Raw genomic sequence first — 576,716 nt, 5'->3', positions numbered from 1 at the left:
GCATCCACCCACAGGGAAGACTCCACTTGGTTACTCCTCTGTACAAACCAAGTCACAGTGACACTTCAAAGCTGTCCTCTCACTTTCTCATTTGTTTTCTGAAACATAAATATTCTAACTGAAAAGCAAATTAAGCACAGAGTGTGTGTGCAGCATAGCTCAAAAGTAACTGGAACAGAAAGCATTTTCAGCTGGCAGAAATAGAAAAAATTAATACCATATAAATGGTTTTCTCTGTAAAATTCAGAATTAATATCCATTAGAGCATTAATGAAGATTGAAAATTTTCTTAATAGAGTAATTAGTAACACTTTTACACAGCAGTCCTGTGCAGTAATTTTCATTCCCATGTATTTTTGTGAAATGAAGTGAATATGCCATTTAACACTAAATTTAGCAATAATGTTTCTATTTTGAGGTATAACAGAAACAAACCAACTGAAAGGAGTTATTAAATCTTCATTTGTTTCTCCAGAACTGAGGTTCTACTGAATGTTTTTCATAATTGAATAATAGTATTTTTCAGATGACAATGAACCTTTCACTGAGAAAGTGTGGACAAAACAGCCATTTCTGTGATACGAGATGTTACCCCTATGAAAACTTGCTTAACACTTTAAAGGAACTTGAAGGTTTTTAAACCTGCATGGTTCTGGCCTGAGATAGGAGAAAATAACACTGTCAGATTCTCATTAAGATCTGCCCATCTCTGAAATATTTTCCCTGGATTTTGGCAGCAATGTAAGTATGCCAGTGGAAAAAGTTGCTATGAAGCATTTTGGCTCTTGAACTACTCCTTGTTTTTTTCTCTTCTCTTTGTTACTCTTATTCAAGGAAAGGAATACCGAAGGACTAGAGTTTCTGCTAGATAGTTATCAGAGCTTTATCATATTCATATTTAAAAGCACTTATTATGCTTACATTTTACTGATACCATCTTAACATAAGAACTGCAAATCCTTAAAATCCCCTGCAGCAGGCACAGAAATCTGTGCTGCAAGACCACTTTTCCTTGCTTGTTGAGTTAACAGCATAATTTCATGGTTATGGTGCACAATGCATCTTTTCTCATCTAGTTATTCCTTCAGTTGTACAAAACAAGATGCTGCAGATGTTTCAAAACCAGAAGATTCTTCTGCTTTACTTTCATTAGGACATAACTTTTGCTGGCATTCTGAAATTTATTGTTCCTTAATTAAGGTGATTTCTTTCTCTTACCAAACTGTGACTATAAAGACATACACATCATGGGTTATCTTTTTCATCCTTTTAATAGTAATAATAACGATAATAATAATAATAATAATGGTAATAATGATTAAAAAAACCTTGTTGCAGTTACTTTTCCATTTATTATTACGATAGATTTTTACAAAGGAATTTAACAAGCAGATTTCTGGAGTTGAAAGAATAGCCTATGCATGTCATTGCACATGCATAGTGGAATGATAAACATAAATCACACACCCACAGACACACACAGAAAACAAGGCACTGGTAAGACTGTACAAGTAATAAATGACCAAGAGGTTGTTGATACATTAAAAACCGAGCTTCTAGTGTCAGCAGCCATCTCAACACCCTAAAGCTGTGCATGGTTCTGGGGTTCTCTGCTCAATAGCCCTGCTGTGTCCCTCTTTCCATATGTGTTGGAGCCCACGTTTGTGGGTGAATAAACGGCCCCGATGGTGTTGCTGGAGCGCACCAGGAAATCGGCCAAGCGCTGTGTCACGCACGTGGCCGTGTTGCATTTCCTCTTCTCCAGCTGGTGACTGCCAAGGTGAAACAAAGAGAGCCAAGATTAAGTCAAACGATGAGCAATCGAGTGTGCCACTTCTCATAGTCATTTGAGCTCTGCCAATGTGGGAGTTCTTTGAATATGTGCACAAATACAGGAACATTAGAATCTTCCCACCACCTACTTTGTGCCTGAAAAAAATCCTTGTGCTGGGTGCTATTATCAGTTTTAATGATGGGGGTTATTCAAATGCAGAGACCTGAACAGTCATATGTCGTTTTTATTGATATCCTGCACAGCAGTTTATGACATCTAGAAAACCTGTAATGATAGTATAGGTAAGACACTAAGTGAAAACAATGACTAAATGTTTAACTTTCAGCTGAACTTCTAAATCTATTTAGAGCTCTTGCTGATATCATGAGGATTACTAACATAATGAAGATCACTAACATTTATTTAGTTCTCGTGTTTCCACAGAATCATAGCCTGCTCTCACTGAAGTGAGTGGTAATATTCCAGTCCACACCAAGTGGATTAAATCCTAAAACTTTCTCCCATCTGCACCACGTATCATGAGAAGTAGCAGGCATTGACAGCTTCTGCCAACTTCAGTATCGCTTAGGATGGTCTTTAGCTTTCTCTCTCTTTCTTTCTTTCTCTCTCTCTCTCTCTCTCTACTAAACTCTGACTAAACAGGTTTCATCTACTGAAAAACAGCCAAATATTTTTTGAAACACCAGCAACTTGCAAGGTCTGTTGTGGTGAGAGAGAATCCTTTGCTGAATGATACTTTAAAAAGTGTCCAAGGAAGAATCGTATCTAAAAAACCCCATTTTATGAACTGAACCAACAGACCATTTACAGAACTCCATGTAAAACTTATGTGGCATGAGGTTTTATTTTTTTTTTTTAATTGCAATAAAATAGTTAGCTTGAGAGAGCCTTGGTTTTCAGATTTGTTTCTTAGACTGCTGTGTTGTTCCTTCAGACAAAAAGACTTGCTTGCTGAGATTGCCTACTGAGTTATTGCTTATTTACTTGGACTTCTTCATGCTGATATGGCATGAGTTAGACACCAGTTTGTGGCTAAAGTTTACTCTGAAGAGAAACAATATCCCACTTTAAAACTCTGAGTAGTTGCCAATATATTCCTTTGCTTACTGATTATTAAATCTATCATCTAAAATGTTATATAACCTTTTTGAACAATTTGTATTGATCTAAGAATCCAAGTGGAAGAGCAGCTGTGAAAGGAATGTATTATATTTGTTCTTCATTAGTAGATATGCAGCAATTTTTCAGCAATTAATATTTTAAATGTGTAATTGCATTAAAAGAAAATTGCTGGGGAGGGCTTTATGTAACCTCTCATTGACTTTCATGGGTGTTACTATTGGTTTTAATAAAGTCCTTAACATATGAGGGTCAAACAGCAGGTGGTTCTCACAGAGATCCTGCTTTGTTTGTGGAGGCAGAACTCTCTTTTCCATTAAAGCTACAAAATCAGGCCCTGACACCCCAAGTTTAAAGCTCCAGCCCTTACAGGAAGCTCCTGGGTTTCTGTCTCATGTCTAGCCTGGCTGAACCCAGCATCCCTTTTAGCTTTGTGGTCAGTAGCCTTTAAGTAAATATATGCTGCCAGCAGACAATTCACCCAGTGAGACTGGTTCTAGGCCCCAGAAAAGCAGATAATGCAAACCACACTCATAAATGTGATGCCTTGTGTTTGAGTATTACAGTTATTTTGGAGAGGTTTGTGTGTATATATATATATATATATATATATATATTTTTTTTTTTTTTTTTTTTTTCCAAAGAGCTGTAAAAATGTGAGAACTTTGTTTTAAAATTACATTGGAAGGTACAAAAATTGTCATGTAATAGTATTTTTTAAACATATATTCAAAGAGAGAGGAACAGGCAACTATATACACATACTTATTTACTGAATTCATCTGTAACAGAATTGTCATTGAAAGAAATTCACTCAAAAGCCTGACAAAACTAGATGAACTTGAAAGTCTCTTCCAACCTTGATGATTCTGTGAAAAGCAGAATAGTTCAGTGCTGCTTATCTTTTTAGTACAAATTGCAGATAAATCCTGGAATGTTTTTTTATTTGTTAGAAAGTTGCCGGAAATTTAATTTATGTATTTATAAATAAGAAAGTATTTCAGACAAGTGAAATTCTATCAGAACCAATTTCTTCTTTTCCTTCTTCCTGGGATTAAATTAATGTTTAATTACGTGATTAAAAAATTTCCTTAATTACTGAAAGCCTTTGTACTATAAAATAATTCCATTCTAGCAGAACAGTAGCAACATTAGGAAGGGTATGTTTTCTTTTTTTTTCCCCTTCAGGCTTGGAAATCTGGCAAATTTTTTAAAAAAGAAGGCATTTGCAAAATATACCTTTCTTCTCAAGGTAATATAGTATTTGTAATTTATGGCAGTGTAACAATTATAAATGATTTCCAAGTTTATCCCTGGATTTCACTTTCTACCTTGAATGCTTTGATCTTTATGTTATAGAAAAGCTGATTTTTGTGCTTACAGGAAAGCTCTATTTAGTTATAAGGATATTTTAATCTCTTTTTTTTTTGAGAAAGAACAGCAGAAGTGAAGTCTCTCAAGTAGCAGAATATCACTGGAACAAAGTTTGCTTCATGATTCAATCTGATATGGCTGGAAGAAACAAGGAAAAATCAATACCTTTTTGTCTTTGCTGCTGGTTGTTCTGGCATTTCCTCACTAAGTCCTGAGAGTGGATTCTGTGACATTACAGGCAACATCCATCCTTGTCTCTTGGAAGTACCATCAGATAGATCATCAGCCACAGACAGTAATCTTAGAACAACAATAAAATAGCGAGCTTGAATAACTCTATTTTTATATTATTTGAGACATGAAAGCAGAAGCAACACATGCAATAAACTGAACACTTTTTTCCCTAACAGGAAATAAACATGATTATTTGTTACTCACCTCTCAATAGGTGTAGCTTCCAAACAGCTCAGAGTGACAGAAAGTGCAATGAAGAAAACTGACAGCTTTAGGTTGCACATCTTTCCTTCCAAACTTTCTGAAAAGAACAATGATTCAAAACCAAAAGCTAACCCAAATACTCTTCAGCATATCCTATCACTCATGCCCATTCTGTCCTAAATCATGAGCAGCTAGTCTTTTTCACAGGCTAGAATGAGAAAAATGATCCCCTCAAGTTTAGTGACACAATTCATTTTCAGAAATAAAGCTCTCAGCAGTAACTCATTTTCCATCCAGTAGTTTCAAATCCTGTCCCTTATCTCTGGTTTGCATTTCCTGACATGTCTCAGTCTCAAATTCTGGTCCTCAGTGCAGTTTACTTTAAACTTGTCTCAGTCTTTTCCTGAAAAATGCTCTTGATTAATAATAGGAGATATTGTGCTTTTCTAAAGCATATCTGTTGCACTGCAGTAAAGTAAGACAAAAGGGAAATTATTTACCTTTTTGTGGTCACAGATCTAACTGGAGAAGCCAGTGAGCCCTCTTTGTTAGCCAGAAGTGTGCATCCAACAATTCCAAGCTTGCATCTAGTTCTGGAGTATCCTTTTCCCTCTTCCTTCCTGGCAAGTAATACGGCTCTTATATATCCTTGACACCTTTCTCAGCTCTGACATCAGGCAGCACAGAGAGCCTGTCGTTAATTCCAATCCCTATAGACAGAAAGTGCCCCAGAGAGGAGCAGAGGCAGGTGGGTCATTATTGCACTAGCACATCAGTAAATATTCACCTGGTGTATGCAGAATGCCCTCGTGAAGGTACTGCAGGAGCATACTGCACATCAGAAATGTAGCCTCAATTTTACAGCTCTGATAAGCTGCTGAGGTAATATTCCCTGTGGGTGTTTTCGAGGGCTAAATAAGGTAACAAAAGTTACAAAGAAAGCCAGAGCAAATGAAACACCAGGCCACTGGTAATTGAAATACAAGAAAACATACCTCAGAAAAGATGGAAAAGTTAAAGTTGTGGAGGTTGGCTGTAGAATATAGATCAGAAGGAAAAGGAAGGGATAAAAGGTGTATGACGAATAAGGAAAGAGTGGAAGTTATTTAAATTGACAGATAGAGTTCTCATTCAGGGTAACACGGTAGAAATCATGTACATTTTTCAGTCAAGTCTAAAGGTGAATGAAAATTCTGTCACTATGAATGTAAAATCACATATTTTACTAACAGAGGTGGATTTGTCATGGGTGAAAATTGAGTCAATTAATACTTTTCAGAAGGCAAAGACTGGAATTAAAAAGCCAGGAAATGTCAGAATAAAATTACCTGTGCAAATTTATTTCTCTAGTATGCATTGAGTATGGTTCAGGGGAAAATGTACACCTTGTAATAGACTAAATCCAATGTTACTGAAATACCTAATTGCAGATTTACAAGAATGCAGATTAGAACCATTTACCTCTGATTTCAGTGGAAATTAGGCAAATAATTTTTTTTCCCCCCCTCTGTCTCCTTAGTTTCTGCTAAGGTACCCCACTGCCTTTGGAAAACAGGTCTTTCAATTATTTATAAAGGTCAAGGTTCTGGCACAAAAGCTGAGCAGAAGTTCTCTGTGATAAGAAGTTACCACGTGCATCTTTTCTATCCCCAAGAACACAAATTAGTTCTGAACTGCTTCAGTTCCAGGCCCACTGCCTTAACTGGAAACCCCCTTCTTTGTTGGTTTAGTCTGTAGTACCAGATTTTCATTGCAATGGCTCAAGTGCCAGTGTTGGCTCACTTCAGGCATCTGTGCTACTTGAGGTGAATACAGAAGGAATATTTAGCTGGGATAGTAGCTTCTTAACTTGATTACAACAGCCTGCAAATAAGACTCTAGAAAGTGACAAAATGTTTTGTTGATTGTTGTAGATGGTTTTTTGTGTGTTGTGGTTTTTGTTTTGTTTTTATTTTAAAGGGGTGCTACTGCTGGATATTTTTCTCTCTGTTTTTAATATGATCATATACTTCTTTTCACCAGGTTCCTGTTATTCCCTCTCTGGATGGACAGTCCCGGTGTAAGAGAAGTAAGTACAGTGTTTTATCTTCACCATCACAGTAAATTCCGTGCAACATCTGAAACAAGTTTCTCTCCAGAGACTCACTGTAGAATCTGACTATGATGAAATAACATTCTGGTGTTGCTTTCACTTGGACAATTTCACTCCTCTGAAGTGAAGGCATGATGAAACCCATTTTACAGAGATAGTATTGTGCTGAAAAACAATTATACAGATACTCTGGTTGGGGATTGACATCAGCCAATCTTCACTGCTTGGCTGCTGAACTTGAAAATGCCTTAGTGTGCTTTTTCCTGGGTGGAAAGAGATCCATCTGACACTCAGCAGTGGTCTTTATGCTCAGCCCATGTGAAAGATGCTGTTTCAAATCCTGGAAAGCAATGGATAGATCAATTAATGTTCAAGATTTTAAAAGACTTTAAGCTAATACTCAGAATCTCTTCTGTTTTAAGGCATCTGAGTGAGTGGTTTCTACATCAAACTTGAATCAAGCTATGGGGTTGAGAGAAATAAAATGAAATACCAATTTTCGAATAAATATTGATCCCAAATTCTAATTGCAGCTGTCCTGCAAGTAAACTGGGGGGGAGCCACCAATGCTTTGAGAGAAGAAGAGAAAGGCTGCTTCTTGAGTGCATTGTAGAAGTGAAAGTAGGCTCATGATGTCCCAGGAGCATTGCCAGCCTCCTGGGCCACACAGCATCTTGGCAGAGTCAGCAAGAAGTCTATCCAGCAATTAGTCACATGAAAAGTTAACAAAATTAAGGTACTGCAGATCCTGCTGCAAGTTCTCTTAAGTGGGAGTAGTGTTTTCCTGCACAAACAGGAATGGACTATTAAATTGTGGAATCTCTTTGACAGCAGAACAATTCATAACTCAAATTTCAAGATGCTGGCAGATGCTTTGCAGTTAGTGCAATGAGTGGTTGGAAAGCTATTTTTACCACTGACAAAGTTCCTTAACCTTGGTCTTAGAAAAAACCCTTTATTCCTGTGCATGACAACAGTTATCAGCCTAAGGAAAAAGAAAAAAAAAAGTGTTCTCATTAAAGAAATCTGTGATCTGAGTAGCTGCATGGTAATTTTAGACATTTATACTGGTATTTAAGTCTTTATGCAAAGATTTGTCTAAAGAATTGTGCCTGTAAGAGGGTTAGATGACACCAGAGCTGAGGTTTAGAAACCACCTAGAAGACATGTTTTCCCAATTCCTTGATTAGTTCTGGAAAGTACCTACACAATGTCTGGAACTGCAAAGTGCTGACTATGCTCTGCCCTGGGATGTAGAGGAACAGGGAACCAGCCTTGTCTGCTGATTTCATGTCCGGGGAAGTGGGATTTTTATCATTAAATGTGAGATGATATATAGAGACCATTCTAGTGCCTGTTTCCAGTGCAAAAGTCTAAATCAGCTTAGATGATCTGTGCATGTTTCTCCTTTTTGCCTACAAAAGCAGCCTTGGTGCAGCTCAGGTGCAGATGTTTACACTGTGGGTGTCTAAACACAAATGAAAATTAATTCCATCGGGGTGCTTCAACTCTCTGAGGTGCTCAGTGCCTGAGATTAAAGGTTGTCTCCCTCTTTCTCACATGCACCTTTTTCTTAGGCTACTCTTGGCACCTGCTGGGCAGCTGGTTCCCACTTTCAATGTCTACTTTTCAACATCTGAGTTCTACATCTGCCTAATAACTTTAATAAGACTCTTGGTAATGGATGTGTCTCTCCCATTTGTGAGTGTCAGAGCCACATCACCTGGTGCAAGCACTTCCCTGGCTGCTGTACAGCTGTGTGAGGCAGATGTCTCCAGTAAATTATGCTGTTGCTCAGTTACCAGGAACTAGAAGTGTGTGAATAACTCATGGATTAGTTGGCCTGTTGTATCAAAATGGAAAAAGGAAAGGTTTAGTCATTAACTTGCAATGGGCTTATTTCAGTTTTTTGAATTAACCAGCAATCAGTACAGCAGCAGCATTAACACTCATCAGTGTAAACATTGCCAGTAATGACACAGAATGGTTCATGTGTCACAGCTGGTACCTGTTACGTGAGTTGAACACAATGTTTAATGCAATTGTTTCATGTTTATAGCAATTTTAGTGGCCTTTCATTCCTTTTCAATTAAGCGGAAAACCAAAAGTAAAGCATAAAAAGGAGGTTTCATTGATAGTATCAGAACCTCTGAAAAAGTCAAAGTACCCTATATGGCCAAATCTGAAATGAGAAAAATAAATCAGGTTTTTCTGCTGTCATTTCATATGTCCTAAAATATCCAGGATTGACATTCATGAACCTGGCTATCAGGACACTCTTGCAGCAACTAAAAACTGTAAAACATCAGAGGGATTGTCAAATCTCTCTAGACAATTATGTTTAGGAACCTTGATTGTTCCCTAAATTTTTACATGTGGATGGCAAAGTCTGAAAATTTTGGCTATAATGCTCTGTTCCCAGTATTTCTTGCTTTGTGCTATGATGTTGAAAAGACAATGTTTGTACTTTCTGGTGTGTGTGGAGTTGTAATTTCCTACTGCTAGCACTTAAGCTCTGTGTAACTGCTTTGTTCAAATAGTGTTTTATCAAACATGCTTTTGCTAGCACAACTTTCTTTGTTACCCCTGTTGCATGTGGGCCATTTCAGGGCTGATAAAAATAAAAAGAGCTGTTCCTGTTGATCTCCAAACTGATGCTAAACCTGAGGAAGAAATATGAAAGAAGCAGCTGAGAGGTAAAAGGTGGAAAGTTAATAATTTCTCCTCCAGTGGGAAAAAAGCAGATGATTCAGAAATAAACAGTGTCCCTCCATGGAATTGATGAACAAATGAAAAGAAGTAATTTGGGTAGTCAACAGTATTTTAAACCAACTTTTATGATGTATTCTGTTACTCAGCTCATGCCACTGACAGAACAATGATGTACCCTGAAAGGACTATTGCTAATGATTTCTCTGAGAATGAGCTCAGAGGTTTGTGCTGAATCAGTGCCTATAGCTGGGAATCCCTCAAGCAAGATGAATAAATTCCATGTTTAGATCAGAAAAGTCAGAACTGAGAGCCTGGTGGCTGGTGAGTTATAGCTCCTAGTGCCATTCTTACACAGTTTATAGAGTTTTAATTGCATCCAACAATTTACCTTTGAGTACAACAGAAGGTTTAACTTTTTGATTTTCCTTTCCCCTGTCTCTCCTGCAACCTGCTTCCCAAAATTAAAAGCAAAAGCAGGACTCCCTTTTGGTTACCAATGTCACTCTCAAGGGCTCTAAACAGTGCTAATGGCAAATATGAATATGGAATAGGAATACTGCTCCTTCTGGTAAACTAAGTCATCCATTGCTTCCTGATATGCTAATTCTCTTCAGCCACTTTCTATAGCAATTAATGTATGAAAAGGTATTCTGGTTTCAAAGATATTGCTGGAATGGAATGTATAACTGCCACTATTACAACAGAACTCTCTAACATGTGCTGTGTTCATGTGTACTTGAAAGCAGAACAAAAAGCCTTGCTAAAAGGAAGGGCAGAGTGACTGTATTGAATCATAGAATCATAGAATGGCCAGGGTTGGAAGAGATGTTAAACATCATCCAGTTCCAACCCCCTGCCATGAGCAGGAATCCCTTCCACTGTCCCAAGTAGCTCAGAGCTCCATCCAACCTGGCCTTGGACATTTCCAGGGATGGGGCAGCCACAGCTTCTCTGGGCACCCTGTGCCAGGGCCTCACCACTCTCAGAGGGAAGGATTTCTTCCTTGTATCCCACCTAAACTTCCTCTCTGTCAGTTTGAAGCCATTCCCCCATGTCCTGTCATTCCATACTTTTGTAAACAGTCTCACTCCATCTTTCTTGTAGGCTCCCTTCAGGTACTGGAAGGCCTCAATTAGGCCACCCCTAAGCCACTGAATGACAGCAGGAAGTCTCCCTAAATTCTCCTGTTAGGGCAAAAAGAGGGGAATTGGGCATGTGTGGAAGTGCTGTTTCTGATTTAGTCAGTGTAACTGTGAGAACTCTCCACCCCTTCTTCTCCTTCTTTTGTAAAGAGCACAGACAGCTATAGAAGATGCAGTGAGACCAGGAGCCACCCTCCATGCTCCCCGGACTTATTCCACTGCAGGTGAATCACTGGTAAATGCAAAGCAAATGAAATCAGTCACCTCTTAGAGAAACTACTGGTTTTCAAAAGAATTCTACACAGATTCATCTCATACCTGATGTAGTGCATAAGTTTTAACTAAGTTTTCTTTTAAACTATCCCACATTTAAAAAATCAGATTTTTTTTTTTCTCTGCAAACTGCTGCAAGAGAATGACAATCTGGCTTTGTCTTGAAACACTCTGAGTTTTTCAGATGATGCAGTCTTGACAGCTCTGTTATTAATAGTGGCATTTTCCCTGCTGTTTAAAAAGGAGACTTGTGCTGAACTGAGAATCAGTCATGTTCGTAATAATTTTTCACTAAGGGTAGATGCAGTCTATGAGCTTACGTAGGAGAATTTACGTTGATGATACCATGAAGCATTAATTAACTTGTTTATGGTATGTCATCACACATAGCTGCAAAATAAGATGGTCCTTCTTCAAAAAGAAGTGCAGTAGGGCTGAATTTACAGTATTGAATCACTGTATGTGTGAGTGCTAGACCTGACCTTTTCATTCTACCTGGAGATGAGAAAATACTTTGATAAGCACAAGGAACATGGCATAAGTACATGAAACTATCTTTCTACTACAAGAAGTCATTAAAAATTCATTAGAAGTTCAGCACATGCATCTGAAAACATTTCGTGGATTTTTGGTCTGTTCTGGTTGTGTCTTTAACGCCAAATATTGATGTTTCTTTCCATTTAGCAGCAAATCCACTTTTGGCTGGGCTCATCCTTGATAACAGATTTCAGGAATGGTGTGAAAAAGTCAGTACTTAAATGTGAGCTCTCACAAATAATTTAGAAGTTACAAGTAACATGGCTAGTCCAAAAGGTGATGTTGTTTTTGCAATAGATTGTTATTGAGCCAAACACCCAGTGGAAAATTGAAAGCATGGCATTATTGCATGGAGGGAAAAATGAGGCTCTGGAACCTTTCAGTCGTTAACATATTTAAATAATTTCATATTAACACATGTTGTGCCAATGAATGATAAAATTTCAATGAGAAAAAGTTGAAAAGTCACATTATAAAAGCATTTGTGTTAAGAAAAGTGCCTTGTGCAGAACAGAAGAGAAGCACAGACTTCAGGACAAGTATCTTTAAAATCCGTAGGTGTTGAATACCTACTGTATATTTAGAATGGGTTTCTTGAATTCTGCTTTTGATTTTGGAGTATTTTCTGTTACATAAATTACTGTCTGTAGAAGCAGTCTTTTTTATTATTATTTTTTTTCTTGATTTTCAGGATTCCTACACATTTCCAAGTTTCTGGCATGATTCTAGCGACTGTAGGCTTGATTTTGATAGTTTTCAGAGTTCTCACAGTCTGCAAATGGCTCTTCTCACTTTTGAGAGCTATCACAGTCCCACATGCTTATTGGAATTGTGTTCATGCTTACTGGTATTGTGTTTAAAAATGAGCAATGTTGGCAATGTCATCTCTAATTTCATGTCAACAGAACATTTCATACCACTTCATGTAAATGAGGGGTTAACACACTCCAACAATTTTTTTAGGATGTCTTCATAGGCAGGCATAATCTTCATGGTGTTATGGATCACTAGAACCCACTGCTTTAAGGCATTATATCATTCTGCTGCCTTTTACAATACTCATAACAATTTGAGAAGTTTAAAAAGCCCTTATTGAAAGAACCATAGTCATTATCACCATAGAGGTGAGGTATTTTTTATTAGGAACTCTTAAAGCTACACTTATTTGAAGTCAGTGCTTTAATTTTCACTGCCAAAAGAGGATGTATATTTCATACAACTTTAACCTTCCTGAGAAAGAGTATCTATTTCAGGGGATCCTATGAAAATTTCCCATGTTTTAAAAATGAGATGTTTGTATCTAGAAAGCTGTGCTCACAGGTGCATGCCTAGCTATGTGCCTGACTCCCAAAAGATCCTGGATCTTCCACTCATGTTTCACAACTTTCAGGACTGAGCTAAGTAAAGTTTACCTAGAAAGGCCAGAAGTATCACCTTTAACCATCTAGCCTGATGGTATCTCTGCACACAAAGCATATTATCACACACCAGAAACCCTGTGGACTTGATGGATAGTGAAAGTGAAATGCTATCAGGTTACATAAACCACTGATTGATGAATCATAGGTAATGTCATTTTTTCAGAGGAAAAGGCTCCAGAGAGACTTTGAAGCTTTGAACTGCCAGTCAACCTGCAGTACATTCATTCCTTTAACTTTTCTCAAAGTATGTTCCTGAGACAATTTGCCTCGTTAGTGGAAAGCTGACGACCTGATCACAAAACAAATCCCTTTGTACTTCAACTAAGAAGTACTGCCCAAAAGTATATAATTAGGTTTTCAACATTCTGAAAAGCTGTTTTGACAATTGAAACATTTATGTTTTCTAACATTTAAAACCAGAAGTTTGTACAACAGAATGTCTTCCAGACTTGCAGCAAATTTAATGAAGAATAAAAAATTTTATGTCTTAATGAATTTTGCTGCAAGGCTAGAAGGCATGAATATGCTATGCCAAAACAAAAGCAAAGCCCCCAAATCCATACATCTGCAAATCAATGTGCTAAACTGCTTTCTTAAGGGAGAAACTGTTATGACAGTATCACTACTTTAAATAAATAACTAGTTATGAAAACCAGACAGGAATAATGTTTTGCACCTATGCAGTATTATCTCCAAAATACGGGTTTAAATGCTTTCTAGAAAAGTTTGCTTATTGTTCCTGTGTTACATGGGACAAAAAATTGAGGCACTCATGAGTTGAAAGGGATGAGTAGAGTTGATGGCAGAGTCGAGGACAGGAGACAGATCTGAATTTTTAGATTTTATAAGTTCATGTAGCTGACATGAACTCTATTGAGATGAGAGGGAAGAACATCTTACTGGATGGTCAAAGTAAATCTGAATTCAGACTCAAAATGGGCAGAAAGTTTTGTGCCTATCTGTGTTTCTGTGCCTACCAGGGTAAACAGCACCCTATTTTTTATTAAATGCAGATGGATGCTTTTCTACCTGGTTTGAGTACATCAAGATCTTACCTCTGAGTCTTTTCACTAGTCACTGCAATGAGACCTTGTGGCTCCTCTTCATTACCTTCTTTTGGTACAAACACTGCCTATATAAATGCATTTTTGATCAATGGAGAATCCAGCTCTGAACTGATGGGGGAAATGATGGAGAACCTATTCTGTGTCATGATATCCTTGCTAGCTTGCATTCCACTTCCCATGGGATGTGCAACCCAGGGATGCTGGGGTTCTGTGAAGAAATAGTTCACATTCCCAGCTTTTCTTGGATTAGAAGTGGTTGCTTACAACTGCAGTGCTGGGAAAGAGCTACCTGGTCCTTAGTGGTTTCAAAATAATGTGTTGTGTTTAGAGTGAGGCCAGAAATGTCATCTGCGTTTTTGGTAGGTAGATCATCATGACATACAACATTTAGACTAGGACCAATAATTGTACTCTGCATTTTTCACTGAGAACTTCGACTGATTTCCGTAAGAACACTGTTAATCCATTTGAATTTGAATTTGTCTGCACAAGCAGCTGTAAGTGGGTCCTGACCTTAGGCTGGGAGATGCTGGCTCACAGGATTTTTGCTCCTTGTACAAGATGAGTGGATCTAGAATGACACAAAGAAAGATAACCAGGGCAGGAGCCAGCTGATCTGGTCTTTATCTGTCTAAAAATTAGTTATCCAGACTAAGCTAAGCTCTTGAGACTTCCAAATCAAGGGGAAGAAAGAAGCACCTCCAGAGAGGTTCTTCCTCCCACTTATTTTAGACAGCTGTCTTAAAATGGGATAAATTACTCTCTGGAAATATCTGACTATAATGCCTATTGTGAGGTTCTGAGTGAGCATCTTCAACACAGCTCCTTGCTAAGAATAGGTTATACCTGATTCTGTACAGATACTCAATGTTCTCGAGATATATTCCCCATAATGAAGCATTTGAATGAACAGAGCTACCCCTCAAACAAAACCTCTCCAGACAGGAAAAAAACACCTGTGGTGTCTCAGTTTCACAAAACAGAAGGTTGATAATGCAGGAAAGAGTGAACTCAGTGAGAATATGGCCTTTAATAGAATCCCATGGAGAAGAAGGGAATTCTGTATGCTAAGATGTCATAGACTCTATAATGCTTTATTACCCATGAATTAATCACAATCAAGAACAATGCTGAATTCCCTATGTATTGAATTTTACATAATTTTACTGAATATTAATCTGTGCATTTATGAACATATGATAACTTCACATATCTACTCCTCTATTCTTGGAGAGGTTAGTTAATTTGTACCTGTTGCCAATTATAAATCACTTCAACTGCCCCTTGAAATAACCCCTGGGTTAATTTTTCTGTCACAGAGATAAGTATTTAAAAGAAATTTTTAAGTGCCTACTACAAGGTGGTGTTTATTTGACTGGAAATTTTGATTTTCATTTTTTGTAAATCCTGAGTTGGGTCTGAATCTTCAACCTTACTTGCCCTGAGCTGAAATTATTGTTGAATAAAATAATGTTACAGAGACTGTAGAATTGCACAGTCCTGTATGTGATGTTACTATGTTTTGGGGATTTTTAATGTCAGTAAAACTTATTTAATGGCTATTTATTTAATAATTTATTAAACTCCAGGACAATGGCTTTTATTTCCCCATTTTGCTTATTTCAGTGGGCAGTATCCTCACACTTTGGACCATAGGTTTTTGTCTTATTATCTTGTCGGGGGATTTTTTTCATTTCCAAAAAGTGGCAGTGGGTAAGTGAAGAAAATATAAAATGCAAGAAAACTGTTGAAATACCTTAGGGTGAAATAAGAATTTACCTCAGATTTTTGTTGGAGGATCAAAGGTGGAAACATCCTTTCTATTTCTGGTTAAGATGTATAAGGTAAATTTCAGTACAGGCAGACATCAGGTGTGGTTTGAAGACCACTAGGAAGAGAAAATGGAAAGCAGTGCTATAGCTCTAAGAAAATGTGTATTTTCTGAGGAAGTATGAGGCTTTTCACATATTGGAACCATGTAAAGAGCTTTTTACATGAGACTTTTTCCCATGTGTGAGAACTAAGAAGACATCATATCAGAAATTCAGGCTTTCACAAATCCCAATCCCACCCTCACTGCACGTTTTACATGCAGCATTTAGGATTCTGGTGTGCATTGGTACTTTCTGGCAGGGGGACAAAAGCAAGTGCCAACAGGAGTTTTAAGGTCATACATGAAACCTGTCTCAGCACCAAGACTTGAAGGGGTACCTACTGATTCTTAGGTGATGTCTAAAGGACTTAATCAATTCAAATTATCTCTTCCTGTCAGGTTAACTAGAACTACTTATGCTTGGCCAAATTACTCTCTGATTTTGTAACATCCAGTAATCAGTAACACGATCTCATTCCCCTCTTCCCTTCTGACCCTGTGTCACCCTTTCCTAGAACTCCACCCAGCCTGTACATTTATATACTTACATGCATTCCTAAAGTCCCACCTTGCTTGTGGGTGCTCTCTGGATGTCTTCAGTGGACAGGAGTGCTTCATGCTCAGAGATCTGACACAGATGTAGCCCTTGGTCCTTTTTTTTGCAGGGAAGAGAAAGAGGTGGGCTTAATTTTCCTTCTAAGAATTCGGTCCATGTCTGTCACATCCGAGCATTCTAAAATGCACAGCTGAAATTTGGCAAAAACACAAGTTTGGCCCCATGCTTGGTTAATTTTCAACAATGCAGATTTAATGTCAAAGGTCAAGTGTGCCATATCAGTGATTTCTTGCAGAAACCTTTTCAGAACTGTAAGTACCTAATTGTTTTGCCATGAGAATATTTTCTGTTGTCTCAGTCTAACATTAGTGTAATTGCATTTTAGTAGCAGTTTGAACTGTACCTAGTAAAACAAGATTTCAAAAAGCTTTTTGCAACCAGAGAAGTAAATTAGTTAAAAATTCTGACACCATAATTGCTTTCTGAGTGGTTATGTTTTGTGATTTTTAACCCTGTGAACGAAATAAAGATGTGGCAGTTTATCTATATGACTAAGCTGAGCTAAATGGAAGATGAATTTTACATTTAAAGCAGCATGTCCTCCTGGGACTTCAGCAAGGCAACTTGCAAAACATTGCATCATCAACTTTAAATCCAGATATTTGGGTGCTTTTGTCCTTTTTTATTAGTTAGCTAGAATGAAATGTGAATTTAAAACTATAAAATGTCTTGCTGGGTTTGTGTGGGACAAATGGATCCACAGTGATGTCTCAGTGCTTGTCTGCCTGCACCAAAAAAGCCTGTTTTGGCCCACACAGGAAGGATCTGCTTTGGTTTTAAGGCAGCCTTGTCCAGCCCAGTTTATATGGAATGCTATGTGTGCTACAGCTGCTCTGAAGTGACCACACTGTGAGAAACCTCTGTGCACTGTGCAAAGTGCGTGTCTTCTCATCACTTGTCTGTCTTTCTGCCTGCCCAGGGAGATTTTGTCAGACAGTGGAGATGACTGGAAGAGACAGTTTTGGTGTCACTGCCAACTTCCCAGCCTGTCACAAACGTGTCACCAACTCAGTGCAGAAGGGGAGGGAGGAATTTTACTGCCCTCTTCCCTGAAACTCCAGCAAACATTGCAGGTCATGAGTGGGATTCAGGTGCAGGTGTTTACCTGACAGCTGGTAGGTCAGTAATAACTCAGGGGTAAACCTCTGCATAACTGCTTTAATATAGCTGTATTTTAATAGAGCTATATTTTGGCCTGTTTAATGAGCTAAAGATGTTTGCAGATGAGTCTGAGGAGCCCAAGAGTGTAAACAAGGCACTCAAGAGGAATGTACAATGGAGAGCAGGTGGATGGGAGAAGGGAGTGGGAGCACACTTGGTTAATCTTTTTTTTTTTTATAAATTGTAATTTATATTCTGACCTGGACTTTAAGTGCGGTGTGAATGCACCTGAGCTGAGTGAGTTATGCACCTGTGTCTTTCTGATAATTTAGGCTGTTAGTCTGTGTTGGCTTTAGTAACATTTGACAAAGTGTGACCACAAAATATTATAAAGCTGGGGAAAGTAATTTCAGAAACAGAGCTGGAAATATTCTGTCTACTTTGTTATTCAATTAATAATCTTATTAATCTTCCCAGTAAATCATTGATTCAAATGTGGTGGTTTTTTTTTTTTTTTTCCAGATCATAATTTATGCTCTGAGGGAAGGTATAAATAATTAAATGCAAACAATGCTGTTTTGTCTTCTGTAATTGCATGAGGAGCAGTGTGATGTGTCTGATTCCCCAAGTCAAATGGTAACAGGTTGTTTGTTGTCTGGTATCTTGTAGCACCAGAAGAGAAAACCTGCAATTAGCCAGATGATCTTCCCTGGGTGTGATAGTGAAATGCAGGGACTGGTGCAGTAAGGGAAAGAATCCCTTTGCCAGCTCCTAGAAGAGGACAGATATAGGGCACTGCTGTTGCATTTTGGTATTGCTGGTGGGCTTCAGAGAAAAGCACCATTTAGATAAGGCATAAACAATTCCCTGGGATATAAATTTTATTTCAGATTTAAAAAAAAAAAAAGCTGTACGAGCGCAGTTTAGTCCTGTGATTGAACACAGTTTGTGGAAGTATCTGTGAGCAAAGCAGAAATAAAAACTCTGTATCTATTGTCTGAGTGCTGACCACCTACAACTAATTGTAAAATATTTCCAGAAATGCTGTAATGATGCATTATGGTTTCAAAAACTGGAAGTGAGAAGGTAGTTACAGAAGGAGTTAATGCCTGTGAATTTGCTAGGAACCAAGTTAGTTAGGAAACACATTTGAGAGGATTAACATTGTTGTAGAAATTAATGTTTGAAGAGATTGACCAGGAGGGTGTCGAGCTGAAGAATTTGAAACATGGTTCAGTCCTATTGGTGGGCTTGTCAAGCTTGCTCCCCAGCCCTGGATCCATGAGGTGAAAAAACACAGAGCAGAGCAGCTGCTACACTTGGAAAGTGTATCCAAGACAAAAAAAAAAAAAAAGAGGAAATTAACCTGTATCCATCCTGCCTATCAGGTAGAGCTCTTACTTGCCCTGGTTTGCTTCAGCTTGCCATCAGGGAACTGTATGGCATAACTTTATTTAATGCAGCCTTTGTAGGAGTCCTCAGAATAAGACCTGTTTAATTCATTGTCCAAACCCTCAGATGTGTCGGGGCTTTCACACGTGAGTATATCCAAGTCCCTGGAATATGTTTGCTCCCTCTTTGAACACATTTTTGGAATATATGTAAAATGTTATGAAAGCAGGCAGATTAGCACTATGAGACACTCTAATCATCAGGCTGAGATGGAGATAAGTAAAAGTAGGCAGATGAATAAAGAGGAATGTTTTTGAAAATCTTGGGAGGGGAAGGAGAATGGAGTCTGTTTTGTGTCCATTTAGAACTCGAGTTGGTCTGGTGGTTTTGGTTTTATTTTAATTTCCTCTAATTTTAATGCCAACAGATTAATGTCTCTATTCTAATCAAGTTACTTCATTTAGAATAAAATCCATTGGCTTGCAGGCTTTGTTGCAATCCGGTTTGCAATTATTTAAGGAAAATGCTAAAATATCAAATCTCTTAGAAGGAATATTTTTTTCAAACATGGGACAAAAACTTTTGTTCTTTTCATTTTTTTTTTTCACCACTGTAATGGGATGGCTGACAGACCCAGAAACAGACATCAGTATCAATTAAAAAAGGCAACATGAAGGAGCCTGAGAAGCCACGTGCAGAGGACAAAATCTGCTGCATTTCCAAGCTGAAGGTACAGCAATATTTTAGTGATTTTGTAGGAACACAAAACTGTAATTACTTGCATTGGCAGAAGTTACAGCCTAGACTAAATGAATGAATAACCTGTTCTTTTTTACACCTAATGCCCTAACCAAGGTCAAAAACGTTTGTAAACAGCTGAGCTGGTTTTTGCTCTCCCTGAACTTTACACTCTGTGATGTGCTGGAGGTATTGATTGATTGCTGCTTTGAAGCTCTGCCACTGACTTTGTGTAATCCCCGCAGTCTAAAACGTTTACTCTTCCTTCTTAAAGCTGTGAAATGAGCCTTACTGACTGGGATGTCCAGCAAAAATTTGCTGTTGATCTTGAATAGTAATTTAAGTTGTCAAGAAATGCTAACAATCTTGTAAAATAGCTTTTTTAAAATAGTAATTAAAAAAACCCAAATACATTTCTTTTGCTTTTTAGCATTTGCAGCAGATGTATTTAAAAGTAATATTGATTTTATTTCACAAATGCTGTTTATAAAGAAGCCTGAAGTTAAAAGGATTTGAATACTACTGCACTCATTAATTTTAACTTTTTAACTGTCAGTTGCTACTAACTGGCAAAAAGGACATGTTATTTACTCCTTTTGATTGCAATTTTTCTGGCCTCATGACCTCTGCTGAGATGGGAGAGCAGATCCTGGATTGAGTAATTTGGCCAAAGGAAATGATCTTAGTTCTGCAAGCAATTTGTCATTCAGATGAACAGAGGGTGGGAAGGTCCTGCAGATGGCAACCTTGCAGCAGGCACACGGCTGCCTTGGCTGGGTGAATGGGACTTGGGGTTTCTGAAGACAGTCTTGGTCAGTAAAAGATGAAGAACCAAGCTTTTGGTTGGTATTTTTTGTTGTTGTTGTTGGTTTTTGTTTTGTTTTGGTTTTTTTAATTTTTTTTTGTTTGTTTAGTGAAGCCATTACTCTAGAAAAGAATAGATGATGGGATTTACACACATATCAGTGGAACAGAACTGCCCACTTTTTTAACTGGAAGCTCACCTTCACTGGAGGAAATAACCATGGAATATGGTTTTATATATATAAACACACACACACACACACACATATATATATATATATATGTAATTCTGAATTGTTTATGTATTCTTCTCTTCCCTTCCTAGGTATTTCTGCTGGCACTGTCACTTGCATTCCTTGGGAAAACGATGTCTGGTGCTTACATGAACAGCATGTACACACAGATAGAGAAACAGTTTAATATCCCAGCTTCTTTAGTGGGCATCATTAATGGAAGCTTTGAAATTGGTAATCTCTCATTTTAATATTTCTGATTCTTTGAAAATGTAATGTGTGGTCTGAGCATGTACTAGCGACTCTCATTTGCTCCCAATTACTGTATGTGGCAATAGTGGCCAACTCTGTCATTCTTTTGAGCTGGTATGTAACCATTTCATGTCTTGGAAATGAATAGGACCACTTGAATGGGCAAATATAGGTTTAAAAACTGGTTCAGCTAATTTCTGCACTATCACAAGATATGACAGAGCAACTAAGAAAGCAGAACTATTTTATGAGATGTGTACTGAATATTTCTGAAGAAAACAAAAAAAATAACTCTGTAAACTTTGTTTGAATTTGAGGTCATATTTAGCATTTCGCAGTTCCTTTAATTAAACTTGGTTGGTGGGAACTGTGAATCCTCATCTAAACTCAACAATATTTTAAGGTTTTTATACCTGTACAACTGTACCTGCAAAGAAATTTTCCAGTTCTATTTTTAGTGCCCCTGACCTTGCCTGTCAGTAAGTTTTATTGTCCAGTGATAAATTTAAATGTATCTCTTCAAGTGTCATTTGAGCCCCTGGTTCAATACAGCCTGTTTAGAAATTATACATAAAAAAGGCATTATTTTTTTTCAGAGCATGACGCTCATCACTCAGAGACATGATTTTGTTCTTCTGACAAAAAGATCACAAAATTAGTAGGTGTACAATTACTTAATTGCTATTTTTATAGGGCCTGATTCATAACATGAAGCTTGATTCTTTTCTTAGTCACATAGCAATAAATGAAGAAAATCAACTGATTCTAAGTGAAAGTGGAGAAGAGGAAAATGAAGGTTTTTAGTACATTTTTGTTTTTAAATGGTACTAGGTATAAAAGCTTCTAATTTTTATTCTTAAAGCAATTACTGAAATTAGTATTGAATTATTATTACTTTTTTTTTTTTTGTATTATTGTCCTCTTGTGTTTATTATTTTCACTACAAAAACACTACAGTATACACTTCTGTATTTCCCTACACACTACAAAATAAAGTATCCTAGGGGAATAACTTCCTAAAACAGCTATTATTCTGCAGTTCCTGGGCCTGATCTCTATGCAAAGTAGAGGGAAATTTCTTCTCTATAAAGATTCACTCAAAAATCTCTCTTCACTGTGATCTCTTTTCCATTCTGCCTTTTATTCTCATGTTCTTTTCATGTGATATAACTTCCAAAAAAAGATCATACATAGCAGGGAATTACTGCACCTTGTAGGCAGTTCCCTGTCTAGTGACACTTTTTACAAGACAAGAAAAGAAACAGAAGTTGAGCTTACAAGATTTACTCAAATTTGTGCTGCACTTTCAGAGATCATGGGATGCCTTGGTTTGTAAATTGTGAACCAGGTTCTCTTTGCAGGTAACTTGCTGCTGATTGCATTTGTGAGTTACTTCGGAGCAAAGCTGCACAGACCCAGAATAATTGCTTTGGGCTGCACAATTCTGTCATTTGGATGCCTTCTGATATCACTTCCTCATTTTCTCTTTGGAAGGTGAGTGTTTTGCTCAACTCACAGCAGCTTCTGTGATCCTAACTTGCATTAATCCCTACATCCTTCCAGTCAGTGTGATGCTTTTGGGGAGAGACATTGCTGAGCACGGATTCATTATGATCGTTGCAGAGCCATTTCTTTGGTTTTGCTCCTGAGATGGCTTCAAAAGCCAGACATCCCCTCCTGAGGAAGTCACCCCTCTGGTGGGCACCTTCCCTTGCCCTTGACTTCATTCTTTTGCTCCCCCTTGCATGGGCTCTCCCAAGTAACAGTGGGCTGTGGTACTGTCACATTACACCAGCTGTTACCTGCTTGGATGGAAAATAGAAGGTGATTTTCAAAGATTTCTTGGTCAGGAACCTGGATGACACATCATACCTGGTCACTGTGTTGGCAAGGCCTGTACTGACCAAAATTACTATTCTGCAACAACTTTTAAATTATTTTTTGCTTGATTTGAAAAAATAAAAATGTAAGGTTGTGTAGGTTTTAATCAACAAGGTATTTTTTGCTCCTTCCATCTTCTTGTGTCCAGTGTGGAATGGCTCTGACAGCCTTGGGAACACCCTCTCTTCAATTAATTTTTGACATGGATTCCCTTCTTCCTATAGCTACACACTCTTCTTATAGGTAGCTCCATTACTTCAGTACAGACAAATGAGATGGTTCTTAAGAATACCTTCTTGACCTGTAAATGCTTTCCTTTGTTTCCAACAGGTATCGTATTGAAAGCAGCATTTCACAGTGGGAAAATTTTTCAGTGATGCCTTTATGCCTTGTTAATCAAAATTTGTCTGCTTTGCCTACAGAGGAACCATCAACAGGTATGACTTTTCCTGTGTCTATTAATATTTATTTTTGTCTAAGTTTCTAAGTAAATAGGTCTTTATTTTTATTAGCAATCGCTTCAGGGCTCTGCTTTTGATCTGCACTTTTTGAAAGCCTAGAAACTAGAGGTCAGGAAATTTCCTGGCCTTTGTGTTTCTTTGGTCTGTGACTCCAGGGCTAGAACATTTCTTTCATGCAGTTTTCACATTATCCAGGCAGTTAATTAACATCCCTGGCAATTCTACTTTGAGGTAGTATAACACCAGGTTGTTCTCACTAATGTTCCTCTGTTTGACTTGAAATCCTGTGATACCATGAGGAAGTGGGAAGCATATTTCAGCAATGGGTAAGAGGCAATAAGGTAAGAGGTAATAAGGATGTTTTTATATTGTACCACACAGGAAATACAAGAATGAGAAACAGAGCTAGAACTAAAATATAGATCTCACTTCCCTTTAGAGAAAGGAGTTTAAACTAGCTAAAACTTATCTGTGAGACTGAAACATGTACGTGCACTAGCAAACGTGCATGTAATGGGATGTCAAAGGGCTCAGAGGAAACCATTTAATGAAAACACACAAATTTCTCATGCTGAGGGTGAGATTAATCTCCCTGCCTCAGAGGGAAGCATTCAGTCTGAACCACCCTATTAAACTCCCTTGATAGCTGGGCAAAGGAGACTACAGAGCTCTTGCAGAGCATGTCCCTTGTAAGGACACTCATGCTCTGTAGGGTGGGGTGGATCAGATTACCTCCTGGGTAATCACCCAATTATTAAATTATCAAATTAATAAGCTATTAATATAATTAATTAATTTAATTAATTAATTATTAAATTGTTAAATGTGGTAATGAACCCACAGATCCTCAAGCCTATGGATACACTTGGGTAAAGGGATCGTTTCTCCATTGGTCTATGGACAAGCAAGACTGTGATATTCATATATGTGAGTCCATTTGACCACATTTGCACATGGATTGCTTCACCTGTGTTTGCTGACAGCAGTCTGATAGTGAAACAAGAGATCTGGGTTCCATCTGTGGTCAGTGATGCTTTCACTCAGAAAGGCAGCAGCTGTTGCTAACAAAGCTGGTTTTTATTTGTTAATGAATTTGCACTGAGAAATCTCAGCACGACCAAGTGGGAGAGAGCAGTGGAATCTGAAGCAGACTATGGGGTCGAGATCCCACTTGAAGGAGAGAAAGGAAGAAAAAAAGTATTGTGACCAGTTATTTATTTTTTTTTTTAATAGGACAGGCCTACCCACCAAAGCTTAAGCTATTGGTCAATTCTTTGTCTCTAGATTTTCATTAACATTTGGGACTAAAACATTCATTTTGACCTTTTTTTTTTAATCCACAGAATGTGAAAAGGAGCCTGGGTCCTTGCTGTGGATATTTGTGATGGTTGGAAACATTGTGCGAGGAATGGGTGAAACTCCCATCATGCCTTTAGGCATTTCTTATTTGGAGGATTTTGCCAAAGCAGAGAATTCACCCTTCTACCTGGGTAAATCTATCCTGTTGTGATATTTCCCCCCTTCCAAACACAAACAGACATAAACAAAAGCAAAAGAAAGGATTATTATGGTGCCCTTCAGTCCAATCAAGGACGACAGAAAACAGTAAATATTGCCTTATCAAAATAATAATAATGTAGAACTTGTAATTTAACCAGAGAGAAACTTGTTGGAATGCCATTTTTAGGTGCAAATGCTTTTCCAGTACAGCTGTGCTAAACATTTGTAAGAATTCCAAGAAGATAATTATGTCTGGGTTCTAATTTATAATGTTTTCTCTTTTTCCTATTCTAGCATGTCTACATACAGCAACTGTAATTGGCCCCTTCCTTGGTTTATTGTTGGCTTCATTCTGTGCAGAACTGTTTGTTGACATTGGATCAGTAGGTGCAGGTAATGAACATATAAAACCTTATTTTTAAGTCTATAGTTGGTGCATTTTTCAGAACTAAAAGATTTCTCCTTGTTAATATGTGTTAATCCTACCTGAGTTTGTTGGTGTTTCTTTCAGAATGGAAGATCTGCGTATAATATTCAATTCATATATACACAAATCAATCTGCTTATAAATTATTTGATGAAAAATTGTGTCATCTGGCTTAACAGAGGAAAGGACTAGAATTAATTTAATATAAGCCCAAAATTTGCCAGAATATTAACAACATTAGAAAAGAAGTCTGGAGAATATTCTCCTTCATGAGCCTCATTGTAAAATGACACTAAAATGCTTTAATGTCAGAGGTGACTAGGAAAGCACAAAACGATGGCAAAGAATATTTCTGAAGTGATCCAAGATGTCTGTTTTTGTGTTTTATTATAGATGAGATAACTATAACAGCTACTGATGCCCGCTGGGTTGGAGCATGGTGGCTGGGCATTTTGATTTGTGCACTGCTGAATCTTCTCGTGGGAATACCATTTTGGTTTTTGCCTAAGTCACTTGTGAAGGAAGGTGAAAGCAATGAACCTGAAGAGACAAGTGAAAAGAGTGTAGCACCGTTGCAAGAAAATGATAGAAATGAAACCAAGCAGACCATGTATGAAATTGCTAAAGGCAAGTTATATTTTATTTCCTCCTTACTTTAGTAAGAATTTGTGTTTCTTACTTTAGTCCTAAGGTGTGAACTCTGTGTACTGGTGTAATTAAAGATGGGTCCAAGATATGCAATGCCTACTCTGTTTTGATGCCTCTGTAGTTCAAAGGATTTGTGCAGGAATTTAGAATGGCTCCTTGCAGAGGAAGAAATCTGATTCCATAGATCTAGGATCTGGACTCCTTCCTTTTCCCCTCCTGCATTTCAGGTGTATGTGGGTATTTCCTTCCCATGAGAGGGTTAAAGCACTGAAATCTGGTCAGAAATATTACAGCTCATTGAGCTGTATATTATATATATATATATATATGAGTATAGCTCATCAGTGGATGAGTTGCAGATAGTGGTTGCTTGTACCCCACATTCACTGTGCAGAAAAGCAGAAACCCAACACAAATCTTGTGCATTTCTTGAGTCCAACTGAAAGCCCTAAAAGGGAATTGTCAGGTGTTTAAGTGCCTCATAAACATTTAATCACTGTTGAACAAAGATGTATTCGACCCATGTTATTCATGTTACCGTTGGCATTTTTCACATCCGTGGTCTTTCAAATCTGTGGATCTGTAGGAGGTTATTTTTTCCTTTCTTTATTTGAAGGAAATATCCTTCCTACATTTCCTGGTTAGAAATGTAACTGAATAAGTTATGTCAAAGACTATGATCTTCAGAGTAGTCTTCTGATCCTGTCCTGCTCAGGGCTCTCTGACAGGACCTTCATTTTCAGAAAGTAAGTTCCATGTGGCAGCTCTGTGCTGTTTCCAGCTGGGTCCTGAAAATTTAATAACAATAAAATTTCCTTAAGAAGCTCTGATTAAAAATGTCACTGCATCTGTAAATAATGCAGCCTATTTATAGTGTTTCTAATATTTGTCTAATTTTTGAAAGATTTGCATACAGATCTTCTAAAAAGGTACTTGCTTACCTCTGAAAGATACACACCCATTCTAAGTGGTGCCCACTTTCAGTGAGGCCCAGTCATTGTTTTGTAGATTCTTAAATTTATCTGCAGAGTTTCTTGACAATAGTTCAGCACATTGATTAACAGAGAACATTAGACAAAGGGGAATTGTGGGGCTTTTTTATGGTTCAAATCCTGACTTAATAGGCATTACGCAGAGAAAAGACCTGTGTGTAAATCAGTTTCTCAGATGCTTACTTGGATGAAAACTGGCTGATACAGATTTTGAGAGGATGGCAGGAATAACTGTGGTCACAGCTCTCTTGAGGCCTCTCCTGCCCCAGCAACAAACCCCAAAATCAGCATTCAAGTGTCTGGGGGCAGCTTGTCACAGCTCTATAGTGCATTTGCACCCCTTTGTATGCCAGGTACAGTACAGGGGTTTTGATGAATGCCCTGGGGGCATGAGATGACAGAAAAGGGAGGAAAGATGCAGCAGTAGCTGCTGCTGCTGCTGTGATTTATTATTTTTTTATAAGCAACAGCTGCACTCTTGTGCAGGTGTGTGTGTGAGGGTATCTTTGGGTAGAGGAGACATGTTAGAGTACCCTGGGCTAAGTAAGTAATCTTTGGCCTGTGGTGTCGGGCAAAGTACTAGATTTAGCTTGATCCAGTTGAGGACCATTTCTGTTCCCTTCTTTCCCCCACAGCCATGCTGTTTTCATGAAACATCCCACTAACTCATGGCATTATTTCATTCCAGATTTCATCCCCTTCCTCAAGGCTCTGTTTCACAACCCTGTGTACATGTTATTTATATGCATAACTGTGTTACAGTTCAGTGCTTTTGATGGCATGATATCCTTCATGCCCAAATATCTGGAACAGCAGTTTGGAAAGTCTGCATCAGATGCCATATTTTTAATTGGTATGTTTGCATTTTGCTTTGCTCTGTTCTATCAATTAGTGATGTCTCTATTCAAATTATCTATATTTTTACATATATTCATATATTCATGTGTATTTACATAAGCATACTAAGGTTAAATGCTTAGGGTGACTGATATCATATTACAAAGCATTTCTAAGCATCAATTCATTTTCTGCTAAACATCTAATTTTTTTGTGCAGAATTTTATAATCTCATTCCCATCTTTTGAATCAGCTCAGAAAATTAAGCTGATATGAAACTAAGCCATGTGATATTTGTGAAAAACCACTTTGAACATGTCTTTCAGTAAGAATTTGATTCTTTTTAAATATCAATCAGCAAAGAAGTGTGAGAGCACATTCAGTAATCTCATGTCAAAACTGAAAGTTTGTTCCTCCTTTTTGTCATGCTCAGAGTGCATTAAGATGTGTCTCAATTAAGATGTGCAGCAGGTTATCTTTCTGCTGAGTTTCTCAGTCAACTGGAGAAGCTGGATTGAAACCATATATTTTTTTTTAATTTTTTTTTTTTTGAGTTGGATCTAGAGAGCAACTCTAGATTGCGATTTTCCAATTAACAATTTTAATCCTACCCTGTAGCTCACTCCCCAGGCAGTTCTCACTGGCTATTGACTGTGGCAGAGGTTTTGGGTGTGAAAGGAAATTAGCAGAGACCCATTTCTGATTGTAGTTAAATTATTCAGTCACAGACACTCTGACTCTTTGCCAGTCACAACCTTCCCTTACAGCAGCTATAGTAGCTACTCCTCTAGTTACCTTATAGTAGAGTAGCTTTGATGGTCTCTTTTATTTTAACATGGAAGTTTTGCTCGTTTGAATAGGTGTTTACAACTTACCAGTTCTATGTGTTGGGTATTTTTCCGGCGGCTTATTCATGAAGAAGTTCAAGATAAGTATCTACCAGGCTGCCAACATAGCATTTTGGGTATCCTTACTGGAATACCTTCTCTACTTTGCTGCCTACTGGACTGTCTGTGATACCTCACCAGTTGCTGGTCTAACAGTTTCCTATCAAGGGTATGTTCTTTGGGACTCAAGAGGACTTGTCTTAAGACAACAGAAGGATTTTCCTTGTCAAGAATCAGCCAGGAGCTCCGTTTCAGTTCCCTATTCTAAATTCTCAAGGCTTTTTGCTTGCATGAGACCGTAGGTCTGATAGCCCTGTTTCAAACAATAAAAGAGTAGTAAAAATATATATCTACATCAAGACTCATGCAATTGCATGTCCCTATTAATTCTTTACTAATACAATTAGCAAAGTCATGTAACTGCAGGTGAAAATAAAAGTTGTTGGTCAAATCAGGCATACATGAGTTCAGTTTCAGAAAAAGAGAGGAAAAAATCCCCTTCTTGATCTTATCAGTTTAGTCAAATTTGATTACTATCAAGTTATCAGGGAATATTTTATCTGCAGTTTCTTGATTTGGAGCCTGCCACTGATCATCGCAGGACTGGGATTCATAGAATGGTTTAGGTTGGAAGGGATCTTAAAGATCCTCTATTTCCAACCTCTCTGCTATGGGCAGGGACACCTTCCACTAGATCAGGTTGTGTCGTGTGTCTGTAAAATGGACATGGAGATGTAGATGCAGCACTTATGGACAATCAAGAACATAAATTATAAAGAATAAATTTATTTATTTAAATTTAATAATTTAAAATATTAATTTAATATAATAAAATTTAGTGCCCTATAGAAAGATAGAAAGGCATGACTTCAGGGTACGAGCATATAGGACTGGGTCCTGATTCAACACTTGAGCTAGAGTAGAATCTTAAGCACTGCAAAGGGTTACTGTGGGTATCTCATTGCCGGAACATTTATTTGTCTTCTAAATATGTTTTAGAATAGAGCAAATTTCATATGCAGAAAATACTCTACTGGCTGGCTGCAACGTGGATTGTGATTGCCCACTTAAAATATGGGACCCTGTTTGTGGGAACAATGGAATCACTTATGTGTCACCTTGTCTTGCTGGGTGTAAATCCTCGAGAGGAACTGGAAGAAGTGTGGTAAAGCGTGAATTTCATTGTACTTTAGCTATGAAATATAGTAGGTGAGAAATACCAACACAGGGTGGGGGATATCCAAGCATGTACATTTAATTGAATATATAAGGTGAAAGATTTGAACAAATTCATTGAGTAGCACCAGAAATTAGGAAAATTAGTTTAAATTTAAATTAAAAAATAAAATTAAGAAGAATTTTTCTCTGCTAAAGGAGTCTTAAATGCTTAACACAAAGTGAGAAATTATCCTGAAGGTGTTGCCAATTGGAAACTTAAGTGCCCAAGAACATTTCAGCCAAAATAAAAGTCTGTAGCATGGACTTAATAGTTTATTTTACCCTGTAGATTTAAACAAGCAACCAGGTATTATAGAACTTTTATGCCCAGATACAGGGGATGGCTGGACCTGTGCCTGGCAGCTGGGAGAGGGGCACAGTGCAGTGCTGCTCATGAGTAACAAGCTCACGTGCAGGAGACAGCGAGATGGGTGCCAACAGTGTGGGTTTGCCACTCAGAGTGTGAGTTTGGACAATCTGTGTGATTAAAATACTCTTTTGACAGGTATTTGAAAACTGCACCTGTGTTGCAGCCTCAGGGTTTTCATCTCAAAACATCTCTGCAACTCTGGGCCAGTGTGATGGACATGGAAACTGTGACAAGATGCTCCATTATTTTTTAATATTGTCATTAGTCTGCAGCTTCATTTTTTCCTTAGCAGCCATGCCTGGATACATGGTCTTAATAAGGTACAGTAAAATTTCCTTTTCTTAAGAAACCTATTGGACTTTTTATTCTGAAGTTTTAATTCTCTGGGGAGTTAAAAATTGTTTAGTTTGCATATGGAAAGAGGAAAAGCAGAAAAATATTATGTTGTTTCTGTCCTGTTAAGGTTTAGTGTCATGTCACCTCTGTAACCTGGTGCTGCTTCTGACTGTCAGAATATATCCTTTATATATAAATATAAACAAATACAGCTTTATCCTGAATGAATGCAGGACCACTGAGTCAGGGCACTGGAATATTGAGTGGTGTGTGATACCTGTGTGTTTATCAAAGGAACATATTGTTAAGGCACAACGACCCTGCACTTTGTTTTGGTCTCAGTACAAGCAGATGATACCTTGAGAGTAGCTCTTCCTTTTGTGATTTGTCAGTTCTAGACAGGAACTTCTCAGCAAACATCACCTAATGAGCAAAATCAACTCTCTCAGCCAATGCTCTTATTAGAATGGCTTGGGTCTAATGTGATGAAGAACTTGATTTAAAAAAAAGAGTTAAACATCTCTTATTAATGTCACCTCTATGAGTAAGCATACCATGTGGTTGTCATACAGGTCTCTAAAGCCTGAAGAGAAGTCATTTGGAGTGGGTATCCATGGGCTGGCTTCACGAGTATTTGGTAAGATAATACCCAACACTCTTCAGAAGAACAGTTAGGGCTGACCTAGAGTTAGAGAAAAATCACATCAGGGCTATGGGCATGGGGCAGGAGTCATTGCTTCTTTGGAGTGCTTTTGAACAGAAGCATTTAGGATTTATTTTTTCAGCTCTCAGCAGCATGGCAAAGTCGAACTGCTTGCAGTTTGCTTATTATTCATACCAGGTGATAGGCTGGTATCTTGGTTCAACCCCAAATTAATCTGCTGCATCTGTAGCACTGTGGGTGGATGGTAAAAGCTGCTGCCTTCCCAAAAATGCCTCCAGGTGAAGGCGTTTGGGCAGGCACACGAGCAGTCACAGAGTCCACACACACACTACGGATAGCTTTTGGCAAAGAGAGTCAGGAAGGGTCTTTTGTAAGGAGTTCTGATGGGGTTTATTGAGGCCACTCATCAAAGGGGTCCAGGGACAAAGGACAAAACTGGGTGGAGCGTCCAGGATTACATATGGGTACGAGGGGGCGGATCAGACGGTCAGGGTCCAATAGAAATGGGTAAAAGTGGTGCAGAGGCGGGGTTAGGGACAGGAACAACCAATAGGAAAACAGGGGTGGAGGATTGCAGCAAACTGGGGCCAATGGGGATTGAGGGAAGGGAGAACATTCTAGGGTAGATCCATATAGGGTAAACAGGGGCTGAACAGGGGTGACATAAACTTGATAAACCAATGGGGGAACAAAGTTAACAATACATTGACATATAACTGTGCAGATCTGTAGGACAGAGGCCTTCTCTGACCCCAACCTCAGGAGGTGTTATTTGTTGCCTCCTTTCCAGGATGGGGGTATGGTGATTTTAGTCATAGGCCCTTGGGCCTCCACATGCATCCACTTATTCTCCTCCCACATGGGATAAGGAGGAGAGTTGGAAAAAAGGTGCAGGTTAAGAATAGTTTAGTAATGAAAATAAAGTAAAATATAATGTAATAATAATAATAATAATAATAATAATAATAGGAAAAACAGAGGAATTTAAAAAAAAGAAAGAAAAGTGATGCAGAATAAAATTGTGATCTGTTGACTAATACTCATCCCATCTCTGAGCAGCAGCTGATCTCTCCCTGCCACATCTCTTCACTCTATGTACTAAGCTTGACATTCCAGGTTATGGAATTTCCTTTTGGCCAGTTTGGGACAGTTGTCCTGTCCATCCTCCCCCCTGGCTTCCTGTGCAGCTCCTCACTAACAGAGCATGAGACACATAAATCTCCTTAGCAGCTACTAAAACATTAGTGTGTTATCAAAATAATTCTCATATTAAATCCAAAACACAGCACTGTACCACCTGCTAAGAAAAAGATTAGCTGTATTCCAGCAGAAACCAAGACACAGGACTACATCTGCTGCTCATTGGAAAGCCATTTGGCATTCCTTCACTCTTGCTTATTGTTAATGTTTATTGAGGACAGCACTGACTCTCTTTGATGAGAGAAAATGTTGAGTTCTGAATAGGAAACACAGTTCATCCTGTAGTATGTGGGTATGGTTTAACAGGCAGCAGGGAAGAAAATCTTTAGTTGAGGGCAGGTGGATAAGGAAGGAGCACAAGATATACAGAGAATGAGGTTCATGCTGCAAGAGGACAGTACTGATGGAGTAGGTGACAAACAGCATAGGCTTTGTGATGTATCTGATAACCAGAAGAGAATCGCTATTCTCAGAAATGTTGTTAATATTCTTTTTAGCTGGAATTCCATCTCCCATTTATTTTGGAGCTTTGATAGATACCACTTGCTTGAAGTGGGGTACTATGACTTGTGGTGGAGAAGGAGCATGTAGGATGTATGATATTATCACATACAGGTATATTTTCTACTTTCTTTTAATTTCTCCTTCTTACTCTATTATTGCATGCATAGAGATGCAATTTTATCCACTTTATGTCTTCCTAGTAGACAAACTGCTCCTGTGCTAGAGATGTCACACAATTTTCTTTGGCATTGGCTTTATTTGTCAAGTGCAACCTTTGACACAGACATTGAAAAAAACCTTTGAACAGAAATGTTCAGGTGCCATAATATTCACTAATAACCTTTAATGAGAACAAGCCTTAAAAACACTGAATTATGATGAAAATACTGAAAAGCAGTTACCTCATGTGGGAAAAAGGTTTAATAGGTGACTGCAATATCTTTGAACAGAAAATGGTTGAAACAGTACTTGAATTTAAAAAGAGAAGAATTTTATAGAGAAGATACTCAAGTTGGAAATTGGCCCAGAATACTGCATATGTAATTTTTTTTTTCAGATTATGCCATATTTTTTGTAGTCCTTCAAGGATCTTTGTGGGATTTTAAAAGAAAAATCTTGTTGGACTTATGGCCTCATACTAATTCCTTGTAATACTGTGTTGCGGTTGATTTTGAAGAATATTCTTATGAATACTTAGAAATTTTAACCATGTAGTCTGAGCCCTTTCAGGACTCTCTCTTTTCCCTATGGATAAAGCCATAAGAGTACCAGGTGCCTGACTTCACTGGCTAAGTCATTTGCCTGAAATTGGGAGATGTAAAAGGCCATTTTGCTGACTGACATATTCTCTGTTCTCACATTCTCATCTTCTGTGAGATCCAAAAGCATGAGGGCACAAGTTTTAGAGTGGCTGTGTAAACTTCAAAAAATGTTTGCTGAATAGTTTTGCTCTTTTTTTATAAATGCATATATTTAATGAAACTCATTATTTATTTCAGGTGGCTGTATCTTGGCCTGCCAGCAGTGTTACGTGGAGTGTCCTTCATCCCAAGTACACTAATTCTCCTGATTTTAAAGAAGAAACTGAAATCTGAAAAGCCAGTCTTAATAAATGCCCCAATAGAAATGCAGGATAAAGAACAAGAAGCAGTGAAATAGCATTTCACAGAAGGACATGTTGGGAAAAAACATTGCAGTGTAAATATTGGATATATCCTTGTGAAAAATTTTGTACTTTAACTAATGAACACTTGGACAGAGAATAGAATTACACATAGTTGTATCCAACTTACATTATAAAAGTATCATTTTGTAATCACGAGGCATGGGAAAAATATGTTTGATGCAAAAGAAAAGGACTAAAAATAAGAAAACTTATGAAATGCCAGGTTTGATTTGTCTGAGGAAAGGGCTATGAAGCAGAAACATGCTTCATAGCATGTTTCATAGTATGTTCAGTCCTGTTTCTCTTAAAATAGAGAGAATTCTGCATTTGACTCCAAGTGATGCCTGATTTCATCTTGGAATTCTCACATGGTTTCTGTCAGAGTCTCTCTCGTTGGCTGTAGACAGCATTTGTGGCATTTTCAGGCCCCAGTTTTCCATAAATTTATTTAATGACACTATTAGTCCGCTCAGGCAGGGATTGTTTGTTATTCTGCATAGTGTAGGTGGTCAATATATTGGAAACCTGGTTTATGACATGGTCTGGTGTTCTGGTAAGAATAATAAATTTAAAAATTACATTTTTAAAAAATGCTGTGTTATGGTGATGTTTTAAGATTTGCATAGAACACAGACAAAGAAGAGTCATCAGGATTCATTACTTCAGTTACCTGCTGCCCTGGGATGTCTTAAATATCTTAGGAGAAAAAAAACAAACCCTAAATGCCTCAGGTGAAAAAAAAATAGAAAACCCTGTTGGTATAAGTCATACAAGGTGTTTCTGTGGTTTAATGCATCCATGTTTAACATCTAATTTGGCACTGCCTCATGTTTGGCCCTAGTGCAGAGGACCCTTGGGTCAATCTGCCAGTGTGCATGCAGTAACTTCTCAAGGCTTTGTATTACAGGTCCTGGTTATTATTCCCTTCTGCATTAGACATGGAGGGAGTTTGTGGAATTACCACAGACCTGTGCTCCAGCACCTGAAAATATTTCCTATTTATTTATTATATATGACACAGACCTGCTCCCATTTAAACTACCTGGCACCTTCTACAACCACCAAAAAGTGGGAAGGATATTTTGCCACAGTTGTTCATTAATTCAGTTACAATGTGATTACTTGAAGTTGTCTTATTCACATCCTATGTGTGTGTGCTTGGAATTGCTTCCTGTCCTTGTGGAATCAGTGAGAAAAGATCCATTTCCTTCCACAGAGCAGGAAATCAGGTATGGAATTTAGAGTTTCTTCAAATACAAGTGATCCTTAAAACAAATTATTTTCAAGAAGATCTGTCATATCCCCTGTTTCCCTTTGTATTGGGTGGTAGAGCTGAACAGATATAAGATGAGGAAGGGGAGTAGAAGAAAGACAAACATGATGCAGCCAGGAGCAGAGCAGAACAGAGAATGCAGCTCCCTATTAAACCACAGCTATCCCAGAAGCTTTGTAGACATTGGAAGCTGATTTTGAGCGTTGTTCTTGCTAGCATGGGACACTCACTTAAAGCCATCATTCTTTTTTGTGGTTATATTCCTCCAAGGCTGGAGTTAAAAATCCTTTGCAGACATTTAGTCACAGCTTGGTGCCAAGGTAACCTGGGAAACACGAAGTTACAGAGCACCAGAATTTCATAGCTGTAGGAAACAAAAGGGCTTTGTTAAGTAGGCAAATCTGTGCCACTTAAATGGAGCACTGCCAAAGGGTCAGATCTAGTTAACTCACTGTGTTTTGAAGTGGAAGGAAGCAGATAGGAACATTTCCAAGTTTTAAAATTAGCATTTCAGCAGGAATGTTTCCAGGTCTTAAATTTAGCATTTCAGTAGATGCATTAATGTGTTTGATTGTTCTGGTTCATCTGCCTGAAAATGTTGCAGTGAAAAAGGCCACGTTTCCAGGGGCTTTGCTGCCCAGATGTGTATCCAGGTAGGCAGTCCTGGATGGGTGATGTCTCCTTAGAGAAGCTTTTGGGCATCAGCCTGTGGTGGGAACATTGCTTCTCCAGAGCAAAACCAGGAAACAGAGAGTGTGGGTTGTGCCAAGGTGATCCTCGTAAAATCCTGTATGATGTGCCACTCCTAGGATGTGACACTTGTAGGATTGGGATGGCAGATTAGAAAATTACTCTTAAAGCTAGTCCTTCAAATGTAAAGCCAAGCTTTTGGAGTGGATTCCTTCAAGTTTTAACATGCTGACCTTGATTCAGCAAAGCATTTAAAAACGTGCTTAAAAATGAGTGGCCTTATGGTGTTTATTGTTTAAATAGGTGACACTGGGCATGAGTGAACCCCAAACTGACACTGTTGTGACCCCCATTTGAACAGAGATGAGGTACAGAAAGTATTCAGAGGGCATTCATTGTGCTTGAATGTTTGGTCTGGTCCTGGTCTGATGTTTCAAGCACCAAGACCTGTGTCAGCACTGTGGGTAAGCCCAAGCCACAAATGGGAATAATGGCAGTAGAAGTAACAGTGGTGTGAAGTTTATAAAGCAGCAGGATATAAGCAGCTGATAAAGTCCAATATTAAATTATAGAAATGGGTAGTAGGTTTATTTTCTGAGTGCCTGAGAGCCCAGCAGATGGCTTTCAGTGTACAACCAACCTCATGTATCTGTCACTGAAGTTTCAACCCAGTGAAAAGTGCCCAAGAGCTGAATTTTGTTCCTTAAGCCTACCAAGTGGAAGGCCAGGTGCTGGTGCCTGGATGTGGGTACTATCAAACACTGAAAAAAAAAACTTGAAGTTTTACAGGCAATGGATTATCTTATTTTAAAGGTAATGATACACAAAATGTGCACACAAGTGTTTATCTGGCATTTTTAACATGTATTTATCTAATATTTTGTACTCAAGGTCTTTTTTAATGATCTTTGATGTTCCAATGGGGGTTTTTTTGGACTGTGATTAGCTGTTGAGCCATCATTTTCAAAGAAATAATTAGTCTTCAGTCTTAATGAAAAATGTCAATTCTTTGTAAAATGCACATCTCTGTGCATGAGCAGGCTATGTGGTTTTTTGTTTTCACTATTTTCTCTGTATTTTAATTCAATCAGCTACTTAATTGCCAAGTCTCTCATTATTTTACAGTCTTACCTGTATTCTAAAAAATCTTGTTTCTGTCTACCCTTCATTGTAGCCTTCATTGCTGCTTACAACTTTTAACTATTGAAACCTATTCTTGATGCATGTGATAAACATTTCTGATTATGCATATTGCCCAACCTATGATCATGTTGTTTTTTTTTTTCTCTTGAGAGAAAATTACTTTTTTGGGAGGAAAATATGTTACCTGACAAGCTGATTTTAATTAGTGGGCAGAAGGGAGTTGTGATGACCAAAGCTGCATCCTTACACTATAATTTGTTTGAGGTCATGTCTGATTGTGATATGATGCTGGCTTTATGCATGTGAAATACACACACACACACACACAGAGACATATAAATATTTACATGTATATATATATATATATAATATTAACATGTGTAGCCTCTGAACACATGAACATCACAATTTTGGGAAAGTATTACTGGCAGCTTACTTTCTTTCTCTGTAATTTCATCTGTGGTGAACCAGTGGGCTGTTTTTGTAACCTTTCTATCTCAAGTGGAGTTTTGGCAGCTGACTCTTCCCTACAGACTTTTCTCATCCAAGCAAACCATGGTACCAGAAGCTAATTCAACCTGTGGTGGTGGAGAGGAACACCCTGAGAATACCTGGGATGGGATTTGGCATGCAGAGAAGCCAAATAATTTTTTAGTTTCTGTAAGTCTGGTCATGTGATACAAACTGGATATATCCAGCAACAACTTCTTGGCTACTGCTGGTTTTATTTGTTTGTTGGGGTTTTTTTTTCCACACAAAATTGTTGGTCTTTTCCTTTCTTAACAAGGCATGAAGTGTTCCCAGTTACGATGCTTGGGATTTTGAACTTTCTTTGTTTAGGAGTTTCTCTGAGAATGTAGAAAATTACTTGGTAATTGCCTCTCTCTTGCTTTGTCCAGGAAATCGAGGGCATACATTTCTTAAATCACAGCAGACTAAAATCACAGGATAAAACACTGAGGATCCCTTTGGAAGGTGAAATATTAGGTATTGCAATACCTGACTTCCCTTCTAGAACAGACCATTCTGTAGCTCCAGGCCAGAAGTGCAACATGTGCCTATTAATTTCCTGGAGAGGTGCTCAGGGGACACAAACACGCTGTGCTCAGGGCTTTTGCTCACATAGGACCAGGGGTGGCAGCTTGCTGGATCCTCACAGCCTGGGCAGAGCAAGAGGAAGGCCCTTACCTGGAGGGAAGAAAGCCCCATTACAGGTGGGAAATTGTGGTTTAAAAGAAGGAGTTAATTCCAGAGGTTTTGCTTTTTAAAAAAACCTTGAACCCCCTGTGTCGGTAGAAAGGCTGCCTGGCTTTGTGAGGTTATCACTTAAATGGTTCCAAAACCAGCTTTGAGAAAACAAACTTCTCATTTGAGGTTAATGAGAAACAGAGTGGGCCAGTTCATGCTGTACCTTTGCTGTTACCATTGTTTCAAGGCAGCTGCATGCTGGCTGGTACACCATTCTTCTTAAGAAAACTTTCTGATATAAAGACACAACTATATGTAAAACAAGCTTAAGTTTCTGCAGAATTTTTCAGAATTTAAAAAAAATTCTGAAGAGGGCACAAGACTTGTTTGTTTTTGGTGTTTGTTTTTATTTTTATTTTTGTTACTGTTTTGTTTGATAATTTGTTTTGTTTTGCTCTTGGTGGTGGTGGTGATGTAGTTTTTTACCTCCCATTGTAACTCTGAATGTTCTTCCTGGTGAGTCTGTATAATAGGATAGTAGCATTTGCAATGTTGCTGGCTGCTACTTTGTGAGTTCTACCTCCATGACCAAGATCTTGTAGGACTATTCCTTTCAGATATATATGTGTGTGTGTGTGTATATATATATATATATGTATATGCATGCAGACACTAACTGACAACTTTTTTCAGACATAGACAACTTTTTTTTGCTCTCTGTCAATTTTCCAGCATTTCAATTTAACAGATACAGTCTACTAAAGGACTTCCCTTTCCATTTGCATTCCTTTTCTGTAGAAGCCTGGCATCTGAAATCCCATCCTGGGTGCTAAAGAAGTTATTTCTAAGCACAAATATAGGAAAGACAAAACTATTCATTGTTTCCAAGTTCCTCTGTTAATTTATCTTGTTATGTTTTCAGGTCAGAAAGGCCTGAGCAGCAGAGGCTGGATTCACTGTACACAGTCCTCACAGAGGCCTTAAGATCCAGCAGAGGATTTTCCTGTGTTAATTAGACAAGTCTATGTGGAGAAGAGTAGAGCTGGTATTTCTCCAACTCCTATTTCTGTATGAACATCATGAACTTGATATTATACACACACAGAGTCAGACAGCAGTATTGTTAAAAAAAAGAATTATGACTTCAGTAAACACCTGGAGACATGAAGAGTGGTAGGTGTGGGAGAGCTGTTTTCCTTCAGTGCTGCAGGCTGATAAATCCCAAAGAAATCCATATCACAGAGAAACCCTTCTGGTTCTGAGGGTGAGCCATGGCAATCATTCAGTGTAGGTGGTGTAATTGGTATCTTCCCCCCCTCCCTTTTCTGATATGTGAATTTTTCACAGTGTATGTGATACCAAGTGGAGAGAAGCCAATACAGGGCTGCAGTTTAGTCTTCCAGGTGCAGAGATCACTGAAAAGGAATTACTCTTTGAAGTTCAAAGGCCTGAGTGCTCTAAATGACAGCTGAGCTGAGCTGTCAATGCTCATTTGTATGTTTTTAATCACAAACTCACAGTAATAGTTTTAAATAAACTAGACAGGAAGAGAGAGTACCAAGATTGAGGTTGGTCTGAATATGCCTTTAGTGCAAAAAAAAAAAGGAAACAGGTAAGGGAGGAGGTACCAAGAGGATCCATTAGCTTGTGTTTGCATGGAAAGGGATCCTGATAACTCCCTGATGCACAGTGAAGAAAAACTGCTCCCCCATAGTTTTGGGCTGGCAAGTAATTGTCTGGGATAAAAGATGTTGCCTATGGTCTCTGGGAAGGGAAGGCAATAAGCAGAGGGTGCTGAGGCTGACATCCCTGGCATTGACACTACAGCAGGAGAAAAAGCATCTGGTGCATCTGCCTTGGGTATAACAATTGCACTGCAAGCTGCAAATGGGAGCTCCAGGACTGTCAAAGGGGATTTAAACTCCTGTCCCTTTATAAAGGGTGCTGGAGAATGCAGGCAGGGATGGTAATGAACAGATGGAAAGAATTTTGTGTCCCAGGCCTCTAATTCTAGTCCTGACTGAGTTGGTTTAACACTTTTGACTTTATAAATTGAGTACTGTAAATAAATTACAGTCCTTACCATCTGTAAAAGATTATTTCTTGGCACATATTTATTGATGCTTGCCAAGTCAAATTCTAAAATATAGGTGGCATGACTTTTATTACTTCTCTGGAGATTGTTTTATACTCTGTTAATTTTGCTGTTTTGGAACCTTTCCCAATGTGTCGCAGGAACCCTGTTGTGTTAATTTTTTAAATTTTAATACAGAGTTTCTCATCCAATTTAACATTAATTTCTTCTCTTTTATAGTTTTAATTCTTCAGTTATTTACTAGTGCCAATCTCCCTAAAGTCAGTCTGTACCTTTCCTATATGATTTGTCTCAAGAATGCATGTAATTTGTGTCATGCTCAACATCCTATTGTTCTGAAAACTGCTTCTTGGTGGCATTTTGTTTTGCTTCCTTGAAAAACGTCTTACTTTTGCATAATCTATAATGCTATATAATTTATAGCATATACAGTATTTTGTATAGTGTAAAATGGTGTATAATGTAATGTATATTGCTTTAACATGCTGATGCTGTGTGAACATTTTACCTTTGAGATTTTTCAGTAATTTGGGACATTAACAAAAAGAAAAGCAAATAACTATTTTTTGCAAATTGAATTGTCATTGGTCCTATGTAGCTGAGCGTCAGAAACTCAGGGACTCCTGCTTTTGCTTTGCAGAACTTCTGTAAAAAAGAAAAATGGGTGAAGAAGAACCATGCTTCTTCCTGGAGTGGAACACCAAAACAGTGATTAGAGCTGTATCAATGATACCTCTGACTTTTCTCCCAGATCACAGAGGGTGATATGTTTAAATTCCTTGGTAGAAGAAAGACATTCTCATGGGATGTTTGCCTAAGTTTATGCTGCACAACAATGTTAATGATAGTTCACAATATGTTTGCTTTAGATAGTTCTCATGTAAAAACCCAGCTTGCTCAAAACCAATTACTGAGACTAATGCTTAAAAAATTCTTAATGCATAGTTTTATAGAAAAACAAAACTCTACTTAAAATGTTTTGGTTTTGTTGTTTGGTTTTTTTTTCAAAAAATGACAGTAAGAAAAGCAGCCTTTGGAACTGCAAAGAGAAGTTCTGATCTGATGATAACTTAGGAAATGTTTTCCTTGAAGCTTCCCACACCCATCTCTTTTTAAGTGAAAGCACAAAGTTTTAAGCTTTCTTTAATGACTTTCGAAACACATTTAGTAGAAAAATGTGTTTTGAAACACATTTAGTAGAAAAACAGCTCTAGGTTGGATAAGTAATGATGGTCTTGCATGTAAAAGTACTTTAAGATTTCTTCATATTTTAAAAAAGTGAAGGTAAGTTCATAATATCCCAATACACAAAAAAATGGAGATGTTCCTTCTACATTTCCCACCAAGGACATAATGAAAACTTTTTGAGAGTTAGTTAATAAGCTGTTATTACTGTACTTTTGAATAAAAGAGCTGGCTAGCACTTAAAGATCTATCATTCTGTTAAGCCATAGCTGTTTAGGCCCATCATAATCCTCACAAGAGTTCTTCCTATGATTTTGTTCAATTTTTCTGGAATCCAGGGGATTTGCACTCTTTTTGCAGCAGGGAATTTGTCCTGTGCTTTTAGGTTACCATCCACAGGGAGATAGGATTGAAAGTGTATTCCTTGCACAGAAACGCTGCTGGAAGTGCCCAGAGTTAACTATTTACAAGGGGAGGGTTTCTCTCCACTGCTGCTCTGCTCATGAAGGCAGCACCACACTTTGTGATCCTGCTTCCTGCTCCTTTTACCCTGGCTCAGGCACATTTTGCATTCCCACAGTGCTGGCACAGGCAGTGGACAGGTCCCACTCTGAGCTGTAGCTTAGAGAGGCCATCAGAGATCTTGGCCTGAGAAAAACATCAATAATAACATATTTGAAGGTGATTTCCTTTGGGTTGTATTTCACTATAGACTTGCTTGTTCACTTTCTTTTGATACAAACTTTCTGCAGCAAAAAAGGGCTGTGATTTTTAGAAGATAAATTTCTCCATCAGTTCATTAGGTTCGTGTTTAGTTCAGATTACACATAAGGCACTTGGAATATGTGATTTCCAATGGCACATATTGAAGTGGGCATCCCTTTTCCAAAAGTTATCAGTGGCAGTGAAACTTCTCCTTTTCAGCTTTGAAAGCATCCCCACTTTGGGCTGTTCAAATCCTGTGATGTTTTGTTTGTAAGACTAGGGTGCATCTGAACAATAATTCCTTTATTCAGATTAAGGCATTGTTCCAGCATGTGCTGGAGAGTCAGATGGGAAGTCTTGCATTAATTCTGACAGAAACTTGATTTTTTTCAGATATCCTTTTCTTTTTCAGAAGCCTAATCAATTCAAGGACAAATTATATGTAAGTGCAAAGACACAGCTTACTAAGAAGTGTTATGGGTTGGAATAATTTTTAATTTTATCAAGTTAAATAGTGTTGTTTCCATATAAGCACACATATAGCAATGAAGAGATCATAGCACTTCTCATCTACTACTATTATTGTTTGAGGTTTTCACACAAGGGTACTCAGTATGGTCCCATCCTTGGAGAGGAAATTCCCTTACTGCAGAGTTTGATGGTATCAATTTTGCATGATGCCTGTGAAGAGTTCCCAAATTAAGTTTTACTGGAGAAAATTCTCATAGAGGAGCACTTTGAAATTGTTTTTGCCATTTGTATCTTTTTCTTTTGTGAGTTTTCTTTTCAACCTAAAGAGGCTGGAATTAATAAAATAAGATCAAATTGTTGCTTGGCTTAGCAACCCCAAACCCTCGTGCACTTTTCCAGAGGCGAAAAATTGGTGTCAAGCAAAAAACTTACGTACAAATCATACCTCTAAGAACTCTTTTCATATTGAAGCAGAGGATTAACTGTTTTTGTCCCCTCCTTTTGTACATGCTGTCCTTCAATGTTTCAGCAGCAGTAGGGTACAATCTGTCAGAATTCATGTTCCTCCTCCCTCTGTGACTGAGGAAACTCATGATGTGACTTGCAGACCGAGCTCCCTGAGCCTTGCCCTTGCAGCCCCAACAGCCCACGTCGTCTCCCACTGCCAGCTTGGCACTTGGGATTGTGCTGCTGCAGGCTGGGGCTGTGTTTGGCAGGAAAGCCCAATCAGTGCAACTGAGCATAACTAAAGTGGTGACAAGCGGGTCCCCCTCGTGCAGAGCTTTCTCCACGGATGAACAAGAGGCAGCGCCAGTGTGGAACCTGCCATCTGCTTCACCTCAGCGTGGCAGGAGGCCAGGGCTAAAAATTCTGCAATTTAAGTGACTGCCACACAAAATAACCTCTTGGAGGAAGGAGATGGCTGAGCACTCTCTCTCTGGGTGTCCTTACGTGTCCCCAGCCGCAGAGCATCTTGCAGCCTTTTGGTGCGGTTCATCGCACACGGGTGCATCCCATCAGGGACACCACGTCCTGCTTTGGGAATGTGGAAGGTGGTGCTGCACAGCCAGGCTGGGAGGAGGCAGCTTCTCCCATGAGCTGCTCCTGGGGCTGTTTTCTGGGGGCTCTTGCACCCACCCCCGAGCACACACCACTGCCAGCCCATCACTGCCAGCCCTGGTCACATCAGAAGCAGCAACACTTCAGCAGCAACAACAAGCACTTCCTCACTGGTAACCAGCTCTCCTGTTTTTGAGTTTCTGTGCTGCCATGGGCCTTGCAGAACAGGTTCCCAGTACAGCCAGTTGTCAGGCTGGTGGCTGACACAACAGCCCACAGTGTGGCTTGGGGAGAGGCTCTGGTGTGTGCTGCTGATGCTGTTCTCCACCTGCATGTGCCAGTGGGCTGGCCAGGATCTGGCAGAGGTGCCTTGCCTCTCCAGGACTGCCCTGCCATAGGGCCATTTTCTTCACCTGCCAGCAGCTGCCATATCACAACAGATTTGGACAAGGCACGATGGCAAATGCTGTCACAGGCACTGGAGCTCGGGTTTAAAAATCTGCAGAAGACTTTTTATGGGAGTGCTGAAGTCTTTCATGGTGGGATTCATCTCCCCCGACTTTTTGTTGTCAAAAGCTGATCTTGGCTGCCTAGCCTTTCACAGCCATATCTGGAGTTCATTCCATCTCCTACCTAAAGTATCTAGAACAGATCAAAGAACCCATGCCTTTGGAAATACTTCTTTTTCCTCTGACTGTGAGGTGAACCTGATTGAGTGGCTCATCTGGACACGTCTGCTCTGAATCCACGCGATGCTGCCTTGTAAGTGGATATCACCATCTGTATTCATGGATCATAAGAGCTGTCATGTCCTCTATGGATAAACTTATGTGTATTCAGCTTTAAAATACATTTCTTGTGGGTGTCTCATCTTGGGAGCTGTATTTAAGAGCCTGGTCTCCTGAGAGACAATGAGCTGCAGGGACCTTTCCAACATACTTCACTTTTTCCACCTGGTTGCAGGCTGACAGCAAGAATAAATAGGGAACCCATGGCTAATGTTCACAAGTTTTTTTCCTGCTAACTTTGCAATATTGTAATAGTTAAAAGCAGTCCAAATTCAGGTTGAAGTACGTGTAAATTTGACATTGTCAGATGGTGCAAAATCTCCTTCTTTCTAATGATATTCTGGTAAATGAATCTAAGCTTTTGAAAGAACAAAAAAATTAAAATAATTAGGGCATTAAGAAGTAGGCAAAGATAACTGTTCTTTACTCTTTTTACTCTTTTTGCTCTTTAAATGAGTAAAAGTATGTAAATGAGAATCAATTTATCTGAAGAATAGGTTTGATGGATTTCCCATATTCTGAACTCTTTTAAGAGAAAGTGAATTTCAACATGTACATTGTTCCTTTGCAGTAAAACCAAATTAATTAAATAAGAAGTCAGTATTTAAATAGTAATACAGGAACATTGCACTAAAATGATCATAGAAAATAACACTTTGTTCTGTTGCAAATAGTCTTATGAAAAGGTAGAAATAAGCTGTGTTTTGATTTGCTCACTGAGTGCAAATATAGAGAGCATATAGCCTTGCTGGTAAAACAGAAAAATTGAAACTTTAAATTAAGACCCTTAGTAAGTCAATAAATGCATAACAATCACAGTAAAATGTGTAAAATTCTATCAAGCAAAATCCAATAACAAGTGCAAATATGGCAGATAAACTGATTGTCTGCAGTTAACCTGCAAGCTTCAGGTGACAATGAGAGCTTACATATATTTATGTACTTAGCAAATTTATAAATTCTTTTAGCTGTCATAATGTTTTTTAGTTCTGACTAAATGTTAGGATTCCATATATTTAATTGAGTTAATTTAATTTAGTCCTTAGCAAATCCCTTAATGTGTTTTTATACAAAAGAAGGTAATCAAGGCTTTCCATGCAAACCTTTGCATTGTGGTTGAGATGCAGAGGGCTCATACCCAAAACCTGGCAGCTCTCCGTGAGCTGTTCATGCCCTTTCAGGAGCTCAGCCATCCCTTGGTGTCTCTGCAGACCCTTCTCCAAGGCACCAAGAGGTGAAAGCTAGGAGGCTGTAGGTGCTTGGAAAAGCTGAGCCTGTGCTCTCAGGGCTTTTGTGCCCACTCCATGGTTGTTGGGTGGATGGTAAGGAGCTCCCTTGAGAGGTGCTTAGTGCAGCTCCAATGTTTAGACATTAGAGGAAAAAAAAATAAAAAGAAAGAGTGAAGGAAACAAGTTGTTCCACCTGGGAGAGGCTGGCACCGCTGGCAGGTAGGCTGCCAAAGCAGTGACAGCAGCAGAGACCTGCCTTCTTCTGCACAGCTTTTGTATCGGTGATTGTGGGAAAGTTTTGCAATCACCATAAGAAGGAAATCCAAGGTTTAAAAAGCATGTGGTGAAGTGCTCCACTTCTCAGAGCAGGCAGCTCTTTGGCTGTGACGTTGCGCTGGCTCCGAGCCTGGAAGCCTTCGGGCACAAGAAAGAAACAGCCTGACACCGCTCTGACACAACGTAAGTGCTCTCTCTGCCTCTCGCTGTCTCTCCACACCCTCCCTCCCTGCTTCTTTCCATTTGTTAGTTAGTTGGTTTGTTTGTTTAGTTGCGAGCTCCCAGTGCAGCCTTTCCACACACCTCATTTTCACTAAACTTGAAAGACTTTCTGTGAAGTGCAAAGGTACAATTCTGCAAAATCAGTATTTTTTTTTAAGGATAAGCACTGTCAGGAGCAGGGTATTTTATCCCCCTGTAAAGAAACTATCCATTGTCCCTAATTGATAAATTAAATATTTTATTATATTTTTTCTTGCTTCATTTAATTTTAAATACCACTGGTGTGATTCACTGGTTTGCCAAAGTTCAGATTCCCATAGAGTGGTTATGGAAAATGTGATTGCTTGATTATGTTTAAGAGAAGTGTTTCTACAGTTTAAGATTTTCTTTGAGTTTCAGGTAGATTATTAGTCTGGCACCATAAATAAAATTTTATATTTAAAATTAAGTATATTGAAAAGAAAACCATGTCACTGATTTAGATACTCTTTGTTTAACAGAGTCAGATGTTTCACAAAGTTAATCATCAGCACAATACAAATCAATAAAGAATGTATTTGCTTTAGAGAACTCTATCTTCCAGCTCCTATCCTGTAAAGACTGGGGTAAGTCTGACTTATCATATTTTAATTACCTATAGCTTACTTTTAAATTTATTTTATTTTAGGAGATGTTAAAGATGGTCTGAAGTAGGTTAGGTCCCTTTACAAATTTCATATCTGGCTTTGTCTGAAATATGCATTTGCTTTTCATTGTCCCCTTCTACTGGAGTAGGATTTGCAACTAAAATCCACAAAATTCAAATTAGAGTGCCTATGAGGCTTTATATCTCTTTATGAGACATTAGTGCCTATTTTCAGTCATTAGGAGTAACCTTTGGGGGATTGTTGGGTTTCTAAGCGTGTTGTCCTTTCTGGCATAGGTAGACATTTCTCAGGGAATCTGGGTCACCCTGGGCATCTTGCTTGGGAGAACTGAACCCTCCAGAGGAACTGGGTGATGTCTGTGGGTTGTCCTGCCACTTCCCTACCCTGGTGTCAAAAATCTCCCACAACACTTTTGTGGGCTCCACTCATAGGTCAGTTGGCCTCAGGGGCCTGCAGGAGGGAAGCCTTGAAAGTCCCCATGTGACTGGAACAGCGTGGCACGTTTAAGATTCCAGTGTCTTGGGGAAAAATATTACAGGCCAATTTCTTGGCATATATTCCTCTATACTCCTTTACTATATGTGCAAATGTATATTAGAGCTTACTAGCTGATTTTGGTGCTACTGCACCAGTTTTCCAACAGACAAACTTCGCAATAGTTGGTTTTTTTTTTTACTTTTTATCATTCCAGATGTTTTGGTATTAGCTGCTTTGCCCTGACCAGCTTAATCTACACCAGCCAACACATTTGACTACTTAAATCAGAGCCAACTTTCAAACTAAAAAGTTTATCAGTCTTATTAAAATATCTACATTTATCATCTGTCCTGCAGGGGGCTTGTGAAAGCTTGCCAACTTAGAGATAGTCATTATTTGTTTCTTTTAACCAGTGCTCTCTTTCCCCTTAATACATCTTTACCTACCCTGTTTTGTCCTCTGTCATCATTTGTGGTCTGATTCTACATTTATCCAGTTAATAATGTTAGTCATTCAAATGCTGACAGAATGGTAGTGTTCACTAAGAAAATCCTCAGAAATATAATAACAGAAGCCTACTGGATGGCAGCAAAGGTCCATTTAGTCTGGAACAGTGATCAAAAATGGATATCTCAGAAAGAATTGGTTCAAGTGTGGTGAAGATGTTTTTCTGACAAATTGTCCTAGCCTCCTTGAGACTTCCCTTTTCCACAAAGATTTCTAAAAACCTTCAGCGACTTACCATCTGTCTTTTCCATCTCTCCAAGAAAGTCCTGGAGTCTTTTAGAAAGTGTCACAGCTTCAGTGTCACAAATCAGGTGCGCTAGTCCTTAATTAATTACAGTAGTTACTTTGAACATTCTTTAATGCCCTTCCTGAGAAAAGCTGTCAATGTGCAGATATCTCAAGTAGTGTCTAGCCACTGTATATGTCTGAAAAACACTGGAACATGCAATTCTTATGTCTATAATAGTTAAATATAGCAATATTTTTCGAACAGGAAGACCTACATATCAGGCCTTGAGAAGGAAAACCATGGACAGACCAGTCACTGCTGGCCAGCTTAAAGAAAAATCACTGTTCCAGGAAAGCGATGGCAGTGCAGTTCCTGCCAAGACTGTGTGCCATAATTGTTCAAAGCTAAAGGTATGGAAGAGCCCTCACCACATATTTTCTCTGGAACACTTAATTGCTGTTTGAAGTCCTATCAAAATTCAGTTAGTTATGTGTGGCACTGTTTGATACTCTATGTGTTGGGAAAAATTATCAGGGCTGCATCCATCAGCCCTGGATGGAAGAGATTTGGGCAGCAGATGAGGGAGGGATTTTGCCTTTCTGCCCTGCTCTGCTGAAGCTCCACCTGCAGAGCTGCCTCCAGCTCTGGGGGCCCAGGACAGGAAGGACATGGAGCTGCTGGAGCCATCAGAGGAGGGACACCGAGGTGATCAGAGGGATGGAGCAGCTCTGCTGTGAGGAAAGGCTGGGAGAATTGGGACTGGAGAAGAGAAGGCTCAGGGGTGACCTCACTGTGGCCTTGATGTACCTGAAGGAGCCAACAAGAAAGATGAAGAGAGAATATTGACAAGGGTCTGGAGTGACAGGACAAGGGGGAATGGCTTCAAACTGACAGAGAGTAGGTTTAGATGGGATATTAGGAAGAAATTTGTTGTGAAGGAGTTGATGCCCTGGCATGGGCTGCCCCCAGGAGCTGTGGATGTCCCATCCCTGGAAGTGTCCAAGACCAGGTTGGATGGGGCTCTGAGTTACCTGGTCTAGTGGAAGGTGTCCCTGCTCATGGCACAGGGTGGGACAAGATGATCTTTAAGGTCCCTTCCAACCCAAACCATTCTGATTCTATGGTTGTGATTCCAAGCACATGGAAGTCAATAAATGTGCTCAGAAGTTAAAAAATCAGGTCACGTTTTACTAACAATTCATTTAGAGGTGTGTTATAGTCATAGTGGTAGCTGCAGATATATCTTTTTATTCATATTTTTTTAGAACAGGAAGGGAGGTAATAAGATATACCATGATGTAAGTAACAGAAATTAATAAAATTTTGCTGCAAGTTTTTCCCAAGGAAGGAAACATCTGAACCAATGTGTACTAGAAAGTTAGAAGGTGCATACCATCAATATGAATTTGCCTTTTCTTTGAAGTAGCAGGGTTTTTGGAGGCCACCCTGAAAAAGAAAGTAAAATCTATTTTAATGATAGCAATAGGAAGATTCTCCTCATAGAGAATTAGAATAAAATTTTTGTGCTTCTTGAGTGGGTTGCTCAGGCATCCAACCATAAAGCAAAAATTTACTACTTTGCAAACTCAATTGTTTTCTCTTTTCAGATATTTCTTGGAGCTCTAGCTTTTTCCTTTTTTGCCAAAGGATTTTCTGGAAGCTACATGAAGAGCATGTCCAGTCAAATCGAAAGGAGATTTGAAATCTCATCATCGATTGTTGGCATTATTGATGGCAGCTTTGAGATAGGTATATGTACTTTCTTTGAAAGTGGATTAGGTGCTTCTTTGTACACTTTCACTCCCAAAATAAATCTATTTTTTTGTGCTGGCTCTCTCTCCTCTTAATGCAGGTAACTTAATGGTGATGGTGTTGGTGAGCTACCTTGGACCAAGAGTTCATCGGCCAAAAATAATTGGTGTTGGGTGTCTCATCATGTCCGTAGGAGCTTTTTTGTCAGTGATGCCTCAGTTCCTAATGGGACGGTAAATATGGAGAGTTTTCACGTTGTGCACTAGTTGAACTTGATCATATGAAGTGTTTTTTAAGCATACATCTAAGATAAAAGCATGACAGTAGTAGTTTCTTCCAGCTATTCCAACAGGAAAATGGGTGGATTTTTTAGTATTGACTTTCTGATTTCCTCTCTGAAAGCTAACCTCTTGCCACAGGTAAGCAGGAGAGAAACCTCAGATTTTTACAGAGCTTATATATAACTAAGGATAAAGTGGGTTGAATTCTTCACCTGGGATGGATATATGTATAAATATGCATATACACATACATATACACATATATTTATATTATATGAATATATTAATATTCATATAAATATAATAAATTATAAATATATATAAATATATTTAAAGTGTGTTCCCTTTTTTATATTTAGTATTTATATTTAAGTATTATTAGTATATCTAATTATAGTAAGAACTGTAATTAGATCTTGATGGAAAAGGGTTCTTTCTCCGTGTTGGCTACTCATGATAAGCTCTGTAAAATGCTGAAAATTTTAATCTAAACTTGGGGAGAATTAAATATCTGAATACCCCATTCACATTTAAGGCATAACACATAACTGTCAGATGCAGGTCATACTTTCCAATCCTTTGACATCCTTGCACCTGCCACAAAGGTAAGAAACCCTGTTGTATGTGGACAGATGTGGATGACCTCTGCCTCTGTCATGCAGTCTAAAGAATGATCTCTGGATGCAGATTTGTTGCTCTGTAGCTCAGGAAAATATTGGAATTAGAATAATCAGAGCATTTGAAAATGGTATGAAGATACCTATTTTTTTTTAAGCAAAGCACTGGAAATGGGCTTCCCCTCCACTTTGTGTATGTGAAACAGGAATGAACAAATGTGAACACAAGGCTCAGACACGCTTCCTGCAAAGCAAAGTCCTTCATGTGTCAGTTGTATTTCACACAGTTGTTTTCCAGTTACAATTATGAAAGGATAACTGTTAGTGTGGACAACTCCTCCACGAGTGTGTCAGCTTGCTCCCCAGCATCGTCTGAGGGCCCTCCAGTCACAGATGCTACAGAAACACTCAGCACAGTGATAAATGCTGGTAAGATAAAGCTCTGATGTTGGATTCCCTTCTGCTTCTCCCTGTTGTCCACTCTTTTTTACTGGAAAGCAGTAAAACCCCTGCTAGAAAACATGATATACGTAAGCCCACCCTATAATGATTGTTAAACCCCATATTTTATGTTATTTTACTGTTGCTATAAAGCATTGCCAGAATCATGTTCACAGAAATATAAATGTTTATGGCCTGCAGGATGTGAGAAAACCACAAATTCCTATCTGTGGCTCTTTGTGTTGGTGGGGAACCTTCTACGTGGAATTGGGGAAGCACCAATTATGCCACTGGGAGTTTCATATATTGATGATTTTTCTAAAGAAGAAAACTCAGCATTTTACATAGGTAATGTACAAATGAATGATTTTTATGCTAGACATTCTGCTCTTTAACATTTCTATAGTCAAGCAAATACCCAACAAAAAATTTATCTGGATAACTTTGAGTTATACAGAGACAAAAACCCCCAAACAGTGCAAAAGATGTGTCATATTTATTTTCTAGGGATAACTCCAGGATGGTCTTTTTGCTTTCCCTGAGGAGCTTCTGTGCTGAAGAGAAGCATAATCAAATACTCATTTCCCCAAAGTGCAAAGTCATATCTGTCTTATCTGGCACATCATCTTCAGTACCACATCTTCAGAGAACCAAATTCTTCCTAATCACAATTTCACAGATAAGGGAACGATCCTTAACGTGAAGATCTGTGATGTAGTCACAATTAATTACAGTAATGTGAATTTCTTTCAGAACCTCTTACCTGACTTTTGGAATTTTACATGCAGGACACTTCCATTTGAAAGCTTTTTAAAGTCACTGATTTGCTGAAGGAAAAACAACACCTTGCCAGGTGTTGTAACAAATCCTTTCTAATTGGGGTTTTGATCTTGTTTTGACGGCACATAACCTATTGCCCAAGAGAGAGAGATTTACACCCAAGCTAATTAATGTGTTGGCAAACTGATTTAATAGCATGGGGTGTTTGTGTGGATGAGGGAGCTCAAGAATTGTGGCCTGAAGTCAATTTGGTGGAATTGAACAGAAATATAGTAAGACACGGTTTTGGGAAGAGCTCAGTATGCAATGCTACAGGGTAAGGCCACAGCCAATGTCTCCACTTGGGAATGAGGAAATCTGCAAGTTAAAGAAAATGGAATTATTGTGGAGTTAGCTGTCAAAAACAAGTATTCCACTCAGCAGTTGTCCAAAATATTTGTAATTGCCTCTGAGCTTCTGATTAAAGGTATTTGAAAAAGTTTAGCTGATTTTTTTTCTTGTGAGAATCTAATCTGGGAGAGATTGAGATGGGTTGGGGACTACTGGGCAAGTGAGATCAGAAATATAAAGTGAACGTGGAGAATAGCATGGGTTCAGCCAAAATGGAAATTGGTTTATGCAAGAGAAATAAATTATTTAGTTTATAGTTTATTAAAATATTTCCTTTTTACATTCAGAATAGCAGTTTTCAGACACTTATTCCGTTTTGGTGGACTAAACCACTTCACAAAAAAAATGAAAGTTGGAACACTTTTTTCCATAGAACAGAAATTTCTTTTCTTGGCTAACTGTAATTATTTTCAATATCTTATTTTTTTACCATCAGGCTGAATCAATTTATAATCACTGTTATTGTAATATACAAACATAAAAAAAAAGTCCTATAATAAAAAAAGTCAGTCAAGCCTTGCTGATGGATTTTGAGCATTAATCTCATTATTTGACCCTGAACAAGAAGTCTCAGCTTTGCCTCTCCTTTTTCCTTAGTCCTTTGATGTTTTGTTGAGTAAGAACATAAGGTATTTTGAGGCAGAAACAGCATTTTCTTAATTGAATGAACTAAAATAATTTTGGTAGAGTTGTGGTGACAGCAATAATACCAGGGTTGCCATGGGAAGGAACAGAAAATGTAGCATATTTGTTAAGATGTAATGATTTATTACATAAGTTCTGGGTGACAAGCTGAGCAATCATTATAGTCAGAAGAGAGTTTGCAAAACCAACTCTTAGGAGGAAAATCTCTGCAGTAGAGCACAATGGGATTTACAGAGCACAGTGCTGGATGAATTTACAGGCATTTGGTAAAGAATTCCTCCTTTTGTAGTGGAATTGCCTTGTGCATCTTCAGGGTGTCAGTTCTGCACTAGAATTCAGGAATCCAAATAACTGAGCTCTAGTTTGATCCTGTTACCTCCTCACAACTGAACTTCAACAGAACAACACAAGTGGCAAGGGAATGTGAGAACCTATGCCTGAATTATTTTTGAAGATATTTTATTTTATGTTGATTGCCAGTAGTGGTCATCAAAATCAAATCGTATTTACACATCCAGTCAGCAAAATGCAGTGCAGCTTCCTGGGTTTCTGGTATTCACAGCTTATTCATTTGCTCCTAAGGGCATCCCACCTTCTCATCTACACTGCAGCTATGCTTAGGGCAGCTTGTACCTTATATATTTGCTGCTCAGGACATTCCATAATGGCCTGTGTCCCTATCCTGCCTGCTCCTTCCTCTCATTTCCTCAGAGAGGAAGGCTTGCCTTGTCCATGTGGTGTTTTTCTCATTTTCCTTCTCTTCCAGGCCTGGTGAGATCCTCAGGCATGTTTGGGCCGACGCTGGGCTTCCTGCTTGGCTCATTCTGTGCCAGTCTCTGGGTTGACATCGGCGTTGTGGACATTGGTGAGGGACCCTGGGGTGGCACATGAAGCCACAAAGGGTCTGGGTGTAGGAACCTCCATGCCAAGAAGCAACTTCCCAGCTCACTGCCCCAAACCCAGGGGTTCTCTAGGGAGTTTTTCCTGCTCAAAAGCTGCTTTAAAATTAACATTTTAAAATCAGATGTTGTTGTGCGGTTGGAATAGCCCTATCCCCAATACACCATTTTATGCTTGCACACACTTGTTACACCCTTGCTGTGCAGCTGAGAGCAAATGATTGAATTAAAGGTCATTCCTTTGTTGAGGGAGCAGTGAAAGGCTCATGGACACTTTCAACACTTAGCAAAAAGTATGTTCTCTTAAAAGGCATGGGGCAAAGGTTAATCTCAAAATTCATTTTGTTCAAATCACTTAAAAGTCTCTAATCCCAGGGAAAAATGGATGAAATCTGGGGGAAAAGCTGTAGAGTTTGGGGATGGAGAAGGAGGGGACTCTGGGAAAGTGAGAGAGGGAAAGGTGTTTTTTTTGTGGGAGGGGTCCTTTTGCTCATTCCCCCAGAGAGTATTGGAGGATTGTGGCAAGGAAATGCCACCATGGGCTTAAATGGACACTTCCATTTTTGACTGCGTTTTGGACAGTCCCTTTTGGACTGATTCCCTTCCAGGGGTGGGCCATTCACAACTTACCAGAGGAACTGTGGCTGCCCCATCTCTAGAAGTGTCCAAGGCCAGGGTGGATGGGGCTCTGATCAACCTGGTCTAGTGGAAGGTGTCCCTGCCCATGGCAGGGGGGTTGGAGTGAGGTGATCTTAAAGGTCCTTTCCAACATAAACTATTCTCTGATTCTGTGATTTGAAACAAGCTGAATTTCAATTCTTCATATGGAACATAGATCACCTCTGTTCTGTTTTTTTAATTTTATATATGAGGATATACAGTGATGTATAGTAATCTATAATAGTTGCTCTGCATAATATTTAACCTGTTTTCCTGTCTTTCTGTATTTTATAGATGTTATCAGCATAAATCCTAAGGACACCCGTTGGGTTGGTGCCTGGTGGCTTGGATTGCTTATCTGTGGAGCAGTCAACTTCATTGCTTCATTGCCTTTCTGGTTTTTGCCCTATTCCTTACCAAAAGAAGGAGAGAATGAAAACTTGAAGATTAGTCACTTGTCTGTTCAAGGAGATCACTGTAAAATAGACCCCCCAGCTCACCCACAGTTAAAGTTCTCAGAGGCAGTAAAAGGTGAAAGATTATTGCCCAAATGTTTGCATATAAATTCTGTCTCATGGATTCATTGTGAGCTGAGCATGGACTCACACAACCTTCAGCAAAATGCACGTTTCTGCAGTGAAAATTATCGACAAAAATGTCTTTGATTTGTACTATTATAATTACATGCTTCTATGATTATGAAGAGAGAGTGGGGAAAACATCCCATCCCTAATTAATGACCAATCCATAGTGGGCAGGCTACTGTTCCACTGAGGCAAATGTTTGGGAAGGAAACATGGAGCTCATTACATGTTGGAGGGACTTCACTGGATTTGTGGCTCCTGTGTAGGAGCTCAGAATTTATCTCATATAGGTGATACCAGATCCAACCAGCCATTGCTTTTATTTTTATATTTTTGTTATTAGACCCAAGGTTTTGTTTGTGTGTATGTGCACACCTACAGCAGATGTGTTTTGAGCTCTCACCTTTAGGCAGCTGTGCCAAGAGCCAGACTACAGTCTAAATGCAGGTGTTCATGTTCACTTTATTTCAATGGATTTTCATACTTGAATCAAGGGTTCCAGAAATGATTCCAGCCTTTTTTGGGGCCAGGTGCTTCTGTTCTCTAAACATCACCCTCATGTGGGGTTCTTGTGTGCTCGGTGAAGGCTCCTGCTTTAGGAACCAAATTTTACACTTGGTGGAGGGTCTTAACTCTCTGTCCAGTCATTGTTGTGAGCCATGGAGAGGAGCCCTGTGCCACACACAGGATAAGCCAGGATCCCTGATTCCCAGCTCAGAATTCACTGTGCTGTTTGGATCTGCTCCTCCTGTAAGGAATGTGCTGGCAACGAGGAGAACTCTCACTTGAGCAAGAATGTGTTTTGATAGGCACAGAATTATAAGCTGCAATGCAGCCAGTAATTAAATCAAAGTCAATTTTACTATCTAAGGGATGCCAAAACAACTCTTCTCTGTGTTTAGCAGGGTGTATAGCATATACCTCTCCATTGCAGATTTCTTGCCAGCACTCAGGAAACTGTTTGGAAATCCAATTTTTGCTGTGTTCATCTTCCTCACTATTCTGCAGTACAATTCCCTTGTTGGGATAATAACCTATGAGACAAAGTTTATGGAGCAGCAATTTAATGTATCAGTGGCAAAAGCCATCTTTCTAATTGGTAGGTACCTGACTTCTCAAATTCCAGTCTAAAAAAGAAACCTTTTATTTGTTATTTTGCCTTCTTTTTTGGAAGCTTATGTGAACTTATTTTGGTTAAAAAGAAAGCATGTAGTGGTTTCCTAATTTTCTTACTATATTTTGAAAATGGATTTTAGTTTTAGTGTTAATTTTCCTAGTGCCCCTAGTTCAGTGAGCTAGAGGATTATTAAAACTGGGTGGAAGTTTTTTCATAGTGAGATTTGGGTTATGTGTATGTTTTCGTGAGTAAAAACCACACATCAGACATCAGCTGCAACTAAGTAAAAAGTAATAGAAAAATAAAATTAAAATGTTTAATGAAATGTATGATTTTTTTCTTTTCAGAGTAACATTTGAACTGTTCTTTCGTTTTGATTACAAATCCAAATTTTATAAACAATAAGAAACTAAAATATAAAAGTTTGAGTCACTTCATTAATTTCAAAGCTCTTTTTCTGTTTACTAATTCCTTCATAAATAAGTACTTTGTAGTGTTCTGAAAAAAAAAAAAAAAGCTGAAATTATATTAATCTTACAGTGATTGATATGGTCTCATAATCTGGAAGGAAAACCAGGCTATGAGAGGTCATTGTAGAACTTGTATTGCATTGCTTTAATTTGAAGACACAATGCCTTTGTCAGCTACAAATGTGGAAAGAACTTTACTTTTTCCTATATTTTTTTTTTCTGAATGCTGAGAAAGTTTTACAGGAATGACCAAGAAAACCAACCAACCATAAAATCAGAGTAAGGCCAACGCCTTCCAATAACACCTTGTCAAACCTCTCTGTTCAGCAAGTGTGTGTAAGGGCTGGGGTTTGTGAAATACTGAACAGATTAAATCTAAATGCAAATCATCTCATAATTCACTCTCAGATCAAAATGGAATCCAGTGCACAAACAGATGCAACTTCCTTTTATATTCCATTTTGGAGACTTTTTTTGTAGCTTTCATAAAGTTTTATGTTTTATTTTATATGAAGTGAGTATGAGCTAAGACAATATAATTTACTCCAGTTTCTGACAGCCAACTGTATAGGTTTTATTATATGTACATACAAAGAACAATATAGTAAAAATGCAGTGAATGTTGAGGAATTGAGCTATTTAAAGTCATAATATGATTTGAAAAGCAAATGGGGATGTGGAATTACCAGAAGGCAATATAAATCTTAGAACCTCAAAGAATCAGCCCAAAAATAGGTATCTGATATTTTGAAAATACTAGAACTGGGTATTTATTCTAAAAGAGTCAATGCAAGTGAGAGCAGTTAACATTTTTCTCACCATCTCTTTGCAGGTGTGATACTTTTACCTGTCACAGTCCTGGGGATGTTTCTAGGAGGCTTCCTGATCAAGAAATTCAAGCTTCACGTAACTGATATGGCCAAGTTTGGGTGCATCACCTTTATAGTGGCGTATTTGCTAAACCTCTTGTACTTCACGTGCAGCTGTGAGGTGCTGCAGGTGGCTGGTCTGACAGCACCCTACTCTGGGTTTGTATCCCCTCAGGTTTGGGGTGGTTGAGCCATTTTTCACGGCTGCTTCTTTGGGAGTGGTGCACAGAAGAAAATCCTAGGTTTTGAGACAGAATTGTCAGTCTGAAGTCACACCTAACGCTGGGGATGGGAAAAAGACACCAATTTTATTTTCTGAGGTTTTTTTTTTTTAAACTGGACATTTTTGTAAATTCTCTACTTCTTTTTCCTACTGAAAATATGCCTATATGTTCTGGAAAATTGCCAAAAAAAGATGACATTTATTACAGGCAAATTAAATTTCTAGGTTAGCTTTTAAAGCTTTAATTTAAATCTAGCCTTTTTTCTGTTATGTAGGGAGTGGGATTCAAAAGAAGTGTTGGAAATGTCTCCCCCATAGGCACTGCCTCCTGAAGGGACCACATGGGGGATTACAGCCCCCTGTGGTACCTGGGGTTGCCTCTGACCCATTTCTCCTCTGGAAGGTGAAAAGTGGTCCTGGACTGTGTGCTGCTAACAGAGGTTCCCCCTCCCTTACCAGGGCCACGGGTCATACTTCCTTGGGAACCTTTTCCAGACTCCAGCAGCCTGCCACAATTGCCTACTGTATAAATTTAGCTTGGTCTGGTCCAAATTTCAAGGGATTTTAAAGGATTAAACTGAAGCCAGCAGGACTTGCTGCATTTTCAGTTCAGGCAGAAACTCAGCCCTGTGTTTTGTGAAACTGAGTCTGTGCTTAGGGAAATATCTAAGTTATCTTGGTGAACCTGATGTCCAGTTCAACTTTGAGCTCAGTTTTTGCCACTAAAATATTTCAGAGGTTTGTGCAGTGGAGATTACCCTGGCTGAGTGCAGCATCTGATACCATAGAGTGAATTAAAAATAAGCATAAACAGCAAGAGGGCATATATTGAAGGAGCATTTACAGTTTCTCCAGGAGAACTGAGTCTGGAGAATTTAGCACATGTTAGGGTTGTTTCTGCTTAAGTGGCTCATTTAGTGTTTTACCTATTTATCAATTTATATTTTGAAGACAAGCAACAATCTATTGAGGGCTAAATCCCGCAGTTATCTTCCCTTCCAAGAGACTTAGGGGAAATGTAGCCCACATAATGTGTGCTTTTGGCTGAGGGAAGGACGAAGGAGGAAGAAAAGGCAAGTTTTGAACATTTTTACCTTATATTGTGATTGACTTCACAGCAAGGATGATTTGTAGATGGTGGGCTCCTAACACTTTCCTAATATGTGCTTGGAGTGTCCTGATACAGTGAGGAAAATGTCAAGTATGTCTTGCTGTTCTGGTTTTATGTAGTTTTACATCCCTAACTCTGTCACCTGGATATGGTATGATATCCTACCACTGAGGAAAAAAATAGTCTTTTCTTGGGCCATGTCTCTGTGATAACAGATTCTAGGTATGATTTACTTTTTCTTGGGGTGAGTTGTCAAATGCAAAAGTAGTTCCAGATATTCCCACTCAGCCTTTTCATTTCCATGCCTTTTCAGTGACAGCCCATAGATATGTAAATGCTTGATGAAAAATCCCAAGAGAACTTTGTTCTAGCTGAAATCACCTTAGTGTCCATATGACAACTTCACAGTGCTTTGTGAAGCAGATTTGGTAGCAGATTCATTTTGATTGCTTCACTTTCTCCATGTTTTTCCTGCCTACTTCCTAATTCTTTATTTTTAATTTTTTTTTTTTTTTACTATATAATTCCACTAAATAATTCCTTAATTTCCTTCTGTTTTCCTCCAGAATGAAGCACCTTTCCTCCAGCAAGCACATCTACGTGGCCAGCTGCAATGCTGAGTGCAGCTGCAACGTGGACCAGTGGGACCCTGTCTGTGGGGATAATGGGATTACCTACATGACAGCCTGCTTTGCAGGGTGTAAATCATCATCTGGGACAGGAAGGAATATGGTAAATATCCAGATGGGTAGATGACTCTGCAAGAGGACAAGGAGCAATGGTTTTAAGTTAAAAAAAGGTAGCTTTAGACTAGATAGAGGGAAGACATTTTTATCAGCAGCAAAACCATTTGCAGGACTTCAAATAATCCTGTGTGAGCAAGACTATTAAAAGCACTGTTTCTGCAGAAGAGTGTGCAAATGCTTATAACTTCTCTCAGAAGCAGAATTATCTTCATTGACAATACTGAAAAAGACAAGCAGCATTATCAGGCTTATATTTAAACATTCCATCAATATTGTCTGGCTTCACTTCAGGAAAACTGGCCTTCAAACCCATGTCTCCTGCTAACTTCAAAGCCCACTATCAATCCAGCACCAAATGCTGTTTAAGCATATAATGATATATATGCATGAGTGCATATTTGGTCCACACCTCTATTTTTTCATGTTGTTGTTGTTGCACATCTTCTTCATGGGATCCCTGAGCAGAATGGCTGGATAGCAGTTCACACATCTGATTCTTTTAGCTTTGACTAATTTTAAACACACACGGAGCACCTTCTGTTGTAGCAGTGGCATGGCTGAAACTAGAATTCCAGTTTCTTTGTATCTCTGGAGCAGCTCAGAGAGGTTGGAGCATATCAATGACCTGGCCATCAGTCTGCAGAGATGATTACAGAAGTTTTTTCAGCATCAACAACAGCCTGGCTGGTATGGGGAATGAAAAATATAGCTGCTGAGATGGTTGTTTATTGCCACTGAATTCTGAATAAATAAATTCTCATCTTCTCCTTTCAGGTGTTTCACAATTGCAGCTGTGTGGATGGACAAGGGCTCGGGCTTGGCAATTCCTCTGCAGTTTTGGGACAATGCCAAAGAGAAAGCTGTACCAAAGCCTTTCCCTATTTTTTAGCATTACAGACTGCATGTGCATTTCTTTTAGCCTTAGGAGGCACTCCTACATACATGATTATGTTTAGGTGAAATACTTTACCTTACCTTGACCGTAAAGCTTGGGGAAAGAGAAACAGAAAATGATACCTAGTATTTCATTCCTGCTGTGAGGAATGGCATGTGGATCAAATTGTACCCCTGAGGATTTGTCTGTACTCTGAAATCCAGCTCTTTTCAGAGGCAGAGCAAAATATCTGTCCAGAAATTTAATTCTAATTTGATGCTGAGTAGATACTTCGGTGATGAAAGGGGGAGCATTATGCTGATCCTGAATGCTGGGTTTCAATTCTAGTGATAGGGATGTTTTTACCAGGGCACTGGGCCTGAAATAAGATGCAATGTCAAGCCATAGCCAATGCTGTTCACATTGTTCTGAGAAAAACAGGTACCTTTGTTAAGCCTTGTGGCCTCACAATGTCTTCTGTGTTGGGAGAAGTCTGATACTCCCATTTTTATGGTCAGCTGAGAGGAGCAGAATTATAGCAGGAATACTTCTTTTTAAAATTTTCATTCCTTCAGTTGGAAAGCAGCACCACTATTTTATGTCTGCCATGTGTAAGTGTCTTTATCCTCCTGCTCATGTGTTGAATCACAATCACAATGGCCAGTGCCCATGGCTAAATAACTTGGCTAAGCTGCTGATTTCCTGCAGTATTTCTGAGCATAAAGCATGCCTGGGTTGTGGACAAGGCTCACTTTCCTGGCCACTTTTCAGAACCCTGATATGTATAATGAGAAGCCTTTGATATTGATGCTGAAGACACTACATACTGGTGTATGAACTCCAGTTCAGGGAGCAGGCTGGGCACAGCAAGGCTCCCTCCTGTCCCTGTGCCAGCTCAGTACTCCCCTCTGGTTTTTGTCAATTCTTCCAGCTCACCTGATGGATACAGGCTGCTTTCCACTGGTAGGAGTGAGGTGCTTTTATAGCCAGGAAACTCACATTTGCTGTCTCTCTGTAAAATGCTAGTGGCAGAGGTGGGTTTAATCTAACAAGGACTGCACACCCTTGTTCCCTCTGGTCATCAGTGCAGCCCCTCATAAAGCCAGGCTTGGAGCTTAACTTATGGACATGAACTGCCTTATTTTGGTTGGTTCACTTTAATGTCCCTGTGCATTGTCTCCCAAAAGTATTTACAACCTGTTTTCCATTGGTTCAAGATGAATTTCTGTAGATTCTTCCATTTATTTCAATGAGTGTTCCTCTGTGGAAGGAGACTCTACATCTGAATTTAACTTTGGTGGATGTTTTCAGTCAGGGTTTGAGTGGGCTGTGCTGGGTAAGCCAGAATACTCTTGCAGTGGGGCATGTGCAGATGTTCACAGAATGACTGTGGCTACATTACTCTGTTCCTCACCATGCTGTTTTGGTTTCCATTCCAGATCTGTTTCACCAGACCTGAAATCCTTTGCTGTTGGGATAGAAACTTTGGGTGGTAGAGTACTAGGTAAGACTTCATTGCTTTGTGATTTTCAAGTGGGTGGTCAAAGAAGCCAGAGAAGTAGACCAAAGTTAGCCATTGCAATGCCCTTGCTCCAGAGAACAAAATAAATTTTCCAAAATATTTCTTTGTAAGCAGACTATACATTTCAAAAAGTTTGGAAGAGCTTGCTGCATATTTCCTGGTATGTATTTACATGTTATGATTATGTCTTCAGATTTTTTCTCTACACTGGAAATAAATTAGACAAAGGAAGAAAATTTCATTTCACTTTTGAGGCTTTTTTTGGTTTTTTTTCGTTTAATTGTGGACACAACTACCTGAGTTTGATCAGTTTGCATATCCTTAACACCCATCCTCCCTTTTGCTGACCATTATTTAAAGCTCCCATGTACTTTGCCTATTATTTTTTTTCTTGGGTTTATCTGCAATAAGCAATCATTTAAGTATTGAGACACATAGTCTGCCCTGCCTGAAGCAAACCTTGCCTCATCTTCCTTGTTTGCTGATTTTGAAATCTCTGCCTTGCAGACAATCCCAAATAGTCGTGTGGATCTCTTTTCCAGTCTCTGTATTATAGCTGAACACTGCAGAGAATCAATCTTCTACTTTTATAAGACAGTTATCATCACAAAATTGCACACTCTCTCAAAAAGCTTACTGATGATATTAAAACATATCTGTTTAAAAGAAATTCTTTCAGTACTATATAAATAATACACTTATTACCCAGTTTCTGTGGAGCAAGTGCTTAATTTCATTATGCTTTGCACTGCACTAATTACCTTTTAATGGCAAACTGTTGTGTAAGACCTGAATAGATACATCAATATACATAAATATTAATATGTCATGGCATGCAATTCCACACCAGGGATTACAAAAGAAATGTTAGTTATATTATTTCTTTAAACAATGGTAGTTAAACTTCTAATAAAAATACCATTAAAGGGAATTGCTAACATTTTCCTTGCTGGATGTTATTAAGCTGTAATTGTCCATCGTTTCAACTCCCTTTAAGTACTTGCATAAATATTTTCACAAATCTCTTCATCTCAAAGCTGGAACTGGATGTTTAGTCCCATTCTATGCAGGCACAATTAAAAAAGCCTGGAGGTTCACTTCCTCATTTCTTTATGTGACTTTAAATGATGAGCTCTCCATGTCTGAGATCATGTAATGAGAATTTTCTTTGCAGGAGGACTTCCAGCCCCTATTTATTTTGGTGCCTTGATAGATGAGACCTGCTTGAAATGGGGGACAAAAAGCTGTGGGGGATCTGGATCCTGCCGAGTGTACGACACAAAAGAGTTCAGGTAATCCTCATTAGGGTTTGGGAGTCTGGGCAGTGAGGACCAAGGTGGACTTTTCTCTTGTCAACTATCTGCAGACTGATTAGGGTCTAACAGCACCACAGCTCCTTACTTTGACTAAACTTTAACAGGTAAATAAGTCAATTTTTATTCAATCTGACATCTAAAATTGCAGGGCGCTGCCTTAAGTCACAAGAATTAGTTCTTTTGTTGCAGCCTGCACTGAATAATAAAATAAGTGCCCTGAGTAACTCGGTGACACTTTGTGGGATGCTGAAAAGTATTGTACAAGGCATCTCACGAAATCCACGTGGACTTTGTAGGACACCAATGGCTGGAGAGCTGTGGCCAGGAGCACTGAGTGTGCCAGTGAGGATCTGGGGAAGGACAGGAACAATAGGCAAAAAGCCCCAGCTAGTGCAGCTCTTCTTTTGTCAGACCTAAAATAGAGTCTCCTGAATTGCAGCACACTCCAGACATTTCTGCTGTAAGTCTAAGACCTGATTAGAGCCTGTCTGGGGCTAAATATCATGAGGTCATTTGCTCTCTGCCTGCTATTTCTTATTTTAAAATGTGAAGCAATACCTGGCTGAGAATAGATGGTTTTGTCAAACTGCTCTTTATGTCTTACTTGGTTCCATACAGAATTGAAAAGTTTTATTAATATAAATGTATTTTGTCCCTCTTTTCCCCCTAGGAATGTCTATCTTGGCCTCATTGCAGGACTACGGACAGGATGCTGTCTCTTGTACATAGTGCTCTTTGTTTTAATTATGAAACGCTTCAAATCAGATGGAAAAGAGATGACAGATATTAAAAATGCAGAAAGATCAACCAGCAAAGAATTAGATACTGCCAGCAAAAGAGAAATTCTTCCTGGTTCAAGAACCTCAGAAGAGAGTGAAGAAACTTACATGTGAAAAAGAAACAAGGCCTTCTGTAACTTTGCCTATGCTTCAGTTTTTCTGAGCACAAAAGGAGTCTAATTACTGGCTTCAACAACTAGTTTACATTTTGGGAGTTCAAAAAGTATTTTTGAACATTGGCTTTTTATTTGCTTTACCCAATCTTCTTCCTTTTCTCATATGAAACAACAATAAGGGGAAAAGGTGTTCAAAATTTTGGGGAAGTCTCCCATCTTCTTGCTCTCAGTCCCTTTCTAAACCAACAGTAGGACAAGCCAAAATTTTTCAAGTGTCACAAATGTGATTATGATTGAAAAAATAAGAAGAAGAAATCCCCAATAAGCTGCTTTGACATTTTTCACTGAGTTTATTTCAAGTCCTCTTGCTCTGTGTTTAGTCCTGCAGCTCTACATGGCCAACCAGCTCCCACTTGGGCCTCTCTGGTGTTCTTTGCTGTGGGTTCACGACCAGAGCTCGTTGTTGCAGACTTGGTCCCCTGTGCCATGGCCAGGTGAGGCCCTTGGGGCAGCCCCAGAGCTCAAACTGAACTACAGCTCTGGGCTTTGGCTTCAAGGTGTTAACCAGTCAAAGTGGAAAGCAAGTGAAGAAAGTGGTGTATTAATTTTTCAGCACATCTCAATAATGGGTTTGAGAAACATTACTCTGAACTGATGCAATAAAGTGATAGGTGTTTCAGTTTCTTTGATTTTTATTTTTAATTTTTTTTTGTGTTTTCATGGAAGGAAGGGAGATAATTTTTATCCTGAGAATCACTGTATTTGTACCACATATATTTAAATTTCCTTCCTTGTTAAACAAAACTTCTTCAGTAAACCTTGAAATACAGTGCTGAATATTTGAAAATTCATGACTTTCCACAGGCAACCTTGTCCAGAGAAAAGCTCTATTAAAGGAAGCTTGAAACAGTTATTAAAAGGGGAAAGAAATCTCTAAAAATATTATTAGTGTGATTTTTTGTCATTAAAATAACAAAAAATATTAATTATTAAAATTATTAAATTTGTTATTAGCTCTCAGGATGTACCTTTGCAATAGGATGAAACCTACTTAGTAAGATCACTGGAGATTTTATCTCCATCACCTCCAAAATCGAGACAACCACAGGCATTTTGCTTTATTTTCTAGAGGGTGTCTCTTCTCCCTGCAATGCTGCACAGAAACCCAAAGCTAGGAAACTAAATTTCTTTCCTAATTTTAAAATTCCTTAGGATATGGAATAGAGCTAATAGACATAAAGAAAATGTACCACACTTTATCTGAGACAGCAGCAGATCAGAGGGCTAAAGAGAGTGATTCTCCATATAAAATGATTTTATGACCTTTCTTCTACCATCTGCCCTGTGTAAATGCAAGAAGAGGGATGGGAAAAGGGTTGGTGTGATGCTCATTGAAAGGAAGTTCCTCACATCCTGGCCTTTGGGGATGGAGTTGTGTTTTACTGCTTAAAGACAATGACCAGCACATTTAGACTTTGTTTTTACATTCACAGCTCTGACTGTAAACTGCCAGCAGATATGTGCAAGGTGTGTCTATTATAAGAGAAGAAATGAAAGGCACTCTAGTACAGAAGATATCAATAGTGCATCTAGGTCTGGAAATTATTAAAGAAAAATCCAAGTTCCAGAAACCTCAGGAACTATACACAGAGAAAATCATGGTGTGTCATTCTCCTTCTGTAAGCAGTATTTTAACATTGAATAAATGTCTTGGCAGTTCTAGAAACACTCCTGATCTGAGCCAGACATAGAGTCAGTCAGGTGACTCATACTAACATCATTTCCTTTTTACTTCTGTTGTTTGGTTGTTTATTTCTGTACTCTTTTTTTTAACATTACAGAGTTTTTTGCAGGAAGCATCTTGATTTTCCCAGGAGGTAACATTTTATCAAAGGTGTGTTGATAATTGATGTCAGACTGGAAATGAGATTCTGGTCAGATCTGATGATTCATGCCCAGATATTTACCCAAGATGGAACTTAGCAAAGCGAGGTTTTTCAAACAAATAAGAGTTAACATCATGCTTCATGACAGTCCTAAATTGATAATAGCACAAGCCCTGCCACAGGTAGTATTAAATGAGCCTCTCACTCAGTATTCTGACAACTCCAAGGCTGTCTCACTTCCCTGTGTTTCCAACATCTACTGTTTTTTGAGTGCAAACCTAGCAATCTCCTGGGAACAGAAGGTAGAAATTTCTTCAAGGGAACAGCTTGTACAGCAGCCAACCAGTACAGAACATGCAAAAAATTAAATAGGTGGTCAATCAAGTGGCATTTTCCGAAAGCTTTTTGTCTCCTTGCTTCTCACAACAGAGAAGAACTAAGGACATTCTCTCTTCTAATTCCTCTGCTACAAAGGCAAGGCTTCACCAGGCTGAGAGGCAGAAGGGGCCCTGGGACTCTGGTTTGACAAAATCACATTACTGACCCTAGGATCAAAACTGGTATCTTTGTCCTGTGTGAGAGCTGTGATGTCTCTGAGCTCCACCAGTGGGAAAATCCTCCAGGAAGAAAGAAAAACCTGTTGTCTTCCAAGTTCATAAGAGAAACTGCTAACCAAGAAAGCCGTTTTGGAGGCACATTTGCACCTCTACCAAGCTAGGCATGCTTTCAAATACAGACTACAAACCATGTAGTTCAGGGGTCATTATAGAGAGCTTGGTGGGCCATAAATCATGGTAAGTCTGCTAAAATCAATGGAAAAATAAAAGAGGCAGTGAGTTTTCATCAGACTGCGGGAGATTTAAGGGCATGAGTCCTGTGTTTACCCAACTCTTCTTTGAGGATATCAAAAAGCTCTTCAATGGCACTTTCAAAGTCCTGTCAGAATAGCAACACAGGACAGAAGACAGCTCAGTTATCTGGCATTTCTTTGCTTTTAGATACACAATTGAACAGACATAATGACCTATGACTACCTGGTTTTATGATGTTTTCTAGTTGTTTATCAAAGAAATAGAAACAAACCCAGCATCCCTAAACCCACAGTTTTCTGTATGCATTAGGATCATCAAAACCCAAGCACTCCTATGGCTTTTGTGTCCCCATTATCAACAACTCCTGTCTATTCTGGCACAAAAATAAGTTGGGAATAAAGTACTTGTTGTTGCAGAATAAACAGAAAATACCTCAGGCTGTCAACTGAAATTCAAAGCATTCAAAATGTTTTTATAACATAGGAGAGAGGTAACATTAGATTTAGTCTACCGGTTTTCACTGTGGAGTACAGTCATTTTGCCTTCCTCAAGTTTGAAATATAGTCAAAGTTTTTTCCAGCTGAAATTGTTAATATAGATCTGAATCAAATGTTTTTTGTTTTTTTTCTTCAGTATTACTTTCTATTTAATTAATGTATTTATTCTGAACTAGATAAACATAAATAAATCACAGTTCAAGTTGAGGATTGTTTTCCAGTAGGACTAAGTACTGTTTTTTTGGTTAGGTGTTCTAAACATGCTGTAATGTGATTACCAGTTTTAGTGAAAAACAAAGTAAGTCTTGAGTGATTAAGAATATCAGAAAGCAACAGGTCATCAGATTTCTGTAGATCAGTTTAATGAACGTAAATGAGGGGCAATAAAGTAATTGTTACAAGAGAAATACAGGTTGTGACAAAATATTCTGATGGAATCCTTGAGATTTGGTCAGAAAAAAAAAATTACATTTTACAGGAAAAATATCTGGGAAGTATTACTAAAATTCTTGTAACAGATCTTCATCTTAAACCAGAGGCATTCTGAGTCAGTGACTGTCAAACCTCAATAATTCATCTCCTCAGCTGTGTTGCACTATAAGGCATTTCTATAAAATGCAGAATTTTCTTCTCTAAAGTCACCAGGTGGGAAATCATCAGAAGAGTTTCACGTTTCTCAGCAGGAGATATTGCTACATTAATGAATGAGCGCTCTTGTTATCAGCAAAAGCCATAAATGACTTAATCTCATTTGGATGCATATTTATTTTAATATCATCTTATCAATGGAACACCAATGTTACATATTATTACCTCTAAAATTAGCATTATACCAGGTCACATAATCACAGACTTTGTGCTGAGTCCTGGCTTAGCTGACAAGATCGATGAAACCTGAAATATTACTCCTGCACTAATAGCAGGTTATAGTAATAATAATAATGAAAATATTATAATCTGAAATATCTCAGGGCTCCTGCCAGATTTTCTGTATTGATTGCTTCAACTTTTTTTTTTTTTTTTAAAACTGCAGGTGCTTGGGTCAGAAAACCATTTCCTAAACATAACAGATAGATAGATTTCTATATAGAATTGTATTCTTCACAGCCAGTAGAAGGTATGAATCACACGAGATTATAATGGCCACATATAATATTATATCAGTTGGAGAATGGCTCATCAGGATACCTGGTTTGCAGAGTGGAACACGTCAGCACATGAATAAAATTGCAAATGAAGAGAAGAGCTTGCTTTAGGAGACTGTAAAAAGGTTTCCTGTCAATGCTTATAAAGTATGATCTGCATCTTAAAAAGATGATAATAAGTTTAGAGGAAGAATTTAATTTTTGGGTGTCCTATTTTAAGTAATTTGGGTAACAATTTTGAGTTTAAAGTCATCAGTACTCAGAAGTCTGAAAAAATCTAGTACCAGGCTTACTGAATAAAGCATTTCTTTAAGAAAAAAAAATAATTCAGGACACCTCAAAAACATTTTAACTTCTATTTTTCAGGGTTTTTTAAAGTGTCGTTTCAGAGCAAGCACACAAACAGGTTCAACCCCTCTGAAGATCATGAATGTTTGCCAATCCCTGAGTGTTCCAATCTCATTTCTGCTTTAGCCCGACCTTATTTTGATTGGAAAAATGGCTAGATCATAAAGTTATGAACCAGTATACCAAACAAGAGGAGATTTACATTGCAGTCAAAGGTATAATCACAGCTGAGTGAGCTGAAAATACTGAATCTAGCTGGCACCTGTTCCAGTGCTGAAAAAGGCACCTGCTGCAGATTCTGGGAGGGTGATTGGACAGAAAGCCAAAATGCTCTGCTGGAAACTGAAATGTTCATAACAACTGACATTTGAAGCTAAATGAATCAAAGCCAAAATTCCAGAGGCAAAACTGTTGTGTCCAGGCAAAAATTACTCTTTGGTGAAGAAATGAAAGGCTGGGAACTTCAGATAAAATAATGTTTATAATAATATTATTATATATAATGCTTATATAGCTTATAAGTTATATGTAATATAATTTGTCAGACATGCAAAGCTCACCCAGAATGAGGGAACATCTCAATAACTGTTAATAAATAATATAACATCCTGATTTTTGAAGCTGTATCTCTTTAGAGTAGGAAATATATCCTAAAGCACTTCCTTCCTTGTGTGTTTGCTGTCATCTAACTCGTACTAATGGAGGCTTTCAAAGCACTTACACAGTCCTGTATCATTAGTGAATGTGAGTTAAGCTTTTTGGAACCTGCATCCACTGGGATGTGATTATAAAGTAAACCTGAAAGACAAATTTTGACTTAGAAGTTTAACTTAAAAATCTTGTTTATAAGTGCTTTGGAACGTGTTATTTTACCTAGCTTGCATTTATTGACTGAAGAAATAAGATGTAACAGAGTGAGGAAGTGAATGCAAACATCCCAAATGCCAAGGTAATCTGTTCAACTTCAGTGTGTCAAAAAAGATCTACCTGGAGGTTAACTGATCCTCCAGACAAAGTTTTGGAAGATAAAGAACACTTCTTCTCACGTCAGATCATTCAAATATTTATGTGTAATAAATAATTGTTATTTCCAGCTCAGTTTTTCTCCCTCCTCTGACTCCATGGTGTTGATGAAGACTGACCTAAGAGCTGAAGATATAAATGGAAAGTTTGGTGGAAATACCAAGATTTCCACTTTTTTTCTGTAGGTCCCAGAAGACATCTTCTGAGAGAAAAACTGAGGAGCAGAAAGGAACAAAAATAGTTCATGCTGATCACTGAGCTGTCACTGCAGAGGGTAAGTTGCAGCAACTTAGAAAGAAGTGATTACAAGTAGGGAAGTAATTCCTTAACAGGATTTTCTTTCAAGCTGCACAATGCAGAAACTCACTCCAGCATCAACACAAACAATCCTAGCTCTGCCTGCAGTCCCTGCCCAGAGGTCCCCTTTTTTTGAATCAAGTGGGCTGGGTTATTTGCAGATTTTCATTGTTAATACCAAATGTTGGACCAATTTAGTCTCGTTCCTGTAATCATTTCTGTTCCTTGTATTTCCAGTCCTTTTTTCTTTGCTGTCTTAATTCAGCTTTCAAAATAACACCTAAGAGCTGATGTCTTGCAGAGACAGCCCATGTGTGCTCTCTGCACTGTTTTGATAACTGTTTTCACCATTTCATCTGTTTTTTGGAGGTAGAATAATTTAGGTAATACATCAATTTGACACATTTTTATTTTGATTTTGGCCCATCCATACTTCCTTAGGTATGTGCTGCCACGTCAGTTTTGTTCTGCAGTTGTACATTTATTGAAATGTTCGGTCCTCCCAAATATTTTAGGGATCAACAGGAGCACATTTGTTCAATAAATTGCCCACTGTTTCTTTCCATGCCAGTATTAATATTTTTTTGCAAGTTCAAATTGACTGGAAAGTGAATCCCTTCTCCATTAGTCTCATCAATGCAGAGATGATGACAACTGACCCAAAGACAGGTCTTCCAGACCTACTAATGCTTGGATGACCTCCAGAAGTAACTGCTGAATTTCCCATATCCCTGGAGAATTTGTCAAATTCCCTGGAATAAGGGCATTTGTGAGACCTGGATGGCAAAAGCATTTCTTACTTTCCATAATGCTTCTTTTTAACCAACTCAGTGCATTCCTGAAGTGAAGGAAAACAACAAACAACTTTAAATCCTGTGTATTTTAATGAGGATTAAAAAAAGACTAGTGGGCTGAAATTAATGATGATTCAGAAATGAGTCAGCTATTGAATTCTCCTTCAAAATCTGTTTTCAAGAAGGGAAAAAGTAAAAAGAATAGTATGAATAATTGGAAACTAAGGAGCTTTTGCAAGTAAATACTTGCAGCTACTTAGTGTAAGTAAGGAATTCCAGAAAGCATGCATAAGAAAGAGCAAATTAATTAGTGCTGTTACTGCAGGTATCTTTTGAAAATAATAGATAGCTGCTAGGATTTCAGGTGAATGCAGCAAATAAATTGGTATTTTGAAAGACTTGAGAGATCTGACTGCATATGAGACATTTATCCTTGAAGTGAGTTGAACACAACATCCATCCCTGGTCAGGGATGTGGCCCTAATCCCACAGGACACTCAGGGTGGGCTTGAAGAATTCTAGGCTGTCCCTTATGTTTTCATATTTCACCCTGATGCATTAAATTTATGTTATCTTTTAAATTCCAAGAGTTTTCTTAGAAAGGAAAACATGTATGTTTGTTTGAAACTAAAGTCAGTTCTGTTGTCCTGCTGCACTGGATATAATGCTTGACAGATAGGCATTTTGCCAAGAAATCATTTGATAAATTCTGAAATTTAAGAAAAAAATAGTGACAGCATTTAACACTGCTTTAGATGACAGCTACTGAGTTCACCTCCCAGAGTGGACAGTCAAATTATTCACACCTGATGGATTTGCATCAGTAGAGGCCTTGTCACCAAAACAAATCTGACAGATTTTTTTTCTCTTTGTGTCATATATCTATGATGTATTTTACTGCCTGTAGATTCCACTCCAGAATAAACCTATGGCAGCATCCATGGGTATGCACCATGTAAAAAAAGAATGAGCCTTTCTCATGTTTTGCAATAGTTCAGACATAGATCTCAAGAAGTGGAAAACCACTTTTTTTTCTTTTTTTTTTTTTTTTAAATGTGTTCCAGCTTTGTCTTGGAGAGGAGATATTAAAAATAAAAAGGGAAAGACCTTAAGCAAAGCATATTTAGCTAAAAAATATAAAAAGTATTTCTGTATTGATTTTGGACATCAGGTACTTCCTAAAAAGTGGGGAAGATTCCACACACTTATTTTCCTGAGCACTAATAGAAAAGATAAAAATTATTCCCTCATCTGCTTTTAGGCACAGATAGTAAGATAAGAAAAGACTTTTATTTTTTTCCCTATGTTTTTCTCTTGCCCATTGTGCAAGAAGCACTGAACAATGTAAATTTATGTTGCAGTTTACAGCATTTTTGGTCAGTCACTTTTGGTGTGTTTCTTCTAGGGGTGGTGATTCCACCCCTTCTGTGGGTGGGCAGTCTGTTCCAAGCATTTCTGTCAAGAAACTGTTCCTGATGCCCAAGCTGAACCTCCCCTGGCACAGCTTGAGACCTTTCCCCCTTGTCCTCTTGCTGGTCACCTGGGAGAAGAGCCTGACTCCCCCCTGCTACACACTCCTGGCAGGGAATTTTAGAGAGGCACAAGGTTGCCCTGAGCCTCATTTTCTCCAGGCTAAAGAAAAAGAAATAATTTCTCCAGTTTTGATGGCTGGAGCATCTCTACCTTCAGTAAATATCACTTCATTTGGAAAAAAAGGTCCCAGTCTTCTCCCTTCAGCTGCTGCAATCACTGCTCAGTGATGGTCCTGACAGACAACACATTTCAGAACAATTTAGCGTTTTGCTCAACATAACTTTTTAAATTTTTTAATTTTTTTATTTTGAACCTATTAACCATATCCCACCGGGCCTTGGGCATCTATTTTAAATTATCAACCGTCCTGTTGTGAAATGGTACTCAAGTGCTCACCTTTTTATTTAAAGCAATAACAAGTTGTCAAGCTCCACGAGATGGGAGTACAGCAAAAGCAAGCCAACAGATGCACAAAGGCAGCTTTGAGTACAGGAGCTAAAGTATATGATCCGAGGGAATTTTAAGGTGTGTGGAAACACGGATGGGTGTTTTTTTTCCTGCCTGATGATTAATTTCTCCCGGAATAACCAAAAGTGAATGTGAAAAACACATCGCTAGCTGCGATAGTCATTGCGAGCAGCGCTGTCATTTCAGTGCCCTCTGCCGGACACTGCGTGGCACCTCAACACAGCCACGAGTACTTCTGGTCTTTCAGAATCTTGTAAATTAAAAAAAAAAAAAAAAAAAAAAATTAAAAAGAAAAAATATTTTTAAATAAAATTAATTAAATTAATTAATTTTAATTAATTAAAAATTAAATGAATTTCCCTGACTCTAAGACTTTTAAAAAAACCAACCAAACAATTGTCTTTGTGAACATGTGTGTCGTTTCGAGCAGGCGTAACTTTTTCAGCCCAGGTAGGACAGAATGCTTCCTGGAAAAATACTGCTTTTTCCAATTTTGAGACGAAAACCAGCTGCAATGATGCAATTCGGTGAGGTGCTTGGCTTAAATGCTTAGGCTTACTGTGAATTTTGATTGAATTTGACAGAATCAGAAAGCTCATCCTAGACTTGAGCTTGTCTCGCCTGTGTCAGTCCCCTGCATGGATTTGCATACAGGATCAGGATCACTTTTTGTGGGTCTTTGGCATGTGGATGTTCTGGCAGCATCTTTGATCCCACTAAAAATATAAAAAAGCAGACTGGCTCTGTCAGAACTGGCAAGGAGGTTTTTCTCTGTCTGTTGAGAATTTGGTTCTATTTGTGTAACTTGTTCTGCTACTGGCAATCAGGTACACATAAAGCACTTTCATACTTGTTTGTTAGTGTTTATTGTTGTTGTTTGCAATTTTGCTATTAGTTATGCTCTCTGTACAGGGTTATTATTTATTATTTAGTTACTCACAGCATTTTGAATGGCACTTCTAAAAGAAGCTGACCTGGTTCACATGCCACTGGTCTAAATTGCTTTCTAAATAGAGGATTCATTCTCTGCATCAGAAGAACCTGGCAAACGCTCTTTGATCTTGCAGTTGTCTTCTTTATTCATAGCAGCATCTTCTTGTCCATTCTCTAGAGGCTTGGAGTTCTTATTTTGAAAGTGTTTCTTTAGCAATATATAAAAAATTATTCCAACCAAGTAGGAAGGACCTCTTAAAACTGCTCCTAAACCAAGGAAGACATACCTGTGGGACAGAGCATAGAAGATTGGGCCAGGCATTGAATTTTACAAAAACACTGAAAAAAATAATTTAATGGCTTTCAAGGCTCCCATACATATATATAAAAAAACAACTCAGGAGAAGACATTAAAACTCATTGTTTGTGAATGATACCAAAAACTGGACATTTTTACTTGCAAGAACTTCTCTGAAAGAACTGATGATTCCTTTTTTTTTTTCTATTTTTTTTCCTTTTTTTTATTTTTAAGATTTTTGGATCACTTTAAGGCTTTAGACTCTTTAGGGCTACAAATATTTTGAGGTCACCAGCGTGGTCTATTGTATGTAAAAATAAAAAAACACATCAGAAGTGGCCAAGAACTGAGTGAAACAGAGAAAAACCTATGGAGTGCTCCCCCAGGAGACTGATAGTGTTTGGGTTTCACCAACACCTACAGCTACTCAGTACAATATTCTTTCATGGACTTTTCTCTCAGAAGTGGCCAATGCACAGCATTAACATTCTTGCCAGTGTGAACAAACTACCTGCAAATAAGGTAAATTAGGGTAACTTTCCTCTTCATGGTAAAACCTAAAGTCTGAGGTATTTTTAATTGGCTCTAAGTATATGAAGAATACACAATTCATTCCAGATATCTCTGTCATGGATATTAAATTTCTTTTGTACTACATAAAAACTGACTAAAAATAAAGGGTTTAACATTTGATCTTGAGCTTTTTCAATTTCAGGAATTCTGGACTGACGTAAAATTGAGCCCAGGGTTAGTATCTGACCATGATTTTGGATCACACACTAGAGTGTGAGTGAAGCAAACATGTCCTTCCACAGAGAGGGTTTTTGTGCCCTAGTTTGCTTTACCTGTTTGCATTGGAGTCATAGAGCCTGCAAGCCCCTCGCTTCCCACAGCTGGTGCTTCCCCATTTCAAGCATGTCTTGTCGATCGCTGCACCGAAATAAACCGGTGCTGGAATCCCAGCTGCAAGGAGACAGGCAAAAAAAATGGGACAAGGTTTCACAGGAGAGGACATCTTCTTAGAAATCAGCTTTATATTTCCTTAGTGGTGATTGCACACTTCAAGGGTGGCACCAGGTGGGTTGGGCTCTGCAATGATTTCTCTTACCCAGCGTTCTCATGATGAGTGTGTACAGACCAACTGCGAGAGCTTTGAGCTCTGGCTGAACACATCTGAAAAAAAAGAGGTATAAGTAAGAAGTGTTGGCCTATTTAGTGCTTAGACATGCCTATTAAACTGCTATTAAATAACCTGAATTTATTACTCTTGTTGATGGAAAGCCAAAATTTGGAAGCAGAGTGCTTCCTTCCTCTGCTGAAGTGTGTTAAGTGGTATGAAAAAGGTGAATTTATCTGCTGATTTCCATCAAATAGCTGCTGGAAAGTCCATTCCCTGTGCATAATTAAGGACTTGAACTTTTAAAGTCATAATCAGAGCCTTTTTCTTATGGAAATGGACTCTCTAATTATCTTCACTCTTGGGCATACATTTCCCTCACTTACTCAGAGCCCCATCCAACCTGACCTGGAATGCTTCCAGGGATGGGGCAGTCACAGCTTCTCTGGACACCCTGTGCCAGGGCCTCACCAGTCTCACAGGGAGGAATTTCTTCTGACCTAAACTTTCCCTCTTTCAGTTTGAACCCATTACTCCTTGTCCTACAACGGAGCCTACAGGAGCCTACAACGGCTCCTGATGAGCAGGAAAGTCCTTTTTTTTCCTAAGGTAAAGAAAGAAACATGACTTTGAAAGCCTCAGTAGAAAGCCTTTGATAAACAGCCTGCTGTACTCACCTAAACATAATCATGTATGCAGGAGTGGCTCCCAGGGCGTAGAAAAAGCCACCTATGACTTGTATTACTGTGTAATAAATGAACTTCATTGAACAATCATCGCTTTTTGGACATTGCCCCAAGGTGGCAGAATTGTTTCCTACCCATGAACTGTTGATTTCAAGACATCTGCAGTTATGGAAGACCTGGAAGACACAAAACAGTTTTGGTAGGACACTGCTCACGAAATGGGGATTCTGTTGGAGAGAAAACAGAGTAAAGAGACGGCTCTAGACCATTTATGTTCTGGAGTGATCACCTGGCATCAGGAAACCTGCAAATGGTACAACACAATGAAGGTTTACATCCAGGGACTGGAACTTTGTCTCTGGGACTCTGGGCATTATCTCCAGCACTCCATGCCAAGCAAAAATCAGTCACCCAGAAGAAGGAGAAGCAGTTTCCTGACATCCCAAATTTTCACATGGAGGAAACAAGCTGCCTTTCCTTAATCCATTTTTCATACTTAAACATTAATGATCACTAGCAGGGAAGATACTACTCTATCTTCAACTGTTAGGTTAAACCTCAGGGCAGACAAAGTTATGTTTATGAAAGGCAAAGCCTATGGACAACCTTCAGGCAACATGAAACCATTTGATTTGTGTGTTTCCCCCTCTTGTGCTCAACCTACAGATGACAAAAGTTAATATCTAGAACAGAGAGCCAGAGCTTTTTGCTTAATGTGCAATAACTCAGAGAAATGTCTCTTTTCTGTGCTGTTTGTAGCCGGAAATCAAAAATACCTTACTGACTAGTCCCCAGTAACTGGTTTTCCAAAAATGCATTATCCTACTAAATCTGTGATGTTGCATGGAAAATAAGCAGGTTGGAAACCTTGGAAACCAAAGCAGGGTCTTACTGTGTTCTTTCCATGTCCTACGGAAATCTCGCAGCCAGCCAGGCACGCCGAAACATAGGTGATTCCATTGGCTCCACACACAGGATCCCACACATTGGAGGCACATTTGCAGTGAGAGTTGCATTCAGAAATCAAGGAATTGTTGTGGTACGGAATGGGGTTGCTTGGAAGTTAAGTTCAGACAAGTGTAAGAAATTTTTAATTCAGTGCTGAAGTCAGTGAAGTCCCTTCTGTGTGACAGTGCTACTGTTCTGAAACCCACCTCATGTGCCCAGGACAAGTTTTCACAGCTGAGTTTCTACATCTCTATTTGTCTATTTGAGATTCCTTGCACTGATATTAAAGTGATTACTAGATTATAGAGAATTTTAAAAAAACCCCAACATTGCTACTGATTTTACAGGAGTAGACAGAAAAGAGAAAGGTGGGAGAGGTCAGCTGAACTTTCCCCTAACTGAATTTAGAGCTAGCAAGAGTTATCACAGTCTTATCAAGTATATCTTTATTGGTTGGTAAAAATGCACCAATGACAGAAACCAGATCTCCTGGTCTCTGTAGTTAAAAAATACTCCTCTCTTAAAATTCCTAGCTGAATTTTTTCATAGAGGATATGAAGAATGCAGTTCTTATCTTTTGCTTTAAGTAATTCTTTATGTATTGAGCAAAAAGATATGTCTTCACTTATCTTCACCTTTCTAGGTAAGTAAAATTTATGTGCTTGCCATTTTTTCATCCCGGTGCTTCCTAAGCATAATTCCTAATTCCTAAGCATATTCCCTGGTCCACCATCTACATTCCTAGTGAAAATATTGCACAGAAATAAAATACTGCCACCCATCCCCAGCAAAACAACCTACATTGCTAATGATGCAATTCCTAATTAATCTTTAACCAGCACTGGGCTTTGTCAGGCTGACACTCTGCTGACCAACAAAACTACCCCAGTGACATGTGGCAGTGTTCACTGTCTTTCAAGCATTGCAAAAGCATGTTTCTCTTTTAGCCTTGATGTCACAGTACCTTTTTGAGAACTATGGAGAAAACCACAATCTTTTCTATTTTATACTTACCCTTGATAGGACACTGTCATTCCTGCCACGGCGTAGTTATCACAGCCAACAAAGAGGTGTAACAAACTGATGACATAGGACAAAAATGACATGATAAATGAAAACTTTGTCGCTCCAATGATGCTCATTTTATACTTTTTCATTATAAGCCCTCCTAGGAAAATGCCAAGACCTACAGGAGGTAAGGATGTCACTCCTGAAAGAGATTATAGAAGGGGAATATAAGAATTAAAGAATCATTTTAGTCTTAAGAGCCAAAGTCTGCCCTTAGTTTTTTGTTTCTGGTAGCTTTATGGTCTGTTATGACTTCAGAAAGGTTTGTGTTCAGTCCAACCCCTGGGCTGCACAAGCTGTTTGTGAAGTGCCAACCCTCCAAGCCCACTTCCATTGCAAGGAACTTGCCAGATGCTTCAGCAACTAAAACTTTCACACCACACCCATTGCATATTTGGGGTGCCCTTGTTATAAGTATAATATAAATGCAAAGTAATGTAATATAACTTAAAAATTTCTTATGATCCCATAAGTAAAAACCCTGTAATTTTTTATAATTCAGGTTCAGGTCAGACTGCCATTTACCTCGACCTATTCTGCATGGAATTCAGCCCCAAATAAAGCACAGGAGAACTTACCCCCATGCACTGCTTACAGCATAAGCAGTCCTTGCATGGTGGAACTCACCTATTAGAAAGTTGGATTTGGATGTAGATTGTCCATACTGCTGTTCCATGTACTTTGGTTTGTAAGTCACGAAACCAATAAAACCACTGAACTGTAACAGTGAGCTACACAAAAATGTAAAGTACATTCGATTACCCAGTACTTTTTTCAGGGAGTTATAGAAATCTGAAAGAAAGGGACATATGAGTTGGCATTGAAAGATGCATGGCATAATTACTGGTGAGTAACCTGCAAAACTTAGGGCAAGGTCCTGCTCTCAGCTGTCCAAGTGCAAGTTGTACTGATCTTCATTTGCATGAGGGTATCTGAAAGCAAAACCAGGCTCTTGAAAAACACCAGAGGTTGAGATACAGGAAGAGAATCCTAAAAGAAGATGGAAGTATGGGTTAAGGCCTGGCTGCTCTTTTGAGATATGCACATGAAGACTAAGGGGCTCCACACAGCACAGACTTTGATCAGTTTGCACAAATATTATCACAGGCTCAAGGCTAAGTGAGAGCTGCCTTGGTGGAGATGTCCAGTGTCTTCCACTGGGGCCTGAACAAAAAATTGATAAATAAAGCAAAGCAGCTTCTTTCCATCACATTTCTAGCACTTTTTTTTTTTTTTTTTGCCTAAGGACTGCACAACCAGAGCTATTCAAGCCTGATGTATTTTCATCAGGCACCAATGTACTTCAGAGTCTCCATGAACTCTGCCAAATGAATAATTTGTCTTTCCATATTGCAAAAGGAGCCTTTGAATATTTTCTTTAGGTTCAAATACAGGAACACTTTTCCACTGTTCAAATTTCTTCCAGCACAAACTTTTAGAGGTAGGTGCCACTTAGGTGATGATTTATTTCAGGTGATGCATGCAGAACCTCAGAGTCCTAAACAAGCTTTTTCACTTCTAACAGTTTTTGGTGGACCTTTCCTTTCCAGGGGATAGCTGCCTGGTTTAGATGGAAGTGCAGGGGAGGCAAAATATTTTGCAGAACTGTTACATTTCCTATATGAGTTGTGCCTATTGCTTCTCACATTTATACAACATGAGAAACACTTGCCTTTCAGCATTACTGACCACTTCCTTGGCTTCTTTTTTTCAGGAGAAAGTTTATTCTTCATGGCACCTGTGCTTTCCAGGAGACCATGTGAAGTTTTGTCCTTATTGGCTTCCTCTGGCTTTTTCAGACTCTTTGGCAGGAAGCAAAATGGAATGGCAGATAGGAAACTGGTTGCTCCACCTATTAAAAAGCCAAGCCACCATGCACCCACCCAGCGGGAATCCTGTGGGGTGATAGTGATGCTCCCTAGAAATGAAGAAAACAGGCACAAGTTACCCCAGTGAAGCTGAATGTTCCAAACCTTTTTTCTTTTATGACAGCTACATTTTATAGTGTCTGACTTCCAACAATAAACATCTAATGAGGGACCATCCCTGAAGTGAAGGCATCAGGAATCACACCCTGAATAGTGTTATACAATCAGAATTGGTTTGGAATCAACAATTCCAGTTGACCAGGATGGTCTGAGACCCATCCAACCTGGCCTTGAACCCTTCCAGGTATGGGGCATCCGCAGCTTCTCTGGTTCCTGTGCCCTACCATCCTCACAGGGAAGAATTTGTTCCTAACATTCTAATCCCAACTTACTTTATTTTGGTTTGAAGCCTTTCCTGTTTGTCCAGTGTTATTTTATCTGCATTTTTACAGCTTTCACTGACTGATGTTTTGTGGCAGACATAGCAACACCAAGGTCCTTACCCAACACATGAGAAATCAAAAGGGGTGGCAGACAGACCTCAAGTTTGGTGTGTTTTTTGGCTCCTGAGACCATCCTCTGCTTTCCTGAATTGTGTAGGTCACTATTATGCAATTGGACATTCTCTGTAGTGTCAGTGAAATTACCCATGGCTTTAAATGTATTGCAAGGAAAATGAGAGTAGCTGGTTGTATTTTTATGATTTTTAATTCTGGCATGTTTGGTAGGGGACCAAGATTATAAGAATTTTCACTGCATGACTGGAATTGGCTCACTGTCTTTATTCTTAAATAAAATCAAACGCTGTCTTAACAAAGGGCAGAGACAAAATAGTTCACCTATCTAACTACAGGATTCTGAAGAGCTGAAAACTTCTCTGTCTTGCTTGAAAAACAAGATCACTGAAAAGGAACAGGATGAAGGACCACAGCCACCACTTACAGGGATTGCAGATGTGAATACACACACATGTTTTCAGTTCATCTGAATAAGCAAGGCCTGAGAAAAAGTGTAGAGCGAGCTGCAAAAACTATGTGAAATGTAAATAATGTAATATATTCAGTGGAAAGGGTGGGCAATTCCCCCAAACTGTAAAGCTGCTGTACTAGCAGAACCTTTTTTGTTAAAATTCCATTTTAGAAAAAAAGTCTTGATTCTGTGAGAGCTCTTGGTATTAATTCTTAGAGTTGTGTATTACAATCCTTTAATCTTAAAGCACACTTCCAGAATATGCTCCCAGTCTAATTCTGCCTTCAGTCTAAAAGCTTTCAGTAATTTAGCAAAATTGTAATAAATTATAAAATAAAAATAATTAAATAAATATAATTCAAATATATTAATATAATTATAATAATGAAAATACATGCAAGTGTTTATAGGAAATTCTTATGGACAAGTATTAGCTGACTTTCACTTTTCCTCTGTTTTGCTTACCTGGATCCACAAATCCAATATCCACATACAGTTTTGCACATAGAGATCCCAAGAGGAAACCAAACATCGGGCCCATCATGGCTATTGTGTGCAAACACGCTGAAAATACAATGAAGCAGATGCTAGTACCCTCTAATGGCTGAATGCTGTCTTCTGCAGAGGGTGATGGACCTCTTACACTACTGATCTCTCAGTTTACTTCATGTTGAGATTACCTACATACACAGGAACATTCTCTTCTTTAGCAAAATCATCGAGATAAGAGATGCCCAGGGGTGTTATTGGTGTCTCACCAATCCCACGTAACATGTTCCCCAGTAAGATATATATCCACATATATGATGATGGTTCCTTCTCACAGCCTGCAGATGAGAGTTTACACCTTTGTAATAAAATATTTGAATGGGAAACAAGGAAAAATCACAGGAAACGTAGCACATGAAGTGATTATAGATTAGAAATGAAGGTATTAAGAACATTTCCTTATAGAAGATAAATGAAAGGCTGTCAACCCCACGATAACTTTCCATGATCTTTTAATAACACATTCTTCCACCCCCATTTTGCATTTTATTTCTAAAAACACAGGTAAATATCACCCATCAGAAAAAATGCTCATTAAAAAATAACTTACTGATATTTTCAAAAATATATTACCTGGCATATATAATGAATCTTTAATGTGAGAAGCTTGAGATGGTTTCTGGTGCAGAGCTTGGCTCATTCTCTACCTGTGTCCCATACAAGCAACATATAAAACAGCAGTATTCCATATTGTAAGGAGGATAATGGCAATCTCCATTTATTTCTCTTAAACTCTATGCAGTTTCATGGGGAGTTCTTCCACTCCCCAACTCCAGGTCCTGGGTAGCTGAATCCTTGCAACCAAGGATGAAACAAGCTCCCATATTTTGAACTTTCATTTACATTTCCTTACCTGATGGTGAGACTTCCAGGACAGTGTCATTTACATCTTGATGTAGGGAACAGGGATTTATGCTGGAAGTTAAGTTGGCTGAAGCAGCTTTATGTGGTGCTGTCTCATACTTATAGCTGCAAACACACAACAGTGGGTTTAGAAGCAGTGCTCACTAGGGAAACACCAGCATGGGAGGGATGGAACCACTTTGCTGCTGTTTCCCTAAAGCTAAAGATATCTTTGATCAAATATAAATTCAAAGGGCTACTGAAGGAGCAAATAAGATTATTTAAGAGCATTTTAGAAAAACAAAATGCTAAAATTAAGAACAAATGAAAGTTAGAATTCTCTGTCGGGAAGGCATAATATTTTAAGCTGGAAAATTCAAAAAGGCTTGTGAAAGTATCTCAAATAGGATTGAATTTTTGGTGTCTAAATTTAGGGTCAGGTCCAAGTGAGCTGCCTGTGTTGACCCCACAGCCAAGGAGAAGGAGAAGAATGTCTTGAGTTTGAGCAAAGGTCCCCTTCCATGTTTGATATGTGTTTGGTCTGTTCAGCTGCTTTAACATGATCCCTTTACAAGAAACGAGTGCTGCTGAGGGGCAAAGTAAAATTAGCTTTAGCAGAACAGCATGGCAAAGCACACATTCTGCTTCAAGGAATTGCCCTTGCTGTGTTAGACCAGGCAGGCTTATTTTCCAGGTTGAAACAAAGAGCAGCCATCAGGAGACACAGTGCAGAGCAGTTCCCCTGCAAATCTTCAGGCTCAGGTTAGTGAGTTGCCTAATGTAGACAAGTATGATACATGGTCTGTCTTAAAGACAAAGAAAAACTGATGGAAAGTCTGGTTCTAGTGCAAGATCCACTAACATTAAAGAAAACATTTTTCAGTTTTCTTTTTACAGGAGTATACTTAAAATTATTCTAATATATTTAAGAAATCAACAGAAATATGTCTTACTCTATTTGTCATCTCTGTGCCCAAGTTATGGCTAGAAACATTATCACATATGAGCACAATGGGGAAATTCCCTGAGCCTGGAGAAGGTAAATGAAAATTAACCAAATATGGAAAATCAGTTTAGCCAGGCATGTGCATTTGGAAAAGGAAAAACCTGATATGAGTTCTACCAGCACTCGTCCATCTGCAGGTCTAGCATAATTTCATTCTTTGCTTCCTTTCTGAACAAGCCTGAGTGGAAACTAAAACATTCATTGTGATTTTCTCATTTTTTCGAGGAGTTGCACTTTCACTTCAGAAAAGCTGTATTTTTCAAATGAACATTCAGCATCACAATAGTGATGTGTGTGCCATGTGAGGTTCATTGCACTTGGAAGTGAGGTTCTACAGGCCTTTGGGAATCTAAGGCTAAAGATACAAGAAGTTTCATTTAAAAACCAGAAAGCACAATGAAACTCCAGTGTTAGGCTACCCAAATTCACCATGATTAGTACTTACTATCCCATGAAGAAATGAGGCATTGCTGATAAAAAGCATCCCACAGCCATAGTAAAGCATCCCACAGCTATTATTTTGGGTCTATGGAGCTTAGCTCCAAAATAGCTGACAAATGCAATCACCAGCAAGTTGCCTGCAAGGAAATGAACCAGAATTAGTGCCAGATGCTGCCTCATGTTTCTCTGAGTAGTTTTCTGCATGTTAAGGAATATCCAATACCCATCTCAAAGCTGCTGTCGATGAAACCTGCGGTAGATGACGTCAGGTCAAACCTCCGCTCAATCTGAGTGATGGAGCTTTTCATTATCGTACCAGACAAGGCTTTACTGAAGTAGCTGAATGACAGAGCAGCCAGAAATACCTGGGGAACGATTCAGACAGAAAATGGGAGGTAGAGGCAGGAAAACTAGTTGCAGAGGGATCAAATATATTTTAAACTGTGTGGAGCAGTCACCATCACGACATTTATTTGTTACTCAAATTGGAGTGGCAAAGTTAATCTTAACCCAAATCGCATTTTGCTTGGGTCATATGTCCCTTATTTTAGGTCAATTTATAACTTCATAAATGCTTTACTTCAATCAATTTGGCATCAAAATACAGGCTTTATTCAAGCTTTTATGATACATCAATATGAGGAATGTGGTAGTGACTGATTGAGTTCATCTCTGTGTCATATGATATATTTTGAAATATGCATTTTATCTATATACCATATATCTCACAAGGAAAAGCTTAATACTCTTGGTACTTTGACTGTTGCTTCCACCAACACACATTGTGGCTTTTGCAAAGAAAGATTTATTTGGTAAAATGTTTAAGTTTGTTTAAATATTATCCAGATATTTCCACATAGTCTAAAAAACAAATAGACTTATTGCTCACTTGGAAAGAGTTCCAATACAACAGAAACTTGGGTAAATAAACAAAGTAAATACAGGTTTGGACATTGCAATACTATCTACTCTAAGAAATGAAGCCAATCCGGGAAGTAAGAGCTTGAAATTTGGTATATTTACTCTCTGTTTGTCAGGAATGAAGAGAAAAATCTCCCAAGTGTGGGGTTTGCCCTATGTTCTATATTTGCTGAGCTTGACTGGCAAAAAATCTGAGAATCACCCTTTGTGCCTTATGCCAGAAGTGCTCTCAGAGAATTGGGCTGAAATCACGAACTGCTGATAAGCATGAAAACACAAACAAAAATTAATGGGGTCATTTGGGTTTTAAAATGCAATCCTCAGGCCAGCCACAAAACATTTGATGAAATATGGTTCACTTCACCTTATTTTGACCCTACAAGACTGGTGGTGACAGCAACCTCTAGACAAGTGTATTGTAGGCACCTAATTGAGGCTGGTTCTTCCTCTTGAAGCTGCTGCCTCTCTCTAATGACCAAGACAGGGATCCACCTACAAGTAACTTGTGAGTAAATATGGTAGATCCTGAATTATTATTTTCTTCAGAAAAAAGATGAGATCTGACTATCCCCTGTACCTCTAGTGTGTGTCCAGTTCCAGAAAAGATAGGGGGAACAAGAATGAAGGAATTTGTCATGTCACATCTTGAACAACGTTTCTTAACAGATAACAATGGTAATTCATGGTGATATTGCTAAGGCACCAAACCTTCAATCCAGTGCAAGAGGAAGTCTTTTTGACTGGTGGATTTTTGTTTCCTTCATCATCCAAAAGCTGGTCAGGGTCTGCTTCCTGGTTGGAGTCATTGACATTGCTGGGTTTGGTTTCCACTGTCATGACTGATTTCTGTACTGAGTGATCTGAACTCAAGAGAAAACAGTAATAAATACCAAAGCACATATGCCAAAATAGAGTTGTTTAAGGACCACTCTGATGAATCTGGTGAAACTAATTACAGGAAAATGCTGAGAGGATGAAACTCAGCCTTTCTACTTTCAACAACTTAGCTCAATGACTTTCATGTTTCAAAGTGTGTATTTGTTTAAATTCTGAAGTATCTAGTTTTGACACCTCTTTTTAAGACACATAAGCACCCCCCTTTCTACCTTGTCCTATCTTTTAATGCTAAAAAGGCAATTTTGACAGAAGAGGAAGAGGCAAAGTATCTCTCCAAAAATAAAAAGGGTCAGCAAAGCACTAGTGTTGAAGCACAGGGAGTCCTAGAAAGCTCTAAATTTTCAGGCTGCGAGGCTTAGAACTCAGTCATTGATTTGGTAAAATCTGTAGCAACACTGTGCAATCCAATTTATTCCTTTACACTGGCTTGTTGGAAACAACTCTTAGTGACAAAATAATTTATTATTTCACCTAACTGAAATCCTGTAAGGATATTACATGTTTTTTTTCTTCTTGCAATAATATGCAGGATGTCCCTGATCTCTTCCTGTTTGCAGAGATGCCCAGATGCTTGAAATGATCTGTAACTAAACAGTTCAGGAGAACTGCTCCAGTTCCCTCAGCAACTTCCTGTAGTCATAGACATTTATATATCCTTTGACACATCATAATGCTTTAGTGTTGAAAGCCTTGTTTTGTTATTAAGTTGTATTTTGGTTTAGTGCAATGAATAGTTCAATACTTCATCTTTTTTTTTTTTCCTCAGCTTTTTAAAATTCTGTGTCTAAGAGATGGATAACAACTAAAAAGGACACTTCAGAGAAATCTGTTTGCAAAGTTTATTTAAAGAATGAAAACACTTGCCTGTTTGTGTAACTCCCACTACAACCAGAACAGATTTCTCAAGGACGATCCAGAAGCCAGTGCAGAGCCCCTCAGAAAAAAATGGGTCACTTGAAACAAGCCATCTTCAGATCTGCCAACAGGAGTATTGCATATTATTTTACAGTATTGAAATTAATGCCCTCAAGTCAGAGCTCAGAAATCACAGCTCACATGATCTGATTTCCCCCTTTGCAATACTCTCCTCATTTGAGAAAAGGGTAAAAAAGAGAGAGGGGAGGAAAAAAATCACACAAAGAGAGGTTTTATATGCTTGAATGCAGCTGAAAAAAGTTGGATGAACTTTTCCAATGCTGGAAAAGGTCCATCTGCTTTCCCACTGCTAATATCTACTTCCCAAACTCTTTTTGTGGCTATGCTATAAGTCTGGGTCAGCACATATATCAGGACAAAAAAATATTATCTTCTCCTTCTCCTTGGATACTTAAGAGAGATAGGAACAAGAATTAGAGAAGGGATTTCTCCAAGACTGAACAGCTGCAAACAAAAAATATTGTGAAATAAAATTCCTGATGCTCAGGAAAAGCTAGTATACAAATGCTTTTGAGCATCTGATCTTCCAAAATTCACCTTTGTGTAACATGAAGATATAAACTTCTCCTCATAATTATGATACATTGATGACTACAATAATGTGCTGGGTGAGCATATCATTGCAGGTCACAGGATTGGAGAAGTGACCTTTTTTTTGAGAGTTTAAAGGCACAACATGACTTAAAATCTGGTGGCAGCATCTCCTCCCACCCTCAGATGACCCTGACCTACACAGATATCAGCTGGAGATGGAAGAGATGAGGGCTGGGGAAATTCAAGGCCACGAGATCATTAGAAAAAACAAGATAAAAGGTCAATTCACAGTTGATGGCAACAAACAGCTGCTGTTGATAATTTTAAGAATTGACAAAGTTGTTATTTTAGATTTTTTTTCCTTAGCCTTTTTTTCCATGTTTAATAAGTCAAAAGTTTAGTTAAAAATATGAAGTATGAAAGCAAAATTATGAAGCTTTCTGCACCAAACATGACCTTTCACTAATATGAGTGCTCTAAAACTACCATTCTTTGCCTGCACAAGCCACTCTTCTGTAATAGTGATCTGAGAGAGCTGCATTTGCAGAAAGACAAGATTTGGAAAATAAGGTATTGTTGTTGTATAGTGGTATAGTCAATCAGCCTAAACACAAATTAACCAAATTTCTTCCTAGGGGAAGAAAAAGGAACTCTTCCCAAAAAACAAGCAAGCAAGCAGAAAAAAAAAAAAAATCCACTAAAATTCTAAGCAGTACAGACATGAAATTTAATACTCAGTTAACTTTTTTGGAACACTTGATAAATTCACATGATTTTATGCTCAGTACAGTCTCTTCTGAGAACCACTTTGGGTGGGGGAAAATAAAGACTCTTAACAAATGAATATTAGTCAAGAGTCTTGATTTTTTTTGCCCACCCAAAGTGGGGATCATTTGTGTTGCTGGGAGCTGACAGCTTCCTTGACATCATGGGAAATCATGCAACAAATTGCAATTCAATTGCAGAGTGAATGCAGCCAGCCTTGCAAAAGATAGATTTTTTCAGTGCTTCAGGGCACATGATATTATAGGGGCCATGGCCTAACTCAGTAAATCTGTTCCTTATGGATATAAAAAAAAATCAGCGTTGTTTTATACCTGATAATTATATGCAAATTATAATGAATAAGAGCATCAACTAAAAAAGCCTCCACATGAATAACAGGTAATAAGTTTACAAAGGACAAGATGGCAGTTTGCTGCAGGTTTTGTAGACTCTAACAAAAGAAAAATACAGTGATGTTTGAGGATCCAGCAATGACACTCTAAGTCTGTCATCATAGTTGTAACTCTCAGGGACTGTGACATCACCCTGTAGAAGAGCAAATCACAAATCAAGAGCCACATTTCCTCCAGTAATTTATGGAACTGCAGTGCTGTTAATCTGATTATTTTACTGATATTTGCATGCCACCATAGCAAGACCTTTTAAGTTCACCTAATATGAAAAATGAGTGTTACAGAGCTGTGCAGACTTCAGTGCTCATTTTTCAAGACATACAGTGCTGACAGTTCAGAGACACACATGCAATGCATGATGCCATCACTAAAGCATTGACATTTTCACCAGGACTGGTGATACCAATTATAGCAAATGCAACTGGAAACTGCACAAGTCATGTTTTATAGCTGCAAATGGCAACATTTTAAAGTTAAGACAAACAGAAAGAATATTAGAGAGGTTCCTACCTAGGTTCTGCATCCACAACAACAGCAATTACACTACCACACAAATGCTCAGAAGTCAGAGAATTCTTTCCTTAAGCAAAGCTCTGCTGGTATATGGTAGAAGAATCATTAACTTCCAACTCAATCCAATGTTTTAATCTTGTCTCCTCCCAGTTCTGCCTCTGTTAAAGGTCCCAAAATCCATGTTTATCCACAGTGGTCAAAAGTTAATTAGGAAGGAAACGTGCAAGTGTGTTCCTTTTGTACATTCTTGCAAATCTCCTTTTTCTTTTCCCTGAAATTCTCTAGGTTATAATGGCTCACACCTTCATGGTGTTCAAAAATATGATGTCCCAACTTTAGAAATATTTGTTTCCAATGAATTTTGTTATGAAGTTTTATTTCCATAGTATATGTCTAAAAGTCCATTACAGATCTGCTAGAGCCAGCCAAGGACTTGCAGGAAGAGAAAATGTAGTGCCTTGGATATAAGGAAAAAAGGGGGTGCTCAAGAATCATTCACACTTAAAAGACTGTTCAGATTTATATTTTATTGCTATTAACATTAAAGGCAGGTGAAATACAAAGGTATATTAGGGCTATGTGTACTTTGGAGCGGCCCTTTATCACTTACAACCTCAGTTCAAGGAAATCGGAACAGGTTTATTTGATTGTGCCCCAGCTGTGCATTCTGCCTGATTCCTGAGAGTAATTGTACTTAAAAGATATGTTATTCTCGAGGCAGGTGAGATATGACTACTGTCTGCCTGGATGTTACACCAGAATTCCATTCCTGGTAGCTCCTGCCCCCTTCCCTGCCACCACTTTCACCATGTCACCAGCCATTTCCTCACTGAAATCAACCAGCTTAGTCAGACCTTGATGTACCCTTGATAAATCCATGCTGACTGTTCCAAATCACCAGTCCATTGTGCCAAGTAATGGCTTCAGTGTTAACTTGCTCTATAATCTTCCATAAACCTCTGCTCCTATTTTATTGATTCATTTTGGTTGTCACTTTTTGTGCAGGGCAATTTTTACTTTTCCATGAGTAAGTGAGGAATAACATGACCAAGGGGGACTTCATTCACCATTGCAGAGAAAATCCATGGTGTGAGTTTATGATCACATCCATTATATTTAAGTCTGAATGAAAAAAAACCCAAAACAACCAACTTTGCCATCACTATAGTTTTTCTAAAAGAGTTTTCCTCACAGTCAGAGCGTCACTTAGCATTAAATACCTGCAAGAGATGGAAATTCAGGGTCCTATAACACATGTGGGCCTCTTTTTTTCAGAGTTAGTGATCCTTCATGTTCTGTTGTGGCATAAAACATCAACCACCCACTTCCAGCAGGTTTCTTATACTATCTTGTGTCTAGAAAATATCATGACTGATATTTTCTAGACACAAGACAAGCATCTTGGCCCCTGTTTACTGCTCTTTATTGCAGGCTACCACACTGTACTGCTACTCTGTGTTGCTAGCATTCCAGCAAGGGCACAGACACACAAACACCCATGTCCTCATCCCTCTCCAAAGGCGTGTCACAAGCTCCACTCTTAAGCTCTGACAATGTCAAGAAAAGTATTCCCTGTTGTTTTACAAAGATTTCTGGTGGAACTTTGCATTCCCAAGGTTTCATTTTCAGGTTGTCTTCAGATGTGATTGTCCTAGTGATCTAAAAGATCATGTGAACTTTTAATCCTAAACATCTGGAAAGGGATGGAGCTAAAATTACTCTGTTACTTCTGAGTAGTAGAACCAGCAGAAAAAGGTGCTACTTTCTTTTTCACATAAGGGAAACAGTATTTCTTTGTTTTCATCATTCCGAAAAGGGAATACAATCAGTTCCTCCCCATTTTTCCTTAGTCCTGTATACAGCATTAATTTATAACTTTCTGGGATTAAAATATCTTTTGTACTTTGCTTGCAATACGGCTGAGAAGAGTTTTTCTATCTTCTGACTGCTGCTGTCCAAACTGTCTCTGGAAGCATTCACAATCGAAGCTGACTTGTTGAACCAAGAACTGTAGATTAAAACTACCAGAATGGGAAACTACTGGAGTCAAATTGAAGACTATGGCCTCACACCTAAAAAATAAAAAGATGTATCTCTATTTCCTTTCATGACCCCCTTCCATATTACTCACGCTTGCAGGAAAAAAAAAAAAAAGAAAGGATTACATTAGTAAAAATCCCCTTGATAAGAGCATTGAGCTATCAGCAATTTCTGATTCCTGTTTGGGTTGAAAGCAGTAGTTACAAAAGCCACAATAAGTCACCTTTAGCGCAGGAGCTGATTGCAGACTCCTCCAGGCAGAGGGTGGCAGCAGATCCCACCAGAAGAAGAGGCTGCCAAGGCACAATTTTCAGGGGGCAGCGGTAGCAGGGAGCTGCTGGCCAGGCAGAGGCCAACTGGAGTAGGCAGCTTTGATTAGAGCCCTTCTTATTCTCAGGACACTAATGCCTAGATACAGAAAATCAATGTATTTTAAAATTTAACTCTTTGTTAACAAACTAAATAAAAGGGATAGTGTACAGCAAGTGTAAGCAAATATTCCTGTAGTTAAGATACTACAGGAATCCTGAGAGGGTGAAAATAGCCTTTTCCACAATAGAAAAAGATTCTTTGGTGCTCCTGTCCCAGAGTGTCTAGTTTCTGTTTGGTGCTGTAGAGATAATGAGAGAAAAGCGTGCTGAGAGGCTGATCTCTTGTCTCCATTTTAGCTGGTGTCTGGGAATTCATCCTTCTACTGCTCAGTGGAGAATTTGCCTTTCAAAAGAACTTGATAATTTTGTCATTGATTTGCATCATGCATTTATCTGGGGAAAAGTAGACCATGCTGTGCTGTTTCAATGGTATTTTTTTCTTCTTTTTTTTTTTTTTCCTACTTAAAATACAAGGGGTAGATATTAGTGCTGGTTGTACAGCTACTCTTTGCATTCAGTCTTAATCAGCAGCTTGGGTTGGAGTTGTTATTACAGACACAGAAGTGATGTGTAAGTCACTGGCAGGTGAGAGTGCTTAGACCTTTTTAGTAGCCAGTCCAAATGTGAGCTGCATCACAGAACAGCAGAAAAAAACCATGCTGACTTCAGGTGAAATCCCAGGGCTTAGCCCCCCCATCACCTTCACATGGTCTGAGATTAATTGAGGTAACAGGACTGAAAAAATTAATATGGCCCAGGTAATTGAATACCTGGTATTATATACAAAACCACTTCAATAAACTGTTCATCTGTCTTGTTCCACTAGAGCAGATCTTTTACAAGAATGGGTGAGTCTTGATTTTTTTCCTGACAGAAAAATCTATCAGCTCTCAGAAACATCCCAAAGACTGTTGTTCTAGTTAAAAAAAAATAAAAATATATATTTCTATTGTAGTTTTATTCTGCTTGATTTCCAGACACTGGAAAACAGTCTGTCTGCACAGTTAAGCAAACAGATTTTTGCTGACTGTATAATGTTATCATAGGTTGGTTTTTACTTAAACAAGTTTGTGTTTTTCCACAACTTATTTTAGAAGTGCCAACATCACAGGATCGACAAGAGGGTTCTGTTTGTCTACAGCAATCTTTCAAACTTACCATGCTCAACAGCCATGAGGGAGAGCCTGGGCACCATCCAGCTGTGAGAATGTGCTCCATGTGCTCTCCACTAAATCCTTTCCTTATTTACTCTCTTCAAAATTCAATGAACTGTATTAATCTGGGATGAGCTGTTGGCTAACTAACCTCCTGATATTAGCCACATGTTGCTTAAGTAAGGTCCTTTTAATGAGCTCTTTAAATCACCATTAAAGGGCCCCACATTTAAATTGCCCCTCATCATTTTTTACAGCAATTATGGACTTTTTGTCTTCTAGAGGTTGATTAGCACTGGATGAAGAACTGCCTGTGCTGCTCCAGGGCACAAAAAAAGACAACCAGACTGGGTCAGATCTAAGATCCTTCTAGGCAACAGCCTTTAGGCTAGATTATTAATGATTGTTAATAATGTTTATCTATGTGCAAATGCTTTTAAAATACCCCTATAACCTAGCCTTGCAAGTCTATGCACTTCATAGCTTCTAGAAGCAAGTTTTAGTAACTTTTCTTTCAATGTTATGCAGAATTAAGCTGCGTGTTGGTTTCATCATCAGTCAAACCAGCCAAAGTGGTGCTGTCACTGTTTTCTCTCAGGTTATACCAATTGTGCTGTTATTTCAAAATATTGCAATATTCATACATCAATCTTACTCATTATTTTGAGCATTTCAAGGAGGTAATTTATAATTATTCAGCCTGTTTATTCTTTTTGAGATAGCCACGCCCCTTGCTCTCTGCTTTTAAGTAATTCCCTCAGATATGATATAACATATACAATATATAATATAATATCATATAATACTATATAATATATAATATTGCACAACATATTAATATATTAATATGTTAATAGATATTTAATAAAATATATTAATAGATATAATATATAATTAATAAATAATATCATTATTATAATATTATATTATTTATTAGGTAATATAATAGAATAGAATAGAATAGAATAGAATAATATCATTTCTATATAAATATATATATAATATATATAATGATAAAAAATTATATATATATAATATATGATCACTCTTCTGATCTTGCTTTTTTGCCTCCTTTATTTGTTAGAAGTTCTTGAAAGTTCCCACCTGACATGATTAAAAATGATGTGCCTATAACTAAGACATAGGATTTCATTTGAGAGCTGCATTTTTTACTGGGAGGTGGGAGAGGAAATGCACCTTTGGCTCATGTGCCCCAGGCCTGGGTACCCCAGCCTCATCCTGCACGTGACAAGTGGGGACCTTGCTATGATGTCCCACCTTTTACACGGCACACAGCCCATGGGACCTTCTTAACAAGGATGTGAGTCCCACTCTGGCCTCTGAGGCTGATAGCAAAGGCTGGGAAATCACCTCAGCTAATTCTTTTAGCAATCTCACCTTTGAAAATGAAAGGCATTTGCTCCTTTGCAGTCTCGTGGTTATGGTTTGGCATCTCTAAAAAGAGAGGAAAAGACCCAGATTTGTTCACCTTTGTGAGACAGCACCTGTTGCAGATATTGTTTAAGATGCAGAATTCTGGTAGGAAGATGCTGACAGACCCAAATACCCTGGTTCTGAGATAATTTTTTCAAGTATTATAACAAGTCCAGAATATGTGTCTGTAGTCAGACACTCTTCCATGCATCCATGGTACTGCTTAAAGTACTAAAATAAAGTAGCAAACTCGAAAATAGTTCAGAGTGAGAATGGTTTATATCTGCTTGCTAACTTACAGGATTACTATTGCTGAAGGATGGGAAGAGAAAAATGGACTTTTTCGAAACATAATGCAAATAAGAGTTACTGAAATAAATTATTTTTCTCGTATTCCTATGTGTAAAGAAAATGGGTTATGGAAGGAAAGCCTGTATTTTAAAGAATTATTCACTAAGTACAGGCTTAATATATAACCACAGGAGATAACCCATGAAGCTGATATTTTCTGTCTTTGTTTCTTTTTGAACTAGAGTAGCATCTGTTTATTTCTCTTAATTTCTTTAGTGTCTGTTGTGATTTAACCCCAGCCAACAACAAAACACCGTGTAGCTATATCCATCACCCTCCCCTCACAGAGGGATGGGGAGGAGAACTGAAAAAAAAACCAAAAAGGTAAACCCTATGGGTTAAGAACAGTTTAATAATTAGAATAAAATAAAATAGAATAATAATAATAATAATATAATAATAATAATAATTGCAGTGAAAAGGGAGATTAAAAAAAATAAAGATAGAAACAAAACCCAAGAAAGACAACTTTTTGATGCATGATATGGTTGCTGACTGATATCCAATCTGTTCCTTAACAATCACTGGTTCCTCCTGGCCAATTCCCTCCAGATTATATATTGGAAATGGCATTCCAGGGTAGGGAATATCCCTTTTGGCTAGTTTGGGTCAGCTGTCCTGACCATGCCCCCTCCCAGCTTCTCGTGCAGCTTCTCACTGGCAGAGTATGGGAAGCTGGAAAACCCTTGACTTGGGGTAAACACAATTCAGCAACAACTAAAACATCAGTGTGTTACTGACATCATTCTCCTACTGAATCCAAAACACAGCATACTTCCAGATACTGAGAAGAAAATTTTCTCTCTCCCAGGTGCAATCAGTGAATTTTCCTGGCCCTCTTGCTGGCAGGCATGTGCAGAACTGCTACTGTGACAGCTTCATAATTGTTGAGTAGCAGTGTCCTTGCCAGGACTGATTCACAAAGTAGGAATCACCCCCATTGCTTTGACACACATACAACATCAAGCACTGAGTGAAATGCAGATATCTCTCATTTTTTATCCCAGTGTGCACATAAGTTGTGTTTCTCCTTTCTCTCATGGGATCTGACAGTTCATTTCTATAGAAGTGCCCTCCTTAGGGGACTATGGAAATCTCCAAGCATTGTTCTCACTCCTGGATGCTGGTGCAGTTTGACATTTTCTTTGCTATTTTTATGATGATGGAAAATGAATGAGACCTGAGATGGGAATGCCAATCTTTGTGATTCACCCCAAGCACAATTCTTGACTTAGTCCCATATTCATAAAACTTCAGATTATTTTAATTATGTTTGTTTAGTTCAAAATATCCACTTCACAAGGCCCAGTGAACAGCCACAGCTGTCCAGGACCTCACTGCCCATAGCCTCTGACACTCACCTGGGAGGACAAAGATCTGGGACAGGAGACTGGGTCTCCAATATTCCAGGCCACTGACCAAACACTCACCCATGCAGCAAATTGGGGTGACATCGGTTCTTCCTCTGACAAATGCATTTTCCCCAATAACGGGTTTAAAACCTTACCTTCTGCAGATATTTGGTGCTTAAGCACCATCCTCCTTGGTGTTGCTATTGAGTGGATTTGGCAGGTCCCTAATGCCACAGGACAAACATTGATCTTTGGTAAAGTCCAGTGAATCCCACTCTTATGCATGTGCCCCTTGTCATGCACCCCACAGGGGAGGCAGCAGGGTACCTACAGTCACTGCTGGGACACAAATGATGTGATATGGGTTTGTTTTGCCAATAATGTGGTGAAGGATGAATCCTTTCATCATGTGCTCAAAAATTCCAGTCTCTTTAAAGGATATTTAAAGGTGCTGCTATTATCTTTTCCAGTCCAAGATTCCTTGAGACTTTTTTCCTATTAAACACTCTCCTTTGCACTCCCCACCCCAAATATAATTAATACCATATATTGACAAATCCCAAAAATGTCTTAATTTCAGCTGGAAATGACAATAAATAAAAGGAAAAGCCCCAAGTCACCTGGTCTTTTAATTAATTTTAATTAACTTTATTTTTCCCAAGCTGTCTTGTCATAGCTTTTTAAAATATAAATCATACGTATCTTGTATAATTTTGTTATTACATCATAAAGTGCATGGAATCATTTAGTACACTGAGTACTAGCAAGAAACTGCTGGAAACCTAAAAAAGCTCTACTTTCATTCCAGTTTCCTTTGGATGGTACTCTCGTGGTCCTTTTGAGAACTTCCATTGTTGACTGTTGCGCTATAACAAAGCTACTGGAAAACAGATTCCTAACCACAACACTTGGCATCCTAAGTGTTCTGGATCAAATTCTCGTGGTGCCCGGAGCCTGTGGCTGATTTGTCCTTCCAGAAAACCACCTTCCTCCTTCCCTGTGCCTCGCTGTTTGCAAGGACGGGCTGCATGCCGGAGATCTCTTCACCTTCCAGGTTACCCAGTCAGGTTTTGTGCCCCGGCTCATCTTGGCTGGTCCCATGGCAGAGGGAGCTGCATGGCAGCCTCTCCTCTGCCCCTCACACCCAGGAGGAAACCCAGGGGCAGCAGCGGCTCTTGCGGCTTCGTGAGGAGGGAGGGAGCCGAGGGGCAGCTGCAAAAACGGTGTCTCGGTTTGTCTGCACCTCCCCAGCCACAGGAAATCCCCTCACTCGGCAGGAAAATTGGTGAGCAGTGTTTTTAGACCTGTTCACATGCTGAAAATTGATGGTCCTTGCTTTCGGGGTTTACAGTGGAAATTGCAAGAAGGTGAACATTTTCAGGGTGGCTGCTAAGATACTGCTTCTCTGATGATGGATTTTTGCCTGGAACACCACTCACTGGGTGAAATCACAGTGGAGATATCAGTTTTCCTAAAGTCTGGTCTCCTTTTCTGGCCAGTAAATTGACTGGATTAACCGGTCACTGTTGACAAAATTATCTTTTCTGCTCTTTGTCTCACAGGTGCCTCTCTCCCCGTTGGCTGAGAGGGTCTCATCTTGTGGAGAAAACCTTTTTCGGAGAACCCAAAGGACAGCAACACTGAAGAAAATGGACACGGTGCCCAAGACCAAAGTCAGCCCCAGGTACACATACCTGAGGGAGAAATCATTGATCAGAGCCTGTGTCAAAGGCAGTGCACAACTAGAAGGCATCAAGGACACATTCATACTTTCATCAGGTGAGGCTGGGTGAGGACACTTCAATCAAGGGGATGGCCCTGGAGAGAGCAGTTTGTCAGCTCGCCCAGGTCAGGTATAGAGCGGTCTGTGGTCATGAAAGCATCTCAGGCAATGACTGACCTCCACCCCAACGTGCTTCAGTAAGAATAGCATGAATATTTTTATATTTTAGGGTAGTTACTCTATTTTTTGGTCATCTTATAAACAGAACCAGCGATATATCAAGACCACTTGATGGCATTTTTGGGTAACAGCCATAATGACAGCAACAGCAGCACCAATAACATCATAATGTTTTATTAGCAAAAACAGTCCCAGCTGAGATTTTGCTCTTTCCTTCAAGTTTTCAAAGCAAGATGTACCCTCCTCTCATGTTTATTTCCCTTGTGGTGGGAGAAGGGACAACCAGTTCTCCCATTTTCCTCTTACCACTGTTACTCCATTCTTCATTTCTGGTGAATCCTTTCACAAATGCAGTTCAGACCATTACTGTCTAGCAATAAATTGATAAAGACAACTCTTCACACAAGCTTCTAGATAAGCCAAGCACATTTTGTGGCACCTTTGCCTTTCACTTTTTGATCCAGCTCCAACATGGAGAAAAGTGAGGTTTAATAACTTGTTTACGCACATACATTCAGTATGACAGCAGAGATATTGAAAGCTGAGGGAAGCTTTAGCATAAAATTGAAGATTCAACACAACTTTTTTTTTTAAGTGTCAATTATTTTCAGCTGATACTGGAACAAGATGATCTGCCCCTCTCCCCCCCCAAAAAAGAGATTGAATCAAAAGAGACTGGTGAAATGTGAGTATTATTGTTAATATTGTTAGTCAGAGTCTTTCATTTGGTTTCAAATCCTTCACTCAAATTTTGTAACAGAAATTCTTCTACCAGTGCCAGGTGTAGACGTACTTTAAGAACAAAAGTTAAAGAATGGAGAAGAGCTGTTACCTGAGTGCACTGGAGTCATAGAGTCTGCACGCTCCTCTTCCCCCACATCTTTTGCTTCCCCATTTCAGGCAAGTGGTATCTATGGCTACTCCGAAATACACTGGGGCTGGAATCCCAGCTGGGTGTATTTAACAAATAGAGGTAAAGAAATTTACTTTCCAGGGTGATCAGTTCTGATCTAGAGGCCCATTCATGCAGAACATTAAATAGTGTATTCTAACAGCAGTGACACTTCCACACTGTTTGCTGGTTCGAGAAGACGTGCCTTGTGCTGCCCAGGCACACACCACCCTTTCCTCCCTGTGGGAAGCCAGGAAAACATGACAAAACATCAAAAAGCCTGTGGAAGTCTGTGGAAGGGGTGCTGGCCATGGTTTTGTTTCCTCACCCTGCGGGACTTCTCTGGGAAAAAAAAATAGGAAATACTTCTTTCTTGAGAGCAATGGGGTCTGTTCAGCTTGGGTTTAGGGATGTCCTGTGTGTTGGGTGAGGGATGAGAAAGGACAGAGACAGTGGGGCTGGGAGCCTGCTGTGGGGCTGCAGGAATCCTCCAGGTATCTTGAGATCCTACTGTGGCAGGGGCAAACCTACTGCAGCTCTTGGGGGTGATGGAAAGGAGAAGCCTTTTTCCATGTGCTGACGGGGACATCCTGGGCTCTGTGCCACCTGGGGAGCCACCCATGGCTGCTGGAGGAGAAAGTAAGCCTGGAGACAAAATTGTGGCTTGCAAAGGTGTAAGGAAGAGCACCTTTCACAGCTTGTTTTGATGTAATTTCATCCAGTTATCTAACTCTGCTCATGTAAATAGGTGACTTGCTTCTTGCTAATTTGTTTTTCATGAAGACCTAGAGGATTTTAGAATTTCCAGTTCATTGGCATCTCCTGTTACCCTTGATTTCAGGTGGCTCTACCACAAGGCTGCAGTGAACCCTGCCCCCAGGCACACCTGTAGTCAGATTAATTGCCTTAGAAACTAATGAATATATGCCTGAAAAGCAATCACAAATTCTCAGCCATAACTGTTGCATAGTTGCTGAGCAAGGAGACAAGATATAATTTTGATGTGAGCTTCATAGTCCACAGGATCACATCTCTATATATATTGGCCTTGTGTTGTTTAATTATATCTAAGACATAATTACGTGATTTATGAAGTACAAAGCAATTTCCTTTTTCAAACCTTTTTTTTTTTAATCATATGGTATTTATTTTGCAGATAGACATTGCGCTTTCCAACAACCAAAGCTTAATTCTAAGATAAAAGATTATTGAGGAGTATATTAAAACTGACTCAGGAGCACAAATAGACTTACCAAGTACTCTTATTGCCAGGGTATAGATACCAAGTGCAAGTGATTTCAAGTGGGGTTTAATGCATCTAAAAATAATAATAATAATAAAAGGGTGTTAATTAGAAATAAAGCATCAGGTGTATATAATTAGTACACAAATAGAAAGCAAGAGAAAGCAATGTGACCTTCTCATCCTTAATGTCATGTACTTTGACCAAATTGCAGAAATATGTAAAAGAGGTGATAAAAGCAGAATGACACCTAGGAATTCTGAACATCTATATTCAACATCACATTTTAAGATGGTTGTGGATTTTCAGATGATATCAGCACTTAGGTGTTACTAACACAGGACAAGAAAATTGATAGTGAAATCAGGCATCCATTGGATGGTTTCATTCAGTTAGACACTCCCTGAAATTCAGGATCAAGGCTGGTACAAGGTGTTTAGGCACTCAATTTTCATTGCACTCTATCTAGGATCAAGATCACATCTCCCGTAAAGGCACATCCTCCAAGCCATCCTCTGACAAAGCAGACCATTTGCATTTGCACTCTTCTAAGATTGCAGGGTGAGTCCAACACTCACATCCAATTCTTCTGGCTCCAGATGAGCCCTGCTCCAGACTTAGATCATCATCCTGGGTCCTTGAGGGAGGGAGAGGCAGGAGAGAAGCTGCCTTTCCCAGCCCTGCTATCAGCAGGATGTGTATGGAGCCTCTCAGACTTGTAGGAATCACCTGCTCCTCAAAATGTGCTGTTTCTCCCAGCACATACCAGACTGACTACTGCAATACCTAATCCAGCACAAATCTGGCTATATGTTTGATTTTGGCAGGTGAGTAGTGCCAGTCACATGATTAAACAAGGACATTTTTGGTATGTGGGGTAACATTGATATTGATACAGTAATTAATGAAACTTTTGTCACATTCTATTCAATATTAATCAGAAAAAATGAAATGGGCTGAAATTCAGTTTGTCACTATGGATGAACACAGCACTCTGGAGGTACAGTCTGTGTGGTCTGAACTAGGTGGGCTCAGCTCCTGCAAAAATTAATGTAATTGGGAATATGTTTAAAAAAATAATAAAGACATTTCAGAACTAACTCTATTGTTCCCCACCAGGGGTAGTTTTCAGCACTGTGTTCTCTAATGCCCTGGTCATGGATTATCATCACACAATCTGTCAATTGTGGCTTATACAAGCACTTCCATCTATGAGAGCATGACTAAAATGATTTTAAGTTGGAAGAACAGAATGTTGCTCTCCTACTACTACAAGCACTCCTCAGCCAAGAGTCCTCCTAAACAAATCTGAGGGCATAGAAAGCAAAAAGTAGAAAATAAAACAAATAAATGGATATTTGATGTGGTTTCATAGGATTTATAAACTGCAAAAAATATCCTCTTTCACATGAAAAAAAAATTGTTTTATTCTTTGTATTGTCTTTGAACGGAAACAGGAGTCCTTTGTGATCCTGAGTGATAGCCAGACCTCTTAGGGAGATCTTAGACTTCCTTTTTGCTGCCTACTCACCTGCTATTAATAGCTGGTGCTTGAACAACAGCTATCTGAACTGCAGGGCTTTTTTCTCAAAAACTGCAGGGCTTTCCCAAGTTCCTTGGCTACTGTAATTAGACTAATACCACCAAAATGACATTTCAGCAAATGACTTGGTCACCAGCTGCAAGCTGAATGACTTCAGTGTGCAAACCATCAAGGTAAATGTCACTAAATCTTATAAACTTTTAGGGATTTAGCTGTATTTGTCCTCCATGGCAGGTGCAGTGATATCCACTCATCTGAAAACAGCTTGCTTAAGTGCTGGAATCTTAACAGAGGTGACTGAATACTGAATAATTTTTGGAAGAGATCATTGGGAAAAAAATATATAATGAAGTTCTGCAACTTGACTTTGGGACTATTTGTGTTCAAAGAAAATTTATTTTCCTTCTGGTAACAGAAGCTCACTTTGAATTCTGCCAGATTTTTGGAGAATGTCTCTCAGTGATGGATTTCAAAAAAGACAAAAGTAAGTGTGAGCTTAAAGTGGAATTGTGCCCACAGGTCATTTGCAGTGCAGAAAAAAAATAAATATTTAACTTACTGAGACATGTTTTATTTTGCTGCACATCAGAGGTGGACACCTTCAATCCAGCAGGAGAACAAATAACTTCTCAGTTTCAGTTAAATGTCACTCGAACTAAAATGATTTTCTGCAGCAATAAAAGCACTGGAGCAGAACCAATAAAACTGTTTTGCTGATTTCATATAACAAAGTGGTTTAGTATTGTAATTGAAAACCTTTCTAAGCTTTTCTAACTGAATTGATTAAGCAGTAAGGGTCTTACTGCTTAATTGATTTACTTAGAAATCCAAGAGCAAGTTCTTAGGGCTGAGAAGGGCAGGTAACTCCATGTGATTTAAGTTTGTACATGTTCAGTTATGAACATCTCCCAAACACTTAATTTTTTATGCAGTGGAGACAAGAAGAAAGCAGGAGGTAGAATATGGCTACCACAATTTTGAGGCCAAATTTTGTGGTACCAGATCTGTACATTTTCCACCATATGTTTTATGGATAGAAGGAAGACATCATGTAGAGGGAAAGGGGAACGTCATCCCTGCATAGCTCTATGCCTGTATTTATCCAGCATGTCAGAAACAGCCACAGAGAGCAATCTGGCATAAATCCTGAAGGCTTTGCTGCAAGCTCTCCACTCATGAATCATCCTCATCTTGGCGCATGGACACTTCAGCTGTGCAGAAGCTTCAGTAAAAATGGTCTAAAATGGATTGTAGTGTGATTGTTCTTGGAGTGAGCCCTTGGGGAGAGAGAGATGCTGTGTGGTTTTCCAGCACTCAGTGGTGTATGAAGAAAGCTGTGCAGCTTGTGTACACCTCACTGGCAGTGTTTGTGCAGGGCAGCAGAGAAGGATCCTCACCTCAGCCTTTTCTGAAAGTCTCTGTGTGAATATTTATTCTGGTTCAAGGACTGTGATGTTAAGCCAGTTCTAACACTGGCCTTGTCCATGTGGCATAAAGATACCAGCAATGAGACAGGGCCTGGTCCAGAAAATTTAGATCAAAACCAAAGAGAATTTGGGAGCAAGAAAACACAGTTAAAATACTAAAGATTAGTTAGACTGGATTTACTGTTGTTTTGTTTGAGAAGCAGAATGTGCCCATCTGGAAATAATTTGGAAAAAGGAACTGAGAAAGAAAGGTTTCCAAAACAGAGCAGAGCAGGACTTGGAATCCAAAAATTGCAAGTAGCTGACAAAAACCCAGATTAAGCACTTGTAGTATTAAATGCCTTTTGCACTTGCTAAAATTAGCTTCAAAGCTTACAGTGATGGACAAATAGTTCCAGCAGTTAAGTATGCATTGGGACAAGCATTCAATAAATCTGTGATTATTACAACAGGAAAAAGAAATATCTTGCTGAAACGATCATTAAAACTAGGAGAATAATCTGGGAGAGAACAATTATATGGAATATCCCACCTAGCTGCAAAACATTTCCCAATACTAGGAATACCAGGAGGGGAGGGAGTACCAGTCACGTGTCAAAACACTTTGAAAACATTTGGCAAAGCTAGCAGAAACGATTTCTTACCTTAGAAGCAGTATGTATCCGGGTGTGCCACCTACTGACAAAGTGTATGAAGTGATAACTGATATTACTAGAAAATACAGAAACATTTTGGGACACTCATTTCCTTTTTGACATGGTCCCACCACAGCAGAGGAGCTTTGTGAGGATTCAAAGGTTTCCACGCAGCTGCAGTTAAAAAATACCTGGAAGAGAGCAGGCAAAAATGTATGATAACCTAAATGGTGGAGAAGTGGATGTTTAGAAATTGCACAACAAGCTTTTCTGGATGGCTGAAAATTTAAGTCCAAAGTGGGAAATGTTTTGCAAAAGGAAAAGGCTTATTCAATGAAGGAGAAAATCATAAAGTATCTACCATTGATGAATCTAGTTATTAGGTTTTTCCAAAAGTCTTGGTAGCCAACGGCTAAAAAAAAAAAAGCCTCCAGCATTCTCTGCTTGTGATTCCTGCCAGCAACAGCAAGGGAGAAGATTTTAAATGTTGGTGGCAGATTGCTAAAAAAACCCTGAGGAGTCCAGGGCTGAAGAGGATGTGCCCTGCTCAGTTACTCTGACACTTATTCCACTTACTCTGACAGACCTGGCTGTATCAGGAAAACCTGTCACATTTCCTATGGAAATGGAAGATGGCCTTACGGTGTTTTTCCCGCTGCCGTTGGATGCCTGGCAGCCGGCGAGGCAGGCGGAAACGTAGGTAACTCCATTCTCCCCACAGATGGGGTCCCAGTCATCCTTGGAACACGAGCAGCCTGAGTTGCACTCTGAAAACAGGGCTTGCTCGTAATCAGTCATCGGTTTACTTCTGTGGGAAAAGAGAATTGCAAAGGTGTTGCCCAGGAGATGTGGAGGAAATCACGATCACCTCCTGGTTATGCTCTCTGCCAGGCATACCTGGCCACACCTTCTCTCTGTAGCCCATTAAAGGTTGTCTCTTCACATCCACACAGCAGTGTAAATCCTTATTTCTCTGTAATCCAAAGGTTTTCACACTATCACACCACCTGCTGTGAAATAGTATTTACTTTGTTAAGGGGGACAACTAACAATTTATATTCATGCATTTTCTCAGATTTTTTATGGTTTCAATTTCGCAGTTTTAACACAGTTAGGCAAGTGGCAAAGAAGGGATTGAGTTACCCATGGGAAATGGTCTCTGTAGAAGTTAGCAAGGAACTTATCAGAATGTGATTAATCCAAACTGAGAGTCTGATACCTTGCACAACAGCTCTCTGCCAAATTCAGTCACCAGACACCAGTGGAGCAGCTACCAGAGCTGCTGTGAGTCAGTGCTGGAAACTCTTCCCAAAAAGTTAGTTTTACAGAGTAATAGCATGGGCAAAAATGCTAGCCTCAGGTGTACCATCCTCATGGTTAACATCATGAATCCTTAAGTTTTGAGTTCAAAGGCTATTAAATGCCATTCATTGTTCAGTGGCACACAAAGGCAAGAAACAATTAATTGAATCTCTTCCCCCCTACTGAGCTACTCTCATTTCCAGGAATTACTGGGCTCAAAGGATGGGTCCCATGGCAATAATAATTAAAAAGTAATCAGAAAAATAATCTGCACTTGTGACATAAACCCCTCTGGTGTGTGCCGTAACCATGAGAAGGTCATGACACAACGCCCGCTGGAATGGAATGGTTTCCACTGATTTGAATCAAATTTCTGGGGAGCGTATTCAGGTCAGTCACTCTCTTTTCAACAATATATACTTTGTGAAATAAAATGAGCAAGGAGTTTGGTTTGCAGTAGCCCTTCCCAGTCCTTCCCAGCATACCCGTGGTACGACACAGTCAGCCCGGCCACGTCCGAGTTCTCACAGCCCATCGCAAACAACGAGAGGAGCAAAAGGTAACCAAAGAAAGATGATCCCAAGGAAAGTTTTGCAGCCCCTAAAACACCGATTCCGAATTTTTTCATGATCAGTCCTCCAGAGAATATGCCAAAGGCCACAGCAGGAATGTTAATTAGACCTGAAATCAAACAGAAAAATCTGTAATAATGAAAACCCCGGCTCAATGGACTAACCTTGTCAGCCACAAAAACAGCTGCAGCAAGCAGATGAAGGAACAAAACGTAAAAGATCTTCAGTCAGGGCATTTCCTTGGAGTGCTACAAAGGTGCTGGGACTGCTTTGAAAAACTTACTCCCAAAGACATAATTCTTTGCTGGTTCTTTGACAGAGAGATTATGGATAAGGTTTAGACAATGCTCTTCCAATTTCTTAAGCTAGGTGGGTTTTTTTTTTCCACAATTAGTTTGTCAGTGGAGTCATCTGCTGATTCCTAGAGGACAAATTTAGTTTTATCTAATGTTATGAAAGCCGGAGCAAGACCTGCCTTTTTTATTGTTTTTAGTGCTTCAAATTGCTCTGACAATTTTGATATCTATCTGAGATTGTGATAGAAACTGTTTTTTAAAGAAGAAGAAGAAGAAGAAGGAGTAAAAGAGGCTGTGAAAGAGAAATAAAGACTGAGTTTGAGTCAGCCCTCAGGTTTCTTAGGAAGGGTGGATCTGGAGAGAAAGGAAAAGCAGGAAGAAAAATCAGCTTATTGCAGGCAGGGATAGCCACTCATCAGGATCCTTCCCTAACCAAACCATCGCACACTCTGTTGGATATAGTCCCTATGCTCAGAGAAATCAAATGGTTCTTAATCCTCACTCAGTTTGCACATACCTGAAAGCTTAGCTCAGAAAATCTTTAAATACAATGAGAAGTACTATACTGAATGTAGGGATTGTTTTCTGGACTTTCTTTGGCCATCAACTATACTTGAAGATTTCTCCTTGCTTTGAGGAGTTTCGTGCCAGGAAATTCCAGCTTCTATCTTTAATGGAATTAACATAGCACAATGGATCATTACAGCTTTTCTGCATATATATACCTCTGTTGCTGTGCAACTAATGCTGCTCTGAAAAACAAGGCAGTTCCCTCTGTGTTGGGTAGATGTAAACCTCTTTGCTGCTTAATGCTGTTGAAGCCCTGGACTTCTGGAGCTGAACCCCACATGCAGGTTCAGCAACTGGGCAGTGAAGCCCACCCTCCTGAAGTCAGCTACACAAATTTTGATCTCTGTACCCAAAGGCTGAAGCAGCTTCTCTCTCTTGTGTTGTATGGAACAGCCTGGGGTCTGACTTGAATTCCTTTTATTTAACACCAAACTCTTCAGAGTCACCTATAGCACTCACTGAACTGATTTTCATTTCATTGGAATAAATGGGAAGCCGTCAAGGCAGCAGATCTGTCTGATGATGAATTTATGTAAATCGTTTTAAAATTACTTCTCAGTTATTTTCTTGTGTTGTACATATATTACTTTTCAAATTTAGTTACATGGGAATCAAGATATCCAATCATGTAAACTTTTACAGTAACTCTTGCATAGATAAACTCAGAGTTAATTAGTTCTGAAGCAGAAATGAAATAACTTACCTTCTGTGAGCTATTACTTAAAATCAGACAAGGAAGGAGAAGAAATGAACATACCCTAAAAAACATACAATTTTTCCTATATATATATGCCACTCCTAAAATGTTCGTTGTAAAGATAATCAAGAAGCAGATGTAGCATTACCTATAACAAAGTTAGTTTTTGAAGATGTCTGCCCATACTGTTGTTCAATATACTTTGGCTTATATGTCACCATGCCAATTAAAGAATTGAACTGAATGATACTTGCACACAAATACAGAATGTAAACTGGATTCCCAAAGAGGTTCTTCAGTGATGGCAAGAATTCTGCAAGACAAAACAGCAGAAATAACAAAACAGCAGGCCAGAGAGAGAATAACTGCTGTGAGTAATGCTTTGCAACCTGTGTGCACCTTCCAAAAAATCAAAAACTGCAAAACATTTCAGAGGGAATCTGTGAAGTTCCATGATGCTCCTAACAGCTCCCCCATTTCTGGGTGGAGGAACAGTGGAGCAAAATACTAAGCATCAATTTCCCAGAAGAAATATCTTGTTTTAAATACCTTCTTTCCATCATAAACTAGGAATGATGTGGTTTCTATGTCTTTTCAACAGCTGCAGCACTGTTTACCTTAATTTGGGGCAAAGAATGCTCAGCACAGCTGACAGTATGCACAGATCTATTGAGGTACAGATTCAAGTTCTGAGGGAGAATGCTTTTGGCAAAGCATGGCCAAGGAAATGCAATTGTGCAAACCAGTTCCTGTCTAAATCCAGAGAGCCTCCTCTAATTCTGTAGCTGGTCTGTGCCTGTCTATATTCTGATCAGATATTGGATATGTTTTCCTAATGCTTCAATTTACAGGAAAAAAAATAGCAAAAACCAAGGGTTGGTTTTCTTTTGAGCACCACTTCTGCAACAGTCACTACATTTGAATAAAACTTTTACAGAGCTTCATGATATGTGCTGGGTCACTACTGTAATTCTAGAAATCTCAGCCAAAGACATTCTCATGCAAAAACAAGTCCAGAGAACATTGAAGAGACCCTTTTGTGTGTCCTATTGAGTTGCAGAGTGAAACCTGAGGGAAAAAACATAATTCTGAGACCATTAAAACAGGGACTCAGAAAGCATAAAACTTTTAAATCTAAAAGCCTTTGAGAGGAAATCTCAACAATCAGGAAGAAAACTCAAGTGATTTGCCTTTTGCCATCTCTGCCAGCTTCGCTTGTTGCCAATAGGATGTGGGTTGGTCCTTGCTCTCCTCAATGAACTTTGAGTGCTCAGAAGAGGTGCTGGAGTCCTTCCTGCTCTCAGGTTTTGGGAGGTGCTTGGGCAGGAACCAGAAGGGGATGCCGGCCAGGACGCTGATGACCCCAGCTATCAGGTACCCCAGCCACCACGCTCCCACCCACTGCACGTCCTTGGGACTTATTGTGACTCTGTCTGGAGAAAGTGGAAAAGAGGAAACAAATAAATACGTTTTGAGAATGTTTGCTGCTAATAAGGAATGTGGTTTTGCAAGGACTTTCCATCCCCACGCCGCCAGGTTTAGCTGTGCTCTGTGTCACTAAGGGTGTTTTACAGGAGCAGCTGTGGGGACACACTGAGGACTTGCTGATTGCTGGGGCACAGCAGCAGCCTGGCCCTGACACTGCTGTGCCACTTGCACATCCCCAGAGATGCTGCAAGGACCAGCACGTGGGGCAGGCCCCTCACTTGCTCCCAGTCAGGCTGTTCTGCACAAAAGCCCCGGGGAAAAAAAATTGTTTTCCTCCTGGTTTTATTTCTTCCTGATTTCTCAGAAGGAGGGCAATCAGGAGACTTGGTACCCCCTGCTAAACCACTTTTCTAGGCAGCAACAACCTATTAAAAAATCACATTATTAAAAGTACTACTATTAAAAAAGCACAGGCAGGATCCTGAGCCTCAGTCCTGTTTCCTCCTGGCTCCCATTATCTCCCCAGAGCCTCCTTACCAGAGCATCTCTTGGAGGCACCTGCTGCAGATCTGCTGGGGCTGAGGAAGAGTCATTCCTCCTTCTTCCTCTACACCCACCCTTCTTGCCAGCCTATTCTGCATGGAACCACTACACTGCTGTCATCTTTTTCATTTCACAAAGTGCCTACTCTACCCCTGCTAGCCCCTCGTGCCTAGAAGATAACCAGAGAGTTCTTGGCCTAAAATAGGCTTTTTGGAGCCTGTCTGGATTTTTAAACTGAGTGTTCTGACTTACCCAGGTCTACAAAGCCAATGTCAACGTAAAGTTTGGCACAGAGGGATCCCAGGAGAAAGCCAAATATTGGCCCTATAATTGCAGCTGTCTGTACACAGCCTGGAATAAAAAACAGGGGACTGTTACACTCCTGAGCTGAAAAGGGCACTGGTTCTTCTGCATCTAACAGCAGATGTGATGGGCAGAAAGAGATGCAGCTACACAAATTGAAATATTTTCAAGAAGAGAAATAGTCATCAATAAAATTTTCCCCACCAGGATAACACTTTTTATTGTTCTCCAATTAAAGAGTTAAATTCAGCCTGAAGGAAATAAAGTCAGGAAACTGAACTGCCTAAACTTAACAGCAGCACCAATCTACAATTGCTAGAAATGCTTTAGGTGATAGGATTAAAGTAACTGGAAAGCAAATGCCAATTTTTAAATTTAACTGATAACTTTAAGTTGAGGTAGGCCCTGAATAGGCTGAGAAATCACTTTGCTTTGGTTCCCACTGTTAATATGTTTCAATACACCCTCAGCCAAAATTTCTGAATACTTTGAACTTGAACTGGGAAGACTGAATCTTTTACAGGGAGAATCTGAATTTTTTTTTGCCTTTTGCCTGGCTGGAAACTTGTCAAGAGCAGATGCTGATGAGATAGGACTTCCTGGTAATATTTCAGGTAAATGGGCAGTGATCAGACAATGAACAGAAGAAAACATAAGTCCAAAGTTTCTAAAGTTTTGGTACTATTGTTTATAATCCTACATGAATCTGGAGGGAATGTTTTGAGTGCCTACTGAAATTCTATTTTAAGTGCTTAAGAGAGTGCCTGTTTTTATCACTTTCCAGAGAACTGAATGTGCAGAGGCTCAGCAGTCCACATCCAGAAGAATTAGAAAGATTAGGGTAACAGCAGGAACCCAAGGTCAAATTCTTTTACCAAATTAAGATAATGGAACTGTGCTGGTATAATTAAATGGGAACTTGGTCTCTTGAGTGTACATGACTGTTAAATAAACTTTAATATTGGAAATTATGCAAACAAAACAATCAGGGCAAGTTAATTCATTCATTCCATTATTGAGAGTGACTCAGTTTCCTCTGGGGAAGAATCCATTAGGAAAAAGAAATAATATTTATTTTACCAATATATAAGGCAGCATTCTCTTCAAGAGCATAATCATCAATGTATGCAATTCCCAGGGGCTGGATGGGGGTTTCACCTATTCCACGCAAAAGATTTCCGAGTAAAACGTAGATCCACATGTAGGAGCCTGCTTCCTTTTCACACCCTGTGTAGATAACAAGAGACAACAACTATGTGTTTATAGTAAGAGTTTGACACTGAAAGCTCAGGGCTTCTAAAATACTTCTGTTGTGGGAGAAACAGTTTGAAAACTGTGAAGTGGCTTGAAGTAGACAATTTTTTGCCATGAGCTGCCTCAAGGATACTACAATTTTCTTCACAATTTGCTGCCACATCCCTTTTTAGAAAACTTTCACTTCCTTCTAACCAAAACTGGGATTTCCTGACAGAGAGATTTGGGAAACATTAATCATAGTGAGCACTACCAGCCCCGAGATTTAACAGAGATCATTCTCACCTGCATTTATTTTTGCTTGAGGTTTCTCCAAGGCTGAGAGTGGAGTTTGGCTTTTATCCTGCAGACATGGAGAGAGGCTAACAGTCGAATTGATGGTGGAAGGGAATCTTTCATACCGGTATCTGTTTAGAAAACAGAGTTGTATTTATTCATAAGTACTGATAAGAAAAAGCAATCAGATCTGTAGCTACCAAATAGGCCTATAGTACTTAAATGCAAATTTCTTCTGCATCCATATGAATCCATCTGGATCCATTGCCAGTGGTAGTTTACAGGGGATAAACAGAGCTCTATTTACACTGCAGCTGTACATGAAAATGGTCTCATTGGTTCTTTCTGAGTCAGTGATTCATTTCAGTTTAGCAGGCACTTGGCTCTACCATGATCCATGAATTTGGACTAAGAGATTATCAGACACTGGTGTATCCTCTGGCTTGTGATTGGTACTCAGATTGTCTTCCTGAGTGTCATCATCACTTCTTTAAAGACATTTCAACAATTTCTAAACCACATCAAAATCTGACCAATCAAGATCAGAGACTAACAAAAAAATTAGTTGATTACAACTGAAAATAGTGTACACATTAAATTATTTGTTCTACAGTAATAAATATCTTCACAAAAAAAAAAAAAAAATTAAATGAAGTGACTGCATCCCCATGTGCCTATTTCTATCTTCATAATCAATGCCTAAATATTTTAGTGAGCTGCCATTCAGTGTGCACAGCCCACCTGGAAAACACTGATCACTTTGCACTTACCGTCCCATGAAGAACTGGGGCATTGCGATTAGGAATGTTCCAGCTGACATAATTAAGCAGCCTGCTCCAATTATTCTTGGCCTATGAAGCTTTGCTCCAAAGTAGCTCACTAGAATTATGATCAGGAGGTTCCCTTTGAGAGTACAAAAGGAAAACGGAGTTTTACTACTTGTTGATAAAAGATCCCCTAAAATAACAGTTCCTAGTATTTAGTATAGGCACTGATTTCAGGGAGGCAGGGCTGATGGGGTTGGTCTTTCTCCTTCTTTCCAGGCATCCTACAGGAGCCCAATGACTTCTGTGATAGGAAAACCATAAACCATTGGATAAACAGCTGGAAAAGAGGAGAAAGACTGTGCCAGCTGAAGAGAGCAAATAACCAGAAAAGCAGAAAAAAGAGGAATCAAACAGTTTTATACACTTAAATTAAGATTTCATTCCTATGAGTACCACAGACCACTGAACACCCATGAGATAAACTCAGTATTCTGAAATTGTAAGAGACAATGACATGCTGGAAACCTTAGTGTGAGAGGGAAAGAGAGGGACCAGACAAGAAATGTAGATTACAGTAGTTAGAGGTTTGTCCTCCTGCTGTCTAATAAATCACAAAGGACAAACACTTGTAGGGGTGATAGATTTCTGCCTGCAGAAATCTGTGCAGGCAAATTCTCCTTCAACACTCAAAATGTCTATTAGTATGAGTTACCCATATGTTTAGCTCATCAAATTACATTTTTGTAATGTCTGTGCTGAATTGCTTGTATTAGCAACCTTATCCAGTGGAACATAATCATACTGATGGTTCCACTTATCTTTACTAGTTGAGTCTTTCTCAGTTTTATGCTTCAGGGAGATTCATACAATCATTCTTCACAACAAATTGCATCACTCTTTTTTTTTTCTGAAAATAAAAATGGGTTTCTACAGCACATACCAATTTCAAAACTTCCATCAATAACACCAACCAAAGAGGAAGGGATGTCAAATCTTCTTTCTATTTGTGTGATAGTGCTTTTTAGATAACTTCCTGACAGTGCTTTAGCAAAATAAACAAAAGACAATGCAACAAGAAATATCTGTGAAAAAAAAAAAAATCATAGTGATTAAAATCAGGCAGTCTGATTACAGAAGATATATAAATTATTTTTAAACAAGTTCTGCATTCCTACCTCCTTTTTGCCAAATAGCCAAACCAATTATTTCTCCTACTTCTTATTAAATGCTAGACTGCAGATTTTTTCATCTCTTATGAGCATTATTGATAAAAACTTAATTGACTCTCAACCATTGCTAATTTCAGGTAGAAGCCAAAGCTACTTCTCTGTTGAAAGACAGAAACTTGTGATTTTCTCAGGAGGGAGTGTCTTACACAGTAACCATATGGGGAAATGCTACGTGTGGCTTGGTGGGGAGGTGAGTTTATTAACAATTTGAAATATGTTACATACTCTGTGAGATGAACAATGACCTGCCAGGCAATTCTCTTCTAGGATCAACCTTCTCCTACAAGATCCCTTCCAATCTCTAACACATGCATCTTCCTCAGAGTGCACCTTGCATTTGCTGGGGACAGCCTTGTCCCATCCTTCTGTTTTGCAGAGATGGTTTTCTCGTAGCTATCACTATATCTGTTTTGGCATGTTCTTCTGTATCAGGAGTGGGCTTTGGAAATTAAACTCCATTTCTCATCACAATGCTTTGGTATATACTTCAAAGGGGCAGACTGAGCCCCTCTACCACAAAATTCAACTGGAAGATGAGGGTTTGTCTGAAATGCATGTAGTAGGAGCACAGGGTCCTTAGAGTAGACTCTTTGCTCCTGCAGTTCTACTGCCTAAATTTGCCCTCACTGAATGCAGCCCAGTTGAGTTTCTGTTCTCCACAGATATTTACACACAGTGCAATTGGTCATGGAAAGCACAGCATTGCTTTCTACCTTCAGATAGGGCTGGTGACTCAATATGAATATGAATACAGATGCTTTCTGTAAAACCCAGTCCCAGAAATTAAGAGACATGTTAGGGTTTTATTTGAATAGAAGTCTAGAACCTTGTGCTGCTTCTTCATCCTCTCTGACAATCGCATTCCCAGTAAGCAGGTGCCCTGAGCAATGCACTCACCTCCTGTGCAGATCTCCTTACAACATCTCATTTGACAAGGCACAGAGGTAATCACTTCACTGCTGGATGCAAATTCTTGTGTTAAGGTTCAAATATATCTGTGTCACACACTTTATCCAGGGCTAGTTATCCCTTCTTCAGAAACAGTTGTGGGTAAATAAACATATACAACACCTCTCTGGTTCTTTTTTCCTACAGCAGCAGCTCTGAAAGAACTCTCTAGTACAAATATTGTCACAATATTTTATATTTTCTGTATATTTATGCCCTTGGATTTTAAACAGCAATGTGAAAGCACTTTTTTTTTTTTTTTTACAGGATAATTGTATAGGTAAACTACAATTTAAAATGTTTCTGAATGTCCTTGGCACAATTTTTTTTACTGTGTTTGCAACTGTCCCAGGTGTGCAGAGGTGGAAAGACATTCCTGATTTAGGTCTGGGACAGGAAGGTACACATAATTTCACATTCTTCTCTGGTTTGTCAGTGCATGTGAATAGATATTTCACCACATCTTTCTGATTAATAAAGGCAATTTTAAGACATAGGAGGGTTAATAATGAAGGTTGATAATTGGTAAAAATAACCTGTTGTATCTGCTTATTATTTTCTAGACACATTAGGCAAAACCTGAAGCAGATTTCTTCATGACTTAGAGATACCTTTAATAATTTCATTCTGACTCAGCAAGACCTAATCAGAACTAAAAAGGGTTAGTTCACCAAAAAAAAGGAGAGGTTTTCTAAGTTCTTACAGGAATACATTAGTTATATTGGTTTGGGTTCCCAGAAGACACAACTTCTTTAAAGAGAAAGAAACTCCACTGAAATATTATTGCTTTTCTGTTTATGGAGTTAATAAGCTGATTCCTGACTGGCTAATCTGTGACTGAAGTTTTATTCATTGAGGGATTGGATTATCATTATAGCTAATGGAGAAGCAATGATAGAATTATATTATGGTGCAACATCTGTTTAATACAACTCATCTTCTATTTCAAAACAAAACCATTTAAAATTTATAGACTTCAGGGAAAGTATGTATGGGGCTGGATTAATATCTGAATGTAGATGTGTGTTTGAGTGAGGGGCAAAACCAACAGAAATAAAGACTGTGTACGATGAAAAGAACGGGGCAAGGCTGAAGACTCATTTTCTGTGTAACTCAAATTATCTCACCATTGTATGGTGATTTTGAGACCTCATAAAGAGGGTCAGCATTTTGGAAATCAGGTAGAGGCAGCAGGCAGAGCTTTGTGCTGCCTGCCCTGTCCCTGTGTCCCAAACAGGGAACAATGCTCCTCCGAGGTGTAGGTAGGCACAGCTGCATTGTGAGGCTCAAAGCAGGGACCTCCCATCGTGTCCAGGAAAAACTTCTTGTGGGTGAGAGAAATGTAGATAAAGCAGAAATACTTCTAGTTTCATTTCAAAGTCACCTCATGCAGAGTTCTCTTGAGTGAGGAACATTACAATGATGCTTTAATAATACAGCACTCGAAACACACGGACTGTAATACAATATTACTTTGGGGGAGCCCAGGAGACCACCATGGCTTCTATTTTAGGAAAGCAATCTGTACTGACAGCTGCCTGTGGAATCTCTCTGCCACTGCTCTGCTACCAGCTTCAGGTGGAGCAATAAAGAAGATAGAGGGACTTTTTAGGATGGGTCCTGAAGTTCTTATAATATGAGAGCCTCAGCCAACAAATGATATTTGATGACTGCCAAACGTTAAGCAAATACATATCTGAAGAAGATTTTCTTGTGCCTTAGAAATACCTTGAATAATTTTATACTGACTCAGCATGACATAATCAGAACATATAAAGGGATCATTCATAAAAAAAACCAAAACCCAAAAAACAAAACAAAAGAAAAAAACTCAAACAAACAAACAAACAAACCCCCCCAAAAAAAAGAAAAAAAAGAGAAATTTTCTAAGTCCCTACAGGAATATTCAAAGACTTGTACTCTACCTTTATACCTCCACAACACGACTGTTTTTCCTTGGATGCGGATGATTCAGATTTGAATGAAGACCGGTCCACAGGCAAGACTGTGTTGTTTGAGAAAAAGTGAGTATTTTCTTTTGATGAAATCTCCATGATGGTATCCTCTGCCTCTAAAGCAGAAAACATGGAGAACACTTTAAAAGGGCATCCTATTAGCTCAGCCTCAAAAGCTCATCATGTGACAGCAACACCCTGCTGGACTGTTTTCCCAACAACAGCAATTACCAAACTTTACAACAGAATCTGCCCATTGCACTGGATGTTTAATTATGGAAATTTGCAATCCACTTGCCTATAATAATGGAGATTAAATCATACTCAGCAAACAGCCATCATCTTCATTCTCTAGCTATCATCAATGTGATTTCATTAAACATTTGTCCAAGTGTGGCCCTCAGACTAAACAAGGCTCATTATCATTTTAAACAACATTTCTGAAGTCTACATGTAAATTCACGTTTCTAGATGTGACCAGGTCTGCAGAGATTTCTCAGTGCTGATCTCTGAATTTCCCATAGATCTGGGACATGAAGTAATTAGATCAAAGGAAATCTATCCCCGTTAATGAGGCACTTGAATTGTTTTAGATGGAAACATTAGCTCTAATCGTCTGATGTTAGCTAATGAGTTACACAAGAATAAAGAGGTTTAGTTCCCTTTACCATTTTACATAGAGTCTTAGAGCTCAGTGGTTTCAGGAAAAATGTGAATTTGCTTCTTTTCAGGTAAATACAAAGAAGTAAAGAAAACCTAAATACTGCACTTCGAAAACAAAAGATATCAGTAATTCTTAAATCTCTGGTTACATACTGCAGTACTTTGTTCTTAATTTCAATCTCTAAATGAGATCTGAAAATGTTTATGAAATCAGCTTCTGTGTTTTAGGCAGTCCTAAAAGTCCTAGCACTTTCACAGAATTGCTGCCTGAAAATATGAATAGGAAAAGTTCCTGTTCTTTCATGTTTCTCTGAAGACAGAGATCTTAGATAAGTTAAAAATACATATGGTTTTATGTATATGTATATACTCTGGATACATGTGTTTTCATGGTTTCCCAAACAAGCAGAAGTACAAGTACAAGAAGTACAAGTGAAAATAACAAAAGTATATCTTTAGATGCCAAGATTTGCTCATAGGCTCTGTTCATGTATGAGCAAGACAAAAGGACTTTGCTTGTGGCACCAAAATTTTCACTGAGATCTCTCCATCATTTAAAATAAGAGGTATGACTACATATAAGAGAAATATTTGCATTTCACACTGTCCTGACAGGAACTCCAATGTATTTTCTTGTCAACACTAAAGAGTAGTGAGATTTTTTTTTCAATTAAAAAATATTTTTGTGCTTGCTAAACGCTTACTGCACCTATTCCTGTTCTGCTTCTGATTTTCTTGGTGTCTTGGGAAAAAAGCACACTAAGAATAGTCTCTCTCTGTCCCACCTTTGAACCTGTACAATTGGGAAAGACAGCATGTACCTCACAGGACTTGCATGAGGATAAATTCTTTTATGACAATCACATAAGGGGTGCTGCCATGTAAGCACATCAAATAGCCTCTTCTGTAAGGTTTGAAATACTCTGCATATTTACAGCAATTTTGGAATAAAAAAACCCGAAGCCTGAAAGAGGGAAACCATGTGCACCACAGCGAAATGAATTGTCTTTATCTCTGAGCAAAGCAACTTCCAGCTAGAGTAGGTGTGGCAGAGGTGCAGAGGGTCTCCTCCACTGCACCACATATGTAGGATTGGTCAGAACACAAAAAAAAATTTGCTGTGGTGGTGTGAATATGACAAACTGATGTTTGACAGCAGCATGCAAGCTTGTGTTCCTCTGAGCTGAAACAGATCTCAGATGGGCAGCAGAGCTTAAACTAAACTTATGCTCAAATGATTACAGGACAAAAATTGGTAACATTTATTTTCTGACTGTCAAATTGAAGAGTGCAAGGAAGGCCTGATATCCCTGCAGGCTCTACAGGTTTTAATATATCCCCAGTTGCTCTTGTGGCATGGCTTTAAGGAGGTTGGTAGTTTTCAGAGCCACCTTCAGCCATGTATCTCAGAACATCAGTTTGGTTGCCCTGACAATGCCTCTGATGGAAACATTTAACACAACACAGAGCACAGGGAAATGTGCCCAGTGGAACCACAGCAAACTGCACTATTAGTTTTGATCCTTCCTCTTCAGTGCAACCAGAATACACAGGGCTGTTTCACTGCAATCACAAATTTGCCACTCAAATACAGACTGCCAGTTCCAGTGGGAGGTGAGGGACATCTCTGGTTTTGTCCAGGTAAATACCTGGATGGTAAAGATGGTCTCTTACTGAATTTGGTATAGTGATAACCTCAGGTTGTTGCCATATCTGGGATACTATATTTCTCTATGACATAGAAAATGAGGACAGAGAATGTCTAAGCATTTCCTTTCCAAACATGGCAGGAATGCCAGGAAAATGTAATCATAGAATCATAGAATTGCTTAGGTTGGAAAAGACCCCTAAGATCATTGAGTCCATCTATAGACCCACCACTGAGAGGTCCACCACCAAACTCTGTCCCTGAGTGACACATCCACCCATCTCTTAAATACCTCCAAGGATGGTGACTCAGACACTTCACTGGCCAGCCCATTCCAGTGCTTGACAACCTTTCCAGGAAAGACTTTCCTGGTATGCAATCTAAACCTCCCTGGTGCAACTTGAACCTGTTCTCTCTTGTCCTATTGCTTGTTACTCAGAAGAACCTGACCCCCCTCTCACTACAGCCTCCTTCCAGGGAGCTGTAGAGAGCATAAGGCCCTGAGACTCTTTTTCTCCATGGTAAACACTCCCAGCTCCCTTAGCTGCTCCTCACTGGACTTGTGCTCCAGACCCTTCCCCAGCTCCCTTCTCTGGACACATTCCAACATCTCAAAGTCCTTGCAGTGAGGGGCCCAGAACTGAGCACAGGATTTGAGGTGTGGTTTCAAAGTGCTTAGTACAAGGGGACAATTACTACCTTGGTCCAGCTGGCCACACTATTGCTGACACAGGACATGATCCCATTGGTCTGCTCCTGCACCTTTAAGATTTCTTTCTTGAACAGTGTCCAGCCTTCCTTGAACCCTTTGTCCCTCAGAACTGCCTCCCAAGGAACTCCGTCAACCAGACCTTCCCTCCAGAAGACCAAAGTGGCAGCTTGCTGAACTCCCCTCCTTACTTGTCCAAGAATTAAATCTCTTTCATTTCATGATCACTGTGACACTAGACAGCCTGCAAGTGCCACATCACTTGCCAGTCCTTCTCAGTCAACAAACAGGTCAAGTGGGACACCTGCCCTCGTTACCTCTGTCACCAGCTGTGTCAGGCAGTTTTCCTCCTCACGGCAGGAACCTCCTAGACCTCACTTCCTCTCTGCTGTGCTGTATTTCTAGCAGACTGCCACATCTACCTTGCTGGCCTTTCCACTGACTCCTACCCACAGACAGCTGTCCCTGTTGGTACTGTCATTAAGCTCTAGAAATCAAATGGTGCTACCCCACTGCCTCTCCCTCTGTGCCTGTCCCTTCTGAAGAGTTTGTGACCATCCACTGCAGTGCTCCAGTTGTGCTTCATCACACCTACAACAACTGGGTAAGTCCAGGTGGGTGACACCCTGCCTGTGCCCACACCTTGTCCCTGAATGTCTCCTGGACTCACAGCTGGGGCTCAGACCCCTCCTTCCATCCCTGGCTCCAGCTGCCTGGGGTGTGGGAGCCCTCTCTGGTGGCTCTGCTTTCCATCCCACCAAAAGCACGTCCAGAGCTCACCTGTGACACAGCTTGCATGGCAGTGGCACTCACCGTCCTGAGAGCTGGCATGTGGACCTGTGCCTGATGGTCAGGTCCAGAGGCAGACCTGTTCCTGAGCATGCATTCAGCAGGCTAAGGCACCTCCAGGCAGTTCCTGAAGTGCCCCTCCACTCATCCAAACTCCAGGCAATGAGAAAACATCCTTCCCCTCTCTGGAAACTCCTCCACTCTGCAGTAAGCCTCCTTAGCCATGCCTTTGCTGTGTGTCAGCCCACAGGCACTGGAGCTGCACTTGCTGGGCTGGGTGGACACAGTTCACCCAGGAACCCTTTCAGCTAAAAGACATCCTCTATTGAAAGTGAAGCAACGAAGAGAAGAAGAAAAGCCAAATCTTACCTGGCAGCAGGAATCCCCAGAGACGGTGCCTACTAGTTTTCATAGGTAAGCTTCCTCTCCTGCTTATGCATACCCACACTTGCATGCACAAGCACTGGTCCCAGCTTACAAGGGGGAAAAATTGGAGGGGAAAACCTCCTCTTAGAAATGACCTTGTCTGTGGATGTATTTCTTATACTGGAAGTAGAGAAAGAAAAAGAATGGGCGTGGGGGAACTTGTTTTGTCTCTTGTTTTGCCTGAGCATTTTCTATTTGTCTGCCCCCCATCCTCCTCCCCCACCTCCCCAGGTTTTTCTTCCTCTGTCCCCTCCTATCAGTTCCAGGACACTGGAAAAGCAAAGCAAAGATACTGGGTGCCCTAGATGGGAATCATGAAGGGCATTTAAACAGCTCATAGAGGGTATTTTCTTTGCAAGTTGCTCTAAGTTTGATGAGGCACGTGACAAACCTTGTGGAGAGGAAAAAAAACCAAAACTCTGATCTTATTAATTGCTTAATTCCAGGAAACAAAAGAATTCAAGGGGGAATGGACTTGGAACAAAAAAAATAGAGAAAGTGGGGAGTGCGTGAGAGAAGACAGGCTGGAGGGTGAACAAGTGATTCACAAATATTTCTTATCCAGTCCCTGGTCCTCCCTGTTATTCCCAGTATGCCCTGCTCCCCAAAATCTACAGGGCAATGTCCCTATCAACATGAAAAAAACCCCCAAAACCAGAGTGAAAAGATCCATTAAGGAGGAGGACAGGACTGCATGGGAGAGTCAGTCAAGTCCTTCACCACAAACAAAGAAAAGGAAAATATTGAAGACTTCATTCCCACCCTGAGTTTTTCCTGCCACAAGGTCACAGCAGCTGAAATATTTATTTGTAAGTTTGGGTAAAGGTGAAGGATGTGACTAGTTCCCTCTGTAGTTTGTTGAGCTGAGAGAGGCTGTAAATCCCATCTTCTGCTACCCTGTAGGCTTTGATTATGTAAACAGAAAAGGTATTAAAGTTAAAAATTCTTCTTCCTTTTCCCTTCTTATTCCCTCCCACCCTCTGCAGTACATCAGGTTCCCATGGCAGCCAAGACCTCACTCACACAGCCAAACACAGAGTAGGCTTTTGCTTTCCTAGATTTAATACAAATTATTATCCTTTCCTTTGTTATTTCACCATTTTGGGTTCTTAATGCGGCTGGAATTTTATTACACTACACATAATTCACATTTTGTACTTTAAAGTGTCTTGTATCCTTCTTTGGTTTGGAAACTTGGAAATCTATTTTCCCCTTTTCTAAGAGATATCAGGGTGCCTAATAGTTCACAGTAATTAGTGATTAGGAGACTTAGTGATTATGAGCTCTTTCAACCTCTTTAAGAGAACAGCTTCCAGGCCATTTCCTTCAATTATTAGGAAAACCGAGTTTACACAATACGGGATCTGTACTAGTTTTGCATGACCTTTAATCTTGATTGCTGACCTTGTTGCCTTCAAAGATTTCTGACACAGATTCCAGTTATTCTGCCACTGGTAACATTTACCACACTGTTCTTTAAAATAAGTGAAGTTTCATCATCAGATATGTAAATTTGTTATAAAAGTCCCTTAATCCCGTAATCCTCCATTATGCTACAGATTGTATTGCTAAGCACCAGAGCCTTGTCCTCCACACTAACAGAAAAATGCCTATGTTCTGGTTTTATGTCCTTTAGAAGGCACCAGTGCTTTGAAAAACAAGACCCACAAGATTTAGTGCAATCCTCTCATCTTTCCTGGATTTTTGTTTCATTGTAAAACCTCAGTATCAGGTTTTTACCACTGTTGTCTTTTACTGAAATTGCTTTACAGAGCCTTCTCTGACTTCATAGGTGCTGATATCTTAACTGGAACTTCCTCTAAACCACTTGGGGGAGGTATTTTCCATTATGGAAAGTTTTCTTACACCTCCAGATGAGTGTCACCATTCCTTTATGAACTAATTATAGCAGCTCCTCAGAAATGACCATACTTACGTCCTCTACAATGCTTTTCAAGATGCTCAGGGTAAATGAATGATGGATCCTCTCTAAAATTCAGTAAGTTAATCTGACAAAAAAGAAAGTCTCATCCAGGTAGGGATTTCGTAGTCTTCTAGGCCTTGCAGGATGTCACATGGAAATTCAATACCACAATTCACTACCAAGGAGTGAGACATGAGAAACAAATCACAACCAATTATAATACTGGACATGACACCTCTTGCTTGTCATTCTCCAGTGTCTCCCACAGCACAATGACACAAAACCCATTGGAAGATTGCTAGACAATCATCCAGACAAGAAAGCTTTTCTTTCCTATAGTCCTAAAAGAAATTGCCTACTTAGAGATACTTATTCTGTAATTTAAACAAAGCCTTTAAAGCAGCTACAGGACAAAGAACCAGACTGAAGCTTGTTCCTTGAGGTCTGTTTTCTTTACATACCTGCTTTGCATTAGTTACAGGAAATTAGAAGCCAGACCACCTTCATTTCTAAAGCACGGGTTAATTACACTTACAAAGCCTTGTCTAGCCAAAGTGAATAGCTGTGACAAGTGTAATCTTCATATATAGGCCCACCATTATACTGACATTACACTGACAACACAGCAGGCTTTTGGAGCAGTATTTAGAAGAATGAATTTTTTTTTCCTTTCTAAAAAGGAAATTCTTTAAAAAAATGTATTCCAACAGAATGCAGTTTCATCTGCTAGAAAGAAAATACTGTTTAAAAAAGCAAACTGAAACATGTAAGTAGGATTAAGGTATACCACATCACCTTAAAATCTGAATTTAAGTGATTCCTATAGTCCAATAGAGAATACATTTGCAATCCTTAATATTGTGCTGCAAAGCAAAGTTACTTATAAACTCTTGGTGGAATGAGTCTTCAGCTACTCTCATTGAGACTTGGCCAAATGCTCTTTCAATATTTTATTTTTGCTAACATGAAAATGCTCCAACCCTGAGCCACTTGGACTGACTCAGAGGAGAGCCAGTCATGGCAGCAATTACTGTAAATGTGTAGCTTGCACTCAATGACAGGTAGAAAGAGGGAAGGCATTTGCAGTTAACTAACAAGGCATCCAAGTTTCACTGCCTATAAAATTTTAATTGCTTTAGTTATTCTACTCTACCGCTATGGATTATTAATTTCTCGACATTAATTTTCTTCTTCTTTTTGTTGCCAGTCCTAGGAACAGGCTTGGTAAGGATATAAATAGGTAGGAAACCCACTGCCAGAACAAACCTTGGGTACCCATTCCACATCAAAGACAGAGACAAATAATACACTTTGGCTTTTAGGAGCTCTTGGGGATTGCTGGGGGAATTTCAGCCTTGGAATTTCAGCCTTTTCTTGCCCAACTAAGGACTTCCAGATCTATCCTGTAACCTCAAAGAATAGTTTTCTTACCAAAAGACAGCAAAGCAATAGAAAAATGTTCCAATTATATTTTGGATTTGTCTAACTTCTTGTTACTACGATATGCAAAGGTCCTACTGAATAATCTCTTTACTCCGAATCATATTATTCCTGATACTTGCATTTTCAGCCTCTTGCATGACACAGAAGCAAGAAAATTTTTCAGAAATAGGAGTGGCAGTAAAGGCCTTTCTTTACTGCACCCTGACCACAGAACAGTATCACCTCTTCTGTGTGTGCTCTCTGTGCTGGGTACCCGAGGCAAAGTTTAGGAGTGTGGTCAATGGCTGTACATTACCTTGAAAGGACTTGCAGAAAGTGACTGATAGGTAAAATGGCTCAGAGGTTTTCCTTCCTGAGTGGTTAATTAAAAAAAACCAACAAGTAAAAAACCCAACCAACCTTCTGCTCCAGCCCCAACTCAAATGACAGAGTCAGGTTTTAACGAAAACTTTGAAAATAATTACTATGTATTTTTATGCAGCGCCACACTGTGCAGAGATCTTCTGGGAAACCTGTTTCTGAGAGAGTACAAAAAGCAGGATGAATGTGAAATCCAGTGATGTGACACTCTTCAGGGCAGGAAGCATTTGCACCCTCTGGAGCTTCGGGGAGAATTGCTGTGCATAAAGATGTAATAAGTGAAAATGTAACTCATCCAGCAACTGGAGATTAATGCCATTATTCTTAGAAAAAAGTCTATAACACTTTCCTTAATGAAGATAAGTTCTTTGAAGTAGGTTTAAACCAAAAGATTTTGCCTAGAAATGTAGAAAGAGAAGGTACAAAGGATTGAGCAGGAGAGCTGATTACACTGAAGGTGTTGAACTTGTAGAATATGATGCCTTTGGCAAGAACAATAATAAACAATCACCCCGTGCAAAGGACTGTGGAGGGAAGTAATTTATCAGCAACAACAGCAGAAGGAACATTAAATGAAGCCATTGTGCAGATCAAACAGGAACCTTTTGCTGTGTATTTCCTGTCTGGAGACAAGCAGGTGCTGCAGCAACCTTTTATCTGTATCAGACTTCTAAACCATTATGCCCAGGTTGTTCAGCGATTATAACTAGCAATCCATGCTGGGTGTGACACAAGCCATCAGAACTCTCAGATAAATTTGAAACTTGCATGTTTTCTCATGAATTAATGCAAGGTTTGTATGACCTCTTGGCAGTGAAGCTGTTCAACAAAGTAGTTTTGACAACTTCCACTGCAGCGTGCCAGGTCTCTGGGAGCCCAGTGTGGAGCAGTTGAAATTCCCCTTGGATGGTGTGAGATGGAAACCCCAGAGTTACAGACCCCATCAGCCAGGGAAGCACCTGCAAGTCACCTTCCTGTCAAAGCTGCTTGCTCTTCCATCCCTACAATATCTGGGGAGTCCGTGGAGGCATTAGGTTGATTTCCACAGGATTTTGGTGAGACGGCTGTAGACACTTTAAAAGAAATCATTGCTAAACAAAACATCAAGAGTTCTCTGAGAACTGTGTTTGTAGTGAAACACTTCAAGTGCTTTTAGGCAACTGGATTTGCTCAAGCAATTGAGAGTATTTTGAACACCTGGAAAATGCAACTTTTAATTGAGCTGCTAGGGACTGTGCGTCACGGCCTCCTTTATGTTTTACCAGAACCCCAGGAGAGGCAGGCTCATGTGTGGTCTCATTAGCAGATTCACGGCTTCTGCCCTGTGTTTTATTGCTCATCTCTTCCCATGGGAACCTCTCGCTGTCTGAAGAGCTTCGGAGAGAGTTCTGTGATTTTCAGACAAGTGCATTCTTTACCTTGGTAGCCCCTACTCTTTGTGGTGAGAAGTAGTGAGGGAAAAGTTTTTCTTTGCTGCTCCACTTGCATTCCCCTCTGTGAATTTTAGCATCAAATAATTACATGCTGTTGAGATGTGAAGTGTTTGGGACAGAGCAGCTGCTGGCTTAGAAGCAGTTCCCTTGGAATAGGTTAAAAATATTTTACTTTCCTATACTGGCAATGATCCTGACTTGTATCTTCCTAATCACTGCCTGGTGCAAATTTCCTTACATTTTTTCCATTCAGAATTTTAGCCAGAGGACAAATAAACTGGGGGAATTTGGAAACTGACAGCCAGATATGGGGCTGATACTTCTGATGATTTTGAAATCTGCTAATTTTTCACTTAAAGATGCTTTGAACACATGGTTGAGCTAGATAATTTCTATGCAACCATTTCAAATCAATTAGCTGAAGAGCTCTCCAGGTCTTTGATGAAAGTAGGTAATAAAACTTTAAAAATGGGTAAAATTTTTGACAGCTGTGAGATACTTTTTTTGAAATTATAAACAGTGAATAAAGACAGTAGCTAGATGTCAATTCTAGCCCACATAAAAGACTAGTAAAATTTTACACTGAAAAATGACAGCATACTTGCCAATATAATGGCAGGAAAATTGATTTCACTCACTGATGTCCCACTTTAACAGATTACTCCTGTGATTAATATGGGAAACTGTTAAGGTAACACATTTAATTTTCTCTGGAAGGATTACTCACCCTGCATTGCTGTGGCTGAATGCTGCCAGGTAATACTGACCACATTCAGTCTGTGTGGTCCACATTAATTGGACTGAGTAGTACACTGATGATGGATGCTGAAATACTGGTCATCATTAAAGAAGAATGGTCATAACGAGGCTTTCCACAGATTGGTTGAGTCACAAAGTATTTAACATGGGATTTATTAGTAATCTGAACCAAAGTGCAGAAATCTGCAGGTAAAAGTCTCAGGAAATTGGATACCAACAAACATGAGCTTGGGTCACTAATACATACCAAGCAGGGCTGGCAGCTAAAATGGTAATTCAATATATACAAGCTTTCACTGGATTTGAATCAGAGTCTAAAGAGGGTAAAGTCATTTCTAGTCTGACAAACTGGAAGCTGGGCACCGAAAGCAATTTTGTTCAAAAAAGGAAAAAGAAACGGAGCCAACAGGATACCACAGAATTATATTTATGTTGTACATTTGTCTTCACATTGCAACATCCACATTGTTCATTTTGTGACAAGTATTTCTAATAATTTTGAATACATATTTACTGTATAATACATTTTACCAAGAGGCACTTCCAGTAATTCTGGCAAAAAGGAGCTCCATTATAGTGTCTAACTTACAAAACAGTAAAAATAAATAATGTTTATCTAAAAGATTTTTTTTCCTGTACAGAATCTATTTTGTACAAAACATTTATCAGCCATTAACTAAATCACTTAACAAATACTTGTGAAGAGAATATATTAAGTATTGCTACATGTATCGAGTGCAAGATACTAGTGAAAGGAAAAGAATTACTCTGTTTATGAAAATCACCTAAAAATACAAGGCCTTGTTTCTGAAGTGTTTAGAAAGGAGAAGCTTGGTTACAACAATATTGACAATATATAAATATAAATTAATGTATGTAGTACTTAGTGAAAAGAACACTGTGTTAAAAACTGGCGTGTACAAATCCTAAACAAGATGGCACTTTTCTGCATTGCCACTTTGGCTGGCAGTTATTTTTTTAAAATATTGCTTCAAAAGAATTATAAAGGTACACAAAACCCTTTTCAAATAGAGCCATATAAAATTACACTCCCCCCACCTTTTTCTCACCTTTTGAAGTGAAAAAAAAACAAGGAGGAATTAAATTTGTAGTACACAAGTGATTTGTGGTAACTTGCTACTATAGCTGAATCTGAATAAGCATCATTAAAATAATTTTGCCCCGAGGTCCCAGGCCAGGATTCAAACCTGAAAGGACAGGAGGTAAGATGACCAAATTTCTCAGTGTTTCCTGAAGTAAAAGAACTTTGGCCTGTTGTCAATTTTAGAATAAAAAAAAATTGTATAATTTGGCCCTCGAATCTGGTGGGGGTCAAGTGCTTCAATTATATTGGCACACCAAAGATTTTAATTGAGAAAGGGCTGTAATCTTGCTATATTAATTTCTTGATCACTTTACCAAAATGGGATTTTTAATTTTTTCAATCACATCTTCTACATGATATATATACTTGCATATTGTTACCCAGACAGGCCAAACTGTATTGGAAAAGAATTATTTTTGGAAGGTCTTTCTTCCACAACTGGAGGCAAAGGTGAAAAAATGTGTTTTTGTTGGAAAATATCCTAGATGTTCTTCTATCAAAAGCACTAAAAAGAAAAAAAAACTGCCACCCATCAGTGAAAATGTTAATCTGTTAAACAAACGTAACCCACAGTATGAATCACGGCTTTTTAAAAAGTAAACTTAAATTACTTTCCATCATGCAAACATCTGATATTGATTATTCAAGAGAAGAAGACTTAACTTTAGAAAAGTAATGACCAAAAGTACGCTGACATGGTTGAAATATTAAAGATATCATCAACATCACACAGCAGTTATTAACGTTGTGTTTGATCTTTTGGGACACCATCTGCAGTACTGTATCAAGGTTTACAAACACCTACAAATCAACATTTTGCATTCAAACACAGGTTTTCGTTGTGTTTCGGGATCAGGCAGGAATTTTGAAAAGGAAAGTCAGCTTTAAGAGACTTTAGCAGGCTTTCTACCTACAGCAGTATGTACACACATGGCAAACCCCTCACTGATTTCTCTCTGACCAGATCACAGAGCTTTTTTTAATTTTTTTTTTTAAGAAAGCATGGGGGAATACAACTAAAGTCAGAGGAGAATAAAAAAGCACCACCAAAACCTCCCAACTCTTTTAAATAAATACATAAAAGCAAAGAGCAGTTGCTAATTCACATCAATTGTTTCTGAGCGTTGAAAATTTGAGCTATTATTTGATCTGATTTTCTATGGTTTTACCTCAGGACAAGAGAATTCAATCATAAAAGGACACATGGCCTGCAGCAGTGGCAAGGTCCTGTACACCTGCTCTTATGCTTCCACACAGAAAAAAGAAATATTGGAATTTCCCTAATTAATTCACTGCTCATTTACACCTTCTTCCACACCTGCAGATTTCAGTGGTGCTCCCCAGAGCACAAAGACTCCCTATGGCATCCAGGGCAGAAGAATTCTCCTCTGCTGCCCCATTCCCACATCTCAGACACATTACACACACAGCTTTGGAAGCAAGAAACCACAGGCACAGACTAGCGACCTGAAAAGCTCAAATGAAATATTCTTTTATATTTTTTTTTTTTTTCATCCTCTTGCACCAAGCAAAGTTTTCCTTAACGAAGGAGAATTAAACAACTTCAGTCAAAAATTCTTCTTGACTTACTACATCCCTCAGCTTGACAGAGCACACCCAAGGTCAGCTGGTTTTACCTGAACTCAGCAGTTTTACACGAGCAAGCACTCGGGGAAATGTCTGCATACACCTCAAGTGACACTGGCAGGGTTTCAGACTGCACACTGCTTACCCTTTCAGTTTTATCAAAGAAGTTTTGTTAACTGGCTCGAGCTCTTCCCCCCTTTTGTCCTTTTGAAAATGAAATACACCAGCACTGTTCTGCCCCCAGGCTCCTGAGGAGTTTGTATCATCCTAAGAGCTCAGGTGCTTACTCAGGTGACATCTGCATCCCAGTGTGGTGGTGTGATGCATTTTTCATCAAAAGAACACCTGCCTGCCAGGAAAATCCCACTAAAGACCTCTGAATAAATAATAATTAAGTTGTAAATGGAGAATAATTCTCACACTGCTCCTTCCAATGCTGGACTAAATAACTACCACAGCAGGGTAGTTCTGTGGTAGTTTAGCCCCCCAGCAGGGGCTAAACCCTGCTTTAATTTACCTGCAGAGGAATGTTGTTTTGCTGAAAGAAAGTGATGAAATTCAAACAAAGATTTGTCATACTAAATTGCTCTCAAAAGTACTGGGTGCTATTTTGCTCTAAATCAAAGTTTGGCTCCAATAATCAATAATTTTGCAAGCTCTTCCAATGTTTCTTAAGACAGCTGTCACATAATTTCTATTGTTTTTTTTATCTGTTCAAAATCACTTAACATGTGTTTTTCTCTAAGATCCCTGGACATTCTTACTTGCTGATTCACTGAAAAATAGGAAAAAATAAAAGATTCCCCCGCTTTAATTAATGGGAATAACAATCTTATTTTTAACACTGCCATCATTTTGACTAACACTGCAACATCAAACAGCAATTAAACTCCAAGGAACTCTATGTTTACTCCATTTCAGCAGGATTACATTTGCTTTTGAAAGAAAAGGAGAATAAAATTTTGTTTTATACAATCTGTTTGATACTGGACTATGATTTCCTTTTCTCCTTCCCACAAAATTCTAGTTTTACTTCCCTTCTGCATGTGTACAACCCCATCAGCCTGAGGACTGATTGCCCCAGCTCTGGGGTGAGGATACCCAAGTTCTAAGGCCAGTGCCCAGGGCTGAGGCTGGGGAGAGCAGGCAGCCCTTAGTGCCTGCAGAGAGGTGTATTCTTCACTCTGGGAACGTCCTTCTAATGTCTAATCTTCTGCCCATGAGGCTGTGGGAGGCTCAGAAACCCTCTCATCCTTTAATTGAAACCTTCCTTCCTTAAACATGTGATGCTGGAACATCTCAATGGTGGCAGGACTTAGACGTTGCACAAGTACTTCATTAACAACCAGGGCCAACCACAAACCTTTTGCTGCATTAGACCTTATGGCTGAGTTTTCAAAAATGCCTAGGGTTCATTTTGAAAAATGACAAAATTCTCTAGGATTCCAAGTCCAGCTAGGCTGAGGTTGCTGAGAGCTACCCCATTCCTACTCAGCTCACAGAGCAGCAGCACTGGATGCCCACACAGAGTCCTTACAGGCTCTGCCACTGACTGATGTTCAATTTGGCAAAATCCCTGCCTTCTTCACACTGCCTTCTACTTTCCAGAGCATTTCTGAAGAAAGATGGGGCCAGAATTTCAGAAAGAAAAAAAGAATTCCAGCAAAAAAGCAGACAGAAATTTAGAATTTTTAAAGAAAACAAATGAACGTAATGTCCAGCATGGAATGCCTAGAATGGGACTTGGGAGCGAAATTTACTTAGATGCCAAATGGTACCTTCAAAAGCATCTATTTGAACCTCTATAGCCTTAACTTTCTTGCAGATTCAGACCACCAGGATCTTAAGAAATTCTAACAGTGGTACAACAATGGTAAAAGACCTAAATCCATCTTTAGGCTGATGATGATGCAGAGAGAAGCTCGCACATGATGTCAGAATAAAAACTGATGAAAACTATCCTTGCATTATTAACAAAAGCATTCTCAAATTACATCTACCCTGGGAACCATTTCCTGCCATGATGTGACCGTGTTTGCCATGAGAGCCAGCAACCTGCATGATGTAACAGGGGAAGCCTTCAGTGACACACAGCTTTGTGTAAAAGATTTCATTCACAAATGAAGGCCATCCCAAATCCTGCCAAGAGCACAGAAAAATCCCTTTTCCCTAGATTGCTACTCATTTCTGATGCACAGCTTGCAACATCTCATCAAACAGCTCCTTCCTACGGGAGGAAGCAGATGATTTTCAGAGACAAGCGTCAAAAGGCTCTGCACATTAGCTAAAAACAAACCAAGATTTTAGAATTAGAGCATGAATATAGAGCGCAGTAAATTATTGCCCATTGAACATGGTGGAAACTATTGTTTTTAGACCCAGCATTTTTGGTTTCTTAGAAACTAATGTCTTAAACTCCTCCTAAAAGAAAAGGTTTTGGGGCTTTCACACTCTTACTTCCACATGTTCCCTCTGCAACACAAGTGTAATGAGAGAAGGTATATTCCATGGTAAACACCACGTGGCTATCAATGAAAGTGCCAATACAGGGACAAAAGTGCTTACATGTGATTGCTATGTGACACACAGAGTCCTTTTCTCACTGTACTGGGAGCTGCAAGGACTGCAAATCTTCAGGCAAACTTCTAGGCTAGAAGAGAACAGGATCAGACACCAAGTGCCATTACAGTGGGGAAAACAAAATATCCAAATGGGAAAAATCATCTAGTCTTTCTCTTCCTCTTGTTTTTAGAAAACAGAAAACTAAAGCACTTTGGGTTTGCCACTGCAAAACACTGATAAAATGGGGGTTGTTTTCCTTAGTATCTAACACACTGCTTTACATATGGTATGTACCAGCAATTCATATCAACATTGTAAACATCCCACCTAAAACATGAGCATTTTGCTGATAGAATACAATTAATTTTATTTTTTTTGTTTTTTCTTCCTAAAATATTTCATAGGCTGTGGTTTATTTGGTGCTTGCAACCCCAAAGGGCTACACAAAGTGGAAATCCAAGATCTGCCTCCAAAAGGCTGCTATAACTGTAGGTAAAGGTTTTGCTTCCTTTGGTCTAGAAAATGTTATAAAGCCCCCTAAATTACCTGCTTCATTATCTATGAACCCCAAAGCACAAATTAAAAAAAAAAAAGTTTTTCACATTCTTGACATAAAATTTCTGTTATTTTCTTTTGTGTTATGTTGTTACCAACCTAGAGATTTCCTAATCATTGCCTGCCAGACATGCACTTCAAAGACTGAGAATGAGATTCCTAAGGAGGTGCCACCTGAAGAAATTGGATTACTATTTGGAGTGTGAAAAAAAAATAAAAAAAATCACCTCTTACCAATCTGAGCACTCACAGCTACTTCATCTTCTTCACTGGAATTTCTTTCTACTTTGGATAAAAAAAGTCATTCTAATTTTAAGTCTGTCAGAAATTTCTTCAGCATAAAGGTCCAGCTCAATGACTGTTCCCATGAACAGGCTTGGGTAGCAATGGTATATCAGTTTCTAACAGCTGCCTTGGCAATGCAGAGGAAGAAATTAGAAGCTGACACTAAGTTTACTTAATGGCAACCAAAAATGATGAGTAGAAAAATATAATGGTTTCAGCACATTTTTAGATAACTTTCCTTAGTTATTCTCAGTTCTTTACAACCCTATGTGAGTCAGTTTAGAGGAATATGTGGAACCCTACTTACAGGATTTTGCCTCATTCTTGAATGCTTTGTAATTTAACTGGGCACCCACTAACACTTGCTGCAATAGAATTTTTTCATCTTCCAGCAAAGGCAATATAGAAGCCAGTATTAAAATCCAGTTTCAGTGATTATGCACTGCAAATTGACAAAGAAGTGCTTGGAGATGTGACATTTTAAAGCATCTCTGTTAAGTTTAATTTTTAAAGGACAAAATTAAGCATAATAAATCCTTCTCATACTATAAGGTAGGCATATCACTTGTACAGGAAAAGCCCAAATAAAATGATCAATCAAATATCTGAAGAGAATATGAAAACAATGCAAGCTGGAATTAGTGGAGACTTGCTGAGATCTTGGAGACATTTTTTTCTCTTGAATGAATTCTGCTATGTTCTTTTCCTTTAAAATAGCAATGTGATTTCGATCTTTGCTTTCCTGATTTCATTGGAAAACATTTCCTAAATATTCCTGCTGATAAGAGCATTCAGAACCCTGCTCCAGTCACTCTGCTGAAAGGAAAACACATTTTCTACTGGTAAGAGTAGGACAGGACAATATCAGCCAAGTAGAACCAGTAAAAACCCCAAATCCTCTTTAGAGGAAAATCTCATTCTGACAGAATCACAAAGCAAGAAGGAGCTCTCAAGTGATAACACACACTATTGGCTTTGATAGAGAATGTTTTCCAACATTTTGGGGAGGTGTCGACAGGATCGTGAAATTTGGTGAATGTGTAACAATAGCAAAAAGTGATGGGTGTAATGTCAGAAATTTAATACAGAAAGGACTTCTACAAACTCTGCCTTTCACAAAGAATCTTACTCTCACAAGCAACCCTCTTCTTGGTAATGGGCTACAGAAACAAAGCAGAAAAAGCATACATAGTCAAAGGATTTTGGAGAGATACTGGAGTTTATATATATAACTCTTTCTGTGGGAACAAATCTCTAAACTGTGGGGTACTGGTTGGTACTGCCAGTCCCCAAGAGCATTAATATTTTAAAGCCTTGATCCTGTAGACCGCTGGTTTCCCAGAATGGTCTATACAAATTAGTCAAGACTTTATTTGTGGGGTTTGAAAATGGCTACACTGTATAAAAATGTTTTTGTATTTATTTTTTAAAAAAACTATCTTTACAAAACAACTTTTCCCTTTTTTTTCTTTTTCTTTTTTTTTTTTTCTTAAAGATATCATTATCTACAGGAACTCATAAAAATTTTTCCATATTTACATCTAGACAGCTAATAATTGACAACTATAACGTGAAATAAAATATTGAAAGTGAATATCCAACCTTTTAAATAGACATTTGGCTCACAGCATAAACAACAGAGAAAACATATGAACAGAACAACAACAACAAAAAAAAGATCTGCTGTTCTTACAGGCCTGATCTTTTTCTTCCTCTTAAAAAAAAAAAAAAAAAAAAAGTAGAAAGAAGGAAAAAAAGTATATTGGTGGGATCACACATGCTGCTTCTAAGCAGAATGCCAGCAATAAACTTCTCCATCCAGCACCTCACACTGAAAACTCAAGTTCTCTGAAGCTCATGTGAGTGGTTGCAGGGACAGCCGAGTGCCCGGCCCAGGACTGGCACCTGTCCCCCATGCAGCTCCTGAAGCACCCTTTGCCTTTTTGGCTTTGTTCTTTAGTGATGCCTTTGGTCACTGGTGCCCAGAGGCAGGGGCTGAGGGCAGAAGAGGAGGACAGTGTGCCTGCAGCTTCCGAGCGCGTTTGCTCCCCGTTTTCTCCTGCCCAAACCCACGCCTGACCCCGCACTGCTGCTCCAACAGTACAGAGCACAGGGAGGCCAGGTCATCTCCAGGGGAACAGATTGCTGTGCCATGCAGTTCCCCCTCTGGAAATAGCCCTCCTGGCACATCCCTTTCGCCAGCAGTCCCAGAGCTGCCGAGGAGGAGGAGGAGGAAGAGGAGGAGTTGGAGGTGATGGTGCTGGCACAGCTGGGAAGGGCCAGAGCTGCGGCTCTGAGCGGCTGCTGCCTGCAGCTGGAGTGCAAACTGGGATTGCAGGGCTATGGGAAAGCAAAGCTCCTCCAAATTGTTCCCTTGCAGGCACGAATTCTCTAAAATTCCGGCCTTCTGTTTGTTGTGGTATACTGGGACATGTGCTACAGCTAGAGTGTAAGAACTCAGACCATGCTGTATTTCCTCACATCCACTCACACTTGCAAACACCCCCTCACTCACACTTACGTGTTGGCAGGATATATCAGCATTCATATAAAGCTTTGGAACTTTTATCCCTCAGCATAAGAGCAAAAGCTACTTAACTGGTACCTTACTGTTAACTGCAAATGTGCTTCAGAAGCAGCATTTCCTTAGATAACTAACTTTCTCCTGTAAATATCACAGTGACCATAATATATCATTAAATGTATTTTGCTGAAGTGTGCAGCCAATAACCCTGGCTATTTATATATATATATTTATATAATTCCACCCACCCCCAAATCTCTTCAAAGAAAGTCTGTAAAGCCGGTGTTGCAGTGTGAAAGCTTCCTTGAGCATAGGAGTTTAAACAATGTACCTCACCATAAAAAGGAAAGAGAAACAAATTAAACAGCTGTAGGCGCATTATCCCATACTTCTACAGTGTTGTGTCTAAATGCTGTGCTGGCTTGAGAAAGAGTCTGTGCACGAGTCAATCTGTCTTAAAATACTGCTGTGAATGCTGTCATTGGTTTGGTTCTACAGTTGTGCTCTCCTCTTCATCCTTCTTGGCCTTTCCTTTCTCCTCCTCCTCTTCCCTGATGGCCTGGATTTGTTCTGAAGATTGGTGCAGTGGGGATTGCTCCGTGCCTTGCTTCTCTGACCCAGCTAACCTCTCCTCATCCTCAATCACTTTCTGCCACATCTTATGGTTCTGAAGCAGGTGCTGAGTGATCTGACAGTAGATTTTCCTCCTCTTGAACTTCTTCTTTCCTGTAAAATACCATAATGTGACATTAATGTACTGGTTTCTGCTGGAGAAGGAAAAGCGACTGAAGGCACAGGAAGCAGACAGAGTGTGCTATGACAGATTTTTAAAGCCAAAAATTTAAACAGTGTTAAAATTCAGAAAGCTGTGACTCTCCAGATCTTAAGGAAAGCAAACTGAGTTTGAGCTGCAGCATCATCCTCTCCCAAGGCTGCATATTGCACCTGACTCTACTGCTCACAGAGGTATCTACTCTTTGAATGATGATGCATAAAACATGTTGCTGAGCTGTTTCTGCTCATTTCATATCAAGTTCTTAAAGACTCTGATCAACATACATTAAATTCTGTGCCCTCCTCACCCCCAATAGATCCCTGCCCATTGTCCTAGGGGGAAAAAAAAATCCTGATTTTACTTTCCTATGTTCAATTTTCAAAGTCATCTATTGCTCTGCCATCGAGGTGACCTTAAAGATTAAGCATAACATTGCTTTGGAACCACTCTGAGCACTGAAGAAGTCCTCATATAGCCAAATGCTACCAGAAAGCTTGTTTTTCTTTGGTTTTGAAGCACCAGTCCCCTGCTCTCAGACTAAGAAGAGTTTTTGTCCCTGGTGGTTCTCATGGCTCTTGCCACAGCTGACACTACAAGTGTTTTTCTGTCTGAAGGGTGTTTTTTATCCCGTCAATACAGTCTGTCCAGCACAGATTGTCAACTCCTTAGCAGTACAAAGTTTGAAAAATTTTCCTGGTCATTAGCAGTGACAATGGCAATCACAGAACTGAAATAATAACCCCTCCAAAGACAACTGCTGGTTTTCCTTTAAAGAAGGTGACGTAGAGGAATGTTTTGTACGAAATAAATTTGCGTGGATTAGTATTTGCGGGTTGCCTAAAGTATGTCTGTGTCAGGATCCAAAATGTTTAGCCCTTGAAGCTTTTGAACTGGAAACAAAGAGCTTTTCACTGAGCACAGACCAAATCCAATTCAATCCTTCATTAGAAAGCCCTTGGTTCCCTGTAGGAAACCTTCAGGTTTAGCACTAATAAGAATCCCCTACCCTGCCAATGCTAGAGCAGGACATTCTCTCCTGGGTTTCCCAGGTGACCCCACATCTTGTTGCTCTCTGCAGACACTTGCTGTGGTGTTAAAATTTGTCTGAATCACTAAAGACTGAGTCTGTTTAATTCTTATACTTGCATAAGACCTTCAGGGAAAGTACATGCTTCTACATGATAAAAAAAAGAAATAAATTACTTAAGGCTTCTTTAAGGTTATAACTCTTAAATTTATCTCAATTGCTTCAGTGAATTATCAGGACCTAGATGAAGTGTTTTCTGCCACAATTATATTTACATCTGCTTAAAAGGCATTTTTATCAAAAGATCTTTACCAACATCTAAACCAGTCTTAATGTCTGCGCATCTGACATCTCAAACTTTTATTGTTTCATTGAGAAAGTTTATAAAGTCCAAAATTGTGTTGATCACAAGTACACATTTCTAAGGAACTATAAGGCCCCTATATTGACACAAAAGATGTCATAGAACACTGAGTAAGGTCCACACAGTCACAGAGAATTCTGGGACCTGAAGACAACAATTTGTCACTCATTCATATGATCAAGAAAAGGAGCATCTCCCATTTGGTATGAAGGAAGTAGAAAGCATTAGTTGAATACTTCAAAACTTCTCATACATTAATTTTTAAAGTCTTGAAAACCATAGTCTAAAAGCACCAGGCTGAATAATAAGATATTATAAAGGGTAGAATGTAAAAAAAGAAAACAGAAGGTCACTAAAATCAGTCTGTTTGCAATATGAAAGGAGTTAATAACTATCAGTGCTTTTAACCTGAAAACAGCATTGTTTGACTCCACTAATGATGATACAGAAGATAAGTGAATAGAGATATTAGATGAAAGGAAACCAAGGATTTCAGGGGTTGGATATATGAGAACATCCTTTATATTTTTAATTTTTTTTGATACAGCAGTATCAGTTTCAGGCTTCGGGGGTCTGTGTTAATTACCAGTTGCACACATTTCCTCCTAGCAGGCATCTCCATAAAGGCCAATCTGCCACAAACATGTGGCTCTGCCTATTACAGAACTGATAGATCATAAGGTGCTAAATTAACCCGTGGGTGTTATATTACTTGATGTTTACTGTTCTCTACGAGATGTTTTTTGTGCTAAATGTGCTAAATTTAAATTATGTGCGAGTGTGAGTGTGTGTGTGAGTGTGTGTGTGAAAAACGACAATGATTTCTTAAATACAAACTGTTCACCTCTGGATCTTACTAGAGATAAAAGTTTAATTCTGCACATCAGGAGACATAGATTTTAGTTCCTCATCCACATGTGACTTACTGCACTCATCAAATATTTTTCAGCTTTCCCAAACAGGGATGATACCCAGGCAGGGCATGGAAGTGTGTGGGCAAGAACAGAAAAAGTGAGGCTTTTGAGGGGAAAAAGCTATATATTGGTATTTCATGAGTGCACTTAAGGCTGCTGTTTCCTAAAACTTCTGGACAGGGGAGAGAGAGAAAGATCACTCACAGGAGGGAAATAAAGGAACAGTAGTAGAAAATTCAGAGGGAGAAAAACCATGAAAGAATGAAAAAGGCAATGCAGGATTAAACTGATGAAAGTTAGAGGTCTAGAGTTGCAGTATTTCCTCTTAGAAGTCACTTCCCACAAGTGCCTGAAATCTCCTTTCAAGGTAAAAAACTTCCATCTCAGTACAGCAAATATTGGCAATGTTGCCTTTCTAGAGGAGAGGCAGGAGAACATAAGCTGTATTTACTGACTAGCCAAGTGATGCAGCTCCCAGCACACAGCACAGCAGTGCCCAGTGCCAATTCTCTTCCCACTCTTCTCCATGTTACCTTGAAGAGATTTGCATTAAAACAATTCCATTGTTAAAAACTATTTTTCTGCATCAGCATTTCAGACCCTCATTCTATTATTCCAGTGTGTCACGTTAACTCATGGAAATGGTGTTTTCCTTGAATAATCTTCTCCCAAACATCCTTTTTCCAACTGAAATTCTTGCAGTCTAGTAACACCAGTCCTGAAAGAGTCTAGAAAGCCCTCATGCACAGACAGATGATCCACCACCAGAAACCCCAGCAAAGGTTGAAATAAGTGGTGGATATGAACCACATTGGTCCTGGACCCATGGAACATTTCCATTAACAATTTAAGTGGCCACAACTTCACCGAGGACAGCACTGTCACTCTGCAGGAGGCCCGTGTTGAACATGGCCAACTTACAGCCTCTGCTTAGTGCTCTGCTCACAACATGGAACTTGTTTTGTTGGAAAATGCAAGTGTCCACAACTTACTGGATTCAGCATTTTCACAAGTCTCCATTTCTGCTGTTTCTTCCTCCTCTTGCTCATCGGTGTCTCCTGATTCATCACTATCTTCTATCCATTTTCCTGGCATCAGCCCCGCTGAGTCATAGGAGTTACACAGTGGTCCCACGATGTGAGTGATGAAGGATTCCTGGAGGTGTGCCAGCTGAGGAGCAGAGCGGTCCATGAAAGGACTGATTGGCAAGCCCAGGCTGGCCTCTTCATCACCCTGGAGATGAAAAATAGCTGTCATTTCTCTGAGCTAAAAGAAACAAAACTATGTCACAAAAAGGAGTAAAGCATATCCAACCAATTAAAATTGCTGGAAGAACTACACCTAAATGGCACCCTGGCACTTCCATCGTGACATTGCCACAGTGCCATCGTGTCAAATGGTCAGAGCTACAGCTCTTTTCTTTAGGCTGATACCAGCCCACTACCAATAATATGAATTTAACAAGGATGTTAATGACTCTGCAGAAGGATGCCCTTAGCCCTGAACTTTGCACTGTGTGAAAACTTGGAATTCGTTGTTTCAATTATTTCTTCACATTATTTCAAAAAAATCCTTTCTGATTGTGTGATTGCTAGTTCACAACAACCTTGTTTACAGGGAATAAGACAACTTCTAGAAGACAGGACTATCTCAACAGACTAGTTTTCTTATTAATTTCATCCTTATTAAAAGTAACCTGCAGATGTCCTCTTGGCTTTGGCTCATAATATTTAGAATTAAACTGCAACTATTAGAATGATCCCTTTGAAAGCAATGTGTGACATTCATTCAACAGTAAATCTTTCCCATGAAGCTTTTTGTTAGGGTTTTCTGGGGGAGAGAGGGAGGCATGAGTTTTTTCTCTCTCTTCTCATGATGCAAAATAAAGTAAAACTTCATTGCAGAACCAAATCTGATATACTCAATTCCCTATCACAGCAAAAACTTCTGCTGATATCAGTGTGCTTTCAGCTGAGCAGATGTGACAAGACCAGATGCCATCTCCCCCCAAAAAATATCTAACCTCCCTAATCAAGCCTGATATGTAACTGAGTGCTGTGGTACAATACAGAGTTCTATATTTAAGGATATAGATTAGAATCTGGAGATGCATTTTCAGTGTCCATTATGTTATACTTTAGTTTTATTTGTTTCCATGCAATGTGAATTTTTGAAGAGTAATGGTTCTTCATACCTGAACAACACCCTGTCTGTATCTGTATTTGAGGAAGGCCAAAAAATGAGAGCTAAATTCTGGAGTATGTACAGCAAATATCTCATTTCCTTGTGTTTTGTTTGTTAATTTTATAATAACCAACCCTGAAATGTTATGTTCAATGATTAAAAACAAAATATTTGTGTTGACAAACAACTGAAACGTGCCATTCATTCTTGAAACAGCAAATTAAGAAGAGGTGACAGCTTGGTCCTTACAGAAACATATCTGAGATTTTCTAGTTGTGAACTGGGAAAAATGCTGACTGTTGAAATGTTTACAAATTCTTTTTTATTATTCTATTAAAACATGATTTATTATGTGAAACATCCTGCAGTATTTTTTTAAATCTAATATGTCTATCCTGTCTTCAAATAATTATGCTGGATATGTAAAGAGAAGGAAATATCCTGCAACAATATGACACAGGATTTTGAATATTTTTACACAACACATTTTTAATAAACAGTTTTTATTTAGATGGGGGTGAAATTCTTCAAAGAAGTCGGTGTTTATTGTAACAAAGATATTTCTTGACTTTTACAGCATAGGTTGAATTTACATATGTGTGCTTTTTGATAGCACTTCCAGGGAAATTCAAACTTCCCATAAAATTTTCCTTTTTAGAAATGAGAATATGAAGACTTTTCCAGCTGCAGAAAAAACTAGTGCTCACAAGCATGGTGAACATGGTTTGAGACACCTCTTGTAGATTATTACGTTAAAGGAAAACTGATTTTAACAGCGATAAAAGAAATTGAGAATCTAGCTTATCCTCCTCAACGCCAAAAGCAAGTCCAAGAAAGAAAATGTTCTCTGTTTTGGATCCCGTTTCTGAATGATGGAAAATAACACAGGCTCATACTGTGGAACAGATAACACAATATCTTCCCACATCTGTATCCTCACAAGCTTGATTTACTGTCCAATGCTTCGATGACATCAATATATCGGGGCACTGCATGCACTAGTCACCCACATAAGCTATGATCATCACCAGAATTGCAAAGTACAGTTTGTTGGGACAGTTGTAATGAAGAAGAAAAGCATTTCCTGAAAGAAAATTTGGGACATGAAGGTTGTTTTGGGAGACTCTCTTTGTTTTAGAAAAAAAATGAAAACAAAAATGGAACCAGCTATATTCATACTATATGTAAAGTTCATTGTACCTTCTTTTTCTTGGGAGATTTGAAAGAAATAAAGAAGCTTCAGGTCAATGTCTGAATTATGTCCCTTTCTCTGTCTCTTTACATACTCCAGAAGGCAGCAGCAAATCCTGGTTGGATTTTTTTTTTTCCAAACTGAAAGTGCAGTAAATTTAAGGGAAGTTCAAAAAGCTTTTAAAGGGATTAGTTTGTGACTCCAAGTCTGCACAGCCTCCCTGAGAAGTCTGTGGGTTGTCTTGTTCAGTGATTTAGCCTGTTTGCTTCATCTGGAAAAGACAGGATGTGGAGTTTAATCTGACCAGAACATTCAAAATGTTCCCACTCAGGAAACAGAGGAATTGTGTGGGAACAGCCCTGACCCTTGCACTCAGCTAAATAGGTTATAATGAGAAAAGGTTCAGTTAAGGGCTCCCTTACACCTAGAAAGAGAGGAGCAGTGACTGGCTGTATTCCCAGGTCTTTGTAAATCAATCTGTGGCTGTCCTCCTTCCTTGTGCCACCAGCACGGCCTTGCACAATTAGTGCAACTGTTCTGACAAACCTCTGAGAGCTGGAAGTGTTGTCTTAAAAATGAAGTGTGGGTCAGGATCAGTGTGTAGGGAGCAGATGTGGTTGGCCTGTGATGAACTGAAAGCCAGTGTTACAGTCCTGCTCAGCACGTAAAGGTTCTGGTTGTGGGAACAGAGATGTGGCCTGCAGAGAAGCTAAAACAATTCCACTGCTCTGGTTAGATCATCTGTTCTCATCTTTTGGAGACTACATGTCAATAAAAGTCTGAGACTGCAGAGGAGGGCCATGAAAACCAGTTGATGTCTTGGAAGAACACAGAAAGAAGGATGAAAACATGATTAGCACTAAGGAAGAGGGAAATGACAGCCATGATGACTGAGAACAGGAAAATAAAAAGAGGAAAGGAACACTTGTTCACCATGACAATGCTTGTCCACAGTGCCAGACTTGAACAGTTCAGCATGTAAAAACCCCATCATCACAAACTTCAGTGACAAATGGACTTTCACTGGTCCAGCAAAATACTGGATTAATGTAACGCTATCCAACCTCTTCACCTCTATTCTCTGTGATTTTCCACTCACCACCAGCACTATCATGCTCCAGAACACAGGGCATGCAGCTTTGGAGTGCATTTACCTGTTCATAAAACTCATTGACGATGCCTTCTGTCCACTGCAGATGCAAGTCTTTGCATTTTGCAGGCCCATTGACGTCAGCCAGTTTGATGCACATCTGACAGACCAGCAGGCGGTCGTTCTCGTTGGTCCAGTCAATTCCAACATCATCGTTCACCTAGGAGACAGGGAAAAGGAAACCATGGTGGTAATCCCGGGCTAAAGGATGTGTCCACAGAGGAAGTTCTGACCTGGGACATTGTGCAATATATTTAGCTAGTTAACAAAATCACTAGGATAAGCAGGCGAGCTAACCTCAGGCTGGAATTAACAATATGGAAAATGAAAAATAAATTAAAACTAAGGAACATTGAAATGAATAATGAGAAATCAATATCTAGCACATTATGCACCTGTTTGAAAGCATTTACTAGGAGAACAAACAAATGCAATCTTTCCATGACATTTTTCAAAAAGTTGATAGCTATTGGTGTATAAATATAAATTACTATAAAAGATCATGATTGCAGAGTGAAGATGTGTATAATGAGCTTATTTCCCTGTTTGATCTAAGTATGGCTGAAACTATTTCCTCCCTTTTTCCTTTTCTCTATTTTTCCTACACCTCTCACAAGAAGAAGTGATACATGCTGTCAACTGCTCTAAAAGAAAAGCAAGAAGGCTGAGGTTGGAAGGGACATGACTAGCAGGGGTGCAGAAGGAGCTCAGACTTTTATGGATCTACAGATCAGTTCTCTGTCTACCCTGGACCACATCTAGGGCCTCTCTCTACTGCTTCTTAAAGCCTGACAAAGAGAAATGTTACAGGGAAATGGAAAACCAAACCAGTCATACGTCTGGAGGCTTCAAAGTGTCAGCATACAGATCCAGCCTAAGAAATGCCACAGGAAGAAAACATTTTATCCATGTCACCAAAAACACCTAAGGAGGTCCTAGATACAAAACACACTGCTCTTGGAGGGTTCTCACAAGGAACAAGGCAGTACCAGCTCCAAAGGCAGGTATCTAGTTAACATGACAACAGCTTTGATGGGTGATGGAGCTTATTAAAATATCTTAATAGGAGGTGATTTCCAATGTCAGTTTTTCAGAATGGTTTCTCAGGGTTGCGATTTTGTGGATTACTGAATGGGGCATGCAGGAAAGACCTTTAGTGACCTTTCTCTGGAAAGAGAAATGAATGGAAGACCACACTTTCACTGCATTTGAAATTAGAAGGTCAATTCTGTTCTGCTTTCTGTGCTTTGATAATGCAACAGTACGACTAAATCAGTAAAAATTCACTCAAAGCAGCCATTATGGAAACTTGGTAATAACACCTTATATTTTTTTCCCCTTGAGTGCTTTGCTAATAGGTCTAAAGTGCCAGTGGACAAGAAAGCAATGTTGAAAAGTAGAATGCAAAAACAGTTCGCAATAATTTTAGCCTTAAACCACTTTCTGAAAAACAGTAAATATGTATAAGAGGAGAAACTGTGTCACTAACTTTAAATGAGTAAAACCCAACAAAAAGGCCAGATTATTATTCAACGTTTTACAGTAGCCAACAGGACTTTCAGAGGAAACAGAAACCCTTTTTGCTAGATGCTACCAAGGCCCACAATCTTTTCTGACCATCTCCCAGAAGCCCAAGCTAATCTCACCTTGGCGTTGAATTTGGCAACAAAATCAAAGTGTTTCTTCAGGTCAGTAGCCAGAATCGCCTCTATGACAAGGAAGCGGAAATGCTTGAACTCCACATGGTCCAGGTTGACCAGGAAGTTGTACTCTGGCCTGGACATGAAGAGGTTCCAGGCAGCAGCAGCGTGGTGGTTCTCCAGCACGGAGCGGTCGTTGTACAGCACCGCCTGTGGAAGCAACGCGGGCAGGGGGAGCTGAGGAACATCTCTGCAAGATCGCAGCAATGGATTATTCTGTTCCAGGCCGCAGGTTAATGGCTAATATAACATGGGTGTGTGCTTCCCTCATTCCCAGAATGAACCTCACCTAATGGATTGCTGTCTTTGGTAATTGCACCGGGCAGTTGTGTCCGTGTAGGACTGATTCCAAACACAGAAACAAGAGGAATTCCAGTTTGCAACCTGAAAACACATAGCCTGACAGATATCTCAATGCTAAAATCCAAAATTGGTGAAATCTTGACCAAAATAAGATGTGTAACTCCCATAGTGAGGGTAATTTCAATCACAAAATAACAAGAAAAATATTTTTTCCTATTAATTTTCAAACTAGAAACATACGTTAGCCATACGAAGAGGCTAATCATCTAACTTCCTTTTCTGATTTTTACAAGCACAGAGCTATAGCTCTTGCTTCATTTAGATTAGATTAGATTAGATTAGATACAATTAGATTTAAACATAGTACATGTCTTCTCTCCCAATCTATTTACCTGGCCAGAGTATCAAAGCTGCTGATCACAGAAATGCATTGCAAGAATGAGAAGCATTACTATCAATTCATTGACACAAAGTGGTACCAGAGTGAGTTCAGGGGACTTGCTCTTGGTGACAGAGGAAGTTTGGTTGCAAGCTGGAAAGTAAATCTAGTATTTTTACATCCCTGTCTGACCTGCCACCATTAAGATGTATTTTCTTTATTTCCTCCTCCATAGAAGTATTTTTCAGCACAGGGTGCTGGAGCCAGGCAGGTCAGCTATGTAAAGTAAGGAAAGATGATATCATAATTAAGCCAATAAAGAGTGACTCAGAATTGCTGAATTCAACTCTCAGGACTGGCAGCAACTTCTGTGTAACCTTAGGCAAGCCTCAATTCTACATTTATAACACTGAGATTATTTTCCACTCCCTGCTTCCAAATACTTTCATAAAAAGACTGCAACTGCTCATATTCTATAGAAACAACAGAAAATGTGTTATGATCATGCACAATTAACTTGCAAAGCACAGTCAACTACACAACTGGAATTTTGTATTTAATCTTTCTGTGCATTACTTGGTAGAATAATTCTTCCTTTCTCCCACAGTCACAGATTCTTTATCAGTCAGCAGTGCTTTACCTTCTTCACTGACACAGTTTATTGGTACCTTTCTTAACAGCTCTGCTAACTGAGGGTGTGTAAGAAGACTCTTACCATCAATCCCCAAGTGAAGTGATTATTTCTGTCACTTTGACAAGCTGTTTCAAAATATTTGGCAGACTTGTGCTTAATGGAAGCCACAGTCACCACTAGCAAGGGAAAGCTGTCATCAAGACCTTCCAAACTGTACAGCAACACTGCCTGAGATTTACTTACCTGAGGGGCACTCGTTGCTACCAAGAAGGCATTGGTCCTTCCTGGGTGATCATAATCATGCATGGCTGCAGCTACATAAAGAGCCATCAGCTCCAGGGCAGGGATGTTGCCAGCCAGACATCCGTAGCTATCGTCTGTAGGTGTGTATGTCTTCGAAAACACATAGCCCATGTGGCCGTGAGTGATTCCACTGTCAGAATCTGAGCAGAAATAAAGAAATGAAAACAATAAAAAAATCCAGGGCCACTTTTTTTTTTTTTTTTCCACTGACCTGTTGTAACAGGAGCAATAAAACACAGAGAGATGGAGCAAATTTATGGTAAGAATAAACGCAGCCTGACCTCAAAGATTTCTGTGCCTGTGATCCAGTAAAATAAGGCAAAAAAATTGGAAAGGAAAAAATTCTGATCCCACCTGAGGATCTTCCAGCCATACAGCAGAATCTATTCTCAAACTATGCAAGTTACAAGCAGTAAGATGTGGATTCACCGCCATGCTGGAGCTTGGTGGGGAAACTTGATCTTCCCACTCATTTCTGTAATTTCTTTCATCATATAGACAAGTCTATGAGACACTAATAATCCTTAAAACAATGGACTAGAATTTATTAATTAAATTACAGTGAATGTTTTCCAATACAAATGTCTAGACTTTGGATCTCTGCTGATGATCCTCTTATCATCCTCTTTTTGAAGCATCTTGAGCATACCTGTCAGAGACAGATACTGAGATGCTTTGCTAATTTAATCAGAGCGACCTTGAGTGGATCTTGCACGCAGCTGAACAATGTCTTTCAAATAACAAACATCAAAAAGCCCCAAAACTCAACCCTTTTCATTCTACCTCACCTACTTTTAGCCACTGAAATCCCATGCTAATAAATTTTTAGAGGAATAAAGCCATTTAACACCACACAGACAAAAAATAAAAAATAAAAAAAAATAAAAGAGAAAAAGAGCAAACTCCTGCTTTTCCAGCAGCTCTCTGAGAACTCCCACAAAACACAGACAGGTTCTCTAGTTGCCTCAGCTGAACATGGAGAAGTTTATATAAAAGTGCAACAAGGTGAACAATCGGAAAACAGAAGAGTGGTTTTGTAAAGCAATTGCCAGATGGTAACAAGTCTTTTTATTTGGAGGAAAGCAAAGAACTCTTCATGACAGCCAAGTGCATGGCACTGCCTGCACACCCCAGAAATTGTAGAATAGCAAAACAGTGAATGCTTTAAGGATTTAAGTCTATGCTGCCTCTGTTACAGCACTGAAAAGCATTAATAATATAGCTTTCCTGGGGAAAAAAACCTTTTGTAAAAATTAAATGGTAACAAAGATCTGGTGTTAAAGGTGACCACAGAGCCCTGCATTCACATGTCATTAAATGCTAAGTATTAGGTTTTGGAGGAGCAAATACACTCCCTTCAAAGTTACACAAACACACCTGAACACCTTCAACATCCATTGCAGTACTGAACTACAATGTGTTACAGCTTGCAAAAAATTCCTACAGCAAACCCCATGAGAGTAACTTTAGGAATACAAGATTTAAATATACCTGAATCACTTGCTGAGCCGTGGTCATTGATCACAGTTGGGAGGCCTGGGATGGGCTGGGTTGTAAGGTACCACACGGCGTGTAGAACATCAGTGGCATGGATTCGGTTGTGATCTGTGATAGAAAGAAAACCACCCAGCTATAAAACACCAGGATGTTCCTGTCAGAGGGGTATCAGCACCATCTAGTGGGTACCGTGTGGCAGTCAATCCAGCAGAGACAAAACCAACATTGCCACGAGCACCAGGGCTGTTTTCACTTTTCAAAGAAACTAAGAAAAGGAAGATAAATTATTTTTTTATTATACAAGGTGTTCCTCTTTATTAAAACAAAACACACTTAAGAAAAAAACAAGGAAGTAGAGTGTTAGGTACATTAAAATCCCAGAGACTCTGTGAATAATGAAATGTTTTAAACAGAAATGAATGGATTCAATAGAACAGACTGTGGGACTTCCATCTCTAACCTCCTCAGGCTGTAATCTGCTGCTTTAGATCCCTGATCCAATTCAAACACAGGGAAAGGATCGAAATTGGGTCTCTCCCAGAACAGACTCCAAACCACCTGGCTAAAGGCATTTTGAAGTAGCTTTCCTTAAATCCTTCTCACTGTGGCTGCTCCAATTGGTATTTAATATTTTGACAGAGAGACTACATGACTTCTTATAAGGATGTCTCCCACATTTTTCTGTGAATGTAGAGAAAACAGGGTGTCCTATGTTCCTCAGTGCTGGGTTTATCTACCAGCTAAACAGGTAATAACTCTTTCCTCTTGAAAAAACAGAAAAAAATAATCTTTTGCAGCTGAAGCACTTTGGTAAATTTGACTTGAATATGTAAATACTTTGGGGATGACTGAAAACAGGTTTTTCAGTGAATAAATGCTTCCCACTGAAAAATATCAGCTAAGCTGTAGTAACAGAACAGGGTTCACTGATGTATTTGGCATATTTTTTCTGCTTATAAAGTTCATCTCTTTTGGTACCATAGCACTGCTACTGTATAAAAGTCCAAGTTGCCTTTAGGGGGTTAAATGCTTCAAGAACTTCCAACTGGGGTACACTTGCATTAGCAGGAAACAGTCTTTACTTATAATATCTTTATATGATTTCTGGCTTGTGCAGATTTTGACATGAATTATGAAACAATGTAAAAGATGAAATACAAAGAAAAAAAGATGACAGACTCTGCCTAGCCATCCATTTGGTCATGATGTACTAGAAGAAAAAAAATAGCTTTATAATGCAAGGAAAAAAGGCTTCAGTACAAAAGCATATGGAAGATCCTCAAAACTTTAAGGAAGCATCATTATCTGCCAGGAATTTTTACTTACAAGGTATCTCTCGGTATCCACACTCCAAGGCATGAAAGTAGTTCATAAATTCCCTCACTGGTATTTTAAAGGTTTCAAACAGCCCCATGTCTTCAAAAAGCCTGTATGAAACCTGAAAGAAAAAAACAACAAAAAACCCATGCTGCTAAGTAGATGAGAAAACTATAAAAATTAGATATAAAACTCCTTAGGATGAATTACCTAAGGAGTAATTTACCATGAAAAATCTGCTTTCCTGGTAGTGTTTTCTCAAATCCTTGAGCCCAATCAATCCCCAGAAAAGGAGGAACAAGCAAAGGACTGACAGAAGGGAGAATTGTGTGGATCCTATGCATTGTGTCCTTGCTTTCTCTCCAATTTTGGAAGTGAAATGATAAAAATTACTTCAAAAGGACATCACAGGCAGCAAATAGCTTAGGAGGCAGAGATGCTTTAAGCATTCCTGCACTGAAGATGACTGTAAACATCCAGGAGAGGATGTATTGGGAAGCAGAATGAGTGAGGAGGTGTTCAGGAAAGGTGAATACTCAGAAATGTAGACAGCAGTTAACGCAAAATGGGAATTTCTGAAGACAAGTTTGAACTTGACAAACAAAACAAAGGGACACAGTAAAATCACTGCCTGATCTTTTCAATTTTTTTTGCAAATTGGACCCTAAAGCCTTGCAGGATCTTTATTTATTTACTGCTGTTAGCTAAATTCTGTCCTTTTGATGGCACCTGCCTGGTAATGACCTGCCTAGAGCTAAGCAACTTGAAGCACATTTGGACTGATGAGTGCTGAATGGCAAGAAATGGTTACAAATTACACTTTGTGTTTTACACCTGAAAGTAAATCAAACATCTGTCCACACCTGTTTATATCTGTATATTTTGTATACAAATTGGGACCTGTGAGCTGTGCCTAAAGTTTAATGAAAACCAACTCCAAATGTCCTGCCACTGTGGATTTTTACAGTAAGAGTAACAAAAAAGGGTATGAATTGGCAGCATTAATGATCTTCCTCCTGCCTCCCCTCACAGTCATTCCCTGCCTGTGAACTAATTCTGGCAAAGCACTACAAGAGGCAGTGATGGTGCAGAGGAAGGTTGAGTGTGGTGTCTGATCCAGGATCACCCTCTAGTGACCAATATCTGACAGGCGGGGTTCTGCTGGGGGCTCAAGCTCTCACTTCTGCACCTACCATAGCTGAACTACTCAACTATTGGGCTCTGGAAGACAAGAATAAAAGGTAGGGCCTGTAAAAGGCAAAACATTACTCTCTGAAATCCCCATGGGATCCCCCTGTATTTAGGCAGAGTGAATAGTATGACCTGATGCATAATTTGGATTAGAATCTGAGTAGAACCCTGTTTATCTCTCTAGAATCATGGCTTAACTGTATAAGATGGGATCCAATATTTCACCTACAGGCAGATGAATCTTACATTATACTCTTAGGTCAGTGAAATATAAGCCACTTATTTCCATCAGCAAAACATCTCTGTATAAAAAAAGGAATTGTAATGAAAGAAAATTTGGCAGGACCAAATCTTACTTGTCTACACTAGCAGTACTGGACAGGAATCTTAAATAAAGCATATCATAAAAGCATGTTTTTCTCCCCTTGGATTCCGAGGGCTGGGAAATTCCACAGTTGAAAAGAAGCCAAGTTGCTGTGTAGCAATGACAGCTTTTGCCTCTGGTTTGGAGTAAAATGGCATTATTCTCTGTGGTTGTTAGAAATCCTCCCTCCCTCCCTCCCTCTCTCCCTCCCTCTCTCCCTCCCTCCCTCTCTCCCTCCCTCTTAGCAAATAGGGAGAAAGCAGGTGTAAAATCAGGCCAGAAGGAGTTAAAAAAGGGCACTGATGTTTTCCCCAGAGTCAACTAGCCAAATTCTTTAATTAAAAAAACAAAAACAACAAACCCAAAACCAACAACTGTGCAGCTTTTTTTATTCTTTGCTCTTGATTAAACATTTTACTGTGCTTCTGTCTTTTAAAATACTTTCTTCCCAACCCAGATGCTGTTTCAGGAGCTCTCTAGGAGCTGGAATCCCGTGGGCTGAGCACTCGAGCTGAGGTGTGGCCCCTGCAGCCACAAGCCAGGGACACTCTGACTGCTGCCAGGGGCTTGGCAGAGGGTGCTCCACCACACTGCCTCTCTCCTCCAGCCTCCCTTTCCTGCCTCTCTCTCTCTCTCATCATGGCTAATGCTTAAATGAATCATTTATAACTCAGAGACTTCTGGTGGCGCTGCCTGACGGAGGAAAAGCATTTCTGCACGATTCCTAGTGGAAGCTTTTTTGCAGCTGGGCATTGTTATTCACACACAGTTCCTCTCCTGGGTTTGCAGGCACACAGGAATGGCTCTCCTTGGAGGACACGAGCAAAGTTTAGCAGTTCCCTTCTCGATGCTTGCAGGTGACCCTCTCACAGCCCTTTTCATGTATTGTGTATTTGTGTTCTTCAGATATGTGTTCCTTTGACATTCCTGGCACCTAGAATCTGGCTCTGACAAACTCCTCACAAGGCTGGTGGGATGATCCCAGCAATATCCCATCTCCCATGTGTGATGATGAGAGGGCCAAACAATCCTCTTGTCATGCAGAGACCAACTCAGAGATGCCACCCTGCCTCTGACACTGCTCCCTACTGCCAGCACAGGAGCTCTCCACTTCTCCCTTTGGGCCCAGCTATAAAAGCTAAACCACAGGTTTTAGTCTTACAGGAGCTGTAAGAAAAGTGTTAGGTGGGACTGAAGATGTTATTGAATTTTATGGCCTGTTACGAAGCAACAGCTCAGGTCTGAGAGCTTGGCTCTTCGTTTCTGAAGTGAGACTGAATGCGTGTTCCTCCCTAAACCCCATCATGCATATTTGTCACTGCCACGTTTACTGGGCTTGCCACTGCAGTTTGCACAGATGCTTTCATGGTTCCTGACTGGTTTGGGGTCTTTTTATATGTCTAAATCAATTTAACATTCCACAAAGAAGGAGCAGATATCTCAAGCAGCTTCAAAGATGCTAAGCCAGCATTTGCTTTCTAAACTGAATGCTTCCCTAGAGGCATGTGTCAGGTTTGCTTTGTTCCATCTCATAAATTTAACCTAGCATGGCAAACATAGTTAATTCAGTTTTTTAATTTACTATTTTTTTTAATGGGTTAGTCCATTTAATAGCAAAATACAGAGAATAAATCATCAGAGCTTTTGTTTTCCTTTGTTAATAATATCCCAGGATTGAAAAAATCAAGCTAGAAAAAAATAGTGCTTTTGGCTGGAGAAAAACATTTATTTATTTTAGTTTCCTGATTTCTGAAAAGAATTTCATTAGCAGCAACTGAGTAGGTGGGGGTAATAAGGATCTATGTTTTGTGAACAAGGTTGAACTTGTTACATTCTGCTGTTAGGGAGAGGGAGTTATTATAAACAGCTGTTACAGAAAATGTTGAATTTTCATCACAAATATTAAAGCTTCTCTATTTTATTTCACAAGCCTCATTTTGTGGAACTGTGAAGTGGATAACATGTTAAGAACCTGTGCAAAAACCAGATTTTGGGAAACATAGTGAGGAGATTTAGTGCAATTTGAGGGAACCATAGAGAACTTGTGTCCAGAAGTACAGAACCCCATGCAGCTTGGTAAAGTGCTTAAAGCCTACAGAGGTATCCACGTAAAACCAGAACAAATTTTGCCTCATCCAAACCGTTTGTAATGCCACCAAAAAGAAAGTTCTTGTTTTCCTTATGTTTCATTCATCATTCTCTTATCATTCCATGCTATTAGAAAAATGAGCATTATGATCTAGAAGAGCATTTCAATCACACACTCATTGTCTAGTGCTAAAGTGCCTCAGTGAGCATCAATTTATCCAATAAATATATCCAACATCCAGAGTTTGCCTATTTCTCTAAAATGAACCTAGAGACTTGGCAGGCTGGTCAAACACAGATGTTGCTTGCCAAGCTGCAGAACACGAAAAAGCAGACCACAGAAGAAATTTGAATTCATGCCATGATTTTCCTTGTTGACCACCAGATAATTGAATCTAGCTGAATAATAGGTAACCACCAAGGGACTGTGATTTGATCCAGCATTCTTTGAAGCTTGTTACACTGAAATCTGCCTGACACACTAACCTCTGTGTTTCTGGGGAGGGTGTGGGGTGGTGATAATTGTACCACATTGAACCAATTAACTTTATCTCTTCTTTGCAGCACTCATCACTACATAATGCCTTGTAAAGTGATACTCGTTCAGTGAGATTCTCTCGGGCTTTTTTCCCTTTCATCCCTAAATAATAATAGAAATAATTACTTGCTTTTCCTGTTTAATAATCTTCAATACTTTCATAAGAAAAAATGACTAATTTGTCAGGGTGCCAGGAAAAGGGGCATAAGAGAGTAGAAAGTTCAGCCAAGAAAGTGATTATGGAGAGTGACACTAATCATGCTGGGTACAGACAGGCTGTGTCAGTAACTGAATTAAACCCACAGGAAGCAATAAAAACCTGAGAGCTGAAAGAAAGACTAGTAAGGTCTCCCATCCTGACTCATAGCAAATTAGTCTTCTCTACTTCATATTATATGAATTTTCTCTCAAAGTTCTGATTCTTTAAAAATGAGGGGGTATAGCAAGAAGTCTTTCTACCCCCATTCCTCAAACCTTGCTTTCTTGCCTAGCCTGAAATCTGAGATCTTTTATTTCTGGGATCTTATACTGAAAGCTTCAGTATAAAAGAGGACCAAAACTCTGTATATCTTGCATCCACTGAATATATTTACTGTTTAGCCCACCCATTCTAAACCCCACGAGAAACCCTTTCCCAAAAAACTCAGGAAGGGCTGGAAGCATCTCAAGAGAATATTCAGAAAAGCAGACAGCAGAGAAGAAAATAGGTGTGTGATTTTTTTCTTTCACATTTTTAAATCTAAAAATAAAGACACTGAAAAGTAAGGAATATAATGAGACAAAGTTCATATTGTCATCTTTGAATTAGGTGTCAGGGATCACAGATCATTGGATCATCAGCTTGCAAGGAAAATGCATTTTAACACATCTGTGTCTAAATCTGTCAACATTCTACCCAAACACTGCAGACAAAATAAGCCTCTCACCTGACTGAGAATCCGACCACACTTCTTTCCTATTTTTTCCACCAAATCAAAGATTGGGAAGTTCCAGCTGTTTAGCTGCTCCATCAGGGGATCCAAGTTGTCCATAACCAGAGGCTCAGGAGCCAGTACAGGCTTGTCCTGTGCCAGAAATCAGAATAAAAAGGATTGTTAGTTCAGTGAAGCATCTCGAGCAAAAATTTGTCCTCTTAAAAGCTGAAGTCACATTAGCATCATGTGTAAGTCAGTGGTACTTTACTCAGCTCAGCATAGATGTCCTCATTTCTTGCAGCCCTGCAGCTACTCACTCTCCTTTGTAATGTGTTTCACTTGAATGGATAGGAAATTCTGTTTATGAAACAGCAGTGTCAGTGCACTCAGCACTGAGACTCATTCATTCACTCATGGGAATCATTCATTCATTTCCAAGGGAGTCTGCCTTCATTGTGAAATTCACTGTGGTACAGAGAGAAAAGCTCTCAGTGTCTGCTGCTGCATCAGGATCCATTCACCATACTCTAACTTGGCTAACAGACCTCAGTCCAAGCGAACGCTTGTACTCCTTGGACTGAAACCTACCTGGTTTCAAGGTCTGCAAATAAAAGATGGGTTGTGCCCCTCCTTTCACATTTCTCCCTGGAATTTCATTTTACTTAGAAACTGGAGATGAGTAAATGCCAGAACATTTCAAACAAAATGCCTTCTCTAAGCATGTCCAACTCCAACATATTGCAATACATTTTTCAAGAGCTCCTGCCAACTTCAGATTATTAATTCAGTTGTACAACAGACTGGCAAACTTAACTAAACAAAGCTTTCCCTCTGCATCTCAACCAAGCTCACAGCTGAATGCTGTAAGACAATTATCACTTGTTCACCACACTGCAACATTTAAGACATGCACCTACAATAACATCTTGCAGCACCCTTAGACCACATTTTTTCTGTTGGGTTTTCAGTTAGTTTGGTTTTAGTTTTGGGGTTTTTTCCCCTCAGTGTCACCATACACTCAGCCTGTTGTGCTGGGGGAACTAAGAGGAGCTACCTCAGGTGGTATCAAGGGATGCAGGATGATGGTCTCGGGCGTGTAGGACCTACAGCCGGATCCCTTCCGAGCCTGCTCCTTGGAGCAATCTGTGTCGTCGTCGTTCTGAACGATGTCACTGCTGTCACTGTTGTTGGTCTCGTAGTCAGAAGTGGCTTGAGCAGGATCATCTGCAAACACAAATCACAAAGCTTGTGGTGTGAACAGTGAAGGTTTCATGGAAGTCATCCTGTGACCTTCTGAATAACAGCAACAGGATCTCTGACTCATAATACATATGTGCTGCTTGGCTGGCTCGGAAGTCCGACAATCTGTCCAAGGGCATTAAAGATATACCCTGCAGAGTGTAAAGAATGGCATCAGGGAATGAAGAGAGAAATTAATTCAAGGACCATTATTTAAGTAAATTGAGGGAAACAGTATATCCCTTTATATTTTAACTCCATAAGCTTTTTTTTTACATTTTGTACTTACGAAAAGGGAAGGAGCCTCAAAGACAATTTGAATGGACTCACCTGTGTGTGTTCTCTTCTTATGACTGACAAACTCATCTGCCCTTTTAGTGGATGATTACTGAGTTTGAGGGAATGAGGTGTTTTTGACAAAGAATTACCTGTTCTGTTCAGGGTGTGTGTAGTAGCATCATTTCTATTTAGTGTTCCGTCACCAGCTTCTATTTGGTTGTAGGGTCTGCCACAGCTGAAACACATCAAGAAACACACACAATATGAAGAATCACGTGCCTTAGGCAGTCTTGTGTAAAATGATTTCCCACTGGCAGTGTGAGATTATGTCATACAGTATAAGCCATGGTCCAGGGTACATTCTCCAGACAAAATCACAGGAGAGTGATGAAGTTTTATTACATCTTGGGAAAAAAATGCAGAAAGACCTTGGATCAGCTGCCCACCAGCATTAAATTTGTGTTTTCAATAGTAAACCTGAACCATGGGATTTCTTTAAATGATTTTTTTTTTATTATTCTCTAACTATACCAGCATAAAATAAATCCCCTAGTTCTATACTAGAGCTGCCCTATAAAGATGAGTTAAAATAATGAAAATGTGCCAGAGTCCCATACAATCTTACAGAATTCAGTTTGAACACAGTCATCATCTGGCTTCACTCTTCTTGCTTAAAACTTGAATATGTTCTTAAGCAGGAAAATTATATTTTATCATTTCTTCAGTGACAGCATGCCAAGTACATAAGAACCAAGAGGGCAGAGTTTGCTTCATCATTTCCAGTACAGAAACATATTTTGGGAGGAATCACAATATTATGACCTTTTAAAATGACTGGCTCTTCCCTTCCATTAAAAATCTTTATTCCTTGTGTATAATTCCCTTTAAACCCTAATTACAACCTGACATTTTAACATTTTCTCTGGTTTGAGTCAGCATTTTGTGGCATATCATATATAACAGTCTTCACAAAGCAACTATTACAGAATTATTTGGATTGGTCAAACTTTGTACCAGAACCTTTGCACCATTTTAAGTTCAACATTTTGAAATGGCTTAGCTCTTGTGCCAGCTAGCTTTTGACTGGGTCATCTAAACATATCCTGGAGCTTGATATGCCCTGAAAACATCATGAGCTCCTGAAAGACTTTCAAATAAAAATGCTAATCTGTATTCAATGATACCTGTAGTGCATAGCCAAGCAAATAAATCTCGTATCAATCAGGTTGATAAACAAGATGAAAATGGTATTAATTTCATTACTATCTACAACAACCTTGCATTGATTTTTATTGAATTTTTAATGCAATTATTAACTGTTCTTTTTAATAGAAGGTTTCCAGAAATGAAAGCCACTTGTGAAATAACAGTATTTTGTTGAAGTGGTAATAAAAAGCACAGCTTAATAAGACTGCAGTACCTTTATGCTGTATTTCTGTTGTGTTATATAGTTTCAATTTCAGATGAATCTGTCCAAATCCCAATTTTGGTATACCTTTGGAAAACTCTTAAAAGCACTTAAGTCTCTATTTAGTCTTCTGTCTCAAAAGCTTGTTTGGATCCTCCTCCAAACTCCAGCGAGGATGACTCCCTTGAGCAAACTTGCAGTCTCAATTTTGACTTTCTCACAGCCACTTCTATCCTTGCACACAGCACACTGAGACACATCCAAAGTCATGTGATAGAAGTCAGAAACTAAGAACTATTTCCAAAGATAGTCAAACTTGATAACAGCCGTGCTCTCTGCTGGCTGGCCACTTGTGCTATGACCAAAAGTAACTTCTGGTGAGTAAAGCAACCTTGAAACTGCACTGGAACAGGCTTGGGAATACCAGCGTTTTCCACTATTCTGAACTGGACACATATTGCAAGCTCCAGTAATTTGATTTAGCAACTGAATCCTGTCTTAGAAAATAAGCAGAACAACTTTTTTTCCAAAAATGCTGATTTTGCAAAGCAGGTCTGGTCTGTGTTACCTAATAAAGGGCTTGACTTGACTTGACTTTTTTACTTTTGTGTTACTGGAGCTCTTAGCAGTAGATATAACTCATCTACAGTTAATTTCTGAAAAAAAATAATCCCCACAGTACCTAATCTGACTGTGGTTGGGAAGACACATCCCACTCCTTCTGAGAGAAGGCTCAAATTGTGGAGTTTTCAGGCACTGTTTGCCCTAACAGTCAGATTTTTCTATGCAACATCAGGTGCCTGCTGTGGAATACTTGGCCTGTGACATAAAGGTGACTGCTGATGTCAAGGGCATGACTCCAGAAGCACAAGTTGTAAGCACAAAATCCACCTTTGGGATCTGCAGGTTATTGACAAAGCATTTATTTAGGAATCGGGCTGTCCATCTGACAGGAGTAAAAGCAATAAACATAGCAATAAACATAGCCAACAGTCTTCCACTTTAAAAGTATTTTGTAGCATTGATCTGCACATTTACCTAAGTACTATAAACCTGAAATATCAATATAAACACTGTAGTAAATGACAAAAGCTTGTATGTGGGCCAACAGAACAGGTTCATGAGAACAATGTGAAATGATTCCAAGGCCTGTCAAATTATCATCTTACCTGCTGCAGATGATGGAGGGGCTGATAATAGGGTCTGACAGGCTAGGTGCACTCTGAGTAGAAGTTAAGACTTTGTGTGGCTTTAAGCCCTGCTTGGTGTCAGTGTCTGTAGGCTCTGGAAATGACACAGAAGATGTTTTTCCAGTAGGACTTGTGGCAGGCGTCCCCTGAATCGGCGAATGGCACGGGGAGGTGAGAGGTGAAATATTTGGTGGGATACCTGGCCAAGGACAAGAAGAGTCTCATCAATTAACAGAAGTGGCAGATGGTTGTATTAGTTTACTGTGCAGAAATGCTCTTCTTGAGATGCACCAGCATAGTCTCCAAAAACACAATAAATAACAGATTCTCCATTCTGAGCCAAGGCCAGGGCTGGAGCCCTACCAGCCACTTTTACCTGCTGAAGATCTGGCTCAAAACACAAAGCATATTTTCCCAGCTGAGCAGGATGCACTAACTGGACAGGCATGAGATGAAGGACAAGTTTTTGTGGCACAACTGTTGGTATCAACATGTTCTTGTGACAGAGACACACAACCCCAAACAGGCAGTTTCCAGACCCATCTGCAGTTTTTCTGTCACCATCTGTAAAGCAGGGTCAAGGAAGGCTTACACACTTTCCCAGAAAATTTGTATTTCCACTGAAGACTAGCAATAAACCAAAAATAACAATTTTTAGCAGTCATACATTATACAAAATACTGTGCTTCTGGGGCCATTTCTTATAGGTTTTGGCCTTGATCTTCAGCTTGAGTTTATTTTTCAGTATCTGTTGCTCGCTAAGGGAGACTTGCAACCATTACTGCAGCACACGGTACTGGACACCTGAGCTAGAGTATAGAAATTGCCAATACCCAGATGTGCAACACTAGCAAGATGTAGTTCTCTCTGTCCCTTTTTCCACCTAAGAACCATGCCAAGGTGAAATGCATCAGCCAGTCCAGTGTTTAAACAAAGTGCTGCCTTCTCTTGGAATCCACTTTACAATTCCTAGTCTCAGACAAAATGAGACTCAAAGCCCAGAGGAGCAAACTTAATCTGTCTTAAAAGGAAATGCACAGAAATTGAGTTAACTTCTGTTCTGAGGTTTGTAGGAACTCAGCCCCAGTTAATTTACCACATTCATCTTCAATGCCAAGGGATATCAAGGCCTTAGGAACTTGAATTTTACCCTTGATATAAATGCCTTCCAGACACAAAAATTATCTTAAAATAAGGTAATATGTTGATCTGTGTTTATGAAATATTAACCTTGCAGGATATACATGTACAGTTCCAGTGTTTTTTCCCTGACAGCAACTTACTGTGATAGGAGGCTAAAATTTGATTTACTGCTGACAATGCGAGAGTTAAAGTAAATTCTGACAGTTGCTTTGTTGTAATTTGGAGATAGCCAGCATCTCAGTTTTAATTAAGGCTATTTCTTCAGAAAAGGTATTATGTATTTAGTGTCTTAATTCAATGATTGCAAGTAGAATATAATTCTAGTCTTGAGACCAGAACACTACAGCCTCCAGAGCAATTAAAATGTTATCAGATGGCCATGACACAGGGAAATCGCTTTAAAAGACAAAAAACCTCTATTTCACATTTATGAATTCATTAAGATATCAGCTTTCCATCCAACAAAAATATGTATTTAAAAACATTTCAGAGTCTGTTAGTTGCACAGGGAATGGAGTTGGATTATTATCTATCTTTGAGATATGTTACCAAGTAATATTCATAACTCCTAGAGGATGCAATACATATGGCCATCTTTCAACAATTTGAAACAAGTCCTGAGAATATAAACAGCACTTTTTACAATAATGTCTCTAATCACAGCAAGCTTTTTACTTCTGGGAAGGATCCAGTGTCTGGAAATATTTTTTGTTGTGTGTGTCTATGTTTTTATTAGAAAGTAATTCACCAGGGAAGGTAACCACAAATGAATAAAATTACCAGAAAAAAGAAAATATTTTTCCAATAATTCAACATTCAACCATTTACTGGCAAAAGTGAGAAAAGATGTGTCTTGCTACAGCAAGGATTTTTTCAGCATCAAGATAAGAGAAGAATAAAAATAAAATGAGAAATTTTTAAGTACATCCATGCACTTAGGTCCTCCAGAACTTCTTCAAATGTGCAGTGTTGAAGATATGAAACAGTGACTTCAATGTGATGTGAAATTATATGTATGAAAACACTTAGGTTTTTTCCAAAATAGGTAGAGCTAGCAGTATTTTTAAATGTGAATATTTTCATGCATAATAAAAGACACATTTTATAAATTAATATATTTTATATTTACAGTTTTAGCTAGATCAACTTCTACTAATTGTATATTGACAATGGGGCTAATACATAAAAGTCTAAATTGTATTAACTAGTGCAAATTGGAAGAATTATTTAGCTGGAACATGAAAACAAATCATAACTAAAAATACATGATTGTACATAGTCTAGAGTATTGTAATATCAATTTTCTACATAAAACACTGATGCAACATTTCTACTCCTCTCCACCAGGAATTGCTCATGATGGAATGGAGATCTCCCTTCATCATGGGACAGCTCTTGTATCTGGACAACAGAGAAAATTATTAATAATTTCTGAAAGCAGAAATTGCTCAGTGTAAAACTGACTGATGATCTTGGTAATTCTTATTTTCCAAGTACAAGATATTATACAACCACTCCTCTCCTTTACAATTTACTGGGATAATCTCTGAAAATCACAAGTCAAATGTGTTTTTTTTTTGTTCTAAAGCAAATTCCTGGGTTCTTGTTACTATGTCTCCATTATTTTCCAGGTTAAATTTTATTCATTTCCCTATGTGCCTATTACTTTTTAAGATAATATCGTGCTACTTAATCTTCACTGTGGTAAAACACAGCAGCTTTGTACAAGAAAAGATCTTTCATATTGTTCTCTTCAGTTTGAAAAGGCAACACGATGTGGCAGCACTAGAAACGCAAAATAATTGTGCAGCCATATCTTCAAACTCATCTTTAAGTCAGAACCTTGGGATTCTCTGACTTTTCCAGATGGCCTCAGCCATCCATCCATCAATTTCTATGTGATAGCTGGGTAGCCAGGATCTCTGAGTACTATTATTTCAATAGTATTTATGTGTGGATAAAAAGCAGGCTGGTAAGAGAAAGGAAGGCCTTGTGGTAAATTTGAATTGTGAGTTGAAGCATGTGTATACAGCATGGTATACTGCATTTGTAGGAAGAGGAGAACCACATTATTGTGGATTAAAGCTGCTTCAAGGCTGTCATATTACACATTTCATTACCAATTCCAAAGTCACCTTCTTAATTTCTTTCAGGAAAGAAATACAGGATGCTTTTTTTAAAGGCTCAAAAGGTTGAGTGAAAAAACCCATATTCCTTATCTCTAAAAACCGGTAAGAACGACCTGTATTTTCCCAACAGTGAATATATAGAAGTAGACCTCTGAGTTACAAAGGTTGTACCTTGGATATGTTTGCATTAAGACAAGTTAGTTGCTGCTTCCAGCTCAAAATGGAGTTCTGTAGTTCTGAAATCTCCAATATGCACAGACAGCTAATGTCACAAATGTTATGCAAAGCCCCTGCTATAGGCAAGGGAATTATAAAGATATAAATCACAATTTAATATTTCACTCGCTGCATCGTGTCATGACTAACTTCTATAAACCAAAAGAGTCAGAACATTCACAAAGGGCACGACTACAATCTATAGTACTTTAAGCAACTGTGTTGGGTTTGTTTTTTTTTAAATAAAAGAAATAACTATATTATATTGATGGAAAAATAATAAAAGCAGCAGGTTGGACAGAGAACAAAAGCAGATGCACCAGTCACAGGGAGCAGTTTAAGCAGGGCTTGGGATGCCCACTCACCTTGCCGGCTCTGCCTTTTGGCATTCAGGTGGTTGGTAGAGGACACGGCGTAGGAGGTGGAGAAGGACCTGCTCTTTGTGATTGTCATCAGAATGGAGCTGTTCCAGGAGTCAGAGCTGCGAAAGCAGAGCACAAACAAGCAACACTCAGCACAGGAAAAAGCTTCACTGGCAGATCTTAGGAAGTTAGATCACAAGAAGTATGTGATACTGAGGTAGCCCAAAATCTGGTGAGGGAAACAACGTCTATGGGTTTTCTGAACTGGTGCTTGTGAGGCACTCAGTACCATGTTCAGCAAAATATTTACACTGCAGACAGTCCAAAGCTGGGCTTCCCTCAGTGTTGAGGCCTACTTGCCTTCTTTATACAAAGATGCCTTCATTGTCTTGTTCTGACAGTATAAAGAGGCTCAAAAGTTGACTTGAAATAAGTTAAAAATATGTTCTATTTTAACACCTCCTTAAAAGAGCCAGAAGTGACACAAATTCTCAGAAGGACTGGAAAACCAGTGTTCTCTGCTGCTGGTGCCACAGCAGATCCACAACAACCCTCGGGGCACTGGAGGAACTCCTCAGGAGGCTGGGGAGGACTGGGAGCATCCTGCATGGCTGTGGTTAGTGGTGTATCCCTTCATGCCCTAACTAGGTGAAATGCCTGCTGCATCACCCAAAAAATCCCCCTCTCAGACCCTGGAGACACTGGTGGAAGAGAATAGTGCTGAAGGAATCCAGGTGCATGTGTCCATGTATGAGGGGAACAAATGTTAGCCCCCTACAGCTGCATGGGTTTATGTTTGTAGCCTTTAGGCTGCAATTGTATGTCAGAAGAGACCAAAATCTTCTGTACAGCAGGAAAACTGTATTTATAATAATTTTCCTGAATGGCACCAAATTTCAGCTTCTTGCAAGGATGCAACACTGGCTCTTATCAATGCTTGTGAGCTCTCTGGACAGGTCTGCCAGACATCCCAGGCTCCACATTCCTCCTCACAGCCTCACATCCAAGTGATGAAGTGACACTCACAGCTGCAGACAGACTTTTAAAGCAGCATAGCTCCAGCTGAGCTTGAAAAAAATAAACTTGAAGGGAATAAAAAAAAAATAAAAAATCATTCTGAAAGAAAAAAAGCATGTGACACTGTGTTACCTCTACAAACATATTGTTTTGGAATAGTAGGTGCTACCTACAAAAATACTTGCTGGTTGTCTTCATGGGCCCAAATTCTTACAATCTGTGATGAAGTGAGGCAAAGAAAGAATACAGATTTTTTTGAAAACAATTTGTTTGTTTTATGGTTTTGCTTTGTTTTTTAATTGGCATAAAGAATATAACACTCTGGCCCACTGTACAGTAAAATAACCCCAATGAACCAAACCAAAACAGAAATCTCTGAAACACATTCTTTGAGTTCCTACAGGAGAATCACTCGATATAAAAGTGGGTGAGGGAAAGAATGTGGGAGCTCCATTAGCTCTATTATCTGTCTACCCAATTCAGTGACATGGGGTTGGAAGCATACAGAATTACTAATCTCACACTGACAGTTACGGGGGATTTTTGCAAATATGTGACTACAGAAATCCAGAAGAGAAGTCCCACATTGTGAGGAACAAGTTGCATGTTTTGTAACTACAGAATCTGCCACAGGGAAATTCCAGCCTCTCTCCTACCCTTCAACTTATGAAATTTTTCTTTTTCTTTGTGACCAGAGCAGCATCTGAATTTGGTACAGGGGAAGTGGCAGATAACCAAGATATATTTTTTTTCTCTTCAGTTCAAAATTATTCTCCATGAAAGCAGATCTCTCTTGGTCTGCCAAAATTTTTAAAGCTAGACTTATAGGATTCATTTTCCCCCTTTCTGGAATACACATTGTTTCTCCTACTGTGAAAGAAGTAGTGCAAACAGTAGGCTGGGAGGCTTGACAAAGCTATAATTATACAACTGGAGACATTAAACATAGGAAGAATTGATAGCCTGCTTAGCTGGCTCCTCATGCAGAGTTATATAACAACCGCAGGAAAGGACCAACAATAATATTTAATTGCTCTCCTTCTCCCTCTGATTCCCATCTCGGGATGCTTGCACACTACGTGAGAGTGGGACCAGCAGCATAAATCAAATGCACCCCAGGAACCACAGGTCTGTGAGAGAAGAATGTTTGCATTTGGTTACAGCTTCCTTATATTTACTTTTACTGAGACAGATGGGAGTTCTCAGAAAGGGAACTTTGGCAAACCACGTATTTTTCTTGCATGAGACTTTCAGGGTACTCTGCAGGCTGCCTTGAGCACCTCCATACCCTGTATGACAGTCTCAACCATGGGAAACATTTAGGTACCTGAAGAAAGGCCAGCCTTGGAAGAAAACTGCTCTTTGGGGCTGCATTCCCCCAAACTATCCAACAGCCAACAGTGGCGATGTTGGGCCTTCCAAGGTCCTGTCTTTTCTCCACTACCAGCACCAGATTTTGAATTTCAGAAAGGCACGTGAGTCTTCTGATGTCACAGCTCTGAATTCTCTTATTGAATGTAATGCTTTCACTCTGATCTTCCTTTCCCCAGGGCAAAGCATGTCTCCACACTCTTTCTTCATTTCACCAGCTCCAAGATGACAGCCCTTGCTGAGGTGGGGAGGGGACCTGAACCTTATTCTCACAGCATGGTACCACAACTCACTGCTCTCCACCCTTCCTTGGAAAGCTCTGCTCCTCTCTGACTAGAACAGAAGAGTATTCACAGAGCCAGAAAGGAGGAAATCCTGCTGTAATGACATCATGTGCAGCTATTACAATTTTTATTACAAACTCAGCAAATTCCCCAAACAAGTTGTTTGCTGGCTATAAGAAGCTGAGCAGACACAACTCTCCATTTCATGGGAGGACCATGTGTTTCATGATACCAGCTCAGGGATCAGACCCTGAGAAGAATGGAAGATGGAGAAGTGCTTTATGTACTGGTTTAATGAGAGGACCACATCATTAGTTGTGTTCTTAGAAATGGCTGGGTTAACTGCTACAGTTTTTTCTTGGCTGGGAAATAACCACACAGGGCACCCTTGCATACCAAGGAAACTTCAACCAGATATCTTGCCGTTCTTCCAATTTTACTGGGCAGTTCTGCACTTCATTAGCACAAATAGATTTTTTTAAAATTTATTTTTCTACCCAAAAATATGAATAATTTTGGCATAATCTGACAAAAAAATGGGAATTCTGCTTCTTTGGCAAATCAGTTTAGAGTATGATGAAGAAGTAATTCTAACACAGTTCACAGCCAGTATTTTTGAATGCAGGGCATCGTCACACAGAACCGAAGAAATCTGCCCAAAGAGAAACATAAAGGTGAGAGGAGGCCATTTGTAACCTGGATGAAGATGATTCGTGGGGTTTGATGCTGGCACTGCGATCCCTTCTCACTGGAGCTGGCTCCAGGGTAGGCAGTCCTGTGGCTGATGTTGTTGTGGTCCAAGTTGAGGACACTCGTCTCAGCAGTCCTGGAGGCAAACTTCTCCGTAAGCGCTGCAGAGAAATCAGTTCCTTACAGTTTGTACAGGCTTACAAAACCTCCACACATGCAGAAATAAAACCATTCCCATTTGCTTCATTCTGTCTGACAATACCTAGTGGGGTACTTTAAATCTGGGTTCTCCCAGGTGTTACTCATTTCAGACACAGCTTTAAACACTTGGAGAGTCTGGACCATCCTCCCTACCTCAAATTTAAAAAAAGGTATATGTCCACAGCCCCAGAGCCACAGATGTTCAGCACCTGATGTGGCCAAAGGTACTTAAATAAGTTAGCAGGGCCATAAAGGTGACTGAAGCATCTGCCATAAAAGGAAAGGCTGTGGGAGTTGGCATTGCTCAGTCTGAAGAGGAGAAGTATCAGGGTAGATCTTACCAGTGTACACAAATACTTAAAGGGAGGGTGTAAAGAAGAAGGCTTTTTCCAGGGGTACCCAGTGACAGGACAAGAGGCAGTGGAGCAAGAACTGAAGTACAAGAAATTTAATTAAAATGTAGGAAAATATTTTTTACTGTGAGGAGGACAGAACACAGAGAAGTTGCAACCTGATCTATGCTGAGCCTAGAGAAACTTTCTTCTCAATGAGCTGAGGGATAGAACTGGACCAGACACTCTCCAGATGGACTTTCAACCTCAACTACTCTGTGATTTAAACTGATATGAATCCTCAGAATCAGAGATTCAAGGCAAGAAAGGCTGTAAGAAAAACAAGGCAGGGGAGCTCCAACTTTTTTCCCTGCCATATCTACCCAACCCAAAGATAACATATAAAATAAATAAAATAAAACCCTCATGCTCTGGGATATGATGTCTCAAAAAACTTAGAGAAAGCATCACTGTTTACAGCAGATTTTTCTTGACTGCTTTTCTTTCACCCGACCCTTCTATTTCTCCAATTAACAGGATTCACATGTTTTTTTTCAAATTTTTGAAGGCAAAGATAATACAGGATCTTTTTTGAGTCCAGATTTGCTTCTGCATATCCTATAATTTTTAAGTTGTTTCTCTTGTGAAGTTCTCATGAATTGTTTATAGTTAAGAACTAAAATAAATATATCTGCAATGGAGAGCTTGGGCTTTGCCAGAGGGTTTAGAAATATGAGATGGAAGACATCTGTGGTTCTGAAGCTCAAAGTTGCAGATAAATATGTTAACACATTATCTCCTTACACAAAATGCTCACTGTCAGATCCTTAAGGTGAAGGTCCTAAATCTGCTTTTACACACTTTAAATAAAGACCTGCAAAATATTTATTTTATGAACCATAGTACATTTAGGTCAGTGAATTCTTCAATCAAATTAGTTCTCTGTAGCATTAACTCATTTCTTCATCCTTCATTTCTCTTTTCCTCATAAGGTATTATGCAACAGCAAACTGGTATCTGCTCCCTGTGTGTGCTCATGTGATAGCAGTGCTCTTCCACTTAACTCTTCCCCTCAGAGCCCAGCCATTATAGAGATGGTCACTAAAATAAACTGGAAAATGTGCTTAAAAACCTGTGAACATCCATTTCATCCATACAACTGCTAAACAGGCAAACAGGGTGGTAATTATCATCATGCTAAACTATAATAAAAGAATCATGAGCATTGCAATTCAGATGCCTGGAGATGCTGGACTGAATGGCTGTGCCATTTAAACTGTAAAAACATAAAAAGCATTCGCCTGTGCAATGTACTCTGCCTATATTTAATTTTACAAGGGAGGCTGCAGTACAAAAGCATTTTGGTTTAGTGTCAGAAATGAAATGCAAGCCATGCAGGACAGCTAATTAACAACAAACCTACAACTCAAACCACTTCAAATCTGATGTGCTCTTTCTAGCTCTTCACTTGCTAAGTGTGGGTGGTTAACACCGGTTATTTCTGATCCCTGAGCATTCATAAAGCCATTTTTCAAGGCAGTATTATATGTATATTTGTGGTTCTGTCTTCTTTTTCTTCTCAAGACAACTTCCATGAGCTCACAGTGTTTGTCAAACTAATGACTGTGATGATATTTCTGTTTGTTTGTGGGGTTTACAACAGTTCAGACTTCATCCAAAGCACATGAAGGTCATCAATTGACCTTCTTCATTGACTTCTGTAGGCTTCACCCTTCTGATTAAGGGAAGGAAGAAGAGATGGCAATTCATACAAATTCCTACAAAAATCCCAGCCTGACAGCCCAGCAATGTCCCTTTAGGGACAGCCAGGCTCCGGTACTCACCTTGGGAATAGCTAGCTTCTCTCCTTTCTCCGGACATTCCTCTGAGTCCGAGCAGGTGTAGTTCTCACTGAAGGACACCATGGGATTCACCCTTGGCTTGTGGATGGCCTGGAAGGTTAGCTGTGTATTGAGCAGGTTGCTGACTGTTCTCAGCGATGTGCACACGTTGGGGGGCAGTGAAGGATCAGCCAGAAGGTCTGTGATGAGCCCGTGTGCTTCTCCCATGACAGCGATATCCACGGTGATACTGGTGCCAGAAGACTAAAGAGGAGAGAAATAATCCATGTAAGACAACTGAAGTGAACAACCTGGGTACTACCTCAAGCTGTGGTGAACTCTCTTCACAGAGAAGAGAGTTAAAACGGTTGCAGGTGGAAAAATAATAACATGAAATAATTCTTTAATTACAGAGTACAATGCTGAAAAGATGGATCAACAGTCTGCAAAGACTTTGGAATTCCATCATATCTGATTTCACAGCTTTCACCATCTGCACCTGACTTAACCCATCTGAATGAATTGTTCAGGCTCTCTATGGAGACATGGTCAATAGCCAGGGCAAATTTGCACAAATAATTTTGGAGATAATCTGTTGAGAGATGCCTGAATACTAACTACAGAACAACAAATCTAGAACAACTAATCTTTAGTGCTTATGCCTAGATGAATGAAATTAACCCCAAGCATATACTGAAATTTGTATATCTCTGTGCAACTAAACTGCAGTATTCTGGTATGGTAGCAACAACATTCTTCTCCAAGAAATTGAATATTGGGCAGCTATACCAAAACTGAAATGGAGGAAAAAGTGGATTTTTTAAACATTAAAGTTTTCAAGTCTGTGAATTGACAGCTATATAACACAATTGCAAAGGAGTGAGCATCTTTCAACTCTAATAAAGAACAGCAAGACTTGGATGCACACAGAAATAGAACACCTAAAAAGGCAGGAGGCATATGGAATTTCAATGCAAAAGTGACATTTCAGCCTCACTTGGTGGTGCACTAAAACCCACCATAAATTCTGCATGGAGCTGCTAATTCAAGGCACTCCAAGAGTGACCACTTTCCCTTTGTTGTGTCTCTGACACATCAGCTCAGTCCTGCTGCTACTGTTTGGAACTTAGTAGGTGTACGTGCAGTTTCTCAGAGAGACCATTGCAGCAGATTTTGTACTAATTTGCTTTCATGTATTTCTTAGAAAAAGCTAAAAGACATAGTTTGCTAAATGGGGAAGCTATGTCTGTGAAAAGAGCACACAAGTTACTTGGAGTTGCAAGCAAAGAGCATGGAGAGTTGGTCAGACTTAGAAGGAGAGTGATTAAAGCCCCAGCCAGGAATGACTCATCAGTGACAGCATTCATGGACCTCAAAACACAAGGAACACAACTTGACACTGCTTTGTTCTCAGAAAAGGCTTTACAGGCAATAAAAAAGTACTTTTGAGGAAAGTGATATATTAGTTAAGTATAGCTAAACCTCTTCCCTCTGTCTTCCCAGTTGCATAACATCAGGCCCTTGGCAAATAGATGTTTCACTCCACTGATTCCTTCCTCGTGTCCTACTTCTTGCTAAGACTGAGGTAAGCTGCAGGACCAGAAGACAGGCTTCCTCACTCACCATCCTCTCCTGCAGCCAGAAAACCAGCCTCTTCCCACATTTCTTTCCCATGCTGTGAAATAACAAACCAGAAACTTCTTGATCTACTGGAGTGCTATTTCATCCTCCTGAAAAAAATTAATGCCTGAATTTAACTTAATGGATCCTTCATTGCTTAATGTCTCAGGAGTGCATGCAGAAGATTCTGGCAGATGCTAAAGAAAATTCTTAAATTAAAGGGCAAGGCTTGGGATGGGAGTAATTAATTATCTATCTTAACCTCAGCCATGGCAAATGGATCAAAGGGGAGTGAGGCAGAATGCGTCACTCAAAATGTGATAGAAGCCTCATATTTTCAGCAAAATTGTGTCATCTACGGTTTGAAATTCTGTTAAGCCTGGAGCCTGGAGTTGTTGACCACCAATTAGAGACAGAGATGAATGACTCTATGAAGTAAACAAGTCTGACTCAGCAGGCAATAAGCAGAGATTCTGAAGAGCAGTACAGAGATTTTGCAAAGCAGACAGCGTTGTTCTCCAGGATGAGCACCAAGTGGAGAGAGACAGAGATCCCTCCTCCATGGCAGATTTCTGCCACAGGCCTCCAGCTCCCTGTGTTGTCATGTGTGTTGGTGACCCCTGCCTTAACTCTGAGACCTGGCAGATTTATCCCAATCAAATGCCAGGTTCAGTTATGTGAGTCAAAAAGTATGAAGAAGTATGAATTCATCTATCTCAGGGCCAATTTAGAGGAGGATTAGACTACTCAGACTAGGCAAATTACAGGTATTTAAATTATTATTTTCTGAACGTTACTACAAATTGAGTGCATGAGAGCATTTAAAAATATTTTACTTTTCAGAGTCTTTACTGAAAAACAATAGAGAACTGCATATGCTTTGCAGACCATTATTCAGAAAGTAAATAATGTGTTTCCCTGAAGGGCAAGGAAACCTGGAATTTAGTGCAAATCACTGTGATGATGTGAAAGCAAGAGAGTAAACTGGTGAAAAATTGAGATTAATGTAATCCCATAGATGTATATGTATTCTATATATGCACATAGACACACATGCACACAGGTATATATGCAGGGAGTCTTCTTTTAGGGTAAAAGTTCATACAAAATCCATGCTCAGTCTTTGTAAGTTGTTTTCTACTGATGTGCACAGGCTCTGCATGAACTGATTTGGATTCTTTCCAAGCCACTTTACTCGTTGAAGCTCCAAGGCCGGATGCTTGGGAATAGTGGCATGAACTACATTTGCAATCAACAACTAACCAACAACTAATTTGATAAAACAAAACAAAACAATGAGGAGCTAAGATAAGGTGAACTTAATTTCACAATGGTCAGTGTCCATTTACTCATCTATGCCTATAATTGTGAATGCAGTTCCCTCCCATAAATTTTGGATAAGACTGGCTTGCTGTTCATTTTGTGACTTCATTCCAGCCCTGATTTCAGCAATGTCATGCAGTGACTAAAACTGAAATGCTCTGGGGCATGAGAATGAGAAAGCAAACAGGCTGGGAACAAAAGCAAAACTAAACAGGCTCATTTTTAACTAAGATAAGAAAAATTAATTCCTTACATGCTGAAAAACAGCTGGTTTAGGCCACAGTGCCATCTGGAATTCCTAAGAGGGCCCAAATGCACTTTCTGTGTGTTTGGAGGCTTCCTTTTATGTACAGAAATAAAAAAAACCAAAAAGCCTAAAACACACTGCTGCATGCGCAGGACTAAACCACAAAAGTAGCATGCCCCAGTATCACACAGATGATTTTTGGCAGGGAAACAACTGTTTAAATTCAATATGAAAACAGTATTTTAATTTTAATAATAATTTAGAATTTTTAGGTTTGAATCATTTCTTTTGGAGCCTGCAACATGACTAGAGAAGTTTTCAAAATTTACATAACCTTCACTGGGCTTTTCTATTACAGTTCACAAAATCCCCTTTGTTTTCTTTTGTTAAATTATGCACAAAACTCTAAGAATAGCTTTTTACTCAGTAGGAAGAAAAAGTGGATAAAACTGTGCAGGAAAAATGAATTTAGGAAAATAGGAATAACAAATTCCTTTAGCCATAAGACCTGATAGATAAATTTAGGTATGAATTATTCCTGTTGGCTCACCTGTGGAGCAGATTTGACATCCATACACTTAACAGATGCCTTACAACAAATAAAAGTCTTCCCCCTCCCCATTCATGTTTTGCATATGATTCTCATCCAGCTTAACTAAAAAACACCACTCTCCCCACCCCACAGAAAGGGTGATTATTGTAACAACACAAAACCAGTCGAAACTCAAGCAAGGAATAAAAGCCCAAACCAATTATCAAATACAAACCACAATTCACTTCACAAAGCCTCATGTTAGGGAGAAATAAAATCTTCATTTGCTGTGGCTTGTACAAGGAAAAGCAATGAGGGCAGAGATGCTTGCCTTTCACCACGTTACACTCAAGAACACTCTGTAAGTGAAAGAATGGGGGAGGCAAGGAGAAAAAAAAAGAAAGAAAAGAAAAGAAAAGCAGCATCCAGAGTATCTTCAATGGTCACACAATTACGAGCAACTATAAATCACAATTTGATATGGTTTCCAAGTCACATCATAAATGTTCAGGCCAAGCTGTCTGGAAACAAAATTAAAAGCAAATATAATTCTCCATTATTTTAATGTCCACAGAGCAATTTGAAGGATAAACATCAATTGGCTTCTATGGAAATAATGAATCATTTTAAAGGCGCCACAGGCTTAACTACTCCACCTTCCGCTGAATGACTAAGGAAAAAAGCCTGCATGCAATTCTTTCACATTTCACTTTTCTCTATTTAAAACTCTAGAACCAGAGTGTTTTTATTTCTCTTTTATTTTGTACTAACATAAGATTTTAGATTTTCTCTTCTCTTTTGAGCAAAGAAAATGTTTATGAGAATCTTTTCTCCAGCTTAATGAAGCACAGCATTCCCACTGCTCTCTGGAGGTCAACCAGCCACAAGCTCTGCAAGGCACACTCTTTGGTAGGGCTGAAAATAGCATCTTCCTGTTGTCTCATCACACTGATCAAAGAAAACCTTTCCAAGGCATCTGTGTAGTCACTGACTTTGCTACTGAGTCTTTAAAGCACCCAGAGCCACACAGCCTTAAACCAGACACAGGTACAAAAGATGAGTCTACAATGAAAGAAACTCTAAATTTTGCTTGAGCCATAATGATTTGAGTTTTAATCCTGGTTCCAAGATGCTTGGGATGGCAGCACCACAGCAAAGCAGACCTACCTGATAACAATTCCACTGAACTCTGATCTGCAGAGCAGAAAATGTCATGACTGCCACATCAAGTGTGTCTGTAGCATGAGCACATGCCAGAAAGATGCCAGAGTTCAAGGATCACAGAGCAGCCAGAGAAAGCCTTTCAAAGTAGCTCTGTAAACACAGTATCTAACAAAATGGGTCTCACTAAAGAATTGCACTTTTTATCCCCTCACTGTATTGCAGTGACTCCTTCCCTCAGTGTGCATGGGTGAGCAGCCTCATACAGGGCTGGCTCTGTAATCTCACAGTATATTGAACTACCAATTTTCTACTACCAGGCAAGGCCACTGATTTAGACCTTCCTCCTGTATCCCACCATTGGCTAACATAAAATTTCTAGGAAGATAACAATCTCTGAAACTTCCTGCCATCTGCCACATTTGTTTGAAACTGTCACAGAGGAGCATGACCATGTGAGACTACTTTAGAAAACCAGGATGACAACACTACCACCCTTTAAGAAAGAGGCACTGGTTTGAGAGGGAAATACTTTTTTTCCCCCTTATAAAATCTGTGGAATGCACCACTGTCTACAGCACCCTTTGTCGGGGGAGGCAGCTGCAATCCCCACATCCTGCACCTCTACCTTAGGTGACACCACTCACAAAGCTCGTTGTTACAGCTGACTAACTTTCTTCCATTACAGGATCTTCCACTTCGTGACAGCTTTGTCAGCCAAAGAGCTCAGACTGAAACATATACTGCCAGGTATTTGTCTGGGGTGAATTATTTCAGTGTTTGAAAAAAAATTGCTCAGACATTTACAAGAAGACTGTTGGAGTCTTTTATCCATCCTGAAAACTCTTTGTAAACTGGTACCACTTAATCTGCAGCAGGCACTGAAGGTGCAGTAAGGCCTTTTGCTTTCCCTGCCCTGATGTGTCCAGATTTGGTTGTGAAGTCCAATGAGGACTTGTGAAGGGAAAAAATGAAACCAAAGCTGCATGACCTCTATGGGTTGTCAGAAACCTGCCACGGAGCTGCCCTAAGTGTGCTCACCTCCACACACTCCACGTGTGCCCTCGTGTGCTGTGCACAGGATTCCAAAGGGCAAAGGATCACATTTAAGAAGCAGAGGGCACATCTGAGCTGTTATGCAGTTTTGGTGCCATCTGCAACTTTCAAGGGGGACTATCAGTTCTTGCTTTACAGCCACCTAGCAGGCTTTTCCATGTTTGTTACACAAGCCAAAAGCAAATATCCTTGTGGTCACTAGCAACCAAGCAACAATAAAAAGATAGATGCAGAAATAATCTCAAGGAGTGGGAGGACTGGATTTGTTAAGATTCAAGACCTACAGACTAGGAAAGTCTGAACCCATGTGGACACTACTACTGGACACAATCCAATGCAACATAATTAAATCCCTGTCATTTATAGCTGACAGCAAGGACCTCAAATGAACTAATTCTGACATAAAGTAGTACTTAATTTGCCACATTTCCTCCTGCCACAGTAGAGCACAGCTGGAAAGCCTGGAAGGCACAGGGAAAAGGGGAGGAGGGTTGTCTCAGAGAGTGTGGTGGGTGGCACAGCATGGCAAGGGGCAAGCTGCAATCAGCCATACACGGGCTCTGCCTTGGGCTCCTTGGGAAATCCCAGCTCCAATGAAGACACTCAGACAGCTGGGATGACCTTCTGCACAAGGCATGCCATGGGGAGGATCCAGGGAAAGCAGCTCCTGGAAGGAGGCGAGAGCACAGGCTGAACTTCCTGGCTAAGAGCCGCTGGTCACAGCTTGCAAACCTCGTGGAAACTCTGACGCTGGTATTTGATGTTCTCAGCAGCGCCCTGGGGACTCAGTAACCCAGCTCCTAGGGACTTTCCATGCTGTTTGGCTGCCTAAAACCATTAAACTATCATGACTATCCCAGCCCAAAGAGCTGCTTGGTGATGTAGAGCAGATCACAGAGTCAGTCACAGTCAGGGTTGATTACTTAAAAAGTAGACACCACTACAACTAAACTAGGAACTTTAAAAATTATTGCTTTTAATTAAAGCACAGCAGATGGGAAAAATTAAATTCTAAATGGGGCTCAAATCCGCTTTGAGTAACACAGACTGAGGAAAACAATTCTGTACTTCAGAGGCTGTCCTCAATTGTCTTACATTATTGTTCTCCAATTTGTACATCAGATGGTCACAAATTGGTAGCTTGAAGCTGATAGTGTGTGTTCACATGAAGAAAACAGTGACAGCTGTCTTCAGCCTCAACTTGAGCTGCAGTAACACAAGCTGGGACACAGCAGGAGTGTGGTGCTATGTGCACACACAGTGGAAGATAAGCCATTTATTAATACCTGGGGACCTTTCCCATTTGAATTTACAGCTCTGACATCCCAGCTGCCTGCTTAGCATGGAAAGCTATTTTAATTTTACGGTGAACTAAAACAGAGCAGCCAAATACACAGCATGAGTTAAAAAAAAAATCCACTGAAAGCAATAATCACCATTCTGCCTTCTGTGTACTAACTAATCCTCCCACATTTTCAACTTGACAGTCTCAGTTACACCAGAGCAAAGCCAAAGGAGCCACATACTGCCACATTCTCTCCCTTTCAGAGTACTTCAGGCTCTTTTGGGATGAAACTTGAGAAGAGATATCACAATTAGGAGCAAACTGCAGAAATATGTATGAAAATAAACCCAGCTAAGGATTCACATCCATCTCAGCCCTTCACTAAGAGCTGTTGAACAGTAGAAAAGCGTCATCAAGTATCATTAAAAATGTATTGCAAATAAATACAGCCTCTAAATGAAGACAAAAGATTGGGGGGGTAGAGTGAAGAGTTGCTACACAGATTGTCAAGTATATTTTCAATTACTAAAAAGGAATTGCCATAGGAGAATAAACTGAAAAAAAAATAAATAAAACCTGGTAAGGTTTTAAGAATGAGTGTTGAAAACCAGAATAAGAAAAAAATTAGAAACTAGGAAGTGATCATCAGTGAAGCTGTAGATAAAGAGCTTTCAATGTTCAGTCTGGAGTAGATTCAGGGATTTGGAAATGACAACAAGAGCCAGATGTATATCTTGGGCCATTTTTTCCATATGCAGTAGCAGCAGAGCAGAAGGATCCCATGAAATTCTCCAGTGACCATGAACACCAACAATATTTAGTGGTCCTTTTTAAGGACAGGTTTACCCTGGAGCCAAAGGCAAGCAGTGATATTCTGCACCTTTTGAAAATGGTAAATCCTCTGCCCATCAAACTCCAGTGAGAGCCTCACAGCAGACAAATTGGTCCAATTTCAACATTTTTTTCTTCTCCATCAGACCTTGTGGGTTGCATTACTTCAGTTCTCCTGATTTCAAGCACTCACACTAATACCAGTTAATAGCCATTGAGTGCTACAGATGCCTCCTCCTCTCTCTCATGACTTTATGTCACTAATGAACTCCTCTGTGAAAAGAATTAATCATTTTTCTGTAACACTTGGCTTTGGATTCTTATATTATGACTCATTCAAAAACCCCAACTCTAGCCCTAGGGACTTGCAGCCCCCAAATCCATCATCATAGCTGCTGCAGAGCTATTATTTTTCTAAAGTACAAGCTACTAACATCTAAAGCCACAACCTGCAAAAGTCACACTAAGCATGCACTAGATGTGAAAATCCCCCACCTCTCCTAGATTATTTACAGGCAGACTCTTCAGTGAAGATCAGAACAGAAACAGTAATTCATATGCAAGAAATATAAACCACTATCCTCTATGTGCCTGCTATGATATTAAAATATTCTTTTTCACTTACCACCGATATAAACTGACAGACTGGCAAGCCCTGAGGATTGCTTTCAACCTACTTCATCCTTGACCTGCAAGGACCAACTTAAAGACACACTAGGTTAGTTTATACTGTGGGCTTATTTTGCCTTTGCTGTCACAAATGAAAAAAAAAAAATAAAAAAAAATTAAAATTTGCCTGCTGAGATAGAAGGTACACAGCTGATAACCACAGGTCAATGCCTGCATCAGATGGCCATTTTCAGCCACTGCTGTTCTGGCCTTTAATTTACACACTGGACACTAAAGGCTGGGGGATTTTCTAAGTAATTTCAGCAGTCTACAAATTCTTCCATGCAGCTGGTGACTGATTTTTCTCGTGCACAGTTTTAATCTAAGGAATGTCTTACTTTCAACTTGTGTCTTTTAGGTTGTGAGCAGTGCACTTTAGAAAAAGCAGAGGCTTGCACTAAAGCAAAAGAAAAATGTAAAATGCATGTAATATTTCTAATTATGACACCCTGTCTGCTTCTCAGTTCTAATTAGAGATAGACCCAATCTGTACTTCTGCATCATTAGTATCTCACCATACTGAACTCTGACTTTCTGGCTCAGGGTCTGCACTATTTTATCAGGGCCAAACACTTCTGTGTTTTTGGAAAGCCTGGATTCAAATTCACAGCTAAATATAACAGCACCAGCTACTCATATTTACAAAAGGCAACGGAACCATAGAGACCAAAAAAACAGACACAGATCATGAAGCACTGGGCTTATGCTGGGAACCACACTAGATAATGATTTCTGTCTCCACTGTGAGTTATGTTTTCTGATCAGATGTGGACATTAAGAAAAGAAAAATCAACTGCTGGTTGCACATGGGTTTTTTTAAAATGTTAAATATCCTTGTGAAACTGGACTTCAGAGGTTCATCTGAATCTACTCCAGTAATAAATCAGTGATGATGCACCAGTAAGTGCAATAGAAGCACTTATTAGTACTGATTAGGTAGTCTGCATAGGTCCCAATAAACGGGTTAAAAGTCTTACCTGAATTTTTAAAAGGAGGTATAGAAATGAAGTATAACATACAAATCTGTTTTACCATCTAAAATCAAAGACTTTTGGAAGATACATCAATACAGAGACTTGATATTTTAGCTCAGAACTGATCTGCTAATTGGTGCACACAGTATTGAGCTATTTGCTGACGAGATTTATTATCACATGATTCTGCCACAGAGCTCTCTTACACAGAGAACAGTGTGGTGTCCTCACAAATGGGAAACAGCAGCTCAAACTAGGCAGCTCAAGGATTCAGAGTGCATTGACAACTTTAGGCAAACACAAAAATTATTTTGTACTGACAGAGAAGTGATTGGTTTTGGAATTTCTGGTGACAGAAAGGGCTTATTTTGGCTTTTCTTCAGCAATTTTAGAACAGTTTCACTAAAAGGTAGGAACAAGAAATCGCATCAACTTCTCAAAACTTAAATCTTTAGTTTGAAAATGATGAAATGAAGTTCCTCAGTTGTTTTTTTCAAACAGGTTGTGGCTTCTCTTTGTGAAGAACAGCCTGGTGCTCACATTTACTTTGTTTTTGGCATTAGACTTCTGTAGAGGCTTAGTGTGTCTGCTGTGGTCAGAGGCTCATAGTTGAATTAAATGGGATCCATAATGGATTGGACTCCAGAGCTGACTTCAATATTCAGGTTTGTTAACACCTGTGACCAAGGCAGAGTATTAAATCAAAAGATCTCTCTCAAATTCAGTTTAACAACAGAGATAAAAGACCAGTTTAATCCCAAGAAAACACTTCATACTCCTGACCTTGGTGAACAGTCACGCACATCTCTCATCACAATGCTTTATGTAAACATATTTATTAACAAATTGAAGCAGACCACAAGCTAAATTGTTTGCCATACGGTGCTCTGACTGATCAGCTGATGAAGCATATGGATTCTGTCTTCCTAATTCTCTATTATCTTTCTGACTGCTTCCATCTGAGTGCTACAAGTGGCTGCAGATATCCTATTTATCCCATTAAAGTAAAAAAAACAAAAATTGCTGATCAATTCTCTCTGTACACTCTCTTCTAATGCGTTTGAGAGACTTTTGGCAACAAGACTAGGAAACAACCTAAAGAAGAATCACTTCATTTAAATGATTTGTTCTTTTAATTACTGTCATTTCTAGCTAACACAGAGCAGAAAATGCATATCAATAATGCTCACTGTGCAACAGGTTGGCATTTTGCCAGGAATCTGAAGACTACCCTTAATCTAAGTAAAAATTTATTTGTATCCATTTCCTCTTTTAATGCAAGCTACAACTACCATGGAGAGTAAATCTTAAGTATTCTGTATTTATGCTACAGCAAAATGAAATACCCAACCAAATTAGTTATGCACAACACTTTTATCCACTTGCCCTTTTATTTTTCACTGACAGATCAAAGAAACGTGTTTGATTGCCTATCAATAAAATCAAGGTGGCACAAGAAGGCAACGTGATGAGGTCCCACTTTGTTCTGCCTTTTAGGAAAATGCCTTCAATTAGGATGGCATTTTTCTGGCATGGTATAGACATGCCTTTAAGTCATAACTAACTATATAATTATCTAATTCTATACAGAGCCACAGTTATGCACCTCACACACATGTTAATAGCTCAGTTTAAATAGGGGAAGGGGAGTTAATTGGAAATAAATTAATTAACATTTAGTTGACTTTTTTTAAACAAAGGTGCAAATCAAAAACTGTCTCCAAAGTCTCTAAAGACTATTTAATGTTTTGTGTATAAAGACAACCGTATAGGCCCATGCTACCTAAAAAAAACCCAGACAAGTTACAAATTGGACTTCACATTCAACTCTGAAACCTGATTTGTGTGGGTTTGGTTATATTTTGAAACCTGTCAAACAAGATAAAACCATGTTCTGACCCTACATAAAATTTAGGGTCTGCTTTAAGGGCTTGCTTATGTGACCAGCCTAAATGCAAACCAGCCAAAGGACGTTCCATAAAGCGCACAAAATAAATTGTTTTAAATAAAACCTGTCCATGGGCAGACTTCTAACCACACACAGTAACTATTTCTGCTTGTAAAATGATGTTCATTTAGCTCTGTGTAAACAACTTATGACTCCACCTTTAACATAACACAACCTTTTCTCCTTGTACCAAGCTGACAGCCACAGAAAACCCCACTTGGCTCCAGAGCATCAGGCTGAACTCTGTTTCCCCTCGGGCAGCAGCAGCACTGGTGATGAGCTGCACTCCAGCCCTTCCTTACTGACAAGGACATAACGAGAGAGGAGATCAGAGAGCAGGTCTTGTGCTGGAAATGAGCCACAGCCTCGCTCAGAAAACGAGCCAGGCTGGCTGGGAGCTCCCAGGGGATGGATGAAGGGAGCCCAAAATGTCACTCCTCTCTCTAAGGGTTACTGCCTGCCCACCAGCGCCTGACAGGGTCAGCAGCACAGCAAAAGGTGAAAGAGCAGGAGACAGGGTCAGACAGCACTGCTAGGAGGACATCCAGCTGCACAAGTGAAAAGCAGACCAGGAAAAGGGGATGGGAGCGAGAAAACGACAGAGGACCTAGTCTGAACACCTATTCCAGGCTAGAGCACAAATGTTTCTGTAAATGAGCCCACCACCTTGGACACCTTGTGCCAGGTGACCGCCCCAAGGGAGTCAGTGCCTCAGGAGAGGGTGTAAGGCAACAGCCATGGCACAACTGAGCAGAACTTTTCACACAGGGCATTATGATCCTGAAACTTTAGGTGCAGAAAAGCCTTGCTCAGGGATCACCAGATGGCACTACTCTTCCTTCAAATCAGCACTTGTAGCTCTGCTGTGCCCATGAAATGCCATCATCGATTTGGGAGGAAAAAAGATCTTAATCCATGTTTTTTATATGTTAGCCCAGTAATCTCTTACTGCTCAAATTCTTTCCAACGATCTTGCAAATCTTGTACAAACAACAAAAAATTACTGCAACTGGGGGAGCTGGAGGGAGCCTCATAAAGTTTTGAACTGACCTCTCATACTAAAATATTCCAGAAGGATTGCAGAAGTTTCTCTAGGAACACAAAACTCCCCAGCAATACATGCAGTGCTTGACAACAATATTAAGAAAGCAGAATTCCTTTCAGAGAAATAAGTCCTACACACAAGATTAACATATACATGGCCTCTTTCTTCTCCTCATGTTCTATTTCTGTCATCAGAGCTGTTGAAGATGCTGAACTCTACCTGTAATTGTGCAGTGTTTTACCATGAAAGTATTTTCTAAATTTGGTTGAAGTTTATTGCGTTGTTTTCCCCAAAAAAGAGCTGTTGAGAATATCCACAAACAAATAACAATGGAAGATAGGAAATGAAAGCACATTAAAATGCTAATAAAGGAACATCAACACACATATGCACAAAAAGCAATGTTTCCACATGCATGTTAGTGTAAGCCTGCTTTCTCTCAGCTATTGATGTGAATTGCAAAAAGATGGAAAGTATTCACATTTGCATCTCTTCAGCTGGGTACAAGCTGATATCAGGCTGTGGAGTACAGCTAATTTGGGATGGAGGGGGCACGTTCAAATTGAAGTCTCAAAAGCCTCTGATTCTTGATGAGAAAGAGTGATATTTATTTTTTGCTTGTTTGCTTTGTGTTTAATCCACCACAGGACTCATCTGCACTCAAGACCTTACAAATTGAAAAACAAAGGGGCGAATTAATCTTGCAGAGTGACTCCTCTAACTTCACCAGGAGTCACAGCAGAGCTGAAGTCTGCCTGCTGTGCTCATGAGCTGAATTCCCTCACAAAACAGATTTTTGTTTTTCCCCAAGCAACTCTCCCCCCCTTTCAGCTCCCTAGAAGTTGACAGGCTGTTTCCTGCTCCATGATCTGTGAATCACCATGTGAACGCCGATCGCTACTCCCCGGTGAAATTAAATTAGGTATCAGAGCACAGCATGAGCAATAACTTTCCCTGAGATGCCAGCCCTAAAGAAATTCTACATTTTCTTCCCCCAGTTGAAGAATGGAGTTATGAAAGCAGGGTCAAGTTGGTTATTACTCTTCGTACTCTGCAACATCACCCAGTCTGCTCTGAGCCAGTTTAAAATTTTTTCTCCACTTCCTAGTCAAGAATATAATGGCACCAAATTTGAAGAGCCCAATAATTCACTATATTTATTTGTGTGTTCTTCTGCAACCACTTAACACCATGTGAATTGCAGCAATACTTAACATACACAGAACACCATGATAAATCACCAGAACTTAGAGCATGTCATACAGCTGGGAAATTGGTAATACAAGGGTAAGCAATATTAACACATGGTTTATCAAGCAGGAAAGGGGAGGTTTGTGATGCTGCATTTCAAAGTTCCTTTCAATAGCACTTTGTTGAGGAATAAAATATTCACACTTTGAAAGATCATAGGGTTATGCTGCCCCATATTTTTTTTTTCCAGATTTATGGCCCTTGGGAACTTACACACATCTTTGTCACTGCAGTGTACTCAAAGCAAGGAGGCACCACAGAGGCACATCTGAAAGCTGAAACTGGTAGAAAATAAAAGAGTAATGTATTAAAATCCGGTTTGTGAGCTCAGATTATTGCTCATTCTGCAGCCTATGGTAATCTCAGACAGGTTTAGGGGAGGTTTAGTTTCAAATTGTGATGTAGATGTCAAAACCAGATGGCTTAGCCTCCTTTCTGCATCACCACAGAGTCCATGAGCTCCAACAAAGGTCATTCGTGTTTGCTTCAAGGAAAAAGAAAAGGTGATCCCACCTTTCATTCTCAGCCAGAAATACATTTCTCCTCCCTTTAACCTGAGAAACTACTCCAAAGATCAATTAATCTGCAAGAAGCAGAAGTCTTCATGCTGCCCAAAATTAAGTGTGGCTTTCCCTTCTCCAACATCCACATGTTCCCCTGGGAGCCTCGCAGGTTTCTCCAGGTTCATTTCCTCAAGGTCTACTGAAAAATCTAATCATAAACTCCCTCTCTTCTGGGTTAGCTGCCAGACAAGGGCGAGTACTGGAGTTACTACGTCAGTAAGAGATTGTTCTGGCCTTCAAACACTGCCATGTCCCCTGCCCAGCTGCTGTGGAGATGGCTCAGGCACAGCAAAGTAAATTGGTTTAATCTTGTGCATCTGGTACTGAGCTCCCAGTCATCTGTTTAGGGGTATAAAGGGACTCTGTTCCATTTCAATGCATGGTGATCATGTCACAACCCAGCTCTAGTGATAGAACCTGAAACCTTCAAAATCTAAAGCCTGATGGCTCCTCCTCTCTGCTGATATTTATCACAGTGTTGGACTTGTTTGTTCCACAAGCTACTGAGTCATCTGGGCCTGAGAGACCATAAGTAACCCTCTTAGAACTAAACTGTAAGTCTGCTTATTACCCTAAATTCACAAAAGTATTCCTTTGTCGTTCAAAAAGAAACCCACGAAACCTCTGCAGAGCACAACCAAAGTCTAGAGACTTTCAGTATTCCAATATTGAATATTTCTTTCAATATTTCCACATTAGCCAAGCGTACACGAAATAAACCCTTCATCCCTGCATCCCTTAAAGGATTCACAAGGCACCAATATCCCACAGAAGGCGGTCTGGGTCCCTGGAAGGTGCAGAGCACTCTTTGCCTATACAGTGAGCAAAAGCTTTAGACCACTTGTGGGAATGCAAATGAATGGAATCCACGTGACCCCAGTAATAAAAGGCTCCTGTCTCTTTGCAAAGCATTGAAATGCCATCTGGCAATTTTGTTGACGTCAGCAGGCACAGAAAAACAACCACCACCTCCCCCAAAAAAGCAGAAAGCCTTGGGCGGGAGGGGGAGGAAGGCAGAGTTTCATGGTGTGTGTGCGCTTCAGGCTGGTGTTACTGAAAACTCAGCCCAGAGCCCGGAATTCTGCACCAGCAGTGCAGGAAAATTCAGTCCCTCACCTCTGTTTTCTGCTGCTGAGCAGCCCTGGCACCCCAGGTTGAGAGACTGCAGCCAAGCATCAAACAATGAGCACTGCATCCTCCTCTCTTAGCTTGCCTCGGCACCGTCAGGTGCTCAAAGTTTGTGTGTGAGGATCAAATCTCTCAGTGTCCACTGCAGGGAAAGACACAAAACTTCCAGCACTGCTTTGCAGGGCGTGGAAGATACGCCACTCATTTATTTGGCTACTTCCATGCTGATCTGGAGCACAGTGAAAGGAATTCTGTGCTAGTTTGGGCAAAACCTCGCACCAACATTTCATGATGACAAGTGGGGAACGACCAAAGAGGATGTACAAAAGATGTCCAAGTCCCGTGGGGATAATATTATAAGCTGCAGGTACCAATTTTAAATTATATTTAATAGAAGGCATAATATTGCTCAGAAGTATTACATGCCACGTGGCACAGAAAAATTTGCTGTGTTTTCACGAAAAATGCCAATATTTTAAGTCAATAATGTAAGTTACCTTATCTGTGATGAGCTAAAATAATACCATGAACACATGTGCATGGACAAGAAGCAGGCATCTTTTTGTACTGAAGTACATTTTCCTGTTATCAAAGATATCTTCAGTTATTTCTGATCTCAGTTAATAATTCACATCAAAATACAGGAAAGGGCAGCAGAGCACTGCTTTAACACAAACTTTAGAAGGATGGACATGTCCTCCATGAAGCACATCCTGAAAAAAAGGAGCAGGTGAGTTGCTTTTAACAAGGGATTAGAAATTTTACAGCAGCTTTGTGACAGAAACACAATCCCCTCAACAGTATTTCTCAAAAAAAATTAGAACCACACGAGATGGGTGACGATGAGGAGAGAAGGATGGAGGGAGGATGCTGACCTGTCATCTAGGGCCACATGCTCTCAGTTCTCTCACCAAAATGTTGTAAAAAAGTACATTCTTAGGGCTCTACTGGATCAAGGTTTCCCTGACTGAATATTCAAACCTGCCTGAAGTAATTGTCCATTTTCTTTGCCCTGCTTATTCCCCCCTTCTCTCCCTCCTTTAACACATCTCCTCTTTACTGAATGAAACCAAGGCTTTTTTTCCTTACAAAACTGCTCTTTGAATTCCTAATCTCTGCCTCAGTGTAATTTTTTAACAGCAAATCAAAGCAGCACTGTGTAAATAACTGCAAGGAGACAGCTCTGCCTGGAAACTGGAAAGTTTTCCTTGCTCACATCTTAAGCTTGAAAGCTTATGCTCAATTCAATTAAGAAAATTTATGGGTAATTCCACAGTTTCTTCCCAATTCCTTATGTTCTCAGGCAGCCAACCCAGAAATGAACAAAATCCCTGACAACTGACTACTTTTCTGCTCGCACATGGGCAATTATGTGGAAAGTGTGTATTTAATTGAGTTAGTCGTAAATCCTGACTTAGGAATGAATCAGAGGATGGAGAAGAGATACAGCTATTCCCTGCTGACATTTCAGGTTTAATCACTTCTGCTTAAGGTCTATTTATTGACTTCATAAAATGCATAAACAACAAAACCATCCTTCCATAATTTTATAGGTATTAAGCTGCCACTTGGAGATGTAGGAGAATAAACTTAAAGCTGCACACATGACAGACAAGGAAGATTTTCTGAATTCTCCTCCTATCTCTCAGGTCTGCATCACATCATGTCTGTTTTAAATATAAACAATTTCCAGAGTTCACAACTAAGTCCCACCCAGCGATTCTGCTCAAAGCACTCTCCAGTAAAACTTATGTTCACCAATAAATAAGAATTTTTCATGCCTTCTTTCACCAGACCCAGGGTAATATTTCAATGAACTTATGACAAATACAACCCCTACAGCTAAGTGGTCATCCCGAGGACTGTGTTATCTTCAAAATCAGCAAGATGTCTCTCCATCCATGCCAATCACCCACTCAAAGAAAGTTTTCCTCCCTGTGTCTGTATGACAAGTGTGTGTTTTACCTCCTGAAGCTCCTGCAGACCCTGGAGCTCCCCAGCTAGGAAAAGAAATGGCTGTAGCAACATTCCCAGGAAAATCTTACTGGCTTCACTCTAATGAACTTTCAGCTTCTTGTTCACATTATGTACAGACACATAGCCAAAATTTGAGGATTGTGAAATTTATCTAATTTTCAAGGTTTGTGGGGATTATTCAGACACTGACATCCACTATGCATACATTAAATGTGATTTACTCCAAGGGAGCCCATCGCTTTGGCAACCGTACATAGTGTGGGAGGAAAGCAGTGCCACTTGCAGATTCTCCTGTACAAATATTTGTTTGTTCTTGCATGGGGAGAATTTCCTAATGCTATTTCCTGTTTTCCAGTTGCTTTGTTCTGCTCTCTAAGCAAGTCATTCCCCTCTCTAATCAGCACTGTCTCCTCCCTTGCTGGGTACATATGAAAATTCCTTTGGGTCAATTAATCTACTGTTCCAACTACTTGTGGACTTCCCACTTGAAGTCAATACTCAGGGAAGTCCCTTGCCCCTTCACTGCCCTCTTCTCTCTTGGAAATCCTTCCATATTTCAGTTTGGAGACTAGAGCTGAGCAAGCTAAACTAGCAGAGCAGGCTGGCATTTAGGACTTCTCTAAACTTAACTGAAGTTAAGCTAAACTGAAAGGCTTTTAAAATTATTTCAGCCTCCTGAATTCAATATTAAGTTGCTGATAAAAAAAAAAAAAAAAGAAGGATATAAACCCAAGGACATGTATGGGGTCAGGCCACTTGAGATGATTCCTTTCTCCCTGTTTGTGTGCCAGCCCCTCCCTGAGGGCTCCCTTTCCCAATTCCCAGCTGATAGTGCAGTAAACACCTCTGGCAGTGGAAAGAATGTGGCCTTGACACAATCTGGGCAGCCCCAGCCAGGGAAGGCAAAATATGGAAATCCCAGCCTCAAGCACTGAGGGCTACAGCTCTTACAAGGTGCCCTTTTATCCCACTGGTGAAGCTGAGAGCTGTGTGCTTATCAAGTGTGGGACAGGGTGCTGGGGAGCTTCCTCTGAAGGCTGTGTCCTCATCTGAGGTCAGCTCCACAGATTTTACAATAATGGCAAAAATCACAGTCAGAAGCTCAACCAAAAGTTCACAAAGCAGATGCTATACTCACATTTTTGTAGGCTATTATGAAACAAGCTAATTAAATATTTCCACTAGGCTAAAAGTGCAAAGGTGGAAAAAAAATTTTAAAAAAATTAAAAAAGTTCTGGGAAGAACAGAAATTACAAAGGCTCCAGATAAAGTCTCTGTTCTAGGATCATCAATGGCAAGAAATTACAGGTTATTTGATTACATGACAGATATAACAGCCTTGCAAAGTTGTGGATCAGTGAGACAGCATGATCTTACCCTCTCAAAAAAGATGAAAAGAAGAGAAAAATATTTATCTTTTCTCAAAAAAAGAGAAAAAAAATTAGGAACATAGGTTGCCATCAAGCAAGTTAAGCAGGTGTTTACTTCATTACTGTTGCTTCAGTAACAATGGTATTGCCAAGTTTGTTTCTTGTACTAGGGTCCTTTACTGCCTTTACAGTAGCCTTCAGAACCAAAGCAGAGGTGTGTACAATTATAATTATTTCAAGAGAATGTCCTTTAGCCACATTTTCACTGTCACCCCAATGAGACAGAAAGCATTTCAAGGGAAATGGGGAACCACAAGAAGCCACGTGCAGACTTCAGACTGCAGCTGTGCTTACAGTCAAGCATCTCACCAAATGGGGCCATTGCAAGCAAGAGCTCTGTCAGTGCCTCCAGTGTCAGCTGATGTAGAAACACAACTGGACTTGCAGCTGAGCTTTGCCATTTACTGCTTTTACTTTCCAATTTCATCAGGAGAAAATTATTTCTGACAAAGGGTAGCTAATTCACATTTGTGAACCTGCCTTTTTGCTAACCCCTGAGTTCTCTGCTGTGCCATCCAACCCAGCACATATATCATCGTGAAAAGCTTTAAATTTTATTTACCACTGTGTTGAAGTCTTTAGCATGGAGCAATGTGACAGATTTTACCAACACTTATTACAAATAAAGCAGAATGGAGCAAGCCATAAATAAAATAAAGTGCTGGCAAAGTCTGGAATGCAATGAATACATCTGCACTTACAGCAGTGGCCAAACCATAGTGCTTTATCATAGGAAAGTAGCTTGAAATAACTTTTTAGTGTATTTGATATATGATACTGCTCTTTTAAAACCAAAACTAGAGCAAGTTTGTGAACTTCAAAGTGAAGCTGTTTCCGGTGGGAGGTTTATTTTGTTATGAGCTTGACATACTGTAGCTGTGACACTGAGCAGAGTTGCAATGTCAGGGGTCAGAAAGTTCACCCACACTCGAAAGACAAGCAATCAAATGAGTCTGACAGCAAAAAAATGTCATCAGTGGGGATGGGTTCTTCCAAAGTTTAATTTCCTAAGCAGTTTATCTCACACAGATTGCACACAACACCCCCCTACTCAAATCTCAACACAGAATGTGGCCTGAAGTGAATGTTTGAATTTCTGTCTGGTGTATAATAAATCCAATTCATGTAAGGCAGTTTTGGCACTAAGCTATGTATTTGCACATTTCTGTTGGCTTAAGTCACACTTTCTGTTAGGAAAGCTGCTCAGAAAGTTTTATTTCCTCCACTCCTATAAATTGTTGGCATAAACAACCATTCAAAAATTTAACCTCAGTTACTTGGCATTCTAATGGTTTACACTGAAACCCACAAACTTGGGTTTCTTGTTAAAATCTGCATGTGAATTTAAGTGTATTAACTTTCAAAATATTTAAATTCAATGTAAGAGAATAAGAAGGGGGTGGAAGACATCTGACAGCAGCACTGCTCACTTCCACTGCTGCCTGACTGGAGAGTGATGCAGGAGAACCCACACAGATGAATCCTGAACTGGCAAAAAGGAGACAGGGAGATACCATCTTTTTGTGTTTTTTTTTCTATTTTGCTCTTCCATTTCTATACAGGCTGCTCTGCAAAACAATGTCCCCTCTCAGAATTATTTCCTTCTTAGTCTCGGTTCCTTTCTAATTCAGTGTGTGTGGGGGGGCAGGGTTTCTTTGTTTTGTTTTGGTTTGGGGTTTTTTTTGGCTTTTTTTTTTGTTGGTGTTTTTGCTTTTTTTTTCAATATTTGTTTCTTGGAGGGTTTCAGGAAAGTCAGCAAATAGCTTGAATGTTCTAATAATCAAGCTACACAGTAGCTTCAAGAAAAGTGCGGTCAGATGGGATAAACATCAGAATACTTCGACAGTGGCACAGATTCACCTGAGTTGTGCCACAATATCTCCAGTCTGAAAATGGAGATATTAATGATATGAAAATGGAGATATTTATGGATAATAAAACATGCATTCAGTCACTGACCCATACACATACAAGCACACAAACTCTTCGGCACTTCTCCCCTGTCTGAAATAATGCAGGAAGAAAAAAAAAAATTAATCCAAACAAATATCCCAGGGAAAATTATTTTGTGCTTTGCAAGTTCTGTTACAGAAAGGGGATTTATGTACAAGCAAAGTGTTTGTGCATGCAGCTGGAACTGAGCTTTTTTGAGAAAAGTACTGAAGCAATGACTAAGTCTTTTGTGTTTCCATTTACCTAAAACTTGATTAGCACATTGACATGCAAAACACAGGCACTTTCCAAAAAGGGTTACAACACATCTACCACGGGGGGGGGGAAAAGGAGCAGTGCCAAAACAACATCATGCCATTCCTACTTTGCTAAAATCCCAGTAACACTGGTCAGTTAGCAGAGCTTTGAATGATTTTCCTGACATCCTTGCTACGTCATCTGAGACTGGTAAATCAAAGGCAGCTTTCTTTCTGCTCCCACAGCTTCATCTGTGATAAACACCCTGCAGCTGGCTACTGAGGCAGTGTTGGTAATAGTTTATGGGTAGGATTAAATCCGGTCCACTCGTTCAGAAGACTTTTCGTATCCATGCAAGAGTAAGCAGAAGGAGAAGGCAGGGTTGTGCCAGGAGCTGTTTTGAAGGGAGCATCACTCCTGTGACCTGAGCTGCACATTTAGGTGGTGCTGAGGCAGTAGCACACAGAGCAGGGAAGCAATTTTCTGCACAGGGTGTTTAGGGATGTGCAGTTTCCACACAGCTGTGTTGAGATGATTTTTTGTTTGCTTTTGAGGCAAAATTTGGTCTGTCTTCTATGACCTTTATCCACTATGTCCCATGCATTCCTCACATGTGTGTTGCTAGTCCTTTTCCAAGTGTCTCATATGTGAAGGGGTTAAAAAATGAAAACACAAAAGGCAAGTAAATAGCTGAGCAGACACAGATAATCAATTCCACTGACACTTGACATCAAACAGATGCTGAATGGCTTAACAATGATGCTTATGGAGTGATGTAGCGAAGTACAGAGACACCAAAGCTAAGCAGGGAAGGTCTCTTCAGTGCTGGAAGCAGACAGGTCAGGTGAGCTGAGAAATTGGATGTGTTATTGAGGATATCTGTCTGATTCAGGCTGAACTGCTCCCAGTACCAAAGCTAATTCCCTTGGGTCTGCGCAGGTGCACTGTCAAAATCAGTAATTCCCAAAACAGGCTGAGTTTGGTAAGTCAGGAAGGAAACAACAATGCCATACTTGAAGAACCCTTTAATCTTAAAATTGAGAGTGTGCCAGCTCAATTCAAAAACATTTGTTTTTCACCCTTGGCCTACATTCTTTAGTTGCATTCACTGTAAAACTTTACACTCTTTGGAGTTCTTTAATAAAAAAATAACCCAAAGACTCCATAAACCCACACCCCAAAACTCAAGTAGTGATTAGTCACTGTCATTTGTAGGCTAAGCAAATCAGAAGTGGAAGAGGTAAAAACTGAGGCAGAGGAATAGATTCTTCTATACTGCATCTATCCAATGTCCTCTGCTACCTCCCCAAAAAACCAGCACACCCCACAACAACAGTGTATATCTAAGAATTCAGAACCTCTATCAGACCACAACTTCTCTTTGAAAGCAGTTTAAAAATATTTTGTTCCTATTTCTAATAAAATAATTTTAAAAATACTTAGACTGTATCTAGTACTGGGCTCCTATGGAGTCCAGCAGCATTTAAGCATCATTTAAGCTGTTTTGAAACCTGTTTTGCCTCTTTGTTGTGGTCACATGTTCCTTTTGTTCTTTTTAATATAATGTAATTTTACTAATTTTATCAGAAAACAGAGGGAGGGAAGGTGATCTAATTTCAGTGGGAATGTCAAAGGAAATTTGTATCTACTGTAGCAGCAAGTAATGATGTGTCTGTATCAAAGAAATTTATTCTTTCAGTTGTCCTCCTGCTGGGAAGTGCAAAACTTCTTCCCCAAGATCCTATCATCCTGTTCTTTAATCTTTGTATTTTACATGAATGCTACCATGTATGTTATTCATTTTACATTCAATCAAGGAAGTAATTAAGACAATAATTACAATTGTGCTAACCCACAATTAATGAGCACCCTTGGAAGTATTGTATGCTCCCACTTATGTCAAACTACAACACACAGCAGCTAAAAAAATTACCCAAATGGGCTCACATGTCAAATAAATATTCTTGGTTGGAAACACCAGTTACTTGTAACAGAGTAATAAATAAAAGATACCTGGCATATCACTTCCCCTGTTTATGCACTATTTTAGGCAATATTTTAGCAAAATAAAGTTAATCATGTAGTACCCCTCTTCCTGCCACCCTCAAATACCTTTTCCTGAAACAGCTGAAACTTCTTGACGACTCTCAGCCAAGGCTGACAGCAAAATAAAAGCCAAAAATGTTTTGAATCTGGCTTTCAAAATTTCAAAAAATGTTTTGAATTTGAAACTCCTTTACATGACCATCAGTTTTCATGAGGGGTAGTGGGAATGGCTTCAATATGAAGTCAGGGTTACCTCCCCTGCTCCAGCTCTTAGCAGATTTACAGTAGTGACAGGGATTAGGGGGTCAGGGTGTACATAGGATATGAAACACAAATGACTGACTAATTAGGTTTAATTGCATTTCTGCCTGTAGAGCAACACATTTAAGTTGCAATTGCAAGCCATTGAAACCTAAATGATGTCATTTATGCCAGGAGCACTGCCTAGCTCATCTCCTTCATCAGTACTTTGTGCTCCAAAAGGGAACAGTTGCTCTTTTATGGGATTTATACTTTCTGCCTTTCCTTTTAAAAGATAATAAAATTATTCAATCAACAGAAAATAAATCACTTAAAGTGAAAAATCCAAGAAATCATTACTCCTCTGAAAACTCCTCAAACTTGGAAGGAAGTCCTGGAGGTTGCTGAAGAGCTGGGAGAGCTGGAGCTGCAGACCTGTATGCACTTCTCCACAAGACTCATTATCAGGCAGAGAGCAAAAAAACAAGAACTGGCTTCAAAATCTAACAGTGCAGATATGTTTCATGCTCAGAAAGTAATTTCTAAAGCTGAAAATACAGGCTCTGCAATGATGCTGCTTCTGCTTTCTCCAAGGCCTGTCCTGGAAACAAAACAGCCCAGCACATGTGCCAAACCTCTAGTTCGTTCTCCAGAACACATTTTCCCAATACATCAGATCCAAATAACAACAGATAAAATTTTTGTAACAAAGACATGACACATTTCCCCATGTTTTAATTTTTTTTTTTTTTGCATTGCATAAGATAGCTTTTTAAATGCAGCAGACACCCACCTCCCTCCCACCTCCCCATACAGTCTGTCCATATACCTATGAAAAATATATTATTTAATCATTACTCAGAAAAAATGCAAATCTGAAGAAACTTCATCTTAAGAGAAGAGCAGGGAAAAAAAAAAAAAAAAAAGCTGCACCCAACTGCGAGATTTGTCCCACAGAATGTGATAACCTTTGCATCTGAGAAAGGATGTGAGATCCCATCCCTTTCCTAGATACCTGAAGTATATGTTCTGGGCTGTCACAATGTTAAGCCATTCCACACCAGAAGCCTCAAATGCTGTCACTCTCTTGCTGAGCCTCTGCCAGAAATGCCTTGGAGAATCTCTGCCAAAAGGAGAGCTTTGTGTCCAGCATCACCAGCTCCTAAATCAGCAAATACCGATTGATGGGAAACACTTCCTAATGCAGGTTCATTATTTGTTTTGGGCATTACAATTATTTGACTTAGGTCATCATTTCTGCCATTCAGCTGACACTTGAAAGTGTTCCTTGCCCTCCTTTTAAACACTAGATTTTGAAAAGAAAGCACATCTCAGCAAAGTGTCAGGGTAAGCTCCTGACTACAACCATGACCTCAAAGTTGTAATAAGAAAAATAAAGCAATAAAAGCAAATTATTGATTGCATTTAAGCAGTGGATTCCTTTTTAACTGCTCCAATACATCAGGTAATCCAGGAAAGAGAGATGGATGACTGGCAATTTACTCCATCTCCTGAGACTGTTTGCCTGGAGGAGGCTTCTGTTTTCTGTCCATGTTTGTTCAAGATGGAATATTCCTCCTGTCTTTTTCTTCAACTACTTTTCCAAATAGCTAAATTAAGTACAACTTCACAAGGGAAAAAGGTCATGAAAACTCAGTACTTGTTCTCTAAAACTGGAATTCTTCCTCCTCCCTTTTTCTCCTAAATTAAATCATAAAGCACGAATTTAGTAAGTACAATACCTCTGTCTTCTGCAGTTTTGCCATCTTTATACTCCTCTTTTATTTGCTAGTTAGAATCTATATATGTACATATCATTATTACATATATTTTATATAGAACATACATAGAGAGCATTTTGAGGCTAATTTAAGAATTCTTGCTCTGCAATTTTCCAAGAATGCTATAGTTTTTCACCATCCATACACAATGCAAATTGTTCACTAAATATATTTTGCTCATCCTCTGCCTTGCCCTTTTCTCATCAAATACACCACATGCAACAGGTTAACCTGCCAGCCCAGACTGCACATTTCTATTATTAGACCCTCAAGAATGTCACCTCTGTGCAGCTGAATGACATGCACTTCTATCACTATAGCTCTCCAGACAGCAGAGATGGACTCAGTGCCAGAGTCCCCTTGTCCTCTTCCCCACTGCCATCCCACAGGCTGCTTTTCCACAGCTGTGGTGTTTCTTTTACCTGCATCAGGTATTAGTCTGGTTGCTGCTGCCACTGAGGAAATTAGTGACTAAAATTCTGGGGAATCCACTAGGAGGATATGGCAGTATGCAGGGATAAATTCTTGCGTTTCCAAAAGCAGGTCGGTCTTAGGAAACAGACAAAATTCAGGAGTTAAAGGTTATTCTCCTGCAGACTAGCAACAAGAACCAGCCTGAATTCAAAGATTCTGCATTTCAGATGGCCAGGATCATGCTCACTAATCAGTGAATGACCAAAGAGCAGGCATTGATGCAGGTGCAACAGGAGTGTGGTTCATCCAGCTTGGAGGCATCACCAAGGCTAAGGTGGCCCACGCCCTTCATCGGAATTGCTTCTACAGAGAGGAAAAGCTGTGTTACTGTCACAGGAGAAGGGAACAGAAGGCCCAATATGCAGAGCAGACACACTTAGAGAAGTCTGCTGCCTCCCTGATGTCCAGGTTAAAGGCATGAAGTGAAAACTTCCTGCCCTGGTAGGGCCCTCTGATCCTTACCTGTTGGTACTCTCCCAGGCAGGCAGGGATGAAGCTGGAACAAGAAGGCTGAGGGTAATCAGTAGAGAGTTCAGGGGCTTGGGACAACTGGTTATGGGATGAGGAGCACCAGCAGTGTTCTTCTGTATCATTCCAGTTGCAGGGAATGAAGAGGGAAGGAACAGGAAGAGCCAGCAGATCAGGCCCTGAGCCTGGTGGCACTGGCAGGATTTGGGGGTTTTGATCATGAGTTCATTTACACAGCAGCAGATCTGCTGGTGAGAGACAGGGAAAGTCTCAGAGGGGAAAAGGGATCTTTGCAGAGATCACTGAAGGAGTTTTAAACTAGATTTGAAGGGGGAAGGAGATAAAACCAAGCTCCCTGGAGGTAAGACTGAAGACAGCACACCAAAGTCTGAGGGATGGTGCGCAAGTGAAGTCCTTCCATCTGCAGATCACAGAGGTAGGGGATGGAGATCCATGCAGCAGCAGAGACACTCGGGTCTCTGAAGTGTGGGAAATCACAGGAGTGCCTGAGAACAGTCCCACAGGAACTGAGGCTTCTTCCCTGCCAAAGATGGTGGGAACAACAGCTCAAGGGCACCTACAGCCCTGCACAAGGCAAGGGCAGCGAACAGGAGGAGCTGGAAGCTGTGGTGCAGCAGGAAAACTCCTTGGAAGGGCCAGGCAAAGAAGGAGAGGCAGTAGGGTAGCCCTGTATGTGGGAATGGGGAGTTTTGGAACGTGCAGGACCAGGTTAACACTTGGGTTTGATGAATTTAGAGGTCTTTTCCAACCTAATAGGTTTGTGTGTTCTACAAAACTAGATGGCTTCTACTTTACAAGAGGATTAAAAATAAGCTTTAAACTTGATTTATTGTCTTTCCTTTAATCAGATACCTAGACAGAATAATTTATATTCAATTTATGCAGAAAGTTGAATGCTACAAAACTGCAATAAATGCAGGAAGGAACCTTTAGGTGAAGGAAGCAAATAACCTATGGGCAGACTAGAAAAAACAACCCCAATCTAATGTAGCAGACCCATGGCTGTGAGGGGATATGACTGCTCTTTAAAATACCCTACAGAGCAGGCTTGTTTATGCTACAGAAAATGCTGGACTGTTACAAATAGAGTGGAAATTAATATAAGCAGGAAATTACCAGACTGTTCCTTACCCTTAGAGGAGAGCTGGGGGAAAAGGAGAGGAGGGGAAGTGAAGTAACAGTAAGATAAAGCTTGGATTAAATTTATGACAGGATTACATAGTGCTCTCTTGCTAGCAGAAGGCATCCCTGGAAGTGTCCCTGCTCCTAAACACAAATACTGCATTTTCTGTAACCTAAGTAAAAAAGAGTAATAAAGAAATTGTAGTACTATGAGGGCCAACTTTTGGTTTGGGAATTATCAATATTTTTTAGTAAGACAGGCTTTGTAGTATTATAAAGGCTGAAGGATTTGACTTATAAAATGTAATGGCAACAAAACTGAAAAAATACTCCAGATAGAAAAAAAAACCCACCACAAATACTGAAGCTCATCAGCAACAAAATAAATAAGTTTCAGAGACTCATCTTTTGTTTTATTTTCCTGGTTTAGAGAGGACTGCTCGGTTATGATACTGTCAAATGGCACACTGAAAGGGTTGAGTTTAGATGCAAGATAAAAAAATGAAAGGTATATATAGGCTCTGATGAGAGCATATCAAATTATTAAAAGTACTAATGGATGGACATAAATAATGAAAAAATATGAAGTGTTTTTTTCCCTGAACGGAAAAGGACATTTTCTTAAAATATCAAAGCAATGGATGTTGCAGGGATTATGGTTTAATACCAAGAACCTGGACCATCTTTTGTGGACGGGAAAAGTTCTGTATCAGAAATGTGGAAGAAAAAAAAGGTTGGCAAGGCCAAAGCAACTTTGCTTGGAGTTGAGGGCCTACACAGAGCCAGATGATACAAAGGAGGCCTGAAAGGAGTCCAGAAGGGAATTCAGAGGAATGTCAGGCTCTATAAGGCTCTAAGGGCTCTATACTAGGCTTCTGATTACTGAAAAATAGAGGCATTTCAACTTAAGGAAAAAAAGGAGACACTGGCCCTAATACAGAAGAAATATCATCAAACTGGAGATGAAGATCAGTTACTAAATGCTGATATGCACTCTGGCCAGCTGAAATTATGTCTGGAATGGCAGCCTGGATAGAGGACCCAGCAATATCCATAAAGGAATAGGCAGGCATTACCATTGAAGTGAAGTAAGGAGTCAAGCTGGGGACTCAGAAGCAATATCTGGAGAAATAAAAGTCAGATAACCGAGCTGAAAAAAACTGCTTCTAAACCAGACCCATGATCAACATGCATAGAAAATTTTATGGCAGTATTAGAAACTTACAGGCAGGGCTAAGTTAAATTCCATTTTCATGGCAATGGCCAAAAAAGTCCTTTGACATGTTACTCCAATATGGCAGGGAGTATGAATGGGACAGATTCTAAATAGTTGGCTTCTTAGTAAGAGGGGTGATCAGACAAGTGAGAGAAACACAGAGAACATTTCTCCAGATGAGATGAAATGAGATGATGGGAAGATTCACATCAGCTAAAATAGTACTGCCTAATTATTTCCCTAGTAAAGTCAGCTGATAGCAAAAGACACCAACTTCTAATGAAAGAGAAATAGGAGGTACACTTTGAAATACCATTTTGAAATCAAAAAGCTGACCCAGAAATTGTTCTGTGCCTTTATGTGACTGCCACCTCAAGTGGTTCCTTCTAGAGCACACAGAAGGCAGGCTGACCAACAGAGGTTTATCTACCCTGTTATGAGGACTCTGAAATGCCTGACTTGAAGAAACAAGCAGAATGCAGAGTCCACATCCATAAATTCCCCCCAAGCACTGAAAAACCAAGGTAGAACTTTCAGTGAAAGACACTTGACCATTAGAAGCTGGACTGGGATCTCTAGCTCATTCCTCTTGGGTCAGTTGTTGGTAACATTGTCTTGACATTTAAGTAGAGCACTTCCCTTTGGCAACAACAGAACTATGTGTGCCATATTAAAATATCTTGGATTTGTTTCTTTCTGCTCCTATGGTGAGGACTTGCTAAAAATTCCTGGACTTCAGAACTCCAGCAATAATTCCAAAACAAAATATTGGAAGTACATTTTTTTAAATGCCTGTAGCAACAAAAATAGCACCTTGAGAATCTCAGGAATCCAGTACCCAGTTGCATAACTTTTCCACTTTCTTCTTCCCAACTTTAAGACTTAGGGTTGGGAGGGGGGATTGGGGTGTGAAGAAAGAGCTTCAGAATCTTGAAAGAAAGGTGCTGTCTATGCAGCCCCAAAGCCAACAGAGTATCTCACACCTAGAGATTAAGGGATTTACTCTGTGACTGGTACAGGATAAATCAGCGTGCCTTACATGCTCACACCACTCAAAGCACTTCCATTTTAGTTTCTACTTTTTCTCCTCTTCCACGCTTTACTTGATCTTCAGGGAAAAAAAATGTGCAGTGTACGGCATGAGCCTAAACATGCTGGGGGAGCTTATCACAAGTGAGCTGTGGATCCACTGTCACACTGTCCAACTGCATGGTGTCCTCTGGTGAAGGACACTCCTTGTGCTGTTCCCCCATCAGCACCAAGCAATATCCATCATCCATCACTACTGTTAGCAGCAGCTCAAAATCCAAACCTCGTGTCTGTTTGTGAGAGGTGGCGGCTGCACACAGGAGCCACATGCACGATTGTTCATTTTAACAACTCCTATCTGGATGGAATCGAGTCAAAATCTACAGGGTGATTTTGTCCAGGGGCTGTTTCTGTGATGAAAATGCAACCACATCATAATCCCAGCAAAATCACCATTCTGAGACACAACTGTCTCGAAGGCAACGTTGATCCTTGAAGATTCTAATCATTGACTTCAGCTGTTCATCACTTTCACATCCCACAGAGTTGTAAGGAATAGAAAGCAGTACTGCAGCTTCTCTTGTCAGCTAAGCCCCCCCTCCTATTCTGCATTTTAATGAAGAACTTCATCTAAAATAATTATTTGCAGATTGTTCACTCAACTCCAACTGTTAATTTAAAAGAAGCAAGCACATAAAACCCTCCAGGAGTCCTAAAACACAATCTCAATATGCACAGAGTTATTATTTTTAGACACCTATAAAAATTGGTCCACAGTAATATGACACAAAAGCTTATTGCCATTCCATGTTTCTGTTCATATCTATCATGTAACTTTGAAGATTCAAGTCCCCCTATCCTGGATGTGAAAATTGAAAATGCTGTATGTGTGGGGTTTGTTCTGAAGCTGAGGGCATGTATGTGAGAACAGCATATGAATTTTCAAAACTGTACATGACAGAAAATCTCTCATTTTTTCTCAGGTACCAGAATAGACAGTATTAACAATGATATTTTCCCCATTTTTTGCAAAGTGACCTCTTGTGCTTCAGAATCAAAGTTACTGGAAACAGAAAGGTTATCTGGATTTCTACCAAAATACTATCCATGTAGTCTGAAAAGGGATTACATGTTTTAATTCACTACCTTGGTAGCTGGATTTTAATATAGCTCCAGCTCTGTTTAGAAAGATTTTTTTTTTCTTGGCTTCACTTTTCCATCTACAGCTTTTTTTTGCCTCCTCATGAATTTTGTGTGTTTGTGGGAGGAGGTGCAGGGGGAAAACAAAGAGTATCTCCAAGGATGAAGGCTCCATAACCTCTCCACGTAACCTGCTCCAGCACTCGGTCACCCTCAGATTAAACAAATTTCTTCCTATTTTTAAACAGAAATTCCTGTATTTTAGCTTGTACCCACTGCCTCTTGTCCAGTGGTACCCCTGAAAAGTGTCTGGCTCCATCTCCTTCACTCTCACATTCATGAGATCCTCTTGAGCCTTCTCTTTACAAGTCCCAGCTCTCAGCCTCTCCTCACAGGACAGGTGCTCCAGGCCCTTAATCCCATTTGTGGTCCTGCTTTGAACACCAGTATTTCGGTGTCTGTTTCTGCAGAGCACAGACCTGTACCCAGCACTCCAGATGTGTCTCACTGGTGCTGAGATGAACCAAAGGATCACCTGTCTCAACCTGCTGGCAGTTCCCAATGCAGTCCAGCTGGGAGCTGTTGGCTTTCTTTGCCATAAGAAAACCAACCTAAGCCACAGGCTGCTGGCTCTCATTCAGCCTGGTGTCCAGCAGGACCCTCAAGGTCCTTTTGTGCCGAGCTGTTCCCCAGCCATTCAGCCCCTTGTCTGTACTGGTGCCTGCAGTAATGTCTCCTGAGGTGTGGGAGGACCTTCTCCCCCTGTGTTGAACTTAGTAATGTTCCTGCTGGCCCCCTTCTCTGGCCTGTCTCTCTGAATGGCAGCACCACCACCCTCTGCGGCAGCCACTGCCCTGGTTCTGCATCACCTGCAAATTTCCCAAGGGTGCAGTCTGTCCATCACCCAGGTTATTAACAAAGATACCTTTCTCATGCTAAATGTTGGGGTTTTCTTTACTTTTTTTGCAGTTCAGTAATTGATGCCTCTATCTCCCCTCTAAGGGCTTGTCTATTCACCAGAATCAGTAGCATTTCTAGTCTTGCATAAAGACCAGGATAATAATTTTGAACTCTTATAATAATTAGATAACTTAATAATTTTGAACTCCAGATTCAACACCTTAAAATCTCCAGCCTTCCTTTATGGAGTGTAAGAATTCATTCTGTTCTTGGACCATTCAAAGCTATATAGGAATTGAAAATGGAGCAATGCAGAGCCATTACACTATGAACCTTTAATCTCTAAAATCCAATCCGACATGAAATTTTCTTTTTTATGACTCAACTTTAAGATTTACTCCAGCTCTAGCTTATTCAAAAATCTCAGGAGGCTGCTCCAATAACTCATTTTGAAATTTTGAACGCTGATCCATCAGACAGAGAACAAAATTATAGCTTACTACTTTAAGTCAAGAAAAAGAACATCTGCTGTTGAGAGCAGAGCTGATCAGCTGTGAGCTTCTCCGCTGGGAAACACATAAAATAAGCTACTAGAGAATTCAGCATGTGTTCTTGTAAGGAAGGAACAATAGAAAATACTTTCACTTATTTATTCTTTATCCCAGAGAGCAGAGTTAAAGCATACATGTCTTCCCCAGTATGGACACAAAACTCAGGGGGAAAAAAAAGCCAAAACAAACAAGTACTAATAAAAATGCTTTTAAAATGAAGTTTGCATTATAGAGTGAAATCAGCCAGTTCATTTTATCCTCATTAACAAAGACATCTTCCAACAATGGCATTGAGGAAACCCAGTCAGGATGGTAAGGGCAGCCCACATCCCCCAGCAATGCTACTGTTAACATGCCAGTGGAAGCACACTGGCTGAAGATCAGAAATAAGCCCTGCTCAGTAAAAAATTACGTTTTTAATCACATTCATTCCATAATTGTGTTCATCTCTGAATAAAGGAAGCTAAAATTTTGCAATGATTGTGTTAAAAAATGTACTTGGGAAGGTGACAAATACTGGAATGCACATAAGTGGTAAGTGAAATTTAAGGTGTTATTGGAAATTAAAAGAACATCTTGTGGCATGACTCGCAGCTTTTGATAGTTGTCAGGAACAAAAATGTAGTCTTCTATTATCACAAAAGCCCCAGTGCTACCTAATTTTAATGTGGGGTGCATTTTTTTCATTACAAAGCATCTGATGCATCAGTCATTATTATGTTGGTCATCGCTCCCTTCCTAAGATCCTGTTTTCTGTAGCTTAACACTTTTTCAAAACCATGAACTTTTGCACTGGCATTTCCCCTTGCAACAGTTAGCCTGCATTTGGAAAATTTTATCCAGCATAGCCATTTCCAGGAGACTAAGGGGCACTGTTTTACTGATTTTTAACTACTCACCTCTTTTGAGGTGTATCACTCTGTTCTCAGAACATTCTCAGTGTAGCTTTTGTTTCAGAGACTGGCATATGGATGCCTGTATTTTGGCAATCTAAAAATTTTTGAAATCTGAAAGCCTGCAGAGAAATCTAGCTTGTGCTAAAGCAGAGGATTTGAACTTCAGGGGATTAAACTCTCTGAAAGTCTGTAAGTTTATGTGTCTTAAAGGTAGCCAGCAACTTTAACCATCAGATGCCACTAAACATCAAATCCACTTAAATCCAAAAAACACATTTTTCCTAAGTTTGCAACTAGAAAACAAAAAACCCAAAGCAAACAAAAAAACCCCCCACAAACTCAAACCAAACCCCAACCCCCAAAAAAAGAACATGAACAAAATCTCTTAACCTGACCACCTTAAAACTCTACATTTATAAAAGGCAACTGAGAAATAGACGCTTTAGTCAGAAAATCACACCATATAAAAACCAGGGTTCTGAAAGCAAACGAGTTAACAAAATTATGGAAACTGCTAAAAATTAAATTATGAAAACTGCCAGAAAGAGGGAAAAATGTAGGGAGATTAAGGGGTGTTTCAGGAGTCTGATCACCCCAGGTGGAAAAAAAATCTCCTTCCTCTGCTTTGAATGATGCCAGTTCACAATCCCATCTTCTCAACACAACTGCCACAGCCAATCTATATCTGCACCACACCAGTGGACATGCACTCCCCAGCCTTAAGAAAAGTAAAGAATTACCAGCTTTTGCTACTATCTCCACTTTCCAAAACACTGAGACAAATGGCACTGTGCCAAACTTCTTATATTCCTACCATGCTGCTTCTTCAAGGAGTCATTTCACCAGGATATGATCTCCCACTCCTGTTTGCATTTCAATACTGATTCCTTTTCCAAACTGCACTGATCTGCAGCACAGCTGTGATCCTACAAATTGCAACCTTCCTGAACTGGAACTTGCTCACTGAATAAAGTAAAATACAATTTGAGTATTGTCAGCAAGCTTCTCTGTCACACTGGACTGCCTGACCAGCACCAGGACTTGCACTACAAACCTGGGAGGAATAATGGTGGAGAAGAGTTTTGAAGAAGAACGACAACATTTCTGGAAATCTGTGTTGAGCTCCTGCTTAGTTATGAAGAATAGTGACATGAGAGAGTGAAAGTCATTATTGAGCTTCCTGTCCCCCTGCCAGTCATTTTCAGATAGAGAATTTGAGAGCATTCACAAGGTGGCTGACACCATTTAAAAGGTTTTTCTCCATCCTAGGGGTGATGTGGAAGGAGGTTGCAGGAGGTTTGCCCACATCATTTGGGTCAAAACTGCCAGTATGACAGATCCTGTCTTATCTCAGAGTAGCAGGGTAGAAAGCCTGCAGGACAAAAAGAAATTGTCCCAGGTAGTGCCTGTGGCTCATCTCGTCCTTTTAAGAGAAGCAAGGACAAATTTGAGGCAGATTATTTCTTTGAGATGGCTTTCTGCTCTGCATCATCTGCTGAATTAGAAAGCAAGGAATTATTTCCGAGATCATTTTTCAATCCCAGACTCAGCTTTCTGCACCTTTCCTGCTGTGCAAAAGCAACTTTCCTCCCCCAGCCCCAGCTCCATATTCCAACCAACCCACAACCCTCCCGTGAGGCCTCTTTCTCATAACATCCCAAACCCTGCAAATCTCTGCTCTGCCACCAAAGCTTTGAAAGCTTGTCTGCTGAATGAAAGGATAATGTAAGGTTTTATTAACAACGAATAACTGTGAAAACCCACAAAAACACTCTTAACAGGAAACCTTTTTTTTTTTTTTTTTTCTTTTAAACTGTTTTCAGGTGAAGCAGAAGGGATTTGGTTGGATACAAAGATCACTGTAGTGATGTGTCCCAGCATGTTATACATGAACGCAGAGCGAATACGGTGGCTGCATGATGTAATGTTATATGGTACTCAGAAAATCCCTTGGTTTGTCATTTCACAGTTATGACTCAGTCAGGATCAGTTTATTTGCTGCTCAGCACCTTGCATGGGTTGCAGACTGTGGAAGTTTGTCCCACCTGCCACATCAGTGGTGAGGAACAGGATATTGCCCTGTACATGCAAACTGCCTGTGCTGCAAATCACTGGCAGGTGAGGGAAGCTTCTCTCCATGGGCTTTACACTGATCCATCCCAACCTAAACTTAAGGTGAATTAATGCTACAGAAAGCATTACCACTGCTTACACTGCTGTGAGCATGAATTCCTACCCAAAAAAATATTACTGCTTTTACTGAACTGCATAGTTCATTCCTTTCCACTGTCCACAGCTACGTGTGTATAAATCCCTCTAGCAACTGTTCTTACATCGTTGTGGAAATCTAGCTTGGGTTTTTAAGTTCACAGTTATCAATGAAACAATTAGAAGTTTATATCATGGGATAACGTGGGAAGATTTTAGTCTTAGGACCAGTATCAAAACCAACTTATGCTCAAAGGCTACAGCTCATGAAATTTACAGGGAATGATGGAAATACTCAATAGCATTACAGCAAATATTTAACACCTCTGGCTCATCTGGTTGCCACAACATTTAAAATCCATATCTATGCAGTGAAAGCATTCTCAGTTGCAGTTCTCAGGAATAAAAACTTAGGATGAGTCTAAAAAACAAAATCCTCAGGGACACAGAACAAATAAAACCAACAGAGAATTACCCCCCCCAAATCTGTATTGAAATTTCAGGGAGGGCTTCCAAGCAATATGAACAGCTGGATGGATGAGAAAGAAAAGTATTCACAAATTCATTCCTTAGTTATATAAAGGCAAGGCTTTCTGAAATTATTGACAAAGCCATTCAAGAACTGAGAAATATTACAGTTTGTTAAATAGAAGTTAATATATGGTATTTAATTTATCACTATTGAGCATAAATTTACCCATGCAAAACACCCACAGGATAAAGATGTATCTTCCACATATAAAGAATGAACAGGTAGATCAGACATTTTTCATCAACCAAACCCAAAAATATCTAATTCAGGGTTCACAGTTAAATCTACTTTCCTCACTCTTTCACACACATAAAATACAAAACAATGAGCGGAAAATTCCTTTGTCATACCAGAGCCTGGAAACCATGGAGACCTCTGTGATGTAGTGTCTGAGAGCATAAACAATGCTCAAAAGATCAAAAATAAAATTATATAACAACCTAGCTCAAAAAAAAAAAAAAACAAAACAAACCCAAACCAACAACCTCCAACTATATTGTCTACAGACATCATAACTGCTCTTGTTTTTTCTCTACCCTTACATCTCAGGCTGCTCACCCTCACCTAAACAGTTTTGGGTGTCATTTGAATTCATGCAGAGTATGCAAGACGAGGAATAAAAGTCACATTAATGATATTTTAATAATATTTATTTTTAATGACTTAAAAAAACCAGAAAGTATGCTCAAATAGAATATCAAACTTCACTGTGGACTTGCAGCTCCCACTTTCTTAAAAGTCAGACCTGCCACGTTGATTTTCACTAGAAACAAGATCAAGCCAAATAACCCACTTTTTCAGTTTGATTGTTTTCAAATTTTTGTTTTCATTTTAGGTGACAATAAGCACATTTGGAGGGGTTTTTTTTATTTGTTAACACAAATTTTACCTGCTCTGAGTAGAGAAGTAGCTCACAATGTTACTACTTAAATATAAAGTCATTTTGTCAAGGTCAGCCTAGAACTCAGTTAATCAACTCCATCCCTTTAAGGACTAAAGAGTGAAATTTGCACCAAAAGGCAGAGGTATTATTTTTATACAATAACTTGTGAACAGAATCAGCTGAAACACTCAGGAAGTTGCCTCTTTGGGGATTTCATCTTGCACAGTAACTGCATTTTCCTTCAGTCAGTCCTTACAGACTCACACTATGCTCATGTTAACTGTTTTCATGTGCATCACTTTCTGAGTCTCACTCTCCCAGAGTGGCAGATGGGTCAGGGAAATTTCCTTTCCTCTTTTAAAACTCTCCAGAGCACGTGAGGTGGAACTGATAGCTCAGTGCAGCCAAGCTCACCTCACACTAAGGTGAGGAACACTTATTTTTCCCATATATTGTGTTACAATACGATGTATGATGCAATGCAGCATTAGGGTTAGAGTGATTCAAAGGAAATGCTGGAAAAGGCTGAAAACCAGCTTTCCTTCGAAATAACATTAGTGTCTCTACATCTTCTTAACATAAACAACATGACAAATTACTCACTTCCTAACAGAGCATTTCTTTATCCTTTCTTTTCTAGGAAATTTAAGAATGCTCTACTGATCTGGATCAATTAAATTCCTTTCCAGTACAATAAAATTGTATTAATCAACAATATCTTATTATTTTATTGTGAATAATAATGTGAGAGCACGGGGTGGTTTTTTTTGACAACTGATATGTCTGATATCTCTAAAAGTTCCAAGTGGTATAATTTATCTTTAAAATCTACAGCTCCATAAAATGTGGTGTGTAATCTGCCCTTCCCTTCTCCCTCTTAATAAAAATACACAGGAGGATGCTTCTCAAAAACTGAGATGTATTTCTCTTGTCCATCCTGAAAAACAATTGTCTTTTTCCTATTAAATGATTAAAGTCTACCATTCATAGTCAAATGTTTTATAAATGGAAAAGTGAGATAGAATTATGACTGAGAAGAGAGTGGAGCTGTTAGCTCACCAATATTCTTTCTGTAATTATTTATTTTATTAGCTGTACATCCCAAGCAAGTTATTGAAAAAAAAAAAGAAAATAAAAAAAGCAGAGAATCTTGGAGTGCCTGGAGCAAGAAGTAGGAAATACACTAATCACACTGCCATTCATCACATCTTAGTCCTGCTTCTGGTGACAGTATTTGCTTTTCCCAGCAGATGTTTACATATGTTCTGTTTACATCTGCTTTACTCTCATCTCGGTTAACACACTTGGAATGACACATCAACCAAGGCGACCCCGAAAACGCTGAGGTTCTGCCTCAGTGACTTCATACACACAGACATACATGTAAGATATGAAACACAAAAAAGCCATGCACCAAGGAACCCATCAACAGTAGACTACAATTTTCCTTAGCCACTCAGTTTAAAGTACTCCTAAAAGCCTTTAGAAGTCTCCTTTTTGAGACAGGGAGACTTTATTGGTTAAATGCATCTGCATTATTGGGCTGCCATGGCATCTCCACGCTCACAAGCACATGCTCTTGTAAAATCAGCTTTACCAAGGTTTTGCAGCATTCATCTTGGAAAGCACACATCAAGGTCAGCTGGTTCTCACTGTATTCAGAGAACCCCTACACCCCCATTAAATCTCTGCAAGTCTCTCTGCAGTGGCACTGAGGGCAGACTAAGACACAACAGGTTCCCAGAGCACAGTACCTGGTCAGCAGCGGGAATCGACTCCCACCTACGCTTCAGCAAGTACAGAGATTTCCGGCTCATGGCTCTGAATCTGCTCTAGAGGCTTTTCCAGACTTGAGAGAAAGGCTTCTGTCCCAAACCAGTGGCAAGAACCTTATTTCTGACTCCTGCTCTTCATCGTAGATGGCAGAACTCCCCGATGCACACAAGATTTTGTGAGCTGCGAGGTTAGACGGGTTAGACCCCGGCTTCTCCTGCTCCTCTAAAGCATCTGTGTCCTTGCAGTGCCACAACAAAAGGCTGGGGCAGTGAACAGCCTGGCTCCCGGTGACGAGCTACCTCCCAGAAAGAAGCCTGAAGTAGGTAGACAACACCAGACGCACTCAATCTGAAAATAGCTGTTGCTTAGGAACTAGAGGGGTAAAACGCAGCACCTCGGATATATAATTGAGAGCTTTTATAGTTAAAGAGAAATTAAAAAGGCTGGACCTGTGTTTCTCTCTCCATCATCATTCTTTTACAGCGCTGGAGGAAGGATTGCTCGATTCCACTGACTCTGGGGCTACGCCTACATCTCCAGCAAGCGAAACAAGTCTTGATGACAAAGCAACAAATTACTCCCACACATCCAAGAGCCCTCATAAAAACGTGTGCAAAAAGTGTGCCGCGGGTCCCACCTGAAAGATCTTGGAAGTATCAGGTATTGTGTTCTAGTAGAATGATTAAAACACAAAATTTGCATATTTTTTTCTGCAGAGCAATAATATCCCGAAGATGAATTCTGCTAGTCACACTTTCTTGTGGCATGTGCCAACACTGAAAAATGGGTATGGATATTTTCCCCTCACATGATGTGGTTCTACAGACTGCATGTATATATTTGAAAGAGAGAGATTTCTTTAGGTTTAGGTTTCTTTAGGATTAAATATTCCTAAACACTTAGGAATTTCTTTAATTTGGAACTCAATTTTGAAGTTTCATGCCTGAATTCTTAATTCTAACATGTATTAATCTTTAAAATTAAGCATGAAATGCAATGAAATCCACTTTGCACTTCCTGCTTAATTTCAAATCCATAGAGTAAATTCTCAGCATGAAGCACTTACAGGAGGCAGTGCTGTCTTCAGGGATGAAAAAAGAATAGGGGGGAAGAAAAAAGAGCAAGTATGTAGCCAGGAACTCACTGCTCTTTGTAAGGCAACCTATAATTCAATCTAATTAGAGCAGCCTTAATAGTATAATTATTCCAAAAGAAAAGGAATCCTACAACATACATACACATATATGTGGGCAGTCCCTTAAAAGGGGAGTGCAAGGATGGTCATGGTAGAAGCCATGAGCAAGTTAAACATTGTAAAGTCGGCTTTTTACTCCTGCCATTTCCATTCTATTGAATTGCAGATGCTTATCACGAGACAAACTGCTGCAAACAGAAATTCCCATCGGGCCTCAGTGGATTTCATTTGACATCCATCCCTACCTGTAACTACAGCACTTTGCATTTAACTCCTACGTGCAGAAAAGGAACGTGTTTTCCAAGTGGGCCATTAAGAAGTATGACATGCACTGTAGCAGCTTCCCCTCATGTTTCAACACATGCCATAGAAAACCTACTTGCTCTTAAAAAAAAACCAACACCTTGCACTGAATCAGAGCTCTTTTAATGAGTCTTGATAGAATAACTTTATATGTGGATTATAATTTTACATCATGGTAAACCAGTGATTCTGCTTCAATTTTTTTTTCTTTCTAGGTGTTAAGGTATTTAAGTATACCTAACACATCACTCACCTTAATTTTTCAGACAGATCTTGTTTTTTACCAGGGGTGCGTTTTTTAAAAGACACACATTGGCAACAATGAATCACAAAAAGGATAAAAAAGTATTTTCTATCACATGCAAAAATCAGAACCTCCTTCATTTCTCCTAACCTTTCAAGGAACTTAATTAAATTAGGTTTAACACTATTCCTGTCGAGACAATTTTCAGAGTAATGTAAAAGAGAGAATCTAAAGCTACAGTGGAATAACTGAGGCATATTTTCTTCTCTCTAATGAAACTTCCTTTTCTTCCCTGGTTTTTGTGTCTGGGCACTCATAGCACAGGGTAATCAGAAAGTTTGGGTCATTTTGGGACTCTTCATCAGGAACCGTGTGAGAGAACAAGGGGAAATATCTTCAAACTGCCAGAGAGTGTGTTTAGAATAAATGTTAGGAAGAAATTATTTTCTGTGAGGGTGGGCAGGCCCTGGCACAGGCTGCCCAGAGAAGCTGTGGCTGCCCCATCCCTGGAAATGTTCAAGGCCAGGTTGTGGCTCTGAGCAGTGAGGGTGTCCCTGCCCATGGCAGGGTGTTGGAATGAGATAATCTTTAAGGTCCCTTGCAACCCAAGCTTCTTCTATAATTCTACAGTTTTCCCACCTTATTATAGATCCTTTAATGCTTTTATGATGCATCATGACTGTCTTTTGTACAATATATCCATATGGAAATCCTTCACCTGAAGTGAAAGCAAGTACAAAATGCTGGAGCTCTAATAATGTATTTGTGCTCTTTCAATACTAGATTTTACACCCAAGCAGGGGAATTCCTGAACATCAATATTGGTAGTGATGTCTCGTTTGCAGCAATTGTAATTCTGTAGACAATTTTGAAATGTATTAACATTTATTGTTAATGTTATTTAATGTTTAATAATTTTATTTACATGTATTAACAATTAACACTGTTGGCATAATTTCCTTCCATTGACAGGTCAAGAGCAAACCAGTGGCTGCACATGGCTTCTCTGCACCTCCCCACACAGTTCTAACACCTTGGTCAGTAATGAAAGGATTCACAGTGAGAGAGCCATCCAAGTTTTACAAGTTTGTCAGGTTAAAGTGAAACCAAACAAAACACCAAACAAAACAAACATTATTTGAAATTACATTCCTTTGATGTCCTGAGGGAGATAGCTGAGTAAGAAGTGCTTTCTCCATACATCTAATCCATCTTTCTGCTACTGAAAAAACCCTTTCTGTTGGATGACTCAGCTCTGTCTGGATCAACTGTTTGAATTACAGATCAAAAATTATATTAATGAAAGCTGTCATGGCTTTATGGTTTTTCCATTGCTCCAAAACCTGCAAATATTAACAAAATTAACAACTTTGTCAAACTCGGGTGGAAAACTTGCTTGAGGAATGCTTCAAATGCAGCAAAAGACAAAATCAAACACAAAATACTGAGCAGCTGACCTGTGAGCCTCTGGGTCCTCGTTTGTGATCCCATTCACAATGCCCCATGAGCTGAAAAACAAAGAAAAGCAGAAGTTAGTCATAAATTGCACTCATTAGTTTTAATTGAAACACTCGTGCTTTTGTATCCATTACACATTTATTTTTTTTTTAATAAACAGGTTATCTTTCATGATTTATTTCACACAGCTTTTAGCTTCATAATAAAGCCAGACAACATTGTACCTTTACATTCAGAACCCAAACACATCTGGCATCACAACTCTGCTCCTGCCAATAAAATTCCCACTGCCATGGATTTAGCCAAGTGTTTAACACTGATCTGACAAAAGGACAGCTGTTACATCAACAAGGAGATTACCAAAACCAGGGAACATTTGATTAATCAGCAATGTATATTTTATATCAGCCAAGATAATTAGCAACAGCTTTAAATCTATTTCACCATTGAATTATGGGGGTTTTTTTGTACATCTACTCAGGGATTTCTTCTGGGCATTGTTTGCCCCTACACACAGAGGCATTGCTTAATGCAAATATAAAAATATGTGAATGAAAGACAGGAGGGTTAATGTGACATGTAATGTGACTTGCAGTCATGAACATTTTCTTGCTCATTTTTCCCAACATTCTTTCCCAAAGGAAATGCCTTCTCCCAGCTCAGAGGTAGGCAAGGAGATTTACAGCTCACACTTATTGCAGAACATGCTTTCAAAACACTCATCCCAGGACAAGAGATTAAAACTACTTTGCAAAGTCAGGAAAGCCACATGCATCTCCTATGATGAGATTTTTTTATCGTCTCCATTAACTGTTCCTACCTATCCTTTTCTTTTCCAAGGGCCCCTTCTTTTTAAGTTACTGCTAACAACTATCTACCTCCATAACTGGAGACAAACCACATATGCAGACAGGCATCAAAAATCAGGAAAGTCCCATCATTTTTTTTACCTGATACAGCCATGTGACTGGCTCCATCATTTCACTGTAATTTTTTTCCTATTTTCCATATACTGTTGCTGGAAACACTGGCTGTGCTGGGTTTCCCTATTTGCTCTCCATTTGTTCTCCATGAAGCACAGCTCTGATGTTCATGAAAGCTGGTCTCAGTAAATAACTGGTGTGCAAAAGCTACACCAGTTTTGCACCTACCAAAGGTTGTGTGCTCGTACCTGTCCTTCCTGTGTGGCTCCTGCCTCTCTGCACCAAAAAATCCTCTTCAGTTTTAGTTCTTAGCCCCTGTGCCTTGGGAGGAAGTAACTCCTGCTTTCTTAATTTACTTGGCTAAAAGAAAATTGATTCAGCTTGAGTCTGGCTGCCTGTGATTCCCATCATGATAAGGGCTATCTTCACCTCCAGGTTCCTAGCAGTGGAGTTAAAAAAGTAAGCCTCACAGGTAAGAAGGAAGGATTAATGTTAGAGACCTGGCTGTGCCCACTGTGGTTCTCCAGGCTCTGTGGACACTTGGCAGCACACACCACACCTTGAAACCCAAGTGCAGCATAAGATCCCAGGATCTTATAAGATGCCAGGTTTTTCATGCTCCTACCCTCACTGAATCCACAGCCCACTGAAAAGTGAAAGGCTGCTTTATTACTGCCACCAGAAATGAGAGGTGCAGTCACAAGTCAGGCCTGGAATTACTATTCCCATATCTAGGGATGCTCCCAGTGCAGGCAGTCCCAGGAAACCAGACTGATGAGAGCCAAGGCAGTTACTTGTGATCACCACTAATCCTTACACCTAAATCAAGTCCTCTTAAATATTCATTCACCTCTAGGTTTGCTCATCCTGATTCCTGTTCTTTCCTGGCGCTTCACATCTCCACAGTGAGTTTTCAGCCAACTCCTGCTCTGCTCCACCACTCCTCCTCCTTCCCAGCTTGCAGGTAGCTTTTGTTTCCCCCTCACTAATCCTGCCCCTCCACCAGTGTGGGCAGTCCTGCAAGGCTCCACAGACTGGATGTTGCAGCAGCAGCTAATGCTACAGTGAAAAGTGAGTCCAAAGGCTGTAACAACTCATCCTTGCTCCATTTCCCAGTGTCTGTCAACATCACTTACAGAAGAGAAGCCAAAGTCACCAGTGAAGCAGTCACAAATTCATTGGAACCAACAGAGTGACCCCTTCCTTATCTTGTCACCATTTTATGAGCAAACTCCTTATAGCAAATTACACATCCCTTGTCCAATTTAATTTCTCTATGAAGGTGCCTTGGTGGAATCAGCCATACTAGTTTTTTTTGCTGATAGATCTGTTGTCCCCTGCACAAAACAATGTCCACACCACTGCTCTCTCTCACTGTGCCAAGATGTTCTGCTGGGTGACATGGGCTGTGACTGTCACCAGCTAAAACAGTGAGGCTGTTTTCAAGCATTATAGTCAAATCCACAACCTACGAAGCCAACCTTTTCCTCTCATTTTTATAAAATCTTACTTGGCTTTAAAACGCATTTCTCTCTTGTTATCTAAAAAACCGTGCTCATCTCATGCTAGAATGTTCTTGGCATATGATGGTCCCTATTAACACAGGAGTGAAGGAATGAAAAATGACATGGATACCACACAAAAAGGCCTCAAGCTTTAAGAGAGACAGAAGAAAACCCCAGAGGTTGTAACAAAAATCTCTTCCAGGCCAGCTTTCTACAGAAGGATGATTGCCTCTGTGATGCTCTTTAGATCAACAAGCCACACTCTGCTCAATTACTTCTGAACCTGATTTTCTTTTCATGAACAAACAGTAAGTGCTGGAGCATGATACCCAGAAAAGGAAGAAAGAAAGTATGTCTGAACTATTGGGCTAGGTAGAAATCACGATTTCCACCAGCTGAATAGAAATCAAGAGACAGAGAAAACAGACTTAAAAGCAAAAACAAAGCCCAAAAACAAACAAACAAACCCCCACAAAAATTAAAAGAAAACCCAGAACCAAACAACAAACCAACTACACTCAGAAAAAAACAGAGTGTGTGCATAAATCCACTTGAGTGAGTCAACCTTCTGAAATCATGGAAAAAGAAAATAATATACTGTTTAATTGGTGCATGCATGCAAACAGAGATAGTGACATAAAAATGCATTTGGAAGTGGGGGGATTTATGTTTATCAGTAACAGATGGGTTTGCTCTAGACCCCACCACTTCCTCTGAAAGTTCTCTGGAATCAATTTGGTCCAGAGTGATGATAAACAGTCTCAGAACATCAATTTATTATTCTTACTGACCAGGCAACTAAAGCTAAGTGTATCAGCAGCAGAAAAGGAGGAATAAAACCAAAATCAAACTCCCACACAGCTTATATGCATGCAGTGTCTCTTAGAAGAAAAGGAGCTACTTTACATTTCATCTGAAACTGTCCTGGAAACCTATCTCTGACAGTTTTAATACCCACAGATGAAAGCAGCTTTTAGCAACAAGAATGACTCTTGAATCTTCAGGAATGCACAAAAACACGGGCTTCGCTAAAACCAACTGGTTGGTTCTACCCTAACATCTGACTTACAGGTCTCCAGGGAAAACACTCCCCCATTCCAGCTGAGGATGAGGACTGTCAGTGAAAGGGGAGGCAGGAATGGAAAATACCCCAATACCAAAATCCCAGTCACAGACAGAAAAGGAGAAGGGGTCATCTCCTTTTGAAGATGGAGGGTGGTGGCCTGTGCTTTAAGTTTCTGCTATGAATACCATGAAGCTTCTTGGCTTGTGGTTTTAAAACTTTATGTTCACTACTGCAACAATACCTCCAAATGAGTAAGGAATGGTATAAAGGACTGTCTGCATTAGATATCTGAGATACCCATATTGAAGTAGAACAAAGCTGTTTAAAAATTAGCATCTCCAGCCCTCGCCTCTCTAAATGCAGATCTTCTCCTATATGGTTATTTAATTAAAGCCCCAGCAAATGATTACATAAGGATTTCAACTTTCATTAAAATTCATAAACCATAATTCTTAGTCTCCTTAGTATTAGAGAACTGTAGGAAAATGTGACCCACACATACTGTAGAAGATCTAAATAAATAAAAAGACAGAAAGTAAAGTATGACAATTTAAATTTTTTCAGCTGTTTATAAGTCCTGTTTTTCCCTTATATAATCTTTTCTGGACCAGAGTTTTAATTCTGGCACCCTTGAAACAGCAATACTGCTAACTATGCAAAGGCTGGAAAAAAAAAATGAGATAAAAAAATCTCCAACAAAGCCAACCAAAAAAAATCCCAACCCCAAAAATCAGTCAGAGAAATAGAAAAGGCATAATCATATTATAAGGACCTCCCTAACTGGGCACAAGTCGGGAACAAAACACAATATTTAAAATACAAGCAGTCCCATGTATATTCTTTGAAAAGGGAGGCAGTTGACAGCAGCAGAATGCAGCAGCATTTTGAAACCATATAGAATTATTAAAGTAAATATGGCACTCAGCACAGTTTCATTAGAGGGAATGAGCTGATTCTTCCCTCGTAAGTATTAAAGGGGACCAATGAAATAGTTATATTTAGTGTTTAATAAAACCCTTTAAATCAATTCAAAGTAAGTTCTATTCAGATTATAGTCTATTACTCTGGAATTTTATCTTGACACATATTTACACATACACAATACTTTTACTGTTCTAAAAACAATTAGATGGTGATGACAAAAGTGAGCTAAATCAGCCAGTAGTCACCAAAGACAATAAATGGTATTCAAGAAGACTGCAACAGGATCACATAGTCCAAATGCTCATGAGAACCTTGCCCCAGCTCACTGGCCCCTTCCCTTGGATTTTAAAGGTTTAGACCATGGCTGGACACCTCATTTCCATTATAGTGGACATAAAAGACTCCTGCTCTCTCTAGTGGAAGGTGAACACAAATGGAACACAGAAATGTGAGAGAAATTGCTCCTCTGCTCCATCTGTGATTGGGAGCCAAACACTTGAATCCAACATTTCCCACTAAACTGGCTGTGAGATGTGAATAGGACAGCTTGAGAACCTGCACAAATGCCTTTTTGCCACTCCTGCAAGGATTTAGCGCACTTAGTAGTGGTAAAAATTAATTACTGATGAGATTATGAGAACTTTTGGCTGGGTGGTAGCCAGCAGCTTTAAGAGCTGTTTATATTTGGGAATCAGCATTCAGAAGAGCAAGATAGGAGTATCCAATCAGGCTGGCACCTGGTTTCAGCCTTCACCAAAATAGCAGAGCTTCTATTTAAACATGAGCATAACATCTTCCATCTTTGGAAGAGATTTAGTTGAATGGGCATGTTGAGGATGTGAAACAGTGTCTCACTGTTGAGTTCTTCGACACTGCCTCCTTACAGCTTGTGCTGAATGGGGCACAGTATGATCCATATTCTCTGACTGAATGGGCATTAGCCATGCTCCAGTCAGGATCCTATTTCCACTGGTAATAAGAAACTGTTTGTTACCAGCATGTAGGCACAAAATGTTCCCAAGAAATTCCTTTTTCAGTAACAAAAAACCAAAAAAACAAAACAAAACAAAAAAGCACACATTATTTAATTATTTCCTTGATTACATATTAGAGGAAACATTTATTTTTACAAACCTGCAGGAGTCAGGTCACACAGAAACTAACAGAGTGTTTTTGCACATGCTATTTTAAGTAGGATTCCTTCTATCCGATAGACTGTTCCCTGCATTTTCATGGTGATCAAGATGAATGAGATGATTTACTGATCAGATTGATTTGAGGAGGGAATTTTGGTGTGGACACCAACAGCAGGAGTAGCTAAGCAGGCTGGAGCTGCTGAGATTCACTGCTGGCTGCTCTGAGCACCTTCTCCACCAAATGGCAGAACTGCACCTTGCCCTGAGGCATCCCAAGTGCCAGAGATGCCTTCCTTGCTGTGTGGTGAGAGTGATCACACACAGCCATGACACACAGACAGCAAAGGGCTCCAGTATTTGGAAAAACAATCCCTTTTCCACAACCCCTGGCCAACTCCCAGGGTCAGCACAAAGCACAAGATGTCAGAGCTGTGGTGCTCAGCCAGATGTGTGAGCTGCATGCTGGTGTCATCACAGCCACTGTGGAAAAGAAACTCTCCACCCAACTGCTCCCAACATCTTGTAGCCCTGCAAATCACCAAGGGCAGCCTCAGTTCCAAGACTGGTTAAAAAAACCAAACAGAAACCCCAAACAAAATAATTCACCACAAGAAACCAACCAAAGTAATAAACTGGGGGTGAGCATTTAAGAGCCATTCAGCTGCTTCCTAATCAAAGACATTGTTTCAAAGGTTTCTGGGCTGCTGGGCAACAGCTGGAAGCAGAGATAAGCTTTTTAAACGGCAGCAGGGGCAGAAACGCTTTGGAACTTGGCACTGCTTTGAACTGGAGGCAGGGCCAAGGAGGCACAGTGATGGGTCTGAAGAGGAGCTGCAGTGGATGGCTTTGTGCAGGCAGAGCCACCGTGGGCACAGAGTCAAGTCCTCTGAAGTTGCTACCCTGGGGAAGCTGGAAGTCCTGGAGGGAGCTGCCTCCTCCATCCCTCTCAGAACCCGGCTGGGAGGCCAAGCAGGGACCCAGAGCACTGCCAGAGGCTGCAGAGAGCACTCAGGCATCAGGAGACACCGTACGGAGACAGCGAGCAGGATAACGAGCCACTGTGGCAGCGGGGAATGGACAAAACAGGGCCTTGGTGGAGCAAAGCTGAGGGGAGCTAAACGGGGAGCTAAACAGCACAGAGGACACCCCAAAAAGCACCAGCAGTGACTCCCAAAGGCACAGCAAAGAAACCATCCTGAGCACTTAACCAGGGACTCAGCTCCAAGGGAATGAGATCACATCTGGCACTGGTGAGACAGCAAGAGTCTACATTTTGCAGGACTTTCTCATGGCAGCATGCGGCCTTTTTATTTCCATACAGTAAACTGCATCTGACTTCTTCAGGGATTCCATGGCTTCCTTGTGGGGTGGGCAAAGCACACAAAGATGTGTGACACAGCAAGCAGGCAGCAGTGGGCTCAGGGCAGCTGCTGTGCCCCTCGCTCCACAGCACCCCTGAAAATGAGCAGGTTTAACAGCACAGAATGTGAAGCTGCTGGGAAATAAAAAAAACCTCAAAACCGTAGGTGGGAAAAAGAAAAAGGCACAGGAATATCCACCTCCACACCCTGTATCTGGTTTTATACAAATTTTTGTCACAACTACTTAAACAGATGACAGTAGTAAAACAAATCCCTGCGTGTTTCTATTATTTTCACTCCTACCACTGAATTTCTCAGGTCCCTATTAATCCTTCACACATCAAAGAGGATTTTAAACAACAGGTTTGGGAGGCTGAGCTGTAGTAAAATAGAGAAAAGACCTGATTTTGGGGGGAGTGAGGGGTGGAAGGGAGGAGGTGGTGGTGGTTTTTCCCCCTTTTTTATTTTGTTTTTTTGGAAGCAATTCTTATTCTTCAGTGATCCTCAATCATGGATGCCACACAAAGAGTTACTTGCAGATGTACTGCAGATTTTTTAACAAAGACTTCCTTATTAATGATCTTAATCCGGATATTTAATTTCAGAATAAATGAGTAAAACTATTAAACTGATCATAAATAGATTTCTAATCCCATTGAACTGATCTGGTAGATTAATAATAGGCATATTGATCTGGTGGACTAGTAATCCACATAGTGTTCACCATATCTTTCATATACCCATTTTCCCATTGTGAGCATAGTCATGAAAGCCAAAGCAAAAATATCTATAGTGGTGAGATAAAAACTGTGGGCACAGCTACTCTGATACCCTCCCACCTTAGCCACAGACATAATTTACAAACAGACACTTAGAGAAGAAGATTCCTCAGTATGGAGGCACAGCAACATCAAGTGTCCTAAACATAACAGTAAGTTAACACAAGAACAAAAGTATATTGTGAAAAAGGAGAAAATTTACTATTTAAATGTTGCTTTCTATTCACAGAACACACATGAAGTTCCTGATTTCACAGCTGCAGTCAAGTCCATTCTGGGGCAATTCTGTTGCAATTAAGTTCCTGGAAAAGTCAGAAACTTAATTACTTTTTTTTCCCATTCACAATACCAAACCTGGCACAAGCTTGATAAACTACACAGCTCCTGCAGCAGACAGAATTATCAATTTCTGAAATCATGTTGAGGTATTTAAAACCTTTTTTTTTTTTTTTTTTGTTAAGGAATCTAAAGACTTCTACAAAACAATCTGCTCTGAAATATATGTTCCCAATACTCTTCCCTCTTTAGTGCATAGTTTTTCTCTCACCTTCCATCTTTTCATAGATCCTAGTGTCACATGGGTTTCATCTGCAATTTGTGTTGCTAACACAAACCTCCAAGGTGACATGTGCCCTTTTAGACTAGTTACCAGTGCACAGAAGGGTCTCTGCTTCCAAAGAAATGCCCTGAAGACAGAGGGAATGACTTTTTGCACAGCAATTAAAAACCCACTGGAAAGGCAGGTAAATGTTTCAGGGATTCTTCAGTCAAGCTCTGATCAGGCAGATCACCCTCAATATGAACACAGATCACAATAGCTCATATGGGAGGCAAATTAGCCCAATGAGTTTAGGAAGTGCACTAATCAAATAGCTGACCGTTCTCTGCCAGTTTGCATAAAAATGGGAATTTTCCAATTCGATTCCCAGTGGATGTCTACCTCACAGGAAAAAAAGACCCAACAACAACAACCCAAACAAAACCCCAAACCATCATCAAATTGACATCCTTACTGGCAGTCTCAGCAGAGAGAGGCCCTCAGGACTGAGTAAGCATGGAGGTTTCACCAGACATTTAACCTTTGGAAGTGGTTCCAGCGCCAGGGAAGTGAGCGGCTGCGGCAGGGACAGGGACATGCGTGACTTGCTCGTGTCACCTCTGTACTTCCCCCGTGCACACAGGATGGCATTTTGTCACAGCTGTCAACTCAAACCTCTCAGCAGAGCAGAGACACTTACAAAGAGGGAGGGGGTAGAGACTGAGAGAGAAAATATCCCCACTCCAAGTGCTTGGTCAGAGATATCAAAGGTGGCAGTGCCACTGTCCCCCAAAGCTGGAAATTCTGTAAGCAGCAGAATCCAGCAGTCTGACCAAATCAGATATCTTGTGATACCACACACACTTCCTGAAAAGGAAAAAAAAACAAACTTTGTTTGTGGTAATATGCAACCCAGTGTCCATCTGGTGTGAAACACAAAACGTGGTGACTACAGGAATTGGTCCCTGATGAGGCTAAAATACAGTGAGGCAGAAAGCCAGAAATGTAATTCAGTTTCAGCAGCTTGTTTTACTGAAACACATTAACTTTAATGGTAGCACTGAGGGATAGCTGCAATAAAGGAATAAAAATATTAAGATAAAGAGAATTTGGCCTCCCACAAAGCAGATTGACCCACACAGCCTTCTCCCATCCTGAGAGAAGCCCTGAGTCTGGCCAGGTGAAGCCTCAGCTTCCAGGGTTGGCCTGGAAAAGAAAAAAGCATTGCTCTGCCAAGACACCCACACAAACAAGCCACTTCTTTCATTAACACCCCATTTTCCTTGTTTTGAGGCTTCACAAAGCAGAAGAATAGCACTGATATTTCAACAGCTAGATCCCAGCTAGCAAATGTCCTAAAATTACACTGTAGAGTCTGGTAGCTTACTAAAAAACCTCAATGTCAAAACTCAAAGTACATTCAGTTTAAACACACCCTTGGGGGGATTTTATACTAACTACTTTCTATTTCAGACTATTCACTTTAAGCTCAACCAGCAATGCTTCATCACTCATCCAGGAAAACTCTCCTCTCTGCCACCCAATCTCAATCAACCTGCCAAATTAATTATCACCCTGCATTTATCTATTGCTAAGAGGGGGGAAAAAAGCAAATAGATGAGCGTAGCAGTGACCCGAGCAAAAATGAATCCTCTGAAACAGAACTAATTAAATCAGCTCAGTGATCTTCTTCCAGCACGACACATTTCACCCACTCCATCCCCAAGCAGCCCAGTTCTCCCATCTCCTCCAACTGTCCTCGGCAGGGTGCTCACATGGGGCTCAGATGTCTCTCCAGCAGCAAACCAGGGATCTTTTCTACTCATCCTTGCAACTGCATGATTTAAAATAAAGGAAAAAAGCCAACTGCCACACAGAAAATTTGCAACAATAATTTCTCACTGACATTTACATGCAGATTCCTGGCCACAGAATATGTGTTTCAGCCAGACAGCAGTAGGATTTGGTTGCCTGCCTCAAATTTATGGGACCACAGGCACCAAAACTCCGAGCACTGAGCACTGGCAGAGCAGGGCTTCGCTTTTGATACCCCAGTCAGGCCTTACAGCAGAGCTGTCAGGAGTAACACACAGAGAAATTGCAGAATCTGTGGGATTTAAACCAATGCCATGAGTCAGACACCAAACATTCCCAACCTAGCAAGTCCAAGTGTGTGCATGGCTGGAGCGTGTGTGACCCTGCTGACCCTGAAGGGCCTGGCTCAAGGAAATCAGTGACATGTACATTTTAGGCTCTCCCATCCTACAGTTTTAAGTGACAGTCCAGTTGAAATGCATGCAAAAACACATCAGGGCCAAAAAATGTCCCTGCTGCTGGAATTGTCACAGATTTCCTTGGGGTCATGCAGTCAGACACTGCACCCTGTGCCAGCTGATCACATCATGCCAGTGCAGTGGGAATATCAAAAGCTGCAGGACCATGGCAGAAACACCAGCCTCTCCACTCTCACTGCACTGCACTTTCCATCACCCTTCTCTTTCTGCAGAACACATTCAGAGCAAGATCTGAGTAGGGCAAGGCAACTCAAACAGGGCACGAAACGCCAGGTAACAGCCCCACTTGAATTAAAAGGACATTGAAGGGAGATCTACAGAGTTGGAGTATCAAGTCAATCCCACCTTGCTTTTCTCCCTCTGTGATTTTTAACACGGTCTGTGCATTCTAAGACAGGAGGCACATCACAAATAGGCATCAGCACTGAAATCTGGATGCCTGCATGGGATCTCTGTCGGGGCAGGAGCGCTGGCAGTGCCCTCTTCCATAAGGGAGTGCAGGAACAGCACAGCAACACACAGAGGCAGGACTGAGTCATCTCGAGGTAGGTGCCTACACAGGCAACAGTTTGTCATTCGCACCCATCTGCTGCTCCAAATCACACACACATGCTGTCACATGTGCTGCTCCCCATCTGGATTGCAGAGATGCTGGGTGTAAACAGGCAAAAGCCAGGAAGATGAATACCAGGCTTGTGCTGTACAAGGGGGAATTGTCAGGCACCTTCATCCACCCTAACAGGAGTGATTTCAGGGGAGGTTTGACTCTAGAAGACAGATTTTTCACAATGGCTGCAGGTTTTTCCATGATGTGAAATACTGCCTTTCAAACCAGTCTGACCTTTAATAAGCTTTGCTTCTCGGATTTTATGTTTAAATAAAACCATGTATGTTTTCTTAGAGGGATATCATAAAATACATTCTCCTGCAACACTGTCTGCCCACATTTCATTCCATGTGGTCACCCAAGTCCTATTTCCATCGTATTTCCACAGTGTCACAGCACTGCTAACAGCAAAAGCAGAGCCCACCAAAGGTGCAGACTCTACCATGGTGTAAAGGATGCACAGAATATACAATGTTTGGGGGTCATGGTGCAAATGCATGTACCAAGAGGCATTTCAGAGTGAGAAGGAGAAAGGCAGAGCAGCACAGAGGGGAAAGGAGCCCCTTCTGGAAGGGCTGACCTCAAAGGAGACACATGTAGTTGACCCTCTGTTTCAAGCCCCTTCTTTTCTGGAAGAATATTCCATATTGAAAATATATTAGGACTAATTTGCCTTTCAGAAACAGGCTTCAATAAAATTAAGTACCATTTCTGTGGTGAAAAAATAAAAAAAGGAATAAGTTGTGTGTCAAGAAGGTCCATCTATTCAAAACAGAGAGTTTTGAAACTTATTTTCTTTTATACGTGCAACTGCTTGCCCCTCCACCACTGGGCCTTTTTTTCCTCCCAGGGAATTTTATTCCTCGAATGATCTAGCTTATCATACTGCTGAAATATACTTTTAATGAAAACTTCATCAATAATCAGTGTTTCCTCTTCTTATTGACAAGCTGTTCAGCACTGCCTGAGAAATAAGAGCTTTCCTCCTATTAATTACATTTCATTACAATGTCTTCAGCACCTTCATTTTCTTGCTGAAAAAGTAATTTAAGTTCCTTTTTCCTGTGCCCCAAATACTTTTTCTTTCATCTTCCTATGTTTAATTTGTGCAAGAATGCTATTTTGATTCAGCAGAAGTGTTATTTTACTGGAAATATATCACTTTACCCTAATCAAGAGGGTCCACACTGAAAGGTATTTATATTTCTATCAAAACAAACAAGAAAAGAAAAAAAAGGGAGGAGAGGGGGAGACTCTGGTCAGAGCAAAGTGGTTGTGCAGATCTGGTTTTCTGACAATGAAAAAGGAGCTCTCCAGATCTGTATTGATTACAGATTCAATCCCCTAATGCTAACATCATTTTCATCAATTCAGTGTGGCCTGGAGGTTGTCCTTTGTTTTTCCTCCTGTGTCTGGGAACCAGCCTGGTCTTCCAGCTTTAACTGTGGTTAAACACAGTTACTCTGAGTCATTGTAAGATGGCTTTGAGTCCCTCCCTGCCATTATCTGATAGCTGCAAATCAGAGAAATCCTAGTAGCAGCCACTTCTAAAGCATTTCCAGCCACCATACAAACATGTTAACTCAGACAGAACCTTCCTGAGGAAAAACAATTATTTATCTCTGTTTCATAGATGGAGAATTGAGGCATTTACCCAGCACAGTACTGCAAAACTGGGAGTAGAAATTAAATATCTTCAGTTCATGGGATCAGACCATAGGCTTTGTTTTGATCAACTATTTATGTCCAAGTTATTTTTTGGGGAGGAGTCAAGGGTATACACCAGGGAACAGAATTATTCTTATTTTTGGCTGCCAGGAGATCTTATCACACTTTTTGAAAACGAACTGTTCAGCCCTCTAAATATCAGGAGGAGGACAGGCTTCACATACCAACAACCTTCCTTTTTAAGAAAGTGCATTTTAAGTGAAACAGGAAAGATAGAAAGACTCAAAGGATAAAAAAAATAACATTTATCCCCTGTATCTGGGCTCAACTCAGGCATCTTGCAAACCTCTTTCCTCAGTAAGAAGGACTTCAGCCAGAGAAGATGAACAAAACTAAAAACTTTACAGTTGTGTCCCAACTGTGACCTGGGTTGAACCTTCCCCAAGCTTTCAAGACATCAAGCCCACTCCAGCTCTGCCCATGGATGCAGAGATGAACAGTGGCAGGAAGAGATCAAGAGACAAAATGCCAGGAGAGAAAGCATTCTCACAAACCCCTCTGATTTACTGAGGTGTGTGAAGCATCTCTGACATGAAAGCATTCATGACAAGATCTCCACTTTCTTCAATTTTTCCACGCAATTCTTTTTTTTCAGAAAGAGAAATCATAGATAATTGCAGTTTACCCTCTTTACCAGTATAAAGACCCATATTCCATAAGCATGCTGCCAGGAGATAAGCAGCTGCATTCCAAATATTGAGTGCCTTGGGCCCTCTCAATGGGTCCCTTTACTGGGACAAAGACTCCTTGAAGGAGAACCAGGGCCACCAACAGCTTTGGTTCAGGCAAGGGTGACAGAGGCTGAGAAACAGATGCTTTATGAGCTTGGGAGAATTACAAGAAGAATTATTGTAATTAAAACAAGAAGGGAGAATTATTAGAAGACAAAAAAAAAAAACTTCCCTTCTCATACCTAAATATAGAACATAAATAAAAATGTATATAACCTAAATAGTTTTCCTAACCTTACACATCCGCCCTGCTCCCCACAACACACACAGTGTGGTCCTGGAACCAGCATTTTCATTTGTTTTTAGGGAAAGACAGCTGATGGTAAAACACCTGCAGTGCTTTAAGAGAAAATCAGGAGGTTCAAGGTGGATCAAGGAGCTGCACGAAGGTGAATATTCCCATTGGAGATTTCTTAGTGGCAGTCTGGAGTGAGACATCGAGGAAGATGGGAAAAGGGGTTCATCAAAGAGGGGAAAAAGGGCTCCCAGTTGCTGTAATGCCATGTTTTGTTGGCCCCATGACTAAAAAGTGGTGTCCAGCCTCCATATGTATAATGGTTCCAACATCTTCCACAATATTAAATACAGAGGATGGAGAAAAAAGTGTATGGAAATACAGGTAGTGCCCACACTGATAACTACTGATAAGCTCAAACTATTTGAATTTCTAAAGGCAACAGCACTAAATACTTGTAGCTTACAGAAGACACAGCAGGTTATTTTCTGTTGCTGTAAAAATTACAGCATTTCAAGTTTGTACAGAAATTTCACTTCCTGGAATCTGAATCATAGAAAAAGGAAAAAAAAACAAACAACCCAGCAAATTCAAAATTATTTAAAAAAAAAAAAGAGAAAGAAAGAGAGAAAGAGATAAAAAAAAGAAAGAAAAAAAGACAAAGAGGGAAGGAAGGAGGGAAGGAAGGAAGGAAGGAAGGAGGGAGGGAGGGAGGAAGGAAGTGGCGGAAGGAAGTGGCGGAAGGAAGTGGCGGAAGGAAGTGGCGGAAGGAAGGAAGTGGCGGAAGGAAGTGGCGGAAGGAAGTGGCGGAAGGAAGTGGCGGAAGGAAGTGGCGGAAGGAAGTGGCGGAAGGAAGTGGCGGAAGGAAGTGGCGGAAGGAAGTGGCGGAAGGAAGTGGCGGAAGGAAGGAAGGAAGGAAGGAAGGAAGGAAGGAAGGAAGGAAGTGGCGGAAGGAAGTGGCGGAAGGAAGGAAGGAAGTGGCAGAAGGAAGTGGTGGAAGGAAGGAAGGAAGTGGCGGAAGGAAGTGGCGGAAGGAAGTGGCGGAAGGAAGTGGCGGAAGGAAGTGGCGGAAGGAAGTGGCGGAAGGAAGTGGCGGAAGGAAGTGGCGGAAGGAAGTGGCGGAAGGAAGGAAGGAAGTGGCGGAAGGAAGGAAGGAAGGAAGGAAGGAAGGAAGGAAGGAAGGAAGGAAGGAAGGAAGGAAGGAAGGAAGGAAGGAAGGAAGGAAGGAAGGAAGGAAGGAAGGAAGGAAGGAAGGAAGTGGCGGAAGGAAGGAAGGAAGGAAGGAAGGAAGGAAGGAAGGAAGTGGCGGAAGGAAGTGGCGGAAGGAAGTGGCGGAAGGAAGTGGCGGAAGGAAGTGGCGGAAGGAAGGAAGGAAGGAAGGAAGGAAGGAAGGAAGGAAGGAAGGAAGGAAGGAAGGAAGGAAGGAAGGAAGGAAGGAAGGAAGGAAGGAAGGAAGGAAGGAAGGAAGGAAGGAAGGAAGGAAGGAAGGAAGGAAGGAAGGAAGGAAGGAAGGAAGGAAATTTCCTCTGAGAGAGATAGACAGCTTTTAACTACCAGGACTGCAAAGAGGATAAAAAATTTAATACGAGGACTGAAAACTGAGTATTCATGGCTGATCTATGATCTGCTGCCCCAGTGCTGGTGGAAACCTGCTGAAGGGTAAACCTCAGCTCTGCCTGCTATCAGAAGCCGGAAGAGCAGATAGGGTGAAACATAATAAACAAACTGCATCCTTCCACTCAGGAGGATGGGCAGGACAGAACAAAATGCCAGAACTAAAGCAAGCTAATGCTAAAAATAACTTTATCTCTCCTTCTTTATCTCAAGGGCCAAATTATCTCAGTTCTACTTGAGAAGACCAGGCAATGCCAGCATCAGGAAGGTCAGAAAGCATGTGAAAATTTACCCAGTAGCTTATCCAGTGCCTAAATATCTGCTATTGCAACAGTACAGAATCCCACAAAAATGCCTACTGTCTTACAGCACAAATATATGCCAAGTCTTTATTTGAAGAGCATGAGTTAAAAATGCACTTTGGATACTACAGATTTAATGTCTTCACATCCTAATACACAAGACCTTTTGGTTGTTGTTTTGTTGTTGTTTTTTTTTTTTTCAATGAAATAGCCTTCTGTTTAATTATTAAAAAACTGATTTGTGATTAATATCAAATATCTTGTAGAGGTAAAGATTAATTCCTTGCCCCCAGAACACAAAGAGCACCTGCGTATAAGCAAATAACACAACCAGTTGACTTGATTGGAAGAATTAAATCTGGGTTTCTTCAAAAATTTCAATGCTTCACAAACTGAATCAGCTAGAGATTTTGGTTTTGATACAAGTACTTGAAGAGAGAAAGAGGATATTTATGAGACATAACATCTTTTTTCAATGTTTCGATGTCTAGGATAACAGCATTTCAGTTTTGTTTCACCATAAAGTGTTGAAATTAAAATCTGAAAGGAAAAAAGCTCCAAAACCAAAGGGAAAATCCTCCCACAATTGTATCAAGTTGTGAAGGGTTAACTGACTGAAATGAGATTTTCTGCTCTTGTTAAACTTCACTCACAGAGTTTCTCAAGATATTCAGATTGTGTTTCCTGAAATGCTTCCAGAGTCCTTCCTGCAAATCTGGTCACTGGGCTGTGAATCTGTTTGTTGGGTAGCTCTTGACTTACAATGAGTGGCCAGGTTTTCAGAACTTAGAGGCTGGTCAGTCCTTCTAAGGTCAGGATGCAGAAGCTGCACACCTGGAGAAGGGCAGGGAGAGGGAGTCAGGAGAGGTTGACGAGCTGGAGCTGGCACAAGCTCACAGGCAGCCTGAGATCATCCTGCACGTGCTGTGCTCTAGGAAAACTCCCAGCACTGAAACCTAGTCTCCTTCCTGTCCCTGCTTTCAGGTGTGGAACATCCCAGAGCAGTGCAGGCATCCTGCTGACCTGGTGCACAGGAGCAAGTCCAGCTGCACTGCTCATGCCCAGCAAAACGAGTCCCTGGGTGCAGAGCAGCAAAGAAACACTTCTAAAGTGCCAAGCTGTAAGGACCAAGGGCCTGGGGGATCTAACAGGATGTAGACATCAGAGAGCAGAGACAGAATGAGGTCAGAGTCTGATCTACAGCCCAGGGAGCGAAGCAAGCTGCATCTAGGCCAGCAATTTGCTGTAATCCTGTTATTGAATGAGAGGCAGGAGAAAAAGAAGGAATATCCTCCAAGTTCATACAACCACCAGGTAACCAAAAAAATGAACCCAAACCAGAGATGTGCTAAGAATGTGGCAAGCAGGTGGCTGGTTTTGTTTTGTTTTGTTTTTGTGTGGAGGAGTCGTATGTCCAGGATTCCATACCAGGGAGGAATTCCACTTTTGCAGGGCAGGATATACAACTCACCCTTTTGTCTAGTTGATACACCTAACTGCTCACTGAGCAGACAAGTGCTCACTGTTTCTTTTATTTGGTTGTTTTGGGGTTTTTCATAAAGGCCACACTTCCACAAAGGGATGCAAAATCCAGCCCTAAATCTAGCAAACAAGCAAGAGACAATGATGAATTGGCCAATTTAGCTGCTCCAATCTTCTTTACCAATCTCTTCTAATTGTTCCCTGGTCCCTGTGGGAACAACAGGAAGCAGTAACTTCACTTAGAGAAAAGGCCCATGGGATTAGCTGTACCAGGGTAGAGTTAATTCATGATTTTTGTCAGGTTCTGGCCAAAACCAGAAGAAAAACACAAGATATGAGACAAGGTTAATTTGTATCTTGAGCAGTCAAGAAAAAAGTGAGAAAGAAGAGCCCAGATTTCTTTTCAGCTCTTGTTGTTTTTTAATTTCATTACTATCTCTTATGCTATAACCATTTATTTTCAGTTTTTACCTCACAAAATGCATTGCCCAACAAAATCCTGACTGCTAAAAAGTGGGTAACCATCTACTGCTGGAGAATTTTGTTTTTCCCTAAGAGGACACAGTCAGTACAGCTCCAACACCTCAACTTTCAGCAGCCAAAGAGTTGCTTTGTCACTGAATGCAGCTGCAAAAAAAAGCCAGAAAAACAACTCACTGCATTTTAAAACATTAATTTCCCAATGTGAGGGAAATTCTTATACTTGGCAAAACACATAGAGGCCAGGTGGTGTTGAATCAGATCAAGGTAGAACTTTCTTCCAGCCAAAACTCAGTATGACTGAAAACTCTCTGGGGAAGAAGAAAGTGTCCTGGTTCTATGCTGCTTCTGGAACGATGGGGCCAGATACCCAAGGGGAAATCCTAAGGGCTACTGTCCTGTAAATAATAAAACCCCAAACCAGTAGTTATGCTTGAACAAAAACCTCTCTGGCTACCACTGTAAATATGGTTTTAACCAGTCAATCAGCCTGAAAGACTACAAAAAGGTCAAGGATGATTATTTAAAGTACCAGTTATCACATAACTGATAGGGGAACAGCATGACTGTGCAGCTCTTAAAACAGAGACCAGATGCCTAGACCTAAGAAAAGCTTATTATTGAGATTGTGAGGCTGTGAGGGAAAGAGGTTTTAAAAACACACTCAAATAGCAACCCTCCTTGAAAACAACCATGCTTATACTATCCTGTAATACTAAACTAACACAGCGAAAAAGCAAGCAAGCAAACAAGACTGAATATCTACATGAGGGAAAAAACAAACCAACCAACCAAAAAAGTGGGTAATATTGAATCTATTTTGAGAATATTTTTTAAAGTAAAACTTTCTTTTCGTAACAGGAACAATTGGTCCTGACAAACTTGCTTCACTTTATACACGAAGCAGATTTGAGCTCAGGCAGTTACAACAGTGTAACTCCTGTCAAAGAACTCTAAGGAAAGCTTATATTGATATCAAGTTTCTGCTTTTCAGACTCCTCAACCTAAGGGCTGATTAGGTTTAGAAAAAAATTTAAACAACAATACGATGAAAAAAGAGGCCATGGCCCTGGCATATGGTATTATAAACACAGGAAAGCGCCAGTATAAACCTTTATCGGGAGACTGGGTTCTTTGTCAAGCCGTGCCTTTCTTCCAAAACATCCTTGCTGCCATATGTCTGCATCTCGCCAGCTGCAGGCCTAATAAGAGACTTTTTATTCATGCTGTATAACGTTTTACAGGTTTGCCACGGGGGTCACTTGCTGGGAGTCATTTACGTCACAACCCCAACAGCCTCGGAGCTGAGGGGAGCCAAGAAATGTAGGCTGGTGGAGGAGAGGGGAGGGGGGTGAGGGGAAACATCAGACTTGGAGCTCTGTGATTTCATCTCCTCACTGAAAGCTTGGCTTTCCAACTTGCTCTTCTGCTCCGAGGTGCTCTGGGACCTTCCTGCTGTTTTTACACTCAGGAGAACGGGGGAAATTAAATACACACACTTAGACGAAGACTGCTGAAAGACTTTATTCCCTCTACTCTTGTTCCACGCCTCATTATTTGCAATGACTCCACAGTTCTAACAGTTTTTGTAACCTGTTTGGAGTATTTTCTGCATTTATTAAATGCAAATTGAAAGACATGCTGCACATGCGATGCAGCCTTCATCCAAGCCAAAATGGAGCTGGCTGCCTGATGAAGTCAGTTTTTAAAAGAAAAACTGCTACCCCACCCTCACAGTTTATCACTCTAACCTGGCTCTCTACAGTGCTTTTGGTTTGGTTTTTTAATCAGTATCCACTAGTTGTAGGAAAATGGCTTTTCAAATCTGTGCACTGTTATAAAGAAGAGATATAATCCCACTACATTCCCATCTGAAAAAGCAAAGGACCAAATCTGGAGCAGGACTGGAGTGATCAGAGCATCTCTTCCAACTGTCAGCAATCCTGCAGGCAGGGAAATATTTGCCTTTCCTCCTCATTCCCTTTCACATAAACAGAGAATGACAGAGATGGGTGGAAACATGAGGGCAAGGTAAAAATTTGCCCTTTTTGCTGCTGGAATAATTTGCTCATTTAACGGCTGGTGAAAGGAGTGTTGGACAACTCAGTCTTGCACACCAAATTCAGAGCCATGCCAACAAATTCATGCAAAGCTGCCATGTCATTGCCCAATAAGTGGTGAACAAGCAAAGACCAGAGCTTTTAATTGTTCATTTCTAGTCAAGTCAATATTTCAGGGATTTTTTGTAAGTGCAGGTATTCTGCAAGTGTCAAACAGAACAGGGAGGGGAAACTCTTAAAACATTTTCAATTCTTGCACCACTTTGGGGAACTTGGGGATTTTGTTTTCCTTTCCTTTCTGCCTGTCTCAGGGGATAGGAAGCTTTTTGCTTCCTTTTAAATCCCCTTCTTTTAAAGGTTTCAAACAAGACAAGCCTTGCCCAGTCAGATGCTCACCTTTTTCTTTTTCTTTTTTAAATGCTAGCAGGTCATTCATGAGGCAGAACATTTTATTTAGTTAGGAAACAGCTGCAATGGAAAGTGACTTGGAAAATATGAGGCAGGTATTTCCATGGAAAGTTTAATAGCTACGAGAGTTATTTTGCTAAAATTTTAAAAGATTAAATGTTTTAGTCTTAGTTTTGGGTTTGTTTTTTAAGTGAAAGGACACCAAATGTCTATGTTCCTTTCTCTTACCTGATTCCTGTCAAGTCATGATTTGAAAATATGCATCAAAATACAGTGTGTTTTAAGAGCTCCTTGTCTTGGAGTTAGACAGCCAGAGGGGAGCTGCACCTTGCACTTTTGAAATACCAGCCTTCCAGACTGAGCCCATCATACCAAACAACACCTAAAAAATCATCAAGGACAGAAGAAGAAAATGAAAGCAATAACCAAAGAAGCAAACATCCTGACTCTTTTAAATATTTTAATTTATTCAAAATTATGCACATCTAAAAGATGCAGCACTAGCACTTGCAGGCTATAAATGCATCCTCTGCATAAGTGCAGCAAGCCTCTGCATCCCACCCATCCACAGCTTCTGAAGGAAGCGAGAGATGGAGGACCAAAGCACTCAGGGCAAACCCAGAGATTTATGAATGCAAGAAAGCCTCTCAGTGGAGAAATATAGATCTTTCAGGTCAGCAATCCCTAATCAAGGCTGAAAATAGCACTTCAGAGCTGCGGCACACTTTACAGCATGTTAAAATTAGCATTATGAGTGCTGAAACTACAGCAGCTCTGCTGGGAGTCCTGTTAATGAGTGTACAGGAAGTGTAGCACTGAAGTCCTGTGGCACAGACTCGCACACACACTCCTGTCAACCAACCTATAAACATTCTCTGCACTAAATCCAAAGTCACGGTCCTGCTCTATTTTTTGCCGTTCTTCCCATACGAGAAACTAAAAATAGGCCCATGAGAACCACACATGGGACTTTGCTCCTCAAATGTTCAGCTCTTGCAACAAAAGCTGCCCAGCACTGTTTATGAAGAGACTCTTCAAAGGTTTTCCAGCGCTTAGATGAAGGATATATTTTATATGTAGATGCACATATGACGAGGTAATTATACCCGTAAGAAATTGTGGATACACACTCTTGCTTATATATGTATTATCTCTCAAGTTCATTTATCTATTACTTATCAAGATAAAAATAAAGACCAGAAGAAAATGTGGGCATGACTTCATACAGGTCTGAAGTTAAAAAAAAAAAAAAAATCTCAAAAAGTGAAGCAAAAGCCCCCCATTCTTTTGAAGAATCAGTGCTATGTCATCAAGCAAGGTTACACAGCTGGGTGTAAAAGAATCCCTCTAACACCCTGGAAAAAGAAGAGCTGTTAAATTTAAAATGAAAGATATGCCAGTAAGAAAATACAAGAATCACCTTGCCCATTCAGCACCTCCTGTCTCTGCTACAAGGCCTTTTTCACACACCTGCAAGGCAGCCAAACTGCAGGAAGGTCGCATTTCAATGCTGTGAGTGCCAAACAGGAATACAAGCATGCTAAAACAGCAAGCCTCCACCTTTCCTCTGCTCCTCCAGAGAAATGCTTCCCTGGTTTAGGACAGATAACCTTCCTGCTGTTATCAGAAAGGGCATGTGCTGTGTCTGGCTGCAGCCAGCTCAGGGGAGCAGATGGCAGCAGAGGCAGATGGCAGCACACACAGGTTCTGCGGGGCTCGGAGCACACAGTGCTGCATCTTCCAGTGAGGAAAACAAATGCTGGGAGACACCAAACTGAGGCTGAATTGACTTCCTCAGAGCCTCTGCTGCTTGTTTTCAGGGGCTGAAACTTCAAAGAAACTGCTGCTAGGTTTCTGCAGTGGTGCCCAGCACTAAAAAGGCTGGAAAGGCTCCCTGCACCTTGGCAGAAAAGTGCCTGAATGTTTGTCTCAGTGTGCCATCACCAACTCCACTTTTATCTCATTTCGTTCATTAACACTAGTGCTTTGTGCTTGCAGGCTGCTGAATGGCTTCTTACACAGATTTTTAAATACTTTGGGGAAGGAGGCTAAACAGCCTTATCTCCCAGGTAAAATAAGGAAACAGAGGGGTAAAAAGTCCCATTGTCTTCTGCTGTGAAAGCTGAGAGTCACTGCCAGAAAAAAAGCCAGAGTGGCTCAGCTCCAGAGTCCTGCTACAACCATTGCAAGGGACTGCAAAGGGATAGGGTTGTGAGGAGCTGGAGGGGAGGTGGGACAGCCCTGGGAAGAAAACTGCAATAACAATGAAAGGGGCATTGGGCAGTTAGGGATTCATAGTGGAACTTGGCAAAACCAAAATCATAGGACCAGAGAACGGCTTGGGTTGGAAGGAACCTTAAAGACCATCTCATTCCAATCCCCCTGCCATGGGCAGGGACACCTTCCACAACAGCCCCATCCAACCTGGCCTTGGACACTCCCAGGGATGGGGCACCCACAGCTTCTCTCAGCAGCCTGTGTCACCATCCTCACAGGACAGGATGTCTTCCTAGTATCCAACCTAGACCTACTCTGGTTGTGAAGCCATTCCCCCTTGTGCAGGAGACAAGGAGCTGGGATCAGTCACTTCACAGTGGAAACCAATGGAGCAAAGGAGACAGGGAGTCACTGTGACACAACAGGGTGGAGCAGGGACATACAGACTGGGATCTTCAACAGAACATGCCACCAGTCAGCTCCTTAACAGTGGGAACAGACTGGGCACCATGACCACAGGTTAAAGGTATGAGCCAGGAAAAGCACTTGTAAGATGAGTCAAGAGAATTGGGAAAAATACGCCAAATCATTCACCCAACAGAGCACTGGCAGGTTTCAAACCTTGGGCAGAGACAAATGGCCCTCCTATGGCCAGAGGCAACCAGAAACCCAATCTCTCTGAATTACCAATTCACCTGAATCATGAATGGAGGAAAAAACCCAAATAAACAAAGACCCCCCACTTTTTAACACGAAAGTCCAATTTTACTTCACTCTTTCTTCTATTGCACAGCATGGAGCTTAATGAAGTGACCCTAAGGTATTTCACTGCAGGGTGAAATACTCTGATTTGGCAAACAGAAATAGGTGCTGCCTACAAATGCTTTTGAATGAGCAGCTGCATTTTCTCCGGTATATATAGCACTAAAATTTAACTCCAAGCTATGGAAATTCTCCTGCCCCTTTATTTTCTGGGAGCTTTTAGCATTCATCACCACAGTATCTGAAAGCTTCAGAAATATTTATTTGAATAAACTTCCTTAAGGAAGAGAGAGCTAAGACAAAGAGTGTCAGGTCAAACCTGTCTATTGATTTGAAAGGTACAGTATGAAAAGTCCAAGGCCTATTTCTGAGAACTGTTCTTATTATATAATTCTTTCCATATTCAAAAGAGTACCCATTCATTTCTGGAAGAATTCGGTAAATAAGATAAGGAGTCAAGCCGTCATAAAAACTGGAACTCACTTATAAGAACCTGGATTTTAAATAAATTGCCTAGTACTTTACAAAAAGTCATCGCTCTAGAGCATCATTCACCTATCTTCACCCTGAAATTTTTCCTTCGGCAATCTCCTGACTCATTCTCTAAACATATTCTGGCATCCTCAAAAATGTGATCTGGGAAAATGCTGCTGCCCTCAGTGGAGAGCACAGATTTACTTCCAGAACAAGTTTGTTCTGTGCAATGAGTGGATCAAGGGAACTATAGAAAAAATAAATATGCAGAGATGTGTAGGAGATGTATATTACTTTAAAGGTTTAGGACATGAGGTGTGCATGAAGGGGATAGTTGGATGTAGGCTAGTTCAGCTCATGCAGGCTACCAAAATTTTAGCCTCTTCTTATTTCTGAAAGCTCAACAAATCCTTTTACAATGTTTTTCAGTGGAGTTTTATGAGGTATACATTCAGAAAAATGAGACCTGCCTTCATTTCTGTTTCAAGTTTCATGAATATTTAAACGATGCAGCAAGTGAAATCATCCAGTGTGAACAAGCTCAGAAACTGTGTCTCGTTAAAGTATAATCAAAAATCATTTTAGGTTCAGATTTCTTCTTTTTCTTTTTTTTTTTTAGTTATGTAAGATAAGTTCCATTTACCTGATTCAGTCGAAACATTAGTCTCTAACAGAAAGAACAAAGCAACCCCTCAATCATAAGTTTGGGTAACCACATACTGTATTATCAAAGAAACAAGGTGAAACACCTCTCCTAGTTTCTAAATATATTCTTCATTGATGACCAATATTGCTTTGCTAACAATCTATTTTCCTGGGAACTCATTCTTTAACCCAACAATTTGTAAACCTGAGCCTTCATCAGTGTCCTTCCAGACAGGCTTTTTTTGACATGCACTGATATTTAGTTATTGGTGCTTTTGTGTCATTTGTGTCATTCTGGAGGAAATAAAAAAAGTGAGAAACAGCATTCCAGCGATGAACAGTTGCACAGGAGGCTTCTGCTTTATCAGATGTCTAATTTAACATAGGATGTTGATGTCTGTGCTCAGGTCAGGGGAAAGACAGAAGGAATGACCATGTGAAGTACAACCAGTACAGTAGCAATCAGTTGGGTTTGTAAGGACTGTAAAAATAAGACAGGTCTCAAAATCTGTCTTGTCTTAAAAAAAATTTGTTTTTTGAGCCCTCAGACTTTTGCCCCTTCATTCACAGGGTTAATTTTTTTTCTTTCCCTTTTCCTTTAGCAAACAAGTTTCTAAGGCTGAATATTTACATATTCTGAGTTCCAAGAAGGAAACCTGCAAAATATCAAAATAACTAATTACAAAGAGGATCTTTATATTGAAATACAAAACCTTCCTGCAGCAGCCCTATTGCTTACAGTAGCTCTAGTGACCTGGTCAACATGAAAAAATATATTTTATTGAAACATTAACATTTTTATATCTCATATGAGATTCTTTTATTTTTATTTTTTGGCCATAAAAAGCTCCTGGAGTTGAGTTCAAACCAGCTGTTACTTTGTACTGGGTTTCAAAGATTAATTGTATATAGCATTGCACATTTAGCTAAAAACATATGCTGACTATGAGCATACTTCAAAAAAAAAACAACCCTAGGCTTCTCCAAAAACATACAGATCTTTGGCTACATTCACTCTTCTGGCCAGAATTATCTATGCCTAAGAATTTAAATTCTATCAAAAAATGAAGCTGCATTTTTTTTTTTCCCTACTCACTCTCCTCACTGCAAAACAAGATAGATAAAATAAACCCCAAGCTCCATAGTTTTGCAGGCTTATTCAGGACTATAAATTCCCTCCCGAGTTGTTTGAGCCCTCAGCTCCCCTGTGACATCTCAGGGTGGTAGAACCATTGTGTTCAGGTCCATCAAAAGATCAGGGGAGGATAAAGCTTTCAAGTTTTGAAAAAAAGAGGTTGCCTGAAGGCTGAGGAAAGGCAGTGGAGAGACCAGGCAGAAATCTGTCCTATCTCCCTGTTCCCACTTGAGCCAAATTCTAGCAAGAAGCAGAGGATGGGAACAGTGAATGCATGGCTCATCTTCCATTACAATGCTATTTAAACTCTGGACAGACTGAAGCAGGAAAAATTAATTAAGGAGTAACTTTTAACTGCCATGGGAGGGGTGATGGCACAGAAGTCACCTCTGGGTCACCACAGTAACGTTGCACATTTTAGTGTAAGCTGCAGCGCATTCTACAATGTGAAAAACCTGCTCACTTCTCAGGAGAGGTCACCCAGAATTATTTCCTTACGTGGGGCAATGACAAGACTGTGTAAAAAATGCAAAGGTCTTGACTCATAATAATTACAAATTTGCTGGAGAAACATGGAAATCCTTAAAGTTAGCACAATCTCTCCATGCTGAAAACACATAACATTTTATTTTCCCGTGTTGAGCCAAAGGACAGGCTGCAGTAGGTAGGTGAGTACTGCAGAGCTGCCACTGCAGTCATGTTCTACAGACTGTTTTAAGGTTTTCTCAATGAATTGCCTTGTACTGGTGGGGGGGGGGTGAAAAAAAAAAAGACCCACAGAAACCCCAGAAAAAAAATCCAAAGCAGCCAGCCTCACATCAGTACCTCTCCTGTGCGGAGAGCTCGTACTTTCCAAAGTCAACATTCTTCTTCCCTCTCTGGTTTGTGGGGGGCGGGGAGGGGGCTGTGGAATTTATCAAGAGTTTACAAACGAAACAAAGATAAAGCTGAATGTTTTTCACTTTCACCTGCACAGTGACAAATATGGATTATAAATCCATAAATATAATCCATATTATCCTTTGTTTCTTCTGTCCGGGCCTGAAGTTGGTTGAGAGCAAGATTTGAAAGACGCCACTTGCACTTTTTTTCATTACATCACTTCATATGACTGTACAGGCAAAGGAGCCTACATGATGCAAGCTAAACCTCTTTGGAGAGGAAGATTGTTTCTCTTGGACTGACTTACAAGCTTCAGAGGCCAACAGCACAGTTGAAATTCAAGTATTTGAAAACTCAATCATGGTGTTTTCTTCACCAAATGCTCTATCTAGCAACAGTCCCCCAAGGAGCAGGAAGAAAGGAGATTGTTCCTACTTCTCTCTCATTTTCCATTCTTCATTCCTTTCTCTTTTCCCCTGCTCCACAAATGAATAGGAGAAATCTCCTCCCCCTCCATCCCTCCAGTTTGCAGGCAGAGATTGGGAAATCAGAACCTGAAGCAGCTTCCCAGCCCATTCTAAACATGTGGGCAGGCTGTACACTTCTCCAGCTCTCACTGGCTCCTTTCCATAATGAGCTCAGAAAACACAGAGCCATCCCCAAATATTACAAGCACCAGACTGTTCTGCTTCTTCAGACTCCATCACTGAAAATGATGAAGCAAGACAGGAAAATATCCCTCCTTCCCCTACCTTTCATTTATAATTGACCTCTTTGATCCTCTCTCTGGAAGGGTCTGAACTTTTCCTTGAGGTAAGCCAGCCTAATGACAGCAAAAACAAAAACTCAATATTCATTTCAAGAAGTGTCAGGCATAAAAGAATGAAGTCCCTGAGAGAAAACTGAAGGGGAAACTTGGGAGTGGCAAAACTACCAAAAAAACTTACCCTGAGAAAAGACAAACCAATGACAGTGTTTTCTTTCTTGCAAGCAAGCAAATATATCTGCAAATTTCTAGGTTACTTAAGCAGTGCTTTTAAAAATTATTTGCTAGGGAACCAAGTATAAAAAAAAAGAAAACCCCAAAAAAACAACAAAGCAGCATGATAATTTTAAATTATTAAATGCAGTTATTAATATTTTTTTTTTCAAAAGGAACAGCATCAAGGATTCACAAATAAAAAGCCTGGGAGTACATACTGGCACCTGAGATACAAGTAACTAGAAAAAATATATAGTTATTCTTAGTTTCACAGAGCCCAAGAAACTCCATACATTGTCTAATCCTTTTTATCTGTGTTATTGCAACACTAAACTTCCTGGAGAGACACTGTGCTGCTCCCTTGCCACGCTGGCCTTTCAGAGAGCACGTTTTCACCACTGCAAAGAAGAAGTGCAGGCACAAAGGTCTCCTAGGCTACCTGGATACAAATTTGGGGCTACCATGCACAGTGATGAAGGCCAAAGAGAAGCTGGCACAGATCAACACTGAGGATGTGCATTCCCAAAGGAACAAACATCACTGAATTTGGTCACAGACTGAACCCAAAGCCCAAACCTGCGCCATTCATACTTCTACAGTCTTACTTCCTGAAAATTTTTATTTTCCATGAGTGCAAAATAACCTCCTGAACTGCTATGCTAGCAAATCAGTCATCAAGGTTAGAATTCCCAAAGTTCTTTAAGAAACCAGTACAATTCAAATGCTATGGGTAAACCAAAGTTTGGATTAAAACCTGAAATTTTGATTGAAGTCAGGTTAGGAAGCTGACACAGTTAAACATACAGATTTTTGAATCATGAATAATTCAGGTTGAAAAGGACCTCTGAAGGTCACCTAGTCCAAGTGCCTGTTCAGAGCAGGTGAACTCAGGGTGATGGTTGAGGTGAGTTTTCCACCCCCAGAGCAGGTGTGCCACAGCCTTACACTGTACACTGCTCTGGTGTTTAACTACCCTTGCTGTGAGAAGTTCTTCTGCTTAATCTGACTTTCTCTTGCCCTGCTGATTGCCCCTGGATGTTACAATATGCACCTTTGAGAGAAACCTGGCTCCACCTTCTCTCTGATCCCTTTTTGGGTAAATTGGAGAGAGTGAAGAGATTAGAACCTGCTCCTCAGCCCTTTCTCTCGGCCTCAGTGAGAGGAAATCACACACAGCAAGTCACAGAAGGTCTTGGGATGCCTGGAGGGAAGGGAAAGATGCCTTCCACCATCTGGCCAGCTCCACTCTTGCAGTGGCAGCGGGTTCCTGGTGAGCCCCCATGGCCTGGGATGACTCAGGGTCTGGCCTGACTCCTTCCTGATCCATTTCCCTGCAGCCTTTGGAGTTAATCACTCCACAGTGCTAATGGGCTGCTGAAAAGCGCAGGTTGCTGCTTTTGCCCTCATATATTTCATGATTCACAGAATTCTAAGAGTGCTTTGACTGAGTGCTCTGGAACTGACTGGTGCCATACTTGAGGCTACTGTTGAAGAATTAATTTTTCTGGAAAAAGCCAAAACAAGGTATCAGTATCTACCTTAACAACATCACCTGCACAACAAAAAAGACTTTGCATGGAAGAATATGTGGCTGTAAGGCTGACAGCTTTTTAAGGGATATTGGCCTAAGGCCACAGATGAAAATCTATCCTCTGAAATCAAAGAGTTTCTTAGTGCTACAAAGCAAAAGATAACCAGCACTCCAAAACAAATCTCATTTTCTCTGATTCCCAATATGCAACAAAACAAGAAAACCAGGCAACTACTGGTCAAACCAAACACCTGGTTTCCAGCATGCAGCCCTCAACTCGGCACTCAATCACAGTTTTGGACCTGTCATACCATGAATCAAGAGGAAATACTTTAATTTGAAAAGCAAATGTAATTACACTAAAGAAAGAAGGTAAGTGTTCAATCTGCTGGCACCGTAGCTCCATCCACCTTCCCAGCTTCCAGGGCAGGCACAGCTGGCAGAGCAAACTGTGCTGCATTTCTGCTCCCAGGTGTTTCCTCCCAGAGCTTTTGGGGCACCCAGGCTGTGCTTCACAGAGAATGTGTCCTGCATCTCCCCCCCAAAAAAACCTCTCTTACAGCAAGTACATAAAGCATTATCTTGACTGTTTAAATCTTTCCCCCCCCGGCATGCCAAAAAATCTTTTGGGGTTCTGCAAAGAATACTTAACTAAGTCTTCCCTTAGAAAGGTGGTAAAGGGTGAAAATAATCAAAAGGGGTTAAAGAGACAGTTTTCCTTTTCCCCTCCTGATAATTGCACAAAACATCTCAGACTGACAACAGGAAAATCATCACCTTATAACAAGAGAACTGTTGGTTTGTTGCTGCTGTGGAGGATTTTATGGCAAAGGCTTCAGGTCACAGCCAGTTACTGCTGTCTTTCTCCACACAGTGCTACATACAGAGATTTGATGAAGTTACAATACAGGTGAGGTTTCCTTTGCATTTGTCACATTACTTTTCTCGGCATTTTCTACTGATAAAATCTATTCCAGCTCCATTTCATCCAGTTTTTTTGCTGTCATGTTACCTGATATCAGCTATGAGCAATACATGCTTCAAATCCCACCTACCAACAGAAAGAAGAAACTTATTGTCTGGAGCTCTCCTTTGCAGACTCCAAGTCAAGTGACTATCCATGGCTTCCTTGGTATGGACTATTTTCCAAGCCTCAGTGAGATACAGACCATTTAGCAGTCAATAAAACCATTGGCCAGTCATCAACTAGAAGACTATAAAAAGTTAAAATGATCTTTTGCAGGCAGATACAAGCCACTTTTCTCATGCCTCAAAGCAAAGGAAAGACAAATGCAGTTTCTTTTAGTTTAATGTCAAATCCATGTTAAGAAAGTGGCTTAAATTAATTTGGTTTTCTTTGTACCAAAATGAAATGGGAGCTCTCTGACAGTTTTGAGTCTCAGTGGAGGGAAAAATGAGGAACAGTTGAAGAGTGGCAACTTTGTAAATTGATATTGCTGAAATCATTCACTGAAACCTACATGAGGCTATATGAAGAACCTCAAAAAATTATCCTTTTTTTGTGATGTCACTGCAGTTTATAAAGACAATGCACTGCACCACAATGGCACACACACAGTTTTGACACAGGGATTGTTTTATTTTTAATGTTTCACATGCATCCCAACACCCTGGAAACAAAAGGAGCAATATAGGATACTTCCTACTTCCAGCAAGTGATATGATCACCACTGATATGGCCATCCAGAATTTTATTCTACTGTGAGTCTAGATACCAACAGATCCACATTATATCTCTTGCAGAGATATAATGAAAAATATGATATAATAAATATAATATATATTATATATAATATTATAATATAATGATGAATAATTATATATATAATTATGATATAATGATAAATAATTATATAATAAAGAACCAACAGGCAAACTGTTGCCCCATAACTAAACAACCTGTTGTAGATATTTAATATGCAGCAACAGACAGATATATCTGACAGGCAGGAAAAAGGACTCATTAACTTCCAGTACTGACATGCCCACAAGTACAGCAGCTCTTCTAAATGAAATAAAAATTTTCTAGAAGTCTAGCCTAGAAAGGAAAAAGAAAAGTTACCAAATGAGTAATTTTCATTTTTTTTTTTAATCTGAGTGGGTGGCATTTTAATACTGGCCTGTGGTGTAAACAAACTGGAGTATCAAAGATGTGTTGGATGAATAAATTGTATTACATCAAAAGACAATAAAGAATTCTTTCAATAGAACACCCTACCAGGATTTTACTGATTTTAACGCTGATCCTAGGTGATTGAAGTGCTCTTTCTATGATACACATCCGTGGACAAGCCCACACAGACTAGCAGAGGTTTAGGAACAGAAAAGCACTCATACCTATATATGGCTCTGTTATATGGCACTGCAAATAAGTGCAAATACAGTAAAATATATTAAAGGACTCACATGGTGACCAAAATAAAAGCACAGACAGACTGGAAAATTTCCCACTAAAACAGAATTCATTCCTGAGGTATTCATTTCAATGGAAATGTGCTTTTGCTCTTACTGAATTTAATATGGAGATCTGCCAGTTATTACAAATGCAGAAGAAGCAGTTACCCTGAAAGACTGAGCCAGTCAAGAACATTAAATCCTACAAGTCTCAAAAGTTTTGTCACTTTTAATAAAAGGCTCAGACACTGTACTGGTAATCAAATCAATCTATAATGACTATTACACCGTACACAAAAGAATGCAAAAGCTCTGTAATCGAGATATGGAATTCTGAGGTCACGTGTATCAGGTGGGATCTAACCCAGCCCAAAAGCAGCCAAAACCATTATCTGCCTGATAACTGTTTGGCAGCTTCTGCAAAACAAGTTAGGCATGTCTGCACCACGAAATTACACCAGCATGCAGGGCTGGGAGAGCCAGCTCAGGTGTGGGAAGCTGCCTTGCCACGTCAGGCTGCTGCAGTGTCCCGGCTAATTAGTGGCTGCTTGGGGCACAGTCCCACTGCTTCCAAGACCACAGCTGGATTCCTGCATGGCACTTCCCTGTCTAGACACAGCAGCCCATCCAGAGCCAGAACTCCCTGCCAGCTCTGCACTGCTCAGGACAGAAAGCTGCCCAGGTCATTGAGAGGCATCACTGCACTCCTGCTGGCAGGAACTGGGAGCCCTGAGCTGAGCTGAGGTGCTGGGACACACAATACTTCCTGAAAATGCTCTCTTCCCAAAGGGCTCAGGACAATGTGATGAAAACACAGCTGTACAAACTTATTCCAGCCTCCCTGGTCTCACTGCAGCAGCTCTGCGCTGCTCTCTCGTGATGGGCAGACCTCCTCAGGAGCACTTACCTCATTTTCATACTGAAAATTTTAAGGAATGTTATTGTTCCATTTTCCACTGTAAAGGACACAAAATAGTTGGTGATACTGTGGGTACACAGGAGTGCTTCAGGCACTTTCAGTTAACCTACCCATTGTGACTCCCACGTGAGAAAAAGAACCTTCATCAGATGCTAAATTGGTAGGAAACTGGACACAGGTTTATGTACCGGTGGTACATAACTGGTAGCAGAGCCCTGGCCATCCTGTGCTCTGACCAATTTATTAGATCCCAGATTTCAAGGCAAAGAGCAATTTTTTTCTAGTCTCTCTTGGTACAGCAAATGTGAGTGAATGGAGCACCTACCTTTCAACTCGTGAGCCCTAAAAACTGCAGAAAAGTGCAGGACATCTGCTCATTCTATTGAGCTGTGAAGGAAAGCAACAGATGACAACCTCATGCAGTGTCCTGTGGCACTTCTCTTAATAACAAGGATCAAAAAGACACTCAGAGGAAAAGCACATATTCATGTCATTAAAAAACTTACATCTGATGCTAAAACCAGTGAAACCCCAACACCACTCCAAATGAGGAGTAAAGCAAGTCAAACTGTGATGATGTCTCCTGGGCATTTCGAAATTAAAGCCTAAAAATCAACACATTGCAGCCATCTAATAAAGATTGCTTTCTACAGGGAGTTTAAAATCATAGCACACCTTGACATTTGTCTAAGGCATTGAGCTATTATTTTAAACACGTACTTATAGCTTCTAGTCTCAATGAAATAACTCGCCCTTGCATTTGTAGTTTCAGAATTCCAGCTAAATGGAAATGCACATAATAGTCAATGGTCAATGTGACAGAAATAAAGCAGTAAATGAGGTGTAGAAAAAAAAAAAAAAAAGTGAAAGTGAGAAAGAAATAAGGATCCAATGGAAGCTTGGGAGGTACTAGTGCTTCAGAAGTTTAAATCAGAAATACTAGTTTTATTCTCATGTCCCAATATTCCTTCAGTATTTTTCTCCCTTTGTTTCTTCAAGTCAAACAGCTGCTCTTAAAAGTCAATCTGATTGTTTGGGGGGCTTTTTGAAAGGATTGAATCCCTCTTTCCAATTTCTGCAGAGAGTGGATCCTACTTCTTCCATCAAATTCTAACTACAATTAAAAGGTTCATTTCTACACTTCTTAACACAATTGTTATGGCAAACTTCACCCTAAAGAAAACCTCAAAAGGATAAGACTAGAAATCATTTGCATTGGTGTGATCAAAAAGAAAGACAAATTTAGTAGATTTAGGAATTTGATGAGTTGCATGTTTACCTATGAGAGTATTCTTAGATTAGCTTTGATCTGGAGAATGAAATCCCAGTATAAAGAATTTCAGACTTTGGTCATCAAAACATCATCTATGTGCATAATTATTGAAAGAGACCAAAATAAGCATGAAATTGCCCATAAATCTAGAAATGGAAAGCAGCAGGTTCATTTCAAGCACAAGACTGTCCTCTCAACCACTCTTCCCTGCCCCATATGCTCTTCTAGAAAAACTTAAGATCCATTTATGAACAGAAAAGACAAAAAGCAAACTACAAACTCTCATCTGGAATCAGATTCAGCTGATCATAATTGCCAAAAGTTGTGCTATTATACTGGGGGTCAGAGTGTGGTCGCTGTTGAATCAAATCTGACTGGAAGCAATCTGTAAATTACCCCAGGTCACAGCCCTGCCTTGAGTCAGGATCACTTCCAGTGGTGACATTCCTGACAGGCACCCAGTTACCCTTGTTTGACAGCACTGCTTCCAGTGCCAGGGCCAGCAATCCTGTTCTCCACTAATTTACGCAACACATGATTACTTCCTCCTTGTGAGAGCCTTTTAAAGAGTCCTGTTACTCCTCCAGCTTTTTTGCCTCAGCTCAGATTATGCCTTTCTTCAGAGGTTGTGTTTTCTTTATCTCCAGTCATTTTAAGAACTCTCCTCTGGACTTGGGTTCATATCTTTCCTGGGCCGTGGGGAACAAAATTAGAAAGAGCTCGATCTGAAGCCAAAGAGCTTTGCAATTTCAGAGCAAAGTAGAAAGGTTATGTGATTTTTCATGATGATACAATAATATAGTTCAGGTATTCATTATGGCACTAACTTTTTTTCACATCCATACAGTGTTATTTTTCCAACTGTGGGCTGTGATCCACAAAAAACCCCAGATCTTTTTCTGAATAGCTGCTCCAAGCAGGTTGTTTCCCATCCTCCTTAGGATTGCCTAGCTACACTAATCTGCATTTATCAAACTGAGCTGCAGATCATTTCCCACACTGAAACTGCAACTTGCTGAGATAAATTTTGGAATTTAAACCTGTTCTACAAGATAATGACAGTCTCTCTTAGCTCCTCAGGGTTTCTGTATTTAATGAACATTCCCTTAGGGCCACCATTCAACTTGATAGTGAAATTACTGAACAACAAAATCAGCAGTAGTTTTTTTGTTTTTCTAGCTGCTTAAGCATATTCTGGCTACTTTGCTTCTGTGTGAACATTTGAAATTTCCTCTCTCACCTACCTCCCCCTCTTCAAAAATCAATTTGGACACTAATCTATATACTCTCATATATGACAGCCCCAAGGTGCTAGCCACCAAATCTTTACATGTCCTAACATGGAATTCATCGAGTCAAGGTTACCCTAAAACATGGGAATGCCCTCTAACCTTCCCTGTATAATGCTGTCAGCTGTGGGCACATTAATTGTGCCAGGCATCTTCCACACAACTGACCTTTTCCACAAAGCCAGCTGCTCATCAGCCATGACTAAATTTCAAAAAATACTGGTCTCCCCCTCCATGAAGAAGTGGATTGACCCTTTAATCTTCCACTGAGTACTTGCATACAATGACTACCTTTGATTTGGTGTGTATCTTGCTAGTTGCCTCTTAGTTTTCGGCTTAGGCTTTCCTGGTTTGTCCATGGGTACTTCCTGCGCACATGGAAGCTCAAAAGATGACATTTTTACTTTGCTGTCATTGTTACTCATTTTGCTTTCCCACCTGGATATACTGAAGCTGTTGCTTCCTATCGGCTGGAATGAAATTTGAAAAGTTTCTCTTCTATTTGTGTTCTTCACCTCCTGAAACAAAAGCCACTTTAACTGCTTGTGTGCCCTCTCAAGCACCACGATAAAACAGACCTGGCATTCACCATCACAAATTCTACAGTCTTCTCTTTTTCAACTCTCACATAAAGCCTTTGGGTAAAGACCCTCCTCCTCATATACAAAGGATTTCAGAGCAAGTACATAATGGTTATACAAGGGTGTAGCCCTATTCCCTGCTTGCTCTTCTTAAGCCAATTAACCCCTTAAATATTAATCTTCTGTTAAAGTCACTTACTGGGTCAGGTCTGTCCCAGGTAATATTGCTTATACTCATCCATGGCTTCTTTTCTGGCATCCCTCTCACTACATGTGCAAAGCAGGTTTTCCAGTTTTTTTCCCCTCCCATTCCCTGCCCCCTGATTTTAAATTGCTGCATAAAAGCAATGCTATGACCTCAAAAACAATTAGCCAGTAATTCCAAACCAGAAAGCCATCACTGCTCACTGTTAAGCCCTCAACATGGATGCAATGCACAGCATTTCTCCAAAGAGATTATATTTCAAATAATTCCCTTCCTGCATTTTAAGTCAGCCAGCAGTCCCACACCGTCACAATAATTAGCCACAGCTTTCTGTTCTCTGGTGAAGATGTACAGGCTAACAGTTTGATTTTAATTCCCTGCTGGAGCAAGTAACTAATTACAACCTGCATTAAAAGTTAGCTCCAATAATTTAACTGGGTAATTCTGGAGATTTGACAGACCTCTAAATTATGTGTAAATAGATTGTTATGAATGCTTGAGAAAATTAGATTATATATTTAGGAGTCTCCTACAGAGCAAGTCGAAGAGCAGGTAAGCACACAAATCCCTTACCACAGCAATTTCAGGTTTTGTTTTAATGCTAACAGTCCCATATAGCTTCTGGCCCAGATAAACCAATAGCTATCCAGACAGAAATCCAACTTTCCTGAACAGAATAGGGTCAGTCACAAAAAAACCCCAAACCAAACAAAAAAACCCAACAACAACAAAAAAACCTCCCAAACCAAACAAAACAACAGCAGAAAAAAAAAAAAAATAAACCCAAGAAAAGGTAGGAAAGGTAGGAAATTAAATTAACCTCTTAAACTTTCAGACAAGAAAATTGTAATTCTGCATAAGCATCTTTTAAAAATAGATGCCTTTATCATCATGGGAGGGACAACAGAAAGAATCTTAAGGTTTTATCCCCAAAACTCGATAGCCAGCTAACATAATAAATACCCAACACACTGGACTGATTGCACCTGAAGTTCATTGGTACTGCTGCTTTCAACAAATAAAAGTTTTCTTTGGTGATCAGCATATGGCCACTCCCTGGTCTTACAGTGTTAAAGCCTGTCTCCCAGAACAATGAGAGACTGGGGGGAGAGGAAGAGAGAGGCAGATTTAATTCATATTAGTTTAAGCAATATAAATGGGAGGGCATCACCTAGAGGATTGTTGAGAGGAAATATATCAACTGCAAATTTCCTGCTCCAGCAGAAAATCTGTCTTATTTCAGTTCACAGTTACAAGATCACACATCTTACCAAATTTAATATAAAGATTAAAATAATTTCAAAATTCAGCCTGAAGATGTAAGAGGTCTTTATACTCATGCAGTCAATGCCCACAAATGCAAAATGAGTTTCAAATCGATTATTATCCTAAAAGCCTCAAACACCTCTCCTTTCATTTTTGTGGCTATGTGATAAAAGCATGACCAAGGCAATATTGCTGCATTTCACCTCTAAGTTCAGTGGAAAACTTGCTGTCTTCTCAACAGAAAGGCACAGCATGTCACATTTCCTGGGCTTTAGCACAGAAATATTTATATTTCTTTTCCAACTTCTTTTTCACACTTCTCTCTTGCACCTGTTCAGACCTAGTTTCTCCTTCCTCTGTATTACAAAGACAATTCTATGTGCCAAAGGAAATGCACCTGAGAAATCTTGGGTCCAAAAAGGCACTACCACTAGAGTCCCCCCTTTCCAAGAGCAAATGGGGAGTGTCCCCTGAGCTCTGGGGGCTCCCCAGCTGCCCTGCTGGCAGCACTCCCAACTCCAATGCCAATGAAAAACAGCCAGGATTTCCCAGTTGTCTGTCATGAGGCACTGAAGCAGCAGGGTACTTCTAGAAAGTGCTTTAACATCCTTCAGGTATGTGCAAAATGGCTTTGGATAGCACACACCAGGAAAACTGCAACTTAAAAGAACTCCTGAGCAAGTTAAAGGCTAAAAAATCCAGAGGGAAAAGGAAATTCTCGTCTTTCATCTCCTACACACATGAACTGTCACTTCTTCTGGGGAAGGTACTTGCATAAGCTTATGTAAGAAGAATAAGCTTCAAGTAGGATACATATCTAACTAAAATCATCTGCTTTCAGACTTTTTCCCCCAGATGTTAAAATTAAATAAACAAATAAATAAAATAAAATAAATAAATTGCTGCTGGGAGCCAAATAAACAATAAACAATAAACAGCTGCTGTATTTATCACTGGTATGACAGACTGTCACGTATGCTAGACTGTCTAAAAAGCTGCACTTACGACACACTAAACCCTCACTGGACCTTCTGGAGAGTTCTCCACTTGAATTCACATGGTGCTGCTACAGTTCTGATTCTGATTTACAGTTCTAATTCTGATTTACAGTTCTGATTTACAGTTCTGCTACTGCTGTGGAAGAGGGACAACACAGCACCTTCAGCCAGAGGGTGGCTGTGCACCTGAGTAGGCTCCCCAGGGCAGTGGTCATAGCGTCAAGAGGTCAAGAAGAGTTTGGACAACATTCAGACACATGGTCTGATTTTTGGGGCTATCCTTTGCAGGACCAGGAGTTGGAGCCAGTGATCCTTGTGAGCCCCTTTCAGCTCAGAATGCTCTATGATTCTGTACCATGGTAGCCTCAGAAATGCACTTGATTCTGAAACTGTTAAAAATTTGCATTCTTGGACCTATGAATAAGCAATTATTCCCATTCATCAAAATTACAGGCCCCAGAAACTGTTGAACCTATTATGTGTAGCCCAAGGCCAATTGCTATGCATACAATTGAAAACAAGATTTAGATGTCTTTCAGCCTCTTGAAAGGATTTTTTTAGAAGTCCATAGGTTATTTCGATAAAATTCACCCCAGAGCACCACTCAGAAATCAATTTTGTCAAAAACCTGAATGATAAGATTGGCTCAGATTCCTTTCTTGAAAAAACATCCATATCTAATTAAGTGTATAAATCAGACTGATGAAAAAGGAAATTTGTCCCCCGAAGACATAGCCTATGCTATCAACATTTATCCAGGAGTTAGCCACACACTCTCATTTCATTTCACTTCACTCATCTTTCTCAGTCTGTGGCTGTTGCTCAGTTACCAAAATACATTCACTGCCTATTACAATCTCCTGTACTTCTCTATGTCAATTCCTTCACTTTTTCCAGGACAAATGCAGATTCTCATATACATAAAAATCATCCAGACTGTTCCTGCCTTCAATTTTACACATCAGAGCATCTTCCTGTGCTGTGTTCTTGTGTGTCCTGGTTTTAGGCTCAGTCTCAGACTGCAGGAAACCCCCTTTCTGCACAGTTTCACTTCCTATGTAAAACATCTAGAGATGGCACAGGTTATTCCATTTAGGGTTTACAACTCCAGATGGAGTTTGTGACTCAAGTTACCAGCAAAACACGGGGCAAGCAGATGTATTGATCACCACAGCATTCACAGCAGGGCTGGGAAATCAGTGCTGGTCATGTCAGTCCTTTCCTCTCAACAAAAGACCCCGAAGGAAATCATACCTCTCATGATGAAATCACTGGATTTGCACTTCCATGGTGGAAAGCCATCCTTGTTCTGTTTTGCAGGAATGCAGTCATTCCAGGCTGCCCTGCCTCACCTGCATGTGGGTCAATTTATCCACTTTCACCCCAGGCTCACACAGCAAACCCCAAATTCCATTAAATCAGCTTCTCGAGCTGAAGTTGCTTTTTGTGCTCTTTGCAATTATTTTGCTTTAACCTGAGAGAAAAAAAATCCACTTCAAATGTTTTCAGTGCTGGCCTGTAGAGACACAGCTTCCCCTTTTCCGCCTCTTTTCTATCTGCACGGAGCAAACCTCAGCACTCACACTCTGCTCCCCCCATGTGCTGACCTTGGCATGCTCAAGTGATGGCAGTGAAAAGAGAAAGATTTCCCTTCAGACATGTGAGAAGCTGCTGCACAAAGCAAGGAACTCGCTCTGCAACCGGTAGCACTCGGGAGATAAGGGCATGGTCAGCCAGAACCCGTAAGAGAGAAGCTGATAACCCGGCTATCTGCTGCTTACCAGATAATGCACCAATTTCAGCCTCTCAGAAAAACACACAGGCACTGCTCACTGAGTTTAACATGCTCCAGAAACCATTCATTCTTCTGTTCCTTTGCGGATTCCTGAATGCTCAACCAAGCTTTGGACAAGGATTTGCTACCATTAGGTTATCAGCAAGCACCCCACCCCTGGCCTGCTCTCAAGATGACTTTAGCATCTCTGCTGCCCAGTAATCTTGAACAAGTTATATGAGGAATGAAGATCCTCCTCAAGGGCCAAAACCACCAAATTAACATTTCCACAACAGTATCCCTTGACTGAGATCATCACTGCCACACCTCAAACAGTGTGCTTGGGTCCCTCACTACAAGAAGGACATGGAGTGTGTCCAGAGAAGGGCAACAGAGCTGGTGAAGGGTCAGGAGAACAAGTCTTTTGAGGAACAGCTATGGGATAGAGGGTTGTTTAGCCTGGAGAAAAGGAGGCTTAGAGGGGACCTTGTCACTCTCTACAACTACCTGGAACAAAGTTGTAGTGAGGTGGAGAGTGGCCTCTTCTCCCAGGTAACAAAGGATAAGAGAAGAAGAAATGGCTTCAAGTTGCACCAGGCAAGGTTTAGACTGGATATTAGAAAAATACCTTCTCACCCCACAAGAAGGAACTCCCACAGTTAACTGCAAAAATAATTTAGAAAAAACCCTCAACCTTCAGTAGAAGGATGACCATTACAACCTGTCTATTTAGCAGGGCTAGACTGTAACTTGAAGCGTCATCCTATCAATGAGTCAAGGCAAAAAGTTCAGTGCAGAGAGATGCTGCACAAGAGTCTCAACAAGACTAACAGACATCTCCAGCTCTATTGCATTCCTCCTCCTTTCCCAAGATTACAGGAAATTTGCACCGAAGAGAAAGCACCCACATTCTGCTCATCAGTTTCAGTAATGGATGTGGTGCCCACTCCCACACTCTGCTCACTTGCTTGAAGACAGACTAAAGGGGATGATTATCAGCTCAGCAATTTATTAAGCATGAGCCCTAGGACTTAAAACATTTCCTACAGAATATCAAGGGAAAGTCTCCATATTCTCAAGCAAGTCTGTGGCCAATTCACAGCCATGTCTTCATGATGGGGGCCACACATTCTTGGCCAAGCAGGAAGCAAAAGGCATACTTTTGAAGTGGGCTAAGACTTTCAAGTATCTCACCAGCAAAGGTGATGGCATTTTCCTGCCTTTCCTGAACTTGTTCCAGCTGTTTGTTTTTTGTTTTTTTTTTTTCCTTTTTACAGAATCACTAGGTTGGAAGAGAGCTTTAAGATCATTGAGTCCAACCCAGCCCTAACAGCTCAACCAGACCATGGCACCAAGTGCCATGTGCAGTCTTAGAGTATTACCTCCCTTAAAATTACACACAGGCTTCAGTGTCTACTGATGCTGCACCTTCAGCCTGTAGCCCAACAGTATTGCTAATACCAGGGCTCCTAACTTGCCTCAGAAATTACTGGGAAAAAGGAATGGAAAAAGGAATGGAAAAGGACTGTCTAGCTCACAAGGCTCCCACTCCTGCTATCAACAAGCTAAGCCATAGTAATGACAGGCAGCAGCAGGTCTGGTGAAAGGCTGCTGTGTGTAGAAAGCTGAAGGACAGAAATAGCATCACGGGAACCCAAGCTCAGGTTGTTTCAAATGACACTGAAAGAGATTCACAGAGCCAGCTTGCAGGCATTTGCACATTTCAAGCCAAGGACATAACCACTTACCGGTGCAAGTCTCATCATTAACATAAACAAAACCATACATCTTACACACACATATGGAATAGCTTGTGTGTTCAAGATAATTTTTGGTTTCTCTTTCAGGGAATTCAATCACAGCTGACACTATGGTGGAAGGTGACCTTATATAGCATCTGTGTTGCAATGCATGAAAGTGTTGCTAGGGTGAGCTAAGGATAGGAGCTAAGCCTTGGCTCTACATTTTCTGGCTTTTTTCAGCTCATGTCAGCCCTTATTGTTATTTCCACATAGGGAGAGGAAGGTGTGATTAAGAGGAAGAATATTGTTGCTTTGCTTGACTGTTTCTTGGCAGTTGGTGGATTTTGCTATAAACCTTATCAGAATGAACCTCTTTCATGTGGTGGAAGCATTTTCATCTATAGAAAAAGATATGCTGCAAATGAGCTGCTCCCTAACCCAGCATTACACACAGCCTCCCTGTCTGCAGGGGCTTGATCCCTCTAACCTGCAGGAAAGGAAGACTGAAGTAGAATCTCTTCAAAATAACCTTTTAAGCCAAGTTTCAAGTACTTATTGGGAAATAAAACAAGCTAGCACACTCAGGCAGACAGATGATTCACTCCCAGCTCTTAGCACCACCTCATTTTACCTTTCCTGGAAATACAACCCATCCAACAATTTTTCTTATTTCCCTGCTCTTCCTAACACCTATTAAATTGCAGATGCTTGTGACCCCCAATAAGAACTGTGAACAAGGATGAAATGTTATGAACAATGTTTAAGTCCACAGACTGTGCTTCTTATTTCTGGTAGACAACAGAAAAGGTTAGCAATTAATCACTGTCTGCTATCTGCACTTAAAAAGCAGCCATTATTGATAAATGTGTTCCCACTTTAAGCACGTTACTGAGAACTGGTGAGAAGTCTGGACTACTACAAAACCTGAAAACATTAACTGGTCAAATAGCTTTTGAGGCCAGAACACAAATACCAGCCCTGCTAATTGAAAAGATGACGTCATTGGACTGATTTATGAAAGGCACTGCTGATGTTTAGATTAGGAAAATTTACTTGAGATGGCCAAAGTAAACTCCATGGCCTTTGTTTTGGATAGTTCAGTTTATGAAGCTGTCATTTAAAAGAGCCATTAGAAATAAACAGATACGTGGTGACAGAACCTGTGGAAGAGGCTGGGGTGGGGGGTGGTGGTGCTGGCATTGTTTTATTTTTAAACCCACGTACAACTGGCCCAGCAGTGTTTCCTCCAGGCTCCCACTCTTGTCCCTTCTCAGAAGTGAAAAGTTTCCAATACAGCCTTCTGCCTAAAATACCATTAATGATAGCAGCATATGTTGTTTACGATACAGGTCTACTCAGTGTTCCAACAACTAAAAAGCAGGGAATATTCTATATTCCCAAGAGAAACAGGCTGAAAATACTCTCCCTGAGTCACAAATATTCGCTAGGCCACAATTCAGGTAGTTTCCAAGAATTCAAGCTGTAGATGAAATGATTTATAGTCAGCGCAGCAAATGAAAACATTTAGGATGCTTAGAATTATTACAGGTTTATGGGCTTTAATTACAAGTAGTTTTCTTTTCTTAGAAACTCCATTTATTAATATATTTGACATTTACTGCTTTTTCCTGGATGAAGACTAGAACACAAGGATGTTTTAAGGGACCCAACCCCAAAACCTTGGAGCTTTCCTTGTGCCACAGAGAAAGGATTCCCTCGTGTACAGACTGCATTGAAAGAGGTTGCTTGAAAGCACCAAGTGGCATCCATTCCCAAAAGAAACAGCAGAAACTCCTCCAAGATCTGACCACCAGGCCCTGTGATGCACAGTGAACTCAGTTTCTTTTCCCTGCACTGACAGAGGTTTTAGCTGTTTAACCAAACACGTGGTGTGAGTGTGGAAAAGCTGCTGTCCAGCTGAACGGGGGCTACTGTAATCCACCAGCAATGCCAGTGGATCCCAAATATTTATTGGCTCAGCTGTTCAACACACAGCAAGGGGGAAAAAAATAAATGAATAAAAAAATGCCTGACTGCTCACACAAATTATGGGCTTCAGATAGAGTCACTTGTTAAAGAGCATCTATAGGCACTTGGGGCAATTATATAAAGTTTTGGGTGAGACTGCAACAGAAGGATAAATATCCAGAAGAATACAGGACTAAACTAAGCAGTAAATGTCATAACTGCTTTGTAATAAGGGAAAGAATAAAAAGGTGTATGAGAATAGGTAAGGCAGTTGAAGGAGGTCACCTGTTTCAACCATTTCATAGGACTGCAGGAAGAAATTATCTATATTTTGGTTTGGAGACACAAGCTCTTGCATATGGTGGGACCCATGACCCCATCAGTCATGGCCAGAGTAAAAATTAACTAGAAAGATTAACTAGATGCCTGTTAAGTATCACATAATTAGACCTAACCTAGAGTAATCAATCAGGCCTATCAAATTCATTTAAAGCCTCTGTATTCCAGGTGCTGTACTCCTTAAATTATGAGGCACCCCAAAACAGTGTCACTTGTTGGTCACAAAAGTATCAAATATTACCTGAGATCATTAAAAAAATGTTGCCATTTTGAATTTCCAAAGATTTTCACCTGTCTTTGGTGGCTGTGCTCTTCAGGGAAAAGGGAGAAGGTATAGTTGTGTAAAGGAAAGTATATTATATATATTTTATATATAATTATTATAAATGCAACCAAAAAACCAAGCAGACCTCAAAATTCCCAGCTTTTATAACCATGAGTAGAATTTAAATCAGCTCACAAGTAATTCCTGGGAATTTTAGATAAATTAAGCATTAACTGCTGAGGGAAAAAAAGACTTATCCAAAAAGGACTGCTGTGTTTTCTACCCACTGAACCACAGTATGGCAGAGTCTGCCCTGTATCCCATTAAAGGAACTCCAATTGGCTTCAGTGGTTTACACTGGATTTTTAATCAATGTATCTATATTAATCTTTCAGTAAGCAGCTTTTCAAGGCCTAGTGCAGTGCAAGAAATTTCATACATGCTACTTCAAGTAGAAATGGAAGTGAAAAAGTTTAAACAAAACCAGAAGAAGCCAAGCAAAAATCCCCTACAACTTCCCAAAAGCACAATGTAAGGGAGGAAAAAAAAGGGCAATTTCAAAAGCATAATCTTAACTAAAAAGCCAGAAAAAGAAACATCAACACTTCCCCCCTCCCAAAAAAAAAAAAAAAAAAATCCCAAAACCAACCAACCAAAAAAAAAAACAAGTCACAAAAACAAGAGAGAAAAAACCATAAAATTCCAGGGCAATAAACGCTGACCATGTGGATTTAAGAAACTGATAGAAATTTAAGACCTTTACCATTCTCTCCAGGACAACTAAAATTGTTCAACAGATTAAAACTTTCTGGAGGAGGAAAGGGAAATTCATTAGGCATCCTCACGCAAGGGAAACAGTGTAATGGTATGGTTTTATTTTGCAATGCCATTATCTCTATTGTTTACTCAAAATTTAGACATTTTTTAAAAAGTACACAAAATAGTTGGCATCCATAATTATAGGAGTTGCTAATCTTGAAGAAATTGTAGTCATTTACATTTAAAAAGTAACCTCCCTCAACAAACTGCACCTCCTGATATTTCGCCTCAGTTTTGACATAAGCTGAGTAGCAGCAATGTCTTCCTGATTTTTACCTTTGCAAAAAATCCTTAAGATGATGGTTTAAAACTCCAGTATTGCCTGTAAAAGATTGAAACACCTTACCATAAAATCTTTTTGTAGACATTTAATAGCTCATATCTACAACAGAAAGACAGTAGGACTTCTCCAGGCCTACAGAGCAAATCAGCAGAGCCAAGATTAAAACTCTTACTCTCCTAATAATTTGAATTTAGGAAACTCACTCTTAGAATGGGATGGTTTAAAAAAAAATAAATTAAAAAAAAAGTCTCCTTCAGATATGCACACTCACTCCCATCAAAAAAGCGCCAAACAGCATTCCATTAAACTTCCCAAAAAAAACCTTTTGGAGTGAGAATACGGAAAAATTTCAGCTCTGAATTGCCTGCAAGTTCACAGCTCCTGTTTTCACATACTTCTAACAATAAAACTTCATTACATAACTGCAATGTTGCTCTTGCCATAGGAGATCTTTCAGATGACTTCCACGTTGCATGTGGCAGGTCATGCCCTCGCTGGAGCAAACAGAGGCAGCTCCAGCAAAGCTGTGCCTCAGCTGACAGCAAATGATGATTGACTTCCATGTCCCTCAAAAGCTTTCACAGCAACGTCACAGGAACAGTTGTGCCTGCCCCAGACTGACAAACTTGAGCTATTTCACAAGATTTTCCTCAGTTTAACAAAGAAAAAATAATAAAATAAAAAAATCTTTCTACTTGGTTGACTATAACCAATACCCTAAATCACAAAGCAATTGGTGTCAATGGACACTGTGGTACAGCTGCACCCATTTAAAGGAACAGCTGCTCAAGAAATAAAAGCACATTCTTTTCATCCAGCCACAAAACTTTCAGAAACATGAGTGACAAATCTGCCTAAGTGGATATTTATTAGCAACACTAAGGGCTCCTCCTTAGATCCCCAGTGTTTTGTTCCAGGCCCAAATCTTCTCTCAGCATAAAATTACTCATTTTTTGTGACTGTCCTGGCTTCTACGAGCAGATGCTTTTGCCAAACATTAATAATAATTATTTGTCTTTGGATTTATCATCTACTCAGTGTCACCCCTGCATGTGAGGGTGCTCTTAGAAGGCCCCCCAATACCAGCTGCCCTTTATAGCTCTTCCTATGCCCATGTGGAGCCCCCCCACCAAAGCCCAGCTTTACTGCAGGCATCTGGGTTTGTGGCAAAGGAGGAGGAGGTTTTACTTTTTCCCATGGCCTCTGTGTCATATCCTGTTTCTCAGAGTCCTCCCATTCCCCTAAATATGACTTATCTCTCCAGCACTTCTCTTTCTCAGACTCCAGGCTGACTATCCTGCTGACACTGGAGCAGCATGGATGCCAGCTTTGCATGTAATTATATAAAGATTTCAAACCATGCTCCACTGTTTCCTGGCCTTTGGTGATTCTAAGAAATAAAAACTTGAGAATTTGAGGTTTGTGAAATGTTTTGGAATGCAAGAGAGGAGTATTGTGCAGAAGTACTGTTTGTATTTACTTGGTATACCAAAGAATTTAGTTCAAATAAACTTTGCAAGTGATAGAAGCAGGAAAGTATTTGTTTGCAAGACTACACTCTAAAATGACTAAAATGTGTTACCAGATTAAATAGTTACAGATGCACAAGCACAAGCCAAGACCAAATCCTGCTGTCCTTAACCAAGCAAGATGACCCTAAGGCTACTGGAGGTCTAAGACAGTTTACAAGAGGAGGAACCTGGACCTTTGGCTTGTTGGTGTCTGGAAACAGTGCAATAACCACCCCTTAGAGAGCTACTTACATCTGGGTCTGAGAACAGCTGCTACAGCAGTACTGGAGGTGGGGTGAGATTTGGTGGGTTTGGTTTACTCGTTTTGGTGGCTTCTTTCTTTCCCTGGAAATAATCCAGGAACAGCATATGGGAAAACAGGGCACAACAAAAAGGAAGGAGTGTTCCTGAGAAAAATATTCTCAACAGATCTATGCATGGGTCAGGAAATGGACGACTGACCCTTGCTCAGGAAAGATTTTATCAAAAAAAGAGCTTTTTGGTTTTACAATCAACATCATTGAAGAAGTGGAGGAAGGCTACTCAGCTTATCATATCTGCTGCATTATTTCTCAGCTTTACACAAGAGATTTAAAAAACTGCTATGGAAATGCTGGCCTTTAATGTACAAAAACCTTTTAAGGAGGATCACAGAGCAGGGGTGAGTATCTGGTAAGAAGTTCCATCTGCTGAAGCCAGTGGTTCGAGCAGCTTCCTCTGTGCAACCTGAAGCCTTTTCCAAACACACACTTTGCTCTGCTAGCCAAAAAAGAAATACAAGATGTGCTCACATTTGGCCCCAAATGAAAGTCTAGAAATTATTCTGGGTTCCAGTGAATATCAGTAAAAACCAATCTTTTTCTTTCTTAACAGTCCTCCCCCAAACACCTCTAAGAAATGAAAGCAAGGACAAAAACTGCTGCAGAGCTTACCCAGACACACTCAGAAATAAATTCTCTATAAGCCTGCAAAAAATTAGGTGATCAAGTAGTCCTAGAACTGGGGAACCCAAAAGTATCACTTAGTGAAGTCCTGGAAGGGAGGAGATAAGCAGGGGAGGGGAGCACATGTGACCAAAATCAGGGCTCAATGCCAGTTGTGAGGTCAGTTCTGTTCTCAAGCTTGTAGGCACACATCATTGCTTTATAAAATGGACTACTGCATTTACACAGCAGAGCAGCAGCAGCCAGCTTTAAGAGATTCACTCATAAATTTGGCAGAATACACACACAAATTCGATGTCACACAGAGCCCTTTCTGGACTCAAGGGTGAGGGGAGCAACTTGTTTTCAGCCACATCTGAACTGCACAGACAGCACAGAGGATAATGGTTCTGAATTTTCCTATTCTGAACTGACGGAAGAAGGTGTTGGCCACAAATGTAAGGCTCACGTTATTGAGCTCCGTTCAAATTTCCCCTCATTTAGACCACAGACCTCAGAAGTGGCTCTCATTTTTCTTTCCCTCCTTTGTGAAAAACTAAGGCAGTAATTCAGACATGCAAATGTAAGAACTAGTTAAATTTTAAAAGTATCTTCATACCAGAAGGTACCAGAAGAGGTTTCTAAACTACTTTTCCAACAGACATAACTATCCACTTTTAGAAGCAAACCACTTCCACAGTGCTCCAAATACAGAGGAAGGAGCTGAACCCACATTTTTAGGTAAGATGATCCGATGCAGTGCTGGTGTTGAATAAAACCCCCAAGCAACCATACAAACTGGGCTGTCTCTAGCCCATACAAGTTCTTTTGCATCCTTAGATTGCCATGGCTACTTCTCCAGCCTCTTTGGGATCTCTTTCAAGCACACACACAGATCCACTCCAAATTAATTTGCTATCTTTGCTATTTAAATGAATGCCATTTGCCTAATGCAAACCCCACCATTTACAGCTGAACTGCTGAGAATAGAGACAGGATAGATGAGCAGCATGTATATTCAGCAACAATTGGTTATCTAACTTCATTCTCCAAAAGAAGAACCATATTCAGGCAAAACACAGCAATTAAGAAGTAAAGAGTAAAATGGATAATGGATTCAGCTTTGTCTTACTCTTTGAGTCAGTGAACAGACACAAACCATTACTGTCTCTGGTCTATATGATATTTTTTGTCTTCTCTAACAGCTCTATGATAAAATCATCTCAGGAAATCCCACATTTTAAAAAATACCTTTCTATACCACAGTTCCACATAGGTAGAACAGGGATCAGTCATCCCTAGCAGTGTAAAAAGGCTGTGGACTCTTATCAACACCCCACTTTATCCAACAATAAAGCTTTACAAGTTTTATGAGCAGCGGTAGCAACACCCTGATGGTTTAAAATTCCCAGTTCCAATAACATTGACAACAGCACACTTGGACAAGTCCGTGAGACATTTGAAAACTCTTAGGGAAGATTTTCAAGCCCTCTTTGTTACATTCACATGGGTTGTGGTTGTTTAAATTCAGCCTTCAAGGCTTTGGCACTCTGGGGACTTGGTGGAGTCTGGCGTGAGGTCACTCCTGCCGCAAGTGGCTCCAGGGGCTCGGCAGGGAGAGCACTCTCCCTGTCTGGAGAGAGGCACACAGCCAGAACCTGCACCAGCCCATTCATGCATCCCAAGAACAGCCCAGTTAGCTGCCATTTTTTGGTGTCACTTTACAGCAGGGCTGCCTTTTTAATGGGCTTGCCAAAATAAAAGCAAGAAGCTGTTAGTCACGTTTAAGACCACCAGTGTCCCCATTTGAGACCGTGTTCTCCATTATTCCTGCTATTTGACATGCTTTCCCTTTGCCCTGAGACATTCTTTCCATTGAATTTGCAACAGAATGAACATAAAACAGACCTTAAAAAAAAAAAGAAAAAAAAAAGCCATTACTCTGAAATAATAAGGAACAGACAGAGGCATAGCAATTTCTGTTGGCGTAAGACAAATTAGAGGAATTTAACACATAGCCTGATGAGTACCTCCCACCAAAGGATCAGCCATAGACAGATGAAAAGATTAGGGGCAGTTGTTGCCAAATAAAAATTCTTCTGGAAGCTACAAGTTATCCAGTTTCAGGGAAAGTTCCAAGGAAAGAGTAAGAGCATTGCAATGCCAGCAGAGTTCCATGCTTTTTCAGTAAGTCAGGAATTAGAAACTTCTTTGGTTTATGAAGAAGAATGCATAACATGCTTGACCATGACAAGGAAGAACTGGAACAGATCACACCATATGTCCTTTCCAGACCCAAGCCTTTTAAGATGACTGGATACAGTAAGCAAGGTGATCCAGATGTTTGTTAGCCTCTTATCCTAGCCCTTTGATTCCCTCTTTCCTTCCCAATCAAGTGTACTTCCTCTCAGTTTCCACAGCACCTTCAATCTCAGATGAAACATGGTCTCAGGAAACAGAACATTATTTCAGAGTGCTAAGTTTGATGTAAATTGTAGTTGAACCAGGATAATATTTTAAGTGATCAATTAATCTGGTCAGCATTCTGAAATGCCCAATTATATGGTTAACATAAGCATGCTGAGAGCTTGAAAGCTGAGCTAAATGAGTAATGAAATTCTTTGGCTTCATGGTTCAGTAAAATTGAAGAAGGGAAGCAATTTCTGGGGGGAGCAGAAATCATCTTAGGCCAAGAAACAGCAACATTTCAAAGTAACCCCAAGAGCAGGTTCTTCTCAAAATAAAGCTTTATGTCATTTTTGGCTAGCACATATTTCTGTTAATCTTTAAAAAGTGAAACATAATTTAACATTTAAGCACAAGTGACAAATTCTGCTTTGAAATAAGGTCTGACAAATTCTTTACCTAGCTCATTTGGTATTTCTAGAGTTCATCCTATTGTCGTCCTTAATTCCTTGGCTGAAAATACTCAAATCATGTTAGTCGTCTTTATTTCCTTAAATATTTGTGATGGGGTGACAGAAGGGACATGCTACTCCACTAACCATACTTTGTACAAGTCAGCAAATGCTACTAAGATGTCACTGAAGCCTCAAAGACTTCACTCCCAGATGATGCCCACACAGCTGCTGATGCCAGCATACAAAACCTAGGGGGACTTGAAAAGAAAGCTTATCTTGAGTTCCAAAACTACTTCTCTCAAAAGTGCTGCACAGTGAAACTACTGAGAGGGAAGCTCAAAAAAACCCACATGAATCTTTAATTAAAATATTTTATAAGCATAGAGTAACTGAGGTTGGAAGGGACCTTTGGAGTTCATCTGGTCCAACTCCACCCAAAGCACAGCCAACTTCATGTTTCTCATAGTTTTTCAGAGACAACAAGAATAAGCACAACCACAATGATTTAGAAAGGGATATCAAAAGTCTTTGTGACTTACATAGAAACAGAATCTGCAATTCAAACAAATTTAGAAAAAAAAAAAAAAAAAAGGAATAAAATGGAAGCATCCATAAGTCCTTTCTAGGTTACCCGCTGTTGATTTAACACTCTCCCTTTATATAACATACTCAGGTTCAAGAGGAGGCATGATATGAAACCTAGACAGGAATCAGATGGTGGCAGATGAATGAAGGCACCTCAAAATTACTCTTTCCTCTTAATGTATTTTTTTCTTTCCACTGGTATCCAAAATGCAGACACTTTACACCATTCTTTGGCAACTGGTAAATTAAACCAAAAAAAGGGATTTTAAATGCTAAGTTTCTCCGTGTTTGGACTTTCTTGGACACTTCTGGCATGAACAGTTCATTGCTGTTTCAGTTCAGTGTCCTTCACCCCAGCTGGTATCAGATGTCTAAGAGGATGGCCCAAGAGCTCTCTGACAAGCAGATATGGTACTCCTCAGTCTCTGGGAATGTCTCTTCCTAAGCCCTAACATTTGGATGTATTTCTCAAGAATGCTGTATCTTACTCCTTTCCGACATTTTTGCTTTTCTCTCTCTTTAAAAAAAATACAATAATACAAAAAATAACCCCAAAATCCAACAAATCCTAAACAGTATTTTTTCATGCAAAACCAAGACCACCATCGTTGAGAGAGGCCAAGAAGCTCACGTATAACATGATAAATTTATCTGTACATTTTAAAGTCAATGAAGGTACAAACAGGCTGAGATCTGTGATGCACAAACCTGGGCTTTTGTCAGGGCACCCATGAGAAAATTACAGTTCTCCTGTGTGACCTTTAACAGGAATCTCAAGTGCAATCCTTTCATACATGTTGAGCTGACTGAGCATGAGGATAAGGTTGAGTCAAACAACCAAGACTTTTCTATAATCAGGAGAGGGTTACAGGAGACTCCTGAAGGTAATTCACATTGGTGAAAAACAAGAAAACTGAGAGGAAAAGGAAGTGGAGGAGAGTAATGAAAGGTTTCTGAATGTGATTTAGGAAAATAGCACAACACCTAATTTTCCTTGCAGCCTTCTAAGCCCTTTAAAAGCAATTTGATTAAAACACACATACACTGAAGGAACCCTGAGAACAAAGATAACACAGCCCTTAGGAAACATAAGGCTAGAGCTCAAGAACCGTTCTTTCCAAAAAAATTCTCTCTGCCAGATGAGAGATATACATATATTTGATCAAAAAAACAAACTAACAAACAATACTCACTGTGTAGTTTCATATTTTGTACAACTTGAGACTGTATCGTTAAATACTTATTCCCAGTATAATTAGTTTTAGATACTGGAGGAAAAAAACCAAAAAACAGTGTCTTTGAACATGAATGGCAGCAGGGTGCACTTAACACTATTTCTCCTTTTCAAACATATCTTTACACTTGACTTAAAAATGTAGAATGGGAGCATAATACCCCATTCACTGCTAACAGCACTATGAATGAAAGGCTTTCTGAACATCTGTTCAATGATATTTAATGCATGGTCTAATAAGCACTGGCATTTCCCGCTCACAGATTTGTAGGAATTACATTTGGGCTACAATTCTGTTGACAGATCCTTGCTCTTCTGGAAGGGCTCTGCCCAGTCCTCCAGGCTTTGCTTTAATTCCTTATGGACATCACCATATGCTTGTAACTCTGGCTAGTTACACCGAGCCAGGTCTGATCATGGCACTGGATACACATTGTCTAAATACCAGAGAGCATCAAAAGCCACTTCCCAAATTAGCTGTTGCTAGGGGAGAAGGGAATGACAGAGAAACACAGGAAGCAGAAACACTGGGTTTTTTTTTCCCGGAGCTGGCGTTTATGAGGCATTATCATAAAGCTTACATAGTCATGTCCAGTCTCTTCCCAGCCCTTTAACTCATAGGAGAGTTAAAGCAGCAATCACAGAAAACAGCAAGGAAGTTCAGAAACCACTTTCCTTATTATACAATAGGGAATAAAAAACAAACACCTCGATTTTTTTACAGTTCTGGACTGGGAAATGCAAAGCACGTAAGTTAATTTTGATTTGCACATGAAAGCACATTCAATCCCTATTTCCCTATTTAATCTTTTAAAATCCAGTAGGGAAAGTTATTTTACTTCAGGGTAGTAGAAGGACAAGTAATAGAGAAAACTTTCCAAGGCTTATTCCTTGCATTTGAATATTCATAGAGACAAAAAAACCTGAAATTTATGCAATATTAGTCACACTGAAGAGGTCCAACATAATGACAATGCAAGAGCTAGCACAACATCTGTGTGGAAAGAAACCTGACCCAGCATAAGTAATATCTTTCTTGGTTTGTAAAGCTCCCTGTGGACTTCATCCAACATACTTTGTGGATCTGCTCTCTCTCTATTCCCCTGCTGCAAACTTGCACTCATCTCAATCTGGCTGCCTTCTCAGCTCTCTGCATAACCCCAGTGCTCCTGCTGCTTGAGCCAACTCCTCTGCAGCTCTTGCTGTCTGGGGTAATCTCTCTGTGCAGCTACACCTGCACAGCTTTCCTCCTCCCTCATCCCCCCCCTCTTCCCTTCATGAATGGCATTACACAGCCTAGCAGTGCTGAAACACAATTCCAACCAAGAAAAAAGAGACAAACTTCGGTGGAAAAAAAAGGCTATTGGACACAATGTGGTGTTATCCAGCATACATGATGATGGAGCAGGAAAAATAGCAGGATGAAAGCAGGAGTGCATGCAGCTTTCAGGATGAGGAAAAGCTGAGGAATGAACCAGCTCAAAGTCCTCACCAGGCACAGAAGCTGCTGCACTGATCTAACACTGCTCACTGCTTGTTATCCTGCTTGGCCCTTTTCTCCTCCAGAACAGACCTTCTTTTACTGGATAAACACACCATTTAAATATCAGAAAGCTCTTCTGGGTACTTAATACAAGTGATTTTTGGGTGGTGACTGGCTGCTTGAACAGCCCATGTACGGAGCCATCCTGCTCCTTGTCCTGATTCCCAAATGCTGACTGTCACCTGACACCTCTGCCACCCATATTTCCTGCTCCTTGACCAAATGCAGATAAATGATTGGGCACCACAAGGGCAATGGTGAGCAACCTGCCTTCCTATGGCAGATAACAGCCCTGGAGAACATGAAATAATGCACTGAAATATGGGGATCTGACAGTGGGGAAGAATGAGCTGTAAAAGTGAGGGGCATACAGACAACTCAGAAAAGACCTGAGGAACCCAGTTGAGATACCAGATCCTGTACATGTACCAATCTTGAACATAACAAGCAAAAAAGTAATGGAAAATGTTGATTAACATCCCCCCCAACTCTGGCTACTTGGAACAGATTTGTATTTCCCAGCTGTCAATATGCTTCTCACTAGACAGTGTTACAGGTTAATAAAGATGTGCCTTCCAGAAAACGTCAGATTATGAAATACTTTAAACAGCCAAACTTGGTAGGAACAGTAGATTCTTACAAATTAGCCTTGAATTTACAAAACTCACACCAATGAATTAAATTGTAGTCTTTGGTTTTCTCCAAGCCACCAGGTATGGAAAGTAGCAGAGATTTCCACAAACCTGCTAACTTCTTGAGACAAAGTGTCCCTTATGGCATGTAGGAAGCCTTTCCATTCTGTATTTTTTATTTCAAATTAAATTTTAAAAGAACTCACAAAATGGAAGAAAGTGATATAGCAGTCTTTTCCCATTACTCTTGGTGGTGATCAGGACACATTAAATGATGTTTTGCTTCACAGAGGTTGAGCAACTGGATGCCTTACAAGGACAGGGAAAATATCAAGTCATTCATATCTAAAAGGCCAAAATAAATTCCACAGTTGCAGCAGTAAAATCTAAGAAATTGAAAAATACAACCACTTGCTGAATATTTCAAACAAAGGAAATGGAAAAAAAAAATCAAATTAAAATATAGTCTGGAAAGCAAATGGTAACAACAACAATCCAAATACTAAATGGAACATTTTAATATTATTTGGCCTATTCCAATTGCTACCACTACACTTAAACATGTTTTTTAGACAATCTAAAACCTCACATTGATTTCCCTTTACAAAATCTGTCTTGCTTGTGTCATGACCCAAAGTTTCAGACAAAAGAGAGAGAAGTGGGGTTTTTAAAAAAAGAAAAGAAACACAAAAGAAACACTCCCACACCACTTTTAACATGAACAGCAAAGAAATTCAGCATTCACTTAAGGCTTTACCTTTGACCATCTGTGACTTAACTGTTATTATTCTTTAGTCATATATCACTCATTGCTACATGCTGTGAGGAGTAGAGGAGAAGGGCTGGGGAAAGGCACTTAATGACAGTAAGCAGAGTACTTGCTAATTTAAATAACTCCCAGAAATGTTCTTATCTACTGAACGAACATTCCAGTGTTTTAATTAAGCCAAGCAGACAGAGATCAAATGACATTGTATATAGCAATTTATGAGTAACTCAGCAGTGCAAGATGCACTTTTGTTCCTGAGGCCAAGCTAGGCTTTGAGTCATTTTTCCCCCCTTTAAGTTAGATTACATGGGGAAAAACATTCTGGAGGGTAAGCTGCATGAAGGTTCCTTAACCTACTTTGTTACTTCCTCTATAATTCAGTTTTTAGCATTCAGCTGAGTAGATAAATCACTAGCAAAACTTTTTTGGTTTTTTTTAAATCTGCTGCTAGGCAAGTAGAGCACTGAGTAGTAGACATTTCAAAGATTTATCCAGAACTACCATCAACTTCTCAAAAGAAAGGGTTAAGAGCACAGGAATCAATGTCTATGTGCATTGCTTTTGGCAGGAAGCTGGAGACCAGAGTCAGCTGCAGGGGAGTCCCTGACACAGATCTGCATAACCACAAATTTCTCAGTGCCTTTGAACACACACCATCAGGCTTTTCTAGGAAGAGCAGTCACACTGATTTGTTTGCTCAGCATCTGTCACTGCTCCACATCCAGTGCCAGAATTACACATGAGTGCAAAAGGCAAGGCTCAGATGGGCCATCAGCTTTATTATAGCTGATATTATTCCTATGGATTTGTTTTAAGAGAAAAGGTTTATCTCCAGAAGGCACAAAAGAAATAACACATTCTTGGTCACAACCTCTCACAACACCTGGAGTGTCAAGTCAAACTGAGTCAACCAGCAATGCATTACCAAAGATAAATGGAGGTAAGTGCATCTTAAACCAAATATTTCTCCATGTTATGGAAAATCAAATTACCAGGCACTCTGAAACATAAGCAGAGAGCTGAAGGTGCAAAGAGGCTGCATCAAGATCACAGTCATGCAAAAGTGGAGCAATGCTTTTAAATGACTGAATAAGGAAATGTCAGAACAAGTCTAGTCATAAAGTATTTTTTTTTTCACATAACCTTCCAAGTGATCTGTTCTTCATAATGTAGAGGAATGGAAGAATTTTCCACTGCAGAAGAATCTATGAACGTACTTCAGAAATTGATTTCAGCAAGAAATCAGGATAGCATAAACAGGTTATTCCTTCCATTATTTGATAGCATAGTTCTTTCCCCTTCAAAGCAGCAAATACAGTTTTCCAAAACTGCTCTATCACATCACAAACTGTGATGCAAAAAAAAACCCCAACTGTTCTAGAAATAGAAAAAACTGTTCTAGAAATAGAAAAAAACTGTTCTAGAATACTTTGCTTCTTAGATATATGTGTGCTCTCCCATATCAGCCTAAAAATTTCAGTTTAAACCAGCACAGACAGCCTTTAGCAAATTTATGCCTTACAGTTGTCTTTAACTTATCACCAATCATATAAATAACTGAGGCTTTTATTTCAAAACAGATTTTAAATACTTCAATGAGTCAATCAAAAATGTATAGGAGAATGTTCACTATATATAGACCAATGTAAAACCCACAGCTCTACACAGATTTTCTGTGAATACTTAAAAAGCACCAAAATTCAGTAGAACCAGTTGTCTGTATACATCCAAAGAAGAAGATAAAAGAAGAGCCCCAAAAATTACAGAATTATCTGGAAAATTGAGACTGGTGACTCATGAAGATAATTCATGTTTAGGTTTAAAATTTGGGAATCAAGAATAAGGACCCAAACTCCTTGAATTAATTAAAGTCTAGGATTGCATAAAATTTCAGGAGGGGGAACAAGCCCCAGCCACAGAAAAACCCACACATGGATGCTGCACAGTTTTTTCTGAGTCTGTAAATGGAGGTTAATATCCAAAAAAGCTGTTAAATATTCACTCTCTTTGGTGTTGACTCTCATTTCGTACTGGCCCTTGATTTAAATTCATCTGTCCTTTTTTTAACCTCCTAGACACATGTGTTCATATATTCCCCATTCTCAAGAACTCAAGAGAAAAATCAAACATGAATGTAATTATGAAAATCCCCCAGAGCTGCACATGAAAATTCTTTTCAAGCAAGAGACACAAACAATTATTTTTTAAAGTCTGAAACTGAAAAGACTGTTTCACTCCCATTTCTTGTATTTATAAGTCTAAATTTAACATTATTTTAAAAATGGTATTTTACTAAAAGATTTTAGGCAGAAGAAAATGAGCATTTTAAACCTCCTCATGTAGAAACTTTACATACATCATTCTTATAATGCCTTTTGCCATTTGACTAAAACACTCAACTTATTTCTCAGCTATTTTAACCCTTCATCTCTCAGTCATAATCACTAGAAGACAGGCTACTATAGGGAAAAGAAGGTAATGGATTATATACCTTGATAGCACCTCTGTAGTATAAAGGACAAATCAACATCAGGCAAGATAAGCATGTAAGTAAGCTTGGAGATAACTCTGGGCAGCAAAAAATTCAGATACTCAGCAAGAGGCACTAGGAAAAGTGTAGAAACATCTCTTGGTAGAAAAAGAGAAAGAGAGAAAGGAAGCAGAGCTTTTTCTGGGGTAAGGAAAAGACAAGATACGACAAAATCAGGAGTTCAGCAAGTTCTAGACTCTCACATGCAAAGCAGGCATTTATGATGGGGAAGATTTACCTGTGGGGACTAAAGAGAAAGCCACAAAAATTATGATTGTTCTCAGTATTTTGATGCTGAAGGCACAGACAGCACCAAACATGAAGAGTTAGAAAGCTCCTGGGAAGACACCTGGAGAACAGCAAGAACAAGAATTATCCTTAAGGATAATGGATCCTCAAGACAAAAATGAAACACAGACACCAGAGGCATGCTAAGAACAAGCCCTTTGTGTAGAGCCCGGCAATGTCTGTAGGGCTACCTAGAAACACTTCAGCATTCCAGGGAATCTCATCCTAAACATCTTGCCAGACCACTGCCAAACCAAAGCCTTGCTAGGGCTGAAACAAACCTGATTTCTCTGAGCTGTGTTCTGCAGAAGCTAGGAGTGAAGACACACACACGTTCTTCTTAAAAATTTTGAGGAAAAGAACCGATCATTAGTTTCTGGTGTAGTGCTCATGCCTCTTTCTCCTCATTCTCCCTCTCCATTCTGTACCTAAGAGGCTTTTAAAGTATTTTTCTCCATGACAATAAAAGAACTACGCCCTTATGCGCCAGATGTGATGAAAAAGGAAGTAGAGAGTTTGCTGTTTTTGTAAAGGTAACGCTGAAAACAAGTGCAAACATTAAACTGCACTGTAAGCTTGCAAACCTGCCACAACATTGCCCCTCCCTCAGCCTTGAGAAGCTTGGTCTCTCCAGGGGACAGAATGATCCAGCCAAACCAAACTTTCAAGAGCCAGAAGCTCCCGATTTGTATTCTAAATTATATGTTAAAATTTTACAAGGTGAACTCCCAGGGTCAGAGCAGAAGCTGAAACACTTTAGAATATCGAAGACACGATAACTTTATTTCCCCCGTGACCCAAACACACACCTAATTTTGATTGTTTCTATGTATCTTCTTTTCTAAACTGGAACTTTTTCTGGAACTTGGTTCATCAAATATGGGAAGTACCACAAAGGAGAGGAAAAAGAGCATCATTTCTGTGAGGAAAGGGTCACTTATCTCAGTTCTCTAAAGAAGTGTACAGGACCTAAATAAATTGCCTGCTGACTACAAATGGCTTTGCAAAGGATGCAAAAGTGCAATATAATTTCTGTAATGAGCTTTTAGATCACCACCTTAGCTTTGGACCTGACTTGGAACTTCCTCCTAAAATTCCAATCAACTAAATTCATTCCTGATCGCCGTGAGGAGAACTAAAGTTCATTTGCTTTTACGGAGTAGGATTCTTTTTGTCTTTGTTTTCACTAAGCTAAATATGCACATGAGTGACTTGTAACTTTGCTTTCCAAATTTCGTTCCTCTGCCTTATGATGCGACATGGATCACACATCAGATGGATCACACAGTGTATGTAGCACTTCACTCTGATGAACAAGTCAGTTGGCATCAGCCTCTTCAGCAAAGACACCCCTTACTAAGACCAAGACATGATAATACCAGTTCTTGTGAAAACCTGAACCAAAAATGAGAGCTTACTGAGTGGTTCTGATTAGGGGGGAAAAAAAAAAAGGAAAAAGAAAGGCATGGAAGCCACAACAACAACTCATCCTTCATATCATTGCCTCACAGAAGAGGCAATTTTCAGAGTAATTTGTTTACAAACAGCTACAAGGACAGGGAAGACAACTCACCCTGGCCCTCTGACATCCAGGTTGGTGTCTGGTAAAAGCAGAGTGCAGTTTTCAAAGGCTGCATTGCATAACAGCACTGGACAGAAGGGTGGGACTGGGAGCTCACAGGGAGTATTTGGACATAATTTGAGAAAACAAATTTTCAAACAGGCCTTTTAAAGAGGCCTCCAAACTTTATCAGCCCCTGGAGCAGCCGTTGTTTCATCCAGCCTAAACCAGAATGATTTACTGATTGCATTTTATTTTTTTTTCCTGGGAAGAGAGCAGATCAGCCTGGCACACTGATTCGTGGTGTTACTACACTGGCTTTCCTCAGCTGGAACATTCCTTCTGCATCCCATGAAGGCCTATTAAAATAGGCAAAATCACGAGAACCATCTGTGCTCTACAGACGGGAGGGAATGGGGAACTGCAGTGGGTTTCCTTCTTGCTGCACTGTTGGCCCCTTCCTGCTTGTGAGACCAGCCTGTGTTATGCCGAGAATTGCATCTGATATACAACATTTGGTCTGTTTAGTTAAACTTTCAGTTGCAAAGGAAGAAGAGCTAGACCTGGGGCCACATGGGACAAAAGACAGCCTAACACTATGCTGGAAGAAAGGAACATCAACTTTCTCTTCCCAAAAATAGTTGGGTTTTTTTATTTCTCACTATCTTCTTCAGCTTGAGCTGACATCCTTCCTTTAGGCTAAAATCTATTATATGCTAATGAATATACATATATATTAAAAAATACATTTGTCACTAGTCTTATAAGAGAAAAGTTGCATTTTCCATGAAAAATTCACTCCTTAGAAGAGTGCCTGCTTTCAATGTTTGTAAAAATAACATTGTACTGAATTTTCACTCACACCAGCAGAAAATTTATCTGCCCTCTGAAAAAAGTGATTTATTCCTCCACTAGCATCAAAGCAGAGGAAGAGTAGGATGCAATTAAGCAATTAAACACACAATGAGGTGATGTGATATACACCTTTGCATGAAAGCAAGTGAAGAATAAGCACTTTTAAAAGTGTCTTTTAAGAGGAGTATGTTTTTGCTTTGAGATAGGCATCTAATCCTCTGTGCCTCATCAGAAGGAAACACTACTTGTCATCAAAGGAACTTACAGTTTCCAGTTAATTAATGACTGTAACATGCCTTAGGATCTTGGAATTTAACATATCATTGCTGTTACATGAGACGCTGAGGTCTCTTCAATCTGTTAAATATTTCTATTAATGTGGATAATCCAAGTGTGTTGTGTTTACTTTGAGCATATTCTCTCCATTTCACAATCTTCCTCCAATGCTGCAAAATATGGTTAGAAAAATCTGCAAAACCAGCTATAAAAACCCTTATTGATCCTCAAATAAAATATCCACATTCTACAAATGTTTTTACAATGCCTCTTTACTGCAGCTAGTTCCTGACTTAATGGAGCAATGTGCTGCACATGAGCGTAATATTCTTTACAAATCTGGGATGTGAAGGGTTCCCAGCCATTAAGACCAACAGGATTAATTCCTTTCTGTATTAAAAGACAAGCAGTAAAGATCCACATTTTTTACTTAAGACCAAACATCACAGAAGATGCCATTTTTTCTGGTAGGAATGTGGAAATCACATATTATATGCTGCAATTCTTTCCTAACAGACATACAGATGGCCTCATCAACCTCTAAAATTTCATGTTTTCTTTGATAATCATCCTTCTCTACCTCAGGGCTTGTAAATGGGTTTTATAACCTCCCTTTAACTACAAAGGGAGCTTAAACCAAAATAAAACAATGTTTTATTTACTTATTTTAATTTCAATAGTTAATTTATTCTTAAAAAATTAATAATTTAGTTTATAATTATTGACATTATATATTATTTAATAATTTATAATTAATAATGTGATATAATTGATATATTTATGTTTTATATATTTATATAATTTAATGATTTAGTAATTTCAATATTTTAATTGCTAAGTGGTGCAAGACATACATAAATATAATTTATGGCAACCAAAAAGATTAACTCAATCAAAATCAACATGTATATACAGAGTTTATATGGGAAACACTCAGGTTTGGAGATACAGAAAAATTAGGTCAAGGGTTTAAGAAATAAAGGAAAATAACATATTTCTGTTCACATACCCTGAACATTTCTCTTGTGCCTTACACATTTGCCAACAGAACAAATTGAAATTTGATTGCTAGAACCACACAGCAGTAAAGATCTCCCTAGTCAGAACCAGCATAAAACCACAAATAAAAAGCAGTCGTTTGCCAAAGGCCGCCTGAAACCAGGAGGAGGCGAAACCTTTTTATTCAGCAAAGATGAAAAAGGCAAAGTTCTGTTGTGCTTGTCAGAGTGGAGCACGTTTCACAGCCAGGCACGGAGCTGCTCTTGCAGAGCTTCCAGCCCCATGTAAAGAGGCTTGGCTGGTCCCTGAGCCCTGCACAGCTTCTGGCTTTCAGGGCACAACAGGAGCCCTGATGCCAAAGAAACATCACCAGCAAAATCCCTGTCAGGAGGAGAACAGAAATCAGCAGTGCCGAGGAAAAGCTGCTCTCCCTTCTGCATCTCCTGGCTGCAGAATACAAAATAGTGACCAAGATGGATGGCCACAAGTTTAGAAATTAATTTAACTCTTCAAATTAGCAGGATATATATCAACAACCTAAGACAAAAGCACATGTACACAACCTAATTTAAAAGGCTGTAACAGGGTAATGAGGATGTCAAAAAGCAGTCCTGGAACACAGTACTGTTACCAAACCCTTAGTGTAACTACATAAAAAAGCACATTATAAATAGGCAATCTAAATGTTTCACCTCCTTTCAATCCAATGTTTAGCTTTGTCTTTATCTATACCATTCAATTGCTTGTATTTCTTAAGGACACCAGACATGCAGCTTGGGGATAATTATACTTACATATACTTATATATAATATATAACCTGGCTTGTGGTGTCATTATTCTGTCTGTTTTGTAGCACATATACACATTTCAAGAGAGTAATGAAGAATCTAAATGAAGAATTGAAAGAGGCATTCTGTTCACTTTAATGAAGAACACTGTGGTAAAGTTTACACAAACTAATTAATTTTCTGCTTACTGGCATGAAAATTGACTTATTTTAAGTATCTGCCCTAAGACAAAAATCACTGCCAAAATACAAGAAAGCAGAGTGACTTTAAAATGTACTTCCAAAAAATGTAGTTGAATTTACCTCTCCAAAGTATCTTCTAGATCTACAATAAAAATTTCTTATGTACATTTCTTATTTTTTAGGTTTTTCCAAAGGTGAACTGCTACAAGCTTGCTTAGTTAGCTGGCACTGATTTAGAAGTCCCACTGTTTATAGTAAAGGCTTAAAATTAAGAACAATAAATAGTTCTGACTCTTAGGAAATTGTATTTTAACCAGGCTAGTAAGTCAAAAGCTAAAACAACGAGCTGTTGATGTCTACTTCCATAAAAAGTGCTTTTTCTGAATTTGTTTTAATACAGAATTGTTAAAAATATCCTCACATGCCCAAAAGAACGTAAGAGTGTAATGTGATACTGTTTTCTCATATAACACAGGCTGTGACCTAAGAACATGAATATGTCACTTAATGGCTACAGATTTGGATCCTCACAAAAACCAGACCCAGTCACTTATCCAAACCTTTTCCTGTTCTTTTTCCACACAATAGTGTTTGAGAGCATAAACTACTTTCTGAAATATTTTTTAATGCATTGGGATTATTTGCCATTCCTCAGGACAGGAAAAAAATAGAAAAAACACAAAGAAGGAATAAAATATTGAAATCCAGTATTCAGAGCCTATGAGAAAAATAGAACAGGTTCTAGCAGAAACATGAATTTCTTGGCCTTTTTTATGTTATAACAATCACAAAAAACAATATTGATTTAGGATACACAAAATAGCAGAATTTAGGGTATTTCTTTAAGCTATATTTTCCAGAGCAGAATAGAAAGTAAATCTGCTCATGAGTAAGAAAACTTAGTAATGAATCAATGTGTAAACCTTGTTTCAAAGAATAAAAATACTGAAAGCAAGGATCAGGAAGTTTCTCTAATATTTGGCCTTAGCTGCCAAAGGCAAGGTATTGAGGGTCATTGTCTTGAGCAAAATATCCAGGAATTCACATCAATGAATTCTGTAATTATCTTGTTATAGATTTTTATCATTTTTTCTAAATACTGTATTTCATAATTGAATTTCTGTTATAAGAACAAAGACTATACATTTGAAGCTAATATCTTGAGCAGGCATGAAATAGTGAAATGCTATAGACAACTCATTAATAGAACTATTCCCTACTTTGAGATAATTCACATTGTTCCTTTGAGCAAAGTATGGAAAAGACTCTGGCTGATAAGGATCAAAATAAGTCTTTTTCTTCCATCATCTAGAACCAAAAATACCACTTGTTTCATTGTCATTAATTTAAGAAAAGCAACAGGAGTCAAAGTGGGGTGGCAGGTGGATGTTGGGGCTTTTTCTGAACACAGAAAACAAAGCTGCTCTACTCAGGAGCTGGCAAAGGGACACTAAACTCTACATCTTGTTTTGTATCTGCCTTTATCTTCAGGATTCAACCACATCTGGGTTACATTTCAGTATTCCAGAGGTTGGAAATATTTTAGAGTAAAGTTTGTGGGTTCTACCTGGGAAGGCAGGCAGAATTTCCCACCCTGGTGTAAAGGAAGAGCGTGCGGTGCAAGCTGAGGGACATCCACTCAAGCCCTACCATGGGTTTGGGTAGAAGCTTCTCTTTAAATACTCATGGAGAAGTAAAAACCCCTTTCTTCCAGTAAGACAGCTGGTCCATGAGCAGAGATGCCTGACACACAGGCACAGCTAGTTTGTTTTCCTTGTTCTGGAATACAGTTCTTCCTGCAGATGCTGTTCCAGGAGCCCCGTCAGAGCTGAGGGACTGGCTCACAGGACATGGCTCCCAGCTCCTTTCATCTACTCCTTTGGCTTGGCAGAGGTGTCCCTGCTGCCAGACTGATCCTTGGGAGCCCACAGCTCTCCCCAGCAGCCCAACCAAAGCCAATGCTCCCTGGGAAAAGCCATGCTGGCTGCAGCAGGAGCGTGGCTTCCCACCTTCTGCACCCCGTTATAAAATATTCCGTACTTCGAGTGAGCTGAACCAACCAAAATTCATCTTCCATTGGCCACAGGCTTCTAAATCCAGCAGTGACTTTGAGACAACTCACTGGGCCCTGCTAAAATAGAAACAAACAGAAGAGTTTCTGGCAGCCACTGAGCCAAGTTCCAGGGCAGCAACTGAGTCATGACACGGCAAATTAGCCTTGAATCCATCAGTGCTCAACAGCTCTATTTAGGACAGTCAATAGAGAGACAAAACCCCCTCTCATCTCACGTTGTTTAACTCACACTGCCTCATGCACTTTGTTAGGGTCTGTCTAGTCTTTCCAAATTTCTCTGGAAGCCCAAGATCGAGTTTTGGCGACTCCCTGTCAAATACCATGATTGCAAGGGGTGTATATAAGAGTAAAATTGGAAAAAAAAGAAGAATACCAGGCTTGATTCATCAACAAGTCAGACCAGTGGTTCTAACCATGCCTTTCCATGCTGTTCATGGACCTGTTCTCATGCTGCTATAGTTTGATTTCAAACACTCCACGGAGCAGCATTTTTCCCTTTCATAGCCTGAAATTCCTGGTTCATGAAAAATTAAAAGAATCCTGAGTATGATGGGGAGAAAGCAGTAGGCATGAAACTCAAAACTTAAGCTTTTATGTAATGTTACTTCAACAGGAAAGCAGTACCTATGGGATAAATGATTTGATTATTTTGATACATTTTTTGATAAACAAGGGACTTAAGCCAATGGAAAAAAAAAATGATGGGATGAAATAAAAATTGGATGCCCTGAGGTCCAAACATGAAATCTGCGGGCACTAAACCTCCTATTTATAGAGGTTTTCTGAATGCTCACAGTCTTGGTTAGAGAAACAGCATGCACCTCAAAACATCCAAAGCTGGACCTGCAGCATATTAAATTTAAGAATAATTAGAGTTAAGCAAGTCAGTTTTCATGAATGCTGAGCACCCATAGTACTCATTAGCTTCTCTGTAAGCCAGAGTGAGGCAGACTGGAGAGAGTGAAGAACAAGGACAGACGCTAATTCCTCAAGGATGTGTATTTTCCTCCATGGAAAAAACACCACTCGCTTAGAGAACTCCTAACCCTCAGATCATCTCTTCTCACCGTAGTCTGTCAGCCCTCCTTCCCACCCTGCCAACATCTAACTCTTTGCAGAGCCACAAAGAAACTATTAGGATGACCTCGATGAAAAAAAACCTCCTTGAAAGGATTTCAGGTTCATCTCAACTTCTAGGCATTAAAACAAAGGTAGAAGCAAGCCTTAAATATAAGGATCACAGGGAAAGTCAGTGGTCAGTGACTGAACACTTTGATGCTGCCAGTGTATCAACAGGCAGAGCCTGCTGACATCCTGCAGTGATAAGATGTGGACCAATGAACACATGTGCTGTTGTGTAAGTATATAAATCAAATTTAATTTCAGGCTCGTGACAAAAACTAAAACAGTCAAGGGATAACCAAAAAAAAAAAACCCAACTAAAAACAACAACAACAACAACCCCAACCAAATAAAAACCCCAAAAAACCCCATTTTCAGCAGGGTCAGTTCCTGACAGTTTACTATGCAACTGATCTAATAGCACTGCTGATATAAAATGGATTATAATGGTTAGAAAGCAGCATTACTCTGTCAACAGCCACCTGAACGTAGCAAGATAAAGTAACTGTGAAACCACCGCCAGTTAAGCACCTTGAAAATCGTGTTTTCAGAAACTCAGTTTCTGGGTATTTTGTCTGACCACCACAAACAACTACAGGAATAAGGAAGCAAGTTATCCTCACTCAGGAAAGAAACATACCTCTCTTTATCTTGTCATCAAAAAAACTTCACAGTTCTGTACCACAATTCTGTATAAATGCAGCATCTGCTCCCAAGTCAATTCCACTTCCCTTGACTGCAACACTTTAATCCATGCAGCCTTCAAATTTATTTTCACCCTCCAAAATAAAGGAAAGTCATGCAGCTTCTCCATTGGCTGGAAGAAGAATTTGAACTTGACTGAGCAATGAATAAATTCCTGTTTACAAGAAAAACTGGCTTACTTGTATTACAACAAGGACACAATAATTTTTAGATGAGTTAAGGTGAATCTCTATTTAAGATGTTCTCCCAGCTGCATTGCTTTTTTGTTAATGCACTCAAAGCATTAGGAAAGAATATACTGGAACATCTGGAAAATGGATTCCATGATTGTGAAATCCAGTTTGTAAGCAGAAAAATCCCTCTTCTGGGAGAGAAAAGGAAATGGACAGCCAAAGCACTTCCAAAGGAGGAAGATGATGGCATTTTGCTTGCCTGCAGACTCAGTGTAGGTGAATGAAAACAGTTAAATGATCCATGCTTCCACAAGAAAAACACTGCCACTGAGTGAAGGCCAAGCCACTGGTGCACTCCTCACAACAAGGGTCCTTCTAGACACAGAGAGGCACATGCAAAGTTTGAGAATTAAAGTAAGTCCCCCAGCTGAACATGGCTACCCTTGGTGTTGGCACTCAAGAGGAGAAAGAAAATATCAGCAATCATTTCTACGAGACAGGAACTGCTTTTTTTCATTTTCACAGGAGTGTCTGCATCTCCCAGTGCATCTCCCAGGTGTTCCAACTCCAGCTGGCGCGGCGCAGCTCCATCAACAAAATGCATGGCTCATCTTTTACCACTGCTAGAATTGCCTGCACATGCAAACCCTCTAAAATGCATTCAGATCATCCCTTAATGTGAAAATTGCTCAGTCCCTCAAAGCCACCTGGAAAACATCTCATATTAGGCATAGAAGGTCCAGACATCTACACTGGTCCTATGTTTGGATGTCTCTCTTAAACAAGGCAGTATCATACCACTGTAAAGCAAAGCCTAAGAAACTTGGTATTAAACAGCTTATATACTGCTGAAAGAACTAATATTAAAAACCACAGAAAAGAGTTTTTAAAAAAATGCAAGCTGCAGCTTCAGAATCTCTGGAAATGCCACCAGTCTTCAGGTCAACACAAGTACAGTAAAAAAAGGAATGAATTTGACCTGCATGTTTAGTGAGGGAGATGGAAAGCCAAGGATCAGATAACTTTCCAATATACCAAATTGTATCTGCAGAAACTAGTTTGTCACATAAGCCAACATGAATGCTTGGTTTGCAGGCACGAGGCTGTCCAAGTGAAGTAGCTGTAGCATCACAGGAAAAGGACAAAAAAAGGCATCAGCTGTTGGTATGAGAAAAATCACAGGAACTACCCAAGACAGACTGGCTTGTGGTTTCCTCTGGGTTAGCAGAAATCATAGGAGTACTTTGCTGATCGCTTTAGAGCATTTGCCAGCAAATTACCACAATGGTTTCCTCTTAAGAATAAAGTGTGTTCCCAGATTAGGATCCTACATCACTGAAACAGGGAAGTTCTGTTATTGATTTTCATGGTTGTTAGAAAAAAATACAAACCAAATCCTTTGTAGCTGGTCTCTTCTGGAGCAAAAACCTTACCAGAAGCTAAAAGGCAGAGAGCTTTACAGCACCAAGCTAAAGGAAGTGCAGCATGGTAACTTTTGGCAAATGCTATCATTATAAACAGTGACCATGGTAACAACAGGAGGGTTTTTTCCCTCTAGACCCTGGTGGGGAAAAAAACCCCCATGGACATTTTCTGTGTGTGTACATATATTAGTCTTTGTACGTCATTACAATGTTTGTGTGTCAGGACTTTGCTTTAGAACAGCTGCTGGCTTACTTAGGGTAATGTATATTCCCATTGATTTCCTGCTAAAAAAGGAAACAGCACACACACAGTTTTTCTGTCTTTGCTTGTTGCCCAAAATGGAACACCTCTAAAAGGAAACCTGAAGAAGTTTTCAGCTCACAAACAAGGGGCAGAAAAGAAAGAGGATGCGACATAATAAATATAACAAAATTGTAATTGTCTTTTGATTTGTTAGTTCTGGTCAGGTTTTCTTCCAAGTACATCTGTTTAGAAACCACAGTTAAGTTACTTTACACTGCAACTAGCATGGGGGTGGTGGTAAAAAAAAGTAAAAAAATAAACTACTAAAAATGCTGTTAGTTTCTTTGGGATAGCTGATATCTTCTTTGGGAAATTGAAAGTCAACTTTTTTAAAGGATTACAGGGGTACAAATTCTTAACAAGTTATAAATCACTTTTCAAGTATACTGTGGCACAGGAAAATCTTCTGTGATGAAAGGAGTGTTTAGATCATGTACTAAAGTGGCACCACATTACTCATAACAACACTTGTCATGCAAAACTGAGGCCTTTGAACTCTCAGCACCACTTCAATCTCTGTTCAGCAGAACTGCCTGGACCAACTCACTGGTTATAACCAGGTCCTGTTTGCCTTCCTTAAAAATGGGGATGGCATGGTGGAGTAAGATTTCCAGCTTTTAGTCTTGGATCATAGACTTTTGCATCACTGTGCTTTATATTTGGGGTTTAAGATGCCCCCACCCTATTTAGGCACCTCTACTTTGCCTGCACAAAAGCATCACAACAATTTTGATGGGCAGGGGCCTCCAGGGGTCATCCAGCCCAACCCCCTGCTCTAAGGACCAGATGTCAATGGGAAATACAAAAAAAATCGTTCTCACTGAAACTTCATTATGAAGTCCTCACAAAAAGAGGCGTCGGAGTGATTTAATCTCTTCCTTGGAGAAATGCCAACAACCTCCTGGAAACCTGACTGTTTCTGCTGGATCATGGAGCAGCCAGTGCACAGGAAGGGCTGGAAACCACACATCACTTTCTCTGGTCAGTGAAGAGATCCACTAGGACACAACTATGAGGCACCCATCAGCCATCCATTTCTCAGCTACCAAAAAATCCCACCAACTACACTGGAGTCATATGAACATATTTGAGTTCTGAGTGTGTAAAATAAAAACTAATATCATGATTTCCTCTTGAAGATTCACTTTGAAGACAACTTTACCATATACTCATTGGTCTTGTGTAATATCTAACACACCCTTCTATAAAACTTCCCAAGAGCAAGCACAGGACAAATAAAATCAAACAGCCCCTTCAAACTCACCATGGTCTATCTGTGAGTCACTCCTAAGAGTAAGCATATTTTTACTGAAATCAGGATATCTTAAAATTCTGAATCAATGATGTATTTTCATTATTTTGTACCCCACTGCCACCCTCAATGAGGCACTGCTTTCAGATGCAAAAAAAAAATCCTGTGTTCTTGAGCATGGTCACAGTGTTTAATAAAAAAAGTGTATGTGGGAAAGCTTTGTGACCTAGAAAGGAGATGTACTGTATGAATGATGCACCAAACCCAGAGAGTAAGATGTCATTATTCTATTTATATCTATAAGCAGAGGAAAAATGAGTCCAGTAAAAAGATGAAATACTTCATGTACTGCAGGAATTTTTATTTACGTGAACAGATTTTAAAAAACCCAGCACCCAGACAGAAAGATTAATGTCCTTCTGATACAAAGAAAAAAATAATCAAATCTATAATGATCGAATCTCAGTCTTGGCCAATTTGTTCTCTTGTGTATTTAGTTTTCCACATCTCCAGATGTCTGACATGAAGCAAAAATATTTCAAATCCGTGGTTTATAAGTAGGATATCAAACCCATTTAAAAACTGTGTTTGACTGTTTCCAGCAATCCCACAAGGTACTTGGAAATACAGTGCTTTTTTTTCAGCTTTTCTTCAAGGAACACCTATTTTCTTTCCTCTCCTGTGGCTGCACACTGCCACAGCCGCGTGAGCCAGAGACACCAGCACAAGAGAGGTGTCAGAGCAAACCACACCCTGGGCACTTTATGGAATGGCTCTCAAGAGTTTGCGGAATACAATGCAGATTCTACACCTGCGATTTTATTTCAATTCAGATTAGATAAAGTGCAAGAAGGAAGGGAAGGATAACCCATCATTCCCAGGAAATCACAATGTAGGACAGTTTTAGTGTCCATACATCCTGCTGTATTCTCTCAGGTGTTTTTCCTGTTGTATTCCCCTTGTCCTGTTTGATCATCAAACAGCATCAACACTGAGTAGAGGAAGAGTTCCCTGAAATTATTACAGGACATCACTGGAGTCCATTTGTAAGAACTGTCATCATAACATGCATGTCTCTCTCTTATCCCTGCTCTTCATTTAAACCTTAACTCACACAAGTAAAAATCCTAGTGAACTGCCTCTCCCATTTTCATAACATTCTGTAAAATCACTGGCAAGCACAGGAGAGCTCAGGAACCCACTCAAACACATTGAACCTACATACAAAGACTAAGGGAGCTATCTTGTCTTTTGTAAGGCCCAGCCTTTCAAAAACGAAAACAAACAGAAAAAAAAATTAAAAAAAAAAAAAAAGGGAAAAGAAAAAGAAAAAACACATGCAAAATCAATTACCAGTTCTGCCTTTTTGAGCCTCTGGATGTAACAGTTCACAGACTCCCTCACATCACATGTTTACATGACAGCCCTTGTATGTTTTTTAGTCATGGAAAAAACAAAACCTTTGATGGCCATTTCAGCTGTCATCAAAACAACCAGAAACTTGTCTGCTTCCATTCTGCATTTCCTTCTCTGTATTCCCCACAGACTCACAGCATGCTCAGGAAGATACCCCCTCAGACTACCTTTCCTACTTCTGATTTGTAGTAAAATGAGAAGCTGCCGTAGTTTTTAGAAGGAAGTTTTCTGACACACACCTGCAACACATTCCCACCTCTACCAAGCAGGAGAAGCAGGTTCTCTTGGCAGGCTAAGGCTGACACAAGCACTGAGAAGGTCTAAGCCCTGGAAAGAAGGGATCCACTAGTAACCTACTGGAACATAACAAACTAATCACAAAGGAGTAACACTCACAGTGTAGAGGCACTACCAGAGAAGGGACACAACCTTCTAGTGCTTCACCAAAACAAAAATGCCAGTAAACAGCGCTGTTTATGCTTTTTAGCAGGCATCATCAGACTGTCTTAATGCTTGCAAAGGTTCAAGTACAGCTCACAGAATCACGGGAAGGGAACTCAGGAGGACATCTTGCCCAACTCCCCAACATTTAGTTGTAATAAACACAATTTTACAGCAGCTGACTCTAATCCTTTATTCATTAATGCAACCAACATCAGCTCCTTACAATCAAATGAAGGAACACAGACCTGACCAAAGGAGTTAAACACCCAACTTCATAAGCTTCCAACAGCAACAAAATCTGTTGCTCATTGATTTTTCCCACCTTTAATTTTGCCTGCATTTTTGAGTGGAAACTATTGTGTGGTTCACGTTCCAGCAGAATCCCAGCTGGGGGCTGCCAGCTCTGCACCCAGCCATGTGTTGTGTTCGGCGTGCTGGGAAATGTTTGGGACAGTCAGACCTAAGAGTGCCAACTCATGGCTGTGGAAAAATACCAAATGGTTACTGAGGAGAAAACTTGGATAAATCGCCAGTTGTACCCTGAGTGTTTTAGTCTTGTCTCCCCTTTTTCACTGAGTGTCTTCTCTTACAAAACTGCAGCTTTAGAGTTAGGACACTTTGTACTTTCCCCCCATATTACTAATTACTGCCACCAAGCCATGAAGAACTACCCCACACTAAGTAATTTTTCCTCCTTTTACATCATTACATTCTTTGGTTGGCTAGAGTCCTTTATTGAAAAAGAGGTAACGAAGTTTAGTTGTTTTTTGTATCTGGTTTATATACACACACAAAACCAAACCAGACACCATGCTTTCATGACAGGTTTACTTAAGCAACGAAGTTATCAAGTCCAGCTTTACTATTTTATTTTTTTTTTTTTTCATTTAGTCAGGTTTTAAAGCCAAACAACTTCTTTTAGTGAGAAGCAGCTTAGGACTACATGTAAACAGCAGCGTGAAAATAGGTCAGATTTTGACAAGTCTCTGAGTTACCTCACAGAAAGTCTGTGAGGAAATTGGAGATTTTCTGGGAAACTTACCCACATCATGTTTCCATTACTGAACAAATAATAAAATTATGAAAACAGGAAGGAGGTTTTTCACTGTAGCCTACTGTATTTGTTTCTTTGTATCCCACTAAATTTCCAATACTCTGCATACTTCTCAGTCCAATTATTTCTAGAATAAGAAACCCTGAATTTGATTTTTCTCAGTTTATATGCACAGTATTACAAATCATATGCTGTCATAACAAACCAACAGACAAGTCACCATGAAAAACCAAGTTGTTTGGTTTGGATTTTTTTCAACAAGCCAACCAATACCCATTATGGCAAAATAATTTATTTTTCAAGGAAGTAGAAGTGGCAAAGTCTAAAGGTTCAACCTCTCGTGTTTTTAAACTGAGATAGCTGATACAGGCATATAGGAGGTCACAAATTATAGGAATGCTTTTAAGAAAGCATCTGGGAAAGAGTAACTTTGGTACAAATTGAGCACATGGGAAGATCCCCTGACCTACCAAAAAAAACTAGAAAACATCTGGCTTAACTTCACAATTTGTGGAATTCCACAGGGGCACAACCAGAAATGTGTCCCCTATCTGCAACAACCAAACTGTTTTACCACTTCCAGGACTGATTCATTCAAGTGAAAACATGGAAACAGAGCAAGAAGTCCTTTTAGGATATGCAAAATACCCCAATGTCGGAAAGGTAAACAGAGCCACGAGCTGAGGTGGGGCCTGCAATTTCCCCTGCACGGGTTCTACCCTAGAAGGATTTGACAAATCCATGCTAACATTTGATGCTCAAATGCCAGCCAGAAAACAAATCTCACTGAAATCCTTGCAGGCCTTCACTTTTTTCTGCTGGGCTCAACACTTCAACAGAGCTAAGAGTTCTTAAGAGCTCATCTGGTTTAAGGCCAAAGTATCCAGTGTTTTACTCAATCATGTTGATAAAGAGGATTATCAGCCACTTACTTAACACACTCTTCTGCAGTGTTTCCATCCCTCTGACTGCTCACCTATTTGTGCTGAAGATAACCTGTTTTACAATATGTGCAAGTTAATAATTCTCACCAGTGTATAAGGTGTACACCATGTGCTTGGTAGAGACAAAGACTTGGTGTGCCCCATAAAGCTTTCCATCAAGGCAGTCACATTAAAAAAAAAAAAAAGAAAAAAGACAAACAAAAAAAAAACCCAAAAAAAGAAATAAGGGAAATATGGAAAGCTGAATTTAGCAATTTTTTTGAACCCCACCTTCACACAAAATCTTAAATATCTCTGAGGAAATATAAGGAGAATCTGTTATAATTTTTTTTGTACTGGCAATTTTAACAAAATCTAGAATAAAAGCAAGCAAGGGCCTGAGCCACAGTATTCCAAGCAAACCTCATTAGAGCAGATTGGGAATGGAGCTGTGCCAGCTGAACACTCCGTGATCCCCAGAAGCACAGCATACGTGCACTTTTGTGTGACCTTCACAGACACTGCCATAGGCTCTACACCTTCAAAAATTCAAATAGTGCCTAAGGACAGAGATATCAGTGTTCACACTTCTTTTGCAGTGGTTTTGTAATGGGAGACCTTTAATTTACTTCAGATTTTTTAGGCTTCCCTCACATTTTAAGAAACTTGCAGTTTAAATAAAGCAGAATGCAATTTGATTTAAAACTCTCCATTTCTTCACCTGCTGCCATTTGAAAGGAGGCACCTTCTATTTCGTATGGAATGAATGCAAACAAGTCTCATGAAGATCTTTTCCATTCTTTGAACAACCACCAATGAAACTCATGTCTGCATCTTTTTGGTCCTGAAATGCAATCTGAGGTCAAGCTGAACATTTCTTAATTAATTCAACTTTCAGGGCTTACAAGTCTAAATAAGTTTTACAGTAGTTGAGGTTCTCTCTCGAAAAAATCCATCAGTAGCCATCTCAGAACTACGTCAAGATCGTCCCTTGCACTTGGAGGAGAAAATAAAGCAAATCATACCAAATCCACTAGTTATACCTGTGAGTGACATGTGGAAAGAGAGCTTGAAACTCACAAACCCTAAAGATTTAGTGTTTTGGGTTTTTTTTAAATAGATGCATTCACTTACGTGAAATCATAGAATCACAGAATATTCTAAGTTGGAAGGGACCACTAAGGATCACTGAAGTCCAGCTCCTGGCCCAGCACAGGACATCCCACCATGTTCCTGAGAGAGTTATCCAAATGCTTCTTGAACTCTGTCAGGCTTGGGGCTGTGACCACTTCCTGGGGAGCCTGTTCAGTGCCTGACCACCCTCTGGGTGGAAAACTTTCCCCTCATAACTTCAGAACATTTATTATCATGATTTTCAAATTCTTCTCCAAGCTCTAAGATGTGTCGTTGGCCTAGAGTTTCTTGGCTTTTAACACTGTAGTTCTGTAGATTTGAGTTCTGATACATGAAGGTTGTATATGATTACTCATGCATAAAAGTGAAATTAATCCAGGCTGCTCCAATTACAAGCTGTAATTCCAGTAGAGGGAGAAGTCATTAGGTTCCAGATTCAAGGGCATCCCTTTGGGGAACTTCCATAAACTTTAACTACGGGGGCAATAAACACGGAGTGACAGTTCACATTAACTGAAATAATAAAACAGTGAGGTCATTTCTCTATAATGCTTATCAAAATTTTATCTCAAGTAAATGATTTATGGCACCCATCAGGGCTACTCCTCTTTCTGCCTCGCAGTCAGACATTCTCTTAAGGAGAGATACCTTTCAAAAAGAAGAAGAGACAATCTTCCCTGAATTTCTCAGCTGGCAGTCTCCAATAGATAAGATAATGTTGCAAGCAGACACCGACTGCTTATTTCCACTCTGAGGGACTCGGTGCACGTCTACATGCAAAGAACATTTTTATTTACCTTCTCCACTGCTCTGGTCATACAGAGATCAGAAGCCACAACCTGCTCTCCTCTCCTGATTACTTCCAGCACTACCACAGGCTCTTCAAGCATTGTTTCGTTCAACCCAGAGATGGTGGTTTTCCAGGCAGAGAAAGGAAATCAAGCACAAGCAGTCTGTAAAAGACTTCACAAACTGAATTCCTGAATTCAGAAGAGCCCTAAGGTACTTGTCTTAACACTGAAATGAGCTGGGCCGCTGACTTCAACCACATCACTGAACTGGATCTCCTCAATTTGTGCAATGCTCAAAACTCCAGATTATTTTGACAGGAATGCTGGGGGACCCAGGAGCGCTCGTCCTCAGTAGCAGTTACGTAAATCCACCAGGCGTTAATCTTTCCTTGTCTAGGATGAAGTCTGTCATCTGATACTGCCACCAAAGCTATTTCTCCAAAGTAAACTCTGTAACTTGCACAAGCTAACACCTTAGCCTGTTTATTTACATTTTTCTTTAACGACTGCTGCGTCTAAAATTCTATAGGCAAAGAAATTTTAAAAAATCAAACAAAACCAAAAAAACCCCAAACCCTGCATTGCACTTCCTTGTCTTCTTCTTTCCTGCCCACTGCACTTTACCATGAGGAAAAGGGAGAGCTCTATTCCAAATCAGGGGAGAGAGGAACAGAGAGGTCAGGAGATACGCCCACATCCTGCAGATAGTCATTGCAGAAACAGTGTGAGAATCTGGATGTGAATATTAAAACAGTCACTAATTAAAACATTCAAAATGCCCACACATTTTTTTCCTTCTGATGTTCTTCATTATTGACACTATATGTGAGGCTGCATTTTGCAGCCCTTGTGGGTGGGCATAGGTCATCCTCTGCTTCTGTATATTCTATTTTCCCCATGAGAGGCTTATGCAATATCCTGATGTTCAAACAATAACAGAGTCATGGAAAATGTGCACTCGCATGAAAACTTTAGGAGGGGGATGGGATGAGATGGAGAGCTGTCCCATTATACTCAAAAGTTTCAATTTAAACCAGCTGTACAATAAATAACTTCCTGCACTTTGCCACAAAGACGCTGCAAAGGATACTCTCTGAAAACAAATATTTTTGGGTCAAGTGTGTATATCCACTACAACGATAACACTTCCTGCAAGCTCAGCAACAGCCACATGGGATTCTGCACAGCCTCACCAGGTTCCAGTGTTGCTCTACTTCAGAAGCAGGACCTGGCTTGCTGTCTCTCACCATAGCATTTCAGCCTGCTCAAGTAGCTCTCCTCGATGTTAAGAGAGAGGGCTTCCCTAGGGAAACCTGTCTGCAATCTCTTGTCCTTGTGCCAGTGGGAAAGCCCAAGCCTGACTCCATGGCCACAGTACATGTACATGCCCAGTCCATACAGATGTTTTCATGTGAATTTCAGGATGAAATCATCTCAGTCTTTTCCCTTCAGCTGTAAAATGAAAGGAACTGAATTGAGACCCTTTCTCTTTCCTTCACCCACCCATCTTTTCACGTAACTTATAGGAAATCAGTTCCTTTCACCTTTCTATATCCTGTGAAAAATTTGTCCCCAGAAGGCTAAAGTTTTAGAGGTCAGGGCAAAACACATATTTATACAAGGTAAAAAAAAATGGAATTTGTGTGACTGGAAGAAACTCAGCTAAAAACAAATACTTCATGATCCATCACCATAAATGGAATGCTTTCTGCCATGTAAAGACACCCATGACCAAAACTCACTAACAAGACACCATGGTGTGCACAAATTATGCAGAATTATTATCTATTTTCAGATAATTTAAATACTTAAAGATAACTACTACACATTTCTATTTTATTAGATAATGCAAAGTATTTGGGTTCTTTGTTTCTGCATGGCATCACTTAAAGTATGATGAGCTATGACCTAATGCAAATCTTCTGGTATTTCATATTTCCCCCTAGAAGTTTTGATGCCTACTGAAAGGTAATGATGGGGAAGTATCTGTTTTCATTTTAAGGTAAAGTTTTCAGTGACAACAGCCTAGGAAAAACTTGAGAAATGTACCAGGAAAAAAACCCCACAACAAAACAAAACAAAGCACAAACAAAACAAAAACTCACAAGACAAATAAAAGCAATGTTTGATATTAACAGGTTTATACAGTTTCATATTAACAGGTATATACACTCTAACTTCAAGGTTTCTTTCTCTCTTTTTATAACTTGGGGATGACATGGCTCATTCAGGCAGCTGTCACAATAATTCATAACATATTTGGCTGAAAGAGTGGAGTTGTATTTCTTTGCTATAAAACTTTTTGTGTTTGTTCCGAAATTTCCCATACACTTTTTTTCCAGCTAAGGCAGTGGGCAAACATGCCTGATCAAACAACCATGCAAAAATATGCATTGCATATCTAACCTGAATCTGTCTGTCAAGTCTTTGGGGCTTCAACAGCTTTAGCTATGACAAACTGACTTTCCTCAAAATCCATTGTTTACCACGGAAGGGTTTTATAAGACACTTACATAGAGCATCAATGCCAAAGAGAAGCCATGCTGGCACAGCACAAACATTTTCTAGCTCCTGTAGTGGCAGGAGGATGCTCTGCTAGAAGATATCAGGCATGTATGACCTCCAATGACCCACAATAGCTGCGCAAGTCCTGCACCTCAGAGGCCACGTTCCCTCTGGACTTCTTACCTTGATCCATAAAAGCACGGCAAATTGTTGCTGATCCAGGCAGCTCAGCTGTTCAAGACATCACAGTGAAGAAATGTACCATTAAATTACTTTTCCATGCACAGTTTATAGGTGCTGGTAGTCCATGCTGGGCTGTAAAAAAATGGGGGGATTGTTCCTTATGAGCTTTGTGCAGACAGCTTGTGTGAGTGTTAGACAAACACCATACAGGCTATGGCAAGAGAGCAAGGATGTTGAAATAAAAGCATCACTTCTTTCCTGCTGTCACATGCTCTGTGGCCATAGAACTTCACCAAATAGTCAGTCTCTATCTATATTGAGGGGGTTTTAAACCCAATGTTTTCTATTTTTATCTTATGGGCAAAAAGGGGAAAGAATCTTCTCCCCTTCATACGAAATGTCTGTACTGATTATCTCCTTACCTTCCTTTGAAATCCAGCATTTAGACTATTTTCTTAAAGGAGCAGGTCACTAGACACCCTTCAATGGTCCTGCTAAACAAGTCAGATGCCTTTTTATTTTTAGGGTCAGATGCCTTTTTATTTTTATTTTTAAAAGAGCCTCTAGAAGTAGAAAGCAAAACCAACAGCAGCTACAAAACTTGTCAGCAGAAAGACTAAAATGATCTCCAAAGTATGGCTTTAGGTAACCTCACAAATGTCAACCTCTGCCCTCTTGCTCAGCTTCTGTCCTCCAAAGCCACCATCAATATTCTCTGCAACCTGTCACTCCATTGATTTTCCAGCTTTCAGACTCTCTCAGCATTATCATAATGATAATAGCTATTGGAGATTTTCCTGCTATTCATTAATAATCATAAGCCATCAGTTGTTGAGATTATTTGAAACAGCAAATTTACAGAAAGTCCTTCATTTGCTTTTAGCAATTATCTCAGCATCCCAGCCAGCCACAGAAGTGCTGGGGTCTGACAGCTTCAGCACAATGAGATCCAGGAATCTTCAGATTCCTTTCTGAGGAGATTCAGTGTGCTGGCACTTACAGTCCTCTGCCAGGGGCTTAGTGGTGATTATTTAGAATAAACCACAGTCACCTCTGGGCAATCTCCAAGGCTTTTGGCCCTGCCTTAGCCCAGCCCCTTCTGGCCTCTCCTGCACCTGAACCTCTCTGGCCACAGGTCCCTGCACACACACCCCTCCAGTGGTTTTCCCCTTTAGTCAGTTTTTCTCATCTGAGGGGAATTTTCTACCAGTGAAGCCATTAAAATTGACTTATCCTGACTAAATCTTGATGGCAAAATGGACCAGGTTTGCTGGCAAAGCATGAAGATAAGCTGACACAAAATAATCAGCATAAAAATGGTGCTTTTCATTCCTGTTTGATGAAAGTTTTCAAATCAAGACATCAAATGCTCAGCATAGCAAACATCTGCAGACAACTAGGAGCAGGAACACACCTGGCTTATTGTTGAATTTACCTTAGAGCCCTCACACATAGGACAGAAATCACTCCATGACTGGATATAACAAATCACACATCAAACATGCAAAATAAAACCTCAAAAAGAAGCCAATCTGACAAGATTAGCATTCTCTCCACCTTTTTTTCTTTTTCCCCCCAGTAAAATCTCCACATGTTTTTCCTCATTTATTCTTATAAACCTCAGCTTTAAAAACACTGTGAGCATAAGAGTTTACATTTTATCTCCTCCCCTGCTGAAACTGGAGCCTGTGGTGAAGTGGAAAGAAGTGGTGATTATTAATTCACTGCCCCACACACAGAAGGATCAATCATCACTTTTGGATAAGCAGAGATGTTAGAGAGAGAGAGGGGGAGTGTGTGTGTCTGTGTGTATGAACACACACACACACATATATGGTAACAACTGGTTTTTCACTTTTCAAACTATTTGCTTTGAGACTGGAACATTCTGATCCTGGCAAAATGACGCAACTTATTAGTGGCAAGAAGTGACTCAGTGCCTTGCACTATTTTAGAAAGCCAGGAAAGAGGACTGCTAACTCTGCTACTTCCAATTCGCACACACTTCCAAATTCAAACTTTATTATGGAAAAAAGGGGAAAAAAAAATAGAAGTACAATGGAAAAAACATTCAAAATAACTCATAAGAAAGTACAAAGAACACTACAGAGCTTTCAATTTGCTCTTCTTAAAATGACCAGGAATGAGAAAACACCTGATCAACTATTTATTCTAATTAGCTCTGCTTTTAAAAACAGATCATGAGACATCAGAAATAAAAAATTAACAAAAAGTCTCCAGGTTTTCTCCATCCATAGCTCTTTAAATAAGCCCAAAAATGATCGATTTAATCCAACTGTTCATCCATGTTTCATACAAAAGTAATTTCCCTCAGGTATTTCATGTGAGTAAGAGTGAAGAGGTATCCTCAGAGGTGTCTCCTGCATCACTGGAAGAGCACACACTGTATCAGGGCAAAAAAAGAACACCCCAAAGGCTACTCTAGATTTGCAAAAGTAGAGGTGGGAAGTCTTCAGTTCACTTTACTGTTAATCCTATTTATCCATACCCACAGTTTTGTCTGGTTAAACAAACTTTCAGAGGAAGCATTTTACTTATTTTATGCATATATGAAAAATACAGACAAATTTATACATGAAGGCTCTTTGACACAGTGGTCACAGCATTGTAGAGAGCTACAAGACCCAGCTTCCATTTTGAGCAACAACATTTACATAGACTAAAGTGTAACTTATTTCCCCTCTCAGTTTACTTATCCCCAAAGTGGAACTCCTTGTGCCTACCCACTTTGAAAACCAGGCTTGAAAAAATATTAAAAAAGCACTTTTCTGGGTCTGACACTCCAGCTGTACCCCAGGCACCAAAAGGTGGTTTTGATAGCACAATTTATGACTGGTTTGTGAAGTGAAACAGGCTATGTTAAATACAGGCATGTTTTAGCTTAACAACTATACACAGAAGGATTGTGAAAATTACTAAAGAAGAAAATAAATTTCCATCCCTAAATTCTGAAAAATTGTGAGACACAATAACTGAAAGTTATTAAAACAGTTAAAGTATTGTTAATTAAAGAAAAACAAAAAACAAAACAAAAAAAAGCAACAAAAAACAACAAGAGGGAGGGCTTAACATTTGCCATTTATTAGAGAATACAATAATGCCATACTGTGTCATGCTGCCTCTCTGTGCCCTTATGCACACAATCAACACAGAGATGCAGGCATAACACCTGAGAGAGCAGGAGACTCCTCTCCTACCTCTGCAGCGAGAACCTTTGTAACAAGTATTGAAAATACCAGCTAAGCATTTCTCTGGCACCTATTTCCATAATCACCATTTTTAGGTGGATTTTCCAGGAGAGATGGTTTTTGTTTTGAAGCCAGAGTAGTCTACATAATCCTGTAATTTCATGTAGAGTAGTTTCTGAGTTCACAACAGTGCCAATGTCATATGCAAGCTCTACTTCAACAAAACTCCCTGTAATCATGCTTGGTAGCTGTTTATGAAGAAAGAGAAACCAAAGTATGCCTAGAGAGAAGGAAAAATTAGGAGTAAGATAATTAAAACAGAGATGGAAAAAAAAAAAATCCCAAACCTAGGGCTTGGGAAAAAAATAGAGAGGATTATTGTCTTACTTAAGTGATCCCCTGTATTGAAAAGAGATTGCAATCAGAAATCTGCCACTTATCCAACAAATTAGCCTGACTTTCAAAGGCATCCTTTAGCAGATGTGTGCCTTGAAGTAATCAGTGCACCCATTACATGGAAAGCCATTTATTGCAGGAAGCAGGATTAGACTGAATCAAGGAAACAAAATAAACTCCCCCTCAAAAAAAAATCCCTAATTAAAATCAGGTAATCTATCTTTCAGACAAAAGTATTTTCAACCTGAGGCATCATCTGGTATGAAATATTGAGAATAACTGGAGAAGTATAATTCAGAGATCTCTACAGGTTTTTTTCCAGTTTAAACCTGAAGGTTTGTGAGTAAGCTGACACACTCCCTGGAAGAGACAAGGAGTGTGCTTTATGTCACCTCCAGTATCAGCCCCCGACTTTATAAACACATAAATTCATTATGCAATGCAAAAACTTGGTTTCTCAGCAGCCAGGGAGGATGAGGGGTTTGTTTTCCAGATCTGCCATTGGCTTTGGCACATCACACCCTCTTCTGCCTCTCTTCTCCTCGGGGAAAGTCATGGGTTCAGAGCTGTCTGGGTCCTACAAATGGCCCCTCAGCTCCCTAAAACTGATCTGGGGACTAAGAAGTAACAGACTAGAAATGCAAAAGCACTCATCAGTACTGGCAGAGAGGAAAAACAAAAATAAAACAAAACACTTTTGATTGTAGTGTCTCATTCCTCACCTCATCATCATTGGCCTAATGGTTAAAATAAATTAATGTGAAATTCCCCTCTCTCCCATTCCGAATTGCAGCACTGCAGAGCCCTGACCAAGTTATTTAACCTCTCCCTTTGTTTTAACCAGGGTTAAGATTCACATCACCTCAAGTCTGAAGAAGTTTATTTGAAACAAAGATGCTTTGAAGGATAAGTAAGCAACAGAAAAAACACAAAGCACAAATATACAGTAATGAACCAGATACTGTAAAACAAAATACTTTTCTTTTAAGAAAAATCAAAGATAAAATTTGAAGGTCAGATTTCTAAGCAGCAGCAAAAGAAGTGAACTCAGATTTTACCATATCCCATTATATTTGGGATGATCTGAAAATGAAGTTCACTAAACAGCAAGCTTACATATGAAGAAAAACATTGTTCCAAAAATGCAAAGTTTCATAAAAAATGTACATTTATGATAGTTCAAATCTTTCAGATTCTTAAAGGTTTTAAGTCTGATTTCTCTAATATATGGGCTTTTTTGGCCATTCCTGCTACTTCTTTGTGATCATTTGCTCAAGCATTCATCAAAGGCAGGCACTGAACATGGGAACCCCTTTCCTGCATGTCAAATATGCCCTAAAAATCCTGGATGGGTTAGCACAGACAAACAAATACATAAGAGAATGTAATATGAGCTTTTTGGACATTTGACACAGTTTGGAAATGTTCACCTCTTTTTTTCAGCTGGTTTCTCTTCTTTCCATTTACCCAGTGAATGCCCTGCCTTCCCAGCTTTCAGCTTCTCTGGTGAAAGAATGAATCCCAGGAGTTCTCTGCTCCAGAAATCTACACACCCCCTTTCATTCAGCAGTACATTTGAATGGAAGGATGAGCATCGCTGGATGAACATCTTGCCTATGCCACAGTGTAATTTTGATTCTTGTGAAAACACTGAAGGACAGAGCCATGATCTTAGCAGTTACTGTAGGATAGTTTTTTTTCCTGTCTCGCACAAGAACATGAAATGCATCCATAATCAATATGTTTCATTCTTTGCATGGCTGCCATTTTCTTGTGATTTACAATGCTGGTCATTCAACCATTAGCCACAGATATTCCCAGAACATCCAGCATCTGAAATAACACATGGAACAGCTCTGTTTGCCTCAAACTCCATTAAATTGTGCTAGACAAGACTGGAAGCAAAGGAAAGACTGTAAAAATGCAGGGAAAAGCACTTAAATTTATTGTCAATTCAGAGATTGATGAATTCCACAATTCACCTTATCTGGAGTAGACTCCTGTAATAAGCTCCACGCTGCACACACAACAACTTGTGCTCACCCCAAAGCTTTGCTCCAGAACACTTTGCTTATCCATTAACATATTGCACCCCTTATCTTTAAAGTATATACATTACAATCTGACCTCTTCCCAGGAGTGAATTTTACACATTATTAATTATACATTATATATTATATAACATACATTATACTTATAATACATTATATATACATATTTTATACATTATGTTATATATTATTATGATTATACATTTTTAAGAATTCAGTTTCTCAGTCCAAGTTAAAAGGGAGATTTCATAATCCCATGTGTATTCTTGCCCTGGCCTCTGCAAACAAGTGTCTAAACTATCATCTGCTACTCTTAAAACAATGACACTCCAACCTCTTCCTAACTTCTCTCCAAAGAGTGAAGTAGCAATAAGTCTGGGCAAGAGCCCACTTAATTTTTTTACCTCCAAATGTCATATCAAGAAAAAAAATGTTTTGTTTATTTTTAATTTTTGGTTCTGTCCGTTCCCTTAATGGCTCTCATTAATTGCCAGGCTCCACCTTTCAATTGAGCAGCTCTGGTGTTTAACAACAGACACAACGAGCTGGCCCTGTTAGTGTTTATCTCGGGGGCAGGCACGGAAATTTCCAAGTGTGTGATGTCTGCCGTGGCCATTAGAAGGAAGAGTGAGGACATTAGTCTTTGTGACATGTGGTATTCAGATGCACCCCACTGACACAGAACATAAATGGCCTCGGGGCACTGATGGCCAACTTCTGAAGCCATCATGGTCCAACTGCCCGCCAATTTATCACTGTCTCACAAAAGCCATGTGTACTCACTCCCTCCTGTTAACCATCATTTCAAAGGGGCTGGCATGTCACTATGAAAGGGACAGTCAATAAAACTGTCAGTGCACTCTAAAGCTTATTCTGAGCCGAGCGCTGTGTTGTGCTCTGGGTTAGGTGGAAATCAGCGGAAGGAGTTTTGTGTGCCCACCTCTCTCTGTCCCCACACTCAAATAAACATCTGGGAGCAAACATTAAAAAAAGAAACTTCATTGGAGGCAATGAAAAATGAGAGCCAGATGAAATTCTTACCTCTCATTTTGCCTCCATGCTTTGCAAATCCTCTCAAACTCCTTGTAATAATGTAAATGAAAATAGATGCAAATGCAAGCAGAAGAGCCAGTAAATAATTGACTGTCTGATTACCGTTGTCTGCTTCTATGCAGAGCTCATTTGGTAATTATAAGGAGCTGCAAACAAGCTATATTGCTCTATGAATGCATTTAAAATCAAGACATTTGGGGGTTGGGGGGCGAGAAATATATTGCATCACATTTTCTGCACCATTGTTCTTTTTAGCTCTTATTTTGAGCTTAATAAATCTACTACTTCACTTATTTTGAGTCTGAGACATTCAAGTCAGAGATGAATATTTTTGCTGCTGCACTTAAGAAACGTGAAAATCATGCTGTTAGAGTCTGGCATGGCTTGTACTTCTTGTTTACCTTAATCTATAACCTAACAAACCCAATTTCCTTTCAGCTGTGTACAAATACCAGTGTGACTGACATGGGAAAATAACACATGTCCAGCTGCAAAACTGCTTAAAAGACCAAAAACCAAAATACACCAAAAGCATCTCTCTTACAAGACAAGGTGTGCCTGTATTTCCAGACCCATTGGCCATTAGAAAGGCACCAGACCTGTGCAAAACAATTGAAGAAGCGTTCCCAAGATCTACTTTCTGAATACAGCTGGGTATTTTTAATACTAGTTTGTAAGGACAAAACAGAACTAGGTTAATACCAATATAGAATAGAATAAAAGGATTTTTTAAATCTCCTTAGGCCAATAAAGAGCTGTCACTAGGATCAAAAAAAAATAAAATAAATAAAAAGAAGCAAGAAGCATTCCAGTTGAAACATCTTTCCTCCCATGCTCGGTGCTTATGCAAGATATATTAGTAATTAAAGAAGAATAGACGAGTTAGGATTCCTACCTGTTTCTTTTCAGCTACCCCAAGCCTCAGTCTCCCATAGGCAGGTAAAAATTCATAAATTATTCCATAACCAGTCTACCAAGACATTTTTTTAGAGAGGCTGAAGGGCTAAGTATGCTGTTTTAAGTGTGAAACAGCAAATATGGGAATAAAAGATAATGCTAGTTACTTCTGTAATAGTATTTTAACATTAGGTCTAAAGAATGGAGTGGAACCCTAAGTTCTTGCCCATGAGTTTTTCCAAGAAGGAAAATCAAACAAACAAATAAAAAAACCCTGGAAGTTAAATACCAAATATTGAAAGTAAAAATAAAAACCAAAACAAGTTTAGCTGAAGTTCACAGAAAAACAGAAAAAAAGAAAAGTTATTTTGAAAACATACATAAACAAGTTTAGATTTAGAAAATGGCATTTTAGCATGCAAATTCTCCCTGCTTCTCTTAAACTGAACCTGAAGAGCTGCTGAACATCGAAATTCCTGATACAGGAAAAATACTACATAAGATACAAGCACACAAGTATTCATTTGTGCTGGCTAGTACAACTGCTTGAATATCCAAACTGAGGATATCACAGCCAGAACTAGGAACAATTGCTTTAGCATCAAGTTGTAAAGACTGTCCCAAATTCCCACTGCAATTAGCGCTGGCAAGCAGAACCGCACCCTCAGTGATGAAAACATATCCCAGGTAAGTGGGAGGCTGCAATGACAGCTTCTACAACATTTTTCTTTCCAGCTGTTGTCCTCTGTACCAGAGGATGGCATCTTAGAAGCAGTCAGAAGAGGACTCCTCCTTTTCCTTGGAAGTTACGGGAACAATTTGACTGTACTTCCTATTTATGGGTGTCACTCTGTCAGAGGAGGAGGAAGTGAGAGGGAGGAGAGAGAAGGTGAGGAACGTTTCAGTTTGTAAGGCCACTGGAATTTATGTAAAACCCCATAAAACTAGCACAGATTTTGTAATACATTTAAATTTCTATTTGTTTAAAGCAAGTCTGAACTGCGAGCATGGGAATATTCTACAAATCAGACCTCACCTTGTCCAGTAAGTGATCCAGGGGGCCAGATTACAGTATTACAGTCTGGAGGTAATTCAAACATTTGCACAACCAGTGGACAAATCCTGCTTTGTTCAAGGCCCTATTCAAGGCCTTGAAAACACTCTGGAGAGGCATTTCAAATTACTTAGAAGACAAGGTCTTCTCCTTGAAAAATAGGTAAGTTACCAACCCAAGAAGGGTTTTTTTTAATAAAAGAGATGTCATTCAAGACAAGTGGCAGATTCTAATAGCAGCCCATTATTTGTACAGCCCTAGAGTACCAGAGAGATGAAGTTTAAAGCTGGTCATCCCAGCATGGAGGGACAACTTTTTCTCCATGAAGAAATGGAAAGCACATGTGTCCTTCCAGGGCTCAACATTCGGTCACACTTTACAACGCCAAGTACAAAAAAAGACAACCACAAATACTCTGTTTGCTGATGAACTGGCACCAAAGCCTTGGAAAATTCTACAAATAGTGGCAAGGAATTTTGTTCTAAATAATATTTCTGTGGTGGAGATGAATCCAGTTTAAGGGCAATTAGAAGCAGGAAGCAATAAAGAAAGAGAGCATCAGACTCTGTCAAAAGTCTTTAACACCCAATTATCATAACTGTAAACAGCAGGAAAAAAAATTAAAATTTATTGAAATCAGGCTAGCACTGCATGCATCCCATCTAGGCTTTTTATTTCTGTGAAACTCCCTAGCATATCAATCTGCTTTAAGAAATGACTAATAAATTTTAATATTCCTCTTGAAGTTCATATTAAAGAATTTTACAGCAGGAGTTATTAGTTTATTACTATTAGATCAATATTAATATTGATTTGACATAATAAAGTTAGTGAACATTCATTTCCTTACTAATTTGAAGATAGCAGAATGATGGGAAACAAATATTACAAAACATCATTAATAAATATTCAGTAGATTTTGAATTTCACCAGATTTTGAAGCTCTGTCTTCTCATGAAGCAAGTGAGTCCTAAAAAAGACAGAACTCCAATCTTAACTTCACTTGCCATTATGGTTACCTCTGGATCAAATGGAAAGGAACATTCCCTTACCACTCTAAGTGACACAATAGTATAAAAATGACATTAGAAGACAAGACCTGTGACAATATGCATGCATTATATTATATCATACATCAAGACGAGACAACACCTAAAAAAATGAGAGTATCAGCCTAAGGAAATTTCATTAACAGAGAAAGGATCCTACAGGGTAAAAACTTGTAATGCTTTGGTGTGGGGAGGTCCCCAATAATGAGCTACCCAATAACGCCCAGGTGACTGAAAAGCTCCTGAGTACTTTTGTGGATCTTGCTCAAAAGGCACCATTATAAAGCACTTGCACTTCCTCAGCTTCCAGCCATGAAAACCAAGACATAAATCCAGTTTCCAGCAAAGAAGTCAGCAAGCCTCTTTATTACCAATAAAATTGCTAGTAGCAAACATATAAACATATAAACGTATTTCTAAACTATTTCCTTATTTTAAGCCAAGTGCTGTAAACTAGTTAGCTTGATGGTAATTATTCAATCCTGAAATCTATTTCTGCCTTTGCTGAAAAAATAAAGCTGGAGTTAAAAAAAAAGAAAAAAAAAAAAATCTTAAATCCCAGCCTTGCAAGAGATGTGGATTTATTTTCCATGATAGCATGTGGAGTTTACTTGTGCAAGTACCACCAGAAGTACTCAAGTCTGTACTTGACTCACAGGCAGGACTAGTAGCATCAGTTTACAGTGGCCCAACACTTTCCAAATTGCATCTCATTTTAAGCTGCAGGTGCAACATTTGATTCTTCCTTTTGTGCCTGAGATTATGGATATGGGTTGAATGCTCACTGTGCTGATGACAGAGAAACACATTATTCTACCCCAAAAAAAAAAGACAAAGCAAAATCTGCTTTCTAGTACGTCTTATTTCAAACCATGAATTTCACAGTTTGGAGGGGATACTGTACTGCAGATGTCATTCTCTGCCCCTCTCACAAACTCCCCCAAAAGGGCCAAGTTGTAAAACCATGAAAGTAAAGCCTTGGATGCCTTAAGCCCTGCAACTTCTGCCCTCCCAGGAACTCCTGCCTGCTGCCAGGGCTGGGGCACACAGACAGCAACAACCAGCAGAAAGGACTTCTCTAACTCACCTGGTAGAAGTCTGCATTCACTGTTTAGGTACCTTTGATGCCTAAATGAAGATACAGTCCGATTTTGGATCCACACCAAACCCGTAAATTTATCTTTAACACCTATGAAATTCAGTTTTAACAACAAGGGAACAAATACACCGACTTGGGATGGCCACATAAATAATTTTAGGAATTAGTGCAGAAAGCAGGTTGTGATTCAAGACTTCAGAACATCCAAACTCTCTCCTCTGCTTGCTGCATGACCTCAGACAAGTAATGCTGCTCATTCTTTTAATACTTCTGTTCCCTTACAATTTCCTCTGACAAAAGGAGGATAGTGAATCAGATCTCACCATTTAGGTAGACATCAAAATGCTGTGGAAAGTGGTCTCATACTTGAAAGTGAGAGAATCAAGGTTCTTATGGTTGAAGTCAGCAGGTGAAAATTAATCCCATTGAAAAGGGGGCTGACTGTAACATATTTGATAGCATACAGACCCCAACTTGCTTACATGTCAGAATCACTTTGAGCGACAGAAATTTTACAACCCGACATCTTTTCCCTTGGGTTGCTGATTATTTCTTCTGACATTCACACAGTTCTGTTTCCCTCTTGTGCTGAGGAAGAGGCACCTGTGTTTCTCCAGTCATTTATAATATTCAGATTCTGCTTTTGAACTTTCCTTTGCCCCAGTTTCTTGTCATCACTGCTTAGTTATCAGCATGGGGAAGCGAGCAAGTAGCTTTCTCTCTTCCCTCAGGCAATACCATTGCTGTGCTTTGATTTGCGTCACAGAGACAAAAAAAGTAGAACAGCTGCAGCCCTTAATTGCAGAAACCACGTATGTGAGGCCAAGCTGCAGTTTCACTGCTGCTCTTTCAGCTAGAAAAATTATTAAAGGCCCAGTCCTGCTTCCCCAAAAACATGTTTCCCAGCTTGTACACTGGAGCAGTACGCAATTTTCAGACAATGAAATATGGTAAAAAAATGAAAACATCAATACTTTTAAGAATAGAAACAAGTTTCAGAAACGGACCCCTGTACCAGGTACATCACCTAAGTGCTTCCCATAAGTCTGTTAAGGGAGCAAATCCATCACTGCTTGTCCCTGTTGTCCAGACCTCTCCCTGGAGAAGATGGATGGACACAGACACTTTATTCTGCTTGCTAAAGTGAGTTACTGTAGTGGGAAGGGGCAGGAGTCTGGGTTGTTCCTTAGGTGCAGGTAGCATTATGTTAATAAATATGAGATCCAAGAGTCCCATCTGGCATTTGCAGTGAGGGGAAGACCAGCAGCTTTGCCAGTACATCCCAGGTTCATGGGAATGTCTTTCCCCAGATTTGAGCCCTAACTCTTTCACACACATTCCTTTTCACTCCTTTTACACATCCATAAGTGCACTCCCATAACAAAACAAAGACTGGCTTTCATTAACTGAGCATGGAACTGAGGAGCTTGACTTGCTGGGAATTCCCAAACAGTGAAAGCTGGTCACCATGATCCAGCCTTGGCCAGGAAAACAATGACTATGGCCAGACCAATACTGATCTGGACTAGAAAATACACACAGAAGTTTATTACTTTCAGCTTCAGTATATAATACCTTTTCCTACTGAAACACTTTCTTGCAGGTATATAATCCCTCTGGTTGTGAATAGCTGTTTTTGAGGTTTTCATCAAGATGATCATCTCCTTCCACACTGTCTAAGCTACCAGGTGGTCCCAGAAAGTATTTTAAGATATAGTTTGTTTACTCTGTAGAGCATTATAAGACAACTTTATACTGAGAAGGATCATCATCTGATGATGATTTTCTGCTCCTAAAGAAAAGAGCAGTTTGGTAATGGGTAATATTCTAATACATTAAAATTTTGGGAAAAGGAGTCAGGATATCAGGGTGGGTGGTGCAAACATGAAGAAAGAACACAACACACTAAGAAAGAGAGAGCCACCAATTAGAATCCTAAACAATGTAATGATTAATTACATTAGAAAGAAAGCTTCCAGCACCTCAAGGCCTTAGGAAATCACAAATTCAGATGCAGAATTCTTTCAGACTGTGCACCCAAAGCTTAAACCTGCAGTAGCCATGTGCTGGTGATGCAACAGCTGGATAAATCTATTCCCCCATCCAGCCTCCACCAGCTGACTCAAGAAGAGCAAGGAGCATAAGGAATTTTTCATTATACTGCAATCATATGTGTGTTACTGATGCTCACACAGCCCTGCTTTCATGACGAAGAAAAGCCAAAAATAAAAATGTCCCAACTTAAAAGAGTGCCCTGTTCTAGTGGTATTTACCCTGCTGCAGAAACGTAAGGTTTGGATTACTAACCTGGACTGTTCACCACCAAATTCCCAGGAAAACGCAAGCTGTAAAAGGTTGTGCTCACTTTAACTTCTTGACCAAAAGGTAAAACTCTTCTAGACAACTCTGCAGTTTTGTTTTAAAACATCTTGGGCCTGATGAAATTTGTCATTTTACAAAAACCACACTTATTACCTTGAAAAAAAAAAAAAATTACCTTGAGGCACTGTTTCATTGGTTCAAAGAACAAAAAAAATCCCTAAGTCACTAAGATTTGGTTTGGCTGGAAATTCCATAATTATTTTCTCTACATTACTTGCTTGTGCTGGGTGAATATGGTGAAGGTTCTGCTCTTTACTCTCATGTTCTCAGCACATCCAATCCCTCTTCTCAGGAGAGCTCAATTCTGCCATGAGTACAGGGTGCTCAGTCAAGAATACAGCTTTTTCCCTGTTCAAGGGCATTGCTTGGCCATACCAAATAGTTCTGGCTTAAAGCATAGACCTGTCCATTTTTATGAGTCCTCATTTTGGTGCCTCACAATTGAGCTGTTTGCTCTAGGCAGTTACTATGGCTTCTGCTCACGAACATGCTTTGTTCCTCAATCTCCTTCCAGAAAATAGGAAGCAACAGCCTGACAGCAGAAGGGAAGAGAAGATAGCAGAAACCTCTGTATCAGATCTATCCTCACACATTTGCTTCCAGGCCTAGATGTACTTTTGGGCTCACAGTTGCTTATTCCAATCCAGTTTTGTCACAGGAAATTTTGAAAGACATGGAGAATAACAATGTTTTTCACTTACAGTGAAATGTTCTGAAAGGCAAGATGCCTGGTGGTTAATTTTCTCCTTTTGGTAAATATGCATATAGCCTGTCCTGTTTTTGACTCGAATGATATTTGAAGTATTTTTAGAGGCAACCACTGGCTAGACCAAACATTCTCCCTTTCCTGAAATAGTAGCTCTATTTTATAGTATCTGAAGCATCCTGGCTTTCCCCATCCCAACTGCAACTCAGTTCTGCTGATCTACTCAGAGCTCTTCCCCACATCTTCAGGGATGCTCCCAATTCTACACAACCCACCTCAGCCTTTGGCTACCAGAGCACTATTTCAGTGAGCAGCATCAACCAGACAATCCAGCTTCTGGTCTCCTCTGGCCAAAAGAGAAACCAATATGATGGTATATCTCTACTCATCCCAGATTCCTTGACAAAGAGATGGTCCCAGAAAAACGAACTTGCTCTCCAGCACAACCAGCAAGAAGAGATGTGTAACAGGACAAGTTTGTTCCTCCATGGGCAACAAAAATCTTACACCAAGGATGGACCTGACTCTGAAGAGGACTGTATGAATTCCATGTGTGTCTTTCAGATGAGTACCTAATGTACCTTGATTTCATTCAAGTTTAACGAAAGCACCACAGAAGAACAAGGTGTGCATGCTGGAAGGGCACCAAATGGTGACATGTTTGTACTGCTGTTTGGCTAGAACAATACAGCATTTATCAAAAGTTAAACATTAGCTCAAAACAGGGCTTCTGAACACTTTCTGTCACAGTGCAAATTGCTGCAATACAGCATGAAGTTCCATACAGAGGAGCACACACAATGGAAGAGGTAAAACAATTCTGCTGATTTGACCCAACCCTTTTTGCTCTGTTTTCTTTGTCCCTCAGCATGGGAAGAGTGGGATAAGACTATTCCATGCTTGTCTTAAAGAAGATAATAAATTACAACAGCATCTTTTTCTGTTTGATTTCTACCTTAGTTAAGAATTAAAAAAAACTAAAAAAGATGGTGGCACAACAGAGAAAGTAATTGACTTGGGATTTATTAGCCCTGTGCCCTTGATCCAGCTTCAGCTTTTATATCTAGATGCCTAAACAGAAAGAAGAGTCAGGGGAAAAAAAGTTACACAGTCCAAACAATTGTCTGTACAGCACATATCAGTAAAGTGTCAACAAAATCATCCTGCTTCTGGATGGTGAGGAATTCGCCCTAGGGTAGCAGACTGTGACTTAGGCACCAGAAGTTTAAGGTCCTGGGATATAGAGACCCTTCTACTGCCATTTCTCAGTTTAGAAGGGCAGCAGCCTGTCCCAAGAGGGGTTATAAAGCAGCCCTGCCACACAAAATCTGACTGGCTTTTTTTCCTAGCATGGAAACTTTAAGACTGGTATTGCTTTAACACTGTCAGCTGAGGGATGCTGATTTTCAGGAGTGCTCCAGCAAGCGCTCAAGGAATTTAGTCTTTGCTTGAGCCAATTCTTGAGACACACATGCTCCCAGCCTCCAGAGGCTCGGGATTGGCCGGAAATGTCTGAAAAAAGGGGCTGTAACTTGCATGTTCCCTCTTACCACCACTGCTGCAATGTTTATATACCCATAGACAAAACCAATATACAACGACAAGTCATCTAAGACTTCTCCAGGGAGAAAAATGACATGGAAGCCTCCCCCACCTCCCAAAGGGTACGGACTGGCAGATGGACAACTGTAACTGAGACGAGCATGAAGCTGAAGAGCTTTTCCAAATGTACTGGCTGTCCTGCCCTACTGCCAGTGGTGTGTTCCTTCCTTTGCATTGTCATCTGATGCAGACTCGAAGGATTGAGATCCACAGAACTCAAGCAGCACAGAAATGCACTTAACAGGCGCCATGGAGGCACTGAAATAATTACCTATCGTGCAAGGTCACAATGTGCTGTACTAAATCTTCCATGTATTGTAAACAGGCAATTTCTGCAGGACAAAAGCACAGGCAACATTGTTTTGCTCACCTATTCTAGTGGCCTCACCACCAGAATCATTACAAAACAGGATATGCGATTAGAGAGGGAAAGAATCTAAATTTCATCCTCAGGCCACGGGCTCTCCACCCCTCCTTAAATCTGAGATTAAAACTCAGGTTCTCCCAGCAAGCACAGTGGTTTCACTTACACAGGGCTCGTGTTCCTGCCATCTGCCCACCATACTGGTGGGGAGGTTTGGAAAAGGAGAGAACAAAGCAGGGCTTGTCTCTCTCCACCAGCCAAAGAGAAGCCTGAACTGGCACCCAGCAGGCAGTCTCTACATCAACAACTAGGCAGGAGTCTGTGAAGGCTAAAAACAGCAAGAGATTTTCTTTCTATGAAATAATTTAAACAGAGTTGAGGCTACATCAAGAGCTGGAAAAGGGCCTATTGAAAGAGTGGTGGGGAGGGGGGAAAAGACCCCACCAACTACATGTGTGGTGAAACTAAGGCAGCACAGAAATCCAGCTGACATCCAGCAGGAACCAAAGATTTATTCACACCCCTTTCTGTAGAGCTCCTTGACTTACAGCTACTTTAAGAAGCCTCCCCTAATTCCAGGTAATGAGTGGCTAATGGCATTTCCAGGGAGGATTTGTCAGTGTTACGTATTTTCCTGTTACAGCAGGTGGGAAGACAGCTACTGGGAAGAAACCATAATTAAAACCCAAACATATTTGTATGAAATGAGTTAACACAGACAACAGCTCTGTAAGAGGAGGATGAAGACTTCCAATATGATCAAAATCTTATGCAGAAATGGAAATTCTTTACTGGGAACTCAGAAGAGGCACTCAGGCAATTGTTATCTCCCATTCAGTATGAGGTTGGGCAAGCAGCTAGAGCTGAAAACACCAATTTCAGTCAGTTGCTCAACAGTAGAAGTTGATACAGCTGTGATAACAGGTGTCTGTGGTATTAGTGTAAAATAAAAGTCTTTGAACAAACTAAAAGGAAATTTTCAAAACCAGACTTTATGTCAAAGAAAAACAAAAATAGCACAGCATGATCTATCCCTTGGCTTGAAGTCTACTTTATTTTCCATGAGTAGGGGGACATAAAACACTAAAAGCCCTAGAATTGGATCCCACAGAACACAGCACTTCTGAATAGCTGCTAACAATCTGGAGATAAGCCCTAGGTGGATGTTTAGTAAACAACAAACAGCATTTCCAGCTGCTGGAATAAAAATCATATATAACACAAACCAAGCAGAATACACACATTGATCTTACCATCTCAAGGGGATTCACAGTCTACTGAAACACACAGCTTCTTCATCAAAGATATCAAAGTTATCCAAGATAGAAAAAGAAGGTGTGACTGCACACTGGAAAGACCTAATTGTTTAAGGGGAAAAAAAAGCAAATAAGAAATATTAAAAGAAGCAATAAAATTGAGAACTGAAGTGAATCTTGTAATTTTCAGATCAAAATAAATTAACGTGGTCTGAAAATTAAAAACATCCCAGATTAAAACTCAGTCAGCCACACCATTAGTGCATTCCTCCCAGACCGAGTGGTCTGAGGAATTTATAAATTTGGCATCGTATAAAATGTGCTATTCCTGGCAAGTCTTGGAAACAGGGGGAGTGAAAAGGCCAGGAACACAGGCAGAGCAGCAGGGCCAGCTTCAAGAGCACAGCTATGGTCTGCTGGCTGGAATTTCCAAACGTTCTAAGTCCCAAATCCAGAGCACCAAAGAGGGTTAACAAGTTGTGCAGATCAGCCTCCCCTTGGATCAATCCACAGTTCTGACACATGCTGGGATTTGTAGGAAATCCACAGCAAGTTTAGTCATGTAATATTTATGGGTAGCAACATATAGGCTTTTTTCATTCATTTAATTAAGAAGTACGAAAGTCAGTTCTGAACTACAAAACTCTACAACTTTTCATTTTCCTTGCTAAGGAAACACTCATGAAAAAAAAAAGAAAAAACAAAAAAATAAAAAACGTAATCAGAGCAGCAAACCAAACAGAAAATTCTTTTCCCACAAGGAAAAGCAGGTTTTTGCACAAGATTATCTTTCACCAACTATGCAGATAGTCCACCTCAAGGGAAGGGAGAGACTTGCAAGGCATCAGTCACACACAGCAGCAAAAAGGTAGATGGCAAAAAAAAAATGAAAGACACAAAACCATACAAACTTCCAAGCTACCAGGAGGGTCTGGATAGAAGGATTCTTGCAAATGACCATATCTGCCCACAGCAATGACATCTACACTGGAGACACAAAGCTTTTCTTGGTTGGGCCTGATTTTTTTTAATATTTGGGGTATTCATTGCAAGCATGCTGTTTCTTCAAATTTTAGGAAGAACACCTACATATTAGAAAAAGGAAGGAACCCACTGCAAGTACACAAAAGAAGTCCTCGACTGAATTTCCAAGCAAAGACAAATGAAAAATTACGAAGTTACTGGTATCTGTTCAAACATCTACATGTCAGAGCACATTAAATGAACCAACTCCATCACACTATTCCAACTCAGTTCACTGCCGCAGATCCAATCTCCATCACCCCAGGAGATTGTGTCAGCCTTCATGAGTTACTCTTAGACATTGATCTGTGTCTCTGTGATAGAAAGTAGCTCTACCTGTCACTCGTTAAGGACTGAAGAAGTGAGAGCTTGACTCACAGCAGTCCCCTCACTCCAGCAAAAGAAGTAGAAGAAGTGCTGTACTGTGCTTGGGAACACCTTTGCCCTGCTTCTCTACAATTAACTAAATTGTTGCCCAAGATAATCTGGGCCTAAACACTTATTTCTTACTGAAAAGTATGTTGTGCCTATGATAGCTGTTCCTATTCCAAAATCTGTCCAAGAGAGATGAGCCACCTTATGGAAGTGCCTCGTGACAGTCCTTGGCTTGAGGTGGGAGGATGAGGAGCCGTGAGTTATGGGCTGAAGGGAAATCTGTTTTCAAAGAGTGTTCTCATCAAAAGATGTTTTAGAACCAGCTCCCCAGCTGCTCCTGACACAGAGCAAAAACCCAGAGAGAAACATACAAAACATCTGCCTCAGAAGACAAACAAGGGAACCTGAACCACTGCAGCAAGAAAATGTTCTCCAGCTTCCTTCTGCTCCCCAACCACGTTAGCTCTGCCAGCCCCTTGGAATACCTGGCATCACGTCCCACCCCGTCCCCTCCATTCCCTGAAGATCATAAGAACATCTTGGATTTGCAGAAGGTGGAACATATGTAGAAAGAAAAGATCCTTTAGGTTTAGCAGCTAAGGAACTTCTAAAATTCTCAGTTTCTAGAAGCAAGGAAAGGCAAAGGGAATGGGATGAATCAGAGGTGCAACACAGATGTAAAAGCAGAGTCACGAAGAAGAAAGGAAGGAAACAATAACCAGAGAATAAATTTCTTCCAAATTCACACATCCTAATGCTGCCCACTTCCTTTGCACTCCCTCAGCTGAATTTTTGTTCATGTAAATAAACATGTGCAATGGGAATTCAGCTCAGGACCTTGCTCCCATTATTGTAGCTTGTATTTAATTGAAAAGTGCAATCCCATGGAAGTCCAAACTTTAACCCATTTGGGTGGAGTGACTATTATTACAAGCTTCATATTTTTCCTAAAGCTCCAGCTGCTGGAACTGCAAGACTCCGTGAGAATCCAAAGATATCTGTTGCAGGATTTTTGTTTTGTTTGTTTTAAAAGATAACTTAAGTTCTCATGCTTGTGAAGAAATAAAAATAAATAAAAAGAAAAAGCTTAAAATCATGACTTGCAGGTTTATTAAAGGCTCAGAAACCAGAAGAGGAGAGAAAAAAATACTTTCCATCTTTTACAAAAAGCTTATGATTCTTTCCCTTTCCTAACTGCTAACTTCTTTGGGTTTTTATTCTGCAGCACTTTCTCTACAATGACTTTTTTTTGCAGAATATATTTATTCCTCAATAAAGTGATAGGTTAGAGGGCCCATCCTTCCTGTAGCTTTACTAAGGTGATCATATTTGATGAGTCCAAAGTCATTTCTCTTCCATGCATATAAGAAGATGTAAAATTATTTCAAGGGTTAGTTTCAACCACAGTGCAGGAGAGGAGAGGGAAGAGACAGATCTGCTACAAGACTCCTTAGATAAAATATAAAAAGGTAACAAAACACTTATGTAGCCTCAGAACAAAGAACCAGGCCACAGTCTGTCATCAGGTTTGTACCTATCACCTAATCAGTGCAAACAATAAACAAAAGCCTGGACAAGCAGAGAATATACTGGACTCTCCATGGGCATTTTTCTGGGAATTCACCAGAATGCCTCATCTGCAATACCAACACCATTACTGCCAAGGGAGAACACCAAACACATTGCCTTAAAAATTGCTCCATTACTTTTTAACAGTGATTTCAAACTATTTTCAGACTGTGCTTTAAATGTCATCACCTGTTTCACGTGCTTTAATTTGTTTTGAAAGCTCCCTGTGCAAGTAGGGGAGCAGCTTTGTGATGCAAATGTGTTTTATGTGGTAGCACCAGATGACCACATCAGCACCACACCGTGCACCAGGCCACCTGTATCCCCTCCACCAGAGGAGTAAAGTAGTTGTCAGAACTAATTGTCTTCATAGACATTACACTGAGGTATACTTTGTCCAGCTCTAATGTTTTTATATTTTCATGGAGAAAAATCAATTTATTTTTTTCTAAGCAGTTTCCAGCTTCAGGACTCTCAAGTTACAGAACTGAAGCCCAACAAGCAACACAGGATCATTGGTGATAAAGATGAGAGACAGAATGAAGTGCAAGCAAGAGAGCACACGTGTGTGTGCGTATGTATTATTATATTCAGCTATGCATAAGCACAACTTGACCAAATTAAGTTTTTAGTTAAACTCCCATTACTGAAACACAGATTATGTGCAGTTAATTAAAAAATACCTTCCAATAATTCTCCCTGAATAAAGCAAACTACAAATGGAGACATTTACTGAAATTCACTCGGACCACTGTGCTGGCTAAAGAGGTTAAACATTGGAGAAGAGGGCAGAGTGGTGCACTGCCACCTCACTGTCATGCTGCAATCCCAGAAAGCCTGGCTGGCTGAAGAGGAGCTACTCAGCTCACAGAGCTACTTCAAAATAATTCCATCCACTTTCAAATCTGCTGTGAGGTTTCCTCTCCCTCCTCTGCAGTATCAAATGCTACTGACCACAGCTGGAAAAGACATAAAATGAAATGGAGCTCTGTTTCCTACCAGTACAAACCCACTAATGAGAAGTTATTAAAAATATCCTATTCATTTCACCCACAAGAACACTTCCCCAAAAAATTTATTGTCAACGTAGATCTTAGCCTGAATGGTAAGAGTCAGTGATCAAGCTCAGCCTTTTCTGCATAGATTGCACCACCACAGCACAATGCAAGCAGCACCCATTCTTGATGCATCCTCAGTTTTTTTTTCACATGCCTAAAGAATTAACAATCAATTTCTTTCATCTTCAGTGCAATAACTGCTCAGGACAAAGGAAGAAAGCAAGGAATTGTTTCATTTGGCATTCTCTTGTATCAGTACATTTACCAAACAGCTCTTACGTAGAACTTGTCATGGTGATTCATTTTATTGCATCCAAGCCTGTTGTACTTCCCCAGTAGGTATTCCAGCTACAAATGAGTCATAAAACCCCTGAATGTGGTGTTTCGTAGAAAAGGCTGAATTCTCCATCAAAGGAGTTTCAAGAAAAAAAATTAAAAGAACAAAAAGAAAGCCCCATTACTTGGGGGCTAGGGGGCTGGAAAAAGAAAAAGAATACATGAATAAATAATGTGGAAGTAAACAAAATCCTTGCCGTGTTGAGCACAGCTGTTCTACAGCATTTATAAAGTTTCTGGTTACAGAGCCAGGGCCATTTCCCCAAGGAGAGAAAAGCCCTGTATTGCACAATATGGAAACATGAACACATAGGGAATATGCATTGGCTTGTTAGTGCTGAGGAAAAAAGACTTTGAAAAAATCACCAATCTACAACAATTCTAAACAAACAAACAACCTGATTCTGCCAGAGGACTTGCATAGAGATGATTACACTGGAGTCAAAACTCTTACAAAGTCAACATTCGGTGTACTGTGTTAGACCTAAACACAACCAATTTTGCCTCTTTGAAGCAGTTATGTGGGTAAGAGAACAGCCTATTATAAAGTGCACACTGAGTAAATCATTGCCCTTGCTCAGCTCTGAAACAGTGAACAGGCTGTTCCACTTCACTCTGGACTCCTCATCCGCACTCAGCGCGTGCGCTGACTCCGCGTGTGTGGAACCTGTGCCCGTTCCTGCACAGAGATGGGAACGGCAACAAGTTCAGTAACAATTATGCTGGCATAAAAAGATGTCCAGCAAAGCCAGCCTGAAGGAAAAGGATGAGGTGCAGCAGACGGAGCAGAGCCAAAGCACATCCAAAGGGGTGTTTGAACTGCATTAAGTCAGAGAGCCCATGGAACTCAGAGCAGTCCGTAGGCAGTGCAGCTCTCTGCTTTCTCAGGGCTACAATAAATAACAACAGCAGCAAACTAAGTGGGAAGTCATGTTTTCCAACAAGCATGACAGCGTGAGACACTTGCATTCACTCTCCCACTCTGAAGGTGGGCAGATGCAAACAGGCAGCTAAATGCACAATCTTACAAGGCTCAGGGTCTTCTAAATTTGCTGCACTGCTACACAGAGCTAGTTCAAATATCCAAAATATAGCCAAAGAGTCAGCCAGGGTTTGTTTTGCTCAGCTGGAGAAAAGCCTTATTGCTTCTAGTAAGGAAGCCAGCTCAGTATACCCATGTCTCAGGGCACACAGACATTCTTTGGCACTATATAAATATCAAAATCAACTATCTTGCTCCAATGTTAGTTCTGTCAGATTTATTCACACGAGTCATCCCTTCTGTTGAAAGACCAGGATTTTTGCCCAACATTTCCGGCTGATCCCAGAGTGACAGCTTCATTCTGAAAATCAAAAATCCCTGCTTTCCAGTTCAAGAAAGCAAACCATTAGTCAGAGCAATGTTCTAACAGTAAGAAGGCACTGATTGAATTTTCACTCCACCCAATTCAAAGGTCAGAGAGTAGTTTTCCATCCTACATTGCTCTATACCATGCAGACCAGGAAACTGAAACAAGTCTTCCACATCTGAAGCCAGTCCCTTAACAGCCTACCATGCATGTGCACACTCATGTGCACACACTCTGAGTTTCTTCAGAACTCTCTTTCATTTTCCCCTGAAAAGAAAAAATAGCAAAACTGATGAGTCTTGCAAAATGCTTTGGCTCCAAAAACAAACAAAAGAACCAAACCAAAACAAAAACATTTCAACAAAATTCCAAGTCAAATTTTTCTGAGCAACGCTGATATTGACATCAATTGTCAAGATAACAAAACCAAAGTGAGCTGGCAGAGTAAAACTAACAATACAAGGCCACGAGCTAATTAGGATGGAAAACAGACTTCTGTGGCATTAAGTTTGTATTGCTCAATGTTTGTGAGGTTTCAGGTGGTGTTAGACAAATCTGGAATCCTCATTCTTATATTGGCATGTACATAGAGCAAACACTATCCACTCGTCAAAGTTGCTCTAGTATTTTCAGGAATGCAAAGATGACCTAATAAAAATTAGATTTTAACTTGAACATAGCCTGTTTTCTAAATCATCAGAAAAATGGGTATTCTGTTTAGAAAGCCGTTTTACTTTCACTGACTGCAGGGATGGAAAAAGGAAAGAAAGGAGAGAAAAAAAGACTCAGAAGCCACATTCCTACTCCTTTGCCTTCTTGAATGACTCCATTATGAGGCTGAAAAGGAGATTTAATTAAATCAGTTCCACTTACAAACCAAACCTTACCTGTTCCTTTGCCAGAGACACCATTCCTTCTTGTTCCCAAAGGGGTGTTGAGAGGAGGGAGAGAAGAGCAGCAAAACTGGATTTTAGGAGCAGGAAAGCAGAGGGGGGCTTTAACTTTTAACACATTGAAAATAAACCCAAACAGAGATATCAAGCATTCAGTAGTGCCAAGGCACCACTGCTATGACTCTTCTCGTGAAGATCCAAGATACCACATGCTGAAGTCGTGGATACTAAAAATAAGTAAATATTCTAAAAGGGCTTCTGCTGAATTGTACTTTCACAGCAGAAGCTGGACAAGGTCCAAGAAGAACCATGAAACGAAGGCTTTCTGTATGTGGCAGCCATTAAAATATGCAGTGAGTTAAAAGACTGCAAGGAAGCCCTGTACTGTGGTAGCCCCTGCTAAACCTCATAACCATCTCTTTCTCCTCAGCTGTTGTATGAGGGGAGAAAAATTATTACCCTCTGAAAATTAAGAATCAACTTCTTTAAACAGATGAGTCAGCAGATGTAAACTTCAGCAAAGCTAATTCCCCGAGCTGCTGACATCACCACACACACAGAGACCACCTAGGAATTACTGCAGGCATGCTGGTGTTCTGAAAGACATGGAATAAAAAGCAGAACAACCTCTGTGATGGTAGGTGGTGTTTTACTGTGATTACCCAGGGTAACAGAGCTGCTGATTACCTCAAATAGTCTGAGTGCTATGCATTTTGCTCTTCAAAAGCTTTCATGTAGCATCATCTCACACCTGGTTGTTTTTGACAACAGAGGTGGCATTGCTCTGGTTCCCTGCTTAGATAAAACAAGTCCCAGCACTGTCAGGGGCTCTGGAGCCACTGCAGAGAGAAAATGGGCACCCATTTCTGCAGAGGTCACCTCTGCCCAGCCACGCTCTCAGCAGCAGCCTTCACCCACAGCTTTGAGGGGCTCAGGTATCACCAGCGACTGGGAGACTGAACTGTCAAATTCTGTCAGCCCCAACCTGGATTTTTGCCCCGAACTGAAGCAGCACTGCAGTCAGCTGGCTGGATTAGGAGAAGAAGAGAAGCACACTGTCGTCACTATGCTCACTGCAAATAATATTAAAAAGTTGCAGCTCTATTATTCCCCATACTGCAGAAGAAAAATGCCATCATTAAAATAATTTGCTGATAAAACACCTATGATATAATTTGGGCTTGACCAGAGCCACCCATGTAGGCCTGTGGGCAGATCCAGTCAGAGCCACAAGGCCACACATGTTTTGGGCCATGCCAGACCTCCCCAGCCATGACACAAACCCCTCCAACCTGGCTCTACCCCAGGTTTCACTTCTGCAGGAGGAGAGGGAAGCCCAGGGTCACCCATCCCTGAATCTCTGTGGGCTGCCTGAGCTTCACAAAGCTCACCAGTCTGATAATAAATCACACTCTGCCCTGATATTACAACGTAGATTCACATTCACACATGGACACACACCATGCCACTGCAGGGTGCCAATTCTCATGAACAAAAGATCCAGCTAGTTAAACAGAAAAATAAACCTCAGCTGCTAATAGGAGGGAAGGGAATTTTCAGTCTAAATAGCTGCAGGATTTTTTAAGAATACCTTTTTTTCTAGTTGGAATAATTCAGACCTAGAATAGGCCTGTTATGCCAAGCACAGTAAGTTAAATCCACAGCCACATCTGAAATGGGCATCTGGCTCACTAATAAGAGATCCTGTTTTTTGCACTTTACCTAAACATCAGTATAAAGGAAAGTCTCACCATGGCAATGCTTACAGACTTCACAAATTCCTTTTACTGCAGAAATGTGATATTGCCTTATAGACACAGAAAACAACATTCGTATTCTGGACAGTACGGACAATCAGAAAAGATCTCAGCAAATTGTATTTTATTTTGTCTACTTCTTTAAACAAAGAGGAGAAAAAGTAGACTGAACTGCTCACTATCTGTTTTGCAGATTAAGGTGACACTGACGAATGAACAGTCAAATTGCCAAAAATTCAAAGAATTAACTTTGTAAAAGGAAAGAGAGATACTGAACATATTACAGCTGCCTTTGACTTTGTAATGCAAAGCACTGTGTTGAACCATGGAAATCAGAAAGCCAAAGTGACTTGGAAACAGATCAGTCTGCATTTCACTGTAAGCAGTAAACAGGAGAAAAGGCTTTGAGTTTTAGGGATTTTTTTTTTTTTTTTCCAAAGCATAATATGACAAACAAAAAGCAACTTTTCCCACCTGCCTTTTGATATTTGTGCCTTTTACAGCAAATATGATTTATCACTTTCCCAGTAAGCATTCAGCACCTCCCCAGTAATTGTGTATCCAGTTTATATTTGAAGTGCCTTTGCAACACATGTACTGCTTGCCTGAGAAAACTAATTTTTCTAAGTCATCCCTACACAAACAGAACACAAATTAGAGTTTGACCACATGACTACGTAAAGAAATCATCAGAAGATTAAGCATAGATGATTATACACTTTTAAAGCTTTAAAACTATTTCAAGCCCCAAGGTGTTTTAGGTTAGGACACTGTTCTTCATGGCTTGGGATTCTCTTCGTGGGAATCTGCAAACAAAATACAAACAAACAAGACAGTATGCAGCTACTCTGGCAGAACTGCTCAAAGCCCTGTGCTGTATTTACCCCAAGTCACATTAACAGATGCTGCTGGTCCTTTCAACTCCTCTAAGAAATATGCATGACCTTTCACAAGATCCCCTGCAAGCTGATGTGGCCAAAATTGAGAACAGTAGTTTCAATTTTTACTCATGTATAACCCCCTGGTCCCCGCTTCCTGACGCACTTCTGCACGCTGTCCTGCCAGGGGATGGAAAGCGGTAAGGAAACACAAAGTTACCTAGCGTGACATGGAACAGAGGGCCTCTGTTTGGATGTTAAAAACCGCAGTGTTTTTAAAAAGTTGCAGGCTAGCAGGACAGCTGATGGGAGGAACAGTGAGATTCACACACGGAATGTCAGTGTCACTTCTGAGCTGTCACACCGCGCACCACGGAGATAAACACTGCGCATGTGAAATAATTGTCAGTTACTTCAGGCTGTCAAACATTTCAGTGGAACATTGTCATCTCAGCGGCAGACAAGTAAAATAACTGTGTTTAAGTCTACATTCATCCAAAACACACCTCACAAAATCACAGGGGGGTGGAGGGAGGGCAAGTAGAAAGCACCTTTCATTTACCCTCAGAACACACTGAAAGCTCATGACAAAAGCCTTAATGCCACGCTTTGTGCCCATCTGTGCAGCATACCTGCTCAACACCGCTAAAGTAACATAAATCCTTAAACCGTGGGAGCACAATGCGGCTGTGTCTTAAAAGCCTTGTTATTTCAGCTGGCAGAGACAAGATGAAAGTAAAGAGGAAATACACTGGTGCATACAGAGCCTCAGTTCCACAGGCAGAACAGGCTGGGCTCATGTTTTGGTTGTAGGATGGAGAATATTCAAAGCCTACCACGGAAACAGCTGGTGCCAGCACAGCACTACTTGGTTGTTAGGGAAAATTCCTTGAGTGACCATCCAGGAGCCACTCTGGCAGTCACCCTCATACCACCTGAGCTGGGATGAAAGCCCCTTTGCAGCTACACATCTGCAGTAGTTTAGATCCCATGCTCACACAGACAGAACAGGTTTCCTACAGTTCTCTCAGACCTCCAGATCCTTAAAGCAATTTATTCATTGTTCAGTAGCAGAGAAACAGCTCAGGGTGGTGTCTTCAAGAGGGAACCTCAACAAAGGAACTCCCGGCTTTTATCCACTCACAGCCAAAGCACAGGAAAGTCTGGGATCTTCCTGTTGAGTCTCTGGCTCCTGCTGTGTCTGTGAGTGTCCAGTCACCTGGATGTGGCACAGGTCCTCATGCCCTTTAGCAGCAAAAGGATTGTAGCTCACAGCTCGTCTCAGGCTCTGGAGCTCAGCTTGCAGCTGCACCTCAAGCTGCCTGCACAGAATGTGTTCCTCAACAGCTTGGAACCTGGACATCTGGGGCACTTCAGTGGGTCTAGAGCCACACTGGGGATGCCAACCAGTGCTGTCTCCATCACAACAGCTCAGATGTACCTGTATGCCTCAAGCTCAGGAAGAGCCCCCCGCTGTCCCTGCTGAGGACCAGCACTGGCCCCTTCAAGAAGCCTCCCTTGCTTCCCTCACCACAGAACTGTGCATGCATGCAAAGGCTTTGTTAACTCTGCTCAAGGCTGTAGGGATGTTGGTATCCCTGGAGATCACTCCCTTTCTGCTGCTGCAGGGGAGGCAAAATGCTCTGACTCCTTACTCCACGGCAAGTCCATGCCTGGATTTCCTGATTTAAGCACAGGAAAGGCACCCACCTGGTCTATGGCAGAAAATATCCACCTGCAGAGGAACAGCAATGTTATCTCCTCACTCCATCATCCGCTGCCATACACTGCACAGTCCTCAAGTCAGGAACTACCAACAACTACAGGTGGGGCAAGCCATGGCAGATGTTGTAAACCTTGACAGATGTTGTCTTGACCCAAGCTGGTGCCTCCAATTTTTTTCTGGCTGTATCAGTGAGCAGCTGGACTAGGCAGGTTAAAAGGAGCTGGTAAAGGTGGTGTGCCACAGAACCCAAGGGGGAAAGCTGAAGTCGAGAGCAATGAAATTGGTAAAACAAACACTTTTGGAAGGGCTCTCCAGCTCTGTAAAAGCCAAGAGATTGGCAACATGACCACAAATGGCCAAGAGCTGTCTTCTCCTGATCCTTAACATCTAAACCGCTAGTGCAATTAAAAAGCAAATACTTTTGTGAGCTATAAAATGGAAAATAAAATTGCTTGTTTTTTGTTTAGTTGGGTTTTTTTTTTGAGTTATTCTCTGTTTCTGGAAGTCTGATTTTTATTAATGTAATATTTCTGTTAGCAGCCTTGTCTACGTAAGGCATCTGTAGAAAGCTTTTATTGTTAACTTAATAGTGAAAATCTAATAGAGGTTCTATTTGAATTTTCCTATTAAATTGACGTCAATCGCAGTCTGAGAATCAGATTGTTACAACCCAGACTATGAAACAAACATTCAAGTCAGATGCTATAAATGTAGCCACTCCACACTGGTAAGTGTGTTTTAATATTTTTAATCAGGTCTCTGGGTAGAGCCAAGATACACTTGGCATAGAGATGAGGGGAAAAATTATAAAAATGTAGATGTTTTTACTTGGAAAGTCAATTATAATTTATTTCCAGAAAAACTAAAATAAATAAATAAATAAAATGGAATATACACACACACAGAATTGCACTTTAGCAAGCAGATGTACAAATATAAAAGGTTTTAATCAGCACTTGTCACACAACAGACTAAAGGTGAGAGATCATCTTCCCTGTAAGGTTACTTCCACAGGAACATTATGTGTGGCACAGGGATCCCAAAAAAGAAATGGGAATAAGGGAATCCTATGGCAGCACTGGAGCAGCTGAATGGACTGCATAATGGTAAAGTAGAAAGAGAAGAAATTGTGTGTAGGGGGAAGAGACTTTCGTTTGGAGATCACAAGAGTTTCCCAAGAACAGGATTACAAGAAATCTGAAAATTCCAGCTAAGATTCCCATCAAAGGGACAGCAGGGTCCCATACCTCATCCAAACCTCATGCACTTTGGAAGGTTTCTTGCCTCATGCTCCTCAAAGTTGCAGATTTTAACACAGACCAGCAGAAAAGCAGATAAAATAAATACATCACAAAGTGGTAACAAAGAGCTGTGCTGGAAGAGAGATGGCTGGGATGGCCTTTTTCCCCTCTCCTGTGCTGGTCACCAGAAATCTGTAGGTATGGCATGGGGTCCCAGGGCAGACAGCACTGATACTTCTCTTGCCAAAAGCCACAATGAGATCAAAGAGAGATGAGAAGAGTAAAAAAAAAGTCCACACAAACACACATGGCTCTATTATTTGCAATTGTTTACTGCTACAAAGAGGGCCTGAACCCTTATCAGATTTCAAAACCTTTTAGTGATGTGTGAAAGAAGGATGAATCAGAGCAGAAAAGCCTGAAGAGTTTTGTTATTTCTCCAGCAGAAGTAGACTACACAAGTCATATTTTCAACTCCAACAGAAAAGCATTGGAGCTTTGTGCTAATTATAAAATTATTTAGAATATCATCCAAATCACAGATTCTTTTATTAACTAGAAAACCAGTTGGATTAAAGTTTTCTTCTCTTCTAACCCACAAGATATTTGTAAGGTCTGCAATAATAAGGTTTGAAATCAAGCAGTTTTTAATTAAAAACAAACTAACAAAATAAAACTGTTTGAAAACAAAACAAAACAAAAAAGATAAATCACAGTATACAGAACTTCAGATTATTTCTTATTTAATACTAACAAGGCTGTAAGTTACATACAGGTGTTAGAAAGTGAATTCTCTTTCCAAAGAGTCCTCTTTTCACTACTCTTGGCAATAATAACCAGCTTGGGCTTGGATGTTAGATTAAGGTGAGGGAGAAAGAGCCCTGTGACCCATATCTCATGTTAGAGTAAGGGTAAGGAATGGTAATGACAGTGCAGGCACCAGCTGCCTGCCACAGACCTGACCTCTGTCTGGAAATTATGGACACTGCTCTGAAAAATGGAGGGATGCCATTACTGCAATAGAAAATGAAGGTGCTGGAGCCCTCAATGCATCCCTCTCCCTTATAAATCCACACCTGCAAAATGCAAAATCCCAACATTCAGTAAGAAGTTATTTACTTGATGCAAACTTAAAAAAAGTTCAACTTCCTTCCAAGCAACAACCTGCTGAGATCCTGTGGGCACTGAAACGCCTGCCCACGGCACGGCAGCCCTCGGGAGCACAGCCTTGTTGTGATTACGCTGGTGGACATTTGCTTTTCACAGAGCACCAGGTTTCCTGTGCAAGGCTGGAAAGATCCCAGCGTGATTTATGGTATATTGTTACAGCACCGTCTAGACGTGACTCGCTCACTCAGGAACCGATAACAAGGAGCCCATGACAATGCAAGCCCAACAGAGCTACCATGTCCTGCCAACACTGCGGGACAAACATCTTTTGTACAGCCTCCTCAGCAGGCTGGTCTCCTATTCCCAACCTGTTCAGGGTGAGGGAAATGCAGACTGAACTTTTCAAAGCTGTGATGCGCCTACCACAATCTTTCCCGGATCAGCTGTGGGGATTCTGTAGCCCTGCCGTGTCAGTTTGCCCAGCTGGGAATGGCTGTTCAAATTATGGCTCCAGCAACAAACTCAGCCCAGGCTGGAGCACACGGGGAAAGAGCTGGGTGCCTTCTCTGGGGCCTTGGGCAGGATCTGATGGCTTACATTTGCCTTACCAGTAAATGCCATTGCCTAGCCAAGACACAGCTTACTTTGGCAGAAGAGTCTGCAGGAGGATTAACAACAGCACCAAGATGACTTTCATGCTTGGAATAAGCGTAGCTGCACCTGAGCTTCTGTTGACAGAATTATGCTGGTAAAAGTGGAAGGGGGAAAATGGGGGGAAATGGCTTCCTGACCAACCAAACGTGCCAGCAAAATCAGTAAGCGTAGGGTCAGGCTTCAGAACAAACCACACCACAATCCCTGGCACACGCTGTTATAGTGGAAATTTCAATCACAATAACCTGCAGTAATTAAATGGACCACGGAAGGACTTTTGCCCTCAGGGAAGGGATAAAAAGAATAATATTTCCTTCAACAAGCTGGAATACATCCAGCACCAGCACAACTGTGCAGGACGGGGTGTAGCAATATCAACCTCTCACGCGACAGCCACTGGCAAGGAAACCAGATAGAGAAGTGTGGGAAATGCGAGTGCTTTCTGTTTTTAATCCCACAGCATTCCTTGATACCTGAAGCTGCTATTCTAAGGAGAAAAAAAAAAAAAAAGAAAAAAAAAAAGCACAGCTGACTTGGAAGTCAGCCACTGTGCAGTGCTGCTTAGAAAGGTAGGAGTAAATGCAAGTCTGGAGCATTCCTGGAGGAGCACTCATTGATTCCTTTCTGCAAGCAAGCTCATTTAAAACTTCTTCAAGGGCTGGTCCTGGAGCAAGTTTGGCTAGCCAGAATAGCCCTCAAGGTGTGTTGCTTTTGCACAGCCTGGTTTTTGGTAGCAGGGGGGCCACAGAGGTGGCTGCTGTGAGAAGCTGCTGGAAGCTTCCACCAGATCCAGCAGAGCCAATCCCTGATGGCTCTGAAGATGGTCATGCTGCTGGCCAAAGCTGGGCCAATGAGCCATCCATGGGGGATGCAGAGATTCACCCACAGCCCATGGAGATCCATGGAGATCCATGGTGGATGCAGAGATCCACCCACAGCCCCTGGGGATCCATGGTGGATGCAGAGATCCACCCACAGCCCCTGGGGATCCATGGGGGATGCAGAGATCCACCCACAGCCCCTGGGGATCCATGGGGAATGCAGAGATCCACCCACAGCCCCTGAGGGAGGTGCCCACACTGGAGCACGTGGATGCCTGGAGGAGGCTGTGATCCAGTGGGAGACCCAGTGCAGAGAGGGGGCCCTGCTTCCAGGCTGGAGCAGCCTGTCCTTGGGTGATGCACCCCGTGGGAAGAGACCCATGGCCCAACAGTTTTGGGAGGATTGTTTGCCCATGGGAGGAACTCACATTGCAGCAGTTTTGGGAGCACTGCTGCTCATGAGATTGGAACCATGCTGGAGAAGTTCATGGAGAACTGTCTCCTGTGGGAAGGGACTCCACAGTCTCACAGGCGAACAGCTTTTTTCCCTGAACCAAGTGGAAGAAAACCTTAAAAAACACACTTTGCATCTTTAAGTTGAGCCTGTTTTGCCCTTGGAGTGTCTTCTCCCAGTCCTTATCTCCACTCATGAGCCCTTCATTAATTTTTTTCTCTCCTCTGCCCAGCCATGGCAGGGAAGGGTGAACGAGCAGCTTTCATGGGTGCCTGGTGTTTGGTCAGTGTCAAACCACAACAAGAGGAAATAAAGATGGAAAGGCCAAAATAAGGAGAAGAAGGTAGGTAGAGTCCCCACAGGGTTCCAGTCAGCTAAAACTGAGTCTGTGAGCAGCTGACACGTGTCTGTGTGGCATGGAGAGCATGGGAATGCTGGCACAAGCAATGAGGTGTCTGTCTCCCATTCCACACAGTCACCTTCTTGAGTACAGGTGCAGAATAGAGCAATTTCAGGAGTGACGTACAGACATGTAGCAGCTCAGTATTTGAAAATCTGTCTCCATTTGTAGAAGCTGAAGAAGGCTTCATCATCCAATCTAGCACAGCATTTGTTTTTTAGACACATCCAGTTATTTTTCAACAGCTCTTAAAGTTGACAGGATGCATCCCTTTCCTATCCCACCAGTACACCAGCTTTTATGGAAACTACTTATCTAAAAAGACAAACAGTTACCAACTCTCCTTACAATAACATCCATCCTATTTTTGTCATCACTTGAAGCCTTGTTTAAAGACATGCGAAATTATAAATTTGCTTTACTTCTTTCTGGTTGACTTAGCAAATCTTCCCCAAATCAAATGTTAGTCACACATACATTCTCTAAAACTTAATGCTTAGCAACACCCAAAATAATAAACTCTACAGGATTTTTATGAGTCAGTATGTCTACACTCCTGTCCTACCAAATATCAAACTCCTCCCTTTGATCAGCTGGCACCAATGTCACTGTGACTGACTCTGGCCACACTCATGTATTAAGCAGATCTACTCCTACTTGAATTTCTTATTTAATGCATTTGCAAGTTTTTAAGGGGAAATCCCTGCCTCTGTAAACTTTTTTTTCAACCAAACGTGTGAAATCTTTAAACTCTTTTTTATCACAGCCATGGCCTGCTGCAGAACTGGCACCTCCAGCACTGCAACCACGGGTTCACAAAGATATTTGATAATTCCCTTCCCAGAAATTCCTTAATACAGATTACCAGGCATTAGGGAGTCCTGGATAGAATAATGAACAGCTGAACATGTAGTCAGCAAAAGAGGAATGTCCTTTTTGAGCCCAGAAAGTAACAAAATATATATGTTCATATTTCATAGAAGACACAGAACAGAGCAGATGTGCATGGGGGAACACGTTTTAGGAAAGGGCCAGTGTTTGTTCAGCCTTATTCTTGTATGCAAGCTCCCAAGAGAGAGCAGACAGCATCAGCTGCCCTGAGTAACATCCACACCTTCTCTTTCTGTTACTAACAGGTGAGATCAGGATGCTTTTAAACCAGGAAGAATTATGACAGTTAATGAAATCTTCCACTACATTGTACTACACATAAAATTAGTGTCTTGAAGTCAAATACATAATACAGTGAAAAATAAAGCAGTCTGTATTAACAGGAACATAGCTGAAAAATTACATGTTTTCCTTGCTATTATATTTTATCTACCACTACAATTTCAATACATCAGTGGCATCTTGTCAGAATTTACAGGTCAGAGAGTAAAATAAGAAGGGTGAAAACAAAGACATTTACCTACAACTTTGCATTTTACAAACCATATTTATGCCTAACACAGCTATTCACATCTGGTCAGCTACTGTACATGTGTGGGAAACTGTTCTGAAAACAATAATTTGGCAAAGGCAGTACAAACACACAGCCAGGACATTTGCTGAACAGAAAGAGGCATAAACTCGGTGAAGGGGGTTAACACAAAACCAGGAGTGGTGGTATTCTAAACAGTGGCAGCAGCATAAAACTTAAGCAAGCAATTTATACAACCAAACAGCACATCCTCTCTCTTTCCTTTACAGAGGAGAGAATAAAATGATGGAAGAGGTATAAAGAGCTCCATTTCTATTCCCCTATTCCTTCCATTTGGACAAAGCATCAAAGTGCAACAGGCAGAGAGAGCAGGACCTGTCACAGCACAAAGCTCACTGATATATAGGTGAACAATAGGATGAAGTGTATCTGAAGTGTGCTGGGCAACAGGTGAAATACAGAATGAATCTTAGAGTCCTGCAACACTGCTGACATCAAAGGAGCAACACTACAGAAGGCCTTGATCTGACCAAGAGCTGTTCCTCATGTGGGAAAACCTGCAGCAGCCGATCATGGAGGGGAGGAAAAAAAGTGTGGGAGAGAAACACCCACCAGGCAAGTTAGAAAAGCTGGTTGGCTCCAAGGAGCTTTTGCCACTCTTTACTTGGGAAAACCTGCTCAGGGGCTGTGCTGGTTTTGGCTGGGATAGTTTGGGTGCTCAAAAGGACTGTTTTGGTTTAAGCCCAGTGGCAGAGAGCCGCTCACTCACTGGCCCCTGCTGGGACGGGTAAGAGAATCAGAAGAGTAAAAGTGAGAAAACTAGTGAGTTGAGACAATGACATTTGAAGAGGTAAAGCAAACATTACACATGAAAGCAAAACAAAACAAGGAGTTCATTCACCACATCCCATGACAGGCAGGTGTTCAACTCTCCAGGACAGCAGGGCCCCATAACATGTAACAGTGACTTGGGAAGAAAAACACCATCACTGCAAACATCCCCCTCCTTCCTCCTAGCTGACATCCATACGGTCTGGGACATCCCTTTGGTCAGTTGGGGTCAGCTGTCCTGGCTGCGTCCCCTCCCAAATTCTTGTGCACCCTCAGCCTCCTCGCTGGTGGGGTGGGGTGAGCAGAAGAAAAGGCCTCGTGTAAATCCTGCTTAGCAAGAACTAAAGCATCCCTGTGTTATCAACACTGCTTCCAGCACAAATCCCAAACACAAATCAGAAAATTAACTCTTCATGCCAGCCAAAACCAGCACAGGGGCTCAGTCTGAGAGCTCACAAATATCACAGACACAATGTTTGGATATACAACCTGGCTTCTTTCAAAACTTTTCTCTAGTGATAGTGTATGTTTTCTTCCTCCTCTGGCTCACAGACTTCTGAGACAGTTCCTGTAACTACCCAACTATTCTTCCAGATTTGACTGGAAATCTGTTCTTCCGACTGTATGCTTTCAATATCTGCTTCAGAAGCACAACAGCAACAGTACAGGTTTCATTCCCAGCTGAAATGCCACTTGCAACACCCAAGTCAAAGTTCCAGTCATGAACTTAGTTCCTATGGCCTCAGGGACAGGCTTGGTGGCACATAAAATCCTCCCCTGCCCATCTCCTCCATGAAAAAAGGAGCAAACAACAGTTTCCATCTGGATGGAGACCATCAGAGCGTGTCAATAGCAACACTGACCATCAGAAACACACACCTTCATCACCAAAATGTACATTAAAACTACCTGAAAAACGAATCAGTGAGCACAAGTCCTGCTGAACTGAAAAACTAAACATAACTAACTGCAGGCTAACCTGACAGGGCCATGAACACCATTCACCTTTTCAATGCCTCTGTCTTCCCAAGTGCTGGATTTGCATGGGTCAACACGTGCAAGTCCAGCAGCTGCAACCAAGTTATTTTTCAGCACCAAGAAACAAAATTTCTATTTCCAACAGCATTTCTACCTGTCCCAAGAATGATCTTGCAGGTGTAAGAGCTGCAGAGAATGAGAACCTCACATGACGACGTTGGGGGTAGAAATAAACATTTACAGCATTCTACTGAAAACCTGCATTACATGAATCAAAGTAACAGCAGTAAGACAAGAAAAAAAGAACATGTAGTATTTTTGTTTGTGAACCCATGCATCTCAATTTTCAAGTATTAAAAAGACCCTATTTTTTCCTTTAGCTGAAACAGAGTTCACATATCAAAATGTTCACAGTCCCCAAAAATCAAGCCTGCATTTATACATAGGTGGCTAGTAAGATTAAAAAAATAATAATCCTTCCATCCAAGCACATGTACATACTTGTATCTTATGGTTACAGAATGGAAATCTTCCAACTTGAAAAACAGATAAACCACCAACCTGCTTCAAAATCCATGCTACTGAACACTTTAAGGTCAGGATTTAAAGCTCTCCTTGAGGAGGTAACAAAAATGGATAACTTTGATTCCCAGTCAGTGCTTTCAAACACCCATGGGTTTTTCACCCACGTCAAAGAAAATTTCCCCATGGATAACAGACCAGTGGTTCAACTTGGGGATGCCCAAATAGGGCAAATCCAAATGGGGGTGCTCTGGGGGTCATCATTTTATGTTTCTCACCAGAGAAATCCACCCTCTCATTACAAAATAGCTCATGCAAAGGTTCCAGCTTGAGTCTGTTCTGCATATGAATGTCCTTGTCCCCATACAAATAATTAATCATAGAACCACAGAATCTTTTAGGCTGGACAAGACCTCCAAGATCACTGAGTCCAGCCTATGACTGAACACTCTGTGAACTAGACCACAGCCCTGAGTGTCACATCCAGCCATTTCCTGAACACCTCTGAGGTGGTGACTCCATCACCTCTCTGGGCAGCCCATTTCAATGCTTGACAACCCTTTCCACCAAGGAATTCTTCCTGATGTCCAGCCTGCACCTCCCCTGGAGGCTGTATTTTTTATGTAACATGAAATGAAACTCAAGCAAGATGAAAATTTCACAAATATCAAAGCACACAAGTGTGAAAGGTCTGGATTAACACAATTACAACACAATTAAATATTATTACTTGCAAAGTATAAAATACACATCCACACATCATATTTAGAGGTATATATAAAATCAGAAGTGCTTCCAGCTTGATGTGTTTCTACGTGTTACCTCAATTTGGTAACACCTGGAGAGATGCTGAGATGTCACATAATGCAGTTACACACAACAAACTTTGTAAGGAGAAACAAACCTAAAGGTTACAGGGTTATTTGACTGCCAACACACACATTGCTTCCAAAAAGCTATAGACAGGAAAGGCAGAACCAATCCTGTACTCATGATCCCTTCAAGCAATTTGCTGTTGCAATCAAATATAAAACATGCAATTAATCAATAAAACTTACTAAAGGATTAAAAAGTGTTCACATATGCAGCTAATTCCGAACTTTTTTTCCTTAACATTCATTAAGGAATATTCATCCTGTTTCTGTTAACAGTAACAGATAACAGTAACAGTATTTCATTACACCCAAATGCTATGGAAATGCCATAAACCAGGACATCTTCATTTTGATGAGCAGACCATCACAATCTAAGCTCTTCTCATTACTGAAGAGTTTTCTTAAGATAAAAAAGATCATAAGCCACTTAAAGCCAGTTAATTCCTGTTTTAATGGAAAAAGTAACTTTTTCCAGCTGTGAAGCAGCCCTAAACTCCTAGAGGCCTAAACTCCCACAGCCAGATTTGACTTGAGAGCTTTTTCAGGATTAAGAAATTGGTTTGAGCTCAGGGTGTACAGTCAGACCACAATAAAAGGAAAATGAATACAATATGCTGGAAATACAACACTAGTCACATTAAAAAAAAAACCAAAAAACCAGAAACACTTTCTGACAGCATTAATTATGACACTGTGCCTCCCACTCTTATCACGCACAGCCCTTTCACAGCAGCTCTACAGACCTCCACCCTCAGCCATCCCAGGCATGAAGCAACACAACAACAAGCCTTCTAGAAGACAGAAAAAGAGAGTTACTGCTTAGTTCAAGTTCACAGAAAATGCTTGCTGAAAGGGCTTTTTTTATCTGTTTTTCAGTTTCATCTGTTTCAAAGAAACTTCTGCATCTGTCTTTGGGAGAAAGGATGATGAAGGCGAGTGGTAAGGAAGGGAAAAATACTGGCAAACCAAAGAAAGTCACAGTTTTCATAGAAAAAAAAAAAAAAAAACCCAACCCCCCATATTTTACATATTTCTATTGAAAAACTTCTTCCAAAGGGCAGGAGGGAGAAGGAAAGAAAGAAAAGTGAAAATTCTTGGGATGCCACCCAAGGCTCCAACATAACCCCTGCCAGAGCATCCTTAGGCTTGTGACCTCAACAGTCAAGTCATCTTTTCTTTTGTCCTGCAAACCCACAAATACGAAACTGGTACCACAAGTCACACTAATGACATGACAATCTTGTGAAAACACACAGCTGAGAGCAGTCAGTGAGTGACATGCCAGCCTAATTCAGGTACCCCAGCACATGTATCAGATCATGGGGTCTGAGTGCCAAAAGAGCCGAGCTGCCCAGAGGGCTCTGTCATCCCCACTGGGGAGTGCCAGCAACAGAGATGGGTAAAGAAGTGGAAAAGCCACGGTGATGAATATAAAAGCAGTAGTGTACAGTACTGGTGCAGACTGGGAATGAGGTCTAAGACCCTTTACCCAGAGCTCTGTACCAATACAACACCACACAACCCCTCGCTTAGCGAGACTCTACTGGACCTATTCATCTTTGGACAGGCTTTTCCTCTGCTTTGGGACCTGCTCACGTGGATTGGGCTGCACAAGAGAAACACAGAATAAACACAGTGCAATACGCAGCTGTCAGGCAGAGCTGTGCTGCAAAAACCAGCAAAGGCCTCCCCAGCAACAAGTTAGGTGTGAACAGCTGGATTTTTTTCCCCCAGTTTAGGCAGTGTTAAAACCAGCATTTACTGCCATGGCAGCAAGACCAAGCAAAAAAAAAAAAAAACAACAGCCACATGCTCCAAGACAATGTACAGATTTACTGCCCTCACACAGAGGGCAATGCTGTGACTGCTCTGCATTATCACAGAGCAGTTCAAGAGGCAACACATGTCCTATAAACTGGTATTCCAAGCCAGGAGAAACAAAGTACAGCAAAATACAAAGCTGCAGGATCAAGGACCAGCAAAAGCTGGGCAGACAATGCCTGCAGCTGTTCTGGCATTTGGAGTGGCCACACAAACAATGATTTATGGGTTCTACCTTTTGGGACTGTCCAACAGCAATGGCACAGGAATCATCTTTAATTATGGAGGATTTAAATCACACATACAACCACTACAAGAATAAGCTCTGAGACACAGAGATGGGATTTTCTTTATTTCTAGAAAATTTTGGCCAAAATGTCTGCTTGACCAAGCTCAATTATTTCTCCTTGATAGTAAAAACCATCCAAATCACTGTCCTACACAACACTCCCTGTTAACAGAATCCACATATGTGGTAGTCTTTTAAGAAAGTCCATTTTTAAGAAACAGTTCCCAAGCACACATACATACCACAAAACAACCAAGTTATAAAATCAAGAAGAAAAGAGTTAGCCTTGTTCAAAGAAACAATACATGTACCAGCATCTTTATTTCACCTGCACAAAGAGATTAAAGAAACATATAACTAGGAGCCTGAGACCATCACAGTTTTGTTATAAAACCATCCAGTGCATCTGAGTTCCTAGAAACCTGCCACCCTGAGAAGAACACAGATGATGCTGCTGATTCATTTTTCTGGCAGTCACAATGCCTACTCCTGTTCAAATGTCCATTTTCCAGACTCTGCAGGACTGCCTTCCAATGCCTAGTCTTGACAAAGTGTCTTTTCTTTTTGTATTTTAAAAATATAGTTGATCTCCCGTTGTCAGTAAATGCGTCAGCAATTGTACTCATTTCACAGACCTTTCCCCATTTTGTTGTAGCAATTGGTCCAGTTTGTGATTATAGAGTTTGACACATTTAGCACATTACTGAATAGTCAAGACAGTCTTTCAGAAGGTGCAGACACTGAATTTTCCCAAGTCCCTTTTTCAATTAGTAAATTAACATCCTATTTTTAATTTTTAAATACAAGGCAGAAAGACCAGCAGTAATGAATCTCTGATGGGAGTTAATGATTCTCTTGCTCTCTCCCAGCAGGGAAAAAAAAAAGAAGCTGCTTGATTTTTGCATCTCAAAGAAACTGAATGAAATAAGTAATGTCAAAGTTCCTATAGACATGAACTTCAAATCACTTGTTCTTTGAGCAACATAGATGAACTCAGGATACAGACTAGCTTGCTTTATCAATTTCAACCCTTTTGTTGGCCTCCTTACATTGCTACTTACTCCTCTTCCCTTTCCTACATTTCAACTCTGAAAAGATCTAGTAATATGCTTAATAAAATGTTCTTGAAATAAATAATTTATATCGAGCAGAATAAAGTTTTACTAGTGCTTTCCCCACTGCAAACATTCCAAACAAATTTCAGTTTGGGTCAAAAATCTCTTCAGAATTACTTTAATTAAATTAAATTAGATTAAATGTCACTTTTATAAATATAGAGGCAATTAAAAACATCTGGAATATAAAATACTTCTTTGTATGCAATGTTTTGAATAAAATCCAGTAATTTAATGAAGTTTATTTACCATGCGCTTCGAAGTTAACTGAGGTGACTGAACTAGGTGTTACCTCTGAAATCACAGTTGCTTGCTTGTGTAGAGATTCCTGCTTCCACCCCCACCAGAGGAGCAGAGCACCCACACAGCCAGGCTGATAATGCTTTGGGAACGATGGGAACACCACCGGTTCAGCCACAAAAAATGGCAATTTAAGCCATACTGCAACAGTCCCAGGCACAACTGCAGCACCACTGCCTTGAGTAACCCCACAAGCATTTCCTGCATGCAGGAAAATGCAAGAGTGTCAGCAGGATAACCCAAGAGAGAAGCTGTGTGCCGGACTTGGTAAGGTGAGACAAGAAATGGGGAATTTTAGGGTTTTGTATCTAAAGCAGAAACGAAGACTTCTGTCCAGGGGTGACTTTATGATGTTTGTATCCCCAGGCACCTTGTTTATGTTACATATTAAGTTCAGCACTTTTAAGACTGGCTCTGAGAGTGAAAGGGGGGAAGAAGAAGCAGCGCACAGTTTGTGTTCAGAAAGAGCCCTCACTGTCCCCCATCCTGCTCCTGGACTGTGCTGTCTGCAGCACGGACAGACAGAGGGACAGAGCTCTCCTTTGCTTTTAGTTAGTTTTTAGCTCGCTGAGGCAGAGAAGTTCCCCAGACTGTTTTTTACCCTTTTCCTTGGATCTGTTCAAACCTGCTCTGGACTGAAAACCCAGACAAACCCCGGGAGCTCACGCCTGTGGCCCACCAGGGCCTGGACCTCGGCACTTTCCAGCGCTGGAGGGACTGATAAGACTGAGCGAGCTGAGCTACACCCATGGAAAGGACTTTTCTGGATTTGCCATCTATTCAAACAGCAAGAGGTTTTTTGTTCAGTATTATTCAATTTCTGTTAAATAAACAGTTTTTTCTACTTTTCTCCAAGGAAATCTTTTTCCTGAACCAGCTGGGGAAGAGGCCTCTTGAATTTGCTTTCTGGAGGGACCCCATTCAGATTTTTTCTCCCAAATTTTCCCTAAACCAGGACAAATACAATTACTGGCACCCAAGGTGGAGCTTGAGAAAGTGGAAAAAACCTGTACTGACTGCATTTTGGTTGTATTTACTCTGTATTGGGATAAAGCAGTCAGTAGCCATGTTGTTTGAATCCATAATGTCTCTCAGGCTGGAGGCCTTCATGTTCTGGTCCCTAGGCTTTTCTGAGGTTTTAATACCTTTCTGGTCCCTAGGTTCAGTCTTTCTATACAAAATACACCCTGAAATCCCTCTCAGTCTCACCACACATCTTCCTAGGGTGGGTGGTAGGGTAGAAAGTGATGTAACAGTATGTTGCATGTAACTGCATAAATAGCTGGGCATCAAAAAAACAATTCTAGGATAAACCAGTTCCTTAACAAATAGTACATTCTTCTATGCCTTAACTTCAAGTTTTCCCAGTTAAAGCCCAGAAAGAGCAAACAAACTGACCCCATGCTGGAACCTCGTGTGGCTGAGGCTTCCCTATGCCTTTCAGAACCTCAGAACTTGTGTTGATTGTTTCAATCTGGCATCCAGCTGATGCCTTGAGAGGCTACCTAGAAGAGAGGCTAGACAGTGTTAAAGGAATAAAGTAGATATTTATTAAAAGTCCTTCAAAGAATACACCTTGGGCAGTACAAGAGCCTGGCCAAGGCTACACCCGGTCACCAGTTTTCACACTTGTTTTGGTCCATTTCCATATTGGGGTTAATTGTCCAATTACAGCTTCAGATTGTGAAGTCCCAGTTTGCTGTCCTCAGCTTGCTGTTGTTTATATTTTTTGGGCCTGAAGCTGAAACAGTGTCAGCTCTCAGGCTGGAAAAAGATTGTTTTGTCTAACTAAACTGTGAGGAGAACTTGCTAACACTTGATATGAAGTTCAGAGTTATATACTAACACAGTACAGAACCGGGATAATATGAAAGCTAAAAAGGTATCACAGCACATAACCCAGAATGGTTCTCAAGTGAGACTGGCACAGGATGGGGTTTCCAGGCCTCCCCAAGGCTGTGCACCATGTTAGAGATCCCTGTGCTCTGTCCCGCTGCTCCATTAAGGAATTATAAGAAACCATTCCTGGAAAACTGCTGGTCTGTTAAGACTGCACCATTCCCAGACTCAACTGCATTCCTCTCTTCTTTCTTGGCTCACTGAAGGTCTGTAAAGCAATGGCACTCTCCAGAAGTATTTTCTTATGTAATTTCCAGCAATTAAAACCCACCCCCCCCGAGATTAGAGACCCCCAAGTTGACCATTATCACATGCCTATTCCCTCTAATATCCTTCTACAAGAAGTCTTTTACACCAGGGCTGATTTAAGATATCAACTGATAGAAGCAAAAGATAGGGAAAATGACACATTAATTCCATTTATAATGCAAGTCACAGATACTCCAACATAACCCCCCAAAACCAGCTGAGTAACAGGCAAGACCTGTGTCAGGCCTAAGTCCTGAACCAAAGTTTAGTCCCAAGACTACACAGGATGCTGAATAAAATCACCTCACTGATGCAGCTCTCCAAGGCTATTCCCTCTCCCCCTGCAATTTCCAGACCTGTTTCCACATCAACAGCAATTTCCTTTACCCTCACACTGACTCCCACTCCTCCACAGGCGACTGACTGATCTTTTTTCCCCTCCCTGTCCTCCTCACACCTGGCGTGGGTAACCAACCTGCTTCAGGGGCTGCTTTCACACTGTGCTCACAGGGACTGTGCCCAGGGGCTGCTGTACCCAGAGAGTAAGGGCCAGGGGCCCAACAGCACCATGCCTTTGAAATGTGCTTTCAATTATCTGGGAAGGACTCAAAGAAATGCCTTGGGCTCCCCGTGAGACCAGATCACCTGTGACGCAGCAGAAAATTCCCCTTAAGCACAAACTCCTGCAGAAACTTCTGACTCCTTAAATGCTGAAGCTAAAGCTGCATTTCAACACTACAGAATCAGTCCCTCACTTTTCCCTCCTCTCTCCACAATTTAGCCTTCCACAATATATTTAGAAGATAAAGCTATGTTTCAAAACATAAATCTCATAATTAAGTATTAAGACCACAGAAGAAAAACATAAAAAGCCCCAGCCAGAAGTCTTTTATTTAGTTCTCATCTATCATTCCTTTCCAATCTATGTGCTCAGTACAGGCTAGAAGGGAGCTCGAGGTTATGCTTCTTGCAAATCCTTTTCTGTATTATCAGCCACTGTTATTACCTAAACTTTCATTCAGAAACAGCATTTGGAGTAGTTTTTCAAGGGAGAAATTATTTTTAATCAAGTCAGGTCATGGATGATGTTAACCAGATTTGTTTTTATTTCTAGTCACTCTTCAAATTATTAATATAATTCCCTGCAGACAAATGGTGTGTTTATGGTTTGCGATCCACATCGAGGGGGAAGAGTTATGACCAAAAGGCATTCAAAGTCTTTTTGCCAATGAGAAAGGGAAACTTCTCTGGGTAGCAGAAAGTAGAGCATCCAATTAAGTAGTATTTTCCTTTTTTATCCCTTCTATTTTTTTATTTTTTGTTTTAGTTTCCACCTCAAAAAAGGCTTTTGGCTGCATTTTTGACAGACAACTGAAGCAGGAATGGTATTGAACAGAGTTAAAAAAAAAAATTCTAAAAACAAAGACAAAAGTAATTGAATGCTGGAGAGGTTTAGGGACTTGCAGGGTCCTAAGTGACGTGTTGCCCCCAGGCAGACAAAGTCCAACAAGATGAACCTGCAACATTTTAAGATACAAATTCAACCCCTGGGTTCACCAAGCATTTTCCAGATGATTTCACCTAAACCGCTTATCTCCATGTCTCTGGTTACTTACGGTGCTTGACCATTTTTCTCCCAAGACGTTGTTAGGATTTCAGGTGTTTAAGAGCTGGAAACAGCTATAATGCAGACAGGCCAAAGCTATTCCTTCTGCCTCCTTTGAGCAGCTGCACAAAAGCCGTGACTCTTCCCAAACTGCTGCACTGGAGTCAAGTTGTCAGCTCACCTTGGTGGTGGGGCACTGGAACAGGTTCCCTAAGGAGGCTGCAGACTCCCCATCCCTGGAAATGTTCAGGGCTAGGCTGGGTGGGGCTCTGAGCAACCTGATCTAGTGGAAGGTGTCCCTGCCCATGGCAGTGGGGTTGTAACTGGATAATCTTTAGGGTCCCTTCCAATCCAAACCATTCTATGATTCTGTGACCACACCAGACTGAGGGGCACCACTTTTTCCTCCACTAAATGGAGCACACCAGGAATACCAAATTTTCCCAGCCTTACAGCTTTTGGTGGAGGGAATATCAGTGCCTTTCAGCTTCAATACATCTTACACTTAAACACTAAACTAAATCCTTTCCCCAGCCCACAGCTGCACTTTTTAGACACAGTTTTACATGCCAGGTCAAATAACACTTAAAGAAGAACTTGTCAAGAGAAAAGAAACACATCTGAAGCAAACAAAAAGCCCAACGTCAAGAGAAATGGAGGAGGGGAGAAACTATAATTTTAAAGTGACCCTTAGTGGGGGGCAGGGGAAGAAGTCTGTCTGATTTTCTTTGGATATAGTTGGGCAGGAAATCGTTGAGGTGGGTTAAAATACCTTTCTTGTACATGCTTTACAAAGAATTTCCTCTGATTACTAGAATAATATTTGTTTTCATGTCAATCTTGATAAATCACAGCTGTGATCCTTTATTTCCTCTCTTCCCTCTCCTTATTTCCATCTATTAAGAGGCCTGCATGTACCCACACATCAATTAAAAACACTCACATATACTTACTCTATATAGAAACACTTCTGTTTTGCAATCAAATTCCCTACATAACATTGTTCTGCTCCTGAAATGTGCCATTTGCACTTGCACTACTGAGCTCCCAGTGTGATCCTGCTCTCCCCCTGGTGAGCCCAGGATCCCAAGGATGTCCCATGCTTGGAGAAACACAGAGATGTTGAGAAGGGAACTCAAGCAATGTCCCTGCACCCACTGCAGCCTCACAAGTGGAAATGTCAGAACAAGAAAAGCAAAAGCCTGAGCAATGCTGGCTGCTTGGTTCTGGGTTTTTTTTCCTTTCTGCTTTCCCAATTCAAGAGAATGAAGGTAAGACATCTGAAGAAGCTTTAGTATAGTTCAGAGCTGTTCAATTCTGCAATTTCAAAGCTATAAAAGGCTCTGGAAGTCATTTTAACCAAGTATTTTGGGCCACCAAAATGGTCAGAACTAGTTCCAAATAACATTCTTCAGTATTTCCACAGCTGAATGTTGGAATCCTGCATAGGAAGGAAGGGATTTATTCTTCAAGTTTGATACACCAAACCTCACATATTTTTAATCATTTGATTTACAGGAAAACTATGAATATCTTAGTTCTTGTTACAGCTTATCTCCCCCAGGTGTCACTTACCCCCTTAAAATGCAACTCTGAACTAGTTCTCAGGCCCAAATTCAACATATTTCTCAGACTCCAAGGAGAAAATGGAGATAAGATTGCACTACCATAGCTCACTGTGTTTCATCAACTGATCAAGTGGAAATTCTTTCCAATTTCAAGTCCTTAAAGCCTCTGACAGTCACAACAGCTGCTTTATTTCTATGCTGAGCAGAGCAGCATTAATGAGAGTTATTTTCTTTCTTTAAGAGGATTTAGCACAACCATAAAAGAGGACTTTTATTACAGGTCCCACTAACCAGTTCCTTAGTTCTTAACAAAGAAGGTAGATACAGTTTTGAAAACAAGACTTCCTTCCCAGAAAGTTACCTGGAGGCATCTGACCTATTCCTGCTGACAGTCACTGCATTCAAAGGTCTCCCCTAGGAAAAATTTTCTCCTGGAGTTGGTTAGGAAATTTTTCAGCTGCCATTATGAGATTCTGAACAGCCTTTAAGACCCATCCAGTTAGTTCAGAGTGAAATGACAAAAGAAAACAAAACAAACAAAGAAAAACCCAAAACAAACCAACATGGAGTGACAACAAGCATTAAAACCCAAGCAGATGAGAACTACTCAGCTGGGCACAGAACATGCTGTACCTCCACACACCCATCCCCAGGCCCTTCCTCCACAGGAGCTCTCTCCCAAGCCCAGTGCTGCTCCTCACCTCACTTGAGCAGGGGTGACAGGGTGCTGTCCCTTATCTGGCTGCTAGGAAACCTCCCTACACATCAAGTCTAACAAATCCCAGCCACTGCATCTCACTCAGGCTGTGTTGCACTCTCTTGGCAGCCAAAAAGCATTAAGTTAACAAGTGGACTTGATAAATCAGCTTGTAGCCGGGCCAAAATGAAGAGCGATTAGGAGCCTACCTGGAACTTGGACATTAGCATTTATGGGGAAGAAAAGAGGGGGGAAAAAAGAGTCTGCCACCAATCACAACTTGATAATACAAACTAAATAACACAGCATCTCCTGAATCAGAGAAGGGCAAGAAGAGACACAAGCAATCTGATCTGGTCAGATCAGATTTAGTAATCCTTACTAAGGACAGGCACCTAGGCTGCAAGCTCCTGGCTCTGGAGTAGAATTAACACCCCGCTTTGGGCACTGACTGGGACATAAACAGGACTTACTGGTTGGGTCTGCACCAAACAGAATGACTGGTGCTGCACAAAGATCCTGGCCAGCAGCTGGGGGGCACAGGCTGATGCAGGAAACATTGGCAACAACAACTATGGTTTTCTCTGAGATAAAGCACGGATCTAGACCTACTTGGAAAAATATCTAAAGTTCTGTTCTAAAAAAACCTTCCATGTACACAGATGAAATTTCCCTACATAGCTTGTTGCAGAACTTTACTACTACTATTCATAGAAAAGTTTTCCCCCAATATCCAACCAAGCTTTTTTCTTCTACAAATAGGATGAAAAGAAATCAGCTACCAGCAGACATGGAGCACACTATTATTTTCTCGTATCTTCTGACATATCAGAAAATATAGGGGTTTTGTTCCTGGACATTTCCGCCCTCTAGGCCTCTCAAAGAATGTTGTTTGCATATAAAAAGCAGGGAGGAGCTGTAAAGTACAAGAAGAATTCCAAGGGAACTCTGGACTTCCAGGCTTCACCCAGCCAAGACCGGATGTTCACGGCAAATAAGGGAACACTGAGAACCACGCTTCCCTTCAAACTGAATTTTATCCAAATCCATCTGCCCATGGATTTTGCAGCAGCCCAAGCCAGCTGGTCTCAGGTAAATCCCACAGCTGAAGCAAGGAAGAAGATGGGACAGAAGAACATGGAACTAATTCACCTCTCCTGATTTAGTATTTCATTTACCTCAAGTAAGGCCAACAAGACATATTACACCCAACACTAAGAGCTCTCATGCTTTCCCTCCCTCTCAGCTTCCAAGAATCCCACGGAGATGTAGCACAAGGCTAACTCAGAAGACAGCAGGCCAGAGCAAGCAATTTCAGTACAAGCCTTACAACCTTGTCTCTGACCCAAGCAAGAACTAACAGTGATTTCTATGGCTTTTCCATAACACTATTTAATAGAAAAGTCAACATAGGATTCATCTGTCAGTATATTCATTCCAGGGAGATGCCAAATGCCCTTATTGCCCATCCAGTTTGGCACAAGCTGAGTACATGACAATACAAGACACACCTCAGAAGGCCAAGCCAGTCATCTACAGGATGTTCTAAAAGTAAGAAGACCAATACTAATGCTAAGCAAGATTAGCAGAGGGGACACTGATTTGCCACTTAATTTTCAAACATCAAAGAAATAAAAGACTTCAATGCTGGCAGCTCTGTGTGGAAGCATCAAACAAAGACATTAATGATAAAACCTACTGGCCTGAGGAAATGTTTTCTTGCAGCATTACTGCTCTCACAAATGATAAAAAAGTTCAGGAACAGAAGTGAGGATTGCAGTCCTCTGAAATCTTACCAAGACTTAACAAAAAGAGCTATGCCATCTCAGGAACCTGAGGAGCACATTGCTATCATCACAGGGGCACAGCCCTAGGACTTCAAGTCCAAGATAACAATTTCACTTCCTGGCCAACAAGCCATTTGCAGGATATCAATTCCCTCTACTTCAATCCAACACAGAATGCTTTCCCCCACCTCCAGATGAGGGACAACAACCTAAGAACATTGGATAGGAGCTGTCTCTCCAGGTTGTAAGCAACAGTTCATGGTGAAAGTTTTTACCTTGGCAGACATAAGAGGATATAAAATCATCTTCTCATCCAGATAAGATTTTTTTCCTATTTTCTTCTTCATTTTGTTGCTGGTTTGATCTTCTGAAATGGTAAAAATCTCAGTAGCAGCACTAACAGCAGGCCTAGAATCTGCAGACATCCAAGAAGCAGAGGTAAACAAATAAAGAATAAGATCTTGCTCATAAGCTAGCCCTAAAAGCTAATTTATTGCTTCCTATTTCAAAGCAGTATGTGGTCACATCAGGAGTGAGCTTGGAATGTTACGCTTGCTGGGAAGAATAACACACACATGGAAAAAGTACAAGACACTCGCTGCTACATGGATCAGTTAAAGATCTAAAACACAATATCAATTAAAGATCTAAAAACCAATATCAGTTAAAGATCTAAAACACAATATCTCAATGCCTAGGTCATCACAGTAATGGCTAAAAGCAAACCAGAACGTTTTTCAATTACACATTCGACAGGAACAATATATTGGAAATTATTTCCAAGACAAAAAAGCTCTACCCATATGCAATGAGCACATGCAGGTAATTTTGTTTATAAAACATTTCTATACATACTATGGATTATGCTATAAATGAAGATGAGTTTTCTAGACAGAAAATCTTACAGCAGCTGCACAGACAAGAGCATGAGCCTCAGCACACACTGAGCATCAGAAACGCCTCTCCCAAGGCTGGTATCGAATATGTTATGAAAGAAACTGAATTATGATTTCACATCTCTGATACAGCTTCTTTCCAGCCCTCACACACTGTAAGTGAAAATTATTTCCCCTTCTTAGTAAACCACTTTGATTGTGAGCACCGTGTAACATCTATGGACATTTGGAGGCAGTGAAAGATCTCACAGCAAGGCTGCCATTAAATCTTTGCTGAGAAACAAGGGGAGACATCTGTGTTTCATAGTCTTTGAAATAATTAACTGATTTGTGCATTACTAAAGTGAAAATTAATTTTATTCTACTGTGAGAAAGTTTGGGAAAAGTGGAAGTCTTTAGTAATCTTTAAAAAAAAAAAAGAAAGAAGAAGTCTAGATTAGGCCAGACAAAGAACCAGTTCCCACAAAAGGCATGATGGAGCTCTGCCAAATGTTTCTAAGAACAGAGCATTTTTTGGTTGTTTTTTGGAGCCAAATCTCGTATGCCTTCATTCTCTCTTTTATGGGTATTAATAAGATTTCCACATAAATCTGTCTTTACTTAGTCATCTTCACCACTGTCAGACTTCAGAGTCCTCCACGAGGAAGGACTGCCAACACAAATGTTTGTGATGTCACACGAGCCACACCATCACTCCAGCCATCACTCACAACAAACAGGCCCAAAAGGTCAAAGGCCATATAACCCTATGCAGGGGCAAAGGATTAAATAATAAATATACCTAGCATTAGAATTAAGAGGGGTAGAGGTGAAACAGCAGCAGTAATCACCTAAATGCATTTCTTGATTTGGTATTAACAAATGAGAAAAACAGTGTCTTTCTCCAGTTATTACACATTCATAGGACAGACTTCATCCACTACTGGGAAATTTTACCTGTGCTCATTTGAAACTGCTTTCCCATGTTCATTTCACTTACTTTGACCAGAGCAAACCTATCTTTGATCTACAGAAATTACCTCCAAGGCACCAGTGAATTTTTGCATTCTAGTTTTTGCATTTAGAACCAGGTAACTCTATCACCCCTTAAAATCTGAGTTAGCATCTTCACACATTGACACCCACGGGTGGATGTCTCTGGTTCAACAAACAAACATACACTCACACACCAAAAGAAACAAAACCAAAAGCAAAGAAACAAATAAAACAAAAACAAACAATCAAAAAAAAAACAAACAAAAAAAATCAGCAGATGCTGGTTGAAGAGAAAGAAGTGAGATGAACTAAGGAGAAAAAACACCATCTCACCAGATAAAACTGCAGTCATTCTTGGGTGGTCACTCACAGACAAGCATCAAACAAATCTAATTCACCCTTCCTAACATATAGAAGCAGATTCAAGTGTCCAAAGCCCATCCTTGAGTTGCCTGGCCTGTCTTTCATGAGAGAAGAAAGGGGGGGGTCAGATTTGCTGGACTAGAAGGTAGGGAATGAGGCAGGAATAACCAGCTCATTGATGTAAGCATTCCTAGATCAAAAAGGAGCATTTGACCATTCAGAAGAGTAGCACTGAGGAAGCTGTTAACTCAAAGCATGTGGCCATCAATATAATGACATTTCTTTTAAGTTTGCTTTTTATTGAATAAACACATGGAAAAAGAAAACAAACCTTCATACAGCTAAAAAGTTAGATATCTAAAATTTCATTAAAAACATCTGTGATTGCAGGCTCAAGCATTTAAAAGATAGTGTATGACATAATTATGCTTACAAGCATTGACTCACTGTTTTAGATAGCGATGCATTAAGATCACAGGAAAGATACTCCCTGGGCTATCAAGTTTCTCCCTAAAGTTCCCATCTCCTTAACCTGCTATTATAGATGATTAAGACAATGTGATTGTTACTTTCATCTCAGTTCTAAAAGCCTTAACCAAATAAAAGGCTCAGAGCCCCCCAGGCCAAGTTCTCATGAGTGCACAGAATGACAGCAAAGGAAGCTGTTTCGTCACTGCTCCCACTATCTGAGGGTTTTTGGGGCTGGGTTTTTTAAAGTGCATATCAGTAATTTTTGCAATACAGTGACTTCATCTTAAAAATCAATGTTTTCCTCAGCATTACATTACCACTTTCATTTGAGAAGAGACAATATATAAAGCAGATCAGAACGTGAAATAAGCACATATTTATTGCAACTGGAAGAATTTTACCATTTTTTAAACACATATAAGTTGCAGTTTCCAAAAGAAAAATAAAATCTAAAGATCTAAACATGACAGCGTGTCCAGCATGCTGATATGATAAATATCCAGAATTTAAAATTTTGGGTTTTTAGAAAGTCTGCCTGAGTAGCAGATCACAGCCCACGTCAGCAAGTCTTATGTTTAATCTTAAGTATCTTCTCATCTATGCATAATACAAAAGGAAAAGAAAATTCTAGATCCAAGGATGATGGTAGCTCAAATGTTGGAATTAAAACTATTGAAACTGTGCCTCAGTCACTATTATTAAAAGTTCATACCATCCATCAACCCTGAATAAGAACATCACACATTTTAGGACTAGATTTATACACCACACACAGCAGAAGAGAAAGCTGAAATAAAGATTGGATAGCTTTGAGCGGAAGAGGGTAGACAATCTGTCTTTACTTCTTCACTTAAAAATGCTAAAGAGCTCTCCAAGAAACATTTGTGTTTGCCATTTCTCTCTGTCTTACCACAACAGATGTATCCAGAAAGCCAGGTTTAGATGTCCTCAATTTGAGTTAAGCCCTGGTTCCTCCTATTTCCTATGAGCTGGCTCTGGTTCCAAAGGTGCCTCGCCAAGAGGAAACGACAGGCTTGGATCCTCAAGCGGAATTTAAGCTGGAATTGGGATTTAGTGCTGGCACCCCAGTCCATCTAATTGTTGCACTATTACCCCGTGCTCCTCTATGACCCTGCTCAACACAAACACAGCAGGCTTAGCACGAATCAGCATTCTGGATTCTGTGGCCCAGAAGTCAGTTTTCAGTCCCAGTAAGGCACAGACAATATTTCTCTTTGCCACTGAACAGATTTCTTACTATGGTCTTTGTAATGAGGGATGAACGGAGCCCATGCTGCCTAAAATGATGAAACTGTACACACCTATGGATATACCTGCCTGCTTCCAAAGGTTTTTTGCTTCTCCACAAGTCATAGGAAAGATGAATGCTCTGTAACTCTGAACAGAAGCCTGCTGGAAAGGTTCAGGTTCCCTTTCCACCATAATCCCTTTTTTAACTTCCAAACCATCCTTGCAGTTCCATCCCTCACAAGCACACATGAAGTACAGCATTAAATCCTTTAATAGAAAATGTTTATTCATTGGCAGTTTTGTGTAATCAGTAGACAATTAGGACTGCATTTAAGAATGGCACTTGCAGACACATTAAGCTGTTCTTAAAAAAATCCCCTCAGTAATGGCATATGAATTATCTTGAAACATTTCAGCTCATACAGAATTCAGAATCAACAAAAATGCAGTGAATTTCAGGGAACTGTTTTAATAAATATCAAATATAAACTAGCCCACAGCTTCCCAGAGAACAGGTACATAGCAGCAACAACATATCCACTACACATACCAGAGTTTTACCAGGTAAAGTTCATTGTGCTTATCTGTAAAAACACAAGTTACCTAATTTATTTCAACTGGTATTATCATACTTCTCACCAGCCAGAGCTCCACACTATTTATGCCCACAAGAATGGCTCCAGTTCAGGCTGTGCTGGGACCTTATCAGCTCCTCCTGCCCAGCCAGTCCCGTGCTCCACATCACAGCTAAAGCCAGCAGCAAGTCAGTCCAGGCACCAGGGACACCATGCAAAGCACATTTATGGCTTTGCACCCCTAGAACAGACTTGTGGCACCAATCTCCAAATTTAACACTGGAATTTATAATTTGTAATACATAAGTGGTTATCTGATGATCAAAATCACTACTCAAGTGTTTACAAATAACTAACAAATAATTGGACACATTTGCAAATCAAGAAAGAAGAAATATTTAGACCATAAAGAGTCAGAAGTAAAGCAATAGTTACTAAAGCTGGCATATTAATAAACAATCCTGCTTGTGGAAACATCAGAAAATATAATTTAATATCCAGAAAGAACCCTGTCATACGTAACTCAGGTTTGCTGACTGTTTTGTCAGAGTCAAGCAAATAATTCCATCCCTCTTGACTGCACAATTCTAATTTGTGTTTATACATACATATATGACCATATACATAAATGTCTATGTGTCTATAAAAACATGCTACAAGTTGTCAGGTCACATTTTCAGCAGCACAACGAATGTTAGCTTTGAATTATTTTCTTTAAAATAAGAAAATTAATCATTAGCCATTAAAAAAAAGAAAATTAAAAAGCTCTCTTTGGATTTCAGGATGTGAACACAGCTCCTTCTGCACTAAGGAGCGAACTGAAAGGATCACCCTGTTACCCTGGGAGGGCTGAGCACTCTCAATTACCACTGAAAATAGCAGAGGCAGGAGGAGATGATTAATAACCTTTACAAAAAGAATTTAGGAAAAATAGCATTTTTAACAAACCTTCACTTGTACACAATGAATTTTAAAATATCACTGAATGAGAAGGTGAAGGTATCCATTGTCTCACAAGAGTGAGAGGCAGACTGTGCCTCAGCACAAATATTCCTTTAACAATCCCAGTGACAGGTCCCAACTAAAATTCCAGCCACATGAAAAGCATCTCCTCGGTTATCTTGCAATTATAGATGCACCCAAACACATTGAAGCTCCTTATCAACACAAAATACAGTGATCAGACTTTGCCCAGAGTAACTTATATCATCAGTACAGCTGAAGAGAAATGCACCAGATAATTCAGCGCAGCTTTTTGCCATTCAAAAGTGAGTTTTGGGGGAAGGACTGCAGCATAAGCAATATAGAAATAGTGGTAGCTGCATTATGGGGTGGGTTTGTAGAGGAAATGAAGCAGCAGAGTTTACTCTGCAAGGAAACCCCAGCTAGATGTCAGCTGGTGAGCTCAAACAGGCATCAGTAAGAAAAAAAAAAAAGGAGAAAAAGGGAAGAGAAGTCAGGAAGGGAAAGAGAAATAAAAAAACAAAAGGAAGAAAAAAAAAATAAAAAAAAGACTCTCAAAAGCACTTGAAACTGCATTCACAGAGGCAAGGGGCCCTTTCTAATCTCCGCTTTCACACACAGGTCTGCACCTTTCCACAGCTGTCCTTTCAACTGAGAGTCAATACACAAGCATAGAAAAGCTTTCACAACTTTTCCTCTGCAGGCAACAAAAAGCTTGCAAGAGCACATGTAGATTACTGCTCACACAAGTGGAGTAAAAATTGCTTGGATGGAGCCCATGCACTGCCCTTTCTGAGCATCCTCATCCTCTGCTGGTCAGGAAACAGAAAGGCTCCTGAGGGTGCTTTTGCAGACTGCCATGTGAGGCTTCACTGACAGCACACAGCCCCCCACTCTGGCCTCTTCAGCAACCCCACAGCCACATTTTAAGGTAAATTTGGGGTGTGTGTATTTGCCAATAATCAATATTACATTACATCGGTAACAAAACAGATTAATGCCCTGCTTCTCCTTTACGACATGAAACACAAACAGGCATGGGTTTATTTAAAACCATACAGCAAAATTAAGTGCAAGAGACTCAAAGTATCTGTACTCCAGGGTGAGGAGCAATTTAGGTTATTGCAGGTGGCAGCAACTCCAGCACACAGAGATGCCAGCAAGGTATCATCAATCTGCTGGGAGTGCAACAGTTCAAAAAATAATTAACCTTAACCACTGAAATACTCAATTTTTTCCCTGTCTGGAATTCATTTCACAACTGTGCTTATGGACAAATTTACTCAAAAAATCAGTCAGAAGGATGCTGCTCAGAATAAGTAATGTTCAGTTTTGAAGTTCAGTCATAATTGTTCCCCCTACAGTATTACAATTTACTCAAACACAACCAGAAACAAGAAGCTTTTTAAAACAAAAAATAAACCAAACAACCCTCAATTACTTGATCCTCAGAACACAGCAACAGTTTTCCGGCAGGCATCATCATATTTATATTTCACACAGCTTTTAATGAAGCTGAGATATTTCTAAGAGGACTAACCAGTCTGAGAGGAAGGGTTGCTTTTTTTAAACCGTCAGCAGGGTGTGCCTCAGGACTTCAGCAACCATCAGAAAAAGCATCATGAGGATATTTGAAAAGCACCACTCCTACAGAGTTAGGCAGAAAAAAATCCCATTAAAAAAAAAAACAAAACAAAAACTCAACAAAATGAGGCAGAATATAATTTTATTTTATTTTAAAATTCAAACCAAGGCATAAATCTTACTACAAAACAAAGCCAGCTTCAGCAACCTACAAAATACAAAAGTCAAATAAACCACTTTAACCCCACATATTTCACTGGCGGATTGGGGGTGTTAGCCAAGGAGGCCTCAACTATGCTCTGAGCTATTTCTGATACGTGGAGGTTTTGTAATTTTCCAGCCTTGTGCAAGGGCAGAAGGAAAGCCTTTAGCTGTATTGATGCTCATAAATATCTTCTCCATAATTTTTTTTCAGTAGTTAATTGCAGTAAAAATTCAGAGTCATGCACTAAGTGATAGGTGCTAGTCAGTAGGCACTTCAGATAAAGCAGTACAGTCACTACAGCACACAGAGTGAGCAACTGGGAACTTTCTTCCTAACTAGTATCAGATTTAAAAAATAAAAGGCAGTTTTTCTAATTCTCAACCTGTTTGGCATCAGAAACAGGTACACTTCAATAAATATTAAATGCAAATGTCTACGCTGGAAGAGCTTCATTTATACCTTGTGACATGCACGTATTTTCCATGATCAGTGTATATTTCTGTCTCACAGAATCGGATTTCTTTGTAGCAGTTTAAAAATAAAAGGTTTGGGGGGAGTTTGTTTTGAGTTGGAAGAGGTGGTTTTGTTTGTTTTTAATTTCTTCCCAAGTTCCTTTATATTTTTTCATTTTTAGACAAACACCTCATAAATACCCCTCAGTCAGATCTGTTTTTACATACATTTTCACTCTCTTCTTAAGATGAGGCTCAGAAGTCTGGGCTATCTGTGGACCCTAATCATTCTGTATGTCTGACCAAAACTCGATACAGCACTCCACACCATGCCTTCACTAGCCCAATTTCATTATTAAAAAACCTCAGACACACAAAAACTTTTCAGTGACTTTTCATCACCTTTCAGTGATCTTTTCAGTCAGCACCGCCAGCTGACACAAAATCCTTTTCTTGACAGGTTCAAAAATTAACAATGCCATTTCTCTGACCAAACTCTCATAACCACCAGTATCTTCCTTGTGCTGCATCCCTTTTGTCCAGCAACCCTTGAGAAGGCACTACGAACTCATCCATCCCCCTCCTGTGTTGAACAGCAGTGAAGGGTCATTTGTCTCATCAGCACATTAGACAGAATCACAGAAAGGCTGGGGTTGGAAGGCACCTCTGGAGATCATCTAGTCCAACCCTACTGCCAAGGCCCCTGTGAATGCAGTTTCTAGGCTCACCTAGAGCAGGTGACACAGGTTGAATTAAGGTTTGGAATCTCTCCAGAGGAGGCTCCACAGCCTCTCTGGGGATGGTGTTCCAGTGCTCAGTCACTCTCACTGTGCTTTTTCCTCATGTTCAGGTGGAAGTGGCTGTGTTTCAGTTTGTACCCTTTGTCCTGTCGCTGGGCACCACTGAAGACAGCCTGGCCCCCTGCCCTTGGCACCCACCTTTCAGAGGTGTGGATGCATTGATAAGATTCCCTCTCAACCATCTTTTCTCCAGGCTAAACAGGCCCGGTTTCCTCAGCCTTTCCTCACGGGAGAGATGCTCCAGTGGCCTCATCATCTCCATAGCCCTGTGCTGAACCTTCTCCAGAAGTTCCCTGTCTTTCCTGAACTGAGGAGCCCAGAATGGGACACCGAGCTCCAGCTGCAGCCTCACCAAGCCAGAGAAGAGTGGGATATTCCACTATTGCACTTTTCACGTGGCATTTCCCATTTTATTTATAAGCGGCTGTGCAGAGTCTGGAGGTGCACAGCACATTCTCCGCCTGGGGAAGGACCCACCAGGACCACCAAAGCGCATCTCCCGGCTCTGACACGGCGGAGCCACGGGGAGGGAGGCGGCTGGAGCAGCAGCTCCAGAGCCGATCCCGGCACTGCTGAGTTAAGGACCACGGACAGATTTTGTGGATGATGTTTGTGCCCTCTAGGGGGCCGCGCCCGCCAGCGCCGGCAGAGACCGGCACCGCCTTCATCACCATCATCACCATCAGCCAAGGCTCGCCACGATGCCATACACCCACACACAGGGCGAAGAAAACAGCTCAAACCCTTCCTTTAAATAAATAAAGAGGCCAAAGCTTGATAAAGGGGTAGGGAGCCTCCTCTTCCCACAAGCCCAGCGAATCTCCAAAAGCGGTTCAGGAAGAAAAGCGCCGATACTCCACAAAACTCAGACAGACATGGCATCTCATTGTTGCTTTGATTACTCCCGGTACAAAGAGCTGGAGACTTGGAGCAGGGCTTAAAGCAAAACTCGCAGCAGGACTTAGAGCAAGACAACTTGAACACAAAAACCCCAGCAAGAAACAAGCAAACAAAAAGAAAAAAAGCCCCACGAACACACACACACAAAAAAACCCAAACAAACGAGCAAACAAGAAAAAAAAAATAAAAATAAAAACTAACCCCACCACCTTTCTCCTGGAACCTGAAAAACTGCATAGTCCAAATGAGAGGTGTTTCTTTGTGTGACACCCTGACTAAAACAGAAGAGACTCTGAGGAAAGTGTTTGGTAATTCATAAAAAAACTTCTTCAAAACCAAGCAGAGGAGAAAAAAATGGAAAATCCATGCACAAAGTAAAACATGACTTCCACTTTGTCATCTGAATCTGTACATTTCTTTCCTTATCTGTCAAGGGATATGCTACAAGCTGTACATCTCCCATCAGATTACCTAAGGAAATCACAGCAACTGGCTCAAAGCCTTAATTCCAGCAGTGTTCTTTTCATTCTCAAATCATCAAAGATGCAGTCAGCTCACCCCCATTCCAAGCCCTGTGGTTTGCAGACACCAGAACCCAGCAACCTTTTCACTTCCAGGCTGAGATTATTTTTTTTATATTACTTTTTAAAGAAAAAAGCCCAAGAAATATTCCTTCTATTTGCAACACACAGCTATACCTCAGTCTCCCACAAAAAAAACAGTTGGAATGCGAGAACACTAACAGCAGATTAGGAGAAATTCATACAAATGTCACAGTTAATGTCCAAAACATCATGTGTCACTGTTTTTCCCCTCCAACCCCCAACAAGCTTCTCAAAACACATTTCATACACAGGGTCACTGTTCTGGCTGTTTATTTAATTAACATGACAACCCAGAGTACACAGGATTTCTTTCAGTTCCCCAGCTTTGCATTTTCACACTTCAGGCAGAAAGAGCAGAAAGTCACTACTGTACTTTACTTTTTTTGCCAATATACCATAATATACATTTCTTGATTTAACCAATTGACAGAAATAGATTCTAATCCCTTTGTGAGAGCTTCAGCAGCAGTTTTAACATTTTTGTGAGGCTGAAATAAAAGTGAAAAAAACCCAAGCAGAGCAGGTTTGCATAAATGAAGCCATGCAAAAGAAAATAAAGTATTACGTCTGGAATCCCTGGGTGATTTTTCCTGGAGCCTTACTTAAATATTTTACACTGTTGTGTTTCAGCAAGTCAACAGATGACATAACTCCTCAGTATTTCTTAGTTTTTAGTGACCTAAATGGCAATGCCATTAAATCTTATCAGAGTAATTATAGCCCAATAAAACTTATTAGCAGGAGGTATATGGTATATAAAACCTCACATGTTCAATAGGAGACCTATGTCTTTGACACAAAGTTCAGTATCTGAATTCAATCTGCCATCTCCCCTCTAAAATTTTAATTTCTCTATGTTGCACCCTGATCTCTCCCATTTTTAAGCCAGAGGACAGGTTCCTGTTATTAAAAATTGGTTATAATATAAGGATACATTTGTCTACTTTTTAAGGCAAAATGAGGAAGAAGCAGCAAAGAGGAAGAAGCAACATATTCCTGGCACTAACAAAGCTCTCACTATCAAACAATGAGGAGAGATAAAGCCTTAATTTTCCCTTGGAAAAAAAACCCAACAAATATACTTCTTTTTCTTCACTGTTTCTTAGATCTTATCACTGCAGAGATATCTTTGGCCATGTGAAAATTTACAGTATTGTCTTCTCAACTCCACAGACAGGCTGTGATAACGACCGTCCCACAGCTTTCCCAGGCTACAGGCTGAGAACAAGCAGAGTTACCACCCAGAACCCCATGAAAAACAGTCAGTCAAGCAAAAAAAAAAACCCACTGCAGCTGCTGAAGGAAGATAAACGAGTCTGGCACCAAAGTCTGAAAAAATAACTCTTAACAAGGAGAAAAGAGATGGGAAAGATGCAGCAGCATGAAACAGCTACCAAGTTTCAAACCAACTGAAAATAAGTGACAGAGCCTCAGATGTCCCTCGGGAAGGCAAAGAGCTTTCTACTTCTCCAGCTGCCCTGAAGGAGGGAAAGAGGAAAATAGAAATACATCAGGAGAATGGATAGAAAACCTGTCTGCCTTAGAAGGCAGAGAACACGATGGGATGGGTGTATGTGGAGCTGCTGGCCTGGCAGCTGGGGACAGGCGCCTTCATCCTGGTGCTGCCTCCTGCATGGATCAGGGCAAGATTCATCCATGCATCACCTCACAAATGCCTTCTCTCACAGGGCTGTGTCACCCAGCAATTTAGGGACTAGAAAGTCCTTCAGGCACTGATGTGTGCTGTACCCCTACAGTCTTCTAAGGTATAAAAGGAAAATCCTGCAAAAGCAAATCAAACTATTTGTAGCATCTGTAAATAACACACACTTGTAATAAATCCAAGGTTGCTGAAAGCTTCCCATTACCCTAAACAAAACAAACAAGCAAAGCTCAAAAGCAAAATCAGGAGTCTTCAGCATGGTTTAAATTTGCCCAGCTACAGTCTCCTGTGCAGCATTCTACCCACCAGGGCAAAATCACCCCCTTGAACTACAGTATGTCAAGATTCACACGGCAATCAGAGGCACAAGCTCCAGAGCATACAGGCATTATGATATTTTAATGGGAAAAAAACAACACATAGAACATTTCTGCTCCCCTCCCTACCCCCACCAACCTCCTCTCCACACTTTCAGGAAGAGATGAAATGTTTGCAAAAACCTGGAGAAAAAACTCCAAAAGCCATCGTCTTCTTGGTGGCATTTTGCATTTACTGAAAAAAAAAGAAAAAAAAAAAATATTTCTTCATTCATTCCCTGTCTTATCCATCCATCCATTCACAAATTCACTTGCATCCTCTTTCAAATCTGGGTGAGTGGGTCCTCAAGGAGCTGAGCATCCTCAGCCAGCCTTGATGAAATCACAAGGAGACAACACTCAGCTGGGAGCAAGATCAGGCACACATTTCTCAATGAGATCTACACACACACACACACCAGTCTGGAAGCTTTTAATCCAAAGACATTGCCAAAGTTCAGAAAGAGAGAGAACATATACAAAAACCAACCACAAAAAGCACAGAATTAAACTAAAAATGGGGAAAGAGCACTTTTAGCAACAACAGAAGGTTGCATCATTGTACCATTTGAATTCTGGATGGTGACTTTTTTTAAGGAAAGTTTTTCTTTTCAAATTCTTTTTGGAACTGATAGGCAGCTAACACAAGATGTGCTAATACAATATCCATGTTGTCAATATGCAGTTCCTGGTACTGCCCTTTACATCACAATGCCACATAGATTCACCTTCAAATTCTAGTAGGGAAGAATTCAGATTATAGTTGAGATGTGTGTTACCAATAAAGAAAAATTCAGAAATTCAAACTTTCACAGAATCTTATATTAACAAAAACAGTCAGATATGAAGGGAATTAAATTCTGGAAAAATAAAAGCTCAATTGAATGCTCAGGAAAGGTTACACAGGAGGTGATGGGAAAGATCTCTAAAACTTTGCCTAATGTTACTCACTAAATTGAAGTATGTGTTTCAAAGCAATAAAGCAGATCTATTTCCTGATTAAAATTATTGGCACCTCACAGATGTACAAACAAGACCAGAAACATTTAGAGGATATTTTTTAAAAACAGGGGGGCAAGAGAAGGCCGGGTTTTCTTTCAAAGCCTTCATCTCTATTTTTAACATGTTATATTTAAAAACTGTCCAAAAGAAAAACATTTACCTGTGCTTTAAGTCTACAGGGAGCTGATTTTTGCTATAAATATAAACTCTGCTTGCTGTAAGAGAGTCCTACTTCTCTCAACATTTCTTTGAGGTCCTTACAGAGCTTTGTTTCAGCTTTTCCATTTTTCTATCATGCTAGCATTTATTTAAGAGAATAGCTTTTAGGGACAGAAGTTCACATACACACACTCAAGTTATGCTAGAAAAAATTAAAAATAAAAAAATACAGGAAGTCTCCCCAAACTCCAAAGTAATCATCCATTTCTAATCACACAGTGACACTAGCAATACCAGATCTCACTATTGATTAACAGTGAGTGAGAACAAAAGAAAATTTGCCAAAATCCTGCAGCGGGTGAACTGAACAGTCGCCAGATAACTCCAGCCCAGCTCTACAGCCTGGAAGTGGGAATTGCTCGGGGCAAAGCTGACCACTGTCCCCAAATAATGCGCCATCAGGGTGGGAAACTAAGTCTACCTCGTTATCCATCACCAGTTTCGTGTTCTGGTATATGCAGAAGATCTGAAGTCCCTCCATAAGAAAAGACAAGGACCAAGGTCACCGAGTCCTGTCTCCGAAAGACTACATTTAGAGATGTTAACTAAAAGGCTGCATTTATTGGAAGTGTGAAAGCAAGGGGAAAATATGCTTAAAACCTTACAAATTATTATTGTAAGAAACCACCAGAAATGCCTAGCATCACCAAGTAAGCATAAACAGTTTTAATTTCGTGCCTTATTGTACTTACAAATTACTCTTGCACCGTTCCCTCTCAGTTCCTGTTAAAGTCAGAACTGGGTCAGTTTTCTACTTTTTCACACTGTATTTGTCTATGGTAAATATTTACTTTACCTAAACAAAACTGTTAAATAAATAAGTACATTTGTTGTAAAACAAGTCTCAAGTATATAAGGTTGTCAGGCCCTCTTCTAAGAAATGTCAAAACCAACCACAAAGGGATGTAATCAAACCATTTCCAGAAACAAACTAGCCACCCACACCATATAGTTGCATGCCATTACTTGGAAAATACTTTGCTGCTTATCCAGCAAGCCACCTGAAAGAAAACCTTTGGTGTATGATAACACACTTCACTTGATCACGGCGCAAAGAATCATTTTCAATACTAATTGAAAAAGGAAGCTTGTTTGATACCATTTGATACTTATTTTCCCCCCAGGTTTCCCTTCTCACTGTTCAGCGGGGGCTGCTCTGACTTTCAAAACACTCAGTTACACGGACCGTGGAGTGATACTTTTGTGGGGCAATCTTAAATCCCAAAACAGCTGAGAAACACTTCAAGGGCAGAACTGAGCCCACTCTGTGTCCGTGTCAGCTCTATACAGCCGTGCAGTAAAGACACCGGGGCTCGATCGCTTCTTTCTCCAGTGTTTTTTGAGGTGTGCATTGAAATGAACGCGCCGCTGGTAATAAAGTTCTGGCTCAGCCATTCCAATCACAGCCTCTCAAAGGAAACAAAGTTGAGATAAATCGCGTGTGCCTCGCACCGGTTCCCACAGCACGGCAGAGCGGGAGCTATTGATTACACGCACGGCAACAGCCTTGGGGAGGCAAAGTGCAAAGACGAGCCTCAGCGGACAGGCTCCCGCCCTGATAAGGGACTTCTCCCACCGAGGACAAGCTGCTGTGGCACACACACCCCTTTCAAGCTTAAAGCGAGTTTTAAAAGGCTAAGGTACCTTTCTAGGAAACTACAGGTTTGAAACAGCTTCCCTAAGTGATGCTGGGAAACCCGTGGGCTGCGCTCAGGGCAGGTTCTCACCGGCTCCGAGAGCCAAGCGGGCACCGTCCACCCCAGCCCTTCCTCTGCCAGCTTTAGGCAAGCCAGCGCCGAGGACAGCTGGAAGAGAAAAGCGCACCCCGAGCCCTCTGCTCGCAGCCGGGGCAAGCCAGACTGGTCCGGAGAGCCCCGGCTTTCCCCCGGCTCCGTCCCGAGGCGTCCCGGGGCTCCGGGGAAAACCCGCACGGTGCGCGGCCCCTGCGGCGGGGAGCGGGGGAAGGCGCAGCTCCCGGCGCCTCCGCCGCCAGTGGGACCCCCGGCAAACTTTGGGACCCGTCTCCCCCCAGCCCCTGCCCTACCTGCTCCCGGGGGATGCAGGGCAGCGAGGTCCTCCGGTGGGTCTTGTTGCCGCTGCCTCCCGACATCTCGGGAGAGATCATGGAACTGGACCGCCGCCGCCGCCTGAGCACCGGGGCTTCGTCCGCGGCCGGGGGGGCGGCGGGAGGCTCGGCCAGCGGGGCGGCCCGCCGCGGGGGCCAGAGCCGGTCGGCGTAGCCGGCCAGAAGGATGCCCAGCAGCCCCAGCAGGTAGGCCAGGTAGGGCCGCCAGGACGCCGGGACCCTCTCCAAGGCGACGAGGGACGTGGTCTTGGCCGCGCTAGTCACGGCGAGCATGAGGACGCCCTGCCTCAGCTTCAGCACCAGCCATGTCACGGCGGCCAGGCAGCTCAGCACCACCCCCGTGGCGGCGAGGGAGAGCAAGTGATCCTCCTCCTCCCCCTCCCCCCCCGCCCGCGCCGTCTGCGCCCCCCCTTCCCCCCCGCAGCAGGCGGCCAGCAGCAGCAGCAGCAGCAGCGCCGCCGCCCGCGGCCGCCCGCCGCCCCGCACCGGGCAGCGCCCCGCGCCCAAGAAGGCGCCGGCCAGGCAGAGGGGCACCCAGCCCCGCTCCCCCCGCGCCAGCCTCGCCGCCAGGGCCGGCAGCACCGAGAGGGAGCCGGCGCTCAGAGCCGAGGAAAGTTTCCGGCGGTGCCGGGGCTCCCCCGGGGGGGGCGGCGGCGCGGGCCCGGCGGGGGCCCCCCGCTCCGCCCCTGCCGCCCCGCCGCAGCCCATGGCCCCGCCGGGCTCCCCTGGCACCCCGGCGCTTATTCCCAGCCGGGCAGGGTCCGGGAGCGGCCCCGGTGGTCAGAGCCCGCTGGCCGGGGGGCGGCGGGCCGGGGGCGATCCCCGCCGCAGCAGCGCCGGCATTTCCTGCGGAGCGCCGCGCTCGCCCCCCGCTCGCCTCCTCCCCGAGAGCCCAGCGCCGCTCCTCTCCGCCACCACCTCGGCCTTGGGGGCGCGGGGGAAAATTAAAATTTCCTTTTAGGAGTACAGGACTGGGATAGACACGGAAAAAACCCTAAGCGGTGTAAGAAAATGGGGAGGGGGGCGGGCGGGGGGAGAGGCAGATGTACCACCTCAGCAGTGCTGCTTAATTTCTAGGCCATCCTTTGCCTTCCAGGCGCTCCCGGCGGAGGCTGGGAGGGGGAGCGGGGGCGGAACAGCGCTGCCCGCCGGAGGGTCCTGCCCGGCCTGCGGGGGTCCCGGCCGTGCCCCGCGGGCAAGGGGAGGGAGCCTCCCGCTCCTTGCGGATTGCGGGGAATGAGAAATGACGGGGGGGGTGGGGGGTGGAAATAATAAAGCCCAGGGCTAGAAAAAAAAGGGCAAATAAAAGGCGAGCGGAACCGCGGCAGAAGTTGCGAAGTCCTGCCGGGAGGGCGAGAGAGAGACCTGCGGGAGAAACTTGAACGTAAGCCTGCTTGGGAAGAGAAAAAGAGGACGAGCGAAAAGGAGAGGATTTCCCTCCTGAGTGCTGCAGGGAAAGTCCTTAAATTTTACACGGGAAAAGCGCTCCTCCCGGCCAGGAGAGGAGGCTGCCCAAAGCCCAGAAGCAAACCTGCACCGAGCAAGCGGCCAAACCCGAGCAGCGGAGCGGGTGCTGGAGGCGATAACGAAGGAGGGGAACCGGGGGCTTTGCCGTTTCCAAAGCTGCAGGAGCGGCTCCCGGGGAAGGGCAGCCCGGCCCTGCCCCGCGCTCCCCCGGAGCAGCTCCCTGGCACCGGCCGCTGGCAGCCAGGGCATAAATCCTCCTGTCAGGGTGGGGGCAATTACGAGGCCGTAAAAGAGTCAGGAAGATGGATGTTTACGGTGATTATTTCTGGTTGTGTTTTTGTTTTAATAGGAAGCGCGAACTGGAATCCCGAAGGCAGCGGGCTATGGTCTTCCGAAGCGTTATGGATTTCTAGGCTGTAGCTCCATCCAAAAGCCCTTTCCTTCCTCAAAACCTACCTCACCTTCACGCCGGAGGGCTCCACAGCATGCTAGGGGCAGACTCTGGCCCTGACCGTGGACTGCCCAAAATCGGTCTTCACACGAGTGGAATCAGGTGCAGACTAAAAGTCTGCAAAACCCCGGGTGCCCCGAAGAGCATGGAGTAATGTATTTAGCACTTAATGGAAACCACAGAAAATACAATCACCAGCTGTGAAGTGACAGAGCATTAAGAGTCAGGAAACGAACAGATTAGAAAACAGAATTTCCCAGCCCTCTCCCCGCCTCGCGCATCTACAAATCACTAATTTGAGACAGATTTACAGCCTTTACATATTTATTGGTGTATCTATCTGGATATCATGCTTATCATCCGGGATCTGAGTATCTGAAATGGTAGCATTAGTGAAGCATACTTGGGATTTTTATTAGAAATGGGTCATAAAAACTGAGCCTGTTTTAAAATAATAGTTTTCCAGCCTGACTATTATGGAATATAGATTTATTAGTCATTTTTATGTTTGAAGCTTGGTTTGAAAACAACCTAGATATTGTTAGCAAAGTTTGGCTCGGAGCAATGGAAAGCCTCTGGTTTTTTTAAAGGTTAAGGGGCCAGATTAATAACAGCTGGAAAGGTTTAGAGTTTATTCTGGTGAGACAGCAATCAGCAGGTTGCCATACACACCTAGAAAAACAGCTGGGTTCCATCTACCCTAAACATCAACCTCCCAGAGACAGAGCCAGTGCCCAGATAGTAATAATTACATGAATCTTTTTCAGGTTTTTTTTATAAAAATATGCATCTTTCAGGTGTTTCTAAGTCTAGATGCATCAAAACAGAATGCAAATAAATGGATATTGCAAAACTGGATATCACACATTCAGGAGTTGCAAATCAGATAGATCAGAGCTTTGACCTAATACTCCCTTACCGAGTAGCGTTTGCTTACATCTTAATTTATCTCCACTTTGTTACTTTACACTTATGCTCTTATGCTTCCTGATACCAGAAATACTGACACTTTAAATAAAATAATGAAAACAAAAATAGGAACTAAAGGAATAAACACTCCCTACCTTAATTCTTTTTGCTGCCACCCGCTTTAGAATTATAATACATAGATCAAAGCAGATAATTGGATACTTAACTTCTTTTAATTCCTTAAGCTAAAACATTAATTATTCTGTTTAGATTAAAAGCAGTAGCATTTTTTTTTTTTTTTTTGGCTGGACACATTTTAGGTTCTTCCCAGTCTCACATGAAAGGGACCATACCTCCCCAAGGCATCTGCCACTTTCTGCTCTGAAGCTGACACAAGAAAGTCAAATTAAGAACCTTTTTTTCTGGTATATCGATTCTCACATCATGCGTTAGGTAACATGATGAAAGTCAAGGCTTGTAAAGTCACGGCACAAATTCTTATGTATTGATCAGTACATGGGAAGATGAACTTTGCTGTGCTCTCTACCACCTGGGATTTGATAAAAATAGTTCTGCACGTTTCTGAATGAAACAATGTAATTGTTTCTTATTCATCTACTATCTAAGGGTATTTTAGGCACTTAAGTTGTGAAGATCTCTCACAAAAAGGCAACAGTAATTTAATTTTTGCATCTCCATCTAAATCAGTGCCAGGTGGGAAAGCATGGTAGGTGATGAGCCAAACAGAACAGAAGATGAGAAATAATGACCATTTAGGAGATTACCTGTGCAGGGACACACAAAAGGAAGGGGAAAGGCAGGAGGGTATTTGTGTTACTTCATTCTTCAGGGTATGATTCCACTGGATTAGGCTGTCTGCAGCTGACAGGTACCTCTTAAGCAGTATGTTGAGCATATAGTTATTGTCACCTAAAAAATTCTGTCTTCTCTAGAGAAGAGAAAATCTGGGGAGGCAGATCTCTACCTCTGCAAATAGCGAACAGCTCAAGACTTCACTGAAGGTCTGGTGATGCATCTTTTTGGCACTTGCAGGCTCAGCCTCCTTTTGATGAATAGGTGTCTACCATAACCCAAAGAAGATAGGAATCATGACATATTATGAGGTTGTTGTATCAGTCATTCACCAAAGAAACTGCAGCAGTTCACACTGCAGTGAAAACCAAAAATTGCCACTTCTGTTTACATTTGGAATGCAATCTTCCATAGTGATGGTAGAGAGTTCTTGGAGACTTCAAAGGAGACAAACCCAGGAAATTTCATGGGTTACTGTCACAGAAAGTCCTGTAAGAAAATAAAGGTGAACTGGCTTTAACTGCAAAGAAAAAGCAGTTTGCTCTGGACAACAAAGAGCAGGAAATGGACAATGAAGAAAAGGAGATGTAAAGAATTTTTGGACAGCTGACTGTTCCCCAAGACATAATCATCAGTCTCAGAATCACTTCATTCTTAGCCATTGGTGAAGAAGATGAAGTGAATTTTACATGGCATAGGCAACAGTACTTTCACCTAGTCCTCTCAGGGGACTTGAGGCATCCACACAAAACACGATTCTCCATCTAAAGAGAGGAACAGTGCTTTCCCTGACCGCTGAGGAGAGGGGTAGAGGTTTCACAATGGAACTGTTTAGCCCAGCTATCCAGATCAGACAAGCAGCATTTGTTTGGTTTGTCCACGCTTCCCTGCAGTCTTTTCTCAGGCTGCTGCTGGTTTGTGGTCACAGGGACTGGGCCACAGCTGCTCTGGGAAACCACCAGAAACATGTACAGGGCCACTTCCCCTCACAGGTTACATGGTCTGTGCCCCCCAAAAATAGTGATGCAACAAAACAGAAGTCCCAAATCCTGCAGAAATGCTGAGATTGAGCTGAAGTGAGATGCTCTTCTAGGTGTAAAGAAGCAGTAGTGAAAATGGAGTAAATTCTGCACCATGTCCTACTGAAGTGTGCCATGGGAGGAGGGGGAAAAGGGGAAACAGAGTCTTGTTCATACATTTTCAACTTTACCACTCTTGGTCTATATTTACAGTAATTATTCTTACATTTTTTGTTAATTTTTTTTTTCTCTTATTCCTTGTCTTATTAAGCTTTCCTCAACTTCTTATGGCTTTGCATGTGGATAATTCTATATAAATTTTTATAAAGCTACTGAATGTTAATTGACTGAGTAAAGTCAAATTTGCCTAATTTTTGAAATGCACTATGATTAAAACCTATACATGGTAGTAATGTTCTGGACTTTTATGCTAGTTTTCTGTGTTAGGATCTCAAATTATTTTACAAACTGTCTAAGTCATTAAAATCCATAGGAGTTTAGGTAATGGCCAGTGCATTGCATGGAAGATTTATATCTCTGTTTACTGGAGCAGTTAAAAATATGCTTACTTACAAATATGAGCATTTTTCTGACTTCAATGGCATTTCACAGACTATCACATGAAATTCAATTGAAAGTTTTAAAAATTACAATTTTTTCATGTAACTCATTAAACATCCAGAGTAGTATGTAGCAAAAAAATTTAACGTGTGAGTTATCTTGCTGATTCAGTGATTTTAATAGTGAATATGGCATTGAGGAATATTTACCATGTGAATTAGATTATTTTTATACCATTTTCAGCAAAGAAGTAGTAAATAATGTTATTTTGGGGTTGAGTGCAGGCATGCTCACAACACCCACACTGCATCTGTTTTATGTAATTCACAATTTCAAGGTTTATTTCATAAGGGGATGACTGAGGTATGTAATGAACAAAAATTAAGTCCTATATTGTGGAGAACATCCACATGATGACAAATCAAGTTTATTGATTTATGAAAATTTCCATTGACTTCCATTGTGGTGTGCATAGAAAAAATCACAGTTACTGTATTAGGAAAACAATTAGAATCCTCATGCAATGGAAAGAATAGGCTGATTCGGATTTTTTTCCAAGCACAGAAGTGAGTTTTCAGTCTCTGTAAGTCTGTTATACTTCCACTAGAGGCATTTAAGAAATACAAACTATATTTCAAAATAAGAATTATTCAGAACTGAATGGATCACTTTTAGCTTACATGTATGATCATGCTATAATAGAAGAGTAAAATTCCAATTCTGGACAGGAGAGTGTGACTGGAGCCTTTTATAGGTTAACTTTTGTAAATTTTTTTTCATTGCTGTTGTTTTTTTGTTTTGTGTTTGTTTTTGTCTATGGATCTTTTGTCAGTAGGATCATGGAATCATGGAATGTTTTGGGTTGGAAGGGATCCTGAAGGAAATCCTGTTCCAACCCCCTGCCATAGGCAGGGACACCTTCTCCTAGACCTGGGATCTCCATTATCTTCCACCAGACCTCAGAGCCCCATCCAACCTGGCCTGGAAAATTTCCAGGGATAGAGAATCCACAGCTTCTCTGGGCAGCCTGTGCCAGGGCCTCACCAACCTCATAGCAAAGAATTTTTGCCTAGTATCCAATCTAATTTGAATTCAATTAGATTCAATCTAATTGAATCCAATCCAGTTTGGAGCCATTCCTCTTTGTTGTGTCACTCCAAGCTCTTGTAAAAGACATGTGAATGGAAAATTTTTTGATGGTGCCCATGGAGGGAATCTCGTTTTCAAAGGGTGATTCTGTTTTATCACAGCTGAGAGTTCCTGTGATCCAGAGGTTTTTACTGCAATAGTGAATGTGATCCGGGTCTGTGGAAAACTGATCGCCTGTGTCTATAAACAGTACCTTAAACACTCTCCTGGAGCAAGCCAAGCTTACTTTTCATAGCCACAGGGCAAGTACAGCTGTAAGAGAATGAGGTGTAATTATACCAAGGCAGGCAAAATTCCTTCAAAGATCTGATTTTCCTAGTGAGGGCTGTGTGGATCTGCAGAGAGCAATCCATTCCCACGGACACACGCTGAACCTCATCCACATGGGCTGGCTCTTCAAGCCACTTCTGAGAGCACTGCCTGCTTTGGGTTCTAGAACACAAATACTTTTAGCAGTGACCTGTTATTTTTGAAAGAAATGTTCTATAGCAACGTGACTGCAAGCACTCTGTTTCGGTGTTTTTTTTTTTTAAAGATGCCAACCTTTGTAATACTTGAATGACTGTCCCAGAAATTTGGTTTGCTAGCTTTTGCTGACATTTGATATTTATGCCATAAATTTCTCATAAATTTAGGTTCAGGAAAAAAATAACTTTTAAAAATTCTGTACTTTATAATTTTGAAGCCACCTGAAGTACTGGTTTTGAAAGCAAATATTCAAATTCTTTTAAAAGTAATAATTACAAGTACACTGGCTGGTTCAAATCTGCATAGGACCCTGTGTTTATTTTGTGCTTCAAATGGTGTTTAGTTTTCTGATCACTGAGTTAAGTTTAACTCTTCCACTATTCCTATTTTTTTTTAATAATATGTACTTAAAACACTGCTCACTCAACAAATTTGAGTGGATACATAAATACTTGTAGAATGGCGTCCTATTTCTCATAAATTTTCATCTGGCTGGACTATCCAGCTCCTTGGTCTCTAAACACCAAATATTCTCTCAGTCTCTTTTATTTTCTGGTGGTTTTGTTGTTGTTTACTTTTCCTAATTCTTAGAAATATTCTGTAGAAATACAAGGAAGTCACTTGTTCCTCCAACAGGAAATTCAGTGCTCTTTTCTATAACTTGTTTTGTTACAGTTCTGGGAGACAACACTGAAAAATCAAGATTTTTACTAACCTGAATACTATTTTTGGTGTCAGTTCCATTTTGTCTTGTGTTCCAGAGACAAAAGTATCAAAAAATGTCAGCAAACAGCTCTTATTTTTAAATAGTTCTGTAAGTACACTAAGTTTTATGTTTCCTGGTTTTGTGATTTATAAGTATGTATATAAGTGTACAACTTTTTTCCTAGGAAATGGGACGGATATTTTCAAAGCATCTTTTCCTAGTAAGACTGACAAAATGAGTCCTGCTTAAATAGCTGAGAAACAGAAATGTAGGCTGAAAGTAAGTTTTAACTAATGTATTCCAAGGAAAATGACCAAATCTCTGAGAGCAAAGGGCAGCTAAGAATGATTAGCAAAAAAAATAATTAATTTAATTGAAACAATTCTCACTTGACATGTAATGCACACAATCAAAAGTACAGGCTCATTAATAACTTATTTATGACAGTCTCCCTCTGAGCCATGTCAAGAAGTTTATTTTAGAGTGAAAAAAATGTAATGCAAAGCCTTAATATTCAAGAAATGTAAGTTCTTAAATTGATTTGGAATCAAATTTTAGTTAGATAAGTATCTAAAGATGCAAGTAAGTGTTTAGCGGGATTTTCAAAGATTCTTTACCTTAATGTGCCTGCATCCAAAAATTTCTTGGCTTCCTCTACAGTCCTCTGCTTCCAGTGTTAAACCAGGTGCTAAAGTTTCACTTCTGGGCTTGTCCAGGAGCCTTGCTGTGTCAGCAGAGCTGAATTCTCCATGTCTAATTCATGCCTGGAAGGATTCTCAAGCACAGTTCCATCTGCATCGCCTGAGAAACTCTATCCCAGAGGCATGTGGTGAGCACATGGAGCAGCTCCCCAAAATCACCAGTCACAAAGTGTGGAGTGCTGGGTAGCAAATTCTTCTTATTCTTCAACTGTGCCTTAAATTCCTGTCCACGGAATATTTTGTTAATCTTGCAAACCTTGATGGTGAATCTGTTTCATTTCGTACAAATAAATAAAAAATATCTGTGGTAAAAAGGGAGAAGCGGTGAGTTATGACACCACAGCCTTGTGGTAGGAACATTCACTGAGGGGCAGAGACACCTGGATCCCAGCCCCTGTCCCACAGGCTGGCTTATGTAAGATTTATAGTGTAAATGTTGAAAATAAGAGTTTAAAAAAATATTTAAAATGCATAAAGTAACCACTGGAGTAGGGACAGGTGTCTCCATCATGAATATCCCTTCTTTTCATGGTTGCCAGATTCCATACCTCTATGAGCTGTACACCCAAACCTTTACATGGCTAGAAGCCACAATATACATTCTAGTCCCATGTGCTGGGAAGCAGAAGCTCTCAGCAGGAACTGGTTGTGGCCCTTCAGGAATTCCACCAGCCCATTTCCACATTGGACTGCATTAGCCGTGCAGTTGAGTCCTAAATCAGTGTTATATTGCCTTCAACAGCCTGGACCACTGTGCTCCACCCCACAACACAGAAATTCCCTCATGTTGTAGCTCTGTCTTGGGGATTTGGTCCCAAGTGACTAACTGAGAAACAAGTATATCAAAAATATCTGTGGAATAATTCTGGCCTTTGACACTGAGTCTCTTACAATGGCAGTTAGACTCATGAACCTTTACAGGCTCCCTTTGAGATGTTATCCTAGATCCTGAAATCTTGACATTTTTAATCAGTTCCTTTTAAGTACAAAGAGGATATAACTAAATCTATCATCTAAAACCATCCATTTTAATGTCAGGTTGCTTTAATACTATCTCCCCTCCCACCACCAAAAGGAGCAAGTGACATTATCCACTTCCTAGACTAATCCTGTGCAGTATCAGAACATTTACAGATATTATGCAGTGTACATGTACAGATATTAATGCTGCACCATCTCACATCTGTCATGAGATGATTTTCTTGGGGAAATGAGGAACTCACTCGTATGCTGAAGTGGCTTACAGACACACCACAGAGTAAGCTTTAGGCACGGTACAGGTGGGTTTGAGCCCAGTAAAATCAAGGGAACTGCATATTCCCATCTCAGTCTGACCTGACTCACACAGCCATTTACACCAGTACAAGAACACGAGAAATTTTAACAGCAACTTTGTTGAGCTTAATGAATTTAATTTCCTAGTCACACCAACTGTTCCAATTTGTTTCCAGGTCTAATACGAGAACCATATGGAGAAAGGCACAGAAAGACAAGTAGGCGGTGCATGCCATTACTCACCATCTGTCCAGGCAAGCCGTGCTGAGCCAAACGAGGAACAGGTCATGGCTCACACAACATTCACAGGTCAGAGCCTGTCTGAGAGCCAGTGAGCACTGCCACACATGGGAAGGTTTCCCTGGAGCTGCCGTGCGAGATGAGGACAGCAAGGGGTCAGCTGGTGAGAGAGGAGTTACAGGTGAAGACAAATGCCTGAGAAGTGAAAGCCTGTGTTGAGAGAAGAGGTAAAAATTGACTGAGTGTAAAGGCATAAGTGATACAGCAGCTTAAGATGCTGACATGAAGGTTTTTATTGCAATAGAAAGCCCAACATTTACTAAGAGCTGGAGATTTTGCCCAAGGCTTCATAACCTTATAATGTAACATTATTCCAACTGGTATTGCTTTCTCAGCAAAAATTATAAAAACATAAATGCATGTTAAATCCTATGGCATGTGTTTCGCTAAGATTTATAGATGGACTGTAGAGCTGTATTCTCAGAGAACCTGCCCTGCACTTCCCTGCACCTGCAGAGGGCTGGGACTGGGAGGATAATTACGAGCATTGAAAGCCTACACCAGATGTTCCAGGAACAGAGAAATTCCATCTTTGGCTGGCTGGCCTCAAGAGGCAGGAAAGCAGCAAGAGGAAGTGCTCGTGTTTGAGCTGGCATGTGCCATGCAAGCCCTTGGCTGCTCAGTGCCAGCCCTCTGCTGCTGGCAGCCTTCTTGCCCTGCTCTTTGCCTGGGGTTATTGCCACAGGCAGAGCCGAGCACAAACACGGAATGTTCGGGGAAGGCTGAGGTGTCAAAGGAAATAGGGTTGTGAAACAGGAGTGCATGCAAATGAAAGGAGCACAAGACTCACAGGACTCGTATTTCCAACTCAACACATTCCAGAGTGCAGGGCATTGCTTCAGAAAGATTAGGTGTCACTTCTGTGCTTGGATCAGGAAGATTTTACATTTTAGATTTTTATCAGAAAGTATATAATAAAATATTCAGCAGGAATGTTAATGTTTTGTGTCTTTGTGTTTTGTTGCCAAGATGATAATTTTTTTTCTTTTTAAATGAAAGGGACTAAATAATAGTTAGCCCTTATCTATTAAGTGACCAACTTTGAACTTAGGTTTTTCCCAGTATTGGAAACACCCATTTTAACACCTTCTCAGCATGTTAAGCAATACCAGGAAAGAAGTCTTGCTTACAATTGAGAGCAAGAATTTTCACCTCAAACCAGAAACCTTGATTCTTACAATTGTGTACTGTAGACTGAGGTACAGAATAAATTCTGAATCATTCATTTAATGAGCTTTTTTTTTTCAATTCTTTCTTCTCTTAATTTTCTTTTCAGAAGAGCAACATGGATACATGGTCAGTTTAATAATAATAAATAGATCTTGGTCATCCACTTCCAACTTCTTTTTCATTAATTTATACAAAACTGTCAACATGTCATTGACTGCAGTGCTTGATTTCAAAGAGATCTGAAGAAGGGAGGAAAGCATTATTGCAAATGTATTATTGAAAGCAGGAATATCTCTGCTGAATTTCAGAGAGGCATTTTAAGATTTAAATAATGGATCCTCAGAATGAAAGTGCCTCGGTGACGCAGCAGGGACTGTTCATGTCTGGCTGGTTTGTGTTCTGTCAGAGCTCACTCCTTTTCACTCTAATGTGGAAAATGAGGGCTTCTTTATTTTCTGTTCTCTTCTGATCACCAAGCAATCCCAGTGGAAGTCCTGTGACATGGGACCATCCAGCCTCTGGGTGAAGAGAAGCCCTTCTTTCTCATTGGGGCAACTTCTTCAGTTTGGATGCTGGGGCTGTGTCTGGGCTCTCGACAGCACCACATCCCTGTCCATTTATCCCTGCACTCCTCAGACGTTTGCCCCACTCAGACATCTGAAGGAAGGTTTTGTGGATGGCCTTACAAGCTGATGTCTCTTGTGCCTTTACCCAGATCCTTTCACTCCTCGAGGAAGAAGCCTATAGGCACTTTGGAGGATTTGAACCATTTCCTCAGGGCAGCTGCTCTCATCAACAGCTGAATTGCAGATCCTTCAGCAAGGCTGCAATGCACAGAAGGGCAGATGAAAGCTCAAAAAAAGAGACAATCCCCTAAACACCTCATTTCCATTGTTTATAGGCTTATTTCAGCCAAATTAATAAAGGAGTATACCACTGTATTAGTAACTACAGTGGGCCAAGGTGTTTTTGAGATCTTTGTTGTTTTCTTCAATTTCAGAAGTTGGCAAAAACTGATCAAGACCATTTCATTAAGGACCATTAAGGATTAAGGACCAAAAAAACCTGAAGGATTGATTAAGAGGCAGTTTGTGTGAAGTGAACAACAAATAACCACCATGGATTGAAGTCCTTTCCCTGAGGATCAGGCTTCATTAACTGGCATTGCTTGAACAATCATTTTTGAAATAAATTTACAGGATAGTCTAGCCTTATTTAAAAATCTGAAAATTACTTAGGTATCATTCTTTATTTTAAGCTCATCACCTCTATGGAAGTTCTTGATAAGACCTAGGTAAGTGACACTCCTTAGTTTTACCCTTTTTTTCTGTTTCACACACCACAGCCTTGCAGGCACCAATTTTACCTCACTGCTAGCTGGTTCTTGAGAGCTCAGGATTTGGGTGATTCTCCATTTCTGAACAAACATGTGAGTAATTAATTAGAAGATGAGTTTTATCTCCTCCTGGGTGTCTCTGTGCAGCAGATTAGTTGTTCTCATGTGGTGACTGATTGTGGGATGTACCTGTGACTCCTGTGGCTCTGCAGCATCCCAGGGGGGTGGAAGTGACACCCAATCTTTCTGGAGGGGCAGAAGTGACAGTCACAGGAGGGAGGCAGGCAGGCAGCAGCCATCCCATATTTATCCAGTGCTGACCCATCTCTCCAGCCAGGAGAGATGCCTACACCCAGGGCAATGCATGATCTTATTTTGCAGCCTACAGATTTCATTGTGTAACTGAGAGAAATGTGAAATGACAGGCCCCAATTTAGGATTTAGTCTGTTGCATTATTTAAAAATCCCCATTAATTTTGGAAGCACTTAAATGTACTCAGTGTTGTGTGAAAAGAACCCAGAAACAAGAGAATGTGAGCTAGACTTGCCAAGTTTCAAAAAATGTTTGACTTCCTTTGACTCTTTCACAATATTTTTTAAAATTTATTTGCACCTCCTCTATTTAGCAATATCTCATCCTAAGAGAGTAATGTTTGTGGGTTTTTTTTTTTCCTCTTAATAATTATTTTCAAATTCTGTATCAACTTTTCTAGGTTTTAGAACCAGGGGCTTCAGCCACATGTCTGTCCATTGCTGGCTAAGTGAGCATTCATGCTCAAATAAGATTTTGAATCAAACCAGAACTTCAGGAACAACCTGCTCATCTAGCTAATGTAGAAGGGAGGAACTTGAATGGTTTTTGGAGTACTGAATGTGCAGAGGTGAAGCAGAGAAGGAAGAAATCCATCATCACATTGGGCATTTCTAATTGCAGAGACAAAAAGTGCAGAATGAGTGGTTTCCTCAGAGGGAAGGTGCACTAACAGGGTACTGAGACAGGAGAACTGGCGCTTAAAATGAAGAACAATTCCTGATTCCTAAATAGAGCACAAAATAGAATAGATAATTAAGACATTGGTATGTCCACCAATGTTTGATGGCCTTCATGTGGGTGGAGCATGGTTTATTTCTTCTTAAGTATTCCAGTGATCCCAGTAATTTCTGGTTTTATTAAATAATATTCATATTGTCATATTACTAGTGGAGAATAGGTAGGTTTTCCTTTGTCATGTTAGATATACTTTTGATAGAAAAGCAATTTTCTGATAAAGCTATAGGCAATGTCCGACCATTTGCTGGTTTTCAAAACTCTTGCAAGGCAGTTAAATGCAGAATAAAGAATAACTGCATGGTACTGTGATTTTTGTGGCTTATATTTTCATTTATATTTTCTGCCTTTAGAGTTGGGGTTTGTAAATTGTGTAGAAAACCTGATGGGGACTGTAAGTTTATCACTGCTGTATAAATCTCATTCACAGCAGCATTTAATGATTATTTAATGATAATAACTTTATGTTAAATCTGGATGAAATGCAGTCTACTCAACCACTTGAGCATTTTGTATGTACAACAGAAAATAAATCTAGAGTTTTATTTTGCAGGCAGTCAGATTTAATACTGGGCTAAGATACATAAGATCAGCACAAGGAGAATGCAGCAAATGTCAGAAGGCTGGGAATCCACTACTTCCATAATTTCCATGCTTTCCATGACCATAGTGCAGGTACATGGAGACATTTCAGGCAGTTTCTTATCTCTGTAGCTTCAGCTTCACCACCCAAGCTGAACTCTGGCCACAGATTTATTCCAGGGTCTGAAAGACAAATAAGACCAAAAAAATTTTTTTAAATTGTCAAGGATTCACTCATAATGTATTTGTTAATATAATAAGAGCATATGCATTTCATTTTGCTTATTTCCTCTAGCTATTCATGATTGTTTGCATTAACTAAAATAAAGCAATGGCATTTCCCAAGAACCTGTACATCAAAAATTTAAAAGAGACAGCTTGATTTTGCCCCTCAGATTTAACAAAAAAAAGAAAATTCTTCTAAGATTTTAAAAAGAAAACAGAACACACCTTAAACTTTCATACTTTTTGGACATGACTGTGCTGGTGCAAGACACAAGAACGTAAGTGCTACTAGAGCTTGTGAAATTTTTCGGGCAGTGTATCTTTTTAGAAACTGAAAATTATATACATCAAAGAAAAATAATGGTTCATCTCTTAATTAATAAGGAAAAAAAAAAAAACAACTGAAACAACAACCAAGGCTGCATTTTGTTTGAGTAAAAGAATAAATTAGATGCATTTATTTGAAATGAAATTTGCTTTACACAGGTGTACATTGAATCAAATGTAGATTGCTCTTTGGGAATGTGAAAAAACTGTGAAGTGGCTCCATGAAGACTGATGCCATAAAGAGTATCTGGGCAGACACTGGAACAAATCCCAGGCATTTTAATTCCCCTTTTTTCATGTATAATCTGAACTTAGTTGCTTTAAATTGCTATCTCTTTATGATTGTAGCATGATTCCTTATTCCTCACAGAGAACTCCTTGTAATGTCACTCATATTTGAATATTTTAGCAATACAGCACCACCACAATAATTACAGAAGGACTTATTTGTTAAAACAGGGGCCTGTATAGGAGAAAAGCAACATTTTCAGTTGGATTTCTAATAATAATTGCTCTCTAGTATTCTACAGCTGCAAAAGGGATGAGCAAATCTTGGGGTGGAGAGTTCATCCCTTCTTTTCTGTGAACTGCATCTAAACTTTAAGCCAAACAAAACTGTGAATTGTGAGGTGGTTTTGATTTTACTCTGTAGTCAGCAGCTGGCTCTGAAATATAATCATAAATTGCCCAAGTCTATCAGAGATATTTTAAGGCAACCTCTTAAATGAATCTGGACCATTCATAATGAAATCTTAATCCAAACAAGTTTCATAGGCAGCAGATACTGATCTAAACACAATTGATTAAAAAAAAATAAATAGGTATTTCAGTCTCAAGAATGAAGTCACCTGCAAAGCTTGAAACATGCAGCAGTGATGAATCAGGAGGTTATTAGCTATTCACTCTAGGTATGGTTTAAAAAGCTGAATTTGACATCTGCTATCACGTATCTTTTCAATGTACAAAGGAGAACTTTTAAGAGATAGCTGTTGATTGAGGGCCAGCCTAAGTGCTGTTTGTTCTTTGAACAAACAGAATGTAAGTTTACACCCACACTCTAGATACCCTTGTTACATTATCTTACAGAAAAACTGAGGGGACTTTTGCTAAAGCACTGAGAAATCAGACACTGCTTCCCAGTTGTGGATGTTTTCCTGACTGACACTAAAATATCCCTCCAGTAGCAGCAATTTAATTACATTCTTAAGCAGGCTTGCAGGTATGTTTAATAGGACACAAACTGTGAGAGATACTGCAGAGGGTGGCAATTCAAAGTTTAAATCACAAAAATCTATATTACAAAGATCTTTTGAAGAATCACATCTGTAAAGCGAGTGAATTAACGTGCTGACTGGGATTTGCCTCTGACAGGTCAGCTTCATTACATTCAGATACCACTGGCACAACTGAGTCTTCTGGGAGCCTAAAAGTCTCTGAGAACATTCAGAGTGACATTTGGGATAACAGGGGTGAATTTCAGCCAGGTCTTTCCTATGCCCATTTGCTGTGCTATATTTTTGGCTCCAGGCGCATGCCAAGATCAAATTCCCAGACTTTCTCCGTGCCCAAGCAAATATTGTTTGACCCAGATTTGGAACATTCATCAAACACACACACAGCATGTTTCTGTGCATGGCTGCTGTCACACAAACACAGTCCCACACTGGGTTGGGGACCAAGGGGGTGCCCAGAGCCTTCTGAGGTTTAGGAGCATCCCATGGCATGGAAGGACAGGGTGCCTGTCACTGGTGACATGTCAAGAGATAGTCTCCAAGGATACCTTTATCCTGGGGGATTGATCACCCCTCAATCCTCCAGCCAGCTGAGGGGAGAGGAGACAATGTTCCTCTAGGCAGCAATTTACTGACCAGCTCAGCCCAGGCTCTGAATGGCCCTTAAAAGCCTGCAGTGTTGAGTTTGGTTAATAAAAGCCAGGCTACAATTGGCATGCCAAATCACTGTTCCCTCTCCCTCCCCACCTGAAGCTGGTGTGGCCCAGGTTATTTTAGCTGGCAGAGGGTATCAGGCACAGAGCAGAGCACACAGGAGTTATGGCAGGCTGTTCTTGCAGTGCAGTTTCTGAAATCAAGGCTAAAAGTTATGCTGGCCACAGGAGGGGCTCTGAGGGCAGGAACAACCCCCTTGCTATTCACTTTTTAGAAGGATATTCATCCAAGGAGATGCACAAACTTCTAGGATGCCTTCCAAACCTCATTACCCTTCATGAGTCAGATCCTGCTGCCTTCCTTTATGAAGAGCACTTGTTTGTCATCTTAAATATCAAAAAACATTCATTTCTTTCAAAGATGGCTTTTTGGTCAGGCTTTCTTTGTTTGCACACAATTTGTGCTTCACTCTGTTTTTCAGAACACAAGCTTTGAAAATATAAAGGTAATAGAATAGAAGCTTATTGTAGGAAAAATATGGGGTCAAAGATTTTTAATTAAAAAGAGAATGACTTCTAGTTTAGAGAATACTTTATGGTGCTCTAAGAGGACCTCTCTTGCTGATGTCAAAGTCAGGAAAAAAAGTACAAAACTTCTCAAATGTCTTTTTTATTATTATTATTTTCTGGTTTAGGGCTTTAAAACACAAATTGGGACTTTGAGTGCTTCATCAACTTTAGTTGAAGACCTGGGAAGTGAAAAAAGGAGGAAAAATAAACAAACATATTTCTCCCTAAGGAAAAAAAATAATATTCACCTGATGGTATGTACTGATGAGAAGAATGGTTCCCAGCCAGTGCTTAGATATCATCACATCTGAGACTGAAATAGAGCTATTCCTGGAGACCTTTAACAGCTTTGATGGTGTCTGGGATTTTTATTTTCTTAAAAATACAAAAGAAATTAGGAAGCTCTGTGAAAATAAAAATCACCAGATAGAGATCCAGGCTACAAAGCAGCATTACTTTCAGAAAATATGGAAAATATAAATATCATTACCAAAGAAAAAGAAAAAAAAAAACAAAGGCTGAACAACCAAACCCCCTTCCCCCCAAAAAACAAACAAAAAACCCCAATAAACACAAACCAAACCAACCAAATCAACAACAAAACCACTAACCAAACTGAAAAAAAAAACCCAACAAACTCTGTCTTAAATGGTGGAAGAACTCACCCTCATTAAATTCAATTCACCAGAATGAAATTTACTGTCAGAGTGAAACTTGCCTTTCAAGATTAAAAAACTCCAAAAAACAGAACCCCAAAACTAAAACAAAATAATAAAAAAATCCCATGAAGGACCCAACTATGAATTCAATGCCAACATCACCAAAGTCATGTTCAGGCCACTTTAAAACAAGAAAAGCTATCTAAAAAAGTTTAGAGAGCAGGTTTTCTTGTAAGCTGAAATACTGAATGGGATGGAGAGAGATGGTAAAATAGCTCTGTGTGGCCTCTTTTGCTTTTTTTTTTTGAGTTGTCAGTAGCACATAGCACATCCTCATTAAATATTCAGAAGGATTCCTATCTCAGTGTGGTAACATTCAGAATTTTTGTGTACACAGGATGAAAAGAAGGAGCACTTTTCTTCCAAAGCCATTAAAATCCATTCAGGATATAAAAATGGTTCTTACATCAGTGCATATCATGAAATATTTCTGAGTTTCCTTGTTATGCCAGACTGCAGTGGCACAAAGGGAGAACTAAATTTTGCTGCATCCTACATTTGTGGTCACAGGTACAGCTCCTGCTTGAATACACATTTCTGCTCCTGGACTGTGACTGCAGAGGAATATTCTCAGTTAAATCATCTGAAGATATAAAGCCAAATCCTCTCTTTCTGACAAACCTTTAGATAATTGTAGCTGGTCAAATACACCTGTTTGTCCTTCACTTTTTATGAAGAAAAGATTTCTAAGCACAATATTTAGAGCATACATGTCTAACAGATTTTTTTTAATCAGACTGCTTATTGATCTTAATTTATTAATAAAAGTGAAGGAAATTTTTATCCAGTGTCTAATTTTTTTCCCTCGAATTAAGATAATAATTATGATTCTGAAAATGTTTGATGCAGAAGCAAATCATATGTGAACTATTTACTTATAGTATCAGCTGTTATCATTCACTGATCATAAACAATTGAAATATATTCTTACTTAAGTAGAATATCATAACATTAATTTTTTTTCACCTTTGATAAATGACAAAAATATACACATACATATTCATGTTAATAATAAAAATGATCTTTCACACAACAGTCCTATAAAAATATCTTAACTGTACAACACTTTGACACTACCTATTTTTAGGATTAGTTTTGGGAACGAAAGGATGAGTAGAAGTGGGGGAAAAAGATATTGATCCCAGGTACTTGAAATAAAACAAGCTGTTCCAGTTACATGGCCTCTGTTGCCCTTTTGCCTCCTAATATTTTATACAAAACAGATATTTTTTTCACATCCAGTCTAGCATAAAACAAAACTTATATAGACCATTCAATTTTGAACATGTTCTCTCAATATTTAGTTCCTTGTCTTGCAAATAAGCACTTCAGTGCATGGGCTGGCTGACAGAACTGCATGCTTGAGTGATTAAAATAAAAATATTTACATACCTGCAGATGGAGAGATAGATATATGTATAAACACACACATAGAGAAATGTGTGTATATAAACATATACATATACAATATGTGCTAAAATATATTTGTATTGAGAGGTTATGGATGGAAACTCATTCCAGACACAATTTCAGTAAGAGTAAACCATTTCCCTCATTGGAAATCGAGCAGCAAGGACTATAAGACTTCCACAAAACAGAACTAATCACACTGATGGTTTTCATAATCCATATTTTTGATTTTAAGCCCAGGGGTTTTTTTTAGGATAAATGAGCTAGTAAATGTATGACTCGTGTTCAGCTTTGGTTTTGTCATATCTTTCACATTATTTAGGCTTCTGTCCACAGCTGGTGCTATTTGACTTAATGATCAGTGTAACTTCCATGAAAGTTTCTGAGTTATTATATTATATTATATTATATTATATTATATTATATTATATTATATTATATTATATTATATCATATCATATCATATCATATCATATCATATCATATCATATCATATATTTTATATTATTTTATATTATCATTTCAGGATAATAATAGATTTAGAATTTTATTGCTGCTTCAAGAAGACAAAGACACTGGATTGTTGTTCTAAACTAGAACAGAACTCTCATGCTAATCTATCAGGCCCTATGCAGCCTATATGCATTTTAATTTCTTTGGTTCCTTTAATGTTTTCTATAAGGGAAAATCCAAGTTCAACTATCACTATGAAAATTTAATTTCTGGGAAGTCTTCAAAGATTATTAACTAAACTCTTCTCCTATGCCCACCATTCATAACAGCTCCATATGTCACTAGGGGATCTTCCTACAAACAACCAGAAGTTGATTCTGAATTGGTTTCCCATTAATATTTAAAGTTATGATATAAAAGGGAGGGGACTCTTAATTATAGAAATCTTGTACAATTCTGGTGTTTGTGGTTATTCCCAAAGAGTGAACAAATGTTGAAATTAAAAGCAAGTGAGCACAGAATGATTACCAGTGCTAGAAAAGTACTAGGGTTATTTGTGGTGTGTTTTAGAAAGATAAAATATCTACAATTTTACAATTACAATTATAATGTAGCTAGAAATCTCTGCTAAAATTGAGACCCCATCAGCGTTCTCAGACCTGCTGAATTAACTTAAATTTTCTCTCTTCTAGACAGGCATGTACAGAATAAGAAAATAATTGATATGATAATTAAGCACATGTAAAGTTGATTTTTCTGGACAGAGACAACATCATTAATGTCCTTAAACTGACGAATATGCTGAAGTGTTACATATAATTAGGAGCTTACAAAAAATACCTGGAATCACAGGGGAATTAAAACAACTCAACAAAAAAACTGAACAAAGGGAAAGGGGAACTACGAACCAAATTTACATAGTTAGTGAAATAATAATGATATTTCCCATTTTTAGAACATTATTTCTTGCACCCTAGAAAGGGTACAGATTTGTCAGTTAGGAGTCAAAGACTATTTGAAGCTGACACTTTCAATGCAACTTGTTGAAAACCACTTAAAAACTGTTAAAGGTGAGTCAAGTAGAACAGAAATACCCAATGGAATAAGATAATAATATTATTTATATTATAATATTTATAATATTATAATATTATTCTTAATAAGAAGAAGAAACAATGCTTTTGACCTGCATATAATATAATCTCAAAGCACTGGAGATAGAGACAACTATTGTCTGTATAAACTCCCAGAATTTTGGAAATATATCTAGATTTCATCTTATTTTAGATATTTTAGAGAATTATTTTTTAGAGACCCAGAATCTTTTAAATTGGAAAAGTCCCTTAAGATCATCAAACCCAACCATAAATCTTAAACCACCAAGTCCACCACTCAAACATGTCCCAAAGCATTGTGCTTGCACATATAGAATTATATATCTTTTATAGATAAAAGATACAACAAGGATCATCTCCTAAAAACAGCTTCTCATTTCTATTTCTTCTACCTGTTGTACCTCAAATTCTACTTCACACTTACAAAATATCATTTGTTGAGAAGTTTCAGAAGCTTTCCCAACTTTTAGAATTCATGCATCTCCAAAGAGAATGGTTACTTCAAAAAGTTTTTCTGAATTTCATTATGGTTTCTCAATTAAGCATTTGATACTCTTAATGAAGCCAGTAAAAGTCTCATTCATCTGCCCCATGGACCATTTATTTAATCTTACTCCTGGTAAGCAGCACAGAATTATTAAAACATGTTTTCCATGGTGAATAAAGCTATCTCATAATTATTATTACACCAGCTGAACAATACAAAGTATGGCAGTCAAAAGCCAAATTCCCTGCAGCATGTGAATCTTAGACTGCTATTTAAATTTTCAGCCCTTGTCTAAAAAAGCTTTAATTTTACTTTTCATTGGATAGTCATGACATGGATACAAGGGCTGGAACCCATTCATTTTGAAAAATAAATTTTATTTCTAACCTCTTTACAATTTGTCCACCATCCCATGAATGAAAAACTTGTTATTCATTATTATATTCATTGTTTTCAAGGAGAATAGCTTTTAACAGATATATAAACAGTTACTCTAATCTTAATCACTGGCAACAGAGATAAACAGCACAAAATTTGAGTTTCAATGTTGTATTTCTTGTTAGGCAAACACAGAATACATTATTAGAGAACTGGGCATAAGCTATATAAAATGAGATAATATGTTTTAGCCATTAATATATTTGTATTATTTATTACAGTTTCCCTCAAATTAGTAGTTAAGAGTTTTGAAATTCAGATTATTTTGGAGCAACTCAGGAAATTACATCATCTCCATGGAAATATTAATTCCAGGTTTCCATTATTCCTCTGCTTATATGGAGGAAGAAGAGAAGGAGAGGAAGTTGTCAATGAGAGAATTAACACAAAATGAGGCTTAGTTGAAATCTAATCTGCACCAGAAAGACCATTCTTCTTGCTGATTAAACAATCAATTCTGGTGCTAAGAAAATAGCACAAATTTTGCACAACTATCAAAAGAGAATGAAGACTAAGCTAATTATTATAATTCAACAATAAATTGCCAAGAAGTTTCCAATCATTTAGGAGCAGCTCTTACTCACACTTTGGGGTTAGCATGTCCCAGCTGTAATTTGCCACTGAAATGATGTACAGATGTCAGTAATTCCAGCATTAGGCACAGTCCCTGCAGGAGAGCAAGGGGGAATAAAATTTATTATTTCACTTGATAACTATAGTTAGAAATGTTTAAGAAAAATGCATACATATACACTGACAGTTATAGCTTCTTTAAATTAGGAATAGTGCCTATGGCTGGACTGTCCCAGGACACCTAGTAATTGCTTGCCTTACAAGACTGTTATAATTTTGTGGCTGATTAGTGCAACAAAATTATAACAGCAATCAAGGAAACCCAGCAGCTGGGATGGTGAACATGGTACATGGCTCTTCTGCAATCTCCTAAAGCCTGCCAAAAAAACCCTGATATATTTAACAACACAACTTCCTTGGTAAGAAAGCACAAGCATGATGGCATCCTCCAAGTGATTGGATAAAAGGGAACCAAGGGAGGAGGAGGAGGATGGGAAATGGGACTATGATATGATTTTGATTTCAAAATCTGCATGGAATACACAATAATACACATGTCCTTTCCCCTCAGGACAAGGAAAATTACATAAGTAATGAACCTATTTGATTAGGAAATGGACTTGAATACCAGAACTCTTTTGGGAATTTGTTCCAATCAACCAGAGATAACCTACAGCGGAAGGCAGCAACATTGTTATGTTATTAAACTCCTTTCATCAAATATATCTAAGCACAGAAGAGCCATTAGGCCTCTTGCTCTTGTGCAGTCAAAGAATTAGGGTCAATTCTTCATTTAGTTTCATGTAGGAATACAATATTACTGTAGGGAAATTATACCTCAAATATGTATGAGTGTGTCTATACATATGAATACCTTACTTTATGAAAGCCCTTGGATAACTGAATGGACAGAAGGTGAGTTCTATTACATGAAAAATGAATGAGAGTGCAGGGAGCATCATGGTTTTTGTTTTCAAACACATTTGTTTTATGAATTAAATTCTCTGCTTGCTGAGGAGTCACAGCCGTGGTTTTCTTGGCTTCTCTTTAAAATAATCTTACAACTATATATTCCCTTTACCTTTCATGTAGCCATAAAATAATTTTTCCAACTGGTGAGACACATTCCAGCTCACAGGTGTTCCAACACAGATCCCAGCAGTGATGGCTGTGAAGACCATAATAATTATACCTGGGTCACATGTGAGTTTCCCAGAACAGGATCAAAGACCAGAGCAGTTTTCACAATGCCTGGAAGGAAAATATGTGTGAAAAGTGACTTTAGATGGTTCTAGCAAAAGTCATTTTGACTGTTAGCAGCACAGATTGGATATATCACCGCTATATAATGTTTTTTTTTAAATAGAAATATATATGTTTGAGCCACCAGTGATGCAAGCTGTGGGGCAAAACAGGGGAACAACTCTCATTCTAAGAGGAAGAGAGGCAAAGGAAGAGTGTCAAAGGCACGAGGAGGGAGATAGAGACAGAAGAGCAGCACAGGGGCCAGAATCTGCAGAAGAGTAGCAGGCAGCATCAGGCCCTGCTGGGGATGAAACCACAGGAAAGTTGAGACCTGCTGCTAGAAATTTCCTCTGAGAACTTTAAGAATAAGCAATTGTCATTGGGAGATGTTATTTCTCTTATAATTTCCTTCTAGAAACAAGTATCCAAATCCACATGTGCAGACAAAGACATGTTTATTCTTGGCTTTTTGTCCAGACATATTATATTTTGGGTATTTGCACCAGAGCTTGCCAAATATACATAATTTTCAAATTCGGAGTTTTATTTCAAGCATAGCTTTGTTATATTCAAAATTTGTTTTAACCAATTTGAAACTGAAACCCCCATAAGCTGTATTTTTCAGAGCAGCCTTTGTTTCTTGGTTTCCAGGAGGAGCAGACAAAAGGCTGATTTCCTCAGGGAGAAGTTGCCATATGGCACTGGTGCCAGTGCCGAACAGACTGCACCTGCCTCCGATACCCACCGAGCTTTGGCCACCCTCAAAGAAAACAGGCTACGGGGCTGATCTCATGGAGCAGTTACAAAACCTCACCACATTTCAGTTCCTCTCAGCACCAGCCCTCCTCCTCTCCCCACCAAACCCCGGCAAGCAAATCCTGGCGTTTCTGCTCTCTGCGATGAATCCAGCGCAAATACCCACAAATACCTAATTGCTGGAGTGACATCTCTGTGATGGTGCTTGCAGTTCTCTTCAGTCATTATTTCATTATTCAGCAGGAAGATCCACGCTGGGATTTTGTAGTTTTGGTAATAATGACTTGGCCCTGGGGAAGGTAGCTGTGTGCTGGCACCCAGACCCTGCGCTGGTCCATCCCCTCGCTGGTGCTGGCACGTGCTCTGCCAGCGTCACAGTGCAAAGTGAAGTTGCCTCATTATCATCTCTTGACTGAAAAAGGGTAAAACTTAAAATGAATCCATCTGTTTTCTGTACTGCTTTGTTTATACTTTCTAATGCTGGGTTTTGGCAGGCCCAGGCACTATTTATTCATCACTGTTGTCACTTATCCGTTCATCTAGCCGCAGAATTTTGAATAGGAGCGTTCGCTTACTCAGGCAAATTCTTCTCTGTGTATTTGTTTGTCTTTTTGGATATAAGAGCCAAATATTTATTTGAAAGTGAAATCTTGAACAGCTGTCATGTGAAAGCAAAGAAACTGGGAGGAAAAGGGAATAAAGGTATGTCTGATAGCACTCAAACTGTAGTTCCTGTCAACAGATCCCACTTTTATTCTGTATAATGAGCTTTCCTCACTGTGCTAGGAACTTCTGCCTTATGCTGAGATGAGCAAAGCATCCTTGCACCTGTTTGAAATTTTCATGTTTGCCAGTGGGTTGTATTCTTAGACATATCATAAACCTAGAATGGTCTGGGTTGAAAGGGACCTTAAGGTTCATCCAGTTCCAGTCCCCTGCTGTGGCCAGGAACACCTTCCACCAGACCAGGTTGCTCAGAACCCCATCCAGCCTGGCCTTCAACACTTCTAGGGATGGGAATATGCAAACCTCTCCTATGTATTGAAGAAAGGAATCCCATAAAGATCAAAATCATGGAAGAAGAGAACTACAAGGTTAGTGGACACTCATGAAAGTATGGGAAGCACTTGCTGAGGAAAATATTTCCATTTTCTATCCAAAAGAGGTTACAGAGAAATGACTGTACCCCTTAAGTGCCTCAGTAACTTCTCAGGAGAGACAGGTCCAGTCATGGTCACCACAATTAGTGAAAACATGGATTAACTGTCTAGTTAAAAGGGTCTAAACAGATACTGGGATTGCTGAAATTATAGTTGGAAGTTCCTTACTGAGCAAACGCATTACACACTACCTTCTTTTCCCTGAAAATCCTCAACATACAAAGGTCAGAACAAAGACATGGGATGTCTGATTTCAAGTCTGAGGTGTCTAGTCTAAAGTATTTATCTATTTACACATACTGACAGATATTGACGCTTTAGCTTTCAGAAACCTACCTACTGCTCTGACTATTTTAATAACTGTAACCCAAATCTTCACCAGAGCTGTGGTCCATGGTTCTTTAATTTCCTCACACCATTAACCTCTCTTAAAACTGAATCTCTGCTCACTGCAGTAAATTCAGTTAGGCAAGAATCACTCAGAGGGGAATATGATTAGTAATAATTTCTATCATGCTCAGCAGAAGAAATAATGTATGTAGGATTGTTTATATCTTTGTTGACTGGGAGATTTGGGCTGGCCAGAAAGAACACTCCTTCTTTTTAAATAAGCTTTAATTTACGTAACCTTGACTCAAATCAGAGATGATTTCAATGCATTTGTAAAACTTCTTAGCCCTGGTGAAGTTGCACAGATATAGAAATGGAGTTTTTTATTCCACCTTACTAAATAGTTGTGGCTGGACTTTCTAGTATCTAATCAAGACATAATGAATGCATTCATGTTTGCAAAGTCACAAGTGGAAGTTATTTTTGCACAAGTGAGGTACCATGAATAGGAATCAACTTTAAAGTAGCAGGATAAGGGTTAGAACAACTTAATTTAAAAAAAACCAACAAAATAGCATAGTGATAATTTTTCACTTGCAGAAGGATGCTGATAGTCATTATATAACAAAACCATTTTTTCAATTTTAGTTATATTCTTATGAGAAGCTGCAGAATCAAAACCTTTTTTAAGGAAGAACTGAAGTAAAAAAAAATAAAAATAAAAATAAAATGCATCTACATAAGAAGTTCCAGCAATTTTTTCTATCACAACTCAGTTCTGGGGAAGTATTTTCAGTGTCATCACAGCACTTTGAGGATCACAAACGTGTGTCTGGAGTTGCTGGAATCCTTATCCTCATAAAGCTGCTCCAACATCTCAGAAGTCACAGTATTTGGAGCAGAAGAAAGATGCATTACATTTAAGCTAATGTTGGCTTTTTTTGTGACTTTAAATATTTGGACCAAAAAGTCTTCTACCTTGTATGGAATAATGTCCTTGCATCCTTCCCATCAGATAAACAGACAAGGATGGTAGGAAAAAGAATAAAGAATTAATCTTGATCACATTTTCTCAAACATTTGAAGAAGATTAGTCCTGGCAGATGACAATATTTCCCTCTTTTCTGGAGAGATTCCAATGCTCCCACGTATCCTTTGAAGCCTGTGCTAATTTCTAACTTGCCTTTTCAGAAGACAGTTTACATAACAAAAAACCAAAACAAATTAACACAAACAAACAAAAAAATCACTTTCTTAACCTCCCTCAATTGTTTTCTCAAGGTAAAATTTTTGATTTATTCATCCAGGAGTTCTAGAGGACCATTCATTTCCATATTACAAAGCATTGTGCCTGTTTTCAAAGTAGCATCTCTCTAAGCTTATCATTGCATCTGTATAGAATACTGCAATATTAAGGTTTGAAAAATTAAGAACTCTGACATAAATGAAAGAAAAACAAAATGAAAGACATAAAATGCTTCTTCCCAGTTTAATTTAAGCCAGTGGAGAGGTATCATGTATTCCCCTGTAAACCCTAGGAACTACAAACATGTAGAGAGCAGTCTCTCTGGCCTGAGACACTAGTCAAAATTCACAGCTTTCAGAGATTCTTGGTATGGAAGGGGCAATATGAAAGTTACCATATTGTTGTCAAAATACACACAGCTTTTTCTCCTGGTTTTCTACCTTCAACACAGAGAATCAGCAGACAAGAACTGGCTCTTTGTTTGCAGTGGGGCAGAACACGAAGCTCCAAACTAATGCTTTTGGCCATCAGCCTACCCCCTGAGCACATTTTTATTCTGCTTAGGGCACTTGATCATCCCTCCAGTTGAGCTATTAGATATACTTTGCCCATGTGCTGTCCTTAATGCAAACTTCTCTTTTTTAATGCAAAGTTCTCTTTTGTCTCATCTTTTGTCTCATTAGTTGGGTGTTGTTTGAACACAGTAACTGAAAATCATGAATCTGATTTAGCTTCCCTCTGAAGTTTCAGTACTTCATATGTGGTCTCCCCATTTTCCTACATCTTGGGTAAATATGTTTCCACTCAGTGCACAGGAGATTGTCGGGAGGTGTCACTTCCTATCTCACTGTCACTACAGATATCTATAGATGGGTATTTCCAGTCCTTGAGCCATCTTATTCATGTCTCTCTGCCAATGGAGAGCCTGGGGCCAGTCTTCATTTCTTGAAGGGATATTAAAGTTTACAATTTTTGTTATTCAGCTGCACATTGGCACTCCCCAAAGCAAATCCTTCCATAGCTTAGAAGCATGAGAGTTCTGATGTTTGAAGCTCTGCCTATTTAACTTAAATCCCAACTAGACACTTTGTGGGTCAGACACAGATTTATTTGAGATAAAACACCCACACTTCTTTTCAATCTCTTAGAGACTCTAAGGGAAACCTAATTGCTGGCTGCATCACTTCTCAAATGTAAATTATGTTTTCAGATCTTACTGACTTCCACCTCCATGCTCTGAGACATCTCTTCACAGCCACTGCCTTCATTAACTCCTTTTATGAAGTCTTTCAAATTTAAAACCAGGGGGAAAAAATGGCTTCTGTGCCTTGGGTGCTGATATTTGTTTCTGATACAGATGGAGTGAGATTTCACCTTTAAAATGATATCTGTAGATAACCTTGTAAAGGAGCACTGCCCCTTCTTGCCAATAGAAGCATCATTTTGACTGTACACAAACAAAATTGGAAGTTTGCTGGTTCAGACAGACAGGCCTGCTTGCAAATACACTTACTCATTTTGAAGGAAAGGAGTAGTGCACTGCAGTTATACTAAGTTTCTGCATCTTAATATGCCCTCACCTTCACTCTCCCACATACCTTTTGCACTGTCAGATCATATTTCAGCGTAGCTCAAAAAAAAATAAAATCACAGATATGTCTGTGTAAGCTAATTTTCAAATGGAACAGGATAAAACATTTGAGAAGCTGTGTCAGAAAAGCAGCCTTCAGATCATGCTGGGTTTCTATCTCTGCTTTGAGCCTCAGGATGTCCTGCTAACTCTCCATGAGCAGTGCAAGGCCTGAGAAGCCTAACTCAAAGCTCTAGGTTGTCCTCTGGAGCAGGGCTCACTTCTAGGTCTAGCCAGGAATGTTTAACCTGGACTGCTGTATTTACAGCCTTTGGGAGGACACAACCCAACAGCTGCCACACCCTGCCTTATGGAATGTAAATAATCAGTCCACACATGATATCCTTGCAGATCCATTGCTTCTGGACAAGGGCTCCTGGAAGTATTGTTGTCAAAGTGCCACCCAAACCCCCAAATTAATTTATCCATTAACCCTTAATGAAAATAAGCCATTAAAAATTTCTCCACTGCACTGTTTTTTGCACCCTTTGCCAGCATTGAAAAGATTTCATCCTTAAAGACACAAAAGCTTCACAGGTTGTGCAGTTACGCTAAGCACAAATTTAGCTGCGCACATCTAGAACTTTAATCTCTGTAACCTGCTTCAGCATCACTGATCTCCTCCGTTTTTCCCCTCTGATTTGATCTCCAGCCTAAGTGCCAGTGACATTTTCATTTTTCACATGAGCTCAGCCAGTTATAGCTGTTCTCCAGATTATTTTCTTGACGGGTGTGTTCTGACCCCGTTTGATGTGGTGCTGTGGCTTTATCTGGTGAGATAAATCTTCCTCAGTGAACTCATGTGGGGAGTCCTGCTTTGAACTAATTGTGTGTGCAAAGTGAGCGTGGTACAATGCACATAATCCGAAGGTACTTAACGTGCACTAAGCTGCCCTACTTTTGCTAGAATTGTCCTACTTTTCAGTAAGGAGTTTTGCTTTTTTCCTCTGTAAAAAAATTGGCTACATATCCTACTTTTTGCCATTACGCTTTACTTTTCTTTCCTTGGGGGAAAATAAGGAAGATAAAGCATACAGGGAATGTGCAAAACATTTTTTCAGGTTTCTCCTATATCCCTCTTTTTTTTTTTTTTTTTTGGTTCTATCAGCATTCATCTTCAGCACTGGAAAATATATCATCAAGAGAAGGCCTTGCTGCAGTCATGCCTTGTATTTAAATAAACTGATCACAGCACTCTATAGGAATTTATTAAGCCAAATGAAACTCAGTAGAAGTATTAAAATTGTCTTGTCATTGCAGCAAGAAAGGTTGAAGGATTTTCTTGTGGTCCTGCTGGTCAGTCATAGAAAGAAGAAACACAGATCAAAATTATGATGCTGTTCCCTTTCTTTACTGCCTCCATTTCATTGGGGGGTTTGGTGCTGTAAGAGTTAATGAGACAGTGCAATGATCTCTATTGGGGTTTTGTACTTAAATTTTAAGGGAAGACTTGTAACTAATACAGAAAAAAAAATGAATCAGGCCATACATAGGAAAAAATTATTAGCTAATAGCAGTTAACCAAATAGCTGAACCTCCAGAAATGCTTTTCTCATCCAAAGAATGCACATATCAAAAACTAGTTGTATAAATGACTCAAATTACTAGTAATTGTGGTGAAAACAAGGTGTTGACAAGTCAGCCTGACCACAGGACAAGGGCTGAACATTTCTCTAACTTCTCTCCCTGCACTCCACCTTTATTCCTCTAATTCTGGATTCCTAAAGTTTAGCTTTGGTTCCAAAAACAACCTTCTTTTTAAACACACCCTCAAAGTAGATTCTAAAATCTCCCAACCATGGTCTTTTCTTTCAAAATGCCCAGAAAAAATGGCCCCAAATGACCCTCTAGCTGGGCAAGACAGGCTTTTCATCATTCCTTCCAGCTGAACACATCCAGTTCCCTCCTTCACATTGCCTCAGCCCAGGACACATCTTCACTTGGGTTCTTCTTCCACTCCTGCCCAGGAGATGTTCTGGTCCTGCTCCTGCTGTTCAGCTATAGATCACATCTGAACTACACCTTCTGGGCAGAGACAAAGCCTTGATGTTGAATCTGATGCAATGTGTGCACAAAAACTAACACTAAATTTTTGCCCAGTGAGTGCTTTTCCTGAAGTTCTCTTAAATGTGACCTGCTGAATTGAAAGGATCTGAATCAAAGTAAGAGCCAATCTTCTCTTTCTTGGTTGTGGTGGGAAAGAAAATTCATTGTCTCTCCTCATCTATATCTGGACCATCAATTTTCATCATTCCTCTTTCAGGCTGAGTTATTAGAGTGTTCTCTTGGCTGACTGTTGTGGAGAAAAGGAGAACATATCTGTCAAGACACACACTGATGTAGGAAACTCTAAAGTGTAAAAAACATTTGAGTGTGGAATTGTGAAGCTGAGATCTTAATCATCCCCTGCTGAAGCAATGACCTGTCCCCCCAGAATTTAAACTAGTGCCTCTTCACATGACAAACATTGCTCCAAAAGGGTAACAAAGTACTCTGGTATATTATGACATGATGCAGACAAAATGAACAATGTTTCCCAATTCTGAACCTAACCTCTGCCAAAACCACGCTGTTCCTAATTGTCTTCAATGCATATAATGGATTTATGAAGACAAAATGAAAATGTATTGAAATGTTCAATAAACAAAGCAACAAAAACTGGTGCAAGTTTGGAAAAATCCAGCTGGGAGGATGTCCCCTTTATAATTTCTTTGCATTTGTATTTACCAAGTGCCAAACTTAAATTTTTCCCCAGATTTACTAAATTGATTCCCATGCCTGAGAATGGTGCCAGTTTAAATTGTGTCATTGTTAAAGATCATTCATTTGTCCATTTTTAAGAAATGAACAATACCCAGGGACAGACTTTTCCTGTCCTAGATCAGCACTGTATTACAATTATGGCCAAGTAGGATCTGTTTAAGAGACCAGTGTCTGAATTCTTTTCAATGCTGTTCTTGCAGAGGTTTTAATTAATAACTTTAATTAGCCTATTTCCTCATTGCTTTCTTTGTAGGAAATGCTGCTTATTGCAGAATTCTTGATACCTGGACATATCTACAACAAAAGAAGATTACTAAACTTCTTTCACAAAGATACTGAACCCCCATGAGAAAATTAAAAGTCCAGCTCCAGAAGAACTGGGCTGGATGTGAACCACTGACCTGGATCATAGAATCAGAGAATCATAAGGAATGTTTGGGTTGGAAAAGACCTCCAAGATCATCGAGTTCACCATAAAACCTTGTTCTGCATCCACATGTCTGTTGAACAATTCTAGGTTCCACCACTTCCACACTCTTCATTACTTTGTGTCATATCTCCAACCCCCTTACACAACTCTCTGACAGGATTTCCAAGCACTGTGACTGGTATATTTACTGCTTTGGCACCTCTGTTAGGATAATTCATTATATCACCAACCTACAAACTCTGAACATTGAGCTCCATTTATTTATCCTTTATAACTACTAAATTTTGCACACTCACTGGAAGAATATAGAGCAGCCTTTTTCCCTTTGTTTTGCTTTCCAGCAAACTGACATGTTAGTGCCCCCCATTCACAGGAAAGAACTTGTGCAGTCAGGGATAGGGGAGCTTGAGGCCAGGTTTTTCATTCATGTCCACAGGCAGGACTTTGTTCATCAACCCAAATCCCTCTAATCCAACCCAAGACACTTCAGCAAGAGTTCAGCCTCATGTTTCACAGACCCATCTCAGCCAGAAGGAATTGTGCCTACAAAGTGACAGTTCAGGCTTGCTAAAACCTTTCAATCCTACTAGACATTTTTTTTTTTTTCATTCTCCCCACTGTTTTATCAGAAATCTGAGAAATGAGGTGAGTCATTCAGGCAGCCTTACAAAAACTGACCAGCACCTTACAGTTTTGTCACCAGGTTTAAGAGAATTTATCTAGGAATGGATAACTGAAAGGAGCCAGAATAAATGTAGGTGGAAGTAGCTGTTTCTACAGACTCCCTTCCCCAGTGTCACAAATGATGTGCACATTCAGGCTGCCAACCAGGAGTCCAGATGCAGGGTCTGCTCACTTCCCACAAATGCAGGGGGCCCCAAAAGGTTTCTCACTGAAAGCCAAAAGTGAGCAGCATGGATGAAAACCACAAAAGTGGCAATTCTGTGTCAGATGCTGTTTTTCCTTACACCTCCCAGACTTGGCTTCTTGCTCAGCTGTTAAGCTCCCACTCCTCCACCAGGAGAATTTGACAGCTGAACAGGAATGCTGTAGCTGATCGCTGACATCCCCCTCATGCCATTGCTCTCTAATTCATTTTGGATTTTTCCAAGCTCCAGTTCAAGCTCTCACACAGTGCTTAACAGATCTGTGGCATATATGGCAAATTTAGGATTGTTCCTAATTTTTTTCCTGTAGAGTCATCTTTGCTGCTGGATTCCTGTACTCCTGATAGTTTCAGTTGTTTTTTGCTTCCTAGCACTGGCTATGTGCAGATAATCTACAGAGCTTACTCTGTGATATATCACAAAGTCAAAGCATCTCCTGAAGGTGTCAAAGATTAATTTCTACTTCAGAATTTACCAGAAAGTACTGCTATAGATATACACATCTCTTGCTATTCAAGCATTTTTAGAACCTTTTAAACATTTTTTAAACATTTTTTTTCCAAAATAAATACTTCAAAGTATTTATTTCAAAATAAATGCTTTGTACATTATCAAAAAACAAAGGAGTTCACTGTGCTGAGCTCTCCAGATGTACAAGGCTCTTGGAGAATGGGCTACTACTTTAACTGAAATTTAGGAAAAAGTGGGGAAAGGAAGGAAATCTATCTGTATATTGTCTTTGTCTAACCACCTATCAGTAGCCTAGTCAACACGGTATATACCCAGACACTGCATTTTTTTATTACTTTATCAGGAAACCAGCTCTTAACACCTATCAGTTATTCTCCAGAGGAGATGTCAGGTTTCTGAAGCACTCTGAAAACTCCTGGTGGAAAAACAAAGCACTTTAAAAAGGCCCCAGTGAATCTTGCAGCCTTCTGCCATTCCCTTCGCAGGGTTTTTATGTCTTTTGTGGTCATGAAGTGACGAAAACTCATTGCAAGCTTCATTTTCCCAGAAGGCCCAGAGCCAGCTGCCACAGCCCACAAAGTGGTCAAGTTTGGCAGGGGAGATGATCTGCTGCAGCACATCTCTTGGCAGCCCCCACCTCTTGGAGCTTCAAGGGAGGCCTGGCAGCAATTCCAAAATGCTCCCCTGGTGAAACCTTGGGAAAAACGACCATGGTAGTCCTGCTTAGGATTTACTTCTTAGTGCAACAGGGACTGGTTTGCACCCTTTGTTCAAGCTCTGTCTGAACCCAAACTGGTGCAGGTGAAAAAGTTCTCTATTTAAGTTTTCATTCCCTTGTCAAATGGTAAAATTAAGTGCTGACCTGCACATCTAACTTATCTCAAATACTCTTACTTCAGTGGGGATAAAAGGTCTGGAACTGTTTTGAGCATCTAAGTGCCCTTCAAGGCCTGATCCCTGGGAATTCTGCCATGTAAATACTACCTGATCAGGGTATTAGGCAAGGATTCCCTTCTGCCACAGTTATTCCTGTTTTACTCCTATGTCTCTGCTTTTCTCAGGCCCTGAGCTGCTATTTGATATGGGCCAGGCCTGTAGATCAAGTAAAATCACAGTAAGTTACATGGGCTGGATTTACTGGATTTACTGGCATATCCAGATCCAACTTTTGCAAACAATCAAAAGATTGCAATTAAAGAATTGGGACCCTCAAGTGCTATCCATCATGCAGCATTTGGTAGTGGCAGTGATTGCTGACACAATCTTTCCACTACACTGAAATGACTGTAGTGTCTCCACAGAGATCACACTATCAGAAATAATCATTTTATGAAGGCCCTTAGTTATTTTTACCTGGTCTTTCTGCAAAAAATTCATTAAAATCACCTATTTTCTTGATAGTATTTTCTCTTGCTGACAAAAATAAAGTAAAATATAATAAAAATAAATCAAGAATACATCAATACAACACTCTGGGACTGTGTAAACTATACTTATTTTGAAAGTGTGACTAAAGCATAGAGGAAAAAAAAGAGATCATGATTGAGTTTGGCATATAAAGAGTACAGGTTTATAACTTTGAAAACAGTTGCGTAAGTTAAGTGAGACTCAAGATAATAACACAGTAAAAATGCACCCAAAATAGCCACTAATCCATCATTTAAAACATGCATTTAAGTAGACAAGGTAGATAATGTGATACTTCTTATTGGAACACGAATATTTTATAAAGTTCAAGCTGAAAGGCCCAGAAGTTCCGCTTCTGGATGTATTACTATATAAAGATTAGATTAATATTCTTGTTTCAATAAAAGATATCATGTTATCTGTACTGCCTTAGATTGAAATTTCTTGTACTTGGACCAATAAGGACACATATATTCAAGTTTTCCATTATTTTGACTAAACCTCAGAGTATTTAAAAAACATCTTTAAAAAAATAGTGGTGAATTATGCCAAAAAGGCAATTTTATGCAGAGAATCATGACTGTTTCTTTGTCAGTGTGTTCCCTAACTAACAAGGCCTCCTATTAAAATCCAAGAGAAATTAAGCTCTGATTTTTCTTTGTCAGAAGTCTAGAACTCAATCTGTTTTCCAAAACCTTAACCCTCTTTTTGTGTTTAGAATTACCCTCCATCTTCTAAGAATTCTATCAAAAGGCAGGATGGGTGCAGGGGAGAAGTACAACAAAAGTTTTGGCTTGTTAGGAGCAGGTCTTTTGCCAAACGGTGATTTTTGGGTTTGATACACAAAGCTGTGGAATCTGGGGACTGCTGAGCTACTAATTAAACCACCTGGTAGATTACTGTCTCCTGCTACTGCCTTCTCAGTGAGCAGGTCAGGCCTGAGAACTCATGAGCTTTGATATTCCTTTGCAGCCTTACTGTGGATTCCCCTTTCCTTCCCAGACACAGGAGTTTGGGCTCAAAGGTGGATTTTAAATCCCATACACACAGATGACTTAACTGTCTGACTAGTAGGGCTAGCTCACTAGTTTTATCCCACAGAAAATGTCTTTAAAACTTCAGTCCAGCTAATTAAAAATCTGCTAATGTTACCCTGTGGATGAAGTGGGCCATAGGCACTTGGTAAGAACACTGAATTCAGTAATTATCAGGCTGGAAAATCCATCAGCTATATAATCAATAAAGAATATAAGATTGAACTTTATGGCTTTTGCTTGAAGATAGCCTTGAGACAAGCTTTAGAGATGCAAATTGTAGACATATTTTGGCTCAGTTTTGCACATTTTGACTTAAACTACACAGTTCTATCTTCTTGTATAAACAACTAACAGCTGTGAAGGGTTACGTTAAATATTCGATAAAACTATACTTTGAAGCTGCAATGAATTCTTCGAGAAGACAAAAAAACTTCAGCTCCTTCTCTGTTAAGGTGCCTGCCCTTGGAAAAATTTGCCCAAAATCTATCCACGTGGCAACAAGGGATTTTTCTTTCCAAGTGTGCTCTCTTATGAGGAATGTCGAGGACGGTGTTGAAAAGTTGGACGGTACAAACACATCAGCACTCTTTCCTCACCACTCAAACCACAGAGCAATTGAGCTAAGTAAAAAGGCCAGGCACATTATGATAATGGAGACCTAAAATGAACGTGGCCAAACCACACTTGATTTTGATTCAGTTAAGTGAATCAAGACCTTTCTTGGTATCCTTTATGCTGTGGCATAACAGACAGCAAACCTGAATAGATGAGCAAGAAAGAAAAGCTCTTATATAAAGATCTAGTCCAGAGGTGCTCAGAAAAACAGAGTGATGACATGAGAAGAAAGCAATTTCTTTCATCTGACCTCATAAATCTGGTTTTCAATCAAAGTAACAGACATGGGGAACCCAAGGGGAACATTTGTGTATTCACATATTCATGCAATGTTTGCCCTTTGTTGGTAGCCAAGGCCCTTTTAGCGCCCTGGATGGATCTTGATGAAGGATTAACAGTGAATTCAAGTTCAGTAATTGCTATAACCATTCCCAAGAGGAGGAGGAGGAGGAGGATGGTGTTCCCCAAGCTGTGAATAGCAGTAGTGTCATGACAAACAAGATGATTTTACAGAATCGTTGCGATCTTGAAATCAGAGCAATGTCAGCAACTAAGCCAATAGGGAAGATGTATGAATGGAAGCTTTTATCTGTAACCTTTATTCATTTCCAAATATCCTGACAACAATTATGTTCTGTAAGGAGTGGGAAAGGTTTAGCACAGCCTTGTTTTTAGCTCCAGGGGATGGATTAGAGCATTAACCTTTGGGCTGGGAGAACATCAAGCTGCCTTCCTGGAGCTGGGAGTCCATCTCAGCAAAGTCAACTCAAATTCTCAATTCAAATTCAACATTCAAATTCTCAAGAGCAAACAGTAAATGCCTGCATTCACGTGCAAACCAGTTAACAGTGCACAAGGACCACTGCAGCTGTGTCTAAAGAGGGTTGGGAATTAAGTTTATTTGGCTTTCCTCTGCTTTATTTCCTTTTTTCATGTGCTTTTGACACATAACATTGTGGGTTAAAAAAAGAAAAAATTCCACCCTGGGCCATTAGACTCCTGAATCGATGGAGCTCTGCTGCTATGTGTCCCAAGCCTGGCTAGACTTGTCACTCTCTTTCTTTAGCTGTAATTTCTTCAGCTGTCTGGACAGTCACTACTAATCAAGTTTTCCATTTTTGGCAGCCAGTAGGAAAGCAGCAAGCATCCAGGAACTAGAGGAACAGCAGCAATGCCAGTGCCTTTCATTCAGATAACTGAGAGCATAAATCAGTTTTTTATGGTTTTAGGTTGTCCACTGAAGCATGATAAGGCCACCATCCTTTGTAGATGAGAGAACAGACTCATCATTTTTGCTTCTTGGAGTCTAATGAAATGAACAACTATGATTAGTCATTCAGGAAGAATTCATTCCGAAGTTCTTTTAACTTCAGTGAAGTTTCCACTAATGTGGAAAAGTCTTCAGTCCTTTGGACCATTGTTTTCCTGGAGTTAAAAGCATATAAAAATGGCTATAAGAACACATGAAGTTTATGGACAGGATGTAACCCCTGGCTTGATTTTATTTTCTTTTCCCGATTTTAAGTCCACTGTCCTGCTTTCATCATCCTGCAGCTTTACAAAAAAAGAAAAAAGAAAAAAAAGGAGATATTTTTAAACTTACTTCTACTCCATTCTTTGCTTCTCTTTGCTTCCAGCAGTTTCACAGACAGTGCATTCATGGGTTTAAGGGTTTAATGTCCTAATGGGAAGTATCTCTTTCTCTCAAATCCCAGCTTTTTATCTTCTCAGTCTTTATTGCTTTCACATTCATCACTTGTATTGAAAAAAGACACCAACACGCACACACAAAAGAATAGGGAACTGCCTCTCCATCCCTTTCATTGATCTTTTGGGCTGAGCTGGACTTCCTTCCTCAGCTGTGACTGCTCCTGAGGTGAAATGCAGAATTAAAAAGGCACAGGAATGAGAATTAGAGAACACTACGAAAAAATACTAATAAAAAAAAATCACTTTTAAACGTCCTTCAGATTTTATAACCCTTTCTTAGGAGTTAATTTCCAACAGCGTTGGTTTTATTGCACAGCTCTATGCTTCCCTATAATGATCAAGCCGTACTGAGTTGGGACTTTTACTGCCAAGAGTGTATTTGCAATCCAATATTTCGGTAGTTTGCACTGACCTTGCACGTCATGATCAGTAGGAACGCAAGTTCATTTCACTTTTGCATATAGTTCAAGTCACAGGCTCTTATCAGGTCTATAATGCTTATTGAAACACAGCCTTTTATTGCCAGCTGTCCAAGTGAACCAGCTTTCAAAGGTTGCTTCACTGCTCCTCGAAGTCCTGGTCACAGGAAAGCAGAGTAATGAAAATTAGAACTCAGAAGTGCCCTGTCATTTAAAAATAAACCTCTGCAAACTTCATAAAATACAGATCTACTCACTCCAAGCCACAGCTTCTTTGAGAAGATGGATGATCAGGGAATATGTGATGCCTGCTATAAATGCATTATGTAGGTAAAGTCTAATTAATTAAGTAATTAATTGCATCTCTGATATTGCAGAGTTAATACCCTTCAATTAAGCAATGCCATGAAATGAGACATTGGATGCTCAGTGGTGCTAAAACGTAAATTAGTGGAATGCAGCCAAAGGAATTGCTTCATGGGAAAAGAGGGCACAATTTGCATAGCAAATTTGGGTACAAATGCTGGGATGTCTCACCCACCCTTTCCACCTTGGAGGACGAGAAATACCTCAATGAAACTTCATATTGCTGTGATCCCACTGACTGCAGAGAGTCCACTGAATTAAGGGATTCATGATATCCCTAGACCAAACGCCTGAAAGTTCCCTTCAGGATTTCCACATGCCATCATCTGGGAGTGCCCAAGATGCTGACCCATCATCCTTCATCCAGCCTCGTGACTCCCATCTCCTTTATTTGCATTTCTGATGATAACATGAATCTTTAGGTGGACTTTGACCTTTTGACTTCTCTTGAGCAAGAGTACAGGAGCCAATTCTCCCACTAGTTACATCCAAACAATCCCTTTGATATCAGAAAGGCTTACGCTAGAGTTTATGGAAAGAGACTGCCAAACTTGACCTTTAATCTAATTGGCATTGTAGAATAGTTCAAGCAAACAAACAAAAAAAAAAAGCACAACACAAATCAGATTCAATAGTAATTGCTAACAATTACCACCAGAGCAGGAAAAGATGGCTTTATCTCAAAAGGCAAATGGAACCACCTGACATCAGACAAAGGACAGTTCCCAAGTCCTCATCACCATGGCACTGGAAAGTGTCAGGGCACTCAGCCTGGCATCACCTTTAGGCAGAGCTGGCAGTGGCAAGATGCAGCAGATCTACAACACAATCAATAGCTCAGGCTGGCACGATCACCTTTCACTAAGTGTGTTTGCCAAGTGCAGTAGAAGTTAATATTCAGTGAAAGTTCAATAGCCACCATTGATTCAGCATATTAGTCCAGAGCAGGAGATTTCCCCATTATTTTGTAAATATGCGCTCTGACAAAATAGTGAATGTCACCCGTGAGCTCCTGCACGTTGTAATCTGGGCTGTCAATGCCCAGCAGACGCCGTGGAGGCTGAACTTGTGCTTCTCCCATCACAAAATTCACCATTAACCACAGCTGTGGAGCCCATGGAAGCATTACAGTGAGAGGAGCAAAGCCTCTGTGCACGGGCTGGTTCCTGAGCTGGTTTGCAGCATCACGGTGCCAAGTACTGCGATCCCACGAGTGCAGATGCATGGAAGAGTGGAAGAGGAGCTGACACAGTGCAACCAACAGTCCCAGCAAGTATCATTCCAAGAGGTGACATCTGGTTTTGACTTCAAAATGGATGTTCTGAACTTCTGGAAACAACGAGAGGCGCAGGTTGCGCTCCTTCAGCTGAACGAGATCAACTCCGGCCGGAATTACAAATATGTTCATTCATTCTCTGTGAATTTATGAGAACATTAAAAAGCTACAAAAAATGTCAGATGTGTTGATTGGTGTTTTAATGGCATGTTGGATGTGCAAATAGCAGTCTTCAGCAGACAAAAGGCTAGTGCAGCTCCCAGGGACTCAGCTAGAGGGAGGCTCCTTCCTGGATATGAACCATCAGGAGTCTTCACTGCAGCTCTGCTAAACTTACTCCATAAAGGAAGCAAAAGTATTAATCTAGGGAATACTACCTCTCCTTGCTACAATAAAACATACTCTGTTCTCCACCCTGGAAAATAATCTGGCCAGACTTGGAAAAAAAGTGAGAATTCCTGGCCTTTCCAAGTGAACTCAAATTTTCAGAGCACCTCCACAGAGCTTCCCTCAGTCAACAGAAGAACACAGCCAAGGTTCAGTGCCAGGATCTCCTTCTGCTCACACAAAAGAGCCACAGTGGGATCTGTTAAAAGTTACAGGTGAGTCACAGGTTTAGTCTTTGGTTATAGACTTAAACAAACCTTAGGGTAGGCCACAGATTTGAAATTTGCCCAGGGCTCTTGTTCAGCTGAAAGGGCACCAGGTTGTTCAATAAGATTAATTCTAAATGGCACAAGGCACCAAAGGTTATAATTTTCATAGTCTTTATGCTGTTTCTCAACAGCCCCAGTTTGTGGCTGGAAGTATATTTTTTTTTCCCTAAAGACTCAACAGGTCTGTGCCTTGCTTACCCAAATTCCCAGAAGTCCTGCCTTTCAGACTCTGACACTTACACCCTGTGCAGATATTGATCAAATTACAGGAAAAATATCAAGGGTCTTAGAAGATCACTAAAAAAACCCCCAAACCAAAACCTCAGAAATGTTCTGTCATTAAATAACATCAGACACTTTAATGTAGAACCTTTCCTCCAGCTATTATTTGAAAGGATAATCTTATTTCCCTTCATAGAATTGATTTTTAATTATTTTAACTAAGCTCTCAAACTGCACATGTAAGAAAGATAATTTCTATGTACAAACTGAAATATATTTTACTTTCTAATGTGGATAATAAATTTTGAATTATCACATACATCAGTACTACCTATAAAGAAATAAAGAGATGAGTTCAGTTGACTCTTCTTAGTGGTTTTCTAAAATTCTCACAGCAGTATCTCTCAGCAGCAATAATATGTACAGAGAATTTACCTGAGCAATGAAAACGAAATCTATGCAGAACTTGGTTGATTTTTATCTGCTTCTAAAAACTTCCCCAAACTTAGACCAGATTTAAACAAAGTAACATGGGTATGCATAACACTCATGGAACCCAGGTCTGCTGTATTCTAAGTGAAAGTTCAACTCCAAAGTTAAAAAACTTTGCAATTCAAGCACCAGTTCTGGAAGGGATCAAGTCAAACCTTTGGAAGTGAAATTGTAGTCACTCTTGGTAAACCAAAGTGTCTTGCATGACAATAGTTTGTTATCTATCACTATAAAATCTCATTTTTGTCAGTAATTTACAGACAAAATCTCACAATACCACACAGGGGGTGCAATTTAAGGCAAGAACATAAAAAAATTGTTCACCCAAAAGTACCACAAATAAGAAAGGACTCAATAGTGGTCTTCCAGTACCTGACAGGAGCCTATGAGAAAGAGAGGGATTTTTTACAAGGACCTGGAGTGACAGGACAAGAGGGAATGACTTCAAACTGACAGAGAGTAGATTTAGATTAGATATTATGAAGAATTTATTCACTGTGAGGGTAATGAGGCACAGGAAGTGATTATTCAGAGAAGCTGTGGATGCCCCATCCCTGGAAGTGCTCGAGGCCAGGTTGGATGGGGCTCTGGAGCAGCCTGGTCTTGTGGAAGGTGTCCCTGCCCATGGCAGGGGGTTGGAATGAGATGATCTTTAGGGTCCCTTCCATCCCAGGCCATGATTCTGTGAATTCAGGCCTAACATACAGACTGCATCTGCTTATGTCAATTCTGAAAACACCCAGGAATAAAATAAAATAAAGTCATTGTTATTCCGCCAAATTGTATAGACAGTGGCAGGTGGTCCAGCTACTTAACTGCTTAAGTCTCCATTAAATAATAAGTCATAAAAATGATTCAAATTATCCTATTTGGAATAAAACAAAATACATAGACCAACTCATCATACTTGTTGTTGTAATTTTTAGGTCGTACACAACACCACACAAAGCTTGGTGCTCCAGGCATTTAATGCAGAGAGGTAATGGGCATGCCCAACTTGGATTTTCTTGGAAGCAGTGGACATTCAGCACCACTCTGAAATAGGCCAAGAAGCTTAAAATTAAAAGAATAATCAGTTTATTATTATTATAGGAGGAATTGCAAGAAATGGGATTATATACTTTGTATTAATTTATGAAACATGCCATCAGCTAGGGGGAAGTGATTTACAAAATGTTATTGTATATTGGTTGGGAGTGTCATCAACCTCTGATGTAAATGCTGGGGCTTTGTGACAGTAGCTTTATTTCTTTATTTTGATCCATAAGCAGACTATAAAAAGAGACACATGCCCCAATTGTCTTGCAACACATGGGAGATGTCAGCAAAACTCAGAGCAAAATATGGTCTATAAAAAAAAAACAACAAAAAACCCAGAGTAAGCATGCAGTAAAAACATATTCCCAGTACTACAAGCATTACTTTTCAGACATTTCAGAATTGTTTATAAAACATTGCAACTCTTCTTTGTTATGCCACATTTCATCCTGAGTATGATACTTCTCATCTAGATTTCCAGGTGCTTGAACACAGATGTTATCCACATTTTACAAGCAAGAGAGCTGTGACAGCAGACACCTGCCTCTAGTCTCTCACAGCAGAGCAGTAGCAGAACCTGGAAATTATTTTAGATCTCCAGATATTCAGAGATGCCTCACTGAATTCGATGCTTTGGAGATTCTTGAAAATTAATTTAGAAAGCTTAGCATGTTAACATTATTCATTTATTGAAAAACAGCCATATCAATGTTTCCTAAAATTGCCTTGAGCACTGTTCTTACAGAAAGTTCAAGAAAAGACCCAGAATATCGATACTAGACAGAAGATGAGGGAAAAAAACTGTGATAACCCATGGGAATAGCAGAAAACAAGAAAGCATACAGTGTTCAGGGCTAAAACCATATTTTTCTGACAGCTTCAGAGTAGCCTCTGAGTCATGGCTACTTCATCAATTCTCCAAAATAATAGCTTTCCAAGACTTCAGACAAACTGTACAGGAATGTGCTGCTTCTCTGTCCTTGCTGAAGGAAATCCTTTCTTTGGGGGTGGTTAACTTAGGCTGGTTACCTCAATTTACAGCAGTGAAATCTGTCATTTAAACTGAGCTCTCAGTAGAATTCCAAGCCTGTGGGAGAATCTGGGCTTGAATTCATCTGTTTAAACATCTAAAAATCCAATAAAGTTCTTCTTTCACTGCTCTTTTAATTCAGGTTAACTCTGCTTAGTTCAGGTGTAGGACAAATAGACCACTGATATAAAGAAGAGTAAGCAGTCATTTGGTACCTCAGTGTAAGCCCATGAGACCAGCTCAGGTGAGTTTTGAGTTACATGCAAGAGCACCAAGCTAAAACCAGCCCCTGTTACTGCTGGAGCAGCCATCATTTCAGTCTTACAGCTCTCTGTTCCAGGCATGGCTGTGCCTGAGGCCTGATTTGGCTAATCCAGAAGTTTGTTTCAGAACAAAAACTTCAGCTCAGTGGCTGATTTATTGAGGAATTCCATCTGCATTCTCAGAATAAAAAAGGGTACCAGAGATGAGTGCCTGTAGAAAGAAAATTCTATGGATTATATCCCCAAATTATTCACAGTAGCTACCAGGGACATTTTTTCCCACCTTTTATACAAGCAGAGCAATGTCACCTCCTCTGGGTGAAAAAACAGTCTCTGTTAATTGGTTTCATCTTGGCTAATCCCTGGAAGTGTCCAAGGCCAGGTTGGATGGGGCTCTGAGCAACCTGGTCTGGTGAAAGGTGTCCCTGCCCATGGCAGCAGAGTTGGAATGAGATGAGCTTTAAGGTCCCTTCCCATGCCAAGCAATTCCATAAATCCATGAATTCACCTTGGGTTTACAGAAACCATCACTTCAAAGAAAGTGGTCACTTATAGGGATGGAATAAGAAGCCAGGTACAAATAAAACCTTTTTCACAATATACGATCCATCATGGTTTAGAGAAAATTGAAGAAAATCGAGTTTAAAGAGCAAAAAAATTACTTGTTTTATTCTTTTTTTTCCCAAGACATTTATGCTGGAAGGCCAGCAGCAAGTCACAGAACACTAATTTTTAATAACCACAGTACACCTAGGAATTTCAGTTATGCTGACTGGTTTCTTGTGAGCAAATTGGTGACATAGCCTATTATTAAGATTGCATAACACTTCCGATTTATAAGGTCTTGTTTGAAGTCCAGGAAACTCATAAGAAACTGAAGCTACTAAGACTCAAGTTCTCCATGCTCAGGGTGTGCCCCAGGCTGAATATGTTTATTTTCAGCCAAAATGATTTGGTCATCCTTAAGCACAAAGTCAGTGAAATACTTGCTGCTACATGACTCCCTAAACTCCCCATCTGTTTAAATATAAGAAAGTGACACTCTCAGGTAATTTTAGTGTTTTGAAGCATTCACAACATTTTGAAACACTGAGGCTGACAACAGAACAGAAGAGGTCTTCCCATGTTAGGTAGGCACAGTGTGTGATGTCCTTGAGCTGCAGTCTAATTCAAACCACCTTAAAACCACTTGAAAAACAGGTTTGTACGTGCTCAGCAAAATTCCCTTCAGTTCTGAAGTGAAAACTCCCTCAGAGATGTTGACACCAAGCACATGGCCAGCATTTCCAGCTGCTGGAGGATGGGGATCTGGGGTGGGTTGGTCCTGGCTGGATGCCAGGTGCCCACCAAAGCTCTTCTATCCCTGCCCTCCTCAGCTGGACAGCAGAGAAAATATAATGAAAGATACATAGGTTGAGATAACTCACCAAAGTTCTCCATTCTCCCACTTCCCAGCCCTGTGAGCAGGGAAAAATTTCAAATTGTTATTTGAAAATTCAAATTCAAGTTCAAATGAATGCAATGTAGTGAAAAAATAAAATAAAATAAAAAAAGACCTAATGTTTCTGGGCAGGAAAAGAGAGGTTTGGGAGAGAAGGATGGGGCAAAGGGGAGAAAAGGCACCAGGGCTGCCCAAGGAGACCGTGCTTTCCATAGGAATGAGCAGACCACTGAGGAGAAAGAATTTCTGATGTTTCAATAATCCCTCAGCCTGAGAGCCAGGGAAGGACCAGTGCTTCTGAAACACTGAATGGTTTGTGCTGTGGAAAGAACATCTGCTTTCTGAAATGAAATATTGCTGAGTTTTACATGGGTGACCAATGCAGGTTTTGGATGCTAAGGAAAAGGATGGAGAGATGGTGTGTCAGCTTGGATTTGTATGAAAAAATTTGTGAAGTTCAAGAAAATATTCATATATTTGGAACAATGCCTCTTGGCTGGGTCCAAATTAAAACAGAGTTGTACAGAAAAAAACACAAGTGAAAGTTGACCAAAACCTGGATTTTAAATCTGTCAATCAATGACTGAGTGATCATTAGAAATACACATTTTTGTAGTAGTGATGAATACTGTGCTTTGGTTTGGGTATGTAAAAGATATGATTCTCCAGAAATCCTAGCTGCAACTCACATGGGGACCTAACCACTGAAACAATAAAATCCTGATGCAACATCCAGGAGACTGAAAAAAATGCAAGCTTCACATATTAAAAACAAATGTGTAATTTCAACTCAATGAAGGCATGAGCTTATTTTTTTATTTTTTTTAATGAAAAATGGTGACTGCATCATCCCCTCACCTTATGGGTTTGGTGTGAAGTTAGAAGAAAGCCTTTGCAATGCTTCAAAACTCAGTGACAGGCACTGCCAAAAAAAAAGCTAGGGGAAAAATAATTCATCAAATGAAGAAAGGATCCTGTCAGAAAAAAAACTATAGAATCATAATTAAAACAGGCAAAAGAATTGAGTCAAAACCACATAGCTGGCATGTGCAGGCAGGAATTACTGCGTGGCTTCTTAATTTTGTAAGCTTAAAGAGGTTGATTTTTTTAATATCTCACTGTTAGTATTTTAAAATCTAGAAGGAAGGAATGGAAAGTTCAATGCACTGGGTACAGTTTTTCTCACTTGAATTAGCTCTTCTTTTAATTGACTTTGCAAAGTGAAAGGTAGGACATGAGCACAGATTTGCATGGAGTGCATATTCCCAGTTGTATGCAACTGCTTACATCTATTATAGATTTCTCCAAAATTCCTGACTCTACAGTGATACCTTACCAAGATCCCCAGTCCTCTCATCTTGATAAGGCACAGAGTACAGCAATGGCTCTTAACTCCCACAGCTGCTTTTTTAACAAAATATGTCAAAGGAGTTTCTGTTTTTTCAATGTGTCTTTCCACCTCTTTTGACAATCTTTTATTTTTATTTTTTTTTTGCAGTGTTTAAAAACATGACTGGCTGAAAGATGTTCACATCTCTTCCTAAAGGATGTCAAATTTTGGTAAAACTGCTAATGGACTACTGTAAGGTTTTCAAGAGTTAAAAAAAAATTAAAAATCAAACACCAAGAAACAAGATCCTTCTACAGCACAGAGCATTCATAGGAATTGCTTTACCTGTGTTGCAAATATATCCACCTGTGGGTCTTAAGAAAGCATCTGTTTAATATTTCTTATAAATATCATGGTGAGAGACAGGGCTGGAAGAAAAGGAAATTACTGTGTCTAACTGCAGAAGATTGGAAAGACAGAACACCATTAAAGAAGATGGAATTCTCCCTGTACCCCAAGACTGACACACATAAACTAAACTAAAACAAATGCAATTAGATGCTTACATTTCCAGAAACAGACAGGGCTTTAGGGTTTTCCTCTCACCCTAAACACTGTAACTCCAGCAAGAAAGTTTCCTGTGGCAGAAATTCAGTATGAGCTTTAGAACAGCCTCTATTAAAAATGCAAAAGGAAATAACTTGTATATTTGCTTTGATGGATTTGTTATATCAAATCCAAGAAAGTGAGTTATGGAACACATCCCCTACTGTTAGAGAAAGCCAGAATTTTAACCAGGTCTTTAACCAGACTCCAATTAATCCTTTTTTCATTGTTCATCTCTCTAAACTAGATAGAAGAATGGCTCCTGACTCCTCATGCTTTATAAGCAAACTTCCTCCTCTAAAAATTCTTCTACAAACAGGAAAATAAACAGAAACCTGAACAAATAAATCTGATCACGCTTGCTGTCTTTGTACAATGAAAACAGCAGCCTTTGTTACATTGTCTCCTTTCAATAAGATTATTAGAGAGTAAATTTAAATAAATATCTTGAGATTTAAAAGACCTTTACAATCCAAGCTGTTCAGTGCCAAAGGAGCATAAAATCAGCACATGACCATAGAAAGAATCAGATTTGCAGCCACCAAGCTTACCACAGGTGCTAGGAACTTGCTCATTTATACAGGAGTATTTTTGCATCACGTAGCAGGTAATTTGATAGTTTTTTTCACAAAACACAGCTATTTGTTTTGTCTGCATAATGGAAGGTGACACATCTGTTCAATTTATTCGTTCAGACCAATTTCCTTCCAGCTTTATTTATTTATTAGCTTTCAATGTTTTTTTCTTAACATAGGAGGAAGACAGGTCAAATGTTGTCCCTCAGTCATGTGTCAGATCAGAACAGCAGGAACTTGTCTCTAAGTTTTTCAAATCCTACTCAGATTTTGGACATTTCATTCAGATACTGATAGTCATTCATGTCCAAATTTAAAATATAAAAGACAAAAAAAGGTGGGATACTCCACACCTGATGGAAACCTGGGATTTTTTTTCTGTTTGCTGTTCTGTGCCAAAAAAATCAAGCTAAAATAGTAAACAACTTTTAAAGTTATACCTTGTTTATCATCAGGGCTGATAAAAGGTTTGAATATTGCTACATCAAAATAAAAGAAGGACTGACTTGTCTCAAAACATGTCTTTGTGCCTGTTTTGAATGGGACAGAGTGCATTTCTTTCACAGTAGTTGTTATGGGTCTGTGTTTTGGATTTGTGCTCCAAACAATGCTGATGTATAAACTCATTTTTGCTATTGCTGAGCAGGTTTTACACAAAGCCAAGTCCTTTCCTGCCACATGAATTATGGAAAAGAAAAAATTAACCTGTAGAATTACTATTCTGCAAATGACAATATTTCTTCATCCTAGATTTCATAATTGGTTTCATTTACAGTAATTTGCCATCAGTAGCACATTATGGAAGAGAATATAAGCACTCACACGTTTGCTCCACAGAAATAACCTCCCATTTACAATTTTTTTAATTTTTTCACCTTTCATGAACCTGAAACAATAAAAGAAGGGGAAAATGGGATCTCCAGGTTATCAGTTCCTGAGCAGCAAACACTACCTGCATGGCATCTTGAGTCCTGGGCATTTCAGTGTGTTTTATCCCAAAATACCTCTGGAATAATCTGTGAGCAGGGCCCAGCACCACCCAGGGTGCAAATTGCAACAACGAATTTGGGGACAGTACGAGCCTATGGGACAAGAGAGTGCTTGCTATAGATTTAGAACAGTTCAGCACCTATTATTTGCTTCCTTATTTGCACTTCAGTATTGACACCTGAGCTGAGAAGATAGTGGAAAAGATCATAAAATGTCCTCCAACAGAAGAATTTAAGCCAAATCTGCTCACAAATATTGGCAGACAGAGTACCTTGGGGTTTATTTTTTAGAGTTCAAGAAGTTACTCAAGAATATTTAAATTTTATATAACTCTCTTACAGTGTGATAATCTCTTTCATAAGCAATGAAAGAAAATTTTTATCAGGTCTGATGAATTCAGCACCTTTTTTCATATAAACTTGTCAAATTATTTTTTTCAACATGCACTGCACACCTGGGATTTCATTAAACAGTGTCAAAGATGAGATTTTTGATGCTTTCACCTTAAAAATTCTGCACTAATGGTATCCTACACATAAATTAACGGTGCAGATTCCACACACAGTAAGAAAGAAAATTATATATATATTCATTATGCTTCTCTGATTTATTTTAATTTTTTCAGTCTCTACTTAAAATTGTTGTGGGGAAAAAAAATAATCAGTAGGAAAGCATCAGTAATAAAGAGTGGGGGGTAGAGAAAGCCCTTTCTGAAATATTTGAAATTATCTAGTCACCTAAATAGAATTTTCCACTTTTGTATCTTCTAATCTTTCTTGCTTTTGTCCTGGTCTATGATGTTTTCCATATGGAGCAAATCTGGAGAGGAAAAAAAAAAGTGTTTTGGTGTCTGGTTTCAAGAGGAGTGAATACATTTTATAAACACAAGGAAGATTGTGAACCATGCAGGAAGTTGAAGAACATAGCTTCAGATACCTGCAGGGGATTTTATCTGGACAGTAAAACAATCACTTTATTATCAGCCTGCTTCAAGAACTTGTTCCTTTCTAAGCTGCAGCTCTTCAAAGGGTAATCTGTGTGAATGAACTTTCCAAGACTGAACCCTCAGCCCCCCAAACTTGATAACACCACTCTGAATGAGTTTGCACATGGGAATAGTCCTCTTGATCTCATTTCAGCACTACTGACAGACTGCAGAGGAAAAAGTCCAATGGAGTCATCCTAGAAGTTATTTAAATACAAAAGTCTATTCAGATCAATGCATTGATTTGCAATCTGGGAAATGCCATGAGTTGACCTTCTACATAATCTCCTGAGGAGCTTCAATTTGCCTTTGTTTATTCAATTAATTGATTGAAGTATAGAATCTTTATTTTTTTATGCAAGAATAATTCCCCCGCCCTAGTCCCAGATGTTTTCCTGGATGTAATTTCAGTGTGTCTTATTTAATGCTTTTGATTAAATTTGTAATGCATTTAAAATATCATTGTGTCCAGTCAAGTGCACACAGACACGTGCAAATGAAGTGATTCATGCAATGGGAATTAAATCTTACCCTGCCTCGTCACCTATTCTTTTAGGAATGAATTTCATTTTCAGCTTGGGCTTCCATCACACATCACCAGCCATGCAAACAGTCTGGAAAACAGATTGTATACTCATTGAATGTGGATATGGATTGCAGAGAATCTATTATATATTTTATAAACAAACATCTTTGGTTTTGTGGTTGAGCCACAGCTACTCCTTCCTCTTGAAAAGTAAGAAAATGCATGAAATAATACTTCAAGGATTTTGTAGAAATACTGTAATTAAAATTTGTAAAGGTCCCTTAAAAAGAGAACTAATTTGGCTAAAAGGAATTAAAGGTCTTTCAGAAGCCCTTCCTTCCAAAGCATCTTCACACCAACACCCAAGTAAATTTTAGAAGAGGAAAAGCCTCTGTTTAATTGAGGGCTGGGATATAACAGTGAGCCAAACCCTAAACTTTCCTAAGTTAGGGCAACAGAACAAGGCTGAGGTCAGTGAAACAGAGCTAAAATGTGCTAGCTGAAGAAGCAATTCAGCATCTAGGGAAAACAAGTTTCAGTTGCATGGACAGAGATAGTAAGAAGAGTTCCCTACAGCTCTCCGTGCTTTATTTCCATTTGCCTTCTTCTCCATCACCGTCTCTTACTCAATTAAAATAACTTCCACCTTTCAATTTTGTTTCCTAATGTCATGTGCTTGCCCTATGCATACAAAAGAATGGCTAGGGTTAGGGCAAGATAAAATCCCTGTATACCAGAGCCTGGCTCTGGTATGATGGCATGCCAAAAAAAAGCACTGCAGCCAAAATTCAGCCTAAGGATGGCAGGGGTGCACGTGTGTGTGTGCTTCAGGCGGTGGCACAGTGTCACCTGTGTCCCTGCACATTTGTGCTGGGATACCAAGGAGCAGCCACGTTCTGGAGGTGTCAGAACAGCCCCTTCTGCAAAGCCAGGGCTGTCTACAGAGATTCAGGAGGTTTCTGGAAGTGTCTGCAGCTCTGTGTTCCTCGCTGGCTGTGCAGGGCCAGCTCTGCGGCCGGGAGCTTCCCTTCGGAGCCTGTCAAGGCTGACAGAGTGGATTTTGTGGTCAGGCCATCTGGCCACTAGAATGACATCATCTACCCTCTTCATGCAGTCAGTCAGGAAGCATGAATCTCTTCTTGCTCTGGGGAGAAAGGAGGGCAGAATAAAGATCTGGGATGAAAGACCAGCTGGTTGGCTAACTAAATGAACACTGACACATCCAAGCTGTCCCCAGCTCCATCTCCTCTCAGATTTATTTACACATTCTATCGTCATCACAGGTAGCATAAGGGAAAGAAACACAATGCTGATAACAACAAAAGGCCAGGAAACAAACAATCAAACATTTGCACACTACAAAGTTGGAGGCACTGAATGACTTTTGCAGTGATCTTTGGTGCTGCTTGCAGGGTTAATTAGCAATGGGAACAACCTCGAGCTACCAAAACCTCATCACATTTTCAATGTATCTTTTAGGTTGATAGGAACTAAGTTACACAAATAATCCTGGTATTTGTGATCCTTCATGAAGCAGCCATTTTGATAATAGCTGGAAGTGCTTGCACTTTGTTCAGTTGCTGCATTGCTAAATAAAATTTTTGTAGCCTTGTTGCTTTGAATAATACATTAAGTAAAAATTTAACACAAACTTTCCTTAGTTATGACACTTCTATGCTTTAGTTATGTTGAACTATGTATCCTGTTCTGAAATAAAGGTTGTCATAAAGAGGCACCATTGGGCAGGACAAAGACTCCCAAAATAATCAAGCTGACAATGATTTTCTGTTTTCTTTTGTTATTATTGTAACTGCAGTTGCCTAATCATAAACTTTTCCTCTTCTCAAACCAAAATTCTCTTCATCCTAATAAGGTCACAAGAATGTATTTACAACCTCAGATTCTATTGTCTCTGAAATGTTTATGTGGGTGTTTGTCCTTTTTAAAAATAAAAGTGTTTATGCAACAAACCTGTTATGAACAAGTACAGGGGTAGCAGAGCCCCAGTGATTGCAGTCATTAAAAATCCATGGCAAGTGGAAGATCACTTGCTGTGGCAAATTAAGCCCAGAACAAGGAGGAGGCTACAAGATTCACGAGGAATTTTAGGACCTATTACGTCCATTCTTGGAAAAATTAGCATAATTTAACAATTTTAATGCCCACTAATATCTGGTGTATATTCATACACTAATTGGTGTTTTTCTCACCATCTTTACCTCTGGAGAACTAAAAGCAAGGCAAGGCAGGTAATATCCAGGCCCCTGTGGCTGTAAGGTGAATTTACTGCTCCCTCCACCCAGTGCCAGTAGCTGTCACAGGACGAGTTTCAAAGGAAAAGTCACCAAAAGCTGTATGAGCCCCCAGGGTATTTTTTTCCATCTGTGCATTGCTGCATAGTTTCTGATCACTTTTCCCCTCCCACTGTTTTTCTAGCTTTCAGGATTTATTGTGATATTCATGACATTTGTTTTATCTTTAGGCCTGAACAGCTGGAATCGAGAGAACCAGCATTTCACAGCTTCAATTTTTTAAAGAAAGCCCATCACACCACAGAGAATCAGAATGGCTCAGAAAAAGGAAAGAAAAGAAACTATTTTCCAGGCCAATTTGACAATTTGAACAGGAAGGGAGCAGGGAAACCGGTCTTCATCTTGAGATTTTTCTTAATCCACAGGCAAGAAACACATTTTTGTTATTGTTTGAAAGAAATACAGTTGCTCTTGGTATGAATAAGCCCCTGCAGAGAAAGATGCTGTTTTCCAGTGGATGAAAATTCTTCCTCCAGAACTCCTGGGAACTGGAGACGTGAAGATGACATATGTGATGCTTATCTGCAACACAAAAGAAAGTTTAGATCTGATTGTCAGAATGCTTTATGAGACTAAAAGATAAATCCTATGAAAGTCAGATTTACTTGGGCGATTTTGAATATTTCGTTGGCTTAATCATAACTTCAGATATGTGTAAGTGAAAATTAAGGAAGCATTAGAAACCACAGTTGCTGTCAAAAAGAATCTACAGCTGTTCTTTGACTTCAATATATTTTCATCTTTCATCCAGACTGAATCTCTTCAATGGCTTCTGGGTTAGAGAAGAAGCAAATTATTTCTGAGGGTTATGGCTCATGTCCTTAGAAAACACATGACATATATTTCTGCTATTCCACATGCCCAGAGAATGCATTCAGAGCTAGATCATGATGGAAGAAACACGTAGGAAAAAATCTTTACCTGGACCACTTGGAGGCCAAAAGGGAATAATCCATGAAATTCTCTTGGGCCAATTTCTTTGTTGATATAGGAAAGGGAAAGCATGTTCACCAATTGCAGCAGCACATACACCAGGGGAAAAAATAGTCTAACCAAAACAACCCATTAATAAATAAATACAGTTAGCACACTGGCCTTAGAACAGCTGCTGAAACAGAGAGCACTGTGCCCTTTCTCATGTCCTAACAGACAAAAATATATAACTCTGTTTTACACCACAGCTATGCCTATCTAAATATGAAAACAGAGGGGAAAAGGTGAATAAATAGATTTAAAAGTATGTGTCCAGAGAGGCCTGGTGCTTTTATGTGTAGAGATTTATTTAAAATTTTTTTTATATTTTTTTTTTCACTAGATCTAGTAAGGTCCTCAGAGTCCATCCTCAAAAGAGTCAAAGACTTGAACATTCGCGTGAAGGCAGCAAAGGAGGAAAATATTGATTGATGAACTGTTTAGCACAATTAAAGATGAATTTATTCAATTTCTTTCTAAAAGACTTCAATGAGAAATCTTTAATCAGGGAGAGAGACCCTCTCTGTCTCCTCACTTCAGGCAATTCAAAGGAAATCATAGGAAACTTGTCCTTATCCACTTCTTACTTCCACAGAGTCCCATGTTTCCAGCTTGGCACAGGGACTTCACTGCCTGAGATCCTGCAGATTTCAAAGAGGGCCCAAAGGTCTCAGAAGCCCCTCCAATTTCCCCCCCACCCTGCACATCCAGCTGAAGGTGCATGGAATTCAGCCTCATGCCACCTTTTCTCCCTCTTATGGCACCCACCTTTTACCCCTGTTGCTTTTGTCTCTTAAAAACCCCAAAACTTTTATGTTCAAAAAGTTATTAATGTGCCCCATATTCATGTGTCCCTTCAGGCAAATCTTTTTCTGGCTTGTTCAGAAAAAGCACTCTGGAAAATCTGTGACACAACCAGCAGCATCTGTGCCCTTTCCTAAATCCTACGTACGCTGCAAAGAAGTTCTGCTGATTTAAACAGCAGAGCCTCAGGGTCATGACCCCTTTCCTTGCCCTAAAATAAGTTTTCAGAAGCTGCCCTTGTGCCAGACTTTTTCTGATAAAACAAAAAAGAAGTTCAAAGACTTCACAAAATGGCTGCTTTCACTCAAAACAAAAAATCTTCCTCAAAGGAAGTGCTCTTCAGTGCCACTAATGGCAGATGAACTGGAGAGCAAGGGAGCCACAGGAAGGAGTTGACTTCTGGTTGTGACTCTGTAATGAAAGCTCTCAAACTCATCAAAAAGAGACAGGCACCTATTCCTTCAGCTGAGAATATTGTGAACCCCTGTCACAGCTAAACAAAGTCTGGAATAAACTTTGCAAAGTAGCCCATAGAAGAAGAGTGGTTCTTCTCTTGTTTTGTCTTTAGAGATACTAATCTAATATTTAACAGATAGGAACACCACAGCCTGAGAATTTTTGGATCACAAAAGTGGAAAGCTAAGCAATTATTTCTAACTAGATTTTTGATTTTTTTCTTTTCTTTTTTTTTTAATGGGGAGCTAGTTTAACTGCTGATATTAATTACCTCTGGCCCACATCAGCTCTTTCCCTGTGCTGAGGGATGTATAAACATTGCTTCTTGTCTGACTTGAAAGACTCCAGGCAACCTGAAGCTTAAAGAAGGCTCCTGGGGTGTGTTGAGCATAGCTCCCACTAGACCCAAGGTCATTTACACCTTACACTTCCCTGGTGCATGGGAGTCACTTATTCTTTCCTGAAACACAGGCCATAGAAGTAGATTAGGTTCAAGAAGAGGATCAGAAGTTTAATTTTGACAGATGTTTTTATCAGCCTACAAAGCTGAACTGCTGAAAGGTGATTTTCAAAAATGTGGAGCTAAAACATATAAAGTCACATTTTTACTCCTTAAGGAAAGAACTCATTTAAGAAAGCTCAGCAAAATTAGAGGAAAGTAATTATCCTCCTGTTCCAGATAACACTGGATATTTTGAACTAGGAAAGTTTAACAGAGTTGAACATAAAATGTACGGAGCAGGTGGTTTTTATTAAGATTTCTGATGTCATGCATTACTTGGAAGCCACACAAAGCATACAGGGAACATTGTGAAATGAAGTTAACAAGAGGGTCACACACTCTTCTGTAGCTTCTGTAGGCTGAGCTTGCAGCATGCCAGAGAGGTTCCTTGCCTTCCTCCCAAGTCTCTCCTCCACACTCCCCATCTGTCCAAACCAACTTTTATTATCAAGCCTCCTTCCCCCTCCCCAGCAGTGCTGTGTATTCCATAGCTTTGTCTCTTTCACTCTCCCAGCTAACATGTAAAATTTCCCCCCATTGACAGCAGAGTCCCCCAGTGCAGCTCCTCCCGGTCTCTGGCAGAGCAGGGTCCTGCAGGTCGATCTTACAGAAGATCCACCTTCTGATCCACCCCACCCCATCCCTTACTGCCTCCTTAATGGCCTTGAATTTGCCCCAGTGTTCCTTCTTACCTGGAAACTGGATCTCCACTTTTTTCTGTCCCACAGGGACCAGAGAAATTTTCATTTTTTGGAACCCATTTGTCCCCAGTAACAGAGGCCTCTTTCCTTGGCTGTGCATTCTCCTGTTTGCTGATTTTTGAGCTGCTCTTTCCCAGGATATTCTCCCTACACAAACTACTCCTCCACACTTCCTCACAGCTCCCATTTGCCCCTCCATTTCCTAACACCAACACTTTTGTAGGAGGCAGTCCATCAGCACAACCCCACCTTGAACAGCTGCAAGAAGAAAGTGATATTTCTACTCCCCTGTACAGGAACCACAACCAGGTCTCTGATCCAAAAGCACTCCAGCTGTGGCTGTATTTGAGAGAAAGAAGCAGCCCCACATGTCTCCCAATTTTTTATTACTTTTCTGTGAAATCAAGGTCTTGGCTATCAAAATTTATAACTTTCCCTAAAGTCTCAAAAGCGTTCGGAATGTGACGTTCAGAAATTGCTGTTTTGCACACATACAGAGAAATGACATTGGATTGAGTCTGTGGCATCTTGAGCTAAACCAAAACCCAGAACAGAGGTCCTCCTGAAATAATTCCACCCCAGCTGCAGAGTAAAATACAGCCTACTCACTTCCAAAACACAGGCAGTGAGGTTTCTGAAAGTGCACTTATGTAAGACACAAAGAAAAAGAATCTAGCCCCCCTCCCATGATCAAAGCTGACAAATAAGTCCCACTGAATTTTGCATACACTTTTTTCCTGGATCCAATTGCAGGCCTTTATATTTACCAGGCTTTATATTTACAGTTCTGTGTAGGTCAGAGCCTGATCCAGTCTTCTACAAAGCCTGGGGGTGAGGGTTGCTTTTAGGGTTCTTAGCCATCCCATTTCATAGGTGGAGACCAGCTACAAGCTTGTAAACAGACACATATGTCAACTCAGAACTTCTGGGGATTCTGTCTCAGACCATATCTGCCTGCTTCCTTTAATTAACAGCAAAAAAGTTCATAACCATTAATTCTTTTTTTTTTTTTTTTTCATATATATAACAGAAAAGGAAATTATGGCATGATTTAGAATTTTGGTTTTGAGCTTGCAAACGAAAAACAAAAAAATGCAAACTGGAGCAGTGCACTTCAAAGACACTTTTCTTCCACACAGATTTTTCCTATCTGTTCTTGTTAAAGCAAAGACTGTCAGTCAAAAGTGACACAGAGCTGTTCTTTGCAAAGAAAAGGCTACTCCTGAGATCCCTATTGCTAAATTCACTGCTTCTAGATTTTTTTATTGTATATATTGATTGTAACAAGGAAGCGATTGCTGCATGAATGTTAAGCATGGTTCCAGTTGGATTGAGAAGCATAATTTGTTTTGCACATTTCATTTACAATTATTTCCTTCTCCTGTTCATGTTCAATAAAAGATTTGCAAGCATTTATCCTGCTCTCCAGGTGCATTTGATATTCCTGTAAACAGACAGCAGAAAATATCCCCCTCAAATACACTGATTGTATCTTAAGTGAAAACAAATCCATGAAACAGAAGCACCTTTCCAAAGTCCATAGATACTCATAGGTCCTCTCAAATCTAAGAATTTTTCAACATTGGAAATTCTAAATAATACTGGTGTGAAGAAGTTTAGTCAATTACCAAATTATCTAAGAGCCTTAAGAGCAAGACCAGCATCTCAGACTTTGCTGAAAATATCAGAGAAAAAAAATGATGAGATAAAAATTCAGCTAATAACAGCTTATTTGCCTCTAAGTATATTTATTATTCTCAAGCAGAAAGGGCTACACCAGTCAGATTCTCAAACAAAAGACACGGTATTCAACATAGATGAAAAATACCTCAATCACTCTGGAATTAAAAACATTCTTACTGGCCTTGGAGCTGTCCCAATGTGTACATGCAAAAGAAAATAAAATGTATCCTCTATAAAGAGCCTGAGTAGAGTACACACAAGGAATAAGAGCTAAAGGTACCAAAGCCTTCTTGAAAAACTGTTCTCTGGAATCTCTCTTACAAGGCACAAGAATGAAAGCACTTTGCATTGACTTCACATTTTTCCCAGTCCTAAAGGAGAGATAAAATAATATCCTCTTGAGACCAGAGGTAAGACAAGAGCTCTAAAAACACCATCAGGGTTATAAAAGCTCATATTAAAAGATCAAACTCACCATCTGTATGGCGCCTGGGCTGCTACACAGACTACCTGGCCCGAGAAGTGCAAGTGACTCAACTGGACCTTGCTCATGATCTTGAGCAATAGGGAAATACTGGCATAAAGTGGTCCCTGACTTCACTGTCTACATCCTTCAAATGCTTCACAAGCAACAGCTGGCCCCATGCTCCCTGAAGAAAAGCTGAGTTTCCTAAAAGGAGAACGTAATGACAGCTGATCAAAACATCATGTTTCCATTTCTCTGCTCTTAGCAGAGGGTGCTCACCTGTGGAGCTGGAGCCTGCATCAAGGCCAGAGGTTCACTCTGTAGCCAAGGCCAACTTTCTCTACCTTGTACTAACATGGCTTGTTGGCCAACATTTATTTTTTTAAAAAATTCAGTATGTTTTCTGCCATCTTCCAAAAAAAGAATAAGGCAATAGGGCAGAGTTGGAAGGGAAAAGGGGAAAGAAAATGCAAAACCACTCCTTCCCAGAAAACACATCAAATGATCACCCATCACCTATCTCACCTTTCCCTCTGGTAATTGTAAGTATTGTAATTCCCCTCCTTCCATGTCACCTGTGTTTCTTCATCTTTACCAATTAACTGCTGAGGCTGCATCAGCTCCAGTACCTGCTCCTTACACCCATAAAAGTCAATACAGTGGGATGAGAGATGGCAATTCTAAAGCTATAAATCCAATTGTCATTTACTGTGTTCTGAAATTACTGGCCTTACATCTCTTTGCAAACGCTGGGCTTTCAGGCAGCCCAGCTGACCTAGTTGTCTGTGGGTTTTATCTTTTGCATGCACGCTTTATCTTTTACATATTTGTGTTCTGGTAAACACGACATACATTTTACAAATTACCCTGATGATGCATTTGGCTACTGGGCTTCAGCCACACGTTCTGCTGAAACCTGTGACAGTCACAGGAAGATGAATTACTGCCTACAGCAGAGGTGTACTTGGGCTTCACAGTTGAGTTGTTTTTTATTGCACAGCTGTTTTGAGTTTTGCTTGCCTCGTGGTGGAAATTTAAATTTAATATTAGCCTTCGATTGGGTCCTCCTAGTTAGATGTAGGGAATGGTATTGGTTTGGGGTTTTTTCCCTCAAAGACAGAAGTGGCTGATCTCACTGAAAGTAAGCTTATCCAGGCAAAGCTTGTGGTTTATATTTTTTAAAAAAGCCAACAATATATATCCACATTTATCATACAAAATCAAGAAAGAAAGTAGAACCCCTAGCCACCTTCCCATCCTAATGAAATTTGCCAGCAGTTTTTCAGACTGATCTTGGGCTTCTCATGCCCAAAGTTCATGCCATATAAAATTCATAAAAACATCTTTCTTCTGCTACAGGGATGGTAACAAAACAATTGTGCTACCTGAAACATGTTACTGGACCTCTCATGTGCCAGAGACAGAATTACATTTTTGAGATGAATAGCATTTTAAGAGCCAGCGAGAAATGCTTCCCTGAATAACCCCTGTAAAAGTGTTGTATCCCCAAAACTGAACATATCTCTGCAGTGAAAGTAATTTTTTTACAAATAAATTTGCAGGAAAACCAAAATGAAAGTAAAAATGCATCTTCATTTAAAGTTTTGCTGTGATATCTTTGTTATAAGAAAAGATGGGGAGACTTACGCATCTGTAAGAAAAGTATGTCCAAGGATTTTTGGAGTTATTTCAGGAAGTATTTTTTTCCCCCAAATGACATTTGAATATCATAAAAATGTTGGCTATGTAATTAATTTAGTTACATGGTATGCTGCATAAGTGTATGAAGTCCTTGAAAAATAGATTTGACTGAGAAAAACACATTTTTATGAGGAAAGTGGCAATTTGATGTTCTAAATTTCCATAAACAAGCATTCAAAAAATCCATAGTTTTAAAAAAAAGCTGTATAAAAAGCATCTGTCCTCAAACAGAAACAATTCCATCTGTCAGTAATATAATTTGTATTTCTCAAAATTTCACCATGACTGTGCAAATAGTAAAGTGTGGCAGCAGACAACAACACAAGACTCCAGTTTATTGAGTGTTTAGCAGGGTCTCTGTTTCCCTTAGAAACTGAGCCCTCTATTTCCAGTAATAACAGTCTTGGGGTGTGTCTTCAAAAAAACCCAACCACAAACCAAAACTCAGGCACCCCCATAAAACAGCAAAAAAAGCACAGCAAGATCCTTTCTCAAACTGAGCTGAAACATAAAAAAGTCAATTTTAATATTATTCATTTCTTCTGGAAGCACCAGTTGCTCTCCTTTGCCTTAAGAGCTCTGCTTTTATGTTTTCCAAGGCTGGGTGGAAAAACATCATCTTTTTTAGGTCACATATTATGTGGTTTCTTATCCAGCAATGTCCTGCTCAGTGATTAGCTAGTTCTCCTTTTGACATCAGGATGCTGGTGTCCTGAATCTGTACCAGGCAGCTCAGATGGAATCAGCAGCCATTCCTTATGCTGAATGGTTTTACTGTGTAATTATCTGTATTTGGTTTGGACAGCTTAATATGCACAAGGCTCATAAAAGTGGTAGAGCGTATCAGAATTATTGCACAGACTATTTCATGGCACTGTTGCCACCTTGCTTTCAATTTGCTTAAGCTGTTTAGCAACAATAATAATTTTCTATCCTGTGGGCAATTGGCAATGCGTACCCAGCTGACCTGGCTGGCTGCTGTACCAGACTCACTGCAGAGCTTTACTTCTGTCTTCTCCAGCAACTCTAGCTCTGCATTGGCACCTTGGGGTGCATCTTATCGCTGTTTCTTTGGTGTCTGAGGTTTAGACTGTGTCCTTTCCCATATTCTGTTCTTGTGCCTCGGTTTCCACGTCTCTGTTCACTTCCCATTATGTCTAATAACTGCACAAGATGGACTCTAATTGAGTAATCCAGCTTTATTGCAGAAAACAAACCAAAGGAGAGGGAGACATGTCCCACTGAACAACCTTCCTATCCAGTTTCTCTGCTGTTAGGCAATAGCACCTCTCAGTTCTATTTAGAGGAAATCTCCAGTGACTGACAACCCATCTGAGTACAGCCCTTACCCAAGAAAATCTCTCTCTTGGATTAGACCATTAGTCTTTTTCTACTCCTTTGGGGCCAGAGTGTGATTCAGAGTTCTGATAAAAAGTTCTATATTTGTCCCCAGCAATGTGTGCTCTTTCATTCCCAAGGGGGCTTGAATATTTGGACACATCTTTAAAAGAAGCCATTCACCCTGTAGCAAGCACCATCAAACTACTCCCAGTGGCATCTCTTTGCGTATCAGGCTCTTGGTAAATAAAAATACAAAAATACTTGAATGCTATGATTTTGATAGTAGGATTAACTTGGAGCAGCTTGCAGAATAAAAATTATTAAGAGCAACCAGCCAAAAAAAAGCCACAAAACAACCCTGCTACAAAAGCAGTCAGGCTGCCAGGGTGCTCTTTCAGTCCCCTGTAGATTTGGCATGTATGTGTGTACATTTGCAGTTATTATCGAACAAGTTTTGGAAATGCAGCTAAAGCAAAATTCCAGCTGCCTAGACATGGTATCTGCTCCATGTTGGCATCAGTGCCATGCAGGAGCTTCACCATGTGATGAAATCCCAAGACTCGATACTTTGGGAGAAAATATCAATATAGTCCCATTAAAATAAGTTTCCATGTTACAGCCTTCTAAATAGGAAAAAAAAAAAAAATCATTACAATTTGTTTTCATTTGGAGCACTCTGGAAGGCAGAACTTCCATCCCAATATCTCCAGGCTCTAAAAACAAAACACTAAATTACATTCTCAAGTCACAAAATAAATTTTCAGCACAAGAAAAATATGTCATTTTTAAATGGCCCACATTGCATAGAGTCTCTAAGCATTTAGTTCACTACACATCAACCCGTTGGAATTAACACTGTCCAGTAACTCGTACCCAATATATTTGCTGCTGCTAAAGGTAAAAAGGTGCCATCATAATTTGGTTGATACATTTTTTTATGAATTATTTTAAGATTCTGATTATCAGAATCTAGTAACTACTACCATAATCTTCACTGGAAATAACTTTGAGCATATCTTCTTGTATAGGACATCTTCGAATACCTATCCAGGGCCCTTTGTAATGTATCCTGATCTAGCAGCTTGGCTCTGAACTGGAATTCCTTTATTGGGATTTTGGACTGCACTGATCTTTTGTATCACAAGTTGTTAACAGTTTTGTTGAGTTTTGGTTTTGATTGCTTCAATAAGAAATGCCATAGAAATCAGCCTTATCCAAAGCTCTCGCTTCCCAAGAGCATCCCGCAAACCAGCCAGGTCTAACCACAAGCTCTTCAGGCCTCCAATTCAGCTGAGCCTCGGGCAGTAATTAGTCACATTAACAGCTTCTAGGTCTTTACTCCACCTGGTGTTTCAGATGCATTCTATTAGCTTGTCACAAATTAATTTTAAGAGATGCCATGTGGCTTTACGGCATTAGTAGTCCAAAGCATGTCACAGAACAACTAAGTGGCTAAAGATTAATCTTTAACAGGTGGGAACTGTACTGCAGTGCCCCTGTGTTTAATCACTTTTGTAACAAGACTTGTGGGAAACAAACCCATGCAGAGATTTGTTGTTACTCCATAAAATTTAAAATAAAACCTGAGAGAACTTAAAATGAAAATACCGTTCATAAAACCAATAAATTTAAAAGAAATCTTACTTTTTTTTTTTTTCTCCAAACAGGATGAATTTTCTGTGAAATATTATTATCTGGAAATGATATCAATTTAGCAAGCTAATATTTCAACACAGCACAGTTAAATATCTCTCAGTGAAAATCTTCCTAGAAATAGTCCATCATGTTGTTTCTCAGAGACTCTGATACCTTCAGATATATTTTCTGATGTCCTTCCCTCTCTAGCAGACCACTTTATTTTCTTGAGCATGAGCTGGTTATTCCTTCTCACTATTTTCCCAGGAAGCTAGACTGGTTGATATCCATCCTCTGCCCTTTACTCTCTGTTATGCTGCAGTGCCACAAAGCTGAGCTGGAAGGATTCCATTTGCAGAGAAATCACTCACCTGCCAAACAAGTGAGAACTCCCATCTGTTCCACACCGTGATCCTCTTGTAATTTACCAACATTTGAGACAGCAGCAAAATGCTTTGATCTCATAGTTGCTTAATCAAATTACCGTGAAAAATACATGGTCAGCTATATCACCCTAAGTGAAATAACAAAAGCAAAAAAATCTGAAATTAAATATCTCGAGTGACAGCGTAGCTGGAATTTGTCTGAGAGTTCCAAGTCCTGGCACATCCCTAACAGCAACACCGTAATTGCTGTCAACATTAGGTAAAACCTTTGTTAAAGATGGGACAGTTTACTGGCAGTAGTTGTCATCTAGGCATTTTTAGCTCTAATGCACAGAGGAAATGTTTGTTTTTAAGAATTCTCTGTAACCTAAGGTTAAAAATACCGTGGTTATAAAAATCCTACCTATAAAGTATATTCTTTAAAGACCAAAACTCCAAAGTGACAGATATCACACAAAAATGGAAAGGTGTTGTTAATATATAAACTAAAGGCACACTGTTGGTATCAGATAGTAAGAAAGATGCGCAAGTCCTGGAATACAGAGGTTTAAATCATCATATGCTATTAACAAAAGGCTGTTTAACATGACCTCCTTGACTCCAATAAGAATAAATATAGGTAAAATGTGGCAACTGCTACAGAGAAACTGCTCTTTACTGGAAAGCATCGTGTATTCATTTTAAAGGTATTAAAAATCAGCAGGCTTAGCAAAATACACCCACACTCAGTACACCACTAGTGACTACTGCTGCCCCCAAGCTGATGCTGACCATGTCTCACACCAAATGTATATAACCACAGGGTATTTTTAACTCCCAAGCAAATTTCTCAGCAGTAATTTTCTGCAGTGTGTTGAAAAGTTACTGCAATTCCACATCATCTAAAAAATAAAAATAAAATAAAATAATTTTATTGGTTGCAAGTTTTATTCTCAGATTTTGGCTACCATATCTGAGTGAAATGAACTCAGAGTCCAGTAGAATAATTTGTTTACCAAGCAGTCATTTGGATTTGAAATATCTTCAACCTATTACTGAGTGCTAAATAATGATAATTAAAAGAAAGTAATATATTAGGGACCTTCAACACATGAAGGTTGGCATGGTCACCCTACTTCACTCCCTAGCATTCCTCCTGGTCAGTGAGCTTAAGAGAAACATTGAAGCGCTCTGACACTTAGCTGAGGAAGGTTAGGAACGAGTGTAAACAAGAAGAAACATTTACTAAAATAATGGGGGGTAAAAAATAAAAATAAAAATAAAAATAAAAATAAAAATAAAAATAAAAAAATAAAAATAAAAATAACAATAAAAAATAACAATAAAAATGAAAATAAAAATGAAAATGAAAATAAAAATAAATATAAAAATAAAAATAAACAAATAAAATAAAAATAAAAATAAAAATAAATATAAAAAATAAAAATAAATATAAATATAAAAATAAAAATAAAAAATAAAAATAAATATAAAAATAAAAATAAAAAATAAAAATAAAAATAAATATAAAAAATAAAAATAAAATAACAATAAAAATGAAAATAAAAATAAAAATGAAAATTAAAATAAAAATAAAAATAAAAATAAAAATAAAAATAAAAAATAAATATGAAAATAAATATAAAAAATAAAAATAAAAAATAAAAATAAAAATAAAAATATATTAAAAAAATAAAAAATAACAATAACAATAAAAATAAAAATAAAAATAAAAAATAAAAATAAAAATATAAAAATAAAAATAAAAATATTGCTGGCTCTGTCACTGTGACAAAGACTCAGTGGTTCCATGGCATTGACATTTTTTTTTCAGGAAGGAGCAGCTCTGTGCTGTGTTGTGCACTGCAGACATATGGAATAAGGCTGGCTGAAGGTTTACAATTTAAAAGGGTGTTATATCTTGGTAGCTCATACTTGGCTGAACTTTGAAAGCCACATTCCTCATGCTTGAAGTAAGGGCCCTGTGATCCAAGCCTCTTCCTCCCCCACCAGCAGGGATGGACGCAGGAAACCGGAGGAACATCAAGAGGGATGGAAAGGCCATAAAGACCTGCTGGTGTTGTCCTGTCCCTTACTGGCACGGCAGGCCTACAACCTTTAAAGTGTTCAAAACTGAGTTTCCACAATCTGTGCAGTGACTGTGGACAGGGAACAGCAGGAACATGACGAGAGAGGCGGTAATTAACAGCAAGCTCTCAGCTGAAGGGATAAGCAAAACAAGACCTCCATGATTTCCATTCCAAATTCTCTCTTAAATCTGAGAAGGAAGCTAAACAGCAAGGGTCAGGCTGGCTAAATAGACGACCAATGCTAAAATACTCCTCTTTTCTGTCAGCATGTATGGATTTCACAGGTTTTTGAACCCCCCAGCATACACTTGACTACCCATGAAAAGGAGACAGGATGATTTTCTGCCTGGTGTTTTTAAAGGAGCTAAAGAAAACCCAACTAACTACTTAAGCAAATAATAATAATATTGATATATTGATAACGCAAATGTGTTTTAACAGTTTATATTGATGTGTACATGTTTTCCTTCAGTGAACAGATTTGCTGGTTTTGGCTGCACCCTTTGACCATTAAGAAGGTAGTTATTACACCAATTTATGACTAATTTAATAACAGGTGGTTGCTTTAAAATTTTAACTTCAAGCACTTAAATCACTAAGGCAGGCAGAGGAACAAATTTATTACAACTTGGAGAATGTTATGGGAGTAGTGCATATTGTTTACAGCTGCTACAGCAGTTGTTAGTGCATAGAACGTTGTTTGCAGCTCCTGCAATTTCTGAAAAATTTGTGTCAGGAATCTGATTCTAAACAGAGGCTGAAAAATAATAATTAAAATTTATAATCAGCCTAATTAAGGACATTAGAAATAATTTGGAACAGGTGTCCATATATACAATAATGAGATCACTCTGGCATATGGAAGGGATAAAGGCATTAAATGGAATAACAGATAATCAGGCTAAGCTCTGTGTGAATACAGGAAGACAAGCACAATATGTGCTTCAGCAAGTGCATAGTTGAAAACTATACACCCCATCTTTAAAAACAACTCCAAACCCACCTTTTGCTTTGAAAACATCTTATATTTCATATTGTTTGAATACATACATTGAAATTAGTTAACAACAGATTTCTTCTGGAAGGCATCAAGCAGTTCTTCCACAAAGGCAGAATTTGGATTGTTGCTCTGGAATAGCTGTGCTATAAGAACATGCTTGTAGTATAAACACTTCCATGATACTTATGGCTGAAGCTCTGAAATCCTTTTAAACCAAATCAGAAGGCTGCTGTGAGATAGCATAGCGATTCTTTTGTGTACAGACGTACAGAAGTAGGTTAAAGGAATTATTTAGATTTAAAAAAATAATAAAAAAAAAGCACTTGAAAAGCCCTGAGCTTCCTTGAGAAACCCCTAGGGAATGTGCTTGCCAAAATCAAAGGCTGAACAAGGAAACTAAGGGTGCACTAATGAAAGGAATAGGTGGTTCAGTGACAGTGGACAGATAAAATATACTCCTTGCCTTCTCTTCCCTGCTCCCTCAACGGAGAGATTTGAGGAGAGAAAACACCAACAGAGGGTGTAGGCTGAGTCAGGGATTAATTGTGAGGTGGAAAAGCACAGAGTAGACAAGGTGCCTAAGTCTGTGGTAGTGATGAGTCCCATCTGGGAGGATGGTGAATCCACAGTGCAGGGAGTGACGGGTGCTCCTCAGTCCAGCTGCTCCCCGGAGCCTGCTGGGCTTTCAGCCTGGCTCCACAAGTAACAAAAGCTGAACCACTTCATGTTTTTACCTTTCTGTCAAAATGTCATGAAACCACCTCTCTGATTCCAACAAGATGTAAATTGCTGCTCTTTACCTCATCTGGTGAGAGCACCACAGGGAGGCCGAGACCTCACCAGGCAGCTGCGTCACCTCGGGAGATGGGAAAGCTTAAAGGAGCTTAAAGGTGGTCACAGCATTAAAAATAAAGTGTCTCATTCAGTCACTGGCCAGGAACTGGTGTGTGAGAGCTACTCAGCAAGCACTCAGACGGGCAGCAGGATGTGCATCACGTGCAGAACCAACGTTACAAAATGTTAAAGATGCAAAGTCAAACACCGAAGTGTCAGGAAACAGAGCAGAATTTGTATGAGTGCCTTGGAACAAGTTTGTCCTTGTGCAGTCTTAGAAACAGACATCTAAAGGAAGAACCACCAGGAAAAAAAAATAAAAAAAATAAAAAACAGCCCCATACTGTTTTTCTATAGTTTATTGTCTTTGTTATCTGAAGCTTGTGTGTGAAGGGAAAAGCACTGTCTTTCAGGTGGAGTTAACAATTAGCATTGATGAAGGAAACAAATGGGTAAACTATGTGGGAGGCTGCACTCAAACATTTCTGTTGCTTTAATAAATAGAGTGGTTTCAAGTGGTTCTCTGCTATGCAGGTGGACAGTATTTTTCACATAATTTTAAATTAAAAGAGTAAAAAATAAACATTTCAATTATTCCCATATTGTGTTTACCTATAACACAGATGTGGAACACACAGCATTCCACCATCTGTAATACAGACTTTCTGAATCCTATTGCCTTGTTTCTTCCTATTTGGGTCCCAAGGATTTTCTCTGAAAGCCACTTGCTTAACCAAAACAAGAAACATTCCCATTTTAGAATCTCCATTAAAGCGTCGCATTTTCTGAAGGCAGAATTGCAATCTGACTGAGAGAGCTGTTTGAATAGATTTTGATTTGCTTTTCTTTCCCAGTGATTTTACCAGCAATATTCTGTGTCATAGTCAACAATCAGAAAACTACTCTCCAGCTGAGAGAGAGGCACAGAGAGAAGTTCTGCCCAAAAAGCTGAACTGTGGAAAAACCATTACATGAAGTGTGCATCAAACACAGCCTGCAGTGGGGTACATCTGTCCCAGTACACATCTGTATCTCAGACACTGACCAAGACTTCTCAGTGGAAGGTTTTTCCTAAGGTGTGATTCATTCCCTCCTGAAGTATCTAAAATGGATTAAATGTGGCAGTCCTAGTACTAAGAGCCTTCCTCTCCTTCTCTCCATTATAAAAGGACTCCAAATATGAGCTCAAAAACAAAATACTCTGACCCTAGGATTTCTATGATGGTAGTTCTAAGCCAAATATTTTAGCTATAAAAAATAAAAATTAACTGGTTTAATCTCTAAAACTTCTGCCCAAAACTTACTGATGTTGTTTGATGAAGCCAAATGCTCTGTCAGCATTGCTGTCTTCTAGAACAGGGTCACTTTCCTTCCTCAGAACCATGGCAATTTCTTCTCTTGACTTTCAACTCTAAGAACTCAACTTGCTAATGAAGAACTTAATCATGGCAGCTTTGCCCTTTTGTCCACATTGTAAGCAAATAACAAAGCAGAAAAATCTAGAAACAGTTCAATGCTGAATTAGGTAGACACTGTTTCAGGAGCAGACCTGAGCCACAGGTTTAGGGTCTAAGTTTTGTCAGAGGTTCTGGGTGTTCAGAGAGTTTAGCCCATGATTTTTGCAAGATCCTCCCTTGGAAAAAAATTCTCTGGTTGCTGTGTCTCAGCCCTGAGGCTGCAGGAGTCAGTGAATACTTTTACTTTATTCTATGCCAGTGGGAAACTCATGACATTCAAGCTTGTTCCTGCTGTTGTGCTTTCCCACATTCCTCTTCTCATCTCACTGCAAAAGGATAGGGTACCCAAAATTCCCAGTCGTCTTTCTTGGTCCTTCTGAAGATTCCGTGGGCGCTGTTGGAGAGATTACTCCAGTTCTCCAGGAATTCTTTGAAAGATCAGTTACAGCAACTTTCTGCTGTATGGCAGACAGCAAGCCAATGCTACCTCCTTACCTGTCCAAATGACATCTGTGTCAGCATCTTTTAAAAACTGCAGTGATGCAGGGAGGCCACTTGGCCCCTTATTTGTGGACACAGTTTGCATGTGGCTTGCAAGGCCAAGCACAGAAATGAGCACAGGCACATCCAAAGAAGACACAGACTTGTCATTTGACTCTTTTTCAGCAAGCAACAACGTTTGTCTCCTCTTATCCACCCTTAAAATTATCAGCAGCACAATGTTCGACCCAGAGCTTGAAAATCACAACAGATTTATTGTGTCATCTCTGGGCCAGCTCAAATGTGTGGGAGCAACAACCCCAAGTGACAAGACACCTCTCAAATATTTTTAATAGTCTGAGGGCCATGGGCATTGCTAAATTTTGGTCTGCTTTACATAATTGGTGCACTCTCCGTAGAGTGAAATCAAAAGTTTAGTATTATAATAAACCCAAAGTGTACTTTTGGTTTATTATAAATCCATTTGGAAATTTTATTTGGAAGCTATCAAAGTACTTTACACTGAGAGAATATTGTTCTTATTCAGCAGTTTAGAAAAATGAAAATAAGGGAAAACTAATTTTCAAACTAGTACTGCAAGTGGGAGCTATAATAGACCTACCATCAGCTCAAGTGAGTGCCTGAGTCTAATGTTGAATGAATCCTTAACTTCACATTCCAGTCCTGAACAAATAATACCAGCACTGGACTTGATTCTGCTGTCATGCCATAAGATTCCCAGTTTTATCTTTCATTTCTAATCTTCAGTTTTATGTCAGAATTCTGTGGAGATTGTGTTTTTTAAACCCAGCTGAGCTACCCAACAGAGCATGCTCATTTTGAAACATTTTGCTTTGACCCTCCAAGGTCTATCTGCCACGTTCCTGCTTCTTGTGGTCTCATTCCTACTGTCAGGATAAGGAATACTGCAAATGACAAAAATCCACAGGAGGTAGGTCATGGGAGTCAGGAAGAGGAAGACAGAAGAGTGGCATGAGGCAAGGTGTCAGGTAGGAGAGCATAATGTAAAGTTGTGTCAAATTAAAAAGACTTCACTTATGTGGAGGTTTTACTCAGCAGCATCTTGTTATCCTCACAGGAAGAGAACATTCCCTTGGGAACAGCAGTGTTCTGTTCTTCAGCTGCAACAGCAGAGTTGCTTTCATTTAAGTATCAGTCAAAACAGTCTAGTAAAAGATAAAAAGAAACAGCTGCTCAGTAAAAATAATGATGGTATCCAGGTGAGAAATGGAGGCAACAGAAACAGAGATAGGAAGCCCAAAATGAGGAATTGAGACCCATGTTAAGAAAGCTGAATAAGTAACAGGATTTTCAGACATTTGTGCCACCCTACTGCTCATGGGCTGACCAGGATTTCCAATTCCCTCTCCTGTGGGCTGATCATTCCTGTTGCTGCAAGGCATTCATGTCTTTGCCACACTGACTGTCTGTGCCTGCTGGAGGCGAGCCAGCCCGGTGCCAAAGTAGGGCAGGGATGTTAGTGCAGTCATGGGTACCAGCTAATGAGAATTCTGGCCTGCACAGCAGCACACCAGCTTAGCTAAACGTCCCCTGGGACAGCCTGTGTCTGGATAGCTCACACTGTGAGTAAAAGGCATGCAGGACTGCTTGCATGCAGGGGAATATGGCCCCAAGTACATTGGTATGCTGTGGAGACCTCATGCCTGGCACCTTTCCCAGTGGGATGTCCTGGGATGTATGAACTTTGAACCCCAAAAAAAGTGGATCAAGTCCTGGAACCCCCAAAAAAGTGGATCCAATCCTGCTCCTCAGGCCATGGGTTGCTGAGGTATGTTCCCTTAAAAACAACCATACCTTATCCTAGACCTGGTTTCTAGTTAAATCTCTGGTTTCTAGTTAGATTTTTAAGGGACAATTTGACAGATTAACAGAGAGCACTACTCTCATTTCTTAGCCACAGAGAGTACAGGCTCAAAAATGACACAAGAACTGTAGACTCCAAAGAGCTGCCAAAGTCCTGCACTTGTTCTTTGCCAGTCACCAAGTCAGAGTAGCAAACTTTCCTCTTTATCCTCACAGCTCTTTTTTTCCCCTGCTGCATTTAACAAGGCTTGATCTTCCCAGAAAAGCTCTCAAAAATATAAAAAGTGATGCAAAAACGTATAAACAGTCACCACATGCAAGAAACACTTGGGCATGTCCAATCCCAGGCTGGGTCACTGCAAAGGTGCAGTATGTGCAGGCAACTGCACTCCAGGGAAGACACGTTTCTCTTCTTCAGAGAGGGAGCTGTGCCTCAGAGCTACTGGGGAAGCTGCCACAGCCAAAGTTAATCAGATTTTGGGTTGTAATAGGACCTTTTATTTCCCTTCCCTTTCAGAGGAATTATGAGACCAAGAGGCATTTGCTGTGTTTATGTCTGGGGACCATCAGAAGGAATCAGAAAGCGTTCACATGCTGGGAAGCGCTGCCGTCACCCTCTGTATTCTTGGCTTTGCAGGAGGTAGGAAAGGGTCTGGACTCGAACCAGCCCTCCAAAAATTCAATATTGCTCAACCCCAGCAACAGGTCTATGGATGAATATTTTCACTGACCACAGAGCTTCGTTCCTGGTAGCAAAAGTATGTAATACCCTCTATAAAGCGTGACATTTGTACATTATGTAAAATTCCTGTATTTACAGGATTCCTATGCAGCATGGGGCTGCATAAGCTATTCCTTGTTTTGTTAAGGATATTATTACACTATGTACACAGCACAGTAGGGCTGAAGGTAGTTCAAAACTACTGTGTATGGTTTCTTTTTTCCTTCCTGACTTAAAAATCTATATAAACTGTACTTTGGTTAATCAAAAAAACACCCGTAAATGATTAGCTCCCCTCCTTAGCTGGATAATTAATTACCTTCCTTTTTCCCTTGAGGAAAAAAAATTGTTGTCTATTGTTTCTCTGCTTGTTCTGGAATTTGTTCCCTTGAAATGATCTAAGGCACAATATTTGTTCAGGTTAGTTATGCAGTAAGGGAATCCAAGCTGCTAACCAAAATAAAAAGCAAAAGGGTTATGGAGTTTGTAGCCTGAAATGGATAGAGGAAAGTATTTTCTTTTTAATTTTTGTAAAGGAGAGATTATGAGAGGCAGAACATTTGGTATTGGGTTTGGGTTTAATACAGTGAATCTCTTTGGGGATTTTTCAAAGTTACACGATTTTTTTTAATATCTTATAATTTGGAGTTTCAAAGCCAAAGCTCAGGGAAAAAGAAGTTGAAACCTATTCTTGTGCAGCATTTCCATATTGTAAATGCCCTTATAGCAAAGATTAACACCTCTTCCATTGTGTTGATCCATGAGAAAAAAATTGCAGTTTTATTTTACTGGCAAAATAACATGGTAAAACATCTTGGATTCAGGACTTTGTATTTTATTTGATGGTGAACAAGGCCAGTTTTCCTGATTTAATCTAGATATTTAGTGGACATTGAGTCCAATGCCTGCACACTTAAGGTTTTATAGTAAGATGTATGCCACAGGTCAGCAATGGCCATAATTGTTTGAAGCACTGGTGGGGTTTTAGAGACATGTCCTTTCTCATTAAAATGTGTGTCTTGGACATCCTGGGCTTCATTTCTGTGTCCTGAAGTTAATACTTGCAGTATGTTAGGCACCACTCACACAGAATTAAACAAAATAGAAAAGAAGTTATTCAATATCCCTATGAGTTCAGAAGGGCAACAAGCAGGTGAAAAAAGAACTTCAGACAGGGGTTGGCTTTCAGGAATGACTTGGCAGTCTTCTAAAACATTTTATTAAAAATATATTCTTCCAGTTACTGTGGGATAACTGCATAAGGCAGCACTGTGTGAAGAAATATTCTTTTCTTTTTCTTTTAAGAGAAGCCAGTTATAGAAAGGGAGGCAATATATCTTTACCCACCTTACTTCCCTAAAATCTCCATACCATCACTGTGACTAAAACACTGGATAGATTGTTTTAAGTGAAACACTGGTGTGCTAAAATATTAAATAAAGTTATTATGAATTTTTGGAACTGGACACTGAAACTTTTACATGACAACCAAACAACTCTTCCCCAAAAATTGAATGAGAAATATTACGGCATTCCAGAGTCTTGGAATAGAAAACAAAGAACCGGCTTAGAATTGGCAGGAAATAATGAGTCAAGAAAGAGATTTTAGAGGAACTTCTGGCTTGTGAAAAATCATCTGGGGAAAAAAAAAAAATAGAAATATTACAAAACCTGGATCAGCTCTTCTAAAGAACTAATGAGCTGTAAGGTAGCTACCACATAAAAGTCTGTAAAAGCTGTGTTAGGGACAGATTGTACTGAAGTAAAAGAAATCTTTCTGAAATACCTTAGAATTTCCACAGCACATAATCTCAAAAAAATCCCATGAATTAAATGGATTTAGTAATGGCATAAAACAAGTCTTGTAAATAACACTCAATAAACATCCTGAGGATTTTTTTTCTTGAGCTCTGGTGCATGAAGCACCTTAAGTCTGTTAGTCTGTGAATCAAATCCACCACATCATCACTGCAGAGGATCTGAGCCTTCCTTTCATGACAATTCAGAAGGGATTCAGTGTGAGACCAAAATTCTAGAGTGGTGTAGAAAGAGGTGGTGTTCAGGCTACATATATATGTCATATAGGTGATGGAAAAAAGCATTTTTTCATTTAGTCTTTAAATATCCAAATTTTATCCTTCTTCCATTCCAGTCAGCTTAGGGCAATAGAAAATTCCATGCAGTACATCAAGTGCAAACCTTTGGCTTCTAATGAGGCAGACTGGTTTAAGTTCACAGCTTTTGTTGAAGCTGGCTTTTCAGAGTATTCATGCTCAGTAAATACCAGCTCTGTACAAAGCCTTACACTTTGGAAGAAAAATACAGAGATGGTTCCATTTCAGACAAGGCAGCTCAGCTATCCCTGCCACTGCTTTAATTTTTGCTGCATGTTCCAAGCAGACCAAGAAAGAAGAAAGCCCCACAGGAGGAGCACAGAAGGCTCAAAGCCATCAATCAGTAAGGTCTCCAGAGGAGGGCAGGAAAAAACTCACTTTGCTCTGGGTTCCCTTTGCCTCCAGTCCCAGAAAACTGAGGACACACCTTTGTATCCCTTGATTCCTGACCCTCATCTCTGTAGTCTTCACCACCTGTGCCAGACATTCATTACCCTTATAATTATTAGTTCAGTACCTTTTGCCATTTCTCCCATTTTCACACAGTTATGAGTAAAGTGATGAGAATTACCCTCCATCAGTCTTCATATCATTATGGGATCATGTTTGGCTCCAGGCTGTCAAGGCAGTCCATGGATCCTTTCATCCCTCCTAATCCCAAATCCCTTTGTTTTTTTTTTTAAACTGGGCAAATTAAGTAATGCCATGAATTAGCATCTGCTATCTCAGTTAAGCTATTCAAGATCAGCAGGGTACTTGGTCTTATGTAATATTAAGTATGCAAAGGGAAAAAGAATCACAAAACCCTGGCTTCCTAGATCCCCCAAGGAATGGTTAAGTGGCTGCAGTGATTTGGAAATGAAGATGTAGCTTGGACCACTACTTCCACATGACTGTGTGTGAAAAATCCTTTTTCAGATTCTTTCACCTCTAAAATGGTCTCTTTCACCATATTCTTCAACTGGGTAATAAGTTCATTTTACTATTTATCAATGACTTCTTGCATTTTGATCTTTTTTTCTTACTTATGGCAATGCCAAAATTAGGGTTTTTTTTTACATTAATCCTTCTCATTTCACCACAAACCTGGTCTGGCAAACACAACTAGAGTAAAAGATACATGATTATGGTTATTTCCAGCTACTCTAAATTTGCTTGAGAGAATGTTAGAGCAGACAACACACATTTAAGGTTCTGGGGACTTTCTGTACCTCTGAGTTTGAAGAACAACTGACAGCCACAACTTATCTTGCACAAGCAACCTAATGCAGCTTGATTATACACTCAGGTTTCAGTTGATGTTGAGATTTCCCTTAAATCTGAATTTTTTTTTGTATTTCCATTTTTCCTCTTGGATGGAAATTCACCATAGATCGATGACAAATGAATGAGGGGTTCTTCCTGGATCAACATCTTTGAGTTGCAGAGGCCTCAGCCCCAGCCACCTTCCTCAATTAGCTCAAACATCAGCTGCATTTCTACATTATGTGTTTCTACAAATTTACAGAGAGGGAGTCACAACCCACTTTTGGACATTACTTTTATAATTTCTGTACATCCTTCTGTCTCTTCAGTGAACATGGAGCAGCACACACCGATATCAAACATTTAATATTTCCTGCAATTTGCATCCCAAAAAAACATAAAAAGGCTCCAGAGATGCCATTATTACCACATACATTTCTCGCAAAGACCCTTTGTGCTTAGCTTGTTAGGAAGACTGACAATATTCACTTGAACAGCTGTTCAACATTCCTTTAATCTACATGACACATGTTGAACAACACTCTCTACAAATGCATTTCCATTAGTCTGCTATTCCTAATAACATCCTCCCCCTCCACACAGCCTTCTCCAACTTCATTTAAGCTCCTTTTAATTCTCATCTCTTAAAACTACGATACAGTTGACGACCAGAGCAGTGGGTGTCCGAGCCAAAATTCATTACCGTCTGCTGAGTTTTTGCGTTGACTGGACTTTGGACTGCATGCTTCAATTCTCTGTTCTTTACAATCAAGAAGTTAATTAAATAATCCTAAACACGAGTAAGATCTGTATCCAGGCAACGTATGAATTGACATTAGTCAGTGCGTCCCACACGTTACTTGTAGAACGTGCTCTTTATTTGTCTGCTACAGGACAATTAGTGAGCCTGTCTGAGAATGCCAGATGAAAGCTCAGTAATCTGAGACTGAGAGCATGAGAAAGGAAATTGGTGGCTAACCAAATAACCATCATCATGTTTTTTTAATGCTCCGTGATCAAGCTGCATTTAGGTCTCGCAACAGAAATTTGTCTCGTTGGGCTTAACAGCACGTGTAAAACCTGAAATTAGAGCAAGGGACAAGAATTATACAGCCTGAAATAATAATGATTTCCAATTACTCTTAAAAGTGAGAGCTGGAGCTAATGCCACATCATGGTATGTTCTACAGGAAAAGTCAACCCAGAGAAGAAAAGAATTTAACCTTATAGGACATCTGACTTCCTGCCTCTCTAGGGTTTCTTATGCTCATCACTCTGGTATGTGACTTCACAAAAGTCACTGGAACAAAAAGCATTCCCTGTTTTGAAGATCATAAAAGCCTTGATGGACTATACATGGGTAATTCCAGGTTGTTATTAAAACCAGCTTTTTTAAAATAAAGCAGAAAAATTACTACAATCCCTCCTCATGGAGACAGTGTTCTGCACTATTTCCTGCAAAAGAAAGTAGGAAATATTTCTGGTTCTTAGAGCCATTGAACAATTACAGAATGGTGACAATGAAAACAGTAAGGGATTGAGTTTGAAATGTAAGCATGGAAACTTTTCTGTCATATAAGAAAATCCTTGTTAATGTCTTAAGAACCATGTCTCTGAACTAAATAATCTTATTCCTTCATGAGTGCCACAAAGTTATAACACACTGAGAGCCACCTTCACAGTTATTCACAAAAAGTCTAAATGCTTCCTGCTAATACAACTGTGGGACATCAACTCAAAAAAAAAAAAAAAAAAAAACCCAAAAAAATAAAAAAGGAAGAAAAAAAACCCAAACCCACAAAAAAAATCCCCCAAAGCAAGCATCATACAAGACAATCTAAAGCACTATAAATCGTCTCTCAAAGAAACCAACAAGTCAGAAGATGCAGAGGAGTAGCTGGAAAGTGGACAAGAGCCAGCAAAGAGATGGAAGATAAGAAGTGGTATTTCAGCAAATAATACTTGCCAGCCAAAACAGAACAATTATGTACAGAGCTGACGTGAAAGAGCTGTTTTAAAAATGCTGCCAGTTTATATGAAAGAAAAAGATGAAATAAAGTTCTTTCTCTGTAGCTCTGCTCTAAATCAATATTGCACACAAAATTAAGATTTTTTTTGAGCATGTTCACATATGTACTTAATATTTTACACATCTATAAGAGTACAGAATTATCTGCTAACTTCTTAATATTTCTCGACTTAATATTTCACATATTAATTCAAAATATTTCAATTTCTTACACAAAGGATGTGTTTATAATAACTCCTGGAAGTGAAATGAATCATGTGTCAACTTTTCAGCTGAGACACAATACAGACAGTAAGAGCAATTTCTTAGTGCAGAGTTCCTTCCAGGTGCCACACAAAACAAAAAATGACATTTATTACTCAACAAAACACTGATGCTGCTACTTAAAAAATAGTCTAATGCTCGTGAAAGCTTAAAAATTGCAGTAAACCAATTTTAGTGTATACATTAAATTGAGGGCAAAGAGACCCCATGAAAACTAATAGTTGTGATGATTAATCCATAAATTAGCTACAAAAGTGGTAAAACTACTGAATTCTATGTAAAGAAGAAAAATGCAGCAGAAACTGAAAGGCCAATGAACTGTTCAACACGAGGAAACCTGAACCTCCGTTAAATAGAAGGCTGCAATTGCCAGAAAATTCTCCTCTCTCTCATTTTTTCTTTCTCCCAGCTGGTGAAAAATAAAGAGACGAAGAATCAGTGTTGGGAGATTTTCACTGATGTTTTCCCATTAACTGACCTTTGAACCATGTCAAGTAACCCAAAAACCACCCAAACTTGCAGCTGATATTCTCCACCAGGAACAGAAATAGTCTCTTGGTAGGGTAGCAGCTCCATGGCCTCTAAGAGTCCTGAGATACATCTGCAGTGAGCATTAACTGGCACCAGACCAGAAATCTGTACTTATGGCAGTGCTGAACCAAATTAAACACAATCTGCTGAATGAATACAAAAACATGCTACAGACTTTCGGGGGGGAAATAAAATTATCATATTTTGCTGACATAGGATGACCTCAAAGCACAAGACAAACATTATCAGTTCTTAGCCAGATAAATATGGTCTTGTTTGACCTTATCTGGCTAAGCCAATAGTCTTTAAGCAAGAATAATTATTTTATTTATGGGAATAAATATTTAAGCTAGAGTGGTGCAAGGAGGTCCTGCTGTGGCCCTCTGGTTGAGTGCAGGATGTGCCTGCTGGCAATTTTGGGATCCAAATGTGAGACCATTTGGATCCACCTTACTGTTTTTAAGCTCTCTACCAATTGATTTCCATCAACAAAGGCCAGTTTGGCTATAGAAGAATTTTCTTGCAAATTTATTTTAATTCCTTAATTCATGTCTATTCATGTCGCTGCTTCTTTTCCACATCTCTACTTATGCCTGGGGAGGTGGAATTAAGTGCACTAAATTAGCATTGAAGTTTAAGTCAAGTTCTTAATTTTTTAAAAAGCTCTTCTACATGCTCCCAGTGTCAGTCAATCACTTTTTTTGAGTGTTATAGAAAATGTATTTTTAATTATAGGTTTATTTGCATGTGGAGCAGCTTGATCTAGTGGAAGGTCTCCCTGCCTACCACAGGGGTGTTGGAACCAGAAGATCTTTAAGGTCCCTTCTAATCCAAACCATTCTATGAGTCTATGATTTAAATAAAATAGATGAATAAATAGATCAATCCCTTAGTGTGATTTTTCATAATGAGTTGCATTTTTCCCCACGCTAGAACAATAAATCATATTTTGAGTTTGTTTTATAGACATAAGCTTTATATAAAAACCCAGCTTGTTTTTCCACTGACAATCCAAACACAGCTTACTGTAAATACTTAGAAGCAGTCTTGATTACTAAACAGAAATTAAACATGCAAACAAAAAACTCCCCTTGTTGTTCAAGGGAGGTTTAGCTAATACCTAAATAGGTACAACCTGAGCTTCTCATCAGGCAAGCGAAAAAGATTTGTCCCCAGTCAGTATTTTGTTACAGGACACTTTAAAAAAAAACAAACCACCCCAATTTATTAAGAAAGTATTAATATATTTTATATTTTGTATCTTTATTTCTTGCATTGATTGTCAAAACCACAACTGTTTAGACCTCAGTCACTTCAGGAAAGAGTTGCTTTTCCTGGTTTATTTTGCCAGTTTAGTTTTATCACAGAACAAAGTCATGGACACAGAAAGAGCTGCTCAGTCTCCACAGCATGCTAAATAACATCACAGTCTTAGCTTCACACTAATAGAAAACAAGAATAAATCTGTTAAACCTGTCAGGTTTACAATCTGGAAACATTAATGGTTGATATGGAACATAGAGCGTTTTATTGGGAATGAATTGCACTTGAGGAATGCAAGACAGCTCTGATCCTGGAAAAAAAGCCTTAGAACAGAGGCATAGACTTTTAAATGAGCAAGATAAAAAACACTTAAAAAAAAAATAAAGTCAAATAAAAAGGAAATTTTCCCATTATCTTAGTTTTGAGCCAGTGTTTGATTCAAAGCCAGTAGACAATTTGTCCTTGATCTCACTGTAAAAGCAAAGTCAGCTCTCCTGTGTTGGAGTCTGGAGTTGAATGCCTCCTCCCTCTCGCATAGTTTTATATCCATGTTCCTGGGGATGTTTTCTGGCTGATCATATCCCTGTACTGGATTTTGACTGGTAAAGACAAGTCATCACTGCACTCTCTTAAGGAGAAAACTTATGTTTTGGTTAATTTTTCTGTAAACTGTAAAAAGAACTGAAAGAACCTCCAAGCATGCACACCCTGAACTGATGCTCATGGGCTGCATGGCTTAATCAATCTGTGCCCAGAGGATTGCTGGCCCAAATCAAGCCTCATTCTCACTTTTTAAGGTTTGTCTCAGGACACCCTGAAAGCAATTCTCATTACTCCACCAGGTTTCCACCATCACAAACAGACAAAATTAGTGTTGGGTAAGTTTTCAAACACTTCAGTGATTATACGGCCTATATTATACTTTTAAAAAATAAATAAGAGCTTCAGGCACTGGGGAGCTCTTGCCTTGCTGGAAGGCAGCAGGGCATGAACTCATAGATCACTGGGGGTGCAGTTTATTTTCCACTTTGTTAACTCACCTATATAAACCAGAGAAAATTCACCTTCATCATCCATACAGTAGACCCATCCTTTCTACCACTGCCTTTTCTCTGATGACTTAACTCCCCACTTTGCTGCCACGTTAACTGGAGAAACTACTCAATTCTAGTATTATTACTTGTGATTTATTCCTCTTTAACAAGGCTCTCTGCTTTTGCCCACAACTCGTGTTTGTACCCCAGAGGGAGCATGTGTGGGAAAGTCAGTGGTGGGCAACACAGGCTGGCCTGGATTAGAGCTCTGTATTCCCTTGGAACCAAACCAAGTCAAGAATTAAACTACGTGATTTCTGCAGAAGTTCACAGCAGTACAGACACTATTGCAGGCTCCTTGGCAGGGCAGCAAGCAGCCTTTTGGAGCCCTTCACATTCCTGGGAATATGCTGGGGTTTTTTTAAAGGGTGGTAGAGCCTTAGCCCTCCTTTCCAAGTGGAGATCCTGGACCAGAAGTGCTGGGCCCTCATAAAGCAGATTAAAACTCGAGGAATTATTTGAATTATTACAGGATCCAATAAAGATGAAATATATTTGCAGGCTTTGTTGCTGGACCATCTGACTCACACATGGAAAGGTAGGAAGCAGGCAGGGGAAGGGAATGAGCATATGCACAGAAGTGGTGCATGAGAAAACATTGCCAAGGCCAGCAGGGCAAATGTCCCCAGTGTGCTAAAAACATTCAGTGCTGTGCTCTCTTCCTGACCTCTTTGGCTGTGTGCTCTGTCTATTCCAGTAAACAGAATAAGGCCAGGACACAGGCTGAGAGCTGGGCCACAGTCATCTTTACCTCCATGCTCTTGGCATGTTCCCTGGCACAGTTCTGGCTCCCTCAAAGGCTTACCCTCCCAGTCAGGGCTTGGCCCTGGTTCAGGGGAAAGCTCACACTCATGGACAGCAGCACAGCCTTGTCTGGGGGAGCCTGAGCCTGGCACACGAGGAAGGATGAGAGCTGACGTGAGCAGGGTGAGCCACTTGGAGCAGGGAGTACCTGCTACGAGTACAGCCATTACTAGAGCTGGGAGACACCGGATCTTGTGCTTTGTTCTGGCTAAATTAAATTTGAAAAAGCAAATTGTAAAGCAGGTATACATCCATCCATGTGTCAAATAGGGAAATATCACTGGGGTGTGGTCTTCTGTCACTATGCTGAAACAGTCTGTCATCAATCACTGCATGATGTGTCCACCTTCTGCCTCTCTTGGCTCCAGTGTGGCTCTGCTGCTCCTAAAATACTGTGAGCCTCCACCCCTGACACCAGAATTTAGTAATAAAGGGGTTGGAAGGCTTTTCCAGAGAGGATTTTCCTTTTCTCCAGTGTCTAGTTAAGTCCTGCCCTTCAGTGCCTGTATTGGATTGTGGAGTCAAATGCACCAGAAAAAGAAACAGGTTGCTTTATGCAAATACGTGCAAGTAGCCTGTGTGACAGGAAAGTGGTGGAGGGATTATCTTCTAACCTTCCTTCTTCCCCATAGATCATATTGAATTGTGCACTGTATATTTTCTTGTTAATGCTCAGGGCTTAGAAAGCCTTGCAGAGGGATTTACTGTGAAATTTATACCTTTATTTAGAGGATTACTCACAGGTGGTGAATTGACTGAAATCTCACTGTGCTGCTGTACGCTGCTATTCAGAACAGCAATCTTGGCATCAATTTAGCTTTGCATTTTGCAAAGAGCTTTTTCTTTTGCATGTTTGTTTTCACAAGGTGCCTTATTCTGACTTGCCAGCTCAAAGTACACTTCTTACTCATTGCTTTGCTTGCAAAAGCATTGTTCAGCTGGAAATTAATATGACTGCCCTGAAAAACAATATCCCACCAAAACTGCCCATCGGCTCTTCTGAGGAGAATTCAAGCTTTGAAATATATATTTTATTTATAGAATATCCATTAGAAATCAAGCCAGGAAGTTAAAGCTGAGATGCTAGCCATTCTGTTTAATTTTTAAACAAAATTCTAAACAATGTATTCTAGTATAAAGGAGGCCTTTATGAACCATGAGTCATTTTTTGTTGATGGAAATACGATTGGTATCTCATATAACTTATTACTTCCCTGTCCTGCCCCTGCTCTTTCCTATTGAAAGTATCTGACAATCTGTCTTTGCTATTTATAAAACACCTAAATGGGCTGATAACCAAAGGGAAAAGAGGCTGTTTGAAGTTACCATCCAAAAGATCTTTCAGTGCTCTCTATTTCCCCATAACCTGTCACATGCCAGTCTCATATTACTAATAAAAGCCAAGTAGGACTGTTTTAAACATGAACACCATTTCCCAGATTTTCCATCCTTTGTCTAGATGCTGTAGTTTCAAAACATGAAATGTGTTATTCCTTCAATCCTATAAATTATATTTTTCCACTGAAATTCCTCAGCAGAGCCATCTTTTTCGGTTATGTCACCAGATTTACAGACAGGTATCTGTTCTTCACAAAGTTGCCTCTTTGCTGCTTGACTTGTACCACAAGATAAGACATTTTCAGGTTCCTGATAAATATATTTCATAAAAAGACTCATTCTTAGAGGCATTCTTAGACAATTCTTATTTCAAAGTGACTCCATAAACACAGTAGATTAAGAAAACTGCATGAGTTTTCCAGCACCTGGAAGAAACCAGGTGAAATGCTGCTGCTTTCCAGGTTGCACCCATTATGACAGTTTATAGATTAAAAGCCAAATTTTAAAACATTCAGAACAAGCCAGGTAGAAACAGGGTAAAAGGCCACTTTTCCAATTGCAAGGCACAAGTGCTTGGGCTGGCCCAGCCCAGCACAATAGCACCTTAATACCACTGACTGATTTATGAGTTGGATTCTGCTTGTATAAGGAGGATAAAACAGTTAATGTAAGTAAAAGAAGGGTCATATCCACCTCTCTCATGTTACAATATACCCTTTTGAGGGTTTTCATAAATAAAAATTAATCATAATTATCTTAATAATGATTTTTTTTTTTTCAGAGAGAAGCTAACTTTGTGTCCTAGTGAAGGACAGTTCATTACTTGTAACATTGAAAGTTATATAAACATAAATTGGTACCTTTGTTAAAAAGGTTTTTACTTCAGAAGCTTCCAAATATAGTGGCAATTTTGATAGCTCCTCTGGCTGTCCCAAACTTACAATCTGTTCCAAATATTTCCTTTGCAAACTCTGAGGAGTCCAGAAGAATTCTCTTTGAAGTCTTATCTTTCCTATCAGGAAGCAGTTAATAGCTTTAGGAGCAATACAGATTTTATGAATAGCAGCATCACAGAAAAAGTGGGGGGAAAAGAGAAAAAATAAAGGATGCCTTACTTTCACATTTCCATGCAGAGGAGAGGAGTGAGGTATTACTTCACAGATGCCACTTGGACATCTCCTTTACCTTCACCTCTCCCTGCAGGCATGCTAAACCCACAGAATCTACTACATTGAAGGGCATGGCCATCCCTATTGTACTAAAATTTAATGGTCTCCCCTCAGATCACCAGTCTTCCTAGGTGGAAATACAGAGAAAAAGCCTCTGGTGCTTTGTCTAAAATGATCTTGCATCAGCAATAAAGTGTGGCAGGCACAGGGCAATAGGAACAAGGGTGCAGGATGATGCCAGGGCTATAAACCACTCTGCCACAGTCAGTTAAAGGATTGGGCAATTATTTTAGGGGTTAAAAAAACCCCAATTACTCAATACCTATAGAATGGATGTGGTAAATTTGAACACGAAACTTGCAGATCAGTGAAGTAAAAAACAAGGTATAGACTATGTTGACAAACATTAAAATGGCCACATGTGGAAAATAAAAAAAAAAAAAAGGAAGGAACAAAAACTGACATCCTCCTCTTCCTCCTGGTAAAGGGCTTGGGATGCTAATCACTTGCCAAGCCCTGTACCTTTGCCAAACTAAAACCTCTAAACCTTGGACCCAGAGGGGCCCTGAAAGGGTAAAGATAGCATGGAAGAAAAGGATAAATACCACAGAGTTTGTTTGTACATTAACTGCATATAATTGCAACCAGAAGTATTAGCAGCATTGTTATTTGACTAATAAGTATTTAATTAGGCTGTTTAGAATTTAATTAATTTAATTAGATTAACAATGAATTTTGTGTTTCCTCTGTCCTTAACAAGATGTGAGGAGAAGCAAACCAGTGGGAATTCGAGCAGCTGCTCTGTAATTTACATGCAACAGATATCCCATGCAAGTGAAAGGCCTGGGAATGCAGATCTGCAAACAACTTCCCAGGAAAACAAACTCCTTGCCTGTCCTTGAAAAAATAGTGTGTTAAGGAAAAGAGAGTTTCCTATGATATAGAAGCTTAACTGATATGGAGGGGCAAAACCCCCACAGAAACTGAAATCTTGAAATCTGCTCCTGCTGGGTTCATTAACAGCCATGTTAGTTGACTCAGCACACTATGATTTTAAGAAATTGTGCAGTAATTCACAGTTTTAGAATCCATGATTGAATATTTATCCTAGGGAAGCTCTGGAGAGGATCCTGATCTCAGCTCTGCTGCTGTCACAGCTCTTTTGTGCTTGCAGAGTCCCAGCGATGCTCAGTGTGTCTGCAGAGCAGCAGGGAGAGGAGTGGAGGCTGTGCTTTGCAAGAGAAAAGAGCAGCTTCAATAGATCTTGCATTCCTAAACATGGGAATTATATCAAGAAGTGTGCGTGTGTAGGAAACCAGAAAAAAACTAAACTAAACTAAACTAAACTAAACTAAACTAAACTAAACTGATATAAAATAAAATATAAAATAAAATAAAAAATAAAATAAAATAAAAAATTAAAATAAAATAAAATAAAATAAATATAAAATAAAAATAAAATAAAATAAAAATAAAATAAAATAAAATATAAAATAAAATAATAAAATAAATAAACTAAATTAAACTAAACTAAACTAAAATTAAATAAAATAAAAAATAAAATAAAATAATAAATAAAATAAAATTAAATATAAAATTAAATAAAAATAAAATAAAATAAATATAAAATATAAATAAAATAAAAATAAAAAAAAATAAAATATAAAATAATAAAATAAAAAAACTAAAATAAACTAAAACAAACTAAAATAAAAAAAAAAATAGAAAATAAAATAAAAAATAAAATAAAATAAAATAAAATAAAATAAAATAAAATAAAATAAAATAAAATAAAATAAAATAAAATAAAATAAAATAAAATAAAATAAAGAGAGTGGAAGCAAGGCTCAAGTTACTGCAGCTTTCCAGGTGGAGCAAATGCAGAGTCCTTTAAACAATACTTTTTTACGAAACCTGGACTACAAGCTCACTGCAGCCAACCCAAATGAGTTTGTCCTGATTATTCCATTAGGATTTTCCATTCAGGAAATTGAAATGCACAGGACTCTAACAGCAGCAGGGCTCCTCAGCTACAGCAGAAACATCTTAGCAACAAAGGAAACAAGTGAGTATTTTAAAAACAAATGTGTTTCTTCTTGCTTCTTACGGAAGAGACAGAAGCGGAAGAAATGGGTTTGACAGTTTTACTTATGTTTAATGGATTTTAAAGTGGCTCTTGGCAGTGCAAGGTATTCCTTCCGAAGGACCAATGAGATGGGAGGTAGCTAAAACCTTGCAAATGCCTGCACACCAAGTACAGCCTGAGAAAACCAGTCTGGCACCCAGAGGATGTGCTCTTTTTTTCTACCTAAAGTTAAAATAAACTTTGCTTTGCTTTCCCACCCAAATTCTATAGTGAATTTTTGAAAGAACTGGCCACAGTGAGGCCAGGGTGAGGCATATCCATTTGTCATCCTTCTTGGAAGAGCACCCAAAACACACTCAGTCTGCTCTCCCCCTCCAGCCTCTATATTCATATTAACAGTGGTTTCAGTTCTGTTGTCTCATTTTCACTCTTGTCCTGTTCTGATCTGTCTTTCCAGGCAAACAGAAAAAAAATGGAGAGTCACACTGAGTGGAAACCATCACACCACCTACCCAGCTATTGCTTGTTCTTCTGAAAATTTTGGATTAAAAAAGGCTTCAACTGGGTTAAGATTATTGAAGGGATTGCAAAATAAACAAAGAAATTTATTGGTGCATTGATAGGTTTTTCTGCTTTTTTCTTATGTTTTGAAGGAGTGTGATCATTACAGAAATTATTAAAGAAAAAACATAAACAACCCTGAAAAGAAACCAGTTTTCCTGATTAATTTCATTAGCTAATAGAAAAATTGGATTTTCTCCATATATGCTGCATAATGTGTTACATTAGATTTTCTTGTTGCAGTTTGCTTACTAACAAAAATTATGCTTTAAATGTTTTCTTACTGTATCACTTCTATCACCCCAAAACTCCTCAACAAGACTTTGCAAACATGCCAGCAAAAAAATAATAATTAAAAAACCTCTCCTGACAGCAAAAATATCATTACAAAATTATAAGTCAATGGAAAACATATTATTTCCTTTCATACTTTTGATAATCAAAGTGTGTAAAAGCTGACATAAAAGTCAGATGCATATGAGCCTTTACAGTCTCTACAGTAAAGTCTTTTACTATCATGTAGAAACTCCAAACTGCAAAAGACTAAGATAATATTTATTTATTTTCAAATATTTACACAGTACAAATAGAAACAGCCAAAAAAGTTTCAAATCAGAGTCTCCAAATAGTTTTATCATTGTTGGATTAAAAAAAAAAAAAATACAAATGTGTTACTAGAAAGTTAAAGCCATAATATATTGAATACTGAATAAAGATGGTTCTTTATCAAACAACAATATTGAATTCATTTCCAAGAAGTATTTTAATTAGACACTTGCAATTTTAATATTCATAAGCCAGGACAAGAAATTGCCACTGAAGTTTATTTGGTTTAGACTTGCTGCTGCTTGCCAGGATGCTGATGGGTGTAGAACTCCTACAGCAATACAAAAAGGCAGCAATCATGCTTATGGTCAAAGGGCTTTTTCATTTGTGTCATTTCAAATTTTTAAATGAGTTATAGACTACAGGAAAGTATTTTTCCAAACACCTTAACTACTGTTTTTTGACCTTGCATCCTGGGGAAACCTAATGCAAATCAATATTTAAAACTTTGCAACATATTATCTTTATGCCAATAAAGTTGCACAGGTTAAGCTTGAGTGAAATATTTTTATTTTCTGAGTAGACAAAAACAGTAGCTCAGGTGCAGGCTATTCTTCAAATGCCATTGGGTATAATCAAACTCCTTTAAGTCGCTGAAGGTACAGCCAGCAACTTAAATTAAAATTTCAGAAGTGCAGATTTGGTGCTGTAATTAAAACAGCAACTTGTCTGATAGCTCTTCACTTCATGTCCCATAGCTAAAGAAAGCTGAGCTGTGATCTTAGTAGATTGCATAAATCTCTCATTGAATGTTTGAATAGAACAAAACCCAAAAAACCCTTAAGCCAACAACAAAACCTAGGGAGGTAAGAGAACAAATTTAATTGTCTTTTGAAGATTAACAAGTTTGCAGAATAATTTGAACAATTTGGTCACTGAAAACCTGGGGAGCATTTTGATATTTAAAGTTTCACAAGTATCTCTGGAGGCTTTGCTGTCCATGAAAACCAATGCAGCCCAGAGCAGCTGCAATGAAATGAACTTGGATCTAATCCTGTAATAATTTGGTCCATAAAGCCTCATTGTCATTTCCTGGAGTTTTCTTGTTTATTTTACATCGAGAAAGGAACACTCCCTGCAGTCTTTGTGCTTTGGGGATACCCTTCCTCTGAGCTGTCCCTTGGGATCTGTTCCTTCCCCCTCTGCCCACACTTCTCTGTCACTAGCTGGTCATTTTGACTGGCTGAAAGGGATCAATTCATTGCTGTTCTTATCAGTTTGAATGCTAGAGCCAATGAAGAGACAAAAATCAAGTTTCCTAAAATTTCTAAAGTAAATCAATCCTATAAAACAGATCAAGCTATTTCAAGATCTGGCTGACAGATAAATCATGCAGAACCTGTTAACCAAGACATTTCTACCCTAATTCTTCAGAATAATAAAAGTTGGTCCAATGTCTTTAGAGCATTTAAAGATTATGCACATACATAATTTGCAACAGAAAATAATTTAGTCCACTCCAGTCTATATTACAGTAAGGACAGTTTAATATTTCAGTGGAAGTGCCTGTTGCACCTCTGCAGTCTCAGAGGTATGGTTTGTAATTATTTACTCTTTCCTATGTCTTAACAATGACTTTTTGTCAGGGTTTTACTAAAATTTGTATTTCCACCAACATGTAATCAAGAGGGGAAAAACACATTATTGAACATGGTATTTAAAATTTACAGGGTGTAATCAGCCTGATTATTGTCATGACTTCTGGGCCTTCTGCGTTTCATTAATAATTTTTGCTACTCTTCCTCATCACCAGGTCTACTCCAGCTAAATTCCTGCTCCAATTTAGCCTAACAAACAGCAATTCTTCCTCTTCCAACTTCACCAAGCTTCCATGATCAGACTATTATTCTTCATTTTCTGAATGTTTTTGCCTTCCCAATTGTCTTTTCTTCCTAATTTCACCGGACAAATCCTCTCTCCAGGAGAATGGAATTCTATACCTGCACTTCCAGCTGTTCCACCTCCACCCTGACCAGCTCTCTGATTCAATGCCTTAAGCAAACTCTTTTTTTCCTCAGCCTCATCAGTTTCCTCCACAAAAGTGGTGATGGAATATTTTATTTCACCATTCCCATTTTTCTTTTCTCCTTTGGATATTTTTATTCATCTGTATTTTAAGCTCTGAACTGTTGCTAAATATTAGAAGCAGTAACATTAGGAAGACAAAATATCCTTCAGAGTCCTGCAAGACATTGGATTACATCCAGGAATTAAAGCTACCCTGGAGACTATAGTTTTTGGAAGATTCCCATGCATCACTCTATTTTAGGAGATATGACACAAGGGCCTTATAGATAATTTTAGTAGACTTAAAGAAAATTTGTATTGAATCTATCACAATCTTTTGCATAAAGAAGTGTGCTCAGAGTGTACAACATTATAAAAAGGGGGTGCCAGTCTATGAAGAGATGAAAAAATTTAAAGTATAAAGAAACTTGAGAATGTGGGAGAAATATCTACAATAAAATAAAAATGTTTTAACTGATGATTGGTAAGCAAAATATACTTCATGAATTAAGTATTTTGAGCATCAGGAACACGCTGAATTGTACAGTATTTGTAGGAGACCCTGGGCAAGCACCAGCTCACAGTAGCAGCCACACAGTTTTTGGGAGGCATGCTCTTCAGTGCAAAATCAGAAATAGATGCCTGTTAAAAGTCTTAGAATGTCATCCACTAATTGCTCTTTGTATATTCTTAATGATCTTAGTATTAGTTGTTGCTTTTAATTTTTCTTTCATTGTTTGCTGAAAAGCAGAAATCATGCAGCTGGGAAGGGATGCCTAATCCAACCTGCTGCTCAAAGTTGCAGCAGATTCCTCAGGCCCTTGTTCTGTCAAGTTTTGCCTGTTGCCAGGAATGGACAGTTTATAACCTCTAGTCCCTGCAGCAGTGTCTAACCATCCCCAAAAAGTGTCTTTTGATGTCAAAGTGGAGCTTCAATGTTTTCACGTTACTGGGCTCATTACTTCTGCCCTTCCATCACTCACCCCTGGAAAGAGCCTAGCTTATCTTCCCTTCATTAACCCATCAGGTAAATCCTCAGCTGCTCATCAACCATTCAGCATCTTCACATCCAAACCATCCAAACCCTCCACTGGACTCACTCCAGAAGGTGCAGATCTGGTGCTGAGGAGCCCCAGACTGAAGGCGACACTGCGGACTCGGCGTCGCGCTCCCGGATGAAGGGAAGGAAGAGCAGCTCTCCTGCCAGCACAGCCCCCGTGCTTTGGGCTGCCTTGGTGTCCAGCAGTGTCACAACTACTCTCTGCAGTTCTTCTTGCACAAAACCTTCTGAAAAGGGGTGAAGAAAAGCTAATTTGCATTCACTCCACGGCTTGAGTATCTTATGACGGTGCCGCAGGTTTATTCTGAACAGAAGAGTCGTCTGTTGATTTCAGTAGACAACTGTTTTAGTCTCTCTCCATATCAATATACAAATTCCCAAAAACCTAAGTGTTTGGGCTCCTTGAGTAAAGTAAATTTAATAAAGAGTTTTCATTGTGTGCTGCTCAGATGAACATCATGCTGAAATATTGTATAAACTGTGTGTTCCTATCTTTGAAATTTATAATTAAATCCAAATGTCAATATGATTTATTTTTAAAACATCTCTCAAACACCATATTAGGAAAGGATAGAATTCTACAATATACAGTGGAGGAAAAAAATAGATCCTTAAAAGCTGTGGACTACAGGCATGCTATTTTACATGAAAGATAGATTCAATAAACTTCTCTGGGTCAAGACTATCGGAGTGATTTATAAACATGAAAATGACAATCTTCACCAATTCTTTGTACATACCCTCCAAAAAGTAACCTAAACTTCATCTCTTACTTTTCAGCAAGTTCACAGGCACTCATAAGAGCACAACAGTGAAAAAATATCATTTTGTTTTACGTCAACAGTACTCACTATGCTTAAGAAAATTGGCTCTGACACCATTCCCATTTTAAATATACACTCCATTAATTTCTGCACTGTCTTTCCTCTACCAACTAACCTTAACATTTAAAGGTAGGATAATGTAAACCATTCTTGTATCCCCTAAAATATCTAGCTAACCTTTAACTTATTGATTAAAATCAAGTTTTTCAAATGTCTTGGGTTCATATAAAGTAAACAGAGTCTTTATAAAGAAGCATTTAGGCCTTGGCCTCTCAGAGAATGGCAGGCAGAATGTTGTGTCTGCCCTGGGCCAAGCACAAGGAGCACATTCCACAAGGCAATTTCTTATTAGAAGGTGCAGAGACACTTCCTAACCCCTTCTCAAATCCCAAACACCAGCTGGTGGCTGTGCACTCTCATGTATGAAGGCTGTCAGAGCTAAAAACCAGAAGGACCATGGGCAGAGTGGCCACTGATGGCACAAACATGAGGAAGCTTAGGGAAGGTGTCTGCTGGAAGTGTAAAAGCATGTGGGATAAAAGGGATACCAGGAGGCTCTAGAAGAACACAAAGCAGACAGTTCTCTCTAGAGAAGCTGAAACAAGATTTGGGAGAGTTAGGACATACAGTGTCAAGCAGAGAAATTATTTCAGCCAGCCCAGTGCTTGTCTCTTCTCACAGATGCTTCAGGCACTTTGCTGGACCTTGTTAGATAACAGAAAATTAGTGGAAGACACGTCAAGCCCACTCTTTCAAAACCAAGTTGTTGACCACACCCTCTCCCCACTGCCACCTACTGCAGCTGAGGAGTATCTTGGTGGGTGGAAAGTTTAATGGAATGCTCTCAGAACCTCCACCCCATCTGCACCTCCAGCTGCTTTGCTGGTGGGGTGACTTCATACACACATCTTTGTTTTATGTCTGCCCTCAAAGCCCTAATTGTGCAGTCTGGATGGGCCAGGTGCTTCTGTCTTCCCCCACCACCTGCTGACATATTCCCAAGACCAGGTTAAAGTGCTGAATGAGGATTATCAACATCCATTGCCATAAGTACAAGCACAGAGACCAGATGGAAGGCAATGTGGTGCCTCAGACTGGGGAGCTGCCATTAGCCACACAGTACAGCATGATGAAAGTCATGGTTATGGCTCTGCCATACTGGTTCACACACAATGCCACGTTTTCTTTGGGAAATAAGAGCTGGGGTCTAAGTATTCTAAAATTGATAGGGTGGAATTATGTCTGAAACTACCCATTTATGGAGGAGAAATTATTGTGGCTTTCTCTGTCCCCCATCTGGCTGTAAGCCCATCTTAAAGCAGTGCAGAAAACCCATCTGACAGAAAATTGAGGCTGAGAGATCAAATAATTAAAATCAATTTGGGCATACTGCACACCAGTGATAGATGTTCCCATTTTTTATTTGTTACATACTCATACTCAGGCAAATTGCATTATATCCTCCAGATAAGCATGTGCACAATGATTATTTCAACAAATCATTTCTTTGACATGCTTAGAAGTATCTGCCTTCCTGTAAAAACATTTAAAAGCAATTAACAAATCTAAGGACAGCACTATTGACACAATCTTCTCTTGGGGAGACTGCACAATACTTTAGTAGTTTTGTTGGTTTTTCAGTAGTCTTTGTGCCAGTTAAGGCTACACAACTGCAGAGAAATTCTTTGCTTATTTTACACAAGGTATCTTAGTTAATCTAGCATCTTTTACAAACAGTTTACTAAAGAGATACACAAGTGTAAAGCTTGAAGCATAGATTATTTGTCCAAAGGTGTCTGCTACTGTAAATTGTGTGTAAGGCCATATGAAGTGTAGTTTATTTCACTGTTGGACACAGCTGCCTTTCCAGAGATTTACACCAGCCTATTTTATTACAAAACTTGGTCCTGAAGTTATTTACAGAGAAATTTCTCTTTGGTCAAGTCTACCAATCTCTGTCACCTAACAAATGACTTAGAAAAATGGGCACAAATGTTGATCAGTTTCCCCCTTTACTGCCCCTCAGTGCAAGTAAATTCTGGTAGTGAGTCAGCCAGAAATTGCTCATAAACTCTCTTAGCATGACTCTCCAAGAAGCCTTTTGATAAAAAAAATATTGGCTCTTTTTTTTTAAAAAAAATCTTGGAGCCAACACTTAAGCTCAAGGAAAAGACCTTAAATAGAGAACAAAAAGTTCCTTAAGTGGATGAGGAGCATGGAAATCAAAGATACACTCATGCACTACACTTTGCCTGCTGGCTTGCTTGTATTTCCACTCCTGTAAGCATAAACTGAACAAAAATACTTCCCTCCCCCAACAGAAAAGACCCAAGAACACAACATCCCCTACCAAAGAACAAACAAAAAAAAAACCCAAAGAAAAATTCCTCCCCTTCCAAATAAACAATAAATAATAATCAAAACCAAATAATCACCTACTTAAAGAAAACCTCCTGCCAGTTTAGAGGCACGCTGCAGCAGCATTAAATTTATCTGAACTTGTTAAATATCTATTATTAAAGTTTCTTTCAATGATCTTTACCAATATCACCTTTTACTCTAAAGCTCCTAAAACACTCTGCAGGGTTTTAAACACAGACCATTCACCACTGTCCTCCTCCTCCTTGACAGGTGCATAAGCAGCTACTCTAAAAATCACCAAAGGTGCAGAGAAATTTAAAAACAACAACAAGCAACTCCTCCAGAAAAAAAACAAAAAAACAAACAAAGCCCCCAAAAGAGTGGAAGATTGATTCATGCTACTTTCTAAACAAGACCTGGCTTAGGACTGGCACTCTGGTACCATAAGGAAAAGCCAGAAGTGGCAGAGAACATCTAATCCACCGCAGTGTGTCCCTGGGGGCAGGAATTAGTGGCTTTTGTGGAACCTCAGGAACAGGCTGTACCCAGACTCCACACTCTGTGGGCTGGGTGACTCACTCCATTATCACCTCCTGTCTTTTATTAAAGGACTGTGGCTGTAAGTGCAACTTCACCACCCCGAAAGCAGGCTCTCCCAACCTTGTACAGCTCTCCAGCCCATGGGAAACAGGAGCCTGTTTCACTGCACAGAGAGAAAGTAAAATAGTTATGCCCTCTCACCCCTGCCTCCCCTCCCAGCCCCAAACAGAAACCCAACAAAACATTTTAGGATCTAATAGCAGTTCCCACAAATGCCAACAATTCAGAGGAACTGGTACAGCCATGCCAAGAGGTGGAAGCTAAAAAGATTTGACAGAACCAAAAAGGGTTGGAAATTACTATGGAAGCAAAACACGATTGCAACTTTGTGTTTTGTGATATAAAATCAGTATTTAGATAGGCAGGAATATTTCCCCCAAAGTCCTAAATTACTGCCCTCAAAGAACTCCGATTGGCTTTTTGATGTGCGCTCAAAAACTTAATAAAAATAGAACTGTCCATGGCAACTTCCCCACCTTCTACCCCACTGTTTTGAGGCAAAACAGCTTGTTCACAGTTGTAACTCTCCTACTTCCAGGGCTATGTCTCTCTCTGAGGTGTTAACAGGCCACTTACATCTAAAGCAGAAGGTAACTCCAGTTTGATGCAAGACAGAGTCAATTTATTTAGCACATCTGTCACGTACACTCTGCATCACCTCAGATGGTTTTGAATACATGTTGTCTTTTGCTAGCCCTACAGAGCCAAAACTTAGTGAAACCAAGCTAAACTTTGCTCATTTTTTTGTTTGTTGATGTATTTTTCGGTTTATTTTAAAGCTAAGTGCAATCACTTGATGCCTATTTAAAAATCATTAAGCAGCATGGGTAGGACTAAGAGCAAAGCCAAAAGCAAGTGCAAGGCATCATAACCCATACACATGTCAAAGAGCACTGCTCAAGGCTAGCTGAACACACAGGCCAGGGAAGAAGGCTGTCTTGGTTTTAGACTTGTAAATTGAATGGTTTTAATGCTTTAAAGGCTGGACAAACATAGCTAATAGATCTCTAGATTTGCCTTCTTGCTTTCTCCTCTGAAAATGCTATTGCAACAGAGCTTTGGTAACAGACAGATGTTTGCTGGTTTGGAAGTGCTGTTTATTGACTCTTTTGCTCTGCTCTAACTTTGAGCTTCCTTTCCATTAATTATGTTTCCTGCTGCTCCCTCTCTCTCTCTCTCCTTTGGCCTGGAAGCTTGCAAGAGCAGCATCATCTCACATGCAACACTCCCAATGGCCACTAAAAATCATTCATATGCACAGATGAACACCTGCATGAAAAATGTTGGGGTATTTTTGGTTTGTTGTTTTCTTGGGGTTTTTTTTACCAAGAAAAGACAGAAATCTTCATACAATATAAATAACCCTTAAAAAAAAACAAACAAAAACCACCCAAATCTACAAAACCCAAAAAACTTGACTCTCACCCCCCCCCAAAAAAAGGCTAAAATTCACTATTGATTTAGTGCCTCCAGTTCAGCAAAGACAAGATAGATGGAAAGTCAGCTGCCTATGTCCAGTGCTATGCATTCTTTGCTCTGGGTGTTATCTGCTGAAGTTTTTTTCTCTTGGACAGAGCACTGAATTGCAGATTTTAAGGCAAAGTGGTAAACTTACTTTTATATTATATCATAAAGTGGTATAATTACTTTTTTATTTTAAACCTGGATCCTCAGAGCTTATACAGACAAAGCTGTGATTAATAGGCCTTGGGCTGAGTGAAAAATACACGTCTTTCCTCTGTCTATATGTCTGGATAAAGTAAACCAAAGCATAAAGCCTTTGTAATATGTCCATTGATACCAGTTCATTTATCAGAGAAGATAGAAAGGGATCTGACCCAGGAGAAATATTTACTTCAGCCAGAAATACTCTGTGCCTGTAATGAATTCATCATCTGGTTTTCTCCATCCCCTGTGTTGAGATCTGGAGAAGCTTCCTTGCTTGCTTGCTCTTTTTGCCTACTGTTTGGCACAGGAGCTGTTTGAGCAGAGCTGAACTGTAAATGCCATGATCACAAATGCAGCATCTGGCTGGCACCAGAGAGAGAAAAGCTTCTATTTACAGCTCTTCTGGGCAGTGGAAGCCGGTGGAAACGCTGCATCCTTGGGACGACCTTCACAGGAATATACCTTGTGCTTTGTGACAAGCTATGACAAGGCCTTCAGGTTTGTCAGGATGTTCCTCCCATCCCCTCCCTTCTCCTCTACAATATTCTGGAGTTGATCAAACCTGTATTTGAACAAAAGGCATTTGAAGCAGCTGCATCTGAATGGAAATTGGACAGGTTTCAAACAAAGAGGAAGATACATGCTGACCTTCATGGTAAGTACTGGGAAATACTGAAAGCTAGGAAATTCTCTTTGACTCTATAAGCTTTTAAATCACCCTTTTTATTTTCCTTTTTATATATTTTTTTCTCTCTAACTCCTGTGCAGCTGAGTTAAAACAGAACTCTTTTTCTCCTTAAGTAATGAGGTAAAAAACAGCTTATGTAGTTTACAGAGAAGCTCAAATGAACTGACAGACATTTAAGCAGAAATTTCTGAGTGTCCATTCTGACAAGAAGCAGAAAGGTATTCTGAGTTCTTATTGCCATCAAGACTATTACACAAATCCTAAATAAATACAGTGAGCAACAACTTACAGTGTGAGATGAATATAGAGAGGTCAATGTGCAGATGTGATCACAATATTCATGTCACTGAAAGAGTACCTCTGTTACCTGCTGAGTTTTACTGCCTTAAATAACTCCTTTAAAATATGAAGTGCATGAATTGCATCCACAATGATAATTGGGGCACTAAGAGCCACGAGCAAAAGTCCTCCAACAAAGTAATTATAACCTGGCCACTGTCAGTGATGTGCCATGTAGCCTGTCCTGGGGTGGTCACATACCAACAGCAAGGAGGAAATAAAAACTCTGTCACTGCAAAACTCCTCAGAAACCCTAGAATTGCTGACTTGAGCCAGAAATAGATTTCTTTAGTGTGTATTACAATGTATGTGGATATGTCAAACTTAGTGATTTCCTTTTAAATAATTTCATTTGGAAACCTAAAGAAATTGTTAAGAGTACCTTCACTTGTTAATTCTGTGTTGATGGTTAAATAAATGACTACTTGCCAAGACATCCTTGTAAAAGCAGCTGTTGAAATCAAGTGGCTCCTTCCTGACTGTTTCCAAGATTTAAGTAAACAATGTTTTATCAACGAAGTAGCCTCATTTGAGTGTTTTGGACTGGGCTGCAACAAACTGAAGACAAAGATCTCAAATGTTCCTAGATAAGATTCAGTGGAAGTGCAAAAAGGTAGTGTGGGATGCCCAGATCCCACCCTGTATTAACTCTAAGGTAAATACTGTTTATACAGGCAGTGTAATAATCACAAAACCTTGTTAAACACTAGCTAATAATTATACTTTGCACTTATTCAGAACCTTCCATCTCATTGTCTCAGAGCCCTCTGCAAACATAAGCCTACATTTTTACAACATTGTGGGAGTAGCTAAACAATTACTAAAGATGCCAGATCCCTGGGGTAAAAACCATAGAGCTGCAGAGTCATAGAATGGTTTGGGTTTGAAAGAACATTAAAGATCATCTCGTTCCAACCACCCTGCCATGGGCAGGGACACCTTCCACTATCCCAGGCTGCTCCAAGCCCCATCCAACCTGGCCTTGGACACTCAGGGGTGTGGCAGCCACTTCTTCTCTGGTCAGCCTGTGCCAGCCTTACCACCCTCACAGTAAAGAATTTTTTTCCTCATATCCAATCTAAATATATTATAAATATATATATATATAAATATATCCTACTCTCTGTCAGTGTGAAGCCATTCCCCCTTGTCTTGCCATTACAAGCCCTTTCAGAAAGTCCCTCTCCATCTCTCCTGTAGGCTGCCTTTAGGGTTTCCCCAAAGACTTCCATTCTCCAGGCTGAACAATCTCAATTATATCAGCCTTTCCTCACAGCAGAGGGGCTCCATCCCTCTCATCCTCTGGATTCACATCCAGCAGCTCCATGTCTTCCCTGTGCTGGGATCCCAGAGCTGGATGCAGACCTGCAAGTGGGTTCTCACCAGAGCTAAGGGGCAGAATCCCCTTCCTGGACCTTCTGGTCAGGCTGCTTTGGATGCAGCCCAGGACATGGTTGGATTTCTCGGCTGCCAGTGCACCTTGCTGGCTCCTGTTGAGTTTCTCATCAGCTAACACCCCCAAATCCTTCTCCCCAAGGTCCAGTCTCAGTCCATTCTCCCTGCATTCTGTGTTTGGCATTGCTCCAACCCTCTGCAGGACCTCGTGCTTGGCCCTGTTGAACTTCATGAGGTTCACACAGGGCCACCTCTAGAGACTGTCCAGGTCCTGTGCAGCAGGACAACTCTCCACATCCTTACCTGGAGTTAAGGGCAGATTCCATAAACCTGCTGTAGGAACTGGCTACACTGGAGTTTTTACATTAAAGGTAGCTGACTAAAAATGAAGCCCTACTTTCCTTGGGCTCTATTCATAAGAACAACAAAAATTTATTTCTCGTAACTAAAGGTCAGGGTCTCAAACCAGTGACACAAAGACATCCCACACAGCAAATCACAGACCAGAAAAAGTTTGCAGCACAAACATTAGGAAAGCCATTCAGCCATCTTCATCTGATAAACTGGTTTTGGCAACAAATTAAAACAGTTTTTAATGGCTTGTTCTTGCATTTTAAGGTACTGGCTCCAGATTTCAGGTTTATGACAGGAAATGTATTTAACTGTTTTTCCTTCAGCCTTTTGCTCTAAAAGAATAATGATGGTGCAGTGACTACAGCAAGAGAGAATTTATATCACTGGAATCAGTGAAGAAATGCCTCAAAGTGAATATCTAGCATAAAACCCAAATGATGTATCAATTTATGTGAGCAGCACCATGGAAGTTCCCCAAGTAATCTGAAAGGCTGGCAGATGGCACAGGCTCAACTTCATTAAAAAACAATGTGAAATACCGGGCTCTAGACTGAGATTTCCTCTCTGAAAGCAGTACAGGGAAACAACTAATTTTTCCAAATATTCACATAGCCCCTGACTAGCTATAATTGAACCACTATCAGTGTCAAAGGACACATCTAATTTCCATGTTGTTATGGCCAGTGTTTTGATTAAAGAGATGTGGAAAGCGAGCACTGAAGTATGAGATGTGACAGAAAACAGATCTGTTCTCTACCAGATGAGCACAGCTTCCCTTGCTTGCCCTTGCCAGGGAAAAATTACAGATACCAAGGACCTCAGTTTAGGATAAGAGGAGTGAATTTAAGTTCCTTCTGGATTCCTGGAGTGCTTTATGCTGGTCTCATCCCTCATATTTAATAGAAAATCCCACAGTCATCTGGAGACTGACCAGTACAATACCTGCTGGTAATATTGTGTGTTATGATGTGTTCAGGAATTTTATTACAGTTTTCATCCCATTTATTTCCTCCCCACTTTCTCTCTGCCATTTCACTCTAGCCCTTAGAGTATCTGCTTGCCTTATTTCCCTTTCTCTTATCCCTGCTGAATTCACTCCAGTGCTTCCCTTCTCATCTCTTCTGTTGTTTGTTTTCCTAATCAAATAATCTCCTTCCATTTTTTACTGAGCACCACTTACTTAATATTTAAACAAATTAAATAAGCAAAATCAAATTAAATGAAGCAAATAAAAAAAATCTGCTGTCCTTCTGTAATGTTTATCTGTTTGTTTAATAAAATATATTTTGTGGGATACTGAAACTGTGAAGTCCAGCCATGGATTACCTTAGCGTGTTTATATAGCACCTAGTGAAACAAAATCATATTCATAAATGACATTGAAGTCTTGCCATAATAAAGACAATTAGTTATATTGCTGCTGGTTAATAATACCAACAATCTAAATAAGAAGTCTAAGCACATAGATGGAAATAAATCCAAAGAAAAGTAACACACTAACTATTGTATACTAAACTAATTTAAAGCATATTCTAAGCACAAACAACCCTAAAAAAATTAAAAAGAAAACCAGTAAACCCCCTTTCCTTTCTTGGAAACTTCCCATCCAAAGCATTATAAATTATCTCTCTCTTGAGCTGAAGTTCCAAGAAGTTTGAATCAATATTACATCTCCAGCAGCTAATGAAGACTTGTTATGTGTAGACAAAACATTCTGCTGTTATCTCAGTAGGCAGAAAAAAACAAACAGAATATTTTATAGCTTAAAATATTTCCTCCATAAAACATTTTTAATACCATGTGATCCTGCTAAGAAAATATTCCAAGTTATTTTGTCATTTTGGTTTGAAATATATAGATGGCTCTTCTATCACTTATCAAAACACTAAACTAATTTTTCATTGCACAGACAAGCAGCTGGGTGTACACATGGTTAAATATGCTGAAAATTCAGTATTTTTAGAAAAGTCACCTTAATGGCTAAGAAAATACTGCCCTTGTGTGTCATCAGCCTTTGAGCCAAGGGTGACCAGAGCATTCACGGGACAGGTCTGACCATAAAGGTGAAGACAAAGGTTTTATAGTTAATCTGTGGGTTCTGGCCAGACAAAACAATGATCCTGGATTCTGGAAGCAATGCCCATTGCAGCTCTCTGGCCAGGCAGAGCCCATGGGTGCTGCAGCACTGCAGGCAATGACCAGGATCCACACCTCATCTGTGGGCATTGCATCTCCCTCCTCTTCCAGGTCACCTCAGATCCCAGCCTGTCCCCCTTCACCATGTTTTCTTGGATGCACAGATTTATTCCTACAGGAAACAGCCAGAATCACCTCCTGGAAATTTGTTTCACAATATGTGCTGGTATTTTAGCCTAGCATTGAGGTGCTGCTAAAGATTTTGATTTTCCAGTGAGGATAGGGGCACTTTATTTTATTCTGCAAATAACAGAATGGAACTCTGCATCTCTTTCCAAGTCAAAGTCACACAAGGTGTGATGTTATCTCTTAGAGTTATAGCAAAACAAAAAAACAAATGAGGTCTGGTGAGCCTTCTGAGACTATAATACTATTCCAGTTAACAACTAATTAAGAAATAAATAATTTTCAGAGGATCAAGAGAAATCAAAGAAAGGAAAAAAACCCATCAGATAATTTCCTCTACAGACTTTTCTAATTTCATTTATTTTCTAAAATATAATCCTTTCCTCCCTCTCCAGGAGTGTCTGGTATCTATTATGTCAGCAGAAAAACCGAGAAAATTTAAGTCCATACTGAGATAATGGGGATGCTTTTACCTCCATGTTATAGACAGAAAAGTGACAAACAGGGAAGGTGGATGGCTTGCTTGCTGGCACAGGAAGAATTTGCATGAAGCAAGGAACTGAGCACAGGTTTACAGGTGTTCAAATCAGCAGAACAGCCTTAGGTGTGGCTCTGGGAGACCATGGCTTGGGTTTTTTCCAGCCAAGTAAAACCCAGGGACACAAGCCCTGCTGAAATATCTCCAAATGGGTTGGTCCTACCTGCAGTAGCCACCTCCTTTTGCATTCTCCACTGTCTCCCTGGGGACTTTATGGCAGCATCTTCGATCTTTCCCCAGCAGCTCCAGTTCTGATGTATGCTGGATTGTTTTTTCTCAGGTACAAGAAGGAACTTCTGTGGTAGTGGATTGGTGGTACTCAGAAATTGGTAATCCATCAAGTTAAATTAGGACTAACAATGTCTGAGCTAAAACAAAATAGCAGTTCTTACAAATAACCATGGGGTTATCACCCATCCCCTTTCCACCAAGTGTTTTGGATCAGCCTCTACAGAAAAAAAGGTCTGCAAGCACTCCATGTTTTAACTTTGATTCACACTGTTTTTTATGTTCTATTTCCAGGGGAGACCTGATAGCCCTGGACATCTAATTTAAAGTGAAATTTTGAGCAGCAGAGGCCTCGGGTACTTTGACCTCAATATTTTGAAGCAGAGGACATAAGGCAGTTAAAATGGCCTACGGATTTAATCATTTTGCAATGTTATCTTCTACTGAAAATATGATTCAATTGTCTTGGTGATTTAATCTATCCCTTGATGTCATCAGTGCTTTCAAATTTTTTAATCTACTTGTTCAGTTCTGCCTGCAATGTATTGTACAGCCAGAAAATAAGATCATTGTCAGTGCAAGCCAAAGGTGGAAACCTTTCTGGCAAACCTGTGCAAGGCAAAATCCAGGTTTAGGGGATATAACTGTCTTTGGATTTGTTTGTTTTGTTGGGATTTTGGGGTTTTTTTAAGATTAAAAAAAAAACCAAAACCAAAATAAAACACCACCTTAGTGAGCACACTCTCCTGGAGAGTAAACCTCCACCACAGACCTTGTTATCACAAAGAGTTTCTGGGAAGTGGTAGCTGAAAAATATATTTAAAAAAACAGGGGATGACAAAGATTTTCCAGACAGAGCCTTTGCACAGGGTCATACCTGGATTTCACACTTTGAAAGTGGTGGGAGAAAAGGGTAAGGGAAAGGGTAGATTATAAACCTGGCCCTGTGAGCAGAAGGCAGCACTGTGGTCATTTCATCTGACATCCTGAGCAACACAGAACACTAATCCAGACATTGCAGAAAGAGCCATACCCCAAAACTCTTTGCAGAGAGGATTTTATTCCCAAACTAGACAAAAGACCCAACACTAAAGAAATGTTTAGGCTAGAAGTGATTGGAGTACAATTGGAGCTGCTTTCACATTTCTTGCTGGAACTGTTTCACAGATAGCAAAGCATCTTTAATTAGAGTTGAGGACCATCAGGAGCAGAGCACAGCAATATGCATTCTCTCTCCTTGAACAGAAGAGCTCTGGGATGCAGTGTGCCTATTACAGCTTGGTCAGAATTTCTAACTCTGACCATTGGTCATTTCTAATAAATTTATTTCTTTTGTCACAAACTCTTCACATACGAAGACCAAAACTTTTCATGGAGCAGCACCAGGCACAAAGCAAGTTGCATTAAAAAAAATGGAATTTTCAGTCAAGAAAGCAAATTAAATAAAACACAGAGACAGGATGAGAGGCACAAAGTAAAATAATTCAGTGTTTAAAGCATTCCCATAACACAAGCAGGTTTTAATTTCCCCTTTTCCTGGACAAAAGTCAATGTATCCACAGAAATTACTTTGATGCCAATGTACCACGAGGCTGAGGTGATCATCACTCTTACTGGGGGGCTGCTCTCTACCTCCTCTGCAGACCTTTTATCCTGTGTGAACAGCTAACACCCACTGGGCCTCGCTGGGAAATGCTCCCACACTCAAGTTTCCATGGAAAATCTGCCTTGGATATTGGATCCCAATGCTCCTCTCCAGGTTACACTGCTTTATGTAAAATTGAACTATTTTAAAAATAGTTTTTAAAAATATGCCAGAGAAGACATTAGTACAGCTGATCCTGGCATTCAGCCTGGATAAGGCAGACAGGTTGCAGTCTTTATTCTTGATCTCCTGTTCTTCCAGCCTCCTTTTGTCCCACTGCTCTTAAAAAAAAAAACCCAAAACCAAAAAAAACCAAAAAAACACCAGGAAAAAACCCAACTAAATGCCAAAAAAACCCCTCCATCCCAATTAACCAACCAAAACCCACCAAACCTTAACATAAATGCATAAAGGTAGTGGCTTTTCTTTTATTTCACTGTTAAACTGGATTCCCACCCCTTTAGCTGCCTCCACTTCAATGAAGCAGCAAATAATTTTTGTGCCAAGATCTGTTCTCTGTAGTTTTGTTTGTCTGGAGCACTATTACACTTACTCTTAAGTAACAACTACAGTAAAGCTTCTGGGAACGTTCCTATAAGTAATAAATATAATTAAAGTATAATAGAATTAAATATTAATAGCAATCCAATAAATAATCCAAGTCAAGAAGGTTTTACATTTAGACTTTCAGCTGACAACTGATAACTCAGGTTTGAATTTTGCACATCACCTCTGAGCCCTGTTCTGTGGTCACTCAGTCCAATAGCTAATTGATTTTTAGAAGACTGGGAGACCTTCTCTTGTGATAATCTCTGTTGGGTCAGGCTGGAAAGAGAACTTTAGAAGAATGATTAAAAAAATAAACAACAAACAAACAAAAAAAACCCAAAACCAAACAACAAAATAAAAGTACCATCAAAGAAAGTCCAAACCAAAGGCAAAAAAGCCCAACAGAACCCTCCCCAAAACTCAAAACACCTGCTTCCCACCTCCATCCTCACCTCTAATTAATGTTTTGAATAAAGCAAATTAAATTAGAGCTGGGATTTCAAGGCAACCACCCCTGTATTGGAAATTGTGTGCATTCAAGCAAGAGGCGTTTGTTTTTCCTTGGATGCTTATCTTTTCCAAATGATGGATTTGCAAGAAGGGCAGCTGCAATGGCTGCTAGATTGGTTTTGTGCCTTTAACTGATTCCTGTCTAACTTCCTCAGTTTGATTATGATTAACTCCATGATTTATGCCTTCTTGAAGTGCATAACTCTCTCCTTATGACAGTTTCACAATCAGCTGCAGGGTCAAGGAGGAACCTCATCTGTGGACTTATTGTAGATAAACCCCAAATGGTCTAAAGGTCTCATTTTAAATAGAGAAGCCAACTTCTGGCAGGCAGTAATTGAGGGGAAGTCACATGTTTTCCTAAGGTTGTTGAATATTTCAACATAAGGTTTTATGGGAAAAGTGCTTTGATAAGAAAAATTGTGCAGCGACAGACTTGAGAGTGGTTTTGTTTTGTTACCAGTACAAGCAGAAGGGGATTAATGAAATGTAACAATTTGGAAAGCAGGGATGAAAAATGTTGTGTGTTATTGTACAGTACATTGTGTTAGGTAGGGAGCACAGGAACATTAACAGAATTCCCTGGCCCTGGGAAGGTGGTCCCATAGGATCCAGAACACACACAGCTGCAGAAATAGAGATGCCAAAAGGCACCAGCACCTTGAGACCAGGGTACTGTGCTGAAAATTCAGTGTGACCCCAGCTGCTTGCTTGGTCACATCCCCCATGAAGGGTCACACAGTTAAACCCAACTTCAACAAAGCAGGAACCTCTCTGCCTTAACAGAGGCACCCAGGCTGGTGTAGGGGTGCAGGGCTTCTTGTGCTTGTGCTGAAGCCTGACACTTCAGCAGAACTGCTTTGGTGCAGGTGCTGGTGCCCAAAAAGGTTACAAATGTGGAATTTCCTCCTTCTCAAGCTGCTGCTTTTGTTGTTCTGAGCCTACATCCCTCACTTTAAAGACCTGCCTCAATTATGAGCTCCAAAGACGTGGACAAGCTAGGAAGAAGTGACCCATAAAACCAAGTTCTAAGGATACAGAGCTGTGGGGAGAAGCACATTTGAAAGAGCACCACCACTGATGCAGGTGTGCTGGGACAGGCAGCACCAGCCTGCCTAACAATATGAGAGCACAGGTCACACACACTGGTGGAGGGAGAAGCCTAAACCACTGAACAACTCTGCTGAGAATGGGCAAGGCTGAGATTTAATGACCTGCCTGAGATAAGAAATGGTCAGATTCCTCCAAGGCTGGTCAGTAACCTAAGTCAAACCTTGGCTGCTGCTCTGCATGTTTGGCCCTGTGCCCACCCCAATTTATTCTTCACTCCTCCAGTGGTGCTGGTGCCATCCCACTGCAAAGCAGAGGTTGTACAGAAAATTCCTTGCTGGTTTTGCTGAATACATTTTCAGCTGGATCCGTCCAATGATCTTGCTCACAAAGGAGGATTTGTGGCTAGGAGTGGGGGAAACCCACACCTGTTACTGACAGGCCCCAGGGATGCAGGTTTAAAATGAGTGTAAGACAGCACACTCCAAGGAAAAACAAAGGTGGCTGGTAAGAAATGGGTGGTCTGGAAAGCCCTTCCTCAACAGCTTTTGTTTTCCAGGTCTCAGCTAGGTGCCTTGTGCAAGATGGTCACAAATTCTCAGCCACATCAGATTGGGGTGCACATAAAGACTCCAGAGGACATCCAAAAGAAGGCAGCAATTGGACTGTGTGCTCATTTGTCTTACACAAGAAAGAACGAGCCTGTCACTGCCTTAAAGGAGTGCAAGAAAACACATCCAAAAGGGTTTCCAGCGAGGAAATACTAGGTGCTTTGAGCACAGTTACTTTGTCTGCTCCCTTGAGGGAAGAGTCAAGCCTGAACTTGTGATGAGCAGCTGGAGGCTGAGCCAGCAGTGTGGGGCTGCTGGGGGTGGCTGTGTTTGAGGAAGGATTATGCAGCACTGAGACACCAACAGATTTTACTCCCACAGCTTTTATAGACTCGTTCTGTTTTCTCCAGGTTATAAAGTTGTTTTGAAGCCTGGGTCATTGACGTCAGCACATCACATCCATTCAGCCTTGGGTCTTTCCTGACAATGTTTTTTATGCACCTGTGAGCCAGCAGCTTGTACAAGCACTGAGAAACAATGGGCAGAGAGGCTTTCATTGCCACCACGACAGCAGATGCAAGTGTGGCCCTTAAGGAAAGGTTAAGTCACCAAAACACTCAAATATGAGAGGTCTTTGAGACAAACTGCAGCCTTCAAAAATATAAAAAGCAACTAGAAAAATAAAAAGGCAGTATTTTCTTTTCTTTTTTTCTTTTGTAACAAGGCAATAAATAATGAGCTTAAATTGCCAGGAAGGACAGTCAAGTGTTGACACAACTTTCTAGCAGCACAGAAAGCGAAGCATGGGACCAGCTTACTAAAAGAGAACTCTTCTTCAAGAGCAGATTAAACAACTCTGTCATGGATGATTTAGTCTAGCTGGACAGAAAAGTAAAGAAGAAGTTTCCTAGGATTCTGACTTAGCCATCAATACATTAAAAATAAGGATCTTTAAAACTGAAGCATGGGCAGCATCACGCTGCAGCCAATGTCATGACATGGAGCACAGCCTCAGCTTGCAGTGAGGACATTTCTCCTTGTGGCTCCAGGCACTCCGCAGCTCTGTCTCACTTCTGCAAACCTCAGAACACTGCCTGGCCTCAAATTATATTGATTGATTAACTGGAGACAAGTGAGGGCCAGTTTCACTATTTGGGACAACTGGGAAGTGATTTTTTTACGCCTAGGAAGAGAATCTAGTTCATAATATTACCTGTCTCCTCTAGCTTAGAGCCTTAAATCATTACTTATAAAAAATGAAATAAAATTTAAAAATGCATAGATACATGAAAACAGGAAAAGTATGGAAGGAAAAAGAAGGAACTAGTCTTGCATTAATTACTCTGTAATTAACAGTAGTTAACACCACACACAGAAGCTGCTTTGGTCCAAATTTGGTACTTTTTAAAAACTTCACAAAATCCCCACCCAAGCCCCTAAATTGTTACTTATTTACCCTCTTTATTGTTACTTGTAACAACTGGCATAATGTATGCTTACCATTTGCTTATAAAAAATAACAAAAAAGCCCATGAAAGCTCCATTCTTCAGCATTTTCAGATGTATATTGCTTTTCTTTGGTTCATACCAGATTAACCTTTTGAAGGCCAATGGAACAAAGACAATCTACTATTTTTTTAGCCAAATATCGTGAAGTACAGTTTTTATGCGAAACACTGCTTTTGGTATATTTTACATGCTATTACTCACGGTGTAAGACACTTGCTACTACAAAAATGTCCATTAGGCCCAGACATTGTGGTCTAAAGAGGTCCAGAAGCAGCTGCAGAACTTTTTGCTTTTGTTATTTGCATACAACAAAACATTTTTGCTTCTTTGGTTTTGTATGGTTCATGCACAGGTGTCCCCCAGAGTGCAGAAACTGTAATTATGTAATTACTGGCTAAAATAGACACAGGGCCTTAGATAGGACTCTACTCAGAGGCCTTTTTCCCCACAAATTGGAGTTTAACTTTTGCCCATCCCTGAGTGCTCTGAATTCAAAAGTATCAATGTAGAGTTTTGGTACAAGATGCAATTAATGCCAACAGTTCAGTACAAGATCATGAGAACAACAAAAGTTTATGGACAGTGGAACCACACCTACACTACATGAGATGTACATTTCACCAGGAATTTTAAATTTCATATTACAAAACTTCTTGATCAGCTGAAACAGTTGCCTTCAGGAGCTGGACTTGCCTGACATGACAGCCTGTGTCTGAAATTTGATAAACTTAACAGTTTCATTGCTTCATTTAGATCCTGTCTAGTCCTAATTAAGAGTCATCATATTAGAAACTTACAAAAATCTGTCTGTAACAAGAAACCATGATGCTCAAAATGTGTAAAAACCTCCAAAAACACAGACATGTGGTGAGGGAAAGGCTGACACAAAAATCATTGTCTTCAACAAACAGCCTGAAGCATGTGACCATCAAGAGAAGGGACAAAAAGAGGGAGAACGATTTGCAAGTCTTCTGTTTTCTCTAATTATTGATAAAAGCTTCATTTCAAACAAATCCTTTTTTTTACACATTATACCTCATCCATCTGCTGCAGCTTTCACCAAAAAAAAAAAAAAATCTCAAACCCTCAAAAATCCTGCAGGTTATGCTGAGCAGAACAAATTATTGTAACTTTTTTCTACTATACTAATATTTCCTCCAAAGCCAAACAAGACATTATTTTGATGTCTGTTATGGGAATGATGCTGCAAGAAAGATTTCCATACATTTCCCTTCTGGCTCCAAACCGAATTCCCTGGAATCAGCACAATGCAGACACAAAATGACTGATTTTCTAATTTCTCAGGAATCAACCACCACATCTAAAACCAGGTGATGATATACTTGGACACAGATGAAGAAAAATCCAAGTATTTCTATTATTTTAACTAATGCATTCTATTTTTTTAAAAAAAAGTAATGATTCTCCTCATAATGAATAGTGTATTACTGTGAGTTAAGGAAAAAAAAAAAAAGACTGATACAGATAATATTTTCCAGATGTAGAAGCAAATACAAACGACATTACCTTGTAAAGGACTCATGGTGCTATGGAGAGGCTGAATAAATGCTGCACATTCTTGAGAGCAATGCTTTACATGGCTGAGAATAAAATATATGTGAAGAAATAGTTTTAGGGGTGGAATCCTGTGCTGCCAGGGCAAAGCAATTAATATTTATTTTCAATGTTTAGTTTAGAAATATTAACTCATACACGACGACAAAATGCAAATTAGTCTCTGTGATCATCAGAAAAGCAGGGGGAAACTGTCTACCTAGAGACAAAATATACAATAAAAATATAATTACTGGAAAAGTGACTAGCAATTTCTGAGGAGTCCACTCAATAACCCAGTTGAGTAGCCTAGTGATAGATGAGCTCTCCATGCCTAAAATACTCCCAGATATTCAGAATCCACTCAATTTACATGAGAAGTTTGATAATATTGGTTCCTTAAACCATCCTTGAGATGCTTTTTCCTGGAAACAGAGACATTGCAAGCAGCCAGGTAATTCACAGAAATAACACTGCCATGGCCAGGCACTGTCAGGAGCCTGATTGTTCTGATAAAGACAAGGTGAGTCACAAAGAACATTCTGTCTCTGCAAACATTTAGCTTTTATAGCATTTTTCTTTTAAAACAATTCTCCAAGTTAAAAGGAAGTCTCTTCTATGTTTTATGTAGGTTTTGGAGATTCAGATTCTGTGGTTATTGTGGTCACCATTTCTGAGTGGAAAAGCATTTGTAAATCAAGTGTTTAAAATGATATTTGCCTCTATTGAAATGATTTTGTGATAATATTTACATATTTGACATTGTACTCTGAAAATCCAGAAGGAATAATACACTTTCTTGGTTACTCTTATCAGAATTAATAGATGACATAATAAAACCAAGCTCAGCAAAAGCCCCTTGATCTAATACTAATCCTGAAGGACACAATAAGGAATCTTAGGAACAGCTGGATTGGTGCTTCCATACCTTTTCTATAAGATGTCAAATTAAAGCTTGCAGCCTCTTGCAGTGAACTATGCTTTCTTATAAATTCTGATCTGAACTCATATTTAACTCTCCATTATTAGGATCAGACCTTCCAGAAATGTGCAATTATCCTGATATTCAGAAAGGAAATAAAATCATGTCCATTTTTAAGCAACACACCAGGAAATTGCTAGGGGCTTGTTCACCATTAGTTTGATTTTCCCTTCATCCAGGAGTGCTCTCAATTGTCCCAGAGCATGGACTGTGTTTAATCACCTTTTCACATGAGCACATTTACAAGCCAATAACTTTAGGAAGTAGATGACTTGTAAAATTGATGATGTCTTGTCAGTGATGAACCCCAAACTTTCAAGAAAAAGGGATATGCATGACACCTGATCTGACCACCAACAGCCTGAATTTCCTTATTTCTTATTTGAAAACTAATTGCACAATTACAATCTAAAGTGAATTCTAACCCCTATTCTTTCCAAATATTTTTATTCTTCTCTATTAAAAAAAAAATATATATAATAATATATATGTGTATTATATATATATATATGTGTGTGTGTATATATTATATATATTATATAAATAAATATACAAATGCAGTGGATGGGTGTTCTCAGCTGCAGGAGAGGCTGGTGTTAGTGCAGAGGTGCCAAAACAACAACACAAAGAAAAGTCAATATTTTTCATGTAAATGTAGTTGAAAATACTTTGAAGAAGACTTTTCTTTCAAATATCCAGAAAGTAATTTTCAAAAAAAGACATAGTGATCCTTCTTAATGCACTTATTATAAATATAAAAATAAATTATATAAATATAAATTACATAACAAATATAAATATAATTATACATTATATAATATATATTACATCATATATAAGATTAATATAATATAATAAATATAATATAATATAATATAATAAATAGAATAGAATAGAATAGAATAGAATAGAATAGAATAGAATATATATAAATTTGTATAAATATCAATATAAAATATATAGCTATATATTTAATAAATGTATTTATTTTAATTAATTTAAAATAAAAATTAAAATATGCATTTACATCTAAATTAAGATATTAATTTAAATATAAAATAATATGTAAATATAAATTATAAATATAGAAATACCCAAAAAGAAACTCCTAATTCTGATAACTCACATTAAGTTCTGCTTAAAAACTGGTATTTCTGTACAATTCAAATTAATGTGTTCTACACTGAATGACTCATTCATCATTTCTGACTCATTTTTGGTTGCCTGCCTGTAGTTTATTGTTATTTATTCAACCTGGATGGCTTAATGTAAAGCTTATTTTCGATTCAGCACAATTTAAATCTACTTGTTCACATCAGTAAGAACAAGAAGAAAATGATGTGACAAAGACAACTGGCCCAACAGCCCCATAAATTGGATCCAGTTTGCAAACAGCAGCAATCTTTAATTAAGTAATTTTAAGAACTTTAGAAAAACTGGAATTCTGGTTTTCTTCTAATAGCAGTGAAGGATGAAACTTTGGCTTTCAAACAACTTCTCTTTGGAGTGCACCAATACTGACAGCTCATACCAGCTGCAAGGTGTTACAGTTTAGGGAGCCTCAACAGTACTTGCTTAGACTTTCATTCATACACAAGAAATTATTGTGTGTGGGTTTTTACATTTTTATATTTTTATATTAATATTTCAATTTATTTAAATTTTTATTTATATATTTCTCTAATTATGAAAAAATATTATAATTATTAAAGAAATAGAAACCTTCAGAGACATTTGTGTGAAATGCAGTTTTCTGCACCTGGAATTCAGGTGAATAAACTGGGAAAAAGGAGGAATGCATTTACTTGAGGGATAGCAGTAGCACAAAATTGACTCTGAGGCCTAGTACTGCCCATGTAAAATTTCAATATTTCTTTAAAAAAACAAACAACAAAAAAAATCAGGACACAACAACAACAACAATGTTAATACAGATGTAAGCTTCCTTATCATCATGATTTTCAGAAAGGAGTTAAAATTTGATGGGTGTCTGCCAAAAATAAAGCCTTACTTGTCATTTTAAAAACAGATATCATAAACAATCTTCCCAGTACGTGGAGCCTGAGAAAGTAAATAAGAATTTGTATCAGCCAAAGGGACATGCTGATTTTTTTTTAATTGGAAAGGAACAATATCTAACAGTGAAGTAAATGATCCAAGATTTCATTATTAAAAAAAACCATAGAACATCTCACAGAAAAGCCAACAAAATGTACACTAGTGAGTGACATTTTATAACCCAAAGATACTCCTCTTTTGATTATTTCTCTTGGTTTTTGCTGTGCTAAGCTCTGGTCCATCCAGGGGTTCTGGTTAAATTAGAAATGGACTAGAAATTTGGATCCATAAAGGGTTGTGCAGGCTCCCTAAATTCAAGTGCTGTAAGGCCAAGACCAATATGGATGCAAGTGTTGCCTTAGAATCAGGAAACAAACAAATGAAAAACCACAAACAACTCACAAGTTCTTTTCCAGGATTAAAAAAAACAAAGCCCCTAGCTGGTTTAGCTAAAACCAAATTCCCTTGCTTGTAAGGAAAATTTCCCTACAAAAAGTTTCCCTAGATAAAAATAAGCGATTTTTTTGTAAATGTTTACCCAAACTTGTAGTCTCACTTGGCTGATGAGGGCAGGGGTGGAATTAAATCTCAGTACTATGGGGAAAGAAGAAGAAACTTGATAGGAGTCACTTAAAAGAACAGGACTGTAAGATAATATCTCTTTGTGGTCCCTTTCCTCCATACAGATTAAATCTATGGCACCTGAATGGGATTTCTGCTGAAATATATACGTGTAACACATAACTGTTATTCATACCTTGGAATATTTTAGAATATTCACACTAATTATGGATGATTTTGACCTCAAACTTCAGCAAAAACTAAGTAGCATTTTATTTTCAAAGTGATTTTGAAGCTGTAAAGTTGCATGAAATAACACAAAGTAAAGTTGTAGCTCCTATTTTTGTTTGACTGGTAGATATTCCATGATGTCTCACTTCTCAAACTCACTGGACAATCTGTGGCATCTGAATGTCATGCAAGCCATCCTCAAGTCTGGCACTGGACATAAACTGAAGCAGGTGTCATACTACAAGGTATTCTCCTTTTGCCATATCCTTGTCACATTCTTCCACCTTTAGTCCTGCACTTAAGCTTGCAAGGTTTTCTAGGCTGGGATCATTTTTTTTACTTTATTTTACTTTATTATTTGCATGAGAACTCACCTAAAGTGGCTTCAGCTTCTAGATTTTCCTTCAGCTCCTATCACATATTACAAACAAATTTATCTAAAACTAATAAAACTGCAGCAAACTCAAAGCTAGCTCACCTCAGAACATGGAGCAGGTCCCAGGAAAACACATCAGGGAAACAACTTTGCTGGGAACTACTTTGTCTCCTGGATATCTGCCTCAAAATGAAGAGGTGTCTCAACAGGTCAGTAATTGGGGGGAAAATATATGGGAGCTTTCACCTATCTATTAAACCAACATATATAAGGACCTCATGGCTTCCCTGAGGAAATACCTAAATAAAATACAGAAAGAAAAGGAGAACAAAAGATGACCACAAAATATATCTAGCCAAAAATAAACCTCTTCTTCTTCCTTCTGATGGAACAGCATGACCGAAACATGAAATCTCCTTGTGGCATTGCTTTCCTGAGATCACTCTGAATGGGGAAGCATCTTTGGTGGCTTGGAACAGCCAGTCAACTCTGATACCAGATCAACTCAGGCATCTCCAAAGGGCATCAAGTCTCTCAATAACTAGATTTAGTTAAGGACACAAGACTCAGCTGCAAATATTTCAGTAATTCTCAGTTTGTTCACCTGCTTGAGAATCACAATCTTTTGTTTCCCTCTGCCTGCCAAGTTAAGAGCGCTGTGATTGTGAACATCTTTCAGCAGCTCCTGCTTCCTCCTGAAGGTGCAGAAACCAAACCCCTCAGGACAACTCAACCTGAGTCTAGTTTTCACATGACAGTGCCAAGATTACCCTCACAATGGACCAAAAGCTTTCAATGGCAAATCAGTCTGTAGGAGTTCCCCTGTGGCTGTTTGCTCGAGTTTTCTTTTTATGTGGCTTGGAACACCTCCTGACCAATTATCTAGGTACAGGATCAGCTGCCAATCTGTAAAACCTCTGGAGACTTCTAGGTATCTCCAAGTTACATCCAGGCAGGACATTTTGATCCCACAGCCCCCCCTGGCCAAGTGAGCTTCCAAACCTGTACTTAAAGAATTAACTTTTTTCCTTCCAGACATTGGGGTTGGTAAGCTAACACTGAAAATGTTAAGCTGTAGCAGACATTTAGCACACAAAGGAGAAGGCACCTTCTAATGCCTGTTTTGACCCAGATGAAACACTCAGATAAACATTTTTTTTTCAGATAAACTCTTTTGTTTTTGCTAAAGCACGTGGTTTGGAAGCAAGGTGATTTTTTTACACAGGACCCTAAGCCTGTGGGAAATTCACCTGTCTGATAAAAGAACGTCAGTCAACAAGGCTCTGTTTCAATAATCCAGGAATTTTGATTTCCTAGAGGGAGTCTTTGATGCTCAAAGGAAGTTTCATCGATAAGGCAAGTGCACACACAGAAAGAAAAGGTCCAAGCAGTCAGGTTTAACAAGTCAAAATGGAAAACAAAATGTCATACACCGTACTGCCAATTACTCTAAATTTAATCTATTCCAGGCTACTCGAGGTAATTTTGTATTAAAGCTAATCAAAGACATTTAATTACATACACATGGACGAGTGACTTTCTGTTTGAGTCAAACCAACACACATATCCTTACAACAGGACTGCAGAAGGAAGTTCCCTGTGATCTCAGAGTCCTGTGGTGTCTCCTTGAACCCATTGGGCTGAATGATTTGTGTCCAAGCCTACAGAACTTGCATGTTAAAGCTTGGACAAAGCCCTTTCATCCAGCCCATTTCATCCTGGCACACACAGAGCAGGAGCCTGCACCTCACAAGGAGTGACACACGTGTGTCTGTGGGTTCAGCTCAGCATTCCAGGATGGTGTTAACAAACACTGTTCCCATTCCACAGAGGCTGCAGGGCATTAACAAAATGTTCTGTAATATTTGTTGTCTGCAAAAAAAACAATAGTAGCCACTAACGTGGCAAATGCAAACTCCACACTGCTCCAGTCAGGTTGGTGAAAGAGCCCAAAATCAGTATAATGTCACTTCTCTGATTCCCATACAAGGGATTATGCTTATTTAGGATAATTTTAAAGCACAATTCAAGCCAGGTACGTCATCATATGGAGTTGGAATAGGTTTAGAAAAAACTAGCTGACAGCAGTATTTTAAATTCTGCCAGTAATCAAGAGAAAAAAAAGTAGAACCATCAACCATGCAAGTTACTACAGGCCCATTTAAAGAACAATCCGGGCTTTAGAAGCATTTATAAGAAACAGAGGAGGAAAAAGGATTATGTAAAGACAAATATTTAAAGATAAGGCACATGGAAACAGAAGGTTAAATTATTATGCTCATTCTCAGGAAATCCATAGCAGACCCAAGAAAGCAAGCAAAAATTCTTTTTTTCCACCAGACTTTTATTATGATATATATTTTTAAAATATACATCGTTTTATGAAGTGCATCAAATTTTATTATCCAGTACATCAAAAAGAAACACCTTGAGAGCTCACATATTCTCCTGATTTCCAGTAAATTTTAATACATTTCTTACATTTAAATATACAATACTCATTGCATAGTAAAAACAGTAAGGACTTCAGCTTAGTGTATTTAATGAAACACACACACATATTCCACACTAAAATTCCTGTTATGAGTAAAATAAGAACTACCTTTATTATTAAAGTTCACTGAACATTGTTTCCCATTACTTAAAACATGAGTAAACCAACTGTTCTGGTTGAAAATTTCCAGGCTCACTTTCTGCTTCAGATTGACTTTTTGTTTTAGTTAAATGGGAGGGAAGATGTAAGATTCCAGCCAGAACTGCCCAATAATTACTAAAAAACTAGAGCAGAAGTCCCTCTCTGAGGGACTAAATTTTGTTCACCTCACCTGAAAGCTCTGGATCCTTGACAACCACTTTGTTGCACCTCAGAGCCTGATTTGATTGCTGAGTTAAAGCTGCTCTAACCAGAGAGGAATGAAAAGTGAGACAAAGGAATGGAGACTAAGGAGGAAAACAACACTTGGATATTAGAATGCAAATAAAGAAACTGATCAGAGTTTGGTTCAGTAAAGAGTAAATATTAAGACAAAGACTGGGAATAGTAGTTATTGGAGAAAATTAAATGAGTTCATGATGAACTGAGAGGATTTGGAGTTTAGTAGATAAATAAACTGAGGCATTTTGGAATGCACAGGAGCACTTGAAAGCAGCAGAAGAGGGGGCAGGTGAAGGTGGAGGGGTCAGTGACTTTGCCTGGCATGCAGAGAGTAGCAGATATGCTACCAGCTGCAGTTTGGAAAAGTGCATTTACTCTATGAAGCTGCAGAAGGAGTCAGTGAGGAGCAAGGTGGGCGCTCACCACCGCTGGAGAAAGGACTGTGACATTCAGAGAAGGTACTCTGGCAAGAGAAACTTTGGATGACTGGGCTGGATTACCCTGGCTGACAGCTGGGCATTCTCCTCCAGAATTAAGACACAAAGACACTGTAGAAAGAAAAATTAGAGAAGTGTACAGTTCATCCATAATCTTCCTGGGGAATTTCTAGGGAAAAGGCAAGGAAGTGACATCCAACTCAGACACAGGACAATTCTGCTAAAGAACAGACCAGCAACAGTAGTTACTGAAACCCTAAACTGAAACCAGACCTGACTGACACATTCAAAATAGAAAGCTGAGCACTGAATTAAAGTACTGTGACAGTAAAAATGTACATTTTTATAATATTTATACATTAAAGTATAAATCTTCCAAGTATCTCAGAAATCAAACATCCCTTTGCCAAGATAGCAAAAGGTTTATTTTTTCAACTGTTCAGTGAACAAATAGCATTCTCTAGAGAGGTTAGTGTTTTTTGATCATGTTAAAATTCATTGATATAGCTTAATTATTCCAGTTCCATTTTTCACATTATACACCTAATCTTAATCTGTTTTGTATCTTTGTGTACATGGGCATATATAGAGACATGTATATATATATGTATTCCTTTTACCACTAAGAAGTGGAAATTATTCCAGTTTGAAACAAATGAAAATATTTTTGTTACAGAACTATGATAGGAAATATTTTAAGCCTAACAGCTATTGATTTAGATAGCAGCTTTATCTGCTGAATGGATGAAGGAAATGGGAGTGGTTAAGAAGTGAATAAATGTGAACTCTGTCTTGAAACCCACAAACAAATTCCCTTCCAGCTTTCCATAATCACAAAAGCCTAGAGCATACATCAGCTTAACTCTTTTTATCTTTCAGAGTATTCGCATTTAGAATACTTAAATGAAATTTGGAACACACCACTCCACATTTTTTACTCCTCTCCTGTGCTATGTGTCCTTTATTAAAACCAAAGACCTGAAAAAGCTGTTGGTAGTTTACAATACAAAAAAAACCCCACAGTTTTCTCCACTATGAAGCACTTAAATTCTATTTGGGGCAAGCAGGATTATTTGCCTTACAGAAAGACCTCAGCAACCAATATTTCAACAATGAAGAACGGGACAAACTTCTGATACTGACTTGGAAAAGGGAGCCAGTTGTTGAGCAAGTAGTGGAAACAAAAATGAAACTGCAAAATGGTGTGGGAAAAGCAGGTGATGAGCAATGAGCTGAAGAAGGAGGAATTGAGGACAGGAAGGATGGGGGGACAGCAGTGACAGGGGCATCAGAGGTCCAGGCAGAGGAATAACTGAGAGGAGCTTCCAGGATGAAGACAAGATTTAGTGTAAAAACAAAGATGCAAGCAGCAATGGACTGCATGTGAGCTGTGGAAATGTGTCAGTGGGACCAGGCTGGTGAAATGTTACCCTTGTCCCAAGGGGACTTGGCAGGAAAAAGGGTCAGAATTACATATCTATATTTCCTTTTGAATTACCAGCACTGTTGGTTCACATCCTCCTCAGCTTACAGGAAGCACTAAACACCTTTCCTTGGCTGCACAAACCCCTTGGTGGGCTCCCCTGGTCCATGTCCTTGCTGTGCTGGGGACCCCAGAGCTGGATGCAGCCCTGCAGGTGGGATCTCACACGACCCAAGTGCATCCTGCATGACATATCCTGCCTCTGGTGCCTGGCAGTGGCTGCTTCTTGGGTGCAGGTGACAATCAGCTGTTCTTGTTTTTTTTATTACACAGAAGCACCCTAGGTGGCTTCTGTGGTCCTAAAAAGAGAGAATTACTTATTGGGTACTCCCTGTGTGCTTGCTCAGAGCCTTTCTTAACACAGATTCTGGAAAGAATAATCTGTTCCTCCTTTGTTTCATTTTTGGAAGCCTTTCTGAGGAGGAATTTTTGCATCAAATATTGTTTTTCTTCTGGAGAGGCAGGCTGTCTTGTAATACAAATTAAAATCTACACTGCAGAGTATTTCTTAACACTAGAAACTGAAAATGAAAAATAAAAGTGCTGTGTGCCTTGCTGTCAGCACAAGTTCCAGAGTCTCACAGTTGTGATTTGGCCACAGGAATAATGTGTAGTCCAATGTCCAGAAGGAGGAAAAAAAATTCCAAAAACAAAACCCACAATACTTAATCCTCACAATTCTTGGGAGGCTGTGGTAATCCTTTACAGGAGCTAGACTCACAAATGACTGGAGAGTCAGAAGAGTTTAGAGGCTGATATGATGGTTCATAGATGCCTGGGAAGAGCTGCTTTATTGCATTTTTTTATGCATTATTTTTCTATTTGCTCTTAGGCAGGGAGAGCTGTAATAGTTTGCATCTTATCTACTCAAGAACCTCTTTCTGTAGATACAGCTATTACTTAGATTTTGTAGGGTCTGAAAGCATCTTTTCTTTCTTATGCTTACATTTTTAATCATTAGCAATCAGCATCAGTAGGTCATTAGCAATCCAGCCAATCCTGTATTTTTCCAAGTGCTTAGCTGCAATTAGATGATATCTCCAGGTGGTTTTTTTATACACATTTTTTGCTTCAGATGGTTTTGTCTAACGCTTTATCCCAGCTCTTCAACAGTACAGATACACAGCTGGCTGCTCTGGTTACTGTAATAAATGGATCTCTCCATGGATCCTCCTCAAAAATTGTCAGGAGAGCCATAAAGCTGGCAGAAGAAGTTTGGATCTGATTAAAGCTCATGTGGGTGGCCAATTTTCTAGAGAAAACCAAGCCTAACTCTCAGAACTGAGTGAGATCAGCCTCTAGGGAAATTCAGCCCACTTCACAGTCTCTCAGAATCAGTCAGAAAAAGGTGCTGAGCTTTGCCTGACTTCTTTCATTTCACTCCAGAAAGATTTCTCAGCATTTAAACAACCAATATAATTTTAAACAGAAGAAGCACAGGCAAAGAGCCCCTGCAAGTGAAGCTACAGAGACCTCCAGTGTAAAAGCTGAATTTACAACCTCTAATAATGAGTTGTTCCTTAATAAACAGCTTGGGGAAGGGATCAGACAGGGGCAACCCCTATATGCTCTCACTATTGGCAAGTTCACAGCACACCAAATCATAAGTCAAAGGAAACACAACAATGTTATCTAAAATACACAAAGGGCATGAACTGATATGGATAATGGCAAATAGACTATATAAATAATCTTAAGAAGATGTTATTAAAAGCCAAAACTTCTATGCAGCCAATGAAATGTGAGATCCAGTGTTGTTTGCCATTCCCTTTCAATTGTACCATAATGGAAACTGCTGATTTTCCCTCAACATCACTAACAGAGGTTTCACCAGGGCAAAAAAATCTTACTGCTGGTGCTGGTGGCCACAGTGTAATCCTCATCGTGTAGTGGAACTTCTGAGTGCTAAAAAATGTTATCTGCCCCAAAACTTGACATGAATAACAAGAAAATTGAGCAGCAAGCTGCTCAGCACTTGGGCTGCTGGAAGTAGCAGCAGTTCCCATTTTGTGGTGAGGTTTTTTCAGATGATCTGCCTTCCCTAAATGCTTTGAATAGGAGTATTCTGACACTAACATCTTAATTTTCCTCACTCTTGTCTTCTTGCCAATAGATCAAGTCCTTAGCACGTCCCTTCATTGTGTCTCTCCAGGGAGAAATATGTACATTGTAGAAACCGGGTAAAATTTGAAGCCAGCTATGCTATAATACAATGCTATAAACCCAGAGAGATAGAGGTAGAGATATTTTTGTTCCAGACCTAGCAGAAATTTAAAACATTTTCTCCAAGAGAAGATACTCTATTCCTTGCCACTGCTTCTGGAAAACAGAAATGAAGCAACACAAACTGTTCCCCAATTTCCTGTCTTTTATGTTATTCCTATGAAATTTGTCTCTCCAGGTTTCAGGTCACATTTGCAGAAGATATAGAACTCCAGCATTAATTCTCATTTTAAAAGTAGCTCTCAAAACCATTGACTAGACAAAAACGGATGTACAAGTCCCAAGAGGAATGTTTCAAGGAATTGCAAACAATTCTTATTCAAATCTAATATGGAAGCCTAGCTCTGTTCATTGTCATTCCTCCTCTGGAGAAATATAATGAGCATTTCTCCCTTCTTACAGTGGGACAAACAAATATGAATGGACTGACACTAGAAGAGGTACTTCCAGGTAGAAGACTCAAATCAAACCTAGTCTGTGCTCTCAAAGTATAATGAAGTTCTCCTTATTTTTGCCTAAGACATAGACAGAGTATCAATTATCATATGTGATATGGATTTCTAACAATGAGTATTTCCACAAATTCAGTTCTCTCTCCCATTTTATGACTGACAGAGCAACAGTGAGGCAAATAGCAAGAGATTAATTTCCTCTTCTCTCACACAGAAGTCTATTGCTATAGGACAAAGAAACACTACAACTAAGAGGGCCATGTAGAGAAGAAAAAGTGTTGGTTTATGTGGGCTTTCTTTTAAAACAAAATGCAATTGCTGTTCTCTCCATGGGTTTTTATTAATAAACTGTGGCTGATGCTGCTGGCACCTTGCTTCTGTTATTGAGATGAGTCCTTCCAGCTTCCAACTGTGCTGGTGTTTTCTCTTGGGATGGGATATGGTCTGCAAGAGTTCCATTAGTCTAAAAGAGAAACATCTGCTTCGAGTGTGGAGCAATCTATTGGCCGAGCTTAGCAGTAGGTTCACTGCAGCTGGTCAATTCTGCCCTGTCTTGTGTGCGTCATGGAGACCAAAATGAACCAGCATTTACTGGTTTTCAGTGCATTCCTAAAAGGAGATATGATTCAGATTAAAAAGATGATTATATTGGCTGTTTTCCTTTAATATAGCTTTGAGTTGCGAGAGTAGGTTTTCCAGAAAGACAATACTGTTCAGCTAGGAAGAAGGAACAGACAAGTTGTTATTCCCTTTTTTTCTGGATGTGGAATTCTAAGTAATTGCATCCAAAACCGGGCTAGAAAATTACCAGGGTGGGACTACTTGAATGCTGTTTTGGCTTTAAAGTATGGCCACTTGTTGTAACATTGAAATGTAACTTTGCCAGTAAATCTAGAAAATTCTGTTTGTGTAATTGGAATTACCTCCACATCATGAGGTGCTTAATAGGTTCTGTTCCACATAAAAAAAAAAACCCTATGGCACAGTCTCTGCTTCCTATGAAACATTAGTCAGACTGAAATGTGTTTTTTCAAGGAGATTCTTTCTAACTTAACAGTAGAGGTAGCCTTGTATGAGTTACATAGAATTGCTGTTCTTAATTCCATAATTCATAATTCACAAATGTGTCATTCAATTTTATAAAAGCGAAAGTCACTAAAAAAACCAGCTCTGTTGAAAAAGGGCTTGATTCATTTCTCTATTACACTGCTTGAACTGCTCCAGACATCCCTGTGTGCAGCCCAGACTGGTAAATCTGATGTTACCTCCTTAACTTAGGTTATTCTAACAAAATTAATTGGCAAACCTCAACAATTCTCGTTATGTCTGTGGTACATTGATAATGTAGGTTGTTTTAATAAGGATAAAAATGTCTGGGAGAGGAGAACATTCTTGTGTCTGCAAGTCTGCTCCACAGTGGTTATCTAGGTGGTTTATGCTGCAGCCCATACAGAGGCATATTTGTTTTGCTACAAATGTATGCTTTTATAAGGTGTTTTGGGATCCACTGGTATGGGAAAAAAATATTACTTCCTGCATGGCTTTTTTCCAAAACTTAGAGGAGAAAGAAATTTCTGGTGGAGAGCAAATGTGAATTTCCACACACTGCCATCAAAATCCTGACTTTGCTTATATAGAGCTCCAAGGATTTTTCTCCCTGCTTCCTCTCTGTAGGTATAATAACAGCATGTTATCTTCAGGCCAGCCATGCACAACTTCCACACCCAAATTCTCTAATTCTCTGTCAAAGCACACAAAGAATATAGTACTACAAACAAGTTCCCTCTTCTTCTCACCCTGTAAACATTACAGGCCCACTAGGAACATCAACAGGCGTATAATAAACTAGGAATGCAAATTCACACATATTTTACAGAAGAAGGTTTTGTAGGCAGAAAATGCAATCAAAACAACCTGTTATAAAAAGGCACTTTGTGAGTCAATCCAGTAGAGACAAGAAAAGCTCTCTGGTGGAAGGAAAGACCAGCACTTGCATTCATATTTTCCCCGTTACTGGGGGTGTCAGGAGGAAAAAGTGTCACTCTAACATTGTTTTTAAGGTTAGTGTTAGCCTATTTCAATTTTTTTAAATATTACCTCTAGCAGATGGGGAGTTGCAACACCCTCACCATCTGCTGTAAATTCAGGATTTGGATGGCTTAATGCCAAACCCTCAAAGAGCCATCAGTTTGTGTATCAGTCTATAAGATAAGCTTTATAGTTTTCAGTTTCAGAACCTCGCTTAAAGCTGGTTTGGATTATTCTTCAGGTCCCAGCGAATTTGCTCAGGATTGTCAGCATCACATTAAATGTGTGTTAGACCAAATCATCCCGTTTGATTCTATCTCCCCTTCAAACATTTGTTTTTTTCCTTTTATTTTGTCATGGATACACATTATTCCAATTAATATCTCCTTTAGTGTGTCTTAATAAAGCCAGTACACTGCTGTTGAGGAGTTTTCTAAAAAAGCTCTCCTGTCAGTGTGACACCCTTGTCCATCCATCACCGCTCTCAAAACTTCAAAACATGTTCCTGCTGGATTGGGATAACCACCCCTACACTCTCCCTGGATTTGTAACTCAAGGCACAAACTCCAGAAGGCTGGACACAACTCTGTTCTTTCACATGTACCAGGAAATTAATATTAATTCTATAAAGGATAACTCTAAGCAAAGAATGAGATTAAAAAAAACTACCAACAAAAACCAAACGAGCGCACAGTAGAACTAACATGTTTCAAAAAAGAAAGATCCTTTTTTCCTAGCAATATCTGGGTAAAAGGAGACATTTTGTACTATCCAGCTGGAATAAACAACTGCCATTCTCCCACATGGGTAACCCTGAAAACACTTGAGAGCAAATTTCCGTTGAGTAATGTGGTATTTAAGTTTGGGGTTTGTTTGCCTTTTTTCCTTCTCTTCTTGTACAACTCAATCCAACCCATCCAATGCAGTGGATGGCAGAGAAGGCTCTCTCACAGATTACAATATAAAATGATTTTACCCCTCTAGGGACCCCTAATAGTTTTTGCTCAGCATGCATATAAGCAAGCTCTGGCTGAAAATCCAGTTATTGTCTGAGTAAAAAGTGAGGGAAGGATTCTGTCACATTCTGTTTGGCATTATTCTTCTAACTTATTTTTTTTAAAACTGTTGAGAATCATGAACTGGACATCAAAAGCTAATTTGTGAAAGCCTCAAGGCTCCAAGATCCAGCTTATCTAGAACAATTTACATCCATATTATCAGACTTTCTATTTCTACTTTCTACTGTGTTTTTTTCTAGGCTGAATAACACATTATCCTCATGTTACACAGAGGTGGAGAGCTGGGAGGAGATTTACCCAAGTCCTCACCAAAAACCATCTTCAGGACTGAGAACACAGGTGGTAAAACTCAACTTTTCTCCAAAAAAACTTTTCTCTGCTGTTAATAAAGTTTTGACAATTGGCATCATTCACCAGTCTTGACTTCATTTCCTGCTGGAAAAACACAAGCAAATCATGCTGCTAGCAAAAGTTCTTGGAAAATTAATAAACTCATAAATTAAACAAATGCTTGAAAAAACAAACTGATAAAAAAAAAAATCCTAGGAAGATTAAGGAAGCATGAATTTGCAGCAAGAAAAAAAAAATAAAGGGTTCTGAGAACAGACGGTACTTTTTTGATTTTGTGGCAAATTGTTTATAACCAGAAATGGATATATCATCAAATATTATTACTGGATGCTGGATGCTGTGCTCACATGCACTGGATGGCATTCTTTGGCAGGCAGGTCTAGGCAGCTGCCAAGAAGTGTCAGTGCAGTGTGGATGACAGAAAATGTGAGCGTGGGAAGAGCGTGGGGTGGTTCCAGCGCTCCCAGAGACGCGTGCCACCTCCACTGGAGACAAACCAGCCCTGCAGAAAGCACCTGGACCTGAGCAAGCTGGGGAATGCTGTTGTGTGCTGGAGTCACCTCCACCCCAAAGGAAAAGGGTAGGAGGGCCATGGGAGCCAGCTGGATGACTTGGAGCACTGGAACAGCAGGATAATGCCCCCTGTCCAGGAAGCCATGCCGAAGCACTCCATAAAAACATACATTTCACTTGGGATAACATTTGGCGTGTGGGTGGCAATCCCCAGTGAACTTCTTCATAGCTGATGTTGCATTAAGCTGTTTGATTATAAACAGCACAATTAGGGCAAAAAAAAATAAAAATTGGAATCATTTTAGAAGTGGATGAGTATTGTTAGTGCCAGAGAGAATCAACTCTCATTCCTGGAAGAGTGAGTGATGTTTAAAACCATGACAGAGTAGCACCTAGAAATCCTACACACACATGGAGCACGGCTTGTCAAATCTGAAGGTCTTTGACAAGATACCTAATCTTCATGAACAAAAGGAAAAAATACCATTTTTTAATGCATTCAGATACAAAAAATTATATTACTATCCACTGTTTTTGAAGCTCAGGCCACTTACTTCAATACTATGTTTGTAATTCTAGTGCCTTAAATTTTACACTTTTTTGCATTATCATCCAATTTCCCTCTTCACTAAAACTGCTGAAAATTTAAAATATATAGCTTTTAGCTAGAAATTGGTGCATCAACATTATGAAAATGGGAACTGCAAATGCAATCTAGCAGGATAGTCACAAAATAAAACTGTTACTTCTTGAACATAAATAACACAAAAGTCGAGGAATAAATGGAAAACATGGACTATGTAGTGTCGATGACAACATTCACTGCTAATCCACCACTCTCATATTGATTACCATTTTTATCTCATGAGTAGTTTCATGAATCCAATTAATTTTAATCAATTGTGGGGCAAAACATATCCATGTGACTCACAGTGGCAGCATTTTGCCCCAAGGATGTGAGGCAAAACACACAGAAGCCAGTGGAAAGACCACAGCTGACTTTAATGGGCTTTGGCCTGGTTCCATAGCGTGGAGCTTATTCACCAAAATTAGCTCCAGTCAACTTTGTAAAGACTCTTTGTCTTTGGAGAAGCTGTAGACTCAGCTCTAAAACTTGCTTTTGATTAATAAAAAAGATGAAGACCTTACTGAAAAGCCAAGAACACACACACACACACACAAAACAAAACAAACCCTTGAAAAGGTTTGTCTTCATCTGCCCAGAGTGTGAGGAGCCCTGCCAGGTTTCCCAGTGATAACTGCAGCACAATAAATGTGTTTGACTCCAGAAATGCCGTGTGACGCATGAGCCTTCTCTTTTCACAGGTGTTCCCTGAAAGCCAAGGGGTTCTTTTGATGTTTATTGACAGTCTGTCCAGCTTCCAAATGAAAATATGGTTGTTAGGATTAATAAGTTTGCTCTGCCATAAATCTCTGGGTTATAGGTGAGAGAATGAAATGGCAAACAAATATTGAAAAGGTCAAAAGCCCAAATGGCTGGAACACATATATCACCTCTGGATTCACATTGTCACCATCTCAGAGTAGCAGTAACTGTGCTACTGCTGTTAATATTTAGCACAGAAATGGTATTTCACTTTTCCTGTGTTGTAGCAAGGGTTCTGTGAGAATTCACCTCCAGAAATGGTAGTCCAGGCATTTTTGGGTTCTTTAGTTTTGTTACCATTTACCTTTTACAAAAACGCAACGACTTTTCAGAAGCCTCATTATGTATTGCCCTGAGTCCTGGAACTTTTTAATTCTGGAGAACAGGAACACCTACAAAGTCCTTAATTAAACAATCCTTATTCTATCATATGGCAAAACCACAGAAACACTGTGGGTACTTAGTCAAGAATAGGTGCACAGTAGATTTCCTTGAAAGGAAAGTGATACTAGGATCAGTCATAGGTCAAATCAAATCTTTGTCAGCTGGCAGTTAAAGGCTGAATCAGGCATTTTATGAGGAAACCCATGTTTTATTCTAGCCCACTATGAATTTTATCTGGGGGAGTTCACATCCTGGAAAGGTATTATTGACAGAATTCAGAAATTTCTTCTCATTTGCCTCTGCACAAAATTTTTCAAATCTTCATGTAATCACCCTTTACCCTGCTGTGTGAAGAAAAACAATAGGGCAGAAAAATGAAGCTTCTCTTTATCATTCTAGCATGGTCTGTCACAGACAAATCTATATTTTGCAGTCACATACTTAATAGTTAACACATGCATCTTGGTGTTTTCCCACATAACAGGTCACAAAGCAATCCAAAAAAGCCTGAGCTGAAGGAAAGCAATTAGTAATTTGCCTAGTCCTGTCTGTCAGCTCTCTATCCAGGTACTTGGTGTGCCATGTCTGAGCACCCCACAAAGATTAATGCAGTCTTTCAACACTTCTGCTCATCCTGCCCTGGGAGAGGCCTCATTTTCTATCTGCAGATGCAATCCAAGGAGAAGCAAATTGCTCACACTGAGTTGAGAGAGCTTGTCAGAGGTGAAAACTGAGTACAGGTCTCAGAGCTCCAGATGTGGTGCCTTGATGATTCTCTCTTGCTGGAAATTTCTCTCAAACACATCCTTTTTTTCATGTCAACAGGAAGGGTTCTGCAACATACTAAAACCAAATAACCAACCAAATTTAAAAATAAACAGCTGCAGTGCCAACAAGAAAGTTCTGAAGTAGGATTGGTAGTACTATAAATTAATGCGTGGTTAAATGTCCTTTCTTCTCAGTGCTCTATTCTACCACTCTCAATTATGTGGCTGCTAAATAACAGTGTAAATAACCTTTTCTCTTTAGGAATGTTTTTGTCTTCCCCTACTCTCATCTCCTTCAAAAGTACAAATAATCCCAACCTAAATATCTCTTTCAAGTGCTATTGAAATAGACATTAATTCAATTAAAACTTAAAAGTAACTGAGTAAGGTTAAAGATTCCAAAGGAAACCAGGTAATTAATGAATCCATGAATTCACCTGTCCTGACCATTCTCAGAACTGCCAGTTTAAACCTTGGGCATCACAGACAGCAATCAGGCAGAAGGAATTCACACTGTCAAGTAACAGGACACATGACACAACACCCATGATGGTCAGACTCTGCTTTTATTAAAGAATGAAAATTTCAGTTTCATTAAGATATCAATTTTGATCCTCAGAAGAGTAGAGAAACAGACTCAGAGCTGTAATTCCTTACACACTGATTACTTTTCTCCTAAAAGACACAAGAAGATAGCTTGTTGTGGTTGTGATCAGAAAAAAATGGTTATGTATAGAAAACAGCAATAATCAGAGCAACTCAACCTCACCACAGGTTTTTAGAGCTGGATTTTTCAGGTACCCATCCAGATCACAGTTGCTGTGCTCGTTCTGCACTACAGGGAATTCTTTCTGGGATTTCAAGTAGAACATCCTTGAGAGGGACACATTTGTCCAAGTGAAGCCCTACAACTAATCTAGGCCACTTTTGTGACAGGTTATAGTGGGAGATGGAAGAATTAACCCTAAAATCCATCTCCACAATAACACGTGCAAATTTCTCTCTGATAGGTTTTAGGGATTTTTTTCCTTCTCTCTGGTCTTTTGACAAAGCTGAAAGCATGGACAGACACCCAATTTAGACTGAGGCCTAACTTTCAGATGGGCAAAGTTAGGAACAGCAAAGCCAGTTCAAAGCCTTGGTATTTTGGAACTGTGGTGAAAAGTTTAGGGAAAATGCCATCAATTCCAACTTTCAAGGCTTAGCAGGAATTGTGTCAGGACTTTAATGCCAGATTTGGGCTGGTTGAGAGCATGGTGTAGGCAGGAGGAGTTAATAACATGGCCATGGCATCGGGTATCTTATGGACATAGCTAAGTTAAATTAAGACTTGTTAAAATCTTATTTTTCCTTCTTATTCTTTCCTTCTGTCAGCTAAAACTGCTATAGCTAGGACATCCCACTGGAGCTGACCTCCCAGAAATCATGTCAGAAGGAACAGGCTCCTTTGTATCCTGTCAGAATTGCCATGTCTTCAAAGGTGACAGGAAAAATGAGAGTTCATTACTGGCTGCTTAATTATGTTAAAGATGCCAATTCTCCTTATCCAATACCCATTTCTATAGATGATTATTGGCACACCTTCTCAGGTACCACAGTCTGTTAACAGCTTAGGTGCTAAAACTGTGTTGTGTTATATAAGATGTGACAAACCATTTTGCAGATAGGATGCACCTGTAACCATTCTAGAATAATTAATTGTAAATCTTCAGGTCTTCTGGCATCAGTTTGAAAATAAGAACTCCATTCAATACATCACTGTCGGAATAACTTATCTAATTCTCAAGCCCCTCACTTCTCGGGAAGTCACTGCTTTTTTGAGAATATAGAACAAAGAATCTGCCACTTTCTATTACTCTCTTAAAATTTAAATGATTAGATGTTCTCTTAGAAGCCTAAAATCGATGGACCTGAAATTTAATTTTAGAGTCATCTTTGATTTAGTGATGACAATTATGTTTGCTGTGATCCACCATAAAATAACTTTTACAAATATCATTTTTCTTTTTTCTAAGAACACCAAGTTGTTTTTATTAAGTTCTAGCATTGTGAGATAAATAACATGCTCTTAATTCTGTCTATTATTTGAAAGGAACAGAAAGTGCCTTACTGCACTTTTAATTGTGCTTTTCAAGGTTTTCACAGATTCCCCTGGTGAAAATACAATGCATTACTTTTTAAAATTTTGCAGATATTTCAGACCAGAAATAAACAGACAGAAAAGAGAAATTAAAGAATCTTTTACTGATGAATATCATTCTAAGAATTATAGGATTTTTATGTTGATAATTTCTGTCTTTCATGCTAGCTCTGTCATGTTTTCCCTGTTCCCTCTTCCTGGGCTTTGTTAAATTGAGAAATGTCACTGTAACTACGAATGGAACTGCAGGAAAATGCACAAAATTTAGATGGCACAACTTAGCTTCCATTTAAACTAATTCATTGCTTGTATAAAGCTTGAGTTTACAAACAAATTTGTGAAGGGAATGGTTTTATCGTTCCATCTCAGCTTAAGCTCAAAGCCTGATACCATATGGCAGCAAGATGAAGAGAAGAATTTAGAAGACTTTTTCAAAATACAAGAATGGAATGGGCCTGACAGTGTCTCCTTTTCTCTTCTGCCATTAGAGGCAAACACACACCTGAGCACTTTCACAAACAGAACTTCATGAAGCCCTTATTAACTAAATAAGAATCTGTGTTTTATCAGATGAGTATTTTTGCTATTTCAAGTGGAAATCTGTTCCATTACATTTATCTTCCCATTGTCTTTTAGTGTCCAGCTAAATTCTAATTACAAGCCATGTGCATTAATTTATTTCTGTTATCACATTTTCTGGACTAACCAACTTTTCCTGGATGGACATCCCCATCTACCAGCCTCACCAAATTCTGCCTTGGATTTAAAATATATGTCTTGTTGAAAGTTTTATTGAAACTGGAATAATATTTCAGAAAAAGAAAAAAAAAGGCTGTGGTTCTGCTGAAGTGCCACTTTCCAACACACACATAAACCATTTCAACAAATAATTCCTGACCACATTTATTACATAACTGAATTTTTAAAGGTACCTCAGAGAATAAGTTAAATAGAGTCCAGTTATGTTTTCTGAGAAATCTCCCAGCTTCCTGATTTTTCTGTGGTTATATTCCTAAGTAGTATGCAGCACTATATGGGCTATGGTTTGCTGAGCAACTGAAAGCATTTTTGATGTCACTGTTAGTTTGAGCCAATCCATATGAGCAAGTTCAAACATTGCTGCCCTATTTTGACTGAAGTAGACTCAGTTCCCTAGGGGCAGGGAAACATGGGGACCATAACTGAGAAATACATGCATTAGGAAAGTGGAGACTGGCTGTGTAAGTAAAAGATCACATCTTTTTTTCTTTTTTTTAATAAGGAAGAGCAAGAATATGATGAAGACCCTATTAAGTTTATACCCCAACTTTAACCAGACATTGGGTTGGCTCTAGTGCTGTATTTTCCTGACATCACTTTCAGTCTCCAAGTGAAAAACCAAGTATCATGGCAATAGTCCTACCTGAAAGACTGGATTTACTACCTGGGGAGAAAAACCTGCCCCTTTTCCAGATCTGCTCTCATCAGCTCCTTTCCCAGGAGTGACATGTGGGAGAAACTGTGACCCCATGAGCTGAGGTCCAGTTCTCAAAAGCATTATCCAGCCCCTAAAGGCCCAGAGAGTTACTACAGAAGGGATGATGAATTTCCATAGAAGTTCCTATGTTTTTGGGGGGCTGGGGATTATTTCCTCTTTGCTAAAGGTCAGCTTTTTTCACAACCTGTTAGCACTGAGCTGCATTTAACACTGCAAGTGCAGCTCAAGTGCACCACGAGAGCAAACAGAAGAACGCACTCAGTGAGAACACTTCACTGAGACAAGAAACCTTGAGCTAAACATTTACAAAGTTCCTATCCAGCAATTGCCCTTTAAAAAAAAATTACACCGTGATCAGGGAATGTCTAACTGGGGAGGAAGTTTGTTTTCACAAGCTGTTGAACGTGACAGGGTGTTTTTCTTTAAATCATAAATCTGCTGACTTTTGTGGAAGCTTTTGGAAACTATGAAACATGCAATTGTTTCAGTGAGGGGTTTGCTGAAAAATGCCTGATGGTTATCTTTAAATTATTAGTTTAACTAAACAGGAGAAGTTGAATAGCTATAGATGGATAGATATTTTGCAGGGAAATACCTGGTTGTATCTGCATCATTCATCTACAGTTCTCAGCTCTCCTCAAAGCCCAACAATAAAAGCTGCTCTGGGAATCACTGGTTTACAGTAAGGGATTTAAATGCATTTAAAATGCCATGCTATGAGGAATCTCTGCAAGTACAGAGTTAATATAAGCCTCTTGTCTGGTCCAAAATCCATGCAGTGAATGATAGCTTTGGCTTATCACTAAACAAGCAATTTAGTGCTTCTCTCTGACTCCCAACATCCCTTAAATGATGACTGCAAGACCACAACTGCCTTGAGCTTTTCATTGTTTAACGTCAGTCTTATGCACAGGAAAAGTGGATTCATACTTGAGGATAAAGGGACAGATGATCTGAAGGGCATACAAGGCTCTTTTTTCCTCTGCACATCACAGGAGTTTTCTTCAGTGTTACTGCTGGGATCAATTTTTTTCTCCTGAGAGATAAAACTCACCTCATCAGAAAGAGTCAGTAGGTGAAAACAATACAGCCTCTCAGATCTACATAAGTCCAAAGGGTTAAATTTTATCTTCACTTTCAATTATTCCTATTATCAATTAAGCCAAAGAAATAACAATCACTAATCTACCCTTATCTGACCTTAGCATGTACCCAGCTCAGAGTGCTTTATAAGCATGAGCTTTAGCTCACAGCTGCTGTGGAACAGGCAGGCTGCACTTATGCTCCTCTTACTGACACAGAAGCTAAAGCAAAAAGGAAATTGTGCACCTGCTGATAATCCCCCCAAACTCCAAAGAAACATTATCATAGACCTCAGAAGGCAAGAACAGCTGGAAAAGGGAAGGACAGTAAAGGTAAGACTGTGGGGTTTAATACACCTCCCTGAAAGCATGTGAAGGACTCTGAGGTATGCAGACAAAAAGACATCAGAAAGTTTGGGTTTTTTTGGGTTTTGTTTTGGGTTTTTTTTGTTCTGTTTTGTTTTGTTTTTAGTAGTCAGGTTGGGAAATCACACTTTCTTTTCAGGAAAAAAGTCATGCTCGGCTCCAATTCAAGAAAATTTGTAGAGTTGAATTTTGTTGCCATGCAGATAAGCAGAATGCTTATCTGTACTGTAAATTCATCCTAACAGATGAGAAAATTCATCAGGCTGAGCATGCCAAGGGCAGTTCCTGTAGGGAACAGTGTGCAAGGGCCTCATAACATCATGTTTGATCAATTTGAAGCCTCCAGCCCAGGAGCAGCAGGGTCATGAGAGGAGGCTGCCAGTATCAGCCAGGACAGGAACTGAGTGGATGCCTTGGGATCTGCAGCACAGGATTTTGCCTCTTTGGTTGTCACACCTGTCACATTCACCTTCATCTAAACACAGGTGAAAAAGACCCTTCTCAAGACAAGTAATCTGCTCAGACAGCCCTTAACACACCGAAATAAACATTTCTTGTGCTTACCAATGCTATTCCCAAATGATGTTTTATGAACTTTGGTATAAAATCTATTCCTTTCATAGACCATCAATGAGTTCAAACTAAATGCATAATCAATGAATGATTTTATGATGTGATCAAAACAATATATTGAATTTAGCCAAACTAGTTCCTGTGAAGTGACCTGAAACTCTGACCAGGATTTATAATTTCTATAAATTGGCAGGGGTAGGAGTCAGCTGAAGAACATGAAACAATTGAATGTATTTGTTAAAAGCATTTAACACTTTATTTCTCATTTCAATTAAACAATCATAGCTATAAATTTTCTGCAGGAGGCATTATTTCCCACAGTCCAGAAATTACCTTTGGGACTTCATTTTCCTCCAGACAAAGCATGAATTCTTTTGCAGTGTATGTGAATATCTGTGTGTGAGAGTGCAGTTTATAATGCAATAGATTGTTTAGCCTCCTGCAGTTTACAAATAATAGAGGGAAGTCCTTTTGTTCACTACAATGGCATCTTTCTGCAGTAGAAAAATAAATCTATTTACAATTTAGAGTAGGGACCAGCATTTCATTAACTATTTTTCTTAGACCAGAACCAGGAATATTTATGGGGTTTAGGAAAATGGTGTCATGTCATGGAAATGTCTTAATAATGAAACTAAATGTTTCTAAAAGGTAAAAAGATTGTGTCTGAGACAATGGTTTTATTCAGTGTGGTGATTATAAGCGTTTTTCAGTGCTGGTGCTACAGGTGAGAGATGTAAACCATCATAAGGAAATAAACAGCCAACTGTTCAGTTTTTACTGCCTCTCACTTGCTGCCACCTATGGCAAAACTCCTTAGTAAAAGAGATTATTGTGCTACACCCAGGGACTGGGTCACAGGGTTCAATTTCTGGTTCTGCCCCAGGGTTAATCGGTGATTTCAGTGTGTTTATCATAACTCCATTAGCAACATGGTGACATTGACATTTCTACTCTTTCTCTCTTTTGTTTAGATTGTCAGCTCTTCCCAGCAGAGTGTTCCAGAAAAAAAGACCACACAGAATATTTTTTAAAAGCTGAGAGAAGTGGGAAAGGACAGGCTACAGAGTCAGGATGAAATTCCTTGTAAATACAGACAATATTTCCAAAATTATCTTGCTCACCTATCAGAATACAGAAAAAATAATGCAAAAACCTCTGTAAATGCTGATAATGATAATTCAATCATGATAATTTAAAAATTATCTGTTTCCCTGGGATAAATTACTAAAATTAACATGCCAATTCTAATAAAATTTAAACAGAACAAAACTTTGAAATGAAACATTGTTTTATGGCTTGGTATTTGGCCTTCCCAAAAAAAGAACATCGTTTGAACTTTGCAGTTTTGATCCCTTTTATGCCACCACTTTTTAAAATAATATTATATTACATACAATGCAATGTTGAAAAAACAAATTACAATGAAATGTGAGCATATGTAGACTTTTTGCCACTTGGGGAATTTCTACAATTTTACATTTCCCACCAGAAATTTACTTTACTAAGATTCTATGTTAAATTTTTGGTCCTGAGAACCAAACAATGGGAAACTCAAGAAAGTGATAATTTGTGGACTGAGAAATGAGAGAAGCTTAACAAAAAAAATCACAAAAACTGCACTATAAATATATTGAGACATATGAAAATTGCCTGGGTAACTGTCATAAATTCTTTCTGTTAAAGGCCTGGTGTGGAATAGTTAAATATCCCTCAGTGTGAAGGTTCTTGGTAGAGATCATAAACCCTGTGTGGAGGGAAGACAACAACTTCCAAATCCTGCTAATGGTACATGAACATCACCATTTTTCACATTTGTGTGACCACTGTGTTATCACCTACCCACGTCAGATAAAAAATTTCCCAGGACATTGCTGCAAAAAGGAATTACAGAAATGATGAAGGCACATAAAAGAGGGCAGGGAACAACACTCTGCTCCTTTCCTAGCAGCTGTCAGAACCAACTCTTGGAGCAGAGAAATGTAAACTGCAGCTCTGTCACACATACTTTTGAGATGTGATGTCCTGGCCAAAGAAAAATACAAACTTGTTTATCTTTAAAAAGAGACAAGAACACTGACCTTGAAGATCAGATCAAGTATAAAGTGGCCTAAAATAACAAACAGAATGTATGTCATATCTCCAGGATTCATTCCTCAAGTTTACACACGGAACTGGTAAGTGATTCTGGAGAGGCTGATCCTGTGAAATGCTATTGAGGACTCAGAGGCCAAGAAACCTGAATTTTGGATGCTCAGCACCTTCCAGGATCACTTTGATGGGAAATAAAGAAAACCAAAATGCCCCATTAGATTAAAATCAAAGGGCTGAATACTGATGGCAGGATGCTGCTCTGTCTTGCTTTTAATGGACTTCTTTTTGGAGCAAGAAAGATTTGCCCTCAGTTGAGAAGGGAGAGGTTAGGAAACACTTAAACAAACTGGGCACACAAAAGTCCATGGGATCTGATGGGATGCAGCCATGAGAGCTGAGGAAGCTGGCTGATGGCCTTGCCTGATTATCTTTGAGACGTTATGGCAATTAGACGAGCTTCCTGAGGCATGGAAGAAATAAATGTCATCTCTGTCTTCACAAAGAGAAAGAAGGAGCATCTAAAGAACTGCAAGTTGTTCAGCTTCACTTGCATCCCTGTGAATCTGGTGAAGCAAATAATCCTGGAATCCTTTTTCAGACACGAAGGATGTAAAAGTTCTCAGGAGCAGTCAGGATGAATTCCCAAAGGGCACATAATGCCTGACCAAGCTGGTAGCCTGACTAGCTTGGTGGGTGACAGGAGAGCAAGGGATGGTGTTTATTTGACTTTAGCAAGGCTTTTGACATTCTCTCACATAACATACCCCCAGCTAAATAGTTTAAACACAGGTTAGCTAAGTAACAGGGAGGTGGATTGAAAACTGGCTGAATGGCTGAGCCCAAAAAGGTGCAATCAGCCACAGAAAGTCCAGCTGAAAGTGTCACTAGTGATGTATCTCAGGGGCTGATACCATGTCCTTACCTTTTAACCCCTTCCTAAATGTCCTGGGAAATGGGGCAGAGTTTATACAGTACATGAAAAACAGTGGAGTGAGTTCTGTACAAGATGGTTATATTGGTGTCCAGAGAGACTTGAACAGATTTTGAAGATATTGAAAAGCTGATTAGATCAGCATCATGCTGAGCAACCTGCTCTGGGTGACCCTACTTGTTCCTTTCTAACTTTACTGAGTCTATAATTTGAGAGTAGTTTGAATGAAAATCCAGCCACAAACAAACAACAACAACAATAGGAGAGAACAAGTAAAACCATGACAACACCTTTATCTTCTAAATTGTCTGCAAGATCCAGGCAAGTAATATCTGTTTTCTGAAATATTTTCCTGTTGGTTATTTTTTAATTTATTTATTCCAGCCAGCTTGGTGATCCTGCCATATCCAGCTCCTTAGTAAAACTGTGCATCTGCAATTCATTAGTGCCAATTTTAATGTCAAGCTTAAATACTAATTCAAAACAAATTTTAAATCTTGCTTCCACAAGCAATTTCTCTAGAAATATAGGACCAGAGTTAAGTTTGTATAGTAAAGGATATAAAATCTTAGAGATTGTGATCAGTTGTAAAGCATAGACACAGCTTGAATTCCAGAGCTTTAAGATTAAAACAGCTGACATGGAGAAAACAGAATTAATCCCCAGTAGAGGTGGCTTTCTATGCCTTTAGGAAAAAATTCCATAGGAGCTGGTTTTGTGTATTACTTACTCTTGGTAAAGCTGCACAAGCATTAATTAAAAGTAATAATTAATTCTAACTAATATTTCTCTATCTGCTGCCATACTAAACACAAATATTTTTATGCCTGTTATTGGACATTTTCATACCTACAGAAGTTGTGACTCTCCTCAGCATCACACAAACAATGGTAAATCTGCACTAGCAACATCTTGTGTCTGCTCTAGCAAGCCACACTTATTTCTTTTGAACTTCTTTAAAAAATTAGTGTTATGACCACTGGATAACAAGGACTAGATTGCAATATCTGTGCTTGCACTGCTCCCAGCTTAACTGCAATTAAAGTTCAAAGATCTTTCCAAATACCTCCACTCAACACAAGGTGTACCTTGAGTTAGGTAAAGTTTATCCCCATAAAAAGAAAATTCATCTTTTCAGGATTTATGAGGCACTTAGATCATAATGTTTGTGCTAACCACTGTACAGAGAGTGTGTTTGACCCTTGGTCTGCTCAAGGGTGAGGGTTACAATTCAGAAGTCTCAGGTGAGTGGTGGATTTAGTTTAAGGCCTTATCTGCCTTGAAATCAATGACAAAACAAAACACTTTTTTAACTCAGAGAAAAACCTCATTTGGTCCCATTGCCGAAAAAATGGAAGAAAAGATAAATGATAGGTTGTTTTTTTTCCATTAGAGGTTCCTTGATATGAATATCAATGGCATAAGAAGGAGTGAAAAGAACCAGAGCATGGCAAGTTTTTGAGGCTCCTAGATCAAGGAGGGCAAGCTCTGTATCAGTCATTCCATAGCCTCTCTTTTGAGGGATACCAAAACTTGCTCTTATGCTGAATATCTGCTTCACATTTCACATCCTATAATTCTACACTATAAAAATTCGACACACAGGAAAAAGGGAGTCACAATGAGAGGAGGGAACAGTGCTCAAGGATTTCATTAGTGTTGTGTTGATTTGATTTACGCAGGGCAATGCAAAACCACATGTATTGCTCATCGGTTCACAAAGCACTAAACCCAAACCACCGCTTTGTCAAAAGGAAAAATCAAATGACAGTAAGGCAGAAGAGTTTCACAGTATAAAATGTTGGTAATGGAACTTGTAATTTTCCAAAGAACTTATTTGTTTGCACATATTCCAAACAGGGACTCTGCAGGAAGATATACATCTTCCATCTCCATAGATTTTCTGTGATGAGGCAAAAGCAATAAACTGTAAGGATCTATAGACTTCTGGGTAGAAATCTTGCACTTGTAGCACTGAGTGAGGACAATTAGCACAGAAATTCTTATTAAGACCAATCTGGCAAGCTGAGTTGTTGCCAACACATTTGTCCATTTGTTCCTTAATAGCACAGAATCTGCCTTGTGAAATAATACCATAAAAGATGGAGTTTAAAAAAGTAAACTCTAATTCACTTACCACATTTTTAATTTAAAAAAAAAAAGAAGGAAAGCTGAAAAATGGACATGGTTGCTTGCTCTACTTTCTCATTCAGGTTGATGCACTGCACATTACAAAGAATCAGGAATTGCTTATAGGGGTTTATATTTCCACAGAAAGAAATAGTTAATCAGTATTGTTTATCTTGTTGGAGAGAACAGTTAATTGTACCCTTAATTCTAAACCAGACAAACCTCTATTGTGTTCAGCTATGACAAAGTGTATAAAAAACACACCACAAAGTTCAGGCAAAGACGTCAGCAGAACCACTGAGGTGTTATGTGCAACAGATCTGAAAATCAAGAGAGATGGAAGCAAATAAACCTTCCACTGAAGTTCTTTCCTCAGACCTCATAGTCCAACTTTTAGTTGACTTTACAGTACAGCTGGTCAGAACTGATACAAAATTCAAGGAAAACTGAAATATAGAAAATTATTAATATATATATATATTTTGAAAGCATTTGTTGCTTCCAAAGGGAAACAAATGATAGTTCTGGAACCATCCTACAAAATTTTTCTGCTAAGAATATAAAGAGATGCTAAAAGATTTCTTACAGCATCTTGAAGGATTGCAGGTGTTAGAACTACATGGTTCAGGTACAGTTTGTCTTACCACTAATTTTTCTTTCAATATTAAGTTTTACTTGCTTTATTAATTAAATCTTGTTGGCTTAATTTTTAACATAGTTAGGCTTATACTCTGAAAGATTCTGGTGTTTCTTTAATAATGATATTTAACATCTCCTAGAAGAGAGTTCTAGATATGTGTAAGCTTTAATGAAGTAGAGACAGTGCCCTATAACAACAAAAAAAACAGGGGCTGACTCCTGCAAAAATAAAAATTACCCCAAGAACAAGACTTTTCAGTTCTAACACATTTATATTCAATGCTGGCCATCTACAGAATGGCACACAAAATAGCCAAAAAATAATTGGTCTAAATCCTGCAGGTTTCTACCTCCACCATCAACCTAAATTTTAAAAGCTGACAATTGAGGAAGAATGAAAAATAGTTTCTTTTGACCTTGAAACTTATAGTGGAGGTGTTTTTTATTTTAAATTATTAATATTGAACTTCACAGGAAAGCTGAAGTCTCTCTGTTGAATTGTTTGTTTAACTCCCAAATTTTGAAAAAAAATGTTTTATTTTTAGGAGTAGATGTCAACTCATATATGAAGCTGAGCTAAATCAAGACCTTTGAAGCACATAAAGGTAAATCTTTCAAAATGATTCTGTTTATTGACCAGGAGAGAGAGACTTTCAGAATGAACCCTGGCCAGCTGGCAAAAAAGATATTCATTATACTTGTGATTGGAGGGATCTGTACTGAAAGATATTTATCTTAGGTGAGCAAGATCAACTGTAAGGAGAGAGGTAAGGGCTGCAGTTCATAGCAGATGTGAGCACAGATCTCGAATATTTGTGCCTATTTAAGGCCACAAGCAGCCCAAGTGTACCTATAACAAGGGGATGCTTTTATAATATAACAATAAAAAGACTTAGAATTTGATCATTTGGTCCTGCTTTAATATTACATCAGTTCACAGCAAGCATCCCTTCTAAGGTCCCTTTGAACTGCAGGATAGAACTGGGAGAACTAAAGAGCCAGGTTCCAAAGGTTAGTTTGCATTCCAGTAAACATTTGGCTGGTTGGGAGAAGATTACCCTGCAATGGAAGGTGTGAATAGTTAACATTCCCAAAGTGGGTTGAGACCAGCCACTTCCAGTATTGATAACAATGTTCTCCAGGGGAACAGAGCAGAGTTTCTCCAGCACGTGATGCAGGCTGTGCAGAGGCTAGATAACAGTTCCAAGGGATTTGGTTTAAAGCCAGGTAAGTCTAAATGAGGTGCCCTTACCTCTGACACATGGGTATAGAGGAGAACCATAGCCTGTACAATTCAGTATGTTCAGAGAAACCCAGAATCCCATGGAAATGTGCAGTGGTGTCTTTCATGGTGGAAGTGTCACTGCTCTAACAGCACAGAAGCTTGTACAAGAAAGCTTAAGTGTCAAAGGTCAGAAAAAAGCTCGACCATGTCAGCCTCAACCATAAATTCTCTAGCTAAGAGCCCCACTGAAATCACAGAGAAAGTGTATTGCTAAATTGAAATTACTATTGGACATGGTGGTCAATTATTCCCCATATTCACAGTAGATAAACATTTTCCATTGAAACTGCTCTTTCTACAAAAGAGATGCTAGAAATGTGCATTGTGCTGTTTAAATGCAATTGAAATTGATGCCAAGAAAAACAGTTGTGCCTGGCTGACATTTGGGATAATTTGGCAAGTTACCAAAAAATTTTACTGTATGCCCCAGTTTATTGCTGTGCATACAAAGCCATCCCATAAGCCAAAAGCTATGTTAAACTATAACAACTTTGTATTTTCTGCAGGAGAATAAAAGGTGACAAGGAACCAGAACATTTTTCAGTATTAAAGCACATGATGAGGAACTATTTTCTAGCAGAGTACAACCATCTGAATGCTTTTGTGGTAGAGAACTTTTTGTTTTGGTAAGTTTTAAAGCCTGTAGGTCATCTGGAGACTGTTTCCAGCTCAGGAAGTTTTTGAGCATGTGGTTAGACCACAAAGTGATCTAAAACACTTTAAGAAAATGTGGTTTCTTTTTCCTCCTAAATTTCTTTATGTCACATTTGTCAACAAACACATCACAGCACAAAAGGCATGTGATCCCACAGCAAACTGCCTTTAGGAGCTGGCATTCTCATCTCAGACTGCCCTAAACCCCAAAACCTTCCTGATGGCCAGCACATCCCTTACCATGGACATAAGGTTCATCACCACTCTGAAACCATGCTATTGACCCAAGGGTTAATGAGGCAAAGGCAGCAGGGCATTGTTTCATGAAGCTCAAAATCAGTGGAAGCCTCCTGAACTCATCCACCAGCAGAGTCACACCAGAACTGTTTCATGAATGCAAGGACAAGTAAATGCTTGGCACAGTGAGAAGGGATTTTTTATTTATCCCTTGACCAGAACACCTGAACTGCTCTAAGAAAGGCTGTCAGTGTTCTAAGCATCCAAAGAAGCAGAAAGCAAGGAAACCTTTCCTCTGTTGTCAAAACAATTGGGACCTCAGAAATATTCTATAATCACTGGTGAAAATTCATTTTGCTAAACTCAGCTACTCCAAAATTATGATCAGGGCTTCTAAAAATTATGGGATTGAAAAATGGCAATGCTGTAAGAAAAACATCTCTGAATACTGAGGTCATGGAAGTTGGCATTACCAGTGTTGAAGTACTGTTTTACAGTCTGAGGGAGGGCAGGAAGGTTGGAGCAGTACAAGTCCCTGCTGCCCTGATCACCATCTGGTTCAGCTTCTGAGATCAAATCTTCTCTACAATTAACTCCTCTACTTTGAAAAAAAAATTAAAATATTCAAAATAAATTGTAATTGAACTGTAACATTGAAACTAGTGATACTATACTTTAAAGCATAAATAAGATTATTTTCCAATAACAGATAAACAGAACAATGTTAATTTGTCTTTTCATATCTATTTATACTTATGAGTTACACTATCTGTTGTTTCTCATAATGACTCAAATTAATGATAGACTCACTTTATAAAATGTAACTTAATTCTCTCCATAATAGAAATTTGGTTTGGGTGATGGAAGTTGCCAAACTCAGCTGTCCATACAATCCAAATATAGAGTATGAAAAATTGGCTTATTTCAAACAAATAGAAAATAAAACACTAATAGTTCACAGAAACAGAAAACACAGACACTGAGTACACAAATGTATTTTACATCTAACCAGCTGTATAATAATTTGATGAATCCCAGATGCTGCAGTCAAGCAAGAGCTTAACTATGCAACTTATTTGAAACAGATATATATTATTTAAATTTATTCCTGTAATAACAGTGAAATTGACAGGTTATGAGTTTCAGCCTGAATTTTGTACATACACCAGAAACCATAGTCCTGTCTGTAAGCCACCTCAGTGGTCAAAAATGAAAGGTGCTCTGGTATTTACTGTGAGAAAGTAAGACTTTCCCAGATAGCCTACAAGAAAAAAAAAAATCCCACCTCTTTTCTTCCAAAGAACATCAATTATAAAGGGCCCTGAAGGAGGAGCTGAACTCCTGTTTTCACTCAGGACGCTCTGAGAACTTTCACAGAGTAACCTTCACATTGGAGTTATGTATACAAATCAAATCCATAAACCACTCCAGGCCTGCCAGGGCTACATGGCACAGCAAAAGGTTTGAAGAAGGATGGTCAAAGACTCACTCCCACTTAAAGCCTGGTCTAGCAGCAAGAAGGCAGGGCAGTAGTAAATAGAAGAACATGGAGAGTGGGAATGGGGAAGAAAGAACATCAGACTTCTGAGAAGGGAAAGAAATATTTACATTTTCTCTGGATGACAAGAGTTAGATGCACCTGGCATGTTCTCTGAACATGGCATGGAACGGATTTACAGAAGGACCAGCCTTATCTAATATTTTGTGTGGACATGAAGTCCTTCATACTGCAATCTGTTTGCCTGTAGAATGCCCAGCTATGCACAGAGTTCAGCAGCTGTATCAGAAAAGGGGAAAGGAGAGGCAAAGAAAAAAGATATCTTTGTGCTACATCTCTGCACAGATTCCTTTGGGTTTTTCAAAGTGTTCTGGAGGAAAGAATACAGCTAGGGCAAATCTTAAGTCTGTTTTACCTGTAGTTTCATGTAGCTATAAAAATAAGGGGTGTTCTTTAGGCCACTTACCCTAGTTTTGGGATTGTGCTGGAAGCGGTGCTGGTAGCACAGGAATGTTTCAGTTCTTGCTGAGCAGGGCTCACACGGAGCCAAGGCCTTTCCTCTCCTCACCCACCCCACCAGTGCGGGGCTGGGGGTGCATAGGGAGCTGGGAGGGGACACAGCCAGGACAGCTGACCCCAACTGACCACAGCCATGTCCCAGTCCATGTGGATCGTGCTCAGCAAATAGAGCTGGGGAAGAAGGAGGAAGAGAGGATGTTCACAGTAATGGATTTTGTCTCCCCAAGTAACCTTTACATGTGATGGAGCCCTGCTTTCCTGGAGATTGCTGAACACCTGCCTGCTTGGCATGTGGGGAAAGAATTCCTCGTTTTACTTTGCTTGTGTGTACAGCATTTGCTCTAGCTCTTAAATCCATGAGTTTTCTCACTTTTACCCTTCCAATTGTCTCCCCTGTCCCACTGGGAAGGAGTGACCAAGCAGCTGTGTGGTGCTTAGTGCCTGTCTGAGGTTAAACCATGACAGATCTTTTCTCCTTTAGCCTATTTAATTAAATTAAATTATATCACATGACAAAAAAAATCTAATACCACATCTCCTTTAGGACTCCCTAGGGGAGCAATGTGCTTTTAGTTGTGCTTCTTAACAGATACCTGCAGAGTTGTCATTTCCTCAAGTGCAGCTCACAGATGTTCTCAAACTAACTTCAACCCCTTGCATCACATTTGGCATGGGAACTACAGAAGTCATCACTCCCTGCCTCCCACTTTCTTCTCTGCCAGAGGTTACCATAATCCCAGCAAGGATGAGGCTGAATGGGACATGTGTTGTACTACCAGAGTCCAGGGATTATTAGCTGAAAATCACAAATGGTGTGCTAAATCCAAAAAGCAAACTGCAGGTGCAGGGGTGCTACTGAGTGTGCCAAAAAATCAGCTGGCACACAGCAAGCTCTGCACCACCACCACTGTACTGCTTACACTGCTCTGAGGTTTAAAACAGCAACTGAATACTTCTGTACACCTTCCCAAGAGCTGCTCAAACTATGGATTATCAATTCCAAAGGAAAAAAAAAAAAAAACAAATGGGAAATTTAGGAGTGAAAATGCAGCGAACTGTAAAAAATGAATTCTGAAAATGTAGGGAACTGTAAAAAAACTTTAATTGAAATATAAACATTAAAAACACATAAAAATACCAGTAATTACTCATCAGTGCTACATTCTCTATCTTACAAAATCTGCTAAAAACTCTCTAGGTAGTTGAAGAATTCATCTTCATGAGGTATAAACCAAGGTCCTGCACATATGTTTATAAGGTAATTTTGGTTGAGAATTTAAATCAAACTTGATTTAAAAATCTAGAAAGTCTTCCATAATCCAGGACTCAATTATTCTCCTGTTTTTTTGTCATTTTTGATAGGAAACTCATATCATCTATTCTTGTCACAATTAATTAGACAGGTTCATTAAATACTTTTCTTTGTTTCAATAAGCAGTCTCTACATAATTTCTAAACAAAATCATTATAAATTCAAAGCCTTTCTGTACTTAAACCTGTCTGCAGACTCATTCTGAGGCTGTCACAGGAGAGCCTCTGCCACAAGGTCCAAAACTTCATTCCCTGTAGTTATCCCATCAGCAGGATTACTCATATTTGTCATGTTATACACTTGGCTAAGTCTTTTGTAAAATGTGAAAATCCAACATTAAACCTTTTGTGAGAAGTGAAGGGAAAAGATCCCTTCTCAGGTGAGGATGACAAAACATTGATGGATTAGCTAAAAGGGTTCGTGGCAACCTACTATATATCCTATTACCCTAGTTTAAGAACTTATTCATGCTACCATTCCTAAAAATAAAAAATAAATAGCCCACTTTCCAGAAATGATTAATTTGGAGTCTTCAGTGGAGAGGAAAATATTTGCGTATCATTGGCCAATTTTACTGGAATTCTAGCCACAAAATGTAAGATCTCTTTTAATTCAGCCAGGGCACAGAGACTAATCTTACAGGAAATTATTAAGTTGTCAGTTTAGTAATACAATGTGATGGTTTTACAGTGTTCTTTATATTGTGGCATTTGGTTTAATTCCTTATATGTGCAATTTTTAAAGACTTTTATTGTTGCGGAGTTGGATCTAGAATGTAAAGCACTGGTGGCTTTTATGAGCCTGTCTGGGCTATCCAAACAAAAAAAAATCCATGTAGCAGGCAAGTTTAAGGCATTACTACTCATGAATTTTAATGAAAAGGCCAGCATGCATATGTAACACAGCCCTGTGCTGAATGGACTCTAAAGTGTTTTAATGTGTTACCACTGGCTAAATTCTCAGGAAAGACAGAGTGGTTGAGACATGTGCTTTAAATCAGAATGACGTGCATTTTCTTCTCACATCCACAGTAGCTTGTTCTGGCCACAGTATTGTGTGTGGAATACATGGGACAAGGAAATCAAGATGGCCAAAAATCTGACTATATGTAGAGATTGTATTTCACAGTCAGTTTTGCCATTTTTATTTCCATATTCCCAAATTCTAACTGAGAAATGACTGATGAAAACGTTCTTTTTGTGTGCTGCAGCCAAATGAGCTCAAATGAAAATAAATGTCCATACACTGGATGTCACATTCATCTAATTCTTTCAAGTGCCAAGTCATCTCTGGTTCCAGAAAAGAAAAAAAAAAAAAAAGCAAAAAGCTCCATCAAATCAGATAAGTTAAAATCTCCTAACTGTTTGTTTTTCAGGGTTTTCAAAAATTCACAAGGTCCTATTTCTATCATCTTCAAAAATACTCTGTTATATATCCATGAAATTAGATATCTGTGCAATAACCATTCCTAACTTAAACATCTTCTATATTACAGAAAAACAGGGGTGTCCTTCCTTCCTTCCTTCCTTCCTTCCGCCACTTCCTTCCTTCCTTCCTTCCTTCCGCCACTTCCTTCCTTCCTTCCTTCCGCCACTTCCTTCCTTCCTTCCTTCCTTCCTTCCTTCCTTCCTTCCTTCCTTCCTTCCTTCCTTCCTTCCTTCCTTCCTTCCTTCCTTCCTTCCTTCCTTCCTTCCTTCCTGCCTGCCTGCCTGCCTGTCTTCCTGCCTGTCTTCCTGTCCAGTGCTCTTTTCCTTTTGCCTGCAGCCATGATGTTCTCCCAAGGTACAGAAATTGCTAAATGTAAGTAAACCTGAGAATTAAATTGGCCAAGTGCCAATTTTTTAAAGCAATAGGAAAAAACTACTCTGTCAGAATTTTCATGGAAAAAATAAAAATTCAAAAGGAAAAAAAATTGGTCTGTTTTTTTTGTTCAAATTTCTCTGATTCTAGTCCTAAAGAATAAGATGCAAACTCAAATCTATTTCATGAGCACACTTAAATGAGAGCATGTAGCCTTCAGGCAAAATGTTGGATCCATCTGCACATTCTGAGCTGGTTCCAGCCTGCACAGCAGCTTTTGGAGGTGAATGAGCAATCAAGAATCAGGCTGCTGACTGAGGGCTGGAATTCAGAGGTGCAGTGATGGGAGCTCTCAAGAGTTAACATCACATCTTGCATGTGAAAGTCTCTTTCAGATCACTCTCTCATAACTCAAAAAAATGTGTGTGCTGTCTTGACCCTAAGGAAATATGGACAGGCAGACAAGCCTGCAGCAACGATACACAAGTTAATTTATTCTTTTAAGTCAATTCTTGTGCTCATCTCATCATTAACTGTTTTTGTTGCAGCTTTCCCCACCACCTCCTTTTCCTCTGGAAACAGGGTCAAGTACATATCCAACAAGCAGCTTATGCTTGGACAGCTGTAGAAGTCATCAGGGTAGAGATGTAAGTCAGGCTGAATGTCTCAGGTGGGGGCACAGGAGAAGATACCTGTCTTGGCAATCATACATTGAACCCTAAGCACTGTATAATTCAGTCCACATGGCTCACTCCATCTCTCTGCACCACTATCTGTCATGTTAATTAGTGGGGGAAGACAAGAGAATGTATACAAAGGATGTCAGAAAAATGTATTTTTTTCCTGCTATCAGGTGGGAGTAGAGTTGGAGAAAAACTTCAGGGGATACAGACACAGCTTCCTGGACAAACCCTCCAGGTTGCTGGGGAAATTAAACAAGGAAGACACAAGCTCGCTAAACTTCCTTCATTTGGTGATTAGGTTATTTTAAATCTCTCAGGAGATTCCACAGCACCTAAATGCAGTGTGGTAAAGAACAGTTAGTGGTTCTCTGAGAGTGTCTGGAATAACAAGCAACAATTATCTGGATACAAAATTCTGGTACAGAAGAGGGAACAGAGAATAGAACCATACGTAGAAAGAGGAGGAATGAAAAGTGGTTTTATTTCCCTTTGCCTCTGGGAAAGAGCACATCAGACCCAGCCTAGGCTAGAAGAGCAGTGTCAGGGGCAGAGTTTCTGACACTGAAAGGGACTCCAGGCTGTTATGAAGACACTGGAAAAGATACAGCTACAAAAAGTATATAACCATGAGAAAAACTGCACCTTAATAAATGAAAGCTTGCCCTGTGGATACCTTGCCTGAGACATCTCTAAGTGTGGGGGAAGAGGTTGATGGTGAAGGAAAAGCAAACAGGAGAAGATGTCTGCCTAGAAATTCCTCAGTCTGCTTAGTTATAGAGGATGCCTCCAGCAGGCAGTATACAGTAGCCTAGGTTGACTACAAGCTTTTCAAAGAGTAAAAACTTGGTAGACAATCCAATCCATATGTACCCTTAACTAACTCAAATTCCCTTTCCACCCTGCTGAACGTTCAATATGTACTGAATTTAAGTTCTGCAATAAATCAAAGCAATTAAAAATAGTTAACAGTTGCGTTTACATGAGAACAAGAATTTTCAGATAATTATTCTGAAAGCTGGAAGTGGAACCAAGCGATCTGTCTAATTAGCTTTAAACCTACTCCTGCTTTTTGGAGTCAGATTGGAAAGGATTTGAGGGATTCGAATTTCAGAAAGTGTTGCTCAAATACTTTAGCTCTAACACTAGTCTGAAAGTTCAATATGTGTCACAAACCACTGTAATAATAATGATGGTGATAATAAAACTTTGATAGCAGCCATCTGCCCATTCCAGACAGCTGAATCATTTCCAGAGCTCCCTGAGAGCCAGCACTGACATGGATTTTTATACACTATATCACAGACAGTATATGCAGGGTCTGCAGCCGAGACCTTTCTGCAATGACGTCAAAGAGGCCGGGCAGCCAGCTTTTAAAATTGCTGCAGGCTCGTCCTAATGACATTAGGATATAACAAATGAGGAAAGGAAGATATGTATATCAATGTTACAATAACAAGGAAGGACAGGACACTCAGCTAGGGAGGCAGCACTTAGGTTATCCTCCACAGAGCTGCTCTCCGAAGTTTGCGTCAGTGGAGGGGTTGGGGTGTGAATTCCATGACTAAGGGGCATAACTCAGCTGGAGAATGTTTCATGTGAGGCCTGGGAAAAAAATGAAAAGAAAAAGGCATTGGAATTGTTAAGGCAGAAGTTAAACAAGGAGCTTTAAAGAGAAGGGGCTCTAGCAGGTTGGTTAAGTGGTCTGCTGGTAGACATAGGGGTAAAGTATATGATTTAAAACAGTTTATAAGACACAGCTAAGGAGATTTTCCAAAACCAAACAGAAAAAATAAAATCTCAAAATAAATTAATGGAACAAAATATTCAGTGATCACTCATCTACTGCTGGCAGGGATGCACAATGAATCAGTTTTTTTCACCCCTGGTGATAACCTACATAGAGCTGCATCTACACATGACCATATCTGAGCTAGAGATTGATGGTATGTAAAAGAAGGACGTGGTTTTTTTCCCCTAGAATCTAAAAGCTGCATCTCCTCTGTGATGCATCAGGACCTGTCAGCCCCTCTGGGTAAGCTGGGAAAAGCTCACATCAGGTATTTATAAAAAGGCATGCAGAAGGCCTGTTTCTTATCAGAGGGCAGAGAAATCTACCTGGACTTGTTATCTGCCTGGATTTGTGCACAGCATTTGACACTGTCCCTCACGGCATCTTTGCCTCCAAACTGCAGAGGCATGGATTTGATGGATGGACCTCTCAGTAGATAAGATTTTGGCTGGATGGTTGTCCTCAAGCAGGTTGTGGTGAACAGCTCAGCACAAATACAGGCTGGGCAGATTCAATGAAATAGCAGAGAGTGAGTCCAGCTGAAGGTATTGTAGGAATTCATTTAAAACAGGATAGATTTTAGAAAGTTTTGATGGAAACCTTTCAAGTAGTTTACAAATTTCTAAAAAATAATGAAAAGGTGAAAAACCCACAACAATATACTGAATCTCAACCAGTGCTTAAGATGTAAGGTGCAGATGAATTCCTATTGCAAGGGAGTGCTCTGTTCATTTCATAAAATACAGTTTGTGGAATTTTGCTCATTAGATACTCATTAGATACTCATATTTATGTAAATGAGACTACTGGTATTAGTATGAAGTATGCTAGTAAATATGTTATTTTCTCTACCTCTAAAATATCCTGTGACTTAACCAGTCATGCTAATAACTTAATGTGAACATTTAGACATTTTTATGCTCTTATTTAATATTTCCTTCATATTTTCACTCTACTTAGCAGTACTTGCAGTATTCCAACTGTACCTCTCAGAATAGGTACACAGTTTAGCATAATTACACTTATCTATAATTATCAACATTAAAAAGCCTAGGTTTTACTCCCTGTACCTTTACTTTCATCCTATTTTCTGCAAGCCGTTGAAAAGAACACCTCTAGTTATATCTAATTGCATCTCAACAACATGCTTTCAAAAGTATTTTTATTTACTGTGGATTATTGATCTTGAAAGTACCATTGTGGGGACTTTTAAAGGCTTTAGATCCTTAGATCTGAGGAATGAAGAATGAGGCATTACCACACTGGGAGGTACCAAGTGTCTCCAGGTCTGACATTTCAGAGTATGGTGCAATAAGACAGAAGTTTCAGAGGGACAGAGAATTATGAATATTCCTCTGAGATGAATTTAAGAGTGAGAAACAAAGGATCTCTTTGGAGGTAATCAAGTGCTATGATTACCTTTGATTTATTACACTATAATGACCACGTTACCTGATGGAAAGATAATGTAAAAAGAACTGCAAAAAAGTCAGAAAATAGGTAAGTAAAACAGCCCAAAGGCAAAACCTTCCTAGGATTTAAATCCTTCAGCTTTAATCCTAGTTAAGTTATTACTAGTTGTTCTTTGTCTATAAAGTCATCTAATTCATCTAATTCAAACACTTTGCTGGTGATAGGGTTGTGTGGTGTAAGACAACCCACAAAAAGTCTTCCTTGCTTTGTGATTTTCTTCTGTTTTAGCTAGGCTTAGTCACAATTTGCTAAAAGAGGCAATTCAGGAAAGCCTTAAGCCCCCTGAGTCTGCTATTTTTTGAAAGGCAGCAAACTTAGACTGAGTTCTTAGATAAACTAGAGCAGCAGCAAATTTACAGTAATCAATGATTCTGATGGAGAGTAATTTTAAAAGCCATCCATACAGAAGGATACAGTCTAAAAGCATCAGACTTCTGGGTGAAGATTTTAATTGCGTCATTCTGGTGAGAGGTTGTGCCTACAGAAGAGCTACCCTCAGAGCTGTGTGGGAAAATGAAAAAGAGCTGAAGATCAATGAGCATATCCCACATTTGGTGCCTGGGGACGGAGCCACAGCTGGGCATGACACAAAGCAGAAACTTCTGTGACAGCATTTTCCTGAACCTCTTCCAGCCCTTTGCTGAACTTGATAAAGTGACCAAAAGGATGAGCAAATGCTTCCACAATGATCCTTCTACCAATGCTCCTTGAAAGAGACCCGCTGGGAACTCCAAGAACAGAGATAACCCAGAAGTTGTGGTGCAGAGGACTCAGACAACAAGTACGGAGCTGCTGGACTCAACACTTCCCTGTCAAGTTTCCAGATGTTCTCAGCATGCCTGAAGCTTTTGCTGTCACAACTGCCAGACTTTCTTTCTCCAAAGAGGGAAAGGAACTGAAAGGATTAAGAATTCTGAGCAGAGGAAATATCTGAGCAGGAGTATAAATACAGAGAGTGAATGGTGCAGTTGCTGACCTAAGAAACATTTAAAAAACCAGGATCACAGGCTTCAAATACATTGTTCACATGAAATGCCCTCAATTCAACGTGCAGAAATCAAATATTATCTCATGAAGTGCAACAGACTGAAAATACAGGGTATACACTATTTTCAAAATTTCCAAAGTGGCAACAAAAACAGAAAAGAAAAATCTGATCTTTGAGATAGCCCAAACTAAGACTTGAAAGGTTTCTGGGTTACTCAGAGGCAAATTTTTCCAAGTTAGACAAAGTTGAATATTTGCCTACTCAGATCTTTGATCACTCACTGTTCATATGGACACAGGCTGCTCATATGGATTTGAATGATCTTAATATCCCTTGAACCCAAAGTCTAATAAAAATAGTGAAATAGTCTCTACAATATTTCCTACTTTGCAACAGTGATCTGGCCTTTTAAGTGTTAATTCAGGGATACCTTGAGAAACATCTATAAATTTTTAGTAAATTTGAATCAAGATTTTGAATCAAGTAATTTTTGTAACTAAAAGCTGTCTCTAATAATAATTCTTATGAATATTCATGTGATCAGTGTTCTTTTATTTCTCTGCCCATTTAAGATTCTGATCTCTCTCCTGGGATCAACTGCCTACTAGGACGAATTCCACAAAAGAAATCTAAAAACAATGATAATATCTAGGGATGGGATTGCTCAGGTGACTTTATTCAGCACATTTCAATATTAGATGAGCACGAATTTTATGTTCACCCTTTTACTATGTCTAAAAAAGCATGTTTTAATAAAGATAGCTGATGAAAAACATAGTTTATTTCCAAATTTCAGAAACACACTTATTATCCTCCATTACCCAAAAAAAGTAATAAATATGAAAAATGAAACTCCTATCAGCTGGAGTTATGACAATTCTTACACAAACATTTATTTATGAACTTATATAGTAGTTTTATATGTTGCAACACTTTCCCATGTAGAACGACAGCCAAACCTCTCTTTTTGTTCTCAGATTTTCAATAAACAACTCTTTTTTCAATTTGGTATCAACACCACACAACTGGCACAAGCTTTTATGCTGAACACATAATAGCAGGAATGATTCTAGTCTCATTAATTCTCCTTTTTTCGTGACCCATTTTCTTTTCCTTCCCCTGAAAATCCATAAATCACTCCTGCTTGATTTTGTTATTTTCCTGGACAAAAAAAAAGGATATTGGATTGTATTTTTTAAAAGTACATGTCAGATGAAAGCAAATTCTCACATACTCCATGCAGGAGAGAATTCAAATCATGCAAACAAACCAAGCTTCTTAAGGCTTGATTGCACTAAAGTAAGCTTGTTTTCATGGGCTGAAGAATCCCACAAAGGGGAAGGGAGACAAATGTCACCTAATATACATTTTCCAAACTTGTTCCAGCCTGGAGAGCCATATCATATTGATCCATTAATTGGACAGAAATTTTTGCATAGTAGAAGGCATGAATTGTTTATTTTATTGGGAAGCTCTTTTATTCATTGTCATTTCAGACTATTTCCAAAAGCCAGACAAGTCTGAGTCCATTCTGCACCATCATTTCATCATGAAGTACAGTTATCTGACTTTACATATGAATAAACCCAAATATAAGCCTACGTTAATCCTACCTAAAATTAACAGTTTCAATCTTAGTCATCTAAGAATGATGTCCCCTTCAACACCCAAGAAAATACAATGAGCTTGTCCAGGGGAGAATTTGTTCAGAAGTGAGATCAGTGGCTGAGAAAGAATAAATGATCCTCTGGAGAGCTGCCTGGCTAAAATGAGAATTTAGTCATGTAGCTTACAGCAGAAACCCTTGGCTCCTGGGCAGCTGAGCCCAGATGAAAGGAGTTACACCCACGGGGCAGCTGGGGCACAGAGGGAGAAATATCACATCCAGGTTTGGACACCTAACCTGAGGTGTCCATGGTGTCAGTGGAGCCTCCCATGAGCTCTGGGGACTGCACTCTGTGCAGATGTCACTGATTCAGACAGAATCTCACACAGCAGGACTGTGTCTCTTAACTGAGAGTTCTCTCTCCACTCCCAAAACACACAACAGGTCATGTACTAAGGCCTCCCAGAGGATGTCTCTTGCCAAGATGGAATGCTTTGCATTTCCAGCTCCCCAAAGGCTCAGCTGAACACCCACCTGACTTCTAGGCATATACAGGGATGTATCCTGTTGCAGTATTAACAAGAAAATATGGAGTGAATTCAAAAAAAGTGTTTCAAATTTTTGAACAAAGCTACAAAATAAAAGGGCCATCAGCATCTTCATCACCTGTAGAATGATGGAGTAAAAATTATTTCCAGAACAGGTTATTTTGAGAACTTCTACCGCTATGCTGGAGGAAGGGGCAATTCACAATGACAAAGGGGAGAAATGAAGGTCTGAGAAGATGGGGTAATATTTCACAGTATCTCACAGTTTCACACAAAATATTTTACAGAGTTTTCATTTTCTACATGACTTTTCTGCTGAAAAGGCAAACAGGAGGGAGGAAACACTGTCTGGGTCTTGCAGAGAAGCCACAGAGGCTGTCCTTGCCATTCCAGCTGCATGTCATCAGGGAAACACTGCTTTGAAACAGAAATGCAGTGTAAGAAGGTGTGCAATCATAGCAAAAGCACAATGGCAATCTTCCCAGGTTATTAAGGTCCAGCAGCCATTGTCCAGTGCTGAGCATCACACCTCAAGAAAGAAGGGGGCCAAGTGAGGAGGCTGTGGAAAAACACCAAATAGAAACCTAAGAAAATATATCATATGGGAAAAAGCTGAAGGAAATGGTGTTGCTCCACCTTATAGAAAGAAAACATCCCAAACCCACAGGATTACTTTTTTCATGGCTCAGATTTATGGGTTTGAATGACAGTGAAAAAGAATATTGGGGATAAATAAGAAAGTATCATATAACTCTGTGTGGGGATTCTCACCTTTGGAGATCTTTAAGAATTAGTTAGATAATCTTGAGATGAGACGAAAAAACAGATGAGGCAATTTTTACAGTCCATCAAATCATTTAGGTGCCTGTGCTTAAGCAAATTTTGTAGAATATAATAGGAGTATCTGTACCATGAGGAGCAGCAGTAAGATCAGCACAAGATTTTTTTCCCAACCCCTCTGATTCTCTCCCTAAATTGGACAGTGTGACCAAGTGGTTTTCTTTCCTTTACATGTTGGTTTGGAGCTGTCAGCAGTGACTGCCTGACTGAAACTGATGCTTTCAGGGCTCATTGCTTAGGGCTATTTTCCAGTATTACAGTACTGGAATATATCATATACCATGAAAATAATTAATTTTATCTTATCCAAGTCAATCTGTAACTCATTTTTATCTCTTCACCAGCTAGATAATTGGTTCTGGAAGTGCTTCAAAAAACCCATTTAATATCTTGGCCCATGTTATGATAAAATCCAGATGAATACCAGCTCCTTCTCAACACCTTTACTCTTGGGGAAGGAGGAGAGGAAGAGAACAGATGCTCAGCATGTTCCAGCCAGCTCAGAATGATCAGCAGATATGAGTGATCACCAGGAGCCCAGGGCAGCACTCTGGAGCCTCAGTGAAGACACAGGGCCCCCCCGGTGTCCTTCATCAGACAAATGGCAGCTTCAGCACACAGAGGGGCCTTTCTGAGCTCCTACGCTTCTTATCTCCTCCAGTGAGTCAGTGGCAGAAATGTGCATCCATTCTTAGAAACTTTCCCAGGAGAAACTCACCTGGGTTTACCTGCTGTTGGGTGTCCTTTTTCTTTTTTTTAATTTTTTTTGTGTAATTTTTTTTACAATTTAAGTATTTACTGGAAAACAAACAAAGAGGAGAAATAATATTGTATTATAGATTATTAGCAAGACAGCTATAGCAAGCAGCAGACCAAAACAAGTTTATAAAGAAATATCTTTCATTAGAAGAAACTTTACATGACACACATCAAAGTGAAAAACAGTAAAAAGTTGGTTGTAACTCTAATTTAATTTTCTCTTGTAAAGAAAAAATGAGTTCATTGAAATTTCTGACTTTATTATTTCTTCATTGCTTTCATATGGCACAAATTCTCCAGTCTTTTAAGAAGAAAAAACACTAATTTATAATTAGAAGCAAAAATCTTATTAACTTGTCTCCATATTTGCAAAGGCAACAGGGATCTTCTAAAATTTTTCTGAGGTCTTGTGGGCATGTTATGGTAAGACTACATAAACCAGATGTTCACTATGCCACACGATATTCAGATGAAAAGATTACACATTAATTCTCAAAACATTTCATAGATGAAGATCTGTGAAAAGAAAAATATGGCTAAGAGATTTGTTATCTGTATACTGCATTTCCTGAAAGGCTACAGAGGGATTTTTTTTTCCCCCAGTCATAAGAAATCACCAATATAAAATATCCTTTTTGAAAAACACATAATTATATTAGAAATAATTTTAAGTTGTTGCATTCTCTGTTTTTGTTCAAGGGGCACTGAAGCAATAAAGATGAATTACTGATTACTGGGACTGAATTATCAAGAATGAAACTGAGGGGACTTTCCTTCTGCAGAGGGAATATTAATTGTTGGCAGTTAATGGCAGAATTATAGGTTCATTTTGGTTTTATATAAAACTTTATTGAATTAATTGAACGATGTGCACTGTGTCATAATGGGAAACATCCATAAACTCTAAGGGAAATTTCATTTCTGCACTGAAGGTTGTTGTAAGAGCTTGTGTTACTCAGTTCAGATACAGCTGCACAGCGTTTGGCTGTTTTGCCTGGGTTTCTTAATCTTATGCCAGGGAAAAGAGACCATTATCCACTAACATTTTATAGACTGTTTGTACTCCAAATATTCTATGTCAAAACTAATTTAGCAAGCTCAGTTCAGAGGGAGAAGAAAGCTGGTTCATGCTAGGAGTGGAGGTTGGCATTTGGGAACCTCAGATGTCTGTACAGGGCCAGGGACAGCTGACAGGGGAGACAGAACCACCAAAATCATCTCCTGAGAGTGAGCTGCTTCTGGGCTCTGGGCTACTTTCTCCTTCCTGCAAGCCCTAGTAGGAGCCTGAACCTAAGAGCTCTGCTGAGCCCATCTGCAAAGGCATTTAATGATGAATTATATAATAATTGAATTAAGGCAGTGTTTGCGCATCATTGCTCTTGTTAAATGCTCTCTCTCTTTCCCTATTGCACTTGAGAAGCCTGACACAGACTGAGGCCACCCACAGCACGTGAACTTTGCCTTTGGAGCATCACTGAACAGCTCCAAAAATCTCTGTGAATGAGGCCCTCCTGTACCTCAGGCTGCTGCTGCAGCAGTAGAGACAGGGAAGGACATTCATAAGCTCATTAACTTTTTTATCATTAAGATAAAATCCTCCTGCACGTATCAACAGAGCATTACAGTTGGTTTCTTGTCCTGTGATCCCCCTTGGTGCATAAACCAAGAGATAGCACAGTTATCTGTCAGTGTGCACTCCTGCTGTGAGCTTTACAACGCTTGACACTTTGAAACTCTTCCTTCTGGTAAAGACTTCTGTAAGTTTGAGCAAGGTTGTATCAAAAAGAGTCAAAGAAGTTTAATTTGGTCCAGTTTCAAAGATTCTTGCAAGTCTGAGTTGGTTTACTCTACAAACCGAATTCAAATTCAAATACAAATACAAATTCAAATTCAAATACAAACACAAATTCAAATACAAATATAGATACAAATACAAATACAAATTCAAATACAAATACAGATACAAATACAAATACAAATACAAGTACAAATACAAATACAAATACAAGTACAAATACAAATACAAATACAAGTACAAATACAGATACAAATACAAGTACAAATACAAATACAAGTACAAATACAAATACAAATACAAATACAAATACAAATGAAGTAAAATTATAGAGGTGACTCCACAGCTTATTTTTGTCTGTATCACAGCATTGAGGCAGAAAGGGTTGACAGAACAGTTGTTTGGCTCGACCTGTCCCAAGTTTAGCTCATCTGGGCTCACTCCAGTAGTTGGACAAGAGTGACTATGCTAACAAATGAGGAATAAGCCTACTGTAATCCTTTTTCACATCCCTGACTGAGCCATTTGATTCAGCTGCTTCCCTGCAAAAGGCATGATGCAGTAGGAACAGTTCAAACTGGGCTACTTTGGGGAAAGCCCTTTGATCTATCAGAATGGATGGCAGCTCTGGTCTGAAATACAGCAGATTCAGTAGTTGTGACAGGCAAATAGCTGTGAAAGAGATGAGGCTGCTGAAATAAATGTTCATGGTGACAGTAAAAATCAGTTCAAGCCAATTTGTAACACTCAGTAATTCTTTCAAAAGGAGGGGGCAGTGAATTTGATTTGTGACCACATCCCAAGGAAACACTGAGCTTATTGGTGAGTGACACATTCAACTGTGACCATCACAGCACTGATTCCAGAGCCCCACATGCAACTTCTGGGAAATGTTTCAGACGCACTTTATCTGAATTTGCTACAGATTATGTAAGTGAAACAAAAATAAACGCTGATTTCCTGTAAGAACAGCAAAATAAAAGGTTTTCTTCATAAGCAGACAGATCAGAATTTTGGAATAAAAGTTATTTCAACTCTATTCATTTACTCTGTTGGCCAAACTCTTCCTCTCCACCCGGCCAAGATCTCATGCCAAGCTCTGGATAAATCATTGGCAGCCATTTTCATGACATGGTTGGCTTGGAAAGGCTTGGGAGGAATTCCAGCACTGAGAATTCAGCTGCAGGTGGAGGAGCACAATCTGGAATGCACAATGGCAGTCATCTCCACACACTGGCATTTGCAACCCTTTTTTCTGGCTCACAAAAACTTGTGCAATCACAAGCACTTAGTGTAACACTCCATTACTGCTTACAAGCATCTCTATCACTGCATGCACAGCAATATGACTGAAGCTATTGGCTTCACATTGAAGTAAATCCTTAGAAGAGGCAAGCCCTTAATCAATTCATATTTTGTTCAGTTGGTGTCAGCATTCCTCAATAGACAGAAAAAGGTGCTTCAGTTCCACCTCTTAATGATCAGCTGAGAACGGCTCCAAAACCACAAAAAACGCATAGCTCGTAATCAGCAAGACCCTCTGTTCATTGTGATGGATGAATGTGGAGCTGGACAGCAGTTGCTCAATATTTTGGAATGTCTCTGTATGCTGGCAAACCCCTCTCTTAGGATCTTCCTTGCTAGCAAGCAGCAAGGCATTTTAGTTACTGCTGACTTTTCTAAACCACTTTTTGCTGTAATGGTTAGAGCAAAAGAGGGGAAGGCTCCCTTCCCTCAGTCTGCTTCCACTCCCACCAGTACAACTCAGATACAATGTGTTTGACCTTTTTTGCAAGATTACACTGCTGATTCCTGCTCAGTTTGTTGTCCACTATGACCCACAGAGGGTTTTTTTCTGGTTTTGTTTTTGTTTTTTTTGCAAAACTCCATCAGCCTCCAACATGTACAGCTGTATGGAGCTTTTCTATCTAGAAGAAGTCAGCATCTTTAAATCTATATAATCCTTGTTTCTCATGTGCTACAACATGGTATTAAGCTCCTAATATTCTGGTATGTTGGCAGATGAAGATCCTACCTCCAGGTTTGAAAGGCAGCATTCTTTGGTGTGCATCATCTTAATACATATTCAGGCTGACTCCATCCTTAGGCCCTTTCCTCTGCAAACATAAACATCAGAGAACAGATTTAGCAAAGAGATGGCACCGAAATACTTTGCCTTGATTTTAGCCTCAAAGCACTTCAGTTAAAATGCTTAGCAACAAAGCACATCTCAGCAAAAAAGGGAATGACACTCCCTAATTTTCATTTGTGAAATTGAATACTCTGGACAATGAAAAATGGTGTAGGCAATAAAGGAGCCTTCAGCAGGATCATGATTTTGTTCTTGGGCACAGCAGGCCCACGGTGACAGTACAATGGCACATCTATTGGCTATTTTTTGTCTGGGATTTCCTGTTTTCTTAGCTCCATGATAAAATGAGTGTCCTCATGGCTATGATTCCCACAATCCTGACTAATTTAAGGGACACTCCTTAGCATGTCCTCCTCAATGCTACATGAACTGTCATTCAGATCACCCATAAAGGCTTTTTATCCAGAAACCTTAGAGCTGCACTGAAGGAGATATCTTATGTCAGGAGCTCATCCACACCCTTCCCATGACATGGGTGCTTGGTGTGTGCATCCATCAGTGAAGGAGCCTGTTTCTCACCACCAATGTGACCAACAGCACAGGGACAGGGCCCTCCTGTGATGCCACAACTGCTGCTGCCCTGCAAGGAGACAGTGGGAGGACCTGGGTCTGCTCTGCTCTCTCCACAGAGTGAGCTGCAGCATCCTGGGGGCACAACAAGCACCTGGAACAGTGCACACTGAGCCTTTGTCTCCTCTTTATTGAGGATACAAGCTAGCTGGGTTTTCACAGGAACAGCAGTTCTTCTGTTTCATGCCTCACTCTCTGAGGTGAAAGCCAAGACATAGAACTGACCGTTCTGCAAAGCAGAAAATGTTTGCAAAAGAGCAAAAAGGCTACTCTGGATCAAACCTTACTGTCCTTGGGCTTGCAGCTACTCACCAAAGAAGCCCAGAAACCCAGCTGCTGAAGGATCTGGTGGCACATTAAGGGCTACACAACCTAGAAAACCAAGTGACTTGGTAGAAGATCTGAGTGCAGAAATCAGCCTTCATTACTGTCATGGTTTTAAAGCACTAGCTAAAAAATTACTAGAAAAATTTACTGGAAAAAACACGACAATCATGAAGGTTTGTCTAACTGGGAGAGGTCAGTGAGGAAAAAATATGTCAGATTGCTACCCAACATCTCTAGCTGTGAGATTGATGGGATAGAAGTCATCAGTAGGGACCTGTCCTTGATTAGGCTCTACATGGAAATGTAATAGCAACAGTGGAAGTTTTTAGTGCAGAAGAAAAACCACTTGGGTTCATGTCTAGACAAATAGAAATACCTTAGGGTTTTTGTTTATCTTTTTCTGAACTGTAGAGGATTAAGAAGGACTGTTTTCATGTCATTTTGGAAATAGCAAATCTTGTCAGATCTTATCTAGACTGCTGGCCAAATATATAATGCTTGCTGTGCTTAATGTGTAACTTAAGAACTTAAAAAGGCGTATAAGTGTTTGAAAACTAATGTTAATCTAATTCTAAAGTAAAATTGAGTAAACACTGAACAATTTTCAAGTCTCACTAGCATCTCAATCCTTAAAATGTCCTTCAAATTAAAAGAACTTTAACTGCACTATGAAGCAAAATGCACAAGAATTTCCTTCTGCAATAAGAAAAATAAATTCTAACATTTAAGAGGAAATACTGAGACCTAGAAATGAAACAGCAAAGAAATTATGTTATCTCTGATAGAAAGAGCAATACAAGAGAAGACCCTCGGTGCAGTTTATAACCATGACTAAAATAAACATAAGAAATGGAACATGAGAGACATAATAGTTCTTTCCCAGCTATACATCCTGCTCTGACACAAAATTGATATGCCAGACTAAAGTACAATTCAAAAGAATAATTTCCAACTGCTGAGGAGTTACCATCTTTACAGCAACTAATATTTTTATTTCACTTATTTGCCATGATCCATGACCTTAACTCTTTCATCTCTTACATATTTCCCTCTCTGTACAAATGATAATCATCTCCCTTCCCATGAAAAATGGATCCTGTCCTCTTAGGATCATGCAACAGAGATAGGGATAAGTAGCAGTCAAAGCACAAAGCAAAAACCCCCAGGCTCAGGGTCATGTATTTTTTGATTCATTGTGATTTATACTGCTCAAATATCATATCAATATATAAGAAATAAAACCAAGGAAGTAGCTACCATAGGCCAAAACCAGGACTCCAAGAATAAATTCCTCCACATTATTCAGATTCCAGTCCCTGAATCATAAACCAGATTCATGGGTTTGGCCCTGGCCCCTGTGCAAACAATGTGGAGGCCCCTCTTCCAGTGAGGTTCAGCTTCTGCCAAAATCTTTAAGGAACAGTATGTCACTTTGTTGAGACTGAGATGAGTGACGAAACCTTCAAAAGGAGCAGCTGAACCACATTGCTCAAGAGGAGCGCTGTCCCTGGAGAAGATGAGCAAAGCAAGGACACTCCATTTCGGATGAGAAATTTCATCAAGAAATTTGCCAAGTTCTTTGACTCAGGCAAATCAGAATCTGTGCCTGGCCCTGACCTGGCCACCAAACCCCCATTCTGACAAATGTTTAATGCAGTGCTGCCCACTGATCCTACCTTTATGCAACACTTTTATTTAAGTCTCTAGTTAAGCTGTGGGAACACAACTGTGCTGTTTCTTTCCCTTGTAGATAAGGCAACAAAAAAGGATGGCAAAAAGAGTCAGAAATGTGTTCTGGCTATAAATAGACTCCTTAATTGCTTAGCACGCTTCAGTTATTTCATTGCACAATTACAGTTGTCAGTTCTTCACTCCAAAGAATCCTTCTTAACTGCTAATCCAGAACTATGATTTAAACAACGCTGCATTAGGAATTTCTGTGTGCAGCAAAACACAACCAATTATAATCAACACTGGTGAATTCTAATTTGACATTAGACATAATTAACTACATGAGAAATTACCCTTATAATAATATTCAACAGGAAGAAAAGGCATCTTCAGTAAGTCATGCTCACTATTAGGTGTAGTCACAAAGTTCTTGTTGGCTTCTTGATAAACTATCTGACACAGAGGATTTTTGGGTGGCCCAGGTACCTGTGGTACTAAATTCTTCCAAGTAAAAGACTTTTTCTATCATTTCCTACTGCTGCAGAGCCCAAGAAGATCCAGAAGATTCCTAGAATCCTGGAGAAAGACTGAAGAGAGCCTACTATACAAAAAAAGACCTTTCATTTTGGATTCCTAAGCACTTGACACAAAAGAGAAAGGTTTATTCAAGTATGCTCTCGAAGTTCTGGCAACCTTTCAGCATAACATCAGGAACTGAGTCTTCTCTTCAGTTCTGAAAATTCTTCTCCAATTTCAAGGCCATCTCCTGTTTTGCTTTACTTCTGACAGAATGGTTTCATCTTAGTTCTCTCTGCCTGAGGATATGGTCACTCACAGACATCTTGTCAGAGCAGCTTAACAAATGGCAGCTTCTCAGCCTAGGCTGCTAAATGAGGAAATTGATTTTGTGGAGCAAACAGTCTCACTTGTACCCAGGTCTTCTCCCTGTTGTAATCTTAGCTACCCTTGCTATAACAAGAATGGGTTAGAGGTCTTATTTTAGGTGAAAAACGTAGCATGAGACAGGAACTCTTCAATTGGCTTGTTCAACAACTGAACTGTTCAACTGTTCATTCAGCCTTGAAAAGTCAGGTAACCCAAATCAAAGCCAAGGGATATTGTTGTACCTTGTGGGTTGTCCCAGGCAAAACCAGAGCAAGGTGGAGAATTACATTCATTGGACAAGGCAACAAAGAGGGAAGGAGAAAGGATGCAAACAGCAGGACTGAAACCTGATATACCAGATTTCACAATTGTCCTTGCTTCAAAGAGTTGAGTGTGACAGAGAAAATCACTCCCATGTGGCAAGTCTGGTGACAGTGACTCACAGTGACACAGAGAAATCTTTTTGAATTTCATTAAATACATCTTGGCATCCTCCACTTTTGTATACCATGGATAATAGTATTTCTGCACACTTGCATTGAAAAATATTATCAGAAGCCTTCAGGATGAAATCCTGGGCCTAATGAGGTTAATTAGAGTTTAGCCATTTGGTTTAAGAGAGCTAGAGTTCATATTTATAATATTCTCATTTTCTGTTATCATGCATTCTTTTTCAAACTTTCATTTTTTCCATTTAGAAAGTGCTCTTAGGATAAAAAAGCAAACATCCTGTGGATACAGAAACCTGACAAGGAATGAGCCTCTTGTGCTAAAAGCAATCCAGACCACTAAATTTTTCATTAATTACTATTTCTCAGAAAGTTTCTGATTAGCCTCCCAGCTGTTTCCAACACTCTAGTCTGAAACAGCCCAATAAATACAAAAACATGTTTTCACATTTTTAAAAGCTAATGGCTCACAGCTTCTAGCTTTTGCATAGGCCAAAATGACCAGAAATAAACTGGGCAAGAAAATGAGCAAGGAAAGCAAAGGCAAGTTCCATGAGGAACCGCTTCAGAAACCAGAAATGAGAAAAAACAAGATAGAAATTAAAGCACTGTAAAACTGTGCCCATCAACCTTGATGAAAGACTGCTTTTTACTGGCACTATTAATTTTTCTAAGGTTAAAATATTGTTAGTACCGTGTATATATATATATGTCCATGTGATATCTTCAGTGTGGCTACTAAAGGTAAAACATAATCTAGGATGCAAAAAGCATTTTGGATTCAGAAATTCACTGGTAAGAAATGTCTTTCTGTAAGAACAAATGTAGAAAAACAAAACATTGAAAGAAGCTGTGAAAAAACATTTGACATTAAAGTGCTCCTACAAAATGAAGTCTCTATGTTAATTTTATCACAATATTGTTATTTATAATCAGGGTTGAGGGGAAGTTGCATCACAAACACTCCAACTTTTTGGTCCAAAAGTAAGGCCCATTCCATGGCCTTGCCTTCTTTAAAAAATACACAACAACATTCACCTTTAAAATAACAAATTAACGGGACACTTCAGTGCACACACTTCCATCCCTGGGGAGAAGAAGAGAGGACAAACAACATGTGACAGATGTTAATCACATAACTTAATGCACTATTGAAAGTGGGTCAGCAATAGCAATGAAGGGCAGCCCGTTGGAACCATAAAAGGATGGAATAGAACTCAAATAAATTATAAAGAGCTATAATATGATTGAAATGTGAATAATGAATTTGGTTTGATTCTGATACATGAGAAAGTTTGTTTTGAACACATGTTTGCAGTGGAGGGTAACCTCTGTTATCTGGACAGTGTCAAAATCAATATTTAACTTTGGAGATGGCAATTAGCTAGACATATCTCACATGGAGATGTGGTTAAAATCAATTGGAGAGGAAAAGCAAATAAGAAATTAATGGATCTTTTTAATTACATTTTTTCAAACAAATGCTCTTTGTATGGTCATTTTCATAAAGTCATAGACTAAAACCAGGCAGTATCTTTTCACAGGGTAAGGAAGGAAAGGAAGAACTTAACAAAGAAACATCTGATTTTTTGTAATGATGAGTTACATGTACTTTTCTTTTCACTGATTCAGCATTCGAGAAACAGAAGTTCATACTTACTACTGAAATCTTCATATGCAACCCCTTTACCTAACAACAGAGTATGGTAGGGAGGATTAGAAGGATGAAGTTTTTATATCAAATAATTGGGTCAAAGTAGAATTGACCAAAATTATATAATTAATATATAATAATTATTAATTATTAATATAATATATATATATATATATAATTATATAATTAATTCATATTTGCTAATCTCATCACTGTGATTCCAGCTACATTGGGATAACTTTGACTTTTGCTCCACTGATTCACTAGAATTTTAATTCAGGTATCAATCTTGTTTCAGGAATACTTTTTGCGCTGTCTTTTTGCAGTGAAGATGGAATTCAATCTGTCTGTAAAAGACTGGATAAAATATTTTATTCTCTTTCATCTATTTGCTTTGCCTCCTAAATATAAGTTTGCTGAGCAAGAACTACTTCTATGTATTAAACTAATGCCTAGAATAACATGACTAAAATTTTGACCAAGGTCTCAGTCAACTGCAACAGAAATAAGAAACAACCATAATAAGTTTTTTGGAAGAGCCCTTCCTCTTGCAGTCTGTCCTGAAGGGAAAGGATTGTGCAATTAGAATGACATTTTATCCTTCATTTCTGTAGACAGGAAAAAGGAAAATAATATTGGCAGAAGCACTGGCCTCCTAAACTAATTTTTATCTGACTGCAATTTTTCAGAGTCTGTACAGCACTAATATTACAAGATACAGCTAAGTAAATTCCTGTGAAATTTGACCAAATAAAAATTACAATTGTTCCAAAGTTCTCCAAATAGAAAAAGAAAAAGAAAAAGAAAAAGAAAAAGAAAAAGAAAAAGAAAAAGAAAAAGAAAAAGAAAAAGAAAAAGAAAAAGAAAAAGAAAAAGAAAAAGAAAAAGAAAAAGAAAAAGAAAAAGAAAAAGAAACAACTAAACAATAACCAGGTCTAATTGCAAGAGGACTAAAAAAGAGCAATCTAAACATATCAATTCAATAATGAAACACAAAAAGACAAGTGCATAACTTAAGAAATTAGGAATGCATTTTAGAAATTCTTTTATTTGAAGAATCAATCAACAGGCGACTTATTAAACAAATGATTCTTTCCTCAAACAGTATCCCTTTAATTAATATGTATTGTTTGTAAACAAACTTCTGTGAGTGGAGCTCAAGAAAAAGAATGTAGATAACAATGAATCATTATATTGCTGGTTCCTGCTTTGGTGAAAAGTACCATTTGCAATCACATGCCTAAACCCTTTTTCTCACCATAATTCCTGCAGGAGTTCCCCTGAGGGGATCAATGCTCCATAGAGTAATTTAAGGCCAAGAGACCTATGGAGGTCCAACATTCTGTTTAAAACACAGTTGATGGCACTGTTTAAACTGCTCCAGTTTATCAATATCTCATTTACAAAGATGGGCTCTAAGCAGGACATGGTCCCTCAGATGGAGCTGCACAAGAGCCAAGCTGAGGGTTGTAAGTACCTCCCAAAATAATATCCAAACAACTTTCCTGAGACTTTAAACATGAAGGTCTTTAAACACGGGGATAATTTTGCAAAGATCTAAAATGCATTGAAGCAGGGTTGTCCACAAGCATCCATTCAGTCTTGCCTTGGATGCACTTTCAAAATCTGCCCATCAGGACATCTGGGCACAGCTCTCTGTCTTCCACAGGAAAATGTCCCTGAAGGGATACAACAACTGGGGGATTTTATCCAAGAATTTTTTGCACAATCAACATTTTTAGTCTAAGTGGTGCAATGCTGCAAAGTGTGCTCAGGCCTCAGGCCTTGTGGAGGACAAACCTGGTGCTCACTGATGGGAGAGATGGCGATCCAAAAAAGCAGATGTCTTCCCACAGCCACTTTAGGGTGGCAGCTGCTTCCCACTCCCATGTTTGAAGTGCCAGCCCTCCAAAGGCAGGGAATGTGGTAAGTCATGAAGAGGAAAATGTGGCTCGGCTACACAGCAAGGGAGCCTGCGTTTTGCTGGCATGGTTTGGAAAGATTAAGCAACAAACGAGGTCTGGGGGAGGGAGATGCTGGGGGGAGTGGAAGGGAAAAGATACTGTGTCTTCTGGTAAAACTACTAGTTTAGACAGCTCTTCACCAGGGCAGCTGCTGGTCTTCCCCAGAATAAACAAGGTGAGACTGATTTCAGCATTAATACTGAACAGAGCTGAATGTGGTGGGATCTCCCACGTGGGCTGCTGTGTGGAGAAGAGAGGAACTGTACCACAGTGGCACTTGGTCTGTTAGAAGAGTTCTTGAAGGAGGGTGGCCCATCAAAAAAAAAACCACATTTTTTTCAGTTAAGTTGTCTAAGTATCAAAATAAAGCATTTAAGGATGCCTTGTACATTCAGTATTTTATGCTTCATGGTCTAGACTCATTACTTTGACTTAATACAGTGTAACAGGTAGTGAAGAGGAAGGCCACTTCATTTTGAAAGTCCCCAAGCTCTCCTGCCATGACATAGTTACGTATTCACAACATGGCCTTTTATATCATTGAAATCTTTGGTGTATTTTATTTTGTATCACAGTTTTGGAGTAGATTGAAACTACTCATATTAGTCTTGGTAACTATTGAGAAGAATGTCAAAACAAAATGTGCTGGAATTCAAGAGGGTTTATAAATACACAGAGGGATAAAATAGGAACTAGTTAAAGCTTTAACTGTTATATGTCAAAAGTTATTTTCTAGTGGGTTTGAAATACGCTACTTTTTTCCTCTTTCTCTGTTTTCTTAGTCCAGTATTGACACAAGGAAATTGTCAGAGTGTAGGAACTCCTCAGGTTGTTTAGTGGTTCCCTACATAAAGGGAGAGAATGCATTTACTACGAAAAAGCCTGAACCCAAAATCTCAGATGATAACAGGCTGAATTCTGGAGAGCAGGTATGAAATTTAAAACAAAATTTGTATCCAAATTCTTCCTCAGTTCTTCCTCAAAGGGAAGGACTTTTAATGCATTGTGTGCCAAATCCCTTATCTACCAGTATCAGTGGATGCAAGCTGTCAAATGCCAAGCTTGGAAGTTACTAAATTACTACAGTTCAAAACTTAAAATATTGTCTTTCTTGAGACTGTGTGAGAAAGTGCTTAGTGTTTGGGCTGATGTATGTTTTTTATGCTTTTATTCACCTACATGAATCCCAGACAAAACCCAGCTCCCATGCAAACTTCCTGGAGTAAAAATCCCTGAAGAGATCTTTGCTGGCTCCAGCACTTTGGGTTATGTAATGAGAGAGGCTGGAGCTCTTGCAATAAAGCACAGTAAAGTCTTGCAATAAAGCACATTTTCATGCCCTTAGCAGGGTAATCTCATAAATCACTTTCTTTGAAACGACATCGAAAAGAAAACCCCTGTGGGAGACTAATTGTGATTCTAGATGAGTAATTTGGAAGAAGGGGGTCTTAATGGTGAGAGAAACATTCCAAGAGATGATAATAGCCTCAATTCCACCCTAAATTAATTGCAAGAAAAGACTCACCCGAGAAGAAATAACTTCTCCTGTTATTTCACTCTATGCTAAAGAAGCAATTTAGGATGAAATCATGTGGTTCTAAAAGACAAGCAACATTTTTACTGATCCAGATATTTCAGTTGCAAAAGGTACTAGCCTGTGTTTTTCTTACTCTGGCATTCTTATGAGTGGTGTTGGTAGAGTCTTCAGCAAGTGGTTTTCTGTCAAGAGTCTCAAGAAATCCAAGAAAAAATTCTTAGAGAAGAAATAATGTTAGAGGTTGGAGAGAGAAACATGAATGTGAGAGTTCAACACAGAAATAAGTGAGAAAAGAACCTCAAAACAATATGTCTGAGGTGACAGCAGGGGATTTATTCATAGGTCTTGACTCCCTGTGTCAAGAAATCATGGTGGGAGGGACTGATAAAGTAAGGGGTAAACTGAGCTGGGAATCATGACCTTAGTTGTAAAAACATGTAGTGGGTATACTTGAGCACATTCAAATCTCCTCTGCTCTCAAAACAGAAAAAGAAATTGTGGAAACAATGAAAATATGCTTTTACTGAACGTGCCGATTAATAAGAACCAGAGTTTCTCATTTCACGTATTGACAGGAAGTATTTCCATCATATCTTAAGCATTTTCTTTTTGCCTCAAATATTACATAAATTTACCAGCATCTAATAACAAATACTCCCTGAGCTAACTTTGTTAGGTGTTGTGAGAAATCCTCTTTCTCTTCTCTTACCACATGACCTTCTTTCTTATTATATTTGAAAATATTTGTTCTTAAGAATTATTTTCCAATTCTCCCTCAAAAAAGGAAAGATCCATAGAATTGTCTGCAGTTCAGGTAAGTCAGATTGTTGTAACTTTAAACAAATTAGCTCCAGTACTCTAAATGGAAAGTCTTGGCAGAAAAGAATCAATAGTGCCTGCACATTCATGCTTACCCAAAGTTTTCAAATGGAGGAGCCATTAAATAAAAATAATGTATTTTGTAAATATGTCCTCAAGTTAAAAGGAAAAAAAAAAAATCAAAATATGTAAAATCAGATTAGGAGTCCAAATTCTCCTAATCTCACTTCTGTGACAAATCCCAGTAGTTTCTGTAGGTCAGTCAATGTAACTGAGAATTGAATATGCTCTGAAGTCACACCATACTTTTACTTCTAAATAAGATTATTTCTTGGCCAGTTTTATGTACCTGTAGGTACTCTTTACTTGCTCATACCATGTTTTAATTAATGCAAAGCCCTTGATTCAAGTCACTGAGTCAAATTCTGCAGAAGAAATTAACTACTAGTGCTACCAGCACTAGTCTGCAAAGATACACAGCATATCCACAGGAAAAGCCCTTCAAAAAGAGATATCAGGCTTGTATGGCCTTTTTTCCATTCAACTCTGAAATTTGTCTTGAATCCTGACCCACAGAGTCCTTGTTCAGTTTCCATATCTGAGTCCAACTTGTCTGGAAACTAGCCTCATTTTGCTGTTTTCTAAAAGGTATTGGATCCCAACTCCTTGGCATACAGGAGAGTTACTAGTGAAACATATAGAAGGCTTATTATCAATGAAAATAATGAAAAATTTGGCTTTACATTTTTAATGAACTCAATAATGAAAAATTATATATTATCAGTTAAAAATGTTGGCTAACTGCTGCTGACATTTTATCTTCATTTCTGCAGGGAGACTTTACTGACCATCTCCATGGAGAAACTGAATGACAGAGATAAGAATCACATAACTGAAAGGCAAAAGTCTAGACTTTGGCCCCAATTTGTTTTATTTTAATACAGTTATTGCATAATTGCTTGCAAATATCTTCTCAGTTCTCACAGCTCTAAGATTTATATCACCCCAGTTAGCTGACATTCACGAGATACACAGTGCTCATAAAAACCTATAACAATATGAACAAAAAAAAATGCTGGGAGGAAAGATGATTTGCAGACACTATCTGAAACTATTGATTAATATCTCTGTATTGATACCCTAATACTCAAGAAATATGCAAATTTTGCACAGCCAGGAAATGACAGGTTTATTTTTAAAGCAATAATAGTTTCTGTAAGGGGATTCAAAGCTCTTCTCTCTCACAGCCCACAGGCGAGCTCCTTGAATCCCAAGTGGAGAGTAGTACAGACTAGTGATGCTGAACAAAGTGTACTTTCTCTCCTTTCTGGATACAAGATATTTGCTGCCCTTCATCCTCTCTACCTGCTGGTTTGAAAAGCACTGGCTGCTTTTCAGTTCATGCAGAAGCACCAACTCCTCCTTTGGATGTTAGACATGGAGTGTGTGCACCTTGGACTCTCTCAGAAGAGCTGGGTGCCTGATTTGAGCAAATCCTTCGTGGACTTGTGTTTGAATGTGCACTAAACTTTCTCAAGATAAGACTGCAAATAAACAGCTTTGCTATTTTGGCACCAGCAATGGCAAAGTGTGCTTAGTATGGCCTTCTGAAGGCAAGAAAGTTTCTCCACAATGGGCTTTTGATCAAATTCTGTAACTATTACGTGCAAAGTAAAACCATTAACTTGTTGTTTTAGACTAAGGCTAGAAGATTCCAGCTTTCACCTATGTCCATTTATGATGTAATTTATGGAGGTGAAAGCCATTGAGGTGAAATTAATTTTAGAAAAAAGTCTCATATAGTTACAACCAAATGTTTAACCAAGCTCAGATGGCCTGATGGCAGTAAAATAAATTTAAAATGTGCCATGATTGAAAAGCTCTGCTATAATTTTAAGAACACCAGAGTGGGGAAATCTGAGATGCATCTCCCACAGCTGCAGGACCTCATCTCTGTTACACACGTGACAAGGGAGCACAACTCCCACTGAATTTATCTGCACTGCATTTTCCAACTCCGTCTGTGACAGGTCAGATTCCCGACTGGTATAAATCAACCCATTCCATAAAAGTCCACGACAAGCTGGACAGATTTACACCACTGGAATACTTGGTCTGACCTCTTTCCTGTCCCGCAGCAGTTGCATGACCAACTTATAATGGCTCTTGGAAACCAGTCGCCTTTGTGCCTTCAGCTTCTGGACAATTGTGGAACTCCTCTGCTCATGGAGGCAATGGAGCAACAGGTCTTGGAAGGGGAATAGAGGCAATTTGTGCCCCAGGTCTCTGCTCAGACCCAAGAGAAGGTTCTGTTCTCCCATGGAAAATATAGGAGCTCCCCATCAAAGATCAAAGGCAGTGCAAGACTAAACAAAGATATGACACCCTCCACTCTCTCTCCAGCTCTGTTTTCTTGTGTTCGGATAAACAAATGGCTGCAAGAAGGGTGAAGCCATCTTTGCCATTTACAGTTTGCATCTCCACATCGCCAGTGCAGAGCCATTTGTAATGCACAGGCTGTTTTGGGTAATGAATCATTAATTGACAAAGTAAACACAGCATTATTATAAGTATGCTGGAAATGTTTTTGCTCATGTTCAGCATCCTTTGGGAACTTCTTGTACTTTGCTCAAGATTGCATCTCAGGAGGATTTTTTTTTTCCCCTTAAAAAAAATTGGAAAAAACCAGTCATTTATTTTGAAAGCTACACTTTATTGTGTAGCTGCTAGAAAGGAGAATGCTGTCCCTTTTCCTTCTTTCCTGTTTCTTTCACGTAAAGAGCAAACAGCAGCATTAGCATCAGAAATACAACCACAATTAATTCCATCTCTCTGAGCATGAGTCATTGGCAATGTTCGATGGGAGCTCACATCCCTTGACATCACATGGGGACGAAGGGGATGCTGAGAAGGCTGCCCTGTAAATGTGAACACCCAAAGCCTGATAATGTGACATTTGCTCCACTTTCAAGGCAGCCTTTCCTTGTTATTTGAGTAAGTTTTGCATGTAAGAGACAGATATGTTCATCCCCAGTCATCTTTCACCGCTCTGTTACTACAAAAAGAACTTTACACGTGCAACAAATCAGTTGTCAGGAAAAATATTCATGATGTGACCAACATCTTCATGACCATACCCTACAGAGGCACTTTTTAGTGGCCATGCTCATCCTGCTCTTTCCCCTGCAGCCCCCAGAGTTTCTTTGGCTGTTCCCCAGGTATGTGTTTGCAGACATATCGTGACACACTGAAGCATATCACGAGCTGCCTCTGCTCCTGACACAGCCCTCTCCTCCTGCCAAAAAAGGCTTCTGAGCTATGACATTAAAGGTTATGTAGGGAGGCAAGGCAAAACAGAAAGGAAATTAAGCCCAGCTGTCTTCCTCAGAATGGATCACACAATTTTAAATGCTATTTTTATCACAGGGGGTTGTTTAAGTGGAGAGCTGGAAGAAGAGAGAGGGGAGAGAAGGGAAGTAGGGCTTTGTTTTTGTGAAAGTTACCTAATCAATCTCTCTCTTTCAGCTTGCAGGACAACGTTCTTCACAACAGTGCTGCAGCATCCAGCTCTAAGTGCAGGGGGAGTTCCCTTGAAACAAGAAGTCCTATAAGTATATTTAAAAAAAAATAACAATAATATCTAAGTGTTAAGCACAATTAGGACTAAATATTTTTTTTACAATGAAATTAAAATGATTTTCTGTAAAACAGATTTCTGCTTTGAGAATGTGACAAGTGAATTAAAAAATTTACCTGAATTTTGCTCATATCCTCTTACAAATCATATTGCATGTTTTTAATGTGATAGACTGAACAAATGGAGTCATTTCAAAGTATCATGTTAAAGACAAAATTTATTTTGTTGCATGATATTTTTACTTTTTTAAGATTAATTAAACTGTTTTTAATTAAAGCACTGTGCTTTCAGAAGGAGTAGGATGAATTCCAAATTCTATTGGAATATTCTATTTCTATAAAAATACTCCATATTTTTAGAAATAATTTTGAGATTTACAAAAATCTAATTAGAATGCCTACAGTGAAAACAAATACACTCTTTTCTTAAAATCCATCACTCTGCTGTTCTCTTTTTGTGAAAATTTTAAGTTAAAATTTGTATTTCCACACTGAAGATTTAAACTTTATTACCAGTCCAAGTGAAAAATTTATCACTTTAAAATATATTTCACTTACTGTACAGCAATGTCACAAGGGTGCTTAAAAACCTAAAGCACTAGTAAAGCAAAAACCAGCAAATCCTATACTAATTTTCAATTTAGCAAAAAACTTCTTTATAATTTTGCTGTTTCTAATAGAAAATATGCTTCTGGGTTAGGTTCATTTTGATGTTGAATAAAATCAATCTTTTGTAGAAACTCACTATTTAGGGCTGTATTCTGTAAAAATTGGAAGACTATAGAGTATTGCACTGCCCTATATTGTTATGGGTGACATTTTACTCGGAGTTTCATAAAATCTGGTAGTTCTGCAGGCTTCAAAACATGTTTAGTGAAACAGGAAAGAGCCTTAAAAGAACAGGGTTATTATATGTAACAAGACCTCCCAATTTTTCATAATATATGCATCAACCAAACTGTTATACTATTTATCACCTTACTTAAAAAACCACAGACTTTTTGTAAACAAAAAGTTTTGACTATGACTTGATAGTTTTCCCCATTCTAAAGACATCTCTTGAATAAAACTGCTCTTAGATTTCTTCTATTTTTTTTTTCTTTTTGCTCTCTTACAAATACTTGCATATTGTGGGTAAACAGTCATGTATTTATCTGTGTTATTATAGCCTTTTACCAGGCTATAATTTACTATAGGCCTATTTCATTGCTTGAAACTTGCAGTGTTGCTTAGAATTTGAAGAAGTATCTAACCTAGTACCTGAAACCATATTAATTTTATAATCACAGTGAAGGCAAACCAGACACAAAATTGAAAAGCTGTATTTCCAGGTCTTGTAAAGAGCTGAGTTCATGTTGTCTGCCCAGAAAAGCAGAACTAAGAGAATTTTTAGTCACTGAAGCACTTTAAAAGTGCAGGTATCCCACCTCGTGTTCCTCATGCTGCAAAGATCTCACACATTTGTCTCATTCTTTGGGGATATCTGCTTCATCAGCACATGAGAGAATACTGCCAGTTTGTTCAATTTTAGTAAACCTCACAACTGGGAATAAAATGGGAAATCCAAATCTCTGAAACAACATTAAAAGAGGCAAAACCCATGGAAATGGGAATAACAGTTGTGTGTCACTCTATCTGCTAAGACATATTTAGTCCAAATGATTTTTGCCACATTCTGTCTCATAACCTCCTCCTCAAATACCACAGATGCTTTTCTATGATGTTTCTGATAGACACAACAGAAGGCTCGCACAGAAGGCTAAAAGCAGTCCATAGAAAAAAAAGTATAACCTAAAAACACATTAGAGTTGCTACTTTAGTGCTAGCAAGAGCAAAAAATCTAAGTTTTATTCACGTGAACCTTGTGACCAGGAGTGCCTGCTCTTCTGTGTGAACAGCCAACACACAGCACTGTTAGCACCAGGAACAAATGCAGGAGGCTTCCTTAATCATAACTGAGTTTAAAACTGTGCATTTTCAGTTTTTTGCACTCAGAACCAATACAGCAGGAGCCTAACAGTTAATGTCCATAATTTTGGAGGTAATTTCAGAAAATAATTGAAGTGTTAAAGGGCAGTTCACCTTTCATGAAGATGCACCAGCAGTATCTGTTCTTCGCTGAAAGATTAATATGTGTTTGCCTTTCTTTTACTGTCTTTTATTGAGGGTTTATTGTCTGGGTTTTGGACTGTTTAACTTTTTTTTAATGAAGTCTAAATTTTCTATAGAAAAATTACCCAACAGGTAACCTAAACAGTATTGGCAGCTCTACTGCTCATGTACAGAAAGCAATTACTGACAGATCTTCATTATTTCTTCTTGTGTTAAAAAACCAAGAATTTACTTAAGAATCCCCTTAATTGAGCTTCCCATCCACCTCTTGTTTAGGGATATTTAACACACACTCCACAGAACAACCTGATTATCAAATCTCTGCAGGGAACCATGGCCATCTATTCAAACACCATCTGGAGCCCAAGCTCTGTCCACCAGGATATATTATTGCCATGAGGCCATGCTGTCAAAATATCTCATCAACTTACCTTTCACAGGTATTTTCATTGAGATTGTTAAATGGGAAATTATTTGCTTCCCTTCAAAACCACCACGAGCCAGGAAAGGGTTACTAGAATGATTTCTTTGCCTGCAAGAAAAAGAAATTATTATTAGGGATTACTTTTAGCATGGAATTGGTTCCAGTAGATTGACTCCAAAAATAGGAGGTTGATGCAGCTGGCCTGCTTCTTCCTCTCAGTTTGTTCCTGAATCAGAAAACCTGTATCCAGGAGCATTAATGCTTCATTCAAGCCTTCTGAAGAGGTGCTGAGCACAGCACAGCTGTGCTGTGCTAAGGACTCACCCAAAAATTGCCTGAAAAACACACAGTGAAGGATGCATGAGCTCCATCACTCAGACCCACCTGCTCAGAAGCACCTGCAGCTCTGCAGGTGTTTGAGCAGAGCAGCAGTGCTGGGCAAGAGGAATTTCATGGATGTTCAGAAGGTTCTCTAAATCAGATGAAGCTGTGAAGACTGAATCTTCCCTGTCCTGACTTTTAAAGCAAGCCTGGGCAAAGATGCTCTACCCATGCCTTATCATAGGAAAACTTTTAGACCTCAATCTGCAGAGTTTCTTAGAAGTTATAACATTTTATCAGAGTACCTTGCTGATAGAAAGCACTCCTGGTGCACTGACCAAGGAGCACAGCAACTCACTAAGACAGAGAAGACATTACTCTGCTCCTTGTATGAAAAAGGGGAGAGCTTGGAAGAGAAATGTGCAGACTCTGTTGCTCAGTCAGCAAACAGAAAATAGAATTTCTGCCCTGGAATCAGCATTCAGCACTTACAGGAACATAACAATACATAACAATGACAAAGACATTCAAATTATTGTACAACAGTAAAAATAATTGTGGAAAGTACAAGACTGGTTAACATTTGGCAACAGTAAATTAATGTTATTGTTTTAATTAGTTCCCTTTTCAGTTCATGAGTTGACTTCATAAAGCTGTTACTCTGTTTTGATAGACAAAAACGTTCACAAATGCTCACGTTCTGCAAAAGGAACAGAACACTAAAAGTCTTTTCTCTTAAAAGAGATGGGTTTATTCATCTAGCTATAAACCAGCATATTAGATTAAAAATAACCTAGGAAACTATGTCTTTCTGAATTGTGATTTTGCCAACACAAAGAAATAGCTCATATATTTATCTATCATTACAGCCTGGTTATGGGAACTAGAAAAAGGAATGCAATGATAGGAACATTAACCTTTAACAATGGTTGAGCTATAAGCCATTCTTGTTCCAAGAGTCCAGTTGCACAATGGGCCTTTTTATGATAGTTTAAAATGTCTTTTCTGATAACAATGTTTATAGAATTAGCTTGAGATGACATCTTCTTTTCTATTTCTCAGGGCCCTAGTAAAGCAGGGGAAAGAATGCCTCTGCATAGGGAAAACTCGACAGGAGCAAGCCCAAGTCTATCAGAGAAATGGTTTGCCCAGACATTTTGTCAAGATTTCCATTGAGCAAGTCAGCATTCCCTGTCATCATCTCCTTTCTGAACACATTCACTGCAGAGCATTTGCTTCCCCACTCCTTGGGGCAGAAAGGAGCTTTGATATTTTTTCTCTCCCATTGCACTTCCCATTGCACTTCCCCCATTTGGTTCTTCATGAGCATTGCCCTTCACTCTTTTATTTCAATTCCATTCCACACCCACTCATAATTACACATCAAGCTCTCATTAGCAATTTTCATACTAAATACACACTATCTATATATTTTATACCTGTTTCCACACGTGGCAACATGAAGAACTCATTGCTGAGGCAACAGCTCTTCATTTCCAAAAGGTTGAGTTGTAACCATTTCAGGAGAAAAAAATCTCTACTTGTTGCAATGGGAAATGAAGTAAGTTGCACAAAGTTAAACAAAAAGAAATGGTATCAGTTATGCCAATTAAATAATTCTTTGCATGCATGATCATTTGCATTCAGAAAAGTGAAACAAAAACACTGTAAGATGTAAATTTTTCACAATTAGGTAGGTCTTGTGATTTTATTTATTTATGAAATCACATTTGAGATTAATTGGAAAAGTTTTCCTTTTTTAATGTTTTTGGTCATAGGTTTTAGCTGGGAAAGCCTGATGTGCTCAGAGTTAGATAAAACTCATCTATCCTGCATGTGATTCAATCAAATTAAATGCTGGTTTTCAAATTAGCTATGCAATATTCCCTTAAAAAAAAAAAAAAAATCTCATTTTCAGTCCTGAAACTTCCTTACCAAGTTACCAGTGCAAACCTGCAAAGAAGATATGATACCTACATTTGTGTACACATATATATACATTTGGTTCAGAGCTGTGCTGTAGTTTTGAGTTAAATTCCCCAGTCATGGCCACTTGCTGGGTATTAGTTGGATTTACAGAGTTATTTCACCACACATGGACTAAATTCCTTAGGAGGAAACTGAACATGATTGCAGATGTGCACCAAATGTCCACACCAGCTTCCACCAGGAGCACAGGCCCTGGAGGAGATTGGTCCTGTGAACAGATTCAAATGGACCTGAGCTGCCTTCTGCATAAAATTTTAAGATCTTTCTTACAAATCAAAACTTTTATACAAAGCAGCACCAACATGCTGGAGAGCTTTTTTTCTCAGGATCAAGTCTCTGACAAAAGGGGGTTAATCATCTTGATTACAGGCAGTCATTGAGCTCTGTGGACTTGTATTACTGACAATCATAAACTCCTACCTTAAAAATGGTGTTATACAAAATAAATTTGTTTTATATATAATACAGTAGCTAATATTCTAGGACTGATTTACTGTACTCAGGGTTGCTAATTTGGAGCACAGATAGATGTTTGGGATAGATGTTTACAAATCCAGAATAAAATTAATTCTGTGACTTTTGTACTAGATCTGCTAGCCAAGAAATGTCAAGCAGAAACACAAATTCCCTTTAAATGTTACTGTGCTTTCACTGGTAATATCTCAAATAAGTTACATTTAGAAAAATAAATTCTAAAATCATGTTCTACATCTACACACCCCAAGGTCTCTTGTCCTCTTATTGGATTCAGCTGGACTGGCTTGGAATTTCTCACAGGAAGTCAGCTTTTGAAATAAACCACATCTCAAATATTTCTTGATTTTTTGGCATAATACATCATCTCTTTTGGTACTGTATCAAATTTTACCAGGGGACATTTGACTATCTAGTGGTATTTTACCTAATTTGCATATTAAGGTTCATATTTGATCTGGATTGAAAGTGTGTCCATGCTCCTAATATGACTCTAAAAAAATCCACATAGTTGCAGGTTTATAACCTGGAGAGAAATTCACCAGAAAATCTGCCCAGTTGCAAAGATGATTTCTGCCTGTCAGCATTTTAAACACATCCTAAGATAAAAATACACTGAAATTAATGAGCATAGTAGCAATACACATTAACAGACAGTGAAACATTACTATGACTTGAGTTTTTCCTCCATGCAAATTACTTTGAAAAAAATTTTAAAAGAGAAACCTATCCACTTTAATGTAATTAATTAATTAATTAATTATAATTAATTATCATTATTAATTAATATAATTCACGTTTTTTCTTGACACACTGATACAGAACAGTCACCTAAGACTGCTTATCATTTGGTTTATTCATGCTGCAAGTTTGGTGCATTAACAAAGAATCAAACTACACAAAACAAGCAAATTATACATCAGAATCTTTCTGCTGGTTGGCTGGTTTTGGCCATAGCTATGCTTAAATTATTCTGAAAGAGAAGAAAATCTGCTGTGTTTTTCAATTGGGGCTATTTGCTGTGACAGCAATACTTTTTTAAGCATAGTCGTGATCCTACATCTATTTTGTTGTGATTTATATTTTTATTTCTCAGTGGTTTTGTAATTCATTAATGGAATAATACAAGATCTCTCTAGTGTACAAAATTCTGGATATAATTCATATGTGTAGACATTAAATCCAAATGATTAGCTATTTAAAGTGTTGAAGAAAATGGCAGGTTTCAGGATCAAGGCCTTTGGGTTTATAATTTTATTTTACCCTTAACAAACTCAGTCCTTCTGGGACCCCTCATGGTGCTGACCAGCACAGTTCTGGTGGTCAGCAGCACCATGAAGTCTTAGACAAGCTGAACATCTTGCACCATTTTTTTTTTCCCCCTGTGTGTACCATTCCACTCCACCTTTTCAAATATAAATTTTGGCCCCAGAAGATACTGGCTAACTCACAAGGAAAAATACAGCTCTTAAATACAAAATGAGAAATTAAATAGCCCAATAGCCCCCTTTTTTTTGGTTCCTATATTCATCTCTTTGTGATGGCTGACTTTTTCAGTGGAATGTGTCCTGCTGTGGAATATGTTACCTTTGCTCTCCCTGCATTCATCATAGAGTGCACAAATTAATGGCATTCATAACCATATTGAGGTCTGTTAGTAGTAGCAAACCTGGAAATTAATTTGGAAGTACTTGACTCTTTTCTAACTAGGTGGGACCAAAAGAAATTTGCAGTTGCTGGAAATCTGCATTTAAATATTTCAAACAAAGGACTGTGTTGATTTTAAGGGTTGAAAAAACAGTTGCAATCAGCAAAAATTGTTCATAATAGGTCACAAGGTATATTTTGCCAAACCATAATATGGGTTTGACAAAGTGTTTGACAGTGTCTTGTATTTAATCACACTTTATAACACTTTGCAGAATAGTTGTATTCAAAGACATTGGAAATCACACTGTGGCTTGAACACTAGATCAAGTTATCATTTAAACCATGAAATCAGACTTGGTCTTAGTTTTGACAACATTTAATTGGACTTGTTTTGAAATACATCAGTCCCTTCTCACTCCTATGGCGAGGGAAAGCTGTGCTGAAGGAAAGTAACCCACTTCCAAGCATAAATAAACCACCAAACTGAGCTCCTCCTCACATGGATCTAAATAAATGATGTCATGGCATTACAAGGTGCTGCTGTGGGAGCCAGGAAAAGCCTGAAATAGTAAAGAGGGAGCTGTACCGTCCATTACACAAGCAGCCAGGCAAATGGAAACTTCCTGGCTCTAAATCTTTCTCCAGTGAAACTCTGAAGCAAGCCCAGTCTCATAACCAGTGCCAGTCCTGGTGGCAGCTGCTTGGACAAGGCTCCTGTTGTCCTGCTGAAGTCAAAGTCAGCTTTATAAATTTGATGTATAATGTATTGAGCTGAACTGCTTGTTCCCATCCCCTCAGAGTGCTGCCTCAACCCATCCTGTGACACAGTCTCACCTTTCCTAGAGGACTCTTTCCAAAGTTACTTGTCAAATTATTTTGTAGGAAGAACATATCATCTGTCTGATGACCTGAGGTGAAGCAGGCAGAAAAAAAGCTTTAATCAGCTAAAATAGATTTCTGTTTCTTTTTGTTTGAAGTAAATTTGTTTCTCCCAATTTGATCTCAAAGCTTCAGGCAAATAAAATCATTAGATTATTTTATATGTAAAATTATGTCTTTTTCTTATTTAAACAGCATCAAAACAGATTTTTGACTGCCTTTGAGATCTTCTTCCTTACAGTCCAAGGATGATTACATTGTTTTATGCCTTACATTCTGGGACATAAAAACAGAGACAAAAAATGGCCAAGCAAACCCAAAATTGCAAATCTTTGTCTACAGACTTTAAAAGTACAGGGGAAAAAATGGTCACAGGCTCTGAGCCAATTTAAAACACTGTAATACAACTTTTTGTGAAGCTTTCTGACATGTCCAAAATAAAATTAAAAGAACAGGGCATATTTAAAAGCTTCATCAGGCAAAATGGTTGCTGTGCCTTCAGTGATAGTGAAAGACTTTGATGTGCAGTTTCAGTGGATTGGTCCGTACAACCACAGACTGAGTAAGGCTTAGCAGGATTGCCTCACCACATTATCCAAACATCAGACAGGATGAATTTAGGTAACATATGCACCTGCAACACTAATCCAAGATCTATGAAACTGATGAGTTTGGCATGATTTCATCTTGATCTTTGTATCATGATGCTTAGCCAGAAAATCAGCTGGAAGAATGCTGCTTTCGACAGCGCAGGTTGCACAATATTTGTAGCAGGAGGATAGCTGGCTCTTTCCACACCAGGCAAAAAAAAAAAAAAACCTTGATCTCTTCCAGGCTCTTCCATGTGATTCCCCTGATTATAATATGTGCCAAGAGAAAATGCTTGAAACCCAAGTTTCTAGATTTGCTGTCTGCAGGGTCCCACAATAATAACACCCAGCACCCCACAGATATTTGCTCACTTGATCACCTGCTGCTAAGGAAGCAGCAAGCACTCCTCTCCATCAGCCCTTCTTCAGAACACTCATAAATTTAATGGAAAAAGCCCCAGAACTGTTTGGGGTTTACAGCTGCCCATAACAAATTCAGATGCGGGGCATTTGTATCTCCTCATCCTATGTGTAGAGCAAAGTCACTCTCAGAACTGAAGTCTAGGTCTATGTGTATCTCACCTACCATCCAAACAACACAAAGTTCAAGAATGTTTGGGCTCTGGATCTTTGCATAGCACGTTCTCAGAGAAAGTACCCATTGCTCGCCACTACGGAAATGTAAATTTCATCAGATAAAATGGTTTTCCCATTCAACGCACAGAAAAGGCCTGAAGGAACAAAACAAAAGCTTAATAAAGAACAAAAAGAAAATGAACAAGAATTCCTCTAGGCTGAATGTTAGAATACAGCCAAAACTATTGAAATGTCCGGAACCCAGGCAGCGCCCAACTAGTTCACAAGTTCATTCAGGGTAGGGAAAGGGGGAAATGTGGTCAGATGCTTCTGTCAGTTTGAAGAATATCTGTGGGGCTTTGACAAACAAGATGAATGTTCTCATTCAAATGAACCACCAGTTATTTAACTTACTTCCCCTGAATGTCTGGACTTCAACCGCCTGAAAGACTGAAATATTTTGTCCCACAATCATTTCTGGTTTACTGATTTATTTGTACTCTGTCCTGACCCCTTCTCAAAGAAATATTCCTGTTTTCAGCATCCGTGTCTGTACACAAAGCAGGCTGTCAAAGCATGTTTTCTCCAGAGCCCTTGCCACCAGGTACTTCACATCACCAACTGGTTTATATTGTTTGTATGCTTGTTGCTTCTCTTTGGGGAATTTCTGAACTGTGGGCTTTGCTGAATAACCACCTAAGCAAAACTTCCCCTAGCCTGTCTCTCCTCTTTGGTTTCAGCTCTTAAACATAAGACATCTAAAAAGAACCTGAATGTTTTACTTGCATAAATATGTAATTCACTGTCTTTTACTGACACAAAGACAATTGAATATAGAAAAGAACAGAAACACTTATAATTTCAGAAAGAAACGTTTCTAATAAATGATGTCTCATTGTAAGATTAAGCCCCTAACATTTTAGGGGCACAAAATATTTATATTCTAACCTAGTAGCAATTTTACTAACATAAGATTCTGAAAAATGGCAATTCTTTATCGTTTTCATCTTGTTCATTCATCCTTCTCTTACCAAGGACTGTCCTGCCTCCATCTAGATTCAAGGCTCATTTTCAAGTACCAGTCACATCCAAGACCAGTGAATTCACTTGCAAAGATGGACTGACAGAACAAGTTATACCATTAATCCACAACACACTTTTGCAGACGGAATTACACAGCCACTGATGGGACAGAAAACAGGCTCCCTTAACTTCATGCCTTAACTTAGCCATGAAGTTGGGCTTGGCACAGAAAATCCTCTGTTTTTAATCTCCACAGAGGAAAGCCGACACCATCTTTCGCATGGGCTCAGTGTTGTGAGAGTTCTCTTTTTATGAATACCCAGAGTCACTTCAGGGTTGGTGCTAAATAAAGCAGGCAGAAAAAATGTAAACTACTGGCTGATGTTTTGTTTTGCTCCATATAGCCACCAGGAAAAGTGAAATGTTTCAGAATCCCCAGAGTGCAAGTAGAAAAGAGTCTGCACTATAGCCCCGTCTTATTTTGGCTGTGCAATAAAATGAAACATTAACCATTCTCAGAGTGCACATCAGCACTCCTCAGCCAGTAGCTGTGTGACCTGGCATCAATGTCATCTCTGAACTTAATAGGATGTTCAGAATTTTCCAGGGAACTGAGAGAGCAGGAAAAGCTCAGCTGATGTACCATTCACTGAGGAACGTTATTAACTGAACTTATTTGCTGCAATTCCTGTCTAAACTTTAGAAATATTGCATTCTAGCTTTGATTGTAAAGAGAAAGTGTAAGGGATAAGAAATTCCCTCCCTTTCCACATCACATATTAACTGCAGCAAACCCAAAGCTCCAGCAGCTATTATGATCCTGCCATGCAGCTTCCAAATCTTCCGGTTCCAGTGGTCTCCTTGCACTTTGGGATCATTACATCAAGTTTCCTCTCCAACAAACAGGGTCAAAATCTCCTCTCATTCTCAGTGGCATTAGTCTGTAGATATTTCATAGAACTCCATATGTTCTGATAAGCTCCTACCATGCTGACCAAGAAGAAAAAAGTCCCTCCTGTAAATGATGTGAAAATATTATTCACAGAGAAGCAGAGCATCAGTTCCAGGTTCTGTTGAGGTCAATGGGAGTTCTGTCACTGGTTTTCAAAAACAGTATTTGATCCCCACATACTGAGTAAGTCAGAATATATCCACTTGGCAGGAGAGCAAACCAACCTCTGTTTCCAGCTACTGCTACACAAATCCTTTTATTTCAATGTTATCACACATTCCTAATCCCTAATCCATTCTCAGGAGCTCTCCTACACAAGAATTTTTTTAGAAGGCAGTGCTTAGTGGTACCTTGTGCTCATGACTGGAATACACTCATACTTTCATCTATTTCAACATTGGATTCACCTACTGTGTTTTATGAGAGGAAGGAAAAATAATTTTAACTAGCCATCCTCTCCCTTCCTCTTTTCAGATGTAAGTGCTTGCAAACCTAAATGGAAACAGTAATGTATTTAACATGCTTCTGTGCTGCATCAGGCATGGCAATGCTGTCAGCAGAACAACGTGAGATTTTTGTGCTGACTGATATGTGAGAACTAAGAGCTTTAATGGTATTATGCTGAGAGTTCAGCAGATTTACATAGAAAAAGATATTATCCACAAAAAGTCATTTATTGGAGAAACTAACTCTCTTCCTTGATCAAAACTCCCAAAATTGATAGTTTTATGTTCCCTTCAATGAAGCTGGAAATTAATCTGGGCTCTGAAGTCTGACATTATTAACTATTCTGATAAAGCAGCATTCTTCAATTGTGATGGAAAAAATATATAAATGGGTAAAATCATTTGGCTAAAAGTGCTCAACTAGTCACTAACTGATTATTCTGTTTCTCTAAAGCAGCTCTTGTTCTATTTGACAGCTGATCTTGTCCTGAAAGTAAATGAACCTTGAAGGAGCACTGCAAATTTAATTGTGCCATTTAGTGACTCCTGGCAAAATCCTAGTGGCAAATTGTTAATATCACTGAATTCTCAGTCTCAAGAGGTGCCCATAGCACAGTTTTAAATGATCTGTTAGCTACAGAAATATTTATTTGAACACATTGCAAATTAAAGGGTTGTAGATAACAGCAAAACCCTTTTTTTCCTTCGTGTTCTATTGGTGCCATCAATTACACTGTTATCTGCATGGTGCCCCTGAGACCATGATCAGAATGATGAGAGCTCCCTCCCTGACACCATGTGCAACACTTGATATATTTATTTTAAAGAAAGAGACTGATTTCTGTAGTGGGGGAAAAATGGATGGAATGGGAAGTGGAAAACTGCAATCTACTGCATTCAAGGATTGGTTCAACCTACTCTGTGAAAAATTTGAGATTATGTAAAAACTGTCAATTCTCTATTCAATCTTTATTTTTCTTAACATATTTATTTGAATTTCAGAAAAATACACAGATATCTCTAAGGGGGATGCAGAGAGACTGTTTCACAAAAAGTTTAAAGTCATACCTGTAGAACCTCAGTTTACTAATATCCATCATTTTGGGATCTGAATCTCACTAGGCTCAAGACACCAAGTTCTGATTTAAGTTCAAGTGCTTCATACAAGCATATTGACTTTTATTCTCTGTATGCTGTGGTGGAATAGAAGGCAAAGATGTAGTGCTAAATAAACTTTATTCCAAGCATAAGAAGGTACCCACATATTGAAAAGGACTAGAAGATTTTGGTCTTTTCAATAATGGGAAATATCAGTGAAAGAGGATAAAAACTTTATTTGAAATCTCTTAATAGAGATAACGCAAGTTGCATGTTCATTCAGTCCAATTTTATTGAAATCCATGACATTTTGTGTTGAAGGGGAATTCTGAGAAGAAAACATTGGAATGCTAGAAAGCAACTGAAATTATTAAATTAATATGCTGTCAAAGTTGATTCTGTCAAAAAAACCCCAGTTCACTGCATGCTACAGTAATTCTGCAGACAAAAGGACAAGTTTTGTAGTTTAGTGCTTTTCTGAGAAAAAAACCTGCTGTGTTTGATGATGATTAATACCTACCATATATTCGGCAGACTAATCTTGATCGTTTTTCCTCCAGCAGCTCACAATCATCTCCCTCAGGGATGTGTGTGTCAGCACATTACCTAATGATAATCTGATAGCTGGATCTGCTGTTAAATAAAATCTGTAGCATGACAAAGTGCCCACTTTTTATATGTTTATGCATCTGTGCTACAAGGGGCAGGTCTCCAAGTAAGTTCAGAAAAAGGAGGAGCTAAAGAATGTTATGTGATGACTAGAAATAAAATGGACACAGAGTAGTGAATAATGGAATTAAACAATGAGGGAGATTTGACCTTAGAAGCTGGTTCTTCCAAGAAGCAGAGAGGGAGGGGGTTGGAGATGAGTGAGGACATTGGAAAATTAAACTTCCAAATGGTCTTGGATGCTTCTCAAGGGAAATAAGAGCTGCAAATAGATGTGAGGACAAATGGCCACAAGTCTACAGGACGTTTTTCCCCATCAGGGAATGATGGAATATTATTTTTGGGCAGCAAGCCAGAACAGCTGAGTTAGAACTACAGCTCGTTCTAATCAACTGAGGTATAGGGTTGAGAGTGTAAATGTAGAGATGCCATAAAAATTAAAGAAAATTACCACAATAGACAAGTGCAAGTCAGTCTTCTTTCCTGAATATCCAGGAATCAACAAGGGAAGATGGTCTAGTGGACCCCACCCTTACAAACAAGAAAGAACCAGTCAGGGGTGTGAAGGTTGAGGTCAACCTTGTTGAAATGACCACAAGATGGTGGAGTTCAAGATCCTGCAAGAAGGAAACAAGGCAAAAAGCAGGACTTCAGATGAGCACATGGTTTTCCTCCAGGATCTGGCTGAGAGAATCAGGCCTGGGGAGAAGGGAGACCAGGGGGACTAACTCCTCCAAGCCTCAGTCTGTCCTGACAAGAGAGCAATCAAGCATGGGTCCTGCATGGATGAGCAAGATGATTCTGATGACTTCAACACGAAAATAAAACATGCAAGAGGTAGAAGCAGGGATACGTGACTCAGATGGAATAAAGACACTGTGTTGAGTGTGCAGGTATCAGGTGAGGAAAATCAAAATACCAAGCTGAACCTGAGACAGCAAAAAAGCCAACAATACCCTGGGCTACATCAGCAAGAGCATTGCCAATAAGATGGAGAGAAGTGATCCTTCCCCTCCACTGAAGAGTGGTGAGGCCACATCTGCAGTGCTGTAGCCAGTTCTGGCCTTACTGGCACAAGAGAGACATATTGAGTTCATCAAACTCCGTGAAAAAATTGGAGCATTTGTCATACAAAAAGGATGAGATAACTGGAACTGTTCAGCGGGAAAAAAAAGAATGTTTCAGGAAGAAATTGCCAATATATGGGAGAATCTTACCCAATGGAAGACAGCAAAGAAGACTGGTCTCACTCTCTCACACAGAAATTTCCATTTAAACATAAGTTAAAATATTTTTGCTGTAAGACAAGTCATTCATTGGCTGCCCAGAGAGGTTGTTGAGTCTCTTTTCTTGAAGATGCTAAACTGGAGACAGCCCTGAGCAACGTCCTGTAGCTGATCTTATCTTGAACAGAAAGTGTGGACTGGATGGTCTCCAGAAGTGCCTTCCAACCTGAACTCTTCTGTGATTCTGTAAATGTTTTTCTGTTCTGTGATTCTGCTGTAGCAAACATTTACTTTTTTTTTCAAGTTTTGAATCCCTATTTACACAGGTACTGAAACAGAGTTGCTGCAAAAGAGAAATACAGAGAAAGTTAGAAGAAAATTATGCACTCACCTGTTTATCTTTAAAAAAACCAAAAAACAAAACAGAATGGATTTATATTTAATGATGAAATGAAGCAGCACCACTCTCTGAATCAAATTTGGGTGATTTTGTAACACACAATAGAAATGAAGGAGAAAAATCTAGAGTATTCAAAAACTGTCAAATCAAGAAACTTATGATTTATAAAATTCTGAAAATGAACCATGTCTTGTTAAACTGGGTATTAAGGGGGAAGAGATTAGAAGGGAATGAGGCAATGAGGCATCTCCAGTTGCACAGAGTGTTCATGCTCAGGGGACAGCTTGCAGATCCAAATGAATCTCAATGAAGGAGAGAAGCCAAGATGCTGGAAGAGTGATGCACATCCTCTGGCACAAGAAACACTCCATAGAAAGCACTTGCTTCTAATGTTGCCTGACGAGAACGGACAATCAGAGCATCACTCAGCACACTGAGAACAGCCCCACGGCACTAATCATCACCAGGAAAATCCAAGCTCTTGTCACCATCCACAAAGGCATGGGGAGAGTTTGCAGAATTATTTTATGTAAGCAAAACAAAACGTGGCCCGACGCAACATTAATCAACCACTGAATGTCATCACCAATGGAAAGAGTAAAACCCAAAGAGAAAATGTGTTTCTTTGATTGTTTGGTTTGAGGGTATTCCTTTCTTCTTCCTTTTCAGTAGTTATGGTGTAATTTTTCATACAACATCAGTTTGTCTTGCATTTTGTTTTCAAATCATTGGGAAAATATGTTTTTTTCTATTCAGCTGTAATAATCCAGATCCTCCTGAAAAAAACATTGAAGCAAAGCAAAATTGCAATCAGATGAGAAACTCTTTTTTATCTCCTTCCAAAGGACAGCTCTTCAGATACAATCTTGGTTCTCTATACCATATACCATATTCACCAAAATGATATGAAGTGCACTTAGATACTGTTTGCTTGTAGATGAACAGATTTGGCAGCTATAAGTTTAATGTTTGGAAAATTACTTAAGAAATGCATTTTAGAAGTTATTGCTTTCAGAAACAAAAAGGTACTGATCCACCTACCCATAAAATCTAATATTAGAAAAGGCTTGGAATGTTTGAAGTTGTTTCTTTGTCCTGAAATGGCTTAGGAAGTTAAAAATGCTAAAGCATTTCTTCAGAACAAACCCCAAAATGTTAAAGCTTCTCACAGAAACGTAGAGCACCTCATACTGGGATAGATCCAAGTGGACAGGATATTTGTCCAGATGGAAAGTTCTCCCATTTGAGGTTAAAGCACGAATGCCATTAAAAAAAATTACTATGCCACAGTACTTTGGTGTTTCTCCCTCTTTCCAGAGAGATGCTCAGGAGTACAAATAAATGAGTTACTGTCAAATAAATTATTTAAACTTTTTGGGATCTCTTGGACAGTTTTTGCCTGGAGTCTTCTGAAAAAAAGAACTGTTTTGGCTATTGATTATCTATTTGTAAGATCAGGTAAAGTACAGAGGAGGGGAAAAAAGAGTGAAAAACTATGGACATTCCATTATTTTAGAAGCTATTCTAACATATTCATCACTGTGGTATTTGTCTGGACCAGAAAATGGAAAAAAAGAAAAATACAGAAACCAGCAGAGACCTCAGTGAAGGGAAATAAGGCAGTGGTGGAACTCCTAATGAAAATAAGAGTTGCAGTATGGGTGGTTTAACCATGCATCTTCCATTACAATTCATGGAAAATTCTATGGCAAAATATTTTAGCTTTCACTTAAAACCTGAATAATGCCTTTCACATAGTCATTCTTGTTTGCTCAAAGCATCTAGCTCTAAGAGATCACAAAGGTATTTCTCTTGGCATGAGAGCAGATTTCGATGTTAAACCATTACTGGATTTAGACATAAAGAAAAATACTTAGAATATTTTTTTTCTTAAAATATAAATTTCTGTGTTTCAGTGTGCAACAAATATTTGTTCCTTCTCAGCTGCTGTAAATTTTCTGAATGAAACATGCAGTTTATTCAGACAATCTTATACAAGAATGTCTTTCTTTAGAGAATCTCAGGCCCCCTTGAAAACCTGACTCCTCTTTGAGTGAAACATTGGAATCATTTACCAAGCAGCGAATACATGAACAATAAAGTGTGACAAGCCATTTATCAGCATCCTGGTACGTTTTGCAAACCAAGAATAATCTTGTGTAGAACTTGACAAGAGAATCAGATACAATATCATTATTTTTGTGAAACACCTTGAAGTTTTCCTGGCATTCAAGGTGGGGTTTGCTGCAGAACAAGACTCAACTCTGATTACAGCCTAGTTCAGAGCCAGGGAAATCATTCAACTGAGCTTTGACAGCTCTCATCAAAGTAGATCATTAATCTCAGCTGATCCCAAAGTAGACATCTAAGGCTCAAACAGGACACTCATGCAAAAGTTTTAAAACAGTGATTTTTTTCTCTTCCTCGCTGTGCAGAGATTTAAACATTTCCATATGAAATTATACCAGCTTTACAGGTCTCCCAATAAAACTTGGAACAGTGTTTGTGCCAGGTGTAGAATTGAATACAGCAAAAACAAAGTGGCATTTTCTAAAGTACAACATCAAAGAAACCTCCAGTGAGCCTCCACTGAAACTGCAAATGAGTATTTTTGAGGGCAGAAAACTATTAGACTGGAAATGAGAACAGTACATCAAAACCAAATTTAAGATGCCATTATTTTGTATTTTGATACAAAAATAAGTGCAGGAGCACTTGTGTAAATCTAAACCCCAAACAAATCCCTCAGCTCCACTTAGAGAGCTTTTTCCAGGTGGTTAACCCAGCCACTTTCACAAAACACTTCAGCTGGTGAATACATGGGAATGAATCAGGAACTAGGGGACCTGGTACAGGACACAGAAACTTCCTAGAGATTATCACACTGGAAAGAGAAGGGACTGGTAAAACAACACATTAACAGGTGCTGCCGTGGAGGAGGAAGGTCCCATCTCCTGGATCTCAGAACCAACATGCAAAGAAAAGGAGGAAAGATTGTTGCTTCTTCTCCAGATAGGATCTGCACTTCCCCAGGGGATGGAGGCAATGAAGTTTTCCTATCCAACAGCCTCTCCCTCAGATGAGCTTTCTTAAAGAAAATGCCAAGTTCTCTCCAAAAGCAGAGGGCTCAGTCTGCAAGAACAAACTGCTTCTCATGCCTTCCTGAATCAGTTCTTGGGCTGAACAATTTCATGGCATGTTGCTGTGAGATTTGTGGAAAGCAAGGAGAGCCTTGTAGAATGCCTCCTTCCATTGTAACTTAAGCCAGAAGGGAGCACAGAGCTGATTATTAATTGTGTGATGTGTTGAAAACACATTTTTAAACCTCTTCCATAAATACCACTTGGGAACTTGCAGGGACAAAAAAAGACCCCTCTGCTTTCCCACAGCAGGTCATATTTTAGGTGAAGGGGAGTTTCCAAGGCTCTGAATGAGTCAGACAAACAGTGAGGGACTATGAGACTGTGCATGTGCCTCGTACCCTCTGTGTTTCTTTTCCCTTCAGAAAAAGATGCCTGTATTTTCACAGGCTGACGAGTTCTAAGAAGTATGAGAGAAGGGAAAGGCACAGCAGTTTATCTCCCAACATCTTGTGCTTTCCCAGTATTCAGGAGAGGGTTATAGACAAGCGCTGCATTGATTCACTGTAGTTGTTATGCTCATTGATGTACGTTAGTCGTGATTAACATCAACACTTAGAAAAATGAATATGTTATTTATCAGAAAACCTTATTCTTCCTGTTACATGCACTCAGAGAACAGCAGCACAACTATTAAATCTTCCTCTGAACACGTGCACTGGATCATGCTTTCCTAACCACAGCAGGAGATCAATTTGTGCCCTTAAAAAACAAGTTACCTTCCTTATCTTAGCTTGAATATCCTACAGCATTATGAATGATCTTAATTACACAGCTCTCTTTACACAGGGGCTCATGAATATGAAACACTCTGATTAAAGTAGCTCTGAAGTTCCATGCACATTCATCTCTGGAGGTAGCTCCATCTGAGTTAATGGACTTGCAACAGGGCTCAGCTCTGCGTGCTGTGCCAGAGCACTGCCTCACATAATGCATACAGCCAACAATTAGATGATGAAGTGACGTGGCAAGGAGCAGATTTAGCCCTCTGGGGTGAAGCAGGGTTGAGCATCGTGTTACATCTACAAAGAGCCATAGATGAGGTAGCTGGAGAGACAGCAGTGACACTGGAACAAAATAGCCCTGCTCTCACTGAGCCTCAAGTCCCAGCTCCTCTTTATTCTATGTTCCCTCCTTAAGCAGCTCGGTGATTATCGTGCACATCTTGCCAAGGCCAGCCATGACATTCCCTGTCCCAGGGAGGAGTGTGCCAGGACCCCATCCAGCGTGGCATGAGGATTCCTTTGGGCTGTGAGTCACAGCCTGCTCCTGGCAACATCTGCTGCCTCCATTGTCCCAGAACAACCCTTCTGGCTGATGGTGTCCTGCCTGCCCTGCCCAATGCTGCAGCAAGTGACAAAGAGCAGGGAGGATGTGGTCACCACCTGTGGCCAAAAGGTAACGTTTTTGGCACGGGAATAATTAATCTCTCAAGAGGTGACAAGAACTGTCCTTCTGCCAGCAAGATTCCAGGAAGCAGCTGTGGTGGTACAGATGAGGATTTGATGTCAGCTACAGACAGCTAAGGAGCAAAAAAGAAAGGCAAAAGTTCAGGCTATCATTTTTGGTGGCAGAAGCTTCACATGAACAAGTCAGAATGATCTTAGTCACAGCAACCAAGAAAGGGCCATAAACTCTCCCACAGGACAACAAGAATGGCTTTGCTGGGTATGGGAAGAAGCAAACCTAACAAGGAACACAATATTCTGTTACTGAGTGACAGAGAGAGCAAAGGCAGATGTCTGAGGATCAAATGTTAGGTCTTCCAGCAAATCTGGCAAGTTTGTTAAATGGATTGTTATGACTCTTGATTTTGGCAGCCAATTTTATCTGATTCTTATAGTAAGCCAGAGACCTCCCAAGTGCAAAAGCTGAGCAAGAGATCAGATATGAAATGTTTTTTTTCCCCAAACTAAACTTCAACACCAATCAGTTTTATATGTTCTACTTTCAAGTGCCAAAAGTTTTGAACACACCACTAAGTCAGGGCTGCTCAGCTCTGGGTATTGAAATGGGGAGTTTCTTATGTGAAAAAGAAACCCCTGGATACTATGAATTGGGAAGCCTTCTCATCTAAAAGAAACTTCTTCAAATGTCATTTCTGTGGAAGAGTTATATTACAGTATTCTTCATTTATGTTATTGATAACAGCTACTTAACACTCTCCAAATGGAAAATAAATTCAGTTATGATTCTCTGTGTCCTGATGAGGAAATGCATGTATTTGTCATGTACCCAAAAAGTAGCTCAGCTGAAAGAGAGGAATTTTCATCTTTCTCCTCATGGCTTTTAACCTCTGGGAAAGTGATGAACCGTATCTAAAAAAGAAAAATGTTATTAAAGTGGACACTTTGGTTATATTTGGTAAATCTTTGGTAAATAAAATCTGTCTCTGGGATGAGCAGAGCAACTTGTAATGAATTATTGTTTCCCTGCTACTTTAGCATTATGCATCATGTGAACTGTGTTCTAATTCCACCAAAAGTTTTATCTGTTTGTATAAAAGGGATGGGGAGAAAATAGTATTATGCATGCCTCAAAAATCTGAAACTGCCATGCCCAATAAATCACAGGATTTTTGAAATTGATTACTATTGTCCCAAACATACCCCATTCTCCTTTCTGTAATGAGAAATGTGCTTGTACTTGGTATTTTCATAACTGAGCAAGTGCCCTGGGGACCACGTACAACTTTCCTACTTCTTTATTTGTATTTTAACACCAAGAAAAGTTAATAATCTTTTGACAGAACAATGACCTGCCATAACATTACTGGGAAGGGCTCAGGTTCAGGCCTTATGAAGGGATTATATTTTTACTGGCCCTGGAATCAATTGTTTACTTTCGAAGGGAAGAAAGTAAAACCTACTTCCAAAGGTTAAAAAGCAACGAAGAAAAACTGAATAAAATCAAATATGATATGAACATGCTTAGAGCACCCAAAATTCCCTGACACCATCCTGCTGTTCTGAACAGTGCCAAAGAGGGGATGGAGAAAGGTGCATTTATATTTTACTGCCAGCCCATTAAGCTGGGCATTGTGCCACGTCCATCACAGGTGCTGATCCGAGGATCAGCTCCCCATTGTCCTGAGAAAGTCCAGAAACATTTCCCGTGGGGAAATCCTCCAACACTGCACTCTCAAGGAGCACACAGCTGTCACCAGAGCAAGAAGAGACACGTAAGAGAGACAAAGAGAAGGGCAAGAAACTGTGAGAAGACAAAGAGAATCCACAGATCTTGCACGCAAGTTCAGAATCTGTCCAGATGTTCAGAGTTGACAGTGGACTGGGATCTGCAGCTAGTTTCCCACAGAAAGTGAATAAATCAGCTCCAGCACTCAAACAACTCATCCTTCCTCATCCCAGAACTCCTTTCACAGTTGTCACGTTTCCATGCTCCCTTTGCTTCACCGGCCTGACTTTCCTCTTCCCTCTCATCTGGTGGCAGGCTCTTCCCCATGTCTCCCTGTCTTCTGGCATGAGTAGCTTTTATCCATTCCCTGACTTATCCTTCAGCCACTCTCTGTCCCACTGCTGTGTTCAGAGCTCGAGACATCCCTCACAAACACAGAGCATGAAACAGAAACTTGAGCTCTGTGGAGGCCTGTTTGTTTTGGCTGTCACTGTATTTTTTATTAATAAATGCCTCCTGGTAGGCTAGACTCCATTTATCATGACATATGTTATCTAGCTTATGTTCTTATACAGTATTTATTACAAAATTTAAGTTGAGCATAAAACTATTCCTCTCTCTTCCCAGGCAGTGAGAAGGGTGGTTATGTTATTTTAATGAATTTGCTTGTCTTATGCTATTATTGAGAAGACTGGATTAAGGAAGTGATCCTTGTGTTTCATTTCGAAAATGTGAATTTTGTGGTTGCTGTGGTCTTTTCCCATAGGAGAAGAATTTCTAATCCATCTGCACATTAATAATTCCCCAACTTCTTTTTTGCTGAGATCTCCCCATTGTGAATTTTTCCCAGACCTCTTTAGCTACTGCCCTTTCCAGCCTTGCCTGTCTGATTGGTTTGATGCTTGTTTTCACACACCATATGCCATAATCAAGAGTTGCTAGATTACCACAGCCAAAAAGAGGAAACATCCATTTCCACATCTTGCCAGCACCTCCTCCAATATTGCAACTGACCCCTAACTCTTGAGAGATCCTAACTCTTGAAAAATGTTAAGGAATACAGTGAAGTCTTGGGAGAAAACACATATCTAATCTAATTTGAGGGCATGAAAAATTCAGACTAACTTCAGAAAGAGGAGCCAAATATTGTGGTAGTTTTCCAAACAAAGCTTCTGCTCCTAAATAAAACAGAATGTGTTTCTTAGATGAGGTCTGATATCTCACAGGGGTTGTATCAAGCGGACGTGTGAACTGGTCAGTGCAAAGCCCAAATTTCTGCACAGCTTTACTTCTATTGGCTAAAACACATGAGAAGTAAAAAAACATCTTATGATTACCTAACAATAAAAAAACGAAGTGGAAATGCAAATTTTGTAGTCACAGAAAGACCTGAATTTATAGAATGAATTCTGAATAGAATGGCAAGGCCTAGATTTGGTTAGAGTGGGCAAAATGTATAGATTTTACACATAGAGTGTATGGCAACTTTTCTTAACATGAAGCTTGGTACCGTCTTGCTCATTTCCCATCTCAAGAGAGCTTTAGTAAAAGTGCAAAATATTGTCTTGAGTAAATTCTATTGTGCTGAGCCAGCTTGATAATTTTAGTGTTTACTGTCTCACTTCACAGGTCCTTACATTCACAGTGATTTATACAAAGTGTTCTGGTTTGTATCTCTCACAAACTGTTTCAATACTGGGCTAGGTAAACAGAATGTCATCAGATTTCCAGTCCTTCCTGGGTAATTTTCCCCAGTTATGTAAATGTTTATCTTAATTTGACTTCTTCCTTTGCACTATTAAAAATGTTTTTGCTCCTTCCCCATGCTGAGGCAGTGTGATAACCACCATGCAGAATGGAGACAAAAGAATACCAGGGCTGGATGCCAAGGAGCAAGGCTGCAAGTACCCAGCCAACTGCACAGTCTTTGATTGCCAACTCTCCAAGAAGGCACAAAGCAGTGTAGAGACCCTTTTTGAGCATTATTACCCCAAACTCCCAAACACACCTATTAGAAGCCATCAGTGAGGTATTTCAGCAGCCCTCATGTTTATGCAGTAAAGCTGCTTGCTCCTGTAAACTTGTTCACAGGTGTGCCAAGCATGTACATGGCAGCAGAAGCTTAGATCAAGTCTTGATTCCTCTGTTTATTCTTTGCACCATGTAACCTGTGTTGTATTTGGCAAACCATCTTCTGGGAAAGGGAGCTGCATGTAAAGTGCTGGCAACAGCATTCGGTTTGATGTGCATAAGTTAATTAATAGAAAACAGCTCATGTCAACAATGTTTACATTTCACATGCTTTCTCTCTTTAACCACTTGAACTGAACTATACAAAAAGCACTTTAGAATCTACTGCATGTATAAAAACTCAGTACTCTTGTAATAAATTTAAGTTTGTCAGTGTTGTTGATAGGTTGGGGATCCTTTCCGCAGCCAAAAAGTGAATCTAACTCAGTAAAGGACATTGAAACTTGAGTACAAGCTTCCTTCCAGACAAGCCCTGCTTTCTTTCCAGCTCCCAAAAAAATATAAGATGGGACCAGATAACAACAGGAATCCACAGCTTTCAGTGGCCAGTATTCTAGAGATAACCATCTCATTTCAGCAGACTTTGAAAATAAACACAAAATAAACAATTCATCTTGTTAGAGGTTGACACATTCATTTTTCTGCTTGGAAAATCAAAATTCTACTTGCTGCTACTGCAAGTGATCCTTGTATCATCCCTATGTTTGGGTACCCATCTGCTGCCAGTTTCAAACTCAGCGAAATGCACTTAACTCAATGGGCACGTGCTTTAGTGGCACAGATAAATTCCTCCTTAATTGCTCACACTTTCTATGCTAAGTCTCTGAATATGGATATGCAAGGCAGAAACCTTCTCTGATTTGGTAGGCTTTGATGTTTTGGGTTTTTTTTTTTTTCCTGAAGAGGCAAAACATGAACTTACCTCTCCTATGACTATATAAGGAACATAAAGAAAAAGGACCAGTTCCTAAGCTGAGCTTCTACACAGTTCAGATGTTTTAAATTCATTTTGTGTATACCCAAACCTACTTAATCATCCAAAATTTAGAGCAAGTACCACAGCACTTCAAGCTGGCTCACCAAGCAGCAGCTGGGAGAGGTAACACAATGCTGTATTTTCTGTGGGACCTCCTGTGTACGACTTGTGCTAACATGAAGCAGAAGAGCTGCTCAGCCTGCATGAACTTAACATCCCCGTGGTTTAGTTTACACAGAGGTAAATGAGAAATAACAATAACCAGGCAGAGCCAAGTTTATAACTTTTTAATCTGTTTTTCTCTGATTCTGCTGCACTTCTTCTCACACGTGGATTTCTCAGCTTCTCTGAGCTGGGCTCCTTTGGAATACTCCCTCACCGGGAGTTCTGCTTATCTCAGTTCTTTGGGTCAGGAAGAAAACTCCAAAACTTGTCAGGATCTTGTTTCTCATGTTTATTAGGATGTTATCACAAAACTTGGAAGGTCTCTTCAGACTTTCTGCTCAAGTTCAACTCACTACAACCTGGCACACTTTGGGCTCTGATGGCACAAAATGGCCCCAAACTGTGCAGCCTTTTTATCTTTATACTTATTCTTACCCAATTAACAACAGACATGTATATTATTTTTCTTAATGACCCAATGACCCATCACCTGTGTGCTGCACTGCGACATTTTCTATCCAGTCACCTACAATTACCCAAAAACCTCTAGAAGGAAATAAAGAAAAAAGAAGGAAAAGAGACGACACTCAATCCTCCATCTTGTCTCCTATTTTCTAAACTAGTTTAAACTCTAGACTAACTTTTTTACTCAGCGACTTAAGAAAAAGTCTCTAATCTACACACTTACACTTTTAACTTTTCTAACAGTTGTTTTAATGTATCGCCATGAAAACATGCTCATAAATTTCATATTATATGAAATTCAGTGTTCTCCTGGATCTCAGAGCCAGGCATCAGAGACAAGGGCACACACTCTGTGTCTCAGGCTCCAACAAAGTTAGTCAGCCAAGCTTTGAGGGCCAGAACAGCAAACAGATATCCCAAACTGGGAGGCAGCACACGGTGCCACGTCCCTTTCCAAGGATGGAGCTACACCCATGACAAATGACCTCAGTAATGCAGCCATGCACAGAAAAAAAGCAACTATAAACCACAATTGGAGAGGGCACTTCCTTCTGTAGTTTTCCTGCACATCCTGGCACTCTCAAGCAGTCCAGTAGTTCCAGTAGATTCACTGTTTAGTTTTTGTCTTCTACTAGAAACAACCACAGAAAATGGGAAAGGAGGGGTGAAACTGACCTTCCCAGGTAAAATGGTGGCTGAAGCAGAAGCCAAAGGTTATTTTTTACCATCTCCATGAGGTCAAGAAAAAGTTTTCAGAAAAGTTCAGGGCTGAAGTAAATCTATACTTTGTTTCCCCCAGCTGCAAGTTGACTTCCATGCTTCCATCATAAAACAGGTTTTTTTTCTTCTCAAAAGAGAGAAATGGCAAGAGGAGCTGGCAAGGTCAAGAACAGAGAGACAGAAGGAAACAGACTTAATTTGACACCAGGTCATTTCCACAAATTATAGAAACAGTAAATAAAAGATGAATATGCTTTGATAAGTATGATATAGAATTATTTTGGGCGATCTCTTAGAGGGGAAAATATCCAAAACATCTTCAGCTCTGAGCTAAACAAATTCACTGAAAGTTGATGGGACTAATTTTCCTACAGACCTTGGGCAGTTAAGGGAAAAAACCTTAAAATATGCACATTTTCTACTTGTTGCCAAAAGGGATCAGCTGCTGCTAAAGACTAAGAATACACAAAAAATTTAACTTAGTTTACAATCTCAGCCTGATTGCTTCTTCTCCTGCCCTTGGCTCACTCCCTTCTAGGAACAGTAGAATTTAATTCTTACTGTTTTACCCAGAACCATGCTGATCTCTGGTAATCCATGGGCACAATGGTGGGTTAGCAGTGCTTGAAATGAACAGAGCCAACATCTGGGACTGCCAGCTGAACTTGCTCTTCCTTTCTTCCCACAGAAGCATTTACAATATTTCTGGCTCATTCCAAGTTTCTAAGGAATGGGATCAAGCCTTCTGATTCAGGTTAAACCTGATTGAAAGTTTGAAAAGTTGAAAGGTTGAAAGTTTACTGTCTCCTCAAAGAGAAGGTGCATTTGCAATGGTTTACACATGAAAGAAAAATTGCTGTGTTTTGCCTGGGTTTACATCCACAAAATCTAGGCGAACATCATCCTGATAATGCATTTTTCTCCTCAGGATACCAATTTCTAGATAACGCACACTTTGGATTATGGTCTGTAGCAAGGGACCAAGAAGAACTTCTCTCTCAAATGTTCCAACAATGCAGACTATAAGTGATGCATGAAGAAACACTCATTCATTGATGCAGTTAGTTGAAAATAGAAGAAAAAAAAACCAGGTGGAACATCACCTCTAGTTTTTCACTATTACTTCCATAAACCAAAATCAAAAGCAGCACCAGCATTCCTCTTTCACAAGAGCAAAATTAAGTTATTCATAGCAACTCCTTATTCTCAAAAGCAGTGTGATGCTCCAAAAAGTCCAACTTAGTTTAGAGTTTACCTGGGAGAGACACAAACCAGAAATGCTTATTTAGGCTCCTACTACCTCTTCTTCCACCCTTTCTCAAATGGTTTAACCTCAGGGAATGTTTTAAGGACAAGGGCTTTATGTCTTAAATTGAGTGACTTGATTCTTTGTGGGTTCTTTCCTTAAAACTGCTTGTAAGTGGCTTATCTGAATCTGTTGATCTTTCATGCATAAAAAGGGAAGGCAGTACAAACAAACTAAAACCAAAATTAAATAGCTTATTACAGGTATGTACTTAACTTGATTTCCAAACATCAGGTTTTAGAAGTGAAATGCAATAATTATTTTGTTCACAGTTTGTTTTTCAAATGAGCCTGCACTTTCCTTCATTAAAAAAAAACAAAAAAAAAACCAAAAACCAACAAGCCCTGATCACTTCATATGCAAAATGCCTTTGACTGGGTAGTTATTTTTACCTCCAGTTTTAGGAAAAAAAAGGGACCTCAAATGGATTGTAGCCTAACTGTGGGGAGCACAAAACTCTGCCTAGATAAATGACAGGAAAAGGTATCAAACTCACAAAATTCTTTTACCTCTGTCCAGCTTAAAATAAATCTTTTGCCTCTGGACTCCCCATGGCTCTCAGTCCTGATATGGGCAACCTATTTAAAAAACAGCTCCTGAGCAGGTCACCCACTGGCCCTTCCTGGTGGTATAAATCATCTGTGTCAGCTGGAAGGAGGAGGAGGAGGAGGAGGAGGAGGAGGAGGAGGAGGAGGCAGGAGGGCACTCCTGGTGCCAGTGGCTTCCCTGGCAGAGTGGGACCTTTCCAGCAGCTCGGTGCCTCTCCTGCTCTGGTTCCCAGTGTGAGAGAGGCTGAGGGAACATGGCCAGAGCGTTGCTCTGTTTCAGCTATTCTTGGCCACCCTATCAGCCTCTGGGGGCCATAGGAAGTGTAATGTAATGCTGGTCTAAATTTATGTCCCAGGCTGGACCAGGGTTAGGAGAAGTTTTTTGGTTCTCCCGCTGTGTTTTCGGCTTTGTTTCCTGGGGCAGGGGAACGGAGAAATACTGACTAGAGAGTTGAATTAGTTTAACCTGTAGAAGGCAGAAAGTTTGGATCTCCCCAGCAGCATGTTTAAAGACTGATTCTTAACAGGATGTCTTTCCTTTTAACGGGAGTTTCAGCATTGTCTCTTCAATACCTACCTACAAGACACTTCTCTCCCACCTTGCTCCTTCAGCTGCTGAATAAATCCATGCCCAAGAACCCAGAGGACATGAAACTCTGGAAATTAACAGAGGATGAGTTACAGTGACACTAATCAAAAGAAATTACCTGTGTTCAACAAGATCAGCTCAAATATATATATATAGATATATATATAGATATATATATAAATTAAACTAGTCTTTATCTCCCCACAGATTTAAGTAAGAAAACATTAAATTCAAGGTGAAGCAACTCTCTGTCAATGCCATGCTGCTTGGAAAGCTGAATTGTGAGAAAATATTATTTATGACCAACAGGCACTTACTCTCTCAACATTTATTCTGTTTAAGTCCAAAGGAATTGCTTCAAGCTGGGATCTGGAGAATCCCTATAAAAAAAGTGTTTACACATTGTGGATTTCCCATAATATTGTCCCTGATCAGGCTCTGGAACCTGAATATTCACAACACACTTGGAGAAGGTAATATGTCCCAGGCTTTATACAGCCCTAGAGAAAATCTAGACATGTATGTTTAATAACATAATGAAGTTTGAAATTTACTGTAACTTTAATATTGAAGGACTTAAAAAGCAATTAAACTGCTTTAAAATAGCATAGAGATTTTGGGAGTGCAATATGGATTGGAACAAACAGGCTTAAATCAACACTGGTTTGGAAGTCTAGTAAGGACTAAAACTATGGGAGGTAATTTAGGAACAGATGCATCAAATTAATTCCAGTAATACTGGAGTGTTAAAAATGGCAACAGAAGCCAGCTTTGTTCAATAGAATGGAAAAATAATCACCCTTTCTCTCCCTTTCCGCCCCCAAGGAGTTGGATTTTCCCGGCACAGCCATTCATTGGTGGCAGCAGTTGCACCAAAATGTTTGACACCGGCAGACTGAAGGCAAATAGAAAACATACATGGGGGAAACAGAGGGGAAAAAAAGCCCCACAGCATAAAAATCCAAGAGTGCACATAATGCAGAGAGGTGAAGCTGCAAGCACACAGCAAAACTATGAAGCTGCTTGGGAGGAAATGAAAGAGAGCCGTGTCTCAGAGCCTTCTGTGGAAAGTGCACCAGTTCCTCACAGTCATTTCTAGTCACGACTGGAAGTGGATGGGCAAATCACAGCTTTTTCAGGAAATTTATCACTTTTCTCAGGAATTGTCTGCGAACAGACTGTGACTTTTATTAATTTGCCTCCAGCTGGCAAGGGTACACCAAATATTTTCTGTGAATGAATCCTGGCCAATGGATTGCTCACAGACTCACGGCTGTTCTAATTGCTTCAATATTCCTGCTCTGACATTCAAGATGGGGAGGCTCTGCTCAAGTCCCAGTTACAACAGTTCCATTCCTAAAGTAATGAGAAATTTACCTTTTAGACAGAAGATAGCCATAGAAACCTTCTTCACATTTGAAACAAAGCAAAGCAAATCCGGAACAGATCTCTGGCACTTTCAGAAAGGCAGGGAGGAAATAGAGAAAATATTGATTAATGAGATTTATTTGTGCTACGGATGGTGATCAAAGGGGAGTGAATGCAATGTGCAGCACTCACCATTGCTTTTAAAACCAAAATTCCTTTGATGTGCGGCTCAGTATCCAGCCATTATGGAAATTAAAAGAAAAAGCCTTGAGAACATTATTAATAAAGGTTTAAACTGAACAGCTTCAGGCACCAGGCTCATACTACCAAGGTTTTTTGCTTTTTAAATGACCAGGTGGTGAATAATTATGAATAAAGAATGTTTTACAGCTATTTGGTTTAGCAAAAAAACCTCTTGATGCATAAAGAAGTACCACTTACTTACAGAGCAGCCTGCATTTTTGGAGTGGCCAAGCCTTTAAGTACAGAGAAAAGAACCTCCAGAACAAAGAAAAGGGTTCCTAAGAGTGAGTGGCTGTGGGGACTGTCCCCAGCAGCCCCAGGGAAGCTCCAGCACACTCAGCAAGGAAGCAGAAGTGCCACAACATTGTGAGTGTAGGAAGGACTCACAGCTTTGCACCCTGCTCTCCAAATTTTGGAACTTGCATATAAAACCATCTTTGTACTTTTAACTGACTTGTCTAAGAAACAGGAGCTTCACGTGTAAAGTGAACACCGTAATAAGGTAAAAGTTTAAGATTGATGGGCATTTTCCCACCATTAAAATTACTGGAAACCACCTTAAGTCCTGCCTCCTTGACTGTTAATCAGAGATAATTCTTCACCCACTGAAAAAGATGCTCCTTTTATGCTACATCTCTTGCAAAACATCAAATTTCATCTTACAAAAAGAAAGTGGAAGGTTTTGAAGATCCTACTTGTCTAAAAATATCACACCCTCGCCACATATAATACTTCTATCACAAAAAATAGGATTTAAAAAGCAAGTAAATAGTAGGAGCTCTTATAAACCAAACCCATTTTTAAGTTGGTTTTTTTTGGTTGTTGGTTTTTGGTTTTTTTTTACCAAGAAAGCTCCTTTGACAGATTGATTTGGTCATTATTTTCACAATGGCAGTGCATTATGTTAGGATTATTAATTGCATTATGCAATTAATGCTAATTGCAGCACTGAGACTAAGATGATCATAAATGAAAGGGGACAAATAATGTACAAAATACAATGCATTACAACTCATTTTACTGCATAATAAAATGTAGAGAGACCATCCAAAAGCTACAAAATCAGTTTGTTGACTACAAAACAAAAAAGCTATTAAACTACCAGTTTAATCCAAAGTAATATTTTGAATATATCAAGCAGGGTGGCACAAATCCTTTTTTTGCTCAGCTTTTGAGTCAAAAATGCATTTTGAAAAACACAGTCATGATGAAACTGTAGAAAACACTTGAAGTGTCTTTAGAGGTCGGGTGGGGGAGGGTTGGTGAGGAGAGACAGAGAGAGAAATCTGGTTTGTGTCAAATGAAACATTCCGTACAGTTGAATAAGAAATTTCTTCTTTGAGGACCAAGGAAATCAAAGCAAATAAAGAGTTTGATTTGAAGTTCTCATGGTTACTTTGCTGTCACACAGGAACAGAATTTCTAGAGGATACTGACCACCTCTGCTTTTTTATGCCTCTGCTTTCCTAATCAGGTGTGAATGCTATCTTCTCACTTTTTTATGTAAGCATAGAATGCTACTGCTACTAAAGCATGGACTTTTGCTTCTCCCAAGAATATAATTTTGTTTTGCCTAATTAATTAAGTGTTTAGTGTGAAGAAAGAGAGTATATCATAAGTGGAATGAATACACTTGACTTCCTCTTGCAGGGAAGCTCTGCCGTAGACTCACTCAGTGAGTACATAACACTGAAGAGGGATGTCTCTAGCAGGATGATCCACCACAAAAAGTCAGGCACCCCATGAGCTAAAGCTGCAACTGAGGGGACTCCTCCCTACACTTGCACTTGTGCACTTCTGTCTCCAAGTTAGTGGTAAAACTGTTGCCACCCTAGGCTTCTTTCCCTGCCAAGATTAATTTCAAAGAGGTAGAAAAGGTGCATGATTTTCCTTCATGATTTAATTATCCCTTGTCCCTTCCCTCAGAAAACAGATCCTGACGTCAATAATCCTAATGTAAGCCCATTAGTTACTTCAGAGAAGTCAGTGCTAATTTTCCACAGAGCCATCAGAGGCAGACAAGTGACACACCGAGGGAGTGTTTTCTCCTCACAAAGTGCTGGTTCATGCATGAGCAGCGTGTCCTGGACCCCCACAGCAATCAAGACCTTGTTTCCTTTGGAAAAGCGTGACCATCCTGCAGCCTGCCCCTCAAACAGGGCTGAGGAAGAAGGCTCTGCTCCCTTAGCCATGGCTTTTGTAACACGTGAGATCCCTCAGCAGCCTGGGCAACCAGAAAAGGCCCTAGATCATGTCACTGTTTGAAAGAGCCTGGGGAGGCAGCAGGAAATTACACACACATTAGCTGAAGTTGATTTTATAACAAAACAAGCTATTTGAACAGCTTGATTAATGATGGCCAACCAGGCTTCAGGAAAAGGAGTTCACGTCTCGCAAACTGGCCGGAGTTCTCACGGGGGATGTCGGCCAGGGTACACACACGGGGGGAGAGCATTTCCTGAGAGACTCACAAAACATTTACCAAACTTCACTGGAGATTAATGCCTCAGATGCAACAAACAGCTCAAACAGTGGGGACAAGAGAAAGAAGATATTTCTCCATCAACTGAAAATGGGATACAGCACAGAAAAGGGAGTCACGCTAGGGCAGATAATCACTGGCATCAAAAAAAGGGCAGAGTAGCTGGTTGCTGTGGGGCTGCCATTTCATTAGTCTCACTGGAATGCCCTTCAAAGCAGCGGATAGCTGTCACTGCCAGACAGAGCTGTGGAAAAGGTCAATGTGTCAGCCCTTGATTATTTTAGTTCAGGAACACTCTATTATTCGTAAAGTATCTGTGACATATTCTTCCCTCTCACTCTCCCTCATGGACAGAAACAAATGGGAAAACCACTTCAGTGCAAGGCATAGTGTTAGTACAGAAAAGCAAAAGCAAAGCCTGCAGAGAGGATAGACTGGGGAGGGGAAAAACACAGGCAAAACATAGTCTAACTGGCCTGCTTAAAATTATCAGTCAGGGGATGAGTGTTAGATTGAAATAGCTGAAGAAAGTAGGACAAACTTACTTAACCCATTTGATGGGTTAACTCCTGCTGTTCCTCACACACATCTGTGTATTTTCCATGAAGCACTTCTTTCTGCTCTTCCCCAGTTTTGTCATCTGCTCCTGGTTCAGAGGGTGATGGAGATTCCCTAACCCTGGGGAATCCCCAGATGTTGTATGGAGAGGTGGCCACCTGTCTGGTTTAAACCCTCCTCAGCAGCAAATTGGCTGCTCCTATGGAGCAGGACAGCTGAGCTCTGGTGTGTGATCCCCAGGCATCTGCTACACCCAGCTGGAGTGAGGGCAAGGGTCAGAATCAGTTTTACATTACTATTTCCTTGGCCCCTGCCATTCAGCTGCATATCCATTATGACTGTGTGGAAAAGCATTTTCTTAAATACTAAATGAGCATCCTCTTCCTCCAGTTCAGTTTGCTGATACTGTATGTTCCCTCCATTTCACACTGAAATCACTAAAAATGTATTTTGGCTTTCTAGTGGGAACCTGACTACAGCAGGCACAGACAAATTTTTCTTCTCTCCCTCTTAGTTCATCTTATTTCAGGCCTCATTAAGTGGGATTTCTCCTTTTATTTCAGATCCTCAGCCCAGTCTTCACACTTCACTAGCTACCCTTGTCTTTCTGGCCTCAACCAATTCCCTGTCTATTAGGATATTTTCCAGCTTTTTGCACCATTTCATCCAAACAAGTACCTGAATAATTTGACAATTTCATCTCTGGCATTCACAGAGCTCAAACTTGCCTATCATAAGCTGTTGTAACGTGAGAACAGGACAACCTGACTGAATCTAAACCATTTCTCTTTAATACTTGCATTTTTTAATGACATCCAAACTCACCACTACTTCACTCAACAGCTTCCTTGGGCTTGGAATCAGCTCCTCCTGGAATGAAAGAAGTAACAGCATGGTCATTACAACTACAAACAGCAAATGAAGAATATAAACTGTAGTTCCTTTGAAGCACTGTGAAGTTTCGGGTTGCATGTGTATTTGTACAATATAATTAGTAGCCTGTATGCCCCTCATAATCTATTACTGTCAGGAAAAAAGTCAAGAGTTACAAAAGAGCTGCGCCACAGAAATAAATAAAACAAAGGTTCACATTACTCCAGTGATCACCGCATGTTAAACAGATTTTTTCAGTTTACCAGACACATTTGTTCTGTCTTATAAATAAATCACTGAAATAATAAACAAGTGGCTTTTCTATTCCTAATAGGCTTTAAAAACCCACCCCTTCTTTCTGAAACAAAGTGATCCCTAAATGATGCTAATGGCATGCCTTTACTGATCTCCTGTACTCACTTCCCCTGCATTTTTTTTCTTCACATTTCTTATTGCAGAGAAATAATTGCCGTCTTACCCAGCATGAGTATTGCTATTTTGTTTAAGTTCCTTAAAACAACAGCAGCTCTTTCACAGCTTCTCACATTTTTAAAACTATTTGTCCTAACCCAGTGCCAGCCACCCTTGAAATAGTTCATTTTGCCACATAAGGTGTACAAAAAAACTTGAAGAAACTTCCACAGGCATGTAGGGCTTGGTTTAAAATTGGTTGAAGCAGAGAGGATGACTTATCATCTATTAAGTCAGATTTCTACATATAAAAGCTTTAGATTTGAATATCTACAAAAATTATGGCTATCAGAGCTCAGAGGAGGCCCTTCACTCAAATATTTTCTACCTAAACTGTTCAAATGTCATTAGCTCTAAACATTTTTCAACTTTTTAATTTCAAAGCTATCTTTCATTACAAATTTTTCTTATTCTAGATTTTTTAATTCTTTGGGGGGTGGGTTTTTTTAATTGTTGTTGTTTGGTTTGAGTTTTTTGGCTTTTTTGTTGGTTTTTTTTGTTTGGTTGTTTTTTTTTCATTTTGGATGTATAGCTTTATATTTATTCAAGTTGTAAAATTATTAAATTAATTGCCAGTAATAACTGGTAATAACTGGCAATAACAAATGGCTGGCCTAAACATGAAGTGAGCACAGGAACTATTTATTTACCAATTACAAGACTGCATTTCCTGGCTGACAAAACCAGTGCAAGCAGACGTTCTGCAAAGGAAACTCATTTTCACTGCCAAACCAGGGAAAAAACTATGATGAAAAATATTTTTATTTTTCAAATAATGTAAAATTAAAGAAGTTTCAAGTGGATAGAAAGTATTCTGTTTCAGAACATTTTGAGCGTGAACACCGAGTTCTTTCTCACTTCATTCAAATCCCTTTTCTTCATTCCTACCACAGAGAAAAACAGACCAAAATCTCAGATTGAAATGATTGTTATGCCAGAAATCTGATCCAAGTTTTGCAAAAGATCTCTCTGTCATTCAGGGAGAGTCCCAATCTTAAATTTTGACACCCTCAGTTTAGTGATAATCGCCGCAAGCCAGGAACGTCTCTTTAGGGATGTGAATCTTGTCTTTTCTGGCATCTCCATCACCTTTCTCTGCTGGGGGCTCACATCTGCTGGGTTTGACCCAAACAAAGAGTCACCATCCAAAAATCTGGTGTGGCATACAGGGTGGAGGTGGGAAAAAATAAAATTCATCCCAGGTACTATTTAAAGGTGCCCATCTTGGCATAAAACCTCAAGGGAAGGAGACCACTCAGGATGTATTTACCAATTTCAACTGCTCCAGAAAAACACAGCTGAATGAGCAAATTAGGCCCAATATGAGCACACTGAGGTGAGTTTCCTTTTATAAGCTTTGTAGTCTAAGAGAGAAGACAAAACAATTTGCATCTTTTTTTTTTTCATTTGGGACCAGGCCAGTTTATGAAGCAGAATTGAAGGCACGTGTAATTTCCTGCTTTCTTTTCCCTTTCTCTCCACCCCCTGCTTCCCCCTCCCCCAATCAGATGAGTTTTCATGTGTTTCCAGGCTCTCCTTTTTTATCCCTACAAAAAAGTCCTCAAACTATTCCCAGTCAAATGTGCTTCGTCTTTCTTCCTTTAGTGTAGCAGCTTGTGCTTGCCTCTTAAAATTTCTTTACTGTCCTCTGACAAGTGCCATGCCTTCTGAAGAACTACTAATGTGACTTTCAGTTCCAGCCCTTTACTGCTCTCAGCCTCACTTTAAAGTCTTAATGGGTCCATGAAAATGTCACAGATTCAAATACTCTCAGATAACATTCAGATCTGGAAAAAAGCATCATTAGACTCCCTCTCCTGATGGGCGAAATGAAAACACGAATTTGAGAAAGAAGAAAAAAAAGCCAACAGACAAAACCAACAAAACATATATCTGCTGTTTCTCACAGAAATTTAGATGCTGGCTCATATCTCTTTTCCAGTAGAAACTCCATGTTCTAAAAAACTCCATGCTTTAAAAAATCCTGCAAGCAAACAAGCCCACAACATCTGTATATTTATCTGGTATTTTTCAAATCCAGCAAAGGACTTGAATTCATGGACACTTCTCAGCAGGCAGATGATAACACCTGATAACCTTTTCATACCTCTTGGAAGACAGAGCCATTGTCCTCTCCTGATGTCAAAAGTGGCTCTAGTTTAGATATTTTCCAAACAGTTTATAGTTTGCTAGAATGACTGGTTGTTCAACACAGGTCACACTTCTTAATGGGATGTCCAAAGGAAGCATGGAACTAAAGTAAAAAAGCACTAAAAAAGTTATAAAACCATAAAAAAAGTTATAATCTATCAATTTGAGACAAAGAATCTACAAGTAACTGTTGTCAGTTATTATAAATATGGCTGAGGTAGATCATACAAAACAGTAAAGGACACATCTTCAACTGTAACTTCATTTTTAAGGTTAGAATTGAAGTCCTTTGTCACTCTCATAGAATTACAGAGCAAATTTGAACTTGCCAGGTGCCAAGAAACCTAGGGGCATGTTTCCTCACTGTCCTCCTGGGAGGTGCAGCACAGCACCCAGGATGGAGAACAAAGGAAGATTTCAAACCTCCCAGCTCTTGCTGGTTGGATTCCTGTCTGCAGCATCATTTAGACAGCCCAAAACCAAAGCTGGAACTTTTCTCAGCTCTAACCTGTTGCAGGATACAGTGCTGCTGGAGCCAGACTGCACTGATACACCCCTATATTGCCTTCCTAAGGACATGAATTCTGCCTCCTCCAGATGTTCTCTGCAGAATGTCTTTGTCCTGTCCAGGAGCAGAATTTTGGTAGCCACTTTATATTACTTCAGCCTTTTCACACAGCGTAAAGGGACAAAACACATCTCAGTTGGTCTTTAAAAGCTGCTGCAGAGTATATTCAGATGGGATAAAAAGTCAGAGGATCCAAAATCATTATTGACCATGGGTTAACCCCAAAACCACTGAGAGATGTGGAACAGCAGAACTGACTGACTTTGGTGAGCCTTGGTTCAGGTTCCACACACCCCTTTAATGATATTTTCTATTTCAAAGTATTACAGCTATTTCAGCAGATGCCCAGCATCTGTGGGCTTGATGGGGTGCTAATCCTATTACAAGGTGATGATTGGAAGCCTATAGCTGATACTTCCAGATGGTTTCAGGATTCTGAGACCACATATGCTCAAAGAGAGGAGAAGGAATGTTTGGAGAGCAGTCTGGGTGTGAGAGTTTCAGAAGGTATTTGCAGAGTTTTGAGAGTTTCCGGATAGCTGGGGACCACAAACCATACATACATTAAACAGTAGATATTCACAGCGCTCTTGGAAGCCTGCAAGACTTTACCCAGACCTGTTAATATTCCCACTGGAATGTGTCAGAGATCCCAAAAACTCTTGGCATGGTACACTTGGCAATCAGCCACTCAGATTTCTTTGCTTCTAGGAAAGTATGGAGGCCTTGTACTCTTTTTCACAGCATTTCATCAGAGTTAAAGGTTCAGGTGACTTCATCTGTTCCACTCTGGCACTGTGGATGTGGCCATCCGTGGAGGCCACAGAAGGATGTTGCTAATTTCCTGGTCCTGGTTAACTAGAATGTGCTAATCATAATCCACACTGACTTCCAAAAGTTGCACAACTTCATAGCTCGAAGCCCTCACGAACTATTCCTAATAAAAGAAAGGAACAACTGTTAATCACTGTTCCTGCAAGTTATTGTGAAATTTCACAAGATTTGATAACTGTCAGGGCTCCAGCTGTTGAAGTTTGTGCAAGAATCTCAGCTTCAGGCTGGACTCAGTGCTGGCCTTCAGGAGCAAGGGAAAGGTGTGAACCAGAGGATCAGGATATATTCCAATGTTAGCAAACCAGAATGCAAACATTTACAAACAGTGTCTCTTTGCAGTGTGGATCACAGTAAGAAGTTTGTTTGCCCACACGTGCTCAGTCTTTTGCAATGCTCAAACACACAAGCTAGCAAAGACAAACACAATATTTGAGCAAGTTATCAGTAGTGTTATCTATATCTTTCAGTCTCACACCTCTTTCAACTTACCTGTATCAACAATGTTATATATGTATTTCATAATTAGATGGTCAGTCAAATATATCCTTATCTGGCAGGAAAAATACCCACACTGGAAACATGGAAAAAGAGCCTGGAAGCAATTTTTAATCAAGGACCTCCTACAATAACTTGGTAGGGCTCCTTTGAAGCTTGCTAGTAGCAGATGTAAAGACTCAGAAATTGAATGTGTAAAATTAGTGAAATGCTCAAATAAGTGAGATTCATTTTCCACCACAGGTGTCCTTTACTGAAAGGGAAATTTTACTGCTGTCCTTTCACTGAAGTATCACATATCAGCTCTAGTGGCTGAACTAATACCATTTTTTAAGGTTATCTCTGAAATATTTCTCCATTCCACATTTTTGGTAACCAAGGTGCAGAAAGAACATGTATGTTCTCGAGTAAACCACAAGGTCTAGAAAAATAGTTTGAAATAGCCTTTGAGTGTTGTCTCCTGCATTGCTCTCAGAGATGTTGCCATATTTATCAGTTGGGAGAGACACCAGAAATACTTTCCTCTCTAGTGAGGGTGTTTAGTGTGCTACAGAATAACCACAGGTACAAAGTTATGATCACCAAAACTACTCAAGAAACCACCTCTGATAACACTATCTTACACAAGTTGTATGGGAGCTGATATTTTTTAAGAGAAGTGAGTAGTGCTTTCCTGGTAGATACTATTGACCTTTGAGTCCTTGTAAACAGTCTTAAATTTTTTTTTTCCCTGCTCAGAGTCCAGTGACACTTTTTGTTCTGTGTGTACCAGGGTTACCACACTGATGCTTGTTACCTCAGATGAGAGCTCAGCTTTATAGGAATAGGTCTCAGCCTTGACAACACTCGTTCAGACCTTTGAAAATATTTAATTTTGAGAAAGACTATGGAATTATGAAGGTATCTGTGCCACTAATCCTGTTGCAGAATCACTCCCACTGGGAATAGGCTTAAAGGAATAGCAAATTTTATCCTGCTGCATTTTGCCAAGAATCCCACTTTTTATAAGCCTTAAAATTTCGTGGTCTATAAACCAGCTCTTCATTACTGGTGCATTGTAAAACATTTTGAGTTCTACTTTTGCCAACAGGAGCCTTTTCAAGCTTCCATTACTGCTCACTGCTTAACAATTGCTCCAAGATGTGTCAGGGCACACATTTTTCTGTTAACCATTGTGTTTTTTCTCTTCTGTCATGCCAAGTCTCAAAACACCCTCTAGATCATCAGTATTTTAAGTATCAAAGAACCTGGTAAAAAACAGATTCTGATTTAGCTGATGGAGAAATTAATGGGGAGTTTCAGGGCAGTTTCAGCAGGAGTGAGATCAGACTTCTGTGATGCATGAGAGACTGTCAGCCTTTCAGATAACATGTGGGCTCCATTTCTAATCAGACTTGCAGAGCACAAAGAAGGACAAAACATTTCTTCACAGAACTTGACTACTGATTTGGACATTAAGAGGACTGGCTGGAGGAGGACTGTACACCGTTCTTCCAATAATGCTGTAAAGGAAATGAAGTTTTATCCTTAATTTCCATCTCACCCCATCTACTGAGACCGAAATCTCCCTAGAAGTACATGATTAAGAGGTACAAGAAACTGAAAGGGGATTTGCACTCAGCTTTTGGATTGCTGCTTCTCTGAGCAGTTTTTAAATCCCCTTAGGACAGGACTGGAAGTGCCAGTGATGTTATCAACATCAAATATGTTAGAACTAATGAAAAAAAGCCTGCTGAAGGCAAGTCTAACAGGAAAACAGATGGAAAAAACAATGAAAGCCTCATACTTCTCTCCCCAGAGTAGTCTGAATCTGAATACATAGATTTTAGTTGCAAACTCTCATCTGCTCTTTGCTGGAGATACGCACTCGTAGTGTGAGGGACTGAAAGGGGTTTGGTATTCACCTGCAACACAGCAAAGCAGGCTAAATGCTTGATTTTCTCAGTGTGTATGGGGGAAAACCAGGGCAAAATATGTTGTTAGACCCCCTGCCTCCCAGACTTAGGCTGTCATGACACATGCCAACAGACAGTAAGAGAGGATTTCAAGGATCCTTCAGGCAAAGCAGCGTCTTTCACTGCAGGAAAGTTTCGATCTGCCTGCCTCAGGCAACATTGTCCTGCTTTCAAAGGAATGACTTTGAGATTCATGGCCAGAACAAATACACAAGGGAAACATTTGCTCTGTTTTTAAGACATAACTATGTAGCTGCAAGTTTATAAAGGCTATATATAGTACGTGGACAGATGGATGGATACATTTATTGTGGTAAGTCATACCACTGAGGTATTCTCCATGAAGAAAAATAGAGCTTTTCAAACTTTCAGCTATTATAAAAGCAAAGCCCCGCAATTATCCATCTGCATTCCTTTTTGTCGTGTGGTAATAAAAGATACCTCTCTGGAAGCATTTAGGTATTCCAAAAGGTGCGTTCCTTTCAAAGGATCCCTCAAAATTTTGTGTCCATGGTGAACAAACACTCCTCTAGTAGCTGACATTTTCTACCAAGTTCTTGAGATGAGAGAACAGCACCTATCAGCCTTTGTCTGTAACCACAGTGAGAGGCTGCCACATTTATTTACAGCATTGGAGAGCAAAGTGAGCATTTATTTACACACAGGTATTTTATCTCCCTGTACCTAGAGCTCAAGAGCTCCAGGAGACATGCCAGTGACAGTACAGGATTCTAGTCCTGGGGAAAAAAATCTGTGTTCTTTCACAGTATAGGTGGTGTTCCTGTAAATATATGACCAAGAAAGACTTTGTCATGCTGGTGCAGTCCCTGCAGCAGTGAGGTTCTGCAAACAGCTCACACAAAGCATCCCTGAGATGGTCTCAGACAGAACAAACCCCACTGTTATGTAATTGAACAGTTGGTCTGAATCTTTCTCAGTAGACCAAGTAATTTCAAATGTTCAAATAACTTTGCAAATACGAGTTTTGCAGAAATGCTGTTTTAATTTCCCATAGGTACTTAAAATTAATTTGCATGTACTTCTGGAAAACAAAATCCAATTGCTGCTTGGAAATCACAGGAAACATTGAGGGCTGGAATAGAACAGTGCAAGCAGTGACTGAATTTACAATATCTTCTCCAGAACTGTGTGTTCTTGCAAGCAAACATGAAGGTTTAGGTACCAGTTAGGTTTCTTCAATTTTCTTTCTTCAAAATTCTGAAAGCAGAACTTAGTGAAATGATACAGACACTTCAGTAGCAGGGAGTGCATTTGAGCAAAATACAGAGCTCCAGGTTTGTAAAATACTTCTAGCAGGGATCTTGAGTTGTATTTTGTGACAGCACCCAGTACAGGAAGATCACATTCCTAACTGGGAGCATCTAGTTATTACAATATGACATTTATTACAATAGAATGGAATCTAATGGCATTCTTTATCAGACAATACTTAGATTGAAATATAGATTTTACTATATATGCTGTCATCATTTCTAGAATAACTTGTAATTTACTGAATTTCTGCACACAAATTTAGAGTTTCTGGGACTAGTCTCCTAAGAAAGCGATTCCCAAGAATCAGACGTGGTGGCTACAGAGTGTAAGTGACTTCAGGGAGCGTGGGATGCATAACTATGGTAACAGTTTGCCATCAGCCTCTTCATAAGCAGTCTTTTTCAGCTTTACACTTTGATCCAAACAAAGAAAAAGCAACACCTCACATGCAGAAAGGAAAAAAAAGAGATGTTTCACTTAAACAAGAGGTATTTCCATGACTCTCAGTGCAAAATTCTACTTTAAGTCTGTTGTAGCATTCAATTTTTCATAACCTCATTGCACTAAGATATAGGTCCCACACTCTATTATTTTTTCAGATGAGCAGGATTTGAATTAGTTTCCCAGAATCATTTTTGCAGACCAAATAGTCATCATTATGAGCTTAAAATTTCCTTCCCACAAATATTCTCTTTAGTTGCTTTCAGTGACCATTGCAGTCAATCCCTATAATTCCACTTACAACGTAAGTAAGGGAAATTTAATGAATATATGGCTTTATTCACTCCACACAAACCTCAGATAGAGCTGCAGTTAATTTTTAGTTGTAGAAGTCTAGTCTAGTAACTTCCTTTGCCAGCTATGAGAACATGGACTTCATAAAATCAGACATACATCAGTTGTTACTCAAAAGTCAATTTTAACAACAGTTACCACAACACAGAACTCGTGAAAAATGGGGCTTTTGGGTTTCTTTGACATGGAGAAATGCGTGTAAGGACAGGATTTTAAGGTTCCAGCTTCAGTGTTTCTATCCAAACCTATGTTTGTGTCCCTGGAAAAATACATTCAGGTCCTTTCTTCAAATTATAAAACTCGTTTATGCACAAAATAGCTACATTTCACAAATAATGTTTCTCCAAAATGTTATTTCAGATGTTTTAACAGTTCCCCCATGAAGTCAGATGTGAAATGTGTGATACCTAATAAATTGAAGCTACAGCCAGCTATTCTCTTTTTAACTGAAGTAAGTGAAGTACCAGCATTTTGAAAATAGAATGACTTGTTACAAAGAATTTTACTATTACCCACAAGTCTAAACATTGTAGGTAAAGTCTACATGGAATTTATTCTGGTGCATTGGTCATATGCTTTATGGAAAAACAACCTTAAAGGTTGCTGTTTGGGAGTGTTCCATATTAGAAATTAACAGGATTTAAAAACAGCAAGTCAAGGCAGTTACATCTGTAAAGAAATCATTAAATCTCACCTGGTTTATAAAAAATCTTAGGTGTCCAGAGTGCTACTAAGAACTGGGGCAAAGAGGAGGTTGTCCTCACAAATGCTCTCTCACTACATATCATGGCTTCTAAACTGTCCTGTCCACCAGGGGTAAAAACTATCCAGATTGGAATTGAGGAGTAATTTGATAGTTGCTCTGAAATTTTAAAGAAAACTCTGCATAAATCCTTGGCATCAAATCTGCTCCAGAAGTACAACCTCTTTTTCCCCTATTTGTGTATTCTCCTAATCCTAGTAAATTTTCTGCTTTTCCCAGACAAATTGGCTATTTCTTTCTGGCCAGTAGAAATTCCTCTGAGGTCAGATCAATATATATTATGCCACACAACCTCATAAGTTTCTGTTCCCTGACCTATTCACCTCCTGACCACTTCAAAGTACAAAATGGAGATTTTTTTTTTTTCCTGAATTGTTGTAAGAATTATTGATTTTTTGAGATGGATTCAATGTTTTGCTCAAAGACAGAGCTTTCTCTCTCTCAGACCATTATTTAACACTTGGAGATTATGGTAATAATTATTTCTATTGAAATTCACTTTAGCCTAAGCTGGAGTCTCAGCTGAGAAAATCCAGGTCTCCTTTTGCCTTGCTCCTAAACCTCTTCCCTGTAAATAAGCCATTCAGCAAGAAAACACTTCAATAAGAGGTGGGAAACATTGTCAGGAGGGCTTGGGAGAATCTGGAATACTCTACACCCCTTATCTGACACTTTGCAGAAATGCTAAATACAGAAGAACAGGTGGTGCCAAACAAAAGAGTGTTAATGAAAAGGTTCTGACAGCACTTGTACTTCACCTGTGTCCTTAATCAATTCACAAATTAACAGTATGCAGTATAAATATTTAAAGAGCATAAATTAACAACATGTATGTGTTGAGCTGGAGAGGTAGCACAGGCTGAAAACCAGCATCTGTTTTGAACCAAAACATCATGGTGAATTCTGTGTCAGGGTCCTAAACAGGCCAGATATTCTGATGGAAAGGTCTTCTATGATATCAGGAAAGTCAACTGAAATGGTAGGTTATTCTGGGGGGCAAAGAGGTGGGCACTGATGCACTTATAAACACTGTTATAACCACAAAAAATAACAGATAAAATGATGACAATACTTCCTCAAGATATTATAAGGACATGGAGGAGTTCCCATCATAACTGAAGAAAAGCCTGTCTTGAGGGAAAAGTTTTGGGATGCCAAGCAGAATACAAAAAAATATACACAAAATATACATAAAAATGTGCATTAAAAGACTTTTTGTTTTGTTCTTCCAGGTAGATTCTTGAACACTTACAGAGACTAACTACTCCCTGTAGGCTGAGAAATCACAGCTGGGGAAAAAAAATCCCCTTGAAAATCCTCATAGTTTATTGTATTTAATGGTCAAAAAACACCTGTGAAAATAGACTGTGTTGAATTTTACTGCACAGAAGAAAAAGTATTTATACTATCTCCATTTCATTATGAAAGAAAAAATTAAACAGTGTCAGGAGCAAATTATATCAACATATATATTCTATGATTATTACACAAATCCACTTACATGCTTCAGTTCTGTTGGTTCTGATATTATAGATAATAATTCCCTTTTTCCATGTTAAACACTCACCAGCTGATAAAAATGACAGCAGGTTCTGCAGTTTAGATGTCTCACACTCACAGTTAACTTCACTGAATCTTCTCTTTTCATCCCATTTCATCCTCTCAGATATCAATTAAGAAAGCACTCCCATCTGTGCCAGGATTTTTACCCAGGCATAAACATTGCTTGTTTGACCACAGACATCAGACTTTGTATCACTGACACCTGGATACTGGAAAATGTGCTTAATCACAGAGTTAAAAATGGCACTGAGGGTTAAAAATGGCACTGAGGGTCAAAAAGGACTGAATTCACTCATAAAAGGGTAAGGAGAGCTGGGCAGAAAAAGTTCTGTGGCAGAACAAAAAGCTGAAATCACACTGCACAAGTTAAGAACTACAGCAAAAAGCTACAGAAACTGGCTTCCTTTAAAAAATGACACTTTCCCAGTTGGGACAGCAACACTGGTGATCTCCACAAGCTGCTCTGAGGTCAGTGGATAAACAGACTGCACAACTATTACTGACAATTAATTACATTTATTATTGCAGCATGACAGCTGGCATTTCTAGTACCCAGTATCAGATGCATTTTTAAGAATCTAACCATGCAATAACATGCAAAATAATTACTGAGCTACATCTCAGGAATCTGTCAGGTTCCTAAATATGGGTCTTTAGTTGCTATTCTCAGCATGTAAGATACCCTCCCTAGGACATTCTTGAGATCCCTTATCAAAACCCATCTTTTCATACAGCCAGAAACTTCACCTCTTCTCTCTCATGCTGTAGTATCAAGTATTATTAAACTTGTTATGACTTTATTTCCATCCTCAATCTCTCTGCTACACACATGCCAAATTATTAAGGATCAAGTGGGCATCAGGTCATTTTAAACTGAACCAGAGGCTGATGTGTAGAATTTGTATGAGTTCCAATCTCAAAAGACCAAGTTATGCAAAGGTTTCTGGAAAACTAAATCCTATTTGAGCATCTAAAGAGTTTTTTCCTCGCAGCCAAAAGTATCTGCATCTACCACAACAAAATTTTGATATTAAATTTGCCTTGATGTAACCTCAAACTGCTAGGTTCAGCAAATAAGAATCAAAGATCTTTCTGAAACTGGGAGCTGTTCACTTTTGTGGAGCTTCTGCTCATAAGATGTTTGTCAGTAAAGCTGTTACCCTTAAAGAAGAAAGATGTCACAGGAAATTATAGGAAATAATAATTAATCACTTCGCTGCCATTTTCCAGGACTCCCAGGTTAATGGTTCCTGTACATTGGATCAGCTCAGAATATTTTCAGTGCTACAAGCAAGAAGAAACTCATTTTGATATCCAAATTTGACACTTTTAGAACTGTACAAAGGCATACAAAAAGCCACTACACATAACTGACCAACATGTACCAGTTAGGAAATTTTGCATATACACAATGCCTCATATAGCAAACTACTAGGAGAACTGAAAAATTGACAGGATTAAATGTGTGATTTCTACATCTACTGAAGATAGTTTGATTAATTCTTCCAGTTTTTGAACAAAGAATTCAACATTTCAACATTAGTTGAGACCACAGGTCAAAAGAAATGATACCACTGCATTTCCTCTGAAAATGTTCTTCAGACACATTTTGCAGAAATGCAAACCTTACAATTTTTCACATTGTATTTATGATATTTTATTCCTTTCCACTCATTTGTCCTTCTTTTTTAAAGGAAAGGATGAAGAAAGCAAAAGTCTGAAATAGAAATTAGTAGAGAAAGAGAAAATGAAAAATCCCTTCTTTAGGCATTTTTTTTCCTTGAAAAAAAGAAGTAGAAAAAGAGATTTCATCTTCCCCATCTCACTCATCAAAATAATTTTTGAAAGGTGTTTAGAAACAACATGAAAATTTTGTTTTGATGTGTTTCAATATTTCTGATGGGGAAAAGAGCACAACCTTTTTCTCTGATAAATATTTTGGGCTGCCATTTAAGAGTAAATGGTTTTCCCATCAGCTACAGTTACCTGTGATTAAATTATAAGCTTCAATTTCTCATTAATTTTAGACTTACAGTATAAACAAGTTCTTCATCTACCTAAACTTCTGATGTGCCCTTTTCAGGATGAATGTTACACAAATTGCAGTAAGAGGAACTCTTCTTCCTCAATGAGTGTTTGAGCAGCTTGAAGATTCAGACCATGTGTTTCATCATGGTTTTTAGTTCATCACATTCAATTCATGATCAAAAAATAAAACATTTTTAGGAACACCAGGAGTTAATAGAATGGAAGGGCATGATTGACAGCTCTGGTGATCCATGTGCTTTATCACTCTCAGGAGAGGGGATGTGTAAACACCTGGAAGAGCTTGTCTAATACTAGGAAATAGCTGTAACTAATGGCTTGGCTGTAGCTCACCAGATGGACATTCTTATTGCACAGAAAACCTGCCTCCACTCAATTTAATCTATATCCAAAACTAGCGTGAGATAAAATGTGAGCCAAGCATCTATGTGAAATTTATTACAAAATAATGATTCTGAACTGTGATCATACCTTGACTTATTTTTAAAATCACTTCCTTCAAGGTCAAGTCCTAACATGAGATCCATCCCTGTATTTTCCAGCTGAGACCAAGCCAAGCCAGCTGCAGACCCAAAAAAGGAATTGTGCCTCCAAAGCCCTTCAGGCTCCACTGCTAAAAATTCCAGAATGATTGACATGATTTTGTTGCCCCTCTCTCCCCAGATCCTGATGATTTGCACATCCCTCCTTTGGCTCTCCTGCTGATTTCAAAGGGATACCTTTATTCCACACTGAATCCCAGGGAAGTAACAAAGAGCAGTTTATCTGTGCTGAAGCCTCATGCAGGGTAAAAAGGGTCCCTATTTCCCCCAAACCTCACTGTCAGGTGGTGGGAAACAGGCAAAACCCTGCCTGGGCTTCCTGGCATGCATTGCTCTGCAAATCTGAGCCCACTAAAATATCTTTTCAACACAAATTACTCCATAGGAACCACAGATTTTCTGCTGCAGCTTTTGGGGTTGGCAAGGCAAGGTTATGATCAAGGAGATTCTTTGCAATGCAGCCTGTGCAAGCTCTTAAATCCTAATTAGAAGTAAGGGAAACTCAGGGCAGCTTTCTGGGATCTTTGTAAAACAGATAAGTGGGGCCACAGCATTTTTCTTGAGTGCAACTCTACAGGTGTGTTGTTTTTCAAAATCAAGTGTTCCAGATAACTCACCACTCTTGGCAATATTCATTGTAACTACTTATGCTTCAGAAATAATTTTGATGCAATGCCACATTATCCATGTACCAGAACATCTCCTTTCCTGGCAGCATTTTAGAAAATAAAGAAATAAAAAAAAAAAAAAAAAAGAAAAACAAACTAAACCCAACTGCTAGCAAAGACCTCTGATAACTTCAGTGACACAGCATGTTCTCAAAAAATAATTCTCTCATACAACTGTCAGATTACTATGGACAAAGACCTGGCATCTCTATTTTCTCCTTTTTAAGTCACACTGACCACAAGGCACCAATGTCTTCAGCTGTAATTAGAGGAAACTGTGGTCCAATAGCCATGACACCTCCTAGGACTACAGGAAATTAATTTGTTCTCTTCTTCACAAATTGCCAGAATATTTTACAACATAAGATCAACGAGCAGCACAGAAAAAGTTCATCCAAGAACATGTCCTTGATGTGTATTTGATGCTCATTGCTGGGTACTATTTTTTCATGTCCTCCTGGAATATTTTATTTTATTTTATTTTATTTTATTTTATTTTATTTTATTTTATTTTCAACAAATCCAACTTTTACAATAAAAATAACATTTTAACTTCTAAATGCACATAAACACGAATGGTTATAACATACATATAAAGCTTAAAAGTAAAAACACATTGATCATAATGAAGAAAGTTTTCTCTCAAAGTGCTGTAAGATGGTCCTTGCAAATTAAAACAAGTACCTTGCCAGAATTAAAAAAAACATTTAGTTCTCATGCTACCTTAAAATGAGCCCTCTCTAGTGGAAATCCAGGTCATACCAGCTCATGAGCCAAATTCACTCTTCCAAATATTATTTAAATCAAGTAATCTTCATACCTTATTCACAACAGCTCATTAGTCTTCACTGTGTTATATTTCAAAGTTTTGCAACCACAATAATAATAATAACAACAGTAAAAACCAAATAAACTACGATTAATTAACAAAATAGTGAGCCAGGAGGCAACCAAAACCATTGTAAAGAGCTATATCACAACAAAAAAGCTTAATAAGGGCATTCAAATCATTATTTGAGCTTATTTCATTTTCACAAACCACAATTATCTTAATTCTTTCACTGCACTACAAAGTATGAACCATGGCTGAGATCTTCTCATCTCCAAACCTTTTACCCCAGTGTCTTGTCCAGGCAACTTGCATGTGACAGGAATATTTTAGAAGAAACACAACAGTTTGGAAAAGAGTTTACCCAGATTGGGAAAGAGTTTTTATCGTTCAAGTCCATCTTTTCTTTCAATCCACCCACTTAAAGTGGTGCTACAGCTAAAAATGTGATTTTTATTTCAGTGTTCCAGTATTCAAACCCAGCTGAGAGAAAGGTGTACTTCCTGTATCCTTAACTCTTAGCAGAATTTAGGAGTTCCAGGCTTTTGGCTTTTCTGTTGAGCTTGGGTGCTATGTTCAGATTCTTCTTGTCAGCTACCAATTAATCAGTCCAAAGGACACACCATTCTCCTCCAGTATTTTTCCTTCACTTCCTCCATTTTTCACAAAGAAACATAAACAAATACTCAGGGAAGCTACCTACTCAGATCTACAGGTATTTTTCATTGGCTTCAGGAAAATAAAACCTAATGCAAATTTTCTTCCCTCCATTGATCATCACAATTTTCTTTAATTTTTTGATCAGCAGTAAAATAGTTAATGTTGACATTTAAAAGAGATTTATTCCAGATGAGATGTGTTGCTCCTTTCCAGACCAAGTGACTCTCACTACCTTCATTTGGATGCAGATGTGAGCACTTCTGTCATTTCTTCCAAAGATTTTCTTCTGAAAAAATTACTAGAGGCTTTCAGCTAGGGAGGGGGGAAGAGAAACAGAGAATATAGAAAGTGAAATGGCAATTCATGCAAGAAATCAAATCTCAGAAATCTCAAATATTTTTAATTTTCAAAGGAAAATATCAGATATCACTTAGATCTTTTCTCCCTCTAAATAAACTTGCAGACAATAGACGACTGTGGCGTGGTCTGCCATATCCATCATCCTTAGGACTGTGTCAGAAACAGACCTGGAGATCATATCCTGAGTTCCTGCCTTTCCAGTTCTGGGAAAATTCCCACCCCAGATTGGATTCTGCATCTTCAGTTCACGTTTTCACTCATGTTTCCAACACAAAGGGTTCTGTTTGCTTGGCAGTCTATTTCCTCTTAATCTGAAGCCATAACTTTTAGATATATAAAATCATAAAAATTTCCAAAGTGACAGCGTGCCATGGCAAAAACACAGGCTTATAAATTTCACTGTAGAAACAAACAGAAGAAAAGAAACTGGCCAGGGGAAATTTTCCATATTCCTAAAACATTTGAGTCATTCAACAGTTGTTTCAAACAGCATCTGACAGGGTGTCACCAGCAGCAGTAAGGTTATTTTTGAGTGCTCACTAATGAAACACACACAGAAAATTGCAGAGATGTTTGCAGCAGAAAGTCTGATATTTCTTGACATCTCAGTACTTACATGGCACCCATAACCTTCATATAAAGTCCCATATAAAAATCATTAATGCATTTTACCCCCACATTTCTCCCCCTAGCAGGGTTATCTACATTTTCCAAATGGACTCTTTTTGAAAAAAAACTAAATAAATAAAAAAAATTCTTATTGAAAGCTACAGAAAGGATATGATGAGGTAAAATGTGATTACAATCTCTGGAGTCTTGTGTTTAAAAGCTTTATGAAAACATTAAAAAAGGGCTAGATAACATTTTCCTGAAAATATCAAACTTCCAGAATGAAAACCAAGGTTTTCATATGTCTGCACACTCTATGCATATTGATGGCCTTTTTTTCATATAAAGATCCATATATTAATGAAAATCATTCTGTGTCCCCCCCCAGGACAAGGTAACCATGATGTTATGTTGAATTGGAGATCATACCCAGTATCTGTGTGGTTTGTTACTGGTTGTGTTTATGACAAGGTCACAAACAGCCCCAGCCCTGTTGGGTTTCCTCTGGTGTTGCCCAAATCACTACAGAACACAAAAAAGACAGGCTTTGCCCAGGGAACTCACAGGCAAAGTGTAGAAGATTTAGTGTCAATCCTGCCTTCAGGCCATGGAATATATTCACTGTCTTAAACTCTCAGCCTCAGAGTTTATCTTCCTGTTTCTGAAGTTACAAAGCCTCCCATAGCTTTAAAATCACTGTCAGGTTTTTTTCAAAAAACTTCTAGGAAAAGAAAAAAAAATGATCAGAAAAAGCAACAGCAGGTGTCTTATTCATGATGTACAACTTATTCCTTTGTTCAGACAAAAAGTACCTTAGATACTCCTCAGCTCCCTATTGCTAACTCATTTGACATTCATCTTGGCCAGGTAAGCCATCTGAAAAACATTCCCTGTGGGGAAAAAAAAACAACACCAAAGTCAACCAAACAAAAAAAGCACAACAAGAACAACAACAAAAACCCACAAAAACTTCCCAAAAAACAGTAAGAATATTAAAGAAGCAATTCTTGCTGTTGTAAAATACTATTTCAAGACAGAAAGAAAGGATCAGAGGGCTGGAGCACCAATCCTGTGAAGACTGTGAGAGAGTTGGGAGTGTTCAACCTGGAGAAGAGAAAGCTCTAGGGAGACCTTACAGCACTTTTCAGTACCTAAAGGATGACTGCAGGAGAACTGGGGAGGGACTTTTCCAAGGGGAATGTAGAGATAGGATATGGAGGAAGGGCTTTAAACTGAGAAGGCCTAAGTTTAGATCAGATATCAGGAAGAAATTCTGTACTGTGAGGGTGCTGAGGCCTTGGCACGGGTTGCCCAGAGAAGCTGGGGCTGCCCCATCCCTGGAAATGTTGAAGACCAGGTTGGATGGAGCTCTGAGCATCCTGGGACAGTGAAAGGTGCCCCTGCCCATGCAGGGGGCATGGAGCTGGATGATCTCCAAGATATCTTTCAAACCAAAGCATTCTATTCTTCACCCAGGCATTACTTTCCGTGACAGTTTGACAGCAGATTGATGATTAATTAAGATTGTACCCTTTAGGCAGCTAATTTGAGGTTTCATCAATCCTTTCCCAAGAAATTAGGGGGAGCTTGCAGACACATATTCTAATCTGGTGAATCTTTCTGACTTCTTTCTGGTTCCAGCAGTTGTGCTTTTTAACCACAGATAGAGGAGATAAAAAAAACCCATAAAAAAACAAACCAAAAGAAGAGGACTGGAATCGTTTGATATACAGCTTCTCATGAGAGATGTCTGGATCTATAATTTGTATTTATTTTTTGAAAACACATTACCCAAACGTGAAGTTACAGAGCAATTGCCATAACCAATGGGACATATGACAGAACCACGGGGCAAATCTTTACATTTCACCTGATAAAATGAGAATCAAAATCATTTAAACTTAGAAATGCAAAGAGACTCAGTCTTGTTTCTGTTTTAGCCTTAGCAAGCTCGAATATTCCTCCGAGCCTGCCGGCTTTATTGGGGAGCTGCTGTTGCTCTTGGTGACACGCACAAGAGCAGGGCAGCCTGCTCAATTTTGGTTGCCCACCAAGGAACCGCGGGTTTTAGCAGGCAGAGATGCAGATGAGCACTCAAACGGAGCATCCTCACCTGGGGAAGGATGGGATGAAGCAGCTGAAGCCCCTCGGAGCCCAAGTGACCCGGGACAAGCAGCGGAGCCCGGGGCTGAGAGCGGCGTGTCCCGGCTGCCCTCTCGTGGGGCCGCCTGGAACAGGGCACCCGGACCAGCCCGGCAGCCCACCGGCGTGAAAAACACACTTAAACTGCCAGCAAAACACAAGGAATTGTCAAGTGTTTGTCCTAAAGGTGAGTGAAAACGAGTCCCAAAGAGCGCTTTGTTTATCCCGCCCGCCGGAGCTTACCGTGAGCGATGTTATTGGACCAGAGTGGCTCCCGCTAAAATTTAATGCAAAACTTGGTTTGATAGCAGTCTGAGAGGGTTGAAGCCTTATCTGTCTTCCCAACACTACCATGCAAACTGTGCAATGTAGGATAAAATAAATCAGCCTGAAAAAAAGCCAGGAACTTATATTTGCACTCACCACTCATGCTCGTGTGCCACCAGACACAATTGGATTTACTTCCCCCAGCAGCAGGGATAAGGACAGGTGTGCTAAAAACACTGACATGCCTCAGAAAAAAAACCTTGGACAGGCTAAATCCCAAAGACCACACCTGCAAATTTCTCTTGGAATCCAAAAGATATGTTCCAGCCATTCAGCACTGAGGATCTGGAAACTGAGTTTTCCAAAATAAGAAATGAGGACTTCATGACTGCCAATCATGGAGCTTGGAGCTCAATGTTTCGATGGATCAGAATGTTTCAATGGGTCAGAATGTTTCTATGGGTCAGAATGATTCTATGGGTCAGAATGTTTCTATCTCAACCAACCTATTGTTTCTCAACAACTCAGTGTCTTAACTCACATGTGATCCAAGGCCATTGTGTTTGTGTCCATAGGAACACTTGTTAAGTCGTGGAATTGCTTGACTCACCAAAGCAAATCAGATGAATTAGAGCAGAAAAGCCCTCCTGAACAAGCTGGAGGCTCAACAAGAGTATATGGTTTGAAAATACTGTGCTGGCTTTCTGCTGTTCCTTTAGAAAACATGATGCTTTCACTTGATTTAATTACTTCCTCACAAAATCATTTGCACTGAACCCAACAAGAAGGGGTACAGGGTTTTTCTAGCCAGCAAACCTCAAGCCCCTCCCATCACGTCATAGTGCTACAGAGGGCACCCTGAAAAAAAACATTACTCCCTTTTTCAGGGCATCAGGGAAGAAATTTGACCCTGGCTTGCTCACAAAAGGTGAGATCTGGATTATATGACTACCCATATCCATGTAATTGTGTGAACAGATTGGGAATGACAGTTCCATCTCTTGGAATCTCTCACACCATAACATCTCTCAATTAAAAGCTGCCCAGTACCAAACTGTCACATGATATTTGGTGGTAATTTTCCTGTACGCTTTCTGCTGTGAAGCCATGAGGAAGGGGATAAAAAATAGAAATGTCCTTCTGCAACAACATTCTTAGGGGTGCTGAGGATGCTGCAGAACCACTGCAGGGCTGATTTTCCACCAGGTTATCTCAGATACTCTCCCAGCTATCAATGTACACCCTTTGTACATTTTTAGTGAAGTGCAGCCAACAGTGCATGTCTATTTTAAACATAACATTTCAACCCTTCAATCCTATCTCGCTCATTAATCAAATACACAAAGCCACAGGATGGCTCCCAGCACCAAAGCAGCAGCAAAGTCTGACCTGGAACTTGTAGGCTGCTCCCCCTTTATGCCCTAGGCATCATATTTACACTTTTCTCTTTGGAATCACAGTAAAATATATCTGTTCAAACCTTTCACCCTTCCTGTACAAAACTTCATGTGATTTTTCTGGTCATCACAGTTGTGGGAACGAGAGTCCATCCACAACTCTGCCTTAAATTCACCTAGTGCTTATTAAAAATTACATTTTTGCAAGACAAATAATATCTTGCCACAGTGAAATGATGTTTGAGAAGAGAAAATTATGTAATTAGGACTAGGTCTGTATGTGGCTTGGTCCAAGAGCTGCCTCAGGAGAATTGACTTTGATTCTCTGTTTGACTCATCCCTGGAGGGGAACGACTACAATGAACAGGGTCTGCCCAGGGTTTCTGGCAGACTGAGGAAAGGGGATGGAAGGGGTTAGGACTTGCAGTGGGGGTGCCTTCTGTCACCACTGCAATCTGCCTCTGGCTAGACAAACATTAGGATAAGGCTTTTTAGGAGCAGGCTTGACTTCAGGGAGGTCGAGTTGGCTGTCAGAAAGCATGAGGCAGCATTGCACAGTACAATCCTGATATTTTGTGTTGCTCATTCAACAGCAAGTGACATCTGTTCCTGTCATTATGGTGCTAATTCACAGATTCAGTGTGTTCTCTAATTGTAAAATTAGCCTTAATAAGTTAGAGCCCCTATGTGTGCACACTATCGGATACAAAGGAGAGGTTTTACTAATCCCTCCACAAATGAGAGATATTGTAGGTATAAAGTGAGGTTATTAGTGCCTGCAGAAGCATGGACTGTGTATTGAGATAACATTAAATCCTTGATGTGCTCAGTTACCAATCTGATCTTCTTACGTCCCTGTTTTACAAGAATTACATTTGGTTTCTGCATCCCTTCTGTTTCCTCCATGCTCCAATTGCATGATGCTGGGACAGATGCTTAAGAAGCTGGGAGGATATTTATTATGGTGTTTTCTTTTTAGATAAAGTCTCATATTGCGGGGGAATATGACATTAAGCAGCTCATTCACTTTTGTGAGCATTTAATGGCTTGTGGTCATAGAGATGGCAGCCACTGCAAAAATCA

The 576,716-nt window shown here is 39.6% G+C and overlaps 6 protein-coding genes and 1 long non-coding RNA gene across 24 annotated transcripts; 3 read left to right on the top strand and 4 right to left on the bottom strand.

Annotated features, from left to right (window-relative positions):
• Positions 1 to 1,367: 1,367 nt before the first annotated feature.
• IAPP (islet amyloid polypeptide) lies at positions 1,368 to 16,578 on the bottom strand. 4 transcript variants are annotated; one of them, XM_088055921.1, is made up of 7 exons: positions 16,392 to 16,578; positions 15,750 to 15,858; positions 6,873 to 7,158; positions 5,227 to 5,436; positions 4,727 to 4,823; positions 4,454 to 4,588; positions 1,368 to 1,772 (listed from the first exon to the last, which is right to left on the bottom strand). In XM_088055921.1, the coding sequence occupies exons 5-7, from the start codon at positions 4,804 to 4,806 to the stop codon at positions 1,583 to 1,585; spliced, it is 405 nt and encodes a 134-aa protein (XP_087912047.1). In that variant the 5' UTR covers positions 4,807 to 4,823; positions 5,227 to 5,436; positions 6,873 to 7,158; positions 15,750 to 15,858; positions 16,392 to 16,578; the 3' UTR covers positions 1,368 to 1,582. The 4 variants fall into 4 exon arrangements, with proteins under 4 accessions (XP_087912047.1, XP_087912048.1, XP_005527032.1 ...); XM_088055922.1 differs by lacking the exon at positions 6,873 to 7,158; XM_005526975.3 differs by lacking the exon at positions 15,750 to 15,858.
• Positions 16,579 to 16,582: 4 nt separating this feature from the next.
• Positions 16,583 to 34,616, top strand: LOC102109127 (solute carrier organic anion transporter family member 1A2). 6 transcript variants are annotated; one of them, XM_088055919.1, is made up of 16 exons: positions 17,446 to 17,574; positions 18,083 to 18,196; positions 19,584 to 19,682; positions 20,820 to 20,961; positions 22,341 to 22,473; positions 23,191 to 23,297; positions 24,665 to 24,811; positions 25,116 to 25,214; positions 25,642 to 25,875; positions 27,577 to 27,741; positions 28,586 to 28,781; positions 29,612 to 29,777; positions 30,336 to 30,520; positions 31,109 to 31,173; positions 32,898 to 33,015; positions 33,903 to 34,616. In XM_088055919.1, exons 2-16 carry the CDS (start codon positions 18,194 to 18,196, stop codon positions 34,060 to 34,062), a joined length of 2,019 nt encoding a protein of 672 aa, XP_087912045.1. In that variant the 5' UTR covers positions 17,446 to 17,574; positions 18,083 to 18,193; the 3' UTR covers positions 34,063 to 34,616. The 6 variants fall into 6 exon arrangements, with proteins under 6 accessions (XP_005527031.3, XP_087912045.1, XP_014111575.2 ...); XM_014256100.2 differs by having other exon boundaries at positions 17,446 to 17,578; XM_014256101.2 differs by lacking the exon at positions 17,446 to 17,574 and adding an exon at positions 17,691 to 17,745.
• A 10,006-nt stretch (positions 34,617 to 44,622) lies between these two features.
• Positions 44,623 to 65,127, top strand: LOC102108944 (solute carrier organic anion transporter family member 1C1). Of its 5 annotated transcripts, none has more exons than XM_088055918.1 (16): positions 44,623 to 44,640; positions 46,894 to 46,998; positions 48,518 to 48,663; positions 49,861 to 50,002; positions 50,106 to 50,238; positions 51,202 to 51,332; positions 51,546 to 51,692; positions 53,926 to 54,024; positions 55,013 to 55,249; positions 56,237 to 56,401; positions 57,722 to 57,917; positions 59,659 to 59,824; positions 60,613 to 60,794; positions 62,152 to 62,216; positions 63,409 to 63,526; positions 64,221 to 65,127. In XM_088055918.1, exons 3-16 carry the CDS (start codon positions 48,553 to 48,555, stop codon positions 64,441 to 64,443), a joined length of 2,115 nt encoding a protein of 704 aa, XP_087912044.1. In that variant the 5' UTR covers positions 44,623 to 44,640; positions 46,894 to 46,998; positions 48,518 to 48,552; the 3' UTR covers positions 64,444 to 65,127. The 5 variants fall into 5 exon arrangements, with proteins under 5 accessions (XP_087912044.1, XP_014111572.1, XP_014111574.1 ...); XM_014256097.2 differs by lacking the exon at positions 44,623 to 44,640 and adding an exon at positions 46,272 to 46,354; XM_088055917.1 differs by lacking the exon at positions 44,623 to 44,640 and adding an exon at positions 46,401 to 46,517.
• An 8,963-nt stretch (positions 65,128 to 74,090) lies between these two features.
• LOC102100141 (solute carrier organic anion transporter family member 1B3-like) lies at positions 74,091 to 91,367 on the bottom strand. 2 transcript variants are annotated; one of them, XM_088055120.1, is made up of 16 exons: positions 91,217 to 91,367; positions 86,657 to 86,768; positions 85,604 to 85,755; positions 84,198 to 84,339; positions 83,979 to 84,111; positions 82,538 to 82,653; positions 81,816 to 81,962; positions 81,601 to 81,699; positions 79,971 to 80,216; positions 78,926 to 79,090; positions 78,245 to 78,440; positions 77,175 to 77,337; positions 76,274 to 76,458; positions 75,588 to 75,652; positions 75,325 to 75,442; positions 74,091 to 74,468 (listed from the first exon to the last, which is right to left on the bottom strand). In XM_088055120.1, exons 3-16 carry the CDS (start codon positions 85,730 to 85,732, stop codon positions 74,255 to 74,257), a joined length of 2,118 nt encoding a protein of 705 aa, XP_087911246.1. In that variant the 5' UTR covers positions 85,733 to 85,755; positions 86,657 to 86,768; positions 91,217 to 91,367; the 3' UTR covers positions 74,091 to 74,254. The 2 variants fall into 2 exon arrangements, with proteins under 2 accessions (XP_087911246.1, XP_087911247.1); XM_088055121.1 differs by lacking the exon at positions 91,217 to 91,367 and adding an exon at positions 88,951 to 89,069.
• A 5,216-nt stretch (positions 91,368 to 96,583) lies between these two features.
• Positions 96,584 to 119,698, bottom strand: SLCO1C1 (solute carrier organic anion transporter family member 1C1). Its single transcript, XM_088055122.1, has 15 exons — positions 119,617 to 119,698; positions 115,409 to 115,554; positions 112,247 to 112,388; positions 111,310 to 111,442; positions 110,549 to 110,670; positions 110,090 to 110,236; positions 108,959 to 109,057; positions 107,926 to 108,168; positions 106,884 to 107,048; positions 105,086 to 105,281; positions 103,941 to 104,106; positions 103,308 to 103,489; positions 99,704 to 99,768; positions 98,391 to 98,508; positions 96,584 to 97,349 (listed from the first exon to the last, which is right to left on the bottom strand). Exons 1-15 carry the CDS (start codon positions 119,657 to 119,659, stop codon positions 97,127 to 97,129), a joined length of 2,190 nt encoding a protein of 729 aa, XP_087911248.1. The 5' UTR covers positions 119,660 to 119,698; the 3' UTR covers positions 96,584 to 97,126.
• A 6,297-nt stretch (positions 119,699 to 125,995) lies between these two features.
• PDE3A (phosphodiesterase 3A) lies at positions 125,996 to 354,520 on the bottom strand. 5 transcript variants are annotated; one of them, XM_088055119.1, is made up of 16 exons: positions 352,455 to 354,520; positions 208,459 to 208,509; positions 166,750 to 167,010; positions 164,379 to 164,533; positions 161,014 to 161,129; positions 157,140 to 157,359; positions 154,712 to 154,797; positions 154,099 to 154,268; positions 153,057 to 153,194; positions 147,959 to 148,070; positions 146,627 to 146,740; positions 145,076 to 145,275; positions 143,463 to 143,666; positions 141,821 to 141,976; positions 138,283 to 138,523; positions 125,996 to 134,936 (listed from the first exon to the last, which is right to left on the bottom strand). In XM_088055119.1, the coding sequence occupies exons 2-16, from the start codon at positions 208,504 to 208,506 to the stop codon at positions 134,689 to 134,691; spliced, it is 2,469 nt and encodes an 822-aa protein (XP_087911245.1). In that variant the 5' UTR covers positions 208,507 to 208,509; positions 352,455 to 354,520; the 3' UTR covers positions 125,996 to 134,688. The 5 variants fall into 5 exon arrangements, with proteins under 5 accessions (XP_087911245.1, XP_087911243.1, XP_014111538.2 ...); XM_088055117.1 differs by lacking the exon at positions 352,455 to 354,520 and adding an exon at positions 350,485 to 351,234; XM_014256063.2 differs by lacking the exon at positions 352,455 to 354,520 and adding an exon at positions 350,485 to 350,884 and having other exon boundaries at positions 157,140 to 157,254.
• Positions 354,521 to 481,795: 127,275 nt separating this feature from the next.
• LOC148184253 (uncharacterized) lies at positions 481,796 to 483,856 on the top strand. The gene is made up of 2 exons (XR_015772448.1): positions 481,796 to 481,965; positions 483,546 to 483,856. It is a non-coding gene; the product is annotated as an uncharacterized LOC148184253 (long non-coding RNA).
• Positions 483,857 to 576,716: the final 92,860 nt, after the last annotated feature.

Source organism: Pseudopodoces humilis, chromosome 5 (genome assembly GCF_049639895.1).
Source record: "Pseudopodoces humilis isolate 2021_Gansu_Grassland_sample_001 chromosome 5, ASM4963989v1, whole genome shotgun sequence".
NCBI lineage: Eukaryota > Metazoa > Chordata > Aves > Passeriformes > Paridae > Pseudopodoces > Pseudopodoces humilis.
Note: the sequence above shows the minus strand (reverse complement) of the source record. Positions and strands in the feature narration are given on the sequence as shown.

Excerpts from the sequence above, each read along its gene's own strand:
- IAPP (XM_088055921.1), bottom strand. The coding sequence starts at position 4,806 with ATGTGCAACCTAAAGCTGTCAGTTTTCTTCATTGCACTTTCTGTCACT. Across the intron at positions 4,589-4,726 it reads GAAGCTACACCTATTGAGAG|ATTACTGTCTGTGGCTGATG; the intron begins GTGAGTAACAAA and ends TGTTGTTCTAAG. Across the intron at positions 1,773-4,453 it reads CCAGCAGCAAAGACAAAAAG|TCACCAGCTGGAGAAGAGGA; the intron begins GTATTGATTTTT and ends TCACCTTGGCAG.
- LOC102109127 (XM_005526974.3), top strand. The coding sequence starts at position 16,654 with ATGTCAAAGGTCAAGTGTGCCATATCAGTGATTTCTTGCAGAAACCTT. Across the intron at positions 20,962-22,340 it reads TAATGGAAGCTTTGAAATTG|GTAACTTGCTGCTGATTGCA; the intron begins GTAATCTCTCAT and ends TTCTCTTTGCAG. Across the intron at positions 30,521-31,108 it reads GGATACATGGTCTTAATAAG|GTCTCTAAAGCCTGAAGAGA; the intron begins GTACAGTAAAAT and ends GTTGTCATACAG.
- LOC102108944 (XM_088055918.1), top strand. The coding sequence starts at position 48,553 with ATGGACAGACCAGTCACTGCTGGCCAGCTTAAAGAAAAATCACTGTTC. Across the intron at positions 48,664-49,860 it reads ATAATTGTTCAAAGCTAAAG|ATATTTCTTGGAGCTCTAGC; the intron begins GTATGGAAGAGC and ends TTCTCTTTTCAG. Across the intron at positions 59,825-60,612 it reads CTGGGACAGGAAGGAATATG|GTGTTTCACAATTGCAGCTG; the intron begins GTAAATATCCAG and ends TTCTCCTTTCAG.
- LOC102100141 (XM_088055120.1), bottom strand. The coding sequence starts at position 85,732 with ATGACAGTGGAAACCAAACCCAGCAATGTCAATGACTCCAACCAGGAA. Across the intron at positions 75,653-76,273 it reads GCATACATGATTATGTTTAG|ATGTGTTCAGCCAGAGCTCA; the intron begins GTGAGTACAGCA and ends CTTTTTTTTCAG. Across the intron at positions 75,443-75,587 it reads ACTCATCATGAGAACGCTGG|CTGGGATTCCAGCACCGGTT; the intron begins GTAAGAGAAATC and ends GTCTCCTTGCAG.
- SLCO1C1 (XM_088055122.1), bottom strand. The coding sequence starts at position 119,659 with ATGAAAACTAGTAGGCACCGTCTCTGGGGATTCCTGCTGCCAG. Across the intron at positions 103,490-103,940 it reads ACGGCAGCGGGAAAAACACC|GTATTTTTTAACTGCAGCTG; the intron begins GTAAGGCCATCT and ends GCTCTCTTCCAG. Across the intron at positions 98,509-99,703 it reads CCTGGCAATAAGAGTACTTG|CTGGGATTCCAGCCCCAGTG; the intron begins GTAAGTCTATTT and ends AAATACACCCAG.
- PDE3A (XM_088055117.1), bottom strand. The coding sequence starts at position 351,234 with ATGGGCTGCGGCGGGGCGGCAGGGGCGGAGCGGGGGGCCCCCGCCGGG. Across the intron at positions 167,011-208,458 it reads GAGGACCCAGAGGCTCACAG|TCTTCTGGCACCAGTATCAC; the intron begins GTCAGCTGCTCA and ends TCTCCTCTTTAG. Across the intron at positions 148,071-153,056 it reads GTGGTCGGATTCTCAGTCAG|GTTTCATACAGGCTTTTTGA; the intron begins GTGAGAGGCTTA and ends TTTTTCTTTCAG.